Raw genomic sequence first — 490,992 nt, 5'->3', positions numbered from 1 at the left:
ACAAAAAAATAGGCAACACCCCAGAACCTGCAGGGGTAGAGCAGGAGACTCTGAGCACACACCTATTTGCATAGGTTTGCCTTTGTCCCTGCAGAGCACAGCAAAACAAGCTTGGGATGCTTGTGGCAATCCCTTTGTCTTGGGGCTCTGCTGCTGTGTTTAAACCCAGACCTTCTCAGATTATCCAGCTGCCAAGCACCAGAAATCTCACTTCTCTATGCTTTGTGAGTGAGGTCATGAATGGAACTTGCTAGCAAAAATCTGGCAATAAAATACAGTTCTAATATAGACATATTTGTCTATATAACACAGACAAATCCAGCATTGTCTGCCTTTTCCTAGCTCACAAACCTCATTCCTACAGCAAATCTCAAACCTTTTTCTGAGGTAAACAGGACATCTCTACCAGTCCTATGCTCCACAGAGAGGGAAGTATTTGTTTTTAGAAGGTATGTTGTGAAAGGAACTGTCTTTTCCAAACAAACAGATGCAAAGAAATCAACAGGAGCACCTGCAACTTCCGACCAGGATCCTACAACTTTGGAACATTCAAATCCAAGTATTAATAAATAAATATATATCCTGATTGTTACACTACATCTGACTGCTTTTGTCCAGTCTTCGTAAGCAACATTTTCTAGTTTTCTCATGAGTGGAAGGAAGGGCAACTTTTCTCTTGAGAATGCACCTACTGTTAGAAGTCTGCAGTGACCTCATTCAGAGTTATTTCCATAGCCACAAGCTGTTTGCTTTTGAGTTGCTGGTGGTTTCTCAAGGAGCAGTAAGAACCCAAAATAGCTTAGCATGGGCCAAGCTCAGGCCACTGCCACCCATTTTTCTATAGTTAATATCTATCAAAGGGCTTCCTGTTGCTCTTCCCAGGTTCTCCCTAGCTCAGCTTCTGTGTCCTGCCAGACAGAGGAACTGATCTGGATTGACCTGCCTTCCTCTGCCCTGCACACAGTGCCCAGGTCAGCCCTGGCCTCACCAGTCCTGTGTATGGTTTTGCAAACACCATCCCCCTCGGATGAGCACTGGGGCCCAGGGCTGGCTGAACCATCCTGCCTGGAGAGGTCTTTGCTCACAGAGTAAGAATTCAAGTCTCAAAAGGCCTTAGCAAGCAGAAATGGCTCGTTGAAGAAAGGATCTGCTGAGAGACCTCATTCCAAAACGGAAACTGAGCTATCTATTATAGAGCTTTTTAATAACCCAAAGGTATGCAACAGAACAACAGACTGCAGGTTGGTGTGTGTGGTTTTCTTGGGGTTTTTTCCCCTCTTTTTTTCCTTTGGTTTTTTTTTTTTTTTTTTTTTTTTTTTTTGTTTTTTTTTTTGTTTTACTAGAATAGATCTGAAGAGCACAGGCACAAAGTATTCACTTACTCCTGGCTGAATCACCAGGAAACATGCACTGAGATGTCATGTGCATGTCATGTGCTTGTATAAATCACTGCTGTAAATGTGCCTGAACTGAGGCGAGTGCCCAGGTAAACACCCCCTGTTCAGCTGTGCTGGGTTTGTTCAAACTCATGTATTTGCTGCCTGTGTTACCATGACAAAAGTTTAGCACAAAGTACTGAACAGATTATACACAGAGTCCATGTTTTAGCATCTTGCTGGATATTGCCCTCAGCCAGCTCAGGTACAGCTGCCACTGCTGCAGCCACACCTTCTGGCTTTGGGGTGCACATACAGTGCAGTGCCAAGCTACACATTCAGATCATTGCCACAATGGAGTGATGATTAATCCAGGATTGAGGGAATACATAAATCTTCTCTCCTAATTATTATATAGTCACAGTTAATTACAAGGGTTTTTCCCTAATTGAAATTATTCTGCTGTCACTTCACATAGGAGGATTTAGCAAGGAAGAGCAGAACTAAGTGAGCCATGGTAATTACTTGTAACACAGAGCTCTGCCTGCTGCACGCAGGATCTGTTCCTGAGTCTTTGAAACTTCCTACAAATGACCAGTTATTTTCATCTTGATACATACACCTTCCAGCTCTTCTCAATTTTCAGGTGTTATTTCAAACAATCGTTTATTACAGATTTGTTTGCTACTGTTCATTGACCATTCATACAGTCCTTGACTGACTTTTTCTTCCTGTAATTATACAGAGGTAAAGCTACAGACTATCATAATATTCTTTTTAAATGGGTAAAAAGCAGATTTCTTCAGAGCAATAAACAGTCCTCAGTTTTGTATTCTCATTTATTGTACACAAGTTTAGCCTCAGATCTTTCCTTGATTTTGATGCCACCAAGTACAATTCAGTGGTGCTCCCTGACTTTCAAGTTTAGCTGCCTAACCTTCAGCATTTAAAAACCATGCTGATATATATAATCCACATGTCCAGTGATGCCAAATAAAAAATTCAGCCAGTTATAGTAAGGGGGGTCAAGTTTATGTAGTTAAACTGAAAAAAATACCCCAAATCCCAAGCCAGAACAAAATTTTCAGTGACTAGTGTGGCACATTACAAATAGAACCACTGTACTAGTCCTTCCCCTTTAACTACACAGTTGTCTGATTTTCGTCAATGTCCTGTAAAAATATTTGTGAAATGATAAAATGAAATATTATAGATTTGAAAAATTCTATTGATCTATAAACACACTTCTTGATACAGATAAGTGTATGGGAATTTTTATCCCAGTTCCAAAGCCAGAAAATCAAACTGCTTCCCTGACAAATGTTTGTTACTCACTTCACACTGCAAATAATCAATGTATAAATCAGCAGTGGCACTTCCCAAAACCACCTTTTGCACTTTCATTTCTCTTACAGGTAGTGAATCATCAGAGATCTTTCCTAACACTAGCACCCAGTGATACCAAAGGAAGTTGGTGCCACATACGTCCCTGTCCCAAAGATCTTGTAGTCTCAGGAGCTCATAATCAAAACTTCAAACTCTCTTGGAACAGGAGAAAGTCCCACCACAGCAGTGTGTGCCAGACAGGCGAGTTGCTCACACAAAAGCATGACAATGTGAAGCGAGCAGGCTGCTCCTTTGGCTGCAGAGGTCCCACAGAGGTGCTTGTGAAGCAGCAGCTCCACACTGGATTTGCCTATCTGCCACCATCCCAGGGAGAGCACGATTCCTCATCTGAGCCATAGCAGAAACCTTGTGTGAGGCCACACACAGGCGCTGATGTTTAACTGCTCAGGCAAGTGTTTAGCCTCAATCAGCCAATTTTCGTCCTTCCAGGAAAAACAGGCAGCTGGACCTCTCACTTCTTTCCAAATATTGTTTTGCAGTAGGTTGTGTCTGTTACTGCTAATGTACTGGCTTAAAAGCACCTGCTGTAGAGTAGCATTTCAATCACCAGGCAGGACAAGATAGGAAAAAACCCCAACACAACAAACCTGGAGAAAGTCCCAATGAGATACTAGCAGGATAAGAAAGTGATTGCTCCAGAGATGATTGCTAAAACCACAAAATACCTTGGGAATGATGAGTTAAGGAGACTGTAGAGAAAGAATAATTGGCTTACATTGTCAGAATAAACACCATCACACTTAATACAGCTCTGTATCTGAACCCTTTGCCTCTTTCCCTTCCTGAAGGGACATGTAAATATCAAAGAGCTGAAGCTGCAGAAATGTTTTGGATGCTTCATGACAAACCATCTTTGGAAAAGGTTACCATGTGTAGCTTCAATGTATTTTAAATTCATCATCCAGCTGTTTGTTAGGATAACTCCTAATGATTTGTGAATGAACAAATGGCAAAACGATGAAGAAATAAAGAGCAAAACACAGAGAATTATACATGAGGCATTTAAATCAATGACAGAGCAAAGGAATAAATGGAACAGGAAATCACAAATGCAGCTCCAGAGTGAAAATCACTGTATATTTAATCAGTTGTATCATGTCCACCTTGAGGTTCTGTCATTTGGTCCACAGTGTGGAGTGGTGAAGATGTCATAGGACTTCATGGTGTCCTGGGGGAGAAGGAGGTGACAGAGGAACACTGATGGCTCTGAGGGGATGCAGGACTTGGGGGGATCACCTTGGCTCAGTTCTGGCACTGTGCAGCTGAAGAAAACTCCTCCTTGTGCCCACACCTGGGGGAGAGGGGAACAGTGGGGATGGAGGGACCAGGGCCCAAAACCTGACCCATGTTTTACTGTCCCAGCAATAAATGTATCTGAACCCCAGAATCTCAAGGGGTCTGGGAGGTGGCTGGGGGCTGCAGAGAGTGGCTCAGGGCTGGGTACAGCCATCTGTGGGTCAGGGTACCCAGGATATGTACCTGATTACACCACAGGGATTGTCTGGGCTACTGGGGATGCAAACTGGGGACCATTGAGGTTAGTTTGTGCCTGATGGGAACAACTGGGACCACTTTGGGGTGATGTGGGGCACTGGGAGCAAGCAGGGGTACAACTCAGGGTCTGAAGGGGCCATTTTGGGCCTCGCAGATGCAATTTGGGGCTGAGAGGGGCATTTTGGGTGCTGTTTTGATCCACAAGACTAGACAGTAAGAGTGAAACAGTGAATGAAATGAATAGATCAAGCTGTGGCATTTCCTTTGCTTGTTAAAAAGCACAGTGTGACAGAGACTTGACATGGAGCCTGCAGCAGTAATGGACTAAGGCTTTTCAAGTATTTCAAATATACAGGAGAAGGCATAATGAGAAACACTACAGCAGCTTTATTTGGACTTGGACTCCAGTACTTAGAGTGCAAGTTTACCTTTATTAATTAATTTACCTTAAGTTGTGGCAATTAATCAGGGATCAGTTCCCTTTCAGGATGATATAGAGTACAGGCAGAGTAATGGCAAACATAGCACACGTCAGTGCAGTGCTGTAAATAGAACTTCTCTTGATTTGCGTTTCCAGTCTGCGCTCCGTGTCACACAGCTCCAAAATCACATCTCTCACAGCAGCAGCCTGGCCCTTGCCCTCCCCTGAAGGCCTTGGCATCACTCTTTCTGTAGGTCGGGACTGGATGGCGAGTTTGACACTCTGCAGCTCAGACAGCACCTGTGTGATACTTTCCTGCAGACTGTTAAACTGCTGTTGTAAACTCCCTAGACATGAACTGACTTGTTTAATGTAGTTTAGCTGCTCATTTAAAGGCATTAAAAGAGAATCTATTTTTATGGAGTCATTCCTGGTTTCTCTAGTTAACAAAGCCCCTTCTTTCCCTCCCTTCGATGCTGTTGTTTGCAGCACATTTTTTAGGTCTTCTATGACATCACTGAGATCTTTCTGCTGCAAGTAATGGCTGGAGGCCTGTTCTTTGATGGCTTCTTGTAAATTGGCTGGGCCCTTCTGTGCTTCAAGCACCAAGACTTTCAATTCTTGAAGCCTTACTCGATTGACATAGGTGGAACCAAGAACACCTATAACAGCTCCCAGCACAGAGCCAATAATAGACCAGTTCTTTGTTTTCTCAGCTCTTGTGCGCTCCTTCTCGTGGCTTTCCCTGACAGCTGCAGAGAAGAGAGAGAACTTTTCTCTCTCAGATTCTTCTGCATTTAAATATGCAGCTCGATACCTCTTCTCTTCCTGCAAGAAATAGAGTGATGAAAAGAGAAGGTATAATATGAAGCTATAAATCTGTACTAAAAGAAAAAATAACCCTAACCAACCCCCAAGCCCCAGTGCACGTGAAGGAATGGAAACTGGGAACCTCTATTAGTAGTTTCAGAAATTTTCCCTTGACTGTGGGATTATTAATCCTACTTAAGTCAATGAGGCATCATTTTAAGTCTGAGAAATGGATAAGGTTTTCAGGAATCACAGCTGAAGATCCTGTACATGAGAATCAGCCACGTGATGACAGAAAATGGGTATGAGTGAGCAAGGTCTTTCACTCCCCATAATGTTCACTGTTGCAGCCCTGCTAACTTCTCCAGACACCAGCAGAAAGCAGCTGAGAGAATTTCCATGGATTAGCCAGAAAAGAATTTCTCTCATCCCATGCAGAGTTAATTCATTGAATAGCAGCTTTTTCTTAACTACTCATGTACAGGTCACCACTACAACAATTAATTATCTAGGCTCATTATCTTCAGTTTGATTCTCCAAATTTACTACTCTACTTTAGCATTAACATATAAAATTTGCACAGGGGTTCAAACCATTGATAATAAATAATAAGTAAAACAAGTACCCTAAGAAATTAATTTTGATCACTTCAGAACTGAACTGCATCTACAAAAACAATCAATCACTAGTGAAGGAAGCAAAGCACACAAATTTTCAGCATATTCACCAAAGCTTAAGTGCCAACAAATTACCTGCAGCAACCTGTGTTCCAGAGTAGCCAGTTCTAAATACTGGGTGTCATCCCGAGAGACCCTGTCTAAGCGATCCCGAATCTCCTTCAGTTTAATCTGTTGGGCTTCTACATTTTCACGAGCCTCTCGTACTATCCCTCGAGCTATCATAAAGACATTTTCTGCCTGAGAAGAAAGAGCATTTATTTTAGAGACTTACTACCATACAGACCTAAATTGCTAATTATAATTTTTTTTGTGTGGGGAGGAAGAAAACCACCAACCAAATAAAACACACTCCATTTCAATTCAGAGGATAAGCTATATTTACTACATGCATAGCCTAGAACACATTCACAGTACCTGCACAGACAACCAAAGCAGAGAAAGACATAATTCTCCTTGGATAACCCTTTCTGCCTCATACAGTGTTTATGCTTCATATGGCTCTATTCATCATTTTAAAAATTACGCATTATCTCCATCTTTACCTCTGTCACTTTTCCCTGAGCCTCTCGAACTTCATTGATTCCAACAAATTCTTCGTATCTGTCCCACCAGTTCCTGCACGTTGCAGACACTTTTTGGAGGGAGTTTTTGCCCATAAGAGTCCCTGATTCTGTGATCCGATGAAGGAGACCCATGGCCATTTCCACTGCAGACTTGGCTTCGGGCCTCTTGGGCGCCGATGGGCAGTAAGTCCTCACCATGTGTAAATTCACTTTTGGACTCCACTTCATCAGTGAATGGTGATACTGCAGACCACAGGACACTGAGGACATGCTTGATTTGTATTTCATAGGCCCCATGTCTTGAATTTAATTACTAAATAAAAGTGCTACAAGGAAGAAGAAGAGAGGTTATTGAAGTATTGAAGGCTGATTCGTAGCTCTTCAACTACACGTGTGATAAAACAAATAAATTCAGGAATGGCTAAACCACTGCTACTTTTACATGACTGCTTACCTAGAGAACTTTACACAATTTTCAACAAAGTGCAATTGTGCCACAGATTCCTGATTTTCTGTTAGGAAGTACTCCCACCATGCTTCATGCTTCTTGATTACTAATTCACCCACGGCGTGAACAGCGATCATGTGCAGATCCAGGAGCAGCAGGAGAACTTCAGAGAAATTCAGTGCTTCAGCAGAGCAGTGACTGCACGACGTGGTTTGTGCCTTCACAATTCTGCAAAAGAACAGAAAAGGAAAAAAGGCAGAGAGGGGACAAAATCTTGATAAAAAAAGAAGTGTGGCTCAATCATTCTCTTTATCTTCCACTGCACAGATACAGGAAGTGCTGAAGGATGCAAAGACAAAAACACAAAGGACAGAGGGAAAACCCAGAAGTGCTGAACTGAATACAAGTATTCCCATGAAACTGCCTACAAAATAATAAACCAGGACGAGCCACAGGAACAGAAAAATCTCAGGCAGTGAATGCACAGCATTCCAACACACAGGGCTGCATTTTAAAATGAGCTTAAAATTCTTGCTTACCTTGCAAAAGCAGGCTGCTACTTATGGCTTGTTGTCTACTGATTTTAAATATGATCTTAGAATTCTACTGAGGCACATTACCCTAAAAACTAGAAACTGGAGAACTTTTCAGTCGGGTTTTATATGAAATTTGAGTATGACTATTATAATATGAAAACATGAATTTTTATTGAGAACACTTGATAGCTGCTGCATAGTTAAAAAAATTATTTTAATACAGCTTTCCTCGTTAATTTTAGGTGGTTAATACAGGCATCTCCACAAAAAAGTACTGAAACGGCCGGAAAAATTCTGACCACTACAGGTTCATTCCCCTGCTGACTAGCTCTAACAACTAATAATAACACCAAGTGGCATTATGAAAATCTTACCAGTTGTTTCACATGCATAACATGTAAGATCAAACCCACAGGAATATGGAAATGGAAGAAGTTCTCCCTCCTGCCAGCATCACTCACACATCTCCTGTCAGCAGCAGTGCTGCACAGCTACTCTGCACTGCAGGTCACAGTAAATATAATCTCAATTTTGTCTCTTCCAGACTGCAAAATTCCCCTCTCGTACTGCAATACTACCTGAAGAGTTTAACCTAATATTCAGGCTACTGGAGAATAGAAAAAAAAAGAGGGGGAAAGTTGAGATTTAAGGATTTCTATGCAGACAGCCAGACTGCGATGACCGCGGTCTCAGCCTGAGCTCGGAGGACACAAGAACGCTGTGTTAAACTGCGCTACGAGCCTGCTTCCCCTCTCGCCTCCCTCGCAAGCAGCCTTTCCTGCGCCGGCCGCCACTGACAGACGGCAGCGACGCCCCAAAGAGCCGCGCACACGGAGCCGGCGGCGAGCGGCGCCCCGCGGCACGGCTCCCGCCCCCGCCGAGCGCGGCCCGGCCCGGCCGCGGCGGCACCGCATCCCGCGGCCGGCTTCTCCCGCTCCACCGGCCCGGCCCGGCCCCGCCGCGCCCCGTACCTGCCCCGGCCCGGCGGCGGAAGCGGCGGCGGCGGAAGCGGCGGCGGCGGAAGCGGCGGCGGCGGCGGCGGGCGGAGCGAGCGGAGCCATGTCGGGCCGGGAGGGTAAGGCCGGGCCCGGGGCCGCGGGTGCCGCCCGGCCGGCCCCGCCCGGCCCTCACTGTCTCCTCTCTCTTTGCAGGCGGCAAGAAGAAGCCGCTGAAGCAGCCGAAGAAGCAGACGAAGGACCTGGATGAGGTAGGGCGGCGGGAGGGCCCGGCGGCGGCTCTGCCCCGGCCGTGAGTGATCCGGCGGGCCTGGCTGCCCGAGGGGCTCCTGCTGGCACTTACCGGAGCGGGCAGTGGCAGGACGAGGGGAACGGGCTCAAAGTCAAAGAGAGGCGGATTAGATTAGATATTAGGAAGGTATTCTTGCCTGTGAGGGTGATGAGTCCCTGGCACAGCCCAGAGAAGCTGTGGCTGCCCCCTCCCTGGAGGTGTTCAAGGCAGGTTGAAACTCGGGGTAAGCTGGGCTTGTGGAAGGTGTCTGCCCATGGCAGGGCTCTGGAACGAGATTATTTTTAAGATCCCTTCCAGCCCAAGCCGTTCTGTGTTTCCCTGATGCCATGAGGACATCCCGGCCGTGTTCCTCGTGCTGGTGGATGCAGCAGGGCTGGGGGAGCTTGGAACGCCCTTGGCAGAGCATCAGGCTGCGAGCTGAGCTCGGTCAGTCACTGCGGCCCCAGCAGCCTGCCATTGTTGTGTCGCTTGGATAAATTAAGTACCAGTGAACTGTGTGTTAGAGATGCTCTGAACCCTTACATTTGAGTATGGATGTCAGCTGCTGTTTCTGAGAATAGTGCGTGATGGATGAGGTGCCACTGTTTGGAAAAAGGCAAATACAATACCTCTTTGAAAAAGGAAAAAAACCTCATAGCTTTCTAAATAAGTTTTATTGTTAAAGAAATGGTATAACTAATAAAGTGCTTACAAGGATCCAAGTTATAAACATTTCTATGTCAAATGATGTAATATTTATTTTTGTCTCAGCTCTGCAATACTGCGAGCACTTGGGAGCAACACATTGCAAGAAAAACCCCACAGAAGTGGATAAATGTGAGGGATTGATTTACTAGGAAAGACACGTTAGCCAACTGGAGACAGGAAAACCTGGAGAGAGAAACAGAGTATTCTGTTCTGTGAGGGGTAGGTAGGGGGAGTAATACATTGCAGCAAGGGAGGCTTTAACTGAAAGAGGAGAGCTTTGGGGTTGTAAAGATCAGTCATAGACTGGTTTGGTGAAGAATCTGTGGAATCTCAGTTGTCAAGGTCCTCATTTCAGTTTCCCCAAAGTCCTGAGTGCCAAGTTGAAAATCTGGGTCCTTTTCAGCCTTGATGTCTGTGAAGAATGTGTATCTAAGAGGCAGAGTGTGTCTGACTTCTCCTGGATTTGGAGGCTCATCCAGCAAGGGGCTCAGTAGCTGCCTTGCCTGTGCAATTTGCCAGCAGTCTCATTAGATTGCTTGGAATTAATACAAATTTATTGAACCCAACAAAAATGACATATGTGTTGGAGGATTTTTTTTTTAAAATTAGGCTTTTTTTACAGGTCAAAACAGCCTTGCTTTATTTACATTCTTTATAGCCTAAATGTTTTTGTTAGTGCCTGTTTGCTGGGCTTCCTTCATGTGTCACTGAGGGCATGTTCATGAATGGTGTTAGTGCAAACATCTATCAGTCAGAGGAGTCATAATCTCAGAATGAGATGATGCCATGGGAAATAATTCCAGAAAGACCAAACATACAGAGTTAAAAGTTTAATTTGTGGTACAGCAAAAACCTTGGTGATATATGCAGAATATTCTGCATATTTGGCATTATTCAGCCATCCTGCCTTGGTCCAGTCAGGTGTTTGTTGCTGCTGGAACATTACATTTGTTTTTCATTGCTTCTTAGTTGTTTTTGAATTTTTCTGTGTAAGAGATGTTAAAAAATGCTGCTGTTCTTTCCTTTAGACGGATCTGGCATTCAAACAAAAACAGAAGGAGGAGCAAAAGAAACTTGAGGAGATGAAAGCAAAAGCTGCTGGGAAAGGGCCTCTGGGTGAGTGAGGTGCCATCCTGGCAGGAGAAATGGGGTCTTGCTGGCTTGAAAAATTTAATGTTTTTGCTTGACAAACATAAAAAGGCAGGTGCCTCTGGGTTTTTTGACATAGATAAATAAGTTGATGGCAGGTACAGATGATATGAAACAAATAGAGGCTATTTTTTTTTTCTATACATTTTCATCCCCAAATGATGCAGCTTTTGGTTCAGCAGGCAAATTGCTGTGTCTGACACATTGACTTATTCCACTAGTATGTGCAGGGACATTTCTGCTCTTCTTTTAGCAAACCAGTCTTTTCAGATGTATTACATGTAGGCTTTGCCACATGTAATCCAGTAAAAATCCAGTGCTTGGCCTCTGAGAGGATGAATTTCTTCATTATAAGAAAGTGACTGGAGGCCAGTCTGGCTTCAATCCCTCTGCCTGAGTGACTGTAAAATACACGAGACATGAAGTGAGTTCACAGGGCGTGTCCTGGAGGCCAATCTCTGTCTCAGTGACAGTCAGGGTGCTCACATGGTCTGCACTCGCCTTCTGCTCCTCCAGTGTTTGCCGTGGTCCCATCAGAGGTGTCCAGGGGTGCACCCTGCCTGCCTCTGTCCTGTCCTTTCCATCCTCAGCTTGTTCTCTGTGGGGTGCTGGAGCTCACAGATCTCTTCAGAGTTCTTTCTCTGCCCCTTTCTAGACTCGGTGTCAGTCATCTGGCCCTTGTCTGATGCTTTCCAGAGTAGGTAACAGCTGCTGTGTTGCTGTGGCAGGGCCAGCCTGTTTCCAAGAGCCTCAGCAGGGCAGTGCTGTTGGAATCAAGTTGCAATGCAGGGTCTGTTGCTGACCCTCAGCCCTTGCAGTCTGTCTTGGTGCAGCCTTGCTGTTCTCTTTCCTTCCCACTGGTCATACCTGACACAACTGGAGAAAAACAGCACTTACAGCAAATGCCACACCTGTTGCTGTGTCAATATCTTCTGTTCCTTCACTTCAGTGTCTTCAGTAATCTGCAGGGAATTCTAGTAGCTGCTTCTGTAGAGCTTTGATCCCAGCTGGGGTCTTTGGTGTAGGGATACCAATGCTTTTATTCCCTTAGCCTTGATTTTGATTTGACCAGACTACTCCTGCTGTATAAGAAGTAATCAATGGAGAAACAAAGTAACTGTTGGAACATTTCATTCCATTGTAGAATCACGGGGCATGTTTGGTTCCAGGAGAAACTTAATTTCTAATGTTAAATAAATCAGTGTTCACAGTCAGGTGAGAGATCAAAACCACACAGGAGGAGTCACACCTGCAGAAACAATTCACCAGTGGGACCTGGGCTGTGCAGGCTGTCTGGTGGGGGGATTCAGCTTGATGAGGAACTGCATTTGTAGCTGAGCTCTGTCACAGTCACCTAACCAGCTGTGTTGTTTCTTTTGGCAGCCAGTGGTGGAATAAAGAAGTCTGGCAAAAAGTAGCTTGATCAAACTGCAGGGTAAGAAGTGATCAAGTTACTCAATGGACCTGCAGACTTCACAGGGTCTTGAAAACGCTCTGTCATTTGGGAAACAATGTACATTTTGTTTAGTCACAATAAATCCTTTTTGTTAAGATGTGATATTTTCTCTTTACCTGTAGGTTTTGTTTAAAAATGGCTTTACTGTTTTATACCGGAAATGAAACTTACTGAAGAGCATGTGTGCCCTTGTGCAGCCTGAGTGCATCTGGTCATTTGCGAGAATAAATTTCAACTTCTCCTCTCTTTTGACAGCGGAGTCAGGGCCTGAGTGTTAAAATCTACAGAGTTTTATTCTGAAGGCTTAGGTTTAGCTACAGTTGTCTGAGATGTGGCTGTAGCAGTGTGTGCTCTCCTAAGAGCTCTAAGTTTTCTTTAAACAAAAGTTGGGTTATACTTCCATCACCAGCACCTTGGGGGCAGCCACTCCAAAACAACTCCTTTCTGTGTTCCTGCTTTAGAGCACTGCTGTGCCCTGTAGTGCCACTGCCTGCTGAACAAACACTTGCCTTTGTCCTGCAAATTGTCACTGCACCGTTTTCCTGAGCTACATATTGACATCACAGGAATGCCTTTGGGGTGGACAGGGGAGGGAGCAGTAGCTGAATTCTTTAAATGAATGGCACTGGCTGAACACTGGTTATGGAGACTTGAAGGAAGGAATGTGCTGTTCCTAAGGTGGGAGTTACAGGGAAAGAATCAATTCAAAAGCCTTATTACTGAAGAGAAAGGGTGAGACAGGGACTGTTCCTGCTGTCAGGCAAAGCTGATGGCTGCAGGGAGGGAATGGCTTCTGAGAACAGTGAGACTTGGGCTGCAGTGGCAGGGGGAAGGTACAGGGGAAATCTGGGTCTGCACAGATTTCTGCTCCTAAGGAAGAGACCGCAGGTGTTGGCTGTTCCGTGCACAGGCGCTACTCACAGGGTTTCCTTGTTAAAAAAAACATTTTTAGAAGACTAGAGGCGTTTGCTCCCCTCTGAAACGCGAGGCTCCGTTTCAGCAGGGCGGGTGCCCTGGACACCTGGGAGCGGGAGGCGCAGGCCTTACCCTGCCATCAGCCGGCACCGAGGGCCGCCGGCAGCGCCCCTGCCACGCGGCGGGACCGGGATCAGGGTCGAGGTCGGGACCGGGATCAGGGTCGAGGTCGGGAACGGGACCTGGACCGGGATCAGGGCCGGGGCCGCACTCGGGGTCCCGCCCTTCCTCGGGCTCTGCCGCCCCCGCGCGGCGGCCGCGGGAGTTGCGGGTGCGGGCCGAGCCTGCCGCTCCGCGCATGCGCCCCGGGGCGCTCCGGCCCGGCCCGGGCGGCTCCGGCCGCGTCCTGGGCCCCACAGGTGCCCGGGCCCCGAGGAGCCCGAGAGCCGTGCGGCGTCGGCCCCCGAGCTCACACAGCTGCAGACACAGTCTGTACCCCGTGTATCAGCCTCCTCTCACGTGGTTCATAGGAAGATCAGATCCCTGCTGCCCTCCAAAAGGGGATAAATCAGCCCTTGGCGATACGGAGGAAATTGTCTTCTCTAGAAGTACTTTTCTGGACATCAGATTGAGTCCTGCCAGCCAGATAGAGTGTGTGAAGGCTGAAATTCAAGATTGCATCATTCCTGCGTTTTGGATAAGGGCACCTTTGGCAACAGGAAACTGTTCACACAAAAATGCAGGACAAAGCTGCCTTAGCTATAGAGCAGGGACTGCTCCTGCATCTGTGCACAACGCTGAAGGCAACACAGGCCAGCACTGGTACCTCCTGGGACAAAACAACCCATGAAACACAACCACAGACTGTGCTCACAGCTGTGTGTGCTCAGTGGGAGCACGAGCTGGCTTTAGTCAAGTTCATCAGTCACACACACCCCGATGGTGGCAGGTCCCTCCCACCTGCACCCCCAAATTCCACTGGTGTGCAACCTGGGGGTGGTTTGAATGAGGAGGAAGAGACAGGGAGACAGCACGCTCCAAAATATGAGAGAAATGAAACTTTGGCAGTGTATCAATACGGAATTGTTTGCCCCAGGAATGACTGAATGAAATGAATGAGGTTGCTGATCCCAGCCAAGCTAACTTGAGGTGGTCTGAGGGGAGGACAGTGAACAGGAATGTCTGCTCCACAGCATGAGACAATATGCAAAAAGCATTTCAGCAGAAAAGCAAGACAAGAGGGCAGCAGACCAAATGGCAAAGTGACAGATCACTGCAGTGAGAGCTGTTCTCAACGGGCTTAACTTTAATGTAGGCACTGAATCCCCCTCCTGGCCAAGAGCCTCCTGTTTAATATTAGGCTGTGGAAATGAAGCTAAACAAAGGAACACTTTGATTGTATCTTTTTACATAACACTAGGTAATAAATGGCATTTCATTCCTTTCTGCAGCTCCGGCTCAATGTCAAACTAATGCAAAGACAATATAACTCCTAAATCATAGATATACATAAAGTTATCACAGTCTGAAGGGCACAGAAAAAGCAAAGTTCAAAAGGCAGTTGGAAATGGATGTCAATTAAAATAGCAGCAAAATAGACACAAATATTCTTTGCAGGGAAATCCATTGAAGGACACAACTGCCATAATCAATTCAAGTCAAGCTCTAGTGTTTGAAAAGGCTTTGCCCACTCTTTAGAGTTCAGCTCCAAGGAAATTATACCCTGCTCTGAATGGCTTCCAGATACTGATTCTGTGAGGTCTTAGAAGAGGAAACTTCTTTAGTGTAAATCAGCCAGCCTGGAAAACTGGGCGTGACCTTCTCCAAGACATTTTCCATCCTCGTTTTCTTCAAAATTGGGATAGTGGTATTATATTACTTCACAATAGTATTCTGAGGTTAAATTAATATATAACTGCAATGTACTGTTCCTGCTCTGCAAATTCCAGTGATGTAGGAGCTGAGGCTAAATTGGAATTTGAGGACAGAATATGTTCTGCACATCCTTCAGTCACACTGAACATCTTGCTGTTCACCAGGCTTGCAGAGCAGCCTGAGATCTGACTGAAGCACACAAGAGCAGCAAATCAGTTTTGTCTCTTGGCCAGTTCACTGTTGCATTTAAATGGTCATTATTTTGACTTTACCTCTGCCATTTAATGATCTATGCAATTGCCCATTCTCACCTGCTTTTCTAGGTCTTATCCTTGTATGAGGCTTTTAAAATACAAGTGGAGTGATCTAAGTTACCTTTAGAAATAAAAATCTTCTACATGGCAAGTATTCTCATCTACTGAGATTCTGGAATAGAAGTTAGTTTGGTAGAGATTGGTCTGCTTTTATATTTAATGACTCCAATAATCAGTTTTTGAAAAAAAAAATTAAATAAAGCCATATATGTAACTCCTTATGCAAGAAAAACACACTTGGGAGAATTATGAGAGGATCTTCTAAACGAGTAAGACATTAATTTCAGGTGTCAAGGCTTCTGCTTCAGTGTTTTGTTTATTTTCAGCCTACCCATCATTATTTATTGACTTCTGCAATGTCTCCACTCTAAAATGCTGCACAGAATTATATATGGACCTCAGGAATGCAGAGGCCATGTGAACCACCAGTGTTCACTCCATAATATTCTGCACTTCCTAAAGACAGGAGATTAAGTGAGGAACAAAACCATTCTGTTTGGCAGCAGAGGACCTACCATTTCCATACTGTTTCTGTGGATGTCACTGAACTTGTAGTACCTCCAAACCAGAAGCCAGCTGGGAGCAACCAACTAAAGGAGTTTATCTCTTGAAAGCAAGTGATTAATATAGCCTTAAGTTCAGGTGTAAGAGTCAAAGAGCTAAATTTTAATAAAGAGGTAATAAAAAAAAACCAACAGGGCAAAATATAACTGTGATGTTCAACAGCTTATGTGTCCAGATTTATTCTGATGTACTTACAGAAACTTATTTTTCCCATATGTAGGAAAATAATATTCTGTAGAGGACATAATTAATTATATTTCAGTTCTTTAGATCATGGTTCTTGCTTATCTTTTTGCTCAGCTCAAGTCACTTGTCTATAATAAGAGAGCATATCATCTAAACTTTGGTAAAGTGGTTCCTGATTTGGAGTGTCACTGCTGCTGGTCTGCTCTGGAGGTGCCATATCCTGAGTGCTGCAGCCACTGGGCTGCGTTCCTGGTGGCACATCCTGGGCGCTGCTGCCACAGGTCTCTGTTCCTGGTGGCACATCCTGGGCGCTGCTGCCACAGGTCTCTGTTCCTGGTGGCACATCCTGGGCGCTGCTGCCACAGGTCTCTGTTCCTGGTGGCATCTCTTGGGTGCTGCAGCCACAGGCGTGTGTACCTGGTGGCACATCTTGGCTGCTGCATCCACAAGTGTGTATTCCTGGTGGCACATCTTGGCTGCTGAGGTCATAGTCTGTATGACTCTCATAAGTGTGTGTTCCTGGTGGCACATCCTGGGCACTGCAACTGCAGGTCTGCATTCCTGGTGGCACACCCTGGGAGCTGCATCCACAGGTGTGCATTGCTGGTGGCACACCCTGGGTGCTGTAGCCATAGGCCTGCATTGCAAAGGGCATCTCAGGAGTGCCATAGCCATAGCTGTGCATTGGTGGCACCATTCCTGGTGCTCCATAGCTGTAAGCCTGCACTGGGAAGGGCACCTCGGGGGTGCCATAGCCATAGGCTGGCATGGGTGGTGGCACAGCCTGGGTGCTGTAGCCGTAACCCCGCAGTGGGGGTGGCACAGCTCGGGCACCAAAGCCGTAGGCCTGTGCTGGTGGCAGCATGTCCTCCTCATCATCACTGCTGTCATCCTCTGCTGATGACACGCCTTGAGTGTCACGGCCACTGGGCTCTGCTGACCCTGGCTTAACTGGAACGTTGCTGTTGGAAGGCTGTGGTGACAGTGGCACATCTCCAGTGCTGCTGCCACTGCCCCCTGGCACCGATGGCCTCTGTTGGTTTTGTGCTCTCTCCGTTTCCAGTTTTTCAGAGGTTTCAGAACTGTTCAAATTCCGACTTCGGTGATAATCATCTTTCTTTTGTCCCAAAAAGTAATCAGAAGGTGGTGCAAATTCTGGGTCTCGCTCATCTCTAAGTTCTTCCTGTTTCTTTTCCCATTGTCCAAACATCAGTTCTGTCAGAAACAGGAAAATGGTAGATTTAGCATAGATTTCAAGGTCTGAAGGTCAGTCAGATAGGAGGGAAAACAAATTGGCAAACAAAGAAGATGCAACTGTGTAAAGCCACCTGAAGTTCCTTTTCCACCTCATACTACATGGAAATACATGAGTCTAGTGCAGATTCCTTCAGTGAACCACAGTTAGTTCACTTGGCATTTTAGAGTAAGCTGTCCTCTGCTTTCTGAGTGTAGTATTTGCTGCAGTGCTGCCTGGGTCTTGGTGAGATACCAGGCTTCATCAGAGGAAGGAAAAAACCAATGTCAGAGAGGATAAAGATTTATGAGATAGGATCTGAAAGTTTGGGGGTTTAATGGAATCATGAAGTTTCCCCTCACAGTGATGTTCATTTCATATGCTCATTAATGGAGCATAAAGATTGAAAAGTTGAAAAAGCAAAAGATTGATAAAGAATCTGGAAATACCAGTATTGCATAGAAGAGGAATAGTGCTGTTATAGCACTAAAGAAGGTGAGCATTTATGTGCTTTGTCTATTCCTTGTTTGCTTTTACTTAGAAGTCATGCATCAGATTAGAAGAATGTGCATGAGCTTAGATTAATAGTGCAAAATGAGTCAGTAGGTTTGGGAAGGACCTACAAGATAGCCATCACTTTGTGACAAGGAAGGTGCTTCAAAATGGGACACAGGCACTGAAGTGGTCTCTTCTGAATCATGTTTTAGTATTGTGCTGTGTGATATTTGTATGATACATCTATCAGGTAGCAGAAACCACAGGAATATATCAAGAAAAGATCACACTGTACATCTTATGAAGTACAGAATTTGTCATTCTGTCAACCTGTCAAGATCATTCAGAAATTCAGTAACTCATATAGAAGAAAACTTCTGGGGACATTACAGCAGCTACTGGCACTAAGGCATCCTTGTCATCACTGCCCTGGACACTGGAGAGTCATCACTACCAAGGTAGAAAGGATTTCTGCTTCTCAGTCTTACCATACTTTGGTCACAAAACAGAAATGAAAGTGGCAGTGTACATGCTCTCTCCCAACAAGGTTCCTGAATCCACAATTCCTTACCTTTGCCTTTATCCCACTCTCGGACATAAGGCACTCCAGGCTTTGTATCTCTCCTCTCCTGGATGATGACCTCTACCTTCCTACTTGCTGCAGTAACTTTTGGAGGTTCTGGTTCCTCAGCAGCACCTTTCACTTCTGTGTTACAAGAAGAGATTGTAGAGATTGTCAGTTACAGAATAAAATCTGTATGACTCTCACAGGTAAAAAAAAGAACATTTATTTCCATACATCTCCAATAAGAAGAGTATCTCTATTTCATTTACTGGATAAAACAATTTGCATTCTTATTCTTCTGAACAACCATAACAGTGAGCAGTGGCACAATGCTGTTCTTCATTTCCAGAACACTTCACAGTTAATCACTTGCATGGAATTCTGACACAGTAAAATATCAGCTACATTTTCCAGTGGGAGACAGTACAAGTTGACTATCAGTGTTGTAAGGGAGACAGCACAGAGAGAGGATTAGAATTCAAATTCATTATTCTAAATCCTAGAATCAGCTGTATCTCCAATTCACACACTGCACTGAAACTGTCAGAGTGTATATTGAATGCTATCAAAATTGACTTGTTATTGCTTATTCTACCTCATCTTCATAGAAGAAAAAGCCAGTACAATGTCAGCAGCTCTAGCCTCAATATGCATAATTAACCCATGTAATTCCTGCTGTCAGGTGTGAATCAAAAAAAGCCTACAATCTACATACTGTATTTCTACCTGCATTATTAAGCTATTTCTGGCATGATTTTATATCTACACACAATTATATCAGCAATCATTATCCTAAAAGTTATGTTAATTGTATATATAGAATACACAATACGAATACATTGAATGTAAATGAATATAAATTAGAATCTGTCTGTCCACAGATCAAGAACAAGACAAAACAGCAAGTATTAAACTTAAAAAGGCAACAGATCATACCTCCATTCTCCAGTTTTTCTGCCTCTTCCTCTAATCCAGCTTCCCTTAACTTTTTAATCTTCCTTGCTCGAAGTTTGGACAGCCTTGCATCTAGAGCTGCCTTCCTCTTCTCCTTCAGCTGTTCACGTTTATTTCTCTGATCAAGTGTCTTAATAGCAAAGGGAAACATGAATTAATCTTCATTTGTTATTATAAACAATTACGTATCTTCCCTCACAAAACAACTAAAAGCAATCCTAATCAAGTACCGGGTTTCAACAGGAAAAAAGAAGCCAAATTTCTTTGGCTTCTTCAGAGTCAGTTGTAGGCATCACCTCATGTAGCACTTACACAACAAATCAAAGACAGTAACGTCTGAAACCACTCTGCCCTTGCAGCCCAGTCTGCTCTTCACTCTCATACCTGCTCCCTCAGCATATCCAGGGTTGCCCGTTGTTTATGCCTCAGTTCTTGGTCCCGAGAAAAGGCAAAGTAACCAACACCGAGCTGCCTGGCCTCTGAAAAGGAGAAAACCAATAGGTTTAAGTTAAATTCAATTCTTAATTGACAATAACTACACCCTGCAGGCACCCTGCTTTCAGCATGGAATTATTCCCAACACTTGGACTGGTTTTAGATGGCTAAAAAAGGCTTGCTTTAGATAATACATAAAGTGAAGCTTCTTGAAGGAGAACACAGAATGAGGTAGAGAAACATTTGAGAAAAATACAATTTGAAGAAAAAGTAAATCTAGACTTATGTACTGGTAACTTTCAACAGTTACCACACACCTGGCTTAACACACACCTACACTTTGCCACACAGGCACAGAAGTAACTTTCCCTTGCTCCCTCTACAACTGATTTCTTTGGTGATACAAAGTATGGCACTGTACCATTTTCTCGAATGTCCTCATAATGTATGGGTCCCATGGGTTTTCTGAGGGCTTCTTCTTCTTCCTTTTCCCACTGCTGCCTCTGAAGTTCTCTTCTCATGTCTTCAGATAACAGAGTATTCCCATCAGGTTCTTGTCTAATTAAAACAAATTAAGGATTACAGAGCAGAATTTAGCAGTTTGTCAGTACCAAACAGTGCACATACAATTTGGTCTGATCCACTATTGCAGTTTCCATGTTACACAGATCACTGCATTCACTACTTAGTGATACAGTGCTGATGACTATGGTACAGGGTCAAGACAGAAATACAAAGCTGCCTCTAAAACCAGGTACTGGTACAACATGTTATTAAAAGACAAATAAAATTGTATCCTTTCTCAGAAGATTTGTAAAATAATTACCAAATCACAAAATGGGAGATGGAATCATTAGTTATTGGCATCTGTGGGGATTCTAGCAATCACATATAGGAACATTTCAAATTTAATGTAAGAAAATGAAAGGTATTTGAAGTAACAAAAAGCTAAGCATTTACACAAGAGATCTACTCAAAATATTAATATTCAAATATTAACACACAAATATTAATAAGGAAGTAATTTTAACAAAAGAGATGTTAAACAGCTGTTTAACAGAAGAACAAAACCAAACAAATGGAGGTCTAACAAATTTACTTTGAATATCATGAGGAATTTGGAATTGTTAAAAGACTACCATAAATTTCCACATTAAACAGAACAGTAATCACTTTCCTGGCATTTTATGGAAGGTATAATGAAACACAAGGACCCCAGTTTTTAAAAGATGCAACAAATATCTAAGATTGATTAAAACCTTTCTCTACAAATTATGCAAATCTAGAGAAAGCAGTAACATCAATTCTGGATTGAGAATGGGGTGACAAAGCACAGCCTCTCTTCCTTTTCATTAAAAAAAAAGTTAAATACTGAGAGGAACATGCAGCTCCATTAGAGAAATCACACCTTTTCCCTTGAAGTTCCTGATCCATTTTAAGCAGGCTTGGTAAATCCTTCTTCATACAGCGTCTAGATCGACCCAAGAAATCAACATAATCAACCCTGTAATAAAAGAAAAAGAAAAGTGATGCAAAACTTCTATTTGCAGATTAGTATTAATCTTACCCAGAAGACAGAAGCAGTGACCATTTCCAAAGAGTGTCTGTCACCTGCCAGTCTGTGTGTGACAGTTGCTCCTGCTTTTCATTTAACACACTCGCAGATTAAGAGCACAGTTCTGAATGGGGCATGTAACAATTCTACCAGACATTTATTCTATCTCCCTTAGAGACCCCTGCTCACCTGGGCAATAAAATGGTGCACAAAATGTTCAAAAGTAACCATGTCACGTAGTTTCCACAACAAAATAGAACTCAGCCTACTGTTTGCTTCCCATGGTGAAGATAATGATGCAGCATTGACTTCTTGTGGATATGAAATTGCTACAATACATTTCAATTATTGGTCTAAAGGCCATTCAGAACAGACTGATAGTGTGCATTCAACTGCATAACAAAGGCTGACTAAAACACAAGCAAAATGTTCCTCTGAAGCTATTGTGCTTCTTATTCAACTCTTTATAGTACTGAACACCTGATTTACAGTTGTTGAAAAAGCTGTTAAGAGCTACACTTACTGTCCTGTAATGTGGAAAGCTCTTTAGCATCAAGCTGCCTCAATTATCCCATTCTAAAGAATATTACAGCTGAAAAAGTATGACTGGCAGTCTAGCTCCCAGCCCCCAAACTTTTAAAGATCTGGGCTTTTACTAAGTCCTTTACATAGTTTCTAAGGACATCTACACTTTAGTATTTGAAGAATGAAGGTCTGTTTTGTAGTGGTTACTGCTGGTTTAAACTGATTACCAGAAGTAAAATCTCTTGTTCCATAAACATTTTAAACAAATGGGCAGTGAAAATGTTTAGTCAGGACTGGTTTCATAATAATTTTTAATGTCTCAGGTGAAAAAATAGTAGTTACTTGGAATGACACAGAAAACTGTCAGAGACTATTTGCTGTGCTGCAGCAAAGTGGAAGAAATGCTGAAAATGGTGTTCTTATTCCAACCAGAGTTTCTCTCCTTTAAGGGAAGGCTGTACAATTAAATGATTGCTCAGTTTTAAGTCACTCACAATTAAGAAAGGAACGTGAATACCATAAAATCCTCAAGTTTTGCTAAAATACATTTCTTCAGCACATCAAAGCGTAAAATGGCACAAATACTGTGATGTGATGACTACTTGCATCAACTCTGCAAGAAAATAAGAGAGGAGATGATGTTGTCCCCCCTATAACACATTGCCTTCATTGCAATTTCTCAAGATCCAAGATGTAGATTCTATTGCAGTGTTACCTATGTGGGTGGAAATGAAAGAGACATGGAGGACTGTCTTTATAGGAGAAATGAAAGAATCTTAACACCTCCTTGTCGATGTGTAGTATTAAACAAGAAGGAAAAACAAAGGTGCCACTTCACACATTTTGGTAAAGTATTTTCTCATGAAATTCTCAAGAATAAGAGTGGCCAGGACAGATGAGCCCTATCAGTATCACCAACCATTCCTCATCCGGGTCCTCTGGTGGTGGAATGTCTGCTTCAGGCTGAGTTTCCTCCTCATCTGTGTCTCTTTCTGAAGTCTTCCCAGCAGCTTCACTCTGCCTCAGCTCCTGTACTTTGTGCTGTTTGTCTATGATCTTCTGAGTGAAATCCACCAGGTACAAATCCTCAGTTTCTTCATCTAAGGCAGAAAATCGATTCTTAGCGAACAGCCATGAAAAGAACAGAACTGAGCACAAAATCAATACCAAATAGCTACAATCAGCTTTTCAGCTGCCAGCAATGCCCTTGACCACAGTATTGGGGAGTACTTAAATCTCATTCAGTGCCAAACAAACCCAGAGCTATCAAGTGGCTCCACAGTGATAACGTCTATTTCTGAATCGAAGTTTTGGGGCATTGTGTGCAGTACAGAAAAGGCTGCATTCTCTGCAGCAAAACATTCTCTGCTCTTTAACTATTTCATAGGCAAAGGATTTGTCATATAATGGCTCAAATACTTTTTTGATGCTTAACATTTGGTATGTTGGCAGGAGCCAAGCATTCATGAGGGTAGATTTTAGGAAAGCAGAGGAAAGAAGTGGTGGGGTCATGTGGATGAAGATGGACACCAGTAAAGAAAACAAATTAATTGCAAGGAGATTTGTATTCTATTTTAATAATTACTTTTTGAAAGGGACTGAATGTGTGAGAGAAGAAAGGAACAGATTAGCATTCGCTATCCCTATTAGCTGCATGACTGGCATTCATATATGGACCAGCCTGACTCCTCTCCTGATCCTCTTCTCCTCATAAAGGCCCAACAATTAGAATGCAGGACAGAGCATCAGCAATGCAATCCAAAGATTGCACAATAGAGAGAAATTTTTCTTGGTTTTTCTAAGATACTGTATTGAAAAACCAAAATATAGTTCATCCACTTAATGAATGAGTGAAACAAGCCCCTAGTGCTTTACCAGGTCAGGGTGCCCTTCAAAAGTAATTTTATTTTCTCCAGTAAATGTATATTTTTCCTTCTCAAAGTGGAATAAACCATGACAATCAGTTTGTATAATAATTCCAAGACTTTATACATATATAAATGCTTATTTTGGAATAGTATTGTTCACCTGGAAAGTCTCCTTTTGTCATTTTCTCATACAGCTTTGCTTTCTCTTCAAGCTTCTTCCTGAAAAAAGAAAAAAAAATGAACCTTGCAATGCTACCAATTCCAAGCACATTTTAAAGTGACCTATTTACCTTATATAAATGGAATAGAAAAATCCTGGGAGTGCCTGAGGTATTTATTAGAAGCTGACTTATGCCTGGCTTTTGTTTTGAACCTTCACTAGCGTTTCTGAAGATATAATATTTTTCAGTTCCAGAATTTATACTGAAAATAATTTTAATGAAGTTACAAATTTAATCTCAAATGTAATTTGTCAAGTAGGCAGAAACATGATGTTAGAAGAATTCCACCTTTATCTAAGTACTGTGGTCTGTCAGATAAATACTGGAAACAAAACTATGATTTGCAGCTACTGAAAAACAGTTTTACAGGAAAAAAAGAGATAACACAGTTATACCTTATCTTAGAAACTGAAGAGAAAATCTTAGCTAATTTATAAAATTTCTAAGAGCAAGGTACTGTTTACAGAAGCACAGCAAATGATTTATAAATGGCATTTTCCACATATACCTTTTTGTACCACTAACCCATTTAGAAAATGGGGTAATTCTTGAAAATGTGAGCCATTTTCTGTCAAGCCCAAGAAACACCTTGCTATAGAATTCTAATATGTCACTGCACTGGCTGGTAATTCTGAAGATGACCTAAAAATCAGTAACCTGACACATTTAGACAGCTGTGACAATGTGAGTTCATGAGAGCATGGGACTGCTGGGATGCAGTTTGTACACTACTGGTAAAAAGTATGGATGATGCTGGAATTACTGGCTGCTCTAATGAGAATTGCTGGTCCAAAAAACTCCTTTCTGTGCTTTCCTAAATACCAAAGAAAAAAATTCTGCAAAGTATTTGCAGTATTTCTTACAGAGCCTAAGAGCTACCTTGATTTATCCAATATATCCTGCTCTTCTGCCTTCTGCTCAACATCTTTTGCAGCTCGATTTACAACTCCCGTGTTCTGTTTGGTCCAGATACTTGGTTTCTGCAGAGGAAAATTTTGTAACGACAAATAAATAGATGAAAATATTAAAAATTGTAGCAATTAAAAATATTTCAACTCTATAATGCAAATGATGCACATGAATCATGGAAGGCTTTGTAAATAACATCTTACACGTGTTTGACTTCAGACCAATCCTGTGCTGTACAGGCTGCAGGATGGTAGCATAGTTAAGGGCAGGCTGAGAAGCTAAAAATTCCACAGGTACTCAGAAATCAGACAAAATATATTCTGGCAAAGATGTTAAGGTTAAAAAAACCCCAATCTTGCTGATTAAATACTAACAAAGCCAAAAATTGTTTCTATTCTCTGTTGTCTCCATTTTAGATAAAAAATACAGTCAGTTGGCCTGTTTGCAGCATAACACTGTAAATGCTGCATGTGCTTCAAATATGGTAGGAGCAGCACATTCTGCTTCTAGAGAGCTACAGAATGAACAAAACCCAAAGTGCAGGATAGAGCAAACAAGAGAGTAATTGTGTATTCATTATTGTACACCAAAAACAGATAGCAGAGCATTTATCAAGGGAGTTCAGTGACTCTAGAACAATCTCTCATCCTCCATCCTGCAGCATCATATAAAATCCTCTAATAAAAAAATAAACATATTTTGCTATAATTAAAGGGTGTGCATCCTTGGGGAATGAAGATTAAGTGGGGATTTAGATGGGCAGAAGCACATGACTAAGCTTTCTGTGCACAGGAATCTCACCCAGAAATGAACTTTAGAGAACGTTCTCATCATGTACATTTTATATTTGACTAGAAACACAGCTGAGCATTTACTACTATTTAGATTTGAGTATAACTTCCTTACTTTCAGGATAAAGACAATGACAAAAACAACAGTGGAAGATTATTTTTACCTTATTAGAAGTTCTGGGCTTTGCAAAGACACCAGCATCTTTCAACAGCTTTTCTTTCTTGAATTCCTCTTGCTTTCGGAAGAGTTCGGCTTTGAGATCCACCAGCTGCACCACACAAATAACAGATCACAGGCACAGGCATCAGTTGCTGCAATAAATAACTGGATCTCTAGGAAAACAATCTGTTACTTACAGTTATAGGAGCATTTCATTGCATTTTTATGTGGAACTTTGAAGCACTGATCTGATCACTAAGATCACCTTTTACAGCAAACAAAATAAAGAACCACAGAATGCAAATTGTGACTAGGGATTAAAACAATCCTCAAAGATATCCTTGATCTTTTGCTACACACTGAGGATAAGAGAGGCATAGCTCTGTCTAGATTTTACCAGCCTCCTAATGGCAAATAAATAGAGAAGAAGCAATGAAAAACACTACTGACTATGAAGAGAACTTTTAACCATTAGATAATTAATAAAATCCTGTCTCAGAAAATAATTTATAAAAGTTTGCTACAGTAAAATGTATTTTTTTCCTAGTGCTTTATGTACTGTTTAATAGGTTTAGATTTTCTTTATCCTTCTTTTAAAATAAATATATGAGTAGCATTGCCATCTGTGACCAAGCTCCATCTCAGCTTTTATTACGAAACATCATGGGCAGGGGTATTATCTTGGGATCACAAAATTAGTTTGGAAGATGATATTATGCTACTTTTCCTGCAAGTCCTACAGATGACAAAATTCAGAGCTGCACATTAAACCAGGAAAGTGCAAAACTTTGGTATTAATATTTGTCCCAAGCACTATAGCATTTGCTTTTCAAGTCCCTGGGACAACGAAGTGCAGTGTCTTAAAAATCACTCATTCACCCTTCTGCTTAGAAGTGATCATCCAGAAATTCAATGTAAAATATTTCGCAGTTAACTATTAGCATACATTAACTATTTACATAACTCTTCATCTGAAGCGTCTGGCAGAATCTCTCGTGAGCGTCCTGGAGAGCAGCGAGGGGCAGCACCTCACCATCCCTAAGGGTGGGGAGTTCATCTGCCACAGCACAGACCTCCTGCTCTCCAGGAAAAACGCTTTTCCCTGTTACGGGCTGATTTAATCACTGCATCGGGAGTGCAAACCCAGGCCGGGCACGCTCGGGTTTGGAGCGCAGGGCGAGTGCCCGGTCAGGGGGGTGAGGGGACAAACCCCCAGCCCCGGCACCGCCACAGACCCGGTATGCGGCTCGAGCACAGCCCCTGAACCCAGCGCCTGCTGCAGGGACCGCACACAGCCCCTGAACCGAGCCCCTGAACCCAGTGCCTGCTGCAGGGACCGCACACAGCCCCTGAACCCAGCACCTGCTGCAGGGACTGCACACAGCCCCTGAACCCGGCACCTGAACCCAGCACCTGCTGCAGGGACCGCACACAGCCCCTGAACCCAGCTCCTGAACCCAGCCCCTGAACCCAGCGCCTGCTGCAGGGACCGCACACAGCCCCTGAACCCAGCCCCTGAACCCAGCGCCTGCACACAGCCCCCGAACCCAGCACCTGCTGCAGGGACCGCACACAGCTCCTGAACCCAGCACCTGCTGCAGGGACTGCACACAGCCCCTGAACCCGGCACCTGCACACAGCCCCCGAACCCAGCTCCTGAACCCAGCGCCTGCTGCAGGGACTGCACACAGCCCCCGAACCGGCCCCCTCCCGCACCAGCGGATCCCCGGGCGAGCCGCACGGCCTGCGCCGGCCAGGCCCTGCCCGCCCGCGGGAGCGCGGCGGCTGAGCACGCCTCACAGCCCTACAAGCCTCCCTGGCAGGCGCAGGGGTTCACTCTGCCTCTCCCAGCTCAGTCACTCACCGAGGACGCGGCCACGTCCAGCGGCTTCTTCCTCCGGTCCATGGCGGGACCGCCGCCGCCGCCGCCTCCTTCCCGCAGGCCGCCTTGCCGTAAAGTGCGGCGGGAGCGCGGCGCTATCGCGACAGTGCGCTGAGGGCGGCCGGGCAGGCGCCGCCGCCATGTTGGGGAGGTCAGGGGGCTTCTCCAGTTTTGGGAATCCCTGCGCTCAAACTGAGTGAGGAAATGAGCTTTTTTGGCAGGTGCGGGACAAATCCTTCAGGCGTCCCGCTGGAAATGCCCCTGTGCAGCCGCGGGGCGGGAGCTGCTGCTGTTGTGGCGGAGCTGGGGTGCCCTGGGCTGGCAGGACTGCAGGCTGGCCCACAGCTGGGGGGGGCTCGGTGAACATGGTTCAAATTTGGCATCAGGGTGGGTTCATTACCCTGTGCCAGCCTCAGGTATTCCTATTTTTTGTTCTTGTTTGTGCAGAGTGTGGAGCTGGGTGGTGACCCATGGGAAGTTAATTCACCGATCATCCAAAGTTCACACTCTTTACACAACATAATAAATAAAGACATCAACATTCTTTGGTTACAGATTACTCAACTCCCCTATTTGCTAGTTCTGTCTCGTGCTTCTCCTGCTCATCAATCTGCAGGCAGTTCTTCCCTCTGTTTGGGTCTGGGGCTGTTTTGAGTAGGTGGTCAATGAGTTGTCACAATCTCCCACTGCCAGAGTCACCTTTCCCCAGGTACTGCTCAGTCCTGACTTCACTCTTGGTGCTTCTCACCCAGGCAGCCCATTCATTTGGGAATTGTCTTCTCTTTTTTCTTAAAACAGATTAGCCAAACGTATGATGCTCACAATGCAATTGCCTAATCATAACTATCCAGCCATAGCTACTGATTAACACCTTAAAAAAAAAAAATCAAAGTTTGACTCAACCCCCTATCAAAACCTTAAGAGCCTCATAACTTGAGGAGTTTGGTATCATCAAGAGAAAAAAACCCCCAAAAAAAACCACACCAAAAAACCCCAAACAACCAGGAAAAAACCCAACCCAACCAACCCAACCTGAATCTTTCTTTCCTACCTCAGCTGGTGAGTGCCACACAGATGAGACCTGAACATCACAGCCAAATACAAACCCACCTACACGTGATGGATCCAGCTCTGCAGCCTCAGAGAGCAGCACAGGTGCTCTTGGGGAGTGAGATTCAGAGTTTTAATTATACTGGCTAACTCTTTATAAATTTTTTCATCCCCATGAATAAAAAGGACTGTCTGATAGATTTTAATTGAAATAATGAAGATCATACTTATCTGTGGTTGCAAGAAGAAGCTGCCTCTCACTTGTCTTTAATAAAGTGGAAAATATACAAGGTGCTCTGATGTTGCTGCTTGGCAGTGTGACAGCTGATAGAAGCACCAGATAAGTTCTGAGTTTGGAAATGTATTGCTTTTGTGTTTGGCAAGCTGGGTCAGGCCTGTGTTTATAGGTTATGGACACAGAATTGCAAACCTGACAGGATAATCAGTTGCCAAGAAAGCTGCACCCGTATTCCAGGGAGTGTGAAGTGTGCAGTTGAGAAAGAACAATTTCTGGCCCTTATGAAGCAATTTCTGACAGTGAAGCTGTCTTGCTTTTGGCTGTTTAAAAGGGGAATTGGTGAGAGACATCAGGTACAGGGAAGTGCAGGTCATATTAGAGCCATAAAGTATTTTAATTTGCAATGGAAGAGGAGAAATGCACATTACTGGAAAATAGGACAAATGAATGAAAACATCTGTGCTGTTCTAATTAAATCACACTTCAACAAATCATTTATTGTTGCCTGTTCAAACCTCATCTAGTGACAACACTGAGAAGGAAAAACAGCCCAGGTTTTTAAAATGTTCCTTTCAGGTCGAGGGTGAGATTCATCACCAAGTCTTTAAGGAAAATCTGTGCTACTGAGTTGCACAACAGGATATGGAAAAAGGAATTAATCCTAGAAATTCCAAGCTAGCTCGTGCTGCTGTGAGGATTGCAGAGTTGTTCTTGAAAGGAGCTGTGGATTGTCCTGTAGGTAGCAGAGGTCTGGCCAGGCATGCCTGGATTGGGAATGAGGCAGTGTCAGTGGTGCTGCACAGAACCGAGGGACGTGTGTGATGAGATAACCCTCAGCTCAGGTTCTCTCTCCTGGAGCATCAGCAGGGAGGGAAAACCACGGAGCAGGACAGAGGGAGCGCTGCTGGAGCTGTGGGATTGCTCTGCTGCCAGGCTCCAGGACAGAGGGGAGCCCTGCCCTGCTGGAGCCATGGGATTGCTCTGCTGCCAGGCTCCAGGACAGAGGGAGCCCTGTTCCTGCTGGAGCTGTGGGATTGCTCTGCTGCCAGGCTCCAGGACAGAGGGAGCCCTGCTCCTGCCCAGCTGGGGCGTTGCTCTGCTGCTGGGGGATTCAGCACCGAGAGCACACACAGACAGATGGCTCTGGGAGCACCGTGTGTCACTTCAGTGGTCTCGGATTTACAGCCTAGGAACTGACAAGCTTTCACACATGTGGTTCCCCCAGAAAGGCTCTGTCGACTCTAACCTGTGAAGGGCTATTCTGTGCATGTTTTTAATCCAGCTCACAGGAATTAATAAAATTCCAGTGAGGGAGGAATAAGAACACTTCAAATTGTGAAGCAAAACCAACTTAACATAAAGAAATGAGGTGGGGAAGGGGAGGAATCTGTTTCAGTGGACAGTAGAAGCTCAGTGTGGCTTTCCTGTGCTTATTTTTATCAGGAATAACTGATATAAACTACCATGTCTGATCTCAGACTGCTGATAGCCCTGAATTCCTGGGGAATAATTGATTCATCACTTCCAATTAGTATGCTGCTCATTTTAGAATGAGATCTAATTGTGTTTGTTTCCACAAAGCTGCATCAACACAAAAAACTTATTTATTATTTTTGAGGAAGATTTGGGATCGCAGTGGACTGTTCTAAGGGGATTTTTTATAAAACAGTGGTGTTTCACTGTCTCAGGAAATTGGTGAGAGAGGCTGTACAAACTTGAAATGAATCAGTTTCAAGCTTTGGTGTGGATCTCTCCTACACACCCCCAACCAAAACTTGTAGGAGTTCCAGACCAAATGACGTTTGGAGGTTTTGTTCTTCCGAGACTGATTCTCTTATCTCAGACACTAAGGTTTCATCCTACCCTAAGGCCTTGATATTCTATCTTATTTTTCTATTTCTTGGCTTTAAGATGAAATAAAACTGTAAATAACAGCTGGACATTTTGTGAGATAAGCCCTAGTGCTAGGGCATTCAGTCCTCATACACTTTCAGAGCCACTCAACATAAGGCAACTCATCCATGTTTTTCTGAGGGATGCAGAAATTCCTTCTGGCTTTCTTTTATATTTTTTTTACAGTCTCTGAATTTTAATCTCAGAAGTTATTGTATGAAAGAATTTGTGTTATGTCAACAAAAATATTTTTTTAAAATAGAGCAAGTTTTTCTTTGCTTTCCATAGTTTGCATGATCTTGGTCAGCAGGAGTATTTGTGGAATTTGTGTGTCTTAGTGTGTGTGAGGCCAAAAGTGATTGTGGATCAAGCAAAACGATTTACAAACTAATCCTTGCAGCACCAGAGGTCCAAAAGTGTTTCTTTCCTTCCTAGAAAAAATTACATCTCTTCCCAAAATCAAGTCCCAGCGTATCTGTTTTACTTGCTTCTCTAGATTTTCCTAAGGGGACCTGAAGCATAGTCTAGACTTCTAAATTCTTGTATTGTATTTTCATAAATGTCAACTGCTGCAGCAAAACAAACAAGCAAAAAAAAGAAACAAGCAAAAAAAGAAATTTTCCCTTTGGTAGAAAGTCTAGATGGACACTGTGGATTATTTTTTTTCAGGAAGACTAACAGTTAGAATCATTTGGGTAGGTAATTGGCAGGTGTGCAGACTAGGAGAAAAAATCCCAAAGGTTTGATAAATGCTTGAGTTCTTTTGCATGATCCTAGGCAGAAAGTCAAAACCAGAAGAGGTACATAGTAAGTGTTTTACTGGCATGTATGTGGCTTTGGTTTTTTGCCTGTTGGGTCACAAGCTGCAATGCCAGATTGCTTTTGTGCTATCTTAGTTTTGCTCGCAAACTAAAAATTGGTCCAAAAAAAAAAAAAAGGAAAAAGAAATCCGATGATGACTTAAAGCTGAATTGAATGGTGATCTAAAGGAGCCTTGTCCTGTTCTGTGGGAACCTGTATTTTATGTTCAGTTTTATAATGCACTTTAAATCATGTCTTACGTCTACAGTGTTGTCCTCTCTTCTGTCTTCATCTATGTTATGAGAGAAGGAAGGCTGTTATGTGCTAGTTGTATAGAAATTGTAATTCCTCTCAAATACAGCTTGAAAGTAGGGATTTCCTAAGAGCATCCAACAGCTTCAATCAGAAATAGGCTTAATGTCATCTTGCAAGAGAATCTGTAGGAGTGACATAGTTACTGCAACCAGAATTAGCTTAGAAAACTGTTATTGATAGCCATGATTTTTTTAGTATGCATTTTAGCAAGCTTTACTGCAAATGGGAATAGTCACCATTCCTCCTTTGGGGAATGTGTGCATGTTCTTAAGTCTGATGAACATAAGAAAAAAAATTGAGCATGAGTTCAAAAGAATAGTTTTTTTGCTGTTTTCCTGTACTAAGAGATACCAGTAGATATATTTTCTACACTGAAGATGTAAAAAGGAAACTTCCAAAGGAAATTGTCTTATCAATTTCATTGGTGTGTGGCTATTTTCATCCCCTGAACAGGAATTCTAATTTATTTGACTACATGTGTTTGTGGTTTCTGTCTGGTTGGCATAAAAGACAAACATGCCCTTTAAGGAATTGCTCAGCTCCTTGTGATTTACCCATTCATCTGTCCACCCTTCTTTCACCATCTGCTTCTTCTGCTGTGGACATGCGAAGCTGCTCCATGCCTGCAGCAAAATGCAGCCTGCATGGTTCACAGTCAGGCTTTTGCAGGCAGCAGCTTTCCTGTCCTTGCAAGCACGGATGGACTTGCCTCTTTGTCAAGGTGTAGCCCTACAAAGAAGCTGGGTTTTGTATTCCAGCTGCACATCTGCAAACTCCTTTGAGACACTACAGACTCGTGTTTCTTTGTCTCTAGGTCTGCGATGCCAGGCTGGAGGAAGTGCCTTGTTTTTTGTCTGCGGAGAATGCAGGGCAGAGGTAAGGCAAGAGGGGAGCATGACAGCAAAGGGGAGATTATAACTGAGGGGATGCCCATGGGAAGGGGTCGAGTTCAGTGCTTCTTTTTCTGCTCATAGATATTGTTAAAGCTGCAGGATCCATCCCAAAGCATATCACTTTTTATTTAAAAGAATCAAATCCACAGTGCAGCTTTCCCATAAGAAAGCACATTTTCAGCTTGAAATCTGCTCCCCTTCCAAAGTGCTGGTCTAGATGCTGCTAGTGAATGCATACCTGCTTTGCTGGCAGCTCTGACTTTAATCTGAACCTGGCCTAACAGAGCTTTTATGTCTATCAAAAGCATCTACCAGAGCATAACTTTTGGGAACTCTAAACCTCATGTGCCTACTTTATGATCTGTTTTTCTATTAAAGAAAACACTGGGCTGTTGATTGTGTCAGGTAAAGAGACACATGCTTGTTATAGCTGTAACTTTCCAGAGAGGCTACTTTCTAGCTGTGAGTTTAAACCCTGTTATTTATGTTGATTTAGTGTCACAATGATGATGTAAGTCGTATTTATATCACTTCTTGTAAAATGCTTCTGTTTATATCCTGCTGTTTGAGCTGAATTATTTTAAACCAGTGGGCTCATGGCAGCAGATTCAGGTTTTCTGACATGTTGGCAGAAATCTGGGTTCTATAGCACATTACTAGGCTACTTTGGAGGAGGGGAATAATTTATATTACTAGTCTTTGTACAATAATGTTGAATTGCAGTTGATGCTTTTTTAACGTATATTGAACAGTGCCATTACAATCTGAACTGGGTGGGATTTCTGTTCAGTACAAAGCAGCATGTTTTTTCCCTTAGACCCACAGAAATCTCTAACCTGAGGTCTTTCATTTGTCTTCCCAGGCTAGAAATGCAGAAAAAAAGTAAAGGACGTGACTATTTTAATAATAAATAAATAGATAATAATTTAAAAAATGTATATATAAATCTTTTTTCTGTGGTTATGAATGATCTTTGAATTGCACTTTGAGATGCAAACATGAAGACATCACTTCTGCACACTTACTCTTTATGGAGGGTCTTGTTCTTGACACTGAGCAGAAAATGGGCTGGCATAATAGAACAAATTATTTCTGTACTTATGATTTACTGATGCATTGGAAAAAATCAGATCTGTGTACTTAGGCAGGACACATCTCTGGCATGGGGTCATTTTTGTCTTGAGGCACCAAAGAGATTTAAATCAGCATAATTGGGGATGGGGTTTCTCTACCATATGGGCATTGATCACCCAGCAGTCATCTTCCATCTGCCTGCATAGATGGCTAAGTGGCAGCTATGATTAATTTATTAAGAGAACAAAACTATCTTGTATATATAATCCTTCTCAGATACTCTGGTAGTGAAAAGCTGCTGTTAGGTGTTTTGGAATTAAGGGAATTTTTTTTCCTCCACTGTAGCTCAAAGCCTTGGTCCACTCTAGTTTGGATTTCTCTTTATTTTCTACAGTGAGATTTATCTGCAATAAAGTGTTCTTTCACTATCCATCATCCTGTCATTTATTCCAAAAACATGAAGTGAAAGACATAAGTTGTCTTTCTGGACAAATTAGCTGAGGAGAGGCTTGTTTGAGGAGAGGCTCAAAAGGCTGTTTAAGGTAATTTTCCCAGGAAAAGAGAGAGCAGCGTCTAAGGAAGAAAGGAATAGAGGTGGATGGCTCTCTCTGCAGCAGTGTCCCGGTGTCACTGGCGCTGGCAGAGGGACCTCAGGGCGGTAGATGGCACTGCGAGACTGTCATTGCAGCCGTGTAATTCCCGTCTCGGCGGGACCGTGAGCGCTTGGCAGAGGTGACCTCGCATGAATGTCGCCCCTGCACCTCCCTGTCATCTCGCCAGCACTGGGGGGTAAATTGGTTTCTTCTCCCCACTCCTCCGGTGTCATACATGTAAAGTTAGGTGAGAAATAAGACAAGGGGAGAACCCAGAACTGCGAGAAGAGCTGGCCCCAGATTTCCAGCTGCCAGTCTGTTTGGTGAGAGTCAGTGGGACTCGAGTTTGGGGTTCTGCTTTGGCCAGCTCTCTGCAATAAAGGTTGGACAAGTGCTTTTATGTTAAGAGACTGAAATAGCAGCCAACCTTTCAATTTCCCAGCTGACAATGGCTTTGCAAGGGCTGAGATTGAAGATTAAATAGGGAAGGAGTTATCCAGAGGGGTTGTTAGCTTTCCAGAGACACCAAAACACACATCCTAAGGAAATCCATGTTCCTTTTGCTTGAGTGATCCCTGTCCAGTTGTTGAATGGGCTGTCAGCCCCTAATACAAAGGCTACTCCCTATACAGGCCTTCCCATACAAATGTTACTTAAAATAGAAGCCACCAAAGTGTTGCTATATGAATCACGAAAGCTTAGAGTGATTGTGGATGTTATTTTAGCAATAATTGAGAAAAGAAATATTGAGTCTCTGTGCACAGCGAGAGCTTGAAAGTGTGTGTGGCACTGCTGCTATTAGTCAAATATAGACAAGTGGAATGAGAACTAGAATAATGCTTCAAAATGAATAACTACATCAGGCAAAAGTCCAATGATTTCTTTATTAAGGCCTTGATGAGCGCCAAGCAACCCCTCAGCTATACCAAGGAGCCATACAAAATGTGAATTCCAGTATTTTATGAAGCACTGAAGGAGGGAGCCCACTCTGTAAAGAAGTGAAGGGAGCTTTACATTTTTTAGCTCTTGCCCACAGTGCTCGTTTCCTTGCCAGCTGATTTGGGACACATCAGAACTCTGAAGAGGCAATTGTACTTTTTTATCCCTTTTGAATGTACGTGCAAAATTACAAAGTGTTTCCATTAAGACCAACAGCCAATATCAATGATTTGCAACTGTCTTGCCTCCTTCTCTGATCTGAAATAGACTGCAGTCATTAATGTGCTACTGACAGCTGGAGCTGGGTCACAATGAGAGGGACGAGGAGGCAAGACAGTCATGGTAATGACTTTTAACATATGTTGACAGAGATGTAGTGTTGCTTTCTGCACCCTGCTCTTTGCTTGAACTGCTTCTGTTCATCAACCAGAAAAAAGAAAACCACTTAATTTTTTCTAATGGCAATTTTGAAGTTGGTTTTTATGAGATTCAAACAGTCGTGTGTTTTACTGAGAGATGGTTGGATAGTGTTTCTCTGCTTACTGTCAAGTGCAGTGGGTTTTGGTGGAATAGAGGAGTGCTTAATGCCAGCTCTGGTTAAGGAGGGAGCCTGAGACTGTGAGTGAAGGCTGGGTCCAAGCCTGTCTTCATGTCCTGAGTCATCTGCCAGTGATGCACAACAGTAACTCACCTCATAAATTAATTTTTCACAGCTTCTGATTCATAAGATTCTGGATACTGTTGGTTCAGCAGGGCCAAACTTTTGGGAGTCAAACCTGCCAGCTGCTACTCCGAGTCTGACTTTCTGGGATTTGATTTGACTTCCCTTCCACTATAGTTCTGAATGGAGTTCTGACATGGCAGATACTGTAATCATGTTAATAGAAGGCACAGAAGTAGTTCCATTGTGTATTTCTTTCATGGTTGTTAAAAGACACTGAGCTATTCCTGGAAGAAATGACAAATCCCTGGTGATCAACTTTTTTTACTTGCACAGCTGGTAACCAAGAAAAATGCAGTTTGGGAGTGCAGGAACAGCTTAAAGATCCTTTCACACAAAGAACAATTTGTCAATCAGGAAAACAAAGCAAAATGTAGAGCATGCCCTAATGGGAAACCTTCCCAGGCTGTCTGGTACATGGCATTCTGGGTGGTGCAGAGCCACCTATCCTATACCTGATAGCTCTTTCACTTAAGTGATCTGTAAAATTTCCCTGGGGCACCTCTGCAATGAGGAGCAGAGATGAACCTTACATAGCCAGAGGCAAATCTTGCTGCTAAGTGGATGCCTGGAATGAAAACCTCTGTAGCAGTGGGATGGTTTGGAGATTTTTGCTGTGGGTACATGGTGGTAAGCACAGTTCTTGCTTGAGAGGGTTATGTGGCTTTATGAAGACAAACACTTGGACATGGTGCAAATGGTGACATTTTATTAGTGATGCTGTGTGTGTGTCTAGGGCAAAACATGGTGATGTGTGCAGGGGAAAAACTAAATGATAAAGGAAAGGAGGGTGTTCTGAAAGCAGTTTGAAAGAGAGAAATCCATAGTATGAAGTGCCTGACGAGAGGTAGGCAACAAAACAAGTAAACTGTTTGCACTGCCTGAATTTAAGGCAAAAACAGAACCAAGTTGGATTAGTAAGTAAAGTTGCTATTAATCAACCTCTGGTGGTAGCAAAGTGAAGACAATCCATTTTAAAATTGCCTTTAACCTTCTGTCATGACAGGATCATTATTAAATTCCATGATCTCACTGCTGTGTATGGGTATAAAAGCAAGTGTAGCAGCCAGTGAGACAAACCCACTGTGACGCTGTGTTGTGACAGAGATTGATGCTCTATATCCCCACTACCCTTCCATGTGCCTGAGAGGTGAAAGTAGAGACTGGTTCTGCATTAATGCAGCCGTGTGCTATTTACATATCATGGTAGAATGGAAATACATTTCCTATAGTCTCTGCCTTCTCCATGTACAACTCTAAGGATACATGGTGCACTGCTTCAATACTCAGCAAAGTAGCCCAGCCTTGGCAGAGAAAGAAAATTTATCTTTTATTTAATTAAGTCTAGGAGTGGGAGTGAGAAAGGAAAAGTTTATTCTAGACACCTAAATAGATTTCCTTTGTGTAGGATTACATAGGTCAAAGTAATTTCTAGCTTGATCTTAACTATTGAATGCTGCTTGGCAGTAGCACCAGGCCAGTGTGGAGGGGAGGGAGCCCACAGTCCTCTCTGCTTCTCCAGAGGGTTCCATGGTGCCTCCAGATCACTGTTGAAGTAATGCCACCTCTCTAGTGGTGCCATCTCACTAGTGGTACATCCACTTAAGCTGCTGGGAATGGTGGGTGGACAGAACACCACTCCTAAGGGTGTCCCAAGTGACAGATCCTTATGGATTCAGACATGGCAAGAGAGGAGCTCTTAAGTCACTTGGCTGGGGGCTGAAAGTGAAGATTGACTCATTTCACTGACTTTCTTTGTTGCAGAGAGCCTGCTTACTCTTGTTGTGAGATGATGAAATGAGTGACCCTCAGAGTGAGGGAACACATGACAAGAGGGTTTGAGCTGGAGCTGTCTGGAGGCAAAACGTTTAAGGACAAAATAGAAGCTAAAAATCATGGACATTCTGCCTTAACCCCTGCAGGAAAATGGGACTTTTACATGGGAGCCTCCTCTTGCCACACAAGTGGCATCACTGTCTATCATCCACCATGTGCATGCAGTGTGCAGGAGAGGTGAGATCCATCCCATTTGCAAATTCTGGTTTGAAGGCCTGTGACAGGCCTCAACCATTGTTCAGTTGCCAGCTTCTGAGATTGGAAAACTTGGTGTTTTAATATTTTTTTCTTACAGCTATAGTGGTATTTAAAGCACAGTGGAGCCAACTGTCCCCTCCTGTGTGCCACTGAAAACTGCTGGGAGGGAGGGGTAGAGTTTGAAGCTAGCCAGGACCATAGGGACCACGCTCTCTGCAACCCATTAAGAGCAAACCTCTAATTCAAGACCTCCCATTGTTCCTCCAGCCCTAGAGAGATACCCCAATATTCATGCAAGGAAAATTTGGGTTTTGTACTGAGCCATGCTGCCTCTTTAGGCTGCACACACTGCAGGGCAGAGACCTTTGCTTTTGCCCAGCTTAGGAGCAGCTGTGACTTCAGTCTTGCTGTACTCTGTGTTCCTCAGTGGGACAAGGACCACCAGCTGCTGAAACAGCCAATGAGCAGGGCACAGAAAAGTCCTCAGTTGATCAAACCAGGTCATCCTGTCCTGGGGCATGTGGCCAAAGAGGAATCTCTGCCTCACAAATTTGGTTTGACAGCCATTTCTGCAGGATGGGGGAGGACAGCAGTGACTTCTAAAGTTGTGCAGTATCCATGTCACAGCGGTGCCTAAAATCCTGTGTCTGGATAACATTTTGTCTATATAACATTTCAGTTATACAGAGAGGTTAGACATTGCTCAGTGACATGGCTGGTCACTTCTGAAGTTTTATATGGGCTTTCTGCTGCTTGAAATATCTCTCCATGACTTCCCTGCAAAGAAGTACCATGGATCTGTCTTACATTGATTCTGCTTTTGAATTCCATACTGTACTTCTAGTTATGTTTCATTTTCTCTAAACCAGTTTCCCATGTGAGTACTGAAGTTAGTGCTGAAGAAAAACTCACCACGCTAGCTTTGGCTCTTTCTACAATAATGGATATGTCAAATTTGATTCTTAAGACCTCTGAGCTGCTTTTTCATCTAGTAATACACTTGCTATTTTCACATTTAATTATTTCTGTGGTAGTAGTGTCCATTAAAAAGCAGTTCTGCTCTATCCATGACAGTCTAAAGACACTTCAGGGAAAGAGTCTTTTGTGAGAACAACTAGTGTAAATGGCAAAACCAGATGAGCTTTTAGGTACAAAAAGTGTCAACTTAACCTTACTTTTAAGAGCCCCTTCCTTTATCATGTTTGCTTCAGAGTCTCATTACGTTTCCTGAGAACAAGATTAGATCAATAACAATCACTTTGCTGGAAATAATTTTCTAATGCCCAGAATCTGGTTGTCATCATGCAATTATAAAATACAGCTAAGGAAATCAAGGCACAGAAATGCAGGTGATTTGCCTGTGTGGGTGGTTGAGTTAGTCATATAACTTAACAGCACTTGTCTCTATGTGCTGCATTTTAACTATTGAAGAAGCAGCATTTCCTTTCCCCAGGAATTTTCCTGGCTTCAGATTAGTCCTTCTCAAAAAAGCTTCTGAGTTCTGCTATCAGAATATTTGGGGCATATTACAAACTTTATATAAATTAGCATGATGTGCCCTGATCCAATCCAGTTGTGGAGTTGTGATTTGTTGTGAGTCCCAAAAGTACAAAGACATTGCAGGGAAGGGGTGGTGATTTGTTTTCCTCCAGGGAACAAGCTGTGCAAATGTGCTGTATTTAGCATGAGGAAAGGAGCTCTTTAAGAAGTTTAGCTGGGTGGGGAATCAATCCCTTCTTATGTTTCTAGTTTGAAGGTAAATGTGGGCAAAAATATATTTTTATGTCTGTGAATTTTTCTGTGCTGCTAGTGGGGTATAGCAGGTCTGAGCTATATCTGTGCTCCTGCTGCCAACAGTCCTCAGGAAATCTCTTAGACGTGATTGCTCCAGCTGGCTGGAATAAGCCTTCAGGTGCCATCACTCCCATCACTGTCCTTTAAACTGATGGGTAACTCTGGTTAGAAATATGGAAGGGAATCAGCCTGTACAGTGCTGCTCTCTGCTGTGGTAGGAACCTCTCGTGCAGTCCTAGGGCATTGCATGCTGCTGTCTGCCTCTGCAGTGTTGCAAACTCTTATGCTCAAATGAAGAGGGCTGTCTGTTCTCATGAGTTTATGGCTATTCCAGTTTAACTCACTGCAAAATCATGCTACAATAGTAACTTCAGAAGACCCTCTGCAGCCCAGCTCCCACATTGCTCTTCAAGAGCTTGGGGGGCAGCAGGAAAAGCTAATTTAACTGTGGGCCTTCAACTCACGTACCTCAGTTAGGGTTCTCATCCCGCAGACTGCCCTAAAGTCACAGATTTCTGCTTTTCCCCTTCCTGCAGAAACTAATTTTCTCCCTTGGTGTGCTCAGACCTTTAGGAGGTTGTTTCAAGAAGATTCCCAAGTACCTTTGTGTTGAGCCTCTTCCATTTCCACCAGGCACTGAAAAGGTTTCCAGACTCCTGCTGCCCAGCTTGGCATACGCAGTGCCACACTTGGCTGGCAGCTCCCTAAATGGCAAATGCTTCTCAGATGTGAGCAGAACACAGAGGGTGAAGCTGCTGCCCCTTGGCAGGGAGCTAGGCTGTCCTACAACAGCTGCTTTTCATGCAGGTAGGGACAGAAAGGCTGAACTGAAAAGCCAAGGCCCATATGGATGCATTCTCTTGCTATTATAGCTGCCCTGTTCTGTCTGAGTGGTGTGAGACATCAGCCTCTGAAACTGGAATTAGCTCATACTATCCCAAGGAGAGCTTGGTCTCTAATATTTTAGATTATAGCAGATGTCTCACATAATATAATAACTCTCACAAAGGGAGGCAGAGATGCAGAATGAGACCGACCAGATAGCTAATAAAAGGCCTCATGAAGAACAAAGAAAGCTGCTAGTGATTGCAGAGATATGTTGCCCCCAGGAAATTAAAACCAGGAATGCCCTAGCATATGCAATAAGCATCTCCTTTGTGTCCATGTAAAAGTGCTGAAACCTCCAGACTATTAAGTAATTGAAAAGACGCTTGTAAGTTTTCCCCATACACTTCAGCTGCTTGAAGGTGGTAGCGAAACAAACAAAATAGATCAGCCTGGCTGCTGTGCAACTTTATTTACCAGAGAACCCAACTTCAGGATAAACACACGCGTCAATGCGCGCACCTGTGCGGGGCTGCCAGGCAGCTGCCGCTCGGGGAAGGGAAGAGGCGCCAGGCTACAGCCGTAACGAGAATGTAGAATGGGAACAGCGTGCTCTCCATATCTTCCATGGGCATGTATCTGTCCAACGTCAGCCGGAGATTCGGGACCCGCAGGGCGCCGGTGTGGGTCGGATCCCGGCGCCTGTTTGTAGGCGGGGCCCATCCTGTCTACGCAGACCCCCCCACGGGGGGAAAAAAAAAAAAAATACAACACTTACATATTGACACAATTTCTGCACGCCGCTTCCCGAGCCCGCCGCTGCCCGCCCTCGGCGGCGGGGGGAGCGCACCTGCGCGGCGGGCGGCCGGGGCTGCGCGCAGGCGGGGGCGGGCAGCGCTCCCCGCCCGGCCCCGGCCCCGCCGCCGCATGCACCGCCCGGCCATAAAGCGCCGGGGAGCCCGGCCGCGCTCGGCAGCGCCCGCCGCTCCCGCCGGGCCCCCCGGGCCCCTCCAGGCACGCCGCTGCCCCGGGGGGCGGCAGCGCTGCCGCGATGCCGGGCTGGAGGAAGAGCCTCGCCCTGTGCCTGCAGCGGATGCAAGAGGATGGTGAGCGCGGCGGGGGGAAAGGGGAGCTGGAGGTGCTCGGAATTACCCTCCGCCTCCCCTTTCCCGTTGCTCTTTGGGGGGGTGGTGGTGGTGATGGGTGTCCCTCTGATCTTCTGCTGGTATGGAGCTCCGCGGATGAAAGGACTGGAGGGGGGATGCTCTTCGTGCCGATAAACTTTGCCGCAGCCAATCTTCCCTTCCATCCCCGGGCTTGCTTGGTTCCTGCTTTTGTTTATTTTTCTTGTTCGAGCGGTGGGGGCAAACCTGAGTGCCAGGTGGCTGCGCGGTCCTTTTTGGCTATTTAGAGGGGCTTGTAGAACCTGAGCCCCAACTTTCTAAAGCGCCTGGTGATGCTGTTTTCAGCTGGTAATTTTCCCCAGCGCCAGGTCCACCTGGGGAATAAAGGGTTTGTAAATTGCACAGTGGACGTATCACGGTAATCTGATTCCTATTGTGCCGCTTACTGTTGCTCACAGTGACTGTGAATTTTTTTGTTTACATGCTCAAGAGTGTGATGTTAAATAAATGCTGGACCTGCGGCTCATAAAAGTAGTGAGAAGACATCCACAAGGTGGCACAGCGTAAGGGAGGTTTAAATGCTGCACTCCGGCTCCTGCCTTTGTAGAAGAACAGGGATGAGAGTGGTGGGGAAAGTTTATGTCTCTGAAATCAAATACGTTTCTCCTGTGCTCTCATGGGACTCAGGTGCAGGAGCTGATCCGGGATAGGTGGAAACAAGCAGGAATGTGTGCTTTATAAGACTGCTGCTTTTGTGCAAAGTAGCTAATGGCAGGCTTTTCCTTTGGACCCCTTCCCAGACTACCTCTCTAGACTGTTCTAATCTGTAAATAGACTTAACAAATATATGAAGTGGCACTGTGGCAGCATTTCGTGTGAGTAATGCAAGAATCGTGGAATTCTCTGAGCCTGCTGGTTAATAAGCATAGAGAGAAATTGTGCTGTTAGATCCCCTGCAAGGTGTTAGGACAGAGTCATTAAGCTGCTGTGCCTTTCTGGTGCTGATTCCTGGCTCCCACTGCTTTGGGAGAGCACCATCTATTTCTGCGGTTCTAGGACCACGGCTTCCCCTTGGAGCCTCCATCCACCTGAGACAGAGCTGTTAAAAATCTTGTCCTGCAGAAGACTTAATCAATCCCCTGCTCAACACACCGAGACCTGTTGGCATGAATTCAGCCCTGTTATGGTGCAGTGCTTTGTAACGCTGCCTTGCTGCAGCTGGCACGGATGCTTTTGCACCATTGGATCGGGTGGCTTTGGGAGCCTTATTAAACACTCACAGCAGGGATCTCTTTGATCTACAGCTGTGCTGGGTTACTTTCTCTGTGACTTCATACGTATATGTACTGGCTCTTGTGTCTGGCTCTGTAATGCCTTTCCTTCTCATCCCCCTTCCCTCTGATTTCAGTCCCAGCACTGCAGTGAGTCTGTGGCTGGTGTGCGTCCCTTTGAGTACATTGCATTTATTTCCGTGGGTGGTTCACAGAGTAGTCAGTCTTAGGAAGGTGCCATTTAATCACAGAATGGCTTATCTGGATGGATAAATCTTGCAGGCTTGAGCTGATACGCTGTGTAGAGGAAGATTACCTGAGCTTGGAGGGAACTTCTTTCCCTTTTCTACAAGGTAACCAGTTTGATGGTTGTGTTATAGCATATAACTCTGCAGGGGCAGCAGAGGAAGTATTTGGTAATCTTTTTGTAGCACTGCAGTGCTAACAGGTACCTTAGAGAAGGTTTTGCATCATGACGTGTCCCTGTCTGTGATAGGAGGATTGGAACTAGATGTTCTTTAAGGTTCCTTCCAACCCAAACCATTCTATAACAACACTGCAAGAAATGTCTGCACTGTTCAGATTTTGATTTTGCAAACCAACTTCCAACCAGTATTGGAAGGAATATTGACTTCTCTGTTTTTTTTATTCAGAGCAAGTTATGTCTGCCTTGTTGGCATCTCTATGGCTATGTGGTTGTGATAAGTTCGGGGTTTTTTTTGATGCCCAAGCTAGGGAGCTTTTTCCCCTGGGCATGTCTACTCTGCCCATCAATTTATTAACTTCCTCTAAGGACCATAGCACTTAAGCTTCCAAAGGAGATGGCCTGGTGTTCAGCAGTAGCACAATTGTAATTAGAAGAGTGGTATATTTTGGTTACTGAATATTGAAGTGATGAGCACCTCTTGCAATTTGCAGCCATTCGGAGATGATGATTTGGAAGCTTCATTAATCACAGTTGGTAGAAAAGGTCAGCCATGGTAAGTCATATAGGGAAATGCAAGGTATACACAAACTGTGCTGAAGTATGATTGCCATTTCAAATACCGTGCACAGTGAGTCTCTTCACGCATGTTTTGCCTTAAAATTTCTGTCTCCTGGAAGATGGAAGTGACTTCTGGCCAGTATGCAGAATGCTTCATTATATAATGTGTTGGTTTACCCCACCACAAAGAGACTTGTACATGGGATGTTCTACTGCTTATTGCGTTTCATGCAAGGAAAAAAAAGAATTGATGTCAATGACTTAGAAATACTTGGTGGAAAATGTTTCCTCCTGCCAGCATTGATAACAGACCTATTACTCCAAAATCATGGGGGTCATCAGCTCAGCTCCTCCCTGCCTTACTGTGGGGTTATCTCAGGTCTGAAAGAAGAGCTTAAAGCATATGGTCTGGCTTTCTGTTCCTCACTGTGTGTGCAGAGCTTTGTGGCCAGACCTTCTACTGATTTTTCTCCATGATAACTCATCCTCTTTTGAGGCAGTGATGAAAACTAGCTGGCCAAGCCAGACCCTTTTCCATCCCAGTTTCCACCCCTCCTGTTGCTGTCCTCTGTGTGGGGACTGAAGGATTGGAATTGCGTTCTCGCTGCTCCAAGGTTTTCAGTAGCAGAAGAAGCAAAGGCTAATTTCTGCTTTGGTAGCAAGGATGTATGTGGGCAGGTGGGAAAGTCTCTGTTTTTGGCACATCTGAGTGGATGTGGAAACTGTGTGTCTAGAAAGGATAAACTGTATCTGCAGACTGAGAAGTGGAGATACTTTTATCCAAACTGGTGAAAAGCGCTGTTAGCTAGATGGGTAAGACTTGTGTAAGATGGGCCACGGTTGTGGGCAGGCACCCTTTGCTTAACCTGAGGTGTTTTTCGCCTTTCAGGGGGAGGGAATACAGAGTTTCAGAGTAAATTTAGGCTGTTGCTACAATTCCTCTTCCTCTCCCAGATGGTTTATCTTGAGTAAAAGCAGAAAATTTGACTCTTACCTTTAAAACTCCAATATGATGACTTAATAAAAAAAATCAAAACCAAACCTTATGAAAGACTGAGGTAATGGGATTATAAAATGTGAAGTGGGTTATCTAACCCTTGCTTGAATCATGAGGCAGGTGGCAAGAAGGGGAAGGGGAAAGAGACAAGTCAGAAATGCTTCAAAAATGACAATATAGCAGGGTTATGTTGCTGCTATTCCCCTCCTTCCCTTGTATACAGCTCTGTGCTTGTTACCTTGGAAACAGCTGTAGGAGCATATAGGGGCATTTTGCTGCTGTGCAGCCGTGGGCAGAGGTGTCCTGTGGTGCATGGAAAGGAAAATCTTTCATGGTGCAGGTTGATTTGCAGGATGAGGGTAACAAAGTAAAAACCCACTGCAAGATCTCCCTTTCTTGGCTGCCCTGTCTTGCTGCAGGTACAGTTTGGCAGGAGTGGGACCCTGGGGAAAATTGAACAGGGGGGTGGATTTTCATGGTTTTGGCAGAGCTATTTAAATTTTTATTATAGAAAAGTAAAAATATCTCAACAGTCTGTTTTGAGGAGGCTTATAACAGCTGGGCTATGGACATCAGGTTTTTATTGAGTTCCTCAGAACAATGTACTGGGATGTTTTGCTCAATAGCTCTGAAAATGTCCATGACTAGAAATGGGATTCTTCTTTACTTATTCACATGCATCAGGGTGAAACATCCCACTAAGATGGAAATTTGCTGGGTTTGCATGATTAGCAGAAAATTAGATCTTTCAACGGGTTCCATGTTTGTGATATGCATGTGATGTGTAGAATAACTGCTAAAAATAATGTGAATTGTCTTTTGTTCACTTACCCATAAACATTTTGATCTTGCAAATGGTATGGTGTGCATAACTTTAAATCAGTTGAACTATTCTGCTGTTTAAAATAGTGTTTTTTCTTTCCTTGTGCTTACCACATAAGAAATAATTCAGTCATTTGGAAAGGATTTGGGTTATCAAGTTGTCCTAGGACCACCTTTCAGTGCTAGGTTGAGTCTAATCCATTTTAATACATTGTTTTATGGAGTCCTTTTGTCCAAACCTACAATGGCATGTTCTATTATACTGGCACTTAATTATCAGTGAAGAAATTTGGCTGTGTAGCTGTCACTTTAGCGTGCAGTTGAAATGTTACAGCTGAAGGGCTGTTACATCTGTCCACTGTATGTGGTGTATTAATTTATTTCTGCATATGACACTTTTGCTTTACAGTGTGTCCAAGCTTTATCAGAGATGAGGACTTGCTCACACAGAGCTCAGGAATTTATGGGCTGCTGTTTGTTGGTAATACTCATTATACAGGCCACTGCTTTTAAACAAAATGTAAAAATAGAGGTTCTGACCCTCCAATGAAGTGTGGTGAGGAATTAGGATTGCATGAAGGCTGTGGTGGTAATGCTTAAGGGATAATGCTCACTTATCAACCTGATGGAACAGCTGAGCAAATCCTGCTAGACTTTGATGGGGTCTTTTTTCACTCATTAATATGCTGATGGGGATTTGGCACCCATTGAGTGAGTAATAACTCACTCAATGCACCCGAGCCCTGTGCTCCCTGCTCCCCTCCTTGCAGCTGTCACGCTGCTCTGACTTTGGGCTGCTGCTTTTGATCCCATACTTCAGCAGTCTGAAAATGTAACTCTGACTGAGAAGTCCTGCACAACCTGGGGATGAAGCCACAAAGGTTTTATGGAATGACTCCAAAGCCTCATTGAGATTTGATTAAAGACAGAGATTGATAATATTTTTCTTTTTGATCTGCCACATTTTACAACCTGAATGTGCTCCCATATCTGCAGGCTTTGGCTTTATGAAACTGAATGGACATTGTGGCTTCTGCTCTCTTGTTTGTTATTACTCTCTGGGGATTCTTGTGAAGAAGTTTTATTAGCAATATTGAGTGATGATGCTCCCTGCTGAAAAAAGCTTCAGCTGCAGTGGTTTGGCATGCTTTTCCATTAGAGCTGCCAAGGTTGGAAAGTGTGGGGGAAACCTCTCAGGATGCTGAAGACCTTGATGGAAACCATGAATTGTGGTAGCCAGGAAAATTTCAGAGTGACAAGAATTGCTAGATCTGTCTGGAATCAGGCCATGCTTGATGTTCTCCAAATCTGTTGGTGTTTCTATGGACTCATGCCAGGTGTAGTGGAAAAACACATGGGAAATTCCCGAGAAATGGATGTGGTCTTTGAAACTGTTCCAGAGCTGTGATTGCAGTGACTGACCCAGAGATCCTCTGATGTTTGGGGTTGCACTGTGAGGAAGATTGCTCAGGTTAAACCAAGGTGTGTGACCAGTCTGAGGTGAACGATTTGCTGTGCCTTTTTTTCCATTTGTTTGTCTCTTCTAAGTAGACACAAGTGGCAGAGCTGCCTGGTGGTAGGCAAAAGAAGGCTGTCCACCAGGACATGAGCCCTGTGCCGGGTTCTCTTTCTATGGTCAAGACTGTGTAGGCCTTCCTACAAGTGTCCCATTTCACTGACTGTTTTGTTAAGTATTAGACTTCATTATAACAGAATAAAAGTATTTATTTTGGAAATGAAGTGAATTTAGAGGTGTAAATGTAGTAGAATCATTATAGGGGTAGTGCTCTGTTGAAATTGCCTCTTTGTAGATAAGTCCCAAGACAGTGAACCAGACATTTCTGGAGCTCTGCATCATATAAATGGAGCCATTTCTTTTACAAGTCAGACCTAATCCTTGACATTCAGAGCAGTGATCTGTGTGCAGAAGGCTTAGATTTTCTGGAGAAAAATCTCTTTTCTAGAGGAAGGGGAAAAGTTTTTTCCCATTATAGTCTCTTGAAAGGCCACGTGTCATGTTCAGTGAATGTTGGTGATGATCCCATGTGTATGGGAACTGCTCCTGCATTCATGTCTTGTGTCAAAGGCAGTCATACCATCTCAATATCTGTTTGTGTTCCTGAAATGAGTATAGCTACTGTGCACTGACTCTGGTGTAACTGGGAGTGGAACATGGGCAGCGTTTGATTGGGAAAATAAATCCCATGCTGATGGTGTCTATTGGAAATGGGAGCATCTCTTCTGCAGTGTTTGGTCTGGGTAAACCACACAGTGGAATGGAACATTCCCTCTTGGAAGGGTCTGCATTTTGTCCAGTTATTCTTGGTCTTGCTGTGTGCTCTATCCATTGAGAGAAAAATGTAATGAAACTTCTCATTTAACATCCAAGCAGAATTTTTATTCAGTTTGCTTGTTTTGACAAAAGAATGAATTACCTTTTTATTTTCTCCAATTTTCCTCCTCCTCTTTGTCTTTGGAAAATAAAGGAATTCAAATAAGTTTGTAAAATTTATTTGTTTTAGCAATTATGGTGATTTCCCTGTTCCTGACTCTCCACCTCATTAATATTAGATGAACTTGGCATCTAGTAATTACTGGCTTTCACTTTTCAGCCAGAACTATTTTCTGGCTTCAGCAAAATTTGCTGATTTCTCTGAGAGTGTTGAGAGAGTTGCTTTCCACTGGGAAATTACTTCAAACATTTTACTCTGACAGCTTCAGGTATATGCCATCAAGACCACTCTGCATTTAAGGAGAAGGGTTATCATGGTATTTGAGCTCAAGGAAATGCACTGCATTAGGATGGGGTTAGATCCATGTCTTATGTGCATTAAGTAGAGGTGTCAGTGACCCTGCCAGCTAAGCTGCTGTGTCTTGATGAGTAGAAACCTCTTGCTGAGGCCACAAAATAAATTCAATGCTACATTCTTCAAGTTGTCTATGAAGTAACACAATTTTTTGCTTAATGACTTCATTTCTACTGTGAACAAAGCACTACAGAGCTTTTGTTTTAGCAATTATATTAACGTTGGCTGCTGCTTTGTTGCCAGTCAGAGGCTTTTCAAGGTATTTATTTGGATTAAGGTGTTGTTGCCTTTTCTTGTACATGTGATGCTGTTAGTCATCCTGGTGGCACTTCATTCATCTGTACATAGAAATAAAGGTCCCAGTTCACATTTGAGTATTGCCTCATACAGCCCAAGAAGGGAGCTGCTACTTAAATCAAGCCTGAGAGACTCACTTGTGTCCATGGGATGGAGCTGAGATTAGCCCCTGGATTTTTTTTTTTGTCTTTAATTGATAAAAAAATTCAAATTTCTTCTCTGTTCTCAAGGCAAAGTTGAGCTGAATGTACAGAACCTGTGCACAGAGGACTCCAGTCTTTCCTTTGGCCCCAGTTTGATGAGAGCTGTAACCACAGGAGCAGGGTGTAGACTGTAGTGTTGGGGGTGGAGGGCTTGTCCTCATTTGCATCCCCTTGCAGCAGAGGCCTTGAAGATTTAGCAACAAATGAGATGCAAAGAAACAAGGAGAAAAATAAGATAATAAGGCAAACTGTCAGGTAGTGTGACAGTTTTGCAGAAATTAGTGATGCTAAGTTGCTCTCTTCTTACTTGGTACCAATGTGCTTTTCTGGTTCAGTTTTTCTGTGTGTGTTCAGGAAATGATGATGATTCCAGGAGTGGGGCCTTCCTCATTAAAACTGTCTTGCCAAGATGCATAGCTTCTGATTATTGGAAGTCAGGGGAAATTCCCTGGGGCTGTCAGAGTGGAATGGATTTAGTGAAGGGCTGGGAGGATATGTTAGTATTCATAGCAGCATGTCTCTGGGCTATGTGTTAATCCTGAGCAGAAGACACTGTTGGGAATGAATATTTTGTTTCTAGATTAAATGTTCTTTTGTTTTCTTTCATCTTGAAATAGGAGGCAGTGAATCTCAATACTGTACATGCAGTCATGTCTGTAAAAATGCCCTCACAAACTTCCCCTTTGAGGTTAGAGGGCAGGTAGAACTGTGTGAGGTGGGGTGGTGCTGTCTCAGTCTTCTTCCCCTTGGGAGCATCATCCTTTCAGCTTCCTCCATCTGGTTCTCCCTTTCAAGTTGTGGAGGTTCCTTCTCAGCTGGAAGGTGGCTGCAGGTAAAATGCTTGGGCTCTGTCCCCGCAGAGAGCTGAGCCTGCTGTGCTGCCTCCAAGTTGTTTCAAACAAAAGCAAAGTTCAGGCATGCTGCAAGTCCCATGGCAGGCATTTGGATGAGATATTGATGCTGTGTGCCTGCTCCAACTCACTGGCCATGCTTTGCTATTCCAGAGGCTTTCACAGACCTTGAGTCCTTTGCATCCTACCCAGGCACCTTGTGCAGTAGCAGCTGGCTGCATGAAATAGCTGCCATGCTCCCCAGCAGATCAGGCTCAGCCCAGTGGCAACTGCAGCAATTCCAGTGTGGCTGGCACTTACTGGTCAGTTGGTTGATATTGGGGATTGAACCCACGGGCCTTTTGGTCCTGTGCCTGTGCTCCTGACTGAGCACAGGGCTTGCAGCAAAAGAATTTTATAATTTAGTTTCTGAGAGGGATGGGGTATTTTCTGTGTCATTTGAGATTAGTAGGACTGAGGGGTTCTGAGCCATTCTGAAAACCTCTGCATGCCCCACTCTTTGTGTGTGCAGAACATGAATAATGACTGCACTTTTAAATGTTTTGATGCTCAGATCAAAACAAATATGGAAGTGCAGTTATTAAGTGTAACTTCATGGCAATCTTTCTCTGCTTAGTATCTTCATATTCATAATTATACCAATTGTGCCAAATATTTGAACAAAAATGAGGTAGAAAACGTCTTGCTGGCACAGGCCTGCAAATCTATTGCAGCATAGAGCTGGACAGAACAAGAAGTTCTGTTTAAGTGGATAAAAATTTCCCTGTGCAGTAATGAACTGTGCTGTGAATTTACCAGCTATCTAATCTAGTTTCCATCCGTTCCACCAAGTGATAATCCTCTAGCAAATTCGGTGCTGTTAGCAGCATTTCTGTCAGCCTGGCTCTGGCTGCACATCCAGGCAACCTGCCTTTGAGGAATTTCAAAATTTGCTCTAGTCAGTCATGCTACTTCTTCAGCCTCTGGAGACTGCATTTCACATGTAACACAAAGCTGAACTGTCTTGCTTCTTTAATTGTATTTATTCTGCTTTTCCTCCACCCACCACCTGCCAAGGCTGTTTGGCCATGTCTAGAGAAGGCTCCTGGGTTGTTTCCTTGGAACATCCATTGTAATTGGCTTTTTGGTGCATCCTGTCTTGCTTTAATATAATTCCTTCACTGTTACTGTGCTTCTACAGGGACTTGTTAGTAAGTGGGTGGGGGATCAGAAAGCAAAATGTGTGCAGGCCAGGCTGGGATTCTGCTTTCTCCAGGGCTTGCTGGCTGCAGGGTGTGCTTGCCTGGGGATGAGCTGTACAGCCCCTGTGCCTTTGGCTCTCTGGTGAGCCCTGTGCTGCTGTGGCAGCTGGGCCTGCCCTGCTCCTTGGGGCTGCCCCTTGCCAAGGGTCACGTACTGCCTGGAGAGGTTCAGTGACAGGCAATGCTGCAGTGAATGCCATCCAGTTTCTGCCTCTGAATAATTAAGAGGGAGAGTGTGGCTTTTGGCCAGGGAGCGCTGTCCTCTGCCACCCATCTGCTTCCCTGGCTGTTGCTTGGAGTAGCTGCTTGTCTCCAGGGGTTTCTGGGCAGGGCAGGGGGGGCAGATTCCTGCCTGCCCTTCATTGTCTTGCCACTGACATACTTAGTGAGCTTTAAGTCCTTGGGGTGCTGTTTTTCTGTGCTTCTTTTGTTCACATTCACACCATGGTTTTTAATTGCAAGCTGCAATGGTAGTTCTTAGTTTCAATGCTGTGGTGGAGAGCACAGAGGTGGGAGTGAGGGACAGAGGAGTGCAGAGTGAGGGGGGCTTGTTTCACTGTTATCTCCCTCTGCAGCTGTGTGCTTCTTACAGAAATCCAGCCCCAGCACGGCTGGCTGCAGGCTGGAGGTGCTGCTCAGCAGTGTGCAGGGAGAGCAGCACTGAGTTGCTCTGCAGGCAGATCCCTCATGCTCAGGTGTGATGGACATGCTGGCAAAGCCCCCGTGGAGAAGGGGGAGGCCTGTTCAGCACCGTGTAAAGCAGAACCACTGACAAAGCAGCCCTTGCACTGGAGGAGCAGGTGATGATGGCAGCCCCTGCAGTTGCAAAACAGCTGAGGAATTCCCTGTGTATATGACCATGGGCAAGTTTTTTAATGTGACTCTAACTCTAGAGTGAATTGGCTCTAGAGGCTTTTCATAGCCCCTCAGTATAGTAGGATAATGTAATATTTTTATTAGCTGTGGCCCTGTACATTGGGCTAGTTCAGCATTTGACCTGTTGAACTTCAACACCAAGTAAGTGATAGCCAGGAAGACACCTCTAAACTTGTGACAGCTTTTCAAACTCAGGTCTAGGCACTGTACTCCACTACAAACTCTTCCCCATCTACAGCTTTTCTCATTCAGTTTCCTGCTGAAGCCCAGCAGATTTCCTGTGATGTGTCACTGCTCTGAGCCAATGTGACAGCAGGTGTGTGACTCCCATCTACCTGTCACCTCCTCAGCCTGCCACTAACCAGCTGGGTGGGTTAGCCACTGGCATTCAACTCATTTTGACACAATGAGTTAGTCAGGCTCACAAGTCAGAGGTGAAATAGACCTCATCAGACAACACACAAACTTTGATTTGTGCTGTGAGTATTGCTGATAGTGTTTTGGGGAACATTTTGTGAGTAAAGGAGCAGAGGTTCATGAAGAGATTTTTAAAAAATGTGTTTCCCTCTTTTTATTAATAAAAAATTGAATGAAAAACAACAATTTGGGGATGGAGAGGGGGAGTAGGAAAAATAATTTATGCAACTAAGTAAGCAAGAAGATGGAGCTACACTGTGCCATGACTGGATGGAGGTACTGGGAAGTGCAACTCTCCTCTAGTGTACAATATTCACACTTCACTGCCAGAGAAGACAGACACAAATCTACCCATCCTCCACAAAAAAATCTTTGTGGAAATGCGTCCTCTTCCCAGGAGGTATTTGTTTCCAGCCAAGAGAACAAGTCCATCTTCCTGCCTGACTGTGGTGACCCAGCACTGGAAGGGACCTCCGGGGTCTGCTTTCCCTGCAAGTGAGACATTAAAGCACCAATCATCCAGGATAATGCTGTTTCAGGAGCTCATTGATTTTTAGCAGAGGGAAGTGAGTTAAAATGATGAGTCACTGACCTATTTGAAAATGAACAACCTCCTCAGTGCCATTAGGAGCTGGTAGTAGATCATCCTGGACAAGAGCTGGTAAAAAGGGATTAAAGGGTCTCCTTGTGCCTGCTGTTGCTCTACACTGTGTGTGGCTGCTGTTTCACTCAATTTTTTTACGGGTGAAGAAGCAGCACACCTTATATATAAGAAGCCAACAATTCTTGGGAGTGTAGTTAAAGTTTAAGACAAGGAAAGGGTGTTATGCTGTTGCTGAGGAGATGTGGCAGTGCTGGATAGTTGGAGCTGGTGTAAAGCACCTCTCCCATTAAAGATCTCCTTGCATGGGGATATCTGAATTGAACAGCAGGGAATTTACCTGCAAAACTTCTTCTTGGCAGGAAAAAGAAAAGAAAACTTCTTTCTCCTTGCCCAGGCTGAGGAGCTGCTTTCTTGTTCTGGGCTTTAGGCTGCCACAGAAGATGTGAAGACCTGAGGTCTGGCCTCCTTTGTAAAATACTCTGGGATTCACCTTTGAGAGGTGATGAACAAAATGTAAAATTTTAATTTAAATATTGAATAATACTGTAATGGTGGTTTTTTTTTTGCTTCTTGTATTGTAGACCAACATTGAGCCTGTGGTTACTTGCTCTCTCACTATTTGAATGTCACTCCCCACTTGATGCCTTCTTTCCTATCTCTGCTACTGAACAGGGCTTTTGTTTAATGAAGTGGAAGTCTGGTGCTGAAATATTTTCTCTGTTTTGTGTAAAGTCTTGACTTTGGGAGTTCAGTCAGTGTTGTATGTAGATATGATCAATAAAGCTGCTAGTGATGTACTTTGCTATTAAGTCCTAGTTCATTGATTTATGGAGTACCAGGAACTAGGGGAATAACATGGTTAATTAACTTAATTGGATTGTAAGGTCCACAGGGATTGTGCCTTTCTGTGTATTCTCTGAAGCATCTTGGACACCTCTGATCACTATAAAATAATTACTTTTTCTTTTCAAATGCTGGCAGTTTGAACTATTTAGTTGCTTTAAACTAAAAAAATTGCTTTAAAACTAAATGCATTTCAAGACAATGAATTTCTACATGGACCATGGAGTCATGGCTTTGCAGCCTTTGGCTTTAGAGGTCCATGTAAAAATGGAGGAGTAGACTTTTAATAGAATGTAGCTAAATAGTCCTAAGGAATCTGGAGCATTGTATTTGTTTGCCTAGATGTCCTGTTAAATTCTTACCCATGCTCTTAGCAAAAAGTCTGCAACTTCTGGCGTGTTTCTGTTTTATATCTTGGCCTTACAGCTAATTCTAATTATAGTCTTCTTCCATCTAGTAAGATATATGAAGAAATAATACATCAGGCTCTAGATAGATTTATTCTGTAGCATCCATTTTTCAGGAAAGTAAACAGATCTCCCCCTGTCTTAAATGGAAATTTATTCTGGGTATATGAAGTCAAGTCTTGCACAGAGGTATTCTTCTGCAGATTTTATTTCATCGAATTTATAGCTTCTCTTCTTCTCCAAGGGAATTGGAGACTTAAACCTTCCATTATAGGTCTGTAATTTATGTTTTCAAAATTCAGTGATTGTTATCTCCCAGTGTTTTTATGAAGCTCTGCTGTGGAGGTGCTCAGATAAGGTTGTATATTAAGTATTGGCAAATTTGCTAGGAGCAGAACTGGGATTATAAATTACCAGAAACCTTCTCAGTCAGCATGAGCTGCTTCTTGTGTTAATGTCTTTAACTTCCTTTGAAGAATTAGGGAAGATGAGCTGTAGGAAGACAGACTGGGTGAAGCTATGATGTGGTGACTGGAAAAATGTACTTGTCTTGGACAGTGATGAATTGTCACTATCCACAAACAGATTGAGTGAGATTCCCCTGGCATCTTTTGAGGGTCGAGTAAAAGTCAACCCTTATTTTAATAACCTCCTGAAGAGAAAAATAATATGCTCATTAAATTTTTAAGATGGTAGCAAGTTGAAAGACGTTACAAAAAACACTGGTGAGGGGGGCATGGGCTTGATCTCTTGAGACATCCTCAGGAAAATTCTGATTTCCATGATTTTATAGGAAAAGCAAGGTATGGAGGATACATGAAGACTGCATTTGTTCCTTGTATAAATTAGAACTTATTTTATTTAGAAAAAAGGGGGATGGAGGGAGAGAGCACTTCTGTGCTGCTTGACAATGCAGCCATCAAGAGAAGAAAGTTATTGAAATTGGATTTACTTAGTAATTTGTTTTGAAACTGTACTTATCCTTTAAAGGTTTAAATTTAGACCTGAGCTATCTGTGTCTTCTTTGGGATGTTCTGTGATTATTTTTCATGTTTACAGTTCCACAGGCACCAAGTACTCCTCTGAATCTGGAATTTAAACACTTGGCTTTGGTGTATGTGGTTTTTTTTTTTTTTGGTTGGTATTGGCTCTTGTGGCATTGGTGACTCTTTTGGTAGTCATTTTTTGTGTGGTTTTGTTTGTTTATCTTTTTCTTCCCCCAGAAGTTTAACATATTTTAAAATAGGACATATTTCCAAATCCAGTTGTGAGAGCAACTTACCATTTTTCCTCTTTGCTTGATGGTCTTTTTTTTTTACTGTTATTTTCCAAAGTGAAACAAAGTATTATATAAAATTCTACTTTTTCTATAATGCTACCTGTGATTATATAAATATAATTGAGCCACTTCCCCTCTTGCCCCATCTATCTCTCTTGTCAGGAAAACATTTAATCCTAACTCTTGCTTGCCCAACTTGTGTGTACTATTCTGCTGCATATTGATATGAAGCTGTCTGTGTAAAATTAATTTTCATGTGAGAAATTTCAGGGGTTTTTTTTGTTACTAAATAGAAATCCAAGATTTAGTGTACTTTTATTTTTTCCTTAGGGGAAAAAAAATCTTTCTTTACAAAAATACCTCCCTTGTAAAAGTGCCAACGTGGTTTTTCCAGGAGTGATTTCTGTATGTGGTTGGTACAAAATCAGAAGTACCTAAGAAATACCTGCCCTGATAGTAACTGAACCATGTGAGGACAGCTTTTCTGAGGCACCCAAGTGTTGCATGGTTTGAAGGAGGAATTGATGCTATGTGCTTGTGGTTATTTGTGTGGTTGGGTTTTTCTCTGTATGTGGATGTGTGTTTTAAAATCTTGCCTGCAGACATCTGTGTTTGCAGAAGCAGCTGTCACTTGAATGGAAGACTGTCTCCTTGTCTGCTGTGCCTGATGTAGGCGTAATCTTACTGTTACCAGTGCCAAAATTATTGGCAGCAGTGTGATTAGGTGGAGGCCAATGAAGGTGCAAGCAGTGCAGGGTACCTTCCTCTCTCTTGTGTTGTCATCCCTGTGGACAGGAGGGTGCTGGTGCAGGTGTTTTTGCAAATGCCTCTCCAGCTTCTCCCCCATCTTGATTTGAATTCCCATTCTCCAGGATTATTCCAGCTGCTACAAGAAGCTCATAAGTTAAGAGTGTCTGCTTTATCAGCTCTTCATAATGTTAGTAAAACGCCTTTTCTCTTTAATTTCAGTGTCTGGCTGTTACAGGCACCCAAATTAGTTTACTTGTAGTATGTATGTGCTGAAGCAGGGCAGGGGAAGAAATGCTCCTGGAGGAGGGGGTGAGAGCTTGCCCAGAGCTCCACTGTGGGCATAGAGTTTCCACATCTCTAAACCTCCTGGAATACAAATCTCTATGGTATGGAACAAGGAACTTTTAGTGAAGTCTTCTGGTGTAAGTCTTTTAGATCCTAAGGAATTGTATTGTTCAGGCTGTAGTCTTGCATTTACATGTGGAACTGAATAGATCTGTTCCTTCTTCCCAGCCTACTGAGTCCTCTGGGAGGCTGCTCTCTCAATAACTGATAGTGGGGTGTATATACAGTTATACATAAATTAATTTAATCTATACATAGATTAAAGCCCTTCTGTGAGCAGCAGCAGTGTTACCTGCCAGCTTTTCCCAGTGGTGCAGTGCTGGTGTGGGCACTGCGTTACCTGTGTGAGTACTGCCAGATTTCAGCTGAAATCCTGAAATCCTCTCTCTCTGCCAACAGTGATAGCTGCCATCACAATCTTTATCCCAAGGGGCACAACAAGCATTAATGTATCTCTGTTTTAACCACCCTGGAATGCCATTGCTACTACAGATCTCTCTGCATCCAACTGCTGTTCCAATGGCCATGGGCTGAGATGTCCTGAGTTTCTCTAGCCTGCAGAAGGAGTTGTCCCCAAAAAACTCACAATGGGATTTGACAGTGCTTACATGCAAATATTTGTGTGAGGGGGTAAATATCAGAGCTGGAGAAGGAGGACAGACCACAGCAAATGAGATGAGCAAAAGTACTGGTGCTGATCTTGGCCAGGACCAGAAGCTGCACTAGGCAAAATGCCATTGTCAGTGAGCAAAGAGGGAAATCCCAAGATATCTGGAGGAGGAGTGCTGAAGTGCTTCTGGAGGAGAAAGACTGACAGATGGACTTAAGGGCAAAGTACTTGTAAGTGCTCTCTCCTGAGCAGAGAGAAACTCAGAAGCTGAACCTGGTGGAGGGATGTAAGGTCAGTTAGACACCTTTGTTCTGTGAATCCCTAATTCCCCTTACCTCCATCCTGAATACCTGCAGCAGGGAGCCTTTGGAAGTTGTCATTTACATTATCTATGTGTGTAGGCTGTTTCAGGCAAAGCACCAGAAATCCATTGGGGGGGAAAAGAAAACCAACAAAAAACCAAACCCGCAAACCAAAAACCAAGAAAAAAGGGAATAGTAAAACACCTTCGAACTGTTCCAAGAGCTGCCTCTGCAGTGGATACATTTTCCAGCAGCAAAAATCACTGCATTGCAAAAAGCAAACCAAACAGGGGAGCACCTGAGTACTGAAACAAATGCTGAAACTCAAAATAAATCCTTGTAAGCAGCTCAGCAACAGCTCATTTAGTTCTCAGGTTGGTGCTGTTTGGGTTTTGTTGTTTTTTTCTTTTTGTTTTGGGGAAGGAATGAAACAAGATTTAAGCATTAAAACCTTGAAGTAGACTTTCCCCACTATGAGAGTTCTTTTGTGGCAAATTACTTAAGTTGACTAGGAAGATTTTGGTGTAAAAAGAGGAAATAACAGTTTGAGGCTGCTTGAATTTGCTGGGAGACTGAATAGTGCAATGTCTCTCTTGATGTGGAGTTATAAAGGTTTCTCAGGGCCTTTGTGCCTTTTGTGCTCTGGTACCTCCTTGGTCACATGTTCCAGGGGATGTTTCAAACCTCCCTGTCCACAGTCTCATCTAACCCATCACAGGAGCATGTGTCATCTCTGGGGTCCGTACCAGAGCACAGCAGCCCACACTGCAGGGATGAAGCCTTTGCTTGTCCAGAGCCACTGTGACTCAAGAGAGCTGCCAGCCAGATTCTCACTGATCTGCCTGTGCACTTACTCGAGGTATTTGGCAGGTCACAGTGGACTTGAAAGCTCACCTATCTTCTGCTCTTGGCATGGTGATGGTGGAGTATCTAATGTTACTCACTTCATGTTATTATCAAGGTTGATATGGATCTCTCATGGGGAGTTTTTTCATTTTTATGGCTTCTTGTCTTCTAAGACCTTATGACGTCTTTGTTGGTGTCCCAAACCTCTGATGGACATTGTGACCTGAAAGAAGAGGCTGTATAGCTTTCTCTAGAGCTTCAAAACTGTGACTTGTGGAAATGAGGCAATGGAAGACCAAGTCTGGATGGAATGCAAGAAGGTAAATGCAAACTGCTGGCTTTATCTTATGATGAAAAGATGTGGGAGTACCTTTTAGGAATAGTGTTACAGCTTGATAGTTTGACTTTGTAAAAGTGATGATTTAGTTATTCTGGCCTCCAAAATGCACCACCCTGCTTTGCCTCCTTGCCCAAATAAGAATTGTAAAACCCTTAAACTGTTGAAAAATACAGTTACAGCTCACTTCAGAGGTGAGCAGAAAGAATCTGTAGGAGTCCTCTTTGCTGGCTTTGAGGCAGGAGAGAATGGAACTAGAGATTTGGATAAAAATGAAATTTGAGTTGTTCTTCAGTAGAGGCTCTGATTAGTGATTCACATATGCCAGTCAGTCCATTAAATCTCAACCTTGCTTATCAAGTCCTCAGATCTCACTTCCAAAGCAGAAGGCCTGTGCTGGTGGCTAAGGGCAGAGAGAAAGGAATGACAAAAACATTTGGTGTCCCAAGTTGGAACAGTGTCTTGGCTAACTGGCAGATTGCCTCTTTCATCTTTTTTGGCCTACTCAAAAGACCAGCTAGTTGGTGTAAATCCCTGCTGTGCTGACTCTTAAAGATCTTCGTTTAGGGTAGTCCCTTCTGCCCCTATTTTCTCCAGCATGATGTAGGCATCAGTTTAATAGAAATAAAAATTGATTAGTGTGATCCCTAGTGAATCTTTCAGGGGTTTGGCAGCAACTGCAAATAATGTGTGTGCAGCTGTTTAGTGAAGGGGTGAGATGGCTGTTATTCCTCTTAAAAATTGATCAGTGCTATTCCTGGGTATTGATCTGAGCCTCCTGGACAGAAGAGGAGCCAGCCCTGTCCAAGGGCACATGGATGGCACTTGAGGAGGCTGGGAAAACAGCCCATTTTCTGGGACAAGAAAACTTCTACTTCATCCCATCTTGTATTTTAACCTTTTTTTCATCTAACAACTTTCCTTACAGTCATGCTTACAGGTTTGAGTTATGGGAGTCACCAGTGTTTAGCACCTGGTGGAAGCTGTAAATGACACTGTGGCTGAACAGATCTAGCACATGTCAGTGTTCTCTATTTGCTTAGGGAAAGCACACAGTGCATCCCCCAGGCATAATTCCCACTGTAATGGATGCAGGCAGGATGACACTGCACCAAGGAGCTTTTCTTTAGCTCATTCCTATATCCTGTTTAGTTGGTTTGTGATAAATGGATTGATGAAAGTCAGTATTGGCTGACTGGGAAAAGCAGTGTCTCTACACGTGGCTCCAGTCCTTGTCATCCTTTCCTGTTGCTCTTCATTCACAAAAGGCCCTGTGCTTTGCTACTTCTCCTCAACTATGAAATGAGAAGGGCAGGCAAGCTGTGGTGGGGTGACGAGGACCTTGCTTTAGGAAGAAATGTGCCCACAAACCAGAACCAGTCCCTCTGCACTGGTAAATGGCATCAAATGTTGTCATACTGCAGGAAGCAAGACTGGGACAGAATTTGCTAGCAGAGCATTCACTTGGCAGCCAAGATTAGCTGTTGAGGAAAGTGCAAGCCAAATGTCCCAGGATAAACGACCCAGTAAAGGACCTTGCAGCAGCCTTGAAGGGAGAGTCAGTGCTGGTGCTTCCTTCCCATCCTTAGTATGGCATGGAAGCAGTTTTTCATTGCTTGTTTGGTACCTCCTGCAGAAGACTGCAGCAAACTAATCCTTTTTGTTCTCTTGGGAGTTTCATGACTATTAATAATTAATTTCCCTCTTTTCAGGTTTTTTGGGTGTATGGTGGAGTGTTTTTGCACAAATCTCAGTCCCTTGCCACTTTCACATCCTGTCGAAGATTATTTAGTAACATACAAATATCTGCACAGAACAGGGCTGCTGGCTTTTGGGTGATGACTGTATTAGCTGTGCTGCTGACAGCTTCTTGCATTTTGTGCTGGAGGAATGCTTAAACAATGAAATAAGCCCCTGGGGAAAGAGGTAGGAAGGCTGCTGTTTGATATTTAAGGCTTGATTGCACAAGGAGGGCATGAAAAAATCAAGCCCCTTGGGAAGGTGCCAGGCACGAGGCCCACACAGAAGAGGATGCTGGAGATGCCTGGATCATGTGCTGGCTGCTCCTTTTGCTCTGTTGGGTGCCTTTGCAGTGACTGTGAGCATGACCCCTGGGTGACACTGCAGGAATGAAATTGCTGTTAATTGCAGCAGTCTGGTCCTGTGGCTGTGGCTTGCCAGGATTTCCTGAGAGATTTGTTTCACTAGATCGGGCTTCTGGGGTGTTAACATCCCTTAGATCACCCACAGGCAGAAAAAAACTTCTGTGCTCTTTGCTTTCCCTGCTTAGGTAGGTTTGTTTTTATGCATGGAGTTAAATGAATCTCCTCCTAGGAGAGGAAAAGACATCAGGATGAGTAAGGCGTGTGCTGCAAACCAAACATTATTGGGAGAGCCTTCCTAGGAGTGGCAGGTTTGTCATTACTGAGCATTTGGATTGACAGAAGACCCAGTTACTGAGCCATGCTGTGTGTGGCTAAAAAGTGCATCATTGCTGCTGTCTTTGTGCACACCTGATCTTACATAGTGTGGCCAGAGACAGAAATAACATTTAGTGGTAAATTAATTTCAGAATTTCCAGGTACTAGTTTTACTGTGAATTATAAAAAACTCATAGAAAGGTAAATATGAAAGCATGACTTTTACTATAAATATGTGTGTAAATACTAGAACTCAGGCATTCATAATGTTTAAACTGAATTGAGTCTACCCAGCATGCTGAGTCTAATTTCTAACATTGCTTGCTTCCCAGTATTTCTGCTGTGTCCTATTACCAACACGTTTTTCAAAGCAGTGGGATGCATCTTACAGATAGGATGTGGGGAGCTGGAGAGATTTGTCCAGGTTGCAAAGCTGAAACAGGACCAGATTTCTGATGATTTAGGGGACCATATGGTCTTCCTTGCAGGGATGAGAGATCTCGCTTTGCAGCTTCTGGGATTTTGGTGCAAGGAAGTTTTGCTCTTTTTATGGTCTGGGGACAGGTTTTGGCTGGAGTAGTTTGAGGTGGTGTGGAAACTCATTCTTTTCTAAACTGCGGTTCTCAGGCTGTGAATTTTCTTTTTCTTTCCTTCTACAGAGCTTGGGCTTGGAAATGTCTCCTCCCTGAAATAAAAAGTGATCTTGAAACTTTATGGCAGGCTCATCATTTCTCAGCGTATGACTGCTATAATAGTCATCAAAGCACTAAGGAAACTGTGGCAGCTTTACTTTAACTTCTACTAGTCACTGAACTGTAATCCTAGTTTTACAGCAGTATAAAAAGTGTCATTAAGCTGATCATAAATCACTTGGTTTGCTGGGAAAGCTCTTAGGACCATTCTGGTCCCACAGAAGAGGTGCTTGGTTTGTGATGACAAGTTGTAATGCAGCTGTGAAAAAAATAACCCACTGCAGTGCAAGCAAGATGTTGGTATTGGCTGGGAGGGATCAGTCCTGGCAATCCTGGAGCTGAAAAGAAGCAATTTAATCCAAGTGGATGTGTTTATGAATCTTTGCTGGGATTTGCTCTTTCTGGGAGTCTCTGGGAATGACTTCTGCCAGGAATGGGCTAACTCACCTGGTGCTAGCAGTGTGCTTCACTTGGTTTTTCCATGTACAAAACTGCATTTCTACCCTCCTATCACTCTGCTCTTGGTACAGAATAAGATGTATCAGGTGCATGCTGAAGCTGTGCAGAGTTCACCATCTCCTGGAGCCACTGCTGCAGGACTGAGCAATGCTGTACAACGTGCCTGCAACATGACTGTCTTTCCTGTCACCTGTGTGTGACCACTTTAGTACTGAAAATTTCAGTGCTAAAAGCTACCAATTAGGCAAATTGCGTGTTCAGAGCTGGCAATTAATTTGAAGTAGATGTTTTATGCTCACGAATTCACAGCCTTTTTAAATTGTCTTAACAAATAGCAGTGTTCTCCCCATTCAGCCTTTTTCTGTAGAGGGGAAGATTTGTGACCTCTGTCCTGTGTGTCTGGCCCAGAAATGGCAGCTGTTTGCTGAGTTCTGTTGGACAAATCTGTCTGAAGATCATGAATTAAGTAAATCATATGGATTAACATAACCTGCCAACTCCAGGATGTGGAGGAAAAGGAGGGTTTTGTTTTTTTTCCTCATGGCTCAAGTATATTAGACAGGGCTGCTGGAGTGCTGGACACTTTTCTTTCATCCCAGTTCATCTTTCTCTGTGCCTGAGATACTCTGCTTCATTTAAAACGGGTCTTCAAATCGGTTTTTGCTAAATTGCTGCAAAATCCTGTGTGGATGCTCTTCAGTTGATTTAATCTTGGTTTATGTTGATTTAGTTTCTTGCCAACTTTTGCTAAATCCATTTGAGGCAGAGTTAAATCAACTTATGAGTGTCCTTGCAATTTAATTAAATCGACTGATGTAGCTAATGTAACTGATTGTAATTAAATGCAAGCAGCTTTTATATAAAGACAAGCCCTGAGGGGGTGCAGGAAATCCCATCTCATGTTCCCATTAGCCCCTACAAGGAGTTTGCTCACAGTTTACCATCTCTGCCTCTGATCCTTGTCCCAGAGCAGAACTTTGCTGTGCTTTGTGCTTACAATGAACTCCATCCCTGGTGGCTCAGCTTCATAGCTCTGTCCCACTGCTGCCATCCCTTCCTTGGGTGACCATGTGGCCACAGCCTGGTGGAGACTGGCACTGGCTTGCTTGCTGCCCTAGGTAAATAATTACCTGCTCAGGTGGTCATAATGAAGTCGGTCATTATGAATTCAGTCATTCTAAATACTGACTTTTGCCTAGAAATACATTGCTTTTTCTTGTTCTAGACCTCAAACTGGAGGCAGTGGTCTGTAATGATGTAGTCTTCCAAAAAACATCCAGGTCCCATGTCCCAAGGGCTTCTTGTTGATCTCCAGCAAGGAGTCTTCCCATTTAAGTGAGCAAAGATCCTGTGTTAACATGAATTTCTGTGGTTTTGAATGATGGAAGAGAGGACCAGATGGGAGAGCAGCCAGAGCAGGCTGCAGCATCCTTTCCCCCCAGCCCTGTTGGCATTGCATGGGCTCACTGCAGTGACAGAAGCAAAGGCAAAGCCAAGGAGTATCCCTCTTTTTCCACCCCTTCTACTAACGTCCCCAAAACTCCAGGTAGCAGAGGATGAGTAAGGGAGGCACCATTAATAACCACACAAGCTTTTAATTTTCCTGCTCTGTTTCTAGCTCAGTTCCCATATTAAGAAAACATTAATACCCTCTGATGACAGTTTCATGCTCTGTTTACAGACTTCCCAATGGGAGCACCCTCTCAATGAGCTGAGATACCATGCACTGATGTGCCACTCAGTGACAAACCTACAAACAAAGAGAGAAGCACACAGGAACTTGGGCTGTTCATGCCCTGGTACTGAAGGCTGATCCCACGAGCCCCTGAAAGGAGGTTGCCCATAGTTTACTATCTCTGCTTCTGATCCTTGTTTTTAAGGGACTTTAGAAATAATCTTTGGGCCCTGAGGACCCAGACTGGGCTCTTGCACTGCCTTTGCTGCCAAATACCTGTGTGATGGAGATTCTTTTTCAAAGGGCATCAAACCTTCATGGGGTCCACCTTGCCAAGGGATTCTAGGCTCTTTTTTAGCTCTGTCATCTTTTCTTTCAGCCTGGAGCAACCCATAATCTTTATTGTCATAAACAAAGATTGGCAGCTCTTGGCAGCTGTGTCATGCCTGCAAAAGCAGTGGGAGAGTGGCACTTGGGCTTAGTGAGCTGAGGCAACAAAAGAGAAAAGTGGCCAAGGAGAAACCCCATGTGCAGGGAGTTCTGGGGTGCATGCCTGGCTAAGAAATAGGAACTTGGATCAGGTGCTGAGATGGGAGCCAGCAGAACTTCAAGAGCATCAATGGGAGGGGATTTGTGGACATAAAGGGAAGTGACTGGCTTAAAAAAACCCACAAAAATTTCTTTGTGTGATTATTTGTGGAGGGATGTGGTGGACATGCCCAAACCACCTTTTACAGGATGGAGTTACTGGTGGAAACTGAGGTCATCTTAAAACAGCTGATTGTAAAATCCAACTGTAAGTTCCACATCTCAGAGCAGTGTGCCAGCCTTTGGCTGACATATTTCAAGAAAGTGTTGGAACTGGGCCAGGCTGGATGGCTGAAGTGAAGCTGACATCTTGCAGAATAGCTGGGGAAAGCTGAGCAAGGAAGAGTTGAACCAATGAACCAGCAAGCATGAGGCTACTGAAAGCCTTTGGGAGTGAGGGAGGGAAGGTACCCTGAAAGACACTGAAGGTAAAAGTGACTATGATACAGTCTTCCTCAATCTGTGGGAGTTGAGCAGGAAAAAAGAAGCCTTAAGGGACAGCCCAGATGTTTGTCTGGATGTTAGGTGGAGCAGATAAAACAATCTGCACCTAAAAATAGATTTTGCTTCTGGAAACACTACAGCAAAGAATGAGTGAATTCAAAACACTGAATTTTGTTCATTTGTTAAAAATCCAATTTGGCGTGCTCTGCTCACCCTTAAAATGCATTTAGGTTTTTAATGAGTGAAAAAATTTGGAAAGTGATTTTCATTATTTTGTTGTTGAAAGAGAAGTACTTGTAGAGAAGTTAATGAAGGAGAGGGAAAAAAGGCTATTTTTAATGCTCTCAGCCCTCCCTCTAGCACCAGGGAGTGTTTTTGTACAGCAGGATCACAAGCTAACCACCATCAAGGCAGAGGAAGGAAGCAGAGATGGTGTGGCATGAGAGGAGTGTGTGCTATGTGCAGCATGTACCTGTATGAGGTGTATGTAGCCACCTATATCCAAGTCAAAATTCCACTTAAATGAGTATGGAAAGCTCACATCCTTTTGCTCTCCTCTAAACCATTCTACTAGAGAACTCCTGCTGGAAGATACAGAAGAATGAAAAAAATTAAATACTGCACCAGCAGTAGTTATGTTATGCCTCATTTTTCCTGTGAAGGCTCTTCTGGGGAAAAAGGTATTCCCATGGCCTTGCAGTCAAATTTAATGACAACGCATTAGCAAATCCAAGAGGACTGATGGTTTGAACATTTTGCAGGGTGTCAGCACTGGAGCTGGGCTGCAGCCTGGCCGTGGGGGTGTGTGTCTGTCACTGGGAGCTGTGAGCATCCTGCTGCCTGCCTTAACCAGGCTCTCCTGCTTCCCTGGCCCCGGGGTGCCAGGTGGGTGACTGTGGCAGCATTTCTCACCTCCCTGTTGAAACGAGAATCACCAGCAGCTGCTGTTTAAACCTCAGGCCAGAAGCTTGGCCATGAAAGGTGGCTTCCCTCTGCTGGGGCTGCTGCCAAAGGAAGGGTTAATTTTGCATCCCACGGGGGTTGTGGAACTGGTGAGATTTGTATTGGGGAATGTAATTGCTTTGAGGGAGAGGTGATCCTGCAGGACATGAGACACATGGAAGCAGGAGGTGGAGGTGCAGAGGTGGGGGCTGCTGGGGTTGTATTGCTCCCACCACTCCAGCTTGGTGCTGGGCAGCCTTGCTCACCTCATACCTGGGGTCCAGGTAACACTGGGGGAAGGAGTTCAGTAGGATCTTCCAGTCTATAGGTGCTTTATGTTGTTTGGCTTATTCTGCAAAGTGAATAGCTGTTGATTCCCAGCTGTTGGTGTAAGTAAAACTGAAGCACCACACTTTGGTGGTTTTAGATTTACCTCTTAGAAAATAAGAGAAAAATGATTTGGTAGTACTATAAATTTTATATTTCCATACTGGTAGTAGGAGGGAAGCGAAGCCAGGCCACTGTTGTCCCTTAGGATGTCCCTCTGTGATAGCAGGTCCTGTCATGCTGACCCATGGTGAAAACCACTGAGTCCCTTCTGGAACTGTTGCATTTGGCTTGTGGTTTGTGGGGTGGTTTTTAGGCATGTGATAGCACTTGGGTTTAGCAACTGTTTAAGGAATGTGCAGCTGCTGTTCACTTCTCTATCCCCTCCAAATATTGCTGTTGCTCAGGATTTTATATCAATCCACAAAGAGGTTGAAACAAAACACAGTGAGGCAGGAATGAATATTAGGAATTAGCTGTGAGGTAATCTAATAACTATTGATAGAAGAGGAACTCACTTGTGACCCAAAGTAGAAATAAAATTAAAACAACTCTTCAAATGGGTTTTCATTCTACTTTCCTCTGCTCCTCTAGGAGTTGAAATGAAAGAGGACATGATAAAATACTGAGCTGAAGCCTGCTCTCTTTGCTGAGTCTGGCCCTGCTGTAATCCTAACTGCTTGTGATTGAGCAGGGTTTGAAGGATCACAGGCCAGGGATTTTTGATTTGCTCTTTAAAGAGATTCATGTGTGAATGAAGCATCCCTGGCTGTGTGACTCTCAACTAGTCTTCTGCAAAATTTTGTGTATTTTTAGCAAGACTGTCTGCTTCCTAGTCCATTCTCAGGCCCAAAAAGTTTTGCTTTTCTCAGTTAACAGACAAACCTTTTTGGCATGGCTGGGTTTTGCTGTGTGAGCAGTATTTCAAGTCCTTGCCTGCAGAAGTTTAGCCAGCATGGTTCTGAGGTTCTGACACAGGCTGGAGTCTTGGCTCTAGGCTGCATGTGACCAGCAGAGATGGTGACAAAAGCTCTAAATAGAAAACTTCCCTGCTTACTGTTGGAAAGCTTCTTCAAGCTGCCCTCTCCTTTTCTGAGGCTAATGAACTTCAGCCCATGGATTTCTAATTCCCATTGGAGATGTCTTATACAAAGGCTATACCTCTGGAGGTGTACAGTGACATGGAGACATTCCCAAGGGAGCACCATCCTCTGCAGAAGGCTCCTGAGCACCAGCCTTCTAGTTCATTGGACATGGCTTTTCTCTTAAGGTGGTCCTTGCTCTGTCACACAGGCAGTGTTCTGAATTTAATTTTAGCACTGTTTTATTGGTCCCAGAGAAGAGCAAAGCAAATTTCTGCAGGTCACAAGGAAGAGTGGAGGTGGTTTAGCCACAAGAAATACTCAGTGTGGTGTAGAGAAGTTACTGTACAGAAGCACCTGGTTTTAATTAATCTGTTGAACCAATTTGGTTCTAGCAAACTAATTCCATTAACTGGCTAAGCAGAATAATGACAGGCACAGCTGTTATAATTCCTTGTTACGCTTCTAGTTAAAACAAAATCCTCTTTGCATCAAGTAACACAAATCGAATGTGTTCATTATGAAGTCTTTGGTAGTTGGGCACATCCAAGTGTTTCACATGTCTTTTCATAGTTTTCCCCCTCCCTACTATATGAACAAAGTGTGGAAATGAGGAGGTGATTTCTCCCCAGAGAAACAGAGCTAATTGGTGCATTAATGTTTCTGAGATAAATCAAATTGAAATTCTCTGCTATGCTTAGCTATAGGGTAGACTTTCATATTAGTTCTAATGTTCTTTGGGAATATTTCAGTTGGTTTTTCAGTTTTGAGTTAGTTGCTCACTTAGCAGTCAGACCTGTGTTCAAATGGTCAGTTGTGGTCTTCAGGGAACTTGAATGTGCTTGAATTATGGTCTCACTACTAAGAAAATATAGTGTCAGACCATCTAGCTCAGTTATCTGATCCCTGCTAGCACTAAAGGATGGCCACAGTAAAGGGGACAGTGTCAATGTGTACACTGGGTGCTGATTCCTTGTCTTTCCCCTGTTCCTGTCTCATTCCTGGCTGGCTGTCCTGCTCCCTGAGAACTGGCTCCAAGTTGGTGATGCTCTATTGAGTCCCACCTGTGATTTTAGCCTCCTCCCCATCCTTCAGCTGTGAGTTCCACAATGCAGCTGTAAACTGTGCAAGAAAACAGCCCTGCTTCATTTGGTTTAAATGATTTGTCCTTGTGTGTGCCCTACACCACCAGGGTACCCCTGTCTCCAGCTAAAAGGCCAAATGCTTAGGGAGGAGGGAAATATTGCGGGGCATGAATGATCCAATTGTGGAGTAGACAAAATATGAAACCCAAGGAGGCAAGAGGGGAATGTGTGTTCAGACCTGACTCATGATCTAACCCTCAGCCTTGGAAGGAATGCTTCCTGCTTGTCACACTTGCCACGTGCCTGTGCAGGGATGCTCTGTGTGCTGCTGCCCTTCGGAGATTTACAGCTTACCCTCGAGATCTGACACTGCTAATTTCTAAAGTGCTAGTTTTCCAAACTGGATTTATCACTAAGAAACAGACGAGGTTTCATGGATTAGACTCAAATCATCCAGCCTGAGAGACAGTGTAGAAGCAGGAGGTGCTGGCATGGTCTGCAATTCCTCCCTGCTGGAGCAAGTGGGAAGCGTAAACCAGGAGTGAGCCCAGATTCTCTCCTGAACCCAAGACTGGGTGCTGCCTTTTATCCATGCTGCACTGTTATCACCCAAGTCTTTGCATATAAGTGGCTTTCTTCTGGGATGTCATATATTGCTTTATATCACTGTGAGAAAGTTGTAAAGCTTTCGGGTCTTGTTAGCAGTGGCACCATCTCCCGGTGTGCTGACTTCAGGTCTAGCTGGTAAAACATCCTGGCTCCCTGCTATGAGGGTTGACTGGCTGGAGTCATGCCATGGGGGTTGCATGTCCAAAAGCATCCTGTCTTCAGCTGGGATGCTCTTGTAAGCTGCTCCAGTTTCCCTGTGTATTTTTATAATGCATAAAAACCCATTAGAGCCTTGATGTGCATCTGGGGTCTCTTACCCTACAAACATAAAGTAAAAAGGATATTGTTAAACTCTTGGGAAAAGCACTGGTTTGCCATGCTGGGGCTACAGCTGCTTGTATGCCCTTAGGGATACAGCTCTAGCTGTGCGAGTTCTCTTGCCTGCAGAGCATATGTGGGGCAGCTCTTGCAGTCAGTGAGCAAACTGGCATTTGTTGGACTCACACTGTGAATGGATGTGAGGAAATGGGCTCTTGATTTTTGTGGAAATGGTGTTTTCAAGTGCAGCACAAGAGAAGGGAAGAGGAGAGTTTAAGTCACTGAGATAATTTTGAAACTGTCTGCCCCACTGTGAGATTTTGCTGAGTGATTTCAGAACTGATGTTCAGCACAGCTTATCAGCTTAGTTTAAGAACTAGAAATTAGAGAGTGATGGAGGCCAACCTTCAGAGACCAGCTTTGTCAGAGAAGGCAGCTGCCAAGCAGAGCTTTATGTGACTTGCATGCAGTGGAGCAAGACTCTGGAAATCCTTATGGCTCCAGCTTGCAGTAGCTTGCTGCAGACAAACAAAAGCACAACCCTGTGCTGGCTGTGTCCCTCCTCCCCTGTAGGTGTGTGTTAGCAGGCACATCACACACCCTCTTGGTAAGCACATCCACATCTCAACTTTCCCACCTGAGGTAGCTCCAAACCTGCTCCAGAAAGATAAACAGGAAGGTGGATAAACCAGTGCTGTGATTGCTCCCCATCTGCTGTGTGAGTTAGGGAGATGCAGGTGTCCAAGCTGAAAGCTGCCGGGCATTTGTGATGGCAGTGTCAGGAGGTGAGTGCAAGCAGCTGCAGCACCCTGCAAAAGGGAGTGCTGTACCCAGCTTGATCAGCCCCCAGGTCATGGGGCTGCATTCTTCCTATGGAACATGTCTGTTTTCTTTCCTGGTACTCTCACTCTGCCAGTGCAGATTGTGAATTACGTGGTTGTTCTGCAGGTAGAAAGGATTATAATAATTCTGCTTTTTTTATGGTTAACAGTCATGGGGCACTTTTCTCTAGAAAAAAATCCAGGGTATCCAGTGGAGTTATGCCAGCAACCTACTTGGCATGGTAGGCTGATTGGAAAATCTGTTTGCTTCTCTGTGAATAAACCCCTGACACCTCCTTTTGCTGAAACCCTCAGAGTGGTGTGCAGCTTCTTCCTATAAATACTGGCTAAAAGCAGAAAGGCCATCCATTGCTAATTACAAAGCTATTTCTGCCAGGCCATTAAAAGATGATGTTTTATCTACTCTTTGCTTTCAAAACTCACTGTATTTGCATGAATTGATAACAATTTATCTGTCTGTTTACATTGACTATGATGGCATTTGAACTACAGCTCCCAGAGTATCCAACATAAGCAGTGCTCTAAAAATTCAGAAAAACAAACCAGGGAAACACCAATAAAAAAGACCCTGAAGCCCATAGCAACAAAGTAATAATCACTGTTAACATTTCAAGGCTTAATCTTCAGCCATGGTACTTAATCGATAATTGAAATTGCAAGAGAAATGTAATGCTTGAAATTAATGCAGTTAATTTTATTGCTAGCACTTGTAATTTGAAAGCAATTCTGAAATCAATATGACTTTTTTTTTTTTTGCACAGAATGGGAAAGCCTGAAGTAAGTTCAACCACAAACAGTTCAGTATTTAAGTGGGACTGACTGTTCCATGAGACATCAGGATTAATTCTATCCATTTTTCCCTCAGCTATAAATAAGATCTTCCCTACACCATTTGAGTGCATTTAATATTTGTAAATTGTTTGGTATTGTATTTCTCAAAGGTTTCAGATGCTACTCTTAGGTTTTCTTTCTGTCCCACAGAGTGCTCTGAGTGCCAGTAAGGTTGTGGGAGAGGGGAGAGGCCAGAAGAAGGATAGAAAACTTCTCCCTGGCTAAATTCTATTCCTTCTCAAAGAAACATGCTCCTGCACTGCTTTCCAAGGTCTTTATTGTCACTGCTGCAGGCTCCAAAGATATCAATTAAGGCAGGAGTGTGCTGGGATGATTTGTACCTCTGTGTCTCCTGATGAGCTCATCAGGAATGGGCTCCTCTGGGGCTTCTGGGGGCTGCAGTGAAGGTAAAATGCAAGACCTTAAGCTGGAAAAGCACTGCAATGCTCTGGTTTTGTCTCAAGTCATTAAAGCTTCTGTAATGCATTTGCAGACAAGCCAAGAGGCTAACTGGGATGGTTGGGTTCTTCAGGGGTGTCTGTTTGTGCTGCAGGTGTCACTGTGCTGTAGAAAACTTGGCCTGAGTTAATGCCTTGTGCCTCAGGGGGGTTGGAGAGGCTCTCTGGGCAGTCCTGGTGGGCTTCCCTGAGAAGATGTAGGAGACCTGGAAAGTCATGGTGTGGAGAATTGAAGGGGTTGTTATGTGTGTCCTGCAAATATGTATTTCATCAGGAAATGGGCCTGGCTCTGGCCTTACAACCTCTTTTGGGAGAGCCCAGGCTGTTTTGCAACATCCCACCCTCTTTCCAAACTACTCAAGCTTGTGAACCCCCCAAAAAACTCGTAAGTGTTGAATCCAAAGAAGAGTCTTACTAATTACCACTGGTGTGTGTAGTCTTGTTTTCTGTCCTGTTGGCTGGAGGATCTTAATCCTTATCACCTGAAGCAGCTCAGATACATGGTGGCTTCTGCGCCAGCCTTCCTCAGGTGTCAGGGTGTGAGAGCTGGCAGCTTGCATCCTCTGTGTGCCTGTGCTTCCCCTGTTCCAATACAACTGCCTTTATGGGCACAGCAACAAATAGCACTTATTTTGCAGACTAACTCTGGGGGTCCTGAAGTTCAAAGGTTCTTTTTGACAGAAAAATCTACAATGACATGTGCTGTGATCAAGAGTGTGAGCCTGCGGTGTAGGCAGAGAGCAGCATGGGCCCTTCTCCCCTGAGCAGGGATTGGGACCAAAAGCTGCCATCCTGCCTGCCTCACTGCTTATTCAAACTGGCATCCTCTTGATCTCTGTGGGAGTGCTGACAAATGTAAGAGCAATGGTTTCTTTATATGAAAAACACCCAAAAAAGCTAATTTTAGAATTAACAATTATCTGATTATTTTCCAAAATACCTTTGGTGTGTAGCTTCCAATGGCTGACAGGATTTTGTGGGGGGGCTATTTAAATAAGAATATTATTTTTTACCTTCAATCTCATCCTTTAATTTATCAAGCTAATTAACTGATCTTACCCAGGGACACTTTGTTCCTATGCAAAGCCCTCCCCCATCAGAGTCAAGGGAAGACATCTGTGCACACAAAGGGTGTTACTCCTGTATCCTGTGTGCAAGTGGGGTGGTGCTTTCTCATTCATCTGGCTTCATTTTAATGTTTCTCTCTTCACCCCGAGCTCAGCTGAAGTACATCACAGGTTCTTCAGCTAATTAACACGATTACAGCTGTCTGCATCAGGTTGGGAGATTGAGTTAGAAGCTGTCAAGATCCCAATATACTGGAGTCTCATTACTGAGTCTCCAGTGCAGCCACATATAATGAAATTCAAACAGATCAGGTTAAATTAGATTAGCTAATGGAATTCTCATCTTCTCGGTTTAATGTAATTCTGAACAGTAACTCTTTAGTTTACTTACGAAGTAAATGTTTCTTTGAGCTGGATTTGACCTGACCCTGCAGGCGTGAACTCTTTAGACCTCTAGAAGTTAATGTTCAGGATCTGAACCCTGTGGGGTTGGTTGGTTGGTGGCTTTTGGGGACCTTGTGCTAGGGAACCTGGAATTAACTTGGTCCTGGGAGAGGAGGCTCTGCAGTGCTCTTTGTTGTTGTTTGTGGGGTGGCCCCAAAGGACTTGCTTGGTGGATCTCTCCTGCCCTCAGTGACTGTAGCTGGGATAGAAGCACTCAGCAACTGCCTCTGCCACAGCTCCTGTACCTCAGTGCAGAAACAGAGGGGCCAGAAGAAATAGCTCTGTTGCAGCACACTTTGAAGTGTTTGATTTGTGCTATTAGCAGCTCAATCCTTTGTCCTGGTACTGAGAGGAAGGATGAAGCAGGCAGCTGATAGCTAACTCCAGTGGGATGATGCTCTTGTTTCAAAGTAGACAAATTCCTGGAAATACACTAGTACTTGTTTATTTTGCAAACTAGGGGGGAGAGGATATTGTGAAATATTCTTCTTTTTTTTTAGAGGCAATGTCTTGCGCCGTCCCTTAGCAATCCCTAGCTCTGGCAGCAAAAATAGCAGTGCCAAAATGAGTTAGAGAAGCCTTCAAAGCTTCATGGGGAGCTGCAAAGTTGTGCAGAACTCAGCAAAGCTGCTGAAGTGTCTTTGCTGTGACCCCTTTTTGTAATCAGCAAGGAAACTGGCAAGATGTAAGGAAAGGTCCCTGCCTGTCTGTCACTGGCTTGGTGTGACAGCCTGTGCTGGTGGAAGATGCAGAGTCTGAAGATTTGATGGGGTGGCAGGGTCTCAGTGCCTGCTGGGACCTGGCTGTGCTCACTGAGCATCCCTGGTGTTGTGTGGGTCTGCTAATCCTGGAGTGGCACTGGGTCTTGGTGGAGGATCACTGGATCTTTGTGAAAGTGGCAAAAGCTGCCTCTCTGTTTAACTTAAAGAGCAAATCGTGTGAGTTAGGAAAGGATTTGTGTCCTGGTGTCCTGTTACCAGCAGAGAGTCAGGGAGGCACACAACAGTTGGATAGAGTGGGAAAGAAATTGTATTTATTGTATTTTTCTTTACAGAAATTGCTTCACTTCTTGGCCTCTGTCAGTGTGGCACTTTTTGCAAGAACTAAATTCACTTAATGTGCAATGGCATTATCTGACCTGGTATTACTCTCTGACGGCACAAGGGCTTTTGAGAAGCTACTGGGGCTGTGTTCAGCTCAGATCCCCTCTTTTCCTAACTGTGTGGTGTCTGCAGCCAGCACATTATTGTTTGTGTCCCACTGTCATGATCAGAGTCCCACCACAATCACATGCAGTTTCTGATTCTCTTCACCAGCTTCCAGCACACTGAACAAGTTTTGGTTAGAAAAGAAGCAACTTCTGGCCATATAGTGACACTCCTAAGGGCTTTAAGCTCTTCTCTGGGTGGTATTATTTTGGTAGCATCTCCTAGTAAAAGGGAAGGTCTCTGAGCAAAAGCAGGTGTCCTCAATCCAATTTTCTTTTAAGAGGCTCTCCTTGCTGTGACATCTCTGCTGTGCCCTGTGTAGGGTTGGTTTGGTGGATATATTGTCCCTTTGAGTGTCCACCTGCTCACTCAGGCTGATGCACTATGTTCAAGGCACCAGACACTTCTGCTGGTTATGGGATGCTGCTGGGACTGGAAGAAGTTATTCCTAGCAGGACTCCTCTCTCCTTCCTAACATGCATGTCTTCTCAGCTGCAATTCACATTGCCAGCATAATAGCTGTTTTCATTGCTTCACTGGGAGTAGTGAGGTTAAAATCTCAAGCACCAGCTAAAATAGACACAAGCAAATAGCACAATAGCTTAATCCCCTGGAAATGACTCTTTCAGTACAGAGTTATGTTTCCTTTTTATTTTTCCCCACTTTCTTTTAAAAGGCAGAATTATGTTTTATTTACAGCTGGGCCCAGGACCTGTAGTTTGCTGCTTCTGCATGCAGAGTTACAGAATAATCCTCTCGATATTCTTTTCCCAAGGAGAATTTCCTGGTTAGAAGATTGTGAGACCTTTGCAATGCAGGGTGGAGCAGTTCAACCACAGTATCTCATCTTTCTTAAATGTGGCCCATTGCAAATGAGGTTCCTTAGTGGAACAACATCCCCTTGGTCCTGCTTGCAGTGGAGCTGGCAGCAAGTTCAAGTTGTCATTGCAGAGATGAGCAGCTTCCAACACACATAAATATCCACTCCTTGTCTGTTGATTCTACCACTTTGCCTATAAACAGACACACAGTCACTCTCCAAGTGAGCCATCTGGGCTTGACAGATGTCGCTGCCTTTTTCTGGACCCATTGTTAAATGGGAAAAAGGGAGGGAATATTCTGAATTGAAGGAAATAGCTTCTGCTGGCAGTCTGCAATTTCATGGGCTGGAGATGAGCTGCCCTTCTTTCCTTCAATTGCCATCATCTTCGTTGATTGTAATCTGCATTCGAACCTGGGAAAAATCACTTCTTGTGGGAAGTCCTGGAATTGTCACTTTTTGGGGAAGGAAGTTTAGGTGTATTTTTACCCTTGATGCAGAGCCTAATGGGCTTTTTGTACTTCTGAGAGATGTAGTGTTGGTTTCTGAAGCTGAGTAGTAAGGTCTGTAAAGCTCTGATTTGGGACTAAATTCTCATACTCTGGATGCTTTTTATCTCTTCTGATCCCAACACTTGGCACGTGCTGGTACAACGTAAAAGCCCCCTCCTCTCAGTCTGAGGGCTACATGTACTTGCATATTCTTGTAGCCTCTTTGAAGCATGACATTTGCTTCCTAATGTAGAAAGATTCCTTTGTTTGATCATTTCTGCCAAATTATGAAGTTAGTAAAGTTGACTTTACGGCTAAAAACTGGCATCAAATATCAACTTTAGACTACCGTTATATATATGTATATATTTTAAATACATTTTTATTATTGTTGATGAAAACATGTGAAATACATCAACTTTCTGAAAGTGATGGTGTTAAAAATAGAAGGGGAGGTGTCTATTAAGTGCTAAAGGATGCACCAAAAGTGAATTTCAAGGAATTTATTCAGATGTGAGTCTGTTGTGAGATGCTTTGCTTCTCCTTTCTAATGTCTATGGAGGTGAAATTTCAAGCTGTAATTGACAAAACACACGCAGAGGTTTTGCACTCCTTGGAGTTTTCTGCCATGCTCGTGGTTCTGCTGGTGGTGGTGCTGAGGCATCTGGCACAGATGTGTGGCTGTGGGCTGAACATGGACATGTGAACATGAAAATTACCATAATACTGCAGTGACAGCAAAGCCCAAAGGGCACATTTGGGACAATTTGCTAAAATTGAAGATTTTATGCTTGCTTTTAGGGTTTATTCAATTAGCTTAAAAAGGGAGGAGAGAAGCAGGGGAAGCGCTGTACTTACTCAATCCTGCACCTGTGGCAGCACACCGAGTGTGAAACTGTCAAAGATAGAAGTTTGCTAAAGAAATCTGTAAATACTGAAAACCTTGTTTCCTCCTCTGCGTTATCTTCTCTGAGAGAGTCAATAAAGGGTGATACTACTTAACAACCTGTGTTCAGCTCTGAACTCTGGATCACTGTCAGCCTGTTGGAGAATGTGTGTGAAAAGTCTTTGTATAGATTGCTGCTGTGCTCCCAGACTTGACACCAACTCCCAGATTTGACACCAGCTGTTGCTCCCAGCTGTTCTGTGTTTGTGCTATAGAAGTGTGTTTCTATTTTGTCAGCTTTAGATGTTTCTCCCACAAAGGTTCCTGCCCTGCACTGTAAGCATTTCTGAAAAGATTTTGTCCCTACTGTGTATCCCAGAGTAAAATGTGTTCTTGCAAGTGGTTGTGGAATGGAGTTCTGGGTTCATGCTTTTATGTGACTCTAGGGAAAAATAGGGAAAAATCCTTTCTACAGAAGGATTTGACTGTACAATAAATGTAAGGGAAAACAAACATAAATTAAGTGGCCAGCATTCTTTATCAACAGGCGCTTTCTCAAGTTAAAAACAACTTGTTCAAATGATTTGCATTTAAGGTGGGCATCAGTTCAGTGTGTGGCCACCCTGGTGTGCTACCACAGCTCCCTTAGCTATGGTAAAGTTCTGGTGGTTTTCTTCCTCTCTCTGCTGGACTCTGTTTTGGAGCTGTTGTATCAGCACTTAATTGTTCTTGTGATTTCCTTGCTCCTCACCTACATCCCCTTCTCTCTCCAGCCCACTGCTGTGCATTTTTTAATAGCTTGTTTGATGTATGTTCTTTGATGGCACAGGAATAATCCCAAAGTGCTTTGTCCTGCTGGATGCTGGGGCTCAGCCTGGGACATTTGCAGAATTGGCAGTCCATCTCCAAGAACTGAGCCTGAAGGCTCTTGTATTAGGGTGAAACAGCCAAAACGGGGAAATACAGATCACTGTGGAGTCAAAATTCAGTGCCCAGAGTGGAAGGCACAGAGTCTGTAGTGCTGAGTAGTGTGAGTGGTATCAGCTCGATGCATTTATTTTGCCCATCAAGATCAACCTGCTGGAGGTGCCTGAAAGCAGGACTTTTACTGGCTGTGCTGAAGAAGTGAATGTTAACATGAAATCCGGGATTTCCAGTGGGCTCCATGGAAATGACATACTTAAATCACTGTAAATGGTGGCATTTAGTTCCCTCCGGGGATACTTGGAAAGCCCTACCCTGCAAATGCGAATCGATTACAGCTTTGTGAAGAGAAGTGTGATAAAGGGGTTTGAAAAGCTCAGTGAGGGATGGGAGGCCTCTGCAGAAAGGGATCTGTGCGTTTAGGAGCTGAAATGCTGTCTGAATCAGCAACTAGATGAATTGGATTTGTTTCAGGGGTCAGTGCCCAAACAAATATTTTCAATAAGACATTCATAAGCCTTTATTAAAAGTAGACTGAGGCTACCCTGTACTGTCTGAGACAGTGAAGGAAAGAGACTCAAGATAAAAGGTTTACATTAGTATTGATAATTATGCTTTGGCAAGGGTTTTTTTTTTTTTTTTTTTTGGCATAACATAAAGGGAAAAGTAGTCCAGGAGGTGTCTGTGAGACAACAAAAGAGTCACTTGGGACAAAATTTTTCCTTTTGCATGAATTTTCAAAACACCTGAAGCTAGAAAAGCCTTTCCCTCAATAGTGTCCCATGAAACTCAGAATTTGCTTTCAAGTGAAAACCGCTGCAAACACACACTGAGAAGGAGAGGGCAAAATGCTGCTTTGAAGGAGTTAACAGGCATGTGGAGCAGAGTGCTCGGTTGGTAAAGCCTGCTTGGGTTTTTCAAAGACATTAATCAAAGTTCCTGCAGAAGATGTTTAATGAAATGAAGCAGCAGTAGAAAAGAGAGGGAGGGTTTTAGAAGAATGGTTGGTTAAAAGATGATCAGATAATACAAGTAAATAATGCATTTTCCTGGTGGAGAGAAGTCACCAGCAGAATACTGCAAGGTCTCATGCTGAGACCTTGTGTCTTTCCAAAAGGAATCAGAGACTTGAAAAAGGAATAAAAGAGAAAAGAAATAAGTTTTGGCAACACAGCAAACTGGGGTGGTAAAGACAGGCAAAATGCAAAGATGTGCAGAAGGATATTCTGAAACAGAATGATGGGATGCTAAAATGACAGATGAATTTCAGGGTAGGAATATGTGAAGTGATGCACATAAAAGTAATTCTGCATGTACATAAGGCAATGAGCTGTGAGATGCCAACAGGCTCTGGGGGCTTGGGGTTCTGGGTTATGTAGAGCTCAGTGGTAGTACTGGCTCAGTGCTCAGCAGTGATGAAAACCAAATTGAACATTAGAAGTTATTAGCAAAGGCAGTGGGAAGAAAACATGCTGCAGCTGTGTAAGCTTGTGTTTGCACTGCCTCCTCCTCTTTATCTCCTGGCTCTGGAACAAACCAAGAGAACTGCAAAGAGGCTCACAGCAGGGTTAAATCAGAAGTATTGGGTTCTTTTCCTACCAGGAATTTTTAAAGAAACCAGGGTTCCTTAGACTATGAAAGAGAATGGCTAAGGTGAAATACAGCAGCAGTCTGTAAAAACCATCACAGGTGGTAAAGGTAAATAGGGAGTGATTCCATGGTGTTCGACCTCCATCAGGGGAAGGGCAAGATTGCAAGTTTTGCTGGCAAGGGATGGTGGGGGGAGTGCAATTGCAGCAAAGCATGTGAAATAAAGTTCTAATCATAGGTGCTGTGGCCTTTTTGTAAATGTCTAGGAAGCCTTTAATGAAAGGTTAATTGAGTGTTGGAATGGCAGAAAAGTATCCTGGGAGAGAAGACGGTGAGTTCATGACTAGAGACAAATTGATTTGATTTCTGTGTATCACAGTAGGGTGGTAATTCATGCTGTTCCCTGGCTGGTGTGTCCTGAAATTGCAGTGCTGCTGTTCAGCCCTTGGCTGTCTGGCCATCGTGGCATAGGTGCCATTTGGCAACATGTGACATTCCTGTGGCTTGGTTGGAGTCTGGAATTTCAGCCCAATGGAGCACGTAGGTCTTGGGAGAAGCATTCCTTGGGAGACCTGGGTGTCTTGCAGACCCACCTTGCTGTGGGAGATAATTCGTTCCATCAGCCTTGTTGGAAGGTGTTCAGAGTGGGGCTGGGAAGCAATGGACTTCGCTGGCTTTGCTTCTTGTCACCACCTCTGCCATGACATGCTTACACTGAGGAAGAAAAGCAGATGAGATACGTGTCCAAGCACGGTATCTGGGTTTTATCTCTGTTAATAAAAATAAAAAAAAAAGTTAAAAGGAAGCTCTGGAAGGGGAAACAACCTTCAAAATAATTTAGTTTTCAATCTGGACAGATATCTTGAAGATCTCAGTGGTTGTTGCATCAAGCTGAGGCCTTTCTCCTTGCTCAGGGCAAGTGTTACCTCGTCAGAATGAGATATTTCTGGAATCCGAGTGCCTGCCTGTAATAGGGCTGTGGACCATGTCAGGCTTTTTTTTAAGTCTCTTTAATTTGTGAAATGCAGACAATTATATTAGAAATAATCTGTGAGGTTGCTGCTGTAGTTTTGTGTTACTGGGCTACACCCTATGCATGCTGTTTTGGCTGCTGCTCGCCCAGGTACAGGTCTGCTTTCTCTACCATGGAGGGATTTGTTGATAGTGAGGATCAAGTAGAGTTGAGTTGGGTCAAAACCCGCCAGGTAGTTGCCAGATCTTATTTAGAACATCCTGCCTAGTGTTTTGTTGGCATTTGGGCATGGTAGAGACATCTGCATTGGTTCTTGTATGTGCTAAGGACATATGACTGCCCTGAGAATAAATGAGTGTTTAATTGAGGAGAGTTTGTCTGCTCACCTAAACATTAGACTAAATGGATATTCAGTGCATCTGGCTTTGTACAAGGCTGAGACTACAGCTGCTCTCCCATTAGCCTTCAGCTCTTTGGATATGCCCCTGGCTGCTATTAGCGTTCTCTCCCCCAGAATTACTTTGGAGATGTGAGAAGGGGTGAGCAAGAGGACCTGACCTGTGTTTTGTGACCCTCCTTTTCAAAATCTCAGTCCCTTTTTAGATCCCAGATTGCTTTTCAATGCCCAACCTTTATTCAGACTTCAATCTACCATTTTTTGTTGATTGCCTCTGTTTTTCTAGCCTTGAAATTTTAGATAATTTTAAGTACTAGTGTCTGTTAGAAATGCACATGTTACTTTCCACTCTCTCATTTATCAGTTCCCATGAGGTCCTGCTGTTAATTGCAAGCCAAAAAATTTAGCCTTGGACAGGCAAATAGAGCTTTCCAAGGAGTAGCTGAGGTAGCTGGTAAGGAGCACTGCAGTCACAATACTCCCAAACTAAGTAGATTTCTGCTCTCTGAGAAAAAAAACCACAATATAACTTTTTTGTCAGACCAGATTTGTAAACTAGAACAAATTTTTTTTATTTGTTCAAAGGTTTGTCTGCTATTGGCTTTTGCTGAATTGTTGTAGTGAAAAAATGTAATGTGGAAAATAAGCTGATAATTATAGGCTGAATAAATTCTCTCTAAATCTGAGAATTAATAAATCAGGACAAAAGAGTTGAGGAAAATAAGATTTGCGGAAAATAAGATTTGCAATATCTTATAATAACCCACTGGCCTGGTGATGTGAATGGGATACTGCAAAGGATGATATTTAACAGTGTGCTCTTACATGCCCAATAGGGCATTTGCACCAGCAGTCATGTTCTGTCTTGTGTGCTGCTGCTTGTGGACCAGGAGTGTTTCCTAAATGAAAACCTACATATGTTAGAAAAGGTCACAAATGTCCTGGGTTTTGCTAAGTTCTGTGCTTTGAAAGAAAAGCCCTGGAAAAACGAATGACATCTGAAATTGCGCAATTTTTAAAGGATGCTCCACTAGTTCCCTGATGAACAGCCAAAGCAAAGTCCCTCCTGGTGCAGACAGGTGAAAGTGAGCAGGATGAACCCTGATGAATGTAAACAAGGTTTGAGCCACCTTGTTCTTGTGGAGGTCCCCATGCTCTGTGTCATCCTGAGGCTTGTGGATTGCAGACTGGACAGGCTACCATGGCTCTCCTGAGCTCAGAGAGTGTGGATGGGACTGTGCTGTCACACAGGCTGCAGTGGGCCCCTCTGTGTTTAAAAGCATGTTTTCCTCCCTATCAACACCAGCACAGACTCATGAGCTGGCACTATTAGCATGTGTGTTTTCCCCTCACAGAGTGCAAGAATAATTATCCTCTCTCAGCAGTGTGACTGTTTCTGTTCCCTCTGATTTATGGAGGCAAAGAACTCATTTGAGAGGATGAGTCAGAAGTAATTGAGCTCCAGGGGGCTGTATTTCATGGCTTCTTCTCTCTTTATTTTTGCCCTGTACTGCACCTCATGGTTACCAGTTCTTTGGCCTTGCAGGGAACATACAATAAAGCTGAGGAATGAGCTCAGGTCTTGTTTCACATTTAGAAACAAACCTGATTCTGTAAATCAAGAATGTAATGCAGTGATACTCTTTCAAGCTTTGTAATATTATCATAAATATAATATGATTCATAACTGGCTATTCCCAAATACTTGGCACCTTCTATTAAAATGCAGGATGGGTGCAAGAGCTGCTCTGCAGGGAATTCCACATGCGGCCGGTGCTGGAGGGGGGTTTGGCAGCTGGTAAGTTGCAGGGAGTGCTGCTGGATTTAGCTGCAGAACATGAATTAAAGAGGATTGCTAGGTATAACTGAAGCTCCTGGGAGGTCAGAATCCAGGGAAAGCTTTAGACTTGTGCTTCTGCAGAGGAAGCCAAAGTCACGTGTGTCAGTTTGTGTGTGAGTATGACGCTGGTGCTTGAGTCATGCAGACAGATCCCAGGCAATCAGGGATGGGTGGTGTGGCCTGGGCAGAGGTGGGATACAGAGCCATCACTTGCTGACTGATGTAAGCGATAGATGGGCAGCAGGTGTATTTTGCATTATGGGTAAAGGTCTGTGGGCTTGACCTCTGCGTGATGTTTTGAGAAGGTTTTTGAGTCCCAGACTGGCTGAGTCTCAAGGCGACATGAAAGACCTGCTGTGGTCTGAGCTGCTGGCTGACCAGCTGGAAGCCAAGAATGAAGTTTTTATTACCTCTTGAAATAATTCCAGTTCTGTTGTGGTGGTGAGTTGAGGCACTGGTGTTCATAGGGGCTTCAATCTCATAGGCAGTATTTGATCTGAGGAGCCAAATAATCCTCCCCTACCTTTCTAGAAAGGTGTGGCAACCAGTTAATCTGGAAGCCTTGGGTAGTGCAATTCAAGTTGGGGTGCCCGCTTTTTTTGCTGGTCTGGTTTCTCCTTCTTGTATATATATTCTTTTTTTAAGATCAAAATTTTTCCTACAGAAATGCTCTGGTGACAGGAAAGAGTGAGATGGCTCATGAGGTGCCCCATCCCCTTGTGATTTTGCTTGATGCTTTTGCCATTGGTTGAAAAAGCTGCCAAATTCAGTTGCTGGCTTTTCCCAACTTGGGACTGACTGATAAACTTCTGTACAAGCTGCAGTGACTGATGACTCTGCTTTTGCATTTCCATTTCTATTTACAGTTTAATTTATCTCTCTCTCTGCCAAGTGCTTCTTGAGAACACTTCAGTGGCTTTTTCCTTCAAGTGTAGCAAAACCAAACAAAAGAGCCTGATGTTTCTTTGCTGGACTGAATAAGTCACTGTTATGATTGATAATGGTGAAACTGGTTTATAATTTATATAAACAGTGATGTACATTATTAAAAACAAAGCAAGCAAACTCCAAGTCCGCTGTGGATCTGATTGCTTTGAACAGATGATCTCTGGGGAACTCAGAGTGGGAGTTCTAGTTCCGAGGGCTCTTTGAAGCATTGTAAGAAGTAATCAGGAAAACTGAGGTGATGGATCAACAATTCGTTGATTTATATATGCCTCTGATGGGTGGAATTGTCTGTTGCAAATGGGCTTTGCTAGCTTTTAGCCAGTAATCCCTTGGTTGTTCCCCTCTGCCTATTTCTGCTAAACAGAATGCACTGTCTCAGAATTAATCCCATTTAGTTAATTACAGTCTTCTTTTCTCTGTAGCTTCTTTAGTCTGCAGATCCAAACTGTGAATGGTGGCATGGGTGGCATAGTATTTGTTTTTTTTCTGTGCTGTGGTCAACCCAGATTTGGGGTGTGGATTCTTTTGGGGATTAAACTGAAAATAGAAGTGTTGTGGACTCTTGAGCATTTTTCTCAGGTGCACATACTTGTGCTGTTTGCAAGAAGAGTTTTAGGAAAGATTTGAAAATGCAATGAAAATCTTGTTACAGCTAAACCTAAGGAACATCCAAGCCAGGACTTGTGGAAAGCTTTCAGGTGAAGCTGCCAGCCCCTCTAGGACACATTTTGCAAATTGAATTTTCCTGGAAAGGTACTTAAGGTTTGCCATGCCCATGTGCTCTGTCTCTGGTGTGTATCTGGGCAATGTAATGCATCCATTGCATTTGCTCAGTGTGGCAAAGCCATTCTTAGGGGTGAAGGTGGTGCTTGATGCTTTTCCCTCAGGGCAATGAAAACCTTGATCTGTCAGTCCACCTACCTGGTGGCCTTTCAATCTGACCTTTAAAATCGTGCACTGTTCTGCCATGTGCACCTTTCGTGGATAGAAAAAGTTGTTTTTCTGTGGAGGTAAAGCTGGTGGTGTCTTTCTTGTCATGCTAAGTGCTGGGGAGAGATTGAAACCCAAATTCCCTGACCTTTGGGCTATCCTTCATCTCTGAGCTGAATTGCTCCGTAGACAGTTTTGTAAATGCATGGGTTCCTCACGCTGAGGTGCTTCCTCCCCCACAGATGAAAATACATTCCCATTTCTCTCTGTCACTTTGCAGCTGGAGTACTCAAGGCACCGGGATCATAGAATATCTCAAATTGGAAGGAACCCATAAGGATCATCAAGTCCAACTCCCTGCTCCTCACATCCAACAATCACTGTATTAATCAGAGCTCATTTTGTACTTTGCTGCTTTGAACACAAATATCTCCAAATAGCTTAAAGATGGCATGGTTGAGTAGTCATGTGAAACAACTCTAGCCTTCCAAAAAATCCAAAACCCAGGTGGCTGCTAAAAATGATGTTGCCTGGAAAAGTCTGGTGCTTGATTTACTAAAAACAGTTACTGCTATCAGACAGCTCTGTGGCTTATGTCAAGGGATTTTGAAGGTTAGTAGTAGATTGCAAGAGATTATTTTCTTATTGCAGGAAAGTAAGGTTGGTCCCAAGCTACTGGTAAATCATCTTGGTTAGCAAGAGGAGTAGAGGAGGTACAGCAGAAGGTGTGGAAGCAGTGTTTGCTGTATCACAGCCTGGAAGGCAGTGTTGTAATTCAGATGGCAGAGTGTAAGATACCAGATTGCTTTAAATGTGTTGCAGTCCTGTGGTGTCGAGAGTTTGATGTGTCCCCAGGGGCTTAGCAATGAACAGCCCCATCTCTGTGCCACATTTTGGAATCACAAGGTGTGCAGAAACTTCTCCTCCACAAATCCACAGGGACAGGCTGGGTCCTTCAAGTAAATGGATTGCTTTCAGCGTTCAGTGGAAGTCTCGTGCTGTGTTTGATGGCACTGCTGGATAGAAGTGTTCTCATTGCCGTTGGCGCTGCCTCGTTAATGCCGCATCGCTCCCCTGCCACAGGGACTTGAGGATGATTTAAGTGCCTTGGCTTTGTCTCGTTGCAGGAGGGGTGAGAATTGCAAGGGAAGCTCTGTCAGATGTATGGGACCAGTGGAAAACAGGCTGGGGTGGTGTGGTAGGAAGATGGTAGAGGAAGGGAATGGGTATTGAGGGGTCGGCAGCATGGCCAGGGCTAACCAAGGCTGCAGGCAGGACAGGCAGCTTCCTTGCCTCTGAGATGTGCTGTTCTGGGAGATGCTGCTGGACCGTGGAGACACTCCAGTGCAAGGCATCAGCTTTTGTTGATGCTGACTGGAATCTGTCTTGTCCAAATTTATATGTCTGCGCTGACAGCAAAGAGCTGGGGTCTTTCCACTGTCACTGTGGGGACAAGGAGCTGTTGAGCTCTGGCCTCCTTGCCCCAAGGTAGGGATGAAAGAAAAGGGTAAAGGGGCCTCCCTCTAGGCTTTGGGGGCAAAGTCCATGGAAACAGTCTCCTCCTGCCAGTGAGAAGCACTGAATCCTGCTGCCTTCTTAACAATGGAGGACACACTTATGCTTTTCCAGGAGAAAATACATGGGGGAAATTTTCTCCCTGACAAAGCCTCTTCTGAAATGAGAATGCCTTGTCACTAATGAGTGCATCAAAGAGCATCAGGGGGCACTTGAAAGCAGCACAGCATTTTTAAACCCCTGCATTGCTGTAGTGTAGGGTAAAAGGTCTTTTAAGCTTGATTTAATGTCCTTTTCCTGATAAAGATACAGGCTATGGATGCAAATACTCTTTCATCTGATGATACCTGGAGGTGAATGTGCTCTAGGTTTTACCTGTAGGGTATTTAGTTGTGTTTTAATTTGTTATGCTAAGTAATTGCAAAATATCTTGCAAGGTTTGTTGTGATGCAACCACACAATGATTACATTTCTTCCTTCTTCCCTTCTTGCCATTCTACATCACCCTTTCTCTCTCCTCATTATTGTACATGCAAAATGAATTTAAACAGTTGAGTGGGCAGCTGCTAAACCTGGGAGGCTCCAAATGATCTTCTTTCAGGGAAAAACCTGAAAGAAACACTTGGGGCTTTTTTTGTCCCAGAATTTTAGGTGGAAAAAGACTTGAAGATACAGTTACTATGGCTATATATAATCTTTGTGGTTTGAATCCTTATATTGATATTTTATACCAGGAATGCTGGAATTATTTTTTCACCCTCCCTCTGTCTTGAAAACAGAATTTTCATTGGTGGGAGGAATAGGTTTAGGACTGTTTATTCCATGCAAGCTGAAACTGGGAGCCTTCACAGCCTGTTAGGAGTTGAAGTGCAAAGGCAGGAGGTGCAGTCCCCTTTGGGAAGAGAATGCTCGTGGAGGGCAGGGAGCAGGGTTGGGGTGTCCCCTGTGATTCTCTCCTGCCAGCTCCAAGCCAGGCACAGAGAGGACCTGACCTTGCTCATGCCCCATCTCCAGCAAGCATGCAACCCATTGAGTTGTGGAGGTGCTCAATTATTTTGATGAGCAATTGCCTTTTGACCTGGGAAAGCGTTCTGCTAACGTATCAGAGCCCATCAGCTTGATGTGGATCAGCAGCTCTGGCAGAGATCGCTGGGTGTTATTTTGCAGCCGTGCTTTGCCGTGCGAGGTCATGGATGGTGATTTTAATGAGTAGCCCTGAATGAGAGAAGCATGTCTTGCAGTTGGCAGGGGCCCCCAGGGCTGAGCTCACTAGCCACAAGCCCCAAGACCTGGCTCAGCCTGTCCCCCACCACCCATGGAGAGACAAGATTTCCCTGAGGCTGCTCATGTCCTACAAGGAGCCACTTGTCCATCCTTCCCACTCATTTTCCTGCTCATTATACCTTTCATGGGGGTGTCTGTGTTTTTCCCCTGATACCCTGTCTCAAGCAGGATTGCTTTGGGTTTAGTTACTCAACAGAGCTGGTGTTTCCTCAGAAGGGTTTCCAATGGCTTGCTTCCAGCCTGGTATCTGTGTCCTTTTTATTATTCAAACTGAAATAAATAAATACATGAAAAATGTGTTACTTTAATTGCTATCAGAATATATTTGTTTTTCCCTTAGGAACAGAAATAAGCAACCAAAATGTCATCTATAATTTTTTCCATGCGTTTCACTGTGAGACCTAGAATAGTCCTGCAGACCACTCCCTCTTCAAGCTCAGTCCAGCTTTTTCCAATTGCGTCTAATGGGATTTCTGTCCTCTTTTCCTCCCTGAGGGCAGTGGCTACCCTTCTCTTTATACTCCAAACCAGCAGCTCTTCTGGACTAATCATGGGGATAGATATTATAGATCAGGACTGTGCATGGACTATTGAGTGTTGTTTCATAGATAGGGTGGTGGGAAACTCATGTTTCCCCTGTCTTGTCCTCTATCCCCTTCACTAATTATTTATCAGCACTATCACAGCAGTGTCTGGAGGCTTCTGATCAGGTTTCCACTGTGCTAAGCGTGGCTCAGAGAATTCCTTTGGGATGATGAATCAGGAGTATGAGGAAGAAGAGGGCGGCTGTGGCTGAAGGGTCACAAAGATGAGGTACATGATGCCAGAGTAAGGAGCTGCTAAACACAGCATGTTTCTGGTGGCATCAGCTTCTTTTTTGTCATGTTTGGGATAAAGATCTTTTGCTAAATGGATCACTGAAGAGAGAGTCACAGAGTTTAATCTGATGCTGCATTCTGATTACCTAGACTTGCACTTGTAGGGCTTTATTTGCTGACAAGTGTGCTCATGGCAGTGTGCACAACCTCTGTGGTTATGTGGGTGCCTTATCTCCATGCTCCTGGACTGCAGCAGGATGGCTGTCCTGCTGTTATCTGTATGTTTGCAAGGATTGGTGCAGAGGGAAAAGGAACATACCTCGCTTGAATTAATAGCTTAATATCTACAACATTTAATTTATTTTTGCATTTGCAATTAAGTGTTGTTTTGTTGTATTGCTGTAACTCCCTCTGCTGGTTAATTTCACAGTTTAACCATCTGTTTTGCCTGATTTTACATCTAGATGTAGCAGGATTATGTATTGGAGACTGCCCTGGATGGAAAAGATGGAGTTTGTACCCTGTTGGGGTGATGTATTTGCTGCCTGTTCTTGCTGTGCAGGTTTGCCTCTCTCTGCAGCTGAGTAAACCCATTCCTCTGATCACTTGTCCTCTGACTCACAGCTACTGAGTGAGTCTGTAGCAATTCAAATCCCCATCAGAAGGTTTGAAGGTCTTTGCTGCACTGCTGGGCTGTGGCTGATGGATCTGTGGCCAGAGATGCTGGCTGGGGCCATGCCTGGGAGCGTGTTGTTCCCTCCTCCACAGGCACCACTGTAAAAGGAAATGCCAGGTACAATGGGAGCACTGTGCCATGGAGATTCCCAGGAGTTCCCTGACACAGCTAGCAGCTATTAATGCCATGCTGAAGCTGAGACTGGCAGCTGTGCTGGGCAGAAATCTCTCACCTGGAAGAGACAAAGGTGGCTGGGAGTTTTGGTCTCTGCACTGCTGGGCTGCAGCTGTGTGGGAGCATCACCTGCCTTTGTGGGCATGGCTGTTTTCTGCTCTCAGACAGACACCTCTGCCTCCTGAACCCCTGCTCCACTTGCCCATAGGGAAACACTTTGTCTTTTTTTGACAACTGCTCATTTCCCCATCCGTAAGGCATTTTAACACACTGGCCTGTCTGTGCTGCTTTGACACAAAGATACTGAAATATTGCCTTTGCCAATGCCATACAAGAATCACAAAAGACTTGCTTAATGAATATCATCTCAACTGCAGACTAAGTACCATATTCATATATATGTGCATGTCTTTTCAGGAATTTTGGGACACAAATTAAAAAAGTGTTATGCTTTTACCAGCATAACAGAAGAGACAGGAAACAGATACTATCTCTTTGTTCTCTGGGTATTATTCCTTGCTGCTTTGTATTGAATTTAATTAAATTCTGGCCTCTAATACTTAGAGTTGATGAATTATATTTAAAACTACCTGCTAGCTAGAAGTATAGTGGAGAGTGATGAAATGCCCAGGAGCCATTGGGCAGAGCCCTTTTCTCCCTGTCTGGCTCCTAGGGGTTCACCTTGATTTAGTGCAGAAGTGCCAAAGGTGCCACAAATCTGTGGCCAGGAAGCTGAGATGGAGGTGGTTTGGATCAGATTTAAGGCTGGACCACTTACTGGTGTATTTCTTTTGTTTAAAAATGGAATTTGAGGTTGGCTCCTCTTTCCTTCTTTTTTTTTTCTGTGCTAATGTAACTGGTGAACTTGTGGGTATGCCAAGTCAATATGAGACTGGGGAAAAAAAACCCTCAGCCTTTTAGTTACCCCAGGTTTGCTTTATCTTGAGAAAAGGATGGATTCGGGTGTTTTCTGTGTTTCTTGTGTAACTAATAGGTGCACCAAGCTGAGCTCTGCATTTCCTTACACGCATCCAACATGGCAAGAAGTCTAACTTGGGATGTGTGTTCTGTGGACTAGAGCAGAGTGTGGGGATCCCCTGCCATCCCAATCCAGGAAACAGTGTGGTCATGTCCAGGGTTGCAGAGAACATCCTCTCAATGTACAGCTGGGCTTAATTTCCTTTTTTTCTGTTCAGCTTTGGGCTGCTGAAGAGGCCTAAGTAGGGCAACCTGGGAAGGTGGAGAGGTAGCCCAAGAAGTGGAGATGAGGAACAAAGTCAGACCTGGGAAAAGGCAGGCAGTAACTGTCTCACCTGGTCAGGGCTGAGCTAAAATCCTTCTCAAAAATCACCATTCCCTAGTGTGTCACATAAGGGGTGAGTTACAGGTAAGAGGTGAGGCAAGGCAGTTTCCTTTTCACGTTTGTAAGAACATCAAATCCACAGAGCAAAGCTGGATCTGTAAATTTGCAAAAACCACCTGAATGGATGAGTGTGATCCATTACTTCTTGCAGGGTTGAGGTGCTGTAAGGGTACCAAAGGGGACAGGAGGGGTCAATCTTGCTGGAAGGATTCATCCTCCCTGGAGCTGCTGCAGGCAGAGCTAAGTTCCCTTGGAACTGGGAAACCAGCACTAAGCTGAACTGAAGGAGATAAAATGCTGTGGTAGTGGCAAAACTGTGGTGCCTCAGCACCCTGCCTGGGGGGGTTGTGGCTGCAGAGAGCCTCTGTGGAACTCGGGGCTCGGGCAGTGCAGGTGGGTGCCAAAGGTGCTGCAGACCCAGCCAGAGCACTCGTGTGCCTTGTGCTCCAGTCAGTGCTTGTTAATTTGGGTGCCAAAAGGAGGAAGATTCAGCATGACCTGACTGTGCTGCTGGGAGGAAATCAGTGGGCTCCTCACCTAGCTTGCTGGACATGCATCCCATGTTCCCAGCTGTGCCTGTTGCCTGTGCTTTATCTGACAGGGAATTTATGGCTCTGGGAAAACTAGTGATGGAGGAGCTGCATCTCCTTGGTAGAGAGCAGGTAAATGTCCCAAAACAGTGCTTGGAAACTTTCCCAGACAGTTTTGACACATCTTAAAAGCTGATGTTTGAGAACTGGACCTGAGGGATCTGCTTGCATTGCACTTGCAGTGATTTGTTGTGGCTGGAAAAAAAAAATTAAAACTGCAGAACTGGGGAATGTATTACAGTAATTAACTGTGGCCTGAAGAAAGTGAGGGACATCCTGGACACAGAGGAAATTAAATGGAAAGTGGTATTGACCTTATGTGGGATGGAATTGCAAAGAGTTCTGTTTGCCGGGTGGAAATTAATTATTGGATTTTGTCTAAAGCAGAGCTTACGTAAGAGGCATGTCTGTCTTCCAAACTTTGCCATCTCAACTCTTTGCTTCTCTGCTCATTAAAGAGGTACACGTGACAGTTCAAGCTATCTCAGTGGGGCTGGCTTGCTAAGATTGCTGCTGCTGTTTTCATTCAGGGATTTTTCACTGTTAGACAAAAATTTTAGTTGACTGGGGGGGAATCAAAGCTGTCTGCGTGTCACTCAAAATGCAAACCCCTGTAAGCCCTCCATGTGCTGGTGGTGGGATGTTGCCTTGAACAGGGATGCCTTGGCAGAATGAGGGTGAGGATGATCGAGCTGAGATCTCCCAATTCCTCCAGGGTTGTGGGATTGCCTCTGCCCTTGGCTGGCAGCCAAGGAAAGCAGCTGCCTTGGCCAGTCCTGCCCACGCTTTGGCTTTCCTGATGCTGCCAACTTGGGCATGTCCAGGATTGGACATCCCAGTGGCAGGCGTGGGGATTTTGTTGACAGCAGTTGACACTGCATTGGTGACTACTCGTCTGCAGTAGAGATTCAGAAGTGAAGGATTTGGGCTGTTACAGCAGGGATATTATTACTTGTATATTTTTGTGTGTATCCCAAAGGAGACCAGATTGTAGACCAAGACTGGTAGGCGCTTGTCAGACACAGAAACAGTGTTTAATTCATTGATTGTTCTGCCAGAACCTTGACAGTTGTGTTTTTTCTGTTTTCATTTTCCCACATGCAGAGAGCAGCTCCAATATTTTTCTCTTTATGTTGACCTTTGTTTGAAATGAAAGCAAAAGAAAATTGTAGAAAGCCCCAGTGAGAAAGCCAGGAATCAGTCTTCTTTCATGCACTGCATGGCTTGTATCTCATAGAAAGGCCATGTGTCTCGTTAAAGTATTTTCATCAAAATTCGTTTTCTAGGAGAAATGATTTTTCAAAGGAAGCACACCATTACTGAAAATACTTGCTATTTCAGTTTTCAGATTGTGCTGGAAGACATTTTTGTTGCTCATTCCTGTTTTTAGGAAATCTGTGACAAATGTCAAACAGTCCAGACTTTGATTTTTATGGTAGAATATGCCCATCCTTTTCCTAGTTTTTCCTTATCAGTGTCTAGAGAAACTCGCTCTTTATATGAACTAGCAAAAATAGTAAGAAAGATGGGTTTTTAAATAGGCAATTCTGCTGAAAAGCAAAGCAGAACCAGAGGAAGGAAGCAAAGCCCCGCCTCGGTGCAATGTCCAACAGTGCAGGTCCTACCTGTGAGGTTGCTCTGTCCCTGAAAGAATATAGAAGAAAGCTGGAGCTGCCCTGAAGCACTGCAAGAACATATTTAAGTAGAAATAATAATGATGCAGTTATTTTCCCCATAAAAACAGCATTTAATTGAAGATTTAATCCTTCCAAAAAGAAAAACAATAATGATTTAAAAAACCCATTAAAAAATCTGTATTGCAAAATTACTTTAGGGATTAGTGGTGGGAGATTCCTTTAGTGCTGCTGTTATTATGGAAGCTGTGTTTTATTTTTTAATGAAGAGAATATTCAAAATATATCATCAACCAAAACCATATTCTCCTAAAACAGTGTTTTTCACTGGATCTGCAGAGTTCTGTTGCTGAGGTGAAGGGATAGGAGAGCTGTACATGCGAGATGTTGCTGAAGCCTTGATCTCCTTGTAGTATTTAGATTTTTGATTTTGTGTGTCCATAACATTTATGGAAATATACTTTTATATCTGTCTGTACTCAAGGAGCCTATTGGCATGTCTTGTTCACGTATTTTAATCTCTTTTATCTTTTTCTGGAGCAACCCAGCTGCAAACTTTTTTTTTTTTTTTTTTTTTTTTTTTTTTTTTTTTTTTTTTTTTTTGTGGCTGAAGGAGGGGAAAAGGGTACCTTCCACCTGTTTGGGGACTGCTGTGCTTAGAGTCCCTGACATTTATTTCCAGGTCTAGTTCAATGGGCAGCTGAGACATGACCTGCTCAATGCACCTGCTCAGTGACTGTAGCTCTTTTTGTTGGTTACCCCTGTTTGGTCTCTCCTGGTCTTTTCATGGGGAGAAGGTAAGCAGTGGGGATAGGGTGCCAGTGCTTGACAAAGGGTTATCTTCTGTAAAATTCCCAAGGGATCAGAGGGCAGAGGCAGGCTGTTTGTTTAACCTTGCACTGGGTAAAGCAAAGATTGAACAGATCTCAGACCAGCTCTTGGAACCAATGTCCAGACCATGAGCTAAAATCCTACTGTCACTGATTTATCCATGTGTTCTGAACAGAGCCTGGTGATGGATGGGAAGGGGATTTCCCATGGGAGCACAGTTGCAGTTCCAGCTCAGTGCTGCTCAAAGGCTCTGGGCTCAGACCGCCCAGGATAGCACGTGAGGGAGGCACAGCCTCACAAGCATGGCTTCAGGCTCAGCACAATTAACAGTAATTAACAGTAAAGTGTGACCCTCTCTAACAGATCTGCAGGGGAGTGGAGGAGAGGCTTGTCACAGATTTTGACAGTCCCTTAATGAAAGGTGTGACCTTTTCTAATGCCCACATGTGCTTGCTGAGCTGATGAGTCCCTGCCCCGTGCCCTGGACCACTGCTGCCCTGCTGAGTGCCAGGGGCAGACTGCAGAGTGAGAGGGACCTCAGGCAGATAGCTGGCATCACCTGTGGTGCCATCCCTGACTGCCAGCCTGTGGTGTTTGGGACAGAGCTGACAGGATTCCCCTGTGCTGCTGCTTAGTTTCAGACTGTTTTGTTTTGCTTGTTTCAAGTGAGTGATGGATGAATTTCTCATGAGGGTTTTGAAGGGTCTGAAAAATGTTATCCAATGACTTCCATTTGTCATGTTATATTTTTGACATAGGAAGGGAAGATAAAAAAGATGAGGTGCCTTCCTTTAAATTTCAGGCTTTTCTGAAGTCAGAGCATGTGTGTAGATGCTCTTTCCCCCCTTTGTTAAATCAAGGGAGAGATCAACTAATTATTTTCATATTTTCCTTTAATTTTACTGTGTGTTTTCATTGACCTGAGAATTAGTCCAGTATATCTGACCTTCTCTGGCTTAACCTGAGCACTTATAAGCTATTTCAGTCCAATCTGGTGTCAACCTCACAGCTCTTGATTTAAAGCATTGGGAGGTAAAGGATCCTTAAGAAAAAATATTTTTTCATCTGATTGTGTGCAGTGCTACTGAGAGAGGCAAACAGAGTAAAAGCATAGTAGAGCTGAAAGTCTTTTCTCTGTTGTGTAAAAATGATTTAATTCTCTCAGAAGATTCTTTTCACCAATGTATCAGGCTGCAGTAAGAATGAGTGCACTTTGTTTCTCTTCTACTAACTGGGATGTATTTTTCCTATGGTACAGTATCACAAGACTGGCAAGTTCTAACATGTCCAGTAAGTCACAGATTTTTGAAATAGTGAGATTTTATATGAGCAGTGAAACAGAACTCTGCCACATTTCTTAAGTTGCCTGTTGGTTATTTGCACTGAAGGCAGTGCCAGTGAATATTTGATTGAAATTTGAGGGGGAAAAGGTCAGCATCAGCTCAAAAAGAGAAAATGAGATTCAAAGCCAGACTGAGTCTCCTTTTTATTTCTTTCATTGCCTTCTTAGTCTATGGGGAGTCTACTTCAGTTTGCATGGAGCTACTCTTTCTGTTTGCTGTTCACATCTCTTGGTTTCTGGCTGGTTTATGTTGGTCATTTTCTGACACTTGGATTTTTTTTCTGAATATAGTGTATGGTCACATTTGGTGTGTTTTATGGCTGCTTTTGTCTGTTAGTGCAGCTTCTGAAATCAAGGCACTGAGATTTGACAATGAACCTCATGAATCACCCTGGCACTGTGTATGCACTGTACTGAGGGTGCTGTGCTCAGGGGGAAGGTGTGGGACCAGGAACAGGGGATGGTGACACCAGGCACCCTGTGGCCATTGATGCAGCAGTGGCAGGGCAAATGTGCCCACCTCTGCTGTGCTCTGTGGAGACAAGGTTTACCTGGCCTGGAATGGGAGAGGGCTGAGCTCTGTCCACCTCCATTTACCACTGGCTACATTCCAGCTCCTGGCTGACCCATGTGAGCAACTGCTTCTGTACCCAGGGCATTTCAAAGCCCAAGATTTTGATTTCCAATCTAATTATGTCAAAAGCTTTCCCTGCTTTATTCTATTTCTTTAAGAAATTTATCTTATCTCTTCTCAATATCCGTGTCTGAAATCTGCTGCTGCCCTGTTCCCATGCATATAAACACAGAATGGAGCAAAGATAAGTGAGGTGGGAGCAAACACTTATTAAGGCTGCATTTTGAAGTAATGAAAATAATAAACAGAGTCTAGCAGGTGCTGCCATATGTCCTGGTGGCTGCATGAAAGGAAGATAAGAAAGGGTGTTGTGATGCCTTGGAAAAGATTTGAAGTCCTTGTTAAAAGTTTACAGAGCAATTGAATTAACATCAGGCTTTATCCAAGTGTTTTGTAACTCTGTGCTGTCCTTCCTTCCCATCCTCAACAAAGACCTGTCACCAAGGTGACCTTGGTGATCTGTCACCAAGCTTGTGCCACGGCTGTAACACTTTCATGTTTCAGCCAGGTCATGGGGAATGATGGGGAATCCATGGGATTGCTCCTGCTTTCTGTTGCTGATAGAAACAAAGATCTCAGTTGCACCCCAAAAATTACAGCTAGCCAAACTAGTTCTTGGGACAGGGGGAATGCTCTGTATAGACAGTGTGCAAAATATTGCACTACAACATGTGACAGTCAGAGACCAAAGTGACCCAAAGTGACTCAGTGCAAAATTTAAGTTTGGGGGTGTGTCAGGACACTGGAGCTGTTTGGGCTGACAAGGATGTTTTGGATGTGGTTGAGCTCAGCCCTTCCATCACTGGCCTGGGAAACAGCTGAAGTGCTTCACATGAAATCTCACCCTTCCTCCCACATTGTATCCATGCACAGATATGAATGTGCCAGTGTATGTGTACCCTGAGACAAACACCTGACATGGAGAATGTCATCCCCATCCATTCAAATTTGGTGGAGATTTAAGCAGCAAAGGACATAGTCTTGTAGTGGAAGATAGAATGCTCTCAGCACAACTCAGAGTCCAGTAAATTGAGGAAAATGCCTCTTGAGCCTCATTGAATGGATCACATATTGAACATCTCATGGATTGAGCTGTGCTGAAAGGATCACTGAGGGCACTGTTTCCAGGAGATGAGCATTCCCAGCTGGTCCTCTCAGAGGCTGAGCAGAGAGAACTGTAATTGTATGGACATGTGTGTGAGTGCCCATGGCTGGATTTTACCTGTGTAAATCAGCTTAGTTCAGGAGCCTCAGAGTGGCTTTGGTGATTACCTTGGCTCAGGCCAAAGCTCTTAATGGAATGAATGTGGAGTGCCAGACTCCTGCCCTCTCAGTCCTTCTGTCTGACATCATTCCCGGGGTTGCCAGTTCAAAACTCATGGCTGGAGTGTTAAATACTCAAGACCTAAGATCAAAAATGAAGGAATTGAAAGGAAAAAAAGTGTTTCTCTTTTCATTTACCAGTGGTTTTGAAATTTTCCTCTGCAGCTGGATCATATTTTCAAGATTTTTCTATCATCTCCTTTGCAAAACTAGACACTATCCCTGTGTGTGCACAAAATTTGGACCAAAGAGAAAATGTAAATGTGGTGTGACTTGGGATAAAATTAGACTGACAGTGCTGGCCTGTTGTTCCTCCATACTGGGCTAAGTCATCATTATTTGGATTTGCTGGAGTCTAGAAAAGGCTTAGCTCTTGTTCTGAGCAAAGCCAGCAGTCACATCCTGCTTTCTTAATTGCTATTTGAGATGAACCATGATAATTTTCATTATGAAGCCAATTTTAATTAAGCAAACAAAACCTCTCTGCTCTTTTTTCTGGCAAGCTTTTGATGACTTACTTCTGAATTGTGACAGTCGGGTTCTCACGTGTTCTTCAAATGCAGCCAGGTTTAGAAGCTGCAATGAAGCAGAGAATCATGTGCATGGCTTTGAGCAGCAGCTTTGCATGGCCCAGAGTCTGTCCATGCTGACCAGTGGATGCCAAGAAGGATTTTAGCCATCAGTGCTCCCTAAGTGCTGGGTTGCTCATGGATCTGTAAGGTGATGTGTAGTTGAATGCAATAGTTCAGGTGACCAAGGGGGCCAAACCAGCAGCAAGATGCTTTATTTTGGGTGCTGCTGCTTCCCCCTGAGACTGAAACATCAATTGTGTTGGAGGGAGAGCCATAAACCCCCAATTATTGTTATATTTTCTCTAATAGAGGGAGATACCTTCAACTCTGGCCACAGCCTGTTATATTGTAAGGCAGGCAGATATATTTGACTTTTTGTGTAGGATGTGCGCATGGGAAAAAAGGCAGAGTCCCATGCAGGTATCAAGGCATGTAGGGTGCATGGCCTGAGGACATCACTGAGGAGCTGATAAATCACAGTCCCAGCATGGGAAAATCCCTTTCTGCCAAAGGGTAAGGGGATGGTTTAACATAGGTGGATAGACAAGGACAGCAGGTAATTTATTTCTCCCCATCTCATGGTGCATAAATTATATATGATAGAAAACCTGTTACCTGACTCTATAATAACCAAGGTGAAATACAGGCAGGATGTGCCTTGTTTCATGTTTTGCTTTCTTGTGGCAGGACAAGAGGACATGGGCCCAAGCTGTGTCAGGGGAAGTTCAGGGGAAATTTTTTCACAGAAAGAATTGTCAAAGCATTGGAACAGATTTCCCAGAGAGGTGCTGGAGTCACCATGCCTGGAAGTGTGTAAGGATGTGACACTCGGTGCCATGGTCCAGTTGACAAGGTGGTGTCTGGTCAAAGGCTGAACTTGATGATCTCTGAGGTCTCCTCCAGCTTAATTGGTTCTGTGATTTTACCAAATAAAAAGTGTTCTGTGATTCTTATCACAGAGCTAGCAAGAGAGTTAAAGGGATCCTTACTTGGGACATCTTTGTGTCGGTGCACAGCAACAGGAGTCTTAGGGTTCTTAGGATTTAATAAACCTTTAGGCCTCTGGGTTGTGCCAGTGTATTGCAGGAGAGCAGAGAGGATGGTGGTTTCATGAATACAGCCCAGGGAACACGGCTGGGTGGGTACAGGAGGGGGTAGATAAAATTCCTATAGATGCCCCTCTGTGGCCTCACTGCACCTCTGTGGGGAGGAAGACAGAGCATTTAGCAATTGCTCTCTCTCCTTGCAGGAATAACCAAAGCAGTACTTTATTATTCACTTTAAGATTGTGGGACTGCTTTTCCCCTACTATACCCTGAGAAAGATTTGAGCTAAACACAAACTTTTTTAGAGATAGTCCCAATTTAGCCAGTTGGGATAATTTGCAACCAATTATAATACTCCTCTGCTTGAGTCCTCCTTCATAATTTTGAGTTGCCTGATGATATTTAGCCATGTGTAGTCTCTTTCTGAATCACTTTTTGCAGTCCTTATAATATTAGTTGGGTTCCTTCCTATGGTGGTGGCACTAATAGCTGTGTTAAATATTAATACTTTTTTACTAATAATATTGGAAATATATCTGGGGCTGCTTAGTTGTGATCCTACTGTTCTAGTGAAAGGAAATAGATTAAGTACCATTCCTCAGTGAGAGTGCAATTCATAAAAGCAGAGTGGACAGTATGTTGTGCCTGTCTGATGTGTTTTAGAGAACATCTCTGCTGATGATTATACTTTGGAAATTGGAAGAACATGTCCCCAGGACATATAAAGTGACTGTCTATTAGGAACATGTAGAGGATGTGTCAGGTTTTCAAGAAATGTACTAGAAAGAGAAATTAAGTTTGAAAAATACAGTGTACTAAGGAAGGCAGGCATCTCCTTTTTCTTCCACTGTGGATGAAAGTGGATTCTGTTTAGCCATGCATGCAATTTTAAAGCTGCCTGTACAGGCTTAGAAAGGATCAAAATAGCATTTTCAAGAGGCTGGCAGAACTTGTCTGAAACAATGGTACCTCATTAGCAGATGGTGATCCTATCAGAGAAAAAAAAAAAAAAAGTTGTCTTTTACTTCACTGCAGAAGATGCTGCCTTAAGCCCTCGCTCCCCCAGCGGGAAGGGAAGAGTATCTAGGCAGGAGTGATGGAGGGTTTGAGCAGAGCCCCCCCTGAGGGACACCCAGGGTTCAGACAAAGCTGGGAGACACAGCAGCACTGTCAGTCCTGTTTGGTTTATTCATGGCCACATTGCAGGAGGGAGATGTCTTTGGAGCCCACACACCCTGAGTGCTCTGCTTGGGGAGCAAACTGCAAGTCATGTCTGGTACCACCCATGAGGTGCTGCTTTTAAACAGCAGCTGGGGAGCTGAGAGGGGGTTCCCAGGAAGGAGGGATGGTGGAGCCACTGCTGGAGGAGGAAAGGAAGTGTGTTGGAGGCAGAATGTAGAATCATGGAGAGGAGGAGTAGGTTGCAGTTTTATACTCTGAATCTTACTGTGAAGAAACTACTGCTGAGACTGGCAAGCTACTTAGAATTTTAATTTTTCTGTTGCTATATGTTTAGTGTAGCTGTCAGTGCAGTGGGAGGGAGTAGGCAGATGGAAGAGCAAAAGGAGGACAATTGAGGTGAAAATCAGGGTCCTGGAGTTGGTGTTTGATTACTCATGTGTCCATTCAAGCCCAGGTGGTACAAATTGGCTTTGCTAATAAACCTTCTAGTAATTTATTTTTATTTTTTTAAGAAAGCAAAAGCAATGAATGACTCTTTAAGGGTTGTGGCTCTAATTTGCAATGCTGAATGGCTTGAGGGTAAAAGTTCAGGATAATGAAAAGTTCTCTCAGGTCTACCTGGGCTATAGAAGAATCTTTTAGCCAATCTCCCCACCAGCAGCAGCCAGCAAGTGGGGAGGGAGGAGTAGTGGAAAGAGCCTTTATATCTAAGTAGGTTGTATTAATGATTTTTTGTGTGGTACCTACCTGAGAGGCGATTCTGTTCCCATCTTCATTCTTCCTCATCTGAAAGGGTTTCATTAGCATCTAATTGCTGCTTGTTTTCCTCATTCAGAGCATCCAGGTGCTGAACAATGTTCTTAATCAAGTGTAGAATAACCATTTGTCAAGAAAGTTCTTGTTCCTCCAGCAAGGTGCTTCTGAAAAGGTTTGGCCTTTGTCTGTGCCTGTTTAGGGGAAGAACAAATGACAAGAGTCTGGAACCTGACTGAGGATCTTCACTTGATCCTACCAACCTTGTCTTCATGATCACACCTCACAGTAGCATACCAATGAAAGCCTCATCTGAACTGGAACTAATTTAATGATGTGATGCCAGTTTTGGCCTTGCTGAGCAGCTCTTGGGGCAAGTAGGTCACTCAGTCAGGAGGCTGAGGGGTGTGAGGCATTACTGGAAGCCCTAAATCCTTTGCTCTGTAGAATTGGAAGACAGGCTGGGGAAATGCACAAGTTTGAGCCCAGATGGCTGGGGTGGTAATGAAAACAGAAGTTATGTGGGTTCCCCTTGGCCTCATGCATCTTGTTTCAGTCACAAAGAGTCAACTGTGAGAGAGATTCTTGAAGTGGGATATCAAGGGAATTGTTCTTGTGGTGTCAGGTGTCTTAGGTTCAGACTTTATCTTTTCAGCAGGGATCAGGTGATCAGAGTGATGGACTGTTCTCCTGCTGGGAATGCACAAGGCTTGAGGACTTGGTTGTGTTTGTCCACACCACAACCAGTGACACTGGGGAGCTCAAAGGGTTAGTAAGGTAGAGAATACTCCTCTTTGTGAAAGGGACAAATGTGATCCCCTGCCTGATTGATACTGACTGTAGGAAACACTAAGAGCATTTTCCCCCCTCCACTTTACAGAATTAATCTATTGGAAACAATCTGGATTTAGGACAGCATGCCTGGAATCAGAATAAATACCTTGTTTTTCTGGACTATTAGGATATTTAGTAGCTTTTGGCCGAAACCTCTGCTGCTATGATTTCACCAAATTTGGTAAAGCTTGGATCAAGGTCTCCAATGACATATTTTTCATCCAGTTCATTAAGCAGCAAGCAGTCAGATCAGATAGGACACAGAAAGCACAAAACACTTGCTGAGAATGTAATATACTCCATTAGTCATCTTGGTTTGCAAAAGAGCAGGGAGAGAATTGTACCCACACCATCAAAGTCCTGTCAGCCCTCGGTGGGTGTCTCACTGTGTGTCTCCAGCCCCTGTGTGAGCATTGCTGTGGGAGGGCTGGGATGCAGCTGTATTGATCACTGGCTGGGATGATGTGCAGCTTTGCAGCTGAACTGAAATGCCATAAGAAGAAAAACTTCTGATGGAGCCAGTACTAAGGGGAAAAAAAGATAAAAAGAGTTGAGAAAGCATATTCACTCTCACAGAAATCCTATTGATGCCGTGTTGCTCCCAAGCATTGCTGGTGGGAAAGAGGGAGCAACTTTGAGGGCTTCTGTGGAACAGCAGCCACAGCAACGAGCAGTCAACATGGGACCACAAGGAAATGTTCATGGTGCTTTTGAAAATGAAGTTTTAAAAATTTTATTTTATTTTAGATGATGCCATTCCCAGGAAATCCCAGCTTTCTTTGGGAGGGATTATGAGTGAATTTAGCATGAGCTAAACGTGTACTTGGGGCTTGCAGTGATCTGTAGTAACTGTTCAGGAAAGGGTGGATATCCCACGTGCCTGTCAAAGTGCAAAGTGGTGTGCCAGTCTCTCCAAGCCCTTCAGCAGGAGCATCTCTGACTGTGGGAGGAGAGGGAACAGGATGGGCACAGGAGAAAGACGGCAGCTCTGTGGAAATGCGGAACAGAGGATGTGGATTACGCCCACAGTGTTTGATATGGAAGAGCAAGGATTGCTGCCTGTGTGTGACATTGTGTGGGAGAGATTAAAGTCACCCTAGGCAAGCCAAAAATGGGAGTGAAGCAGGAGAAGAAAGGGGGATTAAGTTGGAAGGGGTGTGATACAGGAGGAAGGAGGAGTCTTCCTCTGGATGAAACACAGGTAGTGCAAGACAACAAGACTTGGATGGTGTGGATAGTAGGTGCGTTGTAGAAGAGGTACAAGGGCTGAAGGATGTGCAGCATAGACCTGGGGTCACTCCTAAACCTCAAACTTCTGGAGATTTCTATCCTTCCAGCTCTTGGAAGGAAGTGGTATGAGGCTTACCAGAACAGCGGTCAGCCCCAAAGGTTGGAGTGGTGCAGAATACTTCAGAGTCAGGGTGAATTGTAGGGTTTTCTCACTCTTCAAGAACTGGTTGTTAGAGGCTTTCTGCTTTTGGGTGGGTTTCTGGGTTCCCCAAGTGCCACTTGTTATCAGCTCCCTGGAAAACCTCCTGCCACTGTAAAGGAATCTCTAGTCTCTTCAGAGCTGAAGTGCCCAGAAGTTTCAGACTAAATCTTCATGGTGCCAAGTGCTGCATTAAAATATAATAAGGGATATTTTTTGCCCAGGGGAGTGTTTTTCTACTGTGCCTGGAAAAGACAAGACAACATATGGTATGAACCAGCCCACAAAAGAAGGATTGTTGGGCTGCTTGGTGCATCCTCTCATGGATATCAACATCAGCACATTTGGTACAAGGGAAGACCCCGGAGATGAACCTGGTGGGATTTAGATCTGGCTGGAGAGCTGTACTGCAGCTGCTTAAGTGCAAAGGTATGGAGAAGACCATCTGCTGAGTGTCTAAGGCTGATGCTTCAGTTATATTTGCATGTAGGATGCCTGCATTGTTTACTTATGTTTAAAATCCAACCATAAATTATACTTTCAGTGGCTGTTACACATTTCCTGCTCCAGGAGCACACTTTCAAAGCCCATAAGAAATATTCAGTTACAATTATGTCTGATTTAAAGGGAAAAGATCTGTAGCTTTGTAGCCTTAATAATTTGCTCAAACAGCTGTAGATTAATGAAAGTGTTGCTCAAGGCATGTTTCCAGAAATAGCGTGTAGCTTGGCCTGCTCCAGTCACATTGGGTTAGGAAATGTGTTTTTGTTTTTAATGCTGGAAGTGCACACAGGAGGTGATCTACCAAAGCTCTCTGGACTCATGGTTTAGCTGGTCAGGTGATGTCTGGAAGAGCTTGAAAACTGTTTCTTTATGGAGTTGCAGAGGTCTTTAGAATCACCTCATAAATGGTTTTGCCTATCATAGGGGGAAGGTCAGCCTCACTCCAGTGAGTAACCACCAACAGCTCTGCAGTCAGAGCACTGAGAGCCTGATGTGACTTTCCTGTCCCAGGAGACAAAGCAGATAAATCTGTCATTTGAAACACTGAGGTGGATCTACAAAGCATTCCAGTCTGTGGTGTTGGACACTATTGAGCTTCACAGATTGAGTCACCAGGAAAATGCTGTTCTCCAGAAAAATGCTCTTTTAACTGTATGTTTTTTTTTTCCTCTAAATTTGATTGAGAACAGAATGCCTAGGGACAAGAGGCTATTTGATAAGAAAACTGCAGTTATCAAGTGGAGGCAGTTCTTATTCCCTGTCACACACAGAGCCACAAGGACCTTGCTCCATAATGTCCAGTGTACTTTCCACAGAGAGAGGTGCAGTCCCTTGAGGTCCAGTCAGGGGCAAGTGTCAAAGCAGAGTTGGAATCTTCTCATGGAGTGTAGTTTGAGGTCATGTGATGCCCTGTTCATTGTTGAAAATGTTTGAAGTACCTGTTTTGGCATGCCTCCACATTATCTGTTGGGATTGTTCCTGGCTCTGAAGAGAAGCATCCAGTAATTGGTATGAGCTGAGCTTTGCCAGGAGGGCAGGGATCACACTGCCCTTGCTCTGATTGTGTGTTATGGACTGTGTCCTGTAAGGTCCAGGAGTGTCCCACGTGGTACAAGAATAGAGTTAAATGCTATTTGTTCCCTTGTGAAAATCTGATGACTTGCTGGCTTGTGCCCTGCAGTGGGACTGGCAAATTCTTCCTGCAGTCATTGCTGCTCAGGATTCCTGTGGTGGAGAGCTGAAGATCCCTTCCTCCTGAGGCTGAAAGGACACCACATGCTCCCACTTCAGTGAACACACATCCACTGTTCTGTGTAAGAAGCAATAAACCTGCTAATCTGTTCAAATGCTGCTGCCCTGTAACAACACACACTTTTCTTCTGAGACACTCACTTTATTGGGATTTTTCCATTGATGTCTGGCCTGATTTATCTGTTTCAAACATGACTGCAAATAAAAGCAGCGTTCATTGAGCTGATCCAATTTGACCTGACAGGGACAAAATGACTGGAGCTGGGTCGTAATTCTCTTCCAAAAGAGAATGACAGTGGTAGATCAGGGAGATATGGATTGGTTGGTATTTTAAACAGAAGTGGTCCACTTCTTTTTTTCATTGCTTTCATGAGCCTGAATGCAAAGTTTTTTGCTTGTAGGTGGTAGATATTTTTTTGGAGGAGGGAGGCGAATTGCATTATTTTGGGGGGAAAAAAATTGGTACTGCTTGAAAATTTTTGCCCAGTCTTAAAAATGTTGCTAGGCTGGATATCTGAGTAGGGAAGACTGCACTGAGGTACTCTTCAGCAGAGCTCCTGAATGGCTAATAATATAGAAGATAAAAAACTTTAGACTTGAAAAGAAACAGTTTTTTGAATTGGATGTTAAGAAAAAGGCTTTGCAAAAAACCAAACCAGCTGTGTGAAATTCTGAAATGATATTATAACCACTGTATGACCTGCAAGGGTAGGGAGGTGATTTTGGAGTGCTTCTAGACATATCTGAATGTATAAAATCAGAGAGGATGTTGAAGGTCCTTCCCATACTTAAGGCAGTTGTAATTTGCCTGTGCCAGGGACAGGAAATGGAGACAAAGAATTACTGCTAATAAAACATCCTCTCAAAGCAGTTGACCTGAGGAGCAGCAGCAGCCTCTGAAGCAGCTTGGTGTGAATTTGGAAGCACTGGGGTTTATCAAGTGAGTGCTGGCTGTTGCTCCACTGGTGAAGGCAAGTGAGGAGTTATTACTGCACTAAGATGCAGCACCAGACACTGATTTAATGACTGGAGTATTGCCTGTGGGGTGAGCAGGACCTGGGATGAGGAAAAATTCACTATTTCCTCCCTTTGCTTTGATTGTTTTGCAAATAACTGACCTAGGATGCTCTTGGCTGGATTGGCGGTTTGCCCCTCCACAGAGGGGAAATGTCTTTAAGTACAAAACAAAGCTTTGTGTGGCAGCTGGTGGTTTTAAAGGGCATTGACAGATTTGGAGAGGAGTATAAATTTTCACTATCAGAGAGTACTAAAAAATTAATTCTTTTTGGAGAAGTGATGCCACAAAGACTTGCTGTCTTTGCCATGCATGGGTCACCAGGGAGAGGAGAGAGGTGAGGAAGGCAAAAAGAGCTTGTGGACTTTCCTAACATTGCACAACTCTGGGTTTGCTGGTCTCTTAATGAGATTTAATTGTGGGCTGCTTGCTTGCCACTAGATGACAGCCTTACTCTGTACACCAGGGCCTTGTTTATCATTAATAGGGGGCAGGGAAATGACCCTCTTACAGGACATGTCCTGCCTGTTTTGCTTCCAAATGCCTTCTTGCAAGGCATGGAGCTGGGCACAGAGATGGTGCAGATTAGCTTGCTTAATGGAGAAGATAGTACTTGAACCTTGGACACGCCTCAAATGTGAGGACAAATCAAAAAGCAAAACCAAGAAATCTACATTTCTTCCAAGAATGAAGACTCTTCAAACATATAATCATAGAAAAGTCACATACTCTGTTGCATTCCTTGACTGCTTTTCCTCTGTGTTTTTCTTGTCTTTGGTTTCAGTCTGTCTTGTTGCAGGTGCAAGAATGCATTGCATGGGGTTGTTTTTGGGGCAGAGCATCCTACCACCTTCCTCCTGCAGGCTTTTGGGATCTTCATGATGCATATGTGCTGGGAAGGAAAAATGCAAATTTCTCAGTTAACATGACATTGCCAGCCAGTCGTTAGTGTGGTGTAGTGTATAAAATTATAGAGGTAGCAGGGCAGATTTAATGGCTTGAAAGCTTTCACACTGCCACTGTAATAGTATAAAATCTGAATATATATATTTTATGTCAGGGCTGACTTTGAGGGTCTGAATGGAATGCAAGCTGGAGGTGGTAACATGTGAAAGTAGTCAGGGAGATTTTAGTGTTGGACAAATGTGACCTATTACAGCCCTTCTCAAGCAGCCTTTTGGAGAAAGATCCTTGCAGAGATTTTGAGTCCTTGATCAACAGCTCAATTATATTTGTAGCATGCCCTGCCTCAATGTGTTTGCTTTCATGTGGTCCTGGGAGCCTTGAGCCCACCTTGCTGGAGGCAGTAGCACTCCTACCTGAACATGGCTTTTCAGCTTTGCAGGACTGAAGACATCCTCTTGGGTTGCTCCTCTGGCTCTGCCCCAGCAGAGCAGGGTTGTACTCTAGACTATACTTTGTCTAATGTGTTGTCTGTCCTGGAGCCTTTGGCCAGAGATGCCAAAGGGAGCACAGGTACACACCAAGGTGTTTCAATGTCCAGAATGTGTTGCTGTCAGGATTATGTTAAAGAAGTTGAATTGTGAGATCATTATTGACCAGGATCTTGTCAAAGTTTGAGCCACTGAGCTTATATCTTATATTATTGAATTTCCTTTCCTTCCTTCTCCTGTCATTAAATTTTTCTCCATTATGCAATTCAGCTTGGAAGGAGATCAGGGCTGGATTCACGGGAGCACATGGAAGGAGGTAGATGGGCAGCCACTGGGTCAGCTTGTGGGACAGGATCCTGGAGGTAACAGGCACAAGCCCACTGCTGTGCCTCACTGCAGGCTGTTCCAGGCGAGACAGGCAAGGAAGAGATGCAGGATAAGATAGCTCTTTGTACAGTACATTACACCTGCACATGAAAGATGTGATCTCGTGGTTTGTACAGCTGCTGGATAACCCCTGTGAAACAGCTAATTCCTGGATATAAGCACATTACCATCTCTCTTTTGATTAGGGTGCTAATACATATTAATATTTTACTACTTTCCACCTATCAACTGAAGGAGTCATGTCCTTTACTGGTGCTTAGTTAGCTGGCTTATGTGGGCAAAACATATAAATAATAATAAGGAGAGGGGAAAACGGTAATACATGGAGTGGAACTCATTAATTACTATTTATTAGTCAATAGAGAGTGAACAAAATGCTAATTGGAGTATGTGAGCTTGACTAGCCATGAATGTTTTCAGATGACTGTAAGAGAATCACTGCTTTTCAAAACACAAAGAGCATTTTGAATTCTATTAAATGTATTTTGCGCCCCTGGTCTTTGCTGAAGGTTTTCAAGCTGTGCTATTGCATGATGATATCTGATAGTAATTTTCAGCAGAACTTCTAGCTCTAGAAAATTGTTGGAGACTCATCTTTATGTTTGAAGAATTGCTTTGGTTTGTATTTCTTTTCACTAGCTAGTACATGCCTGTGTGCATAAAGAAAAAAGGAAACTCTGTTCAGCTGAGTCTTGTGGTCTTTCTGGGCCACATTCTGCTTTCACTGCCAGCTCTCCATATTTGTAAACATACCTTATATTTGCTGGCAGAGCTGAGGTTGGGTTCTGTCCCCAGGTATCTCTGTGTGTGGCCACCTTCATGCGTGCACACATGCTTGTGTGCAAAATTCTCCCTCCCTTATAAATCATTGATGAAGAGGACATGTTTTGTTGCTTATTTACAGTGTGTTACCCATCCTTGTTCCGTTTCAGGCACAGAAACACTGAATGCTGCTCTGTTTTGTTCTTTGCTTTTTCCTCTTCTGTGTATTTTCCCCCCTTTCCTCCTTTCTGCTATTTGGATGCCGAACTGGGGTTTATCCTTGCCTGTGAGGGTGACTTTTCAGGCCCAGCTCTGTGGCAGTGGCTCTGGGGTGCCCTCCCCACGTGCAGGGATGTGCTGGGAGGTGCCGCCGGCCTCGATGCCCAACTGCTCTGATGCTTCCTGACAGCTGCATCCAGGAGGGGAGGCTGGGCAGCAGCGTGTCTCGGTCCTGTGCTTTTATTTCTGGCTCTGTTGTGAAAAATAAAGCTTTCCAGCACATTAAATATCCTTTTGGGAAAAGGGAACAGAATGCGCCATCTCCCAGCTGCGTGTCTGGGTGTAGTGGCCAAGCCTTGGGTGAGGCTTTGCCCCACAGCAGCGCTCAGCACAAAGCAGTTGCTTGTGGGTGCCTTTTCCAAAGCTTGAGTATTGTGGGAAAAGGTTAGCAGAGGCTTTTCAGCTATTTGTGCTGGACAGCAGGACTGTCTCCTTGCTCCCTTTGAGCTGAAGGCTTGTGGCTACTTGTCCTGGTTTTGCACAGTGGTCCTGGCTTTTAAGGACCTGGATTTGTAGCTGAGCATGGAGACACTCAGTGCTGCTGCTGGGGAACTCAAAGGTGGCACTTTACCTGCAGAGGCAGATCCTGGGGCCTTGCTCTCATTTTCCTAATGGAGATATAAGGAATTGGATGAAAAACCTGGCTCTATCAAAGGAGAAAAGCCCCAAATGCATGAGCTCTTCTGCTTTACATCCTGCTTTAGTCCCTAACAGATATTTTGATGGATGGGCACATACTCCTCCCTGTGAAGGGAACAGGTGTTGCACAGACTGTAGCTTGACTGGACTGTTTTTTGGTGTTTTGGATCATTTGTAGCATGAGTGATCCTTTCAAGGACTAGGACCCCTGGATTTATCAACATTTCATGTGTTTATGTTCCACTCATGCTCCTTGCCTTCAGCAGAGACACACGAGAATGCACCTACAGGGGTGGTGCAGGTTACACCATATCCAGTGATGCTCCAAGCCCCACTGGCTGCACAACACCCACAGTGATAAACAGGAATGCCACCAGGATTTCTGAGCAAGGACAGTCTTCTTGGAGGAATATCTCCATCTGCATGGAAGCTTGCAGCTGGACTTTGGTTGTTCCTTCTGTTTGTTTTAATATTAGCTTGTTAATTATCCTAAAAAAAAGATCTGTGTGTTCTTCTAAAAATAACAAATCCTTACATGCTTTTGTGCCTGAATAATCTCAATTTGGTGACCCACAAACCATAGGCAGAAGTATAAAAGAAATAATTTTCTTTTTCTCTTAGGAAGCAGATGGCTCAGTTCAACTTCTGTGATGTTCTCTAAATGAAATTGTGTTGTAGACGTTCAGTAACAAATTTCAGGAGTTTGGGAGATCTCTGGAAGGGTGAAGGGACCAAAACCACAAATTGTATGTCTCAACAAGGGACAGAAGAGAAGATGTGGGAGGAGAAAGTGAGGAAATAATTATAGTGCAGAATTTATTCCAAGCTTTTCCTTCTGCTTTTTCCTCTGTGAAGAAATAGCAACATTCACATATTTATTCAGTGGTTGCATTTAATAGCAACCTTTTTTCAGTCTGTAGTTCTTGGCCTGAAGCTGTTAATTGAACAATTCCTTCAAGCTGTTTGCAATTCATGTTGTGGCAACTCACAGTGTACATCAGCTGGCGATGCTGCACTTTGCCCATATGTGACCACAGCAGCGTGAATTTGGAACAGTGTATTTGCACATATTGTTTGCAGATGGGTGGCTGGATGGCTGGAAATGTGTAGCCTGCAAATACTTGAGTGTCTCAGTATAAAATTTGCTTTTGCCTCAGTGTTCACACCTGTAAAGCTCTAGCATCAGAGCTGGTACTGTGGGAAAAAACAAAGTTTGAAAGGACAGGGAGGAAGAGGAAGATGGTTCAGATCAGGCACTGGGAAAATCCAGTGCTGAGAGCATTGCTTTACTTGAGGACAAGCAGGGAATTGTGAGGATTTTATTGAGGAAATAAGGGTGTGTAGGAAGAGGAGAATGGACTTCAGGCTGATCAGCAGTTGCTGAGGGCTGATCTGGCAGAAGGAAGTGGCTGAGCCTGCAGAGTAGTTAGAGGATCTGGATATGATGGGGAGTGCAAGAACTTCTCCTAGGAGTTCCTGCACTCCTCTGGCTGGCTGGGATATCACTCCCTGCTCACACCGTGGGTGTCTTTGCTGCTGTCTGTGGTGAGTGAGAGAGTAAAACCATGGGAAGTTGTCGCAACCCTTAACTATGGTGGCTGCATTGCTTTTAGTCATGTGCAACATATTTTAGCAGAGTACAAAATTGCATTCTGGAGCAGATGAGTGCTGTGGGAGCAGCTTGGTTTTAGCTGCTCCAGTAGCACAGAGCTGGAAAGCAGAAGATGGAAGGAAAAGGCTGGAAAGGCCTCAAGGACTGATAACATTTTAAAATTTATAAAGTTGAGTTGTATCTCTGGCACTTATATCCATTCATTCGTGATGATTTCTATCCTATTTAGGAGGATGATTTCAAACTAACTGGGATGTTTGTGCTACTGTGTGGTGAAAGCAGAGACTGTCATTAGTTTCTTGAGCATCTTTGGACAGGTCTTCTCCCATGCCTCGTTTTCTCCATGATGGATACAAATGTTGATTCTACTTTTAACATGTGTTTTAGCATCATCTACCATAAATCTACAAGGCAATTGTGAAAATAATAAAAACGCTCCTGTCTCTATGGGCCTCTGGAGGGAAGAGGGTATATGGAGTAGGAAATGTCAATGCAGGAGCATTTTTGGTCAAAGAAAAAGATATAAGGAGTAGTAGAACAAAAAGATGAAGAGTAAAAGTAAATAAGAATACAGATTAATTTCCCCCTCTCTAAACAAATCACTCTGTGTATGTACGTGTGTGTGTGTATATGTTTATATGTATATTTTTCCCAGGGATAAAAAAAGTACAATTAATATAACAAAGTCTAATGCATTAACATAAATGTGCAAAGGTTTGTGAAGCTGTGGAAGTAATTGCTTTGACTCTTGCACTGGAGCTTTAGGATAGCTGGATTATATTGTTTTCTGCCTCTGTCATTGTCTCCTTGTTCCTGTGCATCACCTAACACAAAACATCATCCCTGCAGGCTTTGGAAACTGTGGCAAATTGTTATCTCGCCATTACTGGCTTTTCCTTTAACAGACAGTTTGTATTTCCATAGCCTGCAGCTGCCATCACAGACTTCACAAAGAAAGAAGGGAGTGTTTTGTCTATTTGTTTCTCAAATTGTAGATTATTTTATACCCTTTTCTACAGGAGGGGCTGCATTTGCCTCCATGACAGAAGAAAGAGCTTGGTAAGAGCTTTGTCACTGTGCTTACATTGCTGCAGGCTGGTGTCAGTGTTGTGCTTTATGAATCTTCCCCTTTCTCTCCCTGACTGAGGGCTGCCCTTCCAGCTCACTTGGTTGTGCAGCCTCTGGAGTAGCCCAGCAGCACCAAATTGAACTCCTCTTGTCTGTCCTTCCAAGTCCATACTTCTAAAAGTAGCAAAAGCAAAATATTATTATCCCCTTTTTGCAAGGAGGAGGTGTGTTGAGGAAAGGAGCTGAATGTGACAACAGTTTCCATGACACAGAGATGTCATGCTCTTGAGAAACTGAGGTGTTGTGTCCTCAGAGCCCACAACACGCTGTGTAGCAGCCTGGTTGCTCGTTGATGGTGTTGGATTTTAACAGTGGAGTAACCAGCCCCAGTGGTGAGGACCTTTGCATCTCGTTGTCCCTTCTGTGGTGTCCCGTCCTCCTCACAGAGGAGCAAAAGATGGCTTTGCTCCAGCAGCCAGTGTGCTCTTTGAAGATAGGTAAAGTATGTGAGCTCTAATCTGTTGGTATTTTTAGCTCTGCCAGGAGGATTTGGTCATTTCAGTTCACTGTTACTGATTTTTTTGTGTGTGTGACATTCAGCCTACAGCTGTGGAACATCTCTGGCTGCCGACCTCTCCGAGCAGCCCTGCAGTGCCACGTGGAGGAGCTGTCTTTGCATGGATGATTGGTTTTAAGACTTGGCAGCTAGGGAGGAAAAGTGGAGTGGAAAACCGATCCTGATGAGCAGTGAAGGATTAGCTAGGGAGATTGCACACTGTAAATTTGCATTTCCTTTCCTAGATAGTCACAGGAAATACAGAGAAAGACAGACAAAGAACAAACATCAACAAGAAAACCAATAGTCTTAAGCTACTTTTGGACTTCAAAGAAACATCCAGCTAGTTTAAGGCAAAATTACAGGCCTTGTTATCCAAACTCATTGGTGTCTTGGAGCTGTGGGGGAGTAGGTTGGCTTCTTTTTACCCTGTGTATTATTAAAGCCAAAGCCAGCATGGTTCTGATTTTTTTTTCTTTTTTTAAACATGACGTTTGGTAATGTTGCATGAAGCAGAAAGGAAGTTATTTGATTTCCCTTTCCCCCTCCACCCCAATAACCAGTCTTAGCTGTTTTGCATGGTGTCAGTTCAGGAAAAATCATGCTGAGACTTTAAATGGAGCAAAAAGAATAAGATAATCATTAGGAAGGGGAAAAAAAGTAAGAAATGCTGTAGCTGTTGGAGTTTGGTTTTAGAGTTGTATAGGGGTGGGATGGCTTATCAGATGTGGTCAGTACTGGATGGGAAGCACTGCAGGAACTGGGGGTGGCAACTGTAGTGATGCTGGTGTGAGTTCCAGTCTCAACAAGGTGGCACTGAGCTGTTCAGTGCAGGAGCAAGGGCTTTTCTGCTCTGAAGATCTGAGGGAGACAACCACAGTCTAAAGTCTACTTGCTGGCTCTGCTCTATCTCCCGGTGCTTCCTGAACTGGTGAAGGGGGTACTGAGATCTCAAACCAGCTTTGAGAGCTCTGTTATTATCCAGGAGAAAAGTAGCTCCTGAGCAGCAAGGATGCAAGCTCAGAATGGTTCAAGGCTCAAATCCACATCCTCTGGGCAGGCAAGCAGCTGGCAAAGCTCACTCAGACTGACATGTCTAGAAACTGGGGGCCTACAAGCAGTGCTGGGATATCGGTTTAATGCTTGACATAGGAAGCATCATGCCTAGCAATGCTTTGCAGTCTTACTCACAGCCTTCATGCTGCTGGTCCTTGACCAAACCAATAGTGCTCTCAGGAGCATAGTGTGGTGTCAGTACTTGAGAACCCACCAACCCCAACCCCAGTAAGTCAAATTTTAGTTTGTTATTAGATCATCAGTCACTGAAATGAACACAGCTGCTCTCCCAGACATTCTTTACAATGTGTGGCCATGAAAAACTTCTAAGAGGCATTCAGTGCTTCTGTACTTACTGTTTCATAGAGGTTATACCTGAAACGTCATCATTTTGTGTTTTCTGACTTAGGATTTTTTTTTTAATTTAGAAGGACATAGACAGCAGAGATATCAGTTCATTCTTATAACAGCTTGTTAACTTGGTTTAATTCACTATCACTTGATATGGCAAAGCACATTTTGGCAGCTGAAAGGCTCAACCTATTGGATGCAGCACTTCCCACTCCTTGCCTGCATTGATTGCCCTTTCCACACTATCACTGGGAACAGGGAATAGGGTGGTAATGCCATGTGAAATGTCAAGCACACATGTGCTCAATCAGTTTATACAAGCAAAGGGCACCTTTGCTTAGAGGCTACACTGACTGCAAAATCCATAATGATGTAACAGTGGGGCTGTGGCATAACCTGCCCTGGGAAAGAAGTTCAGGGCTGCTGCTTCAGCTGACATTTCCTTTACAGAGCAGGTTTCTAAGAGTGTCTGGACTTCCAGCCTCTTGTGATAATGACTTTGCATCACCATGGGGCACCTGATCCTTCATGCAGTTTCTGGCACAGGTGACACAGAGACATGGGCTGCCAGCATAGCACGGTCCATTGGGAAATCATCCCTTTTCCCCAGGGGCCTTTGTGTGGAGGACTGCTAATCGACCACATTTCTAGTGGAAATGGAAATCATTTTCCTCTAGTTTTGTAGTGATGTTTGGCCCAAGGACAGCCCTGCATTTTTCCACCTTCCTCTAAAGTCAGTGATGGCCACTGTCTTGAGGTTTTGGAAGCTCTTTTGAGTTTCCATGTTTAACCCTGTTTTTCATTCTGTAATGCTAGACTAGCCGTAATCAAATCTAGTCACCATAAAGGGAGACTACAAAACTTCATAAACTTTAAAATAAATGAGAAAAGCTCCTTATGTTATTGAGGACCAGTGGGCCTTGTTAGGCACTAGTAGTGAGATGCAGAGCCTTGCCTTTATGGGTTGCCAGACTGAGTTTAGTCAGACTGTATGTCTTAAGTAATAGTTCATCTCCTCTCATTCCCACCTGAAGCCACAATAAATCCTTTGTTGATGTCCCAGTTGTTCTGACATTAATAGGATGCTGCTGACTGCCGGGGGGATGATCAAGAAGAATAAACAGTAGGGGATGGGCCTGGACTGCTTCTGTAATGGTGACATTACAGAATTTACATAGGGATTCCTAAGGACTAATCCATAGGTGAAGGAGTTGAGCTGGTGGTGCATCAAACAATGGGCATAGCAATGTGTAGGGGTCCTTGGGGACCTCTGGAGTTCAGAACTGATGGGGGAATATGGTTTCTCTGCCTTCAGGTTTCTCTGGAAATGATAGATGAACACCTGTGTGTAGGTTTAGATCTATGTTTCCTACACCACACTGAGGATTTGTGTATTTATTCATGGTGCTAGAACTCCACAGGAGCTTATGCATTTAACATAAGCCAGAATCCAATCTCCACCAAAGGTCTGACCCATTTTTACCAACAGTCAGTGCTGTTGACACTTTTGTCTTATAATTTTGCTTGAAAATAGCAATAATTTCAGGAAAAAATAAGATTAAATTAATATTTTCCCTTTTTTAGCATTCCAGCTGTTTTGAGCTTAGTTGAGGACTGCACGCTCTGAGTGTTAGGACTGGGTTGTGGTTTCTAAACTGGCCGTTTCCTTGGGAATGAATGTGAAAGGAGACTTCTTAAGGAGGATACACACCTTTTTATTGGGTAAAGACACTGCAGAGCAGCTGTCTCTACTGGATTTTCTGGTACCTGCACCTCAATTTCTGAATTAAAGTGCTTAGGAAAGAGAAAGCAAAACTGAAAGATGAAGAATTGTTTCTGAACATTTTGGCTGGACATGCTCTGTTTTCAGCCTGAAAGTGAGCAAATGTCATCTTCTCCAGCACAAATTGAAGGGCACTTGTTGAAGTTACTACATTTATTACAGTGAAGTTTTAATAAAGTTCTTGGATTAGTTAGCTGGCTTTTTATTTTAGTGCTTTAATTTGTGAAATAAACCTGTGACCTCTTTTCCCTTTCAGTAATTGGGCACTCCTAGTTCTTTTGTAGCTCCTTTTTCCAGCACAAGTGAGATTCCATCTTCTCCAGAAAAGCCAGCATGCATGGTTTGAGCTAAAATAGTCAGAGAAGGTTTTTGACAAAAGAAAGAGCAATCCTGTATTGCTCCACTGGAGGGAAGTGTTTGCCTCAGTGTCAGACGTATCAGTGTAATTTTTGTCCTTAAATCTAGTTCTGTTTTTTCCTTCAAGAGCATGTGATAGGAAACACCAGAAAAAAAGCAAGCAATACCTTTGTCTGTAGACTATTTCAGCAAATCCTGTGCCCCTGCTTTCAATTCAAAATAGGTGCTGCATTCTTCTAAGACCACCTCTGTTTTAGATATTTAAGCTTCCAGGAGAGGGAAAAAATGTCAAAATAACAGCTTTTGGGTTCTGTTGCTTTTCAGAGATGACTGAATCACTGTCATTATCTCTTTTGTTGTACACCTTTGACATTTGACTGTCTGACATTTTCTTCCAACAACAGTGAAAACAATAGTAAGGGACAGTTTCGGTTCATATTTGTGATGTGTCTCTGCCTACCAGTGAAGTCCTGTTACCAAGTGTTTAGCTGATACTAATATTTGTATTATTTAAAAGCTTAAATTAGAAGGGGGGGGGGGGGAAGGGAAAAAGTAGCCCACGAAAGTGTCTATCTGCTGGGTGAAAAATGACAGTGTGGCTGAACAGTCACGATGCTGCTGACTGATTTTGGCTGAACCCTCTCAGAAATGACACCACACAAACTCTCTCAGATAAGTGGACTTGATGAATTCTGCTCCACCTTCCCTTTGTAGGCAGGACTGTGCTCTGAGCAAAATGAACATCACCTGACACTATAAAAACATTTCCAGGAGGCTCCAGTGCCAGCACAGCTGTGTGCAGTGGTAAAACATGAAATTTTCCACCAGGAGGTGTTTGATTTTTGAGGGATAGTGGAAGATCAAGCTGGGTCCTGGCTCTGTTAGTGCGTCCTGCAGTTTCAGGAGACAAGAGGACACTAGTGGTCACTGTTACATTAAATAAGCAGCAACTGTATGAAACATAATAAAAAGATGGGTCTGTTAGAGACTTTTCTTGGTTGGTATTTGAGATATTTTGGTTTAATTCTATTCTTTGTCACAATTCCCTCAGACCTTGTACAAATCACCAAGAGAAGCATCAGCCCCATGTGAGATTCTGCAGCCAGAGGTGGTTCCTGGCTGGGGCTGCATCTCTGGGGACATGCAGCCCACATGAAAGCAAGATGTATGAACTTGTAGGTCTGAAACCAGATCTTAGCATCTGTGCTTCATTACCTTTTTTGACACAAGGATGGCAGCTAGCAGCATTCCCTTGGGAATGCTGTGAGGATAAATTAAAGATAGAGTAGAGAAAGGTGCTGCAGAGAATAAAGAATTAATAGGGTAGGACTAGAAGAATGTCAGAAAACCAGTTTTAAAGTTTAGGCAGAAATTAAAAATATGGGCACATATTAATGCAGACATTTCCTTGTAGATAATTTCTTCTCTCCACTGTGAGCAGACAGCTCAGCCTGCTTTTCCTCAAACTGCAGAATTATCTCCTCCAGTCACTGCACATGAGTGACTCAGTGGTAATTTCTGATTCTGAGGCAGGAAAGTGACTGTAGGAAAGTACTGGAGACACTTTTGGCCCTGGGTGAGCAGCAGCATTGTGCAGGGCTGGTATGGTGAGTGGGGCTGGGAGCACTGGCTGCCCAAGCAGGTCTGAGCTCTCATCTCTTCTTGTGTTCAACCTCCTACAACCATTCTTCCTCATGCCTTCCCTTTCATCATTTAAAAATCCTAATCAAAAGCAGGAAGGACATAAATGCAGCCAATCTGTTTAAATAGCCCTCCCTTCCCACCTAGGCTATGCATAGCTCCTTCATTTTAGTGGATGCCCTTTGCATGGCTTTGGAGGCTGCTCCAAAAATCACACGGAGGACACTGAAGGATCCTGGTAGTTTTCTGCTCTCGACACTGCCTGCTAAAGGACTGCCACTCTTTTTTGTGCTGTGGCATGAAGTTATGCCTCAGCTTCTGTCTAAAATGAGACTGAAGCTGCTTCTCTTTGGTGGGTGGTTGGTGGTTTAGGTAGTTAAGGTGCCATGAAGTTCTTCCTATTGTTAAAAGTATTGACTCTGGGCAATTTTTTTGTAATCCTTACAAAATGCAGGTGCTCTTTGGTTTGTTTTGTCTTTTTCTATGTAAGAGCAATAGTTTAGATAAATCTGGACTCTTTACAAGCAGTTAAAAAGTCTGGCTGAGATGCTTGTCAGGGTAAGAGGCTTTTCCAACAAACAGTGTGTGGTTAAAAGGCACTGCCTACCTCAGACATCAGTGGGCTTTTTAAGGTGCTGGAAGAGATTGCAGCTTGGTCTGACTGTTTCTGGTCATCCTGATTCTATAACATCTCTCTCTGTAGGACAGAGAGTCCAGAAACTGTTCAGTGCATTTAATATGTGCTTGATGCCCACGTGTATGCCTTGCTATTGGTGCTGGAAGTGCTTGGAGAAGGTTGTTCTGAGGCTTTTGGCAACTGGGGAGCTCTGAGTAGTGAAAAGTCCTGGGCAAGCTTCTCTACGAGAGACTTGATTGTCTTTGTGTTGGCTACCACTGAGAATTGCAATGTGGGAACCATGCTTGTTCAGCCAGTGGGCATGAGGCCCTTTGTCCTTTCTGAACAGTGATGCTTTTAATGTAGGGCTGATCAAATATATCCAGAGGAAATCTTGCTTTGGTTTTCATTCTCCAGGTGCAGCAAGGATAAAATTCTGCTCTGTGCTGAGTTCTGCAAGCCTGAGTGAACCTCCCACATAATTTCAACACCCTGATGGTCCCAGATCTTTGGATACTGGGAGTAAACTTCAGGAGTGATGTAAGTGTGCCTGAGCAGCACTTCAGCTCCCAGAAGGTTCACAGATGTTCCCTGTGCCCTGGGAACAAGACATTTTGTGTGCTCTGCTCTTCACAAGGGGATAATTTTTCTCACATTTGTCTCACAAAGTGAGAAGGCTTTCATCTTTCCAGCAGTGATTCAAATAAAGCTTGAGTCACTGTCACAGAAGTCTTTACTATCTGATAGCTCCTCTGTAATCTGGGAAGAATAATTTGGTGAGTGTTGGTTTAGTCCCTACTGGGACAGATGTCTGCGTCACGAAAAATCGATTTGCCATTTGAATAGAGAGGTTAAATGGACTGTGAAGACTGCTCTCCTGTCAGTTCTAGAGGCAATGATGTCTTGTGATTTCAGCATATCAAATATAAGGCACCTTGATAGGACAGGGAAAAGACTGCATTGCCAGGGCACAGTCTGCAGCTACTTTGTGGCTAAATTGCTCTTTTCTTGGCTTAGAATAACCAGAGCATGCCAAAGTACATGAGTACATTTGTGTGAATGTAAATGAGCCTGTGTGCAGGCGTATACACATGAAAGGGTGCACAGTGCATATGAGGAGAAGAGAAAGAAGAGTGAGTCAGATCCAAATGTTGACAGGTGACAAGAAAATTCCCATTTAGCCGAAACATCCGAAGAACCTCCGGGAAACCGACAGCTTGACTCTCAGCCTCGAAATGTTCGTTGGTGACCTGGTATAATATCATAATGCAGACCTGCCTCCATCTTTATCCCACTTTTTTACATGCTTTTATTTGCCTGCCTCATTTTCATGCCCACATCACAGTTCAAATCATTTTAGCAAGACGGCTGTGCTTAATCTGACTCCCTGTGCCATGTGTATCTTGTTGATTAGAGACCCTCTTAAGATGCCATTATGAGTGACTCTTTGCATGCCCTACTGTCAGCAGCTTTTCCTTTCCTTAAGCCTTTTGAATGTCTTTGCTCGGGAGATTATAAGCCTTTCAATAAATACAGGACGATTACTGAATTAGTGTAAATTTTGGTCTGAGATTGCCAGTCACTTAGAGCTTGGAAAGCAACAGCAACTGAAGGTACCTGTGGATCTTTGCTAATGTCTGATTGAAGCCAGAAAAACCATGCAAATATGTCTTTCCATGCAAGTTGTCAGGAACTGATATTAAGGAAAGCTTGATCTTGTTTGAGGTCTGCTCTCACGCTCCAGGTACTTGGGAATAGGTGAAGTGACATGACACCTCTGCTTTCTGTGCAAGCCAGGCTGGGGTGTGATGGGAAGATACAGAGTAGGGGACAGCAGGCTGGCTGGTGACAGGTAAATATTTAATTAAGGTCTGCTCGTTTCTGTATCTCTTGTCAGGAGCTCAGATCTTGCAAATAGCCTGCCACAGCAGAAATCAGGATCAACAGAGATGTACACAGTTAAAAAAAGACCTGGTGGAAATGACCCCTTTGAACACCCTGAGGTGTGTGGTGTGGCACTGCTGTCTTCCAGCAGCAAGCAAAAAAAGCAGATGAGTCACATCTGAGTGGTCATTTATCCTACTAATTCTAGATCATGCTGAACAAATCTCTGATTTCTCCCTGCCTCAGTTTCTTGTTTCAGTATAGTGACATGAAAGGACACATTCAAAATAGTTCCCTGTCTGACTCTAGCAGGAGTGACAGGATGATTTGAAAGACTGTAGTCACATTTTAAAATAAGTCCTGTGCTGGGATGCTTGAGCAACTCATGGAGCTGCTGTGTTTAGCTCCAAAGCCTGCTCTTGGTCTGTGTCTCACTTCTTTGTGCAGGCTGCTATTAAAGGACATCCGATTAATTGCTTGCTGAGATCTAATATGACATGTTTTGGATGACTTTTAGACTCTTGGTGTGGGTTAGGCAGTAAGGCCCATGGAGTCTTCTGCAGCCTGGGTTCCTTGATGAGTTGGCAGCTTTTGGAGAATCTCCCAGGAGCATTGGAAGAGAGAAGCAGCAAGCAGGAAAGCACAAAGCAAGCTCTCAGTGTGTCTGGGTAACTGCTCTCAGTTTGTACTTGGCAGGGTACTCACAGGTAACAGTGATGGCACAGGAGTTGTGGGTTGGGACTGACCTTTTCTCCCTGCTGGAAATAAAAAATGTGCTTGCTTCCCTCTGCCACACACTGCTTTGAGAACGAGTCTGGTTTGATTCAAGTCAACCTTTGGAAAACCAGTCTTGGTTTCAGGTTGCAGAGGAGAGGTGTTTATGGACTCAGACTGGCTCTGTACACCCTGAAAATGGTTGTCAAGGGTTAGGCTGTGGCAAGCATGGCCCAGCTTGACCCTGGGGCTGTGTGCATGGACTGGGGGTTGTCTGTGTGATACAGGAGCACATCCTGGAGGGCTGTTATTGGGCCCAGAGACTCATTATCTCTGCAGACCAAAATTCCAGTGGTGCCTTGAAGTACACATGTTCTCATCTGTTCTGGTCCAAGCAATCTGTGCATAAGGCATGCAGCAGCAGATTGGGTTAAATCCTAGAGGAGATTACAAATTTTAATAATCCAGGAACTACCTAGAGGCATGAAACTGTTGGAGGCAGTAAAACTGGAGATAGAGATATCAGTGTGTGCTCTTTCATGTCAGTGATCCTGATATGGACAAGTCTTAAGGACTTTTTGACTGCTGCCATGAAGTCAGTAGCTTTCTTCTTGGAGCCCATATACAGAGAAATGTTGCTTGGGGAATGACAGTAACTTTTATGCCCGAGGCACTGATCTGATCAAAACAACTAGTGCAACAAGAAGCGCACTATTCTGGTAGCTATTAGTTTTTTGGAAAAGAGAATATCAGGATTTTTTTTTTTAGAGTGGTAATCCTTAGTTTTTAGAAATACTTTGTGTTTAATAATTCTTTTTGAAAATTAGAATGGAAATGATGTATTTAAAAAAATATTCCACATCCACTCCATTAATTTGGCAGAAAATTGTGAAAGCCTTGGGGACTATTAATGCTTTCAGTCCATGTCAGAGGAAGCACAAACTCCTGAAGCTTTCATTTTAGTGGGTAATGAGGAAAAGAGGACATGGGTGAAGCCATATATGAGTGCTCCCACTTCCAGCAAATTTCTTACTTCTCCCTAGTCAACGGTTGGCATCATATCACTCCACTCTGGTAGGTTTTGATGGTGGTAAATCATGTACTCCCACCAATTATGAATTTGAATTAATTTTTTCCCTTCTTCCTTTGTTGGCTGGCTTTTGGGATAATCGTGGGGAGTCAGGCCAGACAGTAGGACAGCTGAGTGTATGGAGTGGTGCTTTCTGCAGCAGGGACTCATGATGTGTTCCAGATCCCACAGGAGACACTAGCTGGTTTTTGGAAATGGCAATTATCAGACATTTGACAAAAAAAAAAAAAATCTTTAGCTGTGTTATATGTGTAAGTGAAATGTGATTGCAGTTGTCCAGGCATGCTCTGAGTATTGTAATAATTTTTCAAAATGTAGCAAATAGTTTCTATAATTTAATTTCAAGTGATTTTTTTTTTTTTTTTACTATTCTTTGTCTTATACCATTTTGTTTCTCTGTTAAATTGTCCATCTACCTCTCTTGAGTGCATATTAATGGCAGATGAACAGGTCTGACAAATGGGTGTCCAAAGCTGCAGAGAACAACTGAAATAAGCAGATCGGCATTTGCCTGCACATCTGCAAAACAAAACTCTTGTTTTTAAATAACGATATATGTGGGAGATAAAAACTCTGTCCTTATGCAAACTGATTGAGGGCAGTGTGTCCCCTGAAGTCCCTGCCTGCTATAGGAATGAGAGGGGTTGAGTCTTCCACGTGGTTGTGGGAGGTGGTTGGCGCTTCTCTGCAGAATCCCATATCTACAGCAGGCGGGTTCAGGGTCAATCACTAGCAGTCAAGTGTCTTCTCAGTTGCTTTATATTTTTATTTCAGGCAGAGGAGACTCCTTACAAGCTATATATAACCTAGCTGGTTCCTTCTTCCTCTATCTGCCCCAGCCCCTTTGCTCTTGGTTTTCTTAGAATTTTCTCCAGACTTCCTCCAAGCCTGGGTTAGCTTTATGGATTGAAGTTTCTCCTGTAGTTAAAGGGAAAAGCAGCACACCTTTGCAGAGCAAAGAGCAGTCCTGCTGAGGTAGTAAGAGAGGAGGTTTAAGGAAACTCCTATTGCTAGTGCTTTTTCAAGATGCTCTAATAAAACAGCACAGCTTAAGGGTACCTGAGAAGCAAAACTCAGTAGCATCAAAGTTGCTTTGAGCACAGACCAGGAATGAGATTGAATGCATGGCTCAGCCACAGTGATTTATTTTTGTAATTATTGTTTAAGGTCAATATTGCAACAAAATAAACTGTAGCATAACTAAGCTAGACATGGAGGAACCTGGGAGGTAGAATTTATAGTCTAGCTCTGCACTGCTACACTTTGAGGAGATTTTTAGAGAGCTGTGTGTGTTTAGCACCTGGGAAAAATCAAAAGCCATCTGTTCAGTGTTTGTGGGACCAGATTTTTCCTTCTGTCCAAGCAACTCAAAGTTGGACTAGAGGCCTGGAAAAAATGGATCCTGTTCAGAAGCTAGCCACAAATCAACTCAAGGACAACTCTGTTTCACTAGCATTCTGTTTTTTTTGTGTGTGTATATGTTATCTTTGGTTAAAGAGCCCTAGTAACTAGCTGGGTTTGGGGACCTGATTTGGCATCTGTCACTGTCTTTATGTTGTGCCATTTTGTTTTATTAGTTCAGTGATAAGTGCAAAAAGTTCATTGTTTTGGGCCCCGTGCTCCCTGCCTTTGAGTATTGGAAAACTTCAGTTAATAGGCTGAGTTTTTGGTAGCTGTTCCTTGCAGGCAACAAGGCAGAAATCATAGAACATGGACTAGGAGAATTGCAAATAATACATTTCAGTGTTGAAGGGAATAGGACAACATTGATTTCTGTATTCTTATTGCCAACAGAGTGATTACAGTAGTTTTTCGTCTATCCTCTGGTGGCATCTGTCTCCTGGGCATAACAGCAACACAACTTACTATCTGTGGCTGTTGTATGTGGCATTTGTCAGGGGAAAAGCAACTCCTGCCTTGCAAATTACAAAGAGGAAGAGCCCAGCACTGGGATGCTCGAGGGGCGTTGTGCCTCTTTAACTCATGAGCCATTGCATCCTGGCACAGCAAATCTGTTTGCTCACGTTTGTAGGTTGCTCTCTGAGCTCTTTGTCTACCTGTTAGTTCTCAGTGTAATTTATTCCAAAGTGTTCCCATTTCAGTGTGTGGTTTGCAAAGTCAGCGCACAGAAACGTGTTTCAATCTTTGCAGGCAATTAAAGAGGTGAAAGTAGGTTGAGTTCATGGAAGGACAGGAGGAGCAGCCGACTGCCTGACTTGAAAGGCTGCTTATTTTTTCAGTGCTGCTGATTTCTGGATATTGACTGATGCTTATACTTCAAGGTGAGATGGAACAGGAGAAAAGAGATTATTAGTGTGTGAGGGGGTCAGTATGCTTCTGCAAGGAATTTGAGGCCAAGGCATTCAGGTTCAGCTGTCTGAAATGAAAGATCTCAAAAACAAAGGAGAAAATCTGAGCTGAACTGGCAGCAAAATTTACACATAGCCTAATGAATACTTTTGCACTGGGGCAGTTGAATTCTCTTTTTTTCCTTTAAAACATGAAGGCAATTTCTTTTACAGTTCTTTGTGCTGTCCGATAAGCTGAAATGCTTTAAAGACATGTTGAAGTAACACGTAAGTGTCACCAGGCAGAAATTGAAGGAGATTTAAGAGCAAACAGTATGTGAAGCTCAGCAGAGCAATGAGCAGTTAAGGCTGTTTCTTCTCTGGGGCTGCTGGACCTCAGCTGCCTGCTTGGGAAATGCCTTTGGGGATGAAGCATCTGAGTACTACAAGATCCAGATTTTACATCCATAATGAGTAAGGATTAAATGAAAGGCTTCTAATGTTTTATTCTGTTCTGTGTTTACTGAGCAAGATTTAATTTATAAAGGTGCAGTTTTATAAGTGTTCCCTGGTGAGATTTGTTTGGTATGGTCATGGCAGGCACTCTCTCCAGTCAGGAAAGGGTGCTCATTACAGTTTGAAGGGAGCTTTTCTCCATATACTCTTTGATGTTTTTTCTTAGTAATGGATAGGATGTCCTTATTCACTAGATGATGATGAGGTCTGTCTTAGTATGCATTTTTTAGAGTGGAACAGAGCTGCTGTAAGCACATACAAAATTAAATTTTCCAGTTAAATTTTGAAGTTGCCTCCTGTTCATGGCTGCATAATCTTTTAGGCACATCAAGTCTGGTTTGCAGAAGGCAAATGAGTGGCTGTGGACAATCCCCCATGTCCATAGTGAACAGGCCAAGAAAAGAGTGGCTTAAAATAGCACACAGGGAGGTTAGGATAGAGCTCTAGGGTGAGGAAAAGCACCAAACGTCACCAACAGAGGTAGCTGGTTTCCTTTGCCCCTGTGGCAGCCAAGGTAGGTTGTGTCCAGCAAGGGAGGCAAAGGACAGATCCTTGTTTCTGTGCTCCAGATTGAGATAATGTCCCTACGTCCACAGCAGATTCACTCCTAAAAGTGCCCCACATGGCCTGAGGTTAGAAAGGGAGGAGAATAATTGTGCCAGAGTTTCCAGCATCAATTATTCTGTGACTCAGCATGCAGAGGGCCAAGCAATTCTCCCTGCCAACTTCTGAGGGGTCCTTTTTCACATAGAGACTGCAAAGGACTAATTAAAGTTATGCCCTCCAAGACTTGGGTTTAATGAACTGTCTAGTGACAGGGAGGGATAAACACATTTAAAAATCCTAACAACTTCAATAGGAGGACAATTGAATCAATTTTCCAATAGTTTTAAGATGCATGCTGGTTGCAGTAGCACAAATTAGGATCCCATTCTTCTGGGCTGATGTGCAGAGGTGCCTTTGAGCATTTCCCCTGGCTGTTCCTGCCATAAAAGGAGGAGCAGAGTTCTAGGATGAAGCTGGGCTTTGTCCCACTACTTTATCCTCTCTGACAGCAATTCTAGTAAAGATACACTCAAAATACCATCAGCAGCACTGGGAGCCCAAGTACTCTCATTTCCATCCTGTTTTCACAGTTAACCTGCACACAATTTAGATGGTCCAACTTCAGGTCTGGGAGTCTGTTTTACTGGGGTCTTGACTTGCCTTCCCTTGCATTCTTTGATTGGCCCAAAAGCACCCTTTTTCTGCTCCTGTTCTCCTTAGTGTCAAAAATGAAAATGTCCCCCAAATTTTCTGGAGTGAGAAGAAAGTAAAGTGGTGCTTCTGGGGATTGTTGGTTTTGATTGAGATGCCCAGATTTTAGCTTGGCAGGCAAAGTTCCCTTTGTCTACTGTCCTTTCCTGCCCTTTCATTCTTTCCCTGTGCAATAACTAAAAACACCCAGGTGTGAATTCCCCTTCTGCCACTGTCTTTCAACAGTCTTGCTGAGCCTGGGGCAAACTTGCATTGCATCTGGTTTTACATGGAAACTAGGGCAGTTTCAAGGAGCAATGCAGTACTGTGTTCAGGTTTACCTGGGACACCCCATCCTCCTACCCTGACTGCAGTGAGAGTCTGGCTTTTATCAGCAAAAACTTCGTTCTCTGAAATGTGGAGGGTCATCTACTTAGACAATTTAAAATGATCAAGGAAAAGGTCAAATGGTTTTATGGGAGATGAGGCTCTGGCCTCATGCCTTCTGGAAAGAGGGAGAGGTGGAGAAGCACCACAGAGACCAAAGGGAAATGTGGGCATGGTTCCACCCACTTTGTACTAAGTCCGGGCTACTTTCCCCTCAAAGAACTTCCTTTGCACTATAAATTACATTCTGTTTGTGTGCTCTGGTTGCTTGGAAGGATGTGAGTTAAAGTTTAATGAGTTTCTGTCCAAGAGGAATTGTGAAAATAAATGCAATTCCGCCTCCTTGCTCTCTTCCCCTCACTCTGGCTCTCTCCACTCCCCTCACGTCAGAGCAATCACACAATCATATGGTGCTGAATAAACAAAAGGGCCTAATGTTCTGAATGTGGTGTAAACGGAGCAGTAATGGCAAATGACACAGTTTTTAATTTCTTTGATAAACAAATGTGCTCAGGGAGTTGGTTTAGCTCACCAAAGGGACATGGTGGCACTCTTGTTCCTTTCTGCAGTGGTACTAGTGCGGATGCTGAAGGACCAAAGCAATGGGATTGGAAGGGTTTAGCTGGTTGTGCAGCTCATGTACCAGCCAGATTTTTGTGCTACCGTGGCTCTCTGGCTTCCTTGGGATTGTGTTTGCCATGGGCTTCTTTCCAGCTGTGCAAAGTCTCTCTCAGCTGCCTTTAATTTCCAGGATGCTTCTTTAATGTTCATTGCCAGAAGGATAAAGAGGAGCCTGGGAAGCAGCAGCTGTCATGTGAGAGCTGTAGTAGATCAGATAGAAGAGTATTTATTTCATAATTCTCTTTGCAACTTTTTCACAATTTCACGGTCCTGGATAGGGTAGCGGAAAGCTGAAGTGTACCTGTCAGTCACAGCATTAGCTGAAGGGCAATCAGGGTGAAAAAGAAGATAAAGAAACCAAATCAGCTGGGCTTCAGTGGGGTTTTTTATGCCTCCCATACTCCCGCCGTTATTCCAGACAACACTGTCAATGGCTGGCCAAGGAATGAACGAGGCTTGACCCAATTCCCACTAGGGCAGCCCATCTCTCTGGGCAAGTGTTTGCAGCTCGGAGATGGTGCCTGTGTTCTCAGCTGCTGCTTTTACCCTGTTGTAGAGAAACTATTACTAATTAATTATTCTTTATTTGCTTTACCTCTGGCAACCAAGTCAGTAAAATTCAAACCCGTTTGGGAAAACTGACCCTGGAGATTATGGAAACTCCTGGGATTCGGGGTCCTAGGGAAGCTGAAGTGCACTTGGGTGTTGTAGGTTTTTATGTTGCCACCTCTAGGTTCCTGTAATCTCACAGTGTGAAATGGGGGCTTAGAGGTAGAAATCTGCTGATAATTATAGTTGGAACAAGTGTGGAGGAGCCTTAGATCTGGGTTAGACAACTCCTTAATTTTGCCCTTAAATTTTCACCTTGAAAAGTAACTAATGAAGCAGCCTTCCTTTGCCTGCTCTGTTGGTTTGTGCACATTTCAAATTCTTCAGGAGGCAAAGGAGCCCGGGAGGCTAAATCTAATTTTTTTTTTTTTTTTTGTGACAAGCAAGTGGGACTGGGTAATGGCTAAATCTTTGTGTGTTGAATGAACAATAAAGAAATAGAGAATTTGTTTAACTACATAACGATGTGAACCCTGTAGCACCCTACTGTAAAATGGCTCTGAATTGCATGGGTGGCTCCACGCATTGCATAGCTGTGGGGAACCCATACATTATGCTGTCAGGATGAGTGATACCCTGTTTTGGTAGGAACAACAGGATTCATTCATTATTTCAAGAGCTCCTTTCAGGCTGACAAGGTGGTAGCCTGCACTCTCAATAGCATATTTGAAAACTGAAAGCACCCTCCTTGTGTGCTCAGAAGAGGCTGGACACTTGAAGAGCTTCTTGCTGCTGAAGTGGTGCTCTAAGTGTCCACGGGATGAGCACCTCAGTGGCTCTCCTGAAAATTGCTGCAGGAGGTGGAGACAAAATGGATGGTTTGAAAGGTTACTGCTGTGTTTGCAACCTCACCTCAAATCCTGATTTAAAGGCAATATTTGCAGAAGTGATTTACAAACCTATGTGGAACAGAGTGGCTGCAGGGACTAAAGTTATTTTACAGCTTTTGGTATGTTTTATCCTCTGGCTGTAAATGAAAATGTACTTGAGGATCTTGCCAGTAATTATAGAAGGGGAAACTACTTTTGAGCACGTGGGTTAGCAGATGCTTTGTGAAAAGTGTTGTGTTGCAGGAATTGGGTCTTTGGCTCATTGAACTGAGGATCCAGAAACCAGTGGTGTCCAAAGTCAGTGGTGGCTCTGAGGGTTCTCCTGCCCTGCAGACCTGCAAGCAGGACAGAACTGTCTGTGCAAGTATGGGGTGCTGCTGCAAGCTGTGGAACTGTGGAACTGTTTCACAGGCAGTGATGGTGTGGTGTGCTCAAAAGTGAGTGTGTGCTTTTGGGATCTGTCCCATCCACCAAGCAGCCTCTGTGCTGCAGAACTGGCCTGCGGTGGCCCTGATCTCATGTCTGGGCCTTTGGACCTCCAGAATGGGAATTTTATTTTGGATAAGTCATATTTTTATTAGTTCTTGTCTTGAGAAGCTTTTATGAAACTCTTGTTCCTAATCCTCAGAGCAGTCCTTTCTCTTCTGTGAAAGTTGGTATAGAGAAAATAAATCTCATTGTGTTGTGTTCCTGAACATTAACCTCACTGCCTGAAGTACTGATCCATGCTGTGCACCAGCCTGTTGGGTCATTCCTGAGGACATGAAAGCATAAAAGTGTCCCTCCGGCTTCTTTTTGCTTTTCCTAATTTCTATGAGAAATCTCTTTGCAGGTGGGCAGAGATGAAGGCCTTTTTTAGGTTTTGGATGCAGCAAAAGAAAAGCTCATTTACTGCAGTGAGACACCCAGGAAGAGTGAAGTGAGATACTAATGAACACACTCTGAACTGTGGTACAAATATGCTTGTGTGTATCAGAACTGGGGACGTCAGAGCTACTGCCCTCCAGATTTTTGTGTGTGTAAATGTGGAAAATAATGGAATGGAAGTATTTTTCTTCAATCTTGTTGAAGTGACCAGAAACCTGAACTGTATGGGAGAGCTGGGATCTGGAAATTTAAAAGTGCAATCTCCTCAGTTCTCCAAAGAAACGCTGAATCAAAAGGCCAATTTTCTCCCATCTCTAGTATTTACAAAAGAGAAAAAATATCAGTGATAATTACTTCTTTTTATCATCAGGGTAGGAGACATTGCACAGGAGAAAAAACCCAAACTGATAGCTCATGGATGATAGAATAGAATTGCTCTAAAAATGTAATAAGGTGGGGAAGGATTTTGTTTCTTTCCCATGTCAGCTTCATGGTGTAGCTTAAATTCAGCTGAAGAGCAGAGGAAGAAATTAGAAAACTGGTATTGAAATGTGGAGGACATAAGGATGCAAAGAAAATTTCTCTGAAGCATAATGTAGCACATGTGCTATGCCTAAAGTTTCTTGTGCTGCCTGAACAAGAGAGACTTCTGAATTTGGGCTGAATCTGGCAGAGGATGTGTGCAAACCTGAGACACCTGTGCAGGCCAGCCCCTGTTAGAGCTGCACACCTGGTCAGGCTTGGGTATCAGCACAAGTGCCCAGATTAATTACAAACAGGGGAAAATGACCCACCACAAGCCAATTTTTTCTTTCTAATGGGACACATTTAACACTTATAGCAAGCTATTACAATCAGAATCAGGTTCTATTATCATCTGCTGCTTCAAATTGTATGCAAATCTCCTCAAAGCTCCTCTTCCTACTGGGACGGAAAGAGAGATTTCCCCCCCATTTTGTTAATGCTGCCATCTCAGTGTCTCACACCATGACGTTTAACATCTTTGCCAAATTTAATTTGTGCAAAATCAGCTGCTTAGTGGTGCTGAGGGCAGTCCTGCTGATTTTGGCAGTATGTGGACACTGTGGTGATTGACACTGGGAGAGGCAACCCCAGGGCTCCTGTGAGAGACTTGCCAGTCCTGCACTGGGCCTGTGCAGCAGCCCTTGCTGCGTGGCCAGAAAGGTTAAATTTGCTCCTGGCAGATAAGAATATTTAACTGGTCAACTGAGTAGGCTGCAGCTGCATTTTTATGGCCTGGAAAGCAACAGGGTTTTGGTATTTGGTGGAGAAGGGTGGGTGGTTAGCTGAGTGTAATTGTTTTTTTTCATATTTGCTGCTGCTGAGGAATGCAAAGATCAGGTGTGAGTGGGAGGGGGAGGAACCTGTGGCTGACCTGAAGTTTGTATTCAGTTTGCAATTTTGACTTTTTTTGTGGCTGATTCAGTCATCTGCTCACCCAAACTGACCAAAAATCTGGCAATCAAACACTCCCTGCTCTCTTGTCCTCTACCAGCCATGCCCAGCCTGGCTGTTGATCATGTCTGTTATTCATGGTGGGATAAATCAGGGCATGGACACTGTAAGAAGAGGACAGACCTGAACTGCAACCCATTTTCAACTTCCTATTTACATCTGTACATAGGCTATTGAAGCACACAGGTTTTAGCTGAACAATTAGGAGAATGTATTCTATCTCCTAATTACCACTGTTAATATCTAATCTGATTCCCCCAAATAGTTGTTCTATAATTGCATTTTTTCCTTGATTAAGCTTAGAAAATGGTAGAAGTTAGGGGGTTTTTATCTCTTGGTATTTAAGTATGTCCTTGCAGTATAATTTGAAATAATTTTGAGATTTGGACAAAACTTTTATAATAATTAAAGATATGTCTGGGATTTTAAAATATCTGGTCCTGTAAACACAGGCACATGAAAACTGTTTCAGGTGTATACAATTTTGTACCTATTTGCAGATGTTTTGAGGCTTAATCTTGGTGATCAGGGAACCACAGCTTGTAGCTAAGTATTTAAACTAAGAAAGAAACCTGTAGCATTTATTGTACAAAGGCCCTCAAACAAGTTTTGCCTGTGAAAAGCCTTTTGACACATTCTATGCCTCAAAGATCAGACTAGCATGTAAGGCCAAAGCTCTGGTCAATCTCTGTATTCACTATGCCTCAAATATACCATGAATACTTTGTCCTGAAGTGATTCATTGAATTGTCTAAGAGATTGCCCCTGTGAGGTGTGCTGCCTTTTAAGGACTGAGACCTGGGAGAACAGTGTATTGGTTTCCATCATGATGTATGACTGCTTTCTTTAAAAAAAAAAAAAAAAAAGTTAAAAAAAAGTTTATTTTTTATTGTGACGAAGTCTTTGATTTTTATCAGATATACAGAGAGACTGTTTCAGTTGATTACCTGGGGACCACAAGATTTATAGTCATAAAAAGCATTTATGTGATGGTTGTGATCTAAGACATTCAAGTAATATTCTGTTTGATTCCTAGAGTATTAAAGGGAATCCAAATCTAATGGAGGCTCTTGATAAGCTTAGGTTGTCATACACGCCTGTGTGAAAGAAGGAAAGGCCACTTGGTATCAAGGAATCAGGACCAACTAACTCTTCATCTAGAGAAATCTCTCATCTGGCCATTTGTCACAAGTGTGTAGGAGACAGGTGGAGATTGAGAGAGATTTTCTGATTTAGATTTTAGATGGGTTATATCAGCCAGTATCTTAGCCTGCAGAAGATGTAAAATAAAAATACTTTTTTTTTCCCTAGTCCCTAGTGACGGCTGATCTTCAAACTTTGTTTTACCAAAGGCAGAAAAGCTTCTAGATTTTTGGGTACACCTCAAAGTATTATCTGAGTCTGTTTGGTTTGCTTATCAACACAGTTTTGCCGTGGCTTAGTTACAGGTTATAAATAAATATTCCTACTATGGTAAAATACTGGCTATTGAAAAGCTCTTGAATCTAGCAGAGGGATGCATAACAGGAATTAATGGCTGAAAGATGGAGCCAGATGAATCTACAGCAGTGGAGTGATGAATGTTTTAAGGAGTAATTTTAGATAATCATTGAGATTAAGGAGGTAAAGAATAGAGGAGAGTTAACATTTCTCGATACCTTCAGATCATGATTGAATGCCTTTCTGGAAGGTATTTTTCAGGAAATTATGCACTGCTGAGCTCAGTATAAAGAAAACTGGGCCAAAGATAATGGTCTGTGTTAGAAGAGAGATGTCACTGGTTATCAAATGGTGTCTCCTGGCTTCAGATGTTATGAATTGAAGCAGTTGAGGACTTGGTAAGTGGTGCATTTTCCTTAAAAGTTTCCAGGACTTCTGTATGGACTGAAAGTACAGAGATAATACTGAAGAGTGAGTAATTTTTATCACATTAAAGAATGCCCATCAATCTTACGAGCCTGGACTAAACATTTGTGCTGGTGTCTCACTTCAAATATAAATTCTATCATAATTTATGGCTACTTTGTAATTGGAGGACATTTTTTGAGATCACTTATTTTATAAAGACATAATTTTGCAATTAAAAAAATATTTTAATGATTTGTTGCTTTACTAGGAAATTCTCTAATAAGAAAATCTAATATAGGTAGAAAGTGTCACAAAGGGGAGATCCTATATGGTAAAAAAAAAACAAAACAAAAAAAACCCTAAAAAACCCAAAACAAAAAAAAACCCAAACAAACAAACAAAAACACTCAGAAAAAAAACTCACCTGTCACAACATGTAGTGTGTGTCCCTGGAGATATTTCAGTGGAAAGCTGCAGTGAAAGGAGAAACAAGACACTTTTGGATGTTTGACTACTACCTGAGTTTTATACTTGCACAGAAACAATGTTTTTTTTTTTCCTCTGCCATCACTATTTAGAAAAGGGCTTTTATTTCACTATTGCACTGGAGGAGAGCTGCAAATATTCCTTCCCTGTGCCAAGGACCCCCACTGTAACATCACCTTTTGTAGGCTGGTAGAGAGTCTCTTGCCACTTCTGCTCCAAGGATAACACTTCCAAACTGTTTCACATGCAATTTTAAAGTGGACCATTTAAGTGTCTCTCCTGAGACCCATCACATTGAACTCCTGTATGTTTTGCACTGAGGTGCTTCCTTGAGGAGATTGCCTGCCAAACGATCAAATCTCTGCAGCGCTGCTGGCTTTGCTTGCTGCAGCAATCCCTTCTGCCAGTTCTTAGGACGTGTGTGGATCTGAACACTGTCAGGAAGGACAGTGATTCACATTAGTGCAAAATGCTTCTGACAGAGCAGCAGGTGTTGCTCAGTGTCATCTTCCCCATGGAAGCCAGAGAGAGCTTGGTGCCTCAAGAAAGTGAGGAGAGATTTGCTGGTGGATTCCTATCTGACATCTACGCAAATAGAGCTCTCTGACAACATTGCAGGGCAGAAGTTAATTGAGGTGAATATATGAATATGGGCTGGGGAAGAGTGACTGGAACTGAAGAAGAGATGCAGAGAACTACTTTCCAATTTGATTTGTTCAGTTTTCATCTTTTTTTCTCGTGGTGTGATGTGTGGTTGCTGCATAAGAAGGAATGATGAGCTTAGATGGACCTTGGATCTGATCTGCCATGTATTAACCTGCTGCATCAACATAATCATTTCTGTTGATGACTTGGTAGCACAGCAGCACTGAAACTCCTCATCCTTTGGGAGCAGATAATCAGTTTTCTGTTCCCAGTGTGTGTGGTGTTGCCTGGCTGTTGCACTATATTTTGTTGCTGCTAGTTCAGCCTGTATATTAGTGGATTTTGTCTTATGAGACTTGGCACTGAGATGATGCAGTGATGGAAATAGTAAAAGTCCTTTAGGCAGGCACAGCAATTCACCTGGAAAATTATCATACTGAACAGTGCAAGAAATTTTCTGAGAAAAGAAATGTTGAGAATTTGGAGTTCTGAAGCCAACACATCCCTTGTGGGGTGTGCAGGCACAGGGGCCAACACCTTGCTGTCTCCCTTCTTGGTGCTGTGCTTTACTCTGAAGTAGGAGCCCTGTGATCAAGAACCACCTTCTCACCAATTATTTATACACAGAGTAGTGCAAGAGCCTCTGTTTGAGGTATTTATACCATGGGATCCTCATGCTTATAAATAACTGCAGCACTGCAAGCATTGCCTGCTTGACTGTAACCACACCACTGATATAAATCTGACAATGTAACTACAGCTGTGGAAGACGATTTAAATACAGCTGGTGAAGTAAGTACACCCTTAGGAAGATATAACTAACTACACAGATAATAGTATCAGGTAACTATACCCACAGGAAGGCATAAACATGCAAATAACAGCCACAATGTGAGTGTAATTTAAAAGTCAGAGGGTCTCAATATTGATGCAATAGCAGTTGGATAGCTTTACTCAAAGGAGAGGAAAATAACTGTGTGAATAACAGCTGCAGTCCATGCAGTGATGGGAGAGGGGAGCTCAGAGTTACAGCTGTGATATCTAACTCCCAGTAACAGGAGGTCATCTGCATGGGGCAGAGCAGGTTTCAAACTGAAACTTCAAGTGTGGGCAATTAGCTGTGGAGGGGTTCTGTTCCTGGGAAGCAGAGCACTGGCAGGGGGGTGTTGTGTTCTAGCCCAGGATGATGATGGATGGAGGAGTGCAGTGGATTTGGCTTCTGCTCACTTCCCCAGGAATTCAGTTCAGTGTATTTCAGAGCATGGTTTTAAGATGAAACCAGATGTTCTGAAAAAGAAAAGGTTTCCAGACACATGAAATAGTGATGGGCCTATACAGCTGCAGAGCAGCAGCATCACGTTGTATGTGCTGTGTACAGGATTAGTAAAGAGACTTGTGCTGGAAACAGAGGACAGGAGAACAGAGAGATTCTAAAGCAGCATTTTGTGCAGAGACAAACAGCAAACATAAAGAGAAACTGTTAACATCATGTCTCAATTTGATATGTTTTATTTGCAGCCTGATCTAATTGACCTTCTAAATAGAGATGATTTTTCTTTTTGTCTGTCTTATAAGAAATAAAAAGTGAAATAAAAATAATTGCCAATTATTCTCTGTTTGTATACAACTATTCAGCAACAAACTTGACTGAAGATGCAGCAGAAGCATTCCACTTTCCCACTGCCTGCCATGTTAGATTGAGACTGTGGTCTCTGAGCTGTGTTTACATAGAATTTGGATAGAGAAAAATAAAATGATTGCTGTCTTCTCTAGTCCTTCACATGGGCTTTATGTATTTCTTAAGATGTATGTTTGACAGTAGAAGTTGAATGCCTTAGTTTTAAAATAGAATCCATTTAAAGCTTCCACACAGTACTGATCACTTAAGTTATTGTGGTAAGTCAAGAAACCGAGTTTTGGAGAGGGTTTTTCATTAGTTTTGTGGAAGATGTTGATTGTCAAAACTTCAAATTAAATACCTGTGGGGCTGTGTTGAGGGTGAGCACTGGAACACCACCAAGTCCAGGGCATGGTGTCTCTGGGTTTGGCAAATCACCTGGTAGATTTCTGAGATGTTTCTCTGATCACTTCTGATTTTTAGAAACAGGGAGCAAAATATATTCTTTGATCTCTCTTTGGAAATGTGGTATAAATATGTAATGATTAGCTTGGTTTTCCTTTGTCCTTGGTGCAATGACAGCTGTCTGAATGCTATGACAGCTCTGTAGGAATTGATGCTTGGAACAGACAGGTGCTTGTCACAGGGAGCATTGTATCTTAGGAATGACTCACTGGAGATCTGAGTTACCTCCATTTTAGAGGTAAGCTGAAGTGTCTGACTGCTTTACCTTAATGTTCCAAGGATATCCTTCACTCTGCAAGCAAGACGATCAATAAACCCTTGGGCTCAGTATCAAATTCCTACAGGGTGCAGGGATACAGGCACAAAGTGCAAAGACCAAATGAGATAAGAGGTAAGATTTTCTGCCTGCAGCTTCCCACTTATGGGACTAAGGACATGCACTGTGCCCTGCAGGAAACTTCTCAGGGAGGGTGTATCATTAGCAATGCATATTCCCTTCTTGAAAGCTCAGCCTGGGAGCCTTTCCTGATCTGAAGTGACTGGAAATAGATGGGGCAGTGATGCTGGTGGGTTGGGTATGGGCAGCAAGAAGCCCTACAGACAGAAGGATAGGCCAACAAGAAGGGGAGGGGAAGGGAAATTATGCTGAGCATGGGGAGATGTCAGCTGCATTATTCACCAGTTTCCTTCAGGCCAGCTTCAGGACTCACATTCTGTTCTGCTGCATTCAGGAATCACCATGGTGAGTGCTCTGTGTAATCTCCCAGATGATTTAACAATACCAGTAGATAGATTTAGCAGATGGTATCAGACATGAGCAGCAATGTCAGACAAGCCCACATAATCAGTACTTATGTTGGTTGAAACCAAGATTTCTGAAGCAGCATGAAGTGCTTGTTTTGGTTGCAAGTTCTGGTTTGATCTAGTCCTAATCAGAGTCCTAAAGAGGTCAGTAGCTGTAGAAATGAGGAGGACTTGAGGGCAAGTCTGTTGCAAGAGCTAACAGAGGACAGGTAAGGGGTCCTCTTAGTCAGTGATAAGAGCATCTTAATCATAAAGTAGTTTGGGTTGGAAGGGACATTAAAGAGCATCCAGTTCCAACCTTTCTACCAAGGGCAGGGATGCCATTCACTAGATTGGGCTGCTCAAAGCCCCATCCATCCTGGTCCTGAACCCTTCCAGAGGTGGGATATTTTAGCCTTGGCCACACAGCTGTGAGGTGCTTTACTCTTCCTGGGATCCTACCAAATTTTGTTTTCCTTTGAATCCCAAGGAGGTAACACAGGAGTTTTTTTAGCTCCCAGAGGAGCTGCCACTGCAGATGTGGTGTGTTTGGTTTATTGTAGTTTTTTTGGATCCAACTGACAAGATCTGTCACAATTTTTTGTCTTTATTGCACTTTGTCATAGCGATTAAAGAGTTCAATATGCTTTTATTTAGCTAATGACCACAAATTGTGCATTATAAGGTTTCAGTCCCAAAATTCCATCATGTGATACTTTTTTAATGCAGAAGTCAGCTGCTTTGTATCAGCCTAAGTTTCACAGAAATGCAATAAAATTTAATGGTAATGGGGATACAGTTGTTCTTCATTAAATGCATTTGTCTTTTCCTTTAGAATTTCAGCATTGCAAATTTTATTTGACTCTGACTTCTGTTTCATAACCACTCTTGCTTAAGGCCATTACAGAAAATTGCACCTCAACCCATACATGCTTTATGGTGGTAGTGGGACAAATTTTACCAACGGAGGTGGTTCACAGTGAGCTTGTAGAATTCCTTTCCACTGACTGCTATAAATGCAGGAGGTTTGTACAGACATTCACAGACCTTTCCTTATAATTGGGAGAAGTGCCTGGTGCAGTGATGTGTTGGTCAAGTTCAGGCTGAGAAGAGCACAGACACGAACATAGTTTAAAACTTGGGAGATTTCTTGCAGGAGCCATGTACAGCTGCTCTCTCCCTGGTCGTCACTTGATATCTTCTTGTGCCCACTGCTGAAGGCAGCAAAGTTCAGTTAATCTTGGTGTTGGACATTCGCTGATTTATTCAACAGAGGATTAAGCTGTTGTTTGGATGTCAAGTCCTTTTTAGTTCATTGTTGTTCTTAGGAGGAAATGTGAAAAAGGCAGAATTTGTGTCAGTCAATAGTAGTTTTCATCAGCATCTTACATAGAAAACCCTACACTAAGCCAGTCACAAAAAAAGCGCAGATGTATTTTTTTCCTGTATGAACTATTTTCATCCAGTGTTGTCTTTCCTTTCTGTTACAAAGTTTTATTCCTGTTGTTTTCCAGCTGGCCCAAATACCACACTGCTTAGCATAGCAACCTCCTTTTAATGGAGGTTTTTCTAGCATTAATACCCCTGTGTTTCCTTTCACTGGAAATGCTGTTGTTGCTATACAAAATTGCTCAAAAATTATCCTGTGATCCAGAGGTTGTCTTTTGTGAAGGCACACTGAATTGCTAAGGATATATCTGTACAATGATGGCAAATCTGCATGAAAAATTGGCAATGTTGTAACACATAAATTTAACTGAATAACATAATCACAGTTTCAAGAGATTTGTAGCTGAATTACTGCCTTTTCAGTCTAGGTTACAAGCTTATTCACAGGAAAAGGTCCTCACAATAATGTGGCTGTTGAGGTTTTTTTATGAAGTGTCATGGTAGTCTCCATTTGTTCCTGTATGGATATTATAACTGGACATACTGGACAGAGTCAATGGACTGAGAGCAAGTGGAATTTTGGTGCTGAAGATCAGCCTTGGCTATGGCAGGCGAGGCACCAAGGGGTTGTCTTGCTCCTGCCACTGCCACCTGTGCCACAGTATAAAGTTTGTCTCTCCACATTGCCAGCCCAGCAGAGCTCTGCATCCTGAGTGTAGTTCAATGTTAAAAAGAGCAGTCAGGGCAGAGGGGCTCTTTGTGTAACTTAACTGCTCTGGATGAAAGGAAAATATGCTCTGCACTTGGACTTTGAGAAGGGTTGGAGAAGCTCAGCACTACCTAGGAAAAGCAAAACTTCACAAAGGATAAGAGGTGGGATTTAACTCAGTGGTTGATCTCCTTTCTCAGTACTTTGTGGCTTTTCAAATTCTTTGTCAGGCAAGAGACAGAATGGTAGCTTGAAAGCCAGGAGAGGTGTCCTGCCTGGGCCCCTCACCAGTATGAAGATGGCCATTGTCACTTGTCACCTCAGCCCTCGAGTGTCAAAGCCCTTGTCCTTCCCTTGCTGGCACTCAGTGTTTGTGCACTGAGCTGTGACCCTGCCTAAAGCCAAGGTGGGTTCTGCTGCTAGCAAGTTTTGCAGTATTTCTGAGCTGCTTGGGAAGACAGTTCTTCAACCCAGTTTTCCTTCTAATCTTCATTTCTGCATGAAGATAAAAAGTGTTTTCAAGGATTCCCTTGAGGACCAATTTGGAGTTCAGTTTTGATTGAATTAGTTGGATGTATGTAAATAGAATCACACATTTAACAGAAACCCAGATGAAAGACACTTTCAGGAGGGCTTGGGGCAGATGCTGTCAGTTTAGCCTGCAGTAAGCACCTCAGAGCAAATCCTACACTTCTCCCTTTCATCATGATTTATTCCTTTCTCCTCACATCTCAGCCACTGGTGAATGCTGTTGTTCCAAGATGTATATTTGTTTTGGGCACTTGTGCCTCAAGTCTACCTTGGGTCTGTGGCTGGCCCCTTTTACATAGAAAAAATACTTTTGTGCTGTTCCAGGAGCTCTTGTGTTTGAAAAACTGGAGTCATAAATATGGATGGCATAATTTGTTGGCATGAGCCAGGAGGGGGGTAAAGATTAAGGAAAACTGCTTTAATTAGCTTCTGTGTTGGGGGACAGGCACCCCATGTGTCAGCAGTGAGAGAGGGGATGTGGGATGCTTCATTACCTCCCTGCTGTGAGCAGGGATAAGGAACAGCAACCTACAAAGCCAACAGCACGGGCAGGAGGAGCAGTGCATGGAGCAGGGCTGTGAGTACTGCTGGGGCTTGAACGGCTGCAGAGTCCTGCATGTCCATCCCACAAACTGGCAGTGCAGGGACTGGCAGCCAATTTACACCTTGGCAAAGTAAACCTGGACCACAAGGCTCTGCTCCAGATGTGTGTCCTGTGAGTGTTGAGGAGGGCGACTTCCAAAGGCTCACCTTTATTTCTCATGATAAGAGCCTGAATTGCAATCTTCTTGGTTGGTAGTTTTTCTTCATCTGGGTACATTGTGAGGTCATAACATGACTGTATCACTGTTTTTGCACCACAAAACACCTGTTCACCCTCCTGTGGGAAGCCCTGATCTCTGCAATACCTGCTGGGTGGTGGTTGCTGCTGATGTGGCAGGGTTGGATCAACCTGCCAAACTGAAAATTCAGAGCTGTGGGGCAGGGGGAGGAACTTGTGCTTTGGAAGTGCCCCGCTGCTTCCTTTCCACACTAAGCTGGGGCTTTAGTTTGTGTCTTCTTGGGTTTGCAAAGGTCAGTGCTAGAATATAGAAAATGTTGGGTTTTACATGGCAAAGAGGACTGCACACTTTAAGATGTATGTAATCAATTCTTTCCTTTCAACCGTTTCGTGGCACAGAAACATCCCCACTAACAGCAAGGCTTTTTGAGCCTTATGTGCAGAATAATCTCCTCAGTGCTGCCCTCACTTGCAGCCATGCTGGTTAGCCAGGGCCTAATCCAGTTCAGATGAGGCTGTACTGCTTCTGTGACATGTCTGTCTGGCATGTGGTGCTATGCAGCCAGATACCCTGCACTGCTGTGAAAAGCAAAGTAAATTACACTGCCCATCTCCTTCCTCCCACCCTTGAGTCTGCCTGTCTCTCTCCCTGAATGTGGCCTCTTGAGAGTTTCTTAGCCAAAGGCTAAATCATATTATGTCACACATATTAACTGGAAACAAAGCAAGTCTCAGCAGACACCTGAGCAGATGCCAAATGTCAAATTTGATGGAAAATGCTTAATTACTTCTCCCAAGCCTACTTGTTTTTTCCTCCTCCCATGTTTTCTGAAAATTCCTCTTTTGCAGTGTGAAATGTTTTCCCTGATTGAACCCTTGGTTCAGCTCTCCAGAATGGAGATTCTTGCCCTTACAAGAAGCTGGGAAACTCAGATGAGGGAGCTTGGAAGAATGTGATAATTTCAACATTGTCCTTGCAGCTTTTGTTCTCAGTTTCATGATCACCTTGCTTCTATAGAATTGTTTTGGGGGCTTGAGGTTTTAGTTCTGCTTTCTGTCCCTCATGTCTTCAGTGGATTTTTGCACCTTATCTCTTTGTCTGTATTTTTACCACTCACTTTATTCCATGAGAGTGAGTTGCAGAGAGTGTGGTGGTGATGTGATGAAACTTGAGAGTAGATGTGCTTGGGAGTGAGTCTAAGTGAAATTACAGGTCAAACTGAGATGATGGGGGTCTGAAATGTGCAAAAGCTTCTCACAGGAACTGTGTACGATGTGTATGAAATTCAGGTTCTACTCACTGTAGTAAAGCTGGCTGGGGTACAAGCTTAAAACTCTTCCCACAGCTAAGGTGAGTGTATTGTCCATAATGCTATTCTGGGAGGACCTCTTTTGTCTTCTTACTATATTTTGCTGTTGCTCTAGGGATGAATTCAGATGAGTTTTGTCCCTGGTGGGACAAATGTAGGTTTGTGAAATCATTGTTACTCTTAAAGCATAAAAAATCCCACCCTACAAAGACACAGCAGTTGGGTGTGTAACCATTCAGGAGGACAGCAGGGAGAATTTGAATACAGAGTCTAGATTTGAATATAGAATCTTAGGCTCCTGCTACTTCCAGGAGCTGTATTTTAGCTCATGGAGAGCTTTACATGCAGAGGTTGAGAGCTGTACCATCAGCAGAAGCTTTACATATCCCAAAGGGTTGAAAGCAGGGAAAGGAGGGCTGCAGAAACCAAGGGGGTTTTTGGGAACTGAGACAGTCATGGGGACACTGAAGGTATCTGACACAGTCCTGCTCCTACAAGTGGGGCAGTTGTGTGCCTGCAGTGCTGCCTCAGTGCTGTGCAACCACTGCCTGGGGCTTGCACCAGTGAGGGCAGTGACCTTCCTGCAGCATGGGCCATGTGGATTCTCTCTTGCACACAAGGAGATGATGAGCTCAGAAATCTCTGAAGAAATGGGTTTTTCTAAGAAACTTCCCTGTTTCTAGGTCCTTTCCAGCTTTTCCTGTTTCTTGTACCACCCAAGCACTGAGCAGTGCAATTGCTGCAGAGCACAGCCCAAGATGTGTAGCCTGTACATGGAGCCTGTTGAGAGTACAGAAGTGAGATGCGTTGTGTTTTTTCGTACTTATTTTCTGTGATAAATGAATTTCCTGTGTTTGGATTTTCCTGCTTTCCAGATCTGTCTGTGTGCCTTCCTCTAACTTTCCCATTTGGTGGGTCTCCCCTGTCCCTCTGGGGCAGCCCAGCAGCAGCAGAACTTTTCCTCACACTGGATCTCCCAGCATACAGGGAGCCATGATCTGGAGGAGGAGCAGGGATAGTGGTGTGTGCATTTACTGTTGTAGTATTTTCACAGAGATGGGAAACTAGACAGCATCTACAGGACCTGAGAGCTGCATGGCAGGGCTCAAGCAGCCTCTAGCATGACATTATCATAAAAGAGTGAATTGTGAAGAGATTGATGTGAACTTACACTTGTTCTCTTTGAAGCATAGTTTCGTTAATGCCTCCCGTGCTCTCTCCTGCACCTGAGCAGCCTTTGCCATCTTCAAGCAGTCCTTGTCCATGCTGGTGTCTGGACTCACACTGGGTCTTAAATTCCCTCTCCCATCAAGCTCTGGTGTTTAGAATATCTTCAGTTTCATCCAGAAGCAAACCCAGAGCAATTCACTTTGATGTGTGAAGTCTGAATTAATGAAATGACTGAATTAATGTTTTGTGCCTCTTGGGGAAGAGAGCAAGGGGAATGTGTTGGCCTATATTTCATCAGAGGGAAAAACTTGTTTAGTTGTATGCACAGAACCAAGATATCTTAGACTGTAGGGTCTCTGTGTTGATCAAGTGCAGGTTCTCCAAACCTGTTCCAAATCCCATGCAGCCATTTCTTGCAGACTCTTTGTAGAGCTGCAGGCCAAAACAAGGGCAAAGTGAAACTTTCTTTTATTTCTTTTCCTGAAAATTGAAATTGAGCTTTGAAGAAGAAACATCTTTTCTGGCTGTTTGTGGCAGGACCTTTTGTTGGAGACCAGAAACCCCCTCATTTCTGAGGAGGAAGTTCAATTTAATAATAATTGTGAAGCACTTGGATGCTGCAGTGATTTACTGCTATAGAGGAACTATGACCATGGGACCCTGGATTTAGAGCAGCCTTTGATTGGGGTGAGGTGAATTGGACTCTGAGAGGCCCCTGGATCTGTAGATTCATTGGAGTGTGGAAGGACTGTTGCCTTTTGGTTATCACCATTAAACCACTGAATGGAAAGAAGATGAGACTCTGGGTTAAAAATAGTACATATCCTATAATTAAAAACATGCACTTTCATATTTATGTACTCAGAGGCTGAATTAAAGTAATAAAACCCCTTAAATGTGCATTTCATATGGCTTTCATCATGCAGTTTATAGTTTTAATATTCTTGCACCTGGTTCTGCTTCATGTGGTTTTTATGAGCAATCTGTCTGGAGTGGCCAGGGCCAGGGCAGGCAGTGGCAGTGTTTGCACGTGGCCTGCTGAGCACAGGGAAGTGGGAGCTGGCAGCCTGGAGCTGCCTGGGGCCAGCCTGTCTGCCAGCAGATCAGGTTCCCTGTGTCCTGGCACGGTGGTGCCTTGCTAAATTATGCTCTGAGGTCTTAACACTTAATGCCTGGTGTGTCCCAGGAGCTGCTCAGCATTTTTCAGGACGAGCTTCCAACTGCAAATGGGATCTTATGCCTTCACCGTACAAAATAGCTCAAAGAGACTGAGCATTTTTCTGCAGTAACATTGATTATTTTTCCGTGGTGCTTGCTCACAGCAACAACATATTGTTGTGGATCCTGCTCATTGTTCTGGAAGGGCATTAAAAAAAATTATTCTTCTTCTCACAGGATGCTCTTTAGAATTGATTCTGAATCAAAGGTAAAGGAACAAGGCATAACTGAGAGACAATTAGCAGAAAGTTTTGTTCATCTGCAGAATTTCCTGGCTTCTGCTTGGTCCTTCTTATTAGCTTTATTTATCTGGGTAGAAACCCACTGAGATTACAATCTCAGTTTCCAGGATGATTTGTCCTAGTCTCCTGGCTTTGAAAAATGGTCTCCAAACCATCTCAGGAGTGACACTATGGCTATTCTTTTTTGCTACTCACAATCTGTCCTGTTGCTCTAGGAAGCTGTAAATGGTTTGTTTGTTTGCTTCTTTTCCTACACAGCTCCTATAAATCTTTCTTCCCTTTCTCAGGGTGTGAGTTATGACTCCTAGGAGGTTAGTGAAAATCAGCCTGAAAGGGATGGGAAGTATCAATTTGCTGTAAGTAGTTTATTTATAAAGGCTGGGAGAAACACTGGTGGAAATCAGAGCTCTGGGCCTCTGGAGGAGTGTCCCCCTTGCTTGTGGTGTGGATTGCATTGCTGTCCCCTGGCATGGGATGGCTGTGTCCCTGCAAAGGGAGGAGCAGGGGTACATTGCCACCCTGTGTGCAGACCCCTTCCTTCCAGATCCACCATGGAAAAAAGGCTTGGCAAAGCTTTGACATCAGTGTTGGCACTGCTGCTTTCCCCTTGCATAAAAATAAGCCTCCTGCAGAGCTCAGTTTAGTGGCAGTCCTAAATTATGAAATATTTTCCAATAGTCCACAGCACTGGCAAACCTGCCTGTGGGTGATGTCTTGTCAGGTATTCCCACCTGCAGGGTGGACCTGCAAGGTAGGACTTTGCTGGACAAGGAGTTTAAAGGGAGGAATTTGCCATTTCAAAATTTTTATTTAGGTTTTGCAGTGAGAAAGCCTTCAGAAGGAGCAGGAGGCTGGGTCTGAGTGTGCTGATGTCAGTCTGGATTTAGCTGTCTTAAAGGGAATGAGGTTAGTCTAGACTGACACCAGCATAAAAGGAGAGGGCAGAATTAGGCTTATGATATCTAAAAAAGTCTTAGGTCCTGATTCATCAAAGGACTTAAGTATGGCTGAATTCTTCCTAAAGCCCATATGTTAGCATTTTGCTGACAGGAGATGTTTATTTTTATTCAGAAATATCAGAAAGGACGAAGAGGAACACTTTAGAAATAGTTTCCTTCTGTCTAGAAGTATAATTGGCTCTAAATTTGGGCATAAGCAGGAGAAAATATGTTTTAGGCTGAGAATTTATTGTTTATTAAGTAATGTATTTTACTGTGGAAAGCAGCTTCTAATTCAAATATTGTGTCAGTTGCAATGACAACAGTGGTATAATTATTTTTGATAATGAAGGAACATACTATTATTTTGCACAAAGGAGGCTAGAGAGTGGTCATCCTGTAGGATTTTTTTTTTTTTGCTGGCTATAACTTATTTCTGTATGATGTTGTAATTGTGACATAATCACAATCTCGAGATAATACAAGCACTTGACTGCCCTTTATGCATCAAAATACCCCAGAGATCTAATTATCTCATGGCTACTACATTTTCTGACAAGTCTGATAGCTTAAATATTGCAGACCCTGAACATTGATATGCACAGAAAACATTAAATATTCATTTGCTGATACATGTATTTATAAAAATCCCATTTCTCCATTGAGTGAGAGGTGGTTTTCAGGTCACCCAATTCAATAAATATGAGCATATTTGAGGACTCAGGAATTCTTGCTCATTTGAAGTTCTGTAGTTTTCTTGTTTTCTTTTTTTTTTTTTTTTTTTTTTTTTTTTGGCGGGGGCGGGGGGGCAAAATAAATTCAGTAACTACTTTGCTAGGAAAAGGAGTAAATTTCTTCCACAATTTGTTCTGCTAATAGTCTCTGTGTACTGCAAGTGCAGCTGTGCTGGCCTTGTTGTAGTACATCCATGGAAATATGCAGCACTCTGTGCCAGGCTGCAGCTCTTTGCACCTTTGCAATGCACAGCCTGACCTCCCACCCTCCTCGTGGCTCACAGTGGGGAGGGACACAGCCTTGGTCTGGCTGCAGGAGGGGAGTGAAGCTTCCATTTCATCTCTTCTCTCTCCCTGATCATGGTGAACTGAACTTCATTTTTTCAAATTGTTACAAGGTGATTGACTTTTCTGCAGGTTAAGTAAATCCATAAGCGTCCTTCATGTGATTTGAAGCAGTGGATACCTCCACAGTCATTGTGGCCAAAGCAGTCCCCTGGGTCTGGCCAGCTAACTGTCTGGGAGGGCCTCTGATTTTGAAATAACAAATGACGTGGGCTAGTAGCAAATATTAGACGATGCCTCAGCTTTTAAAGAGCAAAACAATTTGTTCCTCGCTGTATCAGCAGAGTTGTCCAATTCACCTTTTGGGGAGTGGCACTTATTTGTGTCTGTTCAGCCCCTGTTTGTGTGACCCTGTTTGTGGTGTCCATACTGTACAGGCAGGAATGCTGTGCATGCCCTGGGGTCACTTTGGAGTCTATATCTGTCTTGCATTGGCTGCTGGAAGTGCCAGGTTTGCTCCTTTCAAGCTGTTAAGGAAGAGGAAGAGGGTGGGGATCTCTCCACTGAGTTTTGAGCAGTGCATTAGTGTCACCTCTGACAGCAGTAAATGACCCAGGAGATCAGCTGGGAGCGCTCACCAGTGATCACAGTGCAGGAAGGGGATCTGTGCCTCAGGGGCTTTTGTGCTGGTGTGCCCCACTGAAGCGATGGATAAATCCAGGGGCTGCATCTTCCTCAGTGACAAGTCAAATCTTCCCCTTGTAGTTGCCTGAAACACAACTTGTGGTAAATTGGATAAGCTGAGCAATTGTGCTGCTTTTGTCACAAGCAAAAGTCACAAGCAGTGAGGGGTCCTCTGCTGGAGTCCAGTGTGAGGCAACAGAGCAGGATCCAACATGTGTGGGCTTTTTTTAAGGAAAAAGGAAAGAGGAAAAGTACAATGAACCCCAGGTGGTCAACCCAAATGGTTTGCTGCCTTTTCTCTTGCACTGACTGATAATCCATTACGGGAGAAATAGATTACCTGCTGAGGAACACACAGGGGTGGTACATGAAGGGAACATGTTCTCTGGGTCCAAGTACAAACTGCTTCTAGCTGGAGCTGTGTCTTCTGCAACAGGTACGTGCAGGAGCAACCTTTGTAGAAGTGAGGAGCCTTCTGTGCTATTCCTTCTGAAGAAAAAAAATAACAAATCCCTGCATTTCCAGATGTGCCATGGCTTCGGGCTGGGGTACTCCTGATGTGGTGACAGAGAACTGTGTGGGTTTGCAGCACCAGTCTGTGGTGATGCTTTTGCAATTTGATGTTCTGTTTCAATCCTTCTGCAGAGCCTAGCTGTCATCCTGCCCTTATGTTAAAAAAAACCACCAAAAAACCAAACCAAAATGCTTTTGTTGTGTGTTTTTGATCTGTTTAGCTCTGAGGAAACCTTTCTGGTATCACCCACCTCAGGTATATAGCTACTTAGCTGTGGTTTGAAGGGGAGTATTGCTTTTATGCTTTATGTACTTGAAAGGAAGTTAAATAAATAGCTCATTTACTCCTTTTAGTTTGTCTTGGACTCTTCACCCCTAAGAAATTGTGAAGCCAAGTGGAATAAGAAAAAGGCTGCATAGCAAGCAGTTTGCCCATGAAACACATTTGTTTTTAATTGCCTCATTAAATCAGGTTATGATGGATTATATGACCTTATCCAATGCAGTCTGACATAATGGGATGCTGTCAGAAGTTCTGGAATAACAGAGTGATTCACTTGACTGGGGTTTTCTTGCTTGTGTTTTTAGCCGCGTTGATCGCTCGCAGTGGTTATACACATTAAGAATGGCTTGGCAAGAGTAAAGGCAAGGTCATTAATGCTTTTTGTCATGATTACTTGATAAGCTTGTTGTTCCACCAGGAATTAATGCCTTGCTGGTAGCACAGGAAGGAGCTTTGAGGCTGTCATGCTGTGCTGCAGTGGAGAGGGTGATGGGCTCACGGATTTCTCCTGGTGCCTCCCAGGGCTCTGTCCATCAGCTGTGGGCAGGGGTTGCAGCCAGTGACAGCACTGCCATCCCAGCAACTCACAGGGCAATTTTCAGCTGAGGTATTTTAAATTATTTGGCTGGTGTTTAACAAACATGCTTGAGGAGGCCCCTCTATGTTGCACATCTGTTTTGGAGAGGGGCATAGCAAATGGAGGTGTTGTCTCCAAGGCAAAGAAAGGTGGTTTGGCAGCAGGAGCTGGCTTTGCTCCCTCCATGAGGGAGCAGGAGCCCTCTTATTTCCTGGCATGTGTTGGTGGCTTGTGTAACGGAGAGATACAAGAACATCCTCCTCTTCCCATGATAGACGAGGTTTGTAGGTTTCAAACTGTTTAAATAAGACTTTTAGCCACCAAAAAATAGAAGAAAAAACTCCCACTCTCAGGTAAATCATTATGCTGCATTTGTTTTCTGAACCCTCTAATAATAATATAAAAAAAGCCATTTTGAATGCTATTCCTTTTGCCTTTTCAATTTCTCCCTTGGAATCTCTCATCTGTTAAATTAGTTTTTGGATTCATCCCAAACTTATGAATATTTCTTTGTCCCTCTTCACTTATCTGTCTCTACTCCCCCATTCTCTTCCAGAATAATTTTCAGTGGATGAATTTTTTGGAAACAGTATTTCCATGTGTAGGTCTTACTAACCCAGCACATCTTTCTTTCAATAATACTGGTGTTTTTTACATCCTGGATGGTTCTATTTAATTGCCAGGAGCAGGACTGTTGACTTGGATGAAGCCCCACTGAGTGTAAGTGCTCTTAAAAGCATTGATTAGGATGGCAGGTTTTGACAGCTGAGTCAGCCAGAAACCTTGAAATACACCATTTGGGATTGTTGGTTGCTGATAATGACTCTCAACTGCCATGGACTTCTATTCTTTTTATCCAAAAGTTTTGAGCTTTCTCCTTCATTAGGACAAGGGCATTCTTCAGACTCCCTTGAAACCAATGAAGCACCTCCTGCTTCCTGCAGTGGTCATTGCTATGGGTGGTTTTGAAGGAAACAAGTGAGATTTAGGAATTTTTTTGAGATACTGCATTTGTTTTCTTATTTACATTAAAGTTCACTGAAAAACTGATTTCCATAATAATTCTTGAGGTTTGTGGGACAATAATGAATTCTAAATCAGAATGCATCTAAACTTTAAAAATTTTCCAGGAAGTTGAAATGTTAGTATATTCCTTATGAAAAGACCAAAATATGTTTCCAGGAGAGTAGATTGCTGTCTGGCATTTCTGTGGGAAATTAAGTTGGCATTATTCTTATCATCTTCATTTGAGTTCTACGGGGGAGGTGGTAAGAGAGTGAGAGAACTCACATCAAGTCAAATTTGCAGTTCCTGGAGCTTGCAGCCTCTGCAGCTTCACGGATCCCTGTGCTTTCAGCCAGGAATGAACCTGCAAGTGTCAGACAGGGCTGAGCAGGCTGCTTGGCCATTGTGGTGTGTGCTTGTAGCACCTGAAGAGAAAACACAACTGCACACCCTTCTTGTTTGGCCTCCAGCCATTTGGTCCAGACACCTTGCACAGCCTGATATTCATCCATCTCTCCTCTCTTTCCCTTTTGAACTTTCCCTGACAGACCCTTAAATGAGTTGGTTTCTGAACATTATCTATGTTGTGGCTCCTGTGGGCATGAAAACCTTGGAGAAACACAGCAGAGCCAGCCAGCAGCAAGGCTCCCCTGCAGGTTCATGAAAATGGAGCTGCTTCTATCAAAGTTTTCTTAAAGCCTGCCAGTCCTTTGGAAAAGCACTCATTTAATCAGAAATCTCCTGTATTTCTGTTCCTTCTCTCTCTATCATCCATTTCCTCATTCCCATTCCCAAGGTTGTCTTTGTCTTTTCCTTCCAACCTGAAGTTCTGGTATCAAGTGCTGTTTTTGGGCTGCCAGCCCCTTGCAAGCAGCCAGATTTAGCAGGTTTTGGAAAAATGCAAGCAACTTCTCTGGGGCAACAGAGGAAGCCACAGAGCTGAAGGCTAGTCCTGATGGAATCCAGGGAGTTTTTACTGTCATGAAGTTCTTTAGCAAGAGCTCTTGTTTATTTGGAGCTGCTGTGCAGTGATTATTTTTCAATAAGAGCTTCAACTTCACCTGAGTGTATCTTGGTGATTACAGAACTGAACCTAAATGTCTGGGGAGAATATGCTAAACTTCACTGCTGCTGGTGACAGGCTTTAGTAATACCTGCTTCCACAAGCCTGTGGCTTTAGACATCTGCCTCATTTGGGTTTCCTGCAAATTACACCCCCAAGGAGCTTAGGGGACTGAAATAATCTGTACTGACAGAATGTGGTATGGAAATGTCCCTCCTTAACTATTTTGCTGCATGACTTCAGTGTGGAAACAAAGGAAGATTGATGGCAGAGAGCAAGTGGAAATCACACTGATGTTTAGGCTTGATCTGGGTTAGGCACTGGAGAAAGAAATAAATGGAAGAGAGAAGTTGGGTCCAGAAGTGTCATTCCTTTTGTTTATTAACTGTCTAAGGTGCTGGTGAGGGAACTCGGCATCTTGTGCCAGAAGCACCACTGTGAATTGCTTTGCTTGGCAGTGCCATCTTTTCAGAGCATTTTGTTTCAATTCCCTCAGAAGCTCGGTGAGAGAGCAGAGTCTCTGAAAAGCTGTAATGAGCCCATGACTTAATTTCCAAATGGCATCTCCTGAGGACATTAAGATGGTGAGGTTAGGGAGGAGCAGTGAGCTGGCTGCTTCTCACTGGTTGTGGCAGCTTCAAGGGTCAGCAGATCCTGCAATTAACAGGGAGCAAGGAGCCAGCCAGGATGCTCTGGCACTTGAGCCAGGATCCTGGGTGGAAGCTAAAGGAAGAGGAGGAAGGCAGTGAGAAACTCGGGAACAGCTTTCTTCTTGCAGCTCTCCTCAAGGCTGACCCCTGGCCATAGGAACCCTTCATTTGAAAGAGAGAACAACATTGTTTTCCTCCCAAATAAGCTCAGATCCTTGTATTATAGCCCTGATTACTGTGTTATCTGAGTGCTTGAATGTACTTGAGTTCTCAGAGCAACTCGATGGTGCATGTGTTTGTGTCCCTGTTTTTAGCTGGGTGCTTGAGGCCAAAGTCCTGCTGATTTCAAGGGGTTGGCTTGGCACCATGTTGTGTGGCCCATCATCTTGTACAGTCCTGAAGCAATGCCATTCACCTCTCCTAGTGGTAAATCATGGATCCCCTACCTAGAAAAGGAAGGGTGTTTTGGGGCCAGTTGGCAGCTCTGAGGTCTCTCCATGATTTGGCCAGAGGTCCTTACAACCTCAGCTATTGTCTCTTTGCAGTTACATGCTTTCTGATCTGGAAAATAATACCAACATTTGTCACTGTGAATCCGTTGTGAGGCCCTGAGCCCAGAGCCCCTCAGTGAGGTGTGGTGGTGTCTGTTTGCCTGCAGAACAGGTACATTATTGGAGGTAGGAGAGCAAGCTGTGCCCACCTCATCCCACTGAAACATCTTGCACTGTCAGTACATCTTTGGTCTGCTGCAGAGTAAATATCTTCCAAGTTCTTCTGAGCTGCTGAATCCCCCTCCTCCATCAGAGCTGCCCACTGAACACAGGCAATATTTCACCAGGGTTTGGGCTGAGTCTCACATCTCATAATCAACTCCTTGTCAGTTAATGCCTCTTTCTGCATGACACCCCTGGGCTGATTTCAGACTGGCAGGGCAGCTTCCAGTTTCATTCCACCAATGTTTCCCCAGCCTCCTGTCTTAAAAGCCACATGTGTAACTTGTCTTTCCTTGCTCTTTCTAAGTTGTTTCTCCCAGTGCTGTTTTTTTTTTTTTTCTAGTCCTTTACTTACGAGCCTCAGGGTGTCACGTAAAAGCAGAAGTTTGGACCAATGTGTGTTTTTCTGCCCCTGTGAGATCATCCTCCAGTTAGAAACCATGGTTACAGGGTCAGTCCCTTTAGACTCAATACTACTGAGCCACCCATGATACTTTATGCTCCTGAAAAAATCTATGTTTCTCTGAGCTTACTTTCTTTGTCAGCTGTCTGCCAAGCTGCATTTGGCACAGGATCAGAGTTGTCACCTTTCCAGATTTCTTTGCTAAACCAAAATAAAATTTCAGAGCAGCTACAACATGGGAGTGCTGAGAAACAGCACCTGAAAGCATCAATTGTGCAGCATTCAAACTTCCACAAAACAGAGTTTTGCTATAACAATTCTGTGTTGGTCTCTCCTCTTTCCCTTCCAGTAGAGAAGTGTCTACTACATGTTCCTGGGCTTGGCTGCAGCGTGTGTTTTGGTGTCTGTGAGTGCCAGGGATTACATGTCAGTCACCAAATCTGTCACCTCACTTTTCCAGGGCTGTGGTTTTCACCCTGCCTAGTGAAGCTTATTATTTAATTGGTGCTATTATGCTCGCAACCTTTGGAAGCCAGGACACTGCAGGTGCTGGAATATCTTGTGAACTACTATCAAACAAGTGAGAGAAATTCAGGTAATTGAAGAAAAGGACCTGGAAAAGAAAATGTGTGAGTCAGATAAACTCATATTTTACTCAGGTATTTTGAATAATTTCCCATGATTAATGGCCACAGTCTGTTCCTTGTTCCCAGTATTGTTGTTGTTACAGTGAAAATACCATAGCCACTGTCAAGCACTGAAATTTATTTATGCTGTTGGTGTGGGTTTTGTTGTCTCTACAGCAATTACAGCTCTTTATTCTCTTGCAGGTGTTTTTGGACAGCTAGTGTTTTCCAGCCCTAGAAAAAATAAACATAAAGCTAAATATGCACCCGATGCTTTTAAAATTGTGAAGGTTTTAAAAACCATCTGAGCCTTTTTTTCTTTGACAGTTTTTATTCTGAGACCACATTCCCTTGAAATAAGCATTAGCTTAGTATGAGTGGTTGGAAGTAGCTGGGTAAATCCTTCATTGCTCTGCCAGGCCTGTGCTCTTTCATTTCTTGAAGATTTTGAAATCCCCAACTTTAATTTCTGTAGCTGCAGTTAAGCTGGTAAGATGCACACAGGTGGCAAAACTCCAACACCATCCTCTTTCTCTTTCGCCTTGATTTATTGTCATGTTTATTATTTTGTAATAAAGCCAAAAGCCCAAAATAATTCACTTGAGACACAGCAGTTGCAAGACACTAAGCTGTTGTCTTCTCAAAAGCTTCTCATGGTCTTTGAAACAGCTGGAAAATAGTGAAGGGAAGGAAATGAAATGGCAGGGCATCAGCAGAAACTTGCAGAGGGGGTCAGTGGCACTGATTGGTGTTAAAGCAGGTGAAGACTTGATGACATAAAGCCTAACAGCAGTGCTGCATGGTGTGATTAATAACTGCAGCATGTTGTGCTGCCTCCAGCCTCACAGAAACTCTGAGTTATGCAGCAAGTGAAACAGAATGCAGTAGGGAAGGATCATAAGGGTTCACCTGTGAAATTGTAGTGAGGCAGGATGCATCTCCTTGTTTGGAGGCGTTTGCTAAGGGTGGAACAAGGACGTGGTGTGTCTGTGGTGTCTCTGTGCTGCAGCAGACCCCTGTGCTCCTGTGATTTCCTGGAACTGTGTTGCAGCAGTGGGGATGGCTTTGAGAACCTAGTGCCAAGCACCAGCTCTGGAGAGCAATGCCTTCAGTTTTGCTTGAGGGTTGCCTACCAAAACAGGCCACAGGCTGGGTCTACTTCAATCTCTCAGATCTGTCAGCTGTGGCTTGGGTAGCCTGGCACAGCCAATTAGGGCTGTGTTTTTGCATCCCTTGCTCCTTGGGGTCTTCCTGCTGAAAACCTCTCTCCCTTTAGTGTTTGTGGCAGATGCACCATCTGCATGCTTTATAAAAATTCCAGGCAATCGTATTGGCTTCCTCCTGTTTGAAATCACTTGGCATGTCCCAGTGCTGAGAAGTACTGAACAGTGCTGCTGGTTAGGGAGCAGGCTCTTCCACAGGGCACAGAATGGCTCTGTGGTCAGGGTGGGATTAGACAGGAACAGAAGAAGAGGAGGATTGCCCAGGATGAAGGGCAGCAGGAGTTGTTCTCAGTCATGTTGGGAAGAGGCAGCTGCTGTGTGCTGCTGACTCACATAATGACCCTTGTGCTAATGCTGTTCCCTATCATTTAACACAAAAATAAAACTGCTAAATTGAGACCAATCTGAAACATGCGTGGTTTGCTTTGGAAGATATTTAATAGCAGCTATACTTTAACTGTGGGACTCTGATTGGAAAAGGAGGGACAAGTAGATAGTTTACATTAACTTAGCAATATTATTGTTATTGTTGAACCTTCCTAAATTCTACCCAAATTGTGGCTTAAATCAAACAGCTTCAGATAATTTGTGAGAAGCAAATAGATGAAACTAAGTGGGAGTAGGACATGAAAGGAGTGTGTGATTACCTGAATGGAAACCAAAGTGTTCCCAGTACTCACAGCAGTTAGTGAGATGCTTCGAAGGTTTTTTCACCTCTTAAATCCTCAGTGCTTTGAGACAGCGATTTTGGCCTTCAAATGACTACAGCAACTTGCTGCTCTGACAGTGGAATAAATTTTGAAAGCAGTGTGAGTGCAATCTACAGGATTAACAGCCAGGCCATAAAGCAGAAATCTTTATGAAATAGAGAGATCTTGTGATTACTTAATCATGAAAAAGTAGCCCGCAAGACCTGGGTGGTTCGTGGTAGCTTGTTGCCTTTTATATTGGCAGGTGGGAAAATACAGATTGGGCTGAGTGCAGGGAGCATCTGCAGTCACAGGGGACGTGCAGGTTGGATCTTTGGTCCCTGAGAGCCCATCTCAGCAAAATCTTTTGCATTGCTCCATGCTGTCTTGCTTTCCTGCTGCTCACTGTATTGTTGCAGCTCTCTAAAATATTAATGAGAGGAGAAGGATTTTGCCCTCAGATGACCCTCTATAGCATTGCTTGCTGGACTGAGAGTCTGGGCTACAGTGCAGTCCCAATCCATGTGTTTTGTTTTTATAGAAGTGGTAGTGGTGACTCGGTATGGATGACAACTAGAATTGGTTATGCCAGCTCTAACTAATGACACTGAAGACTAATAAAGTGACTCTTAGATTGGTTTTGTATTATTAGTCTTGTAATTAATTATGGAGACATGACAGCAGCATTAGTGCTAGTATTAACCATCAAAATGAAACAGAATTGTACTCATAAATCTCACTGATTAGGACTACATGAAGGATTACAGCCATTCTCCAAAGGAAAAGAGAGGAAAAGGAGTGAGTCTGGAGTAGGAGTGAGATGGAGGTGGAAGAAAATTTAGGGAGAGCTAGCAATATGCTGAAGATTATTCAAAGAAGGAGCCTGAGCAAAGGGGACTAAGTCAGCAGCTGCCTGGGTGGATGAGGTTGGGTTTTCCTGCAAGTTATCAGGAAATATGGATCCCATTGCCCTTGAGCCTGGCTACCTGTCTAGTGCTTCCCACTTCCCTTTGGGACTCTGCTGCTGGCTTGACATCCAGTCTGGAAACCACTGCAAAGGCTTTCTCCACTGTGTGAGGCTGGGCCAGAGCCCTGCCCATCTCCCAGGAAGCTCATGGGGAGCTTTAATGCCTGGGAAGAGCAGGCAGATCTCAAATGGTGGAGACCACTGCAAACTGGGACAAGCTCTTGCCAGGAGCAGGCTCTGATTTGGATGCTGCCTGTGGACAGGAGGAAAGGAAAGCAGGAACATCCATGCAGCCCTGGAGGGAAGGCAGGGAGATCCCTGCTCAGCAGAAGAGCTGCCTTTGCTCCTGCATAGTGAGCCAAGCCTGACAGTGGTAAACTGCTGAGAGGAGGCAGTGCAAATTACCTCCTGCCCTGGAGAAAGGTGGCAGGAGGAGAATTATGCCTCAGAGTGATGCATGGGAACAGCACAATTTCCTGGGGTGGTGCAATTTGCATGGTGCTGCTTTTCTGGAGACAAGAGTCATTAAAATATGGGCTTTAATGAGCTGAGAAGCATCTGCCAGATCTTGCACTTGGGGTCTGCTCTGTGGCACTGCTGATGTGGCCATGTCTGGGTGCTGAGAGTTCAGGCCTTGGAGGGTTAGCCAAGGCTGGCAGTGGCTGTGGCTGGTGACCGTGCTCTGCCCTGTGCTGGCCTTTGAGGGTGTGGGCTGCATCTTGCTCAGTGGTGAGAGTGATGGCCCTATTTATAATGCCTTAAATGAAGTGCATAATAATTTAATTTGTACATCCATAAATACTATCTACTGTAGGGTTTGTACTTAATTATATCACTCTAAATGGAGTTTTAGGTATATTAACAGGCTCTCAGTCGTGCTGCCAGCACAACCATGTCCAATCCCTGCACATGGTTGCTTGGAGAAGGTCTGTTCCATTCCACTAACCCCACTGGCCTGGGTGGGGAGGGTTCTTCCAGGCTGGCAGTCACTGCCCAAAAATCATCATTCCTCCCTGAAATGGCCAGGAGGTAATAATGATATTTCTTTGGTGTCAGTGGGAGACACCCACCAGTGTTGGTGGGTGGGAGATAGGATGGTATTGACTCTCTCTGCAGGGCAGAGACAGGAGAAATTTTGGGCTAGGAACCACCTCAGTTCCCAAAATTTTCCAAGGTAAGTTCTTCCTTCAGCCAAATAACTTTGTAGATTGGCTGAGGATTGACCTGACTATAGAGAACTGATAAGCTGCTTCTGCTATTGTTTCTTTTGGGTATAAATAGGTTAATAAACATCTATCTTAGTCTCGTGGTCTGGTTTGAATCTGAGAAGCCAGCAGTAAAGGTGTGTGTTTGTCACAGAATCACAGAATGGTTTGGGTTGGAAGAGACCTGAGAGATCATTTAGTTCTGACCCACCCTGGCATGGGCAGGGATGCCACCTGCTCTATTAGTTTGTTTAGGGTCTCATCCTGTCACCCACCTGACTCCCAGGCAGTCATTCCCAAGCACACAGGGTTGTTTTTTACTTAGCCTCTTGACTCGCAAAACTGTAATTTACAAACAAAATGAGTTTTTCAAAGGGAATGCCCTTCTTACTGCTCATCCATGCCTTGGGTCTGCAGTGCTAGGAGCACAGCAGTACAAGGGACTCTGAACTCTCTCTCTCTGGAGATTGCCATGGACAGGAGATCATGTCAGAGCTTCCCACACAGGGTTCTTGCATTCTTCCCAGTGGTTTGGTGGTGTCTGAGAGCAGCTATGGCACTGGGTGGACACTATAGACTGCTTGTTATTGCCCATTAAAGTCTTCACAAAAATACCAGAGGGTTGTGTAGAAACATTTAAAGGCTCTAAATTTTTTTGAAACTTCAGAGAATCTGAGCTTTTGAAACAGGAAGAGAAGCTATTTTCAGGGATGCATTCATTGGTTCTGCTAAAAATGTCTTGACTAGCTACTTCACCTTGCATTGCCTCAGTGTCTGCAGGAAACTGGAAAAATTCCTTGTCTTTGTCCAAAGATGCTGGTGAGAAAGTAAGTGCTGAAAGGTGAGCAACTGTGTGAGCACAGGAAAGTTAAGGTTTTTTCCTACAAGCTTGCAGAGTTATTTAGCATTTCACATAGATGCAGATATTATTTGCTGTCTGCGTTAGCTATTTCTAGTCTTTGAAAAGAAGCCAGAATTCTTTAAGAGTCACTGCTTTTTCTGAGCTGATGCTGGCTCTTTTGCCTGAGGAGTATTTGAAATCTGCCAGAATGCATGTATTGTCAAAAACAGAAATTGAAAACCCTACACAGGATCTGCTGCCCCTGTGAGTTATGTGCTTTCCCAAGTCATCAGGAAGAAGAAACGCCTGCTCTTGTTGTCTGTAAGAGCTGTGGATGGACAGAGGCAAAAGAAATCCCTCTCCCTCCTCCCCCCTCTCCCATCACCACCCAAAACTCTCTCCTTGGGTGGAAAGAAGCTTTTGAAACACACACACACAAGCGCTTTCCTAGTGACCTGCCTGCTTCTAGCTGTCCCTCCTTCCTTGGGAGCTGGAGCTGCTGAGACACCGGAGCTGGGGAGATCCCATCCCCTCCCTGCAGCCTTGAGACCAAATGAATAAAGTGAACAAGGTTTTGAAGATCCTTAAGAAGTCATCGAGGAGAAGGAAGAGATGGAGAGAGGAGCTGAGGGTGGAGGAGGAAGGGGAGAGCCAGGAACTCTGTGACCCAGGTGGTTTGTGCCACCTGCACCTCTGTACTGCTGGTAAGGAAACAGGAACGTTGCTGCTCACCTTGGGACAATGTTCCTGTTTGATATCCATTGCTTATGTGTGACAGGAGAGCTTCCTACAGCCAGACACTGCTGCTCTGCTCTTTGTGGAAAATATTGGTGGGAGAAGTGGTGAAGACAGGGAACTGAAACTCCTGGGTTTCCTTTTATAAACCTTCCCTTGCTTGTGTGGGTGGCATTTTGCACATTTGTGAAGTGGGGAGAGAAGGGAATATTCTTTCTGGAAGAATGGTGCTCCTGGAAATGTAGGGAGAATGTGTAGCTCATTCAGAATTTTGTTTGATATTTGTGGCTGCATTTTGAGATATTTAAGGCAGAATGTTTATTCTGTATATTTATGCAACTGAAAAGCAATGGGGAATTGATGAAATTAGGTTGCTGTTTTTCTGAGGGATGTTTTTGTCCACCAAAATTGGTGTGGTCCATTATATCCACCCTTGCCTTCCAAGCAAACAATACTGTGGCTGTAATATCATTGAAAATTATTCTGTGTTTAGTCTGTCTATGAAACAGCAAAACAAAAGATGCCGAGAACATGAAAAAGGGTCATTTAGGGCATTCACTGGCACGTCCCCAGCATGTTTGAACTTTCTGCTGGGGGCTGTGACCCAGCAGAGGAAAATGTGTAGGTCTGTGCACTTGGCCATCAGGCTCAGCTTCCTTCCTTTTGCATATGAAGGGATATGAAGCCCTTATGAAACCACACTTAGGATGAAGCCACGCTCAGGTTCAATGTAGGTCAGTGCTCTTCTTGCTGTCACAGTTGGTAGTTTGTTTGCAATAGCATTGTAGCTTTTGTACGTTTACAGACTCGCTCTTTTTCGTTCTCACATGCCTAATTCTGTTGAGCTGTGTTAGTGACCCTGCCCTGGAGCATCTGATGGCTCCGTTCTTGCAGGACCTTGGGTGGCTTCATTTACAGCTGGAGACCTGGGGCACAGAGATGTTACTGGACTTGTCCCGGGTTCCAGAGACTGGGGCAGGGGTGGGCACTGGCCTCTGAGCTTGAGACCTCAGAAAGCATCATGATGAGCAGCACTGCTGACTGTCCTGCTCTTGGCTTCAGCTTCCAGTTGTCCAGACTTTCACCTCTCTTACCTCCTTAGTTAGTTCAACAGTCTGATTGTTTCTGCCACCATTTTTTCCAGTGAATATAGTAAAATAATTTTGCTTAAAATTGTATTTCTTACCTTATCTTTAGGAAACTGATTAAAATTTTTGTTATATTTCTTACCTTATCTTTAAGAAGCTACGTGTGTATTCAGGTATCAGAATGTGAAGAGGCAGCAGAAAACATTAACCAGTTTTGACAGTAAGACACTCAATTTGTATTGGTAACCCTGTGTGTACTTTACTTCCATCTTTTTAATAGGAAGTTGTTACTGAGAAGGTTCACCTCCAGCCCTGAGCTTCTCATGCTGGGAATGTGATCCCATCATGGCTGAGTTTTACATTCAGTCCACTTCCTTCTTGCCATCTCATCTAGTGAGCTCCAAGGTGTGGACCTGAGAGATGGAATGCTTTGGTTATTTTTTTATTTGGTATCTCTTTTGATAAAAAGAATGACACAGATATTTTGAACTTGTAGTTAATGTCAAGCTGTGTGGGCAATAGTAGTTAGATGGCCTGATTCCATCTCAGCTGGGTGTACACTGGACTTCTCCCTCTGAGCCATGGATTCAGGCTGCTTAGCAGGGAAAGGAGAAGAACTGGGGCTTCTCAACCCAAAACATCACAAACTTGCATTATGAATTCTCTGAAGAGTCTATTCCTCTCCGTTGACTGTAAGGGAAGTAAAACTGCAGGCTAAGATTTCACTTGTGGGCTGACTTTTATATGGCTTGTAGGGGTTTTGGAACATGAATGTGTGACTGTCTAAGAACCTTTTGGCTTTATTGCCTGGATATGCTTTAGGTGAAGGGTCCCCTCTTTCACAGTCTCTGCTACTCTGCAACAATTTGTAAGCCTGAGGCTTTTAAAAAGCTCAACTGATGGCTTTTATTTTTCCTAAATGCAAGATTGGTAGTGGGTCAATGCACTTCTGCCATCCAGGCAACAGTGATAGAGATAGATTGACAGAAAAAAAGAGAAAAGCATCAGTTAAAGCAAATGGGGAGAAAAATACTGCATTCCTGCAGTTGGGTTCTGTGCTGGCAGTTATTCCAGCCAGTTATATCTCCACAATAAAATGTAAATGAATGCAATCATTTCTTTTGGAGCCTGGAGGCCTAGTGGTATGAAAAGATAAGCGAGCATTTCCCATTGTTTATTTGGTGGGGATGGCTCTTCTGCGTCTGCTGCTGGCTCTCTGACACCTTGGCAGCATCTAAATGTTGCCTTTATTATTAAAAACACATATATGGGAGTCTAATATCTGAAACGGATTAGAGTGGTGTTTACAGAAGCGTCAGCCAGCCCCCACTCCCTGCAGGCTCTCAGCATTCCTGCTCCTTCTGCAGGAGCAGGGCACAGGAGGGGGAATGCCAGCAGCTGGCTGAGGGCTGGGAAAAGCAGACGCACAAGGCAGGGAGTGATGGGTCTGTGATGGGTGTGGTTGTCACTGGTCAGAGGGACAAGCAGGAGGGACTGGGAGTCTCCAGTGAGCTGCTCCAGAGGCTGAGGAGGGGGAACAGAGGGAGGGTGGAGAACAATAGGACATGACAGTGGCACTGGGATAATCTCTGATCCTATTTAGGCATATTTAATTGGACTGTCAGTTTTTTACATCTCATGCATTTTAATAAGGATTTTTCTTTGCCTCTTGTTTTATCTTCTCGTAGCTCCTTGGATTTCCCTGTGGACAGTCTCTCTGGATTTCTTTGTTTTGTGTCCCCCCCTTTCCCATTGCAAAGCAGCACTGAGTTGCCTGGCTTTGTGGTGTCTAAGCACAAAGACAGATTCAGCAAAGGAGCTGTTTGGGAAAGCCTCATGTTATTATCAAGAGAGAAATTTGGTAAGGGAGGGGTGATTGTCAGTGACCTAAACGTGTGCTATCACAGCTCTTTCTGCACTGTTCTACGGCTCTGAATATAAACCTACATCCCAATCATATGTAATTTTAAGGGGAACTAATTTTTTCCCCTCTCTGGTCATTCTGAAAGCTAAGATACATTTATTCTTATGATTTTTCACCCAGTATTGGCTACCTTAAAAATACAGAGCTGCTGAACTTCTGGGTTATATAAATTAAGTCAAAGGGATGTTGCTCAGCCTTTCAGATCACCTCTGTTCTAATCCTACCCTTTCATTCCTAGGTGATGCCAGACCTAGTTGCTTCATCCTCCCACAAGAAATCCCCCAGGCACATGATTAAAACCAAGCCATCCTTGTGAAGTCACTGGCCAAGCTTGCCAGAATTGCTGGTGTATTTCTTGTGGCTTTGAAGTTCACAAGTACTGGGGCTTGGAGGGACATGAGGACCCACAGAAGGGGCAGTCCCGGCAGGGAAAGGAGATCAGAAGCTGCAGTGATCTCTGATGGGCTGCTCTCAGAGCTGGTCTTGTCATACCTGATTCCTGGGGTGAAGACAAACATCTTCAGAGAGGTGCCTTCCAGAGTGATTCCCCTTCAGAAGGGGGCTGCATCAACAAGGGAGTCCAAAATTGCATGGCCAGGCTATCTAGATAGTTTGTGTGCTTTGGGAAATCAAGGTGCAAAACTCATGAGAAGGGTATCCCAGACCCTTGGCAGAGGAGGAGATGGGAAGAGCTGCAGGTGGTGGTGGAAGCCAGGAATAGGTATCTCCTACTTTGGAAGAGACCCTGTACCTAATATCTGCAGAAGTGCAGCTGCCATAAAATCCTGTGTCCCATCAGCAGGGTGGTTTTCACAAGGCTTTTATGAGTTTTGTGATGACAGCTTGGCTTGATGCAATTTATTGTCCTGCCAGGTTGTCTTCTCTGTTTATATCTTGTGGGTCTTATTGTACAGCAGTAAATCATTGCAAAGCTGATAGTTTAGTTTCCAGGCATAAATTCAAAAGCTGGAAAAAGAGATTTGTGTATTCCTATGCCTCTGTTCTTTGAATATGGCTGTTCATAGAGCTCTGTATGCCCCTAAATCTGAGAATGATATTTGGTAAAAGCAGTGGTAACTTAAATAGTGTGAGGAACCTCTAAATAAATTTTTATATGGGATTGCAAGAGGTGAAGTGATTTGGACAAGACTGTACACCAGGGAAGATACAGAAACAGGAAAGGGAAAGAGATCCTTTTGGCAGAGCATTGGCACAAGGCTGGGTCTATGTGCTGCACTATTTGGTCAAGGTGGGGTCTGGGGATGGTGCTGGAGCGCTGCAAGCAGCAGTCAAGCAGCTGAGGTTAAACCTCTGAAGGTCCTGGCACAGCACTGAGACCTGGCACCAAGTGTTCTGCTAGTGAGGGCAGCATTGTTGCTGGTAGGATGGAGAAAACCTAGAGTGGGAATTAATGTGTGGCTCTGAAGAAGTCAGGGTTAATAGCATCGAGGCTGGGATGCTTGTAGATAAAGGCAAAGGATCCCAAGGAAGCCACAGGCTGAAGACCCTAATAATCCTCCCTCCTCCAGTGCCCTGCAGTGGTGAGTGAACTGTAAATGAAGCAGTTATTAGCAGCTCTGCTCATAGCACAAGATATAAACTGGTCTATTGAGCAAGAAAGAGGTGCCCTTTTTTAACCTTTCAAAGTGATTTCCCTTGTGGGGACCAGCAGAAGGAGAAAGCTGTGCTTCCTGACTGGAGCCAGGTGCCCTTTCCAAGCCCCAGCAGCCCTGATCTCTCTCTTTGCTAAGGGCCTTGTGGAGCTGCATTATTTATGGCTCCTCCTGGGCACCTCACTTGCACGTCCTGCAGTGCCCATGGAAAGGGAATTGCTGGCATTCACTGGAGATTCAGAGGTGACTAAAAGCTCACAAATGGTTATGGTCTCTCTTAACTTCTAGCAAAGATAATTGTACAGAGAAAGCTTTTGATCAAACAGATTCAGTCCATTGTAGCCAAACATAAATTTTGCTGAGAAAATATTCTGTTTCAACATTTTCAGCAATTAAACCCTTCTACATTTGGACTGTTTGGTGCTAGAAATTAATTAGTTGATAATATTCTCTTTAGAATGAAGACAAATGTTTTTATGTCTTTGCTGAAGGCTAATATTTGCAAAAAGAAAAAGTATATGAGGTCCTTAAATCTCTTTAATCTCGTTCTGATAAATATACTTTCTTATTGTAAAGTGTTATTTGAATTTCTGTGTGCCTCTTTCTCACATTTCCTATAATGCCAAGCACTACGGAGGGGGTAAATAAGAGCTGCAGGTTTCAGCTTTCAGAGGACTGGAGTGATCAGATTCAATCCAATCCTTCCATCTGGGGATCGGCTGTAATAAACACTAAGGAAATGAGTGAAAATGTTTGATGAGACAGACCTTTTTCTTCTTCAAGAGCAAGTACATGAATGCTCACATTATTAGAGGTGGCATCCACACCTTGTTTACTTATAAAGTAGTTGCAGAAGCTGTGTAGTTCAGTCCTTTTTGCAGCCAGAACTTGAATTTGTCTGTGGTTGAGACAAGCACAGGTGAGCCTGGAGGCCAACAGCTGGAATTTCTAGGGAAGCAGAGACACATACTGAATTAGCTTCTCAAAACACTCTGCAGCACTTGCTTTGGCAGGTTTTCTGCAGTTGAAAACCAAAAATAAATAAGCAAAGCCAGGCAGCAAAAGAATTTCAGAAAAATCCAGACGCCATCGTTCCGATTCATCTGAAATCCCACCTGTAGGATGTATCAACACTGACTGTGGAGCAAAGTGTTTCCACCTCATTCCCCTGATGATGGGACCAACCCATTAATAAGGAAATGCAAATAGAGAGTGAGAGTTTCAGTCTCCCTGACTATAAAATGCAGCCTTGACATTGCTTTTAGACACCAACATAAAATATAAAGTATAGACTGAATCACAGCCTTTGTGAAGAGCTGAGTTTGGCACTGCTGATTAGTGAAATCAGTTTGGCAATTCTGGGATAAGGGAAATGTAGGCTATTGGAGTAGGAAAATACTTCAGGAATGGGGATAATAAATTAAGTCTGAAGACAGTAGATGTGGGAAATGGAGTTCCTAAAGTCTCCCTTGGATGACAAAAATAAATATCTCACTTAGTAGGAAGTATGGAATTGCTGGTAAGTGCTTTTCAAAATATCAGCTGTTGGCCAGATTCAATCCATTATTAATTATGCCATCATGGTGATAATTGTTACAATTTAGACACTTCCCAAACAAATCTCTAGTTAATTGACAGTGCAGTCAGTTCTTGGAAAAGTGAGCGTTGTGTAACCTCTGTGATGGTGCAGCTCTGGGTCTGGTAACCACAGGGGCTGCTAAATCTACACCTACTATCAAATGGGGTGAGAAGTTCAAAACTGGTGTGAGAAGAAAAATGCTTAAATGAGGAAAAATGAATGATGAATTTTCAGATGGGTATATGGATTTACTCAGGGCTGGGCTCAGTTACCTACTCTGCTGTTGGCTTCCAGTCTGGTGGCTAGGCCACTGATGAGAAGTACCACTTTTGCCAGAGTAAATGGGTACAGCTGTTTTGCAGATGAAAAAATAATGCCAGTTATGTGTGGCAGTGGATTTGGTAATGAGATTTGATGGTGGACAAGGATAATTCAGCTTGATGTCCTGTGAAAACACAGGCCAAATCCTTCAGCCATGTATCCCTGGCAACTTGGAGAAGATCAAGGCAAACCTGGTTGGTTTACTGGTAGGCAGACGTCTGGTTTTGATTTAAGGAAACCAGAATACAGATAATGTGCTGTTGCCTTCATTAATTTGTTCTTGTGACTAAAACACCTTTATTGGTATTATTTGGAAAAGGCATCTGTATATAACAGTTTAAAATAGAGATAATTGTACTTCTCTTGGCCCATTCTCTACCTCTTCTACTTAAACCCTACCCAGTGTGCTATGGGAATATCTGTACACTGTAGGCTAAATGAACCCTCAGATGAGGTTTCTGTAAGCAAACATAGTATTGGTACAGTGTGTTTAATGAGAGTAATAAAATTCAATTTCATGAATCCTTAAAACCTCTTGAACATTCTGCTATTGATTAATAATTGTTTAACTTGAAACTTCCAATATTTTGCTTAAAAAACAAAGTAGTTTTTTTTACTGGGTGCTAAATATTTGTAACACCAAGTCTACCAGCATGAACATGCTATTTTAAAAGGTACATATACATCCTAGCATGAGCAGAAGTGATTCTGCACGGTTATTTAAATTTTCCCTGTATAAAATGCCAAAAATGAGGCTGTTTTAATTTCAAAGCTAAGCTGCAGGTTGCAGTGACCGCAGCTTTCCCACCATCCTTTCTGGGGCTGATGGTGCTCTGTAAGTGACAGATTTGTGTGTTATCTTTGTGTTCACAGTAAAGGACTGCAGCTGGCACTTAAACTGGGGCACAAGAACCTGCTTAAAAGGGAGATGCCTTTTGGCTTTCAGCTTTCTAACTCGTCTGGGCTGTTCCTGGCTAATTGCTTCATTAGCACAGCACCAATGTAAAATAGAGTGAGAAGACTGTTGGGAGTACATCCATGAAGGCAGAGCATGACCCCTGTCTAGGCAGGCATCTGCAGCCAGTGTTTGCAGGAGCCTTTCATTCTCCCAAGTCAATTGGCAGTCGGAGCGAGCGGAGCACGGCACACGGAGATAAGACTATTTTAATTTCTTGCTTCAGGAGACTCAGCTGCCTCCTTGGAAAGACTGATGTCTTGTCTATGGATTCACAGACTGAGCAAACATACTGTGTCATTTAATTATTAAAGGATAGCTTCAGCATTTCCTGGCAAAATAAACTGTGGTCTTAGGCTGAATCCTGGCAAAAGTGTTTCACCTGCAGGACCACTCCTCTTACTGTGGGCAATAGGCAGCAGCACTTTGGTCACTACTCTTTGGGATAATACAGCTCTGATAACCCCATTTCCAAATATCAGCTGATAAAATAGGCATAGTAGGAAGAGATGTCTACAAGTAATACTGATATGCCTTAAGCTGGAATTTCAAGAAAGGAACATAGAGGTGAATGCCTAAAGTAGTCATCTTAGCTCTGGGACATAATTCAAATGCCATTCACCCACTTGAATTGCAGAAAAGTGCCCCAAAAATCCTGTGTGTTCACCCTTCCTGCTCATAAGGGGTGTGACTTATGGAGAGGAAGAATGGGAAGACATTGTCAGCACATGTGATGGTTACACATGGCTGCATTCCTGGTCTCAGCAAATGCAATGGTGAGAACTAGGAATTTCTCCAAAGAGCCTCTTGCTGGTTTCTTGCAGCTGGTGCTACAGGGGGTTGACGGTCTGGGAGAAATTCTAATTTAGGGGAAATAATTGCATGTAGCTGTAAACTAAACGTGACATTTCTCATGAAGTGTCGTTTTAGTGAGTTTGTAAGAAATTGCACAGGATGTTAAGAATGTGTGTCAGAAAAAGTGCCCCTGGATGCAGGAAATAAGAACTTTCAAAGTATCAAGGGTGAGGGTTAATTACTGAAGCATGTTTGCCTTTTTTGCTGAACACAGTTTGTGGCAGACTGTCACCTGCATAAGTTATTGTCAGGGTAATTAAACGTTCCAGTGCCACATGACACATCCCAACCCACGTTTTACTCTGTTGGAGGCTGTGGCATTGCACAGGGAAAGCTGTAGCCATGCTAATTAGGATCAGGCAAGGTACTTGTAAAGCATCATTTAGACCATTTCCTTTTGGGAATTGTCTACTAATGAGCGTGGTTCCAATGAAATTATTCACTGTTCACACTGTCACAGGATCATTTATTAAGGGTAATCAGTTAAAGCAGTAGAGATGTCAATGTGGGTAGAACATCTTCTTCCAAATGTCTGTTATTGACAATGTCAATATATGAGGAGAAAAGCACTTCACTTTGGCTTTGTTGAGCTGCCAGTTTGACCCCCCCCCAGCCCGAACCAACAGCATTTTTTTATCAGCATATTTGATTTAACACACTCCAAGAGGCAATAAGCTTGGAGCATGGAGGAGGGGTGAGCCCCTTCTGGCCTCTCTGGTGCTGCTCTGCTTCCACAGCGGATATGGGTGTTTCTGTGGGAATTCCTGTGCCAGGAAGGGGGGCTTCATTGCCAACAGATAGCAGCCAATGAGTCTGTGGGATACCTCAATTTTATAGATCAGCTCATCCTGCCTTTGGTTCAAGGCTTACTGTATTGGATTTGTTGTTTCAGCATTGATCCTGCTTGCTTATCTAAGGCAGACTTTTTGTCTCCAAATGCTTTAATGCCACAGTTGGTCAATGTTATTTTCTTCTGTAGCTCTCAAAGAGCTCTCAGGCTCTTGTGGGGGATCTGTTGTCTGTTAATTGCAATAGATTATAATAATATTCACTATGGCATGAATGTTTTTGAGAGATGCCTTCAGATGGTTGTCAGCCCATCTGTTTGACATATTTTTGCAGGACAGTAATCCCACATAATCTATATGCCCATATATACTCATACACTATTTACAGAGAAAAACTATCTGTGGTGAACTTCATTTATTTTGCTTTCTTCCTAAATGGAAGGTGTACACTGGTTAGCCACTTTAATGTGGTCTGAGCTATAGAGATGATAAAAAGACTGTTAGTCCAGTACCTGGAAATACCTGGTTTTATTTTTTGCAGACAATGTGCAAATACCAAAAGAAAAGAAGAAAAGGCTGCCTTTCCATATAAATCTGCATTTTTCTCCCCAGAGCCTGTTTTATGGGTCTGCCCACTGACTGTACTGATAGTCATTGAAGCACATAAAAAGTAATGTGGGAACATCCTTTAAACTAGTGAAGAGAAGATGAAAATAATCAGAACAAATTCACAAAGGCAGTATTATCAGTATTTGTAACATTAATACATTCAGCCATAACTGCACCTGTTAGTAAGGAAATACTGCCTTCTAAAATGCATTTTAGTACAGTGTGTAATTTTCAGGATATGTATTAGACACTCAGGATTTTGCTTTATTATTCCCGAGGAAGAAAACAAACTATATGGCAACTTCAAGGGAAAAATGAACTAATTTAATGTGAGCTCTACTTGGAATAGTTTCTGCTCCTTTAATTTTGTTTTGATACATATCTTTAAATGTTTACTTGAATAGAAGGCTGTTTCTTTTTCTTGCCATTTCTCCACTGGTTGCTGTTATAGAAAAAGTGTATTCATTGTCAGACAGATAAACATAGCAGTACATACATATATTATGAATACTGTATATTCATTAATCACACTGTGTTTGGCTTTATTTTTTTCTGAAACTTGGTGTATATTTTCATTATCCTCTTGCATTATTTGCAATGGATTCTATGGCTTGGCAGAGTCACCTCAAATACTAGACATGATAAATGGTAATAGATTTCCCATTATACAAATGTTTTTTTATCCTCTTAGTTTAATTGCTGCATTTCTCACTACTTCTATTGTGCACTCTCGATGACCAGTGTCCCCACAGTCATTTCCTGAGCTGAAATGAGGATTAGATTTATATATGGGAGAGCAGAAAACACATTTGTTTCAGTATCGAAGAGAAACAGCTGTTTTGTTTTCAACTGGCATTTTCTCTAAGGTAAAACCAATTGTCTTGGGACATTCAGGCAATTCCCCTGGCTAAAGAAGTTCTCTGAGACTCTTGGATGAGCGTAAATTGGATCTTAATATTCAGGTTTAAATCAGAATATGCTTAAATTGTAGTGATGAACCCAGAGAGAGAATGAAATGGCACGGTTCCTCTAGTCTTATTTGTAGACTGGTACTTCAGCATCATGAAAGCAAGGAAGCTGTGGTGCAAAATGGTATTTTGACTGGAGAAAGAGTGTAAGATCCTCTGCTACAGTTCCAGTGAAATTAATTGGAGATGCCTGTGCTCAATAGAGGGGAGAGAAGAAAAGGCAGCCTGAACAGAGCATGCAACTGTGAGTGGGGAGCTGGGAGTCAGTGCTCAGGCTGTCTCAGAAATTGAACATTTGGGGTCTAATCAGACCCCAGGTACTTTTCATCTTCTGTACAAGGTTTTAAATGCATACTTTACATCTAAATTTATCTATAGTTAATACACACGTACACAGTTGTCAGTACTTTCAACTCTATATAATTTTAAAGAAAACAAGATGGAGGGAAGAAGAAAATCTATTGTGTTGTTACATCAAGATTGGCCTCGAAATTACTGAGGGTTTATTGAGTGTTGAGGATCTGTAATGGCAATTCCTGAATTTGGAATTTGGTGTTAGCTCTCTGGGATTGTCATTTGTGTGTGCTGCTGACACTTCTACACAACCAGAGCAGCTCTCCATAGCCCCTTCCCTGCTGGAAAGCTTTCTGGGTCAGTCTGTGTTGTTTTCCTTTGGTTCCAAACTTAGACCTCTGAGTCTGAATTTGCAAAACTGTTCATGTGCTCTTCTAGCCTGAAAAGTGGGAAGATAGCCCTGGTGACTAAGTGCAAAAACTCAGTGGCAGAGCATTGCTGAGATCAGGCACTGGAGGTGAATTATTCTGTGTCATGTCTCTGAGGAGACTCCTGGAAAGCCACAGTGTGTTGTTTCCACAGACCAATGGCTGCAGGCAGCAAATTGCAATCTCCAGAGTCATCTGTGGGATCAGCAGAAATGTTGGCTAGAGGTAAACTCCCAGATGTCCATCTATTGAGGGCAGCCTGTACCCCTCAGGTATTGATTTAGTGATGAAGCTTTCTCGTACAGATCCAGAGTTTCCCTATGGGTTCCTGGGAGGCACTGCTGAGCTCCCCTGGGAGCTTGGTAAGAAATAGTTGAGAACCACTACTGCTGTAGTCTGAGTTCCCATAGAGAGAGGGAAGAATATTTTGCTTATTCAGCTGCTGGGAGAGGCTCAGCTCAGCAAAAAAGGTCAAGAAAAGTGCTGCTCCCAGTGTGATTTGGTCTAAAATTCAAATGAAAGGGAGTAGTAACATATTGTTTGGGCAGAGTCCTCAGCAGGTGTTGCTCTCCCAGAAGAGTGTGGGGATGAGCAGGACTGGGCAAGAAAGGGAGTGAGACTTGTGTGCCATCATGAACCCTCTCTAAAGTCCTTCCACAAAAAAAATAGTGTGACGTTTGTTTGGGAAATTGATGTTCAACTTGTGGTTTGTGGGATGGTGGCTTTCCTCTTAGGTCTGCATGATATTGTCAGTGGTTTCTACAAACACAAAAAGCTCTGCTGCTCTACTGCAGACAAGTTTCTTTAGCAGGACTTGCCCTGCTGGGGCTGTTACCAGAACAGTCCCATTGTTTTTGTGCTGGTGCTGGGTTTCTGGTGAACTGCTCCCATAAAATTGAGGGCTTTTATCTCCTTTGCGCTGGTAATCTCTGGATTAGCTTTCTGGTGAAGTGCAAGCAGGCACTGGTGTGTGCTAAGGAATAATCTTACTTTGCAAATTAATATGTTAATGTAGTGCCAGATTCCCAGCCTTTAACAGTGGGAGACCGGTGATAGGTTTAAAACATCAATGTGTGATTTTATTCATCTGGACGAGATAACAAAACAGCCCTGCACTGAAAGTACCGAAAAGAGTCTGTGCCCCCTCCAGCTCAGTCTCTGCCATTCTCCCCCCAAAACCCCTTCCCTCTCACTCCCCGTGCCACTGCCTAAAGCCCGGCTCGATTCCACAGTCGTGATCCATTAATTTGGAGCCGGCAGCCCCTCGCAGAGCCAGGCAGGGGTGCGGAGGGAGCCGCGGCACAGAGCCATGTGAGCGCAGCGCTGGAGGCTGCAGAAGATGTTCGCTGTCTCGCTCAAGTGCCGGCTCGGGGTGGTGAGACGCAGGAGCAAAGGTATGGTCAGAGCAGAGCAGCTGCTCCTGCCTCAGAGGGACGTGGAGGGCACTCGCTTGAGCATTTGCTTTTTCCTTAGCTGGGCAAGAGGAAAAAAACCTACTTGGTCTGTGATTGATTTTCACCCTCTGTGCATTGGCAGGCGGGAGTAGGATTATTTTAATTTCTTGCATGTCCTATATTTTTCAGATGCGGGATTTTTTTAACGTTGACTCTCTGGATTTTTTCCTCTATTCATCTACCATGGTTATTACAGCAGTAAAGTAGATTTAGGTGTGCCTCAGAGTCTCACAAGGTTTCCCTCCTGTGTGGGAGCTGTTACTTTGCAGGGAGAAGCACTTGAGTGTTGGACTCCACCAGACTGTTAGGAAGTCATGGTGTCTGTCCCTCCCTACACTCCTTCCAGAAGGGGAGTGGGTTGAAAGGATGAGAAGCCTGGCAGGATAATGGGGGAAAAATCAACTTTGAAAAGGTTTGAGGAACAGTAATATTTTATTTCAGAGCAATCTCTCGATTAGCTTTCCAGTGAAGTGCAAGCAGGCACTCGTGTGTGCTAAGGAATAATCTTACTTTGCAAATTAATATGTTAATGTAGTGCCAAATCTAACCTAATCCGAGACAGGACAGTTTCTGTACTCACCTCTCTGCAGTGCTGTGATCAGAAGTGCAGAAGTTTTGTTGTGCTGGACTGTGATGTCCCTCACCCCCAGCTCAGCTGTGCTGGTGTTCAGGGGTCTCTGCTCTCCTGGCTCACGGGTGCGCTGCAGCCGGGACTCGCTCCCGCTGCTGTTGCCTTTGATTTTGGGAAGTTTGCATTTTAATGGAGCCTGAAGCAGATCTCATTGCTTGGAGCTTGACTCCCCTGTGCAAGTCCTTCCAGCCAGCGGCACTCCTGCAGCAGATCAAAGCCCTTTGCTGTTAAGGAAGATGACCTGCATTTTTATGGGGACCTCTAAAGCAAAACAGCTTTTAGGGGCTCAGTGTAACTCTGATGCTATTGATTCCAAATGAATGCATAAACTCAGCTTTTAGTCTCGCTTAAGGGGAGAGACACTTACATGCTGATGCAAGGGTTTCTGTGCTGACACACAGAAACTCTGTCAGGACCGGCAGGTAGAAAACTTTGGTAGCAAAGAGAAAGGCCTGAACGCAATGCACAAGTTTCTGATGTGGACTGGACCTTAAGTCTAGGGTGCAGTTCCTGTGTGTGACTTGGCTAGTAAGTAAAAAAGTATTTACTCAGATCAAGGTTGCAATTCTATGGGATAGATGTGATTAGGGAACAGGAGCCTGAGGGCTGCTTCACTTGGCATGGGTTACTGGGGTGCTAAGAGAGCAGTGGGCTGTGATTGCCCCACTGTGCTCCTTCCTCCTGTGTGCACAGACAGTGAGATGCTCTCCTGCACTCTGCTGTACACAAGGGCATGTTCACCCCAGGGTTACAGTCCTGCTGTGGCAGCCTTGGAGCTGAACTTACTTCAGATGTATAAATATATTTTTGTCATCACTTGCCTTTGACAGTTTATCCTCATGCTTCTTTGTTTCTTTGCCTCCATAGTTTGGAGGCTTCATGGGCTTCTCTGCATTGGAAGGAGTTTCATGTTTGCAATAAAACATGTTGGCACAGGCAGTATTTCCACCTTCTAGAGCAATGCCTGGAAGTGCTTGAATCAAACACAGCCCTGGGGTCCCTTTTTAATTGACAGATGCCAGGAGAAAGTCTGGTGCCTTATTAGTTTTTACAGTTCTTTTTCCCTGGCATGCATTTTTGCTACATATCCTTAAGGAATTGGCAGTAGTGTTGGAACACAATGGGTTTTTCTTCTACAGTTTTCCAGGAAAGTAAGGAACACAGGGCAGAATAAGTGCATTTGTGCCTGCAAAACACTGAATATGCAGCCCGAGATTGTAATGAAGGTAAAAAAAAAGAATTATCCCTGTACTACCTGATGAAGTTTTAGTGGCTTTAGTTGAAATATTCAGAATTGGCTTAGATCACCTGCTTTTTTTAGTGACAGATTTAAATGAGAGAATTGCTAATCCAATGGTAAATTGTACTGCTTTGATCAAGGATTAAATTGAGCTGGAGGTGGCTTTTGGGACTTGAGCTTTGAAATGAACAACCAGAGAGAGACATTGTTACTTGTCTTCAGCATTTTGGGACAGATGATGTTTAATGAACATACCCAAAAGAATGATCAAAAATAAATATTGCCTGGGCACTTTGGTACCAGAATGAGCCCATCATGACTGGGCAGCAACCAAGGACAGGAGCTGCTATGAATTACGTTAGTGAGTCATGGAACTCTGCTACATTTCACATGTTGCATCCTAGGAGATGGCCAGGCCATTATTTGGCACTAAAAATTCCCACCAGCTCTTGAAGAGAGGAAGAAATGGCAAAGGGGATGTGTGAAAGAGAGTGGCAGATAGCCCAGCCCAGGTATCTGTCTGTCCTCTGGTCCATGCATTTATGTGACCCAGTGTCCCAAACTCATGCTCTGCCTGGCTCTGCAGGGGGATGCTTGCTGAGGGGATACTCCTCTGCTAAAGCTGATTTTAATTAATTATAAGGTTCAGTGTTCAAATCTCAGCTATGGTGGCTGCTGTTAGTTTTGTGTAGTTTTAGCTTTAAACATCCTCATAGAAATAAGGATTTATCTCCCTGTACTAATTGCTCCTCTCTGCTTCAAAACAGACCCCTTCCCCCAACTTTCTGCCTTCTCTGCTATTTTCTTTTCCATCCCTCAAACTTTGCCTGCTCTCGCCAGCTAATCCCCTCATTCGGGGAGAAATTCTTGCTGTCAGTCCTCTTGGATTCCTGCTTTCCTTCTCTTGCTGAGCCCTTGAGCTTTTTCTGGCATGAGGAACATTCACAGTTAATCCACCAGGCATCCATCCGGTTGGCTGGGGCTGGAGCACTTCCCTGCCCACAGCTCTCAGCTGTCTTTGGCCGACATCAGCTCATAGAGCTGCAGGGCTCCTCGGTCCTCTTCAAGGACTCTTGATCCTCTGCAGAAGGTGCTACTGAAGACCCCAAGGAACATAGTCACCTGTCCAATACAATAACTAAACTTTCCTCGGTATTAGTGTGTTTTTCAATTGGAAAAGCGAAATAATTTCTGTCTGGTCGTGCTTGTCATTCAGCTGAGCTCAAAAGGAACTCTTTGGGGAGGGTTGGTTGGTGGTTGACTGCCCTGCTAGCCCCCAGTTGCTGCAGCAAATCAACTGTATTTTATAAATAAGTAAACAGAAGCAGTGAAGAGCTTAAATAATTAACCAGATACATGTGTTGGAGTGAAAAGTAGCAAATGAGGCAATTCAAAGGTGTCCTCACTGCTTCCCCTGCTTTCCAAAGCCCAAGGGGAGGGGGATGCTCTGCAAGAGCAGGTGGGACCAGCAGCTGCCTGAACAAACAGTAGCACACACCAAGGGGTCTGGACCCCACTGCCATGGCAGAAGAAAAGCTTGGCTCCTTGGTTTGAGACATTCAAGTTTAAAACATGTTTATTTTTGTCCAGTCTAGTTTCTCCTACTGTGTGGTGTGAATGATGTAATGAAAGTAATTTTGCTGTTCCTTTGTCAAAAACTGTCACATGCCAGGCATCACATCCTGTAAAAGAAAATACATGTTCTGCTTTCCATTTACATACCTCAGTATTTTTCAGCCTTTTAAGCTTCACCGAGTCATTTTTACTACATTCTTTTTTGGACTAGATGCTTTCTCTTGCATTTTGGTCTTCTTCTCTTGTGTTTGTCTGGGAACTGAGAAAATAAATAAGCAAAGAAAAAACACCCTGAAGCCCCCAGGAATAAAATAGAAGGATATATTCAGAAGAACTGTCATATAGAGTGAAATTTTCAATAAAAAAGTTTTAGAACAGCAGCTTTTACCATGAGACCCAGATTTTCAATGATAACACATTTGGGCATGCAGGCATTCTTGTCTCTTAGATGGAAGTTACTGCATCCTGTTTGGTGTAGGAAGATGTTTGCTTTTATTTCCATGTTTTTATTGAGAACAGTGTCATGGGAATCAATCCCAAGAACTGGGAACATGCTCTTGTGCCACTTCCCCTTGTTTGCTGTACAGCAGTATCACGTTTTAAAGCATCCTGGCTGTGTTTCATAGCAGGGAATGTTGCTGCAATTGTGTTTCTGTCACAAAAAGATTTGCTCACTGCAGGAGGACAAGAAAAGTTTTGAGTCTCTACTTGGCAAGGGAAAAAAAGAAAAAAAAAGTGCAAGCAGGTAAGCTGCTTCCATCCTGTGGTGTGGTGCCAAGTCCAGAGCACCACACAGTGACATGAGAGAGTGAAAAGTCCAGTGGAGCTTCTACTCCTGGAGGAGAGAAACCATTATTATTTTTGTATTTATCCTCCAGGCCCAGAGGACCCAGTAAAACAAAGCAGATGGGCAACCAACACACCGAGAAACCAGACTCATCCCCAAAATGAAGCTGTGGTGCAGAGGTTGAGCCCATGGTGAGGCCAAGTGCAGTGTTTTGGCCCTTGCTTGGCCACCTTTTCTTTAGGATGATCACTGCCTGCCAGGATTTATCCTCACCTGCCTGTTTGAAAGCAGAAGGCATCCTGGAGGTGCTGCTGTGAATATTTATGGGGCTGTTCCTGCTGCAGCCATGCAAACCAGGCAGTGGTGAACACGGGGAACTCCCTCACCCAAACCACTGAGCTCCAGTGGCTGTGATTCCTTTCCTGCCAGCGTGGCTACGCTTCAGCCCTTTCCCTGTCTCATCAATAACTCATGATTGGGCATGTTTTATTTATATCTCCAAATGAAGCCCATTTTTCAGCCTGGTGCTCTAGCATCCCGGGTGACTGTCACCAGCTCTGAGCACTGTGTGGTTCCTTCAGCCCTAGCTCATCCCTCATCTTCCTCCAGGCTCCAGTAGCTGAGAGGATATAGATCTCTTAGGGGGTAATTGAATGAAAAAAGCCCCTAGCAGCCCAGAGGCAGATGATAAATCCTTGCAGGGAAGCCAATGTGCAAAACAGTGTGTCTGAGGGGCATTAACCCTTCCTGCTCGATGGATACAGCATGTGTTGGAATCCTGTGTGCAAATCCTGCCCAGATCCCACCTGTTGGAACAGGAATGAAAGACAACCCTGCTTGCTGTGGATATATGACACAAGAGCAGTTGTACTGGCCTTTTGCTGTGCTGCACAGGGAGTCCCAGGCTCCTTCTGGAGTTGTTTGGAAAATCTGAGCCCTGATTTTTGACCCTGCAAAAATCAGAAGGGGTGAAATCCTTGTGCTCTTTGTGTGTATCCATCCATTCTTTCTGTTTTGCATATAAAACTGTGTGGGTTTTGGGGGTGTTATTAGAGCTAAACACAGAAGCTAGAGACTCTGTCCCATACTTTCCCTTTATGTTACTGTGGTTAACCATTTGTTGTGCAGGTGGTTTTACTGGGCATTTGTTTCCTTTGTGACAACTACTCCAGCTCTCTGCCTGGAGAAAAGTTGAGGATGGCAACAGCAGGTGCCAATTATTGATCAAGGCTTGTTTATGTGGATGGATTTTCCCACTGGCTGCAGGGCATCACCCATCTCCCTGTGTCCCATGTACCCCCTGGCACAAGGACATGTCACAGTGACATGGGGCAGCCCCTGAGGCTGGGAAGTGCTGCTGATTTGCATCTCTGGCTTGCAAGCTCAGACAGTCCATAACTCAGATGACATTTAATCTGCTTTGTCATAGAGAGGAAAACCAGGCCTTGAATTTGGAAAGCTGCAGAAGGTCCATGAGGTCACCACTGGTCTCTGTGCAGAGTGTGAGTGAAGGAAATGCAAATGCACAGGGTACTGTGATTTGATAGTTGCTATTTAGCTGCTTTATAAACAAAACCCAGTTCACTGAAGTTGCAAGATATAGTGAGTTCAGAGTCAATAGAAACAAGATTTAAAAATATTATTTCAGAATTACCATCTTGCCGCTTATAAGGTGTACCTGAAGTTTCTTTTTTTGCATTGTGTGTGTGCCACCAGAGAGGATTTGGATGTTAAAACCAAGGATCTAAAGGAAGTTGTTTTCCCTATTTGTCATTGAGCTATTTCCTCTTGACTCCATTCCTTACATACAGCTGTGGGATGTTTTTGTCACAGTCTTCTAAATCAGTGAATAATACAAAGCAGCTTGGCAGGCAGCATTTAAAACAGGTGAGGAAATACCTTGATTTCCTATTCCCCTGCACCTGTACAACTTTTTTTCCATAGCATTTCTTCCCTCGTGTACAGACGTCTGACTTTGCATACTCATGGGGATGTGCCAAATCACAATTCTTCATTTATTTTGGAGCTGACAGGGAATCTGCAGTGGGTCTGTCTGGAGGCCAATCTGCTCCTGTGCCTCAGGGCCATGTCAAGGAGATTGTATTAGCTCCTCTGTTCTCTCAGTGTGGCAGTAAGTACTTTCCTTTTAATTGTAAAAATCTACCTAAATTTGACAGAATTGAAAGTCTAAAATCATCCCATGGGCACCCTCAGTAAATTCTGTGTAATGCTTTCTCTTCTGGAAGTCTTAAAATCAAACTCCACCAGGCTGATCTGTGCCTCCAGTGTGACACTGGGAACAAGCCAAAATTATAGTCCCATATCAGTAGAAATGAATATTTTTCTTTAACCTCTTTCTTCTGTAATAATCTACAAAAGTATATTCTTTAAAAGTGCTAGAAAGGCAGGAACTGAAGTTATCTACAGACTGATGCTACCAATATGGTATATTTTTTATATTTGCTGGCAGATTTAAGTTTAGGGCTTGTCCTGGTTTAGGGCAAATTTGGGAAGAAACTTCCAAAAGGGTTCCTCTAGAAAGCAGATTCAAGCAGCTTCTCCTCCTGCTGGTTTGGGAAAAGATTTCCTTGCAGAAAAGTGGATAAAACTGCTTATTTAACAAGCAAAGTATTCACAAGCATAAAAATTTGGATAACATTAAACAATAAAACCCCTTGCTGTTCTGAAGAGATGGCAAATTCACCAAGTCCTTGTCATGGGCTGTAGCTCAGCTCGCTCAGTCCCTTGTCTGGAAATGCTGCAAATGCCACGTCCTGGCCCCAGTGGGCCACAGGTGTGAGCCCCCAGTGCTCTTCTGGGTTTCAGTCCAGAGCAGGGCTGATCAGTTCCAAGAAAAAGAAAAGCCACAGTCTAGGGAACTTCTCTACCTCAACTAGCTAAAAATTAAAAAGCAAATGAGTGCTCTGTCCCGCTGTCTGTGCTGCAGACAACAGTCTGAGAAACACAGAGAAAGCTGAAGCTCTTGTCTCTATGCTTTTGGATACAGCTGCCTCAGGCATTCCACCACTTCTCCTTCTCCCCCTTTCACTCTCAGATCTGCTTTTAAAGGTGCAAAACTTATTTCTGGGCTAAACAGATGAATGGGGATACCATTCAGCATCATAAAGTCACCCCAGGACAGCTTTCCATCCTGTCTCAATGTAAATACCTGGTAAGGAAGTAGGTTTTTATTTCATACTTTGAAGGAATTACTTTGAACAGTAATGGACAAAATGAAATGAAATTAATTTATTAACTAGCAAAATATTTTAACAATGCTTTCCAGAAGAGTAAGAGGACAAAAATAATGTGATGTGAAGTTTCAGCATTCTGATTCTGGTGGGGTCCTGAGATGATAACAAGGCCACATATTGGCAAGGTAAAAGGTCTGTATTTTCATTTTGTATATTTGTAGTCTGTCCAAAGAAGATGTTTCTGAGTTACAGATACAAACAGAAACTAAACAACACTGACTTTTGCTGTAGGCTGAAATTACAGTAATTTTTCAATTACTTTCAACAAATCTGGTGGCCACCAGCTGTTCTCCTAATGCAACTGTTAGCTAATAACAAGAAGTGCTTCCCCAGCTTTCTATTCCCTCCTGGATATGCTGTGCTGGCTCATTTAGCTCAGTTAAAAGGAGTGATCTGTCTCATTGCAGAATGTGTTGGGAGGTGGTCTGAACAGGATTCCTCTGTTCACTTTTTGCTGTGTTGCATGAGCTACTTACACCTCACTGTACTCAGAGCAAAAAAAATAGCACTGTGTGCCTCCTCCTAGGGTCTAAGTCCTTGGGAAAAAAATCCATTGCTTTCTTTTAATATGGGTCTATAAAAGCTTTCTTCTAAATGTGCTGTGTTGTGCATTTGAGGCTCACTGGGTCTGACATGCTGGAGTTAGGGTTGTGTCCTTGGCCAGACTGGCAGCCTAGTGCTGAACTCTTCTCCTCTTCTCGGTTTCACTCAGCTCCTGAGGGTTATTGTAACCTAGTTTTTTTGTGAGTGATTTCCTTTCCTCTTTGTTCCAATTGCTCTTTTTGCTTTACAGAGTACAGCCAGATTAATCATACAAAGCCATGGAAATCAACAGCAGTGTGTAATTCAGGGCTTGATGACTGACTGTGGGGAGGGCACAAGGGAAGGGTTGTGCTCTTTACAGAATTGCCACATGATATATCAATCCTCAAGACTTATGTCTGTGTTTCATTTTTTACAATATATTTCAGGAAACACAAACCAAAAGGAAACAAAGTGCCTTTTAAAATAAATGGTTTGTCTTTGCAACCTATATGCCCCTTCTCATCTGAGTGCATTGGAGTGTAGCAGAACAGTCATGAGATAATGTTTTCTCCTCATACACACACTTTTTTCCACTGAGAAAACAGACCTGAGCAGAAAATGAATTTGGGCATTGGTCCAGAATCCTGCAGTGGGTTGTTCATGCTGTTGCTGTGTCTGTGCTGCTTGGAGAGATCAGCATGCATTGCACTGGGGCCAAATGCCAATTAGAGAATAAAAATGATTACAAACCAACAGTTGCTGAGGTATTTTGGTATGAACATAATTTTCACCAAGGTACCTCAGATGAAATATGAAGTTAGCAGAGGCTCGGTGCTGTCTCTGAGAAGATGTTGCCTTTTCTCAGCTGGCATGTAACCAAGGAGAAATATCAGCCTTTTTCACTTCAAGGCTTTGCACATTACTCTTGGGGTTTTCCCCCCTTCCCTCTCTGCTTGTTTATATTTTGTTTTGCTTAAAATACATTTGCATATATTTAAAAGTTTGGGAAATTATGAATGTAGCTGATACCTCTGGCAGTGAGGAAGGCAGAGTCTGTCCAACTAATTTTTTCCCAGCTCTATTGCAATATAAGTGGTCTAAGAAATGAAGGTAGTTAGGATTCTTTTAATCAAAAGGGAGAGTCGGAACTCACAGATGCATGAGATCTGCAGTTTTGATGTACCTGCCATTAGAAATTCCAACAGTCCAGGATGAACTTTGTAACCACAGTCTGAATAAAAAGAAGGAGACATTTTCATGAGAAATAGGTAATGACTGGGTGGTCAAGATATTCATATGAGCAGAGGGATTCCAGCTCACATCCCTCATGTGCCTGATTTAGATCTGCAGTTGGAATTGACATCTCAGGTTATTTTAGGTTATCAGCTGTGGCATGCACAGCTTCTGCATCATCATAGAAATGACAAACGAAGTTCTGGTTTTGCAAGACAAAAAAATACTTCCCCACTTGGATTCACTGCCAGTGCAACAGGAAAAGCACAGATATATGAATTCAATAACATGGGTCTCTCTTCCTGAAATAATTCTTCCTCTGCCTTTAAGTGAGGGCTCCGAGGGTAAGCATAGTGTTTTCCAATATCTGTTCAGTAATCCCACTGGAAAATAAAATAATGTCCAGTTAGTTTACCAGCTGCTCTTGCCATATATTAACAATACCTGTGGTCTTACATCCCAGAGGTATTGGCAAGGTCTTTCTTTCACAAAATCATCCTTGATTGGTAAAGCAGGAAAAAATAACTCCTTTTTGTTTCTATGATATGTAGGTGAATGGTCATAAAGATGAGCAGTTTTCAGAAAGCAAGGAATTCAAGTGATAATAATATGCTGTCTGTGTTGCACCTGTAAAGCAAGCATTGCTTCCCTGAGCAGTTCATTTCTTATGCATTTTCTTTCTTTGAATCTATTGTCATGTTTTCTGATGAACTCCCTTCCTGCCCTGGAAAGAGCTATTGCTTACAGTTTTGTCTTCAAGCAATGAGCATAATAATAGATAATTAAAGTGACTCAAGAAATTCAGGCACTGGAGTACCCACATTTATACATTCCTTTCTGGGAAGAAAACAGGAAGAAATATAGAGAGGGGATAAAACAGACTGATTTGAACAAAAAAAAAGCAATTCTGGCATCCCTCACAGAGAAATTAAAATGATTACGGTGTTTCTGATATATTTTTATTGAAAAGCAGTCAAGAACTGAGCTCTTGTTGAGCAAGTTCAGGCTTTGTCTGTCTGTCTGTCTGTCTGGCTGGCTAAGGTGCTATCTTTTGGCACAGTGGAGCAGGCTGATTCCAGGTTGCCAGCAGCACAGGAGAATATTCTGATGGTTAAAGTCTCACTGGCAGGTGCACCCTGATTTTGGGAACCTCAGGGGGTGAAGTAAACCTGCTCAAGCCCTGACCCTTCAGCATATCCATATTACTTGGATAATTACTTGGATATTGGTTAATGCAAATGAATCAACTGCATGTTGGGCTCATGCTCCCAGTCCATGGGGACACACCCAGTGACCAAACAAGAGCTGGGTCCTGTTCCTGCTCCTAGCACCAGGTGAAGTTCAGCCCAAGGGCAGGAGGATATCATCAGCCTTTAAATGCCATCAAAGCTGAAGGTCTCCAGAGACAGCCTTGTGTCACAGAAGGAAGTTTGTTCATGCATGTCCTACTCATACATGGCTCAGAGCCTGGATATCCTCTGTGTTCATTCCTTGGGACCCATTTCAGGCCTGTGCTGTCTCCCCACCACTGCCACAGGGAATGGGGTTTAGGGCTGGAGTGCCTGGAGGGAGCAGTGGGGTGTTGTGCTGGAACCAGTGGCACAACCTCCATTGCTCACTTCATCCATGGTCTTGGGACATGGGGGTTGCCAGAACTCTGCCACACCCAGAGCATTTTCCCAAAAACCCTTTATCTGCTACTTTTAATGTAACTTGGGGTAACATGATATTTTCTTTTTCCAACAGTTGCACCGCTTTTTTTTTCTCCTGCACATAAGCATCAAATGCTGTTTGCTGAATATTTCACTTGTTCTTATTTGGGCTGAAGGTTTCTGTTACCACTGGCCCTTAGGGGACCAATTTAGCTGCACTGAACCAGTTTTGGTGTTCAATTCCTTCTTTTCAAAGAGCTGCATTTACACATCAGTTGAACCCTTCGTATGCTGGCATCTTCCACACTTCCAGCTCAATGAATGTTTAAAAACGACATTTCTATCCCCACACACAGACATGCCTCTGCCTTCGAGAAGCTGGGGGGACATGAAAGTCCTGCTGAGGAGTGGGGGAGATTTTGATGTAAATGATGTCCCGCAAGGGACACAACCTCATTCCAGCTGAGTGAGGTTTTATGCACAGAAATGCAGAATATTCAGCCCATGTATCATTAAAGTGCTGCAGCAAAGCCTCCCCAAGCCAGTGTGCCTCAGTAAATTCTGAACTGCTGACCAAGTCTCAGTTCTCTGCCCCCACCTGTGCTACGAGACTGGCCTTTATAATTGCAAATGTGTCCTGCTGCATCCTGATGTTAGTGGGGCTCTTGTCCCTGGAACTCTTGACCCTGCTGGTGTGTTGTGGGCATGCCTTGATGGGCAAGCCTACAAAATTCACTCTGTTCCCTTCCAGTCCCAGTAAGAGATGCAGGCAGAGGAAGTAATTCCATAGTCTATCGTGTTTTTCAGATAAAATACACAGGATTAAAGTTCTTTTGATGCCCATAGGTTTACATATGGATATTGGAAAGGCACTAAGTGTGCATATTGTTTTAGATTATGACTTTCCTTAATTTAATCAGAGTTGTGATGTTGATATCATGGTGGAGGAGAGAAGACTTTGTGTTTTATGACAGGGAATTGTCAGAAGCATCATTCTGAGATCAGCACATGGGTCTTTTCATTAGGCTGGGTGCCCTCCAATCACACAGAAGCTGTAGAAAAGCTCACCACACTGTCTTATTTGAATTGTCTTCCAATGCTCAGCTGCCTGGGAATCAGCTAATTCAGATTTTACAGGACAAAGATATTAGAACAAGAACAAGCTCCTGTGGAGGATCCCTGAAGGTGATGTGTGTATGTGTGCTGCACTGAATGTGTGAATACCCCTAAATTCTATATATTCCTTCTGGGCCATTAAGCAGGATCCTTATTTCCTGTCAGCTTGTAGCATCTGAGTGATGGATTGCAGAACCCTGTCCATGACCTGCCTATCAGTTTAACATCTCAAAGCTCTTTTGGAAGCCATGGTGCTGTTTAAGCAGAATATACAATTATTTGGATTTCATTTTGCTGTAGCTGTTGGCACAATGGAATCCACATGGTCTTTCACCCTCTTTGGCACAACCCTTTCTCTCTGCAGGATGGAGAAAGCCTGATGCAAGGGACTGTGATGCAAATGTTGGTACTTAAGATCTCCATCACAAGCTGCAGTAACAGAGGTGTGTGCTGGGTCTGGAGTGATGGGCTGGGAAGGAAAGAGATTTAATGCTGGTACTGTCTAAATTGTGGTTTACTAGTTGTGTCCTGGTATTAGTAGTATATGATAGCCCTTAGGTCTGCACAGGGATGTTCTGTGTGCAGGATAATACACAATTTCAATGATTCTATGGTCTGTGCTCAGTATGGCTGACAAGACAGAGCACCCAAGAGTGGCATGTCCATGTATTTCCCTTCCTGTCTTGTGCTATCCCTGAAAGCTCCTGGATGCTGCTGCTCAGTTCTGCACAGTCAGACTCTGCTATTTAGGAATGGCACTGAAGCAGCATTATGTTTGCTTTTCCTACTCAAAATGCATATCCTCCCTTTCCTTAAAGCTGCAGAGGGAGTGGGGTTGCATGTGCAGAAGGCCTCTGCACCCAAAGCCAGGGAGATTTTTCTCTCTCAGGACTCCCCCCTGTAAAGCATACTCCAAACTGGCTCCTTTGGTGGCAAAGGTGTCAAGATGATCCCCAGCAGAAGCCCAAGGGGGATATTGGGATACATTTATTTATTTGTGGCATATCCTCTCAGCTTTGGTAGTGAAGTTATTAAAATGAAACTTGTCAGCTCACTGAAGAGGGTTGGGGGGCCTTTGCATCTTCCATGCAGTTTGATCCTGTGTGGCTCGTTAACACTCAGTTGCTTTTGTGATTAATTATTTAGTCTTCTCCCTTGGTACTGGGGTATAATAGCACAACCCCCATTTCTGCTGAGATTTGCAGTTCTTTGCTTTTCCCTTCAAGCCTCTCACACCACCCTGAAGCTCAGAGCAAGGCTGTCCAGGCTGCAGCACTTAAAGAGCCTGGCAGCTCCGGAGCTGCTGTGCATCCTGTGGCACTGTAGGGAAAGGACTGGGGCTCAGCCCACGGGTGGCCATCACTCCCAGCTCCTGCACTGGGCAGTGGGGACCATGGGACAGCTGCCCTGGGTGCTCTGTTCCTCCAAGAATGGCCTCTCACTCCAGCAGGTACTTGTGCAAGGGGAGACATCAGACAGGGCTGGCATTGACTCCGTGTGCAGCCAGACACAAGAATTGCAAATTGGAGATGAACTTGTCAGCAGGGAGAATTTATTTGGGGAGTCAGCCTCAGCAGCCTTCTTCCCTTTCTCTTTTGGATGCCTTTTGAACAGCTTTCAGTTCAAGTTTTTGTAATCACCCAAGCGTTGCTTCTTCAGCCTTTTGTTTTTGGGGGTGTTGCTCATTGCCTTGATTTGCTGTCTCTGGTCATTTGTGCAAAGAAGTTTGTCAGGTCTCAGCACGAGGCGGGGGCTTGTGCCCATTATGGGGCAGGTGTGGGGTGACCCTGAGTGTGCTGGTCTGTGATCACACACTGGATGTGTGTGGACAGGCATAGGGTGAATTTGGGCCCAGTGGGTGCTGTCCTTGTTACTGGGGTTGTGTTTCAAAATGGGTGAGCTGAGAGCTTGGAACACCTGAACCTGTCCTCGAGGGCATCAAGGCCATGGATCATGTGCAACTGGTGGCCAGTGCAGGGCTAGCAGGAACCCCCAGTGCTGGAAAGCACCTTCTTCCTTCCCCAGCTGGCCCTGGCTGTGCTTCCTGCGTGAAGCTGCTGGATAAGGCAAAGCCTGGGGTCTGAATAATTACCGAGGAATTAGCTGTGTTTTCTTTATGCCACAGCCTCTCCCCTTCCTCTGATGTTTGCATCCTTTTCCTTTCATCTCATGCCTCTGTGGCAAGTGCCTTGCACAGCCATGGGATGCGTGGGAGGCTCAGCCCAGGGGCAGGCAGGCACATCCCAGTGCAGCAGGGGCTGGATCTTGTTCCCACCCTGCAGATGCTCCAGATGTAACTCAGAGGGTGTGAGTTTGTCCTTTGCCATGCTGCAAACTCCCTGTCTGCTTCTAGATGAGCCACTCTTCCCTGAGAGCCATAAAACAGTGAAGTGGCAGCTCCCCTCCCCACCAAAGATGTTGGAAAAGCCTAAGAAACTGATGAAGCATTAGTCTTGGTTTCTTTATGTTTTATTAGGGCCCATAAATTAAATGGAAACTCACAATAATGTGGAAGAGAGCCAGGGAGAGCAATTATTTGTCAGAAAGACAACATGACTAATGGCTTTGCTACGTGTTAATTGAAAGCATTGGAAATTTTAGCAATGTAACACCTGAAGGCAGCTGGTACACGAGTGTGTAGAGCAGACTACAACAGGCTGCAACACTCACTCCTGTTTAGGGAGATCAGTAGTAACCAAAAATTGTGGATCAAAGAGCATCTTTAAGACTTGGAGCCAAATGATGGAGCCACAAAGCCCCAGACCTCTGCACAGCCCCAGTCCTCTAATGTCCCCCTGTTTAAAAAGCTGAGGCTCCTGCTTGCAGACCAATTTGCTGTCTCCGAGTGTCTGTGCTGCAGCTCCCCCATAGGTTATAATTTTGGAATTTGTCCTCCCTTACAGATGCATTGGGCATATTTCACTTGGCCTCCCAAGTCTGTACTTTGCTGTAGATCTGTGCAAATCCCTCCTCGGGGCTGCCAGTGCAGAGCTGTGGGTTCTCCTGTCCTCTGCCCAATGCCCAGATCACAGCACTTCCCTGAGCAGATCCAAGACCTCAGGCAGCTCCCAGGTGCTGTGTCAGGGTGGGAGCTCCTGCAGCAGTGCATCCCTGTGAGCTCCCACCACAGCATGATGGGGATTGTCACCATTGTGTTGGGCAGTGTCACCGAGGCCCTCCCTGTCCCTGGGGGCACATCCAGCTTCCAGGAAAGACATTTCCAATGGGAGAATCCCTGTGTGTGCCTCCACCTCCAGTGTCCATTAATAGCACATTAATAGCCTGCTGGGTCAGAGATTCTGAGGGTTACACATAAGCTGGAATGAATCCAGAGCAGCGGCTGGACTGGCTGCCCTGGCAATTAGGTCATAGTAAAATTAAAAGTCAAGCCCTAAATGTGCATTCTTTTTCAAATTTAACCAACTCTTGAAATTACATTGGGTCACACTGTAAGTATGGGTACACCAGATACAGATTTTTCACAACAAACCAGCATTTTAAAACTGCAGTATCATAACCATTGAGCCATATTGATTGTGTTATTTACTAATAATTACCATTTCAGGGTCTGGATCTTAATATATAGGTTTCAATTTATTCCACTGCTTAGTCTTCTTAGTGCTCATGCAACAATTCATGTTACAGGAAACTAATATACATAATAACTTATGGGATTCAGGCAGTCTATAGGAATATGTTTACTTTCTCAGTTTTCAAGAAATGAGCAAAATAGAAGGTATTTCTGTAGTAAAAGAGTAGAGGAAGTAAGGAAAGTTAAAATGCATATTATATACAACACCTTGGTAAAGTCTCACAAAATCATTAAATAACGGAAATACCATTAAATTACTGAAACTATTTTATTTATATTATGTTGTTTTTTTAATGTGCTTGATTATATTCTGCAGTGCCCTGAGCACCTTGACTTCATAAATAAAACAATGATGTGGAATCTTCATAATATGAAAATTAATGCTTAAATGCTTAGAGACATAAACATTCCAGCAGTTTTTCTAAGGCTAGTGATAAGGGTTCATAAACACGTTAATTTTTCCACTCTTAAATAATTCAGGTCAATGGAGTACAAGAGGAGATGTTAACAAAACCTGTGCTCTTTTTGTAAGAAACTGGAGTGTTTGGAGGGCAGCTGCTCTTCTGCAGCACTCTAATAACATCTCCAGATACCACAGCAGCAATAAAGCACAACAGGATTGTATAATTACTTGATTTATCACATTTTTAGTAACATGAAGAGGGTATGTTACAGCATTTAACCCATGCATCCTTTCAGAGCCTTGGGCAATTTGGGACAGTTACTGCAGAGGCCACCATTTATTGTTTTAGCCTCTGAACTCACCAGAACTCCTTTGGGGTGCTGCATGGAGTGTTTTTCTTCTTGGAAGGAGCTGGGAGCAGCACATGCACGTGTGCATGTCCCACCTGCCTGCCAGGAGAGGCTTTGGGAAGGGGGCAAAGCCAGTTCTATGCAAGGCCATTTTAAATGTGCTCAGTCCAGTTTCCCTGCTGAGCTGATCTGGAGCCCTTACCTGCATCATTGATGTGTTTTCCCCTAGCTCTGTGACCCGGGGGATGGGGCAGGAGGAGAACTCTGGGGTGGGACTGCCTTTGTGCTGAGTTTATAGTGGGAGCCTGTCTGGCCATCGATGCTCTCTCCAGCCTGGGGTCAGGTCTCCTGAGAGCTGGTGTGGCTCTGATTTGTGCATGGAAGGAGCCACACATAACCACAATGTATCCCCCAGGAGGGAACTGCTCCGAAGTCCTCAGTGGCCAAAGACTGATCGTGGGATAACGCTGCAGGCAGTCTCGGAATGGACAGCCCCTTGCCGATTAGCACAGTGCAGGGAAAATGTGGGTTCTTCCCCGTTGTGTACATTTGCACATCTAATGATCACTTGGGTAGCAGACACGTGAAATTGGGTTGGATGGAAAGATTTCCAAAAGGATGTTACTTGACCCCTGCCTCCCACACATTCCAGAGCTTCTCGGTAGCCAGGAGGCGTCCCAGAAGAAGATAATTAGGCTCGTGCTATTTCAACTTCCTCTGATCCCTGAGAAAGAGTTAATTACAGTCTTTTCCCTCTTGCTCAAAGGTGGCTGGGTATTATTATCAGTGCTGTAATTATTCATGCTAATTGCTTATTTGGAGAGGGAGAGAGCTTGAGAGAGAGAAGTCCCGGACTCCCCCTCAGTGATTAGCAGAGCAGACCAGGTGCACTTTGCGCAGGCTGGTCCGAGGCAGGGCTGGGGCTGGAAGGAGGTTGGGGATGCTGGAGTGGTTGTGAGCGAGCTGTGGAACAGCCCTGGTCCTGCTAATGCTGCCACCTCCTCCGGGACTGAGGAAAAAGAGCATGCACTTCTTGCAGACCTTCCTCTGGTGGAGGGCACTCCGAGGTAATTGTACTGCTAACTGGACTCTTCATTTGTTTTGTGGCTTAATTAACCTTTCATCATTTGTTTTGCTTTGATTAAAATCTCAGGGTGGGTTGTGAGATGCATGTCTGAGGTCTGTGATTAAGCTCATCTGCAGATCTTGCAGCTGATATTTCAATAACTGAACACAACTTCAACGATCCCCTGTCTGCCTCTGTGTTCCTGGGCTTGAGATGGGATGGGGAAAAAGAGGTGGCATGTCTGTCCCCTTCCCCATTTATGGGCTTTTAATTACAAGGCTGATTGCCTTTGGAGGCTTGTTCCTATTACCAGATCTGGGGCTTGCCTGTTAAAAGAAGTGGGTTTAAGCCTTGTTTGTTGGTGACTGAGGGTATCAGAAGTGTGATGGTCTTGATTAGATGCTTTGAAAGAGCAGCACAGGAAAATTTAGCATGCTGCAGAAGCTGATACTTTATGGGAAAACAGAGTGGGAAGCTGTCTCCTTGGGCACAGCTGGAGCAGTTTGGGGATGGTGGTGTGCTGTGGCCAGGATGGCACGCTGGCTTCTTCTGAAGTGACCAAATGGTTGGTGAGGTGGGTGCTTGTTGGGAGAACTTGAGTCATCCCTGAGAAGTAATTATTTTATTTGCCTTTATTTTTTCCTGGAACAGCTGGACTTTGTGTTCTGCCTGACTAGGGTTGCAGACTGCTCCTGGTATCTAATCCCTGCATGAGTCAGTGCAGTGGTGAGCAGTCTGCTGTGGCAGTGGGCTGTTTTCTGTTGCTCTTTCTGTTTTCTTTTAAGCATTTGATTCCTGCTGTTCTTAAGGCTGAGGAAAACAACCTTAAGAATTGCACTTACAGGTGACGTAAACTATGCAGGTTTTAACAAAATAACTGGCAGTAGTTGCCCCTGCCAAATACCTAAAGATGTTCCTCTGTCCTTCTATAAAGGTGTATGTGCTGTCCTCCTTATGGACAGCAGCCATGTGCTGTGCTGAAAGCCAAACCCACTGCTCTGCTTTCTAGAGATCTAAAATTATGATCCATATGCTTTAACTTCCTAACTGCCCACGATTATGTTTTAATGTACTGAATAAGCTTTTCATCTGGATGTTTTACTACTTAAATTTTGCAGGCTTTCCATGTTCCCATCCTCTTCCTGACAGAAGAATTGGCTGGGGACAGAGCACTGCTGCAGCAGGGACTGCAGTCATCCCCATCCTCTGGGGTGGGAGGCAGGGATAGGGCTAGGGAGATGTTTCCTTGTGAGTATCAGAGAAGTTTGTATTGACAGGGAGATCAGAGGCTTGGGTCACTGTTCTAACAGATACTGTGTTGCTGAGCCTCAGCAGAAGGTTTATTTGTAGTTTTCTAAGTCTTTTTTACATTGCATATTGAGAAAATTTTGTACTGTCAAGAAGCCACAGTATCCAAATATGCAGCAGTGATATACAATAGAAATTGCATTTAGTAACCCAGTTCATCCAAATCTGGATCCCCTAAAGACAGCAAACTTTTTACTTTGAAAATCTGTAGGAATTAAGAGTCTTTTTACTTCCTGAAGCATCTGGCCAAAGTGCAGTGATACATTTTAAATTTTTTTTCTTCTCCCCATATTTTCTGACAATTGCAACTTCATCCTTTGCTTCTTTGTTCCTAAGCTCTGTGTATGAGCACATTATCCAGGTAATTACTACATACTGCTTTCTGTTATCCAGCTAATTACAACTTACCCTTTCCTATGGACCTTCGATTTCCCAAACACCTCCTAAATAACACTGTGGTAGAAGATCAATGTACTTTTGTGTGCTCTCGTAGCAAACCTCCCACGTCCTGCCAGCAGCCCTTGCTGCCTCTGTGCCTGTGGTTTATTCTTTGTGGTGGAGTTGCAGGGCTGTGAGTGAGTCGACTTTCTGGCACCTGTGTCACACACTAGTTCAACTCCATGTACACATTGCCTGGGCAGGTCAGAAATCTTCAGGCTTTTAGACCTGATCTTTGCATTACAGGGATTAAAGTGTGGTGTGCTGCCACTATCCAGGAGAGGGATCCTCCAGAGGAATGTGCTCTGGAGAATACCAAAGCCCATGGGAGACTGTGATCTCCCTAATGAGGGAAACACTCCTGGAGCACCCATACACAGCCACAATGTGTGCCTGGCTCTCATTGAGATTGTGGGCCTCTGCAGGAACAGAATTTTCTTTGAAAATCTCTGCAGTTCTTATCTTTTTTAAGTCATAAAGGGATTCCTTCATGGATTTTTGTGTTCCCTATTTCTACTTGGACATCAGAGTTAGAGTATGTAGGTAAGGGGAATCCTTAAATATTACTGGAATTTTCCATTAGGCTGTTGTTAGTAGGGAAACAAAAATCGTGTAAGATGCTGTGATCGTGATTTCTCTGCTGACTTGTGCTAATGCTGGCTCTGGACTGACTGGGGTTAAGCTATTGCACTGCTGTGGTTTTCATTCCTGTCCCCCAGGAAGAGAAGTGACATGGCTACCAAGAGCAACTTGTCTGCTCAGTGCTCGGTGTTGGGCGCTGATGCTGGCGTGTGTGTGTGTGTGTTCAGTGGCTGCAGGGTGACCAACAGGATCCTGGGAATGTTAACCACTCTATTATTATTATTATTATTATTATTATTATTATTATTATTATTATTATTATTAGTGCCTTAAAGATGTGGAACAAGCTGAGCTTGTGTGTCATAGGAAGAAAGATGTAGCATGTCCAATATGGGACAACACTGTTGCCCTTGATCTGCTGACATCCAGATTTCTGGGATGCAGGTAAGGAGCTTGGAGCAAGGCAGGTGCAAGTACAGGGCTGGGTAAGAAGCTGGGGAGTGCAGTCTTGTAGCAGTTTGGTGCTTGCTAAATGCCTGCCTTTCATCTGCTGTTGACCTGTGCTGGACTTGGAGCTAATCAGGAGCTATCCAGACAAGGCTTTTGGACAGCAGGCGTGTCTAAGCAGGTTTGGTGTGATTTGATCTGTAAGACTTTCCTGTAAGCATCAACCAGCCTTCCAACTGGCTACTGTGGGAGAGAAGTTTTGATGGAATGAGATGGTACAGTTGGGTTTACTGGATTTTTTAAACTCCTGTGGTTGAAATCAGAAAATGTAGATGAAAGACTTTGGGAGTGAGGGAACAGGGGAAGCTGACCCCCAGTCCACATCAACCCTTGTCAGTTTGGGCTATGTTATAATTTTTCTTTATTTTTCCTGAAAAAATCAATTAATTAAAAGGTTATATCAATCAGCATTCATTGAATTTGACAGATTGAGATTCACTGCTAATTCATGGAGCAGCTCTACCCAGTGTGTGTGTGTATCTTTAGGGCTGGAGCAGCCAGCAAGTCATCATCTGTCACTCTGTGTTCTTGCTCCATCTATGCCTGGTATGTCTGGGAGGGGGGAAATGCAGGGGGGAGCACTTACACAACTGGGTGTGGTTAGTGAACATCACAGAAAAAACCAACCAAGCAAACTAAACATCTCTGTGTTAGCTACCAGAGCACAGGAGCTGACAAAAGGTATTTGAGCAATGACCAAAATGCTCTTCTCAGAGAATACCTACACTTCCCTATGGCCACCCCTAGCAGGACTCTGGGCCAAGCCCCAACAGTGTGGGACTCTGCAGACTTAGAGGGGTTTTTTCTACAAGTTAGCCCTGGGAAACATCCTAGCTGGAAATAATTTTCTGCTCTAAAGTGTAATTCCTGTAGCAGGTCATTTCCTAGGGTTTGGGTTTTTTCCACACTTTCTGAAACAACATTGTGAAGGGAAAGTTCTGATATTTATTAGTTTTTTTCTTTTCTTTTTCCTTGAGATATTGCTATTTCCTTTCTCTTCCCTCATAGCACTCATGAGGGCATCCCTCATTATCCTCATCCCTGACAGAACTTTCAAACCCTTGCTCAGATCCTTCCTTGTCATTTTGTCTGACAGGCAGTGGTGACATAATGTGACAGGGACATATGTAACAAGCTTCTGTAGAGAGACATATGTAGGAATATATATGTGTATAAATATTTTGGTGGCACGTAAATGTATTACCACATTCCTTTGCTGGTGCAGCAATGGATGGTGGGGATTTTGTGTGTTATCCCCAAGCTCCCAGGCAGACACATTGCAGCTTTCTGCTATATTCCACTTTCGTGCTCAACCAGAGCTGAAAGGTCTTTTATAAAGTATCACTGTTCATTTTCCAACATATCCCAAGTAAATATTTGTGATAGTATTATCTTGACAATAAATAACCTGTGCTGCTCCTGCTTTGTGCTGTGTTGTTCTCTTCCCTTCTGTGGCACTGTGCAGTTCCTACTCCACTGTTTCCTACTGAAAAGCTTTGCTGCTGTGACTGCATGAGGGCATTTTGTATGTCCATGACCACAAAATGAATGGGTTCTGACCTCACAGGGATCTGATTGAGCTGTTCTGGATGTATAACTCAGAATAACTGGAAATAACTGTGTGTAATCTTATTCCTTACATTATCAATACCATGGTGCAAAAAGCCTGTGTGAACTGTCTTAACCCACTCCCCATCACCTTCTTGTTGGCTGCTCTGTGCCTTCAAAAACTCCCGGCTTTAGGGATTGACGTATATTTTTTTTTCTTTCTTTACTCTTTGTGAGATTTAATTCAAGTTAGCACATGAATTTTGTGTCTTGCCGAGTTTACATGAGGGGAGCAGCAAAGGCAAATGTCAAAAGAGGATCTCATTTCTGTCAGAATGCTGGGAAAGGAGAAGATAAAGGGTATCCTGTGCTTTTGATGCACTTGACTGTATTATCAGCAAGTTACTATGATGGCCAAGTCAGGCCCTCCTGGCTTCAATACCTGACTTGTGAATCCTGAAAAGCCTGGTGTAACTGGGTTGAAACCTGTTCTGAAGCCTAATTCCCCCTGACATCTGGTGGTTTTGTTTGGTTTTGGGGTGGTGTTTGTTTTTGTTGTTTGGGCTTTTAAAATAATTTATTTTTAAATTGTCTAGCAGTTATTTACTATGGTAGGTCAGCTTATACAAGGAACAAAGCAAGAAAATAAATCAACTGTGCATTGCAGCAGCACCTTCTTTCATGCAGGAAGAAAAGGGACCCTGTATGTAGGTTTGTGTAAGAACAAAAATATTAACCTGCATTGCTTTCTGTCCCCGTTGTCCTCCTGCAGCTCTCCGTTAGCCATTTTAAGAGGAGATGTGGAGTCCAAGTGCAGGGACATGCTGCTCTCTCGTGGAGCTCCAGGCATTGCAGGCGAGGCTGGAGCACAGCGCTGCTCCACCTTGCAGCCTCAGGCTCAGCCTCTGAAACGACTGATACTTCTTTTTGAAAGGGAAAAGGAGATTTTACAGGTGATGAGATGAATGGCTTTCCTGTCTTTATTTTCCAGCCAGCCCCTGCCTTGGGATGGAACATGCAGGAATACATTGTGGAGCTGGCTTGGCTTTGGTGGGCGGTAAGGAAGGATGAGGACATGATGGTAGGGACAGGTTTCTCCAGCCTTTTTTAGAGATTAGTCGAGCTGAAGAGCCTGTATACACACCCAGGATATTAGAAGTTTGCGTGCATGTCCAGCCTGCTCCCACAGCAGCCCTGTGTGTGCCTGCAGTGCTGCAGCCTGAGGCAAAGGCAGAGTCCTGGGCACTGCCAAACGCGGGGCCAAATCCCTCTGGCAAAGCACCGAGCAAACCTGAGGTCCGGGATGTGCCCACAGAGGAGGAGGAGAAGGAATTGCCCTGCGTGCCTCCTGTTCTGTTGAGGAATCTGCTAAATCCCACCGTCATCCAGCAGCTTCTGTCTCTTGGAAAATTCAATAGATAAATGATAAATTTAATTTAATTAATTCGTGTGCCCGAATGGGGTGATTTTCTGGAGAAGAGCCCTCTCCCCCGCTGATGTTCGGGGCTGGGGAGAGGTTGGCAGCCTGGCTGTCATCGCAAGAGGGCAGAGTTGGCTCATGGCTCGAGAGCTCCTCCAGCTCATGGCCCCAGCACGGGACAGCGGGGCTGGCCCTGCCCTTGGCACCGGGGACAGCCTGAGCAGCTGCTGGGCTATGGGAACAAATGTGGCTCCGTCCCTCTGAACGTGCCCTTCAGCACCAGTGTCACCTGGGGGATATACAGCTGAGACAGGAATATCTCTTGTGACCCTTCTCTAGCTGCTTTGGAAGGTCAGCAGTATCTGTGCTACACTTGTGGGTGGTCTCTCTATGACGTTAATAAAAGCTTCATATTAATATTGATGTTAGAATTTAAAACATCAATTGATTGCTAATTAGTAGCTCCGCTGTGGCTTGAGCAGTGCTGGTAATAATGCATAGAGGCAGCTTCACTAGCATTGCTCTGAACTCTGCAAATAGCATAAATGCAGATCACAGGTCTTGTTTGCAGTTAAAACAGTAGAGGTGCCATTGCTAATGAACACATTTCCTGAGCAGACAATGAGCAGGCCAATAATATTGGCACATTTTGAGCCTGTCTTTTGTGACATTGCCTGGAAGGAACTGGAATGATCACAGTGGGAGACTGCCTCCTGGTCACCTGTTGGTTGTTGCTCTTTGCCCTTTCAGATAATGCAGAAATGCAGAGTTTAAGGCTTTTAAATAAATTCTAGATTTAGAGCGATGGGAGGAGAAAATCTTGTAGCATCTCTTTCAGTTCCAGTGCAAAATAATGACTTGGATAAGTTCAGCCACTCCCTCTGGGATCCTGCCTAGAGACTGAAGTGTAACACAGTGCAGGTACTTTTTGAAAGTCCTTCTTGCTGAGATTGTCTCCCTCTGAGCCGCTCTCCTCCCTGTAGAGTATCCTGGGATGGGAGAAACTTTTGTTCTAACTTCATCTGATCAAGAGCAGATCTAAAACTTGAGTGCCCACAGAGAAGACACTGAGGTCCCTGATCCTAGACTGGAGACAAAGTCTGTGCTGAGTATCTGGGCTGCAAACACAACCTGGATGCTGAAGCAAGTTCATCAGAGCCATGAAGTAATTTAAAACTGAAAATTTGAAATAGCCCAAGGCTCTCTCATGTCTCTGAGCATATTGTCTGTCTGAAGAAAACCCACAGGTCATCCTTCCCCTCCTGCACTGCCATCACTCTCAGTGCACAACTACAGCTGTCTGACACGTGGATTGGCATCGACTCTCCCAAGTGCTCCTTAAGAAGGGTCTGTGGAGGTAAGAGATGCCATCCAAGCTGTCTGCTGCCCTTAGCCTCAAGATGAGGGGATTTACAGACTGTCCCCAGGACAGAGTGCTGCTCACTTCAGCTGGTTTTCACCCCGCCACAGATAAAGGTGTGGTCAGCCAGAGTCCCAGGGCTGTGCAGCACCATGGTGGAAGGTAGTCCCTGCTTCCCACACTGAGAGTCCAATTAGATCAAAGTTTCAAAAGGCAGCTGAAGCACAGCAGAAACATCTTGTCCTTGGGAAATTAGTGGCTGAGTCATTCTGCCTTTGCCCTTCTGTATCTTGGGAGCTTCTCTTCCTCAAGGGATTTTGCAGTTTTCTTTAAACTTGGAGGATTTTCAGAGCTGCATGGCAGAGAAACAACTGGCAGGGCTGGATTGCTTTACTTCAGCTTTGCTCCTACTTGCCTCCCAGCTGCAAGGTGCAATCCAAAACCATTTTCTTGTCAACAGCTTTTCCTCTTAGCTGCTTTAGTCTCCATGCCAAGGAAACACAGGTTTCTCAGTTCCTCATTTCAGCAGTGGGCTAACTTAGTGGGAAACAACCAGTGCCAGCCTATCAGGCTTCGTGGGGTTGGACATTTTCCTTCTCTCTTCTCTTCTCTTCTCTTCTCTTCTCTTCTCTTCTCTTCTCTTCTCTTCTCTTCTCTTCTCTTCTCTTCTCTTCTCTTCTCTTCTCTTCTCTTCTCTTCTCTTCTCTTCTCGAATATGAGGAACTGTTTGGAAGCAGTGTTATCCTTCTGCAATGTAGCTGACCTGTAGTGTACTAACTGCACAGGTACTTGCTGCACTGGGGAGGGGTTTTTTCTTTGTGCTGTGCTTGATGTTCTGGATAAGGAGTTATCAGGAGGAAATCTTTAATGGGTGTTATTTACGCTGGTTTGTATCAAAATTGAAATCCATGGCACAACTCTACTGAACAGTTTGAAGTGTGGCAATCAATACAAGTGCGACCTGTGCAATTTTTAGGTAAGACTCCACACAGTCTTCAGTTTTCTGTGTTTCATTGATGCCACGAAGTCCAGCAGTAAAGTTATGATGAATGGACAACTCTACATTCTCTGGAATTTCTCCTGGGGTATGGGAATAGCGTTTCATTTTTGGCTCTCTCCTCCAATTCTTTCCTGGAAAGAAAAATTGGAGTTGTAAAACTGAAGGCAGAGCCATGCCATCACCCAAGCCATGCTGGCAATCTCTTCTGTGATTGGGGAGCAGCTCCCATGTGCAGCTTTGTCAGGGTTCAGAGGCAGCTCTGCCATCTATCACTCTGCAAGCCTGCACTAAGCAGGTGCAATACTGGTGTCTGGATTACAGATTATCCTCTAATGAGGTGATGGTAGGTGGTGCACGTCATTAACCTTCCAGGCTGTTCTAATTACTCACTTTCTGATCAGACACAGCTTATATTAATATGTGATGGCTGAACTCAGTAGAGTGTTGCTGGAACATCTTAGACTCTACAGATTCCAGAGCATCCTCCTCTTTTTGCTTCCCTCATTCCCCTGCTCCATGCACAAGGAAAGCAAGCCTGAAGCTCAGACTTGGAAGAAGGGTTGGGGAGAAAGTAGGGGCAGAAAACTAAAACTAACATCAAAGAAAAAGCACACTGCAAAAACCTCTCAGTTTTTGCGTGTGTAATTTTCTACATTTTTCTACATCTACACTTAGTAATTTTCTACATTTTTCTTCTTTTCTTCTTTGCCTCTTAATTTTTGCCTCATCAGTCTTGGGACTTTCTTTCAATGGGACTTTCCAAATTTGCATCCCCACCACTCACTTATGTTGTTCAAACACTTCTTTAATCCTCTTTTGTCCTTACATGAGCCCAGAATTTTCAAAAGGTGAAAAAAAAAAAAAAGCTTCTTTCAGTGGTTGATTTTGTTTGCTCTCCAGCTTGCTCACTGGGTGACTTAACTCCTTGGGCATGTAGTCCATAGAGAGGTGGTGTGTGGTGGCAGACAAAGCAGTGCTTGGGGTGGGCTGTACTAGTGGGGGTGGGAAGATGTGTTCCCACAGCTCCTGGAGCAGAGCTAGATCCTGGGGCCAAGGGTGGTGGGGTGCACCTGTCTGAACAAGCAAAAGCTCCCCTCCAGAGCAGTGGGTGTCTGTGGTGATGTAGGAGTGGTTGGGCTGGCAGCTGTGGCCTCCAAACTGGAGCAGCATGAGAAGGACCCCAAAACCTGGGCACTGGGCTGGCTCTTCAGTGTGCTGGGCAGAAACAAAGAGAAGTGGCCCTAACTTCTCCCACTGATCCAAATGTCACTGCAAAGCCTGAGGAGAGATTTCCCAAGTACCACAGATGAGTTGACAGGAAGACACAGAAGGAAAAGGACTTTCCAAAGTGGAACAGGCACAGTGGAAGACATTGAATTAGCAAGGGAGCTGGTGATAAACATTGTTCTCATCTTGATGGGAATGCATGAGGAACATAAACGTTGGTATGTTTGACTTAACATGACTGAAGAGCCTCATCTAAGATGCAGAGTAATGAATCTGATGTTACTTAGATCTGAACTTGTCCCTAGGCAATGACATTTGCCTCAGTGAAAACTCATCTTGTACTGTATGTTCATTATAACTGAGTTCTGTTTAAGGATGCTCATTGTATAGCATCTCATAAAATAAAATCAATTATGCTTCAGCCATCTTATCTCTGCTAAATGTAAAATGGGAACTGATTGTGCCTCTGAGAAGAAAACTCCTTGTAACACTTCTCATCTGTGTCTAAATGTGTTCCTGGTAGGCCAAAACCATTTAGAAGCAGCTGCAGCAAGAGCTGGATGCTGGGGCTGGATGGGGGCTGGTCCTGCCTTGTCCTGTCCTCAGAGAAAGTATAGGAAGAGTTCTATGCTGCCTTAATACAGTATCCTTTCTGTGAATGCATTTGAACAACAGTCTGGAGACCAGGACAAGGTGTAATACCTGATCAAATCACGCTCTTGGGGTGTCAGATTAGTTGCAGGTGCAATGGCAAAGCAGTCTTGTTTAATGCATTTTTATCTTCTGTACCAGTGGATCCAAATGGATGAAAAAGATCAGGAGTGCTGGGCCACAGCCTGTGGGAGGAAAGCCTGAGTCATGGGTGGTTATTAAATGACAGCAGAATTGAAATGCCACAAAAGCCTCAACCGTACACCCTTGTAGGCTGCTAATTGTTGATGATCTGCAAAGCCCTGGCTGAACTGCTAAGAGTGCTCTATTTCCCTAAAGGAGAAGAGGAGTAAACCAGCCTTTTTTTCTAGCCTCTCAGCTGAGCTATGAGAACATGTATGACAGAGAAGGCACAGCCTCCCTTGTGCTGCTGGTTGAGATGGGGTGGCATCACTGCCCTGAGCCCCCAAAAAGCTTCTCCTCCACCTCTCCTGTGGCACGAAGTGGAGCCCACCTGAGTGCCCTGAAGTTCTTCTGGCACTCTGGTGATGGTGGTAGTGTCCTGTGCCTCTGCTGGTGAAAGGACTAAGGTGCAAAGGGCAGCTGCTCCCTTTTATTCTGGGGAAAATGAGTCCAGAGAATGATGCTGGGGAGGGTGGGAGTGTGGGGCAAAGGACTCTGGACGCAGAACTGCCCCTGATAGTGCTGAGAACCCTTTTTCTTTCCCAAAAGGTAAGGGTGCCCTTCTAGTATATAAAGCTCCTAGGCTTTTTTTCCTGATTGAGAACCATCTTCCATTCATCATCCATTCAACAGGTCTCTTGCTTGCACTTGGGTTGGTTTCCAGGCTGTGCTGGAAACTTCCTGGTCAAGGCTGAGGAACATCAGGTTTGACTGGAATGAGGTATTTTCACCAGGTAACAACTGCCACTTGAGGATTTAGCTGGAAAAAATTCTCAACCTGTTTAATTTTCCTACAAACCTGGTGTCATGAGTCTAGTAGGACTCACAGCTCTGTGAATCACTCTCTGGCCTGGCACTGGTGGCCTCAGGGACCCGATGGAGAAGAGCCAAGTTATGGGGGTGGCATGCAAAGCACTGCAGCAGGCTGTCACCAGGTTGCCCTGACAAAAATAGCTGTGCATGCCTCAGGTTGAGACTCTGTGTGATGAGAACGTTTGAATTAGGAGCTTACTGCTCACTTTGAAGTCAGGACCAACTTGATCCTCTCTGCTGACAGTCCCAAGAGATTACTACTCTTCTTTTGTCCCTAAACCCAGTGCTGACTAATTCTGAAAAAAGACATGTTGGAGCTATAGCTCAATGCCTGGGGAGATGTTGGAGGTATTAGTAGGTCACTGGTTAAACCTAAGTAAAACTCTCCAGGGTTTAGTTTGAGGTCAGAGCCTTGTCCCCAGATGTAAGACCTGCTTATTGCATGGCAGGACTCAGAAATAAATACCTGCCCCCTTCCTCCCCAGCTCCTTGGGGCTCAGAGCACTGCTGGCTCCTTCCTTGCTTCCTTATTGACTTGGTCATCTCTGTGAAAACACAATACTTTCCTAAATTTAGCTTCATAAAGACTGTGGGTGTTGTCTCTTCTCCCCCCTTCCTTAGTTTCAAAAGCCATCTTAAAAACTGCACAGCGATTTAAATGGCAGCTTGATGGGAATCCATGGCAAATGACTCTGCAATTAGTAAATCTCTCCTATTGTGACAGCTCTACTATTAAACTGCCATAAATGCCAGGCTATTAATCTGCTGTCTGCTCAATCCCCATGCTTCCCCTTCCTTGCCTGTCCTTTTCACAATTTAATTTTTTTTTTTTTTTTAAGTTTTAAATGCCTTCCAGCAAGTGTTTTCAGGGAGAGGGTGTGAGGTTGCAGTGGGAGGAAGGCTTTGTGGCACTGTCCTTCAGGAGCTCTGCACCTGTAAGAAAGGTGAGAGAAAACACTGAATGGTCACCTCTAATTTGTTTTGAAACTTTTGCTAGTGCAAAACTGAAGTGAAACTCCTAATTTGCAGAAGCCCAGGGAAGGTGAAAGCATAGGGAGAGAAGCTGTGAGAGCAGCTGGGCAGCAATATTGTCTTGGGAAAAGCCATAGCTGTCCTAATTGCACACTGAACTTTGCAGCTGCCATTTTCTCTATCCTGTGACACAGATGAGCATCACATTTCTGAGCCCATAAATCTGCTCTGTCACCCCAGGGTTAGGGGACAGGCAATGTGCTGGGGCAGGAGCCTGCAGGGCTGCAAACATCAGTGAGAGCAGAGCCTCAGATTTCACCCCAGACAGGGTTTCCATAGTGGTGGTATGTTGTGTGAGGGCAGCACACTCCTGTGCACTCATCCCTCTGGAAAAGCAGAGTCTGCCAATCCAGGGGCAGAGGGAGCAATAATGCTGAGGGGGGGCTGCTGCATGGGACTGGAGTGGCAGGAAGGTTTTGCATTTATTCTGAGCATTGAGATCAGCCTGTTGAGGTGACACTTCTGTCCTGGGGTTTCTGCTAGGCATGGGAGCTGTGTCCTCTGCAGTGGTGTGAGGATGAGCTCATTGTGTCTGTGGGCTGGCAAGAAAACACACAGGAAGGTCCCCACCAGCCTTAAATCTGTGACCTCATGGCACAGAGCTGCTGTGCAGTGTGTTCCTGGTCTCAGTGCAGAGGTTTGCCCACCCTGAGTTCCCCATGTACCATGGTGGTGCTGTCCACTGCTGCCTGCCAGCTTTGCAGGAAATCTGGATGTGTACTTAGAAGATGTGCATGTATAGCTGTCCTGTTCTTCTCCAAATGAAATGACAATGCAAAGTAACCAACCAATATATTTGCACCTGCTGCTTTGAGAAGAGTGTGTCTTGCAGTACTGTCTGGACTAGGTCTTTCTGAAAGCTGGAAAATTTGGGATTCTATGGCCTTTCAACAGCTGGGGTATAAAGCAAGCACCTACACAGGGATGGGCCGTGGAAGAGGTAACAGAAAAGTGACTTATCAACACAAAATCTGAGACTTAAAAACTGTCAGGGGATGAAATAAAGGGAAAAACTCCTCTGATGGGGGACTGCATATTTTCAGGCTTTTTCCTCGGCCTCAATGACTTAAACACAGCTGTGATGGCGTAAATTAGCTGTGCCATGTAAACACCTAAATTTTCTTTGTGTCCTGTTGCTATAGAAACTTTCCCAAAGCCTGGGTACCAGCACAGCCACTTTACTGTTTTGGGAACACTGGATGCCTCTAAGCTGGGGCCATCCAGTCCTGGAGATCTCCTGTGGACTTAGGCCCATTCTGGAAAGGACTTTTTTTGGCTGCTGCATTTGGGCTGCTGAGGTATTAAAGAAAGTGAAGATCTGCATCCACTTAGTGCCAGCTTTATTCCCTGGTGACAGGAGATGGATTTCCGCTGAGCACGCTGCCCTCTGTTAACTGCGGGTATTTGGGAGATTCTTAAATACAGTATTATATCCCTAATTATGCAGAAATCCTTCAATCTGGCGTGTTTCATCAGGAATTATGCTCGACCGTCAAATCCTGCCAAATACCTTCTTAGAGTGAGGGAGGCTGGTGCACTCGGGTTGCTCTCTGCAGAGAGGAGAATCCTGGCCATGAGGGCATGGCTCCCACCCTGGGCAGGATCAGCAGGTGGATGCTGCTGGAGTGGCTCTGCCAATGTCCCTTTTTGCAGGGGACAGCAGGTACACCCACCTTCCCTCACCCATGTGGTCCCAGTGCAAACATTTATGTTGTTGGAAGCTTCCCAAGTAAGGGGAGCATTTTTATTTGTGCATGGAGTTCCTTAATGGCAGTGTTTCCAGAGAGGTTCCTTCCAACCCAAATGATTCCACGAAGAAGGGAAAGCAGAAAGTGGCTTGGAGAGAGGGTTGGTGTGGCAGCTACAGTAATGACCTGTGAAAAACATTTGCACCTTCCTCCTCCAATACCCTTCTCCTCTGGCTAAATCACTGTACACCAGGAGTGAGTCATTCTGGGGATAACTCCAGCTGCATGATGCTTTGTATATTTAATAATGTATTTAATGTAGCTGCAATTCAGATCACAAATACCCTTTGTAATGGTGAGACTACTGCCGAAAAAACATCCTGATGGGCTTGAGGCAATGCTATTTCTAAAGGAATCCAGTTTTTAATTACTTTGGAACACCACATAAAATGTAAGTAATTGTTAGTCAGCCGTGCCTGGGCACCATCTACATGCAATGGTCTCCAGGAGTGTGTGGTTACTGCAGGGGTGCACCTGAAATCTTGCAAGGAAGCTTTAATGTCCCCATTGTGACCTGCCCCTCAGGTGTTGCTTGTTAGTTCAGAGCCTCTGTAGGCTTCACTAAGCCTTGTGCTGCTTCTCAGAAATTAATTAATAGTTGAGTAAATGGGGTTTATAGTACAGTATATTTTGGAGAATAAATATCCTTAAGTGATCATTCTGTAAATAATTGGACAAAATATTTCTATTACAAAAAGCTTTTCTAGGAAGCTCTCCTGGAATGGTAGTTCACTTCTGCAGTAGGTCTGTAACTGCATGTCAGGGATGTCAGCTAATGTGAAGGTGGGTGCTCACAAAACTACAAAACTAGGTCTTCACAGTACTTATTACAGCTTTCAGAAAATAATTTTCTGTGCTTTTTTGTCTTCCTTTGAAAAGAAGAAGACAGTCAAAGCATCTTTTGGCAAATATACAGCTTTAAAACTTGGTTTTCTTGGCCATAATTTATCCAGTGTTGATTCTGGCTTGGATTCTGTGTGTTCATCTTTGTGGAGTAATAAGGTTTTCAGTGTTGTTCCCAGTGGCTCTTGCACAGAAATGCACTCTTGGAGTAGGAGGTGTAGCTCTAGAGAGTCAGCTTCTGCAGGATTTTTGTGCCTTTGAGTACCAGAAACAACACCCAGGAAAGCAATAATGAACAAATCTCTAACTTTTAATGCCTTCTTGCACAAGTAACTACCACTTTTTCAGCATGTGAACAGCTGCTGGGGTGGCAAAGTGTGCACTTGCTGCCTCTTCTCATGTGCAATCTAAAGGTACAAATGATAAAGCATCTTTCCCATAAACTGGGTCACTGGGTTAAGAGAGTTTTGAAAATATTCCTCCTAACCCATGCCTCTAGTATCTCAGCATCCATCTAGATTTTAATATGGTCATATGCTCATGATATGTGTGTCTGTCATCTGCTTGCTCTGAGGATTTTCTCCCTTAGTTGAGGAAATACTTTGCAAGATTAAGATCATTGCTGAATGCAGGATGATGCTGTGACTGGCAACAATTCATCTTCATTTGAACACTAAATATTCCAATTCACCAGCTAATGAAAGGCTTGAATTAGGATAGCAACATCGTGACTGTTCCAGGAAGGGTTTGAAAAGGCAATATTGAGCTGTACTTCACACAAATTCAGTTTTCAAAAACTAGCTGAGCTTTTGAAATTTCTGACTATGATACCCATTCCCCAGACTCTTATGTCTTCTGCTTCCATGGGTTTGACTGAGACACTCTTGTATGGGTAGTGTTTGCACTGCTTCCTTCCTGGGTTTGAGTATCTTCTTTTTGATAGTGATTCAGCAGAAAATTCTAGGTTTTAGGGAGAGGAGGAATAGGGGAAGCAGTTACTGAGCTGTATTTGCTGTTCTGTCAAAAGAGATTAATCTTCTCTCTAGTTTACAGTTTGCCAAAGTTAGGAAATTGATTCAAGGGACTTGAGATGACCTGTTCTCTCTAGGCAAGCATGTCCTTCTCCTTGGCCATCCTAGGGGAAGCCCTGGAGATGCTGTTAGCTCATACAAGTGGGGCTGGATCCCTTCCCTGGAGCCTTCCTCAGCAGCACTGCTGAGACATTATGACACAAAACATTAGCTTGACTTGTTGATTCAAACACTAAATGCTTCCTCCTTCTCCCCATACCTTCTGGGCCCAAGTGCTCTGTTGCTTTTGTGATCTCCAGTCTGGGCAGGGTGGGCTGGCACACTGTTACTCCTAATGGTGCTGCCTTCCCTGGTCTGATCATGGGAATAGGAAAAGTTGCTTTGCTAACACCTGTGTCATCCTTCAGGACTGGTAATCATGATCTCACAAGGAAGTGTCAGACACTGGTTTTCTGAGCAGCAGGAGTGCAATTTCAGGTGAAGAAGGACTTGGTCTTCCTTGCCCTGCAGCAGCAAGAGCTGAATGGCCATGACCTCATTTTGTTCATTTAAGATGTCTTTGAATGTACCTTTTCTCCCCTTCCCCTCTTTCTGAGAATCAGGCTTCACGCTGTTAGGGATCCTCCTCTCCTTTAAGTACATCTCTCCAGAGAGATCACAGGATCAAACCAACTCCTTTTTCTCATGTAATACAAATCCCATCTAGTCCAGGTAGTCAAGATTGCCAGTGAGCCTTATGGGCAGTCTGTGAGAGCAATAGGTCGTAGCTGTCACTGTGGTTAGCAGAATTAATTTCTCTCTTTTTAAATGGAAGGTAGTTGTTCTCCCAACTGGCTGCTTTAAATCTTCTCCCAGCCTAGAGTTTAGCAGCCAGGTCGCAGCCACCCTGAGGTTTGTGGGACCATGTTCTGACTTTCGTGGGATAATGACTTTTCTGCCCGTGTCCAAATGACACTGACTACCAGTTACAAAAGGAACATGGTAAATTCATCTGTTAGCTGCTCTCCCCCCTACAAGATTTACTTCCATCAGGGATTTTTACAGCCCAATGATGTGTCTTTCGTGATGGGGATGTGTGGTGGAGGAAATTTATTGTTCCCTTCCTAATAGATAGCTGTAATTTCATTTCAGAACAAGCACTTTATGTGCAAGAAAGAGATTCCATTATGCCACCACACAGCATTGGGAGCATCTGTGGCAGTGGGGTATTTGGATTAAAGAGAGCAAAGGCTGCACATCTGCTGCCCTCCACCTCTATTCACAGAACAAAGTGTTAATCCTAAAGAAAAGAGAGCAATTAGCTTGTAAACCCTTCCTGAACCCACTGGAAGATTAGCCATTTTCAATTAAAGCTTTTCAGCTGGAAAGATAATGGGCTAAAATTTCCAGCTTTAAAAAAAATACTATTATTGACCATGTGGTTTTATTTCTGCCAATTTGCGTCCTTTATAATTAGCTACCCTGGGATAATTAGTAGTGCCTCACACCATACCCTGATCCCCACTTTTTTTATTCACAACGCAAACGGGAAGCTGACTTTGTGGTTGGTCTCTTGGCCGGCTGCAGCTGCCATGGATGCACTGGTGCTGTCCGGACCCGCGCTGGGGATGAGCCTAAGCAGTGTTTTACAGGGGACTGGAACACACCAGTGAAAGGAGAAACCTTCACAGGCTGCTGGGAGCGTGCTGGAACTGCTCCCGGGGAGAGCGGATGGGAGCAGCCCATCCTGCAAACCTGCCCTAACAAGCAATGTGCAGTCCCTCAGGGAGCTCCGCACGCTCTGAAGCCAAAATTCTTCATAAACCGCCGCTCTCAGCACTTGGGCGTTACGCGGAGCTGTGTGTGGCTCTGCCTTGCCCCAGCCTGGGAGGTAAAACCTGACAAGCTGGAGCGGGAGCCCGCAGCTGGGAAGGCCTCGCCCGGCACACGCGGCTGCACCAGCCCGGTGCGAGGGCGGCCGCGAGTTCCAGCGCCGCATCCCCCGGGAAGATCCGGGAGCCCTCCTGAGGCAGCAGGGCAGCCTGGCCTGGTTCCACCCCGCGCTGGGAAGCTGCTGCCTGTGGCCGTTCGGGTCACGGCTTCTGCTCTCTGTGATCGATCCCCCTGCACGCCTTCTGCCACCGCGGGTGCGGCACTGCTGCTGCCCCGCGTGGGGGGACGGCTGAGGGCTGGGGCCGACACTGCTGGGGGACAGCTGAGGGCTGGGACCGACACTGCTGCCCGGCATGAGGGACAGCTGAGGGCTGGGACCGACACTGCTGCCCGGCATGAGGGACAGCTCAGGGCTGGGGCCGACACTGCTGCCCGGCGTGAGGACAGATGAGGGCTGGGGCCGACCCCGGCCCGCGGCGTCCCAGCGCTGTGTGCCCGCTCAGCTGGGCACCCCTGTCTGTGCTGCCCTGTTATCCCTGCTACCACGAGTTAATGTCGCCTGCTTTGGTACCTTTGGTGCCTGCATGTGTAATAGACAAGGGCCAGGAGACCAGCTCCTTTAAAAATGCCTTTATCAAGAACAGCTCTGGGTGGGGAACCCGAGGGGTTGCGCACACCGCTGTGGCTCCCAAAGGATGACGCTGTGAAGATGCTCACTCGTAGTTTAGGGGTGTCATCCAGACTGAGTACTCTTAAATTTATGGTGTCAGGATGGAATCCAGCTCTGGTCAACGGTAAGTGGTTCCCTGTAGTTCTGCCAGGTTAAAATCATAGTTTATGTGCTGGTTTGTTTTTTGCAAGGGTCCATATAGTACCAACAACCCCTCATTAAATCCAGTCTGGGTACAAGTTCTTCTGGGAGCAGGGGAAGTGGTTCCCGACCCCATGGAAAGGGATACAAATACAGAGTAAGACAGTAACACTTAACAGTGGCAACCAAAGGCAAGTCCCATAACTCTAACATTCAATATTCAACAACAGGCCAACACTTCAAATTAAGACCCTATCAACTTCATCAACATCAACTAGCAATTACCACTCTGAAAAAGAGCTCCCATCTCCAGGATTTCATTTCTCACACATGTGACTCTGAAGCACAGCCGTGTGCTGCTGGTAGTGGCTGTGCTACGGCTGAGCAAAAGCCGAGGAGGAAGGCTGACCTTTCAGGGAGCTGCCTGGCCGTGCAGCCTGAGGTGCCTCACATGAGCTACCTCCTCAGCCAAGGACTTCTGAATGAGGTGAGCTCACTGAGATATCTGAATGCAAAACCAGCCAGAGCTCTGACTCCTGGGTGCAACGTGGGCTGTGCTTTTTCTGAGTCACCAAAATTATTGGTATTGCTTCTAGTTCTTAGCTGTCTCCCATATAGACCTTGGCCAGGTCTCACCTAGCTTTGTCTTGTCTCCTCTAGAAGAGTTGCACAGTGTAGATGCTGCATAGTAGCATGCTAGAGCATATATAAAAGCCATTAAAGCTTTTTTTTTGGTGGAGGAATACGTCTTGGTGCTCTTGGGATTTCACTGGCCTTATCATGCTGCTGATACTAATATTGTCTTTTGCAGTCAGCGCTTTTCCTGCTATTTCTTTGTTGAAACACATATGAAAATGTGCCTTGGAAAATATTTTATATCTGAGCTAGTTAATACAGCACCTTGGAGAGAAGGTGTCGGATGCAACAGAGTACAAATGAAGGCTCATTAAGCAGGAATTCAGTGATTCTACTGAATGCCCCAGCAATTAAATTTCATCTTGTTTCATATGCAGGTCAGGAGAGTTAGGAAAGAGAATAGAGGCAGCAGAGCAATGTGGCTCTGTACTATGCAAATTAGTGTTAACATGGCATTTCATTTATTGTTAATGCATTGTTACACTGCTACTCATTGAAAAGAAACTGTGTGACAACGGGTAAGACTGATGACCCACTTGCTTATTTTTCCATCTGCACTGGCAGCATTGCCTCTGCAGAGACCAGTGCCAAGATGAATCCTTTAAGGGGAAGATGCAGAGGTTTTTCGTCCCACAGGCAGGAATGGAGCTGGATGCTGACTAAAGACCTGTCCTACAGGCTGCAGCATTGCCTCTTAATCTGTCTTTTGGGGTGAGATGTGGCATGGCCACATCCCTGCTATTAGAAGGGTCCTCTGTTTGGGCTCAAGCACTGCATCCTTTTGGATCAAGAGGAAGAAGTCTTCAGTCCCTACTACTGCAAAGACCTGAGCTCTTGTGGCATGTAACGTAGTAAGGGTTTTAGGGATGCTGATGTGCTTTGCAGCCCCATCCACATGCTCACACTTCTGCTCTCTGCCATGCTTAGGGCTGATTGAGCTCTAAGGTTGTGTCCAATTCTTGTAGGGCTGCACTGCCTGTTTCCCATTTTCTCTCTATATCCAAAGGTCTATAGCAGAATATGTTTTCTCTCATCTGTACTTTGTGTTAGAACTTGTTTCACCTAAATTGCTCGCCCATAGTGTGGAAGGAAGGTGGATGCAGGCCAGCTGCTAAAAGACCCATCACTCTTTTAATTCTTGGTGACATTAATAAAATATAAAGAAGAAACAGCATTTTTGCTGAAGGAGGGATCACCAACAGGCCCTTTCAGGGCAGCCACTGGTGCAGATATTGAAGTGCCAAGTGTAGCTGCCATGCACTTGCTGTGGATTGGAGTGATTTAATGACATTAAAACTGGAAATCAGTCCCATCATTGAAAAGTTTAGATGCTTACTTGCCCTCCAGGTATTTTTTTTTCTATCAACACATTGCTGTCATTCCAGTGCACGGATCACTAAAAGCTGGGAAGTAGGCATTTTGTTTCCTCTAGTGGTATGCTGCTGCTCTTGCTTCCTGTGTCTGCATGGTTCCTCCAATCACACGCATGCTTGAGGATTTTACCAATGTCACAAGGCTGTGGGATACCAGCCAGCTTTATTGCTATGAAAGATTTGAGGGGGGTAAAAAGTAAAACCAAATAGGAGAATCTCTAAAAGGGTGTGTGTGTGTGTGTGTGTGTGTTTATTTTGCCTAGAAAAAGTACTTGTTCTGTACATAAAGCCACAGAAGTAGAGATAAATGAGAGGAATATGCTCTGTCTACCTGAAAGTGATGAACCTGCTTTCAGATGCTGTGCATGCAACTTCCAGAGCTCTGCTCCTTTTGGACCAGGTCATAAACTCCAGCCTAGCCCTGGCATGGCTGCTGGTTGTTGTTGTATCTTTAACCTCCTGCTGTATTTCTTATTGCTGTGTCTTGTCAAACTCATCTCCATTTGGCTTAAAAAATCATTGTGAAGCCAAGATTCACTTTTGTTGGGATGACCTTTGCTAACAAGGTCCCTGAACGAGCTCTTTTGTATCATTAGAGCTGGCTGGGGAATAAAGGACCTTGTACTTTCCTGCAGCCTATTTGTATTCCACTGTTTCTCTTATCAGCACTGGGGTCTCCACCCCCAGTGTGTCCTACTCTGATTACCCAGAAAAATGTGCAGGAACCATTTTATTGTGCTCTGGTGGTGGAGGGAATGGATGGGGGTCTTGGAAGTACCTTTGCTCTGTAAAGGAAGTACTCAGTCTCAGTGCTCTGCGTGTGTGCGTGCAGCATGGGCTCTAATTGCCTACTGGATGGGTCAATTTATCTTTCAGTGTTCATTACCCGTAATAAATTAATGTTTAGGACTGGCTGGTGGAATTTGCACTTGAAGAAAAGAACAATCAAAGACTTCTTCCTCTGGCTCCATTATTAAGCTGTTTAAATACCCTTAAAGATTTTTTTCCAAGTCCCTTCTCCATTTGCCATAAAAATATATTGATGAAACAGTGCATTGCATTTTGGGGTTGTATGTAAAAATCAGGGCATCTGCTTAGACCAGAGATGAAGCCTGAGGCTGATATGCAGTTGTCTGGGGTTTCTAAATAAGCACAACCACGTAAAATTGGAGCAGATGAAATGGAGCAAATGTGCAGCCAGTGGGTAGCTGGGTAATCAGCTGTGAAGTCTCCTCCACCAAGAGAGTGATGGGTCTTCCTTTTGTCTCTCCTCCTCCTTCCCGTCTGTTGCAACCAAAAATCAATCAAAGAAGGGTATAGGCTCTCCAAACGTCTTGATTTTGTGCAGAAATGTTTAGAATTCCCGGTAAAAACTGTCTTTCCCAGTAAGACAACTGGAAGCACAGGGTCTGCTGTGCCAGAAACAAGCCTTGAGAGGGTGGATGAGCAGGAAGATGAGTCCCCAGTCCCAGGGGTCCCTGATGTGCAGGCGTGTATTATTAAATGGAAGAAGTAGGATGAGAAGAAGGAGATGGCAACGGAAAATCTTAATTTAACATCTGAACTAAAAAAAAAGTAGAAAGCATCTGTGTCAGTCTCTTCTGAACCTTCCCTAACCCAAAGCAATTTCTGTTGCTATTAATATCATTTTATATGCGGTTGGAACGTCGGTGTTTCTCTGTGCTAAGTGCATGTGGTTGGGGGTTTTTCCTCATCGTCTTCTTGTGGCTCACTGTTCATTATGTTCATTCAGCTGTCTTCAGAGAGCCTCCTGAGACTTCCTAATGTGGAGTGATGTAAGATTATCTCCGTGTTCTCCACAGCTCAGAGCATGTTCAGCTCTAAATGGTTCATGTCAGGATCCTGTGTGAGTGTTCCACAGTCCTGTGACTTCTGACAAGGATCCTTTTGGATGTGGTTAAATAAGTAATGGTTACAAATACCCATCAAACACTGGACTAAATAATGGACATTCTAAATAGCTTGTGATCTTCCCTCTGCTGTCCTCCCTGTCTTGTTTGGATAAAAGTGTATTCTGTAAATGTTGTCCCAGCCAATTTAGGTCATGCAAGGTTTGCAGCATCACTCCCACCGAGGTCCTGGGAGGATTTGTAAGGCAGCTCTGGTGAAATATGTATGAGGTTCACGAGCAGGACAGGAGGTGGTGGGTACAAGAAGTGCTAAACCAAGCACTAGTACCTGTCTGTGCGTGTAAGGCAGATACTCCTTACTTACAACAAATGAACTTTACTTGAAGGGCAAGCCTGTTCCTGAGAAAAGTAAATGCCCATTTCTGCAGAGCGGGTGCTTCTCTGGCATCACCACTTCAGCTGCATGAGTGAGAGCCACAAGCCTGCATGGATGGATGTTTCCAATAGGGACCAGACCACCCAGAAGCTCTCCAGCCATGGACTGTCCTCAGCCTGTGCTGTCTTTCTCCTTGAGCATTTTATACTGAAGTGGAGGTGCAAGAAAGCATTCCCTAAAACCTCATTCCTCCTGGAATGGTAATAGGAGATCAGAATATGCCAAAAATACAGAACGGAGATTTTTTTTTTCTTTTTTTTCCCCGTGAAAAAACTTTTTTAACATCCCTCCTCCACAAAACTAACTTATTTTAAAAACCATACATTCATAGGTGAGGCTTGTATGTAGCTGACATTGCCAGAGCATTTTTGAAAAGCTGCTAATTTTGAGCACACAAACTTAAAGTTTATGTCAAGAAGGTACAGGACAATGCACAGACTGTTCCTGAAACATCAAAACTCTACATACTATTTCTTGAGTTTGTACCATAGCTTAGGTTGATGCCTCACGCTCTTTTGTGGCACCTACATATTTTGATGCCATACCATATGTTTTAGCCCTGCCTTGTTTTGTTGGGGTGTGTGGTGTATCCTTTCCCTTCCCCATTAGAAACTCAAGCTGTTCACTTCAACCTGTTTTAATATCGTGCCACCTGAAACATGAAGAAAGTGTTGTGTTTGTGGATTTTGGCCACAAACCATAGAGTAAACATCTCTGTCCTCTCCAGGCTCCTGGTGCTCTGGTGTCTTCCCAAGCAGCTCAACAAATGCCACCAGCAATTCTGGGCTTGAAATGCCCAAACACCTCTTCCTTCTTCACCAACAGCACAGGAATGGGGCAGTTCCAGCCAGTTCTCATCCACAAAAACAAGCAACTTCAACTGGGTATTAGACCTGTGCTCTCACACACTTTCTTTGTGCAGCAGATAACCTGGGAAGAATTTTATGGTGGTGTAAATACACAGTTATTTTAATTTTTTCTTTAAAACACCATTTTGGAGACATCCATTTCATGGCATCCAAAGCAATTGGCTGTACTCAAATTAGCAGCTTCTTGTATTTGTGGTGCAACTGGTAATGTTTTTTCCTTTAAGATGAAATTTCTCTGCAGCAAAAGCATTAATAGCTGTGTGAAAAGATTTCTAATTATAAATTTTGCCTCAATTACTAATTAAGTCTATTGTCAGGCTGAACAACTTATTTTAAAGAAATTATGGACCAAAATATCTCTTTTGTAAGTAGTTTTTTTATTTTGTGATTTTATTGCTTTTGTTTAAGTTATCCTCTCATGAAACAGCTGAATTTGAACCACAATAGAGATTCTGCTGCATTTCAATCTGAACAAGAGCTCTGGCATTAGGCTGAAACCCAGTTATCCTCCTCCACACAGAGTTAGGGCCCCCAGGTCTGTAAAAATTTCCTGCTGGCACATTCAGATGTATTTAGTTCCTCTTGATTTATTCTGATATCTTTCCTAAGGAAATAAGGCTTAACATTTCTGCCTTTCCATGAGGTTCATTCTAAATTTGTGACCTCTTGGCGACTTTCAGACAAATCTAATAGCAGTCTCTACCATGACTGGCCCCCCATATATGTAGATGACTTTTGTGCCTTAGTCCATGCTCATCTTGATCTCTCTTCACTGTTTGTGAGTATTATCTTGCTGTTATAGATGACAGTAGTTCTCAAGTGAATAGGGTGACTATGGAGAATGCAATGAGCTGGGCAGCACAGTTTGCATCTCACAGCTTGGTTGAGAAGGGGACCTGCACAGTGCTGGAGGCAGGATCTGACCCTGTGCACACCCTTATAGCCCCGTGGGCAGGGCTCTGGATCTTCAACACAAGTCAGCCAACTTTTCCATTTTAATAGTAAAGGAAGGAGACTGGTTTACTGCAACCCTTTCTTCCTAGGCCAGTGCCCTTTCCCTACCCACAGTGCCAGGCCAGCAGTTTCGAGGGAAGCCATGCAGCATCTTGTCTTGGAGGGCCAAACTCCCCGTGGCCAGCTGGGTCCCAGCACTGCCCTCAAAGCCTCCTCTCGCCAAGGTCTCAACACAGGACTTGCATGTCTTTTGCCTGTGCTGATTCCTCCGACCTTCTTAAGGAAGGGTTAATCCGAGTTTTCAGCAAACGCTGTAGGGAGGACACAAGGCTGCAGCCTCATATTCCCTTACGAGCACCGTGTGTGTGTGTTTGGGAGGCACTGTAATGCTTTGACAGAAGCTTGACATTGCCTGGAAAGGTGCTGGAGGCTCTGCAAGCACTTGCCAAGAGGGGGTGGGGGAGAGGAAAGTGTGTCAGGCAACACTGCAGTCGCAGCCTTTTCTCGTGCTCAGCCCCGCTGCTGCTGCTGCAACTGCTGCTGCAACTGCAACTGCAACTCGGGGGCTGCTGCGCGGCTCCGCTGCCGGCCAAGTTCTGGCGCTGAGCGCGGCGCGGGGGCAGCGCTGCCTCCGCCGCAGCACCGCCTGCCCGCCCTCCTCCCGTCTATGCCTTTTTTTATTCCCCCACCCCCAGCCTGAAATGCCCATGAAAGCCTCGGAGGGGCTCGGGCAGGAAGGGGCCAGCACATCTCCGTGGGATGATGCCCGCTCTCCGCCGGCGGGGCGCGGGGTGGAATTCCGCCGGGAATGAAGTGCTCGCTCGACATTTGCTGCATCTGCCGGAGCGCCAGGGTTCAGCGGCTGCCTCCCCTTCAACCAGCTGTTCCGGTTAATCACTGCGCTTCCAACTTTTGCTTGGCAATGCCTGATGGACAGTGGAGCCGAGAGAACTAGCACCGGATTTTTAGGACCTCATTAAAAAAAAAAAAACCCATACCCTTAATTTTCCTATTTCTACACAGGACTGGCGAGCCGCAGGTTAAACAGCCGTGTAAAGATATTTCTTCCTAAAGGATTGCCACATTTCTGAGTCCTCGCAAACTGGAGAGCCCCGGACGATTCGTGCTCGATCTCGCTGCCGGGCGGTGCGGGAGCCGCGTGTGCGCTGCAGCCGCGCTCGGCGCGGGGAGGCAGCCGGGCTGCCCGGGAAGCGATTCCAGCCAGGCAGGGGGACAAAACGGAGCGGCTCTTGCAATTAGTTGAATGATTTGATAGATAACAGCAGACATGCTTTGTGGACTGAAAAAGGATTTGCAGTCAGACTTTGGTGAGTGAGCCTTGTCTGTATTTTTTTATGCCCTTGTCCAGTAGTTTACTTTTGTTTAATCTGATTTTCTTTAAGCATCTTTAATATCATGAACAGTTTCACATGCTGCTTTCAAAGTGGTTTTACAAATCCAAACCGTTGCATGCAAACTTAATTGCTTTGATTTGTGAAATATTTCTTGGCTTCTTTGTAAAGAATTTCTCCCTGTGACCACTGGAGAGTACCCTTCAGGCTGCCTTCTCCTTCTCCACCTGGAAGATTGGCAGTCACAGGGCTGTTCTTATGGCACCTCAGATACTGTGGAGCCTTTATAGCTGTTTTGGCTTTTTAAAAAACAAAATCTAAATGTAGCTCCTTATTTTCCAGGTTCAGTATGTGACTGGTCTGGCCATTCAGCAATGTGATTAGGGGGCTGGGAAGGAAGAGGGGAGAAGGGACTCTGCTGAATGTGTTGGGATCACTGCCATTGCCACCCCACTCCTCTATAATCCACTATTACCTTGTCTAATGAATATTTCAACTCCTGCTAGAAATCTGCCATTTCAATGAGCTGCTAACCCCTGCTTTAGATACAAGTTCACTGTTACTGTGAAGTATAAAAAAATCTATTTCATTTCTGCAAAAGACGAGGTATATGAGTGTAGAAGGGCACCTTTACAAAGGGCAGGCATCAAATTCCGGCCTGAGTCTTTCCAGGATGCACAGGCTCTTATATTTCTAACTGAGTGCAGTATTCAGGTACTTTGTTGCGTGCTGTAGCTCTGCTTGTTGCAGCTGAATGTGCTGCATGGAGCTTGTCTTCCACTCTGTTGCAATCATTTCCCTTCTGAAAGCAAAGACGTTGGAATTGGAAGTACAAGAGGTAATTTATGGTTTCTGAATCATTTTGCACTGCCTGAAGTGATGTAGTGAGACTGACTTCGTCCTCTCCTTGGCATCCAGAAGCCCTAAAGCATGAACCTAACTTTAGAAAATTGTTTTCCCTCCCTAAATCTGCAGGTAAGATGAACCAGGTGGAAAGCATTTTAGCCTGGTTGTGTTGCCTAATCCCATGGAGAATGACTGGAGGCAGTGTCCACCTACTGTACCAGCACAGCAAGAAGCATTTTGGGGGCTTAATTTGAAGCTGCCAGAGACACGTTGATGAGTCCTGATAGGCTCAGGGAGTCTGGGCGTGTGACTTGGCAGGAATGTACTTGTTCCATGGAAAGAGCAAAAGACAACTTGGCAGAATCTCACACTGCTCTTGGGGTTGAGCCAGGACCTGGGCCCTGGTTTGGAGGTGGCTGACACTGAGTGTGCTGGAGGGGTCTCCTTGATGCCACCAGCCACACAGGGGGTCATATGTGAAGCCCTTCCAACGTGACACTAGAGGCATCTGGTGCTTCAAGATGGCTGTGTTGTTGCAAATGGTGATGTTGTCTGGATGCTGGGTGATCAAATGAGAAATCTTCCTGATGTCAGCCCCAAACACTTCTTGAGAATCTTGGGCCAATGTTGTGTCACATACAAGGGAATGGTGCAGTGACTGGGTGGGTGAGGAAGCCTTTTTACCCCGGTGTCAGACCCTCACAGCTTATGCTTGTGGTGCTCCTGAGGACCAAGATCATGGCTTTCATGGGAATGCTTTCTGGAAATCTAGAATGGAAGCAATGAAGAGTAATTGCAATCTTACCACTCATTTTAGCATTTTAAGTGGAATAGGCAAAACCAAATGGATTGTTTCAAAGAAGCACCCAAACATTTCAGAAGTGCTTTTTGGGCCCACCACCATTAGGGTATTGGTGATTTCTTTCTGTCAGTTGCTTTCAGACATTTTTTGATGGGACATTTTAATAATAGAGAGATTTTGTGTGTCCTTCAGAAGGGGCCAGAAAACGCTAAGTAGCAGTGGTGTTTTATGGGGGGTGGTGTTTATTTTCTATTCAGAGTGAGTAGTTCTGCTGCTAGCAGGGTGATTGTGTTTCCACAACAGACTTTGTAATCCTGCTGTTGGAAGACTTCCCTGAAATCCTTTATAGCCTTTCTGAAGTCCAGGAACATCCTCTCTGTTTGCTCTAGCAAACTTCACAATGAGTTAGTCCTTTCTGCGGGATCACTGCAGAAATGGGCAGAGCAACAGAACTCACTGAATCTCCTTTGTGCTGCTCCAAGTGACCCATTGAAGATCCCATCCCAATCCAGCCCATGTCAAATGTTAATTGAGGACAGCACAGACAGCTTCAGAAGACTGTTTGTCTTTTAGATGTATCCATTTCGGTGACTTAATTTTGATTTTTTAAAATACAATTTTTATAGAAGGCAAAGGAAGAATAAAGATAGTAGATGAGTGAGGATATTCAGTGCTTTTCTGTTTGGGTTTGTTGTTTGGTTTTAGGTGTGGGTTTTTTTTTTTTTTGCCAGCAGAAGCCATGCTTTTAGCATGAGATGGACTCTCTGCAGACCAAGTAGAGCAGAATTTCCCGTCCTTTTCCCAGACTGGCAAGCTGCACCCTTTATTGCAGGGTTGGAATGGCCAGAAAAAGAGACATGTTAATAGATCTCTGCCCCTTCCTGCTCTCAGTTTTCAAGGGATCAGCTGCCCTGTTCTCTCTCTGCTTGCCAAGTAAGCGGGGGAAAGAATAGAAAAAAACATGCCTGAAAGGGATAGAAAACTAATGTGAGGAGCTAGAATAAGACAGGAGGAAATCTTCATAGATAAATCTCCTAGGAAGAAAGATTTTATCTTTGTTATTGAAGAATTCATCACAATAGTGCTATTTAATATAAGTCCTGCTCATCAGGCTGCTTACGTCACTTGTCAGCTTTGCCTCAGTTGCAGCCAAATGAAAGATTAAGAGAAAAACTAACTGGGGTGTGTGTACCAAGACAAACATCTCTGGGTCTGAATCATTGATGTTAATTTCCTTGAGCCAAATCTGGGCAGAGAGAGTTTGTGCTTTTCCTCTGTCTTGAGATAGTATCAGCCATACCTGTGATATCATCCATCCACATTGCATTTGAATATATCCAATCTAGGAACACTGCATCACCTCAAATTAATTCAGTACTCTGAAATATTAAGGAAAAGCTTTGCTTATTTGTAATTTCAGTGCCTTTGTATTCCATCCTAACACAGATGACAGATTACTCCTTTCCCTCTGTGCATCATGTCCAAATATTTGAGGAGAGTAATAACACTTTTTTTCCTCCTCCCTCTCTTCTTTATAGCACAGGCAACTCATCTCTCCCCCCAGCCTCAGAAGTTGTGGTCTTTGAGATGTCTGACCAGCCTGCACTGATCCAACCTGAATGAACTCCAGCTGGGCCACATCGTTGTTGAGCTGTGGTACCCAAGCCTGGGGACTGTATTCAAGCCAAGGCTTTTATCAGTGCTGAGTAAAACAAAAGGATGATTTCACAGATTTTATAGACTCTACCCACCTTGCTTGTAGCAGGGTGTTAGCTGTTCTTTCATATGACGTGGCACTGTGGATTTACATTTGGTTTGCAGCCCACAGTATCTGAAGAGTCCTTGCTGTCACTTTGATAGTTTTTCCCCATCCTTCATTCATTAGATTGTTCCTGCCTGGGTCTGGTAGCTTGCATGACCCTCTACCAAATTGTAGATCTGTCCTTTCATGTATGAGTCATTCTGGGTTCAAAATTTACTTCCCAGCCTGCTTCCAGTCCCTCATGCCTTGTGGCTGTCAGCAAAGTTAATAAGATCTCTGCAACCATCCAGGTCATTTAGTGAAAACTTGGAGCCATACCAGGCTGGTGGAGGGTCCTCACAGAACTTCATTTAATACATCTTTCCCTCCTGATTGTGAACAACTGATGAATTTTCTCAGTGTGTGGTTTTCCAATCAGTTTTGCATACACTTCATAATCATCTGTATCCTGCTTCCCAAACATACTTACAAAAATAGCATGTGAAACAGTATCAGAAGCATTTCTAAAATCGAGATATAGCAATTTGCATTTTCTGTCTATCCAGAAATGTTACTCTCATATGGAAAGCAATTGAGTGGGCATGACTTATTTGTGGTAGATCTAGGTTTGCAGTTAGTCCTCCTCATTTGGTGTTAACAACTCACACACAGATAGTCAGCTCTAGGAACTGAAAGAGAGGGTGATGGATTTGTCATTCTCTCGCCCCCACTCTGGTAGCATGTTGTTTTGGTTTGTTTTTTTTAACTGAACATTGCATTTTATTCTTCAGCCTTGTGAAGTCTTACCCCTCCTCCTTAGGTACTTATGGATACCTCCTAATGGCTTTAGGACTTTGGTGACCAGGTCTCTAAAGTTTTGTTGACTAAACTTTTAAGTATAAATGAGCTGATCAGGGCTGTCAAAATGAATTCTTGCTCTTTTTTAGAGATTACCCATTCTACTGAAATTGCTCTTTTATAGAAGAAAACAGATGAAAGTAATATCCTACAGCTTTTCATGGCCTATAGAAACAATTTTTTAAATTCAGTTTTTCTCCTCCAGTATGGAGGTTACTGAGTTTTTCTCTCAAATGCTTGTGGTCAAGCACATCTTATTACTACAGATTTATTAAGAGGAGGATGTTTTTCAGTGCAAAGACCAGGGAGATTTGATAGAAATGTTGGTCCACAGTGTCAGTTGAACAACTGCTATAGAGGTTTTCTCTCTAGTGTTAAATGTTGGAGCCCAGTTTCCAGCCCAGGCATTAACCTCCCTGCCACCCTGCTTAAAAAAATTTCATTGCAACTGGAAGAGGTTCACTCTGGCTTAGAGTGACCCATAGAAGGGGACTGAGTTTCATGTGGTGTGTCAAGTCTTGCTTTTGGCTTTATATCTATGATCACTGTTCTTTATAATGTTTGTTCTGTTTTATTAATCCATGGAAGCCAAGGGTAACTGCACTGCCAAAGTGTTTGTGTATGTTAGGGCATGTAGGATTTGATTTCTTTTGAAAATGGACTGTTAAAATTGATTGTGTGAGGATGTCAATGTTTACTGCTTGTGATATTATCCACCTAACTCAAAGATGGAAATAATGGAATTTTACCCAGAAAGTTAGAAAAAGGTATTGGGCAACTTGGAGGGAAGGGCACCTCTACTTTTGTGTGTAGGCATGTGTAGGTGTTGCAAATAAAAGAAACAATTAAATCTAACAAGTAATAATAATCAGAAAGATGTGCTAATGCAGAGCTGGAGAGGAAAAAGTAGAGCAAAAAAAAAATTTAGCAATGTTCATCAATTGACAATGAAATGCTACCAGGCATAAGAACATTTAAGGCTCTTTTCAGCTGTCGGTTCAGCTACTGCATAAATTTTAGCATGTGAGTAATCCCATCAGGGTAGGCATGGTCTTAAGCCTTGATAGGATGGGGCCCCCAGGTCATTGTATGCCTGTCTATTCAAGGTGGCAGAACTTGGTTTCAAGACAAACGTGCTTGTGTGGGCGTTAGGAAATTCTGGGTCTGTGACAGTCTGACTGCTAGTCTGCGTCTGATTTTTTTTTCCTTATAATATTATTATTATTATTCTGTTCATAACAAAAAAAAAATATTGAGCTTGATTTTCTTAGCTGCCAAGTTTATTAATCTGTGGATTTACAAATCAGTCTAGTAACTTGAAATGTGCAAAATCACACAGGACGAAGAATTTCTCTCCCTCCATTCCTAACAATTGCCACCCCCGATTTTTTTATTTCAATTGAAGTATTTTTTTTTTTCCTTTGACCGTGTGTTTTTGTTCAAGGATCTGATAATTACATGCTTGGGGATGATGGCTTTTCAAAAGCATCTTTCCCAGCAATTTTCAACTGGAGATGTGGATAAAAATATCTCCCATTTTTTATCAGAAATGTTTTCAGTAATGTGCAATTATGAGCTCTGCCTTCATTCAATTCATCCTGGAAGAATTTGCTTCACAGGGAAATTCGTTTCCTAGCTGCTGTAGATGCCAGCATAGTTGGCAGCTGCAGGTTTTGTGGGGAGGAGGGAAAAGAAAGGCCCAGAAATTAAAATTGCTGTGAAGTAAATTGATCTCAACACCTGGAAACCATGAAAAGATGGAATCTCATACTTTTTTGTTAAATCATTGTTAAACTGCTTTGCATGTCAGTCCCAAAACAGCCCTGTAAATTATTTAGTGTAGCTGAGAGATGAAGAGATGATCCACTTCATCACTCCTCACAACTGATCTGTTTCTTACTGTGCACGTTCATCTTAGCAAGGTAAAGGCATTGTGGTTTTCTTCTCAGCAGTATTCCAACTTCCAGTCTTTATATATAATCAACACTTGTGTGTTTTATCATAATGAAGCTTTGAGGTAGGAACTGGCTCAGGTCTGGGGAGAACAGCATTGGTAAGAAGGTCTGGGGAGCAGTTTCAAAAGCATAAACATGCTTTTGTCCTGGAGGCAAGAACTTGTGCTGGGTAGAGTATGATCTGGCTCCCTGCTGCCAGGTGTGTGGATGAAAACAGGATTTGTTGCACTCTTCTGCATCATTGCATCTTCTTCTTTCCAAAGGAGGGATGTGAGGTCCCTGATCTGGTGTGTGCTTGTTTTGGAGGTCATGTGCCAAGTTGTTTGCAGAGATTGAGTAAACTAACTTGTTTGAGACTCCAAATAATTCTTCCCTCCCAAGTTCTATCCCTCCTCAGAGCCCTCTCAGTATGTGGGGAGCCCAGGGGTCCAGCACCCTCAGCCCCTGCCCTATGGGAGCTCTCACCTGAGGCTGAGGGTGGGATGGCACATCTGCTTTTCCAGCCAAATTGCAGACTTCAGTCATGAATCGGCTCCTTGGTCTTTGAGCAGCCACATGCATGACCATACAAATGATGAGGGTCTGAATCAGACCTCCAGCAGTCCCCACTGTTGTGCTACCAGCCCACATGGTGGAGATGTTGCAGCAATAAATCTGCTTCTCTATAAGATTTCAGTGGAGATCTCCTCCTTTTCCCTTGTGGCCCCGATGGCTGATCCATACAGGTCCTCACTGCAGTGAATCCTTCACTCTGAAATGTGAGGGAAGTGGACTGCTCCTGCCCAGTGATTTATTGAGGATAATTTCTTTATGGAATGTGGTGCCATTTGGGTAGGATTAAACTCTTGGCATCAGATGAAGGTGTGTGTTTTGCTAAGGGTTTTTTTTCCAATAATGTAATGCATTTCCCATATAACCCACTGTGCAAACAGATCCTGTTCCTTCCTCCTGCCATGAGACTCTGTGCTCTGCTGCTCTTGCTCTCAGAATGCCTCCAATCTGCAGCCCAGCAGCCCCCAGGAGCAGGGGGGATCTTGTGGCACTATCTCTGCAGGTTCAGGCTCAGCTGATGCCTCTGCAGCAGTGAAGCCATGCAGGGAAATCACGGGGATGTGAGTCTGAGGTAGGAATGGACTACATGGGGTCCTGGGATGGAGCCACAGAGCTATGTCTGGAATCAGTGGGAAGATGCTCAAGGATGGGCAGATCTGGATGAGACAGTCCAGGTGACTTGTAAACCTTATACATGTATAGTTAAAATCAGAGTGAAGTTAGAAGAGCTCAGAGACAGAGGGTGCTCATTGCTTCATTCACTCACTGCTTCCTATTTTCCTCCAAACCTAGGTGTCACGCTGGGGTCCATTGCTCCCTTGTCTGTCCTTGCTGTGGATCTTTTCCCTGCCATTCCCTGCTCCTTGCTGCTGTAGCCAGGCCATGGGAGGTGACTGCTGCTATCAAGGTGGTGGCCAATGCAACCCAGCTCCAGGATTTCTGCAGAGACATTTGAGAGATAGGTGCTGTGATTTGTGAGGCTGGACAAGAGTCTTGAGACAACAGAGAAATTTTAAAATGATTAATAATAATAATTTCAAAAAAGAATCAAAGAAACTCCTCTTCTCCCTTGTATTTCAGTTTATCCTAAATCTTTTCACTCAAGCGAGCATGGCAGAGGGGCCCCATCACTTAGAGGGGGGATAAGCATTCACCTTGCAGGAACTAGAAAACAAAATGTTTGGAAACTGTGGTGGAGGCGGGTGAGCAGAGCTCCACTGGCTTTCCCTCCTTTGTAAAGGACCCTTTATAATTCAGCAGCTGACTCCAGCAGCGTCATGAGCTATAATAGGCAATTAGCTCCTAGCAGATTTATGTGACACTGTGTTTTATAAGCAAACAGTCATGTGTGTTTAGTCATTAAATGGACCTGCTTTATCTGACATTCACTGAGACAATCTCTTCCCCCTTGCCTTCCTGAGCACACACTCAGCTCTTCTGCAGCAGTGTGGACACACAGACATCCATACTTGTGTGAAACTGGTGGAAATGCATCATCAGCAGCTGCCTTTGGTTCTGGCATGCAGTGGCAAAAGGTAAACTTATGGCAGTATTTGCTTTTGGAGAATCCAAACTCCATCTGGAGGTTAGAGAGGTGGGAATGGGAGATACCTGGTGCAGGGATGTCCCCCCACAATCCTGAGGACCCTTGGTGAGGTGAGGGGCTGGATGGTCACTTGCACAGCTCTCTGCTGAGGACTGGCATCCAGGTTTTTACAGTGGATGCCAGTCCACTGACATCCACTTCTCCAGACTTGGAAAGTAGTCAGGTTTAGTATTCATAGCTAATTTTAGATATACCTGTGCATGCAGCTCTTCCACACATCCATTACACACTCTACAGAATCTGCTGGTTTTAATTTTTATTAGCACAAGTGCCTTGTTGAATCAAAATTAAGTGGGTATTTGGAAGCATAATGCGAAGCATTACATTTAATGGTCTGTGTTCCTGCCTGGAGAAAGGCAGTCACATGCCCTTTCTCTCTTCCCAAGACTCTGAAATCTTTAGCTACACCTGAATTTTCCTGAGTTCATTGCTACTTCCTATCGTCTGTAAGCTGTAAAACTCCCAGCTGCAACCATTCAGGCTGTTGCATTTTTTCAGATGTATGGCTTCATTCTGCTGCACACCTGCCCGGCCTTGGGTAGTGGTATGTGGGGAGAGGGCAGGTTTGGGGTGCAGGTGGAGCTGTGCTGCTGGAGCTGCTCAGCCCAGCCCCAGGAGAGCTGCTGCGCCTCTCCCCTTCTTATCCAGGTTCCTCTCCCATGTTCAAAGGGGAGCAGGTGTCTGCTTGGGGCAATGCAAACTGACTTTTCCTCAGTCCTAGGGTGAGTCTGCCAGTGCCTCTGGTGTTTGTGGTGGTCGGGAGAGCTGGGACTCTCACCAAATTCCAAGTGCTGTTTTAACCAGTGTCCCCATGTCCACACCTGAGGCTCCTTGTGGCCATACCTTGCTCCTGGCTAATCCTTTGGTTGCTGTGGTTTTGGGTTTCAAAAAAGGCCAAGGGAAAATTGACCCACAGAACTATGGGGTGTGAATTCTTCACAGAGCAGGATTTCCATGTGAAAATCTCAAGGTTGTCTTGGCTTGCAAGTGCTCACAAGAAACATCTTTGTGAGCTTTTCAGAGGGTCACAGAGCACGACTTGCAGCATTTTGTTCTGAATTTCACCAGGAGTTTACATGTCTTGTGTGAATTCTTGTGCTGGCTGAAGTTGACACTGGGTTCTCCACCTGTTTTGTTTCACCTGTGTGATATAAAGCAACTGGAAACCAGCACAGCAGTTTGCATTAAGGCAGCCATGGAAAACAGCTGGAATACATTAATAACTCTGCTGGAGCAGGGTCTCATCCATCTTTCATACTGAACAGATGTTTGCTTTCATCAAAGTGGTGCTGTGCTGATCTTTGACATCAGCCTGTTTTGAGCCTGGGAGGTTGGCAGAGTTTGAAACCAAGTCAAGGCTTAATGGGAAGCAAGAAGTGGGCAAACACAGGAGCTGAGCTTGTTGGAAGCAAGATTTAATAGACAATTCAGGCAAATTTTTAACAGCTGGTTTGATGAGATCAGGCTGCACCAGTTCCAACATCAAATAATTGGAGCTTTGGAATGTTCATATTTTATCTTGTTGTCCTGCTAAATCTGAGATTCCCTGGCTCTTCGATTTCTCTCCTTCTCCTTCCTTCCTTTCATTTTAAGTGAGGCTCTTGCTTTTACTTTTTCTAGTCATTTAGCTATAAGTTTATTCCATCTCTCACACAGCTCCTGTGAATCCTCCTGACACAGTCTAGGATAAATCAGCCTGGGCTCATACACGGGCCATTGCATAAGAGATGGTTTGTGTGTCAGAGCCTAAAATCTACATATGTTTAGATCAGTCCTGAAGTGGAAACATCTGTATGTATTAATATATAATGGCTTTTACCACATGAATGAATAATCCAACTCCCACGATTTGGTATTTACTTTTTTTGAAACATTGCTACTTAGCTGAACACTGAGGGAGAATCACATTTGTGGGAATTAAGTCTTAGTAAGGTTTAGCAGAGCTTCATGGATAAGCTGGAAACAAGTCTAAATGGGGTGCCAGAAATCTTTCTTTTAAAATAGTTAATGCTGTCTGGAATTTCTTCCTTATTTTTTTCACTCCCACTGGCTTTTAAGCACTTTGCATCAAAATGCAGTGCAAATCTGGGATAAAGCACCTGATTTGCCACCTACTGCATTAAATGTCTTCCTCTGATGTCACCTTCCTGCAGCACCAGCTGTCTTTGCAGTGCTAAAATAGGTTCCCAAACCTTGGGGGCTGCACTGTGGGCTGGGGGCTCCAGCTGGGGCATCACCTTATTGCTGGCAAACCTGGCTGTGAGATGCCTCGGTGCACTGCCCATGGGATGATGCAAAAAGCTGTAGGAGAGAAGTTTTACCTGAATCTATTCACTCATTTCAGACTTTGACTCCAGACTCATGCTTTTATTAAATGTTACTGCACTGAAATGCACCTCTTCTGTTGCCGGATTTGCCAGTGTTTTTCTTTTGTTTGTTTTATTTTGTTTGGTTCTGCTGTTTTTGTTTTCCTGTGGTTTGCAAGGGTTTTCTTATTGTTTTTGGCACTGAGATTGATACATACCACACATGGACCTGTATCAATCTCAGCCACCTCTTGAACTGGCACTGTAAATCTCCCAGATTTAATCCTTCATTTAATTTTCTGTGCCTTTCCCATGAGTCAGAGCAGACTTGTAATTGGGAGCAGAGAGAGGGTGCTAACCTGGATATGTGGTAGGGTGACCTTCCTTGAAAAAGCCCTCCTGAGCTCTCCTTGTCCACCCCTTGTTATATCTTGCTGGTACAAGTGTTGCTTATGTCAAACTGATGAGATCAGCAGGGAAGCAAGATGTGATTTGCTTTTCCAGAAGCAAAAAGAAGGGGCTTTTCCCAACTCATCATAGGAGCTGTGTTTTCTAAAAGGTTTCCTTAAGCTTGGTTTACCTCTCTTCACTTGGTCTCCACATGGTAAGTTTAGAGGTGCTAAAATTTTTCATGTGCTCTTTGGGGCACAAAATTTACTTTTGTAATAAGGACTCTTTAAAGTACTATAGAAGTAAAAGAAAAAAAAGACGTTACAACTGTAGCGAAGTCCCTCTTTGTAAAGGATTATGAGACTAAATGTTGGCACAATATCTTTTTGCCACCTCATCTTCCCTGTCTGGTGAAGAATCCAGTGGTTTTTCCTTTGCTTTGTCTACTGCCTGCCACAAGGGATTTGCTCTTGACAATTTGCCTGCTGAATTGGGAAAAGTTATCTGTCTGTAGCAAAGCTCAGAATTAAAAATTGTTGTCTCAAGCCCCTAATTTACAAACTCAGGGATATCCAATGATTGTTTTCATTACTCCTGCTTCTATTTCAGAACTCGTGCTCTGTTTTTTACTTCCTATCCAGGTATATATTGAGAAGTGTGTATTCCAGTTTTCCTCTGTTTGAAATGAAACATCTTTTCACCATTAAAAAGTAGCTCAGGGAACCCTGTCAGTCATTGCTTTTTGTCTCTGCTGCAGTAATATTGATGTATCCTTCTGCTTCATTTAAGGTGGGATCTTCAGCTTTGAGCTGGTCAAAACTGCAGAAAAGATTTATTGTGGGCAAAAATTACCCTTTCACTGAACTGTGATATTTCTTTTCAGCCAATTTAATCCCAAATGGCACCTTCACCTGTTTTGTTTTGGGTTTTTCTGTAAGACTGGGTTGTGACTGAGCCATTCAACATCTAATCTCACTCCCTGCATAATACAGGTCAAAGAGCTTAGCTCCTGTGAACCATCCTCTGAATTGCCTAAGGGCTGCCAAATGCTTCTGAGAAAGATGTCCATCCATCATGCCAAGACACTCTGTAACACAATGTCCAGGTGGTTAATTCTTTGCATTCAGTGGAAAGAGAGGACATGCACATGTCCCAACATCTAGGATGCATCTGTAGCTTCCCTTCTCAAATTCTGACTCTCTAGCTCTGCACTGTGGAGTTCTGTGCTCTCCTGCCAGGCTCACACACCAGACCAGATTGCCTTCTCCCTTCTCTTCAGTACAGCCCTACCTTGTACTTAAATTCCTTTCCTCTCTGGAAAGTTAACAGCCTCTTGATTTAACAGTTCTTTTGTAAGATCTTGCAGGATGAAAGACAACAAGTACCATTTTTAAAGCAATCATAATAAGGATCAAAGGAGAGTTTTTAAAAAGCAAAATAGGTGCAAGAATTTGCTATCACTATCACTGCAGCAAATTGATCTCCACTTCAGAAGATGGAAGTCCTGACTTCTCCCTGTTCTGTCACTCCCAAGCTGTTGCTTTGTGCTTCATGTTCCCACCCAGGCTGTGCATGAGGGTGCCCAGCTCTTGGCACTGCCAATGGCCCTTGAGTCTTGTCTCCCTGGACCTCTGTAAGTCTAAACCCAGAATTAAGTAAAACAGTAAAAACCCCAACAAGACACCAAGATGAAATACGTTGTAATATGGACATTGATAATGTTTTTGGCTTCAACTATTGATATATTAAAAAATTAAAGCTTTTGCCTGCTAAGGTGTAGCCTTTTGACAAGCTACCTTAGTTAGAAGGCAGTGGAAGGCAGCTTGGAGCCAAACCCTGTGCAGTGAAAACATTCATGATAGTTTTCATTAAAGCAAACCTCGTTTTTCTTTTCTGACTAACTCCAGGGTTTTTAAAGATGTAAGTAATAGTGGCCTCTAGACTTAGATGGCACCAAATGATTTGAATGCTGAAGTCTAATAAACTGACAGTACTTAATTTCATTTGATTGAAAACCCACAATAGAGCTGTCTTTTGTTATTTGATTTTACTCCACAGTCACTTAGCATGGCATTTGGAGTTTGAAAGAAGGTAAGTCCTCAGGGTTTGGATTCAGCAGGCTGCATTTTTTATCCACCTCCATATTTAGGAAAGAGTTTGGAAGCTTACATGGAGTTAATAGGGAGAATTGATTCCCTTGCCAGCTAGGATTGACTGCTGCCTGCTGCTTAGATTAATAAATCCAGTTGTATCTAGTGAGGCATTCTTCCTTGGGAATGATCTTAGACTTTATTGGTAATTTCTCACCATATTACAATTGCTAACTTGGATAATTTCCATGAAAGATCAGTCTGAAAATGTATCTTATTCCTCTTGATTTTTTGCTATTGAAAGTTAGTTTCTTCAGATAACACAATCAATATATCAGCAATATTTCATCTTTCTAGCTTAGTGTTGGACTCTCCCCAGTACACTCTATGCTGCTTAATAAGAGAAATTGCCAGATTGACTGGAAAATGTAACTTTAATAACATCATTTCAGGCACTAGAACCATTGAGAAATAATAATCTCATGGAGTTGGTTTTTGCACTATTCTTGTCTCTTGTGCACAGAATTACTGTGGATGCTTTGTGTGAGTCTGTGTGTGCAAATGCCCTGCAAGGGGGTGAGGCACTGCAGGGCTTCCTCTGCCACTGGGTCATCCACAAATATAAACTGATGAAGCTGTCTCGAAATGCCTGGGAGGATGAGAAGGGTTGCAGGAAGGGAAGTCTCTCTCCATTTCTCTCCTTCTGTTTTTTAACACTAGAAATGCAAATCTTGCTGGGGACTGCTTAAGAAAAGTGAACAAGAGAGGGCTCAGTGAGTGAAGAGGGATCTTCTTGGTGTTGATGTTGTTAGAGGATTGTTAGAAAGAGATGGATAAAAGTGAAGATTCTTGGGTTTTGTTTGGGAAAAGCTATTTGTGCTGAAGATCCAGCCTGTGAAATCCCTGAAGCAGCTCTTAATAAGCCTAAATTAATGCACAAAATCATATCCTCACCGGAATCAGGAAAGAGTCATCCCTGATACTTTTAAATGAAAGAAACAAAATCACAGGCTACTTCAGAAGAGCAACATAAGCTCCTCTGTGAACAGAAGACCAAAGGAATGCTTCATTTCCAGAAGTTCTGCATCTACTATTCCCTGCTTTCCTCCCTACCATGCAGAGGAAAATGAGTGGTGAAGTTGATCTAGATCTGGTTTGCACAACAGCTCTTTGCTTTTCTGCAAGCAATAACTTAAGTCTTTTGTACTCAAAACACATTTTTTATTGAAAGTTACAAGATTATAAACCTCTTTCAGGCTGTTCTCTCTCTCCCTCCTCCAGGTTGATGGATATTGGCCACTGGATTCCAGAGGTAGAGAGGACAGTAGATGGACAGCATGGGAATTTAACTTTCATACAAAATCAGGAGAGACAAAAAAAGGAGCTGGTTTTATTTATTTATTTATTTTTTTACTTTTGCGAGTATTTTTTCTTCCATCTCTCAGTACAGCTTGAGTGGAAATTAAGAACTGTTTCCAGGTCCTCTATCACAGAGTCCCTTGGATGTGCTGATTAGATAAAGTGACTCTGTGTTGGCTTCCAAAGCAATAATGAGAACAAACAATGCATTGTAGAAAGGGCTCTGGTATAGAAAAGACATCAGTGTAATGGCAGGTTGATTGTAGATTCTTAAATTGTGGGTTTTTTAATTTCTTCCTTTTTCCTTTCTTTTTTTTTCCTTTTTCTGGAATGTAATGTATTTAATGAAAACACGAGGAGCACCAGATGTTGGCACTGCAAGCTGAGTCCAGCATTCATTCTTATCAGATGGGCCCTGGATCAGTCCTTGAGAGGTGTTTAATATCCTATGAAAGTTGATATGAGTTAAACCTTACCAAAGCCTGGCTTTTCTGCAAAGCCAACTTGAATGGGTTTTGTGCACACAAAATTTGTTCACTAAAAGCAGAAACTCTTCCCACATCTTCACGTGAAGCAGGAATCTTTCATCAGTGTTATCCACTACAGTCTTGCAGGGGGTAAAAAATATGCTCTTATATCCCTTGGAAGCCTACCTGCTTGGTAACAGAGACATGTTCTGGCTCATATCTTGGTCCCATAAAGGCCACTGCTGTGCAAATAATTACCTACAGTATTTCAGTTGAAAATGATTGCTTGAAACAAATTGTTTCTTTAAAAGTAATTTTGGTTTCTTATTAAAAATAAAAAAAAAAACACACAGAAGAACAAAGCATGGAGTTTCTGTTGAACAATAGTCTATTGTATTTTCCTAGAACTGATTTCTGTGAATAAAGCAGCAGGTGTTATGAAATTGTACATGCCTGAGAAAGGTTGGTAGGTGAATGAATACAGAAAAAAAGAAGGTGAGATGTGGAGGGTGTGGGGATACAAATTTCACACTGTGTCTATTGAGGAGAAGAAATTAAGAAGTACAGCTTCTTTTTGGAATACCTTTGAAGTATGGACAAGTTCTTCCTGGCTCAGAAGGCAGGAGCAGCAACTACGCAATTGGATGGAAGAGCTGGCACAACAGCCTCTGGTGGCACAAGAAGCTGCAGTTGATGGAGCACGTCCCCAGGCCAGGGTTGGGAACACAGTGTCATTGCAGTAGGGCTGGCACAGGGACTGGCAGCAGGTTGAGAACAATTTTTTTTTCCCCAGAATTATCTGGGAAAAGGGGATAAAACTCAGTTGTTGTTTTTGGGGCAAGAGCCTTAGTTCCAGCAAAGGTTTTTCTTGTACAGCGTGACTGTTTTCCTGGGATGTTCACTCAGAAATTTGTGATGAGAGAAGTTAAGAGGAAACTTCCTCAACTTCTCATTTGTCTCCTGAGTATGAGCTGGGAGGGGATTTGTTGCCAGTAAAGGGATAATTAAGAGGCTCTTCTTCACAAAAGGCAATCTCTGCAATTTTTACCAGATTTGTTGATACGTGTATTTATGAAATTAGGGAGGAGCTGCTCTGTAAATAACTTGGTCTGTTCTCAGCCTGAACTCGCTGGTTAAGGGGAATTTTTTTTAAATCTTCCTGGCAGAAAGGAAGGGAAAAGCATGTCAAAATACTGGTTGACTTTGGATTAGTGCTGTGGGAGAGTCACATGGAAGGTGCCCTGGGCTGAAGGAAGGGGTAGAGCTGTGTTGGGCACTGGGTTTTTCACTGGCATTCTTCAAGCCCACCCCACCTTCTGAAGAATAAAAAGTGAGGAAACACTGAGCCCTTTCAGGGTTGGGTTGGGATTTTTGTTTGTAGTGGTTTCTTTTTTTGTTGTTGTTGTTTTTTTTTTTTTTTAATGCAGCAATCTAAAATCAGTGTGATGAAAATGAAATTGTGGTGCAGAATCCTAAAGCAAAAGTGACTTTCTGTTTTCTTGTTTTAAGCATAGGAGCATGGACTATCTTGTCTAAGGATTTAGTGTATTGGTTGCTACATGCTTGGATTAGTTTATGTAGGGCAGGATTATGCTTTAGCTCAACTTTTCCAGCATTCCAGGAAAAGCAGTCTAGAGATCACTGATAGAGGTGTTTCATCTGTTTCTTGGGGTTCTATTTATTTATTTTCTTTAAGTTTAATGATACAGAGCCAAAGCACTGTATTTCTAGAGATGGGAAAAGACCTGAGCAGCTGTACTGATTATAGTGAACTCATGTAGAGATTTTCCAAGGGCCTGAGGAGCTGTGGATTTAGATGGGCAGAAGAAAATTCAGGCCACCTTCTGAGGAAGGCTTGGGGAAGGTGGGATCCTTCATGCAAACAGCTCCTTGTCTGAAGCAAAGACATGAGAGGAGCTCTTGCTCTGCAGTGAACTTTGTAATTAAGTAGTTTCAGGAAATCATGCAGTTTGTAACAGTATTCAATGGGCTTTTTGTTTTCCTGTCCTGGGTTCTTTGGATCTGCCTGTCTCCCATGTTAAAGGCTAAGTGCTTTGAAGATGGGAGGCCGCCACTGTGCTGCTCTTGTGCAGAGCTGACACCAGCACTGCTGTCCCCAGCCTGCTGTGGTGGTGCTGAAATAACCCAAACTACCCTCGGGGAGCTGTGCTGGAGGGGCAGTTGGGTACAGCCTTGCTATCCAGCCCAAATCCATCACTGGTGCATGAGATGCCTCTGGCTGTGCTGCAATGTGGAGTGCCAGCCTGGGGAGAGTGGGATTGTGTTGTGTCCTCCTCTGATGATGGTCCAGCCCCTGGCCAGGCTGTAGTGGGGACTGTGTCATATATGAGCTGAAAACAAATTTCAGATTCAGAATGGGTGTGCATGGATATACCACTTTCCCCTTCCTCTCCTTCTGGTAATATATCAACTTTTTAAAGGTGATGAGATGCCTAAAGATGCAGCTAGATGATTATAGTCTGTTTTTGAAGTACATGTCTGCATCTTCAGGCACTCAGAGATCTTTAAAATCCCAGGCACTGGAGGTTTGCTCCCAGAGCTGCAGTTTGAATCATCACTGGTTGCCTGACCCACGCTCGTGTACCCTCTGCTGCTCTTTGCCTGACTACAGATAAATGCCTCCCTTGACTTACAGAATTAACTCTCCTCAAAATGGATCAAATTGAAATTAGTTTTAGTCATTTGGATTTCTGCTTCCAGTGTGATGCTTTTATTCTAGCAAAAAAATACCGGCCTGCCTTAGCGTGAACAGCTTTTGGTTCTTAATGCTGGTTTGGTATTCATTTCCCTAAACAAGGAATGCAATTACCCTGTAGCAAAATAACTGTCTCCAACTGTCTTTTTTCCATTAAACAAATGGGAGGTTTTACCTCTTGGTCTTCCCATAAGATTAATGCACTTTCTCTGCAGGAACTGTCTTAAAGTGATCCAGGAATCTGAACAACTTGCAGACAGCAGCCTAATTGCCATAGAATCTGATTTAGCCAATGCTCATTTTCATTAAGAAGTGATCTCTGCTAATAATAGAGACTAATAGCTCTTCTAAATGAAAAAAACCCCAAACTTTCCTTTTTCCCCCCACAGGCAGGGATAATGAACTCCTAAATCAGTGCTCTTTCCAAGGAAGCCATTTCCCCCCATTTCAGCAAGTTTGTCTTGGCAGCTAACTGATCTCAGGAGACCCTGGAGCCTGTGCTTGCAGGGGCAGTGGAGTCTGCCCTGACTGTCCTTTATTCCTGGCCCCCAGCTGAAGCATGGAGATTTTTCCTGCTCCTTCATCTGTTCAGTTTGTTTTTGAAGGAATGAGATGGGGATTCTCTCTCACTTACTGTCACTGTACATTATACACTGTACACTGATGTGTATCACTGTTCTGCACTGCTTCTGCAGGGGAGGAGAGTTCAAAGCTCTGTGTGAAGGTGTAGGGACTCAGTTCTTCTCTCTCTGGTGTTATGTAAATAGTAAGGCATGTAAATAGTAAAAACTGTTGTCAAAGACTTACAGGAACTTTGTATGTTGCCACAGATTCCCATGGGATCAATATATGGAAAGTGTTGCAATCTAAGTTTTATTGAGGGTCTTTTGCACTTGGTGAGCTTTTCTGAAAGATTTAGAGCTAGCATTGCTACCACTGCTTGAAAACCATCAATTCACAATCTTTTTTTGGAAGATTTCTGGCCCTCTTGGTGTGAGAGAAAAAGCTTGATAAATACAACTCTAATAGCTCCAGCATGGATTGCTTGCAAAAAGAACCTGCACAGGATTTAAAAAGAGAGTTACTTTCCCAATTTTAAGGAGAAGAGAGATTTTCAGTGCTTGGGTTGTTGCCTGCAATTTTGGCCGACTGAGCAATCAGATTTGTTAGCAGCCTCACCCCCAAACCAGTGCTGTGCTAGGCAGGAGAAATTACTGACAGCACAAAAAGGAGTTCCTTTATTAAAAAAAAACCCAAACAATGTAACCTCTTGCACAAACAAACAAAAAAGTTCATCAGAAGTGACTGCATTATTACCAGCTTGAGTGGCAGAGCAGGAAATCGGCTGCAAATGAACAAAGAGCCGTGCACACGGTGGGGTTGCTCCTGCAAGCAAATGCCAGTTCCCATTTCAGCAGGCCGCGTGTGGCAGCCTCCTCTGCTGTTCAAACGTTTTAGCCAGATAATGAGGGGAAAAACCCAAACATTTTTCACATAATCAACGGAGTTTGGAAGGGAGGAGCAATAGGAGAAGGGTAGCTGTGGTGCTGATTATTTGCTGGCTGATGTGGCTGTCAGGAGCAGTGGCACAGGGCGGCGTTGCTAATTGCCGGCAGGGCCTGTAGCTCGGGTCACTGCTCTTGGCCACTTGGCTGCTGCTGGAAGCTGTTGTTAATGCACAGGCAACCTGGTTTCTTGCTCAAAGGGAAACCAAGGCATGTTTGCCAACAGCTGTTGGGGTAGGGAGGGCAACTAGTAGCGAATTGGGGTTTCCTATCAACACTGATGGGGAAATGGAGCGCAGAAGGGTGCTGGTGCCTGTCTGGTCTGGGGCGGTGTGTTTATGTGAAACAGATGGTTCTCTGCTTCAGTTTGCCAGCAGATTATGGAGCTGGCTTTGAACCATCTTGCGTGGTTTCCCAGGAACGCAGGGATCCCATCCACAGCAGAACCTCACTGCTTTGAGCATGTTATGTGGGGGCAGAGCTGGCAGCAGTGCTCTCCTGTGGAGGGCAGCTGCATGCTGGGGTGGTCCTCACCATCCACAGTGGCCTGTGGCACCAAAGGCACACTGATGCTCAGTGCCAGCAAAAAGTTCCAGCCCTGGGTGGCCCAGGGTATGTTGCAGGTGCCTTTTGCACAGTTACCTCCAGTGTTGAAAAAGGAACCTTATGCTGGGTTTCCTGAGCTTTAGGATCCCTCTTCCAATGTGCTGCTGCATTTGGGAAAGAAATAAAGGGTGATTGTAGCTGTTGGGAATGTGGGCAGGGAGCAGTTGGATTTGTCCTGCTGCTCCCCTGGGCATTGCCATTTTCCTTTATACACCCAAACCATCCCTGTTATCGGACTCTGCAGTTCTGCCAGGGATGAGGTGATAGAGAGGGTAAACCAGAATATTGGGAAAAACCTCCTGGTGAGAGAGAACCAGGATATTATGAGAAACCTCCTGCTAAGAGAGACTAAGATTTGCACCATCTTTCTTTTGGCTATGGGAAAGTGGGCTGCCAGCAAAATGAACATTGAGGTTGAATCCACTCTGTACAGACCCTTGTCTTGAATGAGGCTGAATTAAAATTTTTGTTCACTTTGTATGGAGTGGGACAAAAACTTCTTTGTACCTTAATTGTAACTTTTTTAAGGGCTGTGGACCCGAATAAATGGATAAGGTTTTCAGTAACCTATATTTATACTATCATGTACAACTTCTAAATCTTCACAGCTACTAAAAAATTCAAGAATGTGGTTACTGAGAATGGGAGTTATTTGGTACTACATGGTTACTGGAAATTATTGATTGGAAAAGTGCCAGCTTTTTATGAAATGCCATAAAAATAGACATTTTAGATGGATGGAAATGAGATCTGTAAAAAACATGCTACCTTCTCTGCAGATAAACTCTGTGATAACACTGTAGCAGTCTTCCAATGGGACAATACAAAGATGCTTTAAATTTTAGCTTATGCTGGATAGTGTATTTACAGTGTATAATGCTATTCTCTCATCACTCTGACTTTTTATTCCTTTTAATCATTTAAAAGAAGGTGCTCTCTATATTGCACAGAGGCTGGAACAGCAGCTGGAAAAGGTGACTCTGAAATAATGGGATCTATAAGAATAGGCAGTTTCACTCAAGTATAGTGATTTAGTGCCCTGTTAGTGTCCTGATGTATGACTGCATTTCCAAACACCGTAAGTTTTTCCACAAGCATAATGACAGGCTTGAAACTTGTGATACGAATGCCCCAGCTTTCTCTATCCTCAGCTGTTCCACATAATTACAGGAGTAAGGGAATTTTGTTCTCTCCTAGCAGATTAGCTCCAAGAAGAATAAATCAGATAATGTTACTGCCTTCCCATTTCCCTCTCTACAAGGTGAGAGTCCACATGGTGCAGTGCAAAGCTGGGGCTGGTAATGTTTTTTCTTGCCTGCAGTCTGTGATACAGATGGGATTCCAATTTTGTTGTCACAAGGACAACTTCTTAAAGTGCTCTGGTTCAGTTGCTTATGGCTTTTGGTACTAATTTCAGCTTCTGTGTTTGCTCTGCTTACAGATGATGGCCCTTACTCAAAGGGAAGCAAGGACTCTGGAGGGATGGATGCAGCCCTGGTCTCCAGGAGGCAAAGCATCCCAGGTAAAGGAGGGGTCAGCTCCTGCTCCAAAACATTGGGTTATCCATTACAGTTTACCTGGATACCACTAAAATAAGTAAAACCCCTCAAAACACTAATTTTGGTGCATCCATCAGCAAGGCTTTTGCTGGAAGACAGAAATGGATGGTGGTAACTGGTCTCAGTGAGTAGTGTGTTACTGGTACAATCCCTGTCTTGTGTGGGCCTGTTGACAGTAGCTACAGGGAGCTGGGAAAGGACTTATTCCTGCACTGAACTGACACTCACAAAGAAGAAAACAGCAGCAAAGGAGAGAGGGAAGAAATGCTGCCATAGCTGAGCTCCTCAAGCAGGGAGGGAAACTGGCAAGCTTCAAATCTCCCACATCTGACTAAGTTTGTTTTGATATTTAGTCAGTCACAGCAAATTTTTGTGTGAGATAAACCTTCCCATGCAAAAACACCCCGGGAGCTGAAGAGGAAGTGGAGAAATGGTAATTAATTTGCCTCTGCTGGCACTGGGCTTCACGTGCCAGCAGCACTCCAGCAGGTCTGGATGGGCTGCCTTGGACAACTCATCTCCTTTCTAGGAAACCCAGGGACTTGGTTTTGACTTCTGGCTGCTAATGACCCGGTCACAGGGTTGGTTTAATGTGTTCTAGGTAATGGGGAGCAGGTGGGGCCCTTCTGCTATTGCTTCATCTTTCAACACTTGTTGCAGAGGATATTCTGCATCACACCACTGCAACACACCACTGTAGGGCAGCCCTGATGGGGAAAGGCTCACAAGAGCCAGTGCATTCAACAACCCCAGCTGAAGGCACCTCAATAGGGAGGGAAAAATTCAGGTGTGCTCTTCCTGCCCTGGGATGCAAAATCCAATCATATATGCCAGTAGAAAAAGATCCAAACCTGTTCATATGTCATGCTTAAAGACTATGTCTTGAAGGACCAGATCCTCCTTAACCAGCTCACTTTTACACTTTGTGGGTCTGTGACAGTGGCAGTAGATTTATAGAAGCATGGGTCAAAATTCCTTATGGCTGACCTTGATTGGTTGATGTCAGGGATCTGCCTTTTTTGGAGCAGTAATTTCTCCTTGAACCCATAACAATGGGTAATTGCACTCTGGGAGTTCTCATTTTAAACACTTATCAAGGATCAAAATTAAACCTCGTTGAAAAGCTAATAATCTCCCCTTGTGGCACCATCTGTGTTGATCAGTCATGTCTGTAGTTGAGAGGAAATTTGCAGGATGGTGCTGGATGTTGTTCTTTCCAGCACGGTGGCAAGCCCTCCCAAGGTTCTGGCAGCCCCTGGGCTCCTGGGCTGGTGAATTGCAAATTAACTTACTGCAGTTGGCAAGGGATCAAAACTGAGTTTAAAGAGCAGAAGTATTATGGACCTGACATTTTTACAAGGAGCTGCCAGTGCCACATTAAATGGGTGCCCAGCAGTGCCTAAACGCCGCCAGACTGGAGTTGGATTGCAAAGAGGTTCCCTACTCACATTAATCAAGTGCACAGATTATTCTTGGAAGTGCTTTACAAAACAGGTAGTGCATGGCAGGACTCTTAAGTGAGCTGCAATTTCTGGTGTCCTGGTGGCTTTGAACAGGAGCAAAGTGCTGGTGATGAGGCACCAGAGTGCCAATACACCCTGTGTTTTGGATGGGTGGACAAGGCCCTGCACCAGCAGAGATCTTCTGTGTCAATATGCTCTTTAAGGGGCCCTGCCTTGCTCTGGAAGTCAGTGTGCAAGAGGTTTCAACTGTTCCCTCTCCAAACAGAGCATCTCATTTAAGCCTGCTAAGGTTTACTGTGTAAACAAGCACCTGGACCATTTGCAACATGGGGTTTTTGTCCACATCAGTGGGGCTGCTGTTTGTTGTGTGCTGGCAGTGCCAATCACCACCTTCTCCTCATAGCCTTGGAGAAAGGCACCCTGTGTGAGGGTGACTGGTTTCCTCCTGTAAAATCATGGAAGATTTCAGTATACTGAGATAGTGGAGGTGGATGGATAATTCTATGGACAAATTGTGTAAAAGCTTCTGAGAGGAGTCTCTGACAAGGTGTGGATGTTGTCCTTATTTGCCCCAGGGCTAGTCCCCCTTTAAGCAGAGTGTGAGTCTGTTGTATGCAGTATTGCAGAGCTGCCTTTTTCCAAGTCTTTTGGAGCTCTTGGTCTTTTCCTTAGTTCAGGACTGATTCTCCTGCTCAGTTACTGCCCTTTCCATGCCAAACCCAAAAGCTGGAATAATTTAGGAAACCTGTTTTTGTAAAACTAAGACATGATCTGTGATGGGTTCAAAACTAGAACGCGGTTGGGCTTATATACTGGATACTGGGCTGACAGGAGTGTTGTCTTTGACTAGAAAAGGTAAAATGTGCATTGCCTGCAGCACCCAGAGAAGCAGTACTGGTGCAGCACATGTGGGGTGGGCATCCCCTGGACCTGTGTCTGATGGCAGGCAGTGCATGTGGAACAGGTCATGGTGTCAAAGTGACTTGTATCTTCAATTCCAGCTGCAGATGAGGGGTTTGACTTGGACTAGGTGCAGATGGGTGAGCAAACTGTTGTGAGTGAGGGAAGGTCATGCCTCCCCCTCCACCCCCGATGATGGCAGGATCTCACCCTTCTCCACATTATGTTCTGTATCTCCCAACTATATTGATGTCTCATGATAGTTTTTTAGTCATGGTATTTTAGGATCCACTCTGTTTGGTGCATCCAGGCAGCTACTGCAGGTCCACATCTCCTGGACTTGGCTGCAGGAGCATCCTCCTCCTGTGTAACTGTGACCACCTGACAGCTCTGTCAATGCCCTCCCCACTCTATATCAAACATAGCTCCTGAGGTGGTCTCCCTGGACCATCGCTGAGGTCCCATCATCCTGGTTTTGAATTTTTATACTGCCTCCAGCACCTTGAAACACAAGGTTTTTACTTTCTCATAAGCCCAGACTGCTCTGCCTTGTCTTTTTTGGTCCTGCCTGCCAGACCTGCATGCAAACATTGCTGTGGGTCTACCAGGACACACTTCTGTTTTACAACTTCAAATAAACAGAGGCTTTTTCTTCATGCTAATTGTTCAAATCTACTTTCCCACTACCTGTAGGAAAAGGATGTCCTTGGGATTGATGGAATGTGCCTTCCACTGAGTTGTTTGTCTTTATTCTCAATCTTTCAGAGGAGTTCAGAGGGGTCACAATCGTGGAGCTGATTAAGAAAGAAGGAAGCACCCTTGGTTTAACCATTTCAGGTGGCACAGACAAAGATGGAAAGCCAAGAGTCTCCAATCTGAGGCCAGGGGGACTGGCTGCAAGGTGAGAAATGGAAATGGGGTGCAGAGAGCACAGCAGGAATGGAGAGGAATAGTTGCATGTTCCAGCTAGAGAATGAATAGAGTTATAATTAAAGTAGTTGGCACCCAAGACCCTTTTTTCAAGTGCCCCAGAATGCAAAGTTGTTGCTTCAGGAAGTAGAACATGTTCTATTTTGAGTTATTTCCTATGCTCTGTGCAATTATGCTCTGAAATTTTTTGTAGGGATATTTGTGGTTCTGTGAAATTAGGCAGCCTTGTCAGGAGAGCTGCATGGTACAATACATCTTGATCAAGCTAAGTGGTTTAATATTGTATCTGCTCTGAATACTGAGTGTATAAGTAACATTATTGGCTCAGAAAAGGAATGGGCAAAGAAAGGCTCCAAGAAGCAGGAAAAAGGAAAGAGTAATTGAACAATTTTGCAGAAAACAGGCAAAAGGAAAGATGTTTTCTCTTTCCCTGCTGGATTTTTTTCAGACAGCTCTTGGTGTGCTTTTCTTTGACTGATTGCTCTACATGAATGGGAACTGAGCAACAGCAGAGAGGTTGTGAATACGTACACTGCAATTGTTGCTGTATGTACAGATCTGAACACTTGCCACCGAGAAAGATAGATGGGTTCAATTTTAGCACTTCCCTCTGATAGCAGACACATGCAATCAGACAGCAGAGATCAGTCCAGCATTGCTGGCTTGTTCAGAAAGTCCTACAGTTACCAGGCAGCTGGAGACTTCCTGCTACCACTGCTTTTTATTTTATTTCTTTGCAGGAGTGACCAGCTGAACGTGGGGGATTACATCAAGTCTGTGAATGGCATTAACCTGACCAAGCTGCGGCACGACGAGATCATCAGCCTGCTGAAGAACGTGGGCGAGAGGGTGGTGCTGGAAGTCGAGTACGAGCTCCCTCCAGCCGGTGGGTGCCTCTCAGACAATGCTACTCTATTCTTGGCTGCTTTTTGTCCTGGGGTGCCAATGGACTTGCTTGTGCAGAGGTGCCGTGGCCAAGGCAGTGTCCAGGGCCCTTTTGCCATTGCTTCGTCTGCTCACATGGGTGGTGGAGGCTGCCGAGCTCTGTGCAGTCGGAGCAGAGCACTTTTTCCAGCACAGTGGGTGCCTGCTCATGCACACTGACAGGAGATGGCTGATTAGGTCTGTCTTGCCTCGGAGTGACTCGACAGCACAGGCCAATCTGCCTCCTGATGCTGCTTCAGCTTCTCATTTTCCCTTTTGGAGTGTGGCTGCAAGAGGTTTAATTCAGTCTTAAACATGTATTTCCAATGCCCTTTTCTGAACTGTGGCAAGTGCTGCTAGTCCTCAGGATTCTTTGAAGTGTTACGTGTTTTTAGAAGAGAAACGGAAGCAATCTGCTTTCCAGCTAAGGGGCCCTGGCAGAAGATGGCAAGTCCAAATAACAGGGCCTATGTCCTGTCATGGGAGACTATATACTCTTGACCCCACTTGTTTTGATGATTGATGTTTCTGGTTAAAACAAATTCCTCTATACAGTTTCTCATCACAGTCTTTCCATTGTAAATGCAATCCCCCCAGTTATTGCTCATTCATTTACCCAGATCAATCACACAATGATTGGGCAGAAGAAATAGAACAACTAAAAATAAAATGACAGGAAAAACAAAACTAATAAAATCTAACATTTTGCCCCAGATAGGAAGATATTTTACATTTCAGAGCTTTGCTGTAGCTGCTGCCTTTAGACAAAAAGTATTGAATATAAAAGTGACTGTGTAAAGCCCAAAAGAATAAAATCTAATCTGGAATAGATGAATCTGTATCCATCATTCCTCTCTCTTCTGCTATAAATGTTAGTGAGCTTTTGCTCTGGTAAAGCCAGCTGTGCCTCAACTCTTCCATGTTCTCATGACCCCTAGAGATGACCACTCTTAACCTTTCTCCATGGTATTCCTTATTCTCTGTGATATTCCTCATGAGGAATCTGATAAACTGAACTTGCCAGCCAAGGAGTGGTGCCAGCTCAATCAATAGCAGCAATGTGAGATGTCCTCAGCTTTAAATGAGCAGGAAGAGCACACTGAGATAGTGACTTCTCTCCAGTGAGATTATTGCGGCTGTTTATGAATGGTCCAAACAAAGAAGCACTGCAAAATACAGGGAATTGTCAATTATTGCCTGATTCCAATTCATTGTGGTTTTTTATCTGCTGTGAGGGTTTGTTATCACTGTGTATGCTCACCATCCCCCCACCTCTGTCTGTCCCTGAGCAAAGAGCAGAAATACAATGCAATTCAATAGCTTGTGCTTGTGGGTTTGACTTTTTCTTCCCACTCTGTAATTTCCTGCCTTGAAAGGGATCTTGCAGGTTCAAGTCTAGTTTTCAGGCTACTGTGTCCTATCATCTCTTTCTAAATAAACCAAACCCTGTGTTAACACTGGCTTAGGTTTCCCAGCTCCCACTGATCTTATGAGAGACTGTTGCAGCACTTCATACTTCAATGCTTAGGACAGAAATTGGATAGCTTCTGAACTCATTTGTGGATACTTTATACCCTTTTTCTTGGTATTTGAGTATCACCCCTTGGCTGGGAGCCTTCCCATGCCCTGAGCACTCCCTTCTGGAGTATTTCTAGGCTGTGTCCCTGTTAGCTGTCTGTGCACAGCAGTAGGAGCAAAGTGGGGACAGTGTTTGGAGGTTTATTTGGCCTCACTCTAGCTGGTCCCCAGGGCTGTCTGCCTGCAGGCAGTACCATGCCTCCATTGCATGTCTTTTGGGTTAGCTTAAGGGCTGGACTAAGCCTAATTTGGCTGCAGGTTGCAAGCCCTCAGGGTGCTTGGCAGGAAGGATGAGTGTGGTCAGTGAGGACAGCGAGGAGATTTGCTTTGAAACTCCCCTCCTGAGCCAAGGGAGATGGCAGTGTGGAAGTTCCTAGGGCACTCTTCATCTCCAAGTCAAGTTCTTGGTCTTTTTTTTCCAGATTATCCTTGTGGCCATTCATTGCACTTGGTTTGAAAATTAGAAATTTTCAGAGTGGACCAGGCTGAAATGTTATGTGCAGTTCTGGGTGGAGAAGACTGGGAAACTGTCCACTGCAGTAGTGCAATAAATCATTACCTAGTAGGGGACATCAAGAGATGGAAACCATTTCTTTCTTTTTCTCTTTACTTTGTAATTTTTTTTTTATTTTGTACAAATAATACTGTGTATTTAACATAAAAATACTGAATTGCCCCTAGGATCAGTTTAAAGGATTCACTTAATCTTTTTTAAAATCCAAAATATGAGAGGTAAGGGAAAGAAACCAACTTTATGCATTGAGGATTTGGGATTTTCATTTTCTTTAAGGTCAGCTAGTGACTTGATTCCTTATGCTGCTGCTGGTTTTTTTAATAAGTTTCTATCTGTGGCAGAAGCTTTTGAGAAAAACTGAATGCATTAAAGCCAGTTGATAAACGAGATGGTTTTACTTGAATGTCAGGGTATTAACCAAGACAAATTTGAGGATAGATGCACAACACTGAGCTGCTGAAATCATCCTAAAACCTGATGTTGGCTCTGATAAAGATTCACGTGTCCGGGCTGGGCTCTTTTTGCTTCTGAGCAGGGAAAATAAAATATGGGTTTTGGGCTGGACTTTAATGTCAGTGTTGTTCGGATGAGTTTTGATACTGTTTTGCACTGTGGTTGGAAAAGGTTTATCTGGGGTAACTGGGTCTTTCTCTCTTCCTTTTAGTGCCAGAAAGCAGTGCTGGCATTATTCCCAAGACCATTGAAGTGTCCCTCTACAAGGAAGGCAACAGCTTTGGCTTTGTGCTGAGAGGTTAGTAGCTTCTCCAGTGAAAAGCAGAAGCAGAGGTGGAAAGTGGGAAAAGTAAGAAGGTGAATGACAAAAACCTCAGCTAAGCAGTCAGTGCATGTCCTGGAGAGGATCCCCTGCTGCCTCTGAGGACTGCTGGCTGCCTCATCCAGGGCAGTGATTTTGCTGGCAGGCTGTGTCAGCTGTTATGTGACAAATGTCTCTTTCTCAGCACTCTCTCTCAGACATTCAAACCTCCAGTGACTTACGGCTTTCCTGGTTTGATTGCAGGGGGAGCCCATGAAGACTGGCACAAGTCCAGGCCGCTGGTGCTCACCTATGTGAGGCCAGGGGGCCCTGCAGACAGGTACTGCTCATGTCACACCTGCACAGGACACACAGCAGCTGTCACCTGAATGTGTGCCCTTCCTGTCCTCCTTCTGGTGGCTTCTCATGCTGCTGGTGTGCAGTGCCAGCGGGGGTGTGGTGCCTGTGCTGTGAGGGGAGGTGGGCACGGTGCTCCCAGGCTGGCCCAGTGCAGATGTTGTAGTTAAAGGCAGAAACTGCTCCTGCAGAGGCAGCCCCTTCATTAGCTCTTGAATTGCTGATGCTGTGTTGGAAAGCAGGAGCCAGTCTATCTACTCTTGTGCTGATAATTTAATATGATGGGCCTGGTACTATAAATAACCCAGACTATTGTCCAAGGAATGTTCTTCCATCCTACAGGATGAGAGTAATTAACTTCCTAATATGTGTGTGTACGTACATACACATACACATACATATGTGTGCACACACAAATAAAATATGTTTCTATATTTACATATAGATAATACAGATATATAGCAAATGTGTATATATATAAATATAGATATTTATATAAAGATATATAGATTATTTATCTAAATATAAATATAAATGTAAATATAAATATAAATATAAATATAAATATAAATATAAATATAAATATGAATATATATTAAAATATTTATATATATATATATATATATACATAAAGAAGAGGATTGCCTTTGGCTTCTTACAGGGAAGGGTCCTTGAAAATTGGGGACAGGCTGCTGAGTGTGGACGGGATTCCTCTGCACAGCATGACCCACGCTGATGCCCTCAACATCCTGCGGCAGTGCAGCCAGGAGGCACTTTTCCAGATTGAGTATGATGTGACCATCATGGGTAAGGACAAGATGGTTCTGATGGGATTTTTTTTCTCTGACTGCCTGGAAAGTATGTGAGACTAGAGACAGTAATTGGGATACTCAGTTTCAGTGGAAAAATTGCTGAGCAATGTGCTGCCAGCATGGATGTAGGGGGTAAAGTTCAACACTGGCTTCGTTAAATGCATTTGAAATGCCCTTATTCAGTGATGTGTCTTGATAGGAATGATGAGTGGCTTTAGAGGAGAGGGCAAAAGGGGATTTTCTAATGCAGGCAGGGAGGGCACAGGGGAAGTCAGAGCTAAAGGGGGCTGGAGCGCTCTGCCAGCACTGGAAATAGCACTATTAAATGTGAGCAGAGGAGTGAGCTGCATGCAGGCAGACTTGCTGTGGCCTTGGATCTGATTTTTGACCCTGCTTAATTCTGGAGCTTCCTTTTCTTAGAAATGTTATTTCATATCTTCTTCTGAAATAAATGAGGGGTGATCAAATGCTTGACCCCAAATAAGACAGAATTTACTGGAGGGCAGAGGATGAGTATTTCTAAAAAGCATTTCACACAGTTTGAGGGTTTGGTGGGTTGGTGGCTGGTTTTTTTTTGTTTGTTTTGTTTTGGTTTTGTGGTTTTTGTTGTTTTGTTTTTTAATTTGATTTTAAGTTTCAAGCCCTGGGAAAGGATTTATTATTAGCTACTGTAAAGTCATTTTGAGCTGGCTTTGTGACACACAGCTGTTACTGCAGGGAGTGTTGTTAATGAGTTTAGGGTTACCACAGAATTTGAAGCTGTGTTGGTTCTGAAAGCTTGTTGAGCTGTGTAGTAGGTTGTGATGCTTCATATCCATCTCCAGAGTGGTTTCTGCCTCCCTGGAGCCATGAGCTGGACTAGGTTGGAGTCTTTTCCACAAATCTCACTAACCAGTCCAACATGCCTGAGCCAGGGTTCAATGAGGAACAGGAGTCCATGATATCAGGTTGTTTTCTGATTTGTCAGTATGGAGGAAAATAAAAACAATCTGAAGCTGTGAGAGTTTGATTCTATGTCACCCCTGAGGAAAGAGAGCTGAGAACACCAGAACTCACCCATGCAATGTGCATTAGGATGAGGGAGCTCCTTGTGACAGCCCTGAGAGCTTTCTGCTTCCCATTGAGTCACCTCACTACAAACTTTCCCCTTCCTTTTGGTAGAAGCTCCACAAGCATGGACATAGAGGCTCTCCCCTGGCAGGGTGGCTGCCCAGAGCTGGGCAGTGTGTGCCACACAGACAAGTTCTCCATGGAAGAGCTGGAAGGAAAAGCTGATACCTGGCAGTTGCCTGCACGCTGCCTGACTTCTGCCACACCACAGGAGCAGCTTCTCTTTGGAAACTGCTCATGATAAAGGGAAACACTTAAACTGTGGCAAGCAGAAACTACCCAAAACCTATTTTCTACCTTTCTATGATTTTTTGGGGTAGCTGGGCAGTAAGGGATGTCCATTCCTCTCCTTACAGGCTGCTCCAGGGAGGGGGGGAAATGGAGGTAAGGAGGGATTTTGCATGGAGCTGTCAAGTCTGAACAATGGTGAACAATTAATTGTGCATGGGAAATGGACCTTTGGGGTCTTTATTGTTTTTGCAGTCCATGGTGTCTATGTTGCAGAAAGCTTCTTGTTTTAAAACCTGACTTGGAGCAAAAATAACCATGAAAGTCATTTGGTGTCTATGTGTTTCTTCTTGGGTAACTCTCACCTAAAACTGTGAGGGTTGAGTGATCTTGGAGGCACAGCAGGTTTTAGGAAATGGCTCTCCATCTTGTGTTGCTAATTTGTGGATCAAAACTAGAAACTTCCCAAAAATGTAAAACCTGTCCCTTTCTTAGATAATTTTTGCCTGGAGAGTGCTCTCTCCAACCCTGTAAAGGAATATATTTGTCCTGCTTTCTTTAAGGCAAGGTGATAAGAACATGTTGCTTACAACAATCTCTCCAGTTTTGCCAGGCAGCAGCTAATAATTGCAGTGGGAGATGAGTACATCATCCCCAGTTCACAACTATTACAGCCTCTGGAAGATGATGAGGGAAGAGCTGGTGCTGAATGTAGTCTGGTGATATTTTCAGCCTAAAGGAAGGACTCTTAATTCCTATTTTGAAGGGGCTGGGGACACCACAATGAAGGGGGGCTTGTCCCGTTCATCCTCAGGAAAATAGAGGTTTTTGCATGTTGCTCTCTCTCCGCTGCAGCTGTATGTGCTGGGGTGGTGTGGGCTGACCCTTGAGGAGGGAAAGTTGTTTTTCTGCATCTGTCCTTGGTGAGAGCCCAGGGTTGCTGCGGGGGAGTGTTGAATCATGGCATTCCCCAGCTGTCTCTGTGGTTTTCCAGCCAAAATTGTGCACTGGGGATGATCTGCATGGGGCCAGCCCTGCTCTTGGTGCGAGGGATGTGGCAGCTGCCTGCCATCACCACCAGGCATCCCCTGCCTGTAGGGATTTCACCAGGGAGACTGGCGTAGGATGGGACCATGGCAGGCTTTTTGTCACGTTGGCTAAGATTTCTCAAGGCCACTGAAGGAATTAAAATAATCTGCTATTTCCATTTTAAATGAGTGCCAACTGGATGTGGACCCTCCAGGGGCATTGGGAAAATCTCTTCCCTTTGCTGATGCCAGATAATCTTTGCAATGAACAGATGCTTTCCCATGGCTGCACTTTATCTTATGGACCTTTTGAAAAACACGGGAAAACGCAAAAAAACAACAAAAAAAAATCACCTCAAGTAGACTGACCAGCCAGAAAATGGTATTTGAGTAGTTACTTTGTAAATAATCTGTGTGTGCCATGTACCAAGGATCTGGGCTGCAAGCCTTTAGGGTTGACTCATGAAAGTGGAAAGGTTGCTGTCAGAGATGAAGGATGAACAAAGCAGTTTGCTGTGTCCTTTTCCTCGTCTCCCTTCCCCTGGCTGCCCCTCCACCCATTCAGTTTTAGGCTGAAGTTTTAAGCCTGTGGAGCTCTCCTGCTGACTGAGTGGAGGGCTGGTAGTGTCCCACAAGAGGGTGACTTGTCAGTGTCTGCCAAGCAGTGGCAGAGGCTACAGCCTGAAGAGGGGCCCAGGAAGTCAAAAGAAAGATCTTCTAGAAAACACCTGCCAGCCCCCTGTTTTGAGTGGTGGTGTGACCACCTTTCCCATATCTTTGGCACTGGGGTGAGTGAGAGCCTGGAGCAGGCTCTGTTCCCCTTGTATCCATCACAATATTGCTGAGTACCCTGCAAGCGTACGGGTGTGAGCAAGTGTTGCACAGTCCTTTGTGTCCTCCTGGAAGGCTGTAGCTGTGCATGACGGTGCAGAAACACCTCCTGGTGCCAGTGCAACAATGCCAGTTGACTCCTTACAGTAAAGTTATTGCATGGCCTTTCCGTGTTTCTTTTAAAGTTGGCTCGGGTGCAATAGCTCCATGTTAATCACACCTCACAAATATTGCTGAATTGCTGACTCCTGACCTTTGATTTGAGGCAAATCTTCTCCTGGAATAATTAATAGAGGCTTGGCTAGTATTTTCTCAATAAATGCCTCTATAAAATGGATTTGGAGGAGATGTCTGTGGTCTGTGATGGAGATGAGATTTAAAAGGGACAGCAAGGTGGCCCTGCGTGGCCTTGCTGTGTGTGGCAGGAGGAATGACCATGGGCTGGAGGTGGCACTGTGGTTTCCTACAGTCTTATTAATGACCCTGGTCCTGAGGCTCTTTTTTCTCACCATCATGCTGAGACTTCCTTGGGAAGCACTTGGCAAAGCTGAGCAGCTTGGATGCTGGATAAACTGGAGAGGAGTAGGTGTTTTCCTTGCAAAGAAAGGTCCGATGGTCCAGCAAGGTCTTTTTATTTTCCTTATCTTCTTCCCTTCAGGTGGAGGGATATAAATCCATGTCCTTCTTCAGAGGACATGTGCTGGACATACACAAAAAACTGGCTGCAAAACTGACATATACCTGGTGTTTGCTGTTGGAAGAGATCCTCAGTCTCTTGGTGCTTCCTTTGCTAACAAATGCTTAAGTGCACCTTCTGCAGGCTTTAGCTGGGTGCTTTGTGTATCTTTTGATTAAACTGGGACTGTGCTTTTTACCAGGCTTGCTGATCTCCCCAGTGGTCCTTTTCATCAGAGAATAAACAGTGTTTTATGTGAAGCCTGCATAACCTTTAATGTGGCTCATTCCTCCTGCTTCCTCCCCTGTGAAAAATGACACTGTGAGTAGACCAGAGCCTGAGCATCCCTTGGCTGATCCCCAAGGGGAATTTCCAAGGTAAATTTCTATCTCCAGAGACAATGTGTCTTCAACAAATCTCAGAAAAAACCTTGCTGCAGCTTAGCTTCCCAGATCTGCATTAAAGTTCCCATTTATAAGAGAGCAAAAATGAGCCATGCATCAGTTTTGGAGCCAAGTAGCATCAGCATTTTTAGTGGAGGGTATCTTTGGAAGGGAAAAGCCTTACTATGAATAATTAAGGGTTGAGAAGGCATCAGGTGCTCAGAGGGCTCTGCTGGCCTTTCTTTTGAAGTGATGGCTGGGTCTTCACGAGTGCTTTCGTGGAGGCTGTCACCTATACATGGGGGAGCTGGTTATTGGATGTCTGATAGTGATAATACATTTGTGAATCCTACCTCTTTGTGAAGGCTTTAGGTAATCTGGAAGCAAATGTGCGGAACAGAGCTGGAGGGAATTTCCGTCTAATCAGCCAGAAACACAGGCTTTCTTTGTCCTCCCCCTTCCTCAGAAGAGATGGAAAGGTTTGGTGCAGGCTTATGCTAACAGGTGCAATTTTGTAGGAGTTTCATAGTCTCACTTACAGCATCTATTAAGCTTATTGCAGAGATGCATCTTTTAAAAATTTCTCATGTATTGTCTGATGGGAGAGGAGGTTGTTGTGAGCAGGGGGTTCAAATGCTGTGTCTACTCCCACTGTCACACTGGAGGAGCTCAAACAAGCAGTTGAGGTGGTATTTTGAAGCTGGTGCTGAAGCACAGAGGAGTTGACTGGCTTGTCATCAGCCATGAAACTTCTGAGTATTTTAGACAGTGGGATCCTTGTGCCTTTTCATTTTGGTTTGTTTGGGAAAAAGCCAATAACAACGATGTCCTTATGATCTTCCTTTTTTGTGCTTGTAATACCATTGATGTGACTTTTGCAGAGCCTTTGAGCAATCTATTCCTCAATATTGCTGTTTAATCCAAAGTAAAGAGAAAGGAGAGTTCTTTCCATGAGTGAATTGTTGTAATACTCTTCATTATCATGTAGGTTTTGTGCAGAGACAATTTTACTTCTTGAGTGTTCTTCTTTGTTAATTCACCATGTTTCATGGACTATAGATGTCCAAGGTAAAGATTTGCTGCTTCACATGGCAGGTCAGCACTGTTGGCCAACCCCTGCATTTAGAGATGGAAAAGGCTGTATGAGAAGTGTCTTCAGGTGCTCTCTTGTTTTTCAGATACTGTAGCAAATGCTTCTGGTCCTTTACTAGTTGAAATAGCAAAGACTCCAGGGTCCACGCTGGGAATCACACTGACCACAGCCATGCACCGGAACAAGCAGGTCATCGTCATCGACAAGATCAAGCCAGCCAGCGTGGTGGACAGGTACAGATCTGAACAGGCTGTTCCTAGCTCTGCTTTTCCTTTTTTTGCTGCTTTTTTGCCCCCTTGTTAGTTATAAGCCATTCTTCTCAGTCTTGCCTTGAAATCTTCATGTTCACATTTCTTAGCACTGTTTGTACTAAAAATATCTGATGCTCCAGCAGTGGACACTCCTCACCAGGAATGCAGGTAACTCAGTGCATGTGAAAGCTGAGTTTTAAAAACCTCAAGTCTGACTGTGCTGGAGCTGTGAAACGGCTAAAGCCTATTATGGAAACTTCTGTCTGGAGCCTTTTCCTGCAGGACAAGGCAGGAAACCCTTTACATGGGGATGCACAGACAGACTGCTGTGCAGCACTAGCTGTGTTCAGCTGTGTTTCTGAGCTGATCTCCTGGCTCCCAGGACTTAACTATACTGCTGGGTGAGCCCTTAGCCATCCAGACTGTCTATGAGGGGCACTCTTACAAACTTAAAAAGACTTTTTGCAAAGCCACCAACAACATGACTCAAACATGAATGTGTGGGTTTTGCATGGTCTGGTTTTTGGTAGCAAGGGGTGCCACAGAGGTGGTTTCTGTGAGAAGCTGCTGGAAGCTTCCACCATGTCTGGCACAGCCAATCCCTGATGGCTTTGAAGATGGACCTGCTGCTGGCCAAAAACTGGGCCAAGTAGAGATGGTGGTAAGGCCTCTGTCATAATGTACTCAAGAGGAAATCCAAAAGGAAGTTTTGCGTGCAGTGTTAATTCCAACTAGAAAAGAGGAGAAGGGGAAAACATGTGAGGGTAACAACATGGAGACACCACGGCCAGTGGAGAAGGAGGGACAGGAGGTGCTTCAGGCACCGGAGCTGAGATTTCTCTGCAGGACATGGTGAGACCAGGGTGAAGCAGCTGAGATCCTGCAGCCCATGGAGATCCGTGGGGGAGGCAGAGATCCATGCACAGCCCAGGGGGATCCACAGGGGATGCAGAGATCCACCCACAGCCCATGGGGGAGGTGTCCATGGCAGAGCAGGTGGATGCCTGGAGGAGGCTGGGATCCAGTGAGAGACCCGGTGGAGAGAGAGGGCCCTTCCAGGCTGGAGCAGCCTGTCCTTGGAGGACTGCACCCCGTGGGAAGAGAACCCCATGCTGCAGCAGTTTTGGGAGGAATACCTGCCCGTGGGGGGAATTCACATTGCAGCAGGTGTGGGAGTACTGCTGCTGGTGAGATTGGAACCATGCTGGAGAAGTTCACTGAGAATTGTCTCTATGGGAAGGACCCCACAGTGTCACAGGGGAAAAACTCCTCTCCCTGTGCACTGGAAGAAAACTTTGGGTGATGAACTGACCAAAACCCCCACCCCCTATCTTCCTGCACTGTCAGTGGGAAGGAGGGAGGGATTAGGGAAAGAAAAGGTGTTTTAAGGGCTTCTACCTCTCATTATTCTCTGATTTTGTTAGTAATAAACTCAATTTGTGCCTTGAAGTTGAGCCTCTTTTGTCCCAGGAGTGGTTTTTCCCAGTCCTTATCTTAACTCATGAACCCTTTGTTTAATATTTTTTTTTCTCTCCTCTGCCCAGCTGTGGAAGAGGAGGTTGAATGAGTGGCTGTTGTGGATGCCTGGCATTGGGCCAGTGTCAAACCATGACAACCATCCTAGCCTGGGTAATGCTTGAACCTGAGGTTCAGATTGGAATGAAAAAAAATTTATATGAAAAGAAATTAACAAGAATTTGACCACTAATTTGCAGTTGAATTTTGTGTGTGTTTCCCTTACTGAAAGGACATGGATTTTGGCCGTGTGTGTAATTCCCTCTCCTGCTGTTCCCTTTGCAGATGTGGTGCGTTACACGTTGGTGACCACATTCTCTCCATTGATGGCACAAGCACAGAGCACTGCTCCTTGTTAGAGGCAACTCAGCTTTTAGCTGCCACTTCCGAAAATGTCAAGCTGGAGATATTACCTGTTCACCAAAGCAGGCTGCCTTTGAAGCCTCCAGAAACAGGTGTGTCTTCTGTGCCTACACTGTTGGTCACCCTCAAAACTCACTTTAGCTCCCTACAAAGGGTTCTTGCTTTTGAGTGCTGGCAACAGATTCCAAAGAGAGACATCTGTAGAGGGAAAAAAATGGATGTTTTGATGAAATGTATGTGATTAGATGATGTTCTTCAAGGATGTGAATAGGAAAAGAGGCAACATCTGAACATCTGTGCTTGAATAGGGAAATTGGAGATGGGAATCCCAGGGTTTTGCAATGTACTTCCTTAGTGCCTTAGATAAGAGACTTTGATCGAGAGGGAGGAAAACAACCTTGACAACCTTGCTACTGGCAAATACATTTCCAAGCTCAGTTTTTATTTGCTGATTCCTGTTAAGGCTTTGTAAAGGATGAGTTCAGTAGCTGGACAGGGTCCTGATGAACTTCCAAAGCTGGAATACAAGTGTTCATCTTTCAGACCAGCCTGCTTGAGAGGCAGCTGTGTCTGGGCAGCCAGGGGTAGAGTGAGCTCACCAGCAGCTGCTGGTTTCCATCACTCATACAAAAGAAATACCAAGGAAGTAAATTCTGGCTGCAGTAAGATCAAGCCCAAAATGCCTGCAAAATATTATTAGGAATTCACCCAGGTGAGCATTCTTGTTGCCCACTGTTTGTTCCCCTCTCCATGTGAGAAGTTGTCTCAGGTTCTCCATTAAAATTCATTGTGACCATGGCCTCAGTATTAGTGTATTTGTTGCAGCTCTTGCCTGCAGTTTTGTTACACTCTATACTGGCAGTCTTGTAATTCAGGTGTTTTGGGTGTGACTGTTCCTTTTTCCACCATTTTCAATCACTTGTCTCTCAGGGACATGCATATTAATAGTATTGATGCACAGCAGCCCATGGCATATCTGCTCTTTGCACTCTCTTCTAGGGAGGTTTGGGAAAAGGAAGAAAATATCTTATGGCTTTCCTTAAACTGATGCAGTGAAACCTAAAACCATCTCCATGTCTAGAAATAAATTCCTTATATGTCCAGTCCAAATTGTGCAGAATTGAAGCAGTTTAACAAAGTGAATTGATGATTTGACCTTTGTGCCCACAAAAAAATGGGAAGCTATAATCCTTTTTCAATGGCTGTTAAAATGAAGTATTCTCCTCCTTCCATTAGTGCCCTCCTCCTAATGTTCTTGAGAATATGTGCATTGAGCAGCTGCTCAGGAGGCTCTGTGGAAGGACAGCTGGGTGTGGTCAGAGCCTGTTTACCCAAACCCCCATACACAGATGAGTTTGCTGTGGCAGAAATACAGAACACAAACTTAGGACAACAGTTGCAACACATGAGTATGAAAACTCAGGGATGTAACAATTGTTCCCACTTTTGATTAAACTCTTTAACACTTGAGGGATCATAGAGAAGGATGCTGTGCAAACTCCACAGGCTGCTCTTTCTGAGTTTAGCAAACAGAGAGAGTGAGGAAACATGGACCCTGCAAAAACAAACTCTTGTAGTTGGCAAGAGAGTGGAACCTAGGGAAAGAAACTGAGGAGAGGATATAATGCAGATCCATCCCTGTTCAGCACATGCATTACTGAGTCCTTTCAGCCTGTGAATGCATGGTGTTCATCATTATATTTTTTAAGTGGTTTCTTATGCAATCATCATCTGGTTGGAGGAGATGGAGAGGGATCTGATGCTGGATCACTTACCATGCAAAAATATGGCCTAATGCTGAAGCATGGGATTTGTCAAACTGAGTTGGCTTTCTCTGTGGTTCTGGGGGCACTTGGAGAGTTTGTGGGAGGATTATGCCCTGCTCACAAGATCAGTGGGGGCAGATGGTGCCCAGGAGCAGTGCTGGGATGGATGGGTTTCCTCAGGCAGGGATGATGTGTGAAAGATTGGGGAAGGCTGTTGTAGGGGTTTTTTCACAGAATTGTCCAAAATGCCTCCTCTCCCCGAATTTGCTGACAGCTGAGTTTCAAAGGCACATTTTTTCTGTTCTTAATGTGAGCTAAGAATTAATAGACAAATGGGAGAGTTTTAGTTATTATAAGTGGATTAAATTATTTTGTACACATGCCCATAAGCTCTGTCCCCTATGTTCAAAGTGTTTAATTTTATTAAGAACTTTTCTTTTTGTCTAGCTATAGCTAATTTGATTGTTGTTTTTAAAAGCTGCCTGGCTCAAAATTTACCTTTGGAAATATACAAAATAGAAACCCCAGAGCTGGAAGTGTATTTTTAAAAGCTTGATAGACTAAGTGCTAAACTCACTAAATGTTTAGCAAATACTAAATATAATCACTGTATTGTCTAGCAAATCTGACCTAAATTATTTAATGCCTGTGATACACACACAGAAAATGGATTTCTGCTGTTCAAGGCACTAATAGATGACCTTTAGAGGAGATCTCTGGGTGGGCTCAGTGAACAAAATAAGTCCCTCTCCCAGGTTTGCACCCTAAGAAGGTTCTGGTAGTGCCAGTGCTGTTGGCATTTCTGCCTGGTCAGAGCACCCAGAGGCAGGAGGAGATGTCATCCTTCATGGGAAGATGGTGGCATGTCAGTGCAAGTGGCTGTGAGATGAAGAACCCTGGGATAATGTGTGGCTGCGGTGATGCTCTGCTGTGGGATGCTCTCCATGCTTAGCTGAATAAAAAAACTTGAAATCCTGCTTGTTAAGCAGGTTCAGGCAGCATGGTGCAGAGATTTGGAACAACCTGGTGTTGGACAAGGAAAACCAAACTGACCCTCTGCTGCCCAGGGGTAAAAGGAGCATCAGTGAGAACAGACAAGGGACCTGTGCCTGGGCACTGTTTGAGGCACTTCAGAAGAGACTTGTGGCTTTGTGACTTGGTGTTGCAAAGCTGCAGTTCCTGAACAGGGGTTTCCAGATGATGGATGTCACACTGCAACAGATTCTGCCAGCATGTGCTGGGGTTAGGGTTGAAGTTAAAAAGTTAAAGCAGTGCTGTGCCCTTGAACAGGCTCTGCCATGCTGGTGCTATGCTTTCACTTGATGTTTGTCACAGCATTGGCATATTTCCTGTGCTGCTGGCCTCCTTAATTTAAGCAGTGGTGTATAAACCCCTTTTTGTTGTTGTGAGCTGGAGGTGGCTCTCTGCTACTCCTGTCTTTCAACCATGTGTGCATTCCTGTGCAAGAGTAGCCGCTAAACAACTGAATGCTGAAGCCAAGCACAGTGCTCACAGCACGTGGGAAGGCATTGAGCCTTGTCACAGGGAGGGCAGCTCTGGCAGCAAGGTGGGAAACAGCACAAGGAGGTTTCCCTGGTGCTGTCAGAGAGTGCTGATGGCCTCTTCAGGAAACTCCTGGCTGGATGGAGCTTCTGCACATCACACAAGAGACTGCAAATGGTAATGACATGTGTGCACTGCCAGCATGGCTGAGTCAGGCTGGTGGCACTGGATGCAAAGTTTATTGTGGGAAAGGGGTGGATTTCTGCCACTTTGCATCAAGTGTCATGAGGTTATGTGGGGTTGCATTTTTGCTGCTGATGCTTGACATGCTGTGGTTGGGTCCTGACTTGTTCAGAGTCAGTATAAAGCTCTTTTCTGCAATCTCCTGGCTTATGGTTCTTACCTCTTCTTTCTCTCATTTCTCCTTCCTGCCTGTGGCACTTTCTGCTCCCCTGGATGCCATCAGTCAAGGTGCAGAAGAGTGACCACCATCACTGCTGGGACCCCTGTGTCAACTACTGTCACACCCACCACCCTGGACACTGCAAGACACCCACTTGGACCCAGACATCTGGACAGGATTACTGCAAATGTAACCTCAGTGCATGGCATTGCCCTCATCCTGCCTGTGTTCGTTCTTGTGCCTCTCCATTTCCTTAATATTCAGATCCATAGTGTGGTTTGTCACTTGTTTGCTCCTCAGTCACCTAGTTCTGCTTCCACAGCCCAGTGCTGAGGTACAAAATCAGTATCTGCAGCCCAGCACACACAGATCTGGTAACTGGGACAAGAGCAGTGTGCTGGGCAGACCCATGCACCCAATCCTGTAACCCCACGTTCCATGCCTGGTTTCATACAGCAAAAATGAGTTTCTGTGGGACAGGGAAGGGTGTCTCTGGTGTTGTGTAGGAATGTGATGCAGCTCATCCAGCTCAGCCCTAGTGCCATACTGCTTGTTAACAGCAGGATTATGGCTACTTCAAAATCTGTAGATGCCCTTCTTGTCAGGAGTGGGCTCTGTGCTGCTCCAGGTTTCTGGCCTTGTGGCAGTAAGATAGTGAAGAGGACACATTGCACTGTGTCCAAACTGTTGGAAGCAAACATTCCGTGAGTCTTGTACCCTGGAACTGGAAAGGAGGAGCTGCTCCATACCCATGAGGTGTTTGGTGACACTGTTAGTAGTGAACCACTGCTGCAGCCCCCGTGCATGTCCCTAATGTCCTCTGTGTGTCCCCAGCTCTGGTGGCTGCCAACTTCTCGTCTCCCACCATGAACGCGCAGGGATTCCCGTGCCAGAACTCCAACACGCTACCTCGCAGCTCCCACCCCATGAGCCCCCGCACCACCATGCTGAGGAGGAGGCAGAAGAAGAAGGAGCACAAGAGCTCACGTAAGAGCAGGCTGGGTTGGAGGGGAAATGCACGCTTGCCTTGCCATCCTTGCTGTCAATGGTTAGCTGGGGTAGAGCCACTCATTTCAGCACTGTCAGTGGCTCCCTCATCCAGTCCAAGGTCTGGACCCAGGCTGTTATGCTGACCATGGCTGCCCTGACCTTCTGTCTCTCTCATCCTCTCAGTGTCACTGGCCTCCAGCACGGTGGGTCCTGGCGGGCAGATAGTTCACACGGAGACGACAGAGGTGATCCTCAGGGGAGACCCTCTGAATGGCTTTGGACTTCAGCTCCAGGGAGGCATCTTTGCTACGGAAACTCTGTCTTCCCCACCTCTCGTCCGTTTTATTGAGCCTGACAGCCCGGCAGAGAGGTTAGAGACCTTGCCCTTGGATGCTGACGGTGCTGCTACTGAACATTTCATGGTTTGGTTTGTTTTCTCTCCTCAGAGGCTCATTTAGATATTTACTATCATCCTTGTAATATCTCCCATTCTTCACTGGGCATGGTTTACTGTCACTGCCATTTCTGCACTCGTCGGCTGACCGCGGCCTCCCTCGCACCCCAGGTGAACGTCTTGGCACCAGGCTGCGGCTGGTCTGGGAGGAGGAGGAAGGGAGTGTGTGTCTGTGTGAGAGTGCCATTGCCATTCCCTTTCTTTTGGTTTTGTTTTTTTTTTTTTTAAATTCCTCTTTGAAAGATAAATCTTTTGTATAGGTGCCAAAAAGGGGAAAGGTCAAAATAAGTGGCCCCTGCAAAATGTTTTTTCACTGATTTTGTTGTAGCAAAACCCAGCTGTATGAACTGGCCATAAAGACAAGGCTTTGAACTACAGAGATAGAGCTCTAGTTGAGGAGCAGGTAGATGCTGCAGTTAATCCCTCCTGCTTTTGGCAGTGTAAGGCTGGAAAAAGTGCAGAAGGGAGGAGCAGCATTAACTGCTCTCTATTACCCTGAGGACACAGGGAGCAGTGACTTCTCCAGTGGTGGAGCCTCAGCCCTAGAGTTCAGCTGCACCCAATGCTGGATTTAGAGTGCTGCTGGCTGGATTTAGAGTCTGCTCGAGTGTCTGTGCACTACAATCTAGGTGTCTTCTGGTAAGGTTTTTGTTACTAAACAGGTCAAGTCCTAGCATGGCTTGATCTCTCTCTCTTCTTTAGGCTGGAACTTAATGTCCCTGTGCTCATTTCTCTTCCCACCTTTGATTACCACTGTGGCCTCTCCTCCCTAAGGGTGCCAAAGGTGCAGCAATGTAGCAGTACACAGTGGCTGCTGCAGAGCCTTTCTTGGAGAAGTCTCTGATGGCCCCATCAGCATGTGCTGAAGGTTTGGTGTCTCCAAGCCAGCCCAGAAAAACAGCACATGGGGGAGTTGTAGACTCATATGGCAGGGAAAGTGTCTGCAAAATGAAATGCTAGTCCTTGCTGTGCAGACCAGTCTCTGTGTTGTAACCTTTCTGGTCAGCCAATGCAGAGGCAAGGTGGAAGAGGAGTACCTGGTGCTTGTGTCTGTGGGAGGACAATGACAAGAGGCTGGCACAGGAAAAAGAGCTGTCTTGATGCAGGTTAAGAGAGATTTTAAAAGCCTGTTATGCCTTTTGTTTGTTTGATTGTTTCCAAACAGGGTTTAAAAATTAAGGTGATGGCATTAGGGTTTTTTTATCCTCTGTTGTGGGTGAACTTGGTTCATGTTGCAAAGCACCAAACTCCTTTTATAAATCAGGCAGCAACAAAGCCTGGTGTCCCAGGGGATGAGGGAGAAGTGCTGAAATCTGCCTGGCTTTGCTTTATCCTCTTGCCAAGCCTGGAGGAAAAGCAGTGACTGGCAGTGCAGCCTTGCCTGGCTCTGATGTGTCACTCCCGTGCTCGCCCTTGTGCTGCCTGCCCGGCAGCATTCACGCTCTTCTGGCTGCTGCTTTCTGCAGACTGGGAGCAATCCTCTCTGCATATGCAGCCTGGATTTGATTTGGGGATTAAATCTCTGCTGTGCATTTCATTCTTTCCTAAACCATACTGCTCTTCCTAGCTGGCAGGAAAATGCTGTCTTTCTTCCCCATCTTGAAGTGATAAGTGCACTGGGTTTGCAGTGAAGTGAAAAAGGCAGTTTTATGTTTTTATTTCATTTTTTGTTTCTTGCTGTTTCATAGAGCTCTTTGCTCTGTCATTCAAGATACCTTATTCCCTGTTCTGCTGTAGCTGCAGCCCAAGACATTAGAGCCCTTTTCATCCCCTTTACCAGGCTGGGCTCCCAGCTGAGGCTGGACTGTGCTCTTTCTTGTGCTGCAGTTTTTGCTCTCTGCCAAAAAGGTGAGCTTTGGGGATATAGGGATCAGGTTTAGCAACCTGAATCTGATCTGGATGTTCACACACTCTGCAAAATCTGTGGATCTGAATGTGCTGTTGTACAAGCACGTGATCCTCACTGGCTTTGTCCATCTGGATTGTTGTAGAGGAGCTGCCTCTGGGGTGCCCAGCAAGTGAGCACTACCAGGGAGGTGCATGACATCACCCTCTTTTCAGGGATGTTGGGCTGCCTCACATTTTTGTCTGCTTTGTGCTAGCTTGTGCCAAGAGGTTTGATGCAAAAAATTTGCACCTGTCTGACTTGTGATTTGTTTTACTGCAAATAGCCTCTAATAGACCTCCCTCCCCACCTGTTGTTTTGTTTCCAGGGTGCATGATGAAGCCTTTGGGTTCTGAACGAGACAGTGATTCAGCCCCTGTTATCAGCAGGGAGGGTAGAAGGGGACGAAGCCTGACATCCCCTCTTGGCTGCCTTGAAGCACACAGCTTTTGTGTCCTTCCTCCCACAGCTGTCATTGGCAGCAGAGGGAGAGTATCTGACTTCTCCATCCTGGTATCCAAAATCAATGCTTCCTGCTGAGCTACATGTTTTGTAGCTCTGCTCAGACACAGTTGTTTGATCATTGTGTTTCTGCCTTTTGAGTATGAATAGTTTGCAAAAGCGAAGTTTAGCAGCTGGCTGAAGCTGTCAGCAGAGCTTTAATCCATTAGGGGCTGAGACCCACCCACCAACGTGCAGGCACAGATGTGCAGACACACAGATGTGCATGTCTGACCTGTGCAGGCTGTCTAAGGGGCACAAGGGATGTTTCTGCATCCAGCAGTGTGGCCACAGTCACAGCTGCTCCCCGCACTGCTGGAGTGACCATGCAGATGTGGATGATGCTGAGTGAGCTCTTCAGTGTAGATCCTGCCCAAGGCTTGAATATGTGCTGCTCTGTATTAAACAAGACGCCTCCGCTGCTCTGTTGCTGTCTTTAAGCCCAAGGAATGAGTCATGGCAAAATGCAAATCTGTTCTACCCCAGGGAGATATTCCCATCATGGACTCCAGCACATCCATGGTGCTGTCTTTTCCTCCAGGAGATGCCTGTACTCCTGTTCTTTCTGATTTTAAGACACTTCTACTCCCATAGTCTGAAAGCACTTTTTAGGTGCTAATGTTAGACTGAGTGTCTCTGAGACAAATGCCTTCTCTTTGGAAAAACTGTCTGAAGATTCTTGTAGGATCCCATGGCAGAGCAAAGGAGAGCTCTGCAAGACCCTTGGCTCCCCAGGCTCCACTCCCAATGCAAGGACTCATAACAGCTGGAGATGGATGTCTCTGGAATGATTCTGAAGGGTTAACAAGAAATGTCAGGCCTCCTTGTACTTGGCAGAGGAAGCCAGAAGGTTGTGGCATCACACTACAAAGTTCTACATATCTGCAAGACCAGGGTTTAAACAACTGTGATTAACTGTGGCTAATAATAAAAGAAATAAAATACCTTTGACCTAACAGAGCTGTTGGCTGTAAAAGACTCAGGCAAATGCACCTTGAGTGAAAAACCATGAGAAATGGCTGTTCTGGGAGAAGGCAGCTCTGGTGGGAAAAGTGGCAAACGTTTGCTTTGATGCAGTGTAATATTATCCTATGAGCTCCCAGCCCTTGTGGCTGAAAGAGTGGTGCTAAAGTGGATTGTGTCCCTGTGTGAGCTTGAGATGACAGTGATGTCTGAGTGATGCAGCTGTTGATCCCTCCTTTGCAAAAGGTGCTGCCATAGCAAGAGACCTCTTGGTGACAGAGGAGTCATCTCTGTTGTACTCGGTGCCACCTTGATATTTATAAGCTGATATTTCTGCATAGCCACAAGTCCAGTAAAGGACTGCAATTAAACTCGATGTAATTTATTCACAAGGGTGGGTTCATTTATACATCATGGAGTTGTCTGTCCTAATCCAAGAATCCTTGAACAAACAGCTCTAATTTGCATCTCATAAAGTAGCCAGCATTTTTCCATTGATGGCATGAACTCAGGCAGAAGTGTGAATATACCTTCCTACCAGTAAAATAACTTCCCTGGGCTCTCTCCGAACTTGTTACTATCTCAGCTTTTGATGGGCCACTGGCACAAGCTGTTGTGCTTGTTCATTTTTCTTGAATTCAGATGTGTGTACTTTTTCTTGATAACTCGGCCTTTCATATACATCCTGTTGTTTGGACATGAATAATACAGTCAAGTGTCTGTCGCCTTTGATGCCTTTGTGTGCCTGGAGCTGTGGTGCTGTGTTTTCTTACAGCTGAATTGGGTGTGAGTGATGAAGAGTGACTGGAAGGTTTAGTAAAAAACAAGCTGTCTTCTGTGAGGTATCTGTGAAAGAAAGGGGAAGACAAAGATGTGTTTGATCATTAAACAGGAAGGGAATAAAGATTCCCTGGAGAAGGCTTAAAACAGGCTAACTATTGTTTTCTGGAGAATCTTTGTAGTAAAATAACGCCACATTTTGAGAGGAACCTTATACTTGATGCCATAACCCTAAAACTCTTCTGGAGACCACTCTGTAGCTTATGTTAGTGATGAGTGAAGAGTGGTTTCCCAAGCTCTGATCTAGTGGACAGCCAGGTGATAAGTGGAAAGTCTAAAAAGATGTAGTTAAAGTGAACAACTGGTAGAGGAGAAGGAAGATGAGCAATTTCCCCTGGTTGCAGGGAGCACTGCAGTCTTGTTGTTATAGACCCATGGGCCAGCTCAGGTGGGAGCTGACTGAGATAATGTGGGAGATAACTTGGAGGATCATCTTGCTGGTGTTGCAGTACGTGTAAAAAAAAGGGAATGTGGGTGGATACTGAGTGTAGGAATGTATGAAAAACACCTTGCTTATAAATGCAGGGGGATCCCAAGAGACTAACTGTGCTGTAGCAGTACATCTCCAACATAGCCTTGCCATCATGTTCTCCTTCCAAAGTAAAAATCCTGCTGATCTCTTTTCCTGGAGAAAGTGGGTCTAAACCAAGAGCCCCAAAGGATCAGGTGTGGTTATATTGTCAGGCCATCACGCTGGAATAACACTGGCCTTTCAAGGCAGTTAAAAGGTATCACTGTGCATTTGGCTTCCAGAAATGCAATTAGAAGGGATAAATGGTTATCTAATTTGCTGAGACATTTCAGTGAGTTTATTGGATTGTAGCTTCAGTATTTGCCATGAACTAAGCAGAGGAATCTGTGCAATTTTCAGTGCCATTAGTTTGTGTTCCAGAGGGTGCAGGTGCATGGGTAGAGCTGTTTGTGGTTAGATAGGGAAGGAAGTCACATTCCCTTGTGTTTATCATTCTCATTTCTCAGCCATGGTGTTGATTTTTAGAAAGGCGAGGGTTACTTTTTCCCCACCTTGGTTGTTGCAAAGAATGTGACCAGAAATGGTTATTTAGGAGCAAAGTATGTTTGAACTTTAGAAACCCACAAAGGTTTGCTTCCTTGTGCTCTTCCAGGGACCTTGTGATGGGCACAACAAAACGAGTTATTTTCTCTTTGGGGCCTCCTCTGCAGAATATGACAGTACTTTGTGTGTCTTGTAACAGATTTGCCTGGCACAAGTAACTCATGGCTGGTTGTGGGGTTGTTTTCTTCCTCCTTCCCTCTTTTTCCTTGTCTCCTTGTTCCCATTCCCTCTTTTCCCACTGTGAACTGCAGGTGTGGGCTGCTGCAAGTAGGAGACAGAGTCCTTTCCATCAACGGCATCGCGACGGAGGACGGGACCATGGAGGAGGCCAACCAGCTCCTGCGGGACGCGGCGCTCACCAACAAAGTGGTGCTCGAGATCGAGTTCGATGTCGCAGGTATGTTCCCAAAGGAACTGCTCCTCCTTCCTGCCCGTGGGACTCTGCCAGTGCCTTTGCTAACCCAGAGAAGGGAGCTTGCTTATTCACCAGGCTCAGAGGGAAGAGTGAGAAACCCCGTGAGGACCTGCTCCCTTTCTTGTTGTTCTCTAACGTGCTCTGAAGTGGAGGGTTCTTCTGATCCTTTCATAAATGTTCTGTGTTCATTGCTTGGCTGAGATAAGCCTAAGGAGTAGATGAAGAGGACACACTTTAAATATTTTCTCATTAATAGGAATAATATTCATATTCATTTGTGGCCTTGAAGCCAGGAGGGAGCCAAAGCTGTAGGCTAGGTATAAAGTGCAGGTTTGTATTAATTTGTTTTTTTTCCATTTATGTTGACAGACCTGCTTCAGTTTTGAAATACTGTGTGATGCGAGCACTTAACTTGATGTTCAGAGCATGTATTTTTAATGAGAATCCAAATTTCAACCTGAAGTCCACAGGGCCTCAGATAACCTTATTTGAACCAATAAAGCAGTGCTTCATGGGCTTGTTTTCTTGTTTCCAAAGAAACTATCCATGCAACTGAAAACTCTCTTTTTTCTCCTTTTTTGTTTGTTTTTTGCTTTATAGAGTCTGTCATACCCAGCAGCGGTACTTTCCACGTTAAATTGCCCAAGAAAAGAGGTGTAGAGCTTGGAATTACAATCAGCTGTAAGTATTGCTCAGACTTGCAGTAGCAGTTGCAAGAGCCTCTGCTTTCCACACAGGCATTTTAGAAGACTCTACAGAGAGATAAGATCATGTGGGGTTTCTGTGGCACTCCAGTGCTCGTGATTTATCCCACAATAAATCAGATGTGTGGTTCCTGCCTCCATGAGCTGGCAGCTGCAGAGAAAAGCAGCTGCAGGAAGGGTTGGGACAAAGGATGCGTCTCAACTGATCACTTGATCTATGGTGCAGAATTCTATTCTATTCTATTCTATTCTATTCTATTCTATTCTATTCTATTCTATTCTATTCTATTCTATTCTATTCTAGTCTAGTCTAGTCTAGTCTAGTCTAGTCTAGTCTAGTCTAGTCTAATTATTTTTATTTTCTTGCTCACACTTGTATTATGTTCTTTTAAAAAAGAATTGCCTGGGTCTGGTGGGACCCTTGCAAAAAGAGGCGCAGGGAGGAAAACAAGTAAGAGGTGAATCCCACAGCTTGAAGGGTAGAGAGGGGAAACTGCCAAGAGGAGGAGCATGAAGAGGGGGATTTGTTTTAGAGACAGGGCAAGGCACTTTAAATTCCAGGGTTTGCCAGGAATTGTTTCATTTACAAGCTCAAGCCATGCAGAAAGAGAGCCATGTGCCAGGACTAGGTGTGCACTGAGAGAAGAGACCATAAACCTTTTTCTTTCTTTTCTCTCGTCTTTGCTCTCTTCTTTCTCTCACTTTGCTCACTTGATTAATTATCTCTGTTTCCCTTCTGAACACAGTTTTTCATTTAAAGATCTTTTGGCCTCTTTGGAGAGGATGCTGTAGGAGGATGATCTAGGCAGACCCATCCCAAATTTCTGGCTAACCTGGGGTCTTGTTATGTCAGTGAATTTTTCCTGTATGGCAAACACATGCAGGTCTTGGATCTCTCATCCCTCTCTCACTTCTGGGTAAAGTGAGTTGAATCATGTGAGGTTTGCCATGCCCAGAGACTGCCACCACCTCTGATCTGAAGCAGAGCAGTTTGTGAGACGGCAGTAATGGGATTTCTTTCCTAAGCCCTCAAGAGCACGGACCCAGCTGTGTCTGGGGAATGGAGTCACAAGGGACACTTGAAAACTAGGTTTCATTAAAAGAGAAGCTGTGGTAATTACCTCTTGACATTTACAGCATTAGTTAGAGAGTTAATTGGAAGTGTTCTGGTCTAACTGGGATGATTCTCAGTGACTGGAGCATTGACAGGATGATGCCTTTGCACCTAGTGATATTTCTTCTCCCTTTTCTCAGCTTCCCCTATTTGTGCCACAAGGACAATCCTGAGAAATAATATCACAGTATTTAACATTTATCTTGGTAGCAGTTATTGTCTGAAGGCATCAAAGAGCTTTCTGAAAGCAGCAGGCTGTCTATAATGGCATTTCACTGGTGGGGAGCAATGCATGGTGCAGACTCTGCTGGGTTCCAACCTGCTGCCCTGACACTGCCTTGGCATTCCAGCCTCAGGGAGCAACCCAGGGTAATGGCTCTGGTAGCAAAAACTGGCTGCAGCAAGGTCCTATTAAGTTTCAAAATTTAGTTTATATTTAGAGTAAAATGAACTTGGGAGCTGCTGGCAAGAACAGAAGTTTTATTTGTGAAGTCTTATTTGAACGGGATCTGCTTCAGATGTGCATTTACACTTCAAACATATTTTTATGTTGGAAAGGTTTTCATTTCAAATTTGTTAAAAGAAGTGATTTCACACACTTTTTTGAAATCACTGCTAATAGAAAGGAACTGACCCCTGGGTTGTAAATAGATGCCCATTATTCAACTACAAAGCAGCTTTTTAACACTATAATTGATTTGATCTTTTTGATTGCTGTACATGTTTGTAGGACATTATTTAAGTAATGCACATGCAAAAACCTAAAATATATTGCAGTTGTTTTCTGAGTCAAAGCCAAAATTATACTTACAAATGGAAAAAAAAGTCAGGCACTCAGAAAATGTGGTGGCAAGGATGAAATTCAAGATTAATCCTAATTTTGTTTTCATATATTAGTCTATATAAACCTATGTCCACATGATCCTTAGCAAATTAGATCATCATTTTTTCTCTTTGCCTCTGACCAGGCAGATAAATATGCCAGTTTCAAACATTAAAACCAAAGCAAGCAGCCTTATGTTAAGTACTTCCTGCAGAGACATGATGTGCATGCAGGAATGTGATGCAAGCAGCAAAAGAAAAGAAGTAAAAATAACCCTTCTCTGTTTTGCTCAGTTCCTTTCCTCTCGGTTCTGCTGACTTGAGTGTTTGTGTAGATCTAGAAACAGCTTTTACAGCTTTCCTTCTGAAATGGAAAAGTATATAACTACTGTTCTAAAGGACTTGGTTTACTGGCCTCTTGCATTGGATTCCTGTTCCCTACTCTGTGAAACCGGAGCAGCTTGAGTAGATGACAAGGTGAAGGGGTCAGAAGAAGATCCACTGCACTGTCATGGCACAGAATTGGGTTTATTCGTGAACTTTATAGTCTAGCTACACTACAGATGTAAGATGAGTTGCTTTCATTGAGTTTTACCTCTTGGCTTCAGCTGGCTTCTCTGTAGTTCATTCCTCTGCCTAGGAAGGTTTGCCTCTGCCTTCTTAAATGGGCAGAAAGTGTTACGACCTCATCAGAGGAGCACTCCAGAAATAAATGTGATCAAGTTCTTGCTGTGCTGTGGCTTTCAGAGCTAACTGGGAGATGGACTAGGTAAAGGGTGGGGGGAGGGCAGGATTCTTGATGGATGCATTGGAAAAATTCATGTAATGGAGCTGGCTGTAGGAGGAGCCATAAATCTGCTGGAAATGCTCATAAAATGGTTGAAAACCCAGGAGATTTGTGTATGAGGAGGGCAGATGCTGCTGGTTCTGGGATGAACATACAGAGAGGGGTCGTACTTGTTCCTGGTGAGGGGCAAATGTTTGCTGAGGGCATTAATCTTTCAGAGATCTCAGGGTTTTTCAGAAAGAGAAGGCTTGGGCTGGATGAGTCTCCAGCTGTGGTCTGAGAGCATGGATGGGTTTCTTCCCCCTGCTCAAACACAGTGTGGCAAAGGGACACAGCAAATCAAGATACATGGTGGAAATACATCCATGCAGCACTATGTCCCTTTCCATTCCTCAAAGGATGAGTACAAAAGCCAAGGGGTGAGTCTCTCCCTGACACTGCTTTGATCCTGAGGGATCTCTGTGCCCTCAAGCTTCATTTCAGTCTCTTCAATATGCTAAACAACAACAAGCTGCCACGTGTGTGCTGCTCCATGCGCTTTGTCCAGAAGTGAAGAGACACAAAGCCAACTAAACTCTCATTTTCTCTGTGCTCCAGTACCTCAGACTCTGTACCAGAGAGAAGGGCATTTGTTTGTAGAGCAGCTACTCTGGCTGAAGAACAGAGCATGCTCCTTTCTGCTCAAAGAGCTCTGAAGCTTACCTGTTTGCAGCAACCTCTGGGCTAAAATAATGAGGATGCAAATACTGGTAAACCAAGAGTTTTTACACAGGGATGTGAAGATTTGACTCTTGTTAGCCTGAACTACCCATCTCCATTAGCAGAACTCATGCCTCAAATGCTCTGATCTTGCTGGCTGCATCCAGTTCTAATGATGCAGTTATGCCTTTGAAAGTTTTCTGTAAATCTCTTATAAATTAAAATCTCCAGCAGTGAGAAGGTAATAATAATTCTATTCTCATATGTTCAATACTTCTCCTCTTAAAATAAGGTATAGATTTGTTATTCCCCTCTGGAAAATGATAGTTGATTACACAAAAGATTACCTTTTGTATTGAGAGTTTGGGATTTTTTTCCTGTCTCAAATATCCTCTCCAAGGGCTGGTTGTGACATTCACTGTAGGGTAGAGGTGTGTTGATGTTGCTGTTTAAAGAGATACTGAAATTGCCATTAATTTTGGATATGCATTAATGCTTTATATAGCTTGTTTATCAAATTACCTTTATATATCTTAACAAATCAATTCCTGTGCCCTTGGTGTGAAGTACTGCAGATAAGGAGTAGGCAGTATATCTGCTTGCAGGTGATAAAACCGGAATTTGGGTAGATAGATAACTTCGATTAAGTCGCTTAAGCAGTGTAATCACTGTCCTAGTGAGAAGATGGATCTCTGAGCCAAGCAAATCTAGTTTTGCTGGCTCTGTATTAGCCTGTGCCCTGCCACCAGCCCAGCTGAGTGTGTCTGCAGGCGGGGCAGGCTCAGCAGCCACCTGTCCTGCCCCCTCACTCACACTACAGCTGATTCACTCCAGTGCTTTTATCCTGGTGGGATATCCTGATCTGCTTTTGCTACCTGGAGATTGTGAAAGGAAAAGGATCTGTGATGAGGCAGATATCCTGCTGGAGGCACTGATAATTTATTCACCTGCTGCTAAACTTAATGAATGATAGAGGAAAAAGTTGGGTACTGAGGATTTGATTTTCACTGCTGCTCTTTGTAATCAATTCTTATTCACTTTTTTCCTTTTCTCATTCCTTAGCTATCCTGAGATTATTTGGTTTCTGATTTTGTTATTTCCAATTTAAAAATGTTTCTTATTTAAATGCATTCTTGTGGCATTATTATAATTTCTTTAATTACACATTGGCAGCGTTGCTTTGGCTTGGTCAATAACAAAGGGCATTTTTAACAGGTTGATGCCTGTGAAATATGTGCTGGTGCTCCTTGGAGGGGAATAATTTACCAGTACAAGTCATTATGCATTCTATTAAAAACACAAACCGGACATGTGTTCCTGGCCTCGTCATCCATCACAGTGTAAACACTGAGTTAGCCACAATCCCAGCAGAGAGACTGAAAGCAATTTATAAAAAGTAAATAACAGTATTGATCAATTCACCTTTTTATCACTGCCCTGTCACCACTGCCAAGCAGTGTTTTCATTTTGAGTTTCTTCCCCACCACATGCTTCTACCTTTACCAGCTGTTGATTTATGGAGCCTTCTCTGGGCCACTGGAGCAGATTTAAACTACCTTTTTGTACTGGTGAATCCACCAAAAATACAAATGGGTCTGAAAAAGGGTCTGTTTCCACCTGACATGGCTTGTCCTGGCAGATGGAGGCCACAGCCAGGATGCCTGCTGGGAGTGAGCATGGGTTTCTGCACGCCAGCTCCTGCCTCCATCTCTTCCCTTGCCTTCCTTTGCTGCCATCTCCATTTCACACACAGGAGAGCAAAACCCAGAGGCAAGGCTGAGTGTCCAAACTGTGCCTTCCTGCAACAGAGTTCCCAAGACAATGTCCTCTGAAGAGATATAACCACATTAACAGCAGAAATTAATGGATAAGGAGGCTTTATTCATCTGTGCAAATGTCTTAATGCCAAAGACCACAGCCCTAATAATGATGTACTTTAGGTTGGTGCTGTTTTAATTGCAGGCAAATTGGAAATTGTCTATTCAAAATCTCACCAGGGATTCACGTATCTAATGGCTCTGACCTCTGCTGAGCCACTCCTTCAGTGAAATTGCAGCTCTCTCACCGTCAGACAGGCAGCTGTTGCAGGGAGAAACATTGTCACCCTGCATGAATGGCCCAAGATGGTTAAAAATGTGATTCTCAGGGGTGTTCAGGGCAACCTTATCCCAGCAGACAGGCAGGAAGCCCATCTGGACACTCTGCTGTGGTGCCAGAAAGGGCTTTGGGATGCCAAAGGTTAATTAATGGAGTCAGTAACTACAGGTTTTTAGAATGAACAACAAGCCTCTGTTCTGTGTTGTGAGATTTCATTATCTTAACCTTGTGTCTTACGCCTCTTGAGAGAACATGGTTATTCATTAAGTTTCTCTAAACTTACCGTTCAGATTTGATGGTTTTATAAAGTCTTTGCATTTCACATTAAGAAATTATGTAATGTGATGATCCCCCATCCCTGGAAGTGTTCAAGGACAGGTTGGGTGGGGCTTTAAGCAACCTGGTCTAATGGAAGGTGTCCCTGTTCCATGAGCAGAACTAGATGATCTTTAAGGTCCCTTCAAAGCCAAATGTTTCTATAGTGATTCTGTGCTGAATATTTAGAATGTTTTACCTTTACATTTTACATTTATTAAAGTTTGAGTTCTCTGCTAGTAGGGACAGTTGTATGCAGTTGTATATCGCTCTTCCATTTAACTCAGGTCTCAAGAAAATCTGTTCTGAGAGCAAACCTTCTATAAAAAGTCTGCAAACAAAACCCAGAATGATTTTTCCTTAAAACTTGCTTTGTTCTCTAATGGATAAAGCACTTGTTTGGTTTGTTACCCTTGCTTCTGTCATGGGAAGCTCGTGCTGTGTTCAGTGCTGACACTGACTGTGGAGCTTCAGAAGGACAAGGTCTGGTTCTCTGCTCAGAGACTGACTGTGTGCAGGATCCCCCCACATGTCACAGGACTTGCAAGGCAGACACTGAGATAAACATAAATCCTGCAGAGCTTGAGGCATGTTTTTGTCTGTGATTGCTTGCTTGACTTTTTTTTTCTCCCCTCCCTCTGCTCTATTGGTGTTCATGCTCTCCAGACATGTTGTTCAGCTGTGGCTCGGTCAGGTTAGAGATGGCCATTGCAGCCCTCCACCAGGACAGGTTAGGATCCTTCCTAACCCCTTTCTGTCACACTGCCTCTGCTTTGAAACTAGTAAACAAACCTTGCAGTGAAAAGTATTTTTGCTAACCTGGATTGTTTTGACAGAACCAGGCTAGGGAGTGATTAAACATGCAGCAATGCCACCTGACCCAGGGCTTAGGGTGTGCTCACAGGGTCTGCCCTCACTGCTGCTCAGACACCACTCTGCACACCTCTGTCAGCATCAAATACATGTCCTATACTGAAAAGGAATGCAACAGTAATATTTACCAGAGTGGTACATCTCAATCCCTGTGCTGTTAGTCCATGGTGTGTGGCCTTCCCCGTCAGTGTGGGGATTTCTGAATTTTTTTTTCCTGAGCCCCACCCTTGTTCCCACTGCTCAGCTTTGCCCAGATTCTCTTGTCCTCACTGCAGTCTGGTCCATGGTGTGGACAAGCTGAATATAGGCACAAGCACTCTGGGAATCTCCACACATCTTTCTCCCTTAGATCTGCAGAGAGAAGCAGAGCATGAGTGTCCAGTCCAAAATTGTCTGGTACCAGGCTCCAGTAAAACATGGGGAAAAGGATTCCTCCAGGCTCTGTACCATTCAGCAGTCACATTGCTGTGACTATTATAAAATCAGTCACAGTCTGCTTTTTGCTGTCTGACCTCACTGTGGTTCTCAGCCTTGCCATGACTGAGATTGGCTGTCTTTTTGCTCTCTTTAGTACAGAAGGTTTGGTTATTTCTAGGAGAGGATATCCTTAAAGCTGTTGGGTTGGACATATGTTTTAAAATCTCATAAATGAATATAAACAACAGAAAAATCTAGGGCAGAGAGGTTGGTAAACACTTACTATGTCTGACTTTGTGGGTGCTCTCTAACTGCTGTTCAGGCAGGTGGATCTCTGTGTGTTTGGTGCCACGTGCCTTACAGATATTTTAATCTCTGCCCTGCACCTGATATCTTCAAAGGCTGTGAGTTTCTTTCTTCCCACACAGTTTTTGTGAGAAGCTGAGAAGCTCTGTCAACTTTAAATGAGGCAATGCAATTCCCATAGCAAGGCAGGAGGGAAGGATGCAGGGCGGAATGGATGCTCTTTCTTGATGTATGTTTGGTGTGTGCATGACAAGGAGGTCAGGAGGAGTTTGAGTCATAAATCTCTCTTGGGTATCTCAGGAGAGCAGCAGATCTTGCAAGCAAGTCTGAAAATGTAAATGCTCCCAGAGATGTGTATTCACATCTCATGGGCTGAAAAAGTTATCAGGGTCGGCCAGGAGACACGAGTTGGAAACCACCCACCCCTTCCAGCTCCAGCACAAACCATCCCTGATTCATCTGGTTGTATGATTAAGTGCCCTAGAGAGCTGAACCAGCTGAAAAACTGAGCTTTTTCACTGGGTTATTTTCCACCTGGAAAATTTCACAGCCCACTTTACTTGAAGAACATAGAAATGCTTGTATGGAGCATGGGGCAGAGCTGGATGCTCTCCAGGCAGCAGTGCTAATTGTGACTGCAGCCACGGCCTTTGGCTCCCTTTTCTTGTGTGTGAGGGGTGGTGAGGAGTGTTCAACAGTGCTGGGATTGGCAGTGCCACCTCTTCCTGTTGGGCACCTCTTGCTGCTGGACACCACATGTCCTCTCCTTCAGGAGTCCAAAGGAAATTGACCTGGGCAAAGGGCAATGAACAAACTGCAGGGATTTATGTTTTGGGTTTTTTTCTTTCTTTCTGGAGAGGCTTCCAGAATTCAAATGTGAAGCATCATTTTGTGATGGAAATATAAATCCCCTTTCCTTATGGCTGCTTCTCCCCATTACCTATCTACCATGCCTGTCCCCCACAGCAAAGTCACCACCAGGCTTTGTACCACGTGTCTCTTTTGCAGCTGCAAGCAGAAAGCTTGGGGATCCTTTGATCATCTCTGACATCAAGAAGGGGAGTGTTGCACACAGGTGAGTGCAGGATTTTCTATCTGTCTAACCCACTGCAAAATGGCCTTCCATGAATGTCTACCAGAGGAGCTGAATGTAGCCCAAGCAGCAACACTTGGGTCTGGATATTTCCAGAATCCAAGGAGATCTCAGCACTAGAGGTTTTTCTTTGACCACAGTAGGGTTTGCAATAAAAATTGTCTGTATTGAAGTGAATAGAGTTGAGCTAATGGAGAAGATGACCAGGGCACTGGTTTAGATGTCTGCTGTGTCTCTAGGAGATGAATGTTTAGCATTTAAGAGCATGTGGTAAAGAGCTTCCTATATCCCAGGAGGTGCTATGGCTCATCAGGTAGTTTGCCATGTCCCAGCTCCTGCTTTGGTGAACAGAGTGAGTGAATTGTGGGCACTGGTGGAGAACTGTGCAAATAACTCAGGATTTATTGACTTCCCCTCTGATCCAAGATCTCATAGCAAGGCGTTCAGAGGAATTTAGTGTGGCTGTATGGCTTATTTCTAAGAGTGCTCACATGGGAGTTTCCATAAGGGATAGGATATCGGTCAGTTAAACATCAGGCATTTTCAGGGTTATAGGTTGCCCAGGATATTTATCTAACCTTCCTGGCTGGTTCTGTCTGGGTACATGCTCTACACAAATTTCCTCTCTTTAAAATTACAGGTGTCCCAGACTCAGCTCATGGTTGTTTTCCAGAAAAGATCAAGGACAGTAAAAACTTAATATTGTCATTTCCACTGCAGAACTGAATGTGTTGTGGGATCTGAAAGGCAAATACAAATGTACTCTTAGTTTTCTTTTCCTCTCCATGTAGAACTGGCACCTTGGAGCCTGGAGACAAGCTGTTAGCCATTGATAACATCCGACTCGACAATTGCTCAATGGAGGATGCTGTGCAGATTTTAAGGCAGTGTGAAGACCTGGTCAAATTGAAGATTAGGAAGGATGAAGATAACTCTGGTACAGAAATCCTGATGCAAACTGGTGCCTGTCCACTGTAATGACATTTCCCAATAGGTTGTGCAAACTAACAAAGATAAGGGCTGCTGCTATCCAGTCACCACTTTCCAATTGATTATAGTCTATTTTTGTTATTCTGCCCTTAAGTGATGTCTGGAAGGTTAAAATCCTATTTGGTATGAGTGTCACTGAAGACTTCTGGCTTTTGCTTCTAGAGGCTTCAAGTCTTTCCTATGACTACTTTTATTTGGGAAGTGGCAAGAATTCAGCATTTCTGTTTTCTCTTTCAGATGAGCAGGAGACAACTGGTGCTATTATCTACACGGTGGAGCTGAAACGATATGGAGGCCCCTTGGGAATAACCATCTCTGGGACAGAGGAACCTTTTGATCCCATTGTCATTTCAGGCTTGACTAAACGAGGGCTGGCAGAGAGGTGAGGTTTGGGGAGAGAACAGTTGAATTGATTTGAGAAGGGGTCTTGAACCATGCCAAGTTTCCTCCGTTGTCATAAACTCTTCTTTGGTGTCTTAGTCTGCTAAGGAGGAAAGGTGCTCTGAAGGTACCAAGTGGCATAAAGCAGGTGTTGGGGGCTGTGCTGCTGGGGCAATGAGAGAGACACTTCAGGAAAAGTCAGACCCAGTGAGTCTGCAGCCAGGAATACATATTTTTTTGCCCCTCTCCCACAGAGGTGCTTCCTGGTCTGGGATTTGCCATGCACACCTTGTATCAGGAGAGTGCCCAGCCTGTCTATGAAACCACTGTCCAGGATTCCCCTGTTGCTAAACTGGCTTATGGCCATTGCAGTGGTGTGTCCTGCTGCAAGCAGGGATCTCAGGTGTATTCTGACCTGTCCTTGCTTGTTGCTCACTGTGTTACATGTGAGGTATGTCAGTGCAGGCTGGTGTGCCCAAGCATCAGACCTTTATACTGAATAAACGTAGGAGCAGATTTACCTTCCAGCACCGGGGAGGTTACTGTGTGCCTGGGTCTGAATATGTGTGGATGTGTGGGATTTAAAGGATCAGGACATTCCTGAGAGTATAAGGTGGGACTGAGTCATACACTCTATCTTAATTAATCTTTCTATACGGGAGCTGTGACTTGTAAATAGATCATTTCAGCAGCCTTGACTCATGCTTCTCCGAGGGTCTCTTACTTTGTGCTGATGACAGGCAGAAGAGCAACAAAAAAACCCTGAACAAACTGCTGTAAAGTGCAAGACCTTGGGGATGTTTGACAGCAGATCTGGCCTTTTGGTTTTTTCTCTTTCAAGACCATGCTCCCTCTTAGCTGGACTGTGAAACAGCTCCGTGTCCTTCACTGCATTGGGTCCCCAGAGCTCTCAGCACGCTGCTGTGCATTTCCACTGCTTCCCTTTGGTGCAGAATGCAGAAGGTCTGTGCCTCCTGGGAAGGAAGGGGATGGACTTTGTCATTAGTGATTCTTCTCACTGGGGATTTTATGTCACTGCCTGTTGCTGTAGGGTTTGGTCTTCTTCCCTATAAAATAGTAGCCACAGAGTATCCAAGGTGTTTCTTTGTAGCACTTCTGTACTTACCTGCAACCCAGCACCAGAGAGGTTAAGAACAGCCAGCTCAAATGCTGTCAGGTGTCAGAAGACAGAATTGTACCTTTGTTGATCTCAGTTCCCTTTGCAATTCCACGGCTGCTCCTCTGTGAACTCGGATGCACATCGGTGACTGCTGTGTCCAGAAATGCAGTGCAGGCGAGAGCTGCAGTACCACTGAATTTTGATCAGGAGCGAGCAGCCAGTGAGGAATGAAAAGCCTTGTGAGAAGAGTGATGGAGCTGTTCAGCATGCTCACTGTGCCTGAGTAGCAGATAACAGCGTGGGGACAGGGCAGCACAGGGATGTCTCTGGGTAACCTTGGCTCCCTGTGGGGAGGGCGAGGAGCACTGGGATGGATGCTGCTTGCAAGAAAGGTGCATTTTTTTCTCTTGTGAGTGAGAGAAGGGGATGACTTGACCTTGTCAAGGGAAGAGGGGTGCTCCTATTGCTATCCTAAATTGTCCCTTTCCTCATGTCTCTACCACAGATGCCCTTAGCCAGGCTCTGATTGAAGGATGGGGACTTAAATCCAAATCCATGATCTTGCTGGAGCACAGGACATGGTTCACCAGTACTGACACTGGGACCTGATCCCAGTGTCTGATAGCAGGAATCCTCAGGCCATTCTTGTAGAGGCACAAGTGAAAGTCTGCACTGCATTTTGGGCTGCTGGCAGTGGGGGAGGCAGGTTGTCCTCTAGGATCTGTCACACATCTGTCTGTGGATGACTGGCTGACTAAGTCAAGGCTTCAGAGTCAGATGATTTAGGTTTTATCTTGACCTTGAACTTTTTTTCCCCCTCGTGTCTGATCTTACAGAAACCTACAAAAGCAGCTTAGGCTGTTAGATTGATGTGGCTGTGGGTCTCTCCCATGTTCCTGTCTGTGTCCCCTCCTTGAGTGCCTGCAGATGGCTTAAGCCTGTGCCACAGGACTTGTGTTTTCCTTCCTCTTGACCATGGGAGTGTGCATGAGCACTGAATTGTGGTTGAGGTGTAATGGTTCTCCAAGAGCAATTTTTGGCTGTTGCTGACATTTCAAAGTGCCAGACCAGCCTCCTTTAGTGCCACCTGCTCAAGTAGATGGGGGTAGCTGTAGGAGTGTTTGGTCTAGGAGCATCCAGCACCAAGCCATGTTGGCAGGGAGCAAAAAGGATGGTGACACTGCCCATGTGCCACATTAATCCCTACAAGATGCATGCACCCACCTCCTCCCCAGTGCTTGCTGAGAAATTCTAGCAGCCCCTTTTACACGTTTCCACTTGCCTGTTACTCAATTCTATTCTTGCATGTCCCCTCTGGGCAAGATGGGACATGCAGCCCATGGCTCCTTGGGCTGTTTTGTGTTTGAGGTGAGTTAAGGACTGTTGGTAGGAATGGAGAGGCACGAGGGTCACTAGCTGGAAACTGCTTTCTCTGTCAGTCTTCTCACCTTCTGTCTGCATGGCCTCAGAAGGGGGACCCTGAGAGGACTGGACTTTGGTTTGCTTTCTCCCCTTTGAAGAAATATACCTGGCTGAATGTGACCTTTCTCTTTAATTGTTCCTGTATTTTTCCCTGCTGAGAGACTTTCACAGTTACTGCAGAGCCATCATGTTCAGGGCTGGGTGGTTGGGAGGGTGTCTTGGATGGATGTGTCCCCATGCTGGGTTCAGGGAACAGCAGGAAACCCTTGAATGCTGAAGCACTGCAGTGAGAAAAGGATCTTCTGTAAACTGCCAGAAGTTTAGCTTGATTCTCTGGACTGCAACAGATGAAACTTTTAAGACAAATCCTCCGGTCCCAGTTTCATCTGTAATTTGTTTGAATGCAGAAATGTTTGTTTCCCTGACAGCTTTTCCAGGCTGATTTGGGTGGCACAAGACGGACATCTAGTGGCTGGTGGGACCATCATGGCACTGCTGAGTACCTCAGCAGCAGTAGAAGCCTGAGCAGTCCTGCCTGCTGCTTGGCTGCATTTCCTGATTTGATGTACTTATAGTGGAAGTTTCACAGCAATGTGTCTACAGAATTTTGATGTTTTGGGGAAAGCCAAGAGCTGTTTTGCATGCCTTGATATATCCAATTCCAGTTCTGTAGGGACTGTCTGCAGTCCAGTTTGGAGATGCAGCCTGAGGGAGACAAATTTCCAAAAAGGCAAAAAGGACAAAAAGATATTGCAGTCCAGATTTGCAACTCCTCCTGACTCCATCTCCTGATAGCAGAACCTCCCACAGTACTGGAGCAGAAAGTGGTTGCTGCTCTTGTGTGCTGGCATTTGGGAGCTGGAGTGTGAGTTTGGGAAGCTCAGTCCAGCCAGTGGTGAGTGTGAGCTCCAGGCTTGGCAGTGGCTGTGGCAGTGGACACATCCTGCCCTGCCTGCTCTTCCCAGAGCTTCACTGGGAAGAGGTGAAGGGAGCCTTTGTCTGTGACAGAGGGGAAGGATGGAGAAGGGGGAGAATTGCCATGACTTGTTCGTTTCCTCATGCCTGTTGCTGAAGCATGAGGATTTGTCTAGGTGAGAGCAATAGCCAGTGCTAGAATGTGGCAGAGCAATAAAACACAACCTCTTCCTGAGCTGGTGGAGAAAGTCACAAGGGTGTAGCTGAGTAGGGTGAACTTTAAGCATATCATTAATTGCAGCTGGTTCAGCTCATGCTTGCCACATACATGAGCAATTTTGTTGAGCTATTTTGTCCAATAGGTTTCTAGGTTTGTCTCGTAATTTCTTTCCTTCAGGGTGATCATGTCCTTCAGTTCCATGCTTGATGACTTGTTGGACTCCACATAGTGAAAATGCTTGTGCTTTTAACCCCATTGCATTGAAGTGTTTTGTCTCTAAGCTGGTCTGCATTCCCAGTTCCTGAGGGGCTTGGGATTTGAGGAGGTCTTGTGTTCCCCTGTGTGTTTGTATGTCTGTGCACATGGAAGCTGGGGAGGACCTGGATTCCTGGTACGTGGTGAAGGGGAAGTCACAGCTGTAGAGTGTACCGAGAAGGAACAAAGACATATTTTAAAATGCTGAGAATTAATTTCTTCCAGCAAGAGCTGAATGTCCTGTCCTCCCGAGGAATTGCTTCTCTGAGTTCCTGACAGTGCCTTTTCCCTCCAGAACCGGAGCCATCCACGTTGGGGACCGGATCTTGGCGATCAACAACGTGAGCCTCAAGGGCAAACCGCTGAGCGAGGCCATTCACCTGCTGCAGATGGCAGGGGAGACTGTCACCCTCAAGATCAAGAAGCAGACAGAGAGTGAGTTGAGGAGCTGGGGTGGGGAGGGGAAAGGCTCATCCCAGCAGGGATCCTGGGCCATGGAGCAGGCACTGATGGGGAGGTTCCTGTCCTTTGGAAGGTGGGATGAGGCAGTGTGGGTCATGGGCATGGCTGGGCACAGTGGGAAAACATGTGTGTTTCTTGAAATTCAGACTCACAGATGAAAGAAAGGCAACCCAAAGTCTCTCTATAGTGATAAGAAGAGGTGAAACAGCAGGTTTATTTTTAATTCAGATTGACAACTTGTACTGTAGTTGCCATTCCCTGTCTGTATTGGTATTTCCCAAAGAAGTGAAGCAGAAGTTACTTTTAGAAGTATAAGAATGTGGGATTTTTAAAAATATAACCCTGCTAAATGAGCTAGAAGACTCTGAGTTGGAAGAATCCATGAATTTCCCCCCCCCCGACCCCCCAGTCTTTAATTCAACTTTTTGAAAACAATTGGCAATGAATGTGTTACACCTCTTTTCCTGGCTTGGGGTTCTAAGATCATCTTTCAAAGCATCTAACTTCATTCTAGGGATCCCCTTCTGATTTCCCTGCCAAGTTCCATGTGGCTTTGAAGCTGTTGTTGACATAGTATAAAAAAGCAGAAGCATACTTAGTACTGGCGGGTCACTTGGGGACAGAAGGGTGATTGAAAAAAAAGAGGGACCATGCAAACTTTTCTCTCTGATTGCATGACCACAGCCAAACAGAGGCTTTTCCATTAAATTCAGAAAGTACCAGGTGCCTGGTTTCATTCTAGTCTCTCCCACCCCTAGTCTTTTCCTTTCATTTTTTGGTGCCATGCTTCTGCAGTCTGTAGATTTGGCTGGACTTACCCAGCCAATGGTCCACAGTGCTGTGGGAATTAGAAGAAATCAAGAGATAAATCTTTCCTAAGCAAGCGTAGCCCTTTGGATGCTTGTCCTGCATCTGAAAAAGTGGCATCACTCTTAAACATAGAACCTCTATAGACCTCAAAGCAGTTTGCAGATATGTGACAATGCACCTGTTTTACAAATGGGTGATGACTGGGCAGAGAGTAGGGATGTGGCAAATAGAGACAGAGCTGGGGAGCTGATTCCTCTTCACGAAGCCCCAGTCTCTTCCCCTGTAGCTAAATGTCTTGTCTTTGGTCTGAAATGCTCTTTTCTCCCCCTGCTGACACTTAGCATTGTCACAGGCACTTGGTGAAATAATTGACATGCAAGTGCCTGTTGGAAACTCGTTAATCATTCTGAGAATGAAGCAGGTGTAATTGAAATTTCAAGGTAATCTTGAGTTAATCATGGTGAGCAATCTTCTGAAGGCTTGGAAAATAGGGACTTTCAGGACACCAGGCTTTGTTTGGTAAAATAATCTGTCCTCATTGACAAATGCAGACTTTCAGAGGGCTTTTTATCCCTCAGGTCAGAGATCCAGGGTGTGGATGGCTAACAAGATATCTAATCAACAAGGACTTTAAAATATTCAGTACAAAGAAATGCTTGTGCTGAGAAACCATTCTTTGCATAGCTTTTGTCTGAAAGGAAATTTGATATAATGATAATAAGTGCCTGTTAGCACTAAAATAATGAAAGGGAAGGTCTGAGCTTCATCATTCACATTCAGCTCCCATTTTCCAATCACTGATCAGGGGAAATTCTGCCTCAAAATACCACACCCAGGAATTCCACTGTTGTCACATGCGTGGGAGACTCTGGAGAGGTGGTGTTTAGCTTTGCGTTCTTTCAGGGTTGTGCAGTCGTGGAAGAGGGCTGTAACTTCAGCAGTGGTGGTTGTCATTGGAGTCTCATTAAAACACCTGTTTGTAGCCAAGTTTGCAGCCAGCAGCTGCCCTGGTGCTGCTCTGAGTATAAAGGAGGTCCTCTGAGTCCAGAGAAGCTACAGGGTATTGCTTGCAGGAGCCAACACTTCTCTGGGAAGGGCTGTTTGCAGGAAGCTTCCAAATGTACAGGAAGATGTGCTTGTGAATTGAGATTAGGTCCCAACTCTCTCATATGTGGTAATCCTCAAATCCCCATGGCTGCTTCTTGTATTCCATGTGCTAAAAACTCGGAAAGGCATTTTTTCTTGATTCAGCTTGAGATAAGAGTAATGCATTAAATCCTTTCAGCTTCATTGCACATGCCTTTCTCAGCTGCTTTTGAAGAGCTAAAGAGGTACTTTAAAGACTAACAGTACCTGGGCTTGCTCCCATGTCAGCATAAGCTTTTCCCTGAGGCTTGCTCTTCGTGCCTGCTAAAGCAGGGTGTTCTGGTTGCAGAATCCTACCCCAAGAAGTCGGGGAGCATAAACGAAGTGAGTGACCCAGAAGACGAGCTGACAGACTCCCAGAAAACTAGCAAGCTGTCTGAAATGTACTCCTCCACAATTCCAAGTGTGGACAATACTGTGGAGTCCTGGGATGGCTCTGCCATTGATGCTGGGTATGGAAGCCAAGGTAAGCCAGGGTTGTGTTTTCTTAGGGGTCCCTTCTCTGTCTGGGTCTTATCTCTGAGCATGAGCCAAAGCCTGACCACATTTGTATGGCTTCTTACTTCCAGAAGGGAACAAAATATATTTTAGAATGCACTCATGTGGTGCTTTGAGTTGGTGTATCTGTTTAGGCTTTTATTGGCACATTTGTTCTGGCTTATGTGGCATCATACTGTTCTCATAATTTTCAAAACCATTACAGCACTTTATAATTCTCGTAATCAGAGACAGTATTCACTGGCCATATGTTTTACAGAGTATTTGGTCCATAGCTTACTTTTATTTCTCCAGAGAGGCCTTGTAGGCTATAATAATCCTCTTCAGGATGTTTTAAAATCCACTAGAATGTCTTGTGACTAGAAGCACTTGCTTAACAAAATAATTAAGGTAATACTACAAGAAAGTATCTCTCTCTAGTGAGTGATCAGATGAACACATGTCTTCAAGGTCAGGTTTATTCAGCTGTAGCTTCTAGCAGATGTGGAACTGGAATGGAGGATACTCTAGTCATGGGAATATATTTTTACTTGGAGAAAAGCCCTGGAAAATAGTTATACTAGTTCAGATTTAGTGATGTAAGCTAGCACTAGCCCATGTTGAAACAACCCAAAATCCTGAAGCAACATGGAACAGGAAGCTGGTGGAAAGGCTCCTGTCCAGAGCAGAATGTGAAACCAGGGAGGGATGCTGCTGCAAAGTGTGAGTGTGCTGTGCTCACTGCACTCTGGCTGAGTTCAAAGGGCAGCACTGCCCCAGCTCTCCCCATCCTTGCGTCTTCCTTCAGCCTCTGTTCATCTGAAATCTTAATTTGGGAGCACAGTTGGGACTGGAGGCTTCATTAAGGAGGAATCCCCTGGCCTTCATAATGCTGCAATCCTTCTCCATCTAATTGAATGTTAACACAAGTTGGACACTGGGAAGTGATTGCTTTGCCGGTAAATTGAGAACAAGTAATTGAGCACAGCGCCCCAGGGAGTGGGGCTGGTGCCAAGTTGCCCAAGATCCACACACTGCAACTTTGCTTCAGGGGCTCTCTTGTCTTCCCTGGTAATTGCATTTGGCTGCATGGTGGTGCAGTGGTGCTGGTTGGGAAGGGGGGTGCTGGAAGGTAGGGAGAAGGGCATGGATGTGGGATGGCACAAAAGGCAGGGTGCAGGGAAACCTGTGAATCAAATAGCCTGGAGATTGGGGGTTACACCCCAAATGGAGAACTATAGATCAGGCTCTGCAGCCTTGTAGGTTTTAGGTTCATTCACAGCAGTAGGAGATTGCTCAAGGAAGAATTTTGGCAGGGAAGCTGTGCTGGGCCTGGTGGGAACATGCCACCAGGTGGCTCTGAATCCCAGGGATCCCACCCTTCTCTCTGGAAGGAGGAGATGAATCTATAGTGACTGCTCTGGACACGTGCCCCATGCCCAGCCCAGACCTGCTGCCCACCCGCTGCAGGGACCTGCATCCAGGGCCCTTGTCCTGCTCTGGCAGGCAGTGAGTGCTTCCCACTGCTGTAAAATGTTGGCAAGCAATTTTCCTGGGGCTTTCTCCAGAGAAGCCTAACCTTTAAAAACACACAGGGGAAACAATCTGTTAAATGAAATAACAGGCCTTGGCATTTTCAGAGAAAATGTTGGCATTGTCTTTGGGTATTTCCAGTGCTCTTAGCTGTTGAGGACGTCAAGTCTCCCTTAATTACATGTTTCTCCATTACTTCTTCCTGTTTGCTTGGCACAGCATGTGATGGGAGCATATGGTGCTTCTTGGAAAGGCTCTGAGGATTTCTCTGAAACACTGAATGGGCAGTAGGAGGTGGGCAGGGGACTCAGGAGATGTATTTCTACTGCAGATGGCACTGCCACTGCTGAGGAGTGGTCTGTTTTGGAAGTTTTCTGTTTAGGCATCTTCTCATGAGACTTGAAGATCTTGTGACTTGGTAATGATGGATTTTCATCTCTGGAGTAAGACACTACAGTATGGAAAAGTTCATGGGGGCAGATGTAGTGAAACTTGTCTGATTTCATACTAACAGTCTGTATTGATCTCCTGTCAAATGTGATATAGATGAGCCTCCTCTGCTCTCAAGCCAGCAGAGTTTTCCATGCTATTCCTTGCCTTTGACACACACATCCCTGAAGCAGCTTCCTGTACCTGTACCAGTTGATCCCAAAGGCTTGGGACTTCTGGGAGAACTGGCTGGCAGCTCTTAGGATAAGAGCTGATTTTTCCTCATTACCACCACTGAGGGAAGCTTGTCAGGATCTTCCCTTTGTGCTTTGAAGAACTTGTTGTATTTAAAGGTGACTGATTCAACTACATAATTTCTGCTGGATTCAGTGTGGAAACAGGAGCTATTAAGCCCAGCTGGCACTGGCTGGAGGCAGGATCTGCAGTGGTGTGTATGTGTACTCCCAGGTCTGTGCATCCCAGACCCACACCATAAAACTACTGAGAAGCAGGGGAGAAAAGGGGAAATGGGGCATCCCATGTCAACATCCTGAGAAGCTGCGTTGGTTAAATCCAGAAGAGACTGGAAGAACTGCTTTTGTATTACTGAGATGGCAAGTGTGCAGTCCATGTGACCTCACTTTTGGGACCTAGGGAAGGAGGCTCTCCTGGCTCTGCGTGTCCTACTCCATTTGGGGTTTCTGACCAGGTATTGCCCTCTCTCTTCTTCCTCTCCTTCTTGCCTTCCCTAGGTACATACATACCCCAGGCTGCTGGCATAGCCCTCCATCCACACGAGTGGAGACACAGCAGGCAGAAGAGCAGCACCCCTCCAGCAGACCCCAGGAAAAACTACCCCTACATGGATGGAAGCTTCAGTGAAGATGACTGGGACAAATCCAGCAGGTACGGAGAGGTGGGAGGAGGCAGGGAGGTGTTTGGAAGTATGGGTGTCAAGGCACAGGGACAAGAGGGGCATTGGAATGTGATGGAGTGGCCAGGAATGTCCCACTTGGCATCAAGCCATGGGGAAGAATGCTGGTGGTGCACTGGCTGTGTTGGGCTGCCTGCACATTGCCAGGTTACTCTGAGTGTAACTGTGTGACAGCTCTGCCATGGCCAGGTGACATTTGTGTCTGGTGTTAGGGTGGTCTCAGCTGCATGGACCACACGTTCCTACCATGTTTCTTATTCCTGCCATGTAAAGGCTGCAGTATTTTTGTTGTTTAGGTGTAATAAACAGAGATGGTCAGGGTTGTCCCTGTATATGTTGGCCAGACTTTTTTGAGGAAGGGTGCAACTTCACACCAGCTCAGTGCCACAAAGCAAAAGAGGCCAATCAAACTCTTGGAGGACCAGCATGAGGTTGCATATCCATGTTAAAATCTACCAAAACTGTGGCTGGATTCTCTCTCCATCACACTTTGGCCATTCCAACACCTCAAAGCTACACTGTGTGAACATGGTCAAATGAATCCCCCAGCTCATGGGGAAATCAGCATGGGGAAAATGCTGTGACACCTCCTGAGGCCAGGGAGGCAGCTGCAGCTGCCCCGTGCTTTGGGTGAAAATCCTGCTGGATCTGCCTTGGCCACAGGCTGCCCTTCATTGAGCCACACATAATGGAAAAGCCCCATTGCTTCAAAACTTCCCTTCCCTCAACATCCTCCAGAGTCCCCACAGTTGTGTGTGTCGTGTTGTTACTGTCGGTTCTTTTTTCTCCTATTTTTTTTCCTTAACTTTTGTTTGTCCGAACAAAACCCTTAGAACATCTCATGGCCATTTCCACCTATTTAAAGATGATCAAGCTGGCAGGAAGGCTGGCAGCGCTGGAGACTTTGTTCTTGTTTTGCCTCTCAGCGAGAGCCAGCTCACAGAGGTCACTGATCCCTCCCGGCGAGGCTGCTGGCAGCTGAAGTTGGCAAATCTGAGCCCTCCAAACCCCCGTGTCCCTAATGAGGACTCCAAGCCCTGATGTCAAAGTGCAAGTGAGATGGTTCATGCTGCTGAGCCCTCTTTATTAAAGAGAAAAACAAACCCTGACAGCCTTTAGCCTGGAAGAACCTGCTGACCCAGTGATGTGGGAGCCCATTCTGATTCATCTGTGTCCTGGATATGTTTGTGTATTGCTGCTCTGAGAGGCAAGACTGGTAACTAGAAGGGACATTTGCCTCTTTGGGAACCTGGGAGCAGAGGAAGGAAATGAGTAAGGGGAAAAAAAATTCCTTTTGGGGGAAATTTTGGTTTGTTTTTAAAAAGTCTTGCTGGGTGTTTATTTGACCTTTCTGCCTGGTGTAAAGGCTACTGTCCTTTAAAAGTTGATTAAAGATAGGGGGTGAATTTAAAATACAATAAGCCATGTCATGTACTGTTCTCTTCAGGAAGTCCATGATCCCACAAGGAGCCAAAGGGTGTGTGAGTGAGTTTCTGCCTGCTACAGACCCCATTTAAACCAGTGGATCAAAGGGAAAGTGTGTGCTAAAGACTTTGCAGTCATTAAACATCTGGAAAAAGACAAGGGGTCATTATATATCTAATGGAGGCCTAGGTCTCTGTGACATCTACTCAAGTAAAATGTTTTGACTTTGCTGAGTGGCTGTGGTGCATGAGTGTCCCTTCCTGTCTGTGGAGCTGGAGACCATTAAACCATGCAAGGTCCTACCACATGGTGCTGAGCTGGAGCATCATCCATGCAGCTCCTTATAAGATGCATTAGGGCTGCTCCAATATCACTGTCCCCTTGGGGCTCTTCCCATGACTCCTTATTGGGTTTATCGTGATCTTGATTTAACACCACAGAGAGTTTCTCTCAATAGGCTCCTGTTAAACAGAGCACTGCTGATCTGAGTTTTGCAGTCTGGTGTTCAGTAAGCAGTGCCCAGCATCACCTGCTTTTTTGTTCAGAGGATTTCACCATGTTTAATTGCTGTTTGATTTAGAGATATGAGAATTGACCCTGGCTTGTGGTCTGAGATAAAAAGTGCTGCAACTGCCAAGGTGGGGAATTGCAGAACCCCAGCACACAGTGGTCACGTTAACGTGTGTCGGTATCAGCATGAGAGAGGTTCTCTCTAACCTAACTCTCTGTTGTAGACAGAACTGGTGGCAGACTTTACACAGCTGTAAGTGCCAAGACTGCTATACAGCAAAAAAAAGAGAGACCTCCTGAAAGTAGCAGTTCAGTTCCCTGGCCATCCCAAAGCAAATGAAACTCGGTTTGTATGGGTTGTACATGACACTGTTGATACTGCTGGCTGTAGTGTGCGTTTGCTTGTCCAGCCCAGGGCAGTCATTTTATATACATCTTTGCATTATTTACTCTCATAGAGACCTAATGTATTTATCATTTTCTCACCATGTCTGTTACCCTCTGTGTTTTTCTCTCTCTTCTCAGGTGTTCTGTGTCTCAGATCTGAGCTCTATCCCATCAGCCTTTGTACTAACAGTCTCTGAGGCTCCTGGTTTACCCATAATGCATCCTTTTTTCTTTCACTTCTCTATTTCACCAAAAGGTCTTCCTAAACCTACAATCTTCCTACAGGCACTTTTTAATTTACCCTTTGAACTTTGACATTGCTACACCAACTTAACGCTTCCTTTGAAGGACACTTGCCCCGTTAGTAAATGCATGGAGGTCTCGTATGTGGACTCTTGTTTGAAAAGTTCATATTGTTTGCTTTTGTATATGAAGATCCTTCAAGTCTGCTTTTACTGGTGAGACACTTGCTGTAGCCTTGCAGCTTTCACCCCGCTGCAGAAGAGTGCTGACAATATTTGGTTCCTACGTTACAACAGATACCCCAACCGCCAAAATGGCCTTGAGACCACTCATGAGGACAATTTTTGGCGTGTTTTTGGAGAAGCTTTGGAGGATTTGGAAACATGCGGCCAGTCTGAACTTTTGAGGGAGATTGAGGTAAATCACTTTCTGAACTTGTTGCTGACCTGACTGTTTTGCTCTTTCCATAAACGTTAGACCGTTTCCCCAAATGTTACTTGCCCATAACATCCCTGAGCTGCTGGTGGTGTGAAGAAGGGTTTGGGTTTAATTCCTGTCAGGCTTTGTGCTAATGGGTAACTCTGTCTCATTAGACATCTGCTTGCCTGTGCTCTTTCTCTGAGCCCATGTCTTGCCTGCCAGGAACTCCACGCCCTTTTCACAAACCGTTGCTGGCCAATAACCTTCACATGACTTTTGGCAAGCCTTCCCTATCCAGTGGTAAACCCTCTGCTTGGAAAGATATTGTCTGTCCAGAGCACTTGAAGGCCAAGCAAAAGAAGCCCCACAGACCCCCTCTGGGACTGAAGCCTTGGCTTGCTTCAAGTGCTGACAGGCACACGTACCTTGCATTCAGCTGTCACTCTGCCGGAAACTCTTTCAGTGAAATAGGTAATTGGAAGCTTTTCAGCCAGCCTTCCCCATGGAAAAATCTGAGAAAGTAATTGCTTCCTGCAGAAATAAAGGTGTTTCCTCTCTTCACAAACCACTTTCTCTTTTCTTTATCCAAAATGCTTTGGAGGTCATGTTATTGTGTCCGGTTATAGGATGAGGAGCCTGGATTTCTAAGTCATGGGATGCAAATAAAGGGCCCCCTTGAGACTGTGAGCAGCAGGAAGCAAACCTGCCTGGCAGGATGGGGCCTGTGCTGCTCCCTTCCCTAGTTCCACAGCCTGAACGAAGGAGGAGGACCCCATAAGACAATTTCTCCCTGTGCCCTCCAGGTGCAGAGGACTGAGGAGAACTCTCTGGGTCATGCCCTCCATCACTCCCAGTGGGACTGGTTTTATGTAAACTTGCATATTGCAGAGGCTTCAGAGAAAAAAAGGCAACTTCTGACTAATTGAAGGTCGAAGAGGAAAGTCCTGTTTTGGTTTGTATTGTGACAAGGGACTTGCTAATTGTTCTTTCCTCCTTGATCCTTAGCAACTGTAAGTGGAGGAGGAAATCTCAATTAAATTTATTGTGCTGAAGCATGGAATGCTGTTTTTATTATCTTAACTGCTTAAGAAAATGCTGACTTAAAAAACCCCACAACACACTCAAAAATCCCAAATCCCCAGCCCTCTCAGACTATAACTTTTTCCCCTTGATCACTTATTTCCTGGAGCTGAATGTATTTGGAAACGAGTTTAGGCAGCTGTTCTCAACCTTTCTTAAACAGCAGTTGTTGACTGCTTAAGAGAAAGTACCTCTCTAAAATGATGCATAAATATTTATTTTCTGCTGGTATCTAAATGCAAAAGATGGGATTTGTTGGACTCTCGTTTGTTTTCCAGGGATCTGTGGTGCAATTGTTGTTTTATGCTGTTTAGAGCTTTGACAGTTACAGGAATATTTTTTAACATATAAAGGAATCTTACTGAAAGCTGAGCACCTCCAGGGTTTCTGTGTATTAAGCACGTTCCTAGAATATTTTGAAAGTTTTGAGGACAGAAGGGAAGTGCTCTATTTTTAGCAGGAATCTGTTGGGTTCAACTCCCCTTTTATCAAATCCAAAATACTCCTGATCCATTCCTTCCTCTCCATGTGCTCAGCCTTTGTTAAGTGTGCTGTGGGATGTGCAGAGCTTACTGGGGCCTTTGCTGTATTGCAGCTTTCTCACCCCAACATTCATTCTCCCATGGTTTTATGACAGTCAGAGATTGGATTTGTCTGTATTTAAAAAAAAAAATTGGTCCTTCATAATTTGCTTTTAAATAAGGAGTCATGCAAGGTGACCCATGATAGCCTAGAAACAGGTTCACACACAGTCAGAATCCAAATCTAGGCTATGAGTATGGGAAGAAACAGGCTTTTTCCAGTAAAGTGTGTGTCTCTGCTTTACTTTGAGGCAGCCAAGACATAGGAAAAAATAATGCAGAGCAGCCACAGGCTGGAGAAGTCTGGAATTGCTCTTTTTGCTGCTTGCCCTAAACCTAAAGCTTATGGAAAAAACTTTAGGAAATTGCTGATGATGCTGCAAGGAGAATTTAAATGCCATGAAGATGGAAAAGGAGTCCAGTGCTGTTGGGTCCTGGTTGGTTGTGGTATTTGCAGCCTGTGGGAGAGGGCAGTGGCATGGTATGCACAGACCTTCCTGTTCTCCCTGGCTCTGCAGTGCTGGGACAGCACAGCACAACACCCTGGGGGCTGAGGCTACCCAAGGGCAGTGACCAAATGTACTCTGGCTGGCTGTGCTGTTGTTTGCTAGTCTACCTTTCAAATATGTGATAAGTCAGTGTCCTTCCACATAACAGGTATTTGAGTTTTGACCTAACTTGAGCTGATCAAGTCATGTGTGAAGACCTGAAAAGTGCAAAGATGAAAGGTTTTCTTTATTTTATCCAACCCTTTTTGGGATAACGTGGGTAATGCTGGCATTTTCCTACTGCCACCATAATTCACTTTGCCTTTTTTCCACCTTGGAGGGTCTTGCTTAGAGATTTAGTTGGATGATATTTCCCCTGTTCACAGGAGAAATTGCTCTTTGACTTGCCACATTTAGTGTTGAAGAATTTTGCTGTCTGCTCCATACCTTTCCTTTAATTTCTTCTCCCTTTTGACATTTACTGGCACTGCAGACCCTTTGAACTTGAACTTTGAAATTACAGGTTTCATTACACTGTTTAAATGGACTCTATGACCTGGAGCCAGCTGAGGTTCCACAGACTGGATTTTTGACTCCTTCGTTAGCTTTGATCAACATAATCTCATTAGTGGAAAGCATTGCCAAATGGAGTCGAGTCTACTTAGGGGCATCTTTTAATGGATGCTATCAAGGATGACCAGGCTTAAACACGACTTAATTTTGTATTTTTAACTCAATTTTGCTCAGTGACAGCTCCTGTTTACTGACAGATAAAATCCTAATTTTTGTGCTGAATTGCCCTCAGTGGAGTCCAAGGCATTGACTCCCCTGGGCCATTGCCAGCACCGTGTGATGCTGGAGAGGAGCTGCAGCCTGCAGAGGTAGGCTGGAGAAGCAGGCTGACACTGGCTCCTCTGGGAGCTCCCTGAGAATGGTGTATTCGTCCTTCTTGACTCAAGATGGCTCAGGCACAAGATGAGGCCTGCCTGGCCCAGTTGGTTTGGAAGGGGTCATGGAAAAATAAGGCAGTGCTTCACAAATGCTTCCTTCGGAGATTAAGCTCCCTGTTGGGGTGGAGGTGGAGAGCACAAAGTGGCTCAGCCGTAGACCTGGAAGCAAGCTCCCAAGGTCTGGGAAAGGCTTTTAGAGCCAACAGGAAGAGCTTCTTGGTACTAATTTTCTGATTAATGAGAGCAGTGTGCCGCCGTGCTGTCTGCGGCGTCTTAGTGACCGCCTGGTCCCTCTCTTCCTGCTGCTGACTCAGCAGTGACGTTGTGCCCTCGCCCTGCAGGCATCCATCATGACAGGGAGCGTGCACAACCTGGGCTTGGAGGGCAGCAAGCTGCTCCTGGACTCTGTCAACCCCTCGGGAATGAGCCCACTGAGGAAAGCCAACTCCAGCTGCACCGACGGACAGACTGAGGGCAGCAGCTCCCCCGCCAAGAAGAACGAGAGGAACCTGGACATGAAGAAGATGGAGAAGGAGATGCAGGAAATCATGTCCCCGACCCCCCTCGAGTTTCACAAGGTTTGTGTCGCCGAGGGTGGGTGTAACTGTGGCACTGCAGTACCTCAGTGGTTAAAGCTGTAGAACCTTTGCAACCTTGTAAGAAATCTGCTTTGCTCAGAGGGACCCCCAGAAATTGGTCCTTGTTAAAGCTGGCCCTCACCAAGGTCTGCAGCAAAGGTTTCCAGAAAGTCAGATTAAGATGAAGAAGCCCCTTCAGAAGAGTAATGGGATTTAGCTGCCATCATTCAGCAGGGTTCAAACCTGGGCTTTGCTGTTTCTCTTTATATGTAATTTCCAGATTCTTGTGTTTTGGCACTTGTTAATTTTTGTTACAGATAAAAGCGAGAGAGCTCAAAGTATGGCCCCCTGGAGACCCATCAGCTCTTTTCCTGTGGTACACTCCATTTAGTAGGCCACTTCTCAAATAAAGAAACTACTTCCCTCTGCTTCCACTCCACTTCAGTGATGGGATACTGGTTTGATTTCAGCATTCAGCTGAATGTAGCCAGTTTAACCATTGTGCAAGGCAATGGCAATTAAGAAAAGTAATTAACTGTAGAAGCTGCTGATGTAGAATGCAAGCAGGGAAGGAAGCTGGAGAGGTTTCAAAAATTTGATTACTTTTTTCTTTCCTAATGTGACTTCAGAATGAAACCTGAAGTTGTGCTAGCTGGAAAAAACAACTTTTTCATGTTTGATCTGCTTTTGCCTTCCAGAGCATGGCAAATGTGTCTTTAAATAAAACTCCCTGGTACCTGAAGGAGAAGAGCTATGTAATCAGGCATTTTATAGGGTGACTCTTCATTCTGCTGGAGCATCTGGTGCTGGCTGTGTTTGGAAATGAGGTTGAGGCCAGGTGGGATGCTCCTGTGTGTCACCCTGAGCATTGTCTTCCCCAGGACTGCAGATCCATGAGGCTCACCCAGCCTGGAGCACAGTCATGGTAGAGATTCACTCCCAGCTCATGGGAGGCAATGGGAGGTTTTGCTAGTGTTGGGGAATCAGCTGTCCCTGGTTCCCAGTGTTACCCCACAGGAAGACACTTCCAGCAGTGCTCTTCTCCTTTGGGCAAGGCCAAAACATGATGTGCCCAAGGGAAGGATGATGAGGTTGCCCATTTCTTGTCCTCAGAGCATCAGCACTTACTGATATGAGTTTTCTGAAAATAGCTTGTAAATAATATGGAGAACTTTAGATGTTCCTGCTGAGTGATGTATTAAAAATGAGCTGTCTTCCCATTTGACTCACAATGTTAAAAATTCCCAGTAAACATGTTGATTTTTCGTGTGCTGGTCTGGCACACCCAGAGGATACACAGCATAACCTGAGCCAGGGGAGGCAATTATTACAAACACTTGTTTGCTGCTCTTTGGGTGAAACATGAGTGCTGTCTGTATTACACTGCCTGGGTTTCCTTCCACATCCAAGAGCGAGGGACTGTCATGGGGTTGTTTTTATGCCAGTCACCAAAGCAATTCTCCTGTGATGATGGTGTCAGGTAAATAAGGCTCGGTCTGTGTTATCTGCCCAGGCTATGAAAAACCTGCCCAGGAGACCCAGACCAGAATTGCTGTAGGTCTGCACACATTACTCATGCTTCTCCCATCCTGGCACCCCTGTACATCACCTCCTTACTCTGCTGCATTGAAACCTGCTTCTTCTCTTTCTGCCTCTGCAGATGACACTCCACAAAGACCCGGAGAGCGAAGACTTTGGATTCAGTTTGTCGGATGGCCTGTTAGAAAAAGGTGTCTATGTAAATATGGTCCGTCCGGATGGGCCAGCAGATCAGTGTGGCCTCAAGCCATATGACAGAGTGCTTCAGGTAATAAATGCAAAATGCAGTTCTGGAGGCTGGGACGGAGTGAATGAGTGGCTGAGAGGAAGAGAGAAGTGAGACCCATCCATGGCAGCACTAACTTTAATGAAAGGTAATAGTTAGCCAACTAGGTTGGCTCTTAGCCACCAACACTCAATGGGACCTGTGTTTTATAATGAGAAATCACTAGGTAGTACTTCAGGTGGTACCCCAGGTGGTACTCCTAGCTTACACTGGTCCAGAGCACAGCCTGTTCTGGCACTGGCCTTTTTGAGCTTGGATGGCTCAAAACAAGCGAAAAGCTGTGTTGCTTCCTTTCCTCACCCTCAATCCTACTCCTAGTTTTTGGATGAACCAGACTGTATTGACCAATATGTGTTCCTGTGAAGCCCCTTGTGGAATTAAGTGAAGTCCATGAAGTTCTGTGCATGCCTTTGACAACTAGAAAAGTTTTCTAGGAAACACATCCTTCAAGCAAGGTATTTTTATGGATATTTTTCTTTGAAAAATGCTTCATCTGAAACAGCTGATGCAGAAACAGAATCAAAACTGGTCAAAAGCACAGTCTGTAATAAATGTGCCCTGGGCATAGCAACTTCTGGAGGGACAGAAAAAACCTGGTGAGTTTTGGAGATTGGAGACAAGCTCTGTGTGGATGAAAACCAACTATTTTAGCTTTGAGGCAACTCAAACAGCAACTGAAGGAAGTGCAACCTCTGTGGAAAAATTGCTACCATTTGGAAATGCAGATATTGTCACCATATTTGGAAACACTCAGATGTTTAGTTTTACTAATTTCTAGGTGGGGGTTCTTAGCAGTCGGATTAAAGCCAAAACTTTATGTACATCAGGTAACTGGAGGACTGGCAGCACTGTGGGGAACCTTGTTTAAGCTTGTTATGGTCTCTCGCCAGTTGGCTGCTATACAATTATTCCTTCTCAGCTTCAAATAAAAGATGGTGCAAGAATGAACAAGAAGCTAATTAGGCTCTGGGCTGCCTTTCTGTTCAGTGTTGGATGTGCTGCTTTTTGCAAGTGCCAAGTGCTCTGGGAGGTGTGCCCAAAATCCTAAACAGAGCGGCATGGACACTTTGGACACCCTTTTTCCACATGCTGTGCCACACAGCTCACACCTACGGGCACACGAGGCAGCTGCCATCACGTTGTCACGTGGAGTTGGGAATGAGGGATTGCAGATGTGCTGTAGGTGACTCCCTTCAAGAAGTGCAGAGCTGCATTGCTGAGGATGCTGCACAGTGCTGCCGATTGTGGGCACGGTGATGTGCCCGAAGGCCAGTGAAACACCTCGTCCCTGCTGTCACAGACCCTCTGCCTCTTGGCTGCATGGATTAACTGGAGCATGGCATTGCACTGGTGGCACTTCTGCACTGGAGCTGCCTGGCTGGCACAGAGCAGGGGCAGAGCAAGCTTGTGGTTTGTCTCTCCTTGTTCACAAGTGGGCTAGAAATTGTCCCTGTGCTGTAAGGGGCAGTAGTGGGGTCTCTGTGCGGACACTGGCTAGGGTGGGGGGACACTGCTGCTTTCACAGACCCAGCACTGTGGGCATGCATTAATTCTGGGAAGGCTTGGCATGGAAGGGTTGTATGGAGCCAAATACCCAGCCCTTACCCAAAGAAGGAAGCAACACCTGGCCCCAGGGGTTATGTTCACTCCAAAGGTGTATGGGAAATTGCTTTTCCCCTTTCCCACTTCCCATCCCTGTGCTGTTTGTCAGCCTGCTCTGTCCCAGAGCTGTCATGGCACCAAGCCCAAGTGCTCTGGTAACTGTAGGTGAGAGAGCTGGGGTGGTTTCTCCAGATGACCCAGCCTAGAAATGTGCTTGAAGGTCTGCAAGAGCCAACAGAAACTGCTTTCACTGTTGAATCCTACAGACAGAATTTGCAGCTGCCTCCAGAGCTGACATGAAATGCATCCAGGCTCTGTGAAAAGAAGGATATAAATGGGGAGAGGGGAAGAAGATATTGTTTGGTATAGTCTGGGTTTACCTCTGGCTGAGCTGGAAAATGGTTGCCAGAAGCCTCAGGCCTTTATTTGTTTTCTATGTGCTGGATACTTGGCACCCCAAATTTAAGGCCAGTAAAAGCCATTATGGCAAAAAAATAATGGAAAATGGCAACTTTTTTTCTACAGGCTTGGACAGGAGAACTGGTTTTGAGCCCTGCAGTGTTTAATACTTGTCATACTGCCCAGGCACTGAGGGTCAGGGTTCATTCCAGACTTTTCCCCCTTTCCTCTATCAGCTACTGCATTGTTCCTCAGCTAAGCATGGATGCTCATTCTGAAGGGGTGCTTCTGCTCTTCTCCATTGTTAACCTGGAATCAGGGACCCCCAAGAACTGTGTATTTTTTCCAGCTGGGGTTTAGCACTAATCTTGCATTTGCTGACTAACAAACATGATCTTTCTGTTGTTCCTTCCCATGGCATGTCCTAAATCCATCCTGGCAGGTAAACCGCATCCGAACGAGAGACTTTGACTGCTGTCTGGCCGTTCCCTTGATTTCAGAGGCTGGAGATAAGCTGGACCTGGTGATTAGCCGGAACCCCTTGGCCCTGGCTGCCAATGCTCCCTCGGAGGGGAACAGAGAGCTCCCAGCACAGGTGCCCCACAGCGCCGAGGTCAAGGCGAGTGTCCAGACACTCTGAGCAGCAGGAGCAGAGCAGAGGATGCCTCTGCTGAGCTCTTGTGGTATTTGGGGTGTTATTCCTGGTTTTTTGCACTGGTATTTGTAAATGCTCTGTGTACCATATCCTGCAAGTGGGGAGGTGGGTCTTCACTGAGCCTGTAGACCGCCAAATGTTTCTGGGAAGGTCAGAGCTGGGTGTGCGTCTGGGGCTGTGGCAGCGATGGCAGCAGGACAAACTGCAGGAGGAAGGAGCATCCACAGCCATCCCCCATGGCAGGGCATCCCCCTGTGCTTCTGCCATCGAATGTGCAGGGTCCTGCCTCTGACATTCTTCTCACCCTGAAAGGCCTTGGCCATCCTACAAACACACATGGTGCTATTATGTTCTTTCTTTGCTCAGTTAATCACACACAGCAAGACTGAAATGCCTTTCCTTTTATGTTGTGCCCAGCTCCATCCTTTCAACAGTCCTGGCAAATCAATTCCTGCAGCCCCTTGCACTCCCAGTGCAGGGCTGTGGAGAGAGCCAGTTAAAAGACACTTTAAAATGTGCTTGAGAGTGGCTAAATGCAATTCTTGTGCAGAAATTGGTGTTTGCAGCTGTCTCCTGCCAGCCCTATCCACACTCTCCCCTAGGTCTGGCTCACCTGTAGTGGGATTAGGCGCCTTGTGTGCCTGATTCCCATGAGCAGTGTTGTTACCTGTGCTCAGTAGTGATTGCAGAGTAGAGGCCATACCCAAAGCTAAAGGCCCTGAGTACCTGCCTGAATCCCCCTTGTTTGTCTGAGCTTTACAGAGATGTCTTGCTTGCAAACCTGGCCTGTGCTTGGAAGCAAATAGCAGAGTAGCAAAATTCCCACGGCTGCCCCTGATGTTTTGGATCAATGAAACCTTTCTGTCTCCCCTGAGGCAGAGGAATGACAAGCCCTTGGCTGGGTGGAGGTGATGTCCTGTGTCCCTGTGGGCTGGGTGTGCGTGCCCCTTTGCCTGCTGCTGGCCTCTTGTAGCTCTGTGGCTGCTCCCCTGCTGCCCGAGAGCCCCGCGTGGCAGAGGGGCTGTGGCGTTTGCATTGCCTGCCCTGTTTCCCACATTAGCACTTTATGATGATGTCCCTGTCCTGGTGGTGGCGTGCAGCTTCACTTTCCCTGGGAAGGCTGGGCCATGGAGTCCAAGAGCTCCTTTGCTCAGACAGCAGCTCCTGAGCCCACTGCCCCGTTCCCTGCTTGCCCTCCCAGTTCCCCCATGCCCAGCTGCACGCCAGGGCTGTGTGGAGGGAGCTGGGTGGGTGTGCAGCACGTCTGCGTCGCTTTGCTGAGCCAGGACTGTCCCCGCGCTGTCTGTCCCCTCCAGCCCCTGTGACAGCACAGATGTTCCTCCCAGGCACGGCCCCATCCAGCTCCTTGTCGTTGTAGCCATTTTCTCTTTGAGTATGCAATATCCCATACCATTGCTGCCACAGCTAGATAATGTGCCATAATTGATACTGTGGAGCATTGACAGTGCAGCCGAAAGTGTTTTTATATGCAATATTCTGAGCAGTGGAAGCTCACTGGGGCTTCTCATAGGTTTTTAATGAAGACTTTTATTAAAGGCTTTAAAAAACAAAAAAAAAAGAGAAGGAAGAAAAACTTGGTCCTTGTATCCCTTCCTATGCATTTTGAATGATATGAAGATGAAATGCATTACTTAAATGTGTATTTTTATCCATATATTAGAGTGTATTCCTTGTAAAGTATTTTTATATGCTAATTTTCTTATGTATCTATGAAAGCACAATATTTAAAAGTACAGCATTTCAAAGGATATTTTAGTCCTGTTTTGGACCTATTTGTAAATCTCTGTATTTAAATGGGATTGGAATGACTCTGACTTTTTTTAAATTAAATAAAAGCAAATGAAATGCATTTATTTTGGTTTGTGTTACTTTCTGCTGGAGGATGATAGTGAGGCAATGCTTTGCTTCCAGCAATATTTTAACTTGCCAGGGGACACTGTTTGTAAGACACCTTGGGGGACAAGGGGGAGGATGTTTGTAGGGCTACCAGTGTTGTCCCTTCCCACCCACCATAAGCAGCAGGACTTGGGTTGCTCCCTTCCCTGTGCCCATAGAGACAATTTTGCTGCGGCTGTTAACAGGAAGATCTGGAGATGCTCACGCACGTGTTTCCAGCACTGCTTGCAGCTTTTCCACACTGGGAATCTTGGCTTAAAGCTGGGCTGCTCCGTGACAAAACACTGACACAGCAAAGCACGTGGCAGCCGTGACGTGGCAGCGTTTGCAAAGCTGTGGTTAATCCCTGAGGATGGGTTAGAAAACTCCTGGAGAATGAAGTGCTGGCAGGAGAGGTCCCATCTGGTGCTCAGAACCCTGCAGCTCCAGCGGGGTGCCTTGGGGATCTGCACCGTGGTAGCCAAATTACCCCACCTCTGAAACCAGACATCCCAAGAATTGACTGCCGTGAAGCCAGAACACAGCTCTTGTGTCCATGCATCGAGGATTTGTTCCCTGTGCCCCCAGTGTGGGCAGCACAGGCTGGAATGCTCCCTGGATGAGGCCGTAGGGAATCTCTGCTCTCCAGCACAGAGGGGCTGAGCTGGGTTTTACAACCCTTCATGGCCAAGTGGGTAATGCAGGAATTTTCAGAGAGTGAGCAGGGTATGTGAATGCTCCTCCTTAGACATTGCCACACAAACACTCCTTATCTGCCATCTCTGGCTGCCCTCCTGGGGTGAACACTTCAGAACAGGGCCCTGCACTGAGGCCTTGCCAAACCTGGAGCCAACCGAGGCATGGGGGCTGCAGGAGGCTGAAGGAGCACCCATGGAATGAGAGCCTTGGGGCTCTGTGTGTGTCAGGGGTTCCTGAGTGTGTCCAAGGGTTCCTGTGTGTCCCAGGGAAAAGGTTAGAACGGAGCTGCTCCCTGGGATGTGCCTCAGTGGGCAGCACATCCCCCAGCTGATGTCACTTCTCATCCCAGGGGCTTTGGCTGATGGGAGCAGCTGCAGCCCTGGGCAGGTGATGGCCACCAGGGCAGGTAGCCAAAACCCTTCAGCAGCTTGTGGCACTTTAGTGACTTTTAAAATTTCCTGTTTATCTATTTTATTTTAACCTGAGGCACACTGCAGTTGCTGTCTGTGCTCTTATGAGCCTGTTTAGCCCTGGCATTGCAAGCTGTGCTGATGAGAGGAAAAACCCCTGGCAAAGTTCTCAATCACATCCAGCAAAATAACCAACCAAGCCAAAAAATCACAACTAAAGGCACCTGGGGACTGATCCTGGGCATGGGGTGCTGGAGGCCCAGCAGTGATACTCACATGTTTTATTTGCACAAGGAATAGCCACCTACAGGTTGTTTTTTTCTTTCCCTACCTCAAATCAGGGTTTAGGAATAGACACTGGTTTAACCTCCATCTGTTTGACTGAAGAAGCCAAAGAGGTCAAGAGGTCAGCGAAATAACCAGTCCCATTCACCAGAAAAACAAATGTTGGGGTGGGTTTTTTCCCTTTCTTTTTCTTCCTATTGGGCTTTTCTGACATGTTTGAACTCTCACAGTAGTGGTGCCATGCATGGGCTGGTGAGAAATGGCCTTCTTTTGCATCACTTGGGAGTTTTAATTTTGTTTTTTATCTGTGATGTGTTTTGTTGTGTTTTTTTTTTTTTCCTCACCCCCTTTTTCCTTTGCTACTTATTAACTTGTATCCCATGAATTTTTGCACTTTTACCATTCTGACTCTCTCCCCATCCCACTGAATGAGGGGGTGAGTGAGTGGCTGTGTGTGGGGCTGTGCTGCCAACCAGGGTGAAGTTAGATAGTGATTTACACATATTTCATACATATATATATATATAGCATTTTATAATGGCAAAAAAACCCCACACCAACAACCCCAAAATAAGTAATAGGTATAAAGGAAAAACTGAGCTACTCAAAGACCAAAAAAAACCCATCCAAGAGCACAGCTGGTTTATAAAGGAAAGTTTTATTTTCAGTTATAAGGTGATTACAAACTCATCTAAAAAAGCAAAGATGACTTAAAAATATCCATATACATTTTATTTATCTAAAAAGCAAAACAGAAACTGCAAAATACAAACATTTACCATATACACAAAGGCTAGGGGGTTTTAGGATTAAATTACACTCCAGGGTTTTTTTTTTCAAATACAAATATTCCGGTTTGGAACACACAAAAAATGTTTTAAAATGTTTTAAAAATATTTTTAAGGTTTTTTTCTTTAAAAAAAGTTCAGATGACATTTTTAAGGAGGCTATCATCGCCCTCGCCTCCTCACTGCATGTGCTACTCATTATCACATTACTGTAGTCACAGTTGCTAGGAATTTAAATAATTAAAAAAACACCACTGTTTTTTAGCCAAACACATCAAACAAGATGGATCACCTCTTACAATGTGAAGTCCCTGGCAACATTATCAGGTAACAATCACAACATTACACTGGAGAAAAATAACATCCTACTGAACAACGAGCACTTCAGAACAGTACTGGGATGCTGCGATGCTGAGAGACCAGCGCTGGCTTCCAGGACAGGAGCAGGTCATGAACTAACTCAACTTGCCCCCTCAGGTTTTGTTTGTTTTATCAGCCTCTCAACATAATTTTGCCACTGTTTGTTTGTATTGTTTTTTTTTCTTTTTTTTTTTTTTTTATATATTGAAAAACAAATTCAACTCTTTCTAACACCTCAGCTGCAGAAGCAGGTACATTTAGGAACAGTGTGTATCGTGCTCCCTGTGCTACAGGGCTGAAGCCTTCCCCCACAAATGCACACACACAGAGCATGTGCACAGCTCCTTAGCCTCGAGTTTTATTATTTTTTTTAATAGCTTTATTTTTCCCATTATTTATTCTGATTCCTCAGGTCAGGCCTTGTTTTCCCTGTGCTGCAAATGTGAAAGTGAGCAGCACCATTCTGCTGTGCATTGCAGAGCCACAGGGAACAAGCTTCCCAAAATTGCCTCTTTAAAATTATCTTCAATTTACTTTACTCCTAAACTCGTGGTAATTAAATTCTGACACTTCTACTGATTATTTCAAATGAGGACACATCAGCAATACAAAAAGGCTGTGTCACCCATTCAATTGCCCAACATTACCAGCAGGGTCAGGCTCTTTCCAGGCACAAACCCTGTCACCAAAGTTTTCCATCTTTGATGGGGATGGGTGGCTGATTTGTTTTCTTAAAGTTTTCAACCTGCAGGATTTTGAGCTTGTTCCTGTTTTCTGGTGAAATGGTGTCTCAAGCTATTTCTGCTCTTGTTTTAGGACATGGGTAAATTGAAATCACCAATTCCCAATGACAACTGGAAAGAAAACCACACAAAGAATGTGACTTTTTCTGTTTATTTTTAATAGAAACGAATTGAGATTTTATTTTTTTTTTCGGAGAAGCATTGTCCGTGTACACATTTCTTTTGAGCTGGCAGAAAAGAGCCACAATCTGGTGGAGGGTGTGGGGCTGGTTATACTTGGGCAGTTTTCCAGTGGGTGCTGGTGCTGGTTATATTCAAGTCTCTCTTGAGCAATCTTTCCCATATACTCAAATTGACTGCTAACACCATAAAAAAATTTTTGTGACTCAAATATGGAGCTCAGGGCACCTCTTTTGCACAAGTTCAAAGGTTTCTTAAATGTCAAGTGTCACCAAATCAACTGAATACTTCGTTTCTTAAACTTATCTTTGATTATAAGAAATAAAACAAGCTACCAGGGTCTGACAGTTCCTGACCTTTGCTCATGCAAATATACAAATACACAACTACACGTCAATCCTAACCACAAGGTTTTGGATGCTGATTTTGGAGAAAACAAGTCCAGGGCAGCTGCCTGAACCCACACCACACCCAACCTCCCATGCCAGGAGCCATGTGGTGCCTACAAGGAGCCAGGAGAGCTTACAAATTGAACCTTAAGGCTTCTTTGGAGGGGCCATGGTCCAGGATTTTGTTATTACTTTCCCTCTTCCACCACCCCCATTTAGGAAAGACCATTTGGACACCCTGGCAGGTTGGCTTTATGTAGGCAAGTGGTGCCTAAACCTCCTCAATCCTCATCCTGAACAGCTTGGCAAGATTTACACACATGATTTGCAGCCTAGGAATAGAAGCAATGTCCCCACTGTGTGCGTGCATATGAGGGTGGAAGATCTCATCTACTAGTCTACTTAAACACAGATTTATTTTTATTCTTTTTACTGAAAGTGAGCAACTTCCATTGAATCTCCTTGGAAATGATGTCAGGGTCATCTTTCTTCCAAGTGTACTTGAGCTGCTTAACTAACTTGTCCACTGCATTCAATGCACAGCTTATTTAACATCTTATATACATTATGCCTCCATGAGTGATCCTGCAGGGACCACAAGACATGGAAGCTAATAATCAGTTATTCAAAAGTGTTCAAATCCTTCTCCCACAGCTGGAAGTTTGCCAGTGATGCAACAAGTGGGAGCTTTGAACCCAAATATCAAAGCACAACCTCAACAAAACAGAAAGTCTCCTTAGCAAATAAAAACAGACCAGGAGGAGACTTGGAAAAGATCTATTGAATGGAGATGTCCATGTGTCTTCAGATCTACTTGAGTTATCTAACGTTGAGACAGAGAAGAGGAACCAGGAGCATCTGCAGTTGGGAAAGGAGGATGAACAGAGGGCTGGAAACAGCTGCAGGAGGTGCTGTCCTGGCGGCGACAATGAAAGCTCTGCTGATGTTGTTGGACTTCTCTTGGTGTTACAGCAACTGTAAGGCTGCACTATTTTCTTCCCCCGTACTTTTTCTCATTTCATCCTCTCCTCAAGAACAGCAGTGAAAATCAGTTTTGCTGAGCTGTTTCAGCAGATCATACCTGACTCCCCTCCACCCCTAATTCCAGGAGCTGTGCTGCTGCTGCGGGGTGGCCACCAGCACTGTTCCTGATGGCAAACACAGCTGCCAGGATTTTGTATTTTCATTTACAGCACAAGAACAAATCCATTGTGGACCTACTATCTCAAACTTGAAAGAGGACTTTTCTAAGTGTGTGGATCTGTTTGGACCAGATGAAAAGGATAACTATAGATGAGAAGGAAAAATAGAATAATAACAACAACAATAAAAAACCAGTTCTATTTATGAAATCATACTGTTTAAACACTGAGATACAGACTACTGGTAAAGTCCCTTAGAATAGATACTCATTCAGAGAGATCATCACTAGTGACAGGTGAACTGAAAAGGTTTGGGAAATAAGAAAGAGATCAGAAAAATCTCATGGGGGAAATGTTCCCCTTTATATTTCTTCTATCTCTTGATTTCAGTTCAGCTGGAAATAAATACTGCTGAAACTGTGCTGTTTTCAAGCCCAGAAGACCCCGTGAATACAAAGGTACATGAAACATGGAAAAGTGTGCGTGTTATCTTGGTTTATGCTGGCTTCAATCTCAGGGATCTAGTGCTAAAGATCTCATGCCAAAACTGCACTATTTTCCCAGATCCAAACCAGTTCATCTATGACTAGTCATGATGCTTTAACACAGAGTTCCTCATTTACACAAAACAGGTAAAATACGTCATAAGAGTAACACGTAAATATTGGAAAAAAAATCAGTTGTCTTTGCAGTCAAAATAGGTAGAAAACACAAACTTTTTTTAAAAATTATGTTTTAATAAATTTGGCAGAGGATCATATTGAAATGCAAATTAATCACCAAGAAAAGTTTAGAAACCTGATAAAATTGTTAGGTAAAAACCCCAAACTGTAAAAATGCAAATGTGCTCACTGGAACTCAAACCCCAGATAAAACAAGAAGAATTAAGTACATTTTTTTTTTGTCGGGGAGGGGAGAGGGGAACTGTTTTCCATAAACAATGATTTCTTGGCTCTTGGTGAGTCCCAGCCCTCCCTTGCAGTCGTGCTGAAGAGCACAGCAGGGAAGGGAAGCTGACACAGAGAATCTTCAGGGAGGTTGTTGCATATGTGTGAGACCTTTTCACTTGGAACATGGAAGCGACTGATTTGAATGGCACAGTTCATACTGAAATGGGGCTGGGTTCTGTTCTCTGGTAGTTGCATTTTGAAAGGTGTAGTATTATTCCTCTGGTTCTTCCCACTAAGACACTCTCCACACAACACGGGAGATGCCTAAACACCCAGCTGACTTGCTGGAGACATCTTTGATGTAGCCAAACCATTTTTTTCCCTAACTAAAGCTTGTCTCAGCTCTATAGCACAAAAGTCATGTGCAAACTATATAACCTCAAACACAGTTGTATGACAATATATATAAAAAAAAAAGAAATAAATCAAGCATCAGTGTTTCATCTGCACTCATAAAAAAAATTAATTTAGACCCCCCTAACCTTCTACTTCCTCTTCACCTGTGTCTGTTTACTGCAGACACTGACTGTAACTCAAAAATGAGAGTCCAGGCTGAAGCCCACTAAGACAGTGGTTTTAGTTACATTCCCTTGCCTTTGATTGTTAAAAAAAATTAAATTGCTGCATGCATATTTCTTTATTTTGGGCACATTTGATGACACCCACTGGCTCTCAGAATTCCTCCTGTAACCTTGGGTGGTTTCTGCTACTGGCCCAGCAGGTGTCATTTAGATGTTTGTTATCTCCAGCTGTGCAAAAGCTCCCTTCAGAACTCTCATAATATAGCAATGAGAAAAAAGAAACAATTCTACCATGGCTGGTTTTGTTGCTGCAACTCAGCTCTCTGTTGTAAAAGTATCTACAAATTCATAATAGAAAAATTTGGAATTTAGAGATGCAGCAATGTTTTTCTTTAATAATTAATAATTATTTTGGTCCATCTCTTAGTTTTAAATCTCCCTGTTTCTGTTACAGGGAAACCAACAAGTTAAGAAATGTTTGTGCTGCTGTGGCCAGTTAGCACATGGGACAAAAAAAAATGAAATGAAGCTACTGTGTAGGAATGTTAAGAACTGTTTATGTTCCTGTTTAAATAAGTGACAACCTCTGCCTTGACAGACTAAGCTTACAACAGAATAAGCAGATACAAACTCTGCTTTTATCAAGTATTTCTTCTAAATACCTTTGGATAGACTACCTGTGGTATCATAAGAAAAAAAACAAACTCTCTCCCTCTAATACAATGCCCACATGACAAGACTGAGTTTTGCCAGAGAACCCGTTCCCAGCACAACCTGCTCAAGTTAAAAAACAAAGAAAAAAAAAGAAAAAAAAAGAAGAAAAAAATTAGAAAAAGGCTTTTGTCCATGTTTTGGACAGTTTTCAGGGATCCAATTCCCCACAGAAACATTCACCTGCACTACACTGAAGTGGAACCCCCATTCCTATACTCCTTGAAGGGGTTTCTCTTCACTTCCCAGTCTCACCCGGAATGGTACCCAATTTCTTTGACCAACACAAAATATTTCAGTATTACATGTTCCCTTTGCTTTAATTTAAATTCCAAAGAGCCCTGTCTCTTCAGCAGATAAGAATCATAAATATGTTTGCCACCCTCCAGCCCCCTTAAAAATAAAATAGAATACAATAAAGCAAAATAAAATAAAATCATGGGTTAATCCAATGATGAGCAAGGAGACTGGGGCCTCTAGGTCCACTACTGCCATTTAGAAACATGGGACAAGGGACTCACTTAGTCCTTTTGTCTGCTCCTCCAACAGCAATGACCTCCCTCCCCCAAATAAATAAATAAAGCAAATCCTGGTTACTGAACTTGGAAAAGCATTTTTGAGATACATGGATGAAAAGCACCTGTTTGCTGTGTGATATTATTATCATCATTAGTATTATTATTAACAACGTGTGTGTTATCAATACCAGTTACACCAGGTGAGTGATTTTGTTCCTCCTGTCAGGGATGACCTGGTTTGTGTTCACCTCTGCATGGTCAGAGTCCAGAAGTGACTCCTTTATTTTCCTGCCCAAACCGAAGTCCAAATGAGGAAGCAAACACCTTAAGCACCCAGAGAGCAGGTGCTGCTTTTCCCCTCTTGGCTGCTCTGTGCTCATCCCTGCTGCCCTGGGGACAGGCTGCCCTCCCAGTTTGCAGAATTCAAGTTTACACCAGTGCCACCACACCAAAATATGGTTTGCTGGAAAACTCAGGAGCAGGTACTCAACCTCCCTGCTCACACACAAACAGCAGGCATTTCACTTATGTTTAAAAAAAAAATCTCAAAATTTTTAAAAACAACAACAAAAAAAGACTGAACCATGCCAAATCCTGCAAATACCTTCCCCAAGTTCTCTTCAGTTGGTGTGACAGGGTCCCAGTGCTGTCCCTGGGAGGTACAGCCACAATACTGTTCACATCCAGCTTCTCTGCATCCCTTGCAAACTCTCCACTCCAGCTGTTTGGCTATATTCTTATCCAGGGACTGCACTAAACAAAACTGTACCCAGTCCCTAAAGTGACCCTGACACCTGTCATTTACCACAGTTGAACCAGAGGGTGGAAATACTACACCTTTGAAAATTTCCTTGAAACAGCATTTTTTAAAAAAACGTATCTCTCAACAGAGCTCCTTTTGTGTGTTCTGTAGATTACCCTGCTCCCAACCATACCAGCACCTAAAATTGCTTTCTGAGACTTGAATGTATTGCTGGCAAGACAATCAATTCAAGTGGTAAGGTGTATAATATTTAGAGATAAAGATATATATATTTAAAAAAACCCAATAATAGTAAATTCTTGTAATATGTCTAGTCTGATATGAAAGCTCTCCCTCTACAGAGAGACGTCTGCTGTGATTACCTTACAAAATATTAAAAAAAAAAACAACACACAAAAAATAACTTTCTCTGTGAGAAATAAAAATAAATCCTAGTGCAAATATAAAGCTCTGTAAACCTGGTCCTATGAGAATCTATGGTTAGTAAACGGCAGTTAAAGCAGGTTTATCCTCTCACAGAGAGAGCTCACATCATGGTTTCCACAATGATATGAGTTGGCTTGATCAATCCGCCATTCGAAGTTCCATTGGGGCAGAAGGGGGTGCCACTCTCCGTTTCTTTGGACCACCGGTTCACCTCCTTGGGGGCAGCCACCGCCTTTATCCTCTGCAAGAGAGAAGGAGAGCACAGCTGAGAGGAGCAGGAGGCCTCTGAGGAAAGATGGGCAGAGGGGAGACAGCATAAATCCTCTGAGGAGAGCAGAGGGGAGATGATCAGAAAGCTTCTGAGGAGAGCAGAGGGAGATGAGTAGAAAGCTTCTGAGGAGAGCAGAGGGGAGATGAGCAGGAGGCCTCTGAGGAGAGCACAGCTGAGAGGAGCAGGAGGCCTCTGAGGAAAGATGGGCAGAGGGAGGTGAGCAGAAAGACTCTGAGGAGAGCAGAGGGGAGATGAGCATAAAAGCTCTGAGGAGAACAGAGGGAGGTGAGCAGAAAGACTCTGAGGAGAGCAGAGGCAGGTGAGCATAAAGGTTCCGAGGAGAGCAGAGGGGAGATACACAGAAAACCTCTAAGGAAAGCAGAGGGAGATGAGCAGGGGGCCTCTGAGGAGAGCAGAGGGGAGATGAGCATAAAGGCTCTGAGAAGGGCAGAGGGAATGAGCAGAAAGACTCTGAGGAAAGATGGGCAGAGGGGAGATGAGCATAAATCCTCTGAGGAAAGCAGAGGGAGGTGAGCAGAAAGACTCTGAGGAAAGCAGAGGGAGGTGAGCAGGAGGCCTCTGTGTCTCCACGTGCAGGACGTGGCATTCCAAGGACAGGGATGGTGGCTGTGGGAGATGTGTGCCTGTGGCTCTGTAAGGATGAGGGGATCTGTGGAGCCTTCAACTCCTGCTCAGCTGAGAGGCTGACTTGAGGCAGGAAATCAGGCAGGAGCATCATCCAGCATCCTGCACACTGGGCTTTCAGTGCTGCAAATGGTGTGCGTCCTCCTCGCTCGTTTAGAAACAGCTCTGCCTCTCAGCCCAGCCTTCACTGCCAAGTGGCAACTTCTGTCCTACATTTCAGCTCACAAAGGAAGAACTGAATGGCATCTGACCAGTGTTTACTCTTTTTCCTTTCCTAACATGGACTTTGAGCAGTGTTTTGGCCACTTTTAGACTTGTCTCTCATGGTGACAATGGTGACAATGAAGGCAGGAAAATTAACACTTATGCCCTGGCCACAGCTGAAAAAGGCCATTAACACTTGGATGAAAACAAATGCAAATGTTTGTGCTCTGGGATGTTTGGGTTTGGTATTTTTTAAAATTCTATACTCTTTTTTCCTAACCCAAATTGTCCCACTTTCTTCTCCAAGAATATCCTGAGCTGCATTTAAGATCACCTTGTTAGACAAAAAGAAAACTAATCTGAAAACTTTGAAGAGAACTGCTAAGTTTCATGCTTGCACAGCCTCTAAAAACTTTCCACCACAAGAAAAAAAAATACAGGAGCCCAGACTGAACTGCAAAGGGCAAGAGATTTCCTGCAAATCCAAACCTGAAGGAATCTGCACTGTCAAGTCTAAATCAGACACAAAGTTTTCCAGATACCAGGGCAATCTGGATCCAGTGTTTCAGTTTGAAATAAAATAAACACACATTTAAAAAGCTAAAACATAAAGCCCTCTATCAAGAGGGCTCGACTTTTATTTAGTCCCTCACAGTGAAGGACATGCCTAAGAGCCACACAATCCACAGGTTTATCTGAATTTCCCTGAAATTCAATGGGTTTTGACACAACCAGGTTTGACCCAGGTCTCTCTCTCTTTATCTTGCTTTCCCAGCAATTTTCAGGATGGTGTTTCTGTGTCCCTGGGGGCTGGAGAAGAGAAACCTGAGACTCAGAAACACCCCAGTCCTTGAATGTTTGTCTGCACGTGGAGGTAATGATTTGCCAAGCTGGAAGCTGCACAAGTGGAACATGAGTAAAATCACTTGGTGTTTATCTGAGGACAGAAGGCTTTGTGTTTGTTCTCTTTCTACTGTTTGCCCAGAGGACAGGTGATCTTTAACAGTCTTATTTGCCTTACCTGGGCAAGGTGGCAGTTTTCCAAGCATTACTTTGTATAAAACACAACAAGTTAAAGCTCCCTTTCTCCTCTAGAGAGACAGTTGGTTGTTCTTACCTCAATGAGTGACCCATCTGACCGAATGATGCGGATGACCATCACCATAGGGATACAGATCATGGAGGAAAGGGCAAGAACCCAGCCCAGGCCAATTGCCCAGTCTGGGTATGTGTAGACCTTGTTGTAGGTCAGTGGTTTATACTTGGCCAAAGAAAAGATAAAGCACCCCTGTGGATGAGAAAGAAAAACAAAGTGAGGCTCAAAAAATGCTTAAAGCAGTAGGGCTCTGGTACAGCCACTGGCCCTGAGGAAGACAGGCAGTGAAAGGCAGAGTGATGGATACCATATGTATTTTAAACCAATGGGGGAATTGTTCTTCCATTTCAATCATTGGAAGAGCATCTGCATCTGCTTATAGCATCTGCTGTGTGATGACAGAGTGCTATGAGATGGTGCTGAACAGCTGCAGTTCACTGCCAATTCTCCTTCAGCGCTCAACTATTTGCTGTACACTGCAAGATTAGCAGGATGTTCTTCCCACCCAATGAAATACTTCAAGCCAAGGTCTGCCTCAGACTGCTGAAATCTTTTTATTACAATAGCCTAGCAGTCCTATGTCTTAGGGACTGCTCTTTGGTGAGTTAGTTTTCTCTTCATGAATTTTGCTAATCCTAAGAAAAATCTGCTTAAACGCAGCCAACTGCAATTCGTGCAGGCACAGTAGAGAGAGATGTCATGTTAGAAGCTGACATCTGAGAACATGATGTCTTTGAGAGTTATATTCAAGCCTTCAGCTTCTCTTTGCAAATTGGCCTCTGAATGCAACAGCCTTCCCTTGAAGAGAAGCAGTAAGAGGTGGCTTAGCAGTGCCAAGTGCAAGACTTGAAAGAGCACAGGTCAGTACTCACCACACAGAGAACTGGTGTGATCACAATCCAGCTCCACTTCATCCAGGGACCAGGTCTGTATCCAATCATATCCTCAATGGCATCATAAATATTATCAGCGCCTGGAAGAATCAAGCAATGAAAGCCTGTAAATACTGTAGGATTAAAGCTGCTTTCCCAGGCTCCCCAAGGGGTATTTAAAGGGAAGATGAGGATGTCAGATGTATTCTTTAAAATGCTTCTCACAGCTGTGAAGTCCAAGATGATCTTCTTGAAAAGCTCACATGTTGGGGGATCTCTCACCCCACCCACCCTCCCCTCATTATTGGGCTGCAGGAGTGTGATGCTAATCTCTCCTGCCCCCGTCACACCCCTCCCCTTCCTCTCTCCAGACTCTCTCTGAACTTCCCAGAGGGATCACCACGGGAAACACTTGACAGCAAACAGTGCACCTGCTTCTACAGAAATCTGAATTTGTTTGTTTTACTTTTCTGAGGTCATGGAATTCATGGAGAATCAGAGAAATAAGCAGTCCTAGTCAGCAAACATCTGATTATTCCCCAGCCACAGCTCAGGCAGAGAGGCCACTGTCAGACTGTGGTGCTTGGCATTGCCAAAAGTAATGGGGCAGAATATACTTTCAGCTTTCTTTTTGTACTTTCTGTTTGGTTGGCTTGTCCCTGCAGACATTGCAGCTCTGAAAGGAAAATCTCTGAGAGACAAACAGAAATTTTCATGGCTGGCCACACTTTCAACTCTTACCTCTAAATGTAACACAGAAAAATGCTTAATTGTGCCCTTATTAATTAGCAATGGAAGAATACTCATTTTTTGTGGAAAAACACTGGAGGTTGGATTCATCCCAGATGCAAATTTGTCTCCCAGAGGTCAGGGCAAAGTTATATTAATGGCATGTGTCTGTTGGTGGGAAGAAGAATCTGAGGTGGCTGATGATTAAATATTTGGCTAGCAAAATTGTCAACTACTTGTCAAAAGTTATGAGATGAAAGGATTCTCACTTACCATAAACCCAGGCTACAGCAATACATTCAAAGAATGCAACCCACAAAAGGCATACACCACTAGCTGCATAGTAGTCAAAGAGTTGAAAAACATACATGCCACCCTGTAAAAGAGAAACATAATTGGTTAAGATCCAGCAAGAAAAAAAAAAACCCAAGAATTCAGGCCCAGCTCCCAGTAACATCTACCAACATATCCCAATGACTCCTGTCCAACAAGAAGCAGCATCTAGCAAACAGGTAAAGTAAATATTTGGTATTACCTTCCCCAGGGAATATGCATGTTTACTACAGGAATAACTCCAAACAAGACAATGATTAAACAAAATTAAACCACTTAATACAATCTACTGAGACACTTAAATCTTTCCTTCTTACAAAGAAGGCATTTAAAGAAACAAATGGCTGCCACATTAGCATTAACATTAACAACTTAAAAAGACTAAAAATGAAAGTCAGTTCATCAGGAGCGTCTTCATTTATTTTTTGAGTGAAAGGGCTAGTTTCATGAAAATAGTTCATTTTTTGTTTTATAACTCTATTTATACTCTGCTGTTAGACTCTACTCTTACTACACTGCACTTTCACTTGAAAAACTGTGGGGTTTGGGCATCTATGTTACAGGTGCTATTTTACCTCCCACAGTCATGCTCTTTCAGTTGTTTTTAAAATCTGACTTGGATTTTATTTTCAAGATAAATATCACAACAGTGCAGGCACTGGAACATATTCCTGTCTTGTTTACACTAGAATAAACCAAGTGGAATTTAATTAATTCAAATCTGTGTAAGATAAAAATCTCTTTCCCTGCATGCCACTGGATGGGTTCTCAAAGTGCTCTGCTGAAGGTTTCCTCTATGTTTCATCATTTAGAACTAGATGTTAACACTCATACTCATGTTGACTGGTACCTGAGATCAGATTGAATTTAATGAGGTTTCATGTTTCTGTTCCTGTGACTGAAAAGGGAAGGGACATGTAACTCCCATTCAAAATGCTTTCAGACCTAGGGATGAAAGATGCTCTGTCCATCTAAAAAGCACTCCTCTGAGTCACTTATTCCTTGCAGTCTCAATCATAGCTAAAACTGGCCTGGAAAATGGCTAAAGAAGAAGGCAATTTGCAGCACTGGTGCCACTTACCTCAGTCACCATAGTTAGTCCCAGAAGATAGCTAAGGAAACACACTATAGCGATGAAGATTTCCCGTCGGTAACCCTTCCTTAGGAAGGATGGGTGCAGATCAACTAATGACGTGATCTGTCCTTCAACTTCAACAAACTACAGGGGGAAAACAACAGTGGAGAAATGACTTGGAGATTACCTGTCATGCAGTTCATCCAGGCTCCTGCTTGAACAAACCTCCCCATCAGCACCCCAGCCCTGCGCTCTGTGCTGCTCTCCATAAAGAAATAGAAAAGGTTCCTTTGGAACCCGAGGTTGGTGCGTGGGGGGAGCTTTCAGGTTGGAATAAGCTTTCAGAATTTCTTTTTGTTACCTAGAAGCCTTATGAGCTAAAAAGGGGCTCTGCAAATGCAAGCCACAAGGAAGAAGGAGGCACTTATGCGCCTGATGACAGGAAGGTACTTATGTGGCTTTTATGCTGTCACTGTTCCAGATGAACATAGGATATATGCTAGAGAAGAGGCAGAGGGAAAACACTCAAAAAAGTCCAAGCTAGCACAGTACCTCCCAGACTTTTTCTGATGTGCCAGGAAACATCACAGATACTAGTTTAGGTTATTTCCACAATTCGATATAATTCTGCTGTTGGGTTTGTTAGTGAAAATCCAGCCAAGGCAAAGCAGACTGTGATGTGAAACAGCAGCTCTTCTTGACTGAACGTGTTCTCTGTGGAGCTGTGAGAGGACTATCTCTGATGGAGGCTCTAGGTACTTCTGCAGCAATAATGGAACCGTTCATACAGTCCACATTCAATGATCTGGCAAACTATTTGCACTTGTAAACCAAAAATGAAGCTCTGAATAAATGAGCTAAAGTCTTTATCTCACTTCATGATAACTGTATTATACTCACTTGTCTTTGGAAAACTATACAACTGTGTAACTTGAGTTAAGCAAATAACCCAAACTGGATTTGAATAATAGTTGAAAGTTAATTAAAAACCAGACATTTCTGCACCTGGAGGAAAGCAACCACTGAACTTCCCCAAGTAAAACCATGGAAGGGATCTTTTGACTGATCTGTACTTTCAACCTGGCAAGGTACAAAAGCACCAAGCTCACTGAAGACATGAGGATATGGATTGGAGGTATCCATCAAGGCTGCCTCTGCATAAAAGATCTTTACTTTAAGTAGATACATCATCTTAACTAAAAACTTATCATGGGGAACCTAAGACAGAAGTTATTTCAGAAAAAGCTGCATTTTCCTACCTGGCACCTCATTGCTCTTACAGCACCCAGAAATGCCCTATAACAACCCTACCCTCTTTCCTGAAGTTCTATTTTGGAAATACAGACTGTTCTGCAAATAGATTTTGTCCTCCACCAAATTTTATTGCCTCCTGTCTTGTTACTTTGACTTGTGTAAAACTGGTTTTCTTTTTAAATGCAACCCTTTCCTTTGAGCTGATTTGATCTGAAACTGCTCTAGCATTCCAGAAACCTGCTTGACTGCACTCCAAAAAACCAGAGGGGTGGAGGAGAGAAATTAAGCGCTCCAATTAGTTTTAATCATTCTGCCCAGTGAGGAGCTTTTTAAAATTACTAGACAGCTTCCAATTTGCATAAGCATAGGGCTGCTGAACCACAGCACTGGGTACTTTCACATTTACTTAGGAGCAATTGAGAGTTGCTCAGTACAGTTCAAAGATTAAGCCATAAAGAGCAATTTAGAGCAAATGAAATGAAAAAAAAACGTCAGAGATTAAGTACACAACAACTGGGTAAAAATTCAATTTACTGAGCTCTCCTTGTATGAGAGAGCATTTAGGCTACAGAAACATTTCATCCTTATGAATATATATATATGTATTTAATCTTAGTGGCTTTACATTTGAATGCAGAAAATTCTGGCAATTTTGAATGTGTAGTTACTGCATAATCTCTGGTCACCCATGTTTCCTTGTAAGTAGACTATCTAGTAATGATTTACAGGTTCCTTGGCAGTATTTGTCCAACATTCCTACAAGTAACCATTGGGAAAAATAACCTAACTTCCTGACTGAAGTTTTTGATTTTTTTCATACTCACTAATTAATACTAGTGGGTGCTATAAAATTAGTGCAGCTAGAATCTGAGATGCTTTCTGGCCTGTTTGGAGGTACTGAATGCATGCTGCTGACGTGAAAGTCAGCAGGATCCCACATTGCTCAGCACCTCCAAGCCCAAGGCCACCAAAAAAGGCTGCAGCTTTGTCCTCTCACTGCTCTTGAAGCCACCCTGGATATACTGTACAAAACATTATGTGCTTTTTTTGTACCTCATGCTGACTTTGCTTTTCTTTTTTGACACTTGGCAACCATCAAAACACATACTCCTAGTAGTTATTAATTGTTAGTTTTTTAATGATGGTGCATACGCCCTGCAGGTGTTCGCAATGGCACAAAGGACTCTGTGGAATAGACTACTGCAGTCCTTTATGTTTTAAAATGATTAAGCTTTTTATCCAAAGAAAGAAAATACTGTGACCAAAATGGTGGTATTTTGTACTAGGAGTGAAATTTAGGTTAGGGAGTACTGCCCTAGTGGGATAGACCTCACTAACCCTTTATGACAAAGATTTACTGGACAACACAATATTATGAAGTTGTAGATTCATCAAGTGCAGCCCCTACAGTAAAAAGCAACCCAGATGAATTCCTCTCAAGCAGCATTAGAGGTATTGTCTTGTTAATTCATCCCTGTAAAACCAGCTTTTCTCAGTGAGCAGAGCTGACACAATAAGTCACACATCCCTTATTCATTACTAACCTGGCTATCCAGTCCAAGCAACAGAAGCATAATAAAAAAAAGGATTGCCCAAAAGGTGGGCAGTGGCATCATGGACACAGCTTTTGGGTAGGCAATGAAGGCCAGGCCTGGACCTAGAGAAAGAGAAAATAGGGAGGGGGGAAGGGAAGAAAAGTAGTAAGTACCAGCTCTTTTGTAAAGGCAGCCACCCTCAAATTCAGGAATGCCTGGTTCCGTTCAGATAAATCCAAACGCAGCTGGAAATACCAGAAATGAAACAGTTTGGCTCTTTTATCTGAAATCGAAGCACGCATGACTACAGCAGAAACCACGGGCAAACCCCCAAGGCCAGTGCTAACAGATCTCCAGTTTTAACATCTGTCTCAAACATGCCAATAATGGAGGTGTCCTACACCTGCCCTGCACGGACACAGGACAGTCTCGGGGCTGGGGGACAAGGGGTGACCCAAGGGAATGGCAGAATCCCACTGCTAGCCCACATGGTCGTGATGAAGATGATGATGATGAAACTCTTTTGCATGCAGGGAAAGGGACTCTGCTATAAACATTCCCTGAGATTTCCACTAATGCAACCACTGCCTCCCTCTGTATGCAACCTCCAAACCCTGCATGGCTTTTCTAAACCAGGTTTTGCACTCCAAGGAGTTTGCTCCTTCTCTTCTGCAAACCCTCCCTGCTGCACTGAGTGATCAGGCTACTCCTAATTTTACCAACTGAAAATTGAGAAAACTGCTCTTAGGAACTGCTGGGGTGTAAAATCACTCTGTGTAAAATTGCTTCCCCATGCTGTTACACCATTTGCCCCTATCCAGGCCAGCCTACATGGACCTGCCACGGTGACACTGAGCATGACCATCATCAGCCCCAGGTGCAGGATGGGCTGCAAGTGTAGGAGGACCAGCAGAGCTGGGGCTGAGTGCTTGGGGCTCAGTGCCCAGGTTCTCTGCCCTGGAACCCAAAGTGTGGAGTGCTCCTCCCTAGGTCTGGCCTGCCCTGTGACCAGGTGTCACCTCACTCGTGCCCACACAGGGAGCACAGGCACGTGCTCGTCTCCAGAGGCACCCTCACCTGGAGCCAGCTGCTATCAGCTGTCCTTTGTGAGAGCTGTTCTGGAGAGAGGAAGAGCCCTCCAGCAGTGGGAGACAGGAACACTGGCAACTCTGCATTTAGGGCAGGGTCTCAGAGGAGATGAAGAAATTTGGTGAGGCTGACAAAAAATTCTGAGGGCAGATTACAATACAGATTGAAACCAGGAGTGCCTGGCTCATCTGCTTGTTTACTTTGAGGAGCCTTCAAAGTGACAGTTTTCAAGCAGATTCATGTAATTTTCAATGGGAAAATGAATTTTCTTAAGATGCTGCAGTGTGGGGCCAAAAAAATCTTCTCTCTCATCTGTACAGAAAAATCTCTAACACTGCTCTTCCTACCTCCCACTTTTCCTTTCAACAAGAAAGATGGAAAAAGAAGCAAGAGAAAGAGGTAAAATGAGATGACTTTTTTTCAAACTAAAGAAAACTTTCAGTCACTGAAAATATTTGAACATAAATAAATACAAATTAGCCAACAATCAAACAACTAATTTTATTTTAATGAAACGCAACTAAGATTTTATACGACAGAAGATACCAAAAAATTGGTGAATGTCTCAAATTTTGGGGAACTTTGCTTTTTTTCCCCCTTAATTCAGTGGATACAGTAGATCCTCTCTGAGGGAGAGCTGCTAACAGATGGCATTTGCAGCTGATCTGTGCAATTGATGAGACAGATGTAAAACTGCTCTCCTCAAAATTTGCTGCAATTTGTATGCTTTGGCCAATGAAACTGTTCTTGCACTGTGATACCAACTAATACCAAGTGCCCTAAGCCCTGAGCTATATTTTGATTTTCCTTTGAAACTACGTGTTGAAATATAAAAAGTCCATGTGAAAGAAAATGTTCCTGGCAAGCCCTCAACCGAAACATAAATAATCTAAAATTTGTATTTAATTTGAAACCCTGTTGTTTTGAAGAGTGTTTTGCAAAAGTGAAGCACTTGTGGCTGCTATTAAAAGCCAGTGAGCACTGCCATGATCCCAGCCCACGCACTGGCCCATTGCCATGGGGTGCTGTGGCATGGCTGGAGAGCTGCAGGGGCAGAGACCAGGCAGGCACCAGGAAACCCAAGGCACTATTGTCAGACAAGCCTAATCTGAATTTGTTTGCAAAAGGAATTAAAAAAAAAAGGCAAAAAGCAAATCTTGTGCTGGTGTAACAGTGCTACAAATTGCATGGGTGGTAAAGTACTTTTTCCAGCCAAACAGAGGCCACATGGATTAGACAGGACTCATTATGGTTTTGTTGAGCCCTACTGTTTTTCTCTCTATCTTTAAAAGAATTTCTGAAAAGAAGAAGAAGCTGTTTATTTAAAATCTGCTTTCATTCAGGAGTCAGAAGTCTGAGTTAACTTTTGAGTAAACCAGCTAAAGCCAGTGAAGGCCAGCAGTGACCAGTGCTTTCAGCCTGTGACCAGAGCCAGCCCTGGCTGACAAGTGTGATCCAGGCACAAGGCACCGACACTGAATTTGGCACTGGGAAGAAATGTGGCCATGAGATTCTTCTGTCAGAAAATTTGTTGATGTTCCCGTGGCTTTCAGGAGGGCAAACAAATGGTGTCATGGATAGGGCAGGAGGAATTTAACTTGCTGGGCAGGGATGGGGTCTCAGCCCTGCGGACAACATCTTCTGCCAAGTGCTGCAGCCAAGTGGCAGCACCTCTGCTTGCTTTTTCCTGACCCAGGGGAGCAGTTCTGACCTTGCATTAAAAGAACCAAAAAAGGCAAAGCCAGAAAACAGAGGCTCGAGCACCTGCTGAATCCTCCTGTGCTGAGAAGAAGCAAGGAAAACTTCTCCCAGAGCCCCATGCAGGTCCTGGGACACTCATCCCAGGGGGACCAAGTGTCTTCAGGAGCTCTGCACTTATCTCTCTCAGAAAAGCAGCAAGAAAACACATGGGAGGTGGTTTGGATACTTTTGGATAATTTCAGTAGTGCTTACTGTCATGTAAAAATGTCCCCTAGGACTTAGCCAAAGACCAGCAGTGATGGGCACCCACTGCATGGTGAGCCAGTTGCAATCTCTGGCCATCAGTAACATGGGGAGTAGACAACAAAATATGCAAAAAAATCAAAAGGAGAGTTCAGATGCCAGTCTGTGCCCTTGCTGTCCCTATAATGAGCTATTAAACCCCTCCTTTAAAAAATGCTTTTTGAGGTGCTGGAAATAGGCTATTTAAACACTAAGTGAGTTAATTTGTGTTTAAAGATTACTTAACAATCCAATGTTACTATAGAATTGTTTAATTCTAGAAATGTCAGGTGACAGGAATGTAGCTGCCTCTGTCAGAGATTTAATAATAAAAATTAGAATAAATATTGACCAGATAAAAACCTAATGTACAAATACTTAAAAATACTACTCTTGGAATTGATCCACCTACATATAAATAAAAAAATAGGGCTAATTATGATTCATTCAATAGGATTATTCCCTTGCTTCCTGTTTCCAAACAAAGCAATCAACCTCTAATCCAAATAAGCATTATGGCCAAGATTGTTACTAATTGCACTTGCAAGAGTTATGCCAATTGCAGCCACCCAAGAATCCAGCGGTGCCATCAATGTCATTAGTTTTTCATTAGCCCTTGTGAAGTGAGACATTTTTCTTAAAGACTTAACTCCCAGAGCCATGTGATTAGAAGATGTACTGACTTTTTCATTTTAACAGCATGTTTGCAGAGGAAAGCTTTCAAATTCTATGCAGGTGAATTAAAAGTGCTCAAAAAATTAGAAAGAAATATCAACAGTGCACTCAGGTGACATTGTTATTACTAGAATCTGATTAGCTTTAAGCCTCATGGCTGTCAAGGCCTGATTCATTATTTTTCCATGGTAATTCCCAACTAATCTGTCTGTTCTATGTGAAAACACATGGTTACACCTGCCCTCGTGGACTAGAAATGCACAGAGGAAAAATGTCATCTGTTTTGTTTGAGATACAGTCACAAGCTATGAGGATTGAGCTTCTACCTCTGCCTGTGCATAGGTGAATGTTAATGGGAAGGACACTTCTGAAATAAGGGAGGAATCTAAATGTACATCAAATTTCAAAATGGACTTTGACAGTTCTGTTAACCTCACGCTGAAAGCTACAGAGAAATGCATGATTGCAATGCCTAGAGTTCCTGTGGCTGAAATGGTTCACAAAACCCTGGAGATGGACTTCTCCAACTTCTCTTGCCTTTCAATGAGATTTGGGAATGTATGTGTGTGTGTCCCTTCAAAAGGCCAAGGTACTAATCCTACCCTAGTGCTGTAAGCAAGCAATACTAAGCTATGAAAAATATATAAACACTGGCAATTTGCATTTTAATGAAAACAAAAGCAGTCTGAAGAGAAGGATGGAATAAATTCTTGAATCAATGACATTCTGGACTCTGGATAATGGTGTAGTTATCTTAGCTCTAATCTCAAGTCAAATGGATTAGCACACCCTAGGAAATGTGTTTGCTGCCCTGTTAATCAAGACAGAGTAAACAGTACAACCCCAGCTAACCCTCACTGCTCTAGATTAAAGCCCAAATCAACAACGTGCTTTTTTTTTTTTTTCTGGCAATTATGGGAAATCTTGTTCTATCACTTAAATGTTAGCTGATTGGGTCTGCAGAACTTTGCTCACACGCTGGGCGGCAGTGCCCACCACCACTGCCACCAACACCATCGTACCTGACTCTGCCACATCAGCAATGTTCACCCCTTGCTCTTGTGCCATGAAGCCCAGGACGGAAAAAATTGCGAAGCCAGACACAAAACTGGTACCACTGTTCAGGCATCCCAGCAGCAAACAGTCCCTAAGTCACACATATGTCATGGAGCAAGTTAATTAAAAAAAAAATTAACCCATTGTCCCTACTTTATTTACATCATTTAGCTAAAACACTAAACCCCCTTGGATGGAAACTTGCCTATAGCAGTTGTATTTGTACTTGTTGTAGCTCCCCAGGGAAGTCATTGCTCCTAAGCAGATTGCATATGAGAAGAAGATTTGTGTCCCTGCATCTATCCAGACCTAAAGGGAAAGATAGAAATACTGTTACTACCAGCATTGTTGCGTTGCAATAATTAACACAAACACACAGTTCAAACTAAGCAAAATCTACAAAATAATTGTTTCCATTGAAGGTGAGAGCTAAAGGACCAGGGAGACAGGGAAAGGGAAAGAGAACAACACATTTGCAAGTTTGGCTTTCACAAGGAAAAGAGAATTGTTAGCATCAGAACCCAGAAGAACATAATCTCTACAATAGTTCCTGTTTCCCCTCCCCTGAGATGCTCAGTATTTCTAGTCTCTTAGTCATTCAGCTGATCCTTCCTGTTGGCACAACAATAAACGTGTTTCAATGCAATAGGAAATGCAGAAGTATTTATAACATTGCTCATTTCTCTTGTAACTCATTTCAGTTAGAGTCAGCCGACAGAGTCCTTAAACTGAGGATGTGAAAAGCTTGAGAAACAGGTTTGTGTATTTGGTCTATTTATTTTTCTAGCTTTCTGGTTGTTTTTGTACCTGTTCAAATGCAAGATAAAAAGCCATAGGGGTGGGGGGGAAAACAAGCAAAATACAATGCACTTTATAAGATACATATCTGATCTTGGTCCCATGATTCTTTGCCCTGATTACATTTAAAAAAACACATAGAGAGTGAAATAACCATACACTATGAACTTCTTGGCTAGTAAATACATAGCAAGCTATCAAAACACATTCTCTGAATCCCATCTGTTCTCTTCTTTCTGCAAATTCAAGTCTGCTAACACCAGTGGAAACCACCAAGGAGTTTGAGTAAGTGAGAATGTAGACTGAGGACCATTACCTCCTCCCTCCCACCATCACTTCCCAGCACCTTGCTGATAAGACTGAGGAGACTTCTGTCGCCTCGGAGTGATGCTTTTGCTAGACTGTGGGTGGGAGCCAGCCAGCTCACATGAACCTCTCCTACATTATCTGCTGACACTCTGGTTAGGGCTAACAGTAGATCATAAAAATTATAGGGTCCCATAAAAGAAGATTAACCCATAAAATATAATGTCTCCTGTGAAAAGGGTGTCTTGTAAAAGAGGACAAGACTAGATAATGAACCAAATTTTCATGTTTCTTTCAATTACCCTTTTCCTACTTCAGTCCTTTAGCGACCAGTGGAGTTTTATTTTAACTTAGTACTCATTAGAAAGCAATAGCAAAGACAGATGTTATTTCCTATCACTGTGACAAACATTGTATTATTTTCAAAGATCCCTTGTGTTCTTTTCTTTTTTAAATGGGGGAATATTGTATTTTTTTTCATTTCTCACATGAACACTATTAGCTGAAACAATGCTGATCTGCTCAAGTGTCCCATACCTGCACTCTGTGAGCACAGACAGAATTTCTATCTATACAGAAAGAGTAAGCCTGTCTCCCACTAGCCAGGGCTAAGCAAGTGGTTCCTGTTCCTCAGAAAGTATTTTCTCCACCTTTGCATGGCTCTTCATTCTTCTGTAATTTTATTCACTGCTCTCCCAATCTCCTCCTATTGAGCAGTGGGAGAAAAGTGACACTGATACTCACAGTTGTTGCTTGTTGCTCCATCTGTGAAGCTCACGTGTCTCTCCTTTGAAACTAAAGACTATCCTCATTAAAAAAATGCATCTCCCTTACCTTACCCACAAGAAAGCTGAGATTGTATAACGGGACAGAGTCTACAGCCTCAGAGTCCTTTGACACAAAAAAAATACACACGCATACACACAAACATACACATGGAAAGATGCATTAACACATTTAACAGTGACCTTCTCAAGCAGAGCTCTGGAAAATATAACCCAGCATTAAAGTTCATGCTATATTTGGATCTCTGAAGACTGTGGAAAAAAAACTGATTGCCATTACATCAACACCATCACCCGCCTCCCTTTGCACAGGAAATCATCCCGCTCCCCACTCCTGGTTCTGTACCTGTGGGTCAGCTAACCGTGAGATATCAGGGTAAAGATAAAACTTGATGCCTTCTGCAGCTCCAGGCAGGGTCACGCCACGGATGAGTAGAACAAGGAGCATGATGAATGGGAATGTGGCAGTGATGTACACTACCTGGAAATGAGAAAAGAAAAAAAGGAATGTTTAGACTGTGGCAGCCAAAGCTCCAGAACCAAGAGAGGTCTAAAAATGGGAATTCAAAGCCTCCTCATACCTAAAAAGTTCAGAAAACTCCAACCTGAGTTTCTGTGTCTACTTTTATTTAGTGGTCTTTAACAGCTTACTGCCTCAGGCCTGAAGGCAATGCAGGAATCCCTCCAGAGGGCCTCATCAGTGGTCACATCACTCAGACATGATTTTATACAATTCAAGACTTTTGTTCAAATTCTGCCTTTGGGTTTGTGCTCCTCACATGTTAAGTGCACCTCTGCCAGGGAAGTGAAAAGGTTTACTCACTGAGGGCCCCTGAAATATTATCACCTCATTCTTTACTGGAACTTTAAAACTTACAAATGGCAAACTGTTTCGCAAGTTCTGCTGCTACCTCTGACCTTGCTGTGCAGCCCCACTGCTGCTCCTACAGCCACCCTCCCCAGGAACTATGTTCAGAGGTGAAGGTCATTTAGTTCATGCTCCTGGGTCTCCCTTCCTATCTCCTTGAACACATCAAGCCCTTCAGGTTGGCATCAACCTCAACAGTGGTAATTTCCAGTCCTATAACTTCATTCTTGCCCTTGCTGCCTATTCAGCAACATCATTACTGGAAACTAAGGCTCTATTCATCCAGTTTGAAAATATGTCTTCATTATCTTTAACCTCTATTCCCACTCTCTTTGAATAACAGCCTACTTCTTCTCTTCTTGTTATCTCCTCATTCATTTGATGAAAGAGCCCTTTGCTTTCATCTCCAGCACGAGGGTTAATTGAGCTTGCATTTGGACAGTTCTATCTTTAGACCCACACTTTTTGACCTCTAACATTTTGCTTTCTTTGCTCATCAGTGCTTTCCCTCATTTTTTATATAACTGCTGTGTGCTACAGTCACTACTGTCCAAGAAAGGGCATTTTTCTTGGAGTCAGATGATTCCCCCAGGTAATTACAGTTTGCTGCCATGAGTTAAAATGTATTTTTGTTTTCCAGAATTTGCTTAACTACTGCAAAGCTCCCAGGATGCTCCATTTTTCTTCATAATTGTGTCCTCTGAGAATAATGAGGAGAACTCAAAGCCTGTTTTGCCATAATAATTCACAGAGCGGGTTTGATTTCATAGAATGAATTTTTTTCATACATGCCCTTTTTAATTATCAATTTGAGTTTTCTGATATTTTCCACAAATAACATGTAATGCACATTAGCCTAGTTTCACCAAAACCAGGATAAAAGGAGGATTTCTGCACCTTCTTATTTTTTTTTAAATAAGCCAGTACTATGAAAGAAATCAAAGTTTTCCTACCAAACAAAAAAAAGGAAAGTTTTTATATATTTGCAGGAACTGAATTAAAATCCCACAGAGAAGTCTTTGCACTGCAGGTAGAGATTCTCTCACAATGCTGCAGGAATTTTTAAGACCAATCACATTATCTAAAGCTTAAGCATAACTAATATTTTTCATCATGATTTCATATTTATTTGTCCAAAGCTTTACTAAAAGATTTGAAAACTACAGCTTCCCCCCACCCCCCACCCTCCTCTCCAAAGAACCATTAACACACTGGAAAGCAGGGAAGTGCTATAAACAACCCTCTACTAAAGTAAACTAGACTTTTCAAATAATTCAAGTCCTCCATTAGAGTTTACAGTTTACTTTTGTTTGACCCCAAAGTTAATGGAGTCAGCCGGAGACTTTCCAATGGATTTGTTGCTCTTTGGCTGCACGAGCCCCAGAGAGCAGAGAGTGAGTTCCTACCAACCACCCTGCTTTAGACATGAGACCATTTTGCAGGACTTGCAGCAAACACAGATTTTTAGACATCTTGTTTTAACAGACCTGTTTTCAACCTTTTATCTTCATGGGGAGTGGAAACAGTACCACAGGGAGCTTGGAATGCCTCTCTGTGCTACCAGAGCCTTTTCTGAGCAACACCAGGGTTGCGAAAGGTGGTGCAGAAATGTTCACTTCCACCCTGTTGCTGCAAGAGATTTACTGCACCCACCTTTACTGTAAAACTTGTACAATCTCCTCACTGAGTGACATCAATCATTTGAAACAAACATTTTTGTCAATGCCTGCTTTACAGGTGTGGAAGCTGCTCTTTGAGGAAAAGGTGGAGGGAATCCAGGGTAAGGCACCAGCATTTTAATGAGGCTCATTGATAAAAATCACAGAAAGCAAGGCAGAAACTGCAGTAAAGCAAGTGGTTTAGTCAACAGTGGTACTCATGAGGTCTGGCTTCCTACAAAGTTTTGTCTCCTGGTTGATTCTGCAGTGTGCAACAAGCTAAAACTGCTAAATGATGATCTCTCTGCAGCTGAGGCGCTTGGAATTTCTCCCCCTGACTTCTCGGACTTATAAAAGATGAGTTCACACTGTGGCCTTTTTCTTAAGAGGGGCACTAATGGGGTCACTTCCTCCCACCTAGTTGAGAAGAAATTGGGGAACTTGGCACCTTGAGATCTCTCCTCCTCTGTCAGACTTATCTGAACAGTGCCTCAAGCAACAATTTTGAAAGCTAAGAATTACACAAACACAATGGCTTAAAAAACTTACGAAAATAGGTATAAAACCACTACTGAATGCAAGGGGAAATAGCATTATGCTTCACACCAAGTGACTGACCAAGACTTGCAATGCAGCAGGATGTTCAGGAGGAATGCAACTGTTATCCTTCACAGGAAAACACGATTCTGAACAGCATGTGATGGGACAACCCACAAGCTATGCAGGATCTTTGTTAGTGACAATGCTCCTGAAGGAGTACCTAAGTTTAGCCTTGTGTGTCTCCACAGAGCTCCTCCGCAAGGCAGCGGCATTTCAAAAATGCTGTGCCTCCACAACACCCCTACCACAGCTCTGTCAGCATCCATCCTGCTGCACTGGGATGAACTGGGCTGGAGTGAGAACACAGACACACAGTGCAGAGCACCACCCACAAGCCTGAGACCTTCCACACTCATGACATCAGTGGGATGTCTGTCCTCTGAGAGCCGAGGTGGGGCTCAATCTGTGCTTGTATCTGCTTCTTGATGCCCTTCCAGTAGTGGCTACTTGACTCACAGGCATTTTAGACACTGGCAATGACCTTCAAAAGCCAGTGAAAAGAGTCTCTTACTCAATGGAAAAATACAGGTTTTCCAGGAAATGGTGAACATCTTCCAGAACAGCATTACTTGGTATTCCTAATGTCTCTAACTGTAATGATTTTAGAATGGGTAAAAGAGCACTTACCTTCCCAGTGGATTTGACTCCTTTCCAAATGCAGAAGAAACATATCACCCAGACAAGGAGGAGACACAGTGCTAGATCCCACTTGATAATACCAATATCTTCAATTCCCGAGGACAAGCTCAGCACATTGCGCCTGATTATTTGAAAGGAAACAAGAGAAGAGAGAGATGCAGGAGCTCAGTTGATGCAGACTCTGGTTGTGATGGCTAAGAAGACACGATGGTGTGTAAGGCAGCTGATGCACAGACAGATCTCTGCTCTCAAAACACGTGCTAAGTCAGTGCCTTATGTGAACCAAGCTGTGCTTTGCAACCCTACATCTCCCCAATATCTGTGGGACTCCTTATTCAATATACTGCATTTAAAAACCTTAAGCTCTTTTTTAGCAGCCTATGACCACCCTAATATGACATAAAAGAATATTTGCTTTCGTGAAGATTGAAGACCAACTTGCCCCAGTGAAGCTACCTGGCAGTGGTACACACCATGTCTCCATCATGGACACTTGCAGCTGACCTGTATCCACATGTTTCTGCTCCTTTGCAGTTCATTAGCAAGGCTGCCACAAGGAGGAAAGGGAAAAAGCAGTGCAGGGAAGTGTCAGGCCATGCAGCTTTTCAGGGTGAAGGCTGAAGCCGTTTATCTCTTTTCCCCTTGGGACCCCCCAAACAAACACTGCCCAGGTGTTACCATCTGCCCTCAGCACTCCCAACACCAGGGTCTCATTTAGCTAACACCAGATTATTTAGGAAATTTTATTCCCTCTCTTAGGTTAATAAATAAAAAAGTAATTCCTGAGCTGTGTTTTAAGGGAGCAACATCTGACCATTAAAAGAATCTCATCCAGAGGGGAAATATTTATTAAGGCTTCTCTCTTTTCAAAATTCCCATGCTTACCATTAAATACTTAATTCAAACTATTTTTCAAATAATTTCATGCAACATACACTGTCCTCACACCACTGTGCAGGCCTTGTTATACTCAACACTTCATTTGTCAGATATGTAAAAGAACAAACTGTTTCTTACTGTTCACTAAGCTAAAACTCTGCAAATGAACCCAGTAAACTCTGCAAGGCTTTTTTAGTCAAAGATAAGTTTTGACCTCAATTACCACAGAAATGCCTTGTCCCAAGACTACAGTAGAGCACTTACTATCTAACCAATTTTTTTATTAATTATTAGTTAAAATTTACTTTCAAACAGCTGTAAAAGTCAGGCACTTTCACTCACCAGAGTGAAGGAGAGCAGAGCCCAGAGCAGTGTGGGTCAGGCCCATGTGTGCACAGCTTTGCATGGGGATCCAGTACAAGACAGACCAGGGTGGTTTGGTTTTCCCCTGAACTAATGAATTTGGGGTTTTTTTTTGCTATTACCATGGAAATAATAGTGAATGAAGTCACAGATGGAAAATCTGCAATTAGTTTTTGGAAAAAGCCCTGGATTGACCAGTTTAATAGGACTCAAACCCATGCCCATCTGTTTTTGCATCTCTGCTTGCCAAACTCACTTGGATTACCTGTGTGACCGTGCTCTCACACCAAATGCTTTCTTCTCTCTGAACGTGTGTGTATTTTGTTATGGAAAAGGACTAATGGCACCAGACAGGATAAGTCTGCCCTAATCAGCACAGCTATTCAATAGTTATGAGAACCCCCTCAGTAATGAATATTTGGCATAAAGTTGCAGTCTTGCTTCACCTGAGCTTAAAGAAACAAAGGAAAAACCTGCTGTGCATATACAAAAGAAGAAAATACATTTATAAGATGAAAAAGGTCAGCTGCAACCTTCTATGCCTTTTTAAAAAATAAATGGCTATTTTCCAGTCAAAGGGGCAGTTCATATTGAAAAAGCAATCTATAGAGTTGGCTCTTGGGAAACAGTGCATAATTAACTGCAAATGCCTTTTGGAATAGGGAGCTTTATTAATGCATTCAGCTAAGACTTTGCTTTTTACTGCAGAACTAAAAGCAAGTGGCCATCTCTCCTAGAGTTTGCCCCAGTAATTCTTTCAAGATTTTTTGGGAGACAACCCAGTGGGCGACTGAGAGACAGGTATCTTTCTTTTCCATGCTTTTCTTGCTTGTCCCATCTCACAAAGACTGACTTCCTCAAGGAATATGCTCAGAATTACTAGGGGAGGTTCAGCATTACGATTCTTTTATGACTTCTAGCCCTACATATTTTTGCAGAAGCACTCAACATAGATTTTTGACCCTGTAAATTCAAGTTCAGGAAGCAGCATGAGCTGGGCTGTGCTGATAGCTCTTCAATTTTGTTACACAACCCCCATGCTACTGAGATTCAGCCAAGCCCACTCAGCTACCTTGACACCACTCACACATGGAGTTGTTAGTCATTCAGATTTATAGTCTGATGCTGTCATTAACTGTCACTCATGTATAATCAATGGGACAACAGGCTGGGGCTGAGTTTGTTATGAACAGGAGTTCTTGACCCTTGAACACTAATATGTTCTAGTGTGTGCAGTATGGAAATGTAACAGGAGCTGTAACTGGCTCTACAACATAAACAAAAATAAAATGAAGAGAGTTATGCAATCCTTGGGGGATATTCCAGCTCATTAATCAAATGAATGCAGACAGGACCTTTTAAACCAGGAAAGGTGAAGCACACTTTCATGTTGGATGGACAAGAATAATTAACACTGAAGAGGTTGTACAGAAGAATATTAAAATGAGAATATGAAACAATTTAAAAAACTCTCACGTTTGCTCTTAAAGGCAGAGACAGCTGCTCTAGATTTTGTTTAGTTTTTTGTGTTGCTGCCTTTAGGATTACATGCCATTAGCATGTGATGGTCTTTCCTGGGATTTGGACGAATAAAATCTGCTGATTACCAAATATTTATAAACACTTGGCCAGCACCAGACAATCAGGGGTTTTGTTCAACCCTAATTACCCTATTACACTTATCCCTTATGTATTAATATGTGTGTAAGCCTTTAAGGTTTTGAACTTCAAAATAAAATCTTCAGAAATAAGACCTGAAGCATGTGATACCAAGAGGTAAGTCTCCTGAAATAAAGCCTGATTTTCTTAACCCCCTTTTATTGCTGCTCAAGCAAGCATGTGATTTGCACCAAACATTAATTCAAATGAACTGAAATGTCAGGCTGCACTACATACCCAGCCAGGCTGAGAAGTTCAGCGTGAAGAGGTTAATACATCTATGTGGTCAATTATACCTTGGCAGCACTAGTTTTACAAAGCAGTGCTGATGAGGACACTATATAAATGTCCCACAATAAAAATGGCATTGGGTTTCAGAAACCAAATACTCACAAACGTCTGAATTAAACTGGAATTAATTGTGCCACAAAGCAGATGGATATCTTCAGTTAAAGACTAATTATTTACCTGTCCTTTCAATGTTGGTAGCTGGCTGGCTGGCTGGCAGCCAGTATTGTCTGTGGCAGCATGGTACCTGAAAGTTCTTCAAACTATTTTTTTAATTTCAGAATTGTAAAGAACAGTAGCACGTCTGGGAAAAAATATGGGGATATTCAGAGCTTGCACCAAGTGAAAGCTATGCTACTTTTATTACGACAGTGCTGCATGATCTCTGCTCTTACTTTAAGACATCAATAGTTATTTATGCAGAGACAGCAGCTATTTTTAATAGTCCTCTAAGTGTCATGACTCCTGCAGGCAGCTTGCTTGGTTAAGGGCAGTTTTGCCCATGATGAAACAGTGAATTATGGGCAGTGTGTCTGTCCCAGTAGGATTACAAAGCCAAACTCCTCCCTAGCAAGAGTCCAGGGAAGAGTTCAGCTTACAGTGCCTAAAACTGTTGAGGACACAAGTTACAGTGGCTGCAAATGCAGGGAGAGCTACTCCAGGAGCACTAATCACTGAGCAACCCCTGCTCCAGCTCTGCTACTGACACAGTGAGGGCACAACCGAGGACAGCAACATGTGTGAGGATCAAGGATTTGCTGTCCAGCCTCAGGCTCCTCCAGCCTGACTACATCTTCAGGAGGATTTGGCTCAGCTTGCAGAGGAGTCTTCTGACTTGGTTTCCCTTAGAGGGAAGGTAACTAAAAGCTCCATCACTAGTGTGCTCCCATGGGGACATCACTCCCCTTACCCCTGGCTGCCCTGGCACAACACCCTAAATCAAACACCTGCTGTGGTGTGACCCACAGAGAGCTCTGCTCTTCCCCAGTGAGCTGGAGCCCTCACTCTTTTACAATCCCTTTCCCAGCTCCCAGCCCTTCTCCTTTCTGCTGTGGTATCTTCAGTCTCCTGAGGTGAATATCCTGTCTGGGGCCTCCAGGGAGGCAATCTGGCCCACAAATCTGTGCAGTACAGGGGTAGGAGCTTCCAGAGCAGCAGGACAATTCCATGGTCACATCAGGAGCCACCAAGGTCAGTGCCCCAGGTACAAGAGGACTGTCAGCAAAATCACTGCACAAAAGCAATGATGAACGCAGTGCTTTGGGAGTCTGGGGAGCAACTATTTCAGGGGCAGCACTGTGGACCTCTGCTCCCTTGGGAGGCCTTGAGAAGACCTTGGAACACTCAGCCAAACCAGCCACTCATTTGGATTCAAGGTCTTCAGTCTGAAGTCATTGTGGGAGAGTCCAAAGGAGTGAGAGCTGCTTCTCCTCCTACTTCAGCTTGCCTCTCAGTTCCCCCAAAATATCCAAAGGTACCTCTTAACAATAGTTTTCCAACTTCTCCATATTTACACGAGAGGAAGTCACCTGGAAAAGCAGCTGCCCCTCAACATGGAAACACAGAGCTCAGAGCCTGCACCCTGTCTCTCACACCTGCCACCAGAGCCTTTTGACAAACTACCAAGCCCAGATTCAATCTGCCCCTTTATATTTTGGCTCTCGTGTTACAAATTTTAGCACAGCTCCTGAGACTATTTTTTTCTAAACCTAATGCATGCCAAACATCTTCAGCATGAACATGATTCCTGCTGGGGCTTTGGCTGATGCTTATTTTTAAAAATAGAGAAGTAGGTACAAGTTGATCAGAGATGAAACTGCACTTTAAACATGCTGAAAAAGCCAAGCTGGGCCAGATGCTGATTCTACCCATAACAGACTATCTGAGCAAGCAAACAAAAAAATTATTAATAAACTATTTGAAGATACTTTGGATTTAGGTTTCCTTACAGGTGTCTTCCTCTGCTGCTACATTTTGACACTTATATAAACACACAGAGTTTTGAGGTCATGTCTGTTCAGAGATCACATTATGCAATATGATTTAAAACTTGAAAAATAACAGAGAAATGAGAATAAGAAGCTTATGACTGATGAAATTCAGGCATCTGGCAAAACAGTCTCCTCAGGGACTGCAGAAAAAACTGTTGTAACAGAGATGACCTGGGAAACCTAGAATACAGGACAACGTTCACCACCTCTGTCAGATTTATTACTGGGGTCAGAACCTTACATCGCCATCAGACTGAAGAGAGATGTGTTATAGCTTCACAAAGTGTACTGCAAATGCTAACAGCTGGGGAAGAGACAACCACAAAGGTGATGATTTGTTGCTGTTTCCACTGTAAATCCCTGCTATCAGGGCATCTGCAGTGACTTGTTTGTGTTCTCCTGCCACACTCAGAGACTCCAGCCAAGAAGGAAGTAAGTTTGCTTCCAAAGAAGCAGCTGTGCTGGGCTTTTAAAGCTCCCCATATGGTCCAGGATAAATCTCTTCTATCACCTGTCTCCACCACTCCCACACTTACTAGTCCATTTCAAGATAGGTGAGAACCAGTAGCAAACACTGGTCAAAAAACTGACATCCAGAGCAATTTTCTTTTCTTATCTAACACTCCCCTGTGGGCTCCCACAAAACCTCAGGACTGACCTCTGGCATGCCACTGCAAGCTCCCTGAAGACACCAAGAAGAGGGGGTACTTACTCCCAAAACTCTGTGACAGGAGAGGTGAAGTTAGTGGCATTCAGTGATATCCAGAGTGTTTTGTTCTTCCTGAGAGTGTCTTCCACACAGGTGGGCGTGTTCCACTTCTGGTGGCAGTGTGCCCATGGCAGGACGCTCTGGAACGACTGGAACAGGTAGTAGAGTCCCCAGGCCAGGATCACGATGTAGTACACATTCAGAAGGGACACAATCACTATGGAAGCATAACCAATTCCTGGAAAGAAGGGGAGAGAAATGAAAAACGTGCAGATGTGACAGCTTCTGCAGCTTGTGATCTCCTGGGGCTGGTGCCATTTTCACTGTGCTGTGGGTTTCTATCCTGCCCTACCCTACTGCTGATAGAAACTCAGCTCAACACATAAGCACAGACCTGCCACCATCTCTGGACTCAGGGCTGAGTTTCTGGCTATGGTTTGCTGACACTGAGGGGAGGGCTGCAGGAATCTACTCAATTTAACACTAACCCAGCTGTTTCAAGTTTTAGTAGAGGGAAGGCAAGGCATCAGGCTTTGCTTGTTTGCTGCATCATCTCACTTCTCAGGTTGCCTGTGTGGGAAACCTCATTCTTGCCACACTGTCCCCCAAGCCAACTTCTCAGCTGGACAGCACCTGCACCACTCAGTTATCAACTGGCTGGGCTCAGTCTATGTGGGGAAAAAAATGACATTTCTTGAGTGAGCTAAGAAGGAATCTGTGTGAAAGTAGTGGTTTCTGCCGCAATTTCACTTGTGCTAAGGAAGCATGGTATTTGTGGATCTTATGGTTACCTGGATCAATCTCTGCTTACATAGTCTGCCAGTTATGAACCACAGGCAAAATAAAAATATTTCCTTTAAAAATTTAGAGCTGCCTCTTACAAGAACCTGTGAGGCTCCCTTTAATATCACTCTGATGGATATTCCAGCACTTGGGATACCTGCCTCATATTTTACAGTTTAAAACCTTATTGCAGCAGGAGTCTTTATCACCAGAGATTATTTTCATCTCAGATGGTAACAAGCTGAGCAAGTGCTATTTATTCTGTACATCTGCATTTCTTTCTGCATATACAGCTAGTCACATTAGCTACACTTTCTCTTTATGGATGCCTGGGAGATTGCTATTTAAACAAGGAACATTCCTTCTTCCTCCTCCTCAAAAAAAAAAAGTTTTGACAAAAGTGGGAGGAGGAGGAAGAAAATTAAGCTAAAGCAGCAGAATTACATCACCCTCAGCAGCATTTTGAGCACTAGGTGGGAGGGTGAGCCTCAGAGAAAACCCCCACTTCTGCCTGGGGTGATATCAGGGGAGAGAGATGACTGGAACAGCAACAGTGGCAGAGCAACAGTGGCAGTGAGACACGCCAGTGTGAAGTGCCCACTCTTTCCAAATGGGATTTGAACAGGGCCACATGTTTAGTGCAGTTATTTCAAATGATTCTGCCTGTGCTGTCCAGCTGTAAAGGGCAATCTGAACACAAGACAGACATCCTCTGTCATTTTTCTAACCTTTCATTTTTCCTTCTAGTTAACTTCCAGAGCAGCCTTCATACTGTTCCTGTGAGCACTGAGCAGGCAAAGGCCCTTTGGTAATATCAGACCAACATTTGCCAGGACCTGCTCAGTTATGACCAAAGCCCTGCTCCTGAATCCCATCAAAAAATGCTGTCCAGGTTTTGACTGCATCTGTAGCAGACAAATCATGCCAATGATAAACTTTCACATGGAAGATGGATTTTGATTTCCAGACCAAAATAACATTTCAAAGATGGTTTCATTAATGCCACCTAGTCTTTCAAGGCAACACTTTCTCTGATACCTGTAAACAAAATGTGCAATTGCCTTAAATGGCATAATATGCCATTTCATTCTTGGTTATTGGCAGTTTTGCCATTTAACAAACTGATAGCATCAAAATCAATACGTCACTTCAGACTCTCTGACTTCTACCTTTCCAGGAACCAGTATCATACCCTTAATTACTAGAGCAAATAGCTGAGTTAATGGACATGAGGGGAATGGTGCTGCTACATATGGTTTACAGAGGGGTCTTTCAGCAGTAAAGCACAACAAGGTGTACTAACCAGTGAAAATAGGGCAGATCTTTTCCCAGCATGTAATTCCACCTTCGGAGGTATACTGTCCTAGCACCACCTCCAGGAAAAACACGGGAAGACCTCCCCCAAACAGGAAAATGAAATAAGGTATAAGAAATGCACCTGTTGAGAAAATACAATAGTAAATAATGAGATTAAATGACAGAACTTACACAAGATCATAAAAAAAGTGACAACAGGCACATATAAACAAAGAAAGATATTTGGTACTTTAATATCACTGTGCAATAACCTTATTCTGGGCTATTTTTGCTCATTTTTTCTGCAAGAAGGATGAGTATAGGCTAGAAAGGGCATTTTCTTACCTCTTTAAAGTGAATATCTCCAATAACAATGGCAGATTGTTAGGCACACAATACATTCATATGGCTCAGACTGCTCTTATTCTGAAATTCCCTGGTCTGAAATCCTAATGGTCTATATAAATAGCATATCTTCTAGTTAAAACTCAGACTCAGCTGTAGCAGAAGTAAAAGAGCAGGAAAGGTTCAATAGCACAACACTAGGAATTGCTGGATTTTTTTTCCCTAATGAAGTTTTAATAAAAACTATTTAGTGATGAAAAAACCTCTCCTGAAGAGCGAGGTGAGGGTGAGGGAGGGAGGCAGAAAAAACACGCGCGAACAATCCTCTTTAAAAACTGGGTGAAGACACTGAAAAACGGCGAGCATGGGGCGGACAGACCGGCTCCTGAGCGTGGGATGACAACTCACCTCCGCCGTTTTTGTAGCAGAGATACGGGAACCGCCAGACGTTGCCCAAACCGATGAATCCCCCCGCCACGGACAGCAGGAAGTCGATCTTGCTCGCCCACTTCTCGCGCTGCGGTGGCTTTCCCTCAGCCTCATCCTCAGGCCGTGTCCCCGGGCTCTTGCCGGGGGAAGGTTTGAGGATGTCCTTGTGGAAATCTTTCAAGCACTGAAGCTTCTCCTTTGTTGCCATATTTCTGCTTTCTACACAGAAAAAGAACAACAATGAAAAAAAAGAGGGGTTTATTAAGCAGTCTTTTCCAGCAGAGCTCTCTAACACTGCAAGAACTATTTAGCCAAACTTGTTCTGTGCAAAACAGTGTTGTTTATTAAGCTGAGATAGGAAAATACTTCTGATGACTTCACTGAGCAGCAGAGGCAAAGTCCCCCTGCCTGTGTGGTCACCTCTCTGCAGCCAGAGCAGCGCAGAGCACCGTGAAGCCCTGGCACTGCTGACCTGCTGCCCGCAGGGAAGGGGAGCCCCGGCTGCGCTCCCCGTGCCGGCTCCTGCACGTGGTGCTCCTGGGCAAGTGTCTAACGCTGCTTCCATGCCCAAAATAAAGTACAAATCACTGCATCTGGTTCCTTCTAAAGCATTTATGTGAAATACAGAATAGTAAATCTCACCTTTCCAGATAAAACCCATTCTTCTACTTCCCAATAACTTGAGCGATCCTATATTATTTATTGCCTGCAATTTCCATTCCCTGAAGTACTATAAACCTTTCAGAAAACTACACATTCATAAAAACTGCAATGGAAAGTCATTTGTTCTAATCAGCCTGCAGGAACTGAAGGAATCTTTTCAGTTTACTCCATTTTCATAACTGCACTGTTTTCCCTTGACATCAATAAAGGGACAAAAAGAAGCCTTTATATTCAATTATTGTGAAATGCACACCTATGCAATGGAACAGTTTGCTGAGAATGATGGCTCCTTAGCTAATTAAAAAATCAGTGGCATGAGTCATATTAAATCATAGCTGGTTTAATAATTTATATATATAATTTATTATCAAAATCACAGACATTCAAAAACAATAACAGAAATAATTACTCTAACAGGTGCCTTTTTAACTAAGATTTTCTAATGAAAACAATTTAGGAGTAACCTGTAGCTTTCATGTTAACTGAGATGTCAGGCATATGCGGCCAATTAATTCCCCACATAACTCAAGTGACTTCAGCTGGCTCTGACCAGTTATTATTGCATAGTGTGTTGATACTGAAATTTTCACCAGAACCAGGCAAACCAGCAAGTTTGTTCCAGATCACAACCACTGGCTGCTTATACATGTCATTATGAGTGCAGTCATAAAGAAATCGTGCTGCAGATTATCCTGTTTGATAGCTGCCAGCCTCCCCCGTACCTGCACACTGGTTTTGATCCCTAACCCAACTGAGCTCGTGGCAGTGACCCGAAGACTGAGCTGGCATTAGCTCTGCAGGAAGTTTTTAATCTGACCATGATTTTGAGATAGATATGCATCACTGTACCTGCAATGCTCCCCATTCACCGCGGAAAGTTTCAGAGGGCTAACACTGCCAAAACCACAGCAGCTCCACACTCGTCCCACTGGCACACTGGTGGCCTTCCAAAGCAGGCACTGTGACAGCAGCTGCCTATCAGGCCACGATCTAAAGAGGGACTTTAATCTCCACAACGTTAATCATTATGACTTTCTATTGGTTTTTAAACCAGGCCACTGGTGAGTGCGCTGGGTGGCACGAGCACTGCAATACCTCGTGATCAACAGCAGAGAGAGCTCACAGAAGGAGAAAGTGAATCACAGGGTGATGGACCATCACCACTGCACTGCAAGGGGATGAAGGCAGGACATATTCCACCAAAATAGCTCCTGCTGGTCACTGTTAGAGACATGGTATTTGATAAAGTAGTAGCAGAATAAAAATGGTAGGGCCAGCTCTGTAACAGTCTTTAGGCACTTAGTTGCTTTTGGGCTTAATTCACAGCAGCTAAATTGAGTTGAGTGTCATGAATGGAGATTAATGGAGGTGCCTCTAAAAGGGATTCACAGCAGCCTCAACCTCCCTGAGACACCTGCATCTCAAGCCCCAAACAGGCACCATCCTGCATAAACTCCAGGAGTCCTCTCTCGAGGGGGGAAAAAAAAAAGTGGACATAACTGCTTTTCTTCAAAGAGGTGGTTAATGTCCTGCTCTCTCTGCAACACCTACCAAGTACGGAGAAAGCTCATTTTTGCTTTCTTTTGCTATTTGTGCTCCTTGAATCCCTATCTTCCATCTTGCTGGAGCATGTCATAACCATCAGGCAACAGGCTATTCTGGGCTGAGGAATGGAGGGCATTTGGATTGTCTCATGGAAGCTGTTCTTCACAGGGGCTATTGAAACACTCATCAACAGAGCGGGAAAGCGTGCAAAAGAAAGAGGCTCACACCTAGGGTTTAGGGTATGCTCTTATTTTCCACACAGTTTTTTGGTGAACTGGTGGGACAGCCATAAACCTGCTTAAGAGGGCACAGAGATATATAGATTTATAGATCCCTGCAGGATTAGGTTTGAAATAGGAGCTTAACTGCTCCCCATGGAGACTGATAGTGGAAATACCCCAAAACAGACCACTGGGAACACAGGCTCCCCTTATGTATAGAAGCCTAAGGAGACCTGCAGCATTACCCACCTCTAAGATTAAAAACTCTTCAGGATTGCAATTTTTTGCAATCTACTTTTATCTCATGACACAGAGTTCTTTATTTTCTGCCAGCTCTAATCCTCTTGCCTGCGGATTTACTTTGACCCAGGTGTTAGTCAGTTCTACCCAGAGTTTGGAAGGCTGACCAGTTGATTGCATTCTGTAAACCCTGACTCTCCCTGGGACAAGATGATCACCCTATGGTTTGGCCCAATTAGCAGCACACAAAATGTGAAACGGTGCCTTTTCAGACTCTTCCTTTGTAACTGAGTGGAACTTGCAAAAGGGATTTCTAATTTGTCTCAAGATACCCCAAATTAATGGCAGTGCTTGAAAACCTAATTAGTAAGTGCAAATTGTGCTTCAGACTTAGCTGGAGTGTGGTGACAGCTCGTGATCTCTCCCTTAGTCCATGAACCCTCAAGGTCATGCTTGCTTTTGGGGTCGTTTCACTGGATGGGTGGCAGAAGATGAGCCACCAAAACTTTGGTGCCAGTCACCAGCTCTCAATAGTGGGGCACATACCTATCCAAGGCTTTCACACAATTAGTAACAGCCCAGCTTGACTGTGTACAGACTTGCTAAAATCCCAATTGTGTCTGGAGGACCGGCAGCTGTGGCTGGCAGGCACGTACTGTCCACCAGTACCACAGGAACTGCCACTAAGAGGCCACCTGGGACTGTGGTCCCAGCCCATGTCACGTTCAAGGGATGTCGGATTTATCCCCCTTTGCTGCCAACCATTGGTGTCCACCCAGCCATTCCCAATTACAGGAACTGTCTACAAAGGCTGCAAGGGTGGGGGGTACGGGCGATTCTCCCTGGTGAAGAAAAGCCAAGAAAAGTAAGTTTGTTTAGTGAAAGGCATTGTCTTTTTCCTTAATGGGGTTGGAGTTTCATTTCCTTTAGCTATGTCCCACTGGGTGAGGCTAAAATGGCTCTTAAGGGAAATAGTCTGACAGAGATGCTGAAACAATATGTTGTCACCGCCCAGGTCAGAAGCAGAGAATAATAGGTTATTTTTACTGTATCACTTAGTGGGGATGGTATCCGAGATCTAAGTCCATCAGATTCCCCCAAGGAAATATATTGTGAAAAAATGCTCTTACAACCACAGAGTCCAAAAGGAGCGATCCAAGTCTGAGGCATGTGTCTGCCTCCCAGAGACACACGTCTGCCTTCCAGGAGCCACATCTGACTGTGAGAGTACCCCCTCCAGGAAGCTTCAGATGGCCCCAAGAAGCTTTGGCTTCATCTGATGAACTCAATATGGATAAATAAAAAGCAGCAGTCAAGCCTGCTATTTATGGTGTGCCCCTAGGCTGAGCCCAGTCACACTGCAAGAGCCTGATCCGACAGCAAGGGGAGAAAAAGTCCAGACTGGGCCAGGCTTTCTGTCACATACACTGGTACATACCCTCATTAACTGAGGATGGAGTAATCAATTATCAAATCAATGCTGGTAAAATATGGAAAAACAGAACAAGGGATCAAGCATGGGCACTTTGCACTTCTCAACTATCTGCTGCTCACTGGTGCAGACAGGAGGCCCTTCCACAGGAGAGTCACGTGTCTGTGCCTTGCACAAATTTCACCAGGTGAAATACTCTGCAATAACCCAGGCTCTCTTGCTGCCCCCCATGACTGATCAGTCTTTGATGCACAGGTGAAAATACCTCCATAAGAGGAGAGCTTTCACAGCCAGCTTGGCTTGGGACATCCCCTGGGCTACAGCTATCAGATCTTCAGAGTCTGCACCATACCCTTTAAAAAAATACTGGCATTGAAATGTAATCCCTCATAACACGCAAAAAAAAGAGGGGTAGAGGAAAGGGAAGGGAGGGGGCAGATGGTGAGTGATGCCCGTGAGGGAAGGCCACCAGCACAGTCAGGACCTGCTGGTTGTCAGAACAGACACAACTCCCAGTACTGCTGAACCACTGACTTTTTTTGTCAGACAACCCATGGATTACACATCTGAAAATACACTGTGTTCAGTTTTTGCTTTGGGATTACAGTAATGATCCGCTCCAAGCTTCTTACAGCTGAAGACAAGTGACCAGTGCACAGCAGCACCTTCCAGGAGAAGCCTCGAGGACAAGCACACCACGGATGTCACCTCATTTAATAGTCACTAAATTCAAACCTTTCAAACAGTATTTATCCAAATGCTGATGGAAATGGGAAAATCAAAGTCTGCCTGAACACACAGATATGTGTTTGCAAATATTTACACATGCTAAAATGCATGCCCTGTCTTGCATCTGAACACCAGAAACCACAGCAAAGCAGATACTTATTTTTTGGCCAATGCATATAAACTTTGATTAAAGATTCAGCATGACTAGAGTGGTAACTGAATGTGTTTTTTTCTAGCTTCTCTTTCTGTTGGAAAACTAAAAGCAAAGTACACATTCAGAGTGTCTTTCACCTTGATGGGAATGTTGCTTGAAGAATGACTGTATGGCTGTAACACTGATTATATGAACTATTTCTGCAATATTATGTGTATCATGATTACGTCTGCTTTCAAGGACCCTTCTCTAGTAAGTTCAGCCTGTGCAGAATGTATATCTTGCATTTCTCAGTGCTCTCTCATCGTATTCTCTTTCAATGACTTTTGAAAGACATCAGTTTACCACATTATAAATAATTCTTCTAACCCTGTTTAAGCTCACTGCTTATTTGGACATTGCCATCTCTCTTATTTTCTGTCATTTTGTATTCTGCAAATTGAAGTCAACATTCCCTTAACAACTGAGCTTTCCTAGAACTGCCAATCTATTTGTGGGTTGGCTCTTTAAAAAAATTATTATTATTTTACATTCACATTCATGAATATTTCAAAATTAGATGCCCCGAGTGCTGGATCAGAGCTGGTCCTCAAATAAGCAGCTTCCACTTTCATTGAGAGCAATGGAAAAACTGCTATTGATTTCAACAGTAGTAGGATCAGGTCCCAGATAAAACTGCATTTATTATGTTTGGCTCATTTCCTAGGATTACTTGGAACTTTGAAAGCTGTAATTCTTGATGTTGACAGCTCTCCCTCCCTCCCGGGGCAGTGTGGTTAAGCCAATCGATACATGATTAAAATAAACAGCCCCTTGATCAAACTCATGGCTTCAGTGCAAGCCTTTCTGATCTGGAGGGAAAAAAAGCCTTTATGTCTGCCAGCCCTCAGTGCCCCACCAGTATCCAAGGAGCACCTGACATCACTTATTGTCCCTAATTCATATCCAAGTTCATTCTGCTTCACTGAACAAGATACCTACAATTTCTGAAAAATAATACCACCCTCTTTACTGCCCACACAGCCGCTCTTCCTCTTAAAAAGTGCCTCTAAAAATTCCCTGAACTACAGCTCACTGTTCTGTCTTTAATGGACTCCTCTTTTTCTATACTTTTCCATGGGTTTGGGTTGTTATTTAAACCCTAGAATCCATTTGTCCTTTCTTCTTAGTTTTTTACTCCAACTTTCTCCATCTCCTTTTTCACTTTATCATTTCCTTTTCTTTCACTGTGATGCTTTTTTTAGTCTTCTAAGACTGACTGGAAAATCTGCCACTGAAAATTTTCTAGGAGGAAAATGAACTTCTTCATAAAGCTGAAGCCTACTCTGAAAGAAAAGCCCAGGGCTTAATGCAATTTCTTTTTCATCAGTTGTGGTCTGGACAAAAGGTATCTTTTTTCCCTACATGCTTTTTTTCTTACTGCTGTTTCCATTCATGTTCTTCAAATGCTTCAAATAGGCACCATGTCACAGAACCGAGCTGTTATAAAATCCTGCATCTTTGCTCAGATTTCAGCAGCAGAAAATCTGCAGTCACATAATACTCTAGATGCTCATTTTGTTCTACTTATTTATGTCAAAGAACAAAGCAGTTACAACTAAACCTGGAACAGGAGGAAATGAAAAACTCCTTTTCTGTTGTGTGGGGTGGAAAGGAGGAAAACGAATACCCACAAATTCCAATGGATTTCAGAGGGAGCACGACCCTGACCCTAAACAGGGGCTGAGGCAAAGATGATGCTCCCCAGCCTCATCTGGAGCCTGACTCCCCAGGAGATGGCACAGGGCAGTCATGGCAGGCAGTAGGGAGGAGCGTGGGATGCAAGACACGTAACACTGGTTATGACTCTGTCTACTGAAATCCCCTGTGGGATTTCACAGTGTCTCCTGTGTCCCACGTGTCCTGCCTGCAGAGCCATGGTGCTCCTGCTCTGTCCCCTCCTCAGAGAAGCAAACCCAGGGGTTGCTCTGGCAAAGAGAACCAAGGGGAAGGAGCAAAGGGTTGGCAGAGGCAGAGAGACTGAGGGGAAACTTCTGGCAGCTCTGTGCAGGAGAACAACCAGTTAAAACTAGTTTTGCTCACGTGAAGCCAACTGCTGACCCAGTTTAATGCCTCTGGGTGTGCCAGCTCACAGCCTCTTGACTGTCAACAGGCTGGAAAGAAACACCAGCTTCCCACTGCCATCCCTGCCTGCTCCCTCTGCTCCACCAGCTCACCCTCTGTGAACATGGAAAACCACTGGGTGACACCACCTCTTTGTCCTTATGAGAGGGCCCATAAAATGCATTCTATCTATGTGGCTTTCCAAGCAAGATGGGCATTGTTGAAGAAGATTCAACAAGCTGTGCACATCCTCAACTCTTCTGTCTCCTTGTACCCTGAAGTTATACACCTTCTGACCAAGGGAACAAGCATTGTTGTGTTTTGCTATCAATTCTGAAGGTCTGCATCTGAACGGAATGAAATTCTCTATCAAGCCCTGGTGCCAATTAACTAATTCCTATTGCCACAAATAAACCACCAAATTGATCAAAATCAATTAAGGGATGTCCTTCATCATGCTATAAAAAAAGGCAAACCCCCTAAAGCTCACAAAGTTTATGAACTCAAACAGTCAGTGGTGTGCATTGTGCCTATTGAATTTTTTGCATGTGATTAATAGTTTATTGATCCTATGTGGCACTTCTGCAAGGCACTTCAACACATGATAATGTCAGACAGCAATTTCCATGCTACAGTAATGGAGCACTGCCCCTGTGCAGGGAAGATAAACAATAAAGTAGTAATTTAGTGAAGCAAATGTGCAATAAAACATATTGAATTCATTATATCAAAGTAGTTTTTCCTTGGGGAGAAATCATTTCACCCTCACCTATTTTTTCTTTCATGCTAATTCTAAATTTAGCCTTAAATTAACTGAGTTTACCAATGCTAATGTTCAGGGGTTTCTCATAATTGAGGAGTACTGTACTTTTTCATTATGTTTTCTAACTAAGTAAAAAACAGATGGATGTGTAAGATTACACATTTTTTGGAAAAACAATAGAGTCTTCTATACCCAGCAATGGCTTTGATCAGCTGTTGCCATACCTGCCTAGGCCACCTCCACACAAAGCCAGAGTTGTGTTTTTACTGCCTCTATCCATTCATCTTAAACAATAACTGAGGACAGATTTTTATCCCACCTGTGGCAGCTGTACAAACATGTCATACAGTACCTTATTCCCAGAAATCTAGATCCCCACACCATCAGTGGAAGGGAACAATCCTTTCTTCTTCTTTGTTCCCGTGCCCCATCTGCCCAACACCTGATTTTTTTTTTTTTTCTAGAGTACATTAATGGAAGGAAGAGTTGTGCAACACGGCAGTGTGGGTGGAAAGCAGCCAGCCAACCTGCACCAGGAAAACAGCTATTACACGCACGCGATCCGCAGCGTTAGTCCCATTACAGGGCTATAAAATCTGAGCAGGTTACAAAGCCCTGAGGGCTGGGCCATGAGCACTAAAACTTAATGGCGAGAGTGAGCTACTTTTGATTTTAGCCTTGACTTTTCCTCCATGCTGGCAGTAAATACCAGCAAAAATACGACTCAGTGACAGAAATGAGCTGTAATCTTTTAAGAAGTGGAGTATCAACCCTTTGCTGATGAACCAGGGTACTCAGGTGACTGGGCTGCTCTTCTCACAAGCCTTTAGCCACAGAAATTTCCTAAGCACCTTGAGGTTTAATTTACTGTTGTTGTTTTCTTTCCTTCAAGCAAAAACAAGAAAAAAAAAGGGGAACAAAAAATTTAGGCATATGAAGTTTCGCACAGGAAATGAAATTGAAACCACTGACACGGCGGGTCTGCAGGAGACGTGCAAAAAGAAGAAGTGGCAAAGCTGATGAACAAGCTCAGGGAGAGCACAACTTTGCAAAACAGATTGGTGAAACATAGACTTTCACACACACAAAAAAATGAAGCTCTGTAGACACTATGATATTTATTTGCTCTCCTGCAGCTGGTGCCAGGTGCTGGCTTGCACGGCCGGACAATGGCATGTTTTGTTTAATCCCAGAACAGCCTTGGCTCTGTCTCCAGCTGCAGCCCCGTCCTCTCAATTTCCCTGGCTGCCCAGAGCCACTCACTGTGCTCCTGGAGGGCATTTGAGAAGGAGTATCACTATGTCCTGCAGGCCTTGCAATGGGCATTATTTGATCAAAATAAATAAATAAAGTTCTGAGTTGCAAATAGAACATTTGGTACTGACCACTAAACCACTTTTAAATACCATATGATTCAGACTGATTCCCAACCAGAGGTGTATTTTCAGTTCAGTTTTGCCATGGGTCTCTGACATTTGCTTTCACAGACCGAGAGTTGTGCTCATTTTTATGTCAAGAGATATGAAAACCAAACAGTGCCAGAACAAATACTTCACTTTTCCAAGGAAACTAACACATAAACCACTTCTGCATACCACGGTCTGCAAAGTGCACAGCACACACCAAGCAGGAACAAAACCCTGGGCTCACACACTACTTGGACAAAAGCCCCACAGAATTCACTCTCAAACTGCAGGCTCCAAAGGAAATTGTATTAGAGCAAAGGCTGACTCCAACACAACACAAGTTTGTGCAGTCCCACCTTCACACCAGGGTCAATCTCACAGGCTACAGGTACTTGTTTACTTGTTTTTCTGTTGGCTTTTGCAGGCAAGCTTCCCCAAATACAGCATGACAATATGTGAGCAGCCTGAGTACCTTTCTCCAACCCTTCTTATCTTTTCAAACAAATGCTAGCTGATGGTTTCATTGCAGGTTGCTTTTATAGTCCTGGCCTGACTACTATAAACTTACTCCTATTAGCAGCTGAGGATTTTCCTTCCTGCAATTTCATCTTTGTGAACACACTTAAATAGGATACCAATGTGGCACATTAGTATCTAAAGCCGTCTTCATCATAACCACAATTATTCTTCACTACTTGGTTTTCTTATGCAAAAGTTAATAATGGACAAGTGGGAAATTGTTTGCAGTTCCACTTTAAACAACAGGCACCTGACAAGCAGCTGAGATAACAACAAAAAACACTTCACATGCAAACCAATGGTAGAAAGCGAGAAACTTCCTTTGGTTGACTTGTCTGAATTTTTGGAGGTGACCTTTACAAGAGCTACATGAACTTGTGATAGCTTTACAGAAGGAGAAATCACCTAGGTGATTCAAAGTCAGATGTACTGCTTGAAGTTCCACATTTGGATACTATCTGTCCATGAAATTTGACTTGTAACCTATTGCTTGTGTACTGCACAAAGGGCGGTGGAGAAGGGAACTTCAACCCTACTGAGCAACAGTATCTTCCATTACTATATTCCCTCTACCAGGAACAAACCCTTTTCACACTTGAAAGAGCAGTACCTTGCATCATTTAAGCAGGATCTGTATGAGTTGAGAGTATTTGTGTGGTTACAGAAAAGAGAGGGCAGCAATGAAAGCAAATCTATCCTGTTAAATCTTGATTTTAGAATCCTGCATTGTATAAAAGGGGACAACAAAAGCTTTTGGTTGCTCATATTTAGTCCTTCTTCAATCCACTATGGGAGCCCCATTTGTAAACTTTACTTTTGATAGAACCTGATTGGAAACCAGGTGTTTACATAAACAGTATACTTCTTGTTGATAAAGTAGAGAGATGGAGAGAAAGCACCTTATCTTGTCAGACTTGAAAGAGAAACCCTATGAAATATTCCTATTTCTTTTTCCCACCAAGGGAGTTTTAGAAGGGTTTTTTTTTTGCCTTAGAATAGCTACATCATTGTTCAAAATCCCCTAGGCTGACATGGTGAATCTGAATGTGATCTTGCTTTCTCTCAGCACAATTAAAATAACATTGTTCTGACGAAGGGCGTTTTTTTGGCTAGCATATGGGCTGACCATGAAAATTTGCTACCCGATGGAGCTCACAGATGCCCCTGTGCACGTCCCAGCTTTCTGGCAGACAGCTGCAGGGCTGGGAGGGCCTTGAGCTGAGGAGCAGATGCTCTGTGCAGCATTAACTCCCTCACGTGGTTGCAGCCACATGAGGAAACCAGCACGTAACGGCCCAGCCAGGGCAGTTGGTGGCTCACTAAATCCTAAATACCCCAAAGCTCTCTTCAAGGCTGCTAGAGAATGAGATCTGTCACTGAAAAGGAAAAAAAAAAAAGGTGATATTTACTTTTAAATACTTATTATCCTGATATTATTATGCTTTAAACTCTCTAACTGATAACTTCAGTTGGAACTTACTGAAGATTTGAAGAGAACTCAAGTGAAATCCTGCTACAATTTCCAAATAATTTCAGAGGTACCAAATTTCACCTACTAATCTCGTATGAGGTCACCATTTACATCTTGATCTTGTTCCCATGTATGTAAAACCTCTGTCTCCTCAGTGACCTTCAGGAGGTCGCTCCTGTTCTGTGCAGGTATGAATGAGAGTGACAGTGACAGGGAGTGAGGAGTTAATGACATGCACAGCACCATGGCTGAATCAGCACAGGAAGTGGCTACTAAATAGAACCATAAAGTAATTCAGGGTAGAAGGCATTTCTGGAGGTCACATTGCCCAGCCTCCTGCTCAAAGAAGGGCCAATATCAAAATCAGACTGGCTTGCCTATGGCCTTATCTGGTCAAGCTCTGGCCAAGTGTGGGGACTGTACAATCCCTGTGCAACTCATCCCACTGCTTCACTCTGCTCAGGATGAACATTTATTCCACATAAACAATCTGAATGTCTCTACCTTTGTGGACAAAGAAAGAAGATGAGGAGGAAAAGGGAGAGGAGGATTAATACAGAATGACAAGATGATACCAAATGGAAGGCTCACTCTTCACCCTTCTGGTACTGCACACATACAATACAAGCAGTTGGAAAGCAAAAGATACTGAGGGGGTCTGCAGTGAGTGACAATGGGTAAACTCCAGGTTAAGTACAGAAAAAGCAACAGTCCCTGGTGGCAGCATATCAGACAACACCCATTTATTGTCAGAGTAAAACATATTCCTTTAAGAAAACCAAACAAAAAGCCTTACTGAGTGCTTCAGTGCATGCCAAGCAATTATTGCTTTCCACAATGTGTCCTGTGACTCACTGTGCCACAATGAACTGGCATATGGTGCTCATTCAGGGTATATAACTCACACATTAGCTCTGAAGAGCTAATAGTTACTTGGACTCTAGTTAATTTTGGGGGTTTTTAATTTCCCCATGGCAATGCAATAAATGTCATGCTTATTATTGTATTATTATTATTTTTTAAAAGTGTTTTTAGTGGCAGGCAAGTGTCATTAACGCCTCAAATCTCTCGTATGCAATGAAAATCAATTCAGACAAACTCTGGCATGCGAAAGCACACAAATAATTGGTAAATACTACCTGTGGTCTTCTGGGTCCAGATTTGACTGATGCCAAGAGCAATCAACTCCTTTTTGGCTGCAAAGGATAGGAGGGCACTCAATACCTTGCAGAAGGCACTCAGTACCTGGCAAAAGTCAAGCTTTCTCTGTGCCAGCTCCCCATGAAAGAGCAAACCATGAAGCACGTGCAACAAAAAAGGTTCTCTTCTCTTGCAAGGGAAGGCAATCTCCTAGAGAGACACAGAGCCAGCTCTCTGTAGGTGTCAAATACTATTCTGGACTCGAAAGGGGGCACTTTCTCTTATAAAAGGAAACATAAAAAGTAACAAAGCTTCTCTCTTTGAGTGAGTCTGCTCAAGAGCAGTAGACTAGAAATCCATTTTTTATCATGAAGAAAACATCAGAGATGCTTAAAAGCAGAGACTGAGTAGTGGCAGAAGAAACTGTGTGCAGTTACAAGAAAATTCTTCTCTTGTAATCAAGATGCCCCAAATGAGCCCAGGCTGCACCATGACTTGTGAGGACAATCAAGGAAACATGGCTCCAAGAGTGCTAATGGAACTTTCTACCATACCCAGATGACTTCATGGGGGTAAGAATTCTGTAGAGCTAAGGGCTACTTAACACTTGTATACATTTGACAAAAGTACACTGAAGCCAGTGCTATTCATTAGCAGAAGTGGATCAGAAAGATGGAAGTGGCTAATTCAGATTTTGTCCATGTAGGAACTCAGAGCTGCAGTAGAAGTGCAATGGGGTTGAAGGCTAGCAGGGCTGATTCCTGAAAAAGGGGGTCTGACGTTTGACATAATTTGCACAATAAAGCAATAGCAATGCTACTGGAATCAAGAAAACTATGCTGGAATAAATCAGTTGAGAATTATATCCTGAATTTGTACGTCTTTGAGCTAATTTCATAGGTATCAGACAACATTAACATCTCAAATGTGACTTGGAAGGCAAAACATAAACACTTCAGCTTAAAGCTCTACTGCTCCTGATCCCCAAGGACACAATTATTCCTTCAGTGGTTTCCTGTACAGACCAAATGCAATGATTACCAATACAAATATTTTTCCCTGTGTTTTTGCCTTACAAAACGTAAATTTGGACTGTGTTGTCTCAGGTGTTTTCTTTAGCATTTAACACAACAGTGATGGAAGAATATGGGCATGACTTTACTATGAATGGCAATGGGGAATAAGGACCTGCTCTGCCTATTTCTTCACCTTGAATCTCCTGAAATATTGAGTGGGAGATAGTTGAAATTGTGCCTGAACCAAGACTCCCAGCATTTGACCTGCAATTTTTTGTCACTGCTCTGTAGGTTCTTTGCTAATGGTCACAATATATTCCCCATCTCCTCATAAATATCTTTGATTTATTCAAATATTTGTTGCATCTCACTCAGCTACATTGCTCTAGGAATGTATTCAAGAAAAGGCAAAAGTACATAACTATTAAGTAGAACTCAGGCCTTTTTCCAATCAAAAATCATATTCCTCTATGCACAGATATCAAAGTCTTCATTTCACCTAAGGAAATAAAACCAGCATTTAGGTAATAACCACCTTCTCCTCAATGCAAAGACCCTCCTGCCAGGGAAGGAAATGCTGCCCTTGACCAAATCCCAAATGTTCGTTCTTTTACTGGCTAATTCATGACAGTTTTAGCTAGATTTTCATTACAGAGCATTATTTGTAGCTGCTGTTTTCATGAAGCAGCTGTAATAAACAAGTGAGATTTATGTTCCTTTTAAAATTGCTTGAAATAATTAGCACTGTTAAATTTAGACTCTGAAAAAGTCTGAGTCTACTGATTTTCTATTTTTTAAATAAATACAGAAGCTACAAAGCAATCTACCACCACCAGTCAGGCCTGGGTCAGAATAGTATGCATGCCATATAGCAGCCAAAATGTGTTTCAGATGAGGAAATAATCTAAGTTCTCCAAACAACCTTTTAAAAGTAAATGATGGTTGTGCTGAATGGAATGTTTTAACAACTGCACTGTGTGCTATTTCTCTCCAGCCTAAATGCAGACAGGCCTTTGTTTTATTCCTGTTCTGGTCTGTACAGGTACCAATGGGCACCCTGGATGTGGATCACACTGGTGAGATCAATGGAAAGCAGGATCAATACCAAGACCCAGACCCAGGCCAGAATTTTACAGCTGCTTCCTACCTTGATTCATGCTGCATCTAAAAGCCCTGACCCACGTCAGACATTCAGATACCAAACTCAGAGCTTGTGGTTTGCCCTCATCTCTGCACCATTTACTTTTTCCACTCATTGCCCCTCAACCACAGCTTGCTGTATTGACAGTCCAGACTCTTATTTGGAATAAGCAAACACAGTGCCCTCTCCAGCCCAGTCTGGCTGTTTCACAGCTGGTGCTGCACTTCAGAGCCTGATCCAACCAACCTGCTTCGTGACAGCACCGAACAAACATCCTCTGAAAAGCTTTCCACTCATAGCTGGGGTTTTTTTGGGTTGGTTGGTTGGTCAGTTCTGTGACTCATCAGCCCTACAGTATTTTTCGTGGTGCAGGTGCCACCAGCTCAGTGGTCCAGGTTTCCTCAGAGCAGTGGGAAAGACAAGATGAAAGCCCAGGGGCCAGGACAGAACCTTAACAGTTCCACAAGAGAGGTCTAATGTGCAGCAGATGTTCAGCTGACTACAACCCCAGGAGAGGTGAGGAAAAGATGATCTGCTGTGGGGAGGACCACATCATGCCATGCATAGAAGAGGTACAGCAACAATATTCTTATTGTATAATGAGAAAAGGGACAAAATGAAGACAAGAAGACTAAACCTGCCCATTCTTATTAACTTTCTTAACTAGAGGAAGGAAAATCAGGGAAGATATACAAATAAGAATGATGAAGCTGGGAAAGGAGTCTGGACTAACATGCAAAAGACAACTGTAATAGGTATCAAAATATTAAAATATTAAGTACTTTTCTCTATACATGGTAAAACAGTAACAGCTTCTATGTAAATGATAAAATCCTAGGGCATTAAAATAAATAATGGCATACTGTTTGAAAATATTTCTGGATAAAATAAGTGGCATGCAATAGGATGGGGATTTAGTGTTAGGAAGTATAAAGCCCAGCATCCCAGGAGAGCAGTAACATTGCCTGAGGAGCAGCTAGCAAAGCCATGAATCCAAGAATAACCCAAAGGTGACTGCAGGTAAGATTAGCCAAGTAATAGAGTTTCTCTCTGTGATGCTTCTGAGTGATGCAGAAGGGTCAAAGGCTAAGCTATTTCTGGATGTGGACAAGGGAAGGGGTGATGGAAATCTAAAGCATAATGCTATGTCAAAACAGCCACAGTGAACAAATTATGAGTTGTTCAAGTCTCCACAGATTAGAAAGGAGATAGAGAAATTAAAGGAAATACAAACAAGGACAACAAAAGTGATCTAAGGAGAGAGTAAGAGAGCTAAAATTAATATGTTCTATAAAAGAGAAGACTCCTGGGCTGAGATCCAGCTATAAATACCTTCCAGGTACTGTGTGTAGAGGAAGGTAATTAATCTAGCTCAAAAGATGGTAAGACAAGGAGCAATTGCTTGAATTTAGGAATGGAAAAATTCAGGCTATATAATAAGAAAAGTTGTTTGAAGAGACACATCTGCTCAACAAGGCAGATTCTCAAGGTGAGAGCTAAGGCACACTTACTGTATGCAGTCCAGAACAGATTGTATAAGGATGGGGCTCTGGGAAACTTTGCAATCACAACTTCCTACTGTCCAAAGAAGATCACCACAGTCCAACTTACTGATCTTTTAGTTGTGTTCTTTTATGGGTTATCTTCAAGCCAGCTTCTCCTTTTACAAAAACCCAAAACAGCACTCAACCTGTACATCCAGGTAGTGACAATACATCTACCCCAGAGCTCAGAGCTGGGGGTGTGCAGCACTCCAAGGTGCATGGCAAACCTCTCTGCCTCTCTTCTGCCTATGCAGTGGTGTGGACAATGTGAGTCTGTTGGGTGCTGGGCATGAGAGTGTCGGCAAGAACAAAAACACTGACCCAGATGTCAGATTATGCTGAGTACCTCAACACTGAGGTCAAAGGCCAAAGTGGGGACTACCTCCTGTGATACTTGTGGTCTTTCCTCAGCCTTGTGTTAAGACATCCTGCACAGAAGCTTTCAATGTCACTGTATAAATTATGTACTTTGATTTATGTTTAAATGAAAACCAATGCTAGCAGTGTTCAACAACTCTCAGGAGCTCTAAATAGAAAATAAAGAAGAATATAAAATAAAATCTCCAAAACATTTGCAACAGACCTTACCATTTTCATTGACAAACGGGTACACACAAATGTGAGGAATATAAAACCCAAGTACCCTTAATACCCTCCCTTAAACAAATCCCATCCCAACTGCACTCACCAATCGGGACTTCTGTCCCCTCCTCAATGTAGATGGGCAGTGGTGATTCCTCCATAGGATGAGGCACTGATGGAAAGTAATGAATTGTGGTAGTATTTGTCGCAAAGTGACTAAAATAAGATGGTCCCTTTCTTATCATTACAACTACATATGGCTGGTTACTATCACAAAGAGCCCCTTCTCAAAGTGGTCACCTCCTGTCAGAGACCGGCCCAAGCCAGGGCCTGAGGGGTTAATCCCCACTGAGCACTCACTGCCACAGGAGCCAACTCTCTGAACAGGACCTGGGAGAGATCCCTGTCCCGGATGCTTCACCATCCTGCCTTTTCACTGTGACCTCAATACTCCCATCCCTGGAGTTTAACTCTCTTTTGGAAACTCCCACCATTGTAGAAGCCAAGAGAAGCCAATGCACAGACAGGCACAAACAGAGTTATCGGGTCAAAGTCATAATGTTTCATGCACAGAACCAGAGGAGAGAGGCTCTGGTGCTCAAAGCTTGCTGTTAGCCATGGAAAAGCCACAGCATGTGATGGAAGGCTGCACTGCAAATGGCCTCTGGACCACTGACTTCATTACTCCTTTTAGAGTGTATGTATTTGACTTAGGAATTTTCTCTGGGATACTGCAATCTCCAAGCAAAACTCCCCAGATCTGCACTGCGTGGTTATTCTGCAGTTTCCAGACACCATACAGTCACTGCTGTAGGGTTCATCTCTTTGGGTTCTTTATTTGGCAGCTTCTTCCCTTAAAGGGGTTTTTGCTTCACCATTTCCCCTTTATAATCTATAGGAAGCAAATGCTTCAGAGGATTTTCAAGAGATTTGAATTTCCCATTCTAGAATGAAATAATAATGAACTACAAATGTTGAAAATGTTCATACTCAAAAACCTTCTGGAATTTTTTCTTCTCTGTCACCTTTTAAAAATGATGATCTACCTTCTTAACCTAGCCCCATCTAGGATTCCCAGCAGCAGGAAAGGAGGATTCTTTAATCCTTAGTGGGGTATCCTTCACTTAGTACTGGATTTCTTTGGTTTGGGTTGTCTTTTTTTTTGAAAGATTGTCTTATCCATAAAACCAGCCAAAGAACACTTGTGGTTTAAAGCCATTAAATAAAGCATCTAACAATGTTTCTGCTAGCAACACAACCAGAATAAAGAGTGTTTTCCACAGATGCTTGACTAGCAACAGGCATAATAAGAACCCCAGGCTGGCATTTTGCAGGATGCAAAGGGCTGCCAGCTCCTGCCTTTCCATCAGCCCACCCTCGCTCACGTGGAAGATGAAGGGAAGCACAGGGGAGAGGAAGAGCAGAACACGGCTGCCTACAGAACTACTGTACAAGCCACAGAAATCATGGTCTACCGGGACGCCTTGCGCAAGCCACTTTTATCTAGAAGCTGAACTAACATTCCAGCTCAACAATAGCAAAAAAACATTTGTTACCACACGGCATTTTGCTACATATTAACCAGCAAGTTGCTACGCAAGCATAATGGAGTGCTGCAATTCTGAGATACATGTTGTTAAAAAAAAAAAAAATTGATTTATGGGAAATCAGCCCGAGGTGAGTGCTCGTGGGCTTGCCATGCCACTGGACACAGTACATGCTCGGAAGTTATGCGAAGCAGGCCCTGCATTGGGAACAATGCAGTCGTTTTCCTTGCTAAGCTAATTTTGCATAAAGGCAAGGAGAGTCTTCATCTATGCAGCCCCGTAAAACATTTAATCAGATTTATTTACTAGGAAGAAATACCAGAGCAGAGCTTTCTACGCTACTCAACAGTTTTCAAAGCTGAGATCTGCTAAAAAAAAAAACCCAGAAAACAACCAGGTGGCTAGATGGTGTGGAAGAAAACCTGTTGGGTTTTTATGACATGCAGCTTTCTCAGTCCCACGAAGAGTACTTTAACAGGCTCCCCCAGACTGAGAGCCAGGCTGGAGCCAAATGCTTTCACAAAACATTTGCAACAGTACCCACCAATGGCTGGTGGCATCTACTCTTGCTTTAATGGGCATCACCACAGGATGTGGAGAAGGCCTGAAATACCTACAGGCTATTTGAGGCCAGGTACACGCACAGACATTCTCTCTTACCCATACACACACATGCACACACCTGCACACAGCAAACAGCTCTATGGGCAGAACTTGGATTCTGTAGGATCCAAGGCACAAAAGCTGACTTTGTCACAGCGTTTGGGGAGCAAGGACTCTGGGGTGCTAAATCAAGCTCTCACTTATGTGTCTCCTCTGCTTTGGGCAAACCATTTTAACATTATCCCTCCAGGATTTACACACCGACTTTATGGGCATGCTGCTTAAATGTCTGCAAAGTGCTTTGCAACATTTTCTAAATTCTGTGGTGATACACACAGAAGAACTGCACAGACAAATTTAAGGTATCAGTTGCTGAGCATTATTGCTGTATAACTACAGCCTATTTTTACATGCTCTATACTTGGTTTCTACACACAGATGGTAAGTGTTCAGCATTTGAATGTTATAATGAGTTTTTTAAGCCTTTTTGTAATTTCAAGCAATAAACAAGCATAAATAACACTTACATGAAGAAGAATCTCTGCTGAATGTATTTTCTTTTCCTGTTAGGAAAAAAAAAGAGAAAAAGAAAAGGGAAAAAATATTTTAAAGGAAAAAATGGGTCCAGCAAAATAAGTCAGACATATTTCAATGCTATAATGCACTGTGTTTTCTGAATTTCATCAGTAAAAAGTTCTCTTTGAAGAACACCAAGACACTGGATGCAGCACCAATGTCAAAACAGGAGATCATTTCTCGTGCATTTCATCCTATATAGTGCATCACAGCAGATATGACTATGTCCCCTCTAAATGGCAGGACAATTACACTGCAGCAGTGAAACAGAATACAAATGCCATGTGATCTGGGTAAAAAATGAAAAAATAAAAGAACCTTTAACTACATTCCAGCTCAGCGATAACCCCATGGCTCAGTGTTTGGGCTGTTCTCCTCCCCATGGACATGGGACTGACACCAACACCATGAAGCAGGGCCCTCCTAGTGCATTTTGGCACAGCAGGGTTGTTTTTCCATGCCAGCGTTCAAGCACTGACTGCATTCAAGCCCGGGTTGGGCAGCCACAGCAGCGAGGCGTCCTTCGAGGCTGTGACAATTCCGAGTGACAGAGAACCACAACAGGAAACCCAGTAACTGCTGAAATGGGGAACCTTCCCAGCAGGCCCTAACAGCCACCTCCTGCAGCCACGGCTCTGCCACCCTGCTGCCACCACCCAAAGCTTGCTGGCATTTGATTCACACTGCTGAGCTGGTGGGTTTGGTGGATGCTCTTGGAACAGGGTTTAGGGCTGGCACTAAATGGCTTTTTGCTGGTGTAAATCTGGATACACTGAAAAAAGGGAGGATGCTGTAGGACACCAGCCATGGTTTCAGGGTCACTGACTGGCAGCACAGCAGCCCTTCCAACAGCAGGTTTTTGGGGAAAAACGAACAGTGAAGAGTGGAGGGTTCAATTAATTTCTACGGTATTACTTTGTATCAATATTAGCTACTATGTAAGCAATTTAAAGTTTACATGCCTTGGGATGTAAACAAAGCTCACACAAATCAATTAAATCCATGGAGCTACAACAGCTGAGGGTTCAATTAAATAGGCATACATGGAAGAAATTCAACAAATATTAAATCACTGCATTTTCATCCTCATACTTTTCTTCCAAGAGCAAAGGACCCAATCCTGCAAGCAACCCCCCTAGAGTGCCATTAGAATAAATTTTAGTTCCGTGTATAGGGCTCGTACTGGAGCAGACACAGGATTACTTTTTAAAAAAATAACCCTGATCCATTCTGGTCATTAAGTTAGTGATGAATAGAAGTCAAAGGCACTAATCCGACTGGGTAATCTATTCAAAGCTTCACTTCTTAAATGATCTACAATTTATTCATATGACCAATCAAATAAACATTACTTACAAAAGGCTGCAACTACCACGGCTTTCCCATCCATCTTTAAGTGTTGTAATATGGTTAAATTTACAAGAAACTAATTAGCATAATCTTTTCAGAGCTGTTTGCCAGCATGATTAAAACCCCAGGTAGGGCACCACTGCAGAGACTCCCCTTACTGGTGGAACTGGCAGCACTACCATTGTTGCCCCACTGCCCACTGAGACAAAAATATGGGGCATTAGAAAATATAGAAGGGGCAATATTAAAATAATAGGGGGTTGCTGAGCCTTGATGTGCATTGATGAAAATTCTAGGAATATCACCATCTGGAAAGTGCCCAAGAGTCTCTTTGGAAACATTCTGCCCATAGGACCTGGCTGGAAGCCACTAAGATACACTAAGAGTATTGATTTAAAAAAAACCCTCACTGAAATATTGGCAATGATTAGCTGTACAACAAGATCCTCACCAAGGCTTTACAAACAGAACTCCACTCAGGCAAGGGAGGTTTCTCAAGCACTCTGCAACAAGGGCAAGCCAACTTAAAGTGTCTTCCTAGTTTTCCAGGACAATGTGGCACCTCTCTTCTGCCAGCATTTCACACCAACTGGAGTCTCCTGCCATCGCCCCAACACTTCACCTCTGACATGAAAGCTCCAGGCAACCTAGGCAAAAGCTCCACATTTGAAACTACCAATGAAGAGCTGTATGCCAAATTTTGTTTCTGGTTACAGAAAAATAAAATAAAACAGAAGTCGGTAGCATTTGAAAGACTCCAAATTTCTACCCGATTCCAGACAAAGATTCCTTAAGCAAACAAACCAAATGCCCCAGGATTTCAATGCAGCACCCCCGAGCACACATCCACCCTCTCTGGGCCTACAGGCACCACGGTGCCACCTGCGACCTCCTGCTTTTTGCCAAGTATGACAGAAATGAGCCATCACAGCGCAGGTGAGAGCAGCAGGTTAACAAACACCGGCAAGAAGCGGCCTTTGCTGCCCGGCCGGGGTCCCGGGCAGGGGAAAGGTGTCTGTCGCCCTCCAGTGGGAGCTGCCACAGGCACCAAGGCAGGAGAGGTGCGAAGGGAAATGGACATGGGTGAAAGGCAAATAAAGAGAAAAAGGACAAAAATAGAACATGCAAAGCAGATAAGAGACAGTTGAAGGGGAAACAGGAAGATACTATTGCTGAAAGTACCAAAAATGCAGAAAATGCAGTTTCCAACAGACATCCTCCTTCTACACTCGTGCTTCAGACTTGACTTGGTCCTTGTGAGGGACACTGTCACTGTCACGCTGCTGGCTGCCTCAGCTGCTCACACATTTTGCTTAAAAAAAAACCCCAATAACCTTCAAGGAAACCTTTCCGTACCACTTGTGGCAAAGGTACGCAATGCCAGAAAGCAGCTGAACGCAGACCCAGAGGTAAACACCCGGCTGTCAACAACCATCAGAGCTCTCACCAAAGGCTCTCCCATCGAAATTCCACAGCAGCAGGTTTTAACGGGCTGATTTACCCTCAAACCTAAAGCCATAAAACCTAAACCGGTAGCAACTGCCATCCGAGCCCTGAATTACACAGCCGATGACATGTGTCCCCGTCAGGACTGCCTCACTGTTTTGCTAGTCCAAAACTCAAAACATTTTCACATGCAAGCAATAAAAAAAAATGCAGTTACCAAAATAGCACTATCAACGTAACCAGCTCCTCTCGGCACATTTTCTTAATGCCTTTCCCAATACGGTTAAAAAACATGGGAACTCATCAAAAACCTCCATCTTTACACCTTGGCACAAACTGTGCTGGAATAAGTGTGGGTTTGTATTTCTTCTGTATTTATCTGGATCCTCTCCCACTATTTTTTCCTTTATTTTCATCCGTGCTTCCCTTTAAACATAGCTCTTATTAAACAGCAGAAATCAGCTTCTACAGTTTCCAAATACCAAGTTTTGCCACTCTTGGAGCTGCCTAAGGACAACACAGCTTGCCTTCAGTATCATAAATAACACATACTCTGCACATTTCTTCGCCTGGGTGAAATAAATTCTCCCATGCTCTTATATGGAAACCTTGTGAGTCCTCCCACATACCTCCTGCTATAATACCAGGCAGCAATGGGCATTCATTATCTTAAAGCCAGCGGGTGAATTTTGGATCCAAGTTACCCCCAGACAAACCCAGAATTATCACCCCTTTGCACCACGCTGAGCTTGGTAACCTGCCCTGTGTAGTCCCTGTGTTTCATTTCTAAGCCCCATCACTACTTTGATTTCAGCATGTCAAGAAGCCACAAAATAAAAAAGGAAAATGAGGGGAGTAAAAAGGAAAAACGAGGGAAATCACAAGAAAGCAGCAGCAGCGGTATTACCCACCAGGTAGGCCCATTAGCATCAGATGTAGCATTGCCTGTACCAGTCTCTTCACTCGAGGTTAGCGCACGGCAAACAGAGAAAGCACAGCGGGGAGGGGTGGGAGGAAAAAATGGGCAAAAATAGCCGGGGAGAGAAGCGTGCGCCGTCGATGTGCTGGAGGGCGGCCAACGGGGAATGGCTGAGAATGTTATCGCCAAAAAAAGTTAACGCAAGGTGTGGGGGGGGTGTGGGGTAAATAACCGCTGGGGAGAAAAAACACCGCCGAGGTAATGCGAGCGCCGGGGAGGAGGGGGCTTTCAGGAGGAGGATGAATTAATAAATAAATGGAAGGGGGGAAGGGAAAGCGCGCCCGGGGGCACCCCGAGTCGAGGCGGACAAAGGGAGGACGATGCCCGGCTCGGTTCGGCTCCGCTGGGCGCGGAGCTGCCGCCCCTTTGTTCGGCGCGGCAGCGAGGGGCGATCCGCGCCGCTCCGCCACCGCCAGCAGCGCAGCGGCAGCGGCGGCAGCGGCAGCCCCACGCCCGCCCCGCCGCCGTCCCGCCCGGGAGGTGCCGGTACCTGTGTCCGCTGGCCGCGGTGCCTGCGCGCCGCTGCGCCCCTGCGGCGCGTCCGGCGGAGCGGTGCGGCGCGACTAGCAGCGCCGAGCAGGAGGAAACGGTAATTTATAAGCGCTTTCTTCCTGACCTCTCGTGTCTGTTGTCTAATGAGGGAGCTTTGAGCATCACCCATCCTGCTGAGTGGAAAAACACCGGCACGGCCTCTTCTTTGCTGGGGAGGGGGGAGCCTAAAGGAAGGGGTGTGGGGGAGGAGGGGCCATGCCGCAGACACGGCGGCGGAGCCCGGGCTGGCAGGCGGCCGCGGGCCGGCGGGGAGGGGCGGGCGGGTGCGGGGCAGCCTCGGGGGGGCCGCCCCGGGCCGCCCGGCCTCCCCCGCGGGCAGCGGGAGCGGCGGCGGGGCCGCCCCGAGGGACCCGGCCCGCCGAGGGCAGGGAGCGGAGCGAGGGCTCCCAGCCGCTGAGCTCCTCTCGGTATTTTTCGTTTTTTTCAATCGTTGTTTTTTATCTTTACACAAAGAGTGCCCTCCTCACAGAAAAAGCATCCCACGGCGCTGTCACCGCCGCTGCCCGTCCCTGCGCCTGGGCCCTGGCTCTGCTCCTCCGCGTCCGCTTTTCTCCCCGGCCCCCCGGGGGACTGGAGTCTGGAGCCGGTGCCGCTCGGCCAGGCTTTGGGGACAGGTTTGTTCCCGGAGCCGTCTGCTGCTGGAGGAGGCAACACGGGAGCGTGGTGTGGCAGGTGCCTGGGAGGCTGGGACATCCCTGCTCTGCCCTGCCGCCTCCCAGACGCGCGGTCCCCGGCACCGGAAAGTCCCGGTCGCAGCGGGAGAACAAAGTACGGCCGGGGCGATCGGCGGGGAAAATGAGCAGGGCAGCGTTTTGTTTTGCGTCGGGTTTCACAGAACCGAAAGCAGGTCCTCTTCCCCTGCAGGCGAACGGGTATATGACTCAAACATGTCCTTCCTCTCCTACCTGCATCCCCCCGGTTCTCTACATGAAAGGATTCAGCAGCAGACAGTGTCGCGAGGCATTTTCATATAACCCCTGCTGAAGACTTAGTAAGAGCCTCTGTACTGCAAAATAGCATTTGCATTGTGGGGGTACAGTTGTGGTGAAAAGGAGATTTGGGGACATCTGTGTTTCACAGAAGTCCCTCTGTGCTAACCTTGCACTGGGCACAGCAGGGATGGACCAAAGGAGAGTGGATAGTCCCCACACCTCTGCTCTCTAGGTTTTCCCGAATACAAGATGCTACCTTTCTACACCACAGACTAGGACAGCAGTTACTGGGAGACCACCTCCGGAACCCATAGCCTATGCATAGGCTGCTGGAGGGATCAAATTCCATCACAGCAGCCTCCAGGGAGGTCTCAGAAAAGGCTGATTTCCTTAGCTGGTTCTTGCAAAAGCTACACCATTCTGCACGCTTTTTAATGGCAATACAGGATGCCAAAACCCCCTGTACTGTAGTCACACAACCGATTTTCCCTTGCTCCAGTGCATTCTGTGATTTTCCATATCCGAACTGATTCAGAAGGTTTTTAGCAGAAAACCAGACAGAGATAGAATATACACAGCTAATTGATGACATATCTCCACTGAACAGCCTCGTTTAAACTCGTAACGATGTAGTCCGTGCTGCCACCTACGTCTTCTGATTCAGGTTTCTTGTGTACTGCAACTTTGATTCGTAGGCATCCTTTGCAGGAGGCAGCTCACATTTTGTGAGTTCCACGAGGGACCACAAACAGGCGGCTCTGGCTGCAGTAGGGAGTGAAGAAAAACGTTTCTCACCGGCTCAGCCACTTGTTTGGTTGCAGTGAGGATGCCTAGATGCAGATTAGGAACCAGCAGTCACATCAGTGAAATGTAAGTAGTGGCTGGAGCCTTGTCTGTGTGAAGGATCCTGCCAGCACAGCTGTACCACTACACAGCAGTGGAATATTTTGCTCTAGTTCTCTAGAGGAATCAAAGTCTGTATTTTGTCTCTTGCTCTCTCTTCTGTTGCTCCTCACTTCTTAAAAGTCAGCCACACAAAGCACATGGTTGCTCCATGTGTTTAAAAATAAAATGTTTGGGATAAACAACCAACAGCCAAAGCCGTTTTGAAGTCAGAGGCATGTACACAGTACCTGGAACTAATAATAATAATAATAATAATAATAGTAATAATAGTAATAATAATAATAATAATAATAATAATAATAATAATAATAAAGTTATTTCGTGCCATAAATGTGCTCATTGCTATTTCATTATGAGACAGCACAATTTCTGAGAATGTGCCTAATGAATATTTGGGGGAGCTCTGCCTTCAGCTGCAGTGGCGCACAGCAGCACTAATGCTTCTGGCTTCTCCACTCTCTTATGTAACCGAAATCACAAGTTAGAGCCCAAATTACAAAGCATAAGCATGTGTATAATATTAAGCATACAAATGGTGCCTGAAATTACTATCCTTTTCATGCAGGTCTGTTTTTAATCTGTTAGAATTTTTGCTTCTGCAGCTTTATTGATTTCAGTGTCCGCTGATGCAGTTCATAAGGCAATCAAGCCAACCCCTTAAAAACCCCACTGTGAAGACATTAACCCAAACTTAACTAAGGCCAAAATCACTCTGGCTAAGGTAGATGGAGTTGAAATGACTTTTACACCTCGAGTGTGTCCTGTATCAAGATGCTGTAACAAGCAGAACACCATATCCCTGTGGTTGCTTTGGCAAGCAGAGTGGCAGGTTTCTGCACCCCAGTCCAAGGCATGGGTTTGCCATCACCTTCAAGTTTTCCCTCTTTCTCAGAGTCTATTTTTGCCACTACCATGCTGATCTACTTGCTGGAGTTTTAAGGTGTTGGATGCTGATACAGCGAGTGCCTCTTGTATCTGTTTAATCCGATAACATAACTCTTTTTTAATCTCCACGTCTGGGTCACAGGGTTTAAAAAAGACACTGGGCCAAATCCGCAGCTTGGCTACAACGTGTGGAAATGTACTGAGATGGCACGGAAGTCAGGAGAGATTCACTGTATTTGCACCCGGGTAGAGGTCTTGAGGGGCAGGGATGTGAGTGCCAGATTTCAGATGGATAAATATTAAGCCAAGGGTATGGCAGAGCTGATTCAGGTTTCCATAAGGTGAAGGGAGGGATATTACACCAGGACCTAAAATATGCTCATCAGCAAATTCGCCTTAATTTTTAAATGATAACCAATTTAATATTTCTTCATTTTTTCAGGAGAAACCTTGTTTTCATTGGCTGCTAGAGGGAACATGATGTTTCATGGACTCAGGACCAAGATGGGGCATGGACAAAGAGCAGATTTTGCAGGGATTGGGAAGATTTTACAAATAAAGATTAAAATTTTAAAAACTGAAGTTCATCCAGGCATGAAGTCCAGCAGAAATGTAGGAGAGAAATGGACAGCACTGTCTGTGAAGGATTGTGTAAGCAAGAATGGCAAAACCATGGTCTGAATAAATCCATTGCACTAATTATTTTCTGTACATGAATTTCCTATACAAAGTTACATGGGGTCAGTCTTTGGGGTTCCCCTGTATAGCAGAGGATCCTGAGCCTGAAAAGAGAAGCCGATTTTGTAAGGGATTTGCATATCATGGAGTGACTCAGGATTGCAGATTTTAAGCATTACTAAATCAGGGAATAAATTGTTGCTATTGCTGTTACATACCAGGATATCTCACTAATCCACACAATCCACTAAGTTGCTGTAGTTTTAGTCTGTGCTTATTTTAGATGAAATTATGGCCTGGACGGTTAATTTTTCTTAGTTTATCCATATAAATCAAATATAAATAAGGTATCAAACAGAAACCAAAACATGACCTGTGTTTTTAGTACACTCCCCATCATGTGAACCTGCCAGTGATAGAGCTCTGCACCCGGTTTACAAGTCAAACACAAAGGCAAAGAAAAACCACAGGTCTTCTTGAAAAATAGCCAGTTGGCATTAAATTCCCTTGCTTTAATGCTCTGGCTGCCCTGTTTTGCTTATATTTGAGACTGCCTAGCCATTATGGGATTGCCTGCACTGGTCCTTTCCTTACATCAAACTAATTACAAATTAACTTAAGGCACTTAGCAGGGCTGAGAGGCTGGAGCTGGTCCTTTCTGAGTTTGGAAATGCCTGTTGCTTTACAGTGGCTGATTCCTAAAGTGAGGGGCAAACACACAGGAACCAAACAGCCTGGAACCAAAGTGGTCACACTGGCTTTTGAAAACAGTGAGTCTCTCAAGTTAACTGACAATCAGCTACCTGGAAATAAAAGCCTCTCATATATCCAAAGGTTTTCACTGGGATTTTCAAGATCTCCTGGGCAATTTAAAATCCTTGAAAGGAATGCACTATAGAATGAAAAATATAAGTATTATTAAAGAATGTCTCTGAACTGAAAGCCAGCCAGTTTCATAAAAATGAGCTAAAAAAGTAATAACAGGTAGTCTGTCTCTGCTGGATGCTATATGAACCGTATGTTTTGTATTTTGGAAGTCACTCTAAAACAATGTTTTTTTCTTCACTATTGCTGTTGGGAAGAACAGTAGAAGAACTATGTATAAATGAGATTAAAGTAATCTAATTTATAAAAATAAACAATGTGCTTTCATCTTCAATTCATATCCAGTCATTTGGGCTCTAACTTTAAAAAAAGAAGATAAAAATTTGGAAATTCAGAAAGGATTTTGAAAGACAACTGTTTCCCTTTAAGATTAATGATAATCATACTTGTGTGTTCAAGGGAGAATAGATCCAGGGTTATGTAACAGGATAAAGAAACAAAATCCTTTTTCCTTAAATTAAAATAACCAGTATGTGTGTGAATTTTTGTCAATCACTGAAAATTCAGGAAACCCATTTTCTTTCACAACTGCATTCCACATGCTAAAATTGACGTCTTCTAACTTTTAAACAGAATCACAATAATTAAAGACAAAAAAGATTTGTTTGTTGCATTTGACCACACTTTTCCAATAGAGGAATGTTCCCTAGGGAAAATTCTGTGGCACTTGCCCTGTGCAGCAATCCAAATACATACTCATCTTTTTATTTTATGTGGCATTAGCAAATCTAGTTATTGCACTTCCCAGTTGTTGTTTGGTTTTTTTTGCTTTTTAATCTGATTACCTAGTACTAGATATATGATAACTTATCTCTTTTAATCATTTTTTTGCCTGAACTATTACATAACAGTTCTTATAAAATCTTGCAATGCCTGCCTAAATTTACCAAAAACAGGACAAGAACAACAGGTAATGGATTTTTTGATGTTGGCATTGTTCTTTGCTAGCCTCATAATATAAAATTTATTTTAAAAACCACCCAAGAAAATAATTTCCTACCATAGTAACTCCATTTTCCACTTCTGCATTTTACAGAAGCACTCATATCAGAAATTCTGCATCAGAATTTGACACATAAAATTCCTCTATCACATGAGTTCAATTTTCCAAAAGAAGGCAAATGGTAGTATTAATAACCAAGATATAAGCCCTGAAAAGGCTGTCACTGAATGTACTTGCTGAAAAAAAAAAAAGACATCTTGGTGCATCTAATTCTGGAGTCATTGTTTGACACAATGCAGAGCAGTTGGGATTTGCATGGAAAGGCTTTGCTGAGCTCAGGTGATGTTCACTCGTGCGTGGGAGAAGCTCGTGTGAGCTTTGCTGAGCCACTCTGAGCTTTGTCTGCAGACCAAAATAAATGCTGCAGATGTTGGCCCATCCTTGCACATGTCCACACTCAATGTGTCAGTCCTGAAAGCAAAGCTCCACATCTGGGCAGTTTAAGTGATGTTCCCTCACTGGACCAAGTCCTCTGTCAGCACTGCTCCAGCAGCACAGGGTGTGCTTGGAGATGAGGCACATGGTGAATGTGCCTCTTTCCCTGCCAGTAACACACCTGCCATGCTGCAGGTAAATATTCTGCCTGCACAGATTTCCTGAGCACAACAGCTCCTGTCAAGTCAAGATGGTTGCATGGGAGCAGCAAAGGTGATATGGAATTTGGGAAGCTGTGGGAGATTGAAACTGGGAGACAGGGAAGAAGTTGTGGCAGACCCACTCTGAAAGCAATAAAAGTCAACAGAGTGTGAGGCTGCTCTGAAGAACCACTTCCATTTCCATTTGGAGCTGATTATTGAGCTGGAAAGGGTTGGCGTAACCACATCCCAGGTGACAGTAGTCATCACTGTGGAAAATAGTTAAAAAATGTACTGTGGAGGCAGCTGAGCCCTCATGACTTACACAATGGCTCCAGAAAAGGTGATGGATTAAACCCACCAAAGAAGAAGAGTGATCACTTGAGTGAATTCATACATGCTCATATTTCTTTCTATTTGCCTATGGGTCCCTCTGCTCCCTTCCCTCTCAAAGTGATGGTGAAACAGTTATGAGGAGTGTATAAGTGAAAATTATACACTCCTTATATACTTTGTTTATTCTGACAAATTACATTGGAAGATATAGGCAAACACTGGGAGAAAGTACTGTAAGAAACAAAACCATTCCCAAATGCATGCTTGTACGAGTTCAGACAGAAAGAATTTCTAGCTAAGTGAATTAATGCACTGCAAACAGGGAAAGGGCTTCAAATGCTTGAGTGTCTAGAAAAAGGAAGAAATTTAAAATGAACCCTACAAGCTCTCCAGCAACTGCTCATCCAGTATCATGATTTTAATTAACAAAACTGGAAAGCAAGCATATCATATAAACTTAAAACCACAGCGTTTTCCAGACTACCAGTCCAAATGCAAAACAAATTGCTTGCATCTGGTGGCAGGGAGGCAGAGCAGGGGCGGGAGCTCTGCTCCAGCCCGGCCGAGTGATGCTGCAGCATCCGCAGCGCTGCCCTGTCCTGCCTGTCCCATCCCTGCCCTGCCCTGCCCTGTCTGTCCCATCCCATCCCATCCCTGCCCATCCCTGCCCATTCCTGCCCATCCCTGCCTGTCCCTGCTCTGCCCTGCCTGGCCCTGCCCATCCCTGCCCTGCCTGCAGTCCCCCAGCACAGCCAGGCCACGAACACTTGAAGCATTGCCCACGTGCTCCGAGGAGATGCCTGGGCTTCCACCTCCCCTGGCAGCACGTTGCTCCATGCAGCAGTGCCACTGAGGGGATGCCAGCAGCTCCCAGGCGTGGGTGACCTTGATCCTCCCCAAGCAATTCCCTTTTCTGGACCTTTGGCACGCTCCCAAGTGATCTTTCATCCGGAATCTCCGTGGCCTAAAATAAATTCAGCAATATTCACTGTGGCATCCCTGTACTTCTCTTTTGGGATACCTGATGCTTATGTCCCAACCTGGGCAGAGATTGGTTTTATAAAGTTTATTTGGGTGCAGCAACACTACCAACCCAGCAGTGCATCCTTGCAGAGAGCGATTTCTGCTTGTCTGTCCCAGCCAGAGCAATCCCACTTTGTTGTCTGTACATGAGAAGTCAGGAAAGGGGACAGGGTGGAATAGGCTCAACACGAAGCACAAACTATCCAGACTTGGGCCTCTGAACCTCTTTGGTCAATGTTAGTTAGCTCTGATCTGTATCAAAGCCCAATATTATCACTTACTGATTATTAAATGTGCCACAAATGGTTAATATTTTGTGAACAGTTGGTCACAGACTGCCTGTAGCACTGAGCAATTGTCTCTTACTCTCTGTGTCAGTCAAAGTCCTCAAGTTTTCTCCTTTGTACTTCTCCAAGTTTGTCTGTTGGGCTCATGAAATTCATGGAGAGAAGTGAAAACCTGCCCCTATACTCCCATATTTCCTCGGGAAGCACATCCCAGCAAACTGTGGAGCAGCCAAAGTGGGTTTGGGATGCCCTTGGCACTCACAAGGACACCCTTGACCCCAGTTGCCCCATAGCAAGTGCTGCTGGAGGCCATCAGCATCAGGGAGCAGCTGCGTGGCCAGGCTGGGCTGTGGCAGTGACCAGGCATCATCCTGAGCAGCGGGGCCTGGGACTGCCTGGGGGCTGAGCTGAAGAAGTCACAGAGCGGAGGCACACGGTGCAGGGTGTGGTGGACCCCTGGAGGACCTGTGAAACTGTGTAGAGAGAGGTACAGCATCTCTCAGGAACATCCCCCGGCCTGCTGAGCTCAGGACACAGGCTCCAGCCAGAGCAGAGGACACTGCCACATGGCCACTCCACCTGGCTTCAAGTCAGGTTTCCCCTCAGATGAATTCATGCCACCCCAGAAATCTTTGCAGGTGTCACTGCCTGAATTTTGCATCCCTACTGGGAGGCTAAGCTCCCAGTTCTCCCAGTAAGATACAGGTTTAAATACAGGTCATGTTTCTGCTGTTTTCCACCAGCAAAACAGCTGTTTGCTCTAAACATGAAGATATTTTTGTAAGAGCAGCAGCATGAATTATTTCAAACTTGCCTCAGGATGAATTTTCAAGGGTACTGCGGAGACTGTTTCCACAACAAAACGGAAGCTTTTCTACTGAATTGTTCATGTTACTTTCATGAATGCTAGAAAAGAGGCTGGCTTTTTTTAAATGTCAGCAGATACCTGGAACAACGAATTTGTTTCCGTAAATCCTTTGGAAACTGTTGTTGTCGATGTTGTCTAATCTGACCAAAAGTTCAATTTGGCAATTTTTATTAAGCCTTGCTGTTAGGTATAGGCAATTAGCTTAACAAAATATCAGATAGGATCTCTGCTGTGTTTGCAATGCCTGTTGCTCTGATCCTTACCTGGTGGGAAATGGCTTTGGAGGAGCAGAGCCACATCTTTGTAGCTGTTTACATCACATTTCTGACAGAGCTCCACCCAGCTTTCCCCATTTGTACTTTGTTTTTCATGAATAAAGGTCATGGCATTGGCATCACAAAAAAATATTGTTGCTGTAGAAGGAATTCAGCCGTCCCTCTGGGTAATAAACAATGATGTACTCCAAGGCTGGCAGGGCAGCAATCAGAGATGGAAGAGAAGGCCGAGACCCATTGAGATCTCTGCAGACATCCCACAAGTCAGCTGTCTCCCTGCCTGTGTTGGGCCGCTGCAGACTCTGCATAGCCTCTAATATTTTGCCCAATCTAGATTTAGGCACCCCCAGCTGCTGGCAGTGGGTCTGTTGTGGGTACCTGCCTCCCAGCCAGTCACTCTACTGGAATGTGCTGTCAATAGTCAAAGGGCATTTTCTCTGCAACAATGTCCTACATTAGCCCAACACTCCCTGTGTGTGTTGGTGGCCTGGGGACATGGTTACCAGATGTAGTTGCCAACCTCTGGTTGCCCCTGCTCTGGAGTGCTCTCCAAGGAGGTGCTGTGGCCAAGGCACGTTGTTTAGTCTGATGCTTGTGTGGGACTCTGACCCAGCTGTAGCCCAGCTACACAATACATCATTTTAGCCATGCTGTATCTAGATCAGGGAATAAATGTATAGGAACTACATCCCTTAATTCAGCTATAAAGTAAGTGAGATCTCTCCCATGTTTCTGTATAAACATCCACACTGACCTCCATGTTTGTGCTTATGTCAAAATCACCACTTTTATTTTGGCTCAAAAGCCATTCTTCTAAACTTTTGTTATGTGTGAGGCTCTCAAGCTGTCTGGTGGTTTTTCCTCCTTTCAGGCTGCCAGTACTTTCCAGCAAGATGAAATTTTAAATAACTTCAATATTCCAGGAGTAATTTCATCACCAGTGCCTGTAGAAACACTCCCCTAAACTTATGGTCCATGGTTTTATTTGGGATTTGGGATTGGGTCCATGGATTCTCTGGGCATGGACCAAAATCTCAATTGTTCTGACAATATGAGGGAAATGAAGAGAAGTTGCTCCATTATTGCTACATTCAAGGACACACAACAGCCAACAAGCAAAAGCTTAACATCAAAAGCATTGGGAATACTTTTAGCACAAACACTACTCAAACAATTCCCAATTCAGTAGAAGACATACTGGAGAAAAATCTCCAGGTTAGGCAGACCTTGAACTTTCTTTCCCAGGATCACACAAGTTGAGCAGCAAATCAAATTCTACAGAAGTAGTTGAGGATTTTATTAGTAAAGAGCCTAGAGGTGAAATTCTTGGTTTTTTTCTCAATTAGATATGTTTGAAACATTATATATGAATAATAATTATTACTTGTTTTTACATGGTGCTTTAGCATAATCCCAGAAATTATAATTTAGGGAGTACAGATCTTCCTTGTTGCAATGCCCTCAAGATTCCTGTGGCAATAGCCAGGAATCAGATAAAATAGAAGCAATTAATAAAGTGGTTAATCATTAAAAAATTTCCAACACCAGAAGATTTTGCAAATCACCCAGCAGGTTTTGTACATCCTCTGGCATTTGAAGTTTTGTCAGTAATGAAAGCAAAATGCATGTTGAATACAAATATAAGGCTTAAAACAATGTCACATGGGTGTCACATGTTAGTGTGCACAAAAATAATATTTGAAGGGAGCTGTTCAAATAAAATCAAAATTGTTTATTTTTTTTATAAAGCAATCTCCTCTTAATTATTAACAGACTAAAAGCTGCCTTAAAGAGATTCTAAGGCCATCATGCTCCTATTTTCCCTTAGCATCAACTAAATAGTGGTCAAATTGACATCCCTGTTTAAGGTTTCCACATCTCTTAGTACTTTGCATTGTATTTCCTCAGTGAAGTTTCCTAACTTCTGCTAACCATGGAGGCCTGGGAGGCCTGCAGAGCACATCCAGGCTCTATAGGAAGTGGTTTTGGCGTTGCTGTAGCAACCCCAAATCAGTACTGACTAAGCAGAGGTGCTGCTCAGCAGAGAAATCACACAAATGTCTGTACATCCTCACTGCTATTAAGAATGGAGGCAGCAGTTATTATGATCAAGCCTAATACCCTTTGAGGAAATTGCAATTCTCTCTTTTATTCCTCCCCTATGTTTTAATTTGACATAACTTCTATTCCTGGTGCTGCTTGCTGCAGCACACTCTCCATGACTGGGGAACCATTCTTTCCTTTGCTCAAGGTGCCCCCAGACAGGAAGTCAGGTTGGGTAATGAATCCTTTGTGACTCTGCAGCAAGGTAAAGGGAGAGGGATTTCACACACTGGAGAATCCAGGTCCTCTTTTACTTTACACCAGAGCTGATTGCATTTTGGAGGAAATAAATGAATCAATTTCTATTTTTTCTAAATGTGGAGCTCCTTTAATTCACCCTTTTAAAGCATTTGGAATCATCTGATGAAAAGTCCTAAAGAGACACAAGGCATCCCTGCTGCTTGGGTTGCAAAGCTAAAGCTCATGCTCTGAAGAGAAGTGTGCTTAGAAAAAAGAGCTTTTGAACACAAAAACAAACAATGGCAATGCATGCTGACAAACACTTCATCTGCCTGCTTCCATTTACATATTTTTACATATCCATGGAGTACTGCTGAGGGCCTTGGTCACCTTGACCTGTCACTGACACAAGTCTGTTTAAGCTTTCTTCAAAATTCGTCCCTGCTGCCACTCAGGTACTTTGTGCTGTTATTTTTGTTTGTTATTCATCTTTGAATTGGTTTCAGCCTGAAAGCATCTTTCTGGTCCCAGAACTCTACAGAATATATCAGGCCATCCTCTAGGGGCACTGAAAGAAAATCTAAAACTCCCTCCCCCATGACTCTTACACAGTCAACCCATATCCTTTTGATTTTAGACCTTGTTTTAGGTCTACACAAGAAAGGCTTTGACATCTTTAATTGGGTTTGGTTGGTTTTTTTCTCTTTAGTTTTGATTTCTTCCAGTTTTCTGGATAGATTTCACACAGCTTGCCACCACAGCTCTAGAGGACAATAAAAAAAAAGTATGGGAACTCCTCCAAAGTACGTGTTTGCAAGGAGTGCTGTGCCAGGAACATCATTACCAGAGTCCCAGTAAATAATCCAGAACCAATGCCATAACTTTTATGTGTACCAGGGGCACTGAAACCCATGCTGAAATACTTGGCAAGTCTGCCCTTAAACTAGGATATATTGTATTGATATTGGCTGTGATCAACCACAACATTCCTTGGTTTTGAGGTAGTATTTCTGAAGGGGGAGGTTTAGCGATGCCAGTTCTTGTCATATGTTTTCCTGTCTCACCCTATCTCCAAGCCCAGCTAATCTGATGATATCCAACTGTCCTAATGAGCTGCATCTACTTCTAGGCTGAAGCGTTGACAGCTGCCTGTTCTATTGCCAACAAAAACTTCTGAGACAACTGTATCTCATTCCTGCAAGTACGCAAATCACTTCATTTCTAGCACAAATATGAGATATAATGATATTTCTTTTCGTTGATCCAGGTTGAAAAAGAGGCGTGTGAAAAATGCCATCCAGCACTCAATTATTTCCTCACGTGCAGTTTAATCCCTCAGCTGGAAACAAGGGCTATGTCTATTGGTTACAGAGAAATCAAGGGCTCATGTCCCTTCCAGCAGAGGTACAGTCACATGGACTAAGGTCAGTGAGAAGGACATGTTCCTCCAATTAATGCTGGCATGTGTTTATTTATATTTTTATACATTGGTAATTCTTCCATTTGCTGTTCTTGGATTCAGAGTTCTTGGCAAGAGCGTCAGCTTGTTCTTATTCACATAGGATTTAATGCACTTAATTCTTCACCACCACCTTGACCATCTCAAGCACGTGGGATTTGCTCTCTTCCCCAGTGCTGTTGGACCCACAGACTCATAACCTGTCCTTCCCCTGGACTGCCTTTTCAAAGCACAGAAACTGGATTATAGGTAAGACCAGGTTCCCAACAAGCCATTATACACTACTCACAACATCTGGACAGAAAGCTGTCTAAAACAGACTGAATTTGGAGGAGGAATTTTGTCTTGGGGGACTACAGCAATAACAGACAACAATCCCCAAACAAGATGGAGAGGAGACACACAGAAACACTGATTTTGATCCAAATGCAGTCAGAACAAATAGAAGCAACACCTTCAATGGCAGATGATCAGGGCAGCTCATCTCCAGGCAGAACTAGTACTTCTCTTTGTCAAAAGAAAAACTCATGTCTACCCTCTGCCCCTCAAAAATTTTATGACTTGCCAGATTCCAGGAATCACAGAAAATACTACTGAGCTGGGGCCAAGGACCAGAAAATACAGGGGAAGCACATCTAGTCCTGGCAAATTCTTGTAGCAGCCTAGGTCACCACTGTGGCCTCTCCTGTGCCAGCCATTCCCACTGTTTTCCCAGCTGAAGGTAGGACCCATTTCTCCAATTGAGCTTTGCCTCAGTTAGTTCCTCACACACATACAAGCTCAAAAACTCGAGACTCTTGCCTAGGATAAGGCTGGAAGGAGGGAGAGGTTGTTATTGTTCTAAGGGGTTTATGTAGTTTTTTTAAATTAATTCTTGGGATATGCTCAGACACTGAGATGGTGGAGACCATATAAGCAGCTAGATTAGAGCAACAGACATAACAGTGGTATTGGATACAGAAATAACAGCCATTGCCAGTTCCATGGGAAGAGAGGACAAATGAATAAACATCAATCATAGCATTTGAAACCACCAGGCTTGGAAAAGCCTCTTGATTTTAGGAAAAATCCACTGAAAGATGCCAGGGCTAGATCTGGCATCTGACTTTTTCTCAGGAGTATAATTGCCATTGAGGAAGAAAGGGATTTTTGAGGAGCCATAAATACAGGAACCTTCTATGCCATTATCTTTTAGTCATAAACTCTATGGACAAATACAAGGCTTTATTTGTTTGGTAGGGTTTATTTTTGTTTTTATTTAAAGATGTAGTTTTCCCTAAGTTTTTTTCCCAAATGTTTTTCATTATGAAAAATTGCATGCTATCCCAGGATGATGTACAAACTGAATACAAAGGCAAGCAAAATATCCAAATAGGTCTAACTCTTGATATCTCCTGGATATAAGATGGTCTCAGCCCTACAGAACCTTCTCCACTCTTAGCAGATCCAGCACACCATCAAGAAGGCAGGAAAGAATTCAGGAGTAAATGATAAGTATATAAGGACTAATGTCAGTGCAACTACACTATAATTCCTATCCCAGCCTACGAGACCAGAAAGGTATTTTCAGTTTCTGGTGTTATTTACAAAGATGTTTCTGAAGGAATGCAGAATGTGCTGTTTTGGGGAGGGAGGAATTGGCTTCTTTAGAATTACTCAAAACTTATTAAATAAGAAGCTTTCTGTATTTCCTCACAGCTGGAGACCAATCATTGCGACACAGATAGAAAAGCTGGAGGCTGGAAGAGAAATTCTTTGATTTAACCCCAGTTCCTTACACACACAGCTGGTGTGTGCAAAATGTGTCCAGGTTCTGTGAAGTGCGAGATACTGAATATCTCTGTCTGCCTCAGCAATATTTGAAGCTTTACATTGAGCTGAGTGCTCAAATCCCAGAAGGTGGCATTGGGAGGCAAATCCCTTAGGACATCCTTGGTGTCAAATTCTTTGAGGATACTTGAGTAGAATAAATGTATCACAGCGAGGTGACATTTACCTTCTACAGAGCATGAAGACCATGTGTTATGAAACTCTGTTCAGCTTTGGTTTCCTCAGTAAAAGAAAAATATTATAGAATAAATCTAAACATAACCACAAAGAAGTATTAAGAGGCTCGAGGTATTGATTCAAGATGGGGATACCCAAAATACACATTAAGGGTGGAATGCTGGCACCATGAATATCAGCAAGAAAATCTCCTGGTGGCTGCATTGGAACTGTGTCCATACAGTTTATCCAGACAAAGACAGTATAAACACCAGAGGCTCAATTGTCCCTGAGCTAACAGGGCTCAGTTGTTTAAGAGCAGGAAATGGCCCACCCTTTTCCCACCTTTGTACACCCAGGCAGGGGTCAGACACAGTGTAGCTGCCACAAGGGCAAGGCTGATTCCAGCTAGTGTCTGACACAGGGTGACAGAGGCAGCGGGATGGCAGAGCTGCTGCCCTGGAGCTCTGCCAGTGGCTGCAGAGGTGGCACAAATGGGGACAACATATGGCCAATCTGCGAAAATGCCCCGTGGGCAAGCAGATACTTTCTACATGCTGTCTTGGAGAAACTGGCTTCAACCCCTGTTCAAGACACAGTTTTCTTTCTTAAAGTCAATACTCAGGTGAAAGAAAAGTTCCAATAGTTTCCCATAAAAGTCTTCTTATATGAGAAAGAAGTCCAAGGAAACAAAATTATCACAGTCATTGTCACAACACAATCCCACCTTCTTCCAGTATCTTTTGCGACCAAAACAGGATCCTGAAGTAGTTGTTTTTAGTTCAGGATTAAGATGATTTCATCTTTCACATTAATTATCTGAATAAACGAGTACATACTTCTCTCATTCTTCATATTTGTCTTGATTATTCACCTTTGGTAATGGAACGTGTAGGAGTGGGAAGGCATGAGTTCACTGCCAGGGAGTGCCTCTGCAGGCAAAATGAGATGCAAGTACAAAAATCAGAAGCCATGATGGAAGAGAAAACTATTTTTTCATTTTCTCTTAACCTAAAAACTCAAGGCAAAATAGTTGCCCAGGCCTCTCCAGGAGCTCTCCTCATATTAAGCATTGTGAAGCCCCCATCTTGGGAATAGTGGGATCAGGCATTGAGAGCTGAATTTCCATGCTACATAGACATGCACACATTTAATCCGGTTGTGGTTTCCTTAATATGCAAGGATCCTAAAGCCAGCTCTGCTTTGACTCATCAGTTCCAGCTAATTTTCAAGCTAAGGACTCTAATAAGCAGATTCAAGAGCATCTGGGCAAATTTAGCTCCAACCAATTTGCCTCAAGAACATCCTTTGAATACATTTGCATAGTCTGTGCTCCCAAATCTACATCAAACATGCTTTGCCAGCTGCTGGCTGGGCCCCTCAGCCTGGCACACTGTTCTCACTGCTAATATCCTCTGAAGCCATGACAAAGTGCTTATAGTCATTCACTTTTCCTTTAGTTGATATTATGTGTACCTCTGTACCACGGTGTGCAACGAATGCCTGGAATAATGATGATTTAAATGCTGGACAGGCAGCGTGCAGGCAGGGAGCTCATGCCCCATGTCACTGTGCCACAACCTTGACCTGATGACAGGATGCCTGAGAGTAAGAATGCAGAGCCATCACTAGCACCAGGCTTGGCTTCCCCTCTGCAGTGCCAAGTTTGATAGTCTCTTTGGTGATCCAGGCACATGCCCATTAAGAAAGTTTATTTTAAAGAGGTCAGGTAGCAGCTGATGGGTGGTGGGAATGTTTTAGCACTCCAAAACAGGCAGTGTTTGAATGAACAGTCTACAGATGTGAATGTCAGCAGACGTATTGGCAATACCATGTGCTAGAGTCTTTGTGAACTCTGAGTTCTTGCTCTTTGGTGCCTAATTATAGTCCCTGGAGCAGTTCATTACTTGCAGTGTATTGGGATCTAGGGATCCTGGTCAGATTTGGAGTCCCTTTGTGCCAGGTGCTGCACAAACACAAATGCCAGCTCTGGTAGACCCTACAAGCTAAGACCCTGCAAACTCTTCCCCGTGTCTGAACTTTCTGCACAGCTGTAACTTCACTGGGTTTAGTCTGATCTGTGCAGCTATGCAGTTCTATTATGTTCTAGCTCCTTCTCTATTTAACACCTATTGAACACTCTGCAACTGCTTAAAAGCATGAAGTAAATAGTGCATAAATGTTTGTAGAATGTGGGCTTTAATAAAGATCAGCAGCAATATAGGCAAGTGAGTGAAAAGGAAGATAAAAGCAACCATAAGGAAAACTTGTGATTATGGAGCCTGGCTACATAGTTTGTGGGCTTCACAATTTGGTAATTTTGTTTGTTTGCTTAATGTAAATGAGCAAGAGAATTTAGAGAATCCCTGCCACCTACTGAAGGCAGAGCTGCAGTATTGTAGGCCTTGCCCAGTGCATTTATAAGTCCTTCCTTGTTCAGCCAAACACTTGGCCATGTTTTGCACTTTAAGAGGAGAACACCAAATAGCACGTTCTGGGCAAGAACTGGAGACCACTTGCCTGCGAAGTGCAAACCCAAATAAACATGCTATCCCCAAAATACTCCTGTACTATGAGCATATGGAGGGAGGAGAATCTGAGGTTTGGGGGTGTTTTTTCTTTCAATATTTGTAAACTCTTTTCTGTGTTCCTTGGCTAACTCTAACCAAAAGCTACCTTTAGGGATGTTCTGTATTCAGTCTAATTTAGATGTACCCAATTTAGATGTAAGTTCTCAACATAGATCACTTTCAAAACAAGTTTCTTTCTAAGTTGTTGACAGAAAATGGTTATACTGCTATTGTACTAGGGTAAAAATGCAAACTGAGTAATAGAAGGAATATCTTTTCCTTAGGTTTACTGGAGTTTATTTCCCTGTTGTGTAAAGTTTTGTCACAAACTCACTTTGTCTTGACTTGTACTTTTTGTTCTCCATAAGCAGTTTAACAAGCTGGAGTTCAGAGAATTTGCAGAGTGCATTTGTTTTGGAGTGACAATATTTCCAGGGAACCAGAATTCCTAAAACAAATTATGTTAATCAGAAATGTGTTGTAACTTCTCTGCTTTGGGAACACTGAGATAAGAGATCACCTTTAACTTACTGACACACTTCTGAGTTTTGGCCACTGAATAGTTGCAACAATCGACACATTGAGTATCAGCTATTTGTAGCACTTGGCAAACAGGATAAAACAGGTGAAACTCTGATTTTTTTATCAGCTCTCTGCAGGTTTAAAAGCCTTATTTAACAAAGAGTTTCTGTACTTACTGAAGTTAAGCATACACTGAAGATAAGAAAAAGCCTGAAAGCTTTGCTGAATTCACACTCAGTTAGGTAAGGTTACAGGGTTTTTGCTTAATCTGGGCCACAGCTAACAGCTGAGTAGTGATACTGGGTGCAACAACCAGGACTCCAGGGAGGGTGTGGATGCTATTTTTGACCCACTTACATTGATTGCTACTCAAGTTTTGTGTCAGTTACAACATGTTACATAGACACAGAGAATCTACAAACAAGCCCAAGTTACCTTCTTGGTTTAACAACATCTCACTTCAGAGCCCTTCAGTTTTTTACCTTGCCTGGTGGCTTTGTTTTCACCCCAGCATGCCAAGTTGGCTGATCTTTCTGAATATTGATATGTGAAAGAAACAAGCCTTCCCTTTATTTAACATGAGTCTTGTTTGCTCTTCCTGGCATTGGATCTATATTACGTCTGCAGGGAGGGTTAGCTTTTAATCTGTGTTATTGCAATGTGTCTCCATCAAGATAGAGGCATGCCCCAGCAGGACAAGATGCTATGAAAGTTCAGGTTGCTGCTCTTTGCTTCCAGCAAAAGAAATAATATTTTAGCCACCCATGTTGAATCGCCAGTGGCCAGCATGGAAAGCTTTTGTAGACCAAAACCTACCAGACCGTTGATACTTGCAATGCCCAAGGTGCAGCTCAGGGACCAGCAAATCAAAGGCTGCATCTTGAATTTTCTACTGAAGTCTTGATCTTGTTAAGCTTGACTTGCCTAGGAAATCTTCCTTCATGATATTAAACCTACTGATTTAAACATGAACCCAATCCCTTTCCTACTGAAATCCTTCCTAAATGGCATTAGGAGAAGCCAAAACTTGTGGATTACTGAGCAGGAATTATGGGCTTTGGGAGGAACAAATCAGAACACAGTAATGATTAGAAATCCCAGGATCACACTCTCAAACTAAACACAAGGTCCTTACAATATTTTCTCTGAAATGAGTGGGAGGATGGCTTTCAGGGCTATGTAAATGCTGTATTGCAACACACCTTTGCCATAACTTTGGTTGACAGTTCTCCCAGTGTACCTGTCTGTGGACAAAACACACTTTCCAAAGGTATTTATGACTTTCACATACAGACCTTGTCCTTTCCAATAAAAGCAAATGAATCTCATGGAGAAAGACACTTTGATTATGACAATCTGCTGACACACATGAAAAAAAGTGGGTTTTTTTAACTCCCAATAGCCAGAATACCCCTATGAAATATTCTTTCTCACACAACATACTGTTTTCTCATTATGTGTGTTGACATTTTTCAGACTGACCTCAGCTAGATATTTTGTTCCGGAGTCCCCATTTAGTGGAACATTTAAACAATAACACTTTGAAGCATGCTCAGTCTCTCTTTTGAAGTCCATTCAGGCTCTGCCCTAGGGTCAGCAGGCGCATTCCAGCAATGATGCACGGACCATCTGCTGTACAAGTTTAAATCCCACTGGCCCTATACCTAGAGGTACTAACATGTTGCATAACTAGCACTGAAAAACAGCCTGTCAGTTCAGATGGAGTTTGGATTTATTCCTGAGCTCTCTTATGCTCCTGCTGGAGGGCCTGTGTACAGTAACCTTTGAATGGGGTTTCTGGGAACTACAAAGTAATGAGATAAATAATAAGAAATGACATTAAATTCTTGCATTCAAAACCTTTATTTTCCTTTGCCCATTTACACCCTGGCTCTGTGATTTCCTGGGTTCACTGTCTGGCACATCATTTAGGTGCCTTCCTATTCCAGACTTTTCACTTAGGTGGGCTCTGGCTTAGTTACCCTAAATAGTGATCCATGGCTTAGTGTCAATTCCTGCACAAGGGAAAACCAGGATGGTGCAATATAAGGGGAGAACTTTTCAAGAAAATGCCAATGATTCAGATGACCAGGGACTATTTACTTGGGTAGGAACCTGGCATCAAAACCATGACAAAAATCTCTGCCAAGAAAAGTCTTTGTCTATATATTTTATCCATTGTGCTTTAATGTCATTATTAAACTTAACAATGCATTGGCTGAGGTTAATGTATATCAGACCCAAGCACTGTTGGTCTCATTGATGCTATGTAAACATAGAGGAAGGAGTGGTCCCTGCCCATGGGAGTTTAAAATCTAAACTTGGACAATACACTTCAAACATATGGTATATCCTGCAGGCTGAATTACCTAACTTCAATCAGCATTAGCCTTAACAATTAATTTATGTTGCACATATGTTCTGTATTTGGGGGCAATAGCCACGATGGCCCCTTGACAGAAATGTGAGTGTATATACATGCTGGCCTTTTAATGGTGCAGAGGGACATGGTAACAAGAAGAAGGTCAGCTGAGACCTGTGGCATGGAGTATGGCATGAAGGTGAGCACAGCAGAGAGCCATAAATAGAGTACAAAAGAGGAGCTGTGGAAGTCTTGTGGCATAAGTGAAGGAGAACAGCTGTATCAGAGCAAGTTTTTTTCAGAGCAGCTCTAGCACTAGTTGAGCACCAAAAGAAGTAGGCACATTTCCACTTCTGAGTATCTGTCACTTATTTAGATGCCTCCTTGGAAACTGAGTTCTCCGGAAAATCTGTCTTCAGCAGTGGGTGCGGAGCACTAGACAATCTGGCCTGTTCATTTTCTCAGTATGTGGTTCATCTGTTCTAAGGAACAAGTCCTTCTGGAAATGGGAAAAAAAAAGAGGCAGAAAGAAATGTTGGATACAGAAAAGCATTCAAGCTGCCTTGTGGGCTAATGATCAAGAAAGGCAGAATAAGCAAAATTTCATAAACCAAATGAAGTCAAATGTTCTCTAAACACTGCAGTAGTCCAGCAAAGATGGTGGACATGGGTTAAAGCACTGAGTAGGAGTCAGAAGATATGAATTGGCTGAATTGCTTAATCTCCCTGCACAAAATGTTCATATCTGACAAAAAAAAAAAAAAAGGTGGAACATGAATATTTGACCCACTTCCCTACAGGAGGAAATTGTGAACATCAGTTAAGACCAAAACACGGCCTCAGAAGGAAGGAGCGGCCCACGGGGTTGAGAGGAGATCATCTGAGGCTTTCTGCCTCCATAAAACAGAGCTGAAAACTGCACAACAGAGCATGAAGGGACCTAAAGCTGTAGAGCATAATGTGGGACATGCTTCCTTGTAGGCAGAAATCCAGCCCCCAGCTGTGGAGGGATATAAATCCCCCATTTGTTTGTCATGCCACACGATGGAGTGTGATGTAGCACTAGTGGTAGCCAGTCAAGGTTTTAGTTAGAGCTCCTCAGACCTTACTGTCACCTCTGAACCCTCTGAATCAAAATAGTCACCTTTTGCATAATGCACCTCTCTCTGCGTCACCTCCAAACTTGTCCTTGCATCTCCCTGGTGGGATCCTGTAAGAGGATTGGGTGGGCCACGAGGGAGCAACTCCATTGTGTGAGCACAAAAAGCCATGTTCATTAGCAGGCAGGCATCTTAGAACCAGCCGTGGAAAAAAAGAGAGTGGATTTGCCATTAAATCGGATATTCTTGGAGGTTTTCCTCAACACAACTCCCTCTTTAAAACTAACAGAAGCAATTGAGAAAACTGCTTAGTAATTCCTGAGTTCCAGTCCCAGCTCTGACACGAACTCTGAGGCCAATATAATCCTCTTGTTCCCTACAATAAGGCCTCAATCCTCCCCTGCTGTAAATCAGCCTAACGCCATTCACACAAGTTAGTGTTACCCCAGTGGAAGATTTGGTTCAGAAATTAGGGCACCACGGGACAGGGCCATGCAGAAATACCCAGGAAAATCTGCTCCCCAGAGAAGTTTACACTCCAAACCAGGAATAAGTGTGCTTGTGAGCTGTCCTCATGACATTTTAGGCCCACAGAGTGGTTGCCTCCTGACAGGACATGTTCCTGTGAGATGCAGGTTTATGAGTGATAGCTATCTCTCAGGGTAATTAACCATCTTCAGTTGCTGCTGCCAGTGAAGGGAGGGAGCTTTGCAGTGCCCACTGCACAGCCATAGATTCACTCTGAAAGCAGCTTCCAGAGACTTGCTTTGTGCAGGATCCAGTTCAAAGGGGCCAGGTGAGGAGCTGGGAATGACTCAAAATTTAAACAAGGTTCCTAATTCCCATCCATTGCCATTTTCTAGTTACATTTGCCCTCTTCTTGGTAAAAAGCAAATATTTTCTTGGAATGGGTCTAATTTCTTATGCCAGTGGCAAAATAAACCCCAGCTCATCATGGATGTGTCCTTTCCAAAGAATTACCACAAAAATGTCTGAAACCCTATAAAGGCTGTTAATGACTATAAATCTCCATAGGGCTTTCCCCCCCCTTCCTCTTCCCTCTTTTCTCCTCGCTCTGACGAGCTGGTGAGTTGGGAATGGCTTTAAATACCACAATAGTCATGGCAGGACATCAAGAAAGAAAAAGGAACAGGGTTTTGAAATACTTTGTGTAAGGCTCCAAGCACTGGAGTTGGTGCTTAGCTGACTGATGTGTACCACACAGCAGTCAGATGATCTCTGCAGCTTTGGGAAATAGGAGAAACTCTGGAGAAGGGTGGGGGGGAAATGGTCTCTCCCACATTGGTCTTTATTGTCTTATGGATTTTATCACAGTATTGTTCTTTATTTCCTGCTATTTATAGGCACTCATGTTTTGTGCTGCTTTCATGTTTGTGTTATCTGCCTTCCCACGACATGCTTCACCCCAGCCCTTGCCTACAGCTGGATCCATAAAGGCACATGGTGTGGAATCATTGGCACATCAGGGCTCATCTTCTTTCCCTGGGCAATGAAAGCAAATTGCACTTTTCTGAAGCATGAGCAACCTAAGATGGTGATTTAAATGATGGTGCTTGTTCTGGAAACTTTCAATAAAGGTCCTGAAGAGTTTGTCACTGGGCTTTTGGTGATCAAGCAGTGGCATTCTTTGAAAGTCCCAGACAGTGGTGCTGGGGTTGTTTGCTCTGATGCTGGGGCTGTTTGCTCCGAACTCCACATTTTACAATGAATTTAAACCATCAGACCATCAGGATATGACTTGGTGATAACCACTCCAAAACCTTCACCTGACTTCTTTTATAACTCTTTGTGCAAGGCAATGCAGAGAGAACATGCTACAGGGGCTATCTCTGTCTTAATTCTCTGTGATTTAGGGATGTAACTCCACTGACCTGAGCTAGCAAAAGTGAAGTTAGTTCTGGTTTGAAACAAACATGACTTTTCTAAAAATCATGCCCTTAATAAACTTGCTGCCTAAAAGATGGCTTCAAAAGGCCACGGGGCTAGAAATAAAAATGGGAGAGGAGCAAAATAGTGCTGAAATCACTAATGTCAATTATTAAATCCTATCAAGATCCTTGTACCTCACCCCAAAGTAGTTTCTTGGTAGCCAAAACACCAACTCATATCACAAAGCAGGAACCAGGCTGCTGGTTAGGCAGGCTGATGCTGAGGGATTTTCCCCCAGCAACAACCCTTTTTGTCCACTTAGGGAGTGACAACATGGCTCTTGCATGATTCCATAACTTGCATCACTTCTCATGTACCAAGCAGCCTGCCTTGGAAGAGTCCACACACCTCGGTGCCAGTAACAATAGGAAAACCCCTTCACCGAAACAGAGAGGAACAGCAAGCCCTGCTCTGGGACCCTTTCACAACACCTACCCAGCAGCAACACCTGCTATGGGCTGCTGGAGAATTTGAAAGAAAATTAAATACTTGGATAAAGATGAAACCAGACTTGGGCAGATTATTGGTCAAGTTACTCCCACTCTTTTACCTTTGAATGTGTGCAAAAGGGCCACAGAGCATCATTCTTTGGTGCTGTGGAATAGCATATCCCTGTTTGCCAAGGGGAGTAATTCTGTTTTGTTTCTCAAATTGTGTCTACTTTGGGAACATCCCTTGAAAAAAGAAGCGTAATTCTGATGTATGCAGTGTGAATTATAGGTTTTATTCAGACAGTTAGACAGAGGTTTCTGTAGTTGTCCTCACTCCCTGTAGCAGCCAGACTGAAAGAAGAGAATGGACAGAAATTGGAAGCATCTATAATGCACCAGACTAAGCAAAGATAAAGTGTGGTGCGAGGAGAATTAAGTGGTGACAAAGAGCATACTTATATCGGTGAATCCCAGTGTTCTTTTGAGGTGCTGCTAAGAAGCAAGTTTATGTCAAGCCAGGAACATCACTAAAGTACATTTCTTGTCTCCCAAGCACCAGTGAGTCCCAAAAGCTGCCTTTAAAAATGTTTAGTATCCATTACAGGGAAATCATTGATTGGAAACAATGTGGGGAAAGCTATGTGAAAATTCTTTTTCAGGGTGGGATGAAAAAAATGTCAATAGGAACTCCACAACACTGGAAAACAAAGACCAAACCAACTGCCATTCCATCTGAGAACCAATTAAAAGCGTGAAACCAAAGACTTCCAGCAGAGACTGCTGCAAATGCTTAAAAGATAGTGGGTTTGGAGCAACTGTTGTAAAACATAGCCCCAGCCCTCCCAAAAAGCGCCAAGTGCCTTAATGTCCATGGGAATCAGTGTGGATGGGGGTGTCACCTCTCCCAAGCCCAGCAGTTACATTCTCCTTCTGTCCTTTGTTTCAGCTGGTGAAAATCCGACTGTTTTCAGCTCGGTGTCTGGTGTGGGCCAGCTCCTGTTTATCTCCTGAGCCACGCTTTCCAGCGTGTCATCGGGTGCCCTCTTGGCCACCATCTAAGGAGCACTGACAGGTTCTGTAGTTTTCCAGTCAGATTCTGAAATGGTTATTCACACTTTTATAATGGCAAGATTAGATAATTGTGATTCTTTATTGGCTGTCTTCCCAAAGGGGGCTCTGCACAAACTCCAGATGGTGTGAAATATGGCCGGCAGGATTTGAGTTAAGAAGGGACAGTATCATCCGTTCTGTTAAAACCTCCACCTTGGCAACTCATTAGACAGCAAACTGATTTCAAACCTGTCCTTTTCCCCTCTGTGCCCAGCTGAGGCCAGGTCTCTGTCAGCAGTATTGTACTTCGTTATGGTCCAGAGTACATTACCCAGGCACACACTACCTGGTAAATAATTCTCTGAGGAGTCATTTCAAGAAGGTGAGGGAAGTATAAACCTGATTTCCATCTGCTCATTCTACTGGATAGCCTGTGCAGAAGCTGGGCGGGATTCTGCAATTACACCCTTTGCAAACATCACAGTGTCAAGGATCGATGAGCTGCTCTTGGTGAACTGCCCTAACCAAAACTGCAGCCTAAAGACCCCTGTTCCTGGCCACCTGCCTCCAGGCATGAGACACCAAACCACGGCCCTCCTCTGGCATAGCTAGGGAGAAATGACAATGCCAACCTTATCCCACAGAGGCAGCCATCTAAATGCAGCACATCCCTAAGGCTCTTCTAATTTTCAGGTGGCCAATCCCTTCCAGCCCCATTGTGAGGCGCCAAGGGGACACCCGGACAGCAGGCAGCTCCCTGCTCCTGCTCTAGCACTGCAGGGCTTCTTCAGAAAACACAGACTGCTGGTACGTGTTCCTATGTGCCATCTTTCACTTTGTATAAACAGTGGTTACACAAACAATTGATAGGATAATAACGGGCTTAATACAGACCAGCACAAATAAAACCTTCCGGTGTTTTGGGCTTTTGTCTTTTTAGAACTTTCCCTTTCTGGAAGAGCGTGATATGAGAGGTGTATTCCTTCCCATTTGATTTGTTTTCATATTGAGCCTAAGAGTTAAAATTTTCCCTGATTTATCTCATAGTGCCTAAACTCCTACAGGCCTTTCAGGCAAGGGAAACGTCTTGGGCAGGCTGTAATTAAAATCTAGTAAAGAATGATAATTTGGCTTCTTTTTATTAACTGCTATTTACACAGCAGAATGTGATTTGCTGCATAAGGGGGAGAAGGGCTGGGGACAGCTTTGCTATGCACTGGAATGGCATGGCAAACACGGCGTGCTCTGAGCTGTTTACCTTCCCCGTCACTTCTGCAGGGAACCTGTGACCTGCCACTCATGGACGTGGATATAAAAGCTCACGCTGTTTTGGTTGGTTGTTTTTTCTGTCAGTGCAAGACAGCTGACACAGACTGTTTGCTTTGGGAAAACAACCAAACCCTTTTGTTTTGCATGAAGGGGGTGACAAAACCTGTATATAAAGAATTGCCCTGACTCTGCAAACAGCTACTGCACAAGGAAGAATGACTGGTGGTCAGCTCCAGGGCATGCTGACTGTCATTTTAGACCCACAGTGCCACGGTCATTTTAGAAATTCAGAAGCCTTGGGAAGATGAAGAGACAAAAATATTTCCCCATATGGATAAAAACAAAATTTTAATAAAAATTCCAGCAATGTGAGAGAACAAAGTTGGATGGTTTACCTGAAATCATGAGAATTTGGAGTTGGGATAAAATTATCTCTGCACCTTGTGCTATACTGTTCTCCACTTTCTATGGGACTGAGAAGTATACAGCAACTTTTTGTACTTTTACAAACCATGTCCTGCAGACGTTTGGCCATTTTAACACAAGAGATATAGTGAAAAGGACTTTGTGATGACTGCAGCCTGTACCACCTGAGAGCAGCTTCAGGGACAGGAGCTACCACAAAGTAGATCCAGCAGTTTGACAAAATCCTGCCTCAGTGCTGCCTTCAGCATGCTGCAGCCTATGAGATGCTAACACACACCTCTCAGTTACCCATTCATTCCATTTCCAGGTTTCTCCAAACCAGACTGTGAAGATGCTAGTCCAAGTCCCACCAGTAGTGAGGTACAGCCTTAGTTTAAATTTAGAATGAAATTGTTACATCTTTTAATTTTCTAACAGTTCATTTTAAAGACAAATTTTATCTTTCAGCTGGAGCACTTCACCCCTGGGTGGGCTCTAGGTATCTGAACAGAGGCATTTAGAGCTATTTGAAAAGTTTGTGACCTCCCAAGGCAGGTAAAAGTCAGGGCCTACAGGAGATTCACATCCTCTTTTAGGGACAGATGGAGGTCATGTGGGACACACGAAGGCACTGCAGTATATCACAAATCCTATATAGTGCCAGACACATATGGGTAGGTGTTGCATATAGGAAAAGCCTTATAAAATAAGGGCCTTGTTACCCTTGCACAATCATGGCTCAGGCCTGCTACTTAGGCTAAGCAGAAGGGAACTGAGGGAGAGTGATTCAGCTGGAACAGGGGTAGAGAGATGGGAGAGCCACGAGAGCCGCGAGAGCCGCGAGAGCCACGCTGCGTGCCTGCCGCGTGGTGTGTGGTGCTAGGGCTTGTTGTGCCTTAAAACTGTGTAAACTGATAACTGGCTAACTGCTTAAAAGGCCTGGTTTTTGCAATAAAGCCACTCTCCTTTGCACTGCCTGGGGACTCTGTCCTGCTTTGTTTCATACAGGTAGGCAACTCAACTGCCTCCTATGTGAGTCAACTCAGTGTTTGCAAAGGATCTGCTCCCAGTTTCTTTGTCTGCTGAGAACTGAGCCATGAATGCATTCTGTGCATTTCAGAAAACTGTCTGAAAGGAGTGCTGGGAAAGGCAATGCCTGCTTACTTTACATAAAATATAACAGCTTACTTGTATTCCCTGAAGTCACTAGGAAGGTCTCCATGACACCAGCCACCACAGCCTTGAGCAGCAGAGAAACCCAAGCCATGATCTGCTCAAGCCTTCATGCACACAAACATCGATCCATTCAGCACATGCATATGATACTGATAACCATCTGATGGGCCACGTGACAGACTAGAAAATCAGACAGCAAACCTCACCCCAGTGTGTGACACAGAGCCCACCAGCCCAAACACGTGCCATTTCAAGCCTAGTTCTTTATCAGATGAAAGGAAGGCTCTCCTGATCATATAAACAGCATAATAAGTGCTGGAGCCCTCAGCTGTGAACATGAATGCTCAATATGCCAGGTGGCTTAAGCTGCAAGCGTGTAATCTCCTGTTGTTGTGTAGCTTTCAGGCATCCTTCCACGTTCTTAATTCTCCTGATAAATTTAGAGAGATTTGTTTCCAAAGAACACATTTTCCAGCAATTCATAACATATCACACATCATGAACTCTATCTACCACATTACAGCCCAGAGTGAAAGAACTCAGATATTCCTACAGACCCACTCTTGAACAGCTGGAGGGAAGCACATTAAAAAGAAGCAGTCGTATTCTCTAGAGACCACCACTGTGACCAGAAGTGTGAATGACTACTCAAACCTCATGTTATTTGCAAAGCTGAAGAGCGAGTAGAAAAATAGATCACAGGTATTCACACAGAGCCTTTAATTAGGGATGTGGCTCTCAGCATAGGAAAGCTGTATCTTCATGTGGTGTGAATCAACACAGCTCTATTATGGAATTACATCAGTCTGTGCCAGTGAAGATTCAGTCCAGGTATGCACATGAGGATGTCTGTCTTTACCATGGAAACACAACACCTAGGTGAGGGATCACACCAGCAGCTTAACAGCAACTGTATTAATACTTGACAGAGCAGGAAAGAAAAATGGAAACAATTGTTCTAATTGAAACTATGGGGGGTGTGTAAGTAGGACAGAATGCACAGCAATTACCTGATTTGGAGCTAAGCCACAACACCAGCACTGCTGCTCCTGCTCTATGGGACTGCAAAAGAGCCTAAGTAAACAGGATTCTGGTTTTCCATCTTTGGCTAAAATGGTTGTTTACACAGAAACAGGGAACTGTGTAAAAAGACATGGTGCCTGCCCAAATCTGAGGACTGAAGCACGGCCACGAGCTGAGGAGCTGAAGTGCTGCCCACACTTGCACCAAACAGCAAAGTGATATGGTGCTCCCTCAGAGAGATATTTCCTGCCTGGATAGTGGATGGGCACAGCTTTGACCAGCTGGGGGAAGGAAACTCCAGGTTACTACAAATGCAATCAAGGCTCCAGAATAGTTAACATGAACATTCTGGATTTTTTCAGACTGGAGATGCAACCAGCTCACAGTTCCCTCTCCCTGCAGTCCACTTGCCACATACTACTCCTATTCCTTCCTCACAGTCATCATCACCAGCAGGCTCCAGGCACTGCTCCTCACTCCACTACATCTCTCCATATCACCTGCAGAGAGGCAAACCTGCCCAGAAAGCCATTGAGAGGCTGGTCCCCAGAAATCCCGCATGGCAGTGGATTCCCAGGCACAGGGTGCATGGGAGGCACAAAGACAATGGCCAATAAAATGAGGCTCCACTGGTAGCATGGAGAGGGTGTAACCTGGCCTAGAGTTATTCTGGAGTATCACTCGAGAAGCAGAGATAGTGTCTACAAGAAAGACCAGATAAAGTCCTGCAGGAGTAAAGTTCCTTTTCAGAGGAAAAGCCAATGGGCAACGGCTTACCCAGTGATGCCATTCATGGTCCAACAAGCATGCCTTATCACATAACAGAGGAATATCTCGAAGCATCTGCTCCATCATCAGTCACTGCTCTGTGACCTTGCCAGTGCCTGCAGCCACAGGGGTGCAGTGCCACAGGCCCTGCACACACCCAGCACTGAACCTGTGACCTGCAGCTTCTGCAGACCATCACAAATCCCCCAAGACATACAGCTCCCCACAGCCTTGCAGGTTGTTTTTAGTTAGACAAATTCAAATGGCTGCCACAAAAGCTTAATCTCTTTCCAGCCACACTCACGCTGAGTGTCAATAGGAAAAAGTCCCATGAATACGCTTGATAATTACAGAGCCATGGCTGTAGCAAAGAACAAAGTATAATGCAGGCTTGAATACTCAGGAAATTGACTGCTGATATGTTTCCATTCATTGTTTTGTTCTCTGTTCTCAGTGTTATATTAAAATCTCCTACTAAGAATGAGCTTTCTTGTTTAATGGAACTTGTCAGTTAGAGGAAATCTGCTTGAGCTGTTTGATCTATTCTTTAAAATAATATTAATTGCAAATTTAGCACATGACCCTATCTCAGTTAGTTCAAAAACTAAAGCTGATCTTTTCCAAAATGTATTTGTTTCCCAGAAAAATCATGGGCCATCACTGTCCCACTTGAACGCATTCACTGTCCCTCTGCCTCGCTATTCAGTCCTGGCTATTCATTAGATCTGTTGATCAATTGTACCAATCACCTGACATTGTTTTCCTGACTCTGTTAGTGAAAAGTGATAGTAGTGAATAGCAAACAGTAAACATGGTGCAAATCTCTGGTCATGAGAAAATCCATGAAACCTTGCAGTCTGTGAGCATCTTTACAAAACCCTGACAACCATATCCACATTCAACTGTGACCTCACATCTATAGGAAATCACAGTCTTCTGCTTGCCTCTCCATTAATGGAACTGTCTTGTCTATTTTTAATTCCATGTAGCTCATAATTAAGAACTGAATTTGCATGTTTGCTATTCATCCTGATTCCCAGCATGTGCAGTCACAATAACAAATCTTAATTTCAGGCTCAGAAGCTGATATACAGTTGAATCTGAATTTCTCAAATCCAACAGTTCAATGGTATTTAAATCTGAAGGTTTCACTTGGTTCCTTGCAGACATAAAAGATCAATTTAGAAGAATCAGATGCAGTGGCCAGTTCAGACTATGTAAATTTGTAGGAATATTTAAATTTGCTGGTTCTGAACCTTCAATGAAAATCTGCAGAAAATGGTTGCACGGGGTTGTTCATAGAAACAATATTTCTTTTGTGTCTTCCTGCATCCAGTTATATTGGAATGATGGAAGAAAGAGGAAATGGCTGGTTTAAGGGCTCATATAATTAGACATAAAACATTCTATCATCATCAGTACTCCATCCTTTAATTTAGGCAATCTCAAAAGACTTTTGGAAGTGCTCAGAAACCACTGCCCATGCCACCATGACCACAAGTGCTGTCACTTTTAGGAATTTGACGTTACAAACAGAGAAGTGGTGCCGTGAGCCCGTTCCCTGAGAGGCAGCAGCTGACTCCCTTTCCCCTCCATCACAACACCTTTGGCAGGCGCTGTGAATCCCCTCCCTTGTCTGGTGTCAGCAGGTTTGGTTATCCCTGTTCTCATTCACCTGGCCTTGCTAGGAACGCTGCCCTGGTGCAGTGCAGCTCCACAGGGCGAACTGGGGCAGCGAGGCAGCCCTGGAGAGGCCCCTCACTGAGGGAAGAGCCTCAGCCATCCTCAATGGAGCCTGAGCTCCCTGCCTGCGGCCCTTTCAGGACACGCACCATCCTCCCTCCTCTGCTCCATCCTCCCTGCTCCTGACTAATCCAGGCAGCTCAAGGCGCGGGGAATTCCTCTCAAATAAATCCATCCTCCCCCGCCCTGATCTTTTATTAAAATAAGGGCAGAATTGTTCAAATCAACCGAAGGGAAGGAATCTGAAATAGGAGGTGACCTCCTTCCAACCCGCAGTGCTGGGGGCTGAGGTGTGCCCCCCTGCTCGAGCTCCCTGGGTTATTCCCGCACCTTTGTCTCATTCCCTCCTGGAGCAAGGCCCTCCCACGGGCTCGTGTTTTCCAGGCCCATGAAGGGCTCTCTGTTCCCCGCATGAGTCAGCCCCGGGCGGGCTGGGCAGTGACATCAGCCCCTCGCGGCCCTCCTCGGGCTGCCCTCGGCTCCGCTGCCCGCGGGGTTTGTGAGGAGCACAGCCCCGGGCCTGTCGGTGGGAGCAGGCCCTGCATAAAGCCGTCTGTTGTGGGGGATGCCACCCGCGAGCCCCCGCAGGAGCAGCTGCAGAAGCCCTGTTTTTCACGCCTGCCAGCAGGCAAACCCTCTCCTAGAATCTCCGGCGCGGTGCTAAAGCCCTGCCGGCTGTCGCTACCTGTGCCAGCCACCCCGGGACACGGCACATGCTGCAAACACCTTTTTCTTTGACGGCGCTGGCACTTCATCTGAGCCAGGATAAAGAGGGCGCGGCCGGTTTTCAAGTCTGCTTTGAGACTACAATAAGAGCTCCTTATGGGTTTAAAATTACCATTCTGCAATACTGGCAAACCATTACCTCTTCCAGGAAAGCTGCTTTGTAGTACTGCAGGAAAGTTATCCCTCTGGTGTTGTAAGCTGCACCAACAGCATTGCAGTCCTGTATTCCTGACCGGAGGCTACTTCAGCAAGGGATTGAATGACTTCATGACCTTGATGGATGCACAGAGTCAGTTCAACAGCACTCAGCTGTGCAAATGAAATGCTGGCACCTCACTGATAAGAGGGGAGAGTGCCCATGCCAGGGCAGACGGGGGGGCATGTAAGGATGCAGCAGATAATGGTGGCTCGGGGTGATGGCTCCAGCTCTGAGCTTACCGTTTTGGGGAGATAGGCACCCCACCTACTTCAAGACATTCCCTTTCTCTCTGTGGCAGGGGCAGCCAGCCTGGTTTGCCAACGCTTCACTATAAACAAAATGTCTGATAGTGTTTTTCTAACCATTTTCTTCTAGTGCTGCCAGAGGTCAGAGCCATCCCAGAGCGGTTTGCTCACCAATGGACTTCAGCTACACCAGCACAGAGTCTCCATGTCTACTGGGGAGGGGTGACAGGTGAGCTCCTCCAGTCTAACATTGCTTTGAAACATCAATAAAGCAATTGTACACAGAGAGGAAAAAACCAAACTTCTCAGTTTCAGTGTAAGGAGAGTTCTGCTTTTGCTCTCAGCTCACTAGTTTGGTGCTGTTTGAGAGTTAGACTACAACTCAGACCTACAATTCTGCTTTGGATTTAGCTTTCATTTACGTCCATGAAATATCATGTATGCTTATGAAATTTCAGCACAAGAGATGGCAAACACCTAATGCCTGCTATTGCTTTCTAAGGCATTTTTCATCCATGAGATTTCTATATCCTGAACCCAAATCCTTCCCCCAGTTTGTCCTCCAACCCTGGCTACACACTCTGTAGCCAAATAACATCCCCTTTTCTTTTTCCTTCTGGAGACACAGCAGCTGTTCTGTTTTGCTGCTGAATGAATCAATGTTTTACCAGCTACGGTTTCCTGATTTGCAGATTTTGGTGGCAGCGCTGTCACAGAGTTCCCACCATCAGTCCCTGCCAGTGTCCCCCCTGCCAAATAACACTCAGGCCTTTCAGCTGGGCCAGAGCAGTTGTTCCCGGGGGCAGTGCTGATCAGGCACTGATCTAGTTGAAGCAAAAAATCAAAGCAAACCAAAACACATACAAAAAAAGAAAAAAACAAAATCCTTTCTATTTTACAGGGTTTTTTGTTCACAGTGTTAACCACCAGCAGTTCCTGATGTGGCTTGCTGCAGAGTCACATGGAGACTTGTTTAGATACAACTGGGAGGGGGCTGAGCTGGAATGAAACAGTGTGAAAAAAAGCTGAGATGGGAACATCTCAAGACAGAATTACTACTAAAGCTTCCTTGTCCTTAAACCATGGCCAAGGTTTCTTATCTTGGACCGCAATCAGGAGATCACCATAATTTTCCAGTAAACAGCCAATTCATTTCACAATTTATACATCATTGCACATCCCCCATGTAACAGAGAATCAGCTCTACAGACTCCTTTCAGGCCTTAAAAGGATTCTTAGGCTTCAGTTTTCATTTTTAAATGAATACAAGCATTCAACTGAGCTCTAAGCTATTAAAGCAAGACAATCACTGATAAACTAAATAATTTCACAATAGTTCACTTAATTGTCCAATTCACCTATGCCTTTGGACCAGTGTTTTGGGATTCCAAATTATACAAATAATAACAAAAATAACAGCAGCACATTCCATCTTACTGAACGAAACAGTGATATACCAAAACACAGCACGTGATACGTTATCACTGGCTGTGCAGGAGTGTGGGTGGGAAGCAGGAGGCTGCAAGAAGAGACAGATAAAGCAGCTCCTACACGCGACTTTTCCTTCTGTACTATTTGCCTTTTGCTGAAGAAGCGCAGCAAATACATTAACACATGCATGAAAAATGAGCTGAGGTAATTCCATCTATGAGCATGTGATCAGTCCTGCTGCCACAAATGTTTTCCCTCTAGGTCCATATCTGAATCTCACACAGACTGACTCACTCTGCGGCCGCACACGTCACTACTACCCGGCAGCGTCAGGCTGTCATTTGTTTCCTTTTGGAACGGGATGTTCTATAATAGCTCCAACTCCCACTCCATAGTTTATGAAATTGGAGTTCTTTCACATACTCCTTTGTTCCTGAGCAGCCAGGAGTTTTCAGTTCGTTTCTAAGGTGCTAAAAGAGGATCGGAGTGGCCTGAGCTCAGGGATGCCTCACTCGAAGCTCTAACAGGATGTGTCTTTTTATAGAATGAAGGTGTGATGGTTCTCAGTGCACTGTAGAGTTTGTTCTTCAGGAAGACAAAGGAAGCACAGTGCAGAACTGTTGCTTCTGGTTTCTCTCACAGCCAGGGAGACATTGTCATGGACATGCAAGCTGAAGCTCTGGATGTCCTGATGGAGCCATGGAAGCAGAACCAGCTCTGCTTCAGAGTTTCTTGCTATGACGCTCAAATATGCAACACTTGTTTTTCAGCACTGATTAGTTTGACCCTCAGCTCTACAAATCCTAATCTACATCTGTGTCTTATTCTGGAACAGGTAAGTGTTTCTGAAGTGAATCCCTGACTGACTGTGCTTCACTTCATACCACACAGTTTCAGAGCTCAGCCTATAGGACTAAACTCATATTAGTGTGAGGTTAAAACCCCCAAGCGTCAATAGCATAGACATGGAGTTGTCATCTCCAACTTGTTTGTTGTGCTGGCTTGGTGCTCCTGTCATACCAAACTACCACTTCTTCCTACCTGTCTTTCAGACCCCAAAGTCCTGGAGCTGTTGTATCTCAGCACACAATTGCAAAAGAAGGAATGTGATGTGCTTCTAGCAGTGCAGCAGAAGAGAGGAAGCTGCAGTCCCCCAAGGTTCCCTGCCCACTTAAAGACCATGTTCACATCAGGATACACCTGCTGAGTTTCCTGCTGTGAACATCTGACAGGCAGCTGATACCAAAGGACAGAACCCAGGGAGCAGAGAGCCAAAGAATGAAAGGTTGCAAAAGATGTTGGCATTTTCCTGCTTACTTTTGGGATGCTGCTATGATTCAGTGCAGGTTAAAATGGCTTTGTCCTCACACTGGGTGCACAGCAAAATGGATGCATTGCTGTGTGGAATCCAGTGTCCCCTTCTCCAAGTGCTGGCCCCCCATTTAACAGAGCTTTAACCAAATGGGGGGCTGACATTACTTCCTAAGGGTGCAGACATTCCTAACAAGGAGGTCAATGACAGCTTCAAGTGTAGCAAAAAGAGTATCCCTATGCTTCTTCAGAAAACCTGTCACTGGGAATACAATAAGAATCTTAAAGATGACTTGGAGATGATTTGTAAAAGCAAAATTTATAATCTGCAAACTGCACATAACAATTCTTTGAGACATAAAAAGTTCCTGAGGCTCCTGCTTGCATGAGGGTGCCATAAGCATCCCTGCAGATATTTATTCTGACCTCATGGACTTTTGTCCGAGGTTCATTCATTGGGTTTAAATAAATAAGCATTAACAAACCCAAGGCTCCAGATCTTCCACTGTCCTGCACTGAGCCAAGATCTTAAGCAAAGAAGCTTAAGTCACATTTATATTTCCTTTGACCTAGAGACAGAGCACAGCTCAGGATATCCCAGTTATGGAGCAAAAAGACCTCTATGGCTGTACAACCTCGCGTTCAGCTGCCTGAGAAACCTTTAGAAACTGCTGTAAAGGCAGATCACCACAGGCTGGCATTCCCTGCTCACTGCAGACACTTTCACATGCAGCACTGGCTGGGCAGAGCAGCCAGAGCCCCAGCCCTGACTTACTTGCATGACAGCCTCAGGAATCCTCCTGGTGCTGCCTCACCAGCCTTGGGTAATGCTGCACTGCAGGAATACAGTGCCCAGGCTCTCAGAGCCAGCCCTTGAGCTTGGTAGCTGCCAGGACAAAAGACAATCTCCAAATGTAAGTCAATATAATCTCACAGACATCACCTATAACTTTACCTGGGCTTACCTGGGTCGCTGTGGAGGGCAGGGCACTGTTTCCCTTGACATTCACAACGAACGCGTGCACCAGAGAATACGAGGCTCCTCGTACACAGCGTATTGTTCTGGATTTCGTATTTCTTCGGGGTTGTCTTGGCAACGAAGAGGGTTTGCCGCTAGAGGTGTGTGAAACACTGGGTAACAAAAAACATCACAACTCCCACTTGTTTCATTCCATCACCCTTTTATACCTGACTCTTTTTCAACCTGGACCGCTCTCAGTGTGGTGTGTGTCAGGAGGGGCAGCACAAATCAGCGCAGACTCCTCTGCCTCCCCCTTTCCCCCAACACAGTGATTTTGAAAACAACAAAAAATTACATTTTTTCATTGAAAAATTATGTCTATCCAGATAACCTTACATGTCTATCCAGACAACCTGTTCCCATTCTCCCTTCAACTACCTTCTTAGGGAGTAGTCCCCTGGCAGGCAATGGAGCTGACAGCTTCAGAATGGGTGAATCTATTTAAGCAAAATCAGGATGGTTTTGGTTTTTTTTTTCCATTTGTTTGCTTGTTTTAATTAATGACACTTTTAGTGATGTCAGTGAAGTCAATGGGGTGACTGTGGACTGATTTCAATATGAGCAGGTCTGCCAATTTGCCCTAAACAAAAGGAGCCTTTCCTTTTTACAGAGAAGAGATGCTGGACAGAGAATCCTACACCTTGTCTAGCAAACGAATGCAAATGCCTCACCTGCCCTTCTGACTCAGCTCCTTCCATGGACAACAGACCTTTATTTACTGTGGATGAGGTCCTGGAAGTATTCTGTTAATATTTTAGAGCATCTGTGGATGCACACAGATGCATCAACAACACCTTGCTCATTCATGTAATTTGACTTTATTTTTACTTACTGAAGGCATTAAAAAATTAACCCAAGCAGCTGTTCAGATGCTTCTATTTTTTTTATGCAGCAAAGGGAAAAAAAAGTGTGAACAGCTGTGTCAGTGGAACACATCCAGGTGGCATCCCTAAGGCAAAGTTTCTACAAAACCTATAAGATAATGTTTTTACTATCTTAGTTATTTTATTTCTTTTTTATTACGTTGCTCTTGTTGATTCTTAAAGAGGTATGAGCTACTTATTTCTTCACCCTCGTCCCTCTGTGTTTGAGCTGTGCTGTAGCTCAACACAGATGTTGCAGTGATTCAGCCATCAAAAGGGAAAATCACCCTTTCAGCAGAATCCTTCTGAATCTGTTCTGGGGTCTTAAATAGGGTGTATGTCTGGGTAAGGAGCAATTTTACATATCTGGCCTTTCTATGGGGAGAAACTCAAGATGTGGCACCAAAAATTGCCTTAGGGACACTCAAGAGCAGAGGGAATTTGTTTTCCGGGTTGTATAACTAAGTCAGCTGAGATGTAGTTTTGTTGCAGTTCCTTGACAAGATAGCTGGGTCATCCTCAAGGAGAAGCTAAGACTCACAATTACACAAGAGTCTGAAAGAGCAGCTGTTTGGGACTCCAACATGTGTAGCATTGGGGATTTGGAAATCACTGGTCAAATTCTCAGCTGGGTGATGCTGAAATCTGTATCAGGTTCACTGACAAAGACTCATGAAGAAACTCCCTTACTGAAGTTCTGAATTCCTCAGCTGGAATCCCAGAAGTCTCCCATTCTGCATAGAGTAAATTTCAGCTTTCTAAACTCTGGTGCCCTTTCCATGCATTTACTCTCATGTCTCAACCATGAGAGGCTTCCAGACACCAGCTCCAAGCTCTGCATTTCCTGGAACCACACTCCCAATGTGCCCTAGGCCATCACACCACAGTCCAAACCCTACACCCTGCCCAGTCATCCAGGGCTCATCTGTTTGGTGCCTTCCATACAAACCCTCCTAAGAATGCGATTCTGTTGCTATAAGGCAGCTTGCTGAATTATGGATGTGCTATCCATAAACTGATGGTTGGTATTTTCTGCCCTGACATCAGTCCTTGGATTATCAACTCTGCAGAACAAAGTGAAAACACTGAAATGTCTGAAAATTGCCAGCCACATCACAGGTGTTACAGGAAATTATATTCACAATAACGAATAATAATAGCAAGGACAACTGTAATGATTAAGCAATTTGTTGCTGTTACTATTCTTTCTCTTATTCCCACAATATTTGACAAATATGGGCTCTCCAGAGAGCTCTTGAGACTGAAGAAATGTTTTCAGGAGACACAGAATGCAAAGAAAAGTGTTGCTTTTCAGCTTATAGCATAATGATAGTAGATAGATAAATGCCTGAAATCTGTTTCTATACCACTAAGAGTTTTGTTTGTTTGTTTTTTAAATTAGCTTGAGAAACAAATTATGTAAAAGTATCTGTACAGTCCTGAGAAGGACTGTCTTCCAGATGAAAGCTCAGCAGAATCATCCCTGAGTCTAAAGGAAAATTTCATTCTCTAAATCATTCCCCTTTGGTACATTCTCTTCATATTTAGTAGGTGGATGCAATACCCTCTATATGTACTAAGCTTGTGTTATTACAGTTTGAGCACGATATATGTTTATTTGGAGTCTAACAAGATCATCAATCAGGAAATACCACTGCACTTCATATTATGTATTTATTTATGGTGTTAGGATGAAATTTACCTGGGTCCAGAGAACAAAATTAGGCTGTTACAGCCCTTGGTTTCATATAAGTTATTTTCCTCTCAATGCCTATGCCCTGTGGACACAAATTTATTTTTCCAATACTAGATGAAAAATCTCCCATTCTTTCATTGCCTCCAGGTAATGATGTCTATACCTTTCCTTCTGCTTCCAATTTTGTGTCCATTACTTGAATGCTTGAAAACATGAAATACAATACCATAAGTCACAGAGCAAGAAAATCTGCAGTGTTTAGGGAATATTTATCTTCCTTTTCAATACTTTTGTAATTAAAGAAATTCTAGTCAATCATTTGATATCTTCAGTGACATTACCATACTCCTGATCTTAAACTTGGGTGCTGGTTAGCCATTAGAAAGAAGGAATATTTTGCAGACAGGTTATGGGATGCAGATTTGGAAAATCTCAGTTCTTCTCCGAAGTATGTCACACACTGAGCAATGAAAGATGACTTTAAATGGAATGTGTACTAATAAATGTAAATATGAAAGTGGAAAATTACATCACAATACGAGAGCTCAATGTAGTTAATCATAACAGTAATTATCTTAAATAATACTAAAAATATCAGTGAAAAACATTGAGAGACCTTTGTTAAGTGTCCAAATGTGTTCTGATTGCTGTATTTGACAACTCTGCAAGAACTTAAGTCTCAGAGACTTGGAATCTCCATGAGATTAGATAGTATTTGCATACAAAATGCAGGAGTGAAGTTAAATGAACAAATGGCAAGTTTATCTCAAATAGAAGTGTTATAAAACCATTAAGCATGTAAAAGTTGATTCAGTTAATTGGCTAAGGCCCAGTAAAGATTTCACAACACTATCAGCAGGGTGTTGAAATACTTAAAAAAAAAAAAACCCAAAAAAAAAACCCCAACAAACCAACAACCCAGCAACTAACAGCATGATTTCAGAGAAGCACTGCCATTTAAGAAACACTCTCTTCAGTATTTATTAGAAGATAAGAAACTGTTTATCAGCATGCGCGTATGTTCTTCCTGGAATCAAGGTCCATGCAATTTATTTCACATGCAGCAATATTCTCTCAGTGCTTTGCAATTTTTCCATGCTCAAGTACCAGGAAAAGTGGAAGGAAGAGGTATATACCGTTACAAAGAAGTATATGACATTTATATTTACTTAGTGAATTGTGCTAAGATAGACATGCAATCACAGTGTAATGAGTTAACCAACAGGAGCTCCTGGCACTTCTTGTGCAGAGAGGAAAAAAAAAAATCTCATAGGAACATGGATGGTTAGGAATGTGTCAAAGCAGGGACACAAGGAAAGGTAGCTCATACAGCTACTGATACAAAAAAAAAAAATTAACATTGTGAAATAAAATAAATAAAAATGAGGTGTAACCTATGTAAAGCAAAGGAAAGATCTGCTCTGAACATCCAGTAAAACTCCAGTGTAGTTGTACTGATCCTGCAGCAACCTTTGAAACAGAACGTTTCTGAGTTTATGCTCCCTCGTGTATCTTTTCTTAGGAATAGTCTGGCCATCTAGGAAATATTTCACTCTACCTTCCAGCACACACAGAAGTTTGAAAACAATGCAAATGTAAATAGTTCCTGATGCCAAACACTCCAGTTGCCAAGAAGAACTGATGCATTTTGTACCAGGGTTATATTACGACCAAGATTAATTTTTGGATTGTCTCCGGCTATTCTTTAACAAAAACACCTCTTGATGAAACACAACTTGCAACTCACGGGTTTTGTGTATTCAGGGGAACTTTTCACAACAGCTGATTTACAGTGTTCATGCAGAACAAGCTGTACTGTGACTTGCTTTTAATCCAGCTGTCAGATATTCCAGAGGTAACATCGTGGGAGAGGGGACCAGGTTTTTGAAGATGAGCCTACTCAGTGATAAAGATCTTATGGAAAACCAGAACAAAACCAATCAATGAATATACCCTAAATTCTCTTAACAAAAGGGAAATTTCTCACCATTATGATATAAGCAACTATTATCCAGTAAGAATTGAGGCCAGGTCTCAAGTGATATTTCACAGCACGAGTTACACGATCAGGTCGCTTGGTGCAACTGCACTGATTGACTGGTCACACATGTGCTTGCAATGTCTCTAACCAGGTCTGCTCTCTTGCTTTGTAAAAGAAGTCAACCTCCATTAAAAATAAACCACTTAATATATCTACATTTGTATATGGAGATTCGTCAATGTTCAAAAACAACTACTATAAATTCAAAGATGAATTTTGGAATCAAATCAGGTATCATCAAAATACAAACCTAAGAAAAAGTAAAAGGGAATAAAAGAAAAGAAGGAAGAACTGACAAGTGGTAGAGAAACAGTGAGAAAATATTGGGAATGTGTTAGATTATTATCAGATGGATCTTTCTTTGCATCCAGTTTTAGTTACTTTTGGGAATAGCATGTGACCAAAATTTGCTTATGGCTGTCATATCAGAAGAATCATTTGAGCTTTGTAGATTCCTACCATGTCAAAATCTTTTGATTAGGAATTTCCCTGAGTAATGTGGCAGCCTCTCCTTCCAGCAGCCAAACAATATTTGTCTGAGTCGAATGCAGTTTACAAGGCTTCAGTCATTAAGCATGACTGAGCTGACCAATCACACCACATGAACACCGACTCATCACCCCTAAGTGATGTCAAAAAATAACCACATCAAGTAACCCAAAACCTCAGAATCTGGAACAGTGGGACTGAAAAACTTCGGTTTCTACATAAGAAATTTGCAAAAAGAAGAAACACTACACTTGACAAGGAAATTCTTTTACTGAAAGTTGCATGCTCAGTTACATGATTACATTGCTGGTGTCCCCCATTCTTCTTTTTCCTCCCATGTTCCTCTCAAGGAAATACTTCCAGAACTTGCTGGTTCAGTTACCTGTTTCAGAGCTGTGGAATTCAGTAGTTCCAGGAACAAAGCTGCATTATTATAAATACTTCAGCTACAACATTTCTAAGGATATTAGACTGGCTATCATAATCTCCTGCTGACTCTGTTTTTAAATTCTCTAGTGTGGCAGTAGACTCTGAGGACAAAACACTATTTTTTTTTTTTAATTTAATTAAAAGCAAAAGAAGAAATTCAGGATAAAAATTTCAAAGCCTGGAAAGGTGAGTCAGAAAACAACAAGATGAGAAAGGATGAAAACCAACACCACGCTGATGACTCTGGAAAATTCCATGTCAAAGTACATCATGGTACATCACAAAGTACACATTTTGTTTTGGTACGACAAGATGATAAACAGTACACTTGGACTTCATAGGCTTTTTTTAAAAAGTGTTTTTAACCTTTCTTACAACCTTGTACTTGAATAGCAGCCCATTCCTGAATTTACAGTCATGAATATTCTCCACACTCACACGTAAAGTTACATTGGCTTCCAGCAGATTATGTTTTGGAGTACAGACATCAGCCCTGAACATTATCTTCTGGCCTTCAAGCTTGTCACATAATGTTTAGTATTTAGATAATAGCTACTATCTAGAAATGAGCTGTCTTGACGTGACCAAGGTATTTCCCCACTGCAGAAGTTCATGCCATGAATCAGCTGCAGCATGAGAGATGCTCTGTCACTCTCTGGTACTCAGTGCTGCTTTACAGAATGACACAATATCAAAGATAATAGCCAGCCTCTGGAGCAAACAAATCACAGACTAATGAATACAGAACATTAAAGCCCAAAGTAATTTTCCCTGTCCCCCCCTAGAGAACTATAACCAACACTATAGAAAAGTCTCAATGAAATCTTGCTGAGTTCTGTGTGGAGCCCTGTTGAAAGCCAAGAGTGATGTAAGGTTTGCTTGGAGTTTGAACTGAACCCTTTGCATTGTTCTGAGAGCTTACCATTAAAAGAAGAATAAATGTTAGCAGTAAAAAGGTCAAGAAAATGAACATCTGACAGCATCTAAAGATCTGCAAGGGACCTCATAAATATATAGCAAACATCCTCCCTGATGGATTCCCCAGAAGAGAAGAATTCTACATCACCCACAAAGCACATATTTTACAATCTGTTTATTTCTGTCTGGATACAAAGGACTGAAGCAGAGTGTTTAACATATGAGTTGTAAAATTCAAAGTTTAAAGCTTAGGAAAACAACCAAGATTAGAGCTGTTCAACAAAATCATATCTCCCTTCACAAAGTGTCTTTTTATTCTTACAATTTGTCAATAAACCAACAAATGAGGCTCTCAGCTGTCAATACTGTTAGATGCCATGGATTTAGGTACACAAAAAGAAATTAAACAGCATGGGTTTAGTTATACCAACACCACAGGCAACTACTGTGGGTTTTCCCACACGATGCATTGGTGAGGGCTTAGGGTATTTGCTGTCATTTCATTCTCTGGTGCCCTAAACTTTGAAGAATCCAATAAGGTCTGGCAATTTTGGTTGGGTTGTGTCCCTTCTACATGGGCCATGTGTGACCAAGAGCAACTTCTCATGAAGAACTTAGCAGAAACTTGAACATGCCCTGCCAAAAAGCCCCTGGGAAGCAGGGTTTGTTAGCACATCCCTACCTTCAAGCAAGCAGGGAGCAGAGGTGCATCTTGGGGTTATTCAGCTCCAGGCAAAAACAAAATTACAGAGGATACAAGTGGTAGACACAAAAGGGGAAGACAGAGAAACATGTACCAAAGAACACACAGAGACAGAATGGGAACAGTGTCCTGTCAGAACAGCATTTACACACATAGGATACAGGTGTACAGGATTCTGTTTCTCCTCATGGCATTCAGCCCTGGGTGGTGAAACAGCTGATGCTCTAGGCTGTAGTGGTCCATCCTTTTTCCAGCTGGTCAGATACCAGCTGAGGGACCTCGGTAAGCACCACATAGCTCTGGCAGCAAGGACTTGCAAGTCAAGTTGATGCCTGGACAAAAATGCTTGAAGTGGCCTTTAGCTGCTGAAAATTCTACTGCCCTGTCCTCTACCCCTTGTCATCTCTTAGATCACAGTAGAAAAGGAAATGGGCAAAACACAGCTACCTGGTCATGAACTAATTCTTGAGGTCCATCATGTTGAGTTTGTGTTCTGGAGCTGAAGTGAGAATATTTGACAAAAGGAAAAAAAACCCACTTCTAAGAGAAACCACATAAAGCAGCTAGCGAAAAAGAAGTGACAACAAACAAGCTCTGCAGTCAAGAAAAGGGTAAAATTTTGCGTCTACTGAAGTCATTGGGATGTTTGCCAGAAAGCTGTAGACAGCGTGTTTTATCCAGGACTTTTAATTAGTTATTAAATTATTCAATGGCAAGTTGGCTGGTTTAAGGCACAGAAAAATAAAATAAAATTTAAAAAAAATAATATAATAACTCCAGCATGCCTCTCCCTGCCCTGTCTACCCCTTGGGAGGTTCAGATCATGCACAGCTTTTTTTTTATGGGAGACTTGACAGGTATTTCATTGAACCTTAGTTGAAATCAGTAGGTTCCCAGGCCCTGCCTCCTTCCCAAGTTTGGGGATGAAGATAGGAAACACCTGCTAATGACACCAGAGACACAGCAAACATCAAAGTCATGTGTCAGCAGAAAGGACCCTGGAAACCTGGCCCCTACAGCACTGACACAGCCTGTCTGGTGGGGGACAGTGCACATGAAGAAATAGGATGCTGTGCTCATTTAACTGACATGCATTTGAAAGGATTTGAATTATTCTTGAATGACATACCCACAAATAAATACAGCAGCTCACTGCCTTCAGACTTTAGCCACTTTGTGAAGAGCCCCACAACCTGAGCAATCTATTCCCACCGCACACTTCTGCTCTGCCTCATTTTTCTGCTTCCCTCAGTCTCCTTCTGCCTTTCCCCCCACAAAGTACACCGGTTTCTATGGGAACAAAACACATCATCGGCATGGACAGAGCTGGGTGACGTCCTCACGTGCAGACCCAAAAGAGGGCTGAAATCAGCGTTTTGCAGTTTCTGCCACGAGCTGGGGAAGGCGACGGGCGCTGGCCCCACACGTGTGCGCACACGTGCGAGAGCGCTGTCCCCTTGTCACACGAGGCACACACATGCACAGCCACCGGCTCCCCGGGACAGCAGAAGGCTCGGCAGAACTCCTTCCATCCCATTCTGCCTTAATATAGCTGAAAATTGCTTTGACAGCTGAATAGCTTCTTTGTTTATAACTTGTTCTTAGCTGACTCTGCTGCATTATGGAGCTTTGTAAAGAGATTACTTTGTCAAAAAATGAACATATATGGTCTAGGCATGAACAATTTAGTGTGATGGACTGCATTCATTTTATGTGATGTGCAATCTGCACATCTGCTGCCTGTACTGGTTATGCCTTTCTCCGTGGGTTTCATTTTCTGATCTCGAGTGTTTTATGAATTTTCTTGGGGTCTTTGGGATTATCTGTTATCCTCTTTACTCTCTCCTGGGTACATGCAGAGAATTTACATTATGTCAAATCTCAATACAATTTGTATAACACTAAATGTACAAAATCAAGATTTTGGCTGCAAAGAACAGATCATCATTGTTATCCACCTGCAAATATCTTATTCCTGCCCTGAATTGCTGGAAGTTTTTGTATTTGAATTAGGATTTCAACACAGTAGAATGTCAGCTTAGCAACTGGGCCTGCTACATGGAGCAGATACAGCTTCTTACCACATCCCTTCATCCCCAGTGCTAAAACCCAAAGCAGACAGATCTATATTCACAGACTTCAGCTGCACCTGAACCAGTCCATTGTCTTTACAGAGCATTATCTATAAAATATTAAAGCAAATGTAACCTGTACTGCACTGCAGGCACTTATCAGGGCCTTGCACAGTGCCCTGGATGAGTTTTGCAGGCTCTGAAGGCGTTGCCTTTAGCTGTGCTTGAGTTGACTGCGCTGGTCATCCCTGATCACCATTGCAGTCTATACTCCTCGCTATGGTTTGCTTAGAAATTACATTACTGCAGATTGACTTTGTGCCCTGCCTGGAGGCACAACAAAGACTCAGGGCATTTTTTTATGGTTTCTCCTGTCTTATTCCCCTCTCCCTCACTCAGTTTTTTAAACAAGCAGAATTCATTCTGATGGGTAGATGATATGATCCAATATAAAAATGACTAAGAACATTAATTGTCCTAAGAGTAAAATTCCTGTCAGCTTTGTAGTAGGCATTACATTGATCTTTCCTGGACTGGAGACTGAGCACTTGTCTTATAGACATCACTGGAGGTTTTTCTTGTGCAGACAAAGAGCTGGGCTTTGTAGCATCTTGCATTTCAAGGGGTTTTGTTCAGCCTGTGAACTGTCAAAACTCCAGTTTACACTATGCCCTGCATCTTGCACTCAGTGGTATTTTGCCACTTCTGAACACACCAACCTTCTCTATAAGCAGAGGGGAAGTTGGTCAGACAGACAAATCCCTCCTTATCTCTTACTCATAACCCTGATCCACCTCAGATGTTTTAAAGAGCTTCGCACATATTAACCTTTCAAATAAAAAAGAAAAGAAAACGGCTTCTCTGCAAACCAGTTTGAAAACAGAAACTGCAGAAAGATTCCTCACAACCTTACTTGCTCCCACTTATACTCCTAATAGGCACATATTTCACAAGAGATAGAACACTACATGCTGATTTGTTGGAAAAAAAATATATTTGAAATTCAACATCTCTGTGGAAGTTCTTGTATTAGAAACTAGTGCCTTGACTACTAATTCCTTAACTTTCACACCTATGGCAAATAATGGACTGGTGTCACTGACAAAAAAAAAAAAAACAAACAAAAAAAAACCAACAAAACCAAAACACTGACCCTGCAATACTGAGGTAAATAATGAAAGGCTGCACAGCTGGTTTAGAAAAATTATACTGGGAATTTTCAGATTTAGCAAGAAGTCATGCGGTCTTCAGAGTCAGTAAATTTCCACCGACAGTTTCTGTTCTTCACCCCCCCTTGTGGCAAACATGGCTGAGCCACCAAACATGTCTCAATCGGTCTGTAACCTGCTCCTCCTCAGGAGCACTCGGAAAATCCCAGCCCAGCAGACACCAGCTGTACTGGGGTATGGCCGGTGCCAGTAAAGGCAGCCGGGATTTGCACCCCTCACTGCTCGTGTGCATTGGTCAGAGAGGCTGAAACACATCAAAAGCTTTGTGCAAAAAGAGACCACGAGGGAGAAGAAAGGAGAGTCATGGTTTGCAAAGGAGAAGTAAATAATTTCCAAGGTCAGGGACCCAAGATACAGAGAAAAAATGAGAAGTAGAGAGGGGAAGGAAGGCATGTCATCACCTCACAGCATGATGTGTCTGGAGTAAATACAGCTTTGCATGTGCTCAGTGTGCCTTGCCCTTTCCTTCAAGAGCTCTGTATTGTTCAAATGGTGGATTTCCACATTCCTGTACCTTCTCATTTCGGTGCTGCTGGCACCTAAAAATCTGAGTTTAAATTTTCCAAAAGTAAAATCCCTGCCTCTGACTGTAGTCTTAGCTGTGCCATGCCAGTATATGAACATGACTCTCCTTCCATAAGGTCATATTTAATAACAAGCTAAATATGTCCCACCTAGAGGACCTAGAGGGTCAAGGTGTCACTCCACATCTTATAAGTAAACCTGAGCGCTTATTAAAGGCCACTTTCTCCAAAAAGGACCTTAAATTTTGGGCTGTGACAATGATTCAGTGCATAACTCCTTTGACTAAATACACATAACCAATTTTCTGTTCAGAGCTGTGCCAGGGAATACACATCAGACAGTGGACTCCAGGCTCCTGCCACTGTGGCTCCCCACTGGCTCACAATGCCTCAGATGGTTGACTTGCATCAAGCTCCTCATGGACATGAGAATACATTTACCCAGAAATGAGATCTTGTATGCTCTGGTTTCTGGAAATGTAACTGAAAACACAAGGGTTGATGCTATTAGCAGATGGAGACTTTTCCTGTTCAGAGGGCTTTCATCCTGTTGTACTGATTGGAAAAATGGGCATGGTGGGAGCAGTACAACAGGCCCACTCTCAGTGCCCATTAGAGGTAAAGATGCTGGGCATGAGCACATAATTAGGATTAGCAGGTTGGACCTCAATAGATCAAAGCATTTAAGACTGTATCTGCAGAGTTGAATAACTGAAGGAAGTCTAAGGCTATTGCAAATGTATTTTTACTGTCAATGACAAATTTCCCACAAGTACTGGCAACCTTTCTCTGGATCTCATCAAAATAATTCCTAAAAGAAATTTTGAAAATCCAAACCCAGAAAGAATCACCCTGAAGAAGCTCTGAAGTGATTTCCTTTCAAGAGAAGGGATAGGTACAGGAATTTCCTCATTCTCTTGTCTCAGAGACAGACAGTGGGATTTTGCACAACCACAACAGCCTGGCTCAGCCATCCACAGGATGTTTCAAGTTCTCCCTCAACAGGGCATAAGTACACCTGAAAGAGTAGTGATAGGGAAGGAATTGCACAGCCACTGCCCCAGCCTGAATATTATGAGGCTCTTCCAGACCAGCTCTGTAAACAGGAATTGCCTTTGGACCCTTAAAAACCACGCACCATATCATTCAGGAATGGCGTTAATCTCCTGGTCGTGGAGGTCAAAGCAAGAGTTCTATTATAAGCTCTGTGAAACACATCTCCTTCCCAGCCACTCACTTGCAGGGAACAAAATCCAGCCAGCCAAAATGATCCATGTGTAACAGGACACCAGAGCAGGCATTTGAGGCAACGTGGGCGAGGCATTTTGGAGCTGTGAGACCTCCGAGCTGGTGCAGAGCCCTTGGTGAGGCAATACTGGCTCAGAGCCACAGTCAAGGAAGCAGAAGAGACAGTTTTCTCTTTGCTTCCTTGCAGAGAACAATGGTCTGCTCACAGACAATACCAGCTGGAGAGGCCACGGCCGCACCTCTCACCCAAGGTCCAGCAGGGCCTTCCATGGTGTTTCTCAGCATCAGCTGTGTTTCCTGCCTGCCCCTGCTGTGCTTCCATCTTGCCCAGACAAAGGGATACAGCATATACCCCTTCCTCTGCATAGTCCTGGTTCATTTGTCTCAATAGCACTTAAAACAGCTCAAGCCCAGGAAAGACTGGCCCTTTTGGTTACAAATGACAAAGCCCCAGCCTCAGAGTCACCTTGGCTGAGCAATGATTGACATGTGCCAGAGCATGGACCAGAGCACCCTGATCCCCAGGGTGTGGTAAGCTGGAGGTAAGCTGGGGACCCTCCACATCTCTTTCTTTAACATAATTTCTTTGTATTTTCCTCAGGGCCCAAAATGCACATTGGATTTTCTGATAAACTTATCAGTAGCAGAGTGAAACATCCGTTTCATTTGTGCTGTTTACACAGAGGCTTTTTCTCCAGTTGGTAAGTTGGGATTCAGTGAACAGGGTGACCCTGTGTTTTCTTCCATTCCTCACAGACACTGTTCCCAGCAGTGTGTGCCACATGTCAGAAGACGGGAAGAGACTGCATCAGGGACCAGCCCTCCCCCACCCGGATGCTGGAATCTTCACTTCTACACTGGAGGTGGTCTATCCCCACACATCATTCCCAGCCCCAACCCAACCCCTAGAGATGAGGAAAGGCTGTGGCACAGTATGTGGACGCCGATTACATCTCCAAACAGGAGGAGCACACAATCGGTGGGATCCGCCTGCTTTCCAACCCCTTTGTGCTCAGGGGCAGAAATACAAATAAGCCTCAATGTCTTTTTCCTGCTTATATGAACCAAGATCCGTTTTTCAATAGCAGGCCCTGTCAGATAAGTATTCCCTATTCTCAGTAGTTATTTTTGGGAGAGAAAGCCTTTTGCTGGCTCCCATGACACTCCCCTTCAGCACTTGGGAGGTGCAAGGGGATGGCAGGTAGAGCTGTGATTCAGGGATGCTCCTACACCCACTGGAAGCTGGTGTTGCCATGCCAACCCTGTAGCCTGTGCACAGCCAGCCCAGGGCACTGCAGGCTGCTCAGTGTCTGTGCTTTTGCACTTAGAACAGACTCGGGACCTTCCAGTGGAAGATCTGTTTGAACCTTTGATTGCAGGATAGATTACAGTGTCCCACTGAATTTTCAGCTCACCAGCCCATCTCCCCACTTAGTCTTGTCTCAAAGAGAATAGCATCACAAACTTTATGAGGGAGTTTTCCCCCCTGAATGAATTACATCACACAACCATTGCTAATATCCCTTGTTGTTTCAGAAAGACCACAGAGAGAGAAGTGGGCAGGAACGGCAACAATCCTCCCAACAAGCCCAGGCACCCCTGGCAGAGCCGCACCCATCCTTCACCCACTCAGCATGTCAGGTCATGTGCTGCCTGAGACAGCATCCAGAGCCCATCTGAAGCACTTACAGCACGTGATCAATTACCTTCCCTCTGCTTAGACTCCCCGAAAGGGACATTTTAAAAACTGTTCAATCCAAAAAGCACTAAGTGACAAAATCAGCTCTGTGCAAAGCCAGCGGAGGTAGAGGGCACTGCAGACAGTTCATAGCAAAAAGACTCATTTGTACTTTATTGCCTTGTTGGAGAATTCCCTGGGTAATTTCCTTGGTATTTTCTAGCTTACTTCCTTATTGCTCTCTGGGTAAACTAGGTCAAAACACTTGCCTTGTCTAAGCCTTGGTTTGTCAACATATTAAACGAAGGCGATGGAACAAGTTGTTCCCTGCATTTTCTGCATGGAGTTCAACTTTACAGAAAGTCCATACAATGCCTTTCTTCTCCTTCATTAGAGCCAGGAAGGCCTTTGAAATCCCCAAACTCAGAGAAGGTGAGGAGTGTTGCATATTGCTATAGGCAGTTCAAGAGGGGCATATGTGAAATGTGAACAACTAGACTATTAAGAAAGATGTGCCCAGAGTTGCATAGCATTTTGTCCCTAAAAGAAAAAGTGCATTACCTATAATTGTTTTGTGGTTGTTTTGCCTTTTTTTTTTTTTTTTTGATCAGCCTGCTGGTAAAGTAGGAATACCCTTACAAATCACAATATCTGAAGTCTCAAGAAGTATTATAGGAACAATGAGATTCTACCACCCACTGTGCTGCATCCCAGATCTCGCTGTTCCTTCCTGAGATACTGCAGTACATCCCAGCCATGTTGGCTTCCACTCCACTCTGCTCACACTGATCATTCTCCTGCACTGATTTTCTCAATAAAAAGCTGAGCATTTAAAACCACAGTACATTTGAGGGGCCTGCAGCACGTGCAGTGAGATCTGATAAAAGGAAAACTACCGTGAGCAGAGAGCACAGACAGAAAGGTGGTCAAGGGTCCTTGAATCTGAATTAATATACATGCCTATCAAGCTTACCTTTACAGAAAGGGTTAGGCTACAGCATCCCAGATGGGGAATGAAAAGGTTTTTTTTGAAGAAGGTAGAGTTTTTTTTTAATAAGATGTCAGCCAGCAATAATGTTTTGCTGCGCTGTTAACATGCAAGGTGAAGTATACCAACAGACACCAGACACCACATTAGACATAAGACTGGTCTTCAGAAAGCTTCTGTATTTCAGTGTCTGCATGAAATATGGCAATAAACCAAGACCAATTTTATTGTATGTTACATGGTATCAGCACTCTAATACTTCCTAATACAATAAGATCCAGAAATCTGGATAGATTTTTTACTTAAATTATTCCTTACTCCTTTTGCATTTCAGAATTTGGGAGCAATTTTGGCATTATGTCTTTAAAAATGTAACCACACTAATTTCAAGGGCAGAGATAACAAAAATGAGAATTTTAACTTAGCAAGTCCTCCATGGGGAAGTGAAGGAAGAAACTGTTTTCAGAACAGTATTGCCATGACTGTTGTTTCCTGTAGCATCTTTTAGCTGCCTTCCACTCCCTAAGTGGCCCTTGCCTGGCTCCTCCTCCTCCCTGTCCCACCTGTGGGCTATATCTTCTGTTTCATGCCCTGCATGGGCTGTCTCCAGTTTATGATATTGCCACAAGTCATTACTTCAATCCACACAGCCAGGCTTGGTACACAGGTTCAAGAGTGCAAGTCCTTTGAACTGCATTCCTCAAGTCCACTTTTCATCCCACTATCAGATTGGTACTGAACAGAGGCCAAGTGGAAAATCCCAGTATGACATGCAAACGCTGTCATTCACGTAATAGCTGTGATCAGAAAAGGGCTGGTAAGAGACCTCACCATATACTGAACTATGTGAATTATATGTGTTTAGTCTAATTGGAATGATTTCTGATATCTCAGGGTCAAAGTCTCACAATTCATAGGCAAACATTTTAGAGGACTTGTATATTAATGACATATCGTTAGACAGAATCAGAACTAGTTCTGCTTAGTCAGTTACCTTGGGTGAAAAATATTCAGCCAGAGACTCTGAGACATGATCTGGCTCCAGGAGTTAAAATGAGGACTGTTTCACTCACTGCCCAGTGGAAATTACACAGCCAAGGCTGGGGCTTCCAGACAACAGAGCTACTTGAAGATATTGGGAAGGTCCCTCACTACCTTTTAAGAAAAAAAACCCAATTACATACCAACAAAACAAACATCTAATTTTGGACAGTTTTAAAGCTTGTTTGCTTGATTTCTTGCTACAGCAGAATAAAAGAAAGTGCCATAGTGATGACTTTGGGCTAGTAAAGGATCAGGTGCTTTGATGCACCCACGTCTCGTGCTGCACTGCACAGAGTCTGCAGGGATGTACATCCTGGAGCATCCCAGCACATCCAGTCCCCAAAGGGGCTTTGCAAACTGCTTAATAACTGTTGCATTAAATTACATTTAGCTTGAGCGATCAGTAGCTCATCAGTTGACTTCTGGCTCTGATTTCTAATAACTGGAAGCATCTGACATAATGAAAGCCCTTAGAGAAGGCAGAGGGAAAGAAATAAATGTGCTAATTAAGCTATGCAGAGTGCCTTGGAGAAGAGTGCTCCACTTCAAGGATGCCCTGACATTTCTGACCCATTACAAGTAGCAGCATAGACATTTCAGGAATTTAATGTAGAGTGTTTAATTGAGACACAGATGAAAAGAAATCAGTAGAATTTAAAACTGATTCCTTCCCTATAGCTTAGTAAATATTCTTAGCCACTAATGTGGCTGACTTTGATTACAGGAGGTAAATCATCCTCATAAATGTGATAGAAAACCATGTAAGCCTAACATATTTGTGATGAATTCTTTCCTTACAGTGCAAACAGAAATGCAATAGTCCTACTACTGTATCCTGCTTAGCACTTAAATACAATTTTTCTCATTTATGTCCATAATTTCAACCTAAGGATATGGAGGAATGTTTTGAATTTTACATATGCTACATATTTTCTTCTGAGAGTGAACCTGTAAAACTACAGCTCAAATAATACTACACTCAGCATCTCTCCCCTCCATACCCTCTAACTTTTACAGTGTCCTCACACGATACATTTTGGTTTACCTGTTTAAATACATGGTTAAACTGAGGCTTGAAAATCAAAAAGTTACCAGGGTCAAAATGCATGTTAGGTACAGAGTTGGGGACAGAAATCCTGACCCAGACTCCTAGCTGTCAGCTCTACCAGTTTGCTGGTATTCCTTTCTTGCTGGCATTTAGGAACTTATTATCTGGATCAGGATCCCATTCATATCAAAGGTGTTGAATGGGAGATCACTCTTCCTCTTAGGCTGGTTTGAAGCCCCTTGCCACCACCATTGAAAAATTTCTACTTGTTTTTCAAATGAAAATCTGTGAATTATTACATAATTTGTGTAATAATTTCATTAGCAGAAAAACGTCACCCTCCTATATTGTAAAATAGCTCTCGTTTTTCAAGTACCCTAAGTTACTCAATAGTCACCACCTGCTGTCTGTGTTTTCATCTGGACTCACCACGAGTCTGGAGCATGTCAGAGTGTCCCCTTTTTATAGTTATAAATAGAAATTTAAAGCATAGCCCAGGCTGTGATTATTTTGAATTTGAAGTTCATAATCATCAAAGGTGCCAAACTAGGTGAACCTTTCCATACTTCTCCATGTTGCTGAATATAAAATTAATTGGTTGTGATTAACCCAGGAGAGTCATTAATGAAAGCTCTTTCCATGCAGGTGTTATTATTCAGTGTCTGAAGGACATGAATACTTGGGTCAAGTTTCTGCAGACACATTTCTCAGTTTTTTCTGTTAGTGGGAGCCCAGAGGACTGGACATGCAATCTTCAACCACTCCAGTTTGTGCCTCCAACTCTATTTAATCCATGAACCAGGGCAACAGCTTGCTACTATCACCACTGAAAGAATTGCAGTGGAAGTGACTGACAAACCTGAAAAAATCCAAATAAAGAGAACCTACAGTTCCAGCATTTTTCCCTCTGATCTCCTAACCAGAGCAATATCCTGCAGAGAGAAATCTTGATCCCACTGAAAGTGAGAAAGTTGGCTGGGAATGGCAGCAGCACCCCTTTGATGGCAGAGCCAAGGAAGAAAACTATCTAACTCTTCCACTGCAAAGTTTCCACTGGACCAAAAACAAAAGCATTCAGTTTGGTCATGCATGGGTCTGCCTCTTTTAATACTCATCTGGGCCTCCTCTTCTTTCTCCAGCTGTGGATGCTGCACCCTCATGCCTTTGTCCCTCTCCTGCAGCCCCCCAGCTGGGCTTGGGTAATCTGTGCTCTGACTTGGGCTGCTCTGCATTTCCTAATGGGCCTGTGCTGGTCTAAGCTGCCTTATAGGGTAATAAACTGAAAGAGGAGAGATTTAGATTAGATATTAGGAATAAATTCTTTATTCTGAGGGTGGTGACAGCCTGGATACCCAGAGAAACTGTCAATACCCCATTTCTAGAAGCGTTCAAGGCCAGGCTGGATGGGGTTTGGAGCAACCTGAGATAGTGGGAGCTGTCTCTGACCATGGCAGGGGCATGGACCTGGATGATCTTTAAGGTCCTTTCCAATCCAAGCCATTCTACGATTCTAACAAGCCACTTGCACTTTTAATACAATAAGGAACAAGAAAGATTTTATTTCTGCTGCTTTACTTATATGTGGAGCAATGTAACTGGCTCCCCCTGTCTCAGTCTTGTGCTATTAATAAAGTCCATGTGAAGAATATACACATTTACAGCATGTCTGAAACCTGTGTATGTAACTGGTCTCCAGCTAGAATAGTTTCCATGCCATGTGTCTCCATATAGTCCATCTTTCTGGCACATGTGATCCAGAAATGTGTCATCAGGACTCACGTAGTCACTGGACTGATGAAAGGAATTCAAGGGAAACAGAAGAAGCATGCTGCCTCCAACCTTTGCTCAGCTTGTTGCTGCTGCTCGCTGGAAAAGTTAGCAACACATGAAAAAGATGTTGTCATCCCAAACTGGCCATGGTCTTACCTTTTCATACAGCAGCCTTTTATGTAAGGCCATTTTCCCAGAGATTATTAAGAAAAAGGTACTAAAAATCCACATCTGTCAGTTTTTAAAAGCAAATAATCACTCCCACGCAATGGCTGAAAGGCAAACTTGTACCTAAAGACTTGCAATTGTCATCACTGACATTTCATTGTCCAATCGAAATGTTAAAAATAAAAATAAACAAAATCCACAGAGAAAAATACACTGGAGTTTAACATTCTTTCCCATTTCATAACCAAAGCTGCGGTCAGCAACACGAAGCAAGAAAGATGTTTGGTTGTAAGTCATGACTACAATCCAACAGCCTCACTGGCATCACATGGAAAACTTCCAAATTTAATGGATGTCCAAATTAAAGACATTCAGAATAAAGATGAAGCACGACTAATAACCCTTTTTGTCTAGTATAAATAAAAATCAATCCAGTCAAATGCTCAGGAAGATAACTGATGCAACATTGTTCTTTTGGGCATTCTTGTCAGTGATTTACCCAGTGTGTTTTAAATGCCTAAACAACTAAAGTAGTGGACAAGCTACTCTAGTCCTCTGGACATGAACTGTCCTCCTGATGTTTGCTCTCCAGGTCTCCCCACAGCCACATCCCTCTAAGGTCTGGCTTCTTCCTTCCAGCCTGCAGCTGGTGATTTAATCACTATTTAATCAGTGCAGGCATCAGGATATTCACCTGCCAGATCAGAGTAACCTTGGTCCCACTGCCATGACCTTCACTGTGCCTATTGCCCACTTTTGCTTGTTATTCCCACTCATTGCTCCACATCTAAACTTAGAGACTGTCAGCACTTCAGGGCAAAGCTCCCACCATGTGTGGCACCAGGCCCAACCTCTATCACAGTGCCTGCAGACCCTGTGGAAGGTCATAAACATCTTAACTGCCCAAAGGATGAAAGGACCACAATCCTCAGGCCTGATCAGGTCTGAAATCCAGGGTGAAACTTCTATTGGCATCAACAGTGCTGGATGAAGCAGCAAGGGGCTGATCCTGAAGGTAATGCTAAATGCCACTTGAGGGGTCTGCATCTTCTCAGTGGTAAGGGATTCCATCTTGCCAATGGAAGTCCTGAAGCCAACAAATCATTTTAACAAGGACTGTGAAACTCCTTCAGCAGCACTCATTAGAAAGTTACCTGTCACAAAAGACATGAGGCAATAATGAGTCTGGAGGTGTAGGGGTCACCAGAGGGTATTTTATCCTTCTCTCTATATTTTCTCCAGAAACAATAAAGGAGATACAAGATAAAATGTGAGATTATGTCACAGCAGAAGAATGTCTCTACCCAGAGGAAAATAAGCCTTTTTCACTGAAGTCAAGTAATCTTCAAAAGATGAATGAGATGTATTGCCATGCACTCTGCAGTTTTATACAGTCTTTCTACTTCCTCTATTTTATGTTAAAAAGCTATATTATACAGCTCAGCTGATCTTAAGGCATGCTCCAAGTCCAGTTACTAATTAGAATAAGGAAAGATATCAACCTCAGTGGCAGGAATTTCATCATGTTAGACTGGCAATGGAAACTTTAACAAGGAGAACAGTCAAATCATGTCAGACACGATGTTTGATTATCCATAGATGGATTGCCTGAGCCATGGATTGGCCCATTCTGTCTTTTCCCCACAGCTTTGGCAGTGTCACAGCCAGGACAGAGACTCTCACCTGCTTACAGTTTCCAGGAGCCCCAGGTCATCTCTGGCTCTAAGGAGATGCACTTTCTGCATATAAAATGATGGAGACACTGACTATTTACTGTCTCACTGGCACATGTTTCACATTAGTTCTGGGCAATCTTCCCCCTCCCTCTCCCTGCCCTTCTTCATTATCTGGATAACTGGCTGCAGACTATCTCTGAAGGAGTATGTTTGGGAGTCATCACAGGAGTGTATTATGAAAGAAAGAGCTCAGCCATAATCATATCCTAATTATAAGAACAGAAAGGCCACATAACACAAAGTTTCTGCCTTCCAGACCCCTGTGCTTCAGATCCCATTTTGCATCCAGCAGTCAATGCTGACACTTTTTCACAGGCCAGGCTCATCAACCCACAATTTGTCTGGTGAAAATCTGCACTTCAAACGTGGATTTTAGTGAAATTTCATGATACAGAAATGTATCAAGACAGCAGCCTTCAGAAAAGCAGGGCATAGACAGCCGTGATCTCCAGTTCTATTTGCAAACACTCTGCTGCAAAGGTGCTTTAATTGTATTTATGTTGGTAAGTGCCAGAGGGACTTCAGGGTGCTCAGGCACTTTTTGGGCTCCATAGCAACAGGAAATCTTCCTCAGTGGGGTGGGGAAGCCTCAGGCTGAAAAATCTAGCTGGTCACTATCCAGACCACAAGGATTTCAAAACATATGGTACCCACAGGCTGGATCTACCCACTTGCAACACATTGCTTTCCCTGTGCCATCTACTCCCTTCCAAAAATCCCACAATTGCTTTTATTCTGACTTAGCTCAGTTCTCTTCTCTGAAAAGACACGGTTGTGAAAATACAAACTTTTGGACCATATTTGAAATAATGATTCTACTCATAGTTTCCCAACTCTCCTTTAACCATACTAGGAAGACAGCAAAAGAGATAAATCTAACTGAGCTGCACAAACGCCTCCATAGTGCATAGGTACCAGAGAGAAAGGGCACACACAGCTCAGGACACAGAACCTGCCTCAGAGACACCAAGGACAAGTTAAGGAAGGCAGCAGGAACACCTTAGGCTGGAGGAATTGACCTTGTTCAGTGCAGCTGAACAAGGATCTCAGCCCATGCAGACCCCTCCTTTCCCAGAGTCTACTTTTTTGATCCTGATAAATTTTTTACCTGTGTTACACTATTACTTACCCCAGCTTTACTTATTTACTTTGCTATTAACAGTTACCTCCATGAGGGGTTGTACATTTTGTTCAACTAGATACAGTCATTGTGAGTTTCCAAAGTCCCCACAGCATCATCCACCACACATAACATTCAGGACTGTGACTTCTCTGAACTACTCAGTGATATAAATTCTTGGAACACAAGGGAAGAGAGCCTTATGCCATACATATGGGAGCATGGCTACACAGAGATAACACCTGCCAGCTTCAGGAGACTTGTAATGGCAAGTTTTTTTTCATTGCTTTCATTATCTCAATTCTATATATGGGGTGTTGCTGGAAATCATGTGAGTTCCTGAAGGTCAGCTCCTCTGCTTGTAAATGTGTTTAAAGTTTCACTTTTGGACTGCTGGAAAATGAAAGTGAGATACTACTCAATAAACTTCTGCTCCACAAAATATTGATGTCCATGGAAATAATTTTCATTTCTTACACTAATTTAAAACTGCCATGTTCGCCCTTTAAAAGGATAGCTTCCTAGCATGAAGGTATGAAATGCCCTAGATTTCATTTATGATGACATTGTCATCAAACCCAAAAAATAGCTAAATGAAATTATAATAATTAAATGTACTCAGCTGCATTTTCCCCAAGAATTTCTGCATGCTTTGAGTGTGGGAGAAGTGACTCATTCTTCGTGAAGAGAACACAGTATAAATCCTGCTAATTATTCGTGCTGAGAGTGGTATCTACAATTCATTAATTATATGAAAGTTATAGGGCTCTGGCACTTTTTCATGAAGTGCCATTAATATTGCAGCTGGCTAAGCTACAGATACTCTGCAAGATCTTGAGAAATCATATTTCAGATGGTAGAAATTCTTTAACTATATCTTTATTCAACATATTTTAGTATTTCTTCTTTGAACATACTCCCCTGACAAATGAAACAATCTCAGAAACTCCAGCAGGACAAAAAAAGAAAGCCTCAGCTGCAGCTAGAATTCAGAAATAGACATTATGCAGCACCAAGAGATATTGTGCACTGTTATAGGATTCCTGGAATGAGTGCAGGACTGGAAGTGAATCCCCTGCCATTTATCAATCCCCTATTACCAAAGGCCACATTCCAGAATAACTCTCAGAACAAGCTAACAGGTTGTTAATTAGTAGTCACTACTATATAAATTAGAACCAAGGGACTAACAGGAGCCCAGACACCGTGGCACAGGCTGGAGCCCCCCAGCCCATTTCACAAATGTGCTGCCCATGCCCAGATCTGCCACGACCACTGAGCCAGCACAGCAGAAAAAGCTGTCACTAGCAGTGTGTATATAAACCAAGAGGAGATGGCACTATCCAGGGAAGAAGAAAGGAGAAGGAAGGTGAGGGAGGCAATACATGAGGTGCTGCAAATTCCATGAAGCTTGAAAGAGCCTGTCAAGTCCTTACCCTGCTATAGATAAGTTGCTGTAGTTAACTGAGCTGATCCACCTTTCTGATAAACTGGATCCCCTTCAATTGCAGTGCCATTTGTGTCCAGGCTGATGTGTGTGTCTGGCTGTCTCTAGGACATACATTAGGAAAATAATGGAAAGCACCAGATAGCATCAGTCAGGTAAGATGACTGAGGTTCCCTCTACAGTCCAAAATGTTGCAAAAATACAAAACAATATTTTAGGCTGGGATGACTCAGAAATCAGCATCAACTTGCCAACTTGGAAGGCCTTAGGATGTTTGCTTCAAATAGTATCTTGGTAACAAATTCATATGTCATATTCACATACAAAGATCCATACATAATGAGATTAAAGGTCACAGCTCCTTAGGAGAAACCCCGTTAATATAGAAATACAAAGACAGTCTCCTGTCTACAAACAGAAAACTTATAATCCAAAGGCTCTTCATTAAGTGAATAGATCTATTTCTAGAGCTCTACCCTGTAGCAGCCTCTAGCAAGAAAAGCCCTTTATTTGTTTACTTGTTTTCATGGGAGTTTTTGTTTGTTTATTTGTTTGGGTTTTGTTTTTTTATTTAATCTAGCATTTTGATCATGCCTGCCTTTCAGTGGGGAGAATGATATTTTGGGTAAAGGATTTATTCTCAAAGCTTAGATTTCTAATAGACTGAAAACCCAAGTTTTGTTTTGTTGTTTGTTTTTTTTATTCAGGAAGAATTCCCTTTGGTATTTAGGAGCTCGAGTAGGAGGACTTGGATGAGCCCTTACATTATGTATCAACAATTGACTTATGAACCTGATAACATTTTATTTTAAGGGTGCCATCACAGAGATGAGCTCTATGACCAGCAGTGACAGGAAGAATTAAGAATAGGAATCACCAGACTGCATGTGAGAATCAAAAATTCCTGACATTCCCATGAAAAATTTCCTTGCAAGGAGGATGCAATATACCTTAAAGGGTTTTCAGGTAGTATCAAGGGGAAAAGCCTCGAACAAACCTACTGACTGAAGCACACTGGAGATTGGTGTACCTGAAGAGATGGATCAGTCCTGGGTCAGCCACGGGACCAGATTATTGCTGCACTAAAGGCACCAAACACTTAAATCACAACACAAACTGACCATGAAAATCCTGTAACATTAGACCCTTTCTTTACTTTGCATGGTCACCAGTCACATGTGAAAACCATGACAATTTCAAGCATCATGATGAGATTTGTATTATTTTCCCATGGGTTATTTTCCAGACTGGAAAAAGATATTTGGGGAAAAATGTTTTGGAAACTGAAGTCACATGCTTTGATGTGAAAAAACAGCCAGGCTGAAATTATATATTCTGACCTCAGCATTAAACAGAACTCATCAGTTTCTTAAAAGAAAATGCAGTATGCTTTGGAAATTAAAAAGAACTTCCACATGACTGGAGCAGAAACCTCACACTTGATTTCTGTGCATTTGATTCCAGATAGCCCAAAGGGCAGCTCCAAAACGAAAGGTAATTATGAAAATAAAAATTTCTAATTTCTCAAACAAAACAAAGGTTTGGTATAAATCCTGAAAAGAAACTTGTGGAGACTGGTCTGTGATGGTTCACCAGAACTGGATACATGGACTGCTTCCACACTAATCTGGCCACACCTGAAGCACATCTGTGAGCAGTCTCTATGGCTGGCATGCATGTAAAAGCTTTAACTGAATCTCACCTACCAATTCAATCTGGACCATCCTGCTAAATTATGTGCCTTCAAGGAAAAAGCTCCCAAGGCCCTCAACAGAGAATGTAAGATTAGGCATAATTTGCTTGACCAATTAGCTGTCATTTGAAGTTGTACGTGCCTGACATTATTTCATTTAATCATGAAAAGGTCTACAATGTCCTTAACTTGCTAGAAACAAGAGAGGCAGAGAGTTTCCTTGGGCAGAAGTCCCTAGGTCTGCTCTGCCGGTGGTTAAAGCTCAAGAAATCCTACCTCTCCTTGTTCTTAGGGTCTCACTCACCTCTCTTCTCTCTCCAGCATTTATTTCAGTCTCTGTAGTACCAATAGGGACAGACAGACAACTTGGCTCTGCCTTGCCTTTTAGCTCACAGAACAAGGGTTCAGCCCTGAGCAGGACTTGTCCCTGCCATCTTTGAGCCTAAAAGACAGCACCCAGGAAACCCTGCAGCTGTAGGGCTACAAAAACCTTCCTGCCAGTGAACACCTCTCAACAGAGCACTATTAAATAAATAGCACACAGTGGTGTTGACTTTACCTCTGCGTTGTACCCAGCACGTAGCCACAGCTCGGTATTGCACCACACACACCTAATGTTTGCTTTTCATTGATGGCCTCTGTTGGTTTATCCCCTCCAGGCCCATTTCCCACCCCTGACTTGAACCTATGCTCTTGCTATACTCCCTCCTAATTGCCAAAAATTGCTTGTCTCCTCCATGCCCTGGGACTGTTCAAGGTATCCATTTCACAGTGCTGATGCTCCTCTTGTATAGAAGCCAGTTTTGCATTACAAAAGATGACATTATTAAAACTCAAAATGCTTTTCTTAATAATGACATGATACAAAATTAGTAATGTATGCTACATTAATTTGCTGGTCTGTTCCACTTTCTTCCATTATATGAGCATTATAAAGTAAACCACCCAGTTCCCAGTAATGGTGTCTTAACTCTCAATACACCTAAATGCAGGGCCTAGCTTTGGTAGATTTTAAAACACAAGGGCAGTAAAGGAGGCCATTTGGAGACTCACTTAGAGGTAATTATCTTATTCTGTGTATATATTAGCTGTACAGACCTTACTCTGGCCACACATTAATCCCACCTTGTGTTAACTTCCACACCAAGGTATCCAGTTCAGCACCAGGGGCTTCTCACAGGGAAGGAGAACAAGAACATCCCTCAGAATTCTCAAGGGAGAAGAATTTGACCTTCCAAGATAGACTTTAGAACTCCACTACAACCTTAAAAAGCCTCTGTTCTCTTCCCATTGAAACCGATAAATTTTAGTTTTGCTTGGCAGATCCTGTTTCCCAGAGACCTCCTTCTCATCTCCTTCTCCTTGTCCTACATCCTTCCCTCAAGAGCTTTCCTTGCTCCCATCTCTCTAATCATCTTGGGCTCATTTCCAGGGGTGCTTGTAAAAACACAGCAGCATGCTATAAACAGCCAGTCTCGTCAGCTTTAAACTCACCAGTTTCTGTTTCTGAGGCAGGAGAGGGGGAAAAGGGTATTCCAGGGGGACCCCTTTGACGTGACCATTCATCTGCCTACCTCAGCAGTTCCCAAGCCTGTGGGCTGCCACCCTCCTTTCCGGGCTCGTGACCTCCCTTCCATCAGCGTTCCTCGGGGTCGCGACCCCGACTTTGGAAACTTCTCATCTGCATCAGTCAAAAGTGACGCCTCAAGAATCATTTTCTAGCTGTTGCCATGTTTGTTTATGCTCCTGAGGGGCGTGATTACCCTGGAGTTCAGGTTCAAACTTGCCTCTTTGCTTGTTTGTAAGTTTGGAAAGAATTTCTGGGTGTCATTCAGGCAGTTGATAGCAAACTCCAACTTTTGACTGTTCTGGTTAGAGACAATAATATCCCAACTGACCTGGTATGGCATTAAGCTCCTGGTTGCAAAGTTCAGCCGTGCTTGGAAGAAGCAAGGATTTTGCTTCTCTGCAGAATCTGAAAACATCATTGTTTTCTCTGCTTGCATGTCACGATCGTTCAGATATAACAATTACTGTGCCCAAACCACTCCTTATGCAGTGACACGATTTCATCCCCCACGCTCTGCACCCTCTCTGCTGCACACACGCATGCAGGCAGCTGAACTCTCACAGCTGGTGCTCTGCACGTCAGGTTGTTTTTTGTCTTTATGGTCACTGAGACTCTGTGGGTAGTGAACATTGTAATATTCTAATTTCCCACTCTGCTTTGTCATCTTTGCTTGCTGATAAAAGGGCGGTGGGAGGGGGAAAATCACCAGTGGTTTGAAGACATCTTGAAAACACCACTAAAAATGCTAAAACTGTCAGAATATATGCAGTTTGGATGTGCTACAGCAAGTCCTGCTTTGGAATTTCCCTGGAATTAAAACAGTTGGCCATTTTTCAACTACCTGTTTCTTGTATTTTCACATCATATCCTTATTCAGCCTACATGTCTCTGTAGAGGTGGTTTTGCTCCTGCATTAAAGACCAATTCCTTTAGCTTTCCTGCCCACAAAATCTCTCTCAGCTGGTATTCTCTTACTCTAAGCCTAAAGCAGCTGTTTGACTTTCTCTTTAACCTCAGTGTATTTCAATGTTACTCTTTTTCAATTTAAACAGCCAAGAGATATCTGCCTAGACACACCAGGCTGGAATTTGGGGAATGTAAAGTGGAAGCTCAACAGTAGCAGCAGCACCTGGGCGCAGCCAGCCTTCATACCTGCCTTGCGAAAACATAAAATATAAACCTCGAGTCAAAGGGAAACCAGGTGATACTGAGTATTAACTAAGGGAAACCAGTTATTAAAGTGTATGAAAGGACACAACACCACCCCTGCACTTGACAGGGATAAAGTTATTCACTATCAGTGAAGGAGCGAGAGAGAAGAAAGACATTTGTGACTTTTCACCACTCAGGCACATGTGAGTACATGAGGCAGTTGGATACAATCCCTTTTTCTAATTATTCAGTCTCCATATGAGGTTTAAGCATCTGACTTTGGATGCTGCCAATAAAAGAGATTAGGCTGAAAATGTTTCAGCATGAAAGGCAACCACTGAAGACAACATCAGGGCTTCTCTCTCCCTCAGGTATGAAACCTGCAAACCCCATGGCCTGGCAGTGCAGGCCAGCAGGTGAGGAAAACAAAGTCATGCTTTGTTAGAATGAAACTTGGTGAGCATCAGAGCACATTGTCAGCATGGAGAAATTCCTGTAGTGATGTGCATGAGACCATCACTTGTTTGTCACTGTACTGCACCTTGCAGAAGGGTTGCAGATCCCTACTGAATTGCAAATGGTTTTCCTTTCATCCTGGGTTTTGTTGGCACTCTGTGCTTACAAGACTGCACAGAGGTCAGGTTTGCCTCTTGCCTTCTCTTGTGCCATTATGGAATAGAAAACTGCTGGAGATGTCAAAGTGGTGGACTTGAGAAGCTGGCGTGGTTATTGCTACTGAGTTGAGCATACCTGAAATATCTCTGCCTGTGACACCTCCAGCTCCAGCCAGGGGGATTCAGATGCACAGAATTTTCAAGGTTTGTGGGCAAATGTCTGGTTGTGGTTGGATTTTATTCTTTTTCTTATTTTTAAATTTATGTGTTTGGATTTTTTTTTTTCAGCTAGGAGGGAATTAAAATTTTTGCCAGAGAGAACAGAGCACTGGACTGATCTGAGATCTGCAAAAATGAATCGAACCTCTTGCTTAGAAAATGTGTCTTCATGAATAGTGTTCTACATAAAGGGAAAACTGTACTGTTAAATGTAAAAGAGATTCCAAAATTAGAATAATCTTATTCATCTTGTTAATACACATTACAGAAGGATTGATAATATGCATGGACTAGATGGAATTTAGTTAACAGGTTGACAACTAAAAATATTTTGACCAATATAGGAGATAAAACCTCCTTTGGAAGAAAAGGACCACTATCAAAGGTTCATGGCTGAAAAACTAATTAGAGCACAGCCATTGTAGCTACATAATATTTGTATAATCAGATCAGACTCCCATTTGATTTATCAAATGCACAGGAGCTCTTGTTTCAGGGGTGTATGGAAGCACACTTTGAAGTGCATATTTGATATCTGGATGAAGCTCTCATGTACAGGTGCAGCATTTGTGAAACATCCAAGAAAATACAAAGGGCCCTTTTAAGAGAGAGCCTCCCCCCACTGGGAAAAGTTCTTCTCTTTGGGATTACAAGACTATTCAGCTAATATTAATATTTGGACTATTCTTGCTGACCCAAAGGAGCCAAACAGCACATGGAAATGTTGGAAGGTCATGGGTTTCAGCTTGTCAAAAATACTTTCAGGTTTGTTTTTTTTAGTAGAAAGGCCATATGCTTTATTGATCCATTGAAATATGACACTGGAAAATGTTTTTCGGAAAAAGTGGATGTCAAAGGGTAAAGGAGTGGAGTTCAGCTGCATCTCCGTGCTGGCTTTGAAAGACATATATACCCACAGTGTTTCATGTCACTAAAGGTCCACAGGTCTCTCCTACCACTGCCAACACAGACAATAGTCCAGCAGGTGTCATCAATATATGTATTTTAGACCTCAGGGCACCAGAAGACCTATCCTAAACATCAATAATTTAGGGATGTGGCAGAGTTTCTTGGGAAGGTTTTCAAAAGATGAAAGTGCTTTTGAAGAAAAAGAAACTTTGCTTGCAAATCACATAGCAGCTGCAGAGCAAGGCATGAAGAGAAACTCTAAGGTGAACTCTGCTGGCCACTCTGACAGCCTTCCCAGGGAGCTGAGTGAGGAGACCTGAGCTGGCACATCTTGGTAAGGCTCCCAGTGCCAAGGACTGTACACAAAATGATGCTAAGAGACCCACTCTGTTCAATTTATTACAGCAAAGCTAATAATGTTTGCTCGTTTTACTCATTTATCAGTTCTGAATGTGTGCCCATTAACTATATAAACTGTAGAGGGGAAAAAACAGTTGGTGAAATAATCCTACGGAGCAGCAAGGGAATTCACTAAAAATCTGTAATTCTGAGTGAGAACCAGTGTCAGAAAGTTCATAGGGCTTCCTTTGTGATCCTGTACCTGTCAAAGGAAAGGATCTAGACAACGTCTTATTTGTGAAACTGAAAAATCCACACAGTCCTTGAAAGGAGATGAACTCTTCGAAATAAAAAGAGTGCAAAGGGAATAATTCACCACAGTTTGTTTCTTCTTGCCCTTCATTAGATTATTATTCCCTAAACCAGTCCAGCAGGAAACAGAGCCATGGAAAATAAGTGCAAGTATGTATTGCCATGAGAGCAGTAAGCCTTACTCCAACAATTCTCAAAGTAAGAAGCTTAACTCTATTATATGATGATAAAACAATTTCATCTGAGACGCTAAATCTTCAGTCCCAAAGATAGAAACATTTTATCTGCATCTGAGAAATGACAATGATTCTACAAACGTGGAGGCTCATGGAATTGCAATGGCTTTCTTCGAAGATGCTGAAAGACACAGATGCCAAATCAAGATCGAGCTGAAATTGATAGTGCACAAGACTATATGAATCAACCAGACAGCCCAGTGATGCAGGGGTCAAACAGATGGAGAAAGAAAAGAAAAAAGACTGCAGGCCAAGGGTATTTGAACTGTGTGTGAACACATTTACATTCAGTGTGGCACTGTTCATGTGTCACACACAAAAGTGGGACCTGCGCTAGCCCTGAGGAATGCTGCAATATTCCCTTATGACAAGACATTCACTCATCACATGGACACTTCTCTAAATTAAGTGCTTTCTAGTGCCAGATAGTCTTTCAGATTTGCTTTTTTTAGTGCTTTTTAAATAGCTTGCTCTGCAGTGACCTGGAGTCACATGCTTGTGCCTTTGATCATTCAGAGAGTATTTCACAAATTCTTTGGGAAAATACTCAGACCAGCCTAGATAAATAACAGAGCTATGCCTGCCAGAAACTCCCTTCTCTACCTGGAACCAGCTGAAGACAGGGGGAGATATTTCCACAGTCAGCACCAGAGCTAAGAGTAAGGAGTGAAAGGTGCTCACCTGTAAGTTTGAGCTCTAGGGCTATTGCTAGCAAGAAGAATAACCAATGTAAATGGTAAGTGGAATGACATGAGTAAAGACATTTACCACATGAGGGTGCAGAATTGAAAAGGAAGGCTGGGATTATATCTGGCCAGCTCCCATTGTATCAAGAAATGCATCTCTGCAGACAGGGACGGGCACAGCCAGAGCTGAACTCAAGAGGGTGGCAGAGGTTATTGGGTGGGCTCAGTCACCACTTGGGAAGAGCAGTGGGGACTTTTCTTGGGTGTGAGAGGAGCTCACAGCAGTGGGATCTGAGTGAGCTGCACTGGTGTCCTTTTAGTCCTTGGACTTTACTGATTTTCATATTTATGTGTCACTGGCCTGGGAACATCAGTGTATCTGTAGAAAGACAGTTCCCTGTTCCCAGCTGTCCCAACTGCACATAGCAAGGACAGAGGTGGCACAGAAGTTTTAGAGGGATAGAGTGATTTTGAGGTCCTTGCATGTGCTTTGTTCTTTCTGGAACGCACCAGAGCACTTGAAGGCAGCTCTGAGATGTTTCCCAGGATGTGAAATGGGCCCTGCCTGCAGTGCACTTCAGCATGGCCCATTTCCAGGGTCCCTGTTCAGTGAGTCATGAGCTGAAAGGAATACACAAAGGAGGTTGTTCTTGTCTCTCCTGCCCCCTTTCTACAGCCTCTGAGAGTGGCCAGGACACCATATAGGAGGATAAATGCAAGCAGGAGTGAAGTCCTGCTCCAGAAGTGATTGAGAAGTTTGTTAAATAAACTGGCTGGTGAAGTCTGATGTGTTAAGTCATATGGATCATCCTTGGAAGGAAACTACGCAATTTCAGTTATGATGCATAAGACCTCCACAGGCCTCAACAAACACTCCACAAGTCACCAGGAATTCACCAGTATGAATGAAACTGCTCCATTGAATCCTGCAATCCACTGCACAGCAGACTGCCACAGGACTGAACCCCAAAGTGCTCCATGGGGACCCATCACGCACCCCCGAGGCCAGGCAGCCTCCTCCACCAGGCATCTCTGTGTGGGTGGCCTAACTCATTCTTTCAGGTGTACCTGACAAACTGAAAAAAAGATTTAGGAACCCAGAATGATGCCTCAAAACTGCATGAACTGTTAAAAGGCACAAGCAAACAGCACAAACAACCCCTCTCCTTGCTGTCCAAATCTAAGAAAGGATGCAACACAGGGCAGTGAGTTTTAATGCATAATCAGATGCTGCTGTAAAAGTCCTTGTAGAAACATGAAATCTATTATATTTATCACAAATTTGCTAAGTGAGGTTAATACCCTGGCATTGACCCTGTCTCATATGCCCTTAATAACATTATTATGCTTTGTCCTGTTAAGATTTTACAGCAGAAGAGATAACACGTGGTCGATAATCCATTATAAACAGGTACTTTTCTTCTTGTCCCCTTGCCCACAGCCTCCACCCCGTTGCAGCAGGGAAGATACTGCTTCAGCCAGAGAATTTTCCAATGTCAGCCTGTAACTACCATATGCCTGAAGAAAAAGAAACCGATCAGGCATTGTGGTCTTTATCCTGGCAGTCGAATAGCCTGCATGAATATCAACATTATCATAAATCATTCAATTGCTGAAAGCCATCCTAACATCTGAAGGAGCTGAATAGCAACCATTTCTCAGTCCTTATGCACATCCACTCACAGCAGCTGAGCTGTGGGAGTATATAGACCTATTTTTCAGCTAGCATGATAATCAAGACATTCCTCATTTAGGAGTGAATTCATTTGCCTTTGTATTAGTCCTAAATAAGAATACCAGAAATGGATATGCAATCTCCAACTCAAATGAAGATTAAACAGAGGCCACTGAATTCCTTTATTCCTTAAAACACATATAAAGCCCCAGCAAGATTCTTATCTTGGTGTGAATCTAAACATACTGAATAAAATTTAAAAGCCACCATTTCAGACTGGTTTTTCTCTGTGGCCCCAGTGTAGCCATAAAAATCAGAATCTGTCCTTAATATCTCTGCACACTGGTACCGTGCAGAACTAGCCCCAGACTATTTATAGCTCACACTATATATACACACTGCAGCTTCCAAAGGAATATTTTATCTTTTGGGAGGACAATGCTTTCAGTAATGCAAGAAGCCAAAGTTTTGCTTTAAAAAAAAATCAAAAAACCAAAACCTCTGCTCAAACCCTTAATGTAAGAAGCCAAAGTTTTGCTTTAAGAAAAAACAAAAACAAAAACAAAACAAAAAACAAAACCTCTGCTCAAACCCTTAACCTGGAAGAGTGGCCCTGCACTGCCAATCAGATAATGGGCTTAATTCTTACATCACACTTTATTTGTAGCTCACTGTGTAGTTAATGTTTGCAGCTTATCTAACAGGAGAAATGTGAAACCAGAGTTTTAGAACAATAGAAACAAGGCTGTCACCAGCAGGCTGCCAATGAATCATGTCCCTGCAGTCAAGTTCTCCCAGAAGGTCATTTGTAACAGAAATACATCCCTGCCTGAGCTGGCAAAACGCTGAAAAATGTTTCTCAGTTTTATCCTAATAAAACATCGAACAGATCAATTACCAGAACAACTTCACCTGCTAGAATTTTTAAGTTCTGTTGTCTGCAAGAATTAATAGTAAAGGTTATTGAGTGAGCAGGCCTGTCTTCTTCTGTGTCTGGGATTCTAGAGGTGGTTTTACCTTCAAACTAATTTCAAGGTAACAAAAAACCTTTTACAAACCGTAAGAAAAGCGATTTACTGTTTTCTTTCACATTTTCAAAATCAGAAAAAAGAAATTTGAATACTAAGTAACTTTCTTCAATATCATTCACAACAGAAGCCCTGAAATCATGGAAAGCCAACGAGGTCTGCAGGAATGATTTTCCAAGAGACAGAAAGCAGCAGTGATACTTACTTTCTTCTGTTCAGAGATGCAGAAAAAGGACAAGGAAGTACCAAAAACAAAAACAAAAACAAAAAAACAAAAAAAAAACAAAAAAACAAAAAAAAACCAAAAATACCACCAAAATAAAAAAAGTGACCAAACCTGAGTCATAAAAGCTGGTTTTTGCTCATATGGAATTATTTTAAAGTAGAAGCATCTTAAAAAAAAAAAAACCATATTTTCTGCTGCACTTGCAAAAGAGCTCCAGATTTTCTGCAAGAGGGAAAGCAGATGATGGGGGGAGCTGTTCTTTTAAGAAAAATGTCATTGGCACAAACAGCTGGCACTTGGTGACGTGTTATTTATATGTGCAGTTGCTGTGTTTTTTAACAGATAAGAAGCATTATCTCATTTGTGATTCAGGTGAGGAGCATGAGCAGCTCTGCAGCGCCGCTGGCTGCTGCACCACGTTCCTTATCGTTTCAGAAACATCTGTCATTTTGCAAATGAGTCCAATAAAAAAGTGCATCAAAAATGCTGTTTCAGGATGAGACGGAATTCTGCAAGGAAACCTGAAGAGCAGCTTCCCCCTGCAAATGCTGGGATGGTCTGTTCTATATTCACCAGTTGGGATGAGAGCTTGGAGAGGAGAAGGGGGAGAAAAAGAGAGACCTTGGAAGTGTCATTATTATAAATTATCCTTTCTCTAGGAACCAACTGTGCCTGAGAACCACCTCACTTGTGAGGTTCATGCTGCAAAATGCTTATCACATCGTAAACAGACCTGGCTGAATCCTGGCCTTTGTGGTCCAGAGGGCTTTACTCAAGAAAACACTGATGGGCTAGGGTGGGAAGGATGTGTGGAGAGGTGGCCAGCATGGGGATTACCACCAGAAGTGCACTTGCAGGGGCTCTGCTCACAAAGATGGAAATGAATCTGTTTTAAGGGCAGCTGAGGATAAGCTGGTAGGAGCTCCCACTTCCAGGGAAGGCAAGGTGTGCCTCTAGTCCAAGCTGAGGGGAAAACCAGGGCATGCTCGTGCACCCATGTTCATCCCTGCAGTAATGCTGCCCATGGCACAAGGTTAGAACCCAGCAATTCATAGTATGGACCAAGTTTTCCTCTGGTGTTCTCCAGAGAACTGGGCTGGGTCTAGTATCCCTGTGAGTACAAGGGCATTTTTGTACTGTTGCAGGAACAAAGACAACTCAAGGTAGCTTCAAAATCCCTCATGCCTAGAAATGCCTCTGTAGCTCTGGAAGCCTGTAGCTGGATTGAGATCCCTGTCTGTGTCACACTGAGCGACTGCTTCCTGCTTTGCCTTTGGGCTTTTATTTAAAAATACAGGAGAAAAATGACTGTTTCTTTAGCCCTTGCTGAGAAATTCCTTGAACTTCAGCTGATACACAGGGGAAAACTAAGGACAGACTCTGAACTGGGTTATTGTTCCTTTAGCCTGTGCACAGCCACATGCTGCCTTTTCTGTCCCATCAAAGACCCCCTTGGTGATCCTTTATGGCTGCTGTACATTCAATTGTGGAAGAAATGTGAAACATCCGCTTTTTTCCCCAAAGAGTACTCAAACCAGGCACACAACTTAAGAAAAATAGGTGAAAATACCTATGTTAACTTTGCTTCTAATCAGAAAATATATTCTTAAATATGCATACATCAGCAGAAACAGCAGGTAAGGGCTCTCACTCTAAAACAAACAGAAACATGCACTTTGAACCCTCATATGAAATTGCAGTAAAAGCCCAACCCAATAATTATTTTCCTTGATTTTCAGCCAGACGAGGCACAAGACAAATAAGTCATCAAGGACAAATAAAAAGAGGTTCATTCATCGCATTCAGGGCTGGAATCTTTAATGGTCACCAAATGAACTAAGATAACTAAGTAACCATTGTAAATATTAATCTTTAAAGGAAAACAATACTCCCAACAACAGGAAGTCTGATAAGACATTGGATGTGGCCATCAGTGTTATGGAGTCTCTCTAATTTCCTTAGTTTTTTCTTATGCCTCTAGAGGGATCAGGAAGGGGACCATATGGTATCTCTCAAAGGAAGTAAATTAACATTATTAATAGCTAATGTGGGAGAGGTGAAACAGTGATTGTTCGTTCTGGTTGTTATTGTGCTTTTGTTGGGGGGGAAGCCTGCCTGCTAGTAAGCTTAAGCACTCAAGCCAAATTCAAAATCTTGTATTTATAAACAGAGATCTGATAAGAGTTGCCTAAGCATCCACGATGCTTTGCCAGCGCACGCACATCGAGCTGCTCCGAAGGGCCTGTCCTGGGGTTAGCTCACACAGAGGACAGCTCAGGCTCCCAGTTCCCAAGTCACGCCTCACAAGGACCCTCACAATCTCCTTTGTGTTGGTTTAGTTTGAAGCAGAAGGACAAGGATGGGTAGATCTGCACTTCTGAGTGATGCAACCTGTCCTCTGGCATCCACTGAGGCAGAGGATCAAGGGGCCACAGGGGAGGGGAGTTCTCACAGGCAGTGGTCACCCTGTGGGCCATCTCCTTTTGAGCCCACAGTGCTGGCACAGCTGCTTTCCAAGCGTTGCTCAGCAGGGTGGTGTGGAAGTGGAAGAAGAATTATTTTGTGGGAAGCACTGATAACAAAGTGCTGCATTAGGATTGATTGAATTGGTGACTTGGATGAATATGTCAGAGGCCTGGGATCCCTTGCACTTTCTCTGCACTATGAGAAGAATTCACCTTTCTTAGGCCTCTGTTTTTATCCACCAAATACTTAGAGGGTAGTATTTACTCACTGTAAATAATATTGCCACTTAAGTTATACATTGTGGTTACTTGAAAGGGTGAGACCCTGATGTCAACCTCATGTTTGTCCCAGAGCATCTGAAAGCATAAAATGCATTTCTCATTTTTTTCAAGAGTTCCTATACTTTCTATTTTCTTCCCAATAATGAAAACCTGTGGCAATTTCTAGCTGGCCTTGCAAAAGTGGACTTTATGACACCTTGCATGTTGAGACAATCTGCAAAATAAATTTGATAGGTAAAACTGAGAGGAGTTGATTGCAATTACCATTATCCATTGAGCTAGGTAGACTTTAACAAACTTTAGGAAAATTGTTCAATAAATTCCTCAGAGAGAAAATAGCAGAATTTGGTATAATTAACTTACTGGACCTTAATAAAAATTGAGTAGCCTGGTAAGATTACCTCATGCTTCAGGGCACATGGTGATTACTTCATAGAGATAAAGGAATTCCCTCTGCCCTTGAAAGCTTATACTTCAGCTGCAGGCTGTCAGCTGGAATTTGATTTCTAGACCTGAAGAGGACAACTTGCATGTTTTAAGACTATACAGACTTCAGTTAAACTTAGGTAGAACTGCTCTGTAAGGAAACCCCTTCCCTACCAGACAACTCCACATGCAGAGAGAAGTCAGTAAATTCTGAATAAGTTTGTGTTTTACAACTGGTCTAAAATACCTCTTCCTGGTTGATGATAGGATGTTTTATTTCTTAAGAAACTCATCACATTGACCAAGAAGTTCATGAAAGGCTGAAGAGATGTGCATTGTTTCCTGGCTCTATGGAGTCATATGACATGGATAAATTGGTCTCTGTGCTGAAGCCTGAGTGGTTTATAATGTTGTGCAGTTTTCCACACTGCAAATTTTAGGGCCCTTTTATATTTCAAGTTACATAAACTTATAATAAAACTGTTGTTCTTTGGCTCTGCAGAATGGGACTTTCTGCTCCATCAGGACAGGGTTGATTTCCAGACACAAAAGGGAGGATGCTTTCATGATAGCTTAGGAGAGGACATTTGCATAATATCCACAGAAGTATGAGAAGACAGATGTTTTATAAGGACAGTTCTACAATAAGGAAAAACCCTAACTCAAAAGAAATTAAATGTGTCAAGCCAAACTCTCTAGTGATTGAAATACTCTTTAAAATAACAAATCTGCCTATTTTCATAATCTTAATTATCAATATGATGGTATCACCCTGGTGATTACAACTCATTAGAGTGTGGTCACACATTTGCTTCTTGTTGCCTGTCCTCCATCTTCCATCCTTGTTGGGCACCAAGTGTGGTTGTTGGCGGTGGCAGATGAAGACAATTCTACTGTAAACCCACCACAACCTCAAAAAGCAAAGCAACTTACAGTGCACTTCCAGGGAATTATAACACCAAAGGCGTCCAAAGGTTTACAGACCTCAAGAGGCCCTGTCTTACCCCGAAATCAGCGGGGTCTTGGAGTTCACATATCTGTGGCAGAGCATGAGCAACACTGGGCCATGCAAAGGTCACAGGCACAGAGTTAACCCCTGCACAAAGCTATTGCTCACTTGCACCTCATTCCCTATCCTTATCATGTAATTAATCACACTTTGTGAGAGCTTCAGGAAGGAGGGTGTTGTCTGGGGTGGCTGCGATAACTCAGTTGCAATTTGGACTCTCCACCCAGGCAAAGGATAGTTGGAGAAATCTAGCGCTGCCTCCCTCCCCACCCATGCTGCCTGGACCTCCTGGGTTCTGGGCAAGGACACAGAGCCCATCCCTCTTCCCTGTTGGCACAGTGAGCAAAGGGCAGACTTGGCTCCTGCCCTGTTCTTGACCCGAGCAGCAGCACCTGGAGCGAGACCTCAGGTGACGGTGTCAGGTTATTTGTGGTAAAGCTCAGCAATTTGCTTACTAATCTCTGGAAAGAAGGGGGAAGCAGAGGAAGGAATTTAACCCCGAGGTGCCTCTCAATCAGCTGGCACAGGCACACAGTGCCTCCCAGGGCCACCCCAGGGAAGTGTGCCTCCAGGGCACTCTGCTCCTGCCAGGGCTGTCTCTGACTAGGACAAATATTGAGGATAATTAAGGATAATCTCTGCTTTAGGTGTCTTACAAAGAAGGTCAGGTACTGTCTTTCCTTGTCAGATGGGATGAAGTCAGGCAGCTTCCACAAAGAGAAGGTATTTGTTTCTCCTCTCTTCTTCTGTAAGAATAAAAACCCCGATCTAGATCCTAAGGGTTTCCTGGATTTAATCTTCTCAAAGTTTAGACAAGATCATTATAGTGAATTCTGTCTCAGAAGAGCCATAACAGTGAATTACATTACCAGCATCAATCTCCTTCTGGTACATGCTTTCCTTACTGTTCTCATGCTAGCAAATACAGAGAAGTGCTATAAAACTAATGTCCCCAGCTCAGACACTAACATCCCTTCAAGCAACTTGGCAGGTCAGGGTAAATTAGATAGTCACATGAAGGCAGGGGAGAACTCTGCCCTGGCAACTTGTGCTATTTTTTCTGTGTTTAATCTGATGATTTCATAATATTTGGTCATAAGATGTTGTTTTGGATATTCAGTCATTATCATGACAGGTTTCTTCCTAAATAGTCTTTGGCTAACAGACATTTGCATTGCTGGTGAAGTGGCAAAGTTGGGACTAACCAATTCCTGCTCTTGAAAGATTTCACTGTTCCCCAGCTGACAGGATTTGAGAGGGCATGTGTTGTATGATCTCTTCTGCTTGTAGATGTGACAACTGAAACCAGAGGAGGTCTGAGAAAAAGGCATGTTCCAGCCTCTGTTTCACAATCCTTGGGTACATAAAAGCCCAGTTACCAAGAAACCAGAGCAACAGCATTTCCCCACCCCTGTGAAGAGGGAATATTCCTTGGAAATATCTGTTTTATGCCACAATGGGCAGGATGCTGAAGGACCAGTAGCCAGGGGAGGCCGATGTGCTTGTGGTCAAACCAAGACTGTGCTCATGCAAGAGGAAAGTTCTGTGATTTCTTTGAAAAGGCTGATTCAAAACATTGGAAAAACGTGGCAGCACAGGCACTGAGAGATCACTGTTACTACTGAGCCATTTGCAGCACTCCTGCCCCAGCAATCCCCTTTGTCATGCCTTGGTGTGTCCAGCTCTTTGTTTACATCCAGCACATTGCTGCAGCACTTGAGCAGCTTCAGCAACATTTTTAACATATCAGCATAGAACTATGTCTTAGTTAAACTGATAGGATTGAGAGCAGAATTTGATGCTCAAGGCTGCATATGGCAATTGAGCTTTTACAAATTACCATGCCCACATAATTATGAAAATAAGAACTGAAAGTTTTCTCAGAACTGGCCAGGTAACTCTGCAGTTCTACATACTTCACAATGTTAAACAAATGCATGTTATTTTATTTTATATCTGTTCTGCTCAGTGCTTTCATGATCTTTTGAAAGTTCGAAGATAAACAAGAGTCTCCTGAAATCACCTGTTCACTGTAGATCAAAGAATGGGCAAGGGGAAAACCCTTGTAATGTTAGGCCAGTCAAATTGTCCATGGCATCAAGAAATCTCTCCCTAAAGCATGTTCACCCCCACTTATCCTCTTCACACCTCACTCCACACCTCAGGGGACTCAGCTGCCTTATTTTATGTTTTCATGAAGTCTCAGGCAGCTTTGTAACTCCATGTGCCAATGCAAGCCCCAAGGCCTGCAAGACGACTGCTCCAGCCTGGCTCCTGCCACCTTCCCCCAGCCTCGCCTGGCTCCTGTGGGCAGGAATGGCAGCCAGCTCCAAACTCCTGCACCTGGGAAAGGAGAGGAGGGAAGGAGTCTGGATCCTGTCTCAGTCACCTCTGGTGCACTCAGGCTTAGGGATGGACGGGGCCTAGAGCCCACACAGGCAACGCAAACTAAGCTGAGGGATGGGCTCGCCATTGCGCTGGATACGACAGCAAGGCCACGTCACAGAAAGCGGAGAGAGCAGTGTCATTGTTTGTGATGACACAAACTGCCTCTGCTATCTGTGCTTACTCTTTGTATCTCTATATATACACACACAAGCCAGGCAAGCCAGGCAGGATTCCTCAGCTCTAGCTCGGTTCACCTTGTCACCCACGACCAAGTTCTGTGAAAAAGCAGGTGATGAGTTCACAATAAACACCATCTCACAAAGCCCAAGGAGCAAAGCTGACTTGCTGCACATTAGTCCCCAACTTTGGGGTCTTTGGAAGAGCTCTCTGGAGCTGTTGATGGTCCATAATTCTAGCCAAGGGCTCCATTACAGCCCCACCAGCATCCCATCGAAAGCCTCATCTCATCACAATTAATCTCATCTTCTGCTGGCTCCCAACAGAGTGCAATGCCAGGGCAGGGGGCTAGTGTTATTTTAAACTCTAGGACACTGTTCTGAAGCTTGCCAAATTTACACTCAACTTGATGAGCACTGAGTCTTCATACCAACTGTGCCTCATGGAATAGATGCTTGTGTTCAAGACAGGCTGCTGTTCCAGCCTCACCTCCATTCTGTATCTCATGTACCAGCTATGTGACCACAAGTAATCCTTAAACCTGCCAGCAAAAAGAAGAGAAAGACAAGCTCCATCACCCTGACCCCCTCTCAGGAGCCCAACTCAGCTCTGTTTATAAGAAATTTTGTACTCAGGCAATACAAGGCACTTGCAGTTCATATTATTATTTGGACAGTAACAGGCTTATATCCCCCCAGTACATATGCAGACCTTCGAACTCCTAGACCTAAGAAGAGGTACTTATAAAAATATAGGTATCATCGTATTACTTTAGAGATTGGAAAACACAGGCTTGAGAAAAGTATCAGATTAATCATCCAGCATCCCACAAAACTAGAGCCAGAATCACACCTACAGCTCTCCATTTTCTAATGTCCAACTGTCTGCATATTTTTCAGTCTGGTTCTACTGAAAACTTATGTTGTGACAAGAATCTACACACTTTTTATCACTTTTGACTTACAAACTATGAGATCACATTTGTCAGATGTAAAACTAGAAGTAATACATGCAAATTTAAAGTTTTCTCAAAGCAGAAGGGAAACATTTTAGTCTGGAATGGTAAGGATGGGATGGGCTTACTGTAAGAGAGTACTTCTTTTTTGAGGTAAAGACATATCAACTTGACAATGGATCTTTTGACTGTTGATTCTCACCCCATACCCAGGATGAAGATTTATTTTTATTGTGCCTCTTCCTTACAGGGCTGTAGATATTGCTAATAACAGAATTCCAGTCACAAAGCACACTTGTAGAGGTGAGTCCAGTAGCTAAGCTGCTGACTGCATTTTCTGATGTCCTTAGAAAACACCAACCTATAATTAACTTAAAATACCCACCAAGAAAAATCGTTCAGTCTATAATACACTCGTGTAGTTGCATTACTGATACCTTCCCAGAGTGACAGGGACAGTGCAGGATGTACAATAGCCTACAAACGGGTTGGGTGTAATACGTCTGTAGGGCAGAAATGTGTTTTTACCAAGGTGTTCTTACTACAGGTGCCTTAAGCACAAAGCTGCATCAGGCTTGGGGCTCTTTGGAGGTTCTCTCAGTACCATCACATTTGAAATTTTGGGTTGGAGCTGTGCTTATTCATCCATAATGACAAAGTCAGACTGATCTCTGTTATTCTATTCTGAGCCCAGATTAACTTCATTAACTATCAGAACAAGGTCATGCTCTGTTAAGTTTGTGCTTTCACATCCCATAGTAACTTTGAATCATCCTCACTGTCAAAGCACTGACATTTATGGTCTTCTACTATCATCCCTTTGTTTATGTTCAAAGTTCATTCACTGCCTTTTTCCACTAGGGCTCTGTAACATATTCCCTGCCTAAATACCTCTTGTTACCTTTTTCTTATTTGACCCATCAAAAGTTTCTATCTGTCACCAAAGAGGTAGTTTCCATGGAAACTCTGAGGAACAGGCAAAGTTAACGAGGCATAAAATGAAGACAGTGTCCTCAAGCTCACCCATTTTGAAAATCTAGGTCAGCAATGTTTGCTTAAAACATTCCACTATTCTAAAACCATGTTCACTTGACTGTTAAGGATGTAATAAAAAGAGAAGCTCTAGTATATCCCAAACTTAGCGTATTTAATATAATACTGGATGTTCATGTGAATAAACTATTTTTACAATTTCTCCCAGCCTGTTTTCCCTTTCAGTTTCCTTGGACAACCCACAGGCATTTAGTTTTATCATCCAGTTACTTATCGTCACCAAACATTTACTCTGGCAATCACAATCTGTCTTTCAGGTAGTGTTCAAGAAACCTGCTATGATCTCACTGAGGGCAGGAGGTATTGGCTCTATCATCCCTTCTAATCTCATTTAGAGGATCTGCAGGAATGAAAGAACAGTCTGCATGAAAGCCCAGTTCAGACTTAGCCTGCACAACACACAGGCAGAAGCCCAGTAATGAAACCAACACTGAAATTTGGAATTTGAATTTCCTTACAGTTTATGTTGTCTGATCTCAGCCTCCAACTCCAAGCACCAAATGCTGATCTGTTGAAATGCAATGGACTGTGCTCCAGTAAATGATTTATTGCCTCCAAGGGGTTTCCTTAGTGAGAATCACAGTTTCTCTCAGGAGAAGAAACAGCCATACCAAGTGTTAGTGCTAAAATATGCTGTCAAGTACATAAGGTTATGGAAGGCTGCATCAGAAAAGCTGCTGTGGAGGGAAATAATGCTCATGATTTGTTCATAATTTCCTCTACTATTTGAAAGCAGATGTAATCAGCTGCAAATACCTTTTGAGATGCAACTGTATAGCCAACAATACCCATGTTTTTGGGCATGTCTCAATCTGATCTCCTCTATTTCTCTCTAATTTATACTGACTGAGGGCCTTCAGTGCTTTGGGTAGCTGAGTGATGACCTTCTCCTGTTAAAAGGTAAGGTCCTGTGTAACACAGAGCTTTTTTTCCTGTGTTTTCTGTTCACAGTGGATGGTGATGGGATTTCAGCAGTTGACGACAAGCAAGAAACAAAGGTTAAAAAAATACCTATAACCTCATGACTTCCTGAGAAAATAAGGTGCACATGATGACAGCTTACAAAAAAATCTGCTGTCCTAGTAAAAACCTACTGCAATCCACCCCACGTTCCTTGTGTTATCAACTATCAAATCTGAAGTAAATCAGGCCTTTTTCTGGCCAATTCCCTTTTCTCTGCCTAAACCCCTATGTAATGTGTTGATTTAGAAATTATGTACAGCCAGGACAGTTTGAACAACATCTGAAGCAGAACAGCAGTCCCCAAAAACACTTCAGTGTAATCCAATTACACTAATTAAAATAATTATTTCCACTTAGTTTGCTACTGAACTGCTTGCTTGGCACAACTAGAGTCAGTGCATACAAAAGGTCAGGTGCAGCCTCTCCAAATTCTAGGGAGGACATAAAAAAGTAGTGCAGCAGGATGCAAGTCTCTAGATGCTGCTTGTGGTTTGGTTCTGCTCAAGTGTGTCAGTTAACAACAGGCAGGTGGAGAGCCTCCAACTTGTTTCTTCTTGTCTACACACATCATGCTTTCCCCCCTCAGCTCTTACTCCACTCCTCTGTTGTGCTGCAAACTGAACTCCCAGCCTGCAAAGTTTTCTCCAATGGTAAGTTTTGAAAGAAGATGTGCTAAAAACTTAAAATGTTTCTGCAAACGGGTACTTCATGGCACTGGTTCTAGAATAAGAATCATAAGGTAGACAGATTGCCCTCCAAATTTGCAATTGAAACGTCTGCTACTTGTGCCTACATCTTTTGCAGAATTTCTGGAGGAAAAATCAATCCATTTTAGAAAAAAACAAATAGAGACATAACTGTCAAACTTTTCTATTTTTTTTCAGTGAGCTTAAAGGAAAGTTTCCTTCAACTCACTCTATGTTGTCAGTATAGCTTTGTCTCCAGCACTTTACAATTTTCCAGCATGCCTGTCTGCTGCCAAATCCTTCCCTTGACATGACCACAGAATAAAAAATCTTTTGCTTCCCTCATTTAAACATCCAACAAACCACAGTGGCTTTCTTAACTACTGCCTTTTATGAAGAAGCACAGAAAGTAGTCCTCAGTCATGTCCACTTGAACAACCATGTGAAAGAGCCTGATTTCATTTTTCCTCAGATCAGTAAAGTAGACCTCTGATATTACCCTGAATGCCTCTGACTGGCTACCTCAGGATCTAAAGCAGGATCTTTCAAAGTGCCACCATTTTTCTCCTCCAGACAAGACAGCAAACCATTCTTCCCCTCTGCTAAGCCAGGACCAGGGGATTGCTGCCCCACCATCTGCATTTGGCCAGAAGAGAAGCAAAAAAACCACAGAGATTTGGAGCTCCCAAGCCAACAGTGACTTTGGTATAGCAGATGCTGCTGTCAAGGAACCTGGTGGCTTCAAAAACTGGGGCACTGGTGTTTTTCTCATCTGCCCTCATGCTGTCACTCACTGTCTGATCTGTATCAAAAGGACAAGGCCACAATGTACTGTCAGTGTTTCCCTGTGCCTTGGACTTCTATATTCTTCAGACATCTGAGCCTTTTTTGCTGCAGTTGAGATAACACTGTACTCATCAGGAAGTGTGAGGTTATCTATCTTCATTTACAGCATCTATGGACAAACTTCCAGGTGAAAAATGGGTGAGTTTGGATTAGCCTTTGTTTTAATTCTGGGGTGAAGTTAAAGAAGTTGCAAACAAAACAAATACAGTTATCAGTCAGCTCATAGAGTATGACAATGATGGGGAGAAAAAAAATTAGCCTATTCAGTAGATCAATAGATCTATTGATTTATCTGGGGAGAACATAAATAATGGAACATATGCCAAGCACATGTGGCTAGAAGGGACAGAGTAATCCATCTCCAAATGGCACCTACTGATTTGTGGATCATATGAAATGTGCCCTTGCAATCTATTGATTGTGATGGAATTGGATCAAAACACTGATCTCCTAGCACTGGCACTGCTCTGGCCAGAGCCTAAAAGACCAAACTATATGACAAATCCCACCTAGGAATCTTTTAGGTTCCATTGCTTCTGTCATTTTCACTCAGTTTTTGGTGCATTCATTTATGTTTCTCCAGAACCTCTGAGTTATCTTTAATCAAGTCTTACATGTTGATGACAAACTGCATTATGTCATTCAGATGTCCTACTTCTATCCCAGGAATGCAGCTAGATTAGAGTTTGCCTTATCCCAGGAAGATTGGGAGATGTTAATCCATTCTCGTGTTAAAACTTGGCTGGGCTCCTCGCACTCTTTGCTGACAGCTTTAACAAGCAGGGCCATGATTTTATTGCAGCTTAATTTGAATTTATCTGCAAAAGAAGCCACCTGAGACTAAACATTCATGTATCATTTTGCCTGTCTTTAGAACCCATCAACTCTCTCCCCAGGAATGTGGTGTATTGATATTAACAATTCCTCTGTTCTGCTTTTTGCCATTCACTGATCCTCTGCAATGGCAAACATTGCTCCAGGCTCATCCTTTCCCTTTGCTCCTGGTGGGCAGATTTAGTGATCTGAGTGAGGGCAGAGAGCATACTAATTAAATTCAGATATTGAATCTAAATCAGGAGGAGCTGCAAATACCAGGGAAGGCAGGGAAAACACAGTTCAAAAGGAATCCATAGCCCCTGGGACTAAATGGAAAAACCTGTCAGAATGCAAACAGAAATGTTTGGTAAAGAGAAATAACATAAAAGATACTTTCACAACAGAATCACTGCAAAATTTTGATGTTAAATGGATTGTAGAAAGCAAACCAGATCAAAGCTTGAAGTAAAATTAATGAAAACAACACATGATTAGGGAAGTTTCTTTCAACACAGACAGAACGCATTTCTATATTTAATTTACTCCCAGGTTGCTACAGACCACAACTGCATCCATAAAAGCCAAAGTGTAAGAGGGAAACCAAAAGTGATTTGTAAGGATAGATATTGAGGACTAAATGTGAGTGACACAGCCAAATGGATGGGGAGGAGTAAAAAGATTGGCATAAACCTGTTGGGAAAACTACCGTGGAAAGGAGGAATTTGCAAAGGCTCAGGGGGATCAGCTAGGAAAATGAAAAAGTTAAACTTTGAAATAAAGGAGGGGCCAGGTTTACTGTCCAGAAAATGAAGTTGAGAAATCTGTTCACCTGAAATATACTCTTCAGGGAAGTACGTATGATGGCTGGCATAAATCTGGAATGGGCTAAAAGGCAGTAGAAAGAAAACATTTTTGTATTTTTTGTGCATAAAATGGCTACATTTTTAAGCACCAAAGGATAAATCCTCAGCTGAACTAGACCACTGCAGCTGCACCAAAATCTGCCAGTTTACACCAGCCAAAATCTGGCATACCTATCATAACTCACATGCTGGGTTGTGAACAGTAATTAACCCTGGCTCCACCCAGCAGAGTTCCCTTGCCCTTTATATTTGTTAGTCAATATATGCTTTAGGAAAACAGGGCTGAAAGGACCTTCTGGATTGTCTGATCCTTTCTTTTTCTCTTACAGTGAGCCATAACCACTCCAGCTGACAAACTGTAAAATGACTGTGGTTTCTTGCTCCCACTGCTCTTTGTAAAAAAGCTCCCTGTATAACTTGTCAGAGAACCTAACTTAACATCTAAAATAACAAAATCCATTTTAAACCCCTCTGTCTTTCTTTGTTAACAATATTCTTCTCTTACTCTGGAGTTTAACTCTCCATAGTGAAAGAGGTGTAAATGCTCCTTCTAATTACAGCTGATAAATTAGAGGAATAGTTTTTTTTTGCTGAAGAACTGAAGATGTCACTGTATGGCTCCTTTGGGATCATTTTCATAGGTGATGCTTTGAAATGCAACATACTCACATGGTCCCAGGAGGGCCAGGATTGCCAGGACCAGTCATGACAATATTTTGTTTACTTTTTTTAGAAAGCCAACAGAATTGAGTGGCTCGAGATACCAGACTGAAACCCTGATCCAGATGAAGTCAGCATCTGCCACTGGTGATGATTCTCTTGCATCTGCACACCTCAGATACTTGTGACATCTGCCATTGCTTCTCTGCACCAAAATTCCTCTCCCATCCTAAGTTCACATCAGCAAAGAGTTCTTGTCGCCCCCATTCCAAGCTTCCCACACACTTTCAGAAGGCAAAATTGAATAACCTTTCACCAGGCCAGAGTACCATCCTCTACATTCAGTGATGCCTAACTTGCCCTAGGTCATCACCAATAGGTTTTTCACGGGGTTAATGATTTTGGAAAGCTCTGAAAAGCATTAGCACAGAGAGCAATGTAGAGCTGAGGTCATGCCAGGGGGAGGTGGAAGCCTCACGAGACTGGCCTGACCACAGTTGTCCCAGAAAAAGGGCATTCACCCCATCCCAGACAAGTTGGGGTGGAGAGAAAAAGAGAAAAATAAAATCAGGCCCTGGCTCATAAAAGGTAGTAGAAATTTAATTAGAAGAAATGTTGTACTTTACATGCAAAGAATTGCACAGATCAGTAATAACCTTTATAATATCATGGCAGAAGTTCACTGGGGAGCAAATTCACTCTTCAATGCTGCACTTTACAGTGAATGAGGAAATAAAAAGGCCTATTGAAATTCACTTTCCCTGGCAGGTATCTTCAATGAGATTATCAAAACAAAGCTACTAGAAATCAAACAGATTTATGAGCAGTGATAGTAAAAGATCATTTGATACACGTGGAAAAAGCAAGGAAGCTTTCAAACAAACCCTTCAACTCCGAAGCAGAAATCTCTAAGCTGAAACTAAACACAGGCTAGGGAGGCCTGAGCTTATATTTATGCTTGGCAATACATATTTTTGAAAGTTCTGTATTTATTTTCTTTTATAGGGCAACTTTCTGCTCAAGTCCTAAGCAGCATCACACACTTTGTTCTGCACAGACTTCCCCTTTCCCCTGCCTTCTGAAAGAGCAAATAACCACAAAGAATAGAGTTCAGGCTTTGTTGTTCCTGTTGTTACAAGAGCTGCAGACAGGGGAAGGCAAACAGAAGAAGGTTTCTGTGTGACAAGATGTAGATCAGAGAGGCAACCCAGCATCCTTTATTGGGTCATGCAAGTTGAAGAGGAAGAAACTGGCTCTGGATGCTTCACATGCTGCATGTCCACGAATACCTTGCAAATATTAACTAATCCTCATGAAACCCCTGAGACAAGTTAATATAAACCATTTATATGTAGGCAAACAAACAGCAAGAGTGTCCAGAACCTGCCTGGGGGCTTTGTCAGCAGCTCAGGAACTGGAGTAGGTCAGGCAAACATCTTCCAACTTTCTCTAGTCCATTGGCTTCAGTGTCTTCAGAAAATGTAAACAATGTCATGTTAAAGGTCCAAGCATGGCCCAAGCCTCTCAGACAAGCTGGGACATAACATTTCATGGAAATCTGTGCTGGGATTATGGGATGAGAGCAGTTTTAAAGGGTTGGGAGAAGACCCTCAGAGAAGGGCTGGCCATTTTAGCTCAGCTTTGGAAATTTTGGCTTTCTTCCAGGTGTGACTCAATAAAATTTGCATATGTGGCATTTACATCCACACAGGCATCAAACAGATTCTTCATTTAGAGAGTTCTCAGCACTGACAAGCTAAAAGGCATTTTCCCATGAAAGGCATACCCTCCTCATGTGTCTAATTCAAGAATTTAATGCAGCACTTCAATAACTAAATTTACACCCTTATGTTCTGTCTCCTCACTTTATTTAATTTCTCTGATTACTAAGGAATGGATTCCATTCCTTATTTGAGCTGGTGAGCACAGAGAAACTGCTTTTTTCTTCCTTTTTAATAGAAAAAGTTTCCATTGGCAGCAAGAACCTGGCCAGTTGTATCTAACTTTCCTGCCTGAATTATGAGACAGAAAGAAAGCAGCAAGAGAAGATGTTTGGCCTCTAATCCTACAAAATCCAGTGGCTTGGAGTGAAGTGGGGCAGCTGTGATACAGTTTAGTGCAGTAGAACTAAGGGAGTCCTCATCAATCTAGATGAAATAAATTTGGTCTACACTTGACAGCTGAAAATTCAAACACTTTAAAAGAAGTTACCTTAGCAAGAGAAATGATTGCTCAAAGGAAGCAAGGCACATGTAGCAATTTGATATGGGGATGGAATCCAGGATTCCCATGGTCTGTTCCCAGCCTTGGGCTGGCCTCCTGTGAAACCAGGAGGCAATCACTCAACAGCTTTTCCTTCACTTTATTCTTCTTTATAGGATGTTATAGGACTCAAATGCAGGACTTCACAGAGGATGTGTTCCTACAGTTTATTATGTGGGCTGCAATGCACCAGCTTGGGCTTTGATATCATGGGCTGAATAGTGCCTGAATTGCTCCATGCCTTGGTTTTCCACTGACATAAAGAGAATATTCACGTGCTTTGAGATCTTGGATGGAAAAGAAATGCACACACAAAAGTGCTACTCTTCTATTGAGAGGAAGAGACAGTTAAATTCTGCCCTTTTGCTTCCCTACTCTATTGGGATTGGCATGAAAACATAAAGATGACAGGCTGGGCCCCATTCTATTAAGATTTAAATTTAGCAAGGAACTGGAAAATTACTGGGAGCCTTATGTGTAACCTCTGCCTCAGAAGCAAATATGCATAATTCTTGTTCCATAGCTAAATTTGAGTGAATTACCAAATGTTGGACCAATAAAAGAACTGTCCAACACAAACCTTATCTGCCTGAGATGCACATATCTGCTTACAATATCCTTTGTTAGTTAAACAAAACAGAATCATTGTTGCTAAGAAGTTAATATTGTTTAAGATTCACTGGCTTATACACAGAACACTTTCCTGAGTTCCCCCAAACACATTCCTTTTCTGTTCTCTTCATTTCTTCCCCCCTTTTTTTTTTCCCTTTTGTACTGACTTGGCTAAGGCTGACGTTTCCTTTAGGTGAACTTGCTCATAAGGAGATATGAACTTTGAGGCAGGCAAACATTTCAGCTGATACAGTGAAGGGTAAATAGCTGTTCAGATCAGAGCAAACAATTCATATGAAGAGCAAAATATAACTGAAGTAATTCCCCAAGCATTGAACAGGAGCCTACTTGCTCTACCTCCTACCAGCTCACTCTTTTCTTGCTTGCATCCTTTTAAACCTGTGCTGCCAGTGTCCAAAATTCCTCCATCCAAAAACTGATCTATGGGAAAAGTAATGGAAACACAGTGTTCCAATGAATGAATAAACACCTTTCAATGCTTTCTGTGATGTATTTTTTAATTTGATCATATTTTCTAGTGCTGGGACAGTACATCCACATGGAAATGAAAATATAAAGAGCTATTTCATTACCAGAGCAGTATCAGTCAAGATGCCAGATGTACAACACAAACCCAGCAGAAGGACATCACTCCATGGCAGCTGCTTATGGCCCTCTGCTGACAGCAAAGTTACACTTGGGATTGATCTTCTAAAACCATCCCATCACATTTTCCATGTCCTGCAGCATCAGAGGGGCTGCCATTAAAAGCACATTTCTGTCAGGGTAATCCCACCTGCCTTGCAGGTGTCTGCCAACAGAGGCGTGCCCTGCTGAGAGGTGGCCATGCCACAGCTCTGGCTGATGTGTGTGCACCAGCTGTGCAGAGCTGCCTGGTTTGTGAGCTCTGAGAGCCCTCCAGGCCCTTGGCCACAGCTCTCTGCAGAAAGCTGTCAGGGTAAATGAGGGCACAGCCAGCTCCCTGCCACTGTAACCAGACATCCTGAGCATCTCCTCTGCAGCGTGGGCAGGCACAGAATGCTGGGGGGATGTAGGCAAGACATAACACCCAAGAAGAGATGTTCTACTCTCACAGAAAAAGCACTGATAAGAGCCACTTTTTACAGCATGTGCTTTCCCATCAGAGATTAACAACTCAAACACTTGGCTTTCTCTGGTTAGCAATTTTTCTACCCTAAGGACTGATAAAAAAGCATTTTTGAGAGTCTGAAAAATGAAGCCTTTCATTTTACACACAAAACAGGCAGAGAACTGGAGACAGCATTGGAATCTGTGTGATCTAGGATCAGTCTGAGGGTCCGTGTCAGACTTTAATGGGTTTTATTCCACAGGCTGGCAGTGAGCACCCCCTTAAGCCATGAGCAGTCCTCGTAACTAGACCAAAACCAAACTCCTCTCCAGCAAGCACAAGGGGACAGAATCCAGCTAAAACACATGGCCCATGCACAAATTCACTCTGAATTTCCCCTGGCACCAAGTAGGCCTCATTATGAAGATAACATTCAGATCTCTATGTGTGTCACAGCCAAGCAGGGACAGGTGAAATGAGCTGTCTCTGCACTGAATGTGTTTGACACCACTTGCTAACTCTTCAAGGCAGAGAGGTACAAGATATGCCCCAGCATCACAGAAATGACTGGCAGAACTGAAATGTGATCATGAAATGTGTTGACTGAGTTTGTCTTGCAAAGAAACTTCAAAGTCTGGCTGCTAGGGGCTCCTGAAATAGCATTTCCCAAAGGTTTACAAAAAACTGCAATGAAGTAGCCAGTGAAGATGCATCATTGCCCCATCCCGGGCAAAATTAGAATATTTCATCACATGTCATCAACCACTAAAGCACATGATGACTCATCATGGGTGAGGTGGTAGGGATCTGTGGCTTCAGAGGATGAGGAATTACTCTGCTTCACAGTTCTGTCCACTGGGAAATCACACATGGCTGTGACATACAGCACAAACCATTTGTAACACTCCCACATTACCCTGGAGTTTGGGTTTGGTTTTTTTAAGTGTATTTCACAGAATCTCAATTTGAATGTGAATTTAAGAGCTAGATGGAAGAACATGTTCCTTTTCAGATCAAGGAAGATCACTCAATAAAATCAGATTAAATGAAACATTAAGTGATGCCAAGACCAAAGAGTTTCTCATCTCAGAAATGCCTCCCTACGCTATGGTTAGATACAATCACAGCAGAACATAACTAAAGAGATTCAAAGCATCTATAAATTAAAGAAAAAAAAATAATAAAAAATGGTGCCCTAGATCTAAATTGCAGAACTATTCTCTTCTGCCTTCAAGATATTGTATAATCTGCTTTCTGGATCAATTGGGGTATCCTTTTTACACCGTAGAGCATGAGCACTCTCTGGAACCAGAAACAGAGATAAACCTCCATGGAACTAAGGGCTGACAAACCTCCCACTTGCTGATCCAAAACATAACTCTTTCAGCAGCTTGCACAGCCCTAAGCACAAAGGATTATACAAACACACATTGTATGCACATACCTCGCCCCTAACATGGTTCACACAATCCATCCCTGCAAGGAGCACAAGGGGAGAGCAGGTGACATGTGACAAACAGGACTTGTCACATCACTGGTACCTGGGACAGAGGGAATGTTCAAGCAGGAGCAGACAGGAGGCTTCTCAGCCCCAGTCCAGGGCAGGGTGTACTTCCATAAAAGCAGACCAGGAGTCTTCCTCCCCAGCTCCCTCTCTCCTTTACATCACCTGAATGCCTTCTCCCTCTCTGCTCTAAGAACCTTCCTCAGGTTCACCTGCTGTGGACCCTTCCTTATCCTAGTCCAGCCCCACGACAGCTCCCATAACTTTCCCCTTTCCTCCAGCTCTGTTACATAAGCTACTACCTGCTATTTTAGATTATACATAGCAACATGATGATAAAAACAGAAACAGCAAGTTTGGGTTAATTTCCCTCCCTCCTCTCTTTGTTTGGTTTTCTGGAACTACTTCATCCCAAACATTTGTAAATAGTGCTTGGAGCTACATTCCAAGTTTCAGCAGTAAACATTAAACTATCTAATATATATATAGAAGGATGCCTTTTCTTCCAGTATCCAGGCAACCTTGCAATACAAAGTTAAAGCACAGCTATTTGTTCAAAAAGTGTTTTCACAGCTATTTCCTCTTCCCTCCCCCCACCCCCCGCCTTGACTTTTTCCACTAGGCACTACTTGTATTTATCATCTGGAGATTCTGTTCCCTTTTTCCTTTTTAAAAACTATAACAGCTTGTTTTAAGAGTAGCAGAGCATAGACATTTAGCTTATAATAAAGCTTGATTTAGTTTGTGACAAATGAAAGAGAAATAGCAAAAGTTTCACAAGAACACCTGAATAAAAATTCCTTTGTCAGATGCTGTGTAACTCTGGAAAGAAGATAATTTCCAAATATTAAGGAAATCAGAATTATGTAAGGAAGGAAGAAAACTCCATTTATACAAACACCAAAGCAAGCTAAAAATGTGGTTTACTGCATCCTACCTAACACTAGTTGGAGGGTTCAGAATAAAACATATTTTCTCAGAGAGCAAAGGTCAGGCTAAACTAAAATTTTTCTAAAGAAAGAATATAAATTTTTATTAGATTTTTCAGTTGAGAGCTCTTTAAAATAAAAATCCAGCATCTCAGTAGGAAGTATTTTTCATTTCAAAATGTTAATCCAAAATGAAAAGTGTTACTTTGACACATTGAACACCTTTATTTTGGTAGGCAATGTTGACATTTTATGTTATTTCTTATTTGAAAACCTCTTCAGAATATTTTTTCTACAATGTGGCTCAAATTTTCAACTTTTGCTTCCTATTCTGATGAGAAACAATTATTCCTTCTTATTAAAGTTTTCTTCTGGGCTAAAATCTTCTGCTGAACATTCCCTGATTTCATTGCCATTCTTTTCTCATTAAGCGCAACAGTACATAGTTGACATTTTTTATCAGAATAACAGTCAATTAAATACTGCACATTTAAAAAAAAATCGAAAACATTTATTTTTTCAGCCTTTAGGGTGAATGGAGAGGAAAAATAAAGAAAGTTCTCTGAGGATGTAACCATATATTTTGGCAATAGCATTCTCATGCCATCTTTTGTACAGCTACCTCAATGTTTTCCAGCTATCTTCATATGCCCAACAAACTAAATGGTGGCTGACACTAAAGTTATGAAATCAACCCTTACTTTCTTTAAAGAAGCAAACCCCACTTCCTAAATGTTAGGAAGTTTTGCTTTGATAGTTTTTGCTTTTACAGAATCTACAGATATGGGGTCATGTAGCTGAGCTGGGAAAATGAGCCTGACACAAGGAAAAGCTGGAAATTAATGTGCTACATTTATGAAGTACAGAGTCATTTGCGCATCTCAAGCATGGAGAATGAACTTCCATTGCCTTTTCCAGGTAATTTCAGCTCCCAGCAAAGAGCCTTTTCCAAAGTGTTTTGTTCCTCAATTTACCAAAAAGGAAGCAATGGGCACGAGGGCAGATGCTGATTTAGTGAGCATAGACTCCTATTGGGCAAGTGCCCTTTCCTGAAGTTGTTTGTGCTGAGAGATGACTTTGAGAAGCTGAGGTCAGCAAGGGAATACAGTTTATTATTTGGCCTCAGAGTTCTTGTGTAATTTTTCTTCCAAGTTTTGGTGTCCAGAGGAAACTTCAGTCACAGTTTTTCCTCTCTTTTTTTCAGTGCCAAATCTTATTCTGTTTTTGCTTTTTCTTGAACAGGTAAAGGTCTTGGGTCTTTACTGACTGCTTGAGCCCATAGGGTGGTGTCTAAGAACAAAGGCAGTAGGCAAGGCCTACCACAAATTTCTTCTCATTTTGAAGAATTCCTTAATTCCAGCAGCTTCTCTAAAGGATATGCTGGATTGCACTAAAATTGATGGGGCTGGTGAAACAGAACTCTTAGTGATTTTCACTTGCCAGTGGCACCCCATAAAACTTAACCCCTAGGTCTTTGATTATATATTATAACTATCTCTCCCAGTGGTAACACAAGGAGGACATCAATAATTTCTTAAGTTCTGTTGTAAAGTGCTTGAACAAATAAAGTACCTGGCAAATAAAACAGCTAATAAAGATCAAGAAATATGCTGTTAAAACACATCAATTTTCCAGGCCCCGATTACAGCAGTGATGAAATATTAAGAAAGCATTAAGAACAACCATAATTGTGTAGATTCCATTTTCCTTTTATTTACCTATTAAAAGAAAAAAAAAATATAACCCAAAGAAAGCAAAACATTTGCAGCAGTTTACCAAAAGTCTCTGAAATATGTCAAATGTCTGTTTAGGCACTGCAACACATTTCCTATTTCATTGCTCTCATACATCAAGGCAAGCAATGGTTAAAAGGAACAATTTCTCATGGTTATAAAATACAGGTCTCAGGCAGAAAGTCAACAGTCCTGCTCATGCTTCCGGTGCAACAGAACTTTCTCTTTGTTTTGATTTCTCCCTTTTTTTTTTCCCCTTTTAAACAAAAATAGTAATACAAAAAAAAAAAATAGCCAGAATGGAAGGGAAACAGTTCAAAAGGTGTTTTTAAATGCTTTTCCATCTCAGCTGGACAACAATTCATAGCATTATTTGCAGCAACAAGTCTGGGTGAGTGCAGACTGCCCTGTGTGCTCCCAGGCACAGCAGGGTGACAAGGAATATTGGTTTTGCTGGTGATGAGCTTTATTCTTGATGGTATCAGCACTGAAACGTTTGCCACCTTTTTTCTAATGTAAGGTAGTTGCCCAAGCTTTGAGCACAGACAAACATCACCTCCCTTAAACTTTGTGTAAATAAATGTCTTGGCAGGAGCTCACATTTCTGAATTACCTCTGCACATAAATATGACTTCATTTCCTTAAAAGCAAAAAGTAACTAGATGGGGGTAAGAGTTGGTTTGGTGATTAACTCTGCCTTTTTTCCCCATCTCATTCCCCTAAAAGTTTGGTACAACCAGAAAAAAAATTCAGACCACAAGCCAAGACAACAGCGTGAAGGGGTGAACTTTTCCAAAGGCAAATGGAGATTCAGAACCAAAGATGGTTCTATGGTGGGGCAGGACAGGTGCTCTTCCAGTTCTCTGAACTCAGCCAATATCACTGTCCTACACCTCAGGAGTCATCCTGCATCACTCAGGTGGGCAAGGGAGGGCAGAGCCACCCTCCATAGGCTATGGGTGCCATTCCTCCCTTCCCTGCAGACAGGCACTTGGCATCCAGCAGTGGTACCAGGAACTGTTCTGGAGCCAAGTGTCTCACTGTCCAACACCCCTGCCCACAGACAGCATGGCCTGGTCTCTGAAAATAGGATCTGGTCCTCAAGCAAGGGTTTCTTCTAAAGCCCTGTGAAATAATGAATGACCTTCAATTATTTTGGGCCACACTTACTACAAAAGGCCAAGTAGAAATGAAATCCTAGGCATAGAAAAGCCCAGAGTTTAGCAAGAGTGCAAGTGTGGGAAAGATGATCTAGTTTTTAGCAAGGGGACTGACTCCTTTCCCACACTGATTTTACAGCTGCTGTTGCTAGAGGCTCCTAGGAGGGTAACTTAGTAGGTTCACAGAGAAACCATGAAAAAACAACTGCTGTGTTTGTAGGATGTTCATGTTGTGCTGTGCAGCCCTTCAAAAGGACCTTGACAGGCTGCAGACACTGGCAGAGGAGAACTCCCTGAAGCTCAACAAAGGCAAATAGAGATCCTGCACCTGGGGAAGAAAACCCCCAGGCACCAGCACAGGCTGGGGGTGACCTGCTGGGAAGCAGCTCTGGGGAGAAGGACCTGGTGGACACAGAGCTGTCCATGAGCCAGCAGTGCCTTGGGGGTCAAGAAGGCCAATGGGATCCTGGGATCCATCAGGAGGAGCATTGGCAGGAGCTCAAGGGATGTGATTCTGCCCCTTTTCTCAGTCCTGGGGAGGCCACAACCAGAGTGTCCAGTTCTGGGCTCCTCAGGACAGGAGTGACATGGAGCTCCCAGAATGAGGCAAATGGAAGGTGACAAAGATGATGAGGGGACAAGAGCAACTCTCTTATGAGGAAAGGCTGGAGGAGCAGGGCCTGTTCAGCCTGGAGAAGAGATGACAAAGGGAACCTCACAAATGTCTGCCAGGAGGGTGTCAAGAGGATGGACCAGGCTCTGCTCCACAGTGCCAAGCAACAGGACAAGAGGCAGGAACTGATGAACACGAAGCCCCACCTGAACGTGAGCAGGAACTTTTTTACTGAGGGATTGCCATGCACTGGCACAGAATGCCCAGAGGGGTTGTGGAGTTTCCCTCACTGGAGATATTCCAGAACTGTCTGGACATAATCCTGTGCTATGTGCTCTGTGATGACACTGCTTGAGCAGGCAGATGACCCCCTGTGATCTCTTCCAAACTTACCCATTCTGTGAAACCAAAGCCAGCCTCTGAAAGCCAAGAGTAAAATTCACAGATCTCTTGTAAATTGAGATAAATCCAAGAGCCCACCAGTTAAAACTGATGAACTAAATCCCCAGTGTGGTTTGGATATTACCACGTCAACTTATACCATGTGAGGGAAATTTCAAATATCCATATTTTAAAGAAGAAAAATTCAGCAAGATTAGGCTGGCTTTAGTCACAAAAATGTTCTCTTTAGGGGCTGGCTGTCACTCAAGAGAGAATTAAGAGAGCACATCCATTATTAGGAGGAGAATGAAGGTCAAAGGCTTTTCTGGCCCAATCCTCTGGAAGGACTGTGAGGTCAGAAGTGAGAAAAAAATGTCCCTGCAAGCTCTACCGGGACTTCAATAGGTTGCAGAGCTACTTTTCCTCTGGATAGGATGGCTCCTTCAAAACACATACTTGGTAGATGGAATAAAACTTGGAGAGGAAGCAAGAGACATTTAGAGAATTGAAAATCAGACTAGACACTGTCTTTGCACACTCAGCCAGCAATCTGGAACTGACTTATCTGCTAGGAAAATGCAATTGCTGTCATCAGCAATTATTGTACATCTCAATTGCCGCAAACCACCACATGATTTCACTTTCATTCCTCCCTTTCACATCCCAAGTATCTCTAGCAGGTGCACTCCTATCTTCCTTTCCCCGTGTGAGATAACAATGACCACCACAACAGCAATCCTTCCCTTCCAACAAATCTTCTCTCCAGGATTCTCAGGTGTCCATAATATGCACTCTCAATAGTGACCTAAGCCTTTTTTACCCTCCTCATTAAAAATGAGCAGGATACAGCCATGTGGTTTGACAGAGACAAGGCCAACATGCAAGATAAACAGACAGACCTTGCCAGCTGCAGAGCAGTCTGCATTGAGGTGTGACATTCATCCAAGGCACAGCTTCCTTGCCTTCATCTGGATTATGCAAAGACTAGTTTTAGCCAAACTGATCCATCTGGATATAAACTGATAGCAGAAATTAGAGGTGGTAAGAATTACTGAAACTGCTGGCATCTCTCTTTGCTTGGTTCTTTGCTGCCCAGCAGTCTCATTCAGTTCATCAATTCATTAAGCAGTGAAGCTTCTATTCTTAGCAACAGTTTATCCTGCCCAAAACATCATGTTTCAACCCCATGGCAAACCTGGAAAGAGTCTAGAAATAGGCAACGAAAATGTGAGACATTCTGACACAGAGAGGCACGAAGGAAAGGCCAACACAGTTCAAGGTGAAGATAAATCCCAGGGGACATGGGAGTGCTGTGCAGAGGAGACAATAGCACAGGGAAAGCTGGCAGTGTCATGTACCCATGGGGGAAGCAAGAACAATCAAAGTCTTTACTTATACCACAAGCATTTATCTGCAGTTAAAAATAAAATCATCTTCCTCTTCAAAACCAAGAGTTAGGCACACAGATAATAATTCAGAAATAAGCAATAAATGTCAGGAAAAGTTTGTGAGGTTGTAACTTTGGGTACTCAAGATCTTATGAATAACAATTTGATTTATAAAGAAAATCCCATCTTTTGCCTGGCTGTCATCTACAGGATTCCTTGTGTCCATCTCAAAAATTTGTACTTTGGAGAGGGGATGCTCATCTTCTGGTCACTGGCCTGTCTTGTTTAGGACTTTTTGTGCTTTGTTGGTTAGATGTAGTGCGAAGGTGGGTTCAGAAATTCAATAAAATGAAAGCTGCGATAAGAACATTTGAAAATTCAGGTGTGCTCTGACCTGGGGACTGATTGAAGCACACTCTCACCAAAGTACTCAGTGAAGAAAGGATGCCTCCTGACTTTTATGGGGTTTGAAATACTGTTTATGCTGGTGTTGTATAAATACACCATGGTCCTACTCTCTAACAAGAGCAGAAGCCAAGGATCCTACTGTTGTTAGAAAGGTGCACATATTCAGCTTCCTTAGTCTTGGACCAAGTACATACCAAGGTCTTCAAACTCTCTTCAGCAATTTAGGACTGAAGTTCATGAGGAACCCATCATCTCCTTATAACCAGGTATGAAGGACACTTTGAAAAAATACTCAAATTTGTATCAGGACTCAGCAGTTCTGTGCTGGTCACCCTTGGACTCCCTGCGCTGCTTAGCATAAAGAAGAGCACAGATAACATCTGTCCAACTCATGCTGCACACACACTACAGGAGTAAAACACAGGTGCTTGAGAAGCTTGGCTTCTACTCTAACAGAGCCACATCACCTGATGTGCTTCATTGGGTTTGCAGCTTCTTTTTTGGAGAAGGGCTGAGAGGTCCCAAAGCCTCACACTTTATCCATATTATACCAGTTAAGAGCTGAAATTCAGCTTACCTGGCACCTTTCAAAACACATAAGCCACAAAACTCTCTTTCCCACTTCCTGCCAACCACTTTAGAACCTGGAAGGCCACGCTTGGGTCGCTGCATCCATGGGCTGTGGAGGGGTGTGCGTGTGACCAATGCCCTCTAGAGGGAAGCCATGGCCCGGCAAGGCACTGGCTCTGAAGCCAGTGGTACTGGGTACTGCTGCCCACCCATCACCCCTGTTCTCAGCTACATACCTTACTGAGAAAGGTGGAATTCCATAGGGAAAAAAAAAAAAAATCAAAGGTGGATTTTGGTTTTTAAAAAAGCAAAAACCTGGGAAGGGCCATTCTTTGGAGGGTATTTGGCAGAGCTGACTCCATGGTGTAGGAGTTTCTTGCACAAACACTGTAGTGAATTCTGGAAACAAAAAAGATGAATCAGAAGTTAATCCTCACCTGAGGAGGTCTTTGCAACAAAGGGCCAGTTTAAGAGCACCAACTGCCATAAGGTCCTTTCCTACCTAGCAGCAGAGCATCTTTTAAGAAGTTGGCCCATCACTCAAGGCTGTGTCTGCATTTGAGGGAACATGTATCAGCTAGCTAGAGATGTGGCAACACCAAGAGACATTTAAATGAGGTCATTTCCATTACCAATGGACTCTTTCAGCCAGGTCAGGCCCACTTGTAAAAAAGAGAGATGCTTTTGGTGTTATCCTTTTGTCTCAATATTGTATTTGCAAGGTGCCCTGATGAAGGAAGGAATGATGAATTTTACTCCATGTTCTCAGAAGGCTAATTTATTATTTTATGGTACTATATTATATTAAAGAATACTAAACTCTACTATACTAAAGAATACAGACAGGATATTTACAGAATGCTAAAAAGGTAATAATGAAAACTCCTGACTGTCTCCAGAGTCCCAACACAGCTTGGCCCCAATTGGCCATTGAGTCAAAACAACTCACAGCAGAAACCAATGAAACGATCATCGGTTAGATAAACAATCTCCAAACACATTCTAAAGGGGCAAAACACAGGAGAAGCAAATGAGATAATTATTACTTTCATTTTTCTCTGAGGCTTCTCAGCTTCCCAGGAGAAAAATCCTGGGTGAAGGGAATTTTTCAGAAGGTATGAATGTGACATCTCAATGCATTGAATGTACACAATACATTTCTCTCCAGGTATTTCTGAACACTAACTATAGAGAAGAAGCCTCTACCTGATTTGGCTTTTTTGAAAGTGTCCACATAAGAACTACCTCTTCAAATGCAACCTCGTTCTAACCTTTCTATATATGACTTTGATCTGCAGACATGAACACAGCTTTCATCGGGGTGCTGCCATTTTGGAGGAAGGACTTAGTGGAATGACTATATTTATATCTCAAATGTTTCACAGAGCTGCTACATACAGTACAATCTATTCTTTTCCACTGCACATGTATAAATAGTCTCCTCCTAATCTAGGGGTCAGTTGAGCTGTACCTCAGTGCCACTCAGGACTCAGAAACTCAGTATGTGCTTGTACCCATCAACTGCTCTAAGTACACAGGTCTCTGCTGTCACACATGCTTTAAATCCTCACACCACAGATCCACCCAGGAGCCTCCAAGGCTCTTTTAAAACCTAAAAAGCAGGTGCCTGCCCAAAACCACCATAAAACCTCATATACCAAATACTGTGGAAACATCTCAAGTTGGGCCTGCCACAAATAAAACAAAAAAAAAAACCAAAAAAAAACAACCCACAAAAAACCAAAAAACAAAAAAACCAAAACCAAAAAACAACTCCAACAAAATAAAACAGCTAAGGGGACAATAGGCAGAGCACTGACTGGCTTCTGTTCCTATTACAGACAGTAATTTTGTGGCCAAGAGCATATTACAGGATGTGGGAAAGCAGAATTCATCCCTGGGCTTCCTAGTTTGGGGCCAGGGCTTGATTCCAGCTTTCCAGTGTCTGCACATATACTTGGCACAGCACAGCCTGGGTCCTGCTGCAGCCCAGCCCTCCTGGTGCTTTGGGTTTGCTGCTGGTTGGGATCTTCCTTCACATTTTATCTGTGGCTGCCCACACAGGAGCCTTTTTATGCAGTGCATGTTTTACAAGCTCCTGCAGACCAGTATCCCTGCTGAGCTAGAATCTATAGTCCTGCAAGCTGAGAGTTTAGTGCACTCAGAGACCTTTCTTTTACCAGGTAAGACAAAAGGGCTCCTGGCTGGTGAGCACCCCACACATCCCAGCCTTTTGCTGAGATTGAGAAAAGCAGTATCAAGGAGCAGCTGTCTGATGCCAACCTAAAAATGGAGGAACCTCTCTGAGCTCCCACAGCATTTATCCTCCCTCTAAACCCTGCACAGTATTTATCTGCTCTCCAGTGCTTTGGCAGTCTGGCTTTAAATGCCTCGAGCACTGAAGCTCCTTGAGTTTAGACAGACCAAGAAGCCAGCAATTAGGAAACTCTTTACCAAAAGCCAGCTCACATATTGCTTTTGCCTCATTTTTATCATCTGACTACTCTTGTTCCAATTGTTTATCCCTCAAGGATTATTTTTTAATGCTTTTTTTTTTTCTCCTCAGAGTGGGACTTGTTTTGCCAATGACTACTGAACCCGAGCTTTGTATTTGGGAAGCTTCAACATAATAAAAAAATTTTACCCATTAATGTTTTACAGATATCAGTAAAACTTGTAATTCTTAATTTTAGTAGTTCTTTAAAAAAAGTGCAAAAAATGATCTTTCCAAACCTCTGGCCAAGTCTGCTGGCCAGGTTTATTTATACATGATCCCAAACTCCTGAAGTTGTAATAGTTCCAGGAAAAGAGAAAAAAGGAAAAGGAACACACTTTATAGGATCTTTCATTGCTTAAGTCCACATCTATTTCTGCTTGATATCCAAAGCCAATTTGAGCTTCCTGATCACCACAATTCCCTGGTTATTAGACTTGTTTATGTACTTTCTAAAAATAGAGGGCAACTATATTTTTTTACATTAGAACATGAGTTTTTCTTAAAAGACTGGGATGTTAAAGAAAGAAGCCACTAGGGGAAAAGGCAGGAAAAAGTTAAGAACATTTCCTTCAGCCAGCTTCTAAAACACACTGCATTTCCTCTCTGCATGAGTTGGAGAACAGTTTTGGAAAACTGTTGTTTCTCACACACTCTCGTCTCATGGCTGGTTTCAGAGACAAGTATTCACAGCTGTGTGAAGCAACTGAGAATCTGCTATTTGCAATTATTATGCTTCTCTTGATCTATAAGAATCTGCAGTGCTTATGCATGGCTCCTTTTGTCCTGCGAGTCCCACTCTTGTCCCCAGCCTGCTGGCTTAGCGTGGAACATCCCTTGTATCCCTCAGAGGACATCTCCTCACATCTCTTGTCTCCCCCAGAGGACATCTCCTCACATATCTTGTCTCCCTGAGAGGACATCTCCTCACATCCCTTGTCTCCCCCAGCTCCTCCAAGCTGGCACACATCCCATCCCTTCTATTCTTGCAGAAGGTCTTGAACAGTTTGTAGTCAAGTGAAGTCATCCCTCTCCAGCTCTCTCAGTCACCTGCATGGACACCATTGGTAGCTCACAGCCTATATCACTAAGATCCATTGGTACTAAAATTGCTTTCTTTTTCCACTCCTCTATTTGCTGGACACAACATACTACCTGCCATTATGTTTGCTTTAAGTCTAAGCAAACCCATTTCACACACACTCCCCTACCAAACTACTCTCTATTTAGCAATGTTCATGGCAGTTTCCCTCCTGAGGATTTTTAAGAACTTTGAAAACATAATTCAGCTTATTCATTCCTGAGGCTGGCAAATGTTAGAATATGGTTTGCTGAAGATGTGCAAGCTCAGGTTCATCACCTGGTTCAAGGTTATATGTCTCCATGGTGCAGGTGAGAAAAAACCCAAGCTGGAGCATAGAGCCTCTCTTCTGCTGCCTCTGAGCCATAATGCCCTGATGAACAGACCCATCTTTTTCTCTGTCCCTTTCCCAGCAGGGCTCAGTGAAAAATACCATCTTCTCTTTCCTGGCTATGTCTTTCTCACATCTGTAAACACCACAAATGATACCTTTGGAAATACAAGTTAGTTCTATTCCAGAAACATGTCCTTTTCCTGATGACTGTTCACTTGGGGCTGTCAGTGATGTCCCTGCTGTGTATTTTGTGCGGGTGGGAGGCTTGGCCATGTCACACACACAGAACACACCCTTGCCTGAGAAGGGAAGGCACTTGACAGTGTTTATAACAGTACCTGATTTTGGCCCTGAGTACCAAACACCCAGGACCTGAATTTGAATGGACTAACCCCGAAGAAAGCTCAGCATTAAACTCAGCTGTGCTCCCCATAAATCACTGACCTCAGATTCTCCAGCAGGTCAGACCAGGTGTCCATATAGTGGTAACAGGTGGTTCCAAGATGAATTACCTTTCTCTTTAAATACACATATCCCAGTAAGAAGCGACACCACATTACAAAACACTAGAACATAATTAACATCCCAGCAGTTGGTTCTGAATGTGGAACTTACACACAGGGAGGCTAAGAACCTGTCACAAACACCAGGCAAATTCCCATACTTCCATTGTCCTGCAGATCACTTTGCTTCCAGCCTTCATTCCCTTCCTCCTGTTCCAATCCACCCACTCAGAACTCTCAAAGGCTGTGTGACGGGGCACAGAACTGGAGAAACAGCCTTTTACTACCATAAAACCTCTTTTTCTCATCTGAGTAATTTAACATATCTTCCACCTAAAGCAATTTCAGGATGCTACACAAGTGTACATGTACAAGATAATAAAGGTACTTTTTCTTAAATCTGCAAGCACAGCATTTACCAGGTGGGATATGAACAATCATCAGACAACACCAAAGACCTTTATTTATTTTCTAGAGAAAGACCTTCTAAGTGCCAGAAGCAGGGCAGGTAGTTATCCAAGTTTGCTAGGTCAGTTTTTAGCATGAGCTGCTCCCATTTTTCTTCTTCTCCCCTGTTCAGTGTGTACGTCCCTCCTGGCAAGCAGCAGCCTTGAGAGGAAAGTTACTGTGCCCAGAAAGGGCTTGGCACTGCACTAATGTACTTTGACAGTGTGTTTTCTTCCCTGGCACCCAGCCACACACAAATCCCCTCTCTGAGTCACTCCCAGTGAGAAAACCAACACCGGCATTCTGCTCTGTTGAAATGGTAAGGATGAGAGAGCAAACATAAAAGGAGCTGCCCATCAGAAGGGGCTGGGGATGAGCTGATGTCTGAAAGCATCAGAGGCAAGGGGAGGGAATTCCTATAAGTAACACTGATAAGCATAACACTGATAAGCAGGGGAAGAAAAATTGTAGTGAAGGAAGCTGAAAAACTACCACTTGGCAGTGCAGATGATGCACACTTCCATCAGTGACTTATGGCAAAGTCAGGCCTCCCAGGCTGGACTCTCACTTTCTGCTTTTCTTCTTATTTTAATTGCCAAAACATTTCTTGCAGTTATCAGGGCCAGTTTTGTCCTGCTCTGGACAAATATGGCAGATGCCATCTTGGCAAGTACCAGGGTTGAAACAGGGACCAGCAGGGCAATAAAAGCAGGATTCTCTGCAGCTTGAGGTGGGAAGCCAGGCCAGCAGCTGGGAGCTATAACAGACCAATATCCTCTGCAGATTGGGCACAGATGTGGACATGTAACCACAGGCCAGGGTGTTACACAAACACATCATGTGGACAAACTGTGCCTCAAATGCTTACAGCCTACACTGGCAACAGGCAGAGGAAGAACAAGACAAGCAGAAGATTGCAGTGAGGGTGAGAAATGAGTCTCTAATTTTCTTGAGAGTGAGATCAGAGCATGGAAGTTAATCTGGCTATTACTAGAGAAGAGTCAGTCATCAACCTGCACATCTTCTAACAGATTCTTTGTGTTTGTATCTGCAGAATCCAGAAATGGAGAGGAATTTTAGGGGGCATTTTCTCAGTAATTTAGCTCCCCTCAGGCTGCTTTGCCAGAGTTATTGAAGTGGTTAGTTACTTTACACAGGAATGAAACAGGTGGAGAATAAGCCAGAGGCTTGCTTGGCTGAAGGTAACGTGTCTTCTGCCTTGGAAAAAGAAGCAGAACAAATGTCAGCAGGGCCCCATTCAAGCACTGCAGTGACTAAGTCCTCTTGGAAACCTTTAGACACAGCTTCTTATACTTGTCTCTGAAGGTAAAAATATGGCAGGGCATACAAGTCATAGGTCACTGTATGAAGACATCTAATTTTGAGCCAGGTACTCATAACAGGAGCATCCTAGGCGTGCTTGGGACCGTTTACAGAATCAGCAGCTGGCTGATCCCTCCCAGCCCTTCCTCACAGCATAGGCATAAAAAGCAGATATAGAACCACGTACCTGATTACAGTCTTAGATAGTTTAAAGTGATCCTATGCTCCAGGCTGCTAAAAGCTGATTTGAAGAGCAGATTTTTGTGTTTAAAGCCCTCCCTGACCAGGTAGTAGTTAAAGAATACAGAGTTATTGCATGAGACATTGCCACAATATTACAGCCTTGCAAGGAGAAAAGGCAGATTAACTAATCTATTTCCATAATTGCACAGTGTTTGTTCTGCAGACCAAACAATACACAATCCATACATCAACCTTATGCAATCTTATACACAATAAACCAGGATGCCCACAGGATCAAGTATAACTTGGTGGGTTTAGGCAGATACTCCAGTCCACACAACTCTGGGAAGCAGCAATCAATGGAATAAATAAAAATATGAGCAGGCATCAAATTACTTCAAATACCAAGGAATAGCACAGGAGACTAAACCTTTATTATGTGGCAGCCACTGTGAAATGGGATGTATAAATAAAACCAAGTGAAAATGGAAATTGCATGCAAGGCAGAAACCCTATAGAGCACAGCATCTCCCAGGATCTCATACTGAGCATTGGTGATACAACCACGATATCCCTGGAGGCTGTTTCTCCAGGCAGCCTCATCGTGCCTCCTGTCAGTGTTTCATGACAAGAGCATCTCCCCCTGTGCACACTCATGCTTGTGCTGAAAGGCACCAGTGTGCAGCACCCACTCACACAGGCCCTCACAACCAGTTTGTTAACACTTGCACCCACAGAGTATTTTAGAAGGGGAATGAAGCAGAAAAAGCCAACACTCACCAAATCAGGATCAACCAAAGCTACTCAGCCTATAGGAACAGCGTGAGAGGAAAGCATACTTCTGATGCATAGTATGAGGCTCCATAGCACTTCAACTTATAGTAAGAAAGATGGAATTGTATCCAAATCTTATGGCTGAGGACCCTCATGAGTATGGATGTTTCCTTGGCTTCCCCCCCTTCTCCCAGAATACACAGACCAGCTTTCACCACTCTCTATGATTGCTCTGGGATAAAACCTCTACTTTTTCCAAAATATGGCTTCAGAGCACATGTAGAGCTGTCCATGAGTGCCTAAACCTGTGTGCACAGAAGCACCACCTGAGTCATGACAGTGCTTCTCCAAGCCCAAACCATGGGCTAAGGTGCATATGTAGCTGAGAAGAATCAGCACAGACATGATTTTATTTTCACTACCTGAGGATCTCATGCTAAATGCCTCTTTGTGCTCATTTAAAAGAAGCTGAAGAGACAAGTTACAGCTCCCAGGGAAAAGCACATGCTTGTTTAAAGATGGAGCAAACTCCTCCTCGTTCTAACAGCAGAACCAGATGCTGCACTGATATCACTACCCTTGAACTTACCCTTGTCTGAGTCATCTATGAGATGGTTGAAGCTGACAGGCTGTTAAAAATCATTGCCCATGGATTATATTCAGAGAGAGCTTTAAAATATTTTCTAATTATTTTTGCTTCCACTCCACCAAACACTGTTAATCAAGAACTATTTCCAAAACACACAGTATTGTAGCAGTGCTACACTCCACGGGAGAGACACCAATTGGGTTGGAGATCTTCCAGCTCCAGCTGTCAGATGACCAAGGTGTTCTCATTCTTAGAATAAGGTGCTCTTTATGGGCAGGGAATTTACTTTTTTTTTTTCTTTATTTATTCAAAATGGAGAGGAAAATATTTGGCTGTGGGGAAATCAAGCTGCCTGGCTGGATTTTGCATTTTGATGACCATTCATTACCAGTGATATCGGTAATACTTTTCTTCACTTATTCCTTGCTTCATTTCCCAGGTTGTTATTTCTTCATGTTGCACATAAGGACCTGTCCTCTGCTCTCCCCATGTGGTTGTGACCACATGCAACACCCAACCCCTTCCTGTGGGTGCAGCAGCAGAAAACTGGAAGGAATTTTGCAGCTCCAAAACCCAGCTTTAAGTCTTGCACTGGTTTTTAGACTTGATTGCTCATACATAGCTGTTTGTTTGCAGAGACTTCACACTACTCCTGATTTTCCTCTAGTTTGCATTCCTATTTTCTTTACATCCAAATCTCAGTATGGGAAAATGTGAATTCAACACAGAACAAACATTAGTGCTTCAAACACTATTACTTGAAAGTACCACAGCAAGAGCAAAAATCAGAACAGATTCTAAAGAGGAATAAAAAAGAAAACCCCACAAAGAAAAAAATTTCAGATTTGTCTAACAAGTGACCCTTTTCACTGTGGAAGGCTTCACAGATTCAAAATCCTTTTCACAATCCTCCTAATTTAGAATTGGTAAAACATGAAGTTACCCCTATTTCAGTGGTTTGAAGTTTCATCCTGAAAAATGTTGGGGACAGAAGCTTCACCATACATTAGTAGTTTCCATTAGAATTGCTATCAATGTGTAGACACAGTATATAAATATATAGATAATAAATACTCAAAGTAATTTCAGTAAAAATGGCACAAGATTAATTTACTCCAGGATGCTCTAAAAATTAGCCAGTTTTAAAAGAGTTTATTTTCAAAGAGTGCAAACAGTTTTTACCAAAATAAAATCTTTAATTTAATCTTTCCCCAGAAGCTTTGAAAATTTGTATTAAGAATTTGAAAACCATTTAAAAAGAGTAAGAATGTAGTAATACTTCTGCTAGTTAACGAATTTATCAAGCAGCAGCACTGAATCTAATAAAAGCAAGGCCAAGACACTAAATGTGTTCTTCAGTCTGTATTTTCCCTCAGCTTGTTTCCATCCATGGTTAGGCATATTTTCCTGATCACCATAGAAGGTAAAGAAGTCCCCAGTTCACCAAAAAACCCCACCCCAAACAAAAAGACCCACAGCAAACAAACAGAAGAAACCCCAAATCAAATCTTGATCCTGAAGATCCTGAACTGTTGCTATCTGGAGAGTTTGTTCAATTTTACAACTACATTTATTTATTCAAAGAGTGTTTTCACACTGGCTCTCCTCCCAGGCATGTTTAAACAAGCAGCAGCACACGGTGCCAGGACACAACAGAAACGTGTTCTATAGACAAGTAAACACAATACCCAATGGCTTTAGCTGCCCACACCACGAAGGGATTTTGAGCAAGTCACTTCAAATTATGTTTCAGTCTCTGGACACAAAGCAGAGTTGGTTTAGAGCTCTTTGGCTATGTTTTGGGTTGTGGTTCTTTTATTGCTTTGGTTTTTAAGCCATTGGCTGGCCCACACTCCCCAAAGATGTGGGCTATTCATTCTGTTCCAGCTTAAAGACTCAAACTGGACTTGATTTCAGTGAGAAGTGCGTGGTCTGTGACGTGGTTATAATGTAGGCTGGAAGCGCAGCCAGCCATCTGTACCACGCACGGCTTGCAGGCAGGACTCAGCTCAGGCTGGTTTTGAAGGGCCTCGTGAAGCACACGCGGCCGGGCAGCCGCCTCACGGCGCAGGAAGCGGAACCGCAGCCCTCCCGATGTCGGTCGGTCCAGTCCCACTGCAGCCAGGTTAAAAAAAGAAAGCTCAGAAAGGAAAATGGCATCTTTTGCTGAGAGCTGAGGTTAGTCCTCACCACTGGTCTGCTGGCTGGAGTGAGAGCCCAGCTCCTCCCGTGCCAGCCGCAGGAAGAGGCCGCCCCCGCGCAGGCCCAGGCCGCGGCTCCCGCTGCCATGGCTCTCCATCCCCGGGACACTGCTGCAGTTGTTTTCCTGCTGTGCAGGCACGAGGGAGGAGAGCGACCCACACGTGGCTCCAACAGACATCACAGCCTCGTCAGCAAGAGCTGAAAATACCGGCGAGCTGGCACGGTTTCAGAGCTACGGCCTCCCCCCTTGCCCTTTCCTCCACAAACACCCTCCCTGAGTCATGGATCAGCACTGGATCCATCCATAAACTCTTCCTGGAAGACCAGCACATCTTGACCTGGGACCAGATATTTCCCCCATCGTTGACATTTCTCGTTGCTTTTGTTAACGTTAGAACGATCCTTTCAAAATTTCTTTTCTTAAAAAATGGATTCCAAGTCTTGAGATGATTCTGCCAGAGTCCACCAGCACCCCAGAGGAAACAAAGTAGAACAACTATAGTGAGTTACCTGCAAGGAACTCGACTGTGGCTCTCAGCAGAACCCAGGAGACTGCATCAACCCACCAGCCCAGCTGGTGAACTGGCCCTGCTGTACCACAGCTGTGATTCTGGGCTCCCCAAGGGTGGAAGTCTCAGCAGCTGCTGCTGAATTCTCTCTAGAACATCCATTTCAATCTCAGCTCCATGCGGAGCATGCTAGCAAGGAAGGAAGTAAAGGTGGAACAACCTGGATGTAGTCCTCCAGCACAGCAACCTGGTGTGGCAGCACCACAGCAGGACACCTCCCTACTGCTTCTGTCAAAAATTTTTCCTATCAGGCACTGCCTGTATTCCAAATAGGAAACAAATAAAAATAATAATAAAAAATAAAATAAAAAAATTAAAATAAATAAGAGTCAAATTATAAAAAGCCTTCTCCAAACCTGGAGGACCTTCACTCCCCCGCCTTTCATTCTTTTCTCTGTGCTCATGTCTGCCTCTCACTGGAATATTTACTGTTTTGACGTCAACTTGCACCAAGAGCCAGGAGGCATCTGACAGCATTTTGTCAGTGACAGACAGCACACCCTTTTCCTCTGGTCCCCATTTAGTGAAAAACAATTCTTTACGTGAGGCAAACCACCACAAGCTCAGCATTTAGAGCCCAAGTGTCACATTAGTTGGGAACATTAGGATCTTCTGCTGTGTAAGATTTTGGCACCTCCTCACTTTTATGGTTCAGAACTGTTGACATGATAAAATAAAACCCCAAACTGAGGTTCAAGATGTTTATTATGGTGAGGAAGAGAATTGTATGGTGTGGGAAATTTCCAACACAAATAATTATGACCATTATTTTGAGGCATGACCACACTGTTCCATATTTGCAGTCTGGGCGTGGGTAGATTTTGTTTCAGGGCAGCACATCCATCACACCCCACTGCCCTGTGCACGGCTTGACTCTGAGGGGACTCACGTTAAGTGTACTGGATTTGGAGCCCTGTGGCAGGTCACAAGTGTCACTGGAAATAACATGATAGAGGAAGAAGTAATAGAGCACCATGACAGAGCATTTAAAAAGCTGGGCAATCATTAAAGGAAGACACAGATGACTGGAAAATAAGAAGCCACTGAAGGACAGTGTTTCAGTGGGCTTTCCCTGACCCCTCAAGCACCAAAATATACTATGATCATTTTAAAAGGTATTCTACCACTAATAGTCATGCTATGGCTAAAACCAACAATATATTTGCCTACTTCCTAAGGTGTTTGCATTTCATCACTGAGATGACACTTTTCAGATGAACTGGCTTTTTATCATGGCTCTGCTCTAGAGTGTTTTGTTAATTAATATTTGCTGCACAAAGAGGTTTATTACTGAAGGGTTGCTCATAAGTGCCTAATCTTAAAATGAAAAGGAAGTGGATTATATTTTTTACGAGAGTTAAAAAAAATTAGAGCTTGGAAGTTCAAAATAAGTCAGGTTAAGAGTGGTTTGCATAGGAGCTTTAGGTATTCACTTTAGGGTCCACAGTTTTTTAGTGTGGCACTTTTATTCCAGCCAACAAATAAGAAAACAAGGTATTTGAGGCCTAACTAACTTTATACTTGTCTCTAAAGATAAGTAATGAACTGACATTAAATACCAAATTTGATGTCTCTTGTAAATAGTCGCCTTTAAGCTCCTCTCCCAAGTCTAGAAAATATTGCCCCTATCTGCCTAAAAGTACAAAACTTGATCAGGTTTAATGGTGCCCCTCACAGTAGCAGCATTGCACAGTATTCAAGTTTGCAAAACCTTTTACTGAAGTGTTTCACTTCCACCTCACAAAGACCACAGCTGGGCAAATAGCCAAGTCTTCAGTCCAGCACAAAACTGAGAAATCAAGGAAATGCCATTTGCTATTGACTCAAAACATGTTATTAAAAAGTATAAATTGTTTAATGGCTTTTTGAAGTGAAAAATTTCTCCAATGCCTCCAAAAGTTCTTTCTTCAGGTTATTTAACCATATAAAAATCTTGCTGGATGTTTTTTCTTAGGGGGAATTTTGGTGCAAATGGCAATGGATAGCAGAAAGGAAAGGCTGTTTGTTATTCATTCTAAATTTAGACCAAGTCATCACTGAATTTCAAAAATGTCAAGCTGTTTCAGCATTTCTGTAATATTTTGTTCTGAAAACACTGAAGCAGAACATTTACACTTTTTTAAAGTAATGGCTCCTTTCAGCAAAAACAATTTGTAAACAACAGCCTGAAAATCTCAGACACAAGGAATGGAAGAGTTGAACAGAGACTTTCCTGTTCCCTGGAAGACTGCCTATCCCCTTGCACCCCCAAAACTCCCACAAGCCAATCAACCAACCAACCCCCACCAAAAAAACCCCAAACCTCATAATTTAAGCATATGACTACACATACATGTACAAAATAGCACATAACTCCTGCAAATTTGAAGCCTAAGGACTTCTAAAATAAAGCTATATGTGAATCCAATTGATTAGGATTAAAATCCAAGCATGTCATCTCAGTATAGGCATTCCCAGAGAATTATTGCATCCATGGCATCATTTGGGAAAATAAATATCATCCCAATGAAGGACAAAGCAGTATAGTCTCTTCCCATGAGTTTCATGCAAATAAAACCAGGAAACAAATCTTTCACACACTGCCCATTTGAAAGCCTCTATTTGCATTATGAAAACAACCACATTCTGCACGCAACAAATACTCCCAAGTTTTTGTCATCCATCATCTTTCCTCTTCTAAAATTGCAATGACCAAACCAACAACTTCCCAACTCTCAGCTCTGCAGTTCTCTGTAGCAGAAACATCTGGATCAAAGGTTGAAACAGACCATATGCATCATCTACTCCATCCAGTTATCAGAACATTTTAAATTTAATTAGTGGTCCACATTGCCTCTTCCCACCTACTCACAAGTCCTGGAAGCTCCCTGTGCAGGTGAGGTGTGTAGCTGCACTAAATCTGCATTGTACTGCTCTCTGCAGGAGAAGGAATGCTTCCAAAGCTAAGGACATGCTGGAAATGGATGAGTTATGGAGCCTGTGGGGAGTCTTCCCCTTTCACCACCACATACCTTGAACAAACCATCCTGGGCATTTAAAGGGTTGTGAAGCAAACCTCTGCTTTGCACCTATAACTGGGGGCCACCACTCCACTGCCCCCCAAAATAAAAGCAAGTGGTCCCGCCTGTGTCTGGACACCTAACACTGATTTTGCTCCAGGTATTTTACCTACTTCACTCCCCAGAAAGCCGGTGCAGAGACATCAACCAAGCCACCTGCCTGCACCTCATGGTCCAGAAAATGTGACACTCCCAGAGCAGCAACACGGGAGCCTGAGCACTCCTTTCTACAGAAATAACTACAGCAAAGGAAGCAACTCTAACCTTCTGCCATCCTGCCAGCAACATCTCAACTTTAACCTTCAAGGTTTCCCCCATCCCTGTCCATTCTGCTGAGGCTGCCAAAAAGCGTGCAGTTAGTGTCACTTGGGATGGCAGGATCTGCAGGGCTGACATATGACCCTTTGGAAACTGGACTGTACCCAACATTTCTATTTCCCCAGGCCATTAAACAGCTGTCAGAGTGCTGACCTATAATTCCTCCTGTCCCATCCCTTGCAAATTCTGAGCTGGTGACAGAACATGGAAGGCTCTAGGTACTCGCAGTCATCCAGGCATCTAGAACAAGGGGCTGCCTAATCCACGGGCTGCCCGTGCAATGGCCAAAAGGATTTTGCAGCCAAAGATAAACACATCTCTCCAGTTTCCAGCCAGCTATAGCTTCTGAGGCAGGCAGTCTTCTCTTCTTCTTTATACAAGGAAGGAACTGGTTGTTCTTCAGGAGAGGTGTCAGGCCCACCTGCCACCACCTACCAAAAACAGATCGGTCACCTTCAGCTCTGGCAGGAATCTCTTCTTCTATCAACAGTGTGTTAAATGGCTTTCAATCCCTTGCATATCAGCCTGGCATGGGAAATTCTTTCAAGCTGGGTGATAGCATCATTTTAACGTTGATATCCACAAATACAAAGAAAAATAAATCTGCATTTACTTAGAAGTGATAAAATGCCTTTTAGATTCCAGGTTTCAGAAGCGATTTTTCCCCATAAAAATTCAAGCAGAAAAAGGAGGACTGAAAATGCAACATCTTAAGTAAGAATTTATCTTAATCTCCTTTTTTTTCCATTAACTTGTTTACACTCAGCCCTTTTCCCTCTTCTCATTACCATGTACTTTCATCTTCCCCCTTCCTTCCATACCCACCCTTTATTATACATACATATGATATGTTTGTGTTAACGAAGACTATGATACTTTATCTGCATGTTGGATGGTATGACCTACTCTCAGAGTGCACATTAAGAGTGAAACTTGTAAAAAAATTTTTTTAAATTGCCTCATAACCTCTCCCTTCAAACCACTTCTAATTCTGTCCTATTCCCTTCACTTCTCCTCTCTTGTCTGCTATACACAATAGGTCTTCCCCATGTGGGTGGATACAGCAATAGCTAAGAGAGATGGGAGATGAAAGCCTGTTACCTGTTTTATATTTATGTGCTGTAAAACCCCTGTAAAAGACCACGTGGTGTTACACAAGAGATCCTGTAAACAAGGTGAGGGCCAGTGTCTTTTTACAGCACAGAAAATTTCCATTTCTTGGAATAGACAGATCAGCTTGGAAGGAAGTCAGACCTTGAGGTGAGGATTTTCTCCCTCTTTAGGGATCATCAGAAACACTAGCTAAGCCAGAAGGCGCTGCCCAGGAGTCAGGAGAGCCAAACAAACAGATCAGGGTAAGGCACAGCCTCAGCTGCAGTGATGTTTCCATTTCTCGCCTGGCCAGGCACCCGGAGGTGGGGTCGTGTTGTCAGACCAGTATTTCCTCAGCTGCCAGGCTCAGCAGTCTGGAGATTTCTGCTAGAGAAGCACAGCTGGGACTGGCAAGCAGCACTTGTCCCAGGGTTAATATATGTCTGTGTGCCTCCCCTGACAGACTTGGGAAGCCAAGGAGAGAAAACCTGAGAACTGTTCCAGAATTAGATCAGATGGCCCTGAGCCATCTTCCCAGCCTGGGTACCCAGAGAACTGGGGGAGAGTCTCAGATATGAATTTCACACTGGTGGGCAGGTCCAGCATCAGCAAGGGTGAAGAGAAAAATTCATTTGCACCTCTGCTCCCTTCCCAGCTCACCTCTCACACCATCTGAATCTATTCTTTCTGCTTTGTTTTCCCTCCTGTACTCAGCAGTGCTCTGACTTTCCTCCCCCCAGCTCCCCATATGCAGTTCAGCTCCAAGCTGTCACTCAAAAGGTTGACATTTCTGAAAAATGTCCAGATACTTCAGCTATTTCTATTCTGCCTGACATAAGGTGAAAATCTGAGTCAGCTGGCTGTGCTCTGTCAGGTTTTTTGCAGCCAGCGTCCTGCCTCTCAAAAACACCCACCTAATTTTGGAAACGCCAGTCTTAACTTTGGTGCTCCTGATGAGAAGCAGAAAAACACACTCAGCTTAATCCCAGCTGCAGAAAAGGATCCAGAGAAAGAAAGATGCCTGAATATATATATATATATATATATATATATATATATATATATAAAGCTTGCTCCTACTCACTTACAAACATTTTATGTAGTTTTTATGGGAGGAAGACAGAAGCCTCTTGCCAAAAATATTGTCTGGGCATAATTATTCCTCTCTCCTCCTCCCCTTGCCAAGCTAACCTCCCTCTGAATCAGGCCATAAGGAAGGAATAGAGCCAGACAGGACTTCTACACATTTTGGCTCAACATACTGCAAGTGTAAGCTGTCAGGCAGCACTGTAAGGAACAGAAATGTGTTACTGAGTAGTATGGGAATATTAATAAGCAAGAGATGGACTTTAACTTCTGTCACAAAGCATCCTTCAGAACCACTAAAAGAATAGAAAGCGAAGAAGAGAAAAAAACCAACTAATCTGCTGTTCAGGGCAGTACTCAGCCATTCTAGAGGGAGCAAATTCAGCCCAGGCCAAAAGCTTCAGCATGACAGTGGCCATTTGAAGTGACTAGTAAGTCTGAGACTTGCAAAACTGGTTTAAGTCTGCTCTCAGTGTCATCAAAAGTAAACTACAGATAGGTTTCAATGAAAAGTGACATCAATAAAAAAAAGCACTTTTGAAAAACTAAATTTTATGTTCTAGTTCCAAAAGCAATGAAAAACTACCCCAATCCCAAACCTCAGCTCATCCTATTTCCATGCCACAGGATTAGCTTGTCATGCCTTGTCAGCATTTCTCCAATTGACCTTAGAATTTTGCAGGTCTGGAGGCTCTATACACTCCTAAACCATCTGTCCCAGGACTTCACTGCCTTGAAATCCTATTAAAACCTGCTTTTTCAGCAGCATAAATCCATTCCTTCTTTACAGTTTGTCACAAAACACAGTTTGGTCCCTTTTTGCAGGGTTTTCAATAGAAAACCTTTTTTAATATCTGAAAGCTATAAAGGCTGGGGTCACTTAGCACTAAAACAATGCACACCAATACTATGGTCTCACATTCATATCACCTAGAAAACAGCAATTAATTCAAATCTGGAAAGTGAGCCACAACACCTCTGCTACTTATAGATAAAACTGCTGTAGGGTGCAAGAGCCAGAAACAACTTTTGGAGGCCTCACCATGACCACCACCCACCCCCCAGATTCTTGGCAATTAATCTTTTGTACTTACTATTAACAAATAGCCAGCTACCAGCCATGAGATAACTTTAACAACTATTAAAAAGCCATAGTAAATTCTCAGTATCACTCTCCCTTCCCTACACAGCCACCTCTCCTCCTTTAGTGGTGTGTCTGATGTCAAGCCAAGCCTCCAGATGAAAAACTCTCAGCCTTGAGAGGGGAAATAGAGGCAGGGCCTCTGGAAGCTGCACCTCATACAGGTAATGAGTCTGCCAAGGTGCCTCTCTGCTGGGCTGGGCAGGTGTGCTCTGGCCTTTCCTCACAAATCCTGTGATGGATGTGAGGACTCTTCATCCCCAGCTACGGGGCTTTGTGGTTTACAACTACACTTGAAACCAGAAGGAGCCTGTGTACTATTTCCAGCTTGGTTGAGGAATTTCTGGTGAAAAAGTGAAAAAATATTTCTTTGCTTGGAAACCCTGGCTTTAAACCTGAATCAGTTGTGAACTCTAATTCAGAATTAGATTGCGATTCTTTGTCTTTTTCTAATTAGTACTATCACCTGCCTGTTACTGGCATATCAAACAGATGGTGCCTGTCATCAAAAGTGGCTCCTGCCTTGTAGTTTCATTAAGGTAGGCAAGAGATCCTACCAGGTATTAGCTAGGGAAAAATCAGGAAGAAACTCAGGCCTATGGTCTAAGCACAGTGTTGGGGGTGAAGCTCTGCTGTGCTCTTTACTGAAGTACTGTGCTCTTCATTCTGGTACCACTGAGAATATCAGTTAATGTCTCTGGACCTCGTCCTCTGGAATATCATCTCCATTTTGACCATAAAGCCATTGTCCCCAGTGATCCATCCCTGCAGGGGGACCATGTTTGCACAGTGCTTTGTAAACCTATGTTTTCAAGAATTATCTGCTGGCACCCAAGTCAGAAGCTGTAAGTCATTCTGCACCCTCCAACTAAGAAATTGGATTCTACTGACATCCCTGGGAATGTTCTCTCTGGCTTGAAGCTGTTCTTATTTAGGTATTGTAAGTGTGTCGTGTAGCCAGTATTGTTTTGTGGCCAGCACTATTGCTATAGCTCTATAAATCTGCAGACACTCTGCAGCAGGAGTGTAGTGCCAAAAAACTGCAGAGTTCTCTGCTCTGCTTCCAGTTTGGGAACACATGCTGGAGCAATACAGCTAGGCAGATGTGGCATCCTGAACACCTGATAAAACCTGGTAACTGGAGAGGGATTTCTGCATGTCTCTCAACTGAAATGATTGTTTTCTGCTCAAATGTTAAAGCAAATTAATGAAAAATGAACAGGAGTTGTTGCATATTAGTACTTCTAGGACCTACAATTAAAAGAGGTATAGTTGGCTGTCACTGGAGATGTCTGTGTCTTCTCAGTCTTCCTTTCCTCCCCTGCCAAATCAGCTCCCAGGCTTACTTCCTTTGTAGCATGGAGGGGGTAGCATCCTGCTGGGGGACTGCTTACTGCAGGAAAACTAGCCCCTTCACAGAGCAGAACAAAGAGAACATCAATCCAAGCTGATGGGGCCGCAGGGGCTTCGCAGTGCTGCAAAACCCACCTTCCCATCTGTGCAGCAACTGCAGAGAGAGCTGGGAACCCCGGGGATGCTCTCCCTTGGCACCCTCCCAGGTTCTCAGCTGGCTGCTCTGCTCTGCTTGGTGTGAATGAGGGAAACTCTGGCTTCAGATGCTATTCTGCCTCTTTCCAAAACCCCGCAGTCTGGCAGGAAGGGAGGTGCTTTAGCAGGGAGAACTCAAATTTATTCAGTACAATTCAGCCTGCTGCAGAGGACAGCTCTTGTAGAGCAGGTGGCAGCATTACAGTGACAGCACTACCTACAATAGCACTGCAGCAATAATTAGCATTATGCTAAAGGCATGACATGGCCTCTCCTAGGCCTGTCTGCTCCACTAACCACTGCTCCCACCCACCCAGCTGCATCCCCATCCCACCACCTGCCGCAGGCCAGGTGAGTGAGTTTGTGCCAGTCTAACCCCCGACCATTCCATCCCCAGCACAGCCTCTGCCAGGCAGGGCAGCATTCCTGCCAGGTCAGGTACTAAAGGATAGTGCCAGTCCTGTCCACAGAGCTCCTACCTGCCTCAGAAGATGGAAGGGGAAGAGGGTGGAGAGTTGCCAGAGCTGTACTGACACCAACTCTGTGTGTCATGTGCTGTGGCCATGGGATTTTGCCCTTGGGCTGGCTCTTAAATGACTGCTCAGTGGGAGTGGGCTACTGTCTGGCCTTGCAGCTCACAGCACAGGAGGGGAGCTGCAGAGAGTGGCTGTTCCACTGCTGAGATGGGGACAGTGGGTTGTTATTAGTTTTGTTGTGGTGCTGCCTAATATGTTCTGGGTGCATTCCAAAGGCAGAGAGAAACAGGGGCCCTGCCCTGGAGAGCCATGTATAATTGAAAGAGCAGTCAATGCATTATCCAAGCTGTGGGCTCTCCAAACAAACCATCCCTCCCATTCAGAGGATTGTTTGAGGCTGAAGGGAGTGCTGGGGATCATGCAGACCACCCCAACTACTGTCATGGACTGGGATTTATTTAATCTTCCCAGAGCAATGGCTGGAAGCTTAGAAGAGATTCCACAGTGTCCCCTGAGAGTTTGTTCCAATTGCTGTAACTCTTCTTGGAATGATGAGGTTTTTTCCTAATATTTATACTAAACGTTCCCTGCTGCAGCCTCAAGCCATAACAGCATTTTCTGTCATTTTACTAATGAGAGTGTTTGATGTGTGCTCTTCCTCAGAACATCCCTTAATATATCTGAGCACAGCCAGCCTGTCTCCTCCGTGGTACGAGCTATCCCAGGGCTCCCAGCATTTCCTCAGAGGCCACAGCACTTTCGTGGGTCAGTGCACAGCTCCAGCCAGCTTGCCCGTCTTCATCTCAGCTGGTACAAATGAACACTAAACACAGAATCTTCCTCTGACTTTCTTAACAAGTTCCACATGGCCAATGCTCTCCCTGCCTCAAGCATTCAGGCCCTCTGAGCTCTTTGCACCCCATCATTTAGGAGCCTTCACAGTGAGACACTCTCAAGTAATTGGGGTATTTTGTTACTGCGACAGAGAGTTAACTGGGAGTCCCCAAGGATCTCTAGAAAGGCAGTGTGAAACTCAGACTGCACCCAGGAGTTCTGTGGGTGGACCTTTATGCCCCACTCCCTCCATTCTGCTGCACTCATTTCTCTGCAGAAGGATGAAAAACGCACTGTGATGTCCTGTCACACAGACCTGGATAATCAAATTCTTAATTAAACTCAGAAGCAGATTAGTGAGATTATTCATGAACTGGGGAAATGTATTTTCTCTCCATTTCTCCTTGTCTCTCATAGATAACAGGTAAAAGCATTCATGTTGTGGTCTCAGCAGTGAAAAGCAAATTAATTGTGTATTGCAAGTCTTCCTGGGTAAAGCCTTTCAGAATAATTTTCTAATCTCTGGTGCCCCAGTTTAGCCCCTGGAAAGGACCTCAATTTCTGGGATCATCATGCAGCTATGCAAGAACTTTCATTGGTGTCAGTGCACCCAGAATCCTGATCCCCTCTGAAAAGGTTGGTCATCATTAGCAAAGAACTGGTTAAAGGGTGCAGCAGTTGCCTGGTTCTTCTGCTCTGGTTACAGCTACCTATCTGGGGTTTCACCAGGAGTAATGAACAGCTAAGACTAGATGGATGAAACCAAGGCTGCACTTGCTGGTGATTTTATCTTGATAGATATAAATCAATAAGAAAAGGGGGAAAAAAAAAAGAAAAAAAAAAACACACCAAAAAACAAACAATTAAAAAAAAAAAAAAACACGAAAAGAAAAAAAATAAAGAAAGGAGAAACCATAGTATCCAAGACAAAATATCTGTAAAGAAAGATGTTTTGCAGAGTTTTTCATGAGGTTTCAGGCAGCCTTCCTTAATCCTGACCCAGAGAATTCATGAATATTCCTGACTCTAGGAGGACAGACTTATGTTGCATGATGTTATTTTCTCTGAATTTTCTCTCTGAAGTATGTCCATGGACTTCATTGATGGCCTTGCCACAGCATTTAGTATTCATACTAAAAGGTATTTGCTTCTGTTAGTTTTACCTGGCCTTTCTTGGGGTCCTGAATCACACCCTAGGCAAACTTATAGTCAATCAGGAATAATCAATGACTTTAAATGACCATTAGGCTTAAGCATTTAGGAAGAGCAGTCAGTTAATAATCAAAATCTAGAGGACATTCCTCGGTTTATTTCCAAGGCCTGCTTTGAAATTCCCTGTGCATTAAGGGCTTGCAGAGTAGCCTAATGATTAGAGAAGCATAATTCAAACCTAATGATTAGAGAAGCATATCATCACAAAGCCTGGTATTTCTTCCCAGCTTAGAATGTGCCCATGTAAACATTGTGTATTGCACTTGGCTGAGCACCCGAGCTGAATCCTGTTCTTGCTGTGCTGTCCTCCAGGCACAGGAGCAGGTTCATACATCACAGGGCTGCTGGCAGCTTTTGCCAGCTGCTGTGCACATCACCCTATGTGAGCTAAAAACCAAGTGTTTACATCGTGCAAGGTTTCACAAAGAAAACTAGAACTCAGCTCATCATCCCAAACCACTGGCTTCTCCTGCAGGACACTGGAAGCCTCTAAGGGGGGACAGAAAACTATTTTGTGACCAACCACAATGGTAACCATGGCCATCATGATGACACTGATCAAGGGACAAGTGGAAGAGGCAACTGTGGGCACTGACGGAATACCCACTCTGAGGACAGGGAGATGAGGAGCTTCAGTGCCCGTGCAGCCTTGCAGGGACCATATGTGCTGTGCCATGGCAGGATTCCCAAAATGCCAAGGCGGATCAGACAGGCTGTGCAGTCAGCACAGCCAGCAGAGCCAACGCAAGCCTTCCACTTTGGAAGAGGAAAGGATGCTGGAGTTTGGGTAGCCCCGGGGCCAAGAGGTTGCAGCTGCCTCACTGACTTTGCTCTGGGTTAAGGCTGACAACTGCAAAAACATTCCCTGACCTTGCTGTTCTTTGCAGGGTTTGTCACTCAAAGCCAGCATTTGGCTGGACTCAGAGGAAATCACAGACTCACTCTTTCAAACGTGGGGAGAAAAATGAAAAGCCACAGCTAAAACAGCTGCTTCCTTCAGCCTCCCTGACCTCTCGGGTGGAGACCAAAGCAAGCTGCTTCCCCTGTTCTCCTCACTGGCTCAGGGGACAGCCCTCCTCCATGCTATGCACTCAGTAGGGAGGAGCTCCTGAGGGACCTCAGGTGAAGTTGGTGGAAATAAAAAAAAAAATCTTAAAATCTTAAAAGTGATATTTCAGTGAGATTTCAATTTTATGCTGTACTAGAATGAAATGAGATGTGTAAATCTTCCCTGAAAAGTGAATTTATCCTTTGCTGAGACCCCGTCCCAGGTGAGTGTCTTCACAGCTGGGCAGAGCCCCATGGTGCCAGAGCCTTCCAAATCAGGCTGCAGTGCTATTCTTTCAGTTCCTGCAAGGAAGATGTCCCAGGGTTTCAAAGCAGGGAGTGCCACCCCTCTGTGGTGTGCAGTGCTGGGGGCTCTTCTCTCCTTCCCTCCAGCTTGCAAAAGAGAAACTTTCCCAACAGAGTGTTAGCTGAAACTCCCCTGGGAGAGCTGGTGAAGGACATTGACAAACACTTATTTTGTGACTGGGCACAGAGGGAAAATGGGCACTGAGATGTTCTGATGGGAGCATATTTAGAAAGAGCTTAGGGTATCTCAGGTATCTTCAGACCAAACGAGAAAGGGAGGTTTAACTGCTTCCTTGTGTTGGTGACCCCTCACTGAGGGCAGTGGGTTCAGAACTGAGCCTTCAGTTCACTGGAACTCCTATTCAACTGCTTAGATCCTGACTGGGTTATTTGAGAGCATGCAAACAAGATGAAATAGGACAGGAATGAAACCCAAATTCCCTGTGTCCCAGGGTTGTGTTTACCAGACTGTCACTCCTCGCGGACACAGCGCATGTGACTCATCTGCAGTGTCAGGAGAGAACCAACACACCCCCGTCAGTGAAAGAATGTTTCCAGACCTACTGTGACCTAAAGTTCCTCAGGATCTCAGCCTCCCTAGGAGGGAAGGCAAGGCAAGGACAGACAATATGGACAATTGTGCAGGAACATTCCTCATTTATCACAGAGAATCCTTCCACAAAATGATCAAATGTGCCAGAAACAGATGATTCACTCCTGAACAGTCACTCCAGGACTGGCCTTTTCTGTCAGAAGCCTGAAAACTTCTCTAATTCCTGGGCTAAACAGATATTTTCAGTAGGATATAACAATACCACTGATCAGTTCATGCCCTTCCATTTCTGTGCTGAAGTTGATCTTCAACTTAAATAGGTTTTAACATCCTGGTTCTGTGTGCCCTGTATCCCATCTTAGCCTCATATTCTTAGGCAACTGGCAACTTCCCTTCAATCTTTTTTAACATTATTATCTCTCACCTCCTCTCTTGCCTGCTCCCTTTCAATTTTTTTTCACTTTTGTCATAATCCCAAATTTCTCTGTTAAAAATTCCCCATCATGACCTTATACCTTTATTATTTCACTGAAGTTTAGACAGATGTGATCCATCACATCTCCTTTGTCTAGATCTTATCAAAGAAAACTATGAAGTTAGTCAGACATGGTTTATCCTTTATCAACACTTGTTGTTTATCTCATTTTTCCATTTCTTCCTTGTATTTAATCATGGTTTCTTTCAATAATTGTTCTGATAGCTTTGTATGCTACAGCAGTTACAGTGATCAGTTTATAATTTTCCAGATGGCTTCCTCCCTCCATCTTAAGTATGTTTTCTATTCTCTAACCATAGAGCACTACCTTTAACTTGATGAATTAGTAAAATACCTTTTAACAAATTTGCAGTTTCATCTGCCAGGTCTCCCAGATTTAGAGAGTGAAGATGTTTTAGTTCCCTGCACACATCAGTTAAACAGCTTGTGCTTTCTTTCCCATTGGCCACCCTGCAATTTTTCCACATTCAGTATCATTAAAAGGTACCTATTACAAGTTTGGGTCATTCCTGGAATCCTTAAAGAAAAAAAATTGGGGTACCCCCACCATTTTCTGCATCAGATCATTGTTACTGTGTCTGCAAATGTGACTTGTCTCCCCTTCTTCTCCCTTGTATTTTCTCCTCTCTGCTTTTAAAAGAAAAAGTAGGAAAAAACTCTCTGTATCTCCAACAAACTTCCTTTGCTGCCTGTTTGTTCATATGTGCTTTGGTGACCTGACAGCATTTGTGTTGAGAGAGAGTGGAGCAACTCCAGAGCAAGCAGGAAAAACTGATTCTGATTATCCATTCCAACAGGAAAGAAATGTTCTGGCTGCTGACAATGCCTCCCTGAAACACTTCTGGACTGTCCATAGGGACTTCATTTTTAGCTCTATCAGTTGAAACCTGTGTTATATTAGATAACTATTTCATTTCAGCTCTGTGTGTAGTAACGTGCAGAAAGGGTCCTGAAGTGAGACATGCAGATCATACAGAAAAGATCTGCACAAGGTCTATTTCCATGTTTTAATTCCAGCTCCAGGATCTTTGAGAACACCCTGTCCCTTTCCCTACTAAGAGGCCTTACTACTGAGTGGCCTTCATTCATTTCAGATGGGTTTGTTGCCAGATGTCTCCACAGGCAAGATTGCTTTCTAACCTCATTCTCAAATGAACACTGCTTTCACAATACCTTTCAGCATGGGAATTCAAAGTGTTTTAAATATGTTGAGCATTTTAACAGCAATGAAGAACAAATTTTGTAAATTATGGTTTAACCTTGTAAGAGCAGATGAAAATTAACACTGGGAAGAGTACAAATATAAAGGGATAGCTTTGGGTTTCTGATGGATGAAGACTTACATCAGATCTTTGGACAAACCTCACCTTTAACAGCCTTTTCCAAGCTCATGGTGGTGCTACAGAGATCCCTTCAGTCAGAAAAGATGTTTCCTGGAGAGCAGTTTATTTAAAAAGAGGCTCTCTGCAGCTGCTGAACAGCTCAACTCCTGCAAAACAAGGGACTGTAACCCCTTTGGGTTCTGCTATAGGAGTTTCATTGCTTTCCTGCTACACTTTGCTTACTGTACAGTGAACCCATTAAACTGATGTTTGCTCCCAAGCTACACCCCAGATCTTCAGGGAAGACAGAGACTAGGAGATCGTCTGGCATAAGAGTGCTCTTGCTCTCTGCCAGGCTTTTCCCAGGTAACAATTCTGTCAGCACTGCTGCTCTGCTACCACAGGGATCTGGCTCTGAGTTCCCCTGCCCTCAACATCCTTCAGTAGTGAAGGCCTGGCTTCTTCAAATCTTCCTCATCCCAAAGATGTGATGTGTTCCTAGAACATCCTACAGAGGAAAGACTTCATTGCCAGCAAGGTGTGATGGCTCAAATTGACCAGATAATTTCTCTCTATTGGAGGACAATGTGTGAATGAGGAGCAACCCAACACCCATAATTCAAGAAGCTTTTCACTCTGATCCAACACTTTGGAAACACTGCAAGTTATTTTTTGGGCACCAGAGCATTTGGTGTCAATGAACTGCTTCTCCTGCAGAAGGGAAGAAGTTTGGAGCCCTAACCAAAGCTGTAAGCTGCAGGACACCCAAATCTGCTTGGGCTCTTGGATGTGCAGGCGGGACCAGGAAAGCTTTGGGATCCCCAGTTCAGCACAGCAGAGGTACTTGGGAGCTGCAGACCCTCAGGACCTGCCTAGCTTTCTGCCACTCATAGTTGTGAAAGATCCAGGGGAATTTTCCCAGTATTTCAGAGGGAATTTATTAATTTAGATGAAACAGAGGTTGTTTGTTTTCAGTTAATCATTGCTTTCCAACAAAGAAAACGTCTTGTTGGAGAATTCCTAGCAAATTCACTTTCTAAATTTCAGCAGAGAAGCTCAAAACCAGCTCGGATGCCCTCTCCCACCTCTGCTCACAAAGCTCTTGGCAACCTTTGCACTTGAAGGTTCCCTTGGGGCACACAGGTCTTGCTGCAGTCCAGCAGCACTGGAGAACACAGAACCCATGGAGAGGAGACACTCTTTGAAACTGGGTTGTGGTTTAGCTTCTCTAGCTCATTCCCTTGTCTTTTTTTTTTTTCCCTGCAGCATTTATCCCTGCCTTAAAATATCATTTTCTCTTCTCTCTCCCTCCAGAAGCACAGTGGCATGGCTGGTCTACTCTTTTCTGAGATAGTGAATTGGCTGGGGACCTCAAAAGTCAGAGAGTGTTGGCAGCTGCCACAATTTTTTCACAAGTTTCTAAAATCTGGTTTTCATACAGCTCCAGCAACCAGACCAATGTGATAAATACAAATTTTCACTTTCTTTTACTTTCCATCCTGCATGATAGCAGAAAAAAGATGTGATGATTGAATGGCAAAAATGGGAGAAAATAAAAAAGAGAGAACTCCAGGTCCTAAGGCTGCTAGTCTGAAGAAGTAGGGCTTGCAAATGTCTCAAATGCAAGAATTTCATACAGTTTTAGCAACTAAACAGATGCTGAGTGGTAGGACACTGAGTTCTCTCTAAGGGGAAGCTGTAGCAGGGTTCAAACCATATTAGACACTGGAACACAGGTGAAAATCCACCAGACTCCATTAGTTTTTGTTCATTTGGAAACACTTCCATGTCTGTATTTTGAACTTTCCCATAGCAAGGAAGGCAGATTTTCAATGTTTTAAACAGTCAGCAATAGAGATGGTGAGATTTTGCTTTTTTCCACAATAGCAGATTGAAGTATTCTTCAATAAGAAAAGATTTTTGTTGAGCTCAACAAAGACACTTTAAAAAGGGAGATATTATTGCAGTTAGAAAATATAAACTGAATATAAGTCACTTCCTCTCTTGAGGGTCATGGTTTTCTCTTTTTTTGTGAAATAGAAGGTAGGCAGAGCGTAAGTCATGAGTATATACTTTAAAAAATTCTAAAAAATATATAAAAAACTCACTGTGGCTTGACTCAATAAAGAAGAAAAGGTTAAAAAGTGTTCAGACTTTTTTCCTTTAACACCACCCTATGGAAAATCACACCAGCTCTGTAGCACTTGTCAGAGCAGACGCCTTGCTTTAAGCCAGGCAAAGATTTGGTGCTGTGTATTTTGCCCTTTGAGTGTGGGAAAACACCACAGGGGGGAAAAGTGTTAGTGCTCTCCATTTCTTGCATTAATACTCTCAGCCTGCAGAGTTATCATTATCATACAAAAAAAAAGTATAACAACCCCAGCCATCTGCTTAAAAAGCCCAGGCTGGTCATAAATCCACTGGATCCCTTAGATTTAAAAAAGGGGAAAATGCTTTGAAGCAGTTGCAAATTATGCAATGCCAGCCCCCTCCCTGGGAGTGCTGAAACCTTTAATCACCTAAGGAGGGGGAGATGCACCGAGGCCTGGGAGCCCTGTGTCAATATTATTGCTCTTACATAACATCCTGCTTTATTTGCTGATTGAATGGGCTTTTTTTTTTTTTTTTTCTTGTTTTTGGTTTTAACTGAAGTTGTCTCTCAGATGCCAAAAAAGCTTACTGGTGAACTGCAACCTTTTCAGAAAAAAAGCAAACCTCACCCACAAGCAAAACCAAAACAGCATGACAGATTGAGATTTGCTATCTAAAACCAAACAATTATTAACAACAAATAATCCAGCAAAGAAGGTACAGCAAGCATTGGGCACCGTCCTGACACAAGGGCCAGCCTAGCAGGACAGAGAGACAGAGCTCCCCCTCTCCCACAAACCTGAATTACCCACTACATATTTTATTACCCTCCTGCAGGGAAAATGTTTTCTTGATAAGGCCTCTCCTGGGTTTGTGATTACCCCCAGGGCTGAGTGAGATCTGAAGCTGGTTGGTTTGACATCATGTCTAGACAGTCCCTTTCCTTGGCAAACACTCAGCCTACCTGAGAACAGACCAGTGAGTCCAAAAATGAGCAAAACTGGGCAGGAGGAACCTTTAGGGGCACGCTGGACACACTGAGGAGGCTGCACAGAGCCTCTGGGAGGTGTGTGTAGCACAGGGAGTCCTCCTGCATGGGACACTGACAGCTCTGCCTCTCCTCTCTGGGTACAGCTGGCATCATTTGGGCAGTGTCCGTGGTTCCTGCAAGCAGCACAGCAGCACAGCCATGCACACAGCAGCAGAGCTACCCCTGGTGCCCACACACTCCAGGAGTGCCCATGGGCATCACCCGTGTCCCCACAGGGGTGACTTGGCAGGGCTGCCTCACACTGTGCTGTGCCATACCTGGCACCTCCAGCTCTCTGCCCTGGGCCTGCTGTAGGGCTGCCTGAGCTGCTGGGGAAATCCCTCAGGAGGTTACAGCCTGGTGCTTTAGGGAAAACAAGCTCAGAACCAGTTTTCCTTAAAACACAGCAGCTCTGGATCACTTTCCCAAAGCTGGGAGGAGAAGGAACCATATCTGCCTCTCAGTGAAGGCTCCAGTCCCTCTTTCAGCCCCCTGGGCTCTGTGATAAACACGTGTGGGGCTCTCTCACAGTGAGTGAGAGAGCAAACACCACATTTATACATGAAAACAGATCTGTGCCTTGCCCAGACTCCTTCCAGGGCTAGTGCATTCACAGGGATGAGTGCTTCATCCATCAGCCTGGCACACAGGTCTCTCTTCAATCTCTGTTCCCTGGTACAAAAGGAGAGGGTGGAGACCTCGAGTTTCCTCCAGGACAGCCAGGCACCATGATTGCCCTTGCCATCTTTTAGGCTCACATGATAAAGCTGCTGCCTGCAGACCAAGCCCATGCCAACTGAATTGTTGTCTGAGCCAACCAACACCCACAGGGCCCAGTCCCTTTTGTGCTCTCCCTCTTTGAACTGGGTAGAAATCATCTTGTGAAAACCCCTGGTATTTTTAGGCCAGAGTTGAGCTGCCTGAATGGCTGATGGCTGGTTGCCCACCTGCCCCTTGGGAGCAGGGCATGCAGAAGGCAGGGAGGAAAAGGCACGGCCATGCCGTGGTGTTTTCAAGCTGTCCTCAGCTGCCTGGGTGCCACAGAGAGCCTGTAGGCAACTTGTTCCACCAATACCATAGACCTGAATAATCTCTACAGAAGGGAGGAATTCAAAGGTTGCTAAGAGCCACCTTTGCTTAAAAGTGGGGATGGAAGACGTGCAAAGAGCCTCCCTCTGGTCCTGGTTAGCAGCTGGCTGGCTCAGCTGAGCGTCCATCACGCAGCAAAACGCGATAATTGTCCTGCTCTGTGCTCCCCAAACCTGCCAAGCGTGGCTGATGCCCACTGCGAGCAAATCCCACCCTCATTATGTGCTCCCCATCCTGGCTCTGGAGCAGCCCCCGCCGTGCCCTTGCCCCTGGGCCGGTTTGTCATCGCCAGCGCTTGTTTGGGAATGTTTGTTGGGAAGCACATGGTGGCAGGGTCAGTGGACGTTGTTGAGGTTTTTTTCCGCTTGCGCCCGGGGGCCGGAGAGCTTTGTGCGTTTCTCAGTATGTTAAACTCAATTAAAGAAAAAAATAAAAAAACCCAACACTGGGATAACTTAAAGCAGATGTGAACACAAGCCTGAGACCCTTCTGAGCACAAACACAGCCATTTCATTGCAATTCCACACGGCTCTTCTGGCAAGCCTCCCCCCCATGTCCTACATTCTTTCATTCCAAGGAAGACAAACAATTCAGACTGGAGCAGCAAGGCACGTTTTTCAAATAAACAGGTTCCCTCAAACAGTTTTTGCCTTTGTGTCACCCCAATACCACATTCCTCGCTTAAAGGACCTTCTGGGATGATCTGAATGACAATTTGTGTCACACCTTCCATTTAAATGGTTTGAAGCATGGCACCCACCCCATAAGCCTCTCACATGAAAGTGTTGTCACCTTTGTATGCCAACACAGTATCTTCATGACCTGAAGTTGCAGAATCTGTGGCATTTTTGGATGCTAAAACTAGAAATCCTGTGGAACCTCTGGAAGAGGAACATCCCTGGAATGTGAAGGGCACTACTTGCTGGTGACTGGGAATCCTTTGAAAAGCAGGTTGCATGGTCATTTCTGCTCAAAACCACCAGGTCTGTGGTTTTAAACAAATAAACCATATTTTACCTTACAGGTTTTTCAATGGCTCAGTCAGAGGGAGATTTTTGGACAGAAGCAGTCTATAGCACATTACCTGATTCCCTTGTTACCTTAATTCCATCTCTCATTTCTCCCCATGTCCCTCAGACCAGCAGCTGCCTTGTCCAGAGTCACTCATCCCCTCCTTCTGGTTTCTAAGTTTCATGCTTAGTTCACCAGCTGCTTTTGGGTCTGGCCATGACCTCTGTGATTAATTCCTGGACTCTGCTCCAGCCCTGCTCATGAGTTCTCTTCAGCTCCACGTTTCTCCACCTGTCTTTTGATAAGTAAAAGCAAGGCCAAGTCTGGGAGAATTTTTAGTATTTCAAAGTTTTGGTTCATTATATGTTTTCCATATTCTCCTCTGTGAGAAAGAGCAGAGGCTGCCTCTGGAGAACCTCAGTTCCAAAATGTGCACCTGGGATCCTGTTTCTCCTGGACCTTCCCCATACAAAGAAACAAAACTGAGGCAGACTCATCTATAGACTTCTACCCACAGAAAGCAGACAGCCAGTACTGCCAATTTCCATTTCAAATCAAGATGGTTTGGAGATATCCTGGGCTGCTGTGTGTGGTCAATTTGAAGAATTTCTTAAACCCTTGAGTCAAATGGCATGCATACTAATTAAAACTGATTGCAAATATTTCATAGTAGATGTAATAAATATAATAGCAGGTAGAAAATAATGAATAAAAGATAATAAAATGGATTATTTCTCACAGAATAAATAGAGAGGGATTAAAAAAAATAAGGAATACCTTCTGCAATGTGAGGATAGAGCAATGGCTTGAGAACCAACAACACTTTCTCTCCAGCTACAACAGCTTCATCCCAAGTCTCAAAGCTGGATTCCTTAATAAGACACAGATACTGATGTGATGATCAGTGCAATGGCAGCCAAGTGACTCCAGTGGTAGGGGTGAAGCAAGAGAAATGAGATGGCCTTCACAGCCCAGCCCTAACAGGAGGTACAGCTAAGAACAGAAATATCTACTCCAGCCTCCTAATAGGATTTTCATATTCCTCATGAGCTTAACATGGGAAAATATGTACAAAAATAAATCGATCATTACAAATCAGGATGATGAAAAATCTTTAAATCTCCCAAATCCTTCTAAATCCCTTTACAGGCTTCTGTATTTCTCACAGTAAGTTCCTTCAGTTAATTCTGCCACTGAGTTAAGGTACCCAGAGGAGAAATAAAAAAGCTGCGCTTGAAAAAAGTTTTTTCTTTGACTGCTGGACTTTGCAGGACCTGACAAACCAAGGGACAAGCACTCCATATCAAGGACAGCTGCATAAACTTCCTGAGCACAAGAAATTAATCATAATAAAAGGCTTTTAATTTTTTTTTAATACAGTTAGGTACCAAAGATAAAAGGGTTATTTCCCAGAATCGTTCCTGTTTGGCACAGATCCTGATTGCTTAGATGAAGAACTTTTATTACTGAGCTTTTCATAACCTCTAACCTCAAAATCTGGGGAATGCCTTACATGGAAAATACAGAACACAGTAAAATTGCAAGCGTTTCTGGCTTTTGTGTTCCCTCACACCAATATTCCTTCCTGCTCTTCAGCAGCTCACCCCAGGGCCATGCAGGCAGCAGAGTCTGAGGGCTGCTCCCAAGCCAACTCTTGGCTAATAGAAATAACTCTGAAAGTTGGGTGGGACTGAACCAAGCAAAGTAAAACACTCTTTAAGCCTACCCAGATTTGCCTCTACTTGTATAAGATTGTGAATTGAGTGCTTAAGGATTTCAGGCTTCTCCCATATTGATTGGTGTTTCAGATATTCTGCTTCCAGTGCTCCAAAGCTGCTTGCTGCCAATATTGATTAAGTGTTCTCTATGTGGTTCTGCAGCACAAGCCCATTCTGCTGCAAGGATGGATGAGAGCTCAGTGCCTCTTGTGTGGAGCCAGCTCCACAAAGTGACCTGGGTAGGGCAGTGGCCACTCACCCACCAGGCTCCCACTGAAGCTGGTGCAGGAGGCAGAAGAAGGAGGAGAAATTCTCTCCTGCTGCCAAAATACAGCATGAGCACTGCAGTCACTTTGTTCACCCCGGAATTTCAAGCAGCAGGGAATTGGAACTGAGAATGAGGCAGGAGGGGTCCTGCCCTGTGCTGGCTGGGGCAGCACAGCTGGGATGTCACCAGCTGACGTGGGAGCAGCTGCTCCTGAGGCAGGAAGGTCAGGAAGATCCTCCATCCCCATCTGCCAGAGCTGTGTCCAGTTCCAAGCTGTCACTGCATTAGAATTATTTCATCACATACCAGCACTGCCTCTGACTCCAACCTCATCCCGTTGCCTATACAGGCAGAAAATAAATTTTAGGGGAACACTTGTTCTGTGATAGCCTTTAGCATCAGAAACAAATATAAAGTTATTAAGTGCAAGAGGGGAAGCTAATATTTTTGGATGGAGGAAGACTTGCAGCTCAGTTCTACAGGGCATTCCCTCACAGGAACAACCCCTTTGAAATTATCATGCAAATCTGAGGCTTTTCAGCAATTTCAGCTAAATCCTTCAGGCTTGTGTGCACAGAGAGGTTAATTTGGTTTCAAGCAGTATGGATTAAAAGCAGAACAGTTATTCCTGATTAATTCCCTCTGTGATCACTTCTATTTTGGAACAAAAATGCCTGACTCTGAAACAACCCAACTCATCCCCAGCCTGGCTTAGGTACATTAGGAGTCAGTCTTTCCCAGCTGACAGTGTTTGTAAAGACAATTGGTTGGGAACAGTCAGGAATTGCTTCACAGACAGACAAACCTTTACTAAGTCAGGAAAAACACCTTAAAATATGGAATATTTCCTAGATGAGACTCGGATATCATTTGCATCATTAACAAGTTCAGGATAATTATTTGCTCTTCCGTGAGCCAACTTCTGATCTAACCCACAATAAGAACTTGACCACTGACTTTAGAGGAAGTTTTTCCAAGAATTGGAGGAAAATAATGTTATCAGACCTCCAGCAATGCTTCCAGGGGAGTCTGTCAAGGGTGACAGAACTGACCCTTTATTTCCATGCAACTAGTTGCAAATTTGTCAGTTGGAAAGAAAGTTTTATCGGAAGGAAAGCATTGAAGGTCTTGAGTTGCTTGTAATTTACTTTTTTAGCTAGAATTTTGTTTAATCTGTTACAACAAGCAGTGAAACAAAAACAGTGAGAAATCCAAACATTTCACCAGTCAAGAAACTAAAAGTACAGAGGGACCTTGACTACTGAAGAGTGGCTGGAAGGAACATAGCATAGTAGAGCATAGAAGAGAAGAACTAAAACTGGAGGTAAGGAATCAACAAATGATTCAGGGGATGCTCTGGGACCTTCCACTGGCAATATCTAGATACTGACCCCTGAGCTGCAGTGAAAGCATTGCCCCACTCCTGCCTTCTGCTCAGGAGCAATGCCTGCACTGGCTACGTGCAAATCTGTGTTTCTATAAATCATCAATTCCGCCCTGCAGAATGCAGACACCTCCAAAGGGGAGCAGGGCAGCTCTGTGGGTGCTTATGGCAACACTGCAGGGCAGGCTGAGAGACAAAGTCAAGGACAATTATCTGAGATGGAATAGCTGGTCCTGTTGCAACTCATTCAGACAAACTCCAGCAAAATATCTCCCTCCTCCTACCCTGCAGGCAGAACTTTCACCTACCAAATTCACATCCCACTCTCACCACAGACTCTTTCCCAAAACCATGTCTTGCCCAAGCTGATCTAAGAGAGATTAATCCTGAAAACTACCTTTATAAATCTCAGTGTAGTGGATGAAGAAATGAGGAATTAATTACTTGACTAAATTAAGTGAGCAATAATAAGAGAATCTTAAAAGCTGGAAGCGTTAGTCCAAAGCACCTTTCAAGTTTCTGCTGTCACTCTCAGCCTAACTTTCTGCTGTGTCCTACAAGACTCAGGGATCTACATCAATTTACAGTCTCTCAGATCAGGAAAATTAGAATAAGAGGTAGATCGAGTAATATAGTAATATGAAAAATAAAATTAAGATATTTGGGCAGTAGAATAAGATCCTATTTTTCTATCCTATTTTCTATCCATATTAACCTTATTCCCATTGCTCACTGTTATTTACTGCTTGTGAAACACAGCAGAGAGCACAGAACGGGGCAGGAGGGGGCTGGTCACCAGGCTGCAAGTGGACAGAGCTGCCAAGCTATAAATATGCTGATGTATTTTTACACTTGTTGTTGCAAAGTCAGGATGGTCGTTGTGATGCTGGAACGTTGCTGGGGCTGTTTTCTAATTATAATTAGATTCTGTTACTTTTCCAGTGTCATTATCAGAGACACAGTCATGTGTGCTTGCTTTTAAATGCTGTTGGCCCTGCTAATTATTCTGGGCACAAGGGAACTCTCCAGGCAGAGGGGAAATAATTCCAGTCCCAGGAGCGCCTCCTTCAGATGGTGGGTACCACCCTGACACCATCAGCCCACGGCAGGGACACAGTGCAGGATGCTGTGCTGATTTTTGGATGCCAGTTTCAGTGAGCACCTCTCCAACAGCACACCTCAGGGGGTGCTGGCAGCCTCTCTGCAGGTGCTCTTTCCTTGCCTTCACCTGCTGGTGCCCTCATGTCTGCAGGCTCTTTTGGACCTGTGGATTCAAAGGCAGCATTTGAAAGCTAAAGTACTGAAACATTTTCAGAATCCAAAAATAATTGACACCTGTCACTATAAAATGACTTGCTGAAGCAGCCACGCTTAAACATCTGTGCTTTACCCAAGCATCTGATGCTGAAAGGATTTTTCATTTCTTCTTGGAGCACTACTGGTCTGCATCTCACAAGTACTGCCATGGGGGCCTTCCCAAAGAAACTGTGAGGAGCTGTGCCCAGGAAAAACAGAACCCTGGACTTTGTGGGTGTAGCTGATGTGCAGAAAGATTCCAGCTGAAAGCATTAGAGGACTTACTGGAGCAGCTCCTCATCTACAAATCCACTGGAAAGTGGAATTAAATGATGGGACTTAACAGCTTGGGACAATCACACTGTCTCTGCTTAATCTTCCTATTAGGATAACACAGCCAGGACAAGGGCAGGAAACAGCCTACCACACTGATACCACACTGATACAACACTTCAGGAGTATTTTTTTTTCTGGAATTCTATGCTACCAATGATATTTCTGATGTTAAGCAAATAGTTGGAAGAAATTTGAGAAGGTTCTGTGCAAATGTTTGAATGCTCCCAGAAGCTTTGGCCATTCAGCCCCAGGCACTGCTCTGCCTGATCAGGTTTATTGATGCTCAGTGTGCACTTCAGCTCCCTGATACCGAGCCTGGAGATTCCAGATTCTGCATCTTACACCATTCCCAGGGTGTGTCCCATGCTCTGGAGTGGCCTTTGACACATAAATCCTGGTCCATCAGACCCTGAAAACTTCCCTGTATTCCTTAGGATGTATCTCTAGGCCTTATGCATTTCCTTAGGTTTGTGTCTGAATGAACTGCTGGAGCTCCTGAGGGGAAAAGCTTTCAAGATCATCAATGGTACTGCTTTTATCAGCTGCAGATTCTTCTTGACACGTTCTTTCTGTGTCAGAGGAAAAACTGATTGACCTGACTCCTGCACTCAAAATTCCACAGTAACTATTTATGGTTTTCCCTAATTACACTGTCCTTATGTCCAGAAAATAAGATGTTAGTGCCCAGTGTATGTCTTCCTTTGCTCAGCATCAAGCCCCAAGTTCTATTTTCCTTTTTATCAATAGCTCTTCCCCTTCCTGATAATGATTATGATACCTTTCAAACATTTGTCGATTGTTTTAAGTCACCCTTTAATCACCTTGTGCAGCCAGGGCACATATACTTAGCTCCACTAATCTTACTTTATTTAGCTGCCATACTGCAGGGTGAAATGCTCCCATCAAATAACCCTTCACCTTCCTGGCTCTCTAGGAATATTAATTACTCTCAGTCCCAGGGAGACTGGTCACCTCTGCAGCCCAGGGTGCTCCAGAGGTGTGTGCAGGCCAGGATGATGGAGGAGAGCATTTCACCCCACTTTACAACTTGAAAATACAGGGAGACCATACGAAAGAATACTTTCTGCTTTTAAAAATACTATATACATCCTTTAAAGCAGGAAAGTTAATTAGCCTGGCTGCTCTGAAAGTTTTCTCCTGGGAAAAAAAACTTCCACTCCTTCAGTGATCAGAACTTTTTAATCCTGGTGCCAAATGCATTTCTCTGAATTAATATTGGTGGAATGAAAAGGCTTTCTTCTCTGCTTCAGCCTTCTCTCCCAGGATAAATCTTTTTGGAATTTGCTTTACATATTGTGCTTTTGAATGTTCTTTTAAATGTTAAAAAATGACTGTGTGAGAATGTCGCCTTCTCATTAACAAAATTTACTACATATTTTCCTCCATTGTTACCAGTACAGCTCCAGCAGTGTTAACAATGGGAACCCTAGAGCAAATGGTCTGGCACCAGCACTTGTCATCCAACTATGGCTGGTCAAAAATGTGTTTGAAAAGTGGCCTTGTATTTTTTTTAAGCGTGCTTGTTTTCAGTAAGCACTTCCAAATGATTTTTTAAAATAAATAAATAAACAAATTCCAGTGTTTAGTCATATTTTGATCAGATAGATATTGAAGGGTTTCTGGGTTTTTTGAGGAAACCTATGGTTGTGAATAAAGGAAATTATTGTGTCCCACTACCTGTCTTTTTCTTGGCTGGGGGGAGCAAGTTAGTGAAAAGAAAACAAGAAGAGGGTATGGGTCTCTTCATTCACAATGAACTGAAGCAGGTTTTTTAAAATTCAAAATCACTAACAAAATGGGAAAAAATCATAAACCTTCTGATGTCTTTAAAAATTCATTTTAGCGTATATTCCTTCTCTTTTTATCACAGAGGAGTGTCAGTGTAATATGGCCCATCATGACAACAGTGAGTGACCAAGTTTTCAAGTTTGCAAGGAGCTTTCAACACTAAGGTAGGGAGACCTCAGCTAAATTCAGCAAAGGCACAAAATATTTTAAGGTGTTTCTAGCACTGGTGGCAGAAGTGTAGCAGCAAAGCTCTCTGTTGAAAGCTCTGCAGCAGCCAGAATGGTCCCCTCTGAAATTAAAATTTAGCAATCTACCAAAGCTGCTTCCATTCATTGGAAACTACTGATACTTTTTTTCCTTTTGCAAATACTTAATTTCCTTTGTTACCAGAAATCTCTGCTGTAACTAAAACACAGCAAAAGCACATGCTCTGAAATCCCTCAGCTGTGCTTTCCTATAGCCATGGAAACAGAATTTTGCATGTCCAGGGCAGGGCAAGGTGGATTTGTCAGGGTTTTCCCTTTTCCTTGCCACCTTTCACAAAGTCTGTTTGCTTGTTGTGGGTATGCAAATCAAGATCCTGGACTGAGACATTTTTTATTTCAACCCAGACCAAGGTCACACCTGGGCATGACTGACACCTGCCTGGCCTTCCTCAGTGAATTGGTTTTTATACTCTTCTCATAATGAATTTAAGTCATCAGCTGTTAATACTTCTGCAAACCCACTGCTTCCTTCCTGGTGTTAGGTGAGGATTCAGAGGGCCCAGTTAATACTCACAGCTCGATCCAATTTAAGAGCAGGATTTTGAGCTCAGTTAGGTTCCTTACTGGCTGCTTCTGAACCCGAGCTGGGACTAAACTGTGTGAGAACCTTCCATTGGGTCAGACAAAAAAACCCAAGATATTTGTCACCACACCTGAACAAAAGCTCTGCTCCACTGCTGATTTAGTGCTCTGCCTTCCCAGTGGTCCTGTGGAGATGCCTGCAGTTGTATAAGAACCTACTCATTTACAACACAGCCCCTTTTTCTTTTTTCCTTTTCTTTTTTTTTTTTTTAATGCACTCATAAAGTGATGTTATTAATAGTTTGTGATCTACTGCACTTTTCATCTGAGGATCTCTCACAAAGCATTTTAGGAGGCTGAATCAATTTTCAAAACACTCCTATGTAATACTATCCCAGTTTTACTGGAAGCAGTACTAAGGCAGTGGGAGGCAATTTTCCCAAGGGTTCATTGGTAGTGTCAGAAATAGAGCCCTGGACTTGGACTCCAAATATAGCTGACATTCTCATCCCATGGCTGAAAACTGGATGCAGGAGTCCCCACTTTGCCACTGAACATTCCTTCTTCCTTATGCTTCCCAAAGGCTGCCTGTTGCCATGGCAACTGCAGTTCAGATCTCTGGACCAGATTTGCCTCTGTTACATCAATGCAAATCATGAGCAAATTCATTGAAAGTGATGGAGCTACCCCACATTTCCATGGTCAAGGGAGGATACAGAGCAGACTTAGTCCCTCTGAATTTGATGTAAGAAGGTGGTGATCTCTTGAGAGGGGGAAAAAATTCTTTGATCATTGCAGGGTGGGGAAAGGATGAAGAATAGCTTGCAACAAAGGTATAAAAAGAAAATCTGGGAACTTTACTTTGGGGTGACCTGACATTCTCAGATCTACTTTTGACCATTACCAAATGAAGGCTTTATTGTTCCCAAAGGAGTGTTCTGCTTCCCCCTTGCACTGTGCAAAGGCCACATTCATGCTTTTACTGTGAGAATAAGGGATGGTGGAGAATGGAGTCAAGGAATCTACAGAAGGGTTGTGGATGAGACCAGCTTGTGCTGCTGTTTGCAGGACGGGATGAGGGAGCTGACAACAAGCCCTCAGGTTTCCTCCCTGTGGCCTCTTCCTGGAGGGGAAGGGAATCCTGGTGGAATGGGAACCCAAATAAACAATTCCTTCAGTGTCTGCCACAGCACTGCGAGGACCTGACCTGCTGCTCACCAGGGAAATGGAAGAAATGTGGGAGGCAAGACCTGCAACAGGGAAAGCTCTTCTAGGAATAGTAACCATCACCTCAGAGCTGCCTCGTTTCCTGCAGCACCTCAGCTCTCTAGAGCAGAGGCTGGCACAGCCAGTGTCCCCTCCAGTCACACACAGCCTTTGTGCAGTGAGAACTCAAGGCTGGCACGGGGAGGAAGAGTGTGGTAAAGTACAGAAATGGGGCATCTCACAGGCTTGGAAGCTGGTTGGTCACCCTGCACTTGGGCTAATGCACAAATTCTAATTTGAGATAAACTTCTCCTGGGATCCTAGAAAGCAAACCATCCTATCCTGTGTCCAAAGCTGAGCAGGCAGCTGCTGCTTCCTACAGTTCACAAAGACACTGGAAATACCCTCCCATAAAGCTCAGTCTGTCACACTAGCAGGGGCTATGCTGTTACTCTTGCTGCATTTTAAACACTTTAATCTACAATTATTTAACTTCACGAATTCATATTCACCCTTTCCAAGCTGCCAGTCATGCACATTGCACTGTCCCTGACTCCTCAAGGTAAACCCTTTGGATCAGGTAGCTTCAGTACTCAAAGGAGGTGTTACCACCCTGGCAAAACTGATGCACATTTTTTAAGTGGAACTCCTGAAAATCAAAACAGGAGCTGGGAAGTCTGTGTGCAGCAAGGTCTGGCACCATCTGCTGTTCCTTATGGCAAAAATCCTGCCGAGTTTTAAGAGCTGTTTATACATTTGTGCTGCAAAAAAACTTGTCCTGCTCTGGGGACGAGGGGCACGTGGCAGTGACACTGGATGGGAGTGGGACCCAGCACCCAGTCTGGAGAGCCACAGGCACGTTCCAGAGGTCACTGCAAGACTGATTGCAAATATTGAAGAGCAAAGACTGGCTTTGGAAAGCCGAGCTGATCAGACCAAGCACAGGGACCCTGCTGAACACCCCAGAGCTGCACCAGGGACGTGCTCAGTCAGCCAGGCCTTGCTTTGGATACATTTCATAACACTCAGGGCCTCTTGTGAAACAAACATTTATTTTTTTTGCCCACCTCGAAATAAGAGGTCAATGCTCTGATGCAGTATCTCATCACATGGTGACATTTATATTTGTCCTATAATTTTACCAAAAGCCTGACCTGATTTCAAACTTTTTAAGGAATCCCATGAACATGAGGTTCAGGCTGAGGGACCAAGGTGAGCACTTTCCACATCTGCTGCTGGAATGAGCAACCAAGGAAAAAATGACTGGAGGTAATACAGAAATTAAGTTTCTAAATTTTGAACATTTCCAGTTTCTTAGGAAGACATGAATCCAAATGTTCTTCTTTTTTTTTGTTTTTTTAAAAGCAATTTTCTAGTTCTACCCAAAAGATTGGGTAAAAAGCTTGAAAATACAACATAAAATTGAGTTGTCATAAGAGTAATAAAAGTTTTTGCTCTTAAA

The 490,992-nt window shown here is 43.8% G+C and overlaps 4 protein-coding genes and 6 long non-coding RNA genes across 32 annotated transcripts; 6 read left to right on the top strand and 4 right to left on the bottom strand.

Moving 5' to 3' along the window:
* Positions 1-4,688: 4,688 nt before the first annotated feature.
* Positions 4,689-8,843, bottom strand: CCDC51 (coiled-coil domain containing 51). 3 transcript variants are annotated; one of them, XM_064432768.1, is made up of 5 exons: positions 8,707-8,843; positions 7,206-7,427; positions 6,731-7,077; positions 6,261-6,425; positions 4,689-5,526 (listed from the first exon to the last, which is right to left on the bottom strand). In XM_064432768.1, exons 3-5 carry the CDS (start codon positions 7,046-7,048, stop codon positions 4,750-4,752), a joined length of 1,260 nt encoding a protein of 419 aa, XP_064288838.1. In that variant the 5' UTR covers positions 7,049-7,077; positions 7,206-7,427; positions 8,707-8,843; the 3' UTR covers positions 4,689-4,749. The 3 variants fall into 3 exon arrangements, with proteins under 3 accessions (XP_064288838.1, XP_064288836.1, XP_064288837.1); XM_064432766.1 differs by lacking the exon at positions 8,707-8,843 and adding an exon at positions 7,739-8,670; XM_064432767.1 differs by lacking the exon at positions 8,707-8,843 and adding an exon at positions 8,110-8,670.
* On the top strand, positions 8,667-12,377 carry LOC135308055 (uncharacterized). Its single transcript, XR_010368605.1, has 4 exons — positions 8,667-8,810; positions 8,887-8,942; positions 10,699-10,786; positions 12,203-12,377. It is a non-coding gene; the product is annotated as an uncharacterized LOC135308055 (long non-coding RNA).
* A 3,639-nt stretch (positions 12,378-16,016) lies between these two features.
* On the bottom strand, positions 16,017-27,809 carry CCDC174 (coiled-coil domain containing 174). The gene is made up of 11 exons (XM_064432765.1): positions 27,706-27,809; positions 25,846-25,950; positions 24,861-24,961; positions 23,921-23,979; positions 22,812-22,992; positions 21,221-21,316; positions 20,234-20,370; positions 19,762-19,856; positions 19,360-19,507; positions 18,430-18,564; positions 16,017-17,344 (listed from the first exon to the last, which is right to left on the bottom strand). The coding sequence occupies exons 1-11, from the start codon at positions 27,745-27,747 to the stop codon at positions 16,245-16,247; spliced, it is 2,199 nt and encodes a 732-aa protein (XP_064288835.1). The 5' UTR covers positions 27,748-27,809; the 3' UTR covers positions 16,017-16,244.
* Positions 27,810-32,868: 5,059 nt separating this feature from the next.
* GRIP2 (glutamate receptor interacting protein 2) lies at positions 32,869-294,877 on the top strand. Of its 8 annotated transcripts, none has more exons than XM_064432760.1 (24): positions 32,869-32,896; positions 234,921-235,001; positions 238,167-238,302; positions 239,072-239,217; positions 242,012-242,098; positions 242,366-242,441; positions 243,120-243,265; positions 248,705-248,852; positions 250,671-250,840; positions 254,484-254,609; positions 255,255-255,407; positions 255,594-255,780; positions 261,380-261,525; positions 262,144-262,224; positions 270,686-270,752; positions 271,562-271,707; positions 271,998-272,142; positions 276,369-276,508; positions 278,781-278,957; positions 281,683-281,836; positions 284,726-284,846; positions 288,290-288,526; positions 290,187-290,333; positions 292,795-294,877. In XM_064432760.1, the coding sequence occupies exons 1-24, from the start codon at positions 32,884-32,886 to the stop codon at positions 292,990-292,992; spliced, it is 3,228 nt and encodes a 1,075-aa protein (XP_064288830.1). In that variant the 5' UTR covers positions 32,869-32,883; the 3' UTR covers positions 292,993-294,877. The 8 variants fall into 8 exon arrangements, with proteins under 8 accessions (XP_064288830.1, XP_064288829.1, XP_064288827.1 ...); XM_064432759.1 differs by lacking the exon at positions 32,869-32,896 and adding an exon at positions 41,778-41,999; XM_064432757.1 differs by lacking the exon at positions 32,869-32,896 and adding an exon at positions 157,319-157,484.
* Positions 176,654-178,010, top strand: LOC135308309 (uncharacterized). Its single transcript, XR_010368804.1, has 3 exons — positions 176,654-176,755; positions 177,680-177,796; positions 177,911-178,010. It is a non-coding gene; the product is annotated as an uncharacterized LOC135308309 (long non-coding RNA).
* Positions 294,878-297,609: 2,732 nt separating the features above from the next.
* On the bottom strand, positions 297,610-390,472 carry SLC6A6 (solute carrier family 6 member 6). Of its 10 annotated transcripts, none has more exons than XM_064432748.1 (17): positions 390,351-390,469; positions 350,348-350,383; positions 347,777-347,842; positions 343,387-343,443; positions 330,981-331,220; positions 330,235-330,369; positions 328,152-328,386; positions 322,248-322,380; positions 318,841-318,975; positions 316,811-316,914; positions 316,572-316,696; positions 311,812-311,924; positions 309,020-309,157; positions 307,879-307,981; positions 306,877-306,977; positions 306,026-306,196; positions 297,610-304,029 (listed from the first exon to the last, which is right to left on the bottom strand). In XM_064432748.1, exons 3-17 carry the CDS (start codon positions 347,829-347,831, stop codon positions 303,889-303,891), a joined length of 1,986 nt encoding a protein of 661 aa, XP_064288818.1. In that variant the 5' UTR covers positions 347,832-347,842; positions 350,348-350,383; positions 390,351-390,469; the 3' UTR covers positions 297,610-303,888. The 10 variants fall into 10 exon arrangements, with proteins under 10 accessions (XP_064288818.1, XP_064288817.1, XP_064288820.1 ...); XM_064432747.1 differs by lacking the exon at positions 390,351-390,469 and adding an exon at positions 354,662-354,868; XM_064432750.1 differs by lacking the exon at positions 343,387-343,443.
* On the top strand, positions 353,856-359,266 carry LOC135308050 (uncharacterized). 2 transcript variants are annotated; one of them, XR_010368601.1, is made up of 3 exons: positions 353,856-354,106; positions 356,351-356,525; positions 357,889-359,266. It is a non-coding gene; the product is annotated as an uncharacterized LOC135308050 (long non-coding RNA). The 2 variants fall into 2 exon arrangements; XR_010368600.1 differs by lacking the exon at positions 353,856-354,106 and adding an exon at positions 354,386-354,760.
* Positions 385,971-395,706, top strand: LOC135308051 (uncharacterized). Of its 2 annotated transcripts, XR_010368603.1 has the most exons (4): positions 385,971-386,488; positions 386,774-386,872; positions 389,127-389,359; positions 391,017-395,706. It is a non-coding gene; the product is annotated as an uncharacterized LOC135308051 (long non-coding RNA). The 2 variants fall into 2 exon arrangements; XR_010368602.1 differs by lacking the exon at positions 391,017-395,706 and having other exon boundaries at positions 385,982-386,488; positions 389,127-389,390.
* Positions 395,707-408,902: 13,196 nt separating this feature from the next.
* Positions 408,903-424,544, bottom strand: LOC135308048 (uncharacterized). The gene is made up of 2 exons (XR_010368599.1): positions 424,256-424,544; positions 408,903-410,468 (listed from the first exon to the last, which is right to left on the bottom strand). It is a non-coding gene; the product is annotated as an uncharacterized LOC135308048 (long non-coding RNA).
* Positions 424,545-430,760: 6,216 nt separating this feature from the next.
* LOC135307374 (uncharacterized) lies at positions 430,761-439,639 on the top strand. 3 transcript variants are annotated; one of them, XR_010368080.1, is made up of 6 exons: positions 430,761-431,135; positions 432,229-432,281; positions 433,289-433,931; positions 434,581-434,644; positions 437,939-438,012; positions 438,871-439,639. It is a non-coding gene; the product is annotated as an uncharacterized LOC135307374 (long non-coding RNA). The 3 variants fall into 3 exon arrangements; XR_010368081.1 differs by lacking the exon at positions 438,871-439,639 and having other exon boundaries at positions 433,289-433,331; positions 433,892-433,931; positions 437,939-438,862; XR_010368079.1 differs by lacking the exon at positions 438,871-439,639 and having other exon boundaries at positions 437,939-438,862.
* Positions 439,640-490,992: the final 51,353 nt, after the last annotated feature.

Source organism: Passer domesticus, chromosome 9, assembly GCF_036417665.1.
Source record: "Passer domesticus isolate bPasDom1 chromosome 9, bPasDom1.hap1, whole genome shotgun sequence".
Lineage (NCBI taxonomy): Eukaryota > Metazoa > Chordata > Aves > Passeriformes > Passeridae > Passer > Passer domesticus.
Note: the sequence above shows the minus strand (reverse complement) of the source record. Positions and strands in the feature narration are given on the sequence as shown.

Bases quoted from the DNA above. Each gene is read 5' to 3' on its own strand.
- CCDC174 (XM_064432765.1), bottom strand. From the start codon at position 27,747: ATGGACCGGAGGAAGAAGCCGCTGGACGTGGCCGCGTCCTCG. The intron at 19,857-20,233 runs GTACAGTGCCAT...TCTCCTTTTCAG, and splicing joins TGAGGACATTCGAGAAAATG to AGGCCAGGCAGCTCGGTGTT. The intron at 19,508-19,761 runs GTATGAGAGTGA...TTTGCTATTAAG, and splicing joins TGGATATGCTGAGGGAGCAG to ACACTTGATCAGAGAAATAA.
- CCDC51 (XM_064432768.1), bottom strand. From the start codon at position 7,048: ATGGGGCCTATGAAATACAAATCAAGCATGTCCTCAGTGTCCTGTGGT. The intron at 6,426-6,730 runs GTAAAGATGGAG...CTTTCTTCTCAG, and splicing joins CTCAGGGAAAAGTGACAGAG to GCAGAAAATGTCTTTATGAT. The intron at 5,527-6,260 runs GTAATTTGTTGG...TATTTCTTGCAG, and splicing joins TGGAACACAGGTTGCTGCAG to GAAGAGAAGAGGTATCGAGC.
- SLC6A6 (XM_064432756.1), bottom strand. From the start codon at position 347,831: ATGGAGGAATCACCACTGCCCATCTACATTGAGGAGGGGACAGAAGTC. The intron at 331,221-343,386 runs GTAGTATTTACC...TTTTCTGTGTAG, and splicing joins CTGGACCCAGAAGACCACAG to AAAGCAGAAATATGGCAACA. The intron at 322,381-328,151 runs GTAAGTACCCCC...TCAAATAATCAG, and splicing joins CCTGTCACAGAGTTTTGGGA to GCGCAATGTGCTGAGCTTGT.
- GRIP2 (XM_064432757.1), top strand. From the start codon at position 157,334: ATGAATAAAGTGAACAAGGTTTTGAAGATCCTTAAGAAGTCATCGAGG. The intron at 262,225-270,685 runs GTAAGTATTGCT...TCTCTTTTGCAG, and splicing joins GCTTGGAATTACAATCAGCT to CTGCAAGCAGAAAGCTTGGG. The intron at 284,847-288,289 runs GTAAATCACTTT...CTCGCCCTGCAG, and splicing joins AACTTTTGAGGGAGATTGAG to GCATCCATCATGACAGGGAG.